A 576,716-nucleotide genomic window follows, 5' to 3' on the forward strand; every position below is an offset into this window, starting at 1 on the left:
AGTCTTGAGCTCGCTAAAACTCATGTGTGTGAAGTTATGCCTGTGTGTAGGTATTTCCATTGGTTCAGAAGGATACAGGAAAGTATGCTTGCTTACATCTTACTCTTAGATCTGATACACAAAGATTCCCTTTGAACAATTTTATGATTTGTTTAAAAAAATACGTGAATGGATTTATCAAATGTCAGAGGCATTTTCTCTCTGACTATACACCTTTTTTTCACTCTACAGATGAATGACATTTTCCAAAGAATTGGGCTACTGAAGAAGAGACTGTAAAGAATTCCTTGCCCTTACCACCTATCCTGGTATTCAGTAAGAGCTGGTTGTGGCCAAGACTGCTGAAAAATCAGTGCAGTTATATGTGAGTTTAATTTCAGATTCCTACTTTTGGAAATCATGGCCAAAGAAAACAGAAAACAAGATTTTGCTTGGTATTCTGTAGTGTGTGAACAGACTGCGGGCCCTGGCTTTCCGGCAAGCTGCAAGCTGTGTGAACCACTGTATCCACTGTAATTGCAATAAAAAGTGATTTTCCACAGCACTTTTCATTAAAAAAAAAAAAAAATCCTTTCGAAATGGATTTTGGGGGGAGGTGGCACAGCAAACTTCTCAGGATTTCTGAGTTGAAGGGATCAAGCCATGAAGCTATGACCGTAGGAGCAGTAAGGCGTAGCTGTTCCGGAGGGCACCATATAACCACCAGGATTCAGGCAGTGCATTAAACACAGGCTCTCTGCAGTAAGCCGCGATATTCGCTAGACTAACCCTGATTTCTCGCTGGGTACTCAAGCTCTGCTCTGCCCTTGTTTACCATCCGCAGTGGTAGCCCCCTCCTTTCAAAAGGAAAGGAACAGTTTCAGATACCAGAGGATTTGGAGCGGAGGATCTGGATATTTTAATGTTGTTCAGGCTTCATTCATCATGAATATCATTTTACAGCTTGGCACATAAGCAGTCCATTTCTGAGGCATGAGAAAATGAATATACTGTAATTGTATTCTAGGCCTTCTGGCCCAAATCTGTTCCTGGTGGGACTCCAGGGGTTTCAGTGGAGTTGCATCAGGAATAAACTTAGCTGTCTAGCTGGACTTTATAGATACCATTTCTGATTAAAAGAGAGTTTACATGAAGATAAAGATTTCTTTCCATGCATATTGGCATTCAAAACTTTTTCATGTAACCAAGTTCACTGCTTAGAAACAGTAAAAATTGTTTATAGATAGAAAAAAGGGAGAACAAAAGCAGTACTGAAAATAGGACTAATTATTGTGTAAATAGGAATGTAAGGAAGCATGGTATTGCTGAAATGAAGTATTAAAGCAAGACCATACACCAAAATACAGAAACTTTTTCTCATAGTCCTCATCTTCCATAGTAAATGGCATGCATGCAATGTAACCACTAAAACCTGGCGCTGCAAACTGCAGAATAAACATTTGCAACCTTAGCATGAATTTTAAGCAAGAGAGAGTGCACAGATTTTTTTTTTCTATAGTTTTCTCCGCCTCTTAACTCCCTGCTCTTTCTGTTTTACTACGAAGATGTTTCACACAGAAAAAAGCTGGTTCTTTCTTCAAGCAGAGCAGCTTTCAAAACAGCAGCCCACCAAAAGAGGGGCTCTGGAGAGGCGCCTCAGGGCCGCAGCCGCCGCTGTCGCTAGCTGCTGGTGGCACCGGGTGCGCTGCCGCAATCTCTGCAAGGCATTCAGCACGTGCCGGCCCCCAACTCCCAGGAGAGAGCGGGACTGGGGTTGGGAGAGGATGAGGTGGTAAAACTGGGGCTGGGAATACTCTAGCGGAGAGCGGAAGCAATAGGATAAGTGTCCTTACGTGGGAACCAGGGAGGAGGCGTCCGGTCGAGGAAGGGCGTGCAGCTGAGGCGGGGGGCACATGGGTTGCGGCAGGGAGACGTGGCTGAGCGACCCCTCAGAGCAATTTCATGAGCACGTTTCTAAGTGAGGCTTGCTGTCCTACTTGTTAGAAAGTTTAGACATAACGAGTTTCACATTTCAAAGGTCAGTCACTTTTGTATTTCACCCAGGCGATAAACGTGAGAAATTTGTACCCTGTGAAAAATGTGCATTGCAGGCACTGGCAGGATACAGCTGTCTCTGCCCTTGTTTACTTGGTTTCTCCTCTTCTTCATGCTCAGCATGAGGGATTTCAGAGTTATTAAACTTTCTCCCAGTTGCCCAGAGTCACAACTCCTTTATTCCCTATTACCCTGAGCAGCCCCGTATGCAGCCGTATGACAGCTACTGCCCAGCTTTCCCCACCTACCTCCCCGGCTGCTGCAGGAGCCTTCCTCCTGTCTCCCGCTGCAGCTTCCAAAGGGAATTCCCAATTTAGGAGACACTTTTCCCAGGATTGGATGTTAACCAGCCTACACTCCAGCGATCAAATAGCTTCAGACTACGGAGGTGTCTCCTTGCCCCATGCCCGAGACGCTGTCGCGGACAGGTGCCCATGTGGGATGCGCCTGCCTTGCCCCTTCGCGTGATGGGGAAGACCCCATGTCACACTGGGTCCAGATATATGGGCTCACAGAGTTTGCAAGGAAGGCGAAGGTGGTGGGCGTTAGATGCTTAAAATCCAGGATGAGGCCTGCAGAGCCCCCATCTAAGCATGCAGGTGTCTGAAGGGGATTCGAGCTCAAGTTTCCTTGCATAGGGGCTGCTCGAGTCTTCGCTGCAGAGGAACTGCAGGTGCCACGGAGGCAGGAGGATGGTGCTTGCCTCCGAGCGGCTATGCAAGGCACCCGCGAGTCTGGGAGCTCTCAGCTTTATACACCTGAGAAAGACAGGACACAAGGACTTCCCAGCTGCTTATCTGGGACACAGCTTTAACGAAATGTGGGATTCGTAGGGCCAGAGAGAGAGCACACCCAAAGGAGAAGGCAGCCTGGCGGTCTGCTCCTACTGACAAGTGGACATTACCCACCAAAAAGAGAATCAGGTGAGTGAGGACTGGGGCAAAGGCCCCCCCTTCCCAGATGACTGGCTGGCTCTGCTCCAGCCCCCTCTCCAGGCTGTTTTTAAAGCTACTTTCTTAAGTCACTGAGATGACTTAGTTACATCTAAGAAAGACTTTTGGCTTGGTCATCTCTGTTGTCTATAGAGGTGGTTGCACAAGCCTGCAGGGAAGCCGTAAATTTGGAGAAGGGATTTCAGGTATATACTTTGTGTATAGCTTCAGCACATCTAGCAGAGATGTTTCCCCCTCTGCTTTTCCAGTAACACAGGCAGTCAGGTCTCAGAATTGTGGCATATTAGCTCAATTTGAAGATGCTCCAAAACAGCAAGTGTATTTTCCAAATGGCACTACTATTCACTTTCCTGTTTGTTCAAAGCACTATAATGTGGACAATAAAACAAACAACCCCCCCCCCTTTTTTAATGTTTGTAAAAAGAAGTGCAATATTTTCCATATATGGTTTAGTAAAACAAGGGAATGAGGGGAGCAAAACAGGTTTTCAGTAAATCCAAATACTTCCAGTTACAAAAAATGAACCCCTTGCTGGAACAGTGGTGCATTTGCTAATGAATACTTTGCACTGAGCTATGCACAGGTATAACTAAAGTTATATTCACTGTTCATTGTTTGCCATTAATGAAGGAGTTAGTTAGTCATTTATTATTTAATGAATTGTGTGCAAGCAAACAAGTAAAAGCAATGGACTTGATTTAATCCATGGTTTGGCTCCCTAGGATGTATAATACGCACCTTGTCTTGACTTTCATATTCCAGCCAGACCTTTGCTGGGTACCTGAGTCCCTCCTGGGTACCTGACTCCCGCTGCAATCAGTAGGGGTTGGGCACTTAAACATAAAAATCAGAGGCAAATCTTTGAGGTCTTCTTTGTAGGACTTTAATTTTTGCTTAGCATAAATTCTATAGGAATGTTTAGAACAGAAAAATCAATTCAGGAGCATATATTAATAGAAAAAGGTTGGAGAAATGAAGAGTGAAAGCACACAGCTAGGGAGGCTTACATGAGCTGATACTTTTCAGGCTCTTGATGGGATCTATCCTCTTCTGTTACTGCGCCAACTTTGAAGGCCTCTCAGTGACTACCAAATTCAAGAGCACTTGATTTAATGCAGACACTGAACTACCCTCCTGATCTATCACCGGGCTGGCTGACCCTCATATATCATGCTGACTATCACCTTCTTCAAGTGCAGCTGAGCAATGCCTTTGGCATCATAGCCACCAGCGTCTTCCAGCAGCTTGCCAGGCAGTCGGTAAATGCTACCGACACACAGAGGAAGCCACACGCCAGGGCTGGATGGTCCCGACGTGCAGCTGGTCTGGGGAGCAGAAACCAAAGGAGCTTTGAGAAAGTAGCTGGGCTCTGTGGGTTAGTGGGCCTGGCAGGAGGTCCGTGGGCATCCAGGGTGCACAGGCTCCCAGAGGTGGGAAAGCGGGGAACCTGCTGACCCAAGGAAATGTACCACCGTGTGAATGGGCATGGGAATAATTCCCCGAGTTCAGTCCTGGGCTGCTGGATGGATGCATCTCTTGGACTGAATGCGAAGAAAAGCATGACATGGAGGGAAGGAAAAGAAGGCCACGGCTCAGGGTCAGTAGCCTGAGCTACTATCTGAGGGAAAACGTAAATAAAAAACAGGAAAAACATCTCTGTGATCTCTCTTTCACTCCTCTGGTTCCAGCCCCATCTCCAGCCAGCTGTGCTCCCCAGGGGCCAGCTGTGGCCAGCTGTGAGGCTGCCACCCCAGCAGCGCTGCTGAAGGCTGGTTGGCTGCCAGCGGCAGATCCTTGCCGCGGGAGCCACAGTCCAGCCAGAGGAGCGAGGAGAAGCAAGGAGCGAGCCAAGGGTGCTGCGGCAGGAGGGAGAGGAGAGCGGGTCGGCACGTGGAGACATGAGCTGCCTGCTGCCACCAAGTCTCCCCGCTCCCGCCAAGCTGGAGTGGCTGAGACACTGTAACAGTGACATGGCTGAACTGGGAGGAGGAAAATCCTGAATCATCCCCAAAATGCAGCCATGAATCTGAGCTGTACCTAGGTACATTCTTGCAAACAGTAGAAATTACTGTTCCTGCAGGAAGAAGAAGGTTGATCTTTTTCCTACCATGGAAAATAAACATTTTTTTTCCCTAGAGAGAGGGGAACATGGAAATACAGGCCCTTCAAGGCAGAGTTTCCTAGGATTAAGCCTAAAGATCAGCTTTGCATCTTTTCTGATGCTAGCAAGACAGTTCCAGAAAGTATCATTTTTTTGGACATGACTATCCATAATCTCGTGTGAAGAGACCGTCATTTGAAATGCACCATGAATGCATGTGAGGGTTCACTGTGCCTTAGCTCTCTCACTTCCTTGAGTAGATATTTTCCTGACATTATATTTAAGAGGTTTTTGCTAGGTTCCTATGTTAGTTTTGTAACTGCCAATGGACCTTTTGATCCAAGATTGAAGAATTTATTTCACTGCATATTTCCACTTGGCTTCTTAATGGAAGATAAAAGAGGCTTTTCACAGAAAAATAAGTGCAGCTGCTTCCTTCATTCGGAACATAAGCCAAGGAGGTATATTTTTCAGAGGTAAAATTGAAATACAGCATGAATTTTATTTTTAAAATTGCACAGAATTATGCCCTTCACTGCAGTGAGTGATAGATAGGAAACTTCAGGCAAAGGGGAAAGTGGTCTGTGTTATGTTGATCTGACACTGTGAGGCATCACTTCATCTGCCTGATGGTGTGCAAGATCCCTGCATGCCATTAATACTAAGCCAGGTATTAAGAGTCTAGAGAGAGAGATGGAGCTCAGGTTTTCTAGATCATCATCTTCTTACACATATGTGGGCACAACCCTCTTTAAATTAATGTGATTTACCTAGAAGCCAAATCCTTATTTTCAGTTCCACTTACTATTTCTGAATATGCAAAATCTGACCACAACAGTGTATCTCCCAACATAGCAGTAATTTTATACTTCGTTCTTCCTAATTCACAGACTAAAGGGGGGGTCCATAAGTAGCCTTCCACTTCTTCACATCAAATGTCCATGGACTGCAGCACATTTTGGTTTGCCGGAGCTTTGTTTATAGATGTCCTATAAATAAGAGTTCGTTGTCTTGATGGGTAAAAAATAGCCCTCAGATTGTAATCTAGTCTAGCATGGCTGAGGAGGCTATGGACAAACATCCCACAGACTGGATACTTCCACTCACTCACTCTCTGAAAAGCTAGTTCTCAAAAGTATTGACCTTTTTGCAACTCTGAAAACGTCTGCCAGCCAAAGAGAGGTGTCCATTACCAGCATGTGATTTGCTAGCGTTGCTCTGCATGCTTCGCAGGAGGTCACTTGCCAAGGTCAGCACCGCGCGGACCGAAATGCAGAAAGTTCTCCAACTTGGCTCATTTTAAGCCATCATTTAAAATGGTCTGTGTTGTATTAGACGCTGGCTGTAAGCAGCATCCTTGAGACAGTGTTTTGTTTGGGAGGGGTGGTCACTGCAGTGCATGAGATCGTGAATAAACCCAGAGCCCTTCCAGGCTTTGCGTCAGGGTTTCTACCAATGGGAGGCTCAGGAAGTGACCACCCGTGCCAGGAAAGTCTGTGTTTGAGTCAAGGCACCTGAAGCATCTGCAATCACAGCAATGTGCTAATATCTTGTTTGCACCCCTGCAGAATCCAGGATTTTCAAAGCACTTTTTCTACTTGATGACTATTAGGGACACACACACACACACACACAGAAAACCTATTCTGGAAAAAGCTTGTCCTGGGTTACAAGAAGGAAAACACTTACCTCAAGATTACATAGCAAGGGCATAAGGTGATTTGCAGGGAAGTGTTGTCCTTGCCCTGCGTCAGCAGTACAGCTGCTGGGGCACAGCCGAGCCCAGCAGGCAGGTAGGTGCCCTCTTGCTTTCCCGGGGGCTCCTGGGGGGAGCAGCCCATCCTGCTGATGTGCTGGGTGGGCTGGGCCATCCCCCAGTGAGACTCCCTGCATCCACATTTGGGAGCCGCTGCCAAAGAGCAAGTCAGGTGGTAACTTTTGGTGACATGACTAAGCTGTGCTGGGCTCTAGTGAAAGATTTATCAGAGATGATGAAATACCACTTCCAGGCCTCTTGGCCACTCATTGCTAACAACATAAACACAAATGGCAAATACGCCCTTATCCCATGCTAGTGAAGTGTATATCCCTTCCCACTCAGAGTATTTATCACAGGAGACGTTCCTGGATGCCCTGGAGGAACCCATCTCTCCCTCTCATCTCTTTCTCTTTAGTGGGGGCTAGAAAGGTTTTGGATTACAGCTGGAGAAGTACAAAGGGCTGGAAAATTTTCATGGTAGAAGGAGTTAGATATAGTGCCTGGAAGGAAATATTTGTTAGCTCTGAAACTCATGAAGGCTTGACCTGGCTATTTCTAGACCCATGTGACTGCAAACATTAAGAAACGAGTCATGTATTTTCATCCTGGCTGGTGGGACCAAAGGCATTAGGAGCAGATACCTCTATATTGCCTTCTGAATATTGTGAAATGTACCTTGTGGATTGTGAAAGAGATATTTGTGGTTTGTTCTTACTAACTCTACTAAATTTGTCTCTGAGAGAGCAGTGGCGCGAGTGACTGAGAGCAAAATTCCCCTGCGGAGTACCAGAGCGAGCTCATGCAGTTGTTTTACACTGGCGAGTCACCACGCAACTTTAGGGCCAAATCTTGAAGTACCTGTTCAGTCTTCATGTCCACTGAAAGAAACAAAGGCTTTGCCAGGAAAAAGAAAAAAAAAAGAAGACGACGGCAAAACATCATTTTTACTCCTTCGGGAATCAAAGGAAACTCTGCCCATAGCAGCAGAGGAACAGAGGGAGAATCTGACCCTGCAAATTTTTGCTGCTCCATGAGCAATCTCAGAGTAACACCCGCTGGTGACGGGAGAAACGAGCCCACAGGCCCCAGGCCCACAAGACGTTACATCTCTCGCCCCAGCACCGCTCAGAGCCAGGGGTCACCGAGCCTGGACTGGGACCGAAGACGGAGGCTGCTGGACACCCCGCAACCGGGCCTTGCTGCCCTGCCGAAAACCAGGCTCGGCTTTTAAAGAACCACCAGGCGAAGCAGCTCTGTTGCGACACGTTTTATTTGCAGCGGGGTTTGCCGGGGAGGCCCGCGGGTGCCGCGGCCCCGACGGGCGGCCGCGGGCGACGCCGCGCTGCTGCCGCCGCCTCCCCCGGGACGCGCCTGCACGAGAGGCGCGGCGAGGGGCCGCAGCCCCCGCGGCGGGGCAGGGCAGGGCAGAGCAGGGCAGGGGCGGCGGGGGGCGCCGGCCCCCCCGGCCCCTCATAGCGCCTGGTAGGTCCGTCGCGGCGGCGGTGTCCCGGGCGTCGCCGGCGCCGAGTCGAGGCCGGCGCCGGGCGAGGGGGAGGCGGCGCGGCGGAGGGGCTGCTGCTCGGCCGGGGAGAGGCGGTCCACGATGCTGGAGAGGCAGTCCAGGCTGGACAGGGCGCCGCTCTGCTCCGCCGCGGGGCCTGCGCGGGGCCGCCGGCGCGTTACAGCGGGGGCCGCCCGCAGCGCCGCCGCAGCGCGGCAAAAGGGGGTGGCTGGGGTAAGGGGGGTGGCTGGGCTTACCGTGGGCCATTTCGGAGCAATAGACAGTGTCGAAGCTGCTGCCTCTCGCGGACCAGCCGGGGCTGCTGCATTCAGCCTGCAACACAGCGAGCGGGCATTGCCCGGCCCGGCCCGGCCGCCCCCGGGGCCGCCGCGCCACTGCGGTGAGGGGCGCCCCCCGGAGCGAAAGCCCCGGCGCCCGCGGAAGAGCTGGGGCCAGGCTGGGCCGGGCCGGGCCGGGCCGGGCCGGGCCGGGCCGGGCCTGTCCCCTCTCCGCGGCCGCCCTCTCCGCGGCTCCTCTCTGCCCTCGGCTCCCCCCTCCCCGCCCCACGCGCTGCCTCTCTGCTGCTCGGCACGGAGCTGGGGGGGGGGGGGGAGAGGAGCCTCCTCCCGCAAGGACTGCGAGTGACCCCGAGCACGCCCGGCAGCCCCGGTGGACGTGCCCCGTCTGAGAAGGGGCCTGTTTTAACCCCACGCACCCCCGTTTTCCTGGCCTTGCTGCGTTCAGCCCGTCGCAGCCCCCTGGGGCCCGTCCTCGGGGCCTGGGCCGGGGCACCCGCCCGCGGCCCCACCGCCCTGCCCCGCTCTTACCATCCCGTCCGAGCAGCTGGAAGTGGGGCTGGTGGGCTCCGAGCAGCTCTGTCCCGGCAGGTGGTAGTAGTTTTCTACCTGTTCCCTTAAGAGCTCCTGGAGGCTCTCGATGTACCTGATGGCGTTTCGCAGGATCTCTACTTTGGGGAGTCTTTGGTTGGGGTTGGCGGTGGTGCACCGCTTCAGGGTCTCAAACGCCTGGTTCACTTTCTTCAGCCTCCTCCTCTCCCTCATGGTGGCCGCCTTCCGCCGGTCCATGGTCGTGGATTTTCTTTTGCAGGCTTTGCAAGCCCACAGGAGGCAGTGGCCGGCCTGGTGGTGGCCAGTGGGAGCTCGGATGTGCTCCTCTTCCTCGGAGCCGGCTGGCTCGGCGGGCGGGTGGGCCGCGAAGACAGGCAGGTCCCGCGGCTCGAAGTCCTCCGCGAAGTCGCCCTCCGGGGAGGAGAGGCAGGAGCTGTCATAGAAGAGCTCGGCCGGGGAGAAGTGGCAGCTGTCCATCACCTCCATCGCTGCAGCGGCGGGGGGCAGAGCCGGGGGGGGGGCCGCCGGCGACTCTCGGCGAGTCGCTCCGCAGCTCGCCGGGGCAATTTCCTCAGTAATTAGCGACCCGAGGCGAAGTGTCCCTTCGGCTGATGCGGGGGGCCCTTATATATTCGTGTGAAGGGAGGCTGGTCCACGGCGGCTAGTCGCTATTAGCATATCCCACCACATCCCCCGCCGGGGCCGTCCGGGCAAGCCCCCCGCAGTCCCCAGCGGACAGCTTGCTCCGCACCGCTCCTTTGGGCAGCGCCGGGCATGGCCAAAGTTTAACCAACTCGGCGAGGTGGCGATTTGGGTACGAAAAGAGAAGGGGAGGTGATCAAAGCACACGAACCGCTCGCATTTCCTCCTGGTCCTTTCCTACTAGGTTGGTCATGGTCTCCCATCCCACGCCGCAACGGGAGTCAGCGGCTGTCCCTGCTAAGGCGTTAGCATGGAGCCTCCCATAGCTCCTGCACTGCGGCTTTCGTGCCTTCATTCCCCAAAACCCCCTTGTCCAGATCTAACCTGAAACAATTTTCCCTTCTTTTCAGCCCTAATATTTTTTTCATTTATCTTAGGGGGTGTTTTGTCTTGCATTTGAAGTTTTGTCATCAAACGTTTAAATTGGCAGACTGGAGGACAGAAATGCACAGTTATATGTCGCAAGGGGCGAGGGTGGGGGGGGACGCAGTTCAGATTTTAGTGCTCTCGGCTCGGGTCACACGGAAAGGTACTCACAAAAGAAAAGTGTGCGTGTTTGGTCCCAGGCAAATCCCCTTCCCATTCTTTCTCCTACTCGTGTGACCTCGTGCTGCTTAGAGGCACAACAGTCGACCAGTGCCTTGGGCTTGCTAATTTTCTGCTTTCAGGCAAACTTGTACCGTTACAGATGCGTCCCAGCTGCCAGTGCAACAAACCCCTCCTGGAAGTGTAAAATTTCTAACCCCGCAATCCCTAAGTAACTTTACACAAGTCAGGGACAAAAGCTTTGCAGAGATCCAGCCGCAGCAGTAGCTCAGCGGAGTTGTGCAAGGGTCATTAGAGTGGTAATGAAGCCATTTAACAGGCATTTGCTAACGCGCAGGAATCCTTTGGTTTCATCCAGGTGGCTTTTGTAGTTGAGGAAAATATTATGAGAGGGCAAAGGCGACCTTCCGTACCTGGGAATAAAATTATGTTACCTAGGCTAACTCAAAAGGAGGGCAAGCGACCCAGCAGAGATTCAAACGCTTGCTACCTGGTCTGCGTACCCAGGGAAAAAAAGTGTCTTCAATTAGCCTCTCCTGAGGAAGGGGCAATATAGGGGACATTTCCATCCAGTTGTCTTACGGGGCTTCAAGTGAGCAGCGCGGGGAGGCGGCAGCGCATTGGGGAGCTGCCTTGCCCAGGAAAGCGCCCCTGCCCCGAAGGAGGCGGCTTTTAGACCAAAGGGCTAAAACTTTTCCTCAAGAAAACTGGAAGCACGCACACAACACACACCCCCTTCTGCATAATTATCTAAAGGCTTGGGAAGGCTACATCTGCACTGCTTCGGTTTATTTGGGGCCATAAACGGGGGGAGCCCCCTTTGAAATGAATACTGTAGGAAAAGCAAGAAAGTTGATAAAGGAGTAAAGTTACAGAAAGGCGAACGCGCAGAATTGCAGCCTTCTGCCGCTTTGAGGTGCAGGTTGGTGTTTAGCCGGGCCACATCAGAAACAGGGCAGTTCCCTGTTTTTTCCTAAAGGAAGCGGTTCTGCTCGGCGGTAACTTGAACTCTTCACTGGGCTGTGCGGGGGCGCGCGCGCACACACACACGGAGGCACCACACACATTTTGTTTCAGCACGTTTGCGCTGGCTAATATAGACCTGTTTACGGATTTCGGCTTTGTGCACAAGTAAAACTTGATCTTTAAAGTGCCATCACCTTTCAGTGGTTTCTCCCCAAGCATGCACTGTGTCTCTGCGGGTGCACTGCCAGTCCCCTTGCTCTTGCTCTTCCTGCGTGCGGAGCTTTAGCTCGCAGCTTTAACTCTTAATCCAGAGGGGCTGGGGTTGAGAAACGTGCCTTTTCCCCAAAGTCTTTGAGGACCTAAGAAAATTTGTTTCTCTTTCCCTTGAATATTTGGGGGAGGGGGAAGAAAGGATGGAACAGCCTGTCACTCAGAAAAAAAAAAAAAGATCTGTAATTAGTATCCCTTAAGAGAGCCCAGCTCCTCTGGTAAAGTGATCTCAAAACAAATTTGCAGAAGTGCAGCAGGCGAGTGGAACTAAAGAAAGGGGTGAGAAAACGCAAACTACAAGGCTGGCTAATGAGGCTGCTGGCTGCAAGGGGGGGAGATGGTGCTGCACGTCGGGTCTCCGGAGGCTGAAGTCCAGAAAGCGAGAAGGGCCTGAGCACTGGACACTGCCGCTTTCCGTGGACTGGCAGGAGCTTCCAGCTGCGGAATGGCGAAGGGCACCGAGGGCGTTTTTTTAGGGGTGGCTCTTACTGACGAAGCGAGAAAGGGGGCTGCTGCAGCCCCGCAGCGGTGTGCGCGGGTGGCACGGCCGGGCGCGGGCTGGCTGCAAGCGGCTGCGGGCCGCCGCGGCTTCCCTTTCCCTCCCTCCGGGGCTGTTTCCCGGTCGGGCCCGTGCGGAGCCGTGTGAGAAACGTTTGGTTCCCCCCAGCGCTGGGAACCGGGCGCACCTAAGTAAACACATTAGTACCTGCCAGGGGGATTTGTGCAGAAGACAGCTGAAGAAGGCATTGGCCTCTGCTGGCATCCTGGGACTCCCAAGAGAGATCAAAGGGACACGAGGGGGTTTTTAGCAGCCTTGAGACTGGGAAAAGTTGCTAGTTCCTGCTATTGTAGGGACGTCCCAGCGAGCACATGGTTCAATTATTCAACCTCTTCCCTCCCCTGCCCCCCACTCCCATTCCCCCTGTCTGGAAACCAGCTCATTTTCCACGGAAAGGTGAAAGCTCTGGAAAAATCCTACGGGGTCCTCAACGCAGCAGCGACCCAAGCAGTACTTTTTCCCTGCGGAAATACCAGGAATAGCCTGTCCGGGTTGCCTTCGACCTCGGAAAATAAGCCGAGCCCGCTGCCCACCTCCCTCTCCGCTTTGCAGGCTGTTTTGCAGAGGAAAATGCAGATGCAAAATAAAATAATAATAAAAAAAAGGGATTTAAACCATGGATCTTGCCGCTTCGGAGGAGAGCCAAACCGAGTGGCAACGCGGATAGGCCAGCGCGGAGGGGCCGGCGGCAGCCCCCGGCGGCGGCGGCTCCCCGGGCAGCGCCGCGTCCCCGCGGGCCTCCCGCCGCGCCGGGCAGCGGCAGCAGGTGGCTCCGCAGCGCCGCACGGAGCGGCGGCGGCGGCGGCGAGGCTTGGACGCTGCGGGCGGCTCGTTTCGCGTCAAATACACCGCGGGGAGAAGCGGGGGTGTGGGGAGGGAACGGGAGGCATCATTTGTATTCATGTAAAGTTTGATAAAAACTTTGGAAAACTCTGGAAAAAGATTTGATTAAATCACAAAGCGCTTGTCCTTACCCAGTTATTACCCTTTGATTTTGTGATTCCAGGGCCCTGTTTGCTTTGGCTTTGGACTCAGGTAAAGATTATCGTTATTAATATCAAACACAAACATTTTAATTGCAAACACACTGAGGACCTTCACTGGGAAGCCCGGCATGTAAGCCACAGCCGCGGGGGTCACGGCGAGTCTCTTCGGGAGGTATTTTATTTAATGAAAACCCTTCGTTAGTCAAACTTACTCCAAACAATCGCTCAAGTTACTCTGCTGCTGAAGGCGACGCTGCCGTGGGGGTCCGAGCAGGACGACGAGGCGGTTTGTTGAGGTTAACTGCTAGGATGAGGGTAAACCTAACAGTAGGCACCGTGTCTGCGTGATACTGTATTTTCCAAGGTGCTTCAGCGCAGTTCCTGCTGTTGGAAGGGGATCCTGCGGGCTTTCCTTCAGCGGGATTTTGCCTGAGACGTAGCGAACTGTATGCAGCCCTTCTCCTTTACCGGGTGGGAATCGAAACAAATTATTAAGGAAGGCGATCGGCTACTAAACCGATCCGAAAATTTCCATTCCTGATCAAACCTCTTGATTACAGAAGCCTCCCCCCCCCATAACAGCTTCGCTCTTTCGCCAAAACTCAAGAGATTGCATGCAAAAATCAGAGTACCCCGAAGCGCCGCTTTCCGAATAGCCCGCGAGTTCCCTAAGGGAAAGGGTTTATTTCAAACCCGAAAAGTGGGAAAACTGCCGCTATGTCATCTCACTACATGCCCATCACACTATATCGCCGCAAGTAGTCCTTACAACAGAATATCCCAGCAGAGAGCAGTTAGAGCAATTACTTATCTGGTTTAAAACCAAGCGGGCCACGGTGCACAAGAAGGGAGAAGGGACGGCACCGTGAGAGAGACAGCTCAAGGAAGGCCGCTTTCAAGAGCTTCCCTTTCAGACAGACGTACCCGTGCCAGTGCCGGCCGAGAAGGGGAAGACCTTCCAGAAATGTGGCTGTGACCTTTCAAAAAACAAAAACAAAAAATAAATCAAGGGTTAAAGTTGACGAGGAGAGCGCCCACGGGCAGAACTAAGTAGCAGCCCTTTGCTTTTGTCAGCTCGTCGTGTGTGTGTGTGTGTGTGTGTGTGTGTGTGTGTGTGTGTGCGCGCGCGCAACGAAGAGTGTGTTAGTTCCTGGTGGTCGCCCCTTCTTGGGATTATAAACAATCTGTTACAAGTCGTAAAGTTCTGGCTGCGAGTAGCTCCCGCTCCGCCATTCTCAGAGAGCCCGTGTTTTTTTACATCACTGAGTGAAAGGCTTCATATGTTGTCCCCCCCCACCCCACCCCCTTTCGGCCACTTAACTCCTTCCTCCCTGAGGGACCCCTTCTCTTCTCCCTCCGGCTCCGGGAAGTCAAGGGAAGTTACCTTTCCTCGGAAGAAGTCACAGCCCTCCAGCCCCCAAGGGAGCTGGCTCCTGTCAGAGCCTTTCGCTGCACCATCGGGGTAGCAGGCCTATAAATTGTGCTGCAGACAGGGCCTGGGTTCAACTCCTCCGGCGCCGAAAGGAAAAGGTGAGACGCACTGAGAAGACCACAGGGAAGGCGATAAACTAAAACGCGGGAGGCTGAGCCGCTTCTCAAGGACCAGGGCTCTTTGGGCTTTCCCCTTTCCCCTGCAGCGTGTGCAGCTCAGATATGCAAAGTGTACAAAGCTCTGGACAAGGCGGGAGAAGCGTCCCGGCGCGCTAAGCGAGTGGCGCCATCGCACATTTTAGGGGAGCAATAACGAAGCCTTCCGAGGAGCGGAGGCGCGTTGCACCAAGCACTGCAAGGAAACGGCCGGCGGGGCGCAGCGCGCCCTCCCGGGCACCCCCCACCACTCCCCAAATGCCTGCTGCCTGCCCTGCTTCCCGGGAAAAAAACAGGGGAGGGGATATAACGCCGCTGGAGCGGTCCTAGGCAAGGAGAGACACTCCTCAGAGGAGGAAACGAAGGAAAATCTGTCCCGAGTGCAGCCTCCCAGTCACACAGCTTGTGGCTCGGCTACTTAAGGTCTGAATCTTCGGGACTTGATCTCGCTGAGGTCAGTGGCAGATTTTAACTCCAGGACCGGGTTATTATTTAATTACGAGGGGGAGAAACACTGTAACACAAACAGCTTTATTTTACAATTCAAGAAATCCGTCTGTTCTTATATACAGTATTACATTCCACCATTTAAATATATATTTGTCATGTTTACAAAAGAAAAGACAGTACTAAAATTATTTACAGAAATGAAACGAGGCGGGAACTCTTTAAATACAACTAACACGAAACGCAACCAACAGCTTCACTCAGACAGGAATGAACTTTTCGGTGAGAATCAGACAAAGCGGATCACCGGAACACAAGTAAGTATCTTAAATAAAAAAGGGATGAGGGGTGGTCTATGCAACGAAGTTTAAAGAAAACAAAACTCAGAAAAAAAAAGAGGGGAAAGAAAAGAGGGGAAAGTCTATAGTTCGAGTTGGTGAGGGCCATTTTCTTTGGGGACGGTGTACCTTGACTCGACCTTAACAATGCCCCTGCCTGGCCTTTCCACTATATTAACTTAATTCATTATTTAGGTTGTGAGGGGAGGGGGTTCCATCTCCGTTAAATATACTACCAGAGCAACTGGATTTATTTCTCCACCACTTCCTCCATGCTGGGTAGTTTGGGCTCGTCGGAAGAGATACTGTCCACTATGGAAGAGAGACAGCGAAGGCTGCTGGAAGCCGACGACTCGACGATGGAGCCCCCTGCTTAAATAAGAAAAGGCGATTAGAGACCAGGCGGTTTCTCCTCGCCAGATGCCTCTGCGGGTGCGCGGAGCTGGCAGGAGAGAGCGGGAGCGCCGCAGGGTGAGAGCGCGAAGCCGCCCGCGGCCGTTAGGGGCCGTGACCGTTGCGCGCAACGGGACGGCGCGCGCGAGCCCCGCGGCCGGCGGCCGTTAGCGGGCGCGGCCGCCGCCGCTCGCTGCGCAGCCCGCACGCACGGTTACCTTCCTTGGGGCTGACTCCTAGCCCTCGGGAATGATCAGAAACGTTTTGCCACTCGGAGCTGCAGGTGCTCAGGAAGTCTGAGCTGGGGATCTGAAGCGAACACAGGGCGGTGGGGAGGGGAGCGGGGAGAAGGGGCAGGGAGAGACACAGGGAGACAGCAGGCATGAGAAGAGCGGATCGCGGCGCTCCGGGGCGGGCCGGCTGCCCGCTGGAGACCCGAGGGGCTCGCACTTTCTTGGCGGAGCCGGGGGGAGAGGGCTGGGGGCGGCGGTGCCGCGGCTGGATGTCAGGGCGGCGGGAGGAACCAGTCGGCAGCGCTTACGTTTCCCTGCTTGGGGCTGAAGCTGAAGGGGTTGCCCCCAATCTCCTGCATTTTCTCCTGCTGATCCAGCCTGTGCAAGAGGTCCTGCAGCCGCTCGATGTAGCTGATGGCGCTCCTCAGGATTTCCACCTTGGGCAGCCTCTGGTTGGGGTTCGCCACAGTCCGCCTTTTCAGAGCCTCGAAGGCTTCGTTGATCTTCTTCAGCCGCCGCCTCTCCCGCAGGGTGGCCGCTTTCCTCCTGTCCGTGGGGGCCGACTTTCTCTTGCAAGTTTTACAAGCCCAGATCAAACACTGGCCGGGGCAGTGAGGGGGTTGTAGTCCCGGGGGTGCCAGTACATGCTCCTCTCCACTGCTGTCACTGCCGGCCTCTGGCGGCATTTGGTCCTGACAGGGGGACAAGGTGCCGTCGCTGCCCGGGTACAGGGGGGAGGCCTCTGCCATCTCCAGCTGCTGCAGGGCTCCATTCTCTCCGTCCAAGTAGAAGAAATAGGAGCCAGTTTCAAAAAGGTCCATCATCATGCTGTCCCCTCGGCCTCTCCGCCTGCTTGAGTTGGGTGGCAGGCTCAAAAACACCCCGAGGAACAACCCAGATGGAATTTAATTAGTGCAGTGACATAAGTCCCCCCCTGCTTTATATAGGAGCTGCTGAAACCCTATCCAACTTTTAGCTGTCGCGGTGCATCACCCTCCAAATCTGATTCCAACCAGTCTCCTGGGCGCTGTCCTGAGAACATCTCCTATTTGGGGGGGGGGGGGGGGCAGGAGGGGAGGGGAACAAATTAAAAAAAAAGGAAAACAAACGAAAAATACCCCCCCCACCCTCTGGGTGAAAGCTCGTGAGCTTGGGCTGGAGTGGATGGACGTGAGGTGGAGGCAAGGGGAGCCGTGGCGGAGTGGGGCACGGCTGGAGGACAAAGGCACAGGGCTGCGGCTGAGCCCTCCCTGGCCCACCCCACCCCAGCCCACCCCCGGCCCTGCTTGCACACGCACACACGTGCACACACACACACACACACACATGCCCCGTGTGCTCCTTGCCCCAGTGCTAAGTATAGAACTATAAGGAGAGATTTCAAAGGCAGCCATGACTCTCCAAATAGACGGGTTAACATTTTCAGAAGAAGCTCCTGCTATTTCCCTCCAGCCCCCCCCCGAAGCATGCTATTTCTGTGACCCAAGCCACCCAGGCCAGCCCAAGGTTAGAAGCCAAGCACACTGTTCCTCCATGCACAGGGGGAAGGTTGCCAAGGCAGAGCCTCACTACAGTGCTGAAACACCCATGGTTTTGCACCTCGGCTTAGGCCTTTGAACTGGACTTCCCCATGTTGCCCGTGAGGTGACAGAAGTGACTCCCGGTGACTGGGTTGCAGCCCGGTGGGGCTCTCCAGACAGGCCCTGTCCTTGGAGGTGTTTAGTGCAAGCAAAGCCCAGGCATCTGTTCTAACTGCAGCTTACTCCCCTGGGCTTGGCAAGACGCATACAGCTTCCTGGCCCTTGAGCCAGAAATGGAGCTTGTGATCGCTCTCTGTTAGTGTATACTGTAATGTCGGATCAGGTGTAGGCCTCCCTAACTTCAAGAAAGAGAAGGTAGGGGAAAATGACCTGTTTCCTTCTTTCCCTGGGCTGTCTTGTGTTCCTTAAATCACATGTAATTTCTCTCAACTTACATAAAAATATATGAGCCTCAAAAGCTGCAATGAACTTGATCATTGACTTTGATTCTCCAAAAGTGATTGCAAACTAATTTTGCTGTGAGTACAAAAATCTTAAAGAGTAATTGTGATTTTGTTTTAATCAAGTCAGTACTGTTGGACTGGGTCCCATTTCTGCCTTAATAAGGCAGGACAATAGCCATTTTTGGATGAGACAGAGAAATTAGGATTTCTCACTGAAACTAATTTTGATATTATTATTCCAGCACTGAGCACCAGGAACTGTGTCACTGTGTTACTTCTAGCAAATGTGCTTTGTGTTCTATTTCTTGGGTTTCCAATATAAGGGAGAGCTGCAGTATCCAGGCACTAGCAGTATAATGATGCTTCCTGCCAACTAATAGATGATTTTTGTCTACTTTATTTGTTTTCAGATTAAAGGAAGCATAGTCTTGCAGTTAAGAAGCTGAACTTAAAAGAGACAATTTCCCAGTTTTCCTGCTCTGCAACTGGCCTTCTGTGTGACCTTTGACCAGTCACTTAATCTCCCTGTGATTTAATTTTCTATCTTTAAAAAGGGATATAATCTGACCTTTCCCCATCTTATCCCTGTTTTAACAATCCAATAATTTAGATTGCTAACGATTCAGAGAAGAGCTGCTCCTTGGCATAATGGGCCTCTGAGTGCCACAGGGACATCTGTATCATGCTATTAATGATAGTAATAATAAAAAGAATGAACATAAGTTTGCTGAATTTTTAAAACACTTTCATCTTTACTAAAGTGTTTTTCTTCTAAATTCCTCTAGTTGCTTCACTGCTGCTCTAAGGGTGTTTGGAACAAAGCAGAGAAAGATCAGTGTGCTGGTAAGTTGCACAAATGAAAACTCAGTTTTAGGGGAAAATGTCATTACTAAGAGTTTGACTGGACTTTGGCAGTTGGGAACCTCAGGTTTGGAAGCCACCTGCTCCTTTTGCTGTCAGTGGATTTTTTTGTGTTAAACAAGAAACAAAAGAAAAAGTTATTTTTTTCAGCACTTATTCACTGAGTGTTAGACTAAGCAGTTCTAGTTCCTCACAGTAAACTGGGCAAAATATAGCCCTTTATTGAACAAAACTCCTATCGGCTGTAACTGAAGCTTAGTCTGAATGGAGTGGGCCAATTCCCCCATCACCTAAGTAACTTGAATTTTGCTGTAGCCATTACACTCTCCCACTCCAGCTCTTTGGTGAACATACCACAGCTAGCAAGCAACTGTAGCATATTTGAACAAAATGTCCTCAGTGATATTTTCCATTACAAAAACGGGACGAGTGGAAGATTCAAAAACTGGTGCTGGTCTTTTTTTTTTGCATTCCAGATCATGTTAGATACAAGCACAAAGACATAAGAGGAAGTAAAAGTATGTGAGCAAGAAAAACTGGATGTGGAACTGGAAGGGGGAACCTTGGGAAAGTCCATTTGTAACTTCAGTCAGCTCTGATAGTCCCCCTTACAGCAAAATTGACTCTCAGGCTGTGAAGCCAGTTCTTTACTCAGTTATTTCAACTTCCACCAGAATAGCTCATAGTTCATTATGTGCTACTCTATCAAAAATGCACTTTAAATACATTTGCACAAATAAAAGATGAGATCTGTATTTCACTGTTCTACAAAATCTGTTATCTTAACAAAGAAGTATTTCAGTAAGTCATCATGACCCAAATCCAGGAGACAGACACTGCATTTTAAATCACAGCTGATCTCCAGAACTTCAATCACTCTTTCCTTCAAAATTAATTCTAAACTTTTCTGTGTAACTATGTTCAAAAAATGAGCCTGTAACTGCTTTATGGCTTTAGCCATAAGTTCAGTCCAGAACTAAAGAGAATTATTTAGTCACCTAGGACTTTCTGAGCCTTGCATACCACTCCAAATACCTCCTTTTCACCTTCACTCTCCCCAGGCTTCTTCCAGCCACAGACACTCTGGATTTTTAATTTTGGTCTCTTTGATTCTTCTTTGCTGTGGCCTCAGTAATCAGTGGGGATCAGGCATATTTGCTTTTGTTTGGCACCCTGAAAGGGCACCCAGAAGAAGCTGAAATTTTCAGCCTGTCCTTATTATAGCCCTGTTCTACCCATATGATACCACCTTCAATTTGTGAAGTGGTTAGATATCTTTGCTACCAGACAGTGATTCTCAAGTTGCTTCTTAAAGGTTTCTGAAGTGCAGATTATCAGTGTAGACCCAAATCTGGGCACACTAGGGTGTTCAGAGTTTGTTTTCAGGTCATCTACAGAAATTTCTCTGTTCTCATACCTATGCTCCTTTTTTTTTCTTCTTCTGTCTTTTGTGCTCATGTTCAATAGCATCTTCCTTAGTGGGAAACTTCCCTTCCAGTATGTTTTATTGTTAATCTACAATGCTATTCTTCCACCATTATCTGTACCTTTCTCAGTTTATATGCTTCAAAACTTGTGTTTCACCAAGTTTCTGAAATCCCTCTAACGTTTGACTTTATGTCTTCTGCTCTGATGTGGCTATTTTTTGCATGTGTACAGTATCACCTCCTTTTTAAATTTTAGCCCTTGTTCATCTCATTTCAAAACAGAAAAAGTCATACATTGTCCTCATTATAATCTTCTCTTATCAAGGCAACCACTTAGAGTACACCTTCACTACAGAATAAGTCTAGGTTCTTACTCCTGTCCTACCTCAGTCACCTTCCTTCTCACCTGAGTTTGGTGGTAAATTCAGGTAGGGCTAGGTGGCGTGTTTGGGGATATATGTTAACATTTATATTTTGTTCTCACTTGTAACCTGTAAACTGTACAGTTAGGACACTAGTCTAAGCTATTAGAATGTTAATTGTCTGCCATTCCTCCTGATGTGTCAAGAAGTACATTCAAATTCTCACAGAAGGTATGTTTACATTCTCATTTTAATTTAGGTCAGGAATGTCCTTATGGAGCAAATTTGATATTCCCCACTTACCACACTTATACTCCTTACAGGATGCTCTCAGTGTGTCATTGGGCTCTGTTCAGGTGAAACTAAGCTGGAAGGCACTCCAGAGGTGCAGTTATTGTGCTCCAACAACTAATAGGGATTCAGTCTACAGAAGCTTACTAGAGATAGTCTGAAGAACTCTTCCCCCCCCCCCAGAAATCTAAAGTGAGTGTTGGGTCTTCAGCACTAGGAATTTCTACAGATCTGCTCCTGATGTACCCACACTACTTGCTAATATATCCATAGTCACAGTTTACTGGCAAGAACTGTAGAGAAGCTTGAACATGTTGCTGCTTTCCCTTGAGAAGGAAGTTTTAAGTAGATGGGAAGGACCGAAACTCATCTTCTATTTTTAAAGATATTTGAAACTGCTCAGGGATGTGGAAACTGTAAGGCACAAGGTGCACAAAAGAGAGGTAAGGTGGTAAAGAATATTTATCTCTGAATCTACAATTTATCACAGAAGTATATGGTGAACAGAGACTAGGCAGTTTCTGTGAGTTTTCTTGGTGGTGGTGACTAATCACTCTGTGAGGGATCAGCTTTTCTTACACTGACAATGACCTTTGGGAAATTTAAGCAAAAGAACATTACTGAGATTCAGTGAAGAATGATTCCTGCTGCTGAAATGGAGTGTATGGAACTCCATGGCTTGTGTTATGCAGAAGCTCTTCTTACCTGAACTTTATTATCTCTCCTGGCCTTAAAATGTATGAATTTCAAAGAGATCTGCAGGGGACAACATGGACCAGCTGTAATTCTTGATTTACATTATATAGTCTGTTGTTAGACTGCCAGCTCACTTTTGCTTACCTATATTTTATTATTTACTTGGCTCTATTCAAATTATGCTTGTCCAGATCCCTGATATTATTTGCATATCCACACTGTCATGTGCACTCTCACTGGAGATTTAGGAACTGACTAGAGGAAGTGTGTGTGCTCTGCATGCCAGTGCATGTGTGTAAGCACAAGAATTAAAAAGCGTGTGGGAACATTCATCCCTCAAACACAGGTTTGGAAAGTGGAGTAGTGAATGATAGTACATGCTGTGGAGCTAGGAAGTGAGAAAGGTAGAAATCTGAAAGACACAGCTTCATATAATTTTCCAGTCTTGGTAGGGGAAGATTTTAAAAAAATCTTCTTCATTGAAGCCTTGATGCATGGCTGTTCCAAATTATTGCCGTTTTCCTTTGATTGGATATGGACTTTAGTGTTCATATCAGTTACAGTCCTGTTAGTATCTGAGAGGTGCAACCTTGCTAACTAAACAGACTTCTCTAGTTCAATACGGTAAGGTAGGATTTCATTACAGCTCTCATGTTGGGCAGTTATGAGACACAGTTCTAAATGGCAGATGCTTTAATGCCTGTGTCAGGGTCTACAGTGACAAATAGTCACCACTGCACAAACACATTTATTTTACTACAAGACGTTTTCCTGGGGAGGAGGGAGTGTCAATCAGAAATGAGAGGCCCATTGCACTGTTGCAGGCTGAGACAGGCATTTTCCATGGTTCTGTCCATGAGCAGTTATTCTTTGCAGGAGGAAAGGTAGTAATAAGTACGGATGTCTTCTGCTTGTGATTAGACAAAAAACAGGGACATGAAAAGTGACATGAATATGATACATCACGTGCTATTCAATCATATTTTTTGCCATCATATGTTTTGTAATTATGTGAAAGATCATTTATTTTATAGCCACATCCTTATTTGTCTATTTAGACTATAATCTGTTTGGAGTGAGGACTGCATTTTCACGCCACATAGCTTCAGAACACGATGACAGTGACATCTAAACCTCATCTTAGTCAAAAGGGCAATAGTTAAACTATAGCTGCTACTACTAACTAATTAAAATAAACATTCATTTTAATTCCGTAAGTGAAAGAAAAGGAGAGGAGGTGAGGAGGGCTAGTCTCTGCATTCAACACTGAGCCTAGTCACATGCTGTCTAGAGAGAGAAAGAGGAACTTAGTGCTTAGACAGTGGAAAAGTCACAGCATTTCTTCCTTCTCTAAGCCTGAAGGCTTTCTGCAGAGCCATGGATCTTCACAGGAAATTGGGATGACAGTGGCTTGAAGATTGGGAGCCAGGAAGATGTAACACAGGCAATGGAAGGAGACAATCATCTTTCCAGAATTACTATAGGGATTGTTTAAAACAGCATCACAAAACCATGTAATGGTTATGTCTAGTGATCACTTTTTACACATAAACTGTATACAACTGTTTCATCATCCATTGCCAAATATTCTTTTGATTTCCTGGTGTAAGCTCTTTGACACATGGACAAGCCAGTTTAACGAGCCATTTGATTATAGATACATAGCGTTAGATGATTTAGATAAAGTTAATAAGCTGCAGTCAAATGTAGGTATTACTTGATCTTGACTTATTACCTGGTACTTCTTTAATTCAAGTATTCTATTCAAATGTGGATTTAAAATGCATAAACAACTGAAATGGGAATCTCTTCAGATGTTACTGTTTCCTAAAGGTAACTAAAATACTGGAAGCAATGTAGTTGTATCACTGCCCTGTAGAATTCCCTGTTGTTCATGAGATAATATATATTCCCTCCGCTGTCCGTAATTTCAATATTTGTTCATGATATTTTTGGTGGTGTTCTGCCTTTATGGACAAATAATCTAGCTCATAATTTTGAAAAGTGTTGATTTCTGCATGATTTGTACTTTGTACATTCTACATGGTTTGTAATTTTAGTTTTTGTTCTCCACACATCGTCTTTACCTCTTTTGCTTTCCACATCCCGCATTGCTGTTAATTGATCACATAAAGCTTGTCATGTATGTTATGGCTTGCCTGAAATCATTTGGGTGCCATGTCATCAGTATTTTGATAGTATATGGTAAATACAGATCAATGTCTTGGCTGTCCTATCATGTTTTCTGCTTTAGCAGACATAATTGCTGCATCCAAAGTGTTACTTCTCCTCCTTCCTTAGGTATGGCATTTAGCTGTGTTAAGTCAGTGTCAACTTTGAAACACATGTACGCTCAGATATGAAGGATAGTTTCCAGGACTGAGCTTTGTGCCTCACTAGATGATTTCAAGTTCTCCTTGAGTTATTCTGTGAACCAGTCTGGTTCAAGGCCCGGATATTGTCATGTTTAACCCTTTTGTGGATGTTATTTAGCTCTACTTTTGTGTTTTCCTTCTTATGTTTCTAAAGAGCTCTTTCTTGCTCTCTGAGGAATGAAGTTTAGGCCATAACTTTGCTTGATTTATTTATCATTTCTTCCAGATATCTAGTACATTTTTTATTGATTTCTGGTGATGGATATTTTTATACTCCTGCTATTGTCATACTACTGACATCATCTTAATTTCCATAAATACATTCTTGATTTATTTGAAGTCAATGTTCACATCACGTGCTTCAGGTAGTCTGACATGTGACCATTCCTTTTTGAAGCATCAGTCAGATTTCTTTCTCTGTGTAGCTTTTCACAAGTCTTTTGGTTGCTGTATATCCAAATTCCTTGGGCTTTAATGGGCTTCAATGCAAACAATCCTGCTTTTGTATATTCTTTCTTAATAAAATTTCTCCCTTTCTTTCTGAGTTATAGCAAGGAAGAATTGTTTTCACAGAACTACTTTCTTTATCCCTGAAAATAAAGATCCCTGATTTACAAACATTTTTGTTATTCATTCATTCTAACTTCTTACCTTCTTCATCAGCGTGGAGCTGGTATACTAGTTGGTGTATTCTGGGGTTCTTTTGTGTCACTCAGGGTTTCCTGCATATACTGGCTTCTTCTACTCATTGAAAGACAAATGTCTATCCACCTCTTCCTAGTAATAATCTGTCAATTGTCTACCTGGAAAACACCTTGAAAATCCTTAAAATTATATCTCCCACCAAGTATGGGAAGTGTTCACCTGTCAGGAATTTAATATTCATGTGTTGCCATACTGCTGTTCACCAAATCTGTCATGTGTATGTTCTGAGAGAGGCCAATATCAGCTTCCATGGAAGATACAGGATGCTCTGAAAAGGTTTCACCAGGAGAAGTTTCTTCCTGATCCCATAGTGAGACAGTGGTGGGCATCTTCAAACATGAGAGCCTGTATCACCTCCAAACTTAAAAAAATAAATTCTCTGTAATGTAACTGGGACTAGGGAAAATGTTAATACAGAGTTCCCATGTATCTTATCTATATGGACTTTCAAAAGGAAAAATACCTATTGCTTTTGGAAAATAGAAGCCTTTAAAAAAGAGGCTTCCAGAAGGAAATTTGCTCTGTATTAAATAGCAATAATGACCTTGAATACAACCTATATTGTATCATGCTATTATCAGAACATCTTGCACAGCTGCAAGACTCTTTTAGGCTGTGAAGGTCATTATGTTATTTTACTGTATGTCATTTAAGATACATGCTTTGTAAGTAAGGTTACTTGAGATCTGTCAGTGCAAGAAATACAACTGTCTATCTTCTACTCCTTCACTTCCCTGTTCATTTCACTTAACAATTTTTTTATGTTTATATTCTAAGGTTTCAGTTCCTTTGAGATTCCTTAAGCTTCAAAAATGTGTTCTTTAAAGCACACTAGGATCCAGATGTTGTAACATGGTCTCTTGAATATACCACGGGTATGTGGCATAGAAAATTTGAAAGTCTGTTGGTTTAGATCTTTGACTAAGGGCAAGTAAGTGGCTCTGACCTAGGTTCTAGTTTTGGACCACATTAAATCACCTTTGTGATGCTCCAAAGGTAGAAAGGAGTCTTGTGGTCATCCTAAAAGAGAACACAAAACTTCTCAAGCTGTGGAAAGACCCTTGGCTGAGTTGATGCTCTTTGTTCCCCCTGCAGTTCATCTGACACATAGGAGACAAGACAGGAATGGAGAGGGAGTAATGCTTCCAGAAATTCTGCGTGGCAAAATGGATCTTACCCCCCCTTACTCTAGTCAGACTTTACAAGCACATGCTCAAAAATACTTGCATTTGATTATTCACCAGCCTACTCTGCAGAACATTTCAGAGAAACTGCATAAACTAAAAAATTGAACTCTCTGTTTGAAAAAAAAGCAATAAAAAATAAGGCTCCAGCTGAACTGGCATAAGTGCTTGGATTCTTGGAGAAAGTATAATTTTATTTCTTGGAAAATGATTTGATAATTAAGCACTGAGCAAATGTTTAGCAGAAAGAAAGATCATAAGTGTATATTCTGATTACATAAAGAATTCCTGGAAGAATAATCTTAAATCTGCATTCTGAAACTGGTAACTAGATAACATATAGCTATATTTATACTTAGAGAAAATATTTCAGTTGTAAAGTGTGAAACGGTGGCTTATAACAGAATCTGTTGACCTGCAGTGTCAATATTTTTTAAACACACTCACGCTTGTGTATTGCAGCAGGCTAATAGAGTATTATCATTATTACTTTGTATTAAGTATTATCATTATTACTTTGAAGTATTATTGATTACTATGATAACTGAAAAAGAGACAGAACAGACAGAAGTAATTGTGCATCATGAATGACAAGCAGACCCTATGTAAGCTCCAAGCCCCGAATAACACATAATCAGTCAGTTCATTTTATCTTGATAGGTCCACACATAGTAGCCTAGACACATTCTGTTCAGTGGGAGCTACTGAGTGCTTAGGACTTTTAAAGAGACCAGTGTTTAAATAACATGACAAATTATAAATTATAAATACCATTGTATGAGAACACATTTTCTTGTAAAAGCTATTGGAACTACTGCCTTCAGCTTGGGACAGCAGTAGTGAAACAACAGTAAAAACAATTAGGAATATCTATTGGCGATTTCTGAAATTGGATCGTATATAAAAACAGAGGAGTAAAAACAGATGGGTTCAGAGCATGGCATTTACCAGTTCTGCACCTTATCCTCCTTTTCCTTCAGAACTGGTTATTTGCAGCCATGTTAATTAGCAAGTTGCAAGTTCAATAGGGAGCCCAAGTAATGAGAACAGTTGTACTTAACAGCAAGGAGGCACTCTTCAGGTTACAATTCCAGTCACAGAATGCTTTCCTCTTACATTTCCTTTGAGGAATCAGGATCTGTTGAATTAAATAAAAGACACGCAAGACCGAACCTATATTTTGCAACTGAATACCAGCCTGGAAACTACATACAGGGAAAAAAGCAACCAAACAAACTATTCCTCATAGTCAGGAAAATAATCACCATTGATAAAGCCATTGGTGCAAACACTGAAAACTCAACTTCATTAACATTCACTGGACAGTACAAAATCAAATCCAAGTTTCTGTTTTGACTGTGGAGGACAGCATCAGTGTTTTTCACAGCAGTTCAAAGATTCTGAGTGATGCTTCTACAAAATCAATTGAGTCTACTCAACAGTATGAGACAGAATGATCTGACAAAGATTCTCATCTTCAAGCATCAAACAAGTATTTAACAACATGATAAAGAACCTTTATTATATTTAGAATGTGCACAGCAAAGAATATAAAGGCTCTGAAATGTTTACAAGAATGATCATCAGTAAGATCAGGGGTAAGCTGATCTTACATGGGTGAGAGAAATTGTCTCTGATGGTGGTTTTCCATGAAGAGTCAATTATATCTTTTTGCATCACCTTTCAAGCTACAAAGTCCATCCTGCTTTATCTGCTCCCTAAAGGTTCTGGATCATTGGTGTTGTTCCATTTGGATCCAAAAGTCATGTCAATTTATAGAAAATCTGGGTATAGAAACATCTGAATATATGTACCTTTTACCTTATGTCAACTGTTGCTAGGCTTGAGTAATTCAGGGAACAAGGAGTTATTAAGTGATCACACAAAAGACACTGACTTTACCAACTGTTTCATTATGCAAGCTGAAAGGTAGTATGGGAAGGCATTCAAGCAGCATCAGTGCCTAATTCCTGCATATAATTAGCTGCCTCTCCAGATAGAGGAAATGTCTTTGCAGAATTTGATTTTACACAGGTAGCAGCAATAGTTATTCAACAATAAAGAATCTGCAGATGCTCAGATTATCACCTCTCATTGGGGAGTATTGTCAGCCAAGCATCTCAAATTTGAAGTTTCCGTGGTTCCGGGAATTTTCTAGCATTTCACAGAAAGTTTATTTTCCCAAATTCCAAGCGTTCTGTACTTTGGTTATGTCCTGATGATTGGTTCAATTAACAGTGAATTTGCTGAGCATTTTTGGGAAGTTTTAAGCTGCTCATAAAGTCAGATATCTGAATTAAGAGGAGAAAATATGAAACTGGAAAAAGCAGTGTCACTTTCTTGAGATATATGACATTTACTGACAGAAGATAAATGAATGCTCATAGTGTCCTTGAACTGAAATGCAAGCAAGAATTTGATGGTGAACAGAGAAGCTACCGGAAGTGAGTGAACCACTTTTCCTCACCACCATGAGCTATCTAATCAAAAAGAAAATTTGTGTAACTGTGGTTTTATTTCTGAAAAAGTCACTGAGTCATCTTAGTTATACACAGTGTTATTCAAGAACTGCATGCATGTGTGCACTGACCAACAGAGGTGTCTGTAACCCAAACTGACACCACTATATACAGAGTTGTAAATGAGTCTATCATTAGTCAAACTACTTGATGTGACTTTCCAGGAGCCCCAGAATTTCCCAGGAAGCTGTGATATAGAATGGTCTTATCAACTTAACCAGGTGCTTTCAAGGAATTAGCTTTCTGACTATGATGGCTTTTGATCTGAAATAGCTTGAGATTATTTTCATCACAAATATCTAAGGTAGCAACATGAATTCTTCATCATTTGTTTGCAGCTGAATAGTATCTGACAGTAGAATTGCTTTTGTACCTGATGAGTTCAAGTTATACCAAAATTTTTTTCATTTGAGCTGTCACCATTGCATACTGCTGTTCCTAGCAAGCAGTCAGGCTGTACTATGGTGATGACAACCAGAAATATACTACAGATATTGCTCAAAGAGATTGTATGATGAGACTAGTCAAGTTCTTCATTGTCCTGCATAACAGTCTATTTTGCAGTGTATATGCAGTCTATTTTACTCACATTAGTCCAGGAAAGGGGCTTCTTAGATCAGATCTTGATGATTTTAACTCTGTCCTGTCTGAGGCACTGCAGTACTAGTAGGAGCAGGCTGGATTCCTCTCCACCATCCTTACATTCCTTTTTTAACCACAAGAATTCATATGTGGTAGAAGATATTGAGCTAGACCAAATGGCTTTCTTCAACAATTATCAGAGTCATCAGACCTGTCTCATGTTTATTCTAAGTCCAGGTAAGTTTAAGTTTCCTGATGGAAGGAGAAGTAAACACTAGACTGGCTTACCTGAACATGCTTGTTCTTTGACACTGTAAGCTTACAGAAGTTGTTACTGGGACATATGTGTCTATGCCCCACTTTGGATGCTGAAATTCACAATGTAGATCGTCAAGCCTTGCTACAAAACCTTGGAGATGTCTGAACCATACAGGTGCCGTGTTTTTCATCAGGACCTTTCCGTAGGTATTTAAACATCTTCTTCTGGACATAAGCAGAAATCCCTCACTATCGGCACAAGCAGAGCAGCTAAGTGCATTATTTTCAGTATATGTCTGCCTGGCATATTGACAAGACCGAGAACAGATGTGCTCAGAACACTTTCTAGACTGGACCATGAACAAGCTTAGCCGGAAGCATTTTGTGCAGCAGTTCAGTACTTACCAGAATGTCATTCTTCTTGATGAGATTGTGGCCCATCTCTTAATGAAACCAGAAGATAGATGATGATCTTGATAGAAAAAGACCCAGAGCAACCAGATCAAACTTTGAAGTTAGCTCTGGACTCCAGAGGTCCTTTCCAACCTAAATTATGCTATGATTCTAGTCTAAAGCTGAGGGAGAGCAGTCATGAACAAGGTGGGCCAAAAATAAAGATGGAACTGAGGGTGGGAAAGAAAGAATAGCACAGCCATGTAAGGACAAAATCAGACAGGCAAGGCACAAAACAAGAAACAACTACCAAAAGACACAAAACGTAAGAGGAAATGTATTAAGTATTCCAGCAATAGCAAGAAAACTAAGGGAGTCTGAACAGAAGGAAAGTCATTAATAGATGACGCTGTGCTTAATGCTTTTGTCAATTCAAACTGCAATGAAAAGTTCAGGTGCGTTTAGGTGGTTAACACAATTAACACTAGTGACAAAGGGATAAGGCGTCAGGACAGGACAGGAAAATCAAGAGGTAAAAGTAATTAGAATAACTTCTACGTGTAAAAACTGGTTTGGCCCCAGTGTATGTAGAGAGTTGGCTTAACTGATCTCAGTGCCTTTTCCTGATATCTTTGAGAGCCTGTGGAGGCTGAGTGAGATTGCAGAACACTGGATAAGGACAAGTACAATACATATCATTAAACAGAGGAAAGAGGGTCTTGTAGACAAGTAGCTCAACTTAGGTTCCTGTAAAAATACTAGTAAAATGATAGAATAAACTATTTGTGTGCAACTGCAAGAATACAAAGGGGTGAGTAATGCCAACATGGAATAGCCTTGTTCTCATTAAAAAAAAATCCTCAAGAATAAGCTGTGCCAAATCAATTTATTCTCTTTGTAACACGGTAACAATTCTTGTGGTTAGGGGAGGGGCAGAAGAAGTCACTTACCTTGATTTTAGTGAAGCTTTTTTACAGCTTCATGTGACATTCTTCTGTGAAAACTAGGAAAATGAAACTCCTATGGGTATTCAACTGCTTGGAAACTGCTCAAAGAACTCAAATGAGGGCTTTTGTAGGATTCTGCTCTGGGAACTCATGTTTTAATTAATAGCTCGGATGATGGAATAGAGAATATGCTCATCAAGTTTGCAGATATTACAAAGACAGTATGAATTGTGAGAACATGTTCAGATTTTGGACAGATCATGACAAATCAGAAAAACAGTCTTTAATAGGTTTCAATTTGATGAGGACAAGGGCACAATTGAACGCTTAGGCAAGCCTTATTAACTGCACAAATATAGAGTCAATAACTAGGTATGTGGTGGTTCTACAAAAAAAGGAAACTGATGGTTACAGTGAATCATAAGGTGAACTTACATCATGCTGCTGAGAAAATAAAATCACACCACTCTGGGACATATAAACAGGAAGGAGGCACAAGAAGTAAGTAATATTTCCATTCTAATCTAGGCTGGTAAGACTTTAGCTGCAATTGTGTGTCCATTTTTAGGCACTTCATCTCAAAAAAGAGACAACTGGTACAACTGGAGAAAACACAGAATGACAACAAGAATGATCAGAGGTCTAGAAACTTCAACTGGGTGAATGTTGAATGAATGTGGTTGTTCAGCCTAGTGAATAGAAAAGTCAAAAGAATGTGCTGCCAGTGATCAGAAAAACAGTAAACAGTTGCTGCAAAAAGGAAGAGAGTAAATTGATGTCTGAGACTACTGTGGATAGAAAAAGAAATTATGTAATTAGTTATAATGAGGGATGCTTAGGTAAGGTTAAGTTTCCTGATGGAAGGAGAAGTAAACACTAGACTGGCTTACCTGGAGAGCAGGAGCTGTATAAGCCTCTGCCAGGAATGATGTAGCCTTCAAGTAGAATATAACAGACTATGGGACTTCTTCCTAAGATTCCTTCTTTGCCTTATTTTTCTATGATCTATGATGTCATTATTCCCTACTGGAAAGAATTCTGCTTTGTCTGGGATAATTGGGGAGAATGAAGGACAGAAAAAAGAAAGGGAGCCCAGCTATCTGAGCTCTCAGCAGGGAGAGGTGAGATCTGCATTCCAGTGCAGGCTCCAGTAATTTTATTTAATACTAAACTTGAGTGTTTGAACGTCAGCCTTCCACATTCCATGTGAGAGCCTGCCCCCCTCAGGCTACTTCCCTGAGTATCAAATATTCTGAGTGAATATCTGATTATTCCTGAAAGCAGCACTACTGGATGATTGTGCACACATTATTCCCCGGCAGCCTTAGCCCAGGGATCAGCATATTTGCCTGAGAGGTGATAAACAGGGATTCAAATCCCTGTTCTGAATCAAGTAGGGGATGAAAACAAATTACTGTCTCCTACATGTTATGTGAGTGATTAAAATATAGGGCTAGAGATTTACTCGCTGTTTTGGGGGGGTTTTTTTAGAAGGGGAAATTAGAATTAGCAATTCCTAATTGAACTAGATAACAATTAAATGAGAATTCCCAAACAAGAGGATGCCACAATCTTGGAGCTGTGTGGGCACATTCACCTTGCCACTTTTTATTTGCATTGTCAGTCCTTGAAGTCCCCTAAATCCTATCATGTAATTTCTGAGAGTGTCTTCCTTTAGTGCCTGTTTGTCTACATAATTTGAGTTTGGGCACACACTTGTCACTGAGGATTCTGCTGAGCAGCAGGATGTTTAAGAGTTAAGCATTGCAACACTTAAATGTCCTTGAGATTTTCTAGTGCAAGCCAACTCCTATTTTATGACTTACCCTGTTCTCAGTACCTCTTTCTTTGACATTTAGACAAAAAAAAAAAAAAAAAAAGAGAGAGAACTTCACACACAAAAGAGCTTCACAGAATATAGGGTGGATGGCAATCTACCTGATCCTATGATCTCCATGCCCAAAACTTCATGTGTCACAGAACCACAGGATGTGTTTCTAGTATTCCATCTAGCAAGGGAAGAACATACTTTTGGAAGGACTCATATGCAGGAGGTGACACTGACCTCTCCGTGATCTCACTGCTCCATTGTGGAACAGGACCAGGCTGGGTATCCGGGCTATTTTGATGGTGTTGGCCTCAACTCCCACTGGCTCACTTCCTCCCAAAGTCAGGGGTTTGGATTACCCAGCAGTGCCAGCACAGCCTCACTGCCAGTCATGTGATATATCTTTGGCACAGAAACTGTGTTTGAATTGTGTGTAAACTGTGTGCAACTCAATGGTAGCTGCTGTGAAATATAAAGCATACAATTATTTTTGCAGCCATTCTCTGAGAAGAATTATAAATAGTTCTACAGTATATACTCTTAATTTCCTAGATGTGATTGAAAAAATTCTATATAGTTCATAAAATATTATTTTAAAATAATAATAGAAAATCTTGTTTCATTTGATTTCTGATCTCTTATTGCAAATAAAAACCATAAGGCCTTTTTCTTGGATTTGCTTCTTTGGAAAAATGAACTTCTTCCCAAAGTTCATCAGTAGACTGAGCTCTGACTTGTGTTTGGAATTTGTTTTCCAGGAAAAAGGAAAACACATCATTTGATGTTGAATATCAGTGGAATATAGCAGTTATATATTTCATTAATACACTATTCTTTTCTCCTAAGCACTATAATACAGGCTGTGTCAAATGCTGTTTACAATGGATTTTTGTTAAGTACAAGGTTCTTTTCATACAGACATTGGCTCTATTAATATGGTTTCTTCAAGTTCATGTCTAAATTTTAAATCCTCTTGGAATTGACACCAACTGTCCATTTTGACACTTGTTCATTAGTTTTCTCTCAATGGAACTATTCTCTGTCTTTCAGCTGTTGTAGCAATTTTATATTTTCCAAAGTCTCCTCATAAGACCCGCTTTCTGTGCTTGAGGAACCACACAACATGACAGTCTAAAGTATTCCACAGCCCATTAGAACAGCTTGCCTCTTGTTCCAGTGCACTCTTTCAAAAAGGAGAGCTTTAGCCTGACCCCTTGCAAAGTTTTTTTTTTTAAATCAAAGTATTTATTTCTATAGCTCAAGAATTAATGGTCCTAACAACTATAAATCCAAGTCATTCTTCCCCTTTGCTAACGGGAAACAAGCTAACCACAGCTGACCTGATGGATTCAGGCATGTCCCTTGACTTTTAAGAGCTTGAGTGTATGCTTGTGCATACATGTGTGATAAGAAAGTAAGTGTAGATATGGTACATTGTAACAGTGATAACAAGTTGGAAAAAATATTGGTATCATAAGTAAGTTAATGTTTTGTCATTTTGTTATTGTTCCAAACATAGAGTCAAGAGATTTTGCCCAAACAAGGACTGAATAAGGAGCAGGATGCTCTTTGTCACAAGTAGCCTGTGATGCTCTTGGGGTATTCATCTGAAACATTTCTAGAAAGGTAAAGTAAGCTCTCTGCAGATGCTCTCTTATCTGATGCCCATTCCCCACATTGAGCCACTGCCTAACACTACGTCTTTATTATTAGGGATGTGAGCGCTGAAGGGATGCTTAAAGCAAAGCAAAGCCTGAGCACAGTGTGGCAGTGGTACTTTCCATAGTGGCTCTTGAGAGCCTACTGCCCGTTTGTTTGTATTGGGATGATTGTGATAGGAGAAAGAAAGAAAGAATTTATGTCTTTGATGGTATTCTTAGTTGTGCTAGGAGGCATGCAAAGATATATTGGGAGAAACTGCCTTCCCCAAAGAGCTTCTAAATCTAAACAGATAGGACAAATAAAGGGTGGGAAAACAGTTCTCCCCCCCCACACACACACACCTTGGGTAGGGAGCTAAGACGCACATAAATTGAATCTTTTGTTTTACATATGCAAAGTCTGTGAAAACTTGGAACAGCTCTTCTCCCAGGTTAGCACAGGACCAACTTACTCTTTCTCTAACTACCAGCTGGCTCTGCTAGTGATGTCAGGTCCCTTCCACTTTCAGAGAAAGCACAGCAATATACAGGAGAGAAATGTTTGTTTCATTAGGTTTTGTCCATGGCTAATACAGCTGACACAATTAATCTCTGTTAACCAGCAACCATATATGTCCCCATAATCTGATTATAAGTGCTAATAAAACATAAGAATTGGAAGGGCAAAAAGAAGAGGAAAGTCAAGAAGTGATGAATGTATTTGCCTTCTTGAGCATTCAGTCAGTCTTAATGTACAGGGCATTTAGTAGACATGTTCCTACAGTAACAGCCATCTCACAAGAAGTAGGCATAACTTTAAGGAATTGTGATAATATGGCCATTATTATAGAACCCATTGTTACTTACTTATCAAAGCATCAGCCTCACAGCCATTTTATCAGACCAGCTCAGCATTGTTCTTTAAGACAACCTGTAACTATTCCAAAGTCATCAAAAGAGCAACAACAATAAAAAAGAGGTGAAGGGGAGAAGTGTGTCAAAACTTTGAATGTGAACCATGAAAAGGACTGTATGACTGTGCAAGTTTAAGACACTGTTAATACCAGTGAACCCAGAGGTTGTGCTGCTCAGTGTCATGAAGTTGAGTCCTTGTGGCTTTTTCTTCTCTGCATAGGGCTTTGGAAAAAGAATTATGAGATATATTTGCTATATGATATATCTGCATACATGCTCCATTTCCTGTCCGAAACCTTCCAGAAGCTAATCAAAATGGTACATTTTCTTTAGAAGCTCTCCTCTGCTGGCATATTCAGCAGATAGTAAATGAAGAGACACAGAATAAATTACCCTCTGTCTAGGTGTGCCTCTCTTAAACACCTGTTTAGATCTGGGATGAGCTGCCCTCTATGTGTGCCCAGGTTTCCCCATTGACAGTGGAGATGGTTGGCTTAAACTGGATGAGTTGCTGCTGGTAACCAATAGCTAGGCAAGATTAATTTAACTCTGACGTAGAAGAGGATTAGAGTGCTGATCTCATCAAGATATTACTCACAACTGAACAAGAACATAAGACAAATCACAGGTAACCAGTGATCTTTACTGTGCAAGGTATAATGTCCCAATCGGAAAGGTGTATCTGTTTGCCTTTTTGCATTAAGGGGTAGGGTTTTAGCTACTGACAGAATGATATGAAAAGGTTTCAGTGACAGCCTAGCTCTGAATTTTCTTGGCTTTGTTTATTCTTAGCAGAGAGAGATTCAGACTAAAATCCCACATACAAATGCCAGTCAGCTTTGGGAACGTTTTCTGGACTCCCTGGCTGGGATAGTGCTACGTTGTCAGATGACTCTCCTGTTCTCGAAAGGGGATAAGATTACATGCTAGGCAGCCAGTCTCCTCAGGCCATTACTTGCCCCTGCCTAGCGTGCAATACTGTATTATCACAGCTCAGTTAGGGATTCTGTGCACAATATGCAAGCCCAGATTCACGCTCCGTGTATTGTCTCTGTAATATGTACACAGAAACAGTAGGAGAATTCTGTAAGAAACAGTTAAATGTATCTAGGGCGAATGCCAACAGAAGACTGGCAAACAACTTCTGTGCTGGACAGTGAGAAAGGAATTATCGATATATTTTTCAACTTAGAAGTGAATAAATTTCATTTATCTGCATTTGCCCCAAGTATACCACTGCTACCACACTCAGGTAGCAGACCTGGGGAGAGAGACACACACACATATACAGGTTTAATTATTTTTTTGCTTATGCTCTCATTAGTGGAAAAAGCCCTCTTCACTGTATGGTCCTTGGCTATACTTCTTAATAAGTAAAAGGCAAGAAAAGAAAAAAGTCCACAGCCTGCCTGTAACTATGAGTAATTATCAAAAGTTAATTAAAAAAAAGAGGAATGAAGCAGAATCATACCAAACCCTTCCACTGAATACTTGTGTAATGTTGTTGAAGGTGCTGTGTGGATATGGTCTCAGATAAGTAACTCACCTCAGCGTTTCAGAAAAGAACCAGGGTAAGAAATACAATGACAGAGGCAATTAAAAAATAGAGCAAATGTTTTTTTCAGTACCTATTTCACTGAGAGTCAATAATGGCCACTTCTGATATCTATTTTTTTTACTGGAAAAATGCATGCTTGGGAATCTTTTGCACATAAACAATTGAAAGAAGCTTGTGTTCATACACCTGCTTCCATGAGTAATTTTTCATTATCCGAAGAGTAAATAGGCATAGCAGTTCTGAAGTCAATACATTCAAGTTACAAATTTTCTGTACGTTCCAGTTTTCCTTTGTTAGATCAGAAAAATACAGATTTTTTCCTATCTTGTTCAACTGACTGCAGACAAAATTCTGTTCTAATGGAGAACAGTAAAAATACCATTTCTCAATTTAACTGGGTCATACAAATAAGAAATGAAAATAATCTTTTTTTTTATTGTTATACTGTACTACTCACCTATAAAATAGAATGATTTTTCCAGAAGACCGTACTATCAATTACAAGTATTAATTCAACTGAATTTTATAAAATTTTTCCAAGCAGGTTCATTTTGATATTGTCTCATAAACTGCATGACATGTTAAAAAAAAAGGGGTTACATTTTTCATTTTTTCATTTTGCATTTTTTTCATTTTTTCATTTTACAGTAAAGGCTACTTAAGTGCTTTCCTGTATGGATGACAGAGTGCTCAGTATCTTGCAGCACTTAGCTCAAAGGTTGTATTCTGTTGTCCCAAATATGCTGTGTGTGTCACAGGGGCCACTTCCCGCACAGCAGGCCTTGTGGAATGTAACTGTGAAGGGTAAAGCTTCAGTTATGTATTAGATTTCCTGTATCCAAGTATTCTTTTTATATCATCCAGAACTTCATCTCCGACAAAACATTTTAGGAATATCCTTGTAAAACTTCCTTCAGCTCATTATTGACTATAAAGAGTAGTGGAATGGTTTATTCATGATTACGGTAGATAGCTGTGTGCAGCTGTCATCCCACAAAAAGATCACCCTGGTAACACCAATCAACAAGCAGAGTAAGATGATCCAAATATAACTGAAACCATCTAAATGTTGTCTTTCAACTGAAATATAGAGGCACAACTTCATACCAAACTTTGCCTGGTGAAGTGGGATCTTTGAAAAGTACTGTAGACATCATTATTCAGTGATGAAAAGTCATTGATGTTCAGTTTACATTACATAGTGGAATCTGAGAAAGGGCCTACATGAAGAGAGAGCTTGGAGAATACCTTTAAAATAAGTAATCAGTTCAACATAGTTGGAGAGAAGTCATTGGGAAAAGAGAATCACCATGCAAAATATCAAACACTGGATCCATCTTCCTGTCTTCAACTGACACTGAACAATGAACAGTACTAAAATTTATACCAGAATTTTTAATAGCAGTAGGGGAAACTTCTGGATTGGAAGCCAGTAATTTAGTTTATCCTTAAGATTGTATACAGTGCCTATGCTGCAAAGACATGCAACTGATACCACAGTTCAGCTCTGAGATGAACCACAAAAGTATGTTTGCACTTGTCTCATGCCTCATAACTATATCCACATAGAGGACAGGGAAGAAAATGTGTTCTGGGGCCAGTGAAAAAATGCAGCTCATATTCCCTGATGCCATCTGCAAATCAGCTTAGAGAAAAGAGGGCAGAGAGAAGGTTTGGAGTAAGAAAGACAACTACACACCTTATCTGAGAAGGATGTAAGCCTGTGGATCGTGCCTGCAGTATGACTTAAGATGATCCATATCACTGCTTACACTTCCTTCTAATACAGTCACACAGAGACAAGCAATACAAACAAAAACCCAAAAAATCGTGAGGAACGCTGCTGGGAAGGACTTGTCTTTTCAGCACCATATGGTGGTGACATAGCAGTCACAGAAAAGTGATCAAACAGTGGATTACCTCTCAGTATACTTTCTCTGGTTCAATTCTAAATATCAAACATCACAAAGAAACATCCAAGACTATGTGTCAATGGTTTCCAGTTACAGTCCATTGTAGTCAACATACTGCAGGTTTTGCAGCACCAAATGGGCATGTAGCTTAATTATAAACCACCCCTGAGTTCATTGTTTTTGTAGGTATATCCTCTAAAACAGACAGCTAATTGGACAATTTTCCTAGTTCTTAAAACAAAAATTAATTTGGACCTGGCTATTTTTATTATTTCATTATTTCTGTGGATAGATGATGATTTTGCACAATGTTTAATATACATGTAATACATAATGTACTTTTCAGGATTTTTTTTTTTTTAACTTGCAGTCAGAATATTTTTGGCAGAAATCTCTTCTGTCCACAGACCTCCCAAGCCCTTGTGCCCTGAATGTATGCAAATGCAGGCTTTGTCCCAGTTCAATCAGAGCTGTACTTAAAAATTTAGACCTAAGAGCCAGCATCAGACACTATTTTGCTTCAAGCTTAATATTCTTAATATTCTTTCTATATTCTTAATATTAAAAGTCTTTTTTTTCCTAATTCCATGATTTTTGAATCATGTCTAAATATAAAAGGCTTTAGACATTTCTGTATGTAACCAGGAAAACTCACTGTCATGTGTGACTTTATTATGAAGCATGGTCAATGCAAAGATATTTGCTGCTTTTTCTTAATAACTGTATATGACCATCCTTGGTATTGCAGCAATACACAGGTAGTACACATTATTAATCTTTCACACAATGTTATCAAATTAAATTACTGTATAACTCCATGTACGCAGTAAAAGCAGAAGTTTGAATGTGCTGATTATTTTATCAGCTCCTATAACACTATAAAAATGTGCTTTAAATTCAATATGAATGTGATGTTCTCTTGTCTTTATGCAATTACATTTGCAAACATAACAGATCAGTTCTTGAGGGCACTGATACTAGCCTCTTCTAGAGACGTAAAATGGAACTGCCTACATATAGATATACAGATATGCCAATTTCTATAGAAATTGTCTAAATAATTTAATACAGTATGACCTAATTTCAATATAATTGTAACCATCCTATAGAATTCTGGTATTCTCCTGTTTTCCTTCAGTCAGTTTCTGTTTTTGATAGAGTACACTCTTGCTGCATTAGCAGTGCCAAGAATATACAGAAAATTGAGTGGCAAAATTAAAAATAAGAATAAAAATGGTGTGGTGTATTATGTATATATATTCTTAAAATAGCTATTGGATGAATTCTGCTCTTGCCCCCAGATCTCCAGTTTTGTCAGCAGAGCCACCACAGGTGCCATTGCAAAAGGGAAGGAAGGCTGGAAGAGGAGACCACATGGAAATTTTTTCTTCACAACTGGACAGAGCCGGGAGGAGGATCTTCTACTATAAGGACGCTCCCCTCTCCCTATAACTCATTGGTGAGCACATCAGAAAGTCAGTGAACTACTGCTGCTTTATTGTTTGGAGATATTTCTTTCCCTGAGCATATGTCCTGTGAGTTGTGGCCAGTTTATGCTGACTGTTGGCTTTTATCCTTAAGAAAATGCAAAATGTCCCCAGGTAGCATGTATCAAATTGCATACATCAAATTGTACAATAAACCACTTGAATTACTTCTAAGATTTTTCACTTTGCCCTGCAGAAAAGAAAGTCAAGTTTTCTGGTATGTTACTGTCAAACAAGCATGCCACTGAATGTAGTGTTTGACCACAGGTAGGTCCCCTAAAGGAGGATGTAGGAATTCTCAAAATAGGTATTTTACAAAATAGAAAGCATTTAAGCACATTTGGAACTTTGGAGTTCATCTGTATATTTCATAAGGCTTATTAGCTTTTTCCTAAAAATAAGAGGAATGACACACACACATGTATATATTCCAGCCTTGTGGATATAAGCTTATACAAGATTATGGCTCTATAATGTCAATTTATCACAGCAAGTACTGCTACCAAGTACAAATACAAATCATGAAAAAACATCTGTAAGCCCTATAAGCAATTTGTCAAAATACTTTAAAGCACATGTATAATAAATGAAGAACACATGTTTCATATGAACCAAATGAAACTAGAGCTGTACAGAATGCTTTGCCAGAGACTTGAACAGCTGTGGACATCACCTCTCTCTCCCTCTATGCAGCTTTAAAAGGCATTGTTTTCCTTTTAGCTTGACAGGTGATGTTTACAATACTGTCAGTCTTCCCAAAAGACAGCTTCTCCAAAATATCTCTGTAGACTACTTCCATCTCTTTAAATGCTGCCTTTTGATCTTCATTTTAGATATTTGGCACTTTCTGCCGATTTACAAAGGGTCCTCAACTGATTTACAAAGGATCCTCACTGCACCACCCTTGCCAGATTCTAAAAAGATACCAAACACCTACTGTCCTGTACTTATGCATAAATATCAAGCTACACACTGTACAGTATTTTCTGTCTGGTAGCCACAGTTAAGAGGTGGAAAGTTTTGTTACTCACTCTTCTGTTCAGAGTGTGTGCAAACCCCCACCCCCACCCCCCTTTCTAGGCTCTAAAGAGGTTTGTCGGATTTTCCTGAGCTTGTCCTCTCAACAAGGCTATGTATTTCTTCTTTCTAAACAGAATATAAGCTGGTGACTCTGAAGTCTCTTTGCTATTATATTTTCTGAAACTCAGATTCAGGTCACAGCTTTAGCATTATTCAGAATGATACATTTCTTTACACAGAGAAAGAAATGAGCAATGAAACACCCCAATGATATCAATCAAGCACTGCCACTTCTATGTAAAACCAGGGCAGATGGTATAATTATTTCTCTGTAGTCCTCCTACTCCACCAGTTTTTGCTTTGTTTCTCAGACAACAGCTTCCTGCTTCTCTCATTCCTGTTTCAGATCTCTCTCTGATAATGATTATCAGTGGGAGTAGAAGATGTTTCCTTTTATTAAATCCCCAAATATTACCTCACATACTTTTCAATGTCTACAGTGATTCACCAAAGCTCATAAAGGAGCAACAGCTTTTTTAGTTTATACCTCTGTGTTATAATATATTTTAGTATTAAATTTTGTGTATTCCTTGTAAATATACTATACAGTGTAACATTCAAGACATTTGAATAAATTATAAACATTCCATTACTCAGATGAGTCTAACATGCATTATAATATATAATAAATTTGCAGCTTTATTTTATTTTGTCTGCTTAACAAAAGTAGCAAGAATGTAAAATGCTTTCTTTAACACTGAACATATGCAATCACCATGTCTATTTAAAAAAAACAACCCACTGACTGTAAGGTAGCTTAAACAGCCCCAAGTGTCCCTGAAGAGCTACTGTGTGCTGTGTAAAAACTGAATAATCCTCCCTATGTCAGAAGGTGACTCTTCAGCTGTTCAGGATCATGAGTTGATATGCTACTACTCATAAAACAAGATTCAAAACACAAGAACATACATTTACGTAAAGATCACTAAGATGGTATTGGAATTAATCTGCAAGAACTGAAAACAACATTGAAACCGATCTAGCAAGAATGCTTCAAAATCAAAACACAAAGAATACAGCAAATTCAGCCCCAAATAAATTCACTGGGAATATGAAATTTTTACATTGTATTTGGCTCATTTTTCTTCTTTTACAAAGACAACTGGAAAAAAGAAATATGTTCAGAACACACTTTCAGTTTAAATACATACTGAACGCAGTATTCATATAACAAGCAGAAGTGCAGTCTCTGCAAAACTATTGCAACTCCTTAGTGCTCAGTGATCCAACTAAAATATATTTATGAAGGCACATTGATAGAAGAAAAACAGTTTCAATCATTTGTGTTTGTTTTAATCATCAGAATAGGGGAATTCACTTTGGCCCCTGTGCTTAAAAAAATATGACTTTGATTTTTAAGACCTTGATATTTTTAATATTTAGTTTTAATATTTACATGGTAGTTTCTTCCCATTCAAGCTCCACATCACCTACAAAAAAAAAAAAAGACATATAACATTAACCTACCTTTTAAATAAATGTTAACTAACAGCAGGTAACTTGGCTGAATTTAAAAGATCTCACTGGGAAAAAAGTGGATAGCTTGACCAATGAGTATTACCATGAGGGAAGTTAAAGGGCAGCAAAGTCCTAGAACTTTACACTTCTGAAGCCAACAAATGCTTGTTGCAGTACTCCTTTCTGCTTCTTAGCCTAGACATGTCAATGCACCTGCTATGAAAAAATAATTTTGGGACAATCTGCACCTACTTACCTTCCATGGCATCCAGAGAGTCCATCTTTTGCAGTGCTGAATAATTTACAAAACATATGGGCTGACTGCTTCCCTTGCTTGTCAACAAATCCAGTACACACTGATGCAAAAATATATATTGTGCCTGTAAGATGTGAATTCAAAGATGTTTGATTAGAAGAAAAATGTATTTCTAATAGTAAAAAACTTTTAATTTTTATATAAATGTCCAGATGTTCTTAAAGTAACTGCAGTTTAACTCAGCATTCTCAACACTTTGATAATCGTATCATATACATCTAACCTGATTTAATTAATTATGAGGTATATTGTGTTAAAATTTGCCAAAAGATGTTAATTCTTATGCTCAGTAAAATATATGAAATTATATTAAATGCAACTGAGAATAATAGGTTGTTCCACAATTTTCTGTAAAAGTTTGTTCTATGGGAAGATGTTTGATTATTTTTTGTCACTAGATTCAGACTGAAGATACAGTACCACATAAATGGAACACTTAAATATGAAAACTTTCCTCTTTCTAGCATAAAGAAAACCAGCAGGGTGCACTAAAATACAAAAGTTCAAGTAAATCTGCATGTTCTAGAAGCACGCATCATTGCTAAGAGCAAAACCACACTATTTTTAGTGTTACTTCTTAGACTGTGGCATCATTTTTAAGAGACTAAAATGCAAAGAGTGGGAAACTAAAGTTAATTTGAAACTTCCGAGGACATAGTAACTCCAGGTAACAATTACAGAAAAGAGAAAAATAAAAGGATGAAAACAGATAGAAAGAAATGGATTAAGCATATCTGTACATGGGAGAAATACTGAATGTTCAAAGACTTATGTACGTAGGTGCAGAGAATGAGCCAGATGACCCATATAAGTTTGACTTCTTTGACTTTTGTGCAGATAAATACATTAATTTATATTTTTTGCTCAACAACTGCTATTTTGTTTCAGAACTGTCAACAATTTTCAATTCAAGTGTCTCAGATTTATAAGAGGAATTTATTTACATGGATATGTCTTAGGGCCATGGCTCCAAACCCATAAATATCTAGAACAAACTTTCAAAGGCCCCTGAAGGATACAGTCAACAGGTTATTTGCTGAAACAATAGCATGGCATTACTTCACAGTAGCCTTTGTAGGTGGCTTGGAAAGAAGATGATAAACTTAACAGATCCACTGGACAAATATAGATTTCTAAAATGAAGATCTGAAGCGTCCCTGGAGTTTAGGTTATTCTAATTCAGAAGGCAGACTCTGAAAGCTCCATAATCTGTTGCATTCACAGGGCTACATGTGAGCATGTAGCAATGAAAACCTTAAAGCAGTATATCTGGGGAATGTATGTGTGCCAAAGTATTTTCCCAGTTATAATTAATGACATTCTTAATTATTTGAAGGTTTTTTGTATGGTTGGATGTGGGAGAGAAAACAAAAATTTCACTAAAGAGCAGGTTATGCACTTTACCTGTAGTCCAAAGGCAGGCCTTGCTAATGTACAGGTCGCCAAGCAGAGTACCAGGATACTGAAATTGTTATCTACGTTAGTGAGTTACACAGTGTCTGGGTACATTGTCAGTAAATGAAACCTGATCATCAGAATTACTTCAAATTGTCTGAATGGTCCCTCCCATGGCTTTCATCCATACCAGGAGTTAGTACAAAATGTGAGTTATTCCTTATAGACAGATTGGATGCAGCTAGCTTTTGTGGGGACTATGGTAACTGCAGAGATGTTTAATTGCACACATGTAGGACATTCTGTGCCAGTTGGCTATAGTACCAAAGAATGGCAAAAGGAAAAATATTTTGAAGTTATAAACAAGCAAAAATAGGTCTGAAAGCAACCAATTTTTATTTTACTCATACATCCTGCAAACAGTTTGACTGAGGGATTTGTAAACTGAGTTCTGGAAAGGACTGAGGCTCTTCTCTTAATATCTTCCATGCTGATCACATAAAATCTGAATTATAGACTACTAAGCAGTGTTTTATAACAGAACTGTCAGAATAACTTGACTACAGAATCCCTCATAAAACTTTGCAAGATTCAGTTTTTTTGGGGGTAAGTTTCAGTGCTGATCTGCACCTCATAGTCTTGCAAACATGAGCTAGAAATGACCTGTACAGAACAACCTGTCTCAGGATTTTGCCATGAATATACAGAATAAAACTTCCTGTCTTTGATTTTGTTTGAAATCAGAACTATGAGAGCATCTTCTATTACATTTTGGCACATCTTTTTCTAGCCTTTGCCAAAATATGTAAATGCAGAGGTGAGGAAAAATGAGGCACATTTAAAAAATGTGCACTGATCTTATCAAATGTCTTATTGTTTTAAGGTTTGATTTTGGGAGGCCTCTCATTACATTGTCTTCCAACCTTTGCCATATTTTCAGATGATTCTGTTTGCAGTCAAAAGTGTAAAAACAAAACAAAACAAAACAAACAAAAAAGCATTCATCAGAATTCGTCATCACAGGAAACTCCTGGCAATTGTTTAGCTACATCACGATGTAGAGAACTTCAGACTGTGATAGAAGTAGTTCATAAGCAGAAGGAGGAAGGAGGAAAAAATCAAAGCAATTGGTAATTAGACAGCACTTTACAAGAGACGCAGTGACAGTTTCATTTTTCATCACCACAAGGTCTCACAAAATCTATACTGCAGTTGCTGGAGAAGAGAGGTTAGTCTCCCCTCATATACTCTTATGCACTTCATATATTCTGAAATTATATGGAAGAGCAGAATTGCATTCCTAACAAGTCTCCTGACATCAAATCATTTAAAATCCATCAGCTAGGTAGATGGAAGTTCATCCCATGAACTTGGGATGTGAAGTTGGTAGGTCATGCTGTAGACCCGAATGGCTCAGGTAGCAGCCTTTGGGCTAGAACTGGTCTGCAGGAGGCTTGCCAGCCCACTGCCCCCTCCTGTGCTGGAGAGGCCCTGGCATGCGGTTCTGAGCTGCCAACACTCCCATGTGGGAGCAACGGGAGGAAAAGGCCCCACTAATGCCCCAGCCTCCCAAGTGGCACTTGGCCTACAGCAACGAAAAGGCTGGAACATCCAGTCCAACATTCAAGTTGCTACCATGTTTGCATGCAAGGAAAAAAATAAAATGAGCTAGGAACTGCTTCAAGAGAAAGTTTTTCAAGAGCCTGAACCAGCACTCACTGAAGGCTGATATGAGCAAGAAAAAATCTGTATTAACTTAATTGATATTAGGTGCATATAGGCAAGCTGGCTGAATTGACCAAGGGTTTATAACTTCTATTGTACTGTGAACTATGCTTCAATATAAGTGTTATTTCAGTGATATTTCCTTTTCCAGTCATAGTGGCATCCTGGGTTCTAGAATCAGTGTTGTTAGCTTCAGTTGTGCTAGAATTCATCCCAGATTTGTGTAATGATCCAGATATAACCGTATTAATTGCTTACAGTTTAAAAGTTGAAATAAGTCACTTGAGTCAGGATCATAAGACCAGCTTGCCTCCCATGGGATTTATAACCTCAGTTTCAAGCCTGCCCTGAATTAGATAAGGTTATTAAACCAACAGGAAGGAAAAGAGGGAGAGTGAATACAGCCAGATTTCCATTCCATTAGGCATTTAGGATCAGCTTTAAATTCTGCTGTTGCTCACTTCTGGATAGCCAGACCTCCAAGTACAGGAGAAATCTTTCTTATTCCTAGCAGGTCGCCACTAAGTGATACCAAACTTCTTAAGTCTGCCAGAAATGTGTTTATTTTAGATCCAAAACCCACTACTGCCTTGATTTTACATGTGCTTAATTTTATTCAGACATGTTATTTTATTTGGAGCAATTTAAAAAGAATTAAGGAATTATTAATGAGGTCAGAGGTAAAGGCATATATAAAGGTTTGGAAAACTGTGCGATACGTATGTACGAAAAATACAATTAAGCAGTAAGTAAGGGCAAATTAAATAGTGCATGGGCAAAACCATTTTTATTTAGCACCTGTTTTTCACCCAAAACTTGAAATGAACTTTCTCAAAGTCCTAGAAATTCTGCTTCTGGTTCTAAAAACTAAATATTTCAGCACTTTTTTTCAGAACTGGTCAAGACTTTGCTGGCCAGATTATAATTCAATACATTTAAAACATATGTATGATACTTGCAACCCAAATAGAAGTAGGAATTAGTAGAAAATGTGTTAGGCAGCTGATACTTATGAGATTTTCAGTTTAGTTTTGTAGGAGATCAGATAACTTTTTAACAACAGGAAAACAGAATACAAATACACTGTTATGTCTTACCAGATTCTGTACCATACACATTCTTTCAGTTCTTAACTCAGCTACAAGTCCATAGATATCCACAAAATCATGATCATTTATATGTTGGGTTAAATGGTCAAGTGCAATATAAACTCCTGTTCTTCCAACACCAGCACTGCAAACATAATACACATGGCAAAATAAAGTCTGCATGATGTTCATTGTTTTCTTGTATAAAATATTCCCTCAGAACTTTTTGGTTGAAGAAGATTGATTGTAAAAAGAAAACTTGGGAAAAATTGATGTCTTTTGCACAATTTACTTTTTTTTCCAGTCCCCTTAGTGAATGGAATCAAGTGACATCTGGATCTGAGCCATGTTCTTATTTTGATTTTATATCAGACAAATCAAATTAAATCAAACCTGCATAAGTGGAAAAATGACCCTACAGCTTTTCTGTGAATTTCTTAGAGCTTGCTGATTCAAAGAAAAGAAATCACAAGATATTGTGAAATTGAACTTGAATTCTGTGATGCCTTTTGTATTAAGGACAAACTAACATAGTATCTCGCAAAATATTAAAAGAAAATACTTTTAAAAGGAAGACAGAAGGTGGGTAGGACACACAGGTAGCTAGCATTGTTTTATTTAAGGGTTTGAAAATGAACAGGACTTCTTAAAATCACTACCAGACTTTTAGGCAAATAATGTAACAAATGCAGAGCATATCATTTCAGATAATCAGGAAATGTATAGCAAAACTCTCTTGAACCTGCAAGGTCTAATAAGCAGAATATAACAAATGAGTTTTCTGGATATGAGAACACATGTTGCTGCTTTACAATCACTGTGAATTTCAGCATGGGCAGAATAACTGGCCCATGCTGGTCCCTTTATGTATCTGCATTGTGAAAAGGGGTAAGATTCATTGCAGAGAGACTCCAGGCTATGTAAGTGTCCTCAGCATATGAAGATTCTATATTTCTCTCCTATATTAGTCTCTCTGGCCCCTGCAGTAGAGGAAAATGCCCAACTGTCAAAGACAACAATGTCAAACTAAATGAGAAGGAGGCTTCTCATCATTGATGATACCTGTAGGACACTGAGGACAAATAAAAGAAGCCTCAATGATAACCTCACTGGACAGATTTAGAGAAGAGATTTGTGGCACCAAAAACAGCTTTTCCTTCCACATATTTCCAGACTTGCGTTGAGTGAGAATGAGGCAAAGAATCAGGCCCAGGTCTCTCAGCTCGGATGATTAATTTGGAACATGCCCACTCAGTCAGTGGGAACACTGACCTGCATATAAAATGCGGACACACTCACCACCTTCCTGAAGATTTAGCCTTCCCCGCATGGTTACTCTTTGAAATAGCAATTTAAGGTTGTTCAGTATGACTTTAATGGGAACTATGACAGCTGAATACCTCTAAGCCATTTATTTAGGAGCCTAAATATAGATTTTAGTTGTTTACTAGCATCCAAGTTTGAAATCTGACATATGCAAACCCCTATTTCAATTTGTCATTCTTTCTAGCTCCCAAACAGTTTCTTCCTTGTGCTAATATGTGACATGTTCATTTTAAATACAATTCTAAATAATATTTCTCAATAAGAGGTATAATTGTAATGGAAGTCATTAAAAATCAATACAGCTATTCCTGTTGCTATTCCTCTGCTGACAATAAAGAGGAATCTAGTGGCCTTCTGGAAGCTGTTGGACTAACTCTTCCACAGATATCACCTCAGTGGGATTTCCAAGAGTGGAAAGACACATTGGTATTTCACCTCCTAGAAAGGACTGAGGAGCACCGCTAGAGAACCCTACACTGCTGCTCACGCTAGAGCCATTCTGTGCACTTAGTTTTCACTGCTCTTGTTTGGCAGCTTCCCTGGGCATTGACATGCATTTAAAATCATAAGATACTAAATAAAGTTTTGGTGAATACGTTTACCTGCAGTGAACCACCATCGGTGTAGTATCATGTGCTCGGCCTGCACGGATAAGTTTTACAAAATGGATAATTGGTGCAGTAGTTTCGGGGACTCCATGTTCCGGCCAGGAAGTAAAATTGCACTGCCGCACCATCATGCAGTCTCCATGCTGAAAAATATAAAAGAAGACAGTTTTTGCATCAGAGCTATGAAAGAAAATCCAGCAAGCTACATGTAAACTTCTCAGCAACATCACCTAAAAAAGGAAACTCAGAATAGCAAAATAACTATCAGATGTACCAAGGGATAATACGTGGTGCACACATTTTATAGCAATTTCTTTGAGGCAGATGGCATCAAGTCTGTTTCGAGGAAGTATTAATGACTTCAACCAGCAATCACCCTCTTTTTCACTTGAGTCACTATATCAGTGTAATTTGTAGATTACAGGTTGAAGTTTCTAAAGCTTGTCTAGAAGTTTAGTGGACTAGGCTGACATTTATTTAGGAGAAGGTTATTCCCCATTGGAATGGTTATAACCATTAGAATGGTTATTCCAATTCTGATCTAGTATGGTCAAGATAAACACAAATATGTTGGTAAACACAAATATATTTTCTATGTGTTCAATGCCCCCTTAATCAGAGCAGCAGCAACAGTAACTCAAAAACCCCAGCTGGTTATGACCTGATTTCTAAATTAATTTTTAAGGACATAAGAATAAAAGCACTGGATCAGGTCAAAGGCCTGTCTAGCCAAATATCCTGTTTTAAACAGTAGCCAAGAAAAAACATTTGGAAAATTTATAAAAACATGACAACAATGTAACAACACTTCAGCAGAATATGGTTTTAGTTCTTAATAGTCTGTTACTCATGAACTGCCTCAGTCAGAGATGGTGTCTTAAAATTAATACCACTGATGAGAATTTTCTTCCATTAATTTCTCCCTGTTTTTGAAGCCCTGTAAGTTTTTCTGCATTCACAATACCCTGCAGCAAGGAGTTCTGCAGTTTAATCAACTGCTCTATAATAAACCAGCTTTTTTTTTTTATTTTGAGCCTACCACTTACTCTTTTTAGAAACACTGAAAAAATGTGAACAATTATGTTTAACAAATACTTTGGGCATTATTATTAAAATTTATTAACATAAAAACAAAAGGACATTTTGGCAATAATTGTAAATGATTTGCCTCATACAGGCTTTTTACTTGCACTGGAAGATCATCAAGAATCCATCCATTTGTGGGTAGAAGAGGAAGCGCACTCCTATAACCAGCAATATGGCACATTTAATGGCATGCTCATAAATGGCATAATTTATTGTGCAGAACAGCTCAGCTACTGTAAATAGAGCACTTAGGCAATCCAGGCTATGCTTTGTTTTCTTTCCAGCCTCACTCTGGCACACACATGTGATTTCACGTTTACTGGCAAGTATTTTTAATCTAAAGAGTCCCTTTACCAGCCTTGGTTACTCTGTGTCTTATTTTAGCTAAAAAATCAGTTTATATCTTCTCTCACTGTCGTTGTTCCATTGTCCTATACTATGTGCACAACATATTCCTGTGGGCTGACAACTGAGACAATCACCTAAGTGGCATGTTCCTTTTGCTACATGCACATGTCACGGGATGGTACTGCATCTTTATATTTGGATAGCCGAGTTCAAGTCCTAGGATCTGGCTGCACTGCATATGGCACAGGTCAGTGTTGGGAGTGAGAAAGAAGACCGGCTTCATCTTGGGTCATTACATCCAGGATTCCTTTCCAAGCCCACCTGCTGGTCTGACTTTTGCTGGTTGCTAATTTTTCCAAAGAGTGGAAACTATAGTTGTGGATCATGACAAAGATTAACATCATCGCTGTACCCCCCCACCCCCCACCCTTCCCAGCAAAGAGAGTGGGAGTAATACTGATGACTCTCATTTATACTGGGTGAATCTCCTGGGGGTGGAGGCCAGTACTGCTGGTGGTACAATGCAAAACAGCTGCGCTACACCAGAGACTCTTGCCCTTTAATCTGAGAGGGATACATTCAAAGGGATTTGTCTGATCCCAGAATGGTTAGGATTATTCCTTTCTAGAAGAGACAACTGAGGTGTCCAAATAGAAACTTTGCCTCCCACCAGACCAGAGGTTCAGTAACCTTGATAGGCCCTTTGTAGCACATGGGACACATATCTGAGATCTTTGTGACTGAAACCTGAGAAAATTCTCACAAAAAGAGCAGGAATGAACACAAAATGCTCAGAAAACCAGGTGGTACATACACATTTAGGATTACAGGAAGAATACTGAGGGTTAGGTGGATGGAATGGAGCAAATCTGACGTTCTCCAAAGTATTGGATGTGTTTAATTCAATCAGCTTCCAGTTCTGGCTTACCCTTTCAATTTTCAGATCTCTGATGGTCCAGTCTATCTGAGTATCTTCCATCAATTTAGTAATCACTATATCCCCAAATACAGTCACTGGTTTATTATCTTCTGGCCAATACTGATGACATCTTATCTGCAGGAAGATGACTACTAATTAACAATGATCATATATAATCCTGACAGAAACTACATGTACAATTATATCATATGCTGTTAATTGGTACACTGGTAACTTACCCGTCCTTTTTCAAAACATTGTGTAAGCATCACAAGTGTTTTTGCTCTAGTCTCCCACACCATTCTCCAGAAATCACCCACTGTTCCTGGTAATGGTCCCTGAGTGGCAATAAACTCATTTGGACATAAATAGCCCTAAGAAGAAGAAAATATTTAATATATAGTGGTTGGTGAGGAAAAAAAGAGCTTGCATGTGACTCACAGTTGTGCCTATATCTACCATGCCTGCAGCTGGATCCGTGTCAGCCATACTAAACTGACTGGTGCAGGGCTGGCTAATCATTACATGCCAGGTGCCCATGGAAGCATAAGACAGTAATGGCATTTTTTCCACTGTGTAGAGCAGTTATGAACCAATGCTACAATAAAGTTTTGGAAATATCATCCTAATAAAAGTGCTATCTTTTAGCAGAGGAATTGCATGGACGTCACGGTCAGTAACTTCCATTAAAAAATATCTAAGTCTTTGTATTAGTCTTACTGCAGATCCTACATGAAGCCACAAAGAACTGTGTCAGGAAGAGGCCAACACAGTAGAATTAAAATAGTGCTAAGGACCAGTAGGGCCAGGGAAACTCCTGAGGAGCGATGCAAGTACTAGTGCAAGCTACATACCACACTGATGACCTTGTTGTTCCAGTGATCCTCAGGGATCTGCTGTAAATTAGGGATGGAACTTACTCAAGCAAATGATCTCTGACAGAAGGTCTTTGAGAAGCCTCCTATAGGGTTGACTTTTTTTCAGTGTTGGCTTCTTCTGTTTAATAATAATTTTATATTATAAATTGATGTAAAACTTGGAGAGAAGGGATTTTGTTGAAAAAAACCTGTAAATGCTGTCAGAACATGTGTTCTCACGGATCTGTATTTTCTTAAGGAAACTAAATGTACCCTGTAGAACTCTAAGCACTATACAAGACTGAAAGTAACAATAGCAATAATAAAAATGACTTTATTCTGTAGAGCTGGCAGTCTGTGGTATCACAGAACTCTGCTTGTTGCTCCAAAAAGCTGCCACAGTGGTTTATAGCACCACCAAAGCTCCTTGTTGGAATTACAGCCCTATAATTCACAGCTGCCTGTTAGTTATTTAATCTATAATATACAAAATAGGTGGCAGTGGGAAACTATGTTAATCCTCCCTACTTTAAGAGTGAGGTGAAGAACTGTAATTCAAGGATACAAGGCTCACAGCTGAGTTGCTCACACACACACACATACACATACACATGCACACAAGCACACACGTGCATGCACTTTGTATATTTACAGCTATATGCATTTATATATTTAAACATCCACAAATATATAGAATGAGAGCATTCAAAGGTCAAAGCTTTAGCCCAGAGCAATGGTAACATTACAGCTGTCCACTCACTGATGAATGGTGACCAAAAGCGAGATGCCTATATGTGGTAAAAACACACAAAATCTCAGCAAGGAACACTCTGCAGCTGTGGTTCTTGCTATAGGCTTTTTGGAAGTTGCTGTTAGTGCTCTGTTTCTAAGCCTTGGCATGTTAGTTAGAGAGAGGCAGGGTAAAGGCTAGGCCATGCTCCAAGCTATCTGGTCACCTTCTCAACAGTTCTGTATATAGTCCCAGAGCCATGTACCAACGTGGCATGGCTATTCTTTTCAGCTACGTGTCAGAATCAGGAAATTCCACACACAGGGAATAAGTAACTTTTGCTAAAGGGAAAGGAAGACACTGTTGAGATAAGACACCCATTCTCAGCTCTGCTGCTGATTCCCTGTGAACAAGTATTTCAGTTATTTGAAAAATAACTCTTTATTTCTACTAGCCATTGTATCATCTATTTAAACTACAGTCTGCATGTCTTGCTGTGTGTTTTTTCAGTGCTGTGTGCAAATGGGGTCTTGACCTCACTTCAGACCACTAGTCACTGCTACAATGAAATAAACGCGTAATTTTAATATGAGTAATATTTTGAGCTTCAACAGGACAAAAACAAGATAGGCAAGACTAGAGACAGAAAAATATAGATGAAAGAATTTATTGAGAACACAATTAGAAAATGGAAGATTTAGGAAGAAAGCCGAGGTTGAGAAATAGCATATTGGCTGCTTCTTCAAGAAGCACATTTACATTTTCCTCCAACATAACTTTCATACAATAATAAGGGCATACAACCCCCCTCCCATCCAAATTGTTAGCCCTTGTTATGAAACTGTTCAGTTCAGTTATCTTTACATTGTTCTTTTTGTATACAATAGCTCCAGCTGCCGAATCAAGAGACAAAATAATGCCTGCCTCTAAACAGTTGACCTCAGTGGAAGTTCCAAAATTGTCTTTCATGATAGCAGTGGGAGGCAAATTTATGTAAAGTAATTTGCTGGGCACAGTTTTGATTATTACCGAAAATCATTGCCCAACAATGAAAATGGGAGACTTTATATTTTTTAACTGGTCATGCTCAATGCCACACAATCACCTGAACAACACCATAGCAACAGGAGCTGTAATGAACAAAAAATTAGAATCCCATTCTTATTGCAAGTTCTTTTTTTTTTTGACTCTCTCTTGTACAAGAAAATAAAAATAGTAAAAATGTGGGAGACTTTCTACTTACAGATACATAGCTGGCATTAATGTAGTCAGATCCGGGAATACCAGCATCAGGCATCAGTTTTACTCTGTTGTTGTTATCTATCATGGAATTAAAGTCTAGTTAACTAAAAAGTTTATTTAAAAATCACAGACACATGTAACAAATATCCCTGGAGTGCTAAGAATTCAAAAATAATCTTAGTGTTGTTAATCCAAGAACACTTGACATAGTAGAACACTATTTACAGTGATTATTTAATCAATGTCTATTATTGTACAGTCATCCTTTAATGTCCCAGATATATTTTAATATAATTCTTTTTTATTAAAATGGTGAATGCCCCCAAACCTCAAATTTGATGTGTATGGGAGGATCTTGTGCCTAACAGTAACCAGTTTTCTTTAAAGGATGCTGCTTTAGCACAGGCAACCTCCATATGAATCAGACAGCAGGATGAGGAGATTGACAATCTTTCCTATATACTTGGTGTCTAGGTCATAGAATTGAGCCGGATCTTGGCACTTTAAAAATTCTCCTTTATATAAGGTAAACTCATTATTACAGAAAAGTTTGGTTAAAAGAAGACTAAATAAAAAATGAGTGAGAGTTTCTGATTTGGGCCCACAGTGAGTATGTAGAAATGATGAAAAACAGGAAAGATGTCATAGGTGAATAAGTAAATGCTGAAACCAAACATTCCAAATGTTGATGGTTGGTCCTCAACTTGATTAAAAAAAATGAGAATACAAAGTTAACGATTTATGAAACTCATCTGTCTATATTTTATTGTGTGCAATGAATATGAATTTTTAGTGACTGTAATTTAGAATATGTGTAAAAGCAAAAGTAGTAGATAACAGAAGCAGCTGTTCTGAAAAGTTAATAGCACAAAACATAGCATTATTAACCAAGGAATGCCATGCTCTCCATCTCACATCACAGCTAATGCTTAAAATAATAATGACATTTCTTGTCTTATTAACTGAAAAATGAAGCAGTGTTGAGTACAGAGAGACAGACTGCTGTCTCCTGTGATAAAATCTAGCCTTGGCTTATAAATTATCATACACTCACTCTGATCTTCTATGGAACCCTTGCAGCACATTTACACGTATCCACAAGAAAGCATACCCAGGCTTCTGGGGTAGCTGAATGTACAAACATGTAGATTTTATATGTTTAAAAAATCTACTTCTCACTAAAGGGAGAAAACAGGAAGAATATTAAAGAGTTTGCTACATGGGTTGAATTACAAAGCTAAGAAACTAGTCAGGCTACGGTTTCTTGCACTTGCATTATAAAGCCTGTGAGAGCAAGTTGAAAGCAACTTTCCTTAAAAGTTACTTTCTTAAAAAAAAAAAAAGCAAAAATGAAAACAAAAACATAGACTGCTTGACAGAAATTCAGAATTTCATAATGTGGACATCATTGCATTAACATATCAAAGACAGATCAAGCAAAAATACAGTTGCATTCCAAATATATGCTGTACTATCGTAGGTAGAGAGCAAAATGGAGGAGTTGATTAGTAAACACACATACACGGCTTTATGTTTGCGAAACGATTCTTAGACCTGTTCCAAGGCAGATCAGCATCTGTTGAAGCAAGGTCTTCAAGAAACTTGGGAAGCTCCTGTAAAGGAATAATTGCTTGTTAGCAAACCTTTGCATTTTACCAGCAGTAAACACCAAAAATGGATCAATAGCAATTTCCCCTGAGACAATCACCCCAGTAAGAGGAAGGCTCTTTTAGTTCTGCAGCACACTGCATTTCTAAGAACAGCTGGAAGCATTACAGAAGCATTTCACCTCACTGTCAACCCTAGTTACATCAGCAATGTCAGATGCAGCACTGCAGAAAATGCTGTCAAGTTGAACAGTTAAAGCTTACATGAACTTTCACCTTAAAAGTCTGGATAAAGTCAGCCTGTCACCTTTTGTGTTTTTTTCCCTCATCTTTTCATGAAGTCGCATATGTGGTAACCATGTCCTACTGACTCAGCCTTATTTCTGAATAATGCCTTTTCCTAACTCCTGGAGCTTGGGAGAGCTCTTGCCACAGCATGAGAACTGATGAGCATTTAATCAAGTCGAGACAACTGGCAATCAGTTACTGTTCACGGGACTGTGTCTGAAAGGGGTGGGAAGAGTTATTTTTGGTTGGACCACACTTTCATAACTGGTCATTAGTTCTATCACTCAAGGTCAGAGATGGCTAAATCATTCATATTGAGGAATTTATTTGATGGGGGGGGTGTATACATAAATATGTATAATTTCCCAAGCTGAGTAAAACAGTGGAAACAATTTCATGACTTGTTAATGGAGGCAACTTATTAACGTGATGATCTCACAACAGGGATGAAAGAATAGAAAACTCTTAAAGAAGCCAGAATTTAGCCAATTTGTTCTGTTCCTGTGTTATCAAGAACTAGACTAACTTTAATAATAATTTTCCTCATTCGATAAATGTTACATGCAAGTTTCTTTCAACTTTTAACTAAGATACAAATGAGATCTGCCCATCGCTTTGAATCTGTATAAACAAAATTTTGCATTTTTGCTATGTAATCCACTCCACTTTGTCTTTTAATCTTACTGACTAATCTCTACATGGGCTAGTTCCAAATGTAGGGCAGACAGCCCTACAATCAGATTCAATGTTAATTATTTTCAAGTGCTCTTTTGCCCAAGTACTTGAGACAGTTTCCTTTCGAGAAATAAAATTTAATGAGCAAATATTAGCAAAACAAAAAAAATAAATAAATAAAAGAGGTCATGAATAATGGAAAAAGCATGTGTTTTTTATTCCAGTGATTCTTCTTTCATTCTTAATTCAAATATTTTGTCAGTTGTATTTGATGGATTTTGATGGGTTCAGATATTAAGAACACCATCTTTTCAATATAAGCATTAACAAAATGTGATAATTTAAAAATTGACATAATGAACCAAATCAGTAATCCATCTAATCTGATATCCTATTTCCTACAATGGCAAATGCCTGACATACAGATGAGAGCTCAAAACCCTTGAACTGTATCATGTGCAATATTATCCCCTGGGAAATTTTTTTTTATCACCAGTTGACAAAAAGTCCAGGGCCTGAAGCATTAGGACTACTTTGCTTTTATAATTGTATCCTTGATAGTATAGCTGCAAGTGCTTTTCAACAGGAAGAGAAAGATGGTTTCATGATGAAAGCAAAGGACTTTAAGTCAAGAGACCTTCCTAGCTCTGACACATATTTCCTGCGGGAAAGAATTAGGGGAAGAATTGCAGAGAAAAATTAGACACTCATCTCACTTTGAAAATTAACAAGGGACTAGTTCCCATCCATGCCCTTCAAAATCTCTTTCACTATCTATGGTTTTCCAGGGATGAAAAGTCTCTGATTTTACCCCCTTCTTCTGAAAGGAAAATTTCTGAATTAAAAACGCCTTATAAATGAATGGCTGACACTATTCAAATTATATCAGTATGTTAAAGAACTAAACAATATGGTCAATAGATTTGAAGTAAATATAAAGCTAAACAAAAGACTGTAACATACTATAGAAAATTAAATATTTTAAAGTAATGTACTTATTATTTTAGAATCTTGTCTTTGAATCAACCTCTGCCATACTTAGAGCAAATTTTTTCTACCTGTTCAGCTGCTCCTCTCTTTTTTCTCAATACTCTATTAAAGAAGTAAGGCCCCAATCCTATGACTGAACCTAGAGAAAGATCCCTGTTCTCTGACAGAGTGGAGTGACTTCTATGAATTCCTGTCAGGATTTGATAAGAACAGTAAAACATAGCCAAGGATGGAGAAGTTAAAATTCCCCCTATTCAGAAAGCTGAAACTCTCTCACAGAATTTCTGTCATTGGATTTTGCAGGGAGGAAGAAATTTGATAAAATGTCTGTGGCATTTTGTACGTGTATGGGTCATGGCAGACCATATCACATGCATGGCCTGTGAACTTTAACTTGCCTCATTTGCCTCATTCCTGTGAGTCTAAGCTTGCCAGTTAATTAGTACAGAAGTAGTACTGTTGTACAGTACTCTGTAGTCAAGAGGAAATACAGAAGCAGACTGTGTTGTTGTTGTAATGATGCTCCCATATCTGAAGGAGTGCTTAAAGGTCTTGTACCAGTTCTCTGCATCAGTATGGATTTCAGTCTAAATGGTTATTTTCAGAATTGGAGAAAGACTATTTGAATTCCCAGATTCAATAACAATTTGTTGCAGAAACTGTATTTCTTTGCAGACTCATGAACCTTTTAAATAATTCATTTGCATTAAGTTTACCGTAGAACTTCATGGTACTGTGGTGACATCTGGAAGTATTTTGCTTTTTTATTAGTGCTTACAAAATGTATTATAAAACTCTGATAGAAGTATTTCTGTTTCAGAGATTTACCAGTTACTAGGAAACTTGATTTCCCAAAGGCATTAAAAGATAGTATCTCCGAAAAAGCTGGAAGTTTGAAGATCAGCTAGGTGGTACCCAACATCAGTTACTGTGGCTCCCTACTGTTTCTTTAGACTTGTCTTTTCTGATCAGCCATGGATCCAGATCCATTCTCAGATCCAGATTCTCTTCTCATCATGTTGACGCACAAGCCCACTTGCACACGCGGACTGAGATCAGACACGGACTGAGATCACACATGGACTGAGATCAGACTCTGGAGATCTCTAGGCACTGCAGCTATGTCAGTCCAGTAAACTAAATATGCCCAGGAATGTCCCTGGATTCCAAGACTAGCTGAAATGGAGGGAGCTGCATCTATGCTAGCAAAGCTGTTGATTATAAACTGACTACATAATTTTAGCTAAATGAGATTTCAGCTACTTGTATTTGTCTAACTTTCAAATGGATTGCCAACATTTCTACTTGATAAAATACTGTTATTAGTTTTAAGTTTTAAGGCATTACAATGCTGTAATGTTTATCCCAATGTGGTTCACACCTAAAAAAAGTAATAGTAGAAATTTTCCAGTGATGAACATTAATATGTGAAAATGTTATTGCTAGTAAAGCTTTTCATCTGTTCAGTCATGCATAATATAATTATAATCACTCTTGTTCAAGTGAAATAACACTTCTACTCTTGGAAAAAAATAGTTCTCCTTACTTTATTGCTCAGAGAATTTTATGGTGCTTTTTATTATTAAATCCAGACCAATTCTATTTAAAGAGCATAACCAAAAAGCTGTAGGAAATACCATTAATCTTTTCACACTTTTGTTGGTTTTTCCTTAGAGACTGAAATATTATAATCTAGCAGAAGAAAAGCCAACTGTTGAGTCTTCAGTTTTGCTAATCCAAATGCTAACCAATTTATGGTAAATCTATAAATCCAAAATAATAAAGGCACTGGAGACTGACAAATTATTTTTGTGAAAGCATATGACTCTAAGTGTTAAAAATGATGACGATGATGATGATAAAGGTTCTGAAACAACAATAAGAGCAGAGATTGTTGAGAAAAAATATGATAACAATAAAAATGCTACTTAACAAAAACAGTGAAAACTTTGAGGTTTAAATTTGAAATTATATATGCATTATATAAATGTCATGTATATTTTGAAAGCTGGTGGCTTTTAAGAAAGAAGCACAGGCTTGCTAAGTTGATCTATTCACATAAGAAGATGGAGACTATTCTCAAGAGCAAGATGGGTATGACCTATTATTTGTAAAGGCGTGAAACTACTATGCATAAACTTTACACTGTCCCTACTGAAGCTTACGAAAGAAAAACACTCCCGAAGTCCATGGCAATACAACTAGGGCTTGACCATTTTGCCAAATAAATGCCAGCTGTGTTTTTGGGGTCATCATCACTCAGGAAAATGAGCTTATTTAAAGCAATTAAATATATTTGTGTAGATGTAGACAAAGTATTTCTAAATAAACTATTCTCAATTGAACTACATATGCATCACTATATATGTAAAAACATTTAAATATTATGGGGTTCTTGCAAAGATGGGAGTCTAGAGAAGATCACCTTTTGCTGACACTTAGGTGAATAATTCTGATCAGGTTGCACTGTAGACTGCACAATCCAAATCAGTGTAATATTACTTTCTAAACAATCAACCTGGTAATTGGGTATTGATTATCAAGGCCAGAGTCCTCCACGGCCTTGCCTGCTTAAAATGGACATGAAATGTGAAACATGAAACGACTGAAGGTCTTGCGATGTTGTGACAACTGCTAGCAACATACCGAAAATTCTTCTTGAAACTTTAGGTTGTTGTTTGTGCAAAGCTCTTCAACATGTTGTAGGAAGGATTTCTTGCTTATTGGCCTGAAAGTAATGACAGAGGAATTAGAAACCTATGGGGGATTTTTTTGTCATTGCTTCTAATTTTTATTTAACTACAGTTCTTTATCAAACAATATTTTCCAGTTAAATAGCAATGGATATTTATGAACAGAAAATTATAAATTGCTTATAGCATGCTTATTTGATTTATTTTTGATCACATAAAAATAAAAGCATTTTCTCCCTCTATTGTTTCTCCTCATCAAATTTTTAAGTTGCTAGTGTTAACAGTACTGCTGGGTAGGATTTTTTTTTTTTTTTTTAGGCAACAGCACTACAATGCAAGGTTTCAACATTAATGGAAGTTTTGTAAAGTTATCATTGCATTCTGAAGTACATAATTCTTCTTTGTCGCACAGAAAACATTTTATACATTGCAAGGCTTTAGACATATAAAATATTGCAGTGACCTCATTCTCATAATGACATGGTTTTTAAACCCCAAGGAGTTTAAATATCCCTATATTACTTCCCAAGCTAAAACACAGACATGCAGGCTTCACCCCAGAGAGAGAGAAGGCATTTCTCCAGTTACCATGCAATTAGTCATGCTTTTATGATTTATACGCGGCTTGGAGTTTTTTCTAATAAACATAGAAGAGGGAACCACACATTAAGACTCACCAGTGACCACAATATAAAAATTTTTAATCAACTTACTTGATGGATTTTCTATAACTAAGTAACCTGCAACAGAGATTTTTGTTAAATGTAGCAAGCTGTGAGTTAACCAATAAAGTGCATGTTGATAGGTTTTATATGAAAAATTTAAGTTGGAACCAGATTTATTTCTCTAATGGATTCAAATACAATAGTACTTCAGATATCTTGTGTGATTGTCTTGCTTAGTTTTTAACTCATGAACTGATAGATATTGTAGCAACAGTTTCTATGATTCTCTTCAGATCATTTTACAATGTTCTGGACTCATATGGGCTGGGGAAATCCACACCTCCAGCACATCACTTAATGTCCATTGACACACTTCATTATACACTATGCACTCAGTGTCATTCTTCTAAGGGCAGTTTCAGAGATCAGGATGGGTTTCAGCTGACTGAATGCTGACACCTGAGCTAAGCACTCTAGATTCCTTTTATAATCAATGAAGAGAAATAGATGTGATTTCATCTCATCTCAAGCGGATATCTAAAATAAGTCACAGATGAATCATGCCATTAATGTGACTATTTGTGCCCAGTGAGCTTAGGATGACTTGCTGAATTTCATGTGCATGAAGCTGGGTGAGATAAATTTTATTTTCAATGCTCAATCTAGGTAGCATGGCTAAAGATTTGGGTTCCAAATGATCTTGTATCCCAGGGCATCCAGTAATTCTGGAAAGCTCCAGAAACCTACTTAGCACATACGACTTGTGGTTGCTCAGGATGTTTTTAAAACTAATGGAGGCGTTACAGAAGCCAAACAGCTGGGACCAAGATTTTAAAAATGAGTGCCTGTTTTTAATCTCCATTTTTACATACTGGCCTAACTTCAGTTATGTTTCTGGTCCATAACGATTTTGAAAACTGTGCTACACATTAAATCTTTAATCTGATCCCACAGCAGGTTTCATGAGGATCTGCAACCTAAGATCCATTGGTGGGGAACTTTCAGATGGCCTTGAAACCTGGTCATCAACAGCACCTCTGAATCCTTTCCCAGAATGTCTCAACATTACGGATTTAGAAGCCCAATTTCAGGCCCTCAGTCTCCCAGAGCTTGTCTAAAAGACCAAGACAAAAAGTTTGAAATAATACATTTTAAAAGATAACTTGTCCCTTCAGAAAAGCTCTAAGTATACCTTTTACACGTATCTCTCCAAAAATCATACATGTTTACAAACAAATGTTACAGAAACTATTCTATAGTACAAATATAAACATCTACTACTGCTGTAATTTTAGTAGGAAAGACAATAATTTGCTTTAAAAATACTTGGTTTTATGAAGTTATTAATAAATATTTAAAATATAAACTAGAGAATAAAATGTGATCAATACAATTTTTGAACAATTTATTATTAAGCATCAGAGAAGTTAATTTCAAAGCTACTAAAGATGCCTTTGTGGTACATACTTTGTTATGACAATTTTCTTCAAATAAAGTGAATTGGCTACAAAAGACTTGGGTTAGTCTCACTAAAGTAAAAAGAAATTTAAGGATTCACATAAAAAGGCTCATACTCAAAATGCTCACTTGGACAACTGAAGAAAAGCTTTAGACTGAAAAAGAAAATAAGAGGGAAATACAAAAGCCAAAGCATGAAACTCTTTATTAATGGAGAATATTTAGAAATTTAGCTAGTGCTTCTTGTATCACTTATGTTGCTTGTGTTACCTGGCAGATAAAACTACCTTCTAGTAACACTGGCAACATTAAAGAGCTCAAGTTTTCTCAAGGAGAAAGTATTCTAACTAACTGTACTGAGCACAAATACATTTGCCTTTGAGCAGAAAATACTATTTTCCATAGGACTTTTTCAGGACAAAACACTAATCAGGCACTGCAAAGAAAAAAACACCTGTTTTTCCTTATAATTAGCCTATCTTCACCATAACAATAGAATAAAAGTCATCTCCCATTTGATCTCCTAGTAATTTGGGGGATACCGTTGGTTTTAATCCTCTGGAAGTGACAGCAATTAGAGGCTTACTGCACTGTAGTTCCGTCATTAGGGAATAAAAATTACATCTATACTGCACATAAGCAACCTGAATATGCCATATAGTGCTTCAGTGCTGAAGGTACACAGATCCAACAGCAAAGAACTTAGAGACAAGCAGCACCTTTAACGCAAACTTACACAGTAATATTTCCATTTTTATTTTCGTTCAAAGCAGGGAAGTGAAGTGCTGAAAAAGCACAGAAAATGAACTAAACAGTCAGTCCTACATATGGTGCTTTCTAGTGCATTTTTAATATTATTAACAGGTGACTTCTTTTTAAGACATAATCTTATGTTACCTTTCATAAGCACTGAACATTTTTAAAGAAATAAGGCACCTATAGTTTGACACTTCAATCTATATATGGATAACGAAATGAAGAACTTGATTTTTAGAACTCCTGAATTCTCACACTTCTGTTGGTAGCAAGTGCATATTACGGTGGCTTGGCAGCTTAGAAAATAAGAATTTAATCTAAATGCTTACATGTAAGTTAATATCTAACTCAAAGACTGTGGCAAAGATGTTGGCTTTGCTGTGTAAGAATCTTTAGAAGGATTGAACTGTGCGCTCGCTACTGGCTTGCAAAAGACAGCTATGCTCAACGTCAGCATCAGGCTTCAAAAACGAGCATATTTTTCTCAGTATCTTGAGAATGAAATATGTAGCAATAATCTTAAAGCATTTCATTAATGAACAAATGCTGGTCCACCAGTAATTTTGTTCTCCATGTTTGCCAGTCTTCTGTATAAAACATAAAGATATAGATATTGCTATATCTTGATGAACATAGTTTAAAATCAAACTATGAAGTTGCAAATTTCCCTATTTCAACTGGACAGTTCAAGATTCCCATTTGCTCTGACTTTGAAACCAGGAAAGAAAAACATTATCTAAGATAAAGAATGCTTTACTGCTTTAAATCTGATTTGCTTTTTAAACAGTGTATTGTTTCATGTATGGGATTTTTTTGAAGTCTATCAAAAATCTGAATCCCACTCAGATTACTTATGATAGAGCTAGAAAGAAGCCATTTATTTGTGTTGGCAGTGGTAACTGAAGACCATATTGTCACACAGACTCAGCTTTCTCTCTGGGTCAATCATCTGAAATCCACAGGGAATTAAAACTTCTTCCAAATGAAAAGCAACAGAAATGAGTATGTAGGCAAAAGGCTTAACTCAGAATCACCATTGACACTTGCTAGGAACAAGGGAAGAACTAATTTTTAGCAAGTTAATTGAAAGCAATACGGAGCTTAACCCCTCCTGAATGTTCAAGGGCTATGGAAAGAGAACACATTTTCATTTCTTCCATTGTACTAGGATATATACAGTCTTAAGCCTTGTACTCTTGGGATACAAAGCTCAGGGAGTCTATTAGTGATAGCTGATTCCTGAAGGGAAACTTGTTGAAGAAAAAGGTAAGGCAAGAGCCATGCAGGCTGGCCTAGGAAAAGTAATGTGTGTGCAGAAGTGTTGTCTCAAGCACAGACACCTACTGAATGTAGAATATACAGGAAGGGTGAGACGAGACAATAATTTAATATACAATACTTTTTCCATGAAGACCTCTAAATGTCTGGTACTTGCAAGGGTTACAGGGTCTGTACTTAAGGAATATTTCTTCTAGATCTGTTTTCTTCACTTGCCTGACAAACTCTTTTAAAGGGAATGAAACAAAAGCCTCAGAGCATCCATTACAAGGTGTAACTTCTGAAGGAAAGTTTTAAGAAACAGGGATGTAGATGGCTTTATCCTTGCAGCAGAAACCACTGTGAAAATAGGGTGTCAGGTAAGATCTCTGTCAGGTAAACATCTGGAACAAGGAAGAGTGATTTGTCACTAACTACGTAGGCACTGAAAAGTTTTTGACAGAATCCATTCACAGCAGATAAGTGTTTGTCTTGAACAGTGGACTGTTGAACACTGTGGACAAGTTACAAAAAATAAGTGATGAGAGGCCCCAGTACATGTATAGTTAGTGTGCTTTGTGAACTGATGTTTAATCCAGTCAAGACTGATAGGCTGTATGTTTAAAACATAGTTTTATTTTTTATATTATTGCCTGTCTCATATCATCCCCATCATCATGGAAACCAATGTATTTCTTAAACATTCAAAGTCTGCATTTTAGATTCATAAAGCAGATCTCATTTTCCACTGAATTTGGTAGAACATAAATCCCTGAATGCCTTCTGAAGCTAGGTCTCATTAATTATTTGCCTCACAAAAGCTTTCTGGGAGATGGCATATGTGAATCAGCCAGTATTAGTTATTTTCAGAGACTGATGTTTTTCAAGTAATTTTTTTTCCTGATGACATTCTTTCAAAAATTATTTCAGGGACTGTGATTTGCCATGAGTTTCCCAATTTTAAAAAATGTTGTCTCAAAAAAAAGTTTCAAAATTGGCAAAATGGGATGTTTGGCATTTTTAAATTTGATATTTTTTCTATTTAAACTGACTTTCCATTTAGTAATGAAACCTAATTCATACTAAAGAAACAGTTATAAAAATGTATGAAATAAAATGTTTCCATTTAAATATATTAAATTTCTACTGAGTTCTGGTTCATTAAAATTTTCAAGCTTTTGAATTTTTGATATGTTGAGAATGAAAAAAAGCTATTTCTGAAGTCTTATTCTTACAGAAAAGGAAAATTTTCTTCTACTCCTTCCTACTTATTATGTGGTCCCAGCAGTACAAAGTTTCCAAGAGCATGAGCCCAGATCATAGGGCATGATCCCCTAAATATGAGAGAATGTCTGGGTAATAGAGGGAAAGACAGTCAAGAAAGATCTCAGGGAACAGGTTAGAGGATCTTAGCTCTGTGGATGAACTGTGTCAGCCTCAGGTCCATGCCTTTACTGATTTATAGTAGCTAAAATGATATATAATATACCAGCTGAGAAATGGCAAAACACTTGGTTTCCAAAGCATCTCCTTCAAATGAGCTCTGAATGGGATGATTAGTAGCTGCAGAAAATATCTATACTGGTCTTTTATCTTTTTATCTTTATTATAGGGTAGAAAACATATTTAGTTGGACAATTAAAATAATTTCAGCTCATTAAGTCCTAACCAAAAATTACAAACAAGATAGCCTGGAAAAAGAATATGTCAGTCTATTTTTTTCTGATAAACTTATGGGATGCCATGAATTGAAACTGGCATTCTGCACCCCAGGAAGCTTTCAAACACAGCTGAGACAGCTGACTAAATGCGGCCAACTCATGAAGGATAAGAAAAATGCATGACCTGAAACTGATTGACTTCTGGGTACCTAAACCCTGAATGCAACAAAGTTCTTTTTTGGCATAACTGTGGAAGTCTGCAAACAAGTAGCAAAAACATTTTAGACATCTGGGTTTGCAGTAAACTGCCATGATGCATACTGCCATCCTTTTGCCAACTTCTTGATACAATTCCTCCCTATCAGGAAGGATTTATCTGTATGAAAGACAGCATTAGAGTTCCTTAAAATCTCTCTTTTGGCAATAAGCTACTGACATTACCAGAACAGAATGTTACATATACTGAAACATTCTTTAAAACTTAAGAAAAATTCCTAATAAACTCAAAAGCTTTGAGCAGAGCAAGGATATCTTGTCCTTTCATTACTATACCTAAGTCATCTAGTTGTTGATTGATTTCTAATAGAAAAGATGGCATAAGTCTTGTCCTGAGGAGCTCTCATTCAGTCCCCACACTTCAAACTTCCACAGTTTGTCATAATGTCCAACAAAGGACCTGAGCAAGGACCCTGCTGTAGCTCCACTGCAGCTATTGTTTGAAAAAACAACAACAAAAAAAAAAAATTAGCAGCTGCATCCTACAACTTACAAGAATGGCCTAAGACCAGAATCTTTGCTAGTAGCTGTAACTGGAATGGAAGAAGGAAAGAGAGAAAAATACAGATGGAAGGATATGGCAAACTGTAAGCCAAAAATGTGAAACTGATTCACTAAAATAAGGGGTGATGTAACTAAAACTGCTGAAGCACTGTTCAGTAAAGGCCTTGCTGTGCATAAATCACATAATGAAGTGCACATAAGTATGAAATATTATACTTTGTAATTACCCTGTAGAGTTTGAGACTGTACAAATCCAAACTGCACGTGATTTAGAAAGGAAAGAGGCAGAATGTACTCTTCAGACTGATACAGGATTTGACCACCTGAGTATGTTGCTGAGCTTGTAATGGTGTAAGTACAAAACAGCTGTAGCATATTGAGTACAAAAGGCAGTTGAGAAAATAAGAGAACTTCTCTTGAATGCATACATTCTAACTCCCAAAGGAAAGTATACAGCATGTTTCTTATGTCTCATTCACATTACATTTGCTTCAAGGATGGAATGTATATATCAGTCTTATATTATCATAACTTGTTATAATTTCCATGCAAAAATTGCTCTGATTTATTTTAAAACAGTTGTGGAACTGTTGTACCTTAACACTAGGGACTTAAACAGGATTTCATGATGACAAATACCACTGTTTGTTTGTCATTGGTATAGCTGCAAAGATTGATATTTCATTTTGGTTAACTATATCATTCAATATAGCATGGTAGCACACAGGTTAAGAGAGCAGAATGGAAAACACGCCATGTTGCTTCAATAATACAAAAACTTACTGGATGACAAATATCTCCTTGCGTCTAAAGAAAAATGAAGAGTATCTGGAAGTAAAACCCATTAACACTTTAGTATATAAACAAAATGAGTACTAGTCTTACTCAGCTAACAGTATGGAAACAATACCATTTGAAGATCCATCAAGATCATTTATGCAAATTACAGTTATCATGATGCAAGGGCACAGTTCTGCCTCCAGAGAACATATTCCACTACCATTAGCAGGTACTAAACAATGTTATTTGAATGACATGTGACCCACACAGAACATACCACATCCATTATGTCAATGATTTCCAGATGATTCATAGTATGTTTTCTCATCTGTTACAAGCAGCCATTCCTGTGTGCACTATTTTGAACAGGTTTATACATGCAATCAGCTTACTCTGTGCCACACACATAGACTTATACACACTCAAACAAAACAGGTCAACAGCTACAACCTTTCATCTTCCAGCTATTCCTAGCCTGTAACAGTAGGAAGCCTGACTGCCAGGGCAATCCTATTTTAGGCTTCTCATCTTTAAGGAGATTGCCTACCACAGTGTTTCATCTGTGACACAGCAGGGAAAATAGAGGTAGGTAAAGAATGTTCATCCAATGTTTCTAACTCTGCTGGATGTCATATATTATTTAGAATCATCATTATATTTATTTGGTGAATAACAGCCATATTTATGGCAGTCAGAAAGAACACAGTCTGTTTTCCTTCTGATAAATATCTGTGACAAGATTCTCTGTCACATAGAAAATATGAATAGCCTGGACTTACTATATACCGTTCAAGGTGTGGATGTCAAGAGAGCCAGTGTGCTGAGCTCCACAGAAGCCCAGCTGCTATGCAAATTCCTTTGTTTAAAAAAAAAAAAAAAAACTTTCTAAATGTCAGTTAAACAATGATAGATTTGTGGCTGAATTAGCTAACAGGCATTTCTGAAGTGTCTGACTCTTTCAAAATGCTTACATAGCTTTGCAGTCTACACAAAACACTGTATCAAAAATACTCAGAAATTCTGCATGTTTAAAAAAATGTAGCCCTTTTTCTCCACCACAATTAAACAGTGATTTGCACTTAGATCTTTATCTTGATGTAAAAAGAGCTGAAGATTAAGTGATTTTCTAAAAGCTAGTGAGAAGTGTCTTGAGGATGGAGGTCATTCTTTGAAAGAGGATCTCAGTGACCTGTGTAAATAAGAACACCACAAACACTTCCAAACAAGCATAGGTCAGAAACAGGTCATGGCTACAGCCCCTTTGGACTACTGTTTTGCCTAAGGAGTACGCTTACCGTGTAAATCTCTCATCCTTCAGCTCCAGGTCTGCCACTGTGATCAACTGATCCAGTTTGAACTTAGTGTCAATAATTTCAGCATCTCGTGGGGAGTATGTGCCCCCCTCTTTTTGCTTTTGCCGAATTCTAAAGAGAAAATTATAGTAAAAAATAAATATGCAAAAGATTTATTAAGGACACACAAATCAATACTTTGATTACACAGGCTAAAATTGAAAAATGGTTGCCAGAAATCCTTGTCTGGCCTTTATTCTACTCCCACTTCCAATGGTGTAATTTAGTCAAATCCAGCAGTTTCGTTGTCTAAAAGTCATATGAAAAGAATCTAGCCTTTTGGTTTTCCTATATAAATTCTTTGGCAATGCCTTAATGATCCAGCTGAGTAAGAACAGAACTTTTGGTGAATGAGCAAACTAACATCATTTATGCAATACCCAGCCTGCTTCTGTAAATGGACTTTTGTTCACAATTTGAATTAGATGTCGATTTCTCTTTCACATGTAAGACTACAGTGTATTTACTTGCTAATTTAGTAGTATGACAGAAAACAGAATTTAGGGTATTGACTTCATATAAAGGTACCTGTTCCCCACAAAGGTGATAGCAAATAGGGTTAGCCATCCAGCTAACTTTAGCCAATTGAGACTGATCTGTATGCTCAAGTCAATGGAGAGGTGACTCTGAAAGGCTAAGATAGGTTTCTGTTCTGATTCACCCTCTGGAGAAGCTTGTATTTCTTGTTAATCTATGGAGATTAGTCTCACTAAAGTTAGCCTTTGTGAGCCCATTCCTAAGTTTCTACGTAAAAAGAAGGGCAATAGATTTTGATATGATAGACTGGTTCCATCTATAAGACTGTTTCATTTCTTCATTAATACATTTTTAAGTGTTTGCAAACAAGGTACAGCAAGGTTACCTAAATCTCACCTTGCAAAAGCATAGACTGCAGCCACCAGAAGAACAACTGATAGTATACACAAAGTAACTGCAAGTATAACTTCCACAGCTCTTTCTGACAGTCCTTCACCTGCAACAGAAAGTGGGTAAAACTAGGCCCAGAAATCTAATATTTAATAGCTTCATTGTCATGCTTACATCTCTAAGACGGAGGAATCAGATAGAGATGAGAGAGACAGACACTAACATCTCAATACAACTGCATTGTATGAGTGGAAGAGCTGCTCAAAAAGAAAAATGACCAAAACAGGAACAATTTATTTAAAGGTTCCTAAGCATTTTTCCTATGTAATTTATAATGCTAATAATATATATCTAAGGCTATACATGCAGCTGTTCGCTGGTGCTTTTCTGGTTTACCTATGCTAAACAGGTTAAGGTAGGTTTACACTGCAGTAGCATCAGTCTGAGACTATATAAAACTAGTCTGAGCTGAGCTCCTGCTCAGCCTCAGTGCAGCCAACCAAGAATAGACAAGTACTCTAACAGCAAGGAATAATCAAACTCCAAAGGTGGAAAAGGTCACAACCGAAATGTTGTTTCAGTGCACAGGTTCACAGCCCTCATTCGCAGACAGCAATAAAAGATGCTAATGATTGGAGATCTTCTTCTCAAGGTGCTGGAGGAACCCACAAAATGACCCGCTCTGAACTGCCTAGGTTATTCTGTCTCACTGCCTCACCACTAACTCATGCCATTTATTCAAGTGGGAATTGGTGATATTGTCAGGAATAACCATTAGCAAGTCAAAAGTTATCATTAAAGCCTTTACGATAAAAACTTAAACGTGTTGGTATTCTAATCAGTCCTTACAGCTGATCAAGGAGGATCAAAGCTCATTCAGAGACAGATAATCCATTTAGATTAGTAGTTCTAGACCTCTTTTCCAGCAAAGACTCCTTTGGTGCTGTATTTCTGAGACTCATTTAATTTTCTGTCTCTCCTGGTAACCCTGTCCCTATGTCAAAAATCTCAGTTTTTTTTTCCTTAGGTACGTGGTGGAAACAAGAATAGGAAAGGATTACTACTGCTGGTATTCTTCACCTATGCTGGTATTCTTCATCTACACTTTTTGATCCAGTGTAGAAAACTTAGTCTCTGTCTGGCCTCCAGGGAAGACAGTAAAAATATGCTGCTTTCCTGCCATATGAAACTGAGATTTCCCTACTCAAGAGACAAAATCCTCTCAAGGACACTCTGGAAAATACAGAAGTCTTGGCTTCAGTTCTCTCAAAAGGCCCTGATTTTTGGATCAGAGAGTATGCTGCAGATGATATGGACTGCATGTACATCTGAGGACATGTTGACAATTCAAAGAGATCCTGATTTAGCTAAAGAAATGGTCTTAAAACAATACAATACAATTTTTTAAGATGAGATGCCTGGTTCTACATGTAGGCAGGAATAATCAGCTACACAAACACATGCTAGTGAGCAGCAGGTAGATAGCAATTTTTCAGAAGAAGGTGTGAGATTATTGTAGACCACAAGCAATGTAAATGAACAATATCATGTATGAAATGGTGAACATAATCTTGTGATACAGAGAATTAAGTATAGTTTCTAAAACAACTGAAATAATCCTTCAACTCTGTTCAGCATAAACATAAAGCCTCAGGTGCAGCATAAACATAAAGCCTCAGGTGCAACGCTGGATGCTACAATGTAAGAACAATTTAGGCTAGAGGAAGACAACAGAGACGAAAAGCAGGTATTTAAAATGCTGTTGCAAAAGGGAAAGGAATGGAAATTTCCCTGCCACCCACTGATCTCTGTTATAATGTACAAGTGTTAATCACATGTAAAAAGAACAGGAAAAATTTCAGAGGAACCTCTACAACAGTTCTATCTATATTGCACTAAACAGTGAAATGAATGTTAAATCCTACAGTTAAGATCAGTCCAAACATTACCAATGTTATCAAATAAACCAGAGCTGGCAGAATACTCCAAGACCTGCCAAGAATAAGGAAACATATTTTCTCCCACTTCTTAGCAACTGGGAGGTACTACATGTCTGCAGAAATGATCAAGAGCAAGGGGATGGAGACAAAACAGAGGAATCCACATACAGAGTAGGAAAAAATAGGTATTATAAAATCAGCATGCAGTCCTGACATCATGCTGCATAATTCTGAGGAGCTGCAACTCCATACATGATGATAACAAATTGTAATAATATGATATCACAAGGTAGAATCTATGCATAAGAAGGTGTCTTATGGATACCCCATTTTGATATTTTCTATCTCATAGGCTTTGTATTCCACGTGAAGAAAGACCACACTTACACTGTACTACGAGGTTCCTCACAATGATTTGCTTAACCAGCTATCAGAGTTTATGACAAAGTTTATAAGCTGCCTTGTATGTACTACAATTTTAAACAGTGTTTGTTACCACATCTTAATAATGTCATGGAAAAATCCTGACCTTTCTTTGTAGTATGGACATTATTTCTGCAATGTCAGTTATGAGGTATAAGGAAAAAACCCACTTCTCCAGCTTAAGAGGAAAGTGTGGTACTCAAAGAATGGCTGAGTGGGTAGGCCATATTAAAATGTATTCTTTACTATATTTAAAAAATCATTATTGAAGTTGCATATGCTATTGAGCTTCTTCTTCACTGTTCCTCCCCAGCAAAATTCCTATTGCTTAACAAGAGCATCAGATGGCTGCCAGTTAGAGAGAACTCTCTTACAGGTTTTCCATGCTTTTTTTGTTTCAAGCATATTTAACATACAATATTAAATTGCACAGATACAAGGTAAGCTTCTTGGTCTTCCAGATCAAAGACCTACCTATTCCATAGTTAGACTACAAAACAAAAATAAGATATGTAAGGTCTTTGAACTGTCATGAACACCTCTGCCAAAATTCAAATCAGTGTTTTATTTACTAAAATGAAAATGTCATCTTGGAAAAACACAAGTTTAGATGATAATTACAAAAGAGGATCATTGATTTATAATAAAATTGTAATTCTGATTTCAGGCAGCACAAATTTCTTCTAACAAGATACTGTTGTTACACGAATAGAAACCATTGGTCACAGAGATATCTAACAGCTACTGATCTTTCCAGTTATCCTTTCCAGGCTGTGCTTCTAGTGCAAGTTCGAAGTTCATATAGCCCAAGTATGATCTATAAAGGAACCACTTGGATAAGGTTCCTCAAGTTATGTGTCTCAAGAGAAAATGTTTCCTAAAGAATCTAACTTCCTTCATTTGCCTAATATGACGTTGATAACGGCATTGCAGGTGCTGTACCTTCAAGGCCCCTCAATTGTATCACTAGAGATCACTAGTATCAATTTGCATCACTAGTGATATATGAGTAAGATATTAATTTCACAACATTATTGTAAGAAAGTGTAGAAGGAACTTTTAGTTACTTGTCCCGTTTATATTTTGTTTCTTGTTGGATAGACTCTGAAATTTAGAAGTTAAGGCCAGACAAGAGCTTGCTGTAGACCGCATTTTAAAGGCAGTGCTTTACGTTAAACATTAGCACAGAAGGCACTGAAATCAATAAGGGAATCAGGATCCCTGGATATCCGAAGAATTCATCATGGCTATTTTTTCCAGTTATATTTTGTTCCGTATACAGACAGATCTAGCTTCTTTGTGATCTATACCAGAAGATAATGTCTCACAAGTTTTCCATAACAGTACACAAGTGCATGAATTATAGTATCTGCCTGTCACAAATTTCTTTTTTTGTTTTGATGATTTCTTTAAGCCTTTCAGGGGTTTTCTGTTAAAAAGGTGCACAGAGGACTGGATAAAGTCAGAGTCATTTCAGGTATAGTTATTTTCCCTGATGCAGTCTTTCCCTCACTGGTCAAGCTATTTGTTTCATTGGTTTAGAGTACCAAAACTTTTAAAGACAGCTTTTGTGTTGTTTTTTCCAAAACATTCAGGGCTAGAGAAACAGTAAGAGGTCCTCTCAGAATATTCAGGTTGTGAGTTAGCATTTCAGGATTTTCAGTATCAGATCATATAACAGATTTCTAAGATGGGTTAGATGAATAAGAGAGCTCATATCACAGAAGATGAGTACCAAATGAAAAATATGTGCCCATGAAAATTCTTCTGCGTACTCACCCAGTTGTCTTGGGTCTCTTTTCAGAAAGTCAGGGATAATGCTTAAGTAAGTAAGTTTTGGCTTACTAATAGATTAAAAGAACTTATAGATTTTACTGGGATCTGCTTAGAGAATCTTCATTCTCACTTTTGGGGGTGGATCAACACTGTAATGGAAGAACTTATGCTGGGTTTGAGACCCTGTAACAACTGCCCTGTTGGCCAATAACATCAGAACCAGCTGGGTTCTATTAGACAATATTAACTTAAAATGAACTTTCTCTGTAACTAAAAGATGAAATGCTTTCATGTTTGCTTGAACCTGAAGGGCCGGAGGGTCATGGCCTCAGATGAGCTGCCAGTAGAAGGAATGATCTGCAACTGAGAGGTCTTCTACACAAGATTCACTGGGATAACCAATACATCCAACAGAGAGGGAAACTGAGCAACCAGTATAGCTTCTGACAGTTCACCCAGTCAAGATGAGCTATCCTGGCAAAATGGTATTTTCATTGGTACAACTGAATCTCTGCTAATGAACATTGTCAATATCGTGCTCTCATTTAACAGTCCAGGCTCACATAAGACACCATGACACCCTCTAACTAAAGGACACAAAATGGAATGTATGTATTTCCTCACCAGGCATCAAATCTTCTGGTTAAGCTAGATCCAACAAAAATAGAGATTATTTATTTCAAGGAAACCAGTCCAAAAAAGGAAGATGGAATTGAACAGATTCCTTGGAAATAGAGAAATATTTTAACAGATGACACTCGCCTTACCTAAGGTTTTGATAGGGTCAGAATAGTCAGAATCTGTAAACTGTCCTTTAACATTAGTTGCTCTGAACTTAAATCTGTAAAATAAAAACAAGAAAACGAATGAAACAAAAGTTTATGTGTATTTTTTTAAGTAGAAGTTCATTTAGAAACTAGACACTATTTTTCAGTTTTAGCAAAATGTAACCTGGAATCATTATCCACCTACAAATCTGACATTATGACTGACATCAAGGACTCAGTGTCACTATGTTAAATGTATAATCAAACTATATAAAGTGGGTTACTTATCTTGAATTTTGTCTTGTTTAATTTAGGGATCAAGTAAGATTTTTTTGTTACTTGAATCATTAAAAAAAAATCGTCTCCCATATTTACATTTCAGCCAAAAAATTTTAAATTAAGAAATGCAAAGATCACTTCAAGCTCCATCTTTTCTTAATTGAACTACACTTCTTATCTGTTTGTATAAATATATATTTCATTTAAATCTTTATTTTGGACAAACACAGAGACAAACAATGGACTCACAGGTACTGCTTTCTTGGTTTCAGTGGGCCATTGCATATTTTGTCTTGACTGCCTGGTATCATACATGCAGTATCAGCACCTATGACATATATCTCTTCTTTACCACTCAGACCTTCCTTTCCTTCCATACAGGGTGGGTTTGGAAACCCTTCATTTGTAAAATATGGCCTTGGTCTGTTGAAGTAGGCATCATACCACTTAGTAACATTCCCATCATGCTGAGCTATTGTCAAGAAAAGAAACAATCATCAGAAATAATTTACATTCTAAACAGATTGTAATTAAAGAAGGCAAATAGATAATTAATTTTTTAAGGGCTTAGCAAGCAATAAGTGCCATTCACACAACTAAGGCTATATCTGTATTTGTATTGAAACCCAAATTTCCTCATTATCCACACTACCTTATTTTGCTAGCTCAAAATATGTTAACTGAATCACAGCTAGGAAATTTCAGGGATAAAGTCTGTCTCAAACATGAGCTCTGCCTGTAGAGGATAGCACTTGGCGAAGCTACTTGACTGTGAAACTGAGCGCGGCTAGCAAAGACAGTAGAAAGTGTTTATGTAAAGACAGTAAAAATTGTTTCATAAACCAAATGACTAGGTTTTCAAAAGCGGTCGCTACCCAGCAGCTCTGATAAGAGAAAAATCTTCAACTCACTGCTTAACGTGGTATTTGCATACCTATCAGTTCAAGGGAATCTTCACAGCAGTAGCTATGAAGTAAATGTCTCCAGGATTAGTGCTAAGACATTCAGAAAAACTGTGAGCATCTATACCACTGAATGTGAATGTTTTACATCCATACTTTGAAATTAAGCAAAACAAGGGAGTTAACTACCTGGAATTTGTCTTTTTTTAGGTAAAGTAAGCCTGACTAAATGACGTCTGATTGTGAAACTCCCACTAACATTGGTAGGCAATTACTCAAAGCAGTACCATGACACTGTTCATTTGAGTAAATGTTCATCAGTCCCTAAAAGGGAATACACATTCTAACCCACAGTGTACAGAAGGGATTTATATAAATCCCTCTGCCCCCATTATGAAATGGAAATATCAACTGCACATGACTGCATTCTTTTACAGGCAACACTAATAGCAACAGAAGAAAAACCTTGCAGAAAAGTTTTATAAAATAAATAATTACATTAATTACATTTCACAAGTGCAAAATGTATTTTTTCAAGGAAATAAGAAATAAAGAAAATACAGTGATAGCAACAGGGCCAGAATAATAATGGTGGCTTCAAATAGCATGGATAACTTTGTTGGCAAGTGTTTCCAGAATCCAGTACCCAGCCCACAGGTACTGTGGAAGCAGATACTTCTCTCTTAGTACTGTTGCCACAGCTAAAGAGATTTTGTTTGCCATTTTCTAACATGAAATTTCTGACACCCAATACAATTTATAAAAAGGAAAAGATGAGCAAGCTGAAAACAAAGAATAAAAAATCTGATAATAATTTTCAAGAAAACATAGAAAATTCTTCTACCTCCAGCTTCCGCAACAAGAACTTGTATCTTCTTGATGGGACCGTGATCATCACTGTAATAACATATTGGCATTCTGATAGTAATCGTCGTAGCTGTGACAAGTAAGGCCCCATTGGTATCATAAACTGGTGCTGGTTTCTTATTAGGCCGTGGTGGTTCTGTTTTTAAACAAAGATATACCACAGAGTTTTATTTTCAGTTGTTTTTCATTACAAGTACTTTGTTCAGGCACATAGCTGTATTGTGCAAAACAAATCCTTATAGTATCATTCAGATATGAATAGCAAATGATCAGTGATATGCAGCAAAAATGAGCACTGCTGTTCAAGGTTATTAGCTATGTGCTCCCGTTCCTAGGTTATGAAGCCTCTAAAGAAAGGACAAAGGCAAACAGATGTGCGCTCACAGGTAGAACAGCATTTTCTTCAGCACTTATGGAGATCTCAGCTAAAGAGCACTTTACGAGAAATACCTTTGATGTCCATGGTTATCTTCAGCTGAATTTTTGGTCCTGCACCAGCACCATTAATTGCATATACCTCAAAAAAAAAGAACATTCGTTTTAATGAGTACTTGTACTAGCTTCAAATTAGCCAATCTGGATATATTTGAAGGGACAATGAATGCTGAAACTCTCCTTTTATGCCATTCACGCTTTGCTAGAACTTATCCCATATTTCTTTACAGTCCTAAATATGGTAATATTTTATCCTTTGTAATGTAACTCTTACAAGAAGGGGAAAACAAACCAGTTATTTCTCCTTCCCTCATGTCCTAATCTCTGATTATTTGAAATAACTACATGCACATGTTTCTAGTAGGCTCCCTCTATAGAACTAGACCCTTCATCCAAGCCAAATGTGCAATGCAAGCTCCAGAACCAAGACACAGATACAATTTTGCACCTGTGATGATGTGCTTTACCAGTACTTAAACTGGTCAGCCAGCTTACACGGCTACCACTGGTGATGTCTCCTGTTCCCACTCACTCCAGCCTCTTCCTTGTTCCCTTCTTTCCTCAGACTTCTCCCTCTCCACATCCTAGCTAACATTCTTTGCATGAAAATCTCATATATGGCCTAGGTCTGCATTCACCATTCAGATTAGTCTCTCACTGATATCAAATAAAAAATCTCAAGAAAAAGTATCAATTCTTACGCTGACATTATATGTATGTCCTCCTTTTAGCCCTTCTATCACAGCAGTGACTGACTGATCTGTTTTATCAATGACACTAAGGTTGTGGATCTGGATGGCAGCAGGGTTGTCTTCATTGTAGACCATAGCTTGATACACCTGAATATTCCCATTTGGTTCAGATGGCGGCACAAATGTTACTTGGAACTTTGTTACTTCATCTGGAATCTTCTGAAATGTTATGTTGTTAGGGGGGTCTTCCGGCACTGAAATAAACAATTTAATGATCCACTTACACAACAGAATACTACTATTAGCATTGGAGTAAAACCTGAAAGGCTATAAATTATTATATTTGGATATCAGTATTAAATCATTGATTTTTTATTTTCACTAAATCAACACTTCAAATATTTATCGCTTATGTAATTATTTGTAAAGACAATAAAAAGCTAAATATATTTAATGAAATACACACTATTCCTGATGATAGCATTTAACACCACAAATATTAAAAATAATTATTAGAAATCTATCTTAAATAAGACCACCTCATAATAACTCCCAGTAGTTTCTACTCAGGAAAGTTTCTTCTGAGCATTTATTCAGAAAGCCCTGAGGCATCACTGTGCCTTGAAATACATCCTGAGGTAAACAAATCCTTGCACGGACTGACAAGCAAGAGGCAAGTTTCAGGCTTGAGTACCCTTTCTGAAAACTCTCTGTCAACACAAGGCTCCCTCCCAACTTATGACCAAGGCACCATGCTCCTAAGAGTCTCTGCTTATCACAACTAACTCTTCAAGGAAAGAAGACTTTCCATCAGCTGATGCCTAGACACATGTTCAGAATCATAATAGGTCAAACAAGTGTTTCAGATTCTGTCTACAAATTTATCAGAAGCCAAGAAACACACAATCACAACATATACTTTTCCCAAAGACAGCCTTTTGCCAAACATTTATTCCAGTAGTTTATGCTCAAGACAGCAAAAGTATAAATCATTTTCCCAAGATCTTTTGTCTGAAAGAAAAGGCTGTCACTTTCTTTGCTTTACCTGAGCAGCCAAATATGTAGCATCACCTCTAAATAGGGATATCAAATAACTGTAGGTAAACACATTCCCTCAGGCAAGGATTCAGATGCAGTTGTCAGAGCTTCCATTTTTTTTACCTGAGCCAACAAATGCTAACTCAGGCTTCTCTGGAGTAAGCCTATATAAATTAGTTCTAACCTGCTCAGATACTTACCTATACACTAGATTGTACAAACCAGATGAGATCATATGAGATGAAAAAAATAACTGTTCTTTAAGATTACTGCACCTCCTATTGTATCACACTTTCATATAAAAGGAAATGCTACCAGAAAAGATGCTGAAGTAGCTCACAAAACAGACCTAACGATCACCTAATTTAATTTTCATTTGTTTTTCCTTAGTAAAAGACTGTATCAGCCTTTGGGGATATAAACAGGTCATGAAAACCTTAGAATTTAACATGTTATCATAAACTATATGAGGTCTTTATACAGTTCCTCACATTCATCTTTCAAATTTACTTCTCTGAATAACTTAAGAGCATGAACAAGTTATGTCACCTTAATATTTGTTTCCTCCTCCAGTTTGTTTTGAGTCTCTGGAGCAACGGACTCTAACACAGATCCCTGTGGGTATTCACTATCAACCTCCTTCCAATGAGAATGCAAAAATTATGTCCACAAATGAGTACAGGTTTATAAACATTATAAACAATAGAATTCATCTAATCTAATTTTATATGTTTAAAAATTTGTCATCAAGACTAAGGATGTTGTGAAGAGATCTCAACAGTCTATTAAGGGAAACAGGCACCCGCAAAGGGATGATTCATCTCTTCTTAAGACAGGCATCTTAGGTATACATGCTAATATAGGTAGGATCTCTCTCTTCATTGACTATAGAAGGAATCTAGATGGCTGTATTCTGTACATACACATTTTAGATGGAACAAGTTAGGATCTCTGCACTATTAAGAGTAAATATTAGTATTTATTACCACCATCACTTTTTTCTGACAAACACCTTTTAAATATTAAAGAAGAATTTATTGTGAGAATAAATCTGCATTAAAAGTGCACTGTGTTCAAAACTGTTATTTACTTGTCAGATAAAAGAAAAACTTTAAAGTTTGATTCATGTTAAGTACAGAAAAACACAAACCTGCTTCAAAAGTGGAGACAATTACTGCAGAACTAGCCTGGCCTTCAATGGGTGCAGCATTAACATCTCCCGTAAAGGCAATGATGATTACAGAATACCTTGTGAATGCTTTTAAATCAGAAATTTCTAAGGCTTTACTATCATCGTTTGTCTTCAGAAATTGAGCTCTATAATTGTCATTATCTACCTGTAAAATAAACAAACACAAAAGCATTACAAGACCTCAAACAGCCAAGAGTAGAATCTTATTATTTGAACATGATACGTAACTTATCTTTTCCCACTTTCCTATCCTTTTACATAAAAAGATACACAAGAAGTCTCTACCTAACAAGACCAGAAAGCTTCACAAAGGAGTAAACTCCCATCCCACCCATCTACTGCCTCTTCAGTACTTCATATAATATGGGATTAAGGATATGAGTTGTTTGCTGGGTGCTACCTTCCACCAAGCAAGTGAGAACTAGAGAATAGGCCAGGGGAGCTGTAGTAATCTGAAATGGGAATTAATCTAGGCAGAGATCCAAAAGATGAGCTATTATACAGCAGCAAATGATCTGAAGCACAAAATTGAAAAGAAAGTTGTGTAGGAATTTCTAATGTTGATGTCACTGCAGAGACAGCAATTTCTCCTTGGATATATAAACAGCAACACTATTTCTAAGACAGTGGGGAGGGAGTAATTATTTCACTAGAAAAGCTGGAAAGCAAAAATAATCAAGGTTCAATCTAGAAAAGAGGCAATGGTGGAAGACATAAAAATAGCTTCAAAATGTAAAAAGGGATCTTCCTAAATTGAAGATAATCCATTGTTCATGGTGTACATGCAAGTGCGAACAGAAATGGTGGTCTTTGCACCAAAAAAGATTTGGATTAAACATGACAAAAACTGTAGCTATATAACTAAATACATAACTAAAACTATACCTATACGGTTAGTTAAAAACTGGAATAATCTATCTAGGGATGTTGAGGAATTTTCAGCACTGGACATTTTCAAGAACAGGCTAGAGAAGCATCTGTCAGGAAGACAGGTATGCTTGTCTCTGTGTTAGAGCAAGGATATGGACCAGATGACTTCTTGAGATCCCTGTCATTCTTACATCTCAAATAATCTGTAGTTCTGCAGAAAAATCTACAGAGTTGGCCTTTATACCCAATAAATCATTTCTGATGCTAGCTTAAAAAAGGAGAAAGGGAAAACAGGAGCTTTTCTAGGGTATGATCAAGTATCATTTTACAACACTGTTTTTATGTCTGTTCCCACTACTTCAGTTAATGATGTTTTCATTATTGTTTCTTCAGTGTGTAATTTGAAAAGAGGATTAGGTAGCTGTACAGTAGTTTTCCCACTGGATGAAATCTGTATTAAATGCAGCTGCTAAAACATTAGATTAGTTCAAGCATACCTTTTATTTGACAGATATGCATCTATCTCCACTGAGAATTAACCTGAACTAAACTTTCTGATGGACTAAACAGACACTCATTTCCTGGGATGGCCATCAAGAGCTGAAATACTTCTTCCTATCTGGCTATCAAAAATATGGCTTATAAGTATTCATACAAAAGCTAAAATATGATCACAACACCACATCTTTAAATTTATTTATATTCTTCATAAAGTTTTATGGTTTGGTTTCATCTCCCTTACTCATTTTCAGCAATATTTTATTCATGACTACTCCTAATTATAGTAGGAAAGGAGACAAAATAAAATATAACTTGGGGGAATAATAATGCAGAATACTTTTTAGTTTTTCTGATCTATGTAACAGTAAGAAACATTCTAGCAATTTAAACAGAACTGTAGTACATTCACTAATGGATACTAATTACTGCCATTTAAGAATAAAGACGTGACAGAGTAGGAATCTGAAGTTATTCTGTTCTGTGAGCCTATTTTTACAAATCCTTAAAGAGACTCAGCTGAGAACTAAAATGAGTAAAGCTGTAAATATAGAATGTTTGTGGAATTTGGAGTCTTCATACAAATCTTCCCACAGGGACAAAATATACATTCAAATTTCCACCGCAAAAAGATTGTGACAGTTTTACTAGCCTTTAAGTAGGAAGAGATTGGTCTACTAAGATGATTTTCTACAGAACTGATGCCTGTAGTTACTGAACATTAAAAATACAACATCTGATTACAAGGAATCCCTAAATGTAAAGCTGGACACTTCAAATATATTTGGGAAAAAAAAGAAAAAACAAATGCATAACAGCAACAACAAAGTCCTCTAAATAGAAAATTTAAAATAGATTTTTATATTAATTTTAAATGCTTACAGGTTCATATAAAAATTCAGTAATTCATCTTACTTCAGGAATTTTATTATAACTTATATTAATAAGGTATTTGTAACTTTTTCATAGTGCAGAATCAGATGACATCCTGTTGATAATTTAGGAATTACCAGACAGAGTAAATAGAAATTGCTTAAATAGGAATTGATGAAATATTGCACCCAAAAAACAAGCATTGAAAATTTTATTTGAAAGCTTTATCAAAAGCATGAAAAAAATCACTTTCTGTTAACGCACTAAAATGGTGTTTCATCAAAAGTGACAAGAAATTTTCACAAGTAAAAAGTCTTCTCTAATTTTCGTAAAGGAGGAATACATATTGTTTTCTAGTTTCCAGTGACGTACCCAAGATTCCAACGGGGCAAAGAACAGCCCCTTTCCTGTTAGCATTTCCCTTGGTATTGCACATTCTTCCTTCTATCACACATATGGTGTGATGAGTATGTTCAGAACTGTACAGATTGCACTGCACATTTTGTAGAGTGTATTTAGAGGAAGTGAAAATGGCAGGAGTGCACATTAGTCCCTTTGTAACTTTATTGCGGAGCTTGAAATAGTTATTTTATTTTTTTACTGATCTCCTCAAAAATTTTGATTGCATAAGAATCTCAGCATTAATATTTTAGCATGGCTTATGTCTTTCTTATGACTTGCATAGAAACATTGAAAATACATACATAAAAGACTTATCCTCTCCTCAGGATATATATTTAAAGCCTTTAAATAATTTTAAGTATCCTTTCAATTTTTTCCCATTATCTAATACACTGATTCAGGATTTTTGAAGCTGCGAACAGCAACTTTTCCTGGGTAAAGTTTGGTGAAGCGCTCCCCATTTTCACTGACAGCCCAATCTATATAGTTCCTGGATGAACAGGGAACCTACATCCTACTTAAAAATTCTCATGTGCTAGACTTAAGAGACAGGTTCATACCTTGCCACAGGGCAGGATGTGACATGGGGTTTATTAAAGGTTCTTTTAAGCAGTATTTTAAGAAGTAGTAAAGGAGATGAAAAGAGGAAGGCCACTAAAGCTTCTCTCTTATGTCAAGCTTTTTCTTGTTTACAGTGATCAAGGACAACGCTACCAAGATAGAACTAATTTGATGGACAGAGCACCAAGTGGAAACTGGGAAATCTAGTTTGACTATAAATTTTGCCCTCAGATGCACTCTGTAACTTTGTAAAAGTCACTTCCTTTTGCTAGGCTATCCATCCTCATTTTCAAAGTTAAGACAATGACAATTTTCCTCCTTTGAAGAAAAAAATATTTTGTAATTATTATTGTTACTGGTAAACAGCATCACTATTGTTGGAAGGAGGTACATCCACCTCCACAAAGCTTAGGTTCTGTTTTCCTGAATAAATTCATAGCTATCCTTTTTTTCTGAAAGGCCTCTTATTAGTACAGATTCTTTAACTGAAAATAATTAGGTTATTTTCTATTTAAAATTTTATCAAATACATTTATTTCTTATGTGCAGAATCATCAGTTTAAGTGAAAATGGACATTTTAGTCCTATGCCTGTTTATGTCTGTCCTGCAATTTCTATAAAAACATCTGCTGTGGTTTTTATATCACCAAAAATCTGTTCTACTATCAACAAAAAAACAGTTAGAGCTGCCTTACTGAGGTGATGTCTATGAGGTAGCATGTTGGTCCAGTAATGATGACAGGTTCACTCCAGCTGATATTAATACTGTGAGGAGATGTAGCTAATACAGTCACATTTTCTGGAGGACCATCTGGAGCTATGGAAAAAAATATGTATGTGAATCACAGCCAAAGCAGTTCACAACAAATAACATGCTAATTTTAGTGGCCTGTAGAGATTATTTTCAATCTTAAAACAAAACTTTTTCATGCATTTACCATTACACACTGCTTAAAGAATTATAAAAATTTTTAGTTCTCACTTACAAAGCATACAATGGGATTTAGAAAAGCATCTTTCATCACAAAGTTACCTAAAACTTCACCGTAAATTGAATCAATAGGTCTTTTAATTACAAATTAGTTATATGTATTTTACATGACACAAGTAAAATGTACACACAAATAGACACATGTAATATGGGAGATATGGGAGACAGTACATATCCAATGCATCATGCAAAGAACAACAAAAAATGAAAACACAAAGTCTTCTGCATGTTGGAAATAATTTCCAATAATGTTGGAAAGTACTAGTACAAGTGCTCTTTTATAGAGAAAATATTTGTTTTCTAGGTTTTATTTACACTTAACATGTTATGAAACTCTGGAAAACACACCAAAAAAGTGATAGGAGCTGTAAGAAGGCAAGAATGATCTAAGAAATCAGGATTTCCTCATATTTCCTTTTATCAAGGTGATACGTGAAATAACCTAGTTATTTCTTACTCTAAGATATAGGAAAATCCTGAAATCATATGACAACACAGCAAGTCTCAGTAAGTGGTATTCCTCTTTAATAATGACCATGGTAAATTTGGGGAAAATAAAATTTGGAATAGAAAAGAGAACAGATTTGTACATAATGCCTGAACTTGGCTCCACAATGCCTTTTTTGTCTACTACAAAAAAGGACAACTGTGATTGATTAATAAATATCAATGAACAGCCTTTTATAAAAATATGATACAGGTGATCATATCATCCTAATTAAAAGAGAGATTCTCTTTTCTCAAATACAATTTATGGATGAACATGTATTTTTTCACCATTAATCATTAGACCAGAGAGCTTTAGTTCTCTCCCTAAACACCAACAAGTATAGTATATGCTCTACCACATCATGTGACATGGTTGCAACTGCACAGCCCCTCTCTGTGCTCTAATTCAGATCAGATTCACCATAATCAATACTACTGATAGGAGGGAAATCAGAATGTATACAAGGTTACTTAGTTTGTTAGTGGGTTACAAAAAGAAAAAATGACACTCGAGAAGATATGCAACTACTGAAATTACGAGTGAAAGATGCATGAGGAGAGATTGTAACATTTTGCACCATGAAGGATGGGTGTGCATGGTTGCAGGATGAAACGAGAAGATCTGAGGATTGAGAAGGGGCTGTGGAGAGTTTGGGATGTAGGAGGTAGATTGAGTTGCTGGGATTAGCAGGAATATATCTGACTTTGTAGGGAGGATCAAATTCAACCACTGGAAGCAGTCCCCCAAAATACTGGATAGCATGGAACAATTGACTGAAAATTGCAACCGAGTTGACTATGAAAGTACATGAGGGGCTGTGAAAGGAAGGGGCTGCCCAGAGAAGGCTCTTCGTTGAGTGGGGAGCTAGAACACACACAGCAAAATACAAAGGCAAGTATGTTCCCCTAAAGACTGGAATTAGTGCAAATTAAACTTATTTTATAGGTAATCTATGTCAGACTTCTTGTCCAGCCAGAGTTTTTTAGTGTAAAAAACGCTTTCAGTAACTAAGGCGTTGGGGTTACCTGTATCTCCAACTGAAATTTCTGAAAAGTGTAAAACAGTATATAACTTTGGTTTTCAAGCCTTAGTTAGTTTCCAATCCTAAAAATGTGAGATTGGGAAGACAATTTTCCATTACTTTTTAATAGCATGAATGGACACATTTAATTTCTTAAAATTTGTTCAGAAGCCAATCTAACTTTATTCATTAGACAATGACGTTGTGAAATAATTTTAAAGCATAATCTAATCTACAAATCATCCAATCTAAAGTTATTTTATTACCAGATGCAGTTTCTGTCTGATATATTTTTAGAACTCCACAAGGAAATTCTGAGTATACTGTATTGAAGATATTTATCTAAAATACATCTGAGCAGTAATACCTGCTTTATTTTCATGACAAAATGTGCAATATCAGACATTAACTGAATGATACAAAAAATCAGGAATAATTTCTGAAATAACCTGCATAATTAGAAAGAGAACTGGGAAACGAAATGTGTCTAAAATGCCTCACGTCTTACAAAAAACATCTTTTTAAAAACTGTGTTTGCCTCAGTGGGTAACTGCCACATTCTGATTTAGGTTTATTTGTGAAATGAGTCCAGTCAATATGAGGCCATGATATCACTATACCCTGTCTCTTATAAATCACAGCAATTTACTCAGTAGAAAGGACCCCGTCTTATTCTCTCATTCCCCCATAATCCAATCACTTCCTCTCATAAGCACTTTTTTCCTGGTTTTCACAATAATGCATTTTCTGTAACTAATAACCATCATTTCCTGATTATCATGCTTCTATCCTTGCACAGGAATGTGGGTCTTATGGAGGTCAGGGTCATCTTTGCCATCCATCTGTGTCCTGATGCTAAGGCAGCAGTTAAGTGTGTTAGCTGGAAGGTAAGTCTGGATAGCCCATCATTTAGCATAATCCTCAAAAATAAGACTGAATACTGCAGCCTTCTAATGGAAATTCATGCCTGCCAGTTTGGTTAAGGCCAGCCCTTTTTTCTTTCTCCCAGCAAAAATACAGTGTTAGGTTAAGTTATTTCATTTTATAATCATCTAGGTTACTTTTAGCTATATTTAAACGTATCTCTTATATTGGGTCATATTTACCCTCCAATATTTAGCTCCAAGAGAACAAATGGAACAAAGAAAACCATGCTCTCTTAGGCAAAATCTCCCAGAAGAAAGGGCATACAACAAGACATGCAACATTATTTCTTTTCACCATACAGAAGCATTTGTTTAAGTACACCAAGCAACTGGCTATCAGCAGGTATTAGGAAAGAAGGTGCTGAAAAGAGAAGCAGAACTGTCTGTCCCCTGCATCTATGTCCTAGCCTTTATGGGATGTTCACACATCTGTGATTTTCCTTTGTATCTCAGTATATCCTGGCACTAGGAGACTTGGCAGTTTACCAAAAAACATTGCATTGTGTAACTGTAAAAAATTCAAAATGAGGTCAGTGATCTCACTGCCATTCATTTTCCACCTAACACTGACCCTCCATGGTGATTTTTCTCTTAGAAAGCATGAGCTGGGCCAATCTTATTCTCCTTATCAATGCAAAAGTGAAACTCAGGGTATGTGCAGGTGTGAGAAAACAAAATTTCCATAGTTATGGAAAACATTTCTTGCTCTTTCCTTTACTGTGGCACAGCACTGTGATCTCCTATACTGGTAACTATGTAAATCTAGGCCATGTTGAAAATACTTCATATTGCAAAGTAGATTTGGCTCTTGGGTAATCCATCAGCTAAGCAATAACAGTGCCATCAAACTATTTTATGAGACAGTAGGACAACTCCTGTGAGAATAATCTGCAAGACAGAGGCTGACTGGTTTATCTGCATATGAGAACTGGATTGTACTGAATAACCTATAATCTGTTTCACTGAGTAACCCTGTAACCTCTTCCAGTACAGCACACAGCCATTATTTTTTGTTTGAAACACGCAAATGGGTTAAAGAGTCTGAAAAATAATTCCTATAGCCTTAAAAGCAAGACAAGTAAAATTTAACTTTGTAGTGAACAACTGGAATGATGGTAACAATACCTAACATCCTCACCTTAGTAACTGAATATTCAGAATTTATTAGGTATTGCTGCTTTATAGCAAACATTCAAATATTCAGCACTTGTCAATGTAAAGAATATTTAGGGTTCTTCTTTGTTTTTTGTTTGTTTGTTTTGTTAAAGTTCCACCTCTGCATATTCTAAGAACTGAGTATAACAGTTTTCAGCTTAAATGTTGTAACTACCTGAGTATAATAACTGTAGTATTTACTTTAGGCTTGAGAAAAATAAAAATTTCTGAGAATCCAATTATTTCTGAAGAAAATGATTTTAGTATTATTTCACAACCAAGGTAATTTTATTTTTGGCAGAAGCAGAGTCTTACAGAGGCGTTTCTTGAAAATCAGAAACAGTGGCTAACTCCTGCCCTCAAATCTGCAAACACAACTCCCATTGATTTTATGGGTTAAGTACTCAGGCTGTTTTACATAGCAGCTAAGCACCCTTAAGCCCTAACAGACCATGTATATTGGCTGTGTACCAGCAGGCTAATCCAGAGGATGCTTGGCCCAGTCCACCAGGGAAAGGAGAGGGGGATCCACACCTGTTCGGTGGATACAGTCTCCAAAGCTGCCTGGAGTGCCAGATCAATTTTTGTGCATCCTGAGCTTCTCGTCCCTGCTACAGGCAGTAACCTTTGCAAAAGAGAGAGGGGAACTAAGATTTTTTAGTCTATTTAATAATATTTTTAAAGACTAGTCTGTGGGACATACAAGGTAGCTAGAGTCCTGCCTTTGCCAAAGATCAACCATTGCTCAGGGAGGTTCTGACACTGCTGAACCATGTCTCAGCTGGCAGCTGCCTAACCAGCTGTGACATGTCATGTTCCTGTTTTTCCCTCCTCAGCTGATTGCCATTACCTCAGGAAAGAGACCAGCACCCAGCTATGATATCTGGAATACTGCCCATGCTTCCTCGACTCCATGTCAGTGTGTTTCATACGCAACTCATCTCTCAGTGTGTTGCTGATGTTGTTCAGAGGAAATTCGTTGCTGCCCTCTGCCCCTTCACTGCCCACCTCCCCCACCACAAACAAAGGCCTGTGGCCTCAGGCATTTGGGCTGCGAAGAACTGGTGGTACATTTTTATCTTCTATCCCTCTATTGTTTTTTTTTAATTAGCTAATAGAGCGTACAGAATCTACTGCTGAGAATGACAATGTACTGGCATGAAAATGGTTTGGCCAGTCTGATACAACTTTTCTGCTTTTAATTTCCATCTCCTCAGTAGAACTGATGGGAAACTAGCTCTCTTTTAAATCAGGTTATCACTGTCCAGAAAGAAAATCATAAAGATGATCCTATCTTTATGTGATTTTATGTGTTTTAATTGTCTGCCTCATTGTCCAGTTTAAAGCTTTAGCATTCCTATACTCAGCAACAACTTTTGGAAAAAAAGCACTTGCATTTCTCAGCAGCTGAGATCTATCTATCTAATAGTAAGAAATTTCCCCAGAGCTACTGGCTCAGAGGCTGCAGAACTTTTTTAGCTATTCTTGACCCATCAGAGTTATAAGTTTCTTGAGTTTTCTATTTTATTTTTATTTTTTACACTCAATTAAAATATTGTATTAACTTACAGGCAGAGCAATCCCATAAAAAACACTGTACAGAGAAAGTAAGCACACATGAGAATGACTCCATAGCTTATTCCAGTCCTCTTCAGTCCCAAGCACTGCTTCTGTGCTTTACATGAAAACTAGCTATTGTTATGTTCACTACCATAGTGTCCCAATCTCTTTGCCTTCTGGGGCTTACAATCTTTGCATTGCAGTTTCTCATCTGCAAATGGAGATGATAGTACTTCCTTATCTCCTAGAAAAACTGTGAGGTATTGAAGGATAGATGGATGTATTACTGTACACAGAATGCACAGATACCACTATAATGAAAATTGTATAAAAACCCCCTGAATTCACATTGTGTGATTGTAAAAATCTGAATAGAACAGAATAAGCATGGGGACCACTGAATAGTCCCTGGTACACAGTCATTTAAGTTCTCAGTATCTCTGTTAAGATTGCCTATTGACTTTGGACAAGGAAAGGAGTGAAGGATTTAGATATGGATAAATCTCTGATTTAGACAGGTCATTCATGGTGGTTCCCAGTTGTTCCACACAGGCCAAATGGCAGATCTGAGATGTGCTTTGATCTAGGCTGGATGCAAAGTGGTAGGAAAGGTTACATGTCCCAGTGCCAACTGCCTAAATAGTTTGCTTCATGTCCCCTTCTCTCAAATATCTAGTGATAACTTATGACTAACTCTCCTTTTACTTGGAAACTGAAATCCTCAGATAAGCAATGATAGTTCTAGTATTTCTAGGTGTTACATGACTACTCTGATTTGTAATTTCTTTAGGTGGATATGGTGTTGAAAAGAAATCTTAATTCCTCATCTGGAAGCTATTGTTTGCATTATACTGTCAGGAAAGTGCTATGACATTAGTGAACACATTTTTAATCAAAGAATAATAAAAAAAAGTCTACTTTTCATTGATACACCCCAACCAACACGTAAAGATGAACTGGAAATTGCCTATCAACCCTGAGTAGCCAAAATTCACACTTATCAATTCTAGACGTGGACTAGGGCTAAGAAAGGAAATTGCTGTTGTGTAAGCAGTAAATATAGGACAGCAACCAAAAGGCATTAAAATCTGAAGTAGTGTGAAGTATACATATCTCCTATAGAATTATAAGATATTTTATACCTGAAGAGCTAGAATAAATCCTTATTAATTTCACCACTGTTATAGGTCTACGAAGAAATTACTTCCACCCATGGTTCTTACTTATTTAGGTAGACATTACATTGTTATAGCAATATGACATATGACAAACATCCTTACTTACAGCCAGGAAGTGTTTGTGTAGAAATCCAAGGTGAAGAACTGCCATAACCAACATTTGTACTGGCAGCAACAGCAAATCTGTACCATCTGTATTTTTTTAGCCCAGAAACCGTCCCTTCTATCTGGTCATCCACAACATTTTCATATAAATACTGATGCATCTCATATTCAACACATTCCTCAGTTTCCCAGTCACTGCAGTGAATAGACTGTAGCTGTGTGGTAATCTTGTAGTTTTGAAAGTAGCCAAGGATAGATTTCGGTGTTCTCCAACTCAAGGTCACACTTGTTGATTGCACATTGGAAAAACCAATATCCCTGGGAGCACTGGGAACTACAAATTAAAACATTTTTAAAATTTAAAGTAAGATATCTTCATTTGAATGAAAACTAGTTGCAGCTATAACTCATTTATCCAGTATTTAAAAAATATTTTAAATAAGCACATCTAAAGAGCAGGATTCATTTTCATATGGTCAATAAGGAATAATTCCATTGGTGTAAACCACACTTTATATATCTATAGTTGGCATACATTTACTATAGCTTTTGAAATAAAGAAAAATAGTTTTAGGTGTGGCATGCAGGGACAGCTTTGAGAGGTGTGACATTGCTGTTGCTACATTTGTGGCTGTCTCAACTGGGGGAGGGAATATTAAGCAAAGTTATTTTTGGTCTATGCATTGCATCTTCTACTGCTGTTGCTAACTGGGATTCCTCACCTCTCACTTAGAAATACTCATTTGTCTTCCTCTCCCTTGGTAACATATGAAATCCTCAGGCAACACCTCAAGGTTTCATAAGTGATCTGATTCACCTTCTGAATAGAAAGTTTCAATAAATATAATATGTTTGTGTATATTTATATAATGTAGCTAAGTGTTTTGCAAACAGTTAAGTAAACAAGAAATTAAAGGAAAGAAAGGAAGAAGAGCTAAATAATACAGTAATACAAGTCAAAAAAGTAATTTCCCATGAATTTTGTTTCCATGTATTTATATGCAAATGTATATGTGTATATATATCTGTTTGTATAATTTAAGTGTGTAATATGTTTTTGTGTGTATACACAGATTTATATTCATGTGCATGGAGAGAGAAGCAGTATGTGGATGTACATACATACACACGTGCATGCACACACACACACACACACACACGCCCGCATGCACACAGATATCCATATCTATATTAAGCCAACACTGTGCTTCCAGCTCTCACAGACTGGATGCAACATATGGTTTTGTGCTAGATCATATAGTCATACAGTAAGCTAATATTATCTCTATGAGTCTCTGTAAGATAATACTAATACTCTCTGTGGCAAAAACTGTGCAGAGAAATCAGCTCAGAAATCATTTTGTGTACATAACTTTAAAGAGTGCTTTTGGATCTTTGGAGGAAGAAGTATCACTGGCAAAAGAAAAACACATGATACATCTCTAAACTGAAATTGAAGAAGCCCCATGGCTTACCTAAAGAACAAAAAGATCCCAGGCCAATGTGTCTGGAGAAGAACAAAAAGCCCTCCATTTTTTTTTTTTTTGCAGATTTATGGGAATATCTGATCTCTGCTTTCATCTGCAACAATTTTTTTTATAAAACAGCATCACAATGTAACAAGTAGAAGTCTATCCACTAAACATTAATACTTAACAGGATAGAGATGCATATTCAGCGTCAAACTAAGGTGTGAGGACGAAAAGCTCGAGAAAAGGACACACAAACCTCTCACTTCTGATGAGCCCCCAGGAGCTGGAGCTGGCAGCACAGGGCTCAGACACAGGCACTGTGGGCACTACCTCTGTCCTCCCACTCCACTCTCACATACGTGCACACAACAGCAGAGCATACGCTAGCCCTGCATGCTCCCACCCTGCCACACACTAAGCAGACACAGAACAGAAGCTTGCAGTCTAAGAAAAGAGCCTTCTCTAAAGCCAGCTTTCATTGTAATATTCCCTAATGCCAAAATTAAAGCTATTTTGCTCTATTGTTTTTTACAAGAAGAGAAGTAGTAAATTAAAACACATCAGGCAGTACCTTCTTGCTTGGTCAGAGTTTTTAAAACGTAATTGTATTTGTAATATTTTATATTTTCGTAATAGTTCTTTAAACTGTATTTGCTACATATGTTAACTACAGACTACAGTTTGACCCTTAGTTAATGGAAAATAAAGGCAGACAAATGTTCAATGATTAACATAAAAATTTTGTACGCTTCTTTAAAAAGCCCTGTCCCCTATTAGAATATAGGTTATTAATATCAGTTAAGACACTGCAGAGTATGTCTGACATACAGTTATGATGATAATGATAAAACTTAGGATAGTATGGGTAAAACTGTTTGAGTGAAATACAAGTTATCACTCAGTCTCACTATGAACTTGAATTAAAATAAAGTCTTTTCAGGACTCAATATTATCTATATCAAGAATTAAAAAATTAAGAGTCAGCAATTCCAAAGACATCAGATTAGATCAAAATGGAGAGAATTTAAGAAAATTCAAACCTCCTCAGCCAAAGGGGATTACTCTTTTTTGATAAGGAATATGACCTCACCTTCCCAGGCACATGATTCTAGGAACTTTTGCTGTGATAAGAACACCAAGCATTAGAAGGTTTGTAATAAAAGTGTGAAAGTATGCAAAATGGCGATTGAAACAACTGGCTGTAATGCCACTTAGTATACCATTACTAACTTCCATCTGCTGAAAACTGATTAATGTACTATACTCTGATTTAAATGAAAGCCTGGATTAAATGCTGCTAAAGCACCCTGCGTGAGGTCTAAAGATTCCTGGCTGAGGATAGGGGAAAAGATCAATATATTCTGATACTCCCTCATCTTAAGCTTTTAAGCAAAGCAGATCTTAAAAAGTATCATTTATCCACAAAACATTACCATAATTAAGGGTCCTGACAGAAAGGAAGAACCACAAAAATCTGTCTGAATATAATAAAGAGAACACTCAGAAACAGGGGACTTGTAATAACAAAGTAAATTGTAACTGGTTGCTTGCTGGGTGCCAAGAAGAGAGTGGAAATATATACGTTTGCCCTCTCAAATGCACAACTGGTAGAGCAGCGGCTGGCACAACTGCAGTCACTGTACACCCATAACAACACAGCTGAAAGAGGCCAGTCACAGGCAGAAACAGCATTGCCCATGTTCTAGCCAGCACAGTGGACTTTCCTGCTAGATTAGAGTACACCATTCTTCCAGTTTCAACATGGATGATGGTATAAAAACAGAATTGAGAGCTAATAGTGCTGCAGTAATGATGAAAAAGACTCTTGGCCATTATATAGAACAAAAAATTATATCAGGAAAAAAACAGTGGCTGTGATTTGTGGTGTTTCACACAGACAACTACAGTCTAAGAAAGCCAGCCTCCTTGGGCTCTCCTTGTATTTGGTGGAAAGAGGTAAACTCCCTCTATGAGACTCGGGGAAGAAACTGAGGGCAGAAAAACTCAAAAGCTTTTATTTCTATTTGTCATAATAATTATTATAATATAATATAATATAATAATGTCATAATTTTTCCAGTTTACTAAGACCCATATTGCAAAATATGTCTAATTTCTAACCTATGAAAGAAAGGGTCAGTCAGCAGAAGGCACAGGAAAATTTTCTGCACCAGTGCCTTGACAGGTTGTTAAAGTGGAACCAGAACCGTTAACATTCGTCAGCTTAAAATCTGATCATTTTATCTCATTATTTATATAGACAGATATAAAAGTAATTTTTCATTAGAACAAATGAAAAGATGTGATCTGAGTCCTGAGTAAATCAAAGACGTGCTCCAAGGCCCACAGTGAGGAGCAGTGACATCCAGTGGTGCTGTGTCTCTTGCACTTGATGACTGTGTGTTCAACGAGACAATTTCAAGACAACTGTGCTATTGGGTTACAGATACAAAGAGGATTACAATTACTCTAGCATGGAGAATCAGATTTCCATTCCTCAAGAATGACTAAAATTCCCCCAACCTTTTCTATTCACAGATGGTACTGATTTGAACAAACCATTCCACGCTTCCTAGAGTAATCATGCAGCTTGTCTAAATTTTCTGAACATGACTCAACTATGATGAAGTGATCAGTGTACACATAAAAGCAATTAAAGTAAAAAATCACATCTTTGTGAATTACTCCTTCATATTAAATTGCAATTATAAAAAAGACTTATGTATCTGCTCCTATAGATACATTCCTGCTTTGATACATGTCTAACAGTAATTTTATTACTCTTCCTGGTTCCAGAAGGGTGTATTTAAAGGAAAGGCATATGAAAAAGCTTATGTTGGGGGATCAGTAGGATGGTAACTGTGTAGAACTGTGCTCTGACTAGCTAGCTGGAATTCTAGTGCTAATCCCATATTTAAATCCCCCAGGAATCACAGGTAGGTTGTCTCAAGTCTCATCATCATACACCTGACAGTCTTTCCCTATTGAATTATATTACATTTGCTATATTTCAGCTAGCTTTAGGAGTAGGGAGGATTTCAAAGTCTGAAACTTTTGGTGCAATGTACTCCATAGTTTTCAATTTAGTAGCTTTTAATTCAGTTTCTGAAAGCCAGCCAGGAAGCTGGCAGAGAAGCTGGCTGTGAAATGCTGGTGAATTCAGTTTCTGGACTGGAGGAGGAATGAGGCATTTTCAGGTTTATCCACCATTGTTCATATAATGGCCAAACTTCAAGGAAAAGTGCCTGAAGCCAGATCCACATGGGATTTTAAGCTCCTAAAACGTATTTACGTGCCTAAACTCCCACAGCAATTGACAGGAAGTTAAGCACCTAAATAGAAGTTACTTTCACGGCCTTTCACGGCAGCCTGGTTGGCTGCAATGCTAATCAGTTCTTCCAAAGCAATGTGGAATGCTCTGAGATTAATTTTTATTTAAAAACCTAAATGAAAGGAAATTCCTGGTGCAAAAAGCACTTGACCATACAAAGACCAAGATCAAGTTGAACTGGGCCAGTGGAATTGGTTTAAACCAAAAGGAATACTTTGTAGAAAAAATCTTATTCACAACAGCACAGATAACTTAAGGGCAGCAAAGGACACGCACAAAAAAATCTGCTGAGAAAAGACAGAAGTTATGGTTTTCTGTAGATACTTCTGTGGAAAGCACTGACTACAGCTGTGCGGGCCAGGAACAGAAGACAGTAATGTGATATGGCATAGTTCCTAACTAAGTTAATAAAAAAAAGTCTGCCTACAGAACAGCTGCTTGTAGCTGGAGTTTGGATTAAAAGAACAGCGGCAGCCTAGAAGTCTGTTGGGTGGTATTAACAGCATCAATAAGGGGAAAGTAAAGGACAAAGTAGAACAGATAGCAGTGGACACATAACAAAAAAAACTTCAGAAAATGAAACAATCTGAACTGCATATGAATATTGTGTATTGATCAGCTGTATTAATTTTTGAAAAGCTTTGTTATCCAATGAAGTCCTCTGTGTTAAACTGATATCCCTGATCATACAAAATACTACTCTAGTATAGACTGCTAATTTCAGTAGGGCTTATCATGATATAAGGTTCCTGCTCAGTATGAACAAGGATGTCACAGATAGATAGGCCCCAAATGATTTTACTAACATGAAAATGTAGAAAACTTTAGATTAATTTTTCTCTTGACTTGGGACTGATACTATCAGGCATGCTTTAAAGGAGCAGAACTTGCAGAGTCGTGAAAAATTCTTAAAAAAAGCCTCCTTTGACTGGTCTCTGAGTCCTTAGCACATTAGGAAATTTAGTCTCCAACTGTGGGGACTGAGTACTGGAAAATCACATCCTACAAATCTAATAAGAAAAACACACCTTGAATCTAAGCTTAGAAAAGTACTGGAATACTGTCAACACTCATGAGTCTTAAATTAAATCAAGAATGCTCAGCTTACCACCAAACTGGACCACTGTTTACTTTTCAATAAAAAAAATGTTTTTGACTTGTAAATGCTTTCAGTGTCACCTCTGCATAGTCATGTTGTCACCAGTTCTTATATGTTAATCCAGAGTTGACCTAACACTTACAAAAAAGATATTTTATCTACCTGCTTATAAAAATAACATCAATGCAGTTTCATTGGCGGCAAAAAAGTGATGACTACATTTGTCTAGTGAAGATCTACCATGGATATCAAGGCCATCAACTTGCATTTGGACACACCAACTAATGAGAAATTTTTTTAAAAAGATCCACATTATATTAAGAAGATAGCAATCTGGGAAGAAAATTAGATTCAGTCATCATAGAAAGAATTGTTTCAAAGATACTTAGTCATGATTCCTTCTGCAATTTGTGGATGCTTTTACTTTACTACAGTTTGGAAATGTGAATTGGCAGCACTGATTGAACATGTGAAATGCACTGCTCTTCTCTGTAATAGTGACAGGAGACAATGACACTCTTCCATTTCAGATGCTGGGGCTCCACAGTAGATTGGTTGCTCTGGATAACCAGGCCAACACACTGCGCTTTCAATTTCATGCCATGCTTGGAGCCCAAGACCCACTCAGGATATTGACTTAAAAGACTCCTCCAATGAGCTATGGCCTTCTGTGGTTCCCTTCACAGGTTAATGAAGAAATTCATGAAACTTCAATTCATGGAGCTGCTGTGAGCTGTCATGTCCTAAGAAAAGGATTTATGGTGAAGCAAACAGAGCATTTCCTTGGATGTGAAAAAGTTTTTATGCCCATACTGCATTTTGTGTTCCTCACAGGCTTGAGTGAAAAGATGACCACATTTCCAATGGGCATCTCCACTTTGGAGCTACAAAACCAGAATCTTTGAAGGTTCCCTATTCGGAAATTCATGATGTTTTGAGTATAATTATGATCAGATGATAATAATTTTTCACCTCCAAACCAAAAGACCTAAGAAACTTGCACATTACTAATCCTTTAGCCACACCACTTATTCATTCTCAAGGTATACTTATGTGCGTTACTACTAGTATTGGCAAGCAAAATTAAACCCAGATTAATTTTTTTTTCCTTGGACAAATTCCAAGTTGTATTTTCTGTAAATGCAAGTTCTGAATGAAACTCTGTTTACTAGAAAACATAAATGGTAAGGACTGTTGCTCACCATAATACAATGGGGGCCTAAACCTGTTCCAAGATTCTATGTTCAATTATAATATTAAATAGTACTAGCAGTAAGGAGGGAAAAATTACTCTGTAGGTCTTAATACTATAAGTAATATGCTTAGTATTTTCAGAGAAGAAAGTATGTCAAGAAAAATCTAAATTTAAAAAATTGAAAGCAGGAACTGTTTTCACTTTTGATTATTCATGCTTTGAAACCCCCAAATGGCTTTTTAATGGTTCTATTTTTATTCTTAACTGAATGACTATTACATTTGTCCCAGACTTCTGAGCTGAGTGAATCTGCACAGCTTTAAATGGAAAGAGCTTTTCTGAGAAGTTTTCTACCAATTTATGGCTGTTTTTCCCTTCTCAAAATTCATTCAACACAAATGAAATTTCATTTTAATGTGTGCATTTTCTTGGAAGTAATCCAAGGACAGCTATTCAGTCGTAAAATCCAAAATCATTCATGCATGTATACTTGCTATATTATTTTTCGTATCCTGCATAAAATAGTTAAACACAAAGTAATATTACTACTACAAAGTCGACAGTTTTTATAGTTTACTCCACCCTGGCATAAATGGTTTACCATGACAATGGAGCTAGATTAGACACCAAACACTACTAATCTCCTCATAAATTTAATATTCATGAGTCATGTTTAATTGTACCCAGATATGAAGAAATTTACCTCAAGAGTCAAATAATCTTGCTAAGAATGTAGAGGTCAAACACTATGCAGTGAGACACTGAGTCAAATTCGATTTCACTTTATGTCAAAAATAAATGCATTGTCAGTGAGTCAGTGCTGGCTACATATTCTGTGACTAATCTTAGAGCACCGTAAATAAGAAGCTGACAACAGCTATAAAACTGTTTCCATTCCCAACCATGAATCTCCAGTTCCTAGTAGCCAGTCACCAGAAAACAATTCATGCAAACACACAGTTAGGGAAATGTTGTCCTAATAATAACAAGTTTGCTGTAAATATGACTAAGCAATAACACGTACACCAAATACTAAAACAGCAAGAGTCTGTGCAGTGTATGTGGCAAAAAATACGTGTACTGTAGTGTAAACCTTTCACTCAGGCAAATTATCATTGAAAACATACACAAGCCACATGTTACAAGATAAAGTCTGTCTTTAATCCTGCTAGTACAACTCTGTGTAACCTAGGCCTCTACAAACTAGCAGTCTGTCTCTCAAGTCCAGGACTAATACCACATCCACATTTTGTTCAGGCTTTCTTCAGGTACTACTTATTAACCACCCAGCCCCAAATTTCTCTTAAATCCCAACAACTCACTTTCCCAGATACCAGGCTTCCTTGACACTAACAGCAGCTTTTCTCCAACCATCCAAGAAATAAGCTACCTGGGAAGTCCCCTGTTCTCATCTCTACCGGGGATAACATGCCTCTTATAGGTCTATCTCCAAAACCTTCAGGTTTTGGAAGAGTCCAGTTTTAATTGGGCATCAGCTTGCCTGCACACCCCTGTCCCCAGCCCAAGCCTTCCTCAAGCTCGGAGTCAGGGTGGCTGTTCACCAGTTCTGATTTATAAAGAAAGACTAGAGAGAGTTACAACTGTGACTGAGCACTGTACTTCGGTACAGGCCTCTATTTGTCCACATTTAGCATAGCAGGTAAGCTCATTACAGTATTTCTAACCAATACTGTAAAATATACATATGTCTCTGATATTTAAAGAAGGCTTCCTTCAAAAGCAGATTTTGAACCCTGCTGATGGACACAAGCTTCTGACCAAACAGGATGGTAGATGACCCAGGCAGAACTCTAAAAAGGCAAGGAGCCGGAAAGCTGGGGAGCCAGCAGAGATCAGAAAATGGTAGAACTCACAGGGGCCCTGTTGCTGATGAGCAGGCCAACTTAGAGAGGACAATTTTACCAGAAATGGGTATGAACGTGCCACCTCACTGTTCAAACAGGAGATCTGGCCAGGCTCTACTGGGATAGGACCATATTATGAGAAAGGGGAGACATTACAGTACAGCCCTGCTTATTTTCACAATGTTGGCCTAATTATGCCAGCAAAGGGCTCTTGAGCTTGCCCTCATCTGGAGCTTAGCCGTTTTGTCTGGAACCAAAACAGCTCAGCTGATGATATGGATATGGGCAAAATTCATTCAAAGACATGAGCATCCACAAGCCTAATTGTAAGAAATGTGGAAATCAAAGCTCACTTTGGGGTGCTAAGGCTCTGTCACTGGGGGAGATCCAAAGGCTCAGCCCAAAAAGGTGCATGCTACTCAGGAAGCTACCAACAGGAACTCTAAGCATGAGGGTTTGTCTGATCCCCTCTGAATTTTAAATGTCTGACTCAAGCCTGCATATTAGAGCTGCCTCCCTCCACCCATCATCCAGAACCTGAAATCCTTCTCAGACATAGACTCCTATATCTATTATTTGACAGAACTGAGCAGGACTCACTGTTTTTCATGTGAAATATATATGTGAATGAGTGCTGCCAGTCATCTTTTATTCAATAATCTAATAATTAAAGCACTAGGAAAGTTAGGTTTAGTTCCCTCCAAGCATCAGGGGATACAAACTCCCACCACCCAAGATTCCTAATAATCCAGCTATTTAGGATAAGAGACCTTCTCAACTCCACTGTATGAAGTGGTGTCACTGAAGAGGAAACAGCAATAGGAACTAAAAGCAGTAACTGGTCCTGACAATCCCATGAGTAGGAATCCCTAAACTGGGGAAGAGAACTGAAATGGACATTTATTTTCTGGATGAATGATCCATATATAAGATGGGTACTGCTTACCACTACTAGCCATGTTTTCAACGAAGCAGCTGTGACTACATTTTGTGAACAGTCCAAAACATTAGGGCACATAAGCTGTACTCCGCATGTTTACTGAATCAGTCACTTTGGGAAATTGTGTCCAGTTAATGTACAGTTTAGGAAAAGCTGGGCACATAGTAATTTACACAGAAGCAACACTGTATCATGCACAGAACTCCATCTCTGAGTGCATAAGGAAGTTTCAGGTGCCAAATGAAAGCACAGCTAGGATTAGGTGATGTGTGAAGTGTGTGTAGAGAGAGAAAGAAGAACAGGTGCTGGGTGACTCCAACGTATGGACTCCAATGCCAAAAAACTGCCTACATTCTTCTCTGGATTTAGCTCACAATTTTCTGTTCTGTTAAAAAATCCAATTTAATCAAGAATTATGACAGTGTCTGTCTGAAGAAGTTAAATGCTTCTTAACTGCACAACTTCTGAACAGCTTTATTTTTGATCAATGACGTCATAGCATTGGCCAACTGATATTAAAGCACTATATGTTACTGGTAGGAACAAAACTGCTCCCAGCAAAATTTGTGGACTTACAGTATTAAATATGCTAAAGGCAGTAGGAGCAAAGCAAGCGTAATTATGAGCCAGTCAATAGTAGGGTTGGGTGATCAGGTATGAATAAAATAACAATTTGAACTCAACACAGAAAAAAATGCACTCTCTTCTTTGAGTTTATAGGCAATTAATGCCTTTCTCATCACCAAGTATATTCTAAAATGGAAGAGGAGGCCATGTTTCTCCTCATCTACTATAAGAATTACATTTAAACAAGGGAAGTATTTAGCTGCTGTAATGAAGCAGGTATCTCAGGCCTGCTAGTTTCATAGTCATACTTTAAATTAAACAAAAGAATTAATTTCAAAAATTGGTTACCTCTTTCTGGAAGCGTACTGGCATTGCATATTTGTTCTTCACCATCACCAGCTGATGTTGCGGCTTTTATTTTAAATTGGTAAGAAATATTGGAAAGTAGATTTCTAAAAGTATGTATTGTATCATAAGAAGAAAAGTTCATAGAATTTCCTTCAACTGTTACGACGTAATGAGTAATCACACCGTTTGATGAGGCAGGGGGGTCCCACTGCACTAGGATTGATTGCCAGCTCGTTGCAATACAATGAACATTCTGGACAACATCTGGTACTTAAAAGATACACATGTAACAAGGTTAACATTCCCACACAATTAAAATGGTAATCACAGACCAGTATACTCAGAGAAGCAGACGTAATTTCATAGCAAGGGTCAAACATTCCAATGGCAGACAAATTGATATTTTAATCGAAAGACATTGAGAGAACAAAAATATGTCTTTGTCCTCATTAGAACCTTAATTTCCAACAGCTATGAACATGACTCATGATAGTGCTTCAACTAGAAGAGACCATCTATTTGGCTTTTTCTTAGCTGTGTGCTCCAGTTTTATTTTCACATCTGCTCATATTTTCCCCATGTTTTTGTAATCAAAGTGTAGTAAAATATACACAGTAGTGTGAAGATCATGTATTTCACAGCAGTATCAACAGCAGAAGTTCCTTATTAACCTGTTAGCTTGTTTCTTTTTAGGCACTGTATCCTATCTCACTGTTCTTACAGCAGGGCATGTCCTGCATAGAAGTCACTGGGCAAGCTTCAGAGCTGTCATATCAATGTTATTACCTTACTGGTCCCCATCTCTTTGCTGGTCCCAGCAGATGAATTTTTTTAAAAGGTCATAAAAATTTAAAATGCTGGCAAATAACATGTAAATGCATGCTGAAAATAGAGCAATTAGCTGTGAACAATTGATTAAATAGGACAATAAATTAAAGTATCTCAGAAAGAGCTAAATAGCTGGCTGTACCAGCTGAGAGAAAACAAATACATGGTGAAGGGTGCTTCAGACTACTCTGTCTCTTGAAACATGTCCAAGAACCTATAAAATGGTGAAAGGACTATCATCAATGTATCAGAAGTAGAAGGTAACGTTAATAATCACTGCACAAGGGGAAATGGATCTCTTTAAAAAGTTTAATTTTCTTTCCAGAGTTTGAAGAATGCTCCTTTTAAAAAAGCAGCTTCTGCAGAAGAAGGGAGATTAACTGGCACTTTTAATAAAGACTACAGACAGAATCCCTAGATGATCCCAATGAAGAATAGATCTACTATTTGCCTAAAAGCTGAGTTGGAGGGAAAGGAAATAATGCTATAATTAGTTGAGCATAAAATCCAAGAAAAAGCTGTAAAACGACATGACCACAGTCCTGCAGGCAATGTCTATCCAGCACTTTGGAAAAGAGCACTGGGAGCATGGAATGTCACAGATGAGACAAGTGATGGCTGCCTGTGGCCCTTGGGCAGGACAACATCCAGCTGCAGGGATCCAACAGACAACCTTGCAATGTTCAGTTGAGAACCTGGTTCAGTGATGGTCCAGATTTCTTATTTCTCTCACTGCTGGATACAATAAACAGTGTAATTTTTTCCTGTACACTGTTTAACCAACTTAATCAGCTCTATAAAGAACATCTCACTGGAAGTGTAATGTTGAAAAACTAGTTGGCACAAGCGTTGTTTCCTTGATACTTCCTCTACTCCATTGTTGTCAGTATAAAAGGAACCTGGGAGATAAACACAGCCCCCATCCATGCTAGTCTCTTGGCTCTGACAGCCCTTATAAAGTAAAGCAGTCTGGGCATTGCTCTGACTTGCCAAAGGAGCAAAGGTTTCACCTAACGGCCACTTTCACACATCCATGGATCTCCTGGGCTGCCTTTAGTGAAAGCTGAATATACAGTTCCACATGAAATAATATTTCATTTTCAAAAAACTTGCAACTTCAAAAAGTATGTAGAAGGCACAAGATAAAACTGCACATGATTAATAAATTAACTCAGCTATATTGCATAGTCCTCCCCAGTTGTCAGGAAGAATAAGACGTAACAAATTAAGATATTTAATTGGTGATTAGCTTTCCCTCCTAAAATAAATTATCAAATATGTTAAAGGTTTGCATTTGTTTAATGTAATTTCCAGGTCATTTGCCAATCTTTTGCCCAGCTGCTTTTGATACTGCTAAACTTTCAGTTATTTTCACAGGGATCTGAATTATTGCTTTGATCTGCAAAGTCTGATATCTATCTAATTTTCCTCCCATTATCTGTGGTGCTATTAAAAGATTTATAGTAGCCATATAAGCCTCTCATTTCAGATGAGGGCATTTCTAATTCTACACTTCCGACATCAAACTTTAAACCCAGCCTATTTGGTGCAATAGGAATGTGAATCCATGTTACACAGGCAGATGACAATGAGATAGTGTTATACTACATTTAATTTGGAGAGAAGAGGAAGAATGCTGTTCAGCTATACAAGGAAATCTACATAAACAAAACTGCAGCTTATTAAAAGTCATATCTAACCTGATTCCATTGTTGTAAATTGGACAGCATTACTGAACTGATTGCCGTTTCCAAGTTTGGTATATGCAGAAACACTGATAATATAGGTGCTGAATGGTTCTAATCCAACAAGGTTGGCCTCATTGCTTGAACCTGAAACATTCTTCAAGAAGGAAAAATTATTAGTAGACAATCTGTGTAAACACTGTGGGCCTCATCTTGTTCTCATTGAAATGAACAGAAGATTCAGAACTGCACTGTTGCCTCTTCTACTCTCAGCGGCTGTCTGTCATATAGAGTGGTCCCTGATCTCAACTAAAAGGAATGCAGGGTCACATTCTTCCTTTCCTTTCTCCTCTCTCTCTTTCGCTCTGGCTTGTAAGCAAGATATGTCAAAGGATGGTATCACTATTACCATAGCATTGTTAGAACAGATTAACTCCATGTATACTTTTTTTTTTTTTTTACCAATACTAAGAACTCTGTCACCTCCACACCACCATATCAAGCCCTTCTCACCTTCTACTTCCTTACTTCACCTCTTCAACAGAAGAAGTCACATGAATCATAGTTTCTCATTTCTTTTACTTTACCTGAGTCAGACAGACAGACAGACTGATGAAGAGACGTGGTTGGAAAAAGTCTATTAAGTACAGTTAAGTTCCTGGTAGTAGTTTTTCCCAGAGTACACAGGGTCACTCTGTGCATACTTTCAGAGGACTCTAATAACAGCAAGGAGATAGCTCAATTTCACCAGGAAAACCTGGTGAACATTTTGCAAGATTCAAGTTACCAGAGAATTATGGTGCCTAACTACAATATTTCTATATACATTGCTCTGCCTTTCTCACTGTCACTACCTAAATCTAGGTTCTTGTCCTTATAACATTACATAACATGAAGAAACTTGGGACATGGCAGACACATCTAAGTGTTGCTGCCAGTTTCTATAATCTAACTCTGTAATCTACTGACAGGCAGTTATGTAGGGCTTGGTTTGGTTTGAGTCTGCCTGTGATGGAAAGTGGGTTAAAAAGCTTTGTGTGGCCTCCATGAGGGCCCAAAGAATGTAATTGCAAAGTCAGCTGCTGAACAAATCATTCTGTTCCTTTTCTATGTGTGCATAGTACCTCCCACCTCCAAGGATCACAGGAGAGACTAGGGACATGACAAGCACTTCATTCCATAATGGGGAATAACAGCAGATTGCATAAGGAGTAGCCAAACAGGTCATGTTCCCTCAAGGGGATTGACTTCTGCAATACATATACTTAACAAGAGTGCAAGTATGTCTCTTGCATGCTAAGTCTCTGAAAAAGAGACTGTATCGCTGCTGCAGTTGGAGTAATGAGGCCCTCCACAATCCCACAGTGTACCTTGCATTGCATGTCTTAAACTCACAGTTCACTTCACAGATACCTTTTCACTGTAGCATTTACAAGCATCTCACATGAGCACAATTCCTCATTATATAGTTTCTAAGCCTGAGATGCAACCCCGACCTCAGCTTACTGCCCTCACAGTTCATGGTGCTTTTTTGATGCCATCCGAAAAAACAGATTTAAGTGGTGTATTCTTGGATATAAATGCATCTATCAATGTGTATTTCTATGTATATTTTTACAGTATCTATTATTTCAGTTAAAATGTATTCAATTATTCTTATACAATTCAAATAAAAAAACCCTCTAAACAGGTTTCAACCATTTTGCAAGATTACTAGGAATTTCCTTTTTTCTTCTGTGAATCTCAGAAGTCCACAGATACTACATTGCTAAACAAAGGTGGCCAAAAAAACAGTCGTTTTTATCATTTTCTAACATCAAACTTGCACTGAAGTATGGGCTAAAGATTAATAAAGCTCATCATTAATGAAATACTAGAAGCTCAGAGCAAATTAAGATCTAACCACTTTTTCTCTACGTAATTTTAAAAATTGAACAACTGGCATGGTGTGAGGGTAAGAAAACTGTCTTACAGAACATAAGAATTTAGAGGAGTTTCATAATCCTAGGAGCATAATAGACATCCAAAACATTTTTCATATATTTTGTTCTTAAAATATGAAAAAAGCATATACCTGCCTAAAAGATTAAACACTGCTAAATATTATATACATACCTGATAAAATATTTTTTCACTGTTGTTTTGAAAAATCTTAAAATTGTATCTCATAATAACACCATTCGGTTGAGGACTTGGATCCCATTTCAGCCATACAGAATCTGCAGTGTAGTTCATAATGGTCAAATGCTGAGGTGGAGCTAATGGCACTGCAAAAGAGGAATGCTCTTGATTTCAAAATCACAAATAATCCAGGCAAATACAAAAACTTTTCAGAAGCAGCAGAACTGAACTCAAGAAAATACTAATTCATAGCTATTTTTTTTTAATTTTTTTTTGGCTTGAAATGAATTCCATTAATCAGGAATACCTGTTTAGTCATCAAAGGATATTTAATTAGAGACCTAAAGAATCTATTAATCACTTAAACAGCCGCATCGTCAGAATCAAGGACATTTGACAAAAATCATATTAGATATATTGCTGAAATCAAATATACTTTGCTTTCTACAGTATATATTGAGCACAGCAATATATATCTAAAATATGTCATTTACCTTATTGGTGAGAGTAGGGCCTTGTAAAGGAGACCTGTAGGAATGCGTAAGAAATACTTCCATGTTTGATCATTTTTCAATTACACAAATATGAGAGAAGAAGAGGAAAATATTGTTGCTTGTTTCAAAAGTCCTCACACTTGCAAATTGTGATGTATTCCAAAGGCAAAAGACATTTCTCTTTGAAGTTACTTTTAGTATCCTGAGCAGAATGTGACCTCCTCCAGCATACAGAGACTGGAGGAGCAGAACTCCAAAAAGACTTCCCTTGTCACATTTCTTTCTCGTGAAAGCTCTTCAGGCACAGACCAATAGAAAACAAATTCTTCACCTCAGCTCTCTCCAGTTCTAATGTTCAGACCTAAGATGGGTTCAACAACATAGGTCTAAAATTTCAAAGTTTGTTACAATTGCATTTGCTCACCTGACTCATCTGTGTAGAACAGAAGCACGGCAGACGGACCAGGTCCTTTTGTAGTTCTTGCAGCTGCATAAATGCTGTACAGTGTGAATGGTGCAAGGTCTTCCAAGATCACAAAATTATTGGAGGTAGAGAATGAATTATTTCTTTCTGGGCCAAATAAATTTAAATCATAACTTACTATGATACCATTTGGCTTAACAGGAGGGTCCCATGAAATCATAACTGAGGTAGTTGAGAGATTTGAATATGCTTTGATTATAGGTGCTGATTCTGGGACTACATTAAGAAATAAGAAAGAGAAAAACAAGGATAACCACAGCAAAAAGATGAATAACAATGAAAAATGTCTTTTAGCTATCAGTGCTTTGAATGGAACTTTCTTATTTTTGAATTTTGAATGGAAGTGCTTAAACTTGTGCTTTGAATGGAAAATTCTATTTCATGATCTCAGCACAGAAATGTATGATACCAGTTATTTGTGTTACTGTATCACAAAAGACTTCTAAGTAACATGAGAAAGATAAACACAATAATCATTTTTTTTCTTTAGAAAGCGATTTGGGTTTTACACACTTCCTTAGGAATGAATAAAAACTATTCTTAAACTTACCATCTTCATCAGTTTTGATATGCAGACTTAGAGCATGCAGTTCAGAAGATCCTTTTTCAGTAGTTGGTATGATTTTCAGAATGTAATCAGTGTATTTCTCCAGATTGTCAAAAATAATGCTTGTGTTGTAAGTAAGGAAAGACAGTATCTTTTTGGTTTCCAGATGCAATAAACTTAGAGAAACATGAAAGAAGACTAAACCATTTGGCTGAGATGGTGGAAGCCAGCTCACATTTACAGAAGATGAGGAAATGTTTTGATAGACCAGATTTTCAACAGAGCCATCTGGGACTATGAGAGATAATAAGCAAAAAATAAATGCATGGATCATAATAATAAAGATCCCAAAACCAAAACAGAAATAAACACCCAACATATGATTATTTTGTAAACCTCATATGTGATATGCTAAATATTTTGTACACCATTTTTAAAATCATTTATGCCTCGTTATCAAAAGCAAAATATTCTGGAAGCATATATGGATAATCGTCTATTGAATTTGATCATTGAAAGATCCTTAATGACAGTTCTATTATTGCTTGTGAAAGAAGTTCATGAATTATGTTCTCTGTATTACAAAGCGAAGACTCAGATCAAAATGTTTTATAAGCAAAGGAAAATACTACAGTATTGGAAAGAGCATTTACTGGCTTTTTAACTTTGTCATCATAACAGTAAAACCATTTTAAAGTTATAAAATATTTAATTAATAGAAGCAGTGACATACACTGTAACACTAAAAAAAACTGGTCACTTACTATCCTGATCTGTATACACATCTATTATTTCACTGGTTTTGCTTCCGTCTCCAAAAGCTGTGCTTGCAGTTAACCACAGAGTATAATAGCTGTATTTTGCCAGGTCATCCAGAATTGCAGACTGAGACATATTGACACCACCACTGTCGTTACCAAAACTCGTGAAATTCTAAGGGAAAGAAATTGTGTTAATTCACTCAAAATAAATGTTAATTCTTCATCACCTTAGGTTTTTAGTTTCCCACTTAGTCATCAATGCCACCAAGAGATGATTCACCATACTATTCAGGAGACATAAACTTATACTTGGGATCAAGTCAGTCCTCCTGATTTTTACTGAAATACACAAATAATTTGTTATATACTTTCTATTATGACTCCTTGTGAGCACTATAGAGCATATAATTGTCTCTTCTTGTTGTTTGTAGTTTTTGAATGCCATTCTACCTTTTAAAAAAAAGAAATTGTCTGTTACATTGCATGCATTTATCCTTAACACATCAAAACCAAAAAAAGTATTTGTTAATTCTTCACAGATTACATGATCACACTTGTGATTTTTCTCATTTAATGTTCTGCATGAAGCAAGTCAAAGGACATCCTCCACTTTTTTCCGTACTTGTGAGAGTAAATCTTACGGAAAACTGTCCTATTTTGAATTAAAAATATACAGTGACAGAGATCTCACCACAATCCTTGGTAAATTGTTCCTTTGGTTAGTTATCCTTTTCATTAAAAACTTGTCCTTATCTCTAATGCAAACTTCTGTAATGTCTATCCCCAGTGGCTTGTGTTAAACTGAAGGAGCTGTCAGAATATACTTCCTTGTGCAGTTAGTCACTAACAGTAGACAGCTGTATCAGGACCAAATCCTACTTTATCTGAATTATTAATTCAGATAAATAATAATTCAGATAAATTTCACTTAAATTGCCACTGTTGATTCAGGTTCCAGATTATCCACTAGGGGGAGGCTATTTGTTCAACTTTTTGGAAACTGAAAAGAAAAAAAAATCATTCCGATTATTTTTATAAGGTCAGCTACATCACATAACTGAAAGTGTCAAATCTCCAATTGCTACCAAGGAACCTGACTTAGAAGGCCCACTGCAGTTCTGCTCAGGATTTGAAGGCTCTGTTGAGAGGCCATGTACCGTATATGCATATTCAGCTCCAGGAAAGTCAAAGCTTTGCTCCTGATTTGAAGAGTCAGTGTCATTACTCTCCAGCATTGCCCCATTGAGCAGGTGGCAAAGGAAGCACTCTCAGGATCAAGGAAGTCCTCATTTTTCTATGCAGCAACATGTTCATGGTGGGATGGATTTTGCCCAATCCCCAAATAAATTTCATAGTACACATTTCAGTTATTCGACTTGCTCATTGTTTTCAGTGTTACACTTATTCGCACCCTCCATCTCCTTAAAATCAAACCTGGCTTTAAGTTTAATGCTTTCCTCGAAAAGAGGGGCCCAAATAGCAGACTTACTGAAACAGGAGGAGGGTGACTCTAACGTTCGCATAGCTAAATACAGAAATATTGCATATATACATAAGCATACTAAAACTGCGTGCTAAACATAGGATATCTTTCTCTTGAGGAAAGTTCCTACTGAAGAAGTCACTGTGACACTCTTTACCAAACAGTTGTGTAAGTACTGTGAAAACTGACAGCTCTCCATATAATCTTGAGGGATATATATTGTCACCAGTATATATCAACTAATATGTCTAATTTAACACTTGACTAAATTTTTTGTACAGGCAAAACTATTTTATTTTTGTAGAAAATAACAAGCAATATTCTTACTGATTTCCCTAAGATTTTTATACCAATACCTAAAGACCTGTGGTCACTAGTGCTTATGTAAAATAAATAAATACTTTTTTCAGCACTGCAAAGCAAGCCTTCATTCTGAACACAAAACAGAAGCTGTACAAACTGGCAGTATAAACCTCTTTATGCACACACCTAAACCACACCGTAAGGCTTGTCTCAAAGATTAAGTTAAGTCAGTGTCAGCCAACATATTAAGAAATTCCATCTTAAGCCATGACTTTCTTCTAAATGCAGATAGAAGTGAGGACTCTCTTGATGTAACTAACTGAAAAAGGCTGGGAGGAGTTTTGCTTTACACTTGGGTACAGCAAGATGCAGGAAATGGCGGATCATGTTCTAAGGTACTGTAAGTAATTAAATTTTCTGATGCTCAAGCACAGTACGACAGAAAATATTTTGTGAACTGGAATTCACAACACTCCTTTATTATTGTTATTATTAGTCAGGAGATCCAAAAAAGGATTTCAAATAATTCCCTGAGTTTTAAAGGTAAAAATGTCAAAGGTTGACACAATCAAACCACTTGGCACATCAAATTTTGATTCTAGATTGAATACGAGTTTATCAGTATGATCAGTTGAAAATCCCACTCATAGTTCAAAAAGCATACCTTTACAGTTTAGTTAGCTGTATGCCAGCTAGGCACAGGATACCTCAGTGACCCAACCTGACTGCGACAACAAAAGGCTCTTTGGTGATTCAACAAAAACTTAAGAAGGAGTCTCCTTATTATGGGAAACCCAAGGATTGATAATTGGGGACTAACTCAAAATTCTGCTATGAAAAAATATTAGAAAAGCATGAACACATAATTAAGAGTACGGGTGAGCAGGAAGAGTTGTGTGAGTACAAACTGAGAAATGACAAAACTTGCATTGATTGTACCCTGGGTACACTATAGGAAGCTTTACAATTAACTGTGGCTGCAGATGAAAGCAAACTGCTTAGGATCTTTGGCTACAGCTGAAGAAATTCTTCCTTCTGTCCCCTTCTTCATCTATACGTGAAAGAAGTTTTGACATAGAAAAGTATCAGATTATTAAAAGCAGCTAAGTGTAAGCAATACACAGAAGCCATGAGAGTGTCAGGAGAAAGAAGCATCTCCTTCAGCCCAGGAAGAAGACTACTCCAGTGCTGTAAAGCTGTTATCAGTTATATACATATATCAGTTATATACAGTGCTGCTGTTCTTCACTGTTAACATTTTCCCCCATTCTCTTTCTGTCTTCAGACAGTGTATCGCACTGTTATTTTGAGTTAGGATCTCACACACTTGATTTTGGTAGTCAAGTGAGAGGGGTCACACTGTGAGGGCTAATCCAAGCCATCCAATCCAAGGGATTTAATGCACACTGTTCTAGTACTGACCTAAGTGAAGACATTTGCTTTTTGTGTGCTGTACTGTTCTGAGGCCATCTTTTCAACCATTTGCAGTGTATTTTAGGGAAGTTCCCTTTTTTTCTCCTATTTTGGTCATACTGGTGAAAGAACACTTTTGCTTTATAATTGAATAGGGCACATCACTTGCATCCCTCGTCTGCATTCTGAGAGCACAGCCAGCCAAATTCCACTCTGAACTCTATCCAGTCATGTTCACTTAGTTTGGCTTGAGGTACAGGAGATGGATGTTTTGGGGTCAAACGTTCAGTCTCTGGAAGAGACTGTTTTGGGGGTTTTTTTTGTTTGTTTTTTCCTTTGCTTAGCTCCTTGTTCCCCTGTCTGGTTTGGCAGGGCAAGATTGTTATTGTCATCTGTACTGAAATTCCTATACTGCAAAGCTTTCTCCAAGTACAAATTTATTGTGAAAGTGATGCACAATTAAAATATTTGTAATTAGCACCTTTCCCACTTTCCTGTTAATCAAAACACAAGTATACAGATATTGAATAAAATAGGAGTTTATTCAAGTCAATATCTCTTACAGATCAGTATTTAGCAAAGAGAAAATTACTTCCATGGATTCTCCGACTTTTCCACTATAAAACTGGAGTTTGGCCATGGCAGTATGATTGTTTCAAGCATCATGCAGGGAACCACTGCACCAAACTTGCAATGTTGCTATTGTAAAAAGTGAAAGCTCAAACTGTAGAAGTCCAGCAGTATCACACACAAGTGATGTGAACCAGAGGTACTGTGCCACGTCACTTGTGTACGAAGTGCCCATGGTTAGAGTATGTGTCATCTCTTGACTGGACTGGGGTAGAGTAATGAACATAACCCAAAAAGTAGCATTTCCCTTGGATGCAAGAAGCAGAATATAAAAGGTAGAAATGAACTTGAACCTAATCTAGTGCAAGGGAGGGTTTTCTTCTACTCCCTGCAGGCCACCATGCCTAGAAGACACTCGAGTTACTGCCACAGGCTGCCATTTCTCCTCACTGCACTTCTGGGAATCTTTGCCTTGATCTGATAATGAGCAATATATTTCCCTATCAGCCATTCCTCCCTCTCTAACACCCTCTCTTTTTACAACCTGTCAGCAACTCCCACAGAAACAGCCCACTCTTCTACCAAAATCCTCAAATCTAATCTCCATCACTAAATTTTTCTTTCTGTTGTTCTGGTTCTGAATCCTAGGTTTGAGCATCGCAGGCCTTCTGAATGGACAGCCAGTGTGCTTTTTCATGTAAACCTGCAAAGCAAAGAAACTATACATTATTTTTCTGCCCTATGAAGGTATGTAACTTTTTTTTTAAAGGACAACTGTTTTTCCTGCAAGTTTCTGCATCATGCCAAAAATTAAATTGTGTTTTTTTATCTCAGGTCTTTTGCTTTTCTCCCTCAGCAAAGGTCTTTACTCTGCATTAACCAATCTCCCATTTTTAACAATGCTATTCATAATAAGTTTGTTATACTTATTATGGTTTAATATGCTTGAGGAGTTCGAGAGCGTGTGAGGAGAAGTGAGAACAAACCTGAGATAACAGAATGGTAGTAGTTTTAGTATGACTTACACATCTATTTTGGGTTGTGACAGCACTGGGAAGATGTTAATTTGCTTGAGATTCTTCAGATGGGGCAGTTATTTCAGGCATCTGGAAGATATGCTTTATGCCTTGGACCTCTTTTATTACTTCCTGACAGAGAAGCAGATGAAAAACTGGGAAGGAATGACTGCCTACAATAGAGTGTCTGAGAAGCTGGGGTTCTCAGAAATATGAAAGACCATCTACTGTTTTATTTCTCCTAAATCATTTCCTGAAGTGAGAACACAATTTGGACAAACACAAGTAAACAGTAAGCTAGGATGCAGGAGCATCCAACCAGGTTTTATATACTTTCAAATACTGTGTGCAATACAAAACTTATCAATAAACAAGTGTTCTGCAACTACATGGATAAATTTTTAAATTGCAGACAGTTGTAAACTGTATTTATGAGGCTGGATTTCACACATGCATTGCTCGGTTGTAAAAAGAGTAATATAAAATAGCTAACAGAAGGGGGGTATTTTTTCCCCTGTTTGAAATCCATCTTGCGTCCACAGGAGTGCCAAGGATCAGAATAGGAGAGTAATGCAGAAATGGTAGTTGCTATGCCAAACAGTGAACATAAAGGCATGATTATGTGAAGGGCAGAGGGAGCTGAGGGGAGCAGACAGACTAGGAGTGGATCACGAGTTTAGAGATTAATGGTGATCTCCCACGGCCAGGAAGAGACAGATGCAACAGCAGCTGAAAACTATCTTTTGACAGCTTTCTCAAGCAGGGTGGGATGAAAAATCAAAGCTGAAAGGGTGAAAATGGTAGTTTCCACACCTAGAAGTGGAACTACTATCAGTGTTTTTCTGTTCTTCACCACATAACATGCCAAAGCAGAGGTAACTTCCACCCATACCACCATCCTTTTCTTGCCCAATTACATCACACAATAATGAAACTGAACCCTCACCTTGTTGGGGCAATGCTACTGTGCCTTCATCTTCCCTGTTTTGTTCCTTCATTTCCAGCATTCCAGGCAAGTCCAGACTGGTTATAGCTCTCAGTGTATCAGCTTCAACTTACTCTTTCACCTCATAGTTCCACCTTCCTAAAGGCAGGAACGGCCCAAGTCTGTTGTCCTCCTCTAAAACCCCCTGAGTTGTCCAAGAAGTAGATAGATGTAGACGTTCCTCATATGGTGGGCTTGTTTGGGTTATGCACTGATGTAATGGTTTCTCCAAGGATTTGTTAGGTTAAGAAAAATGCTGTTGGTATAGAACTGTGTGCAAGCACAGGTTGAAGCTCTGAACTTCAACTCTAATTTTAATCTCATCAGAATGTGAATTCAGGGTATGGTCCTGCTTGCATCTGAAGGCAGAGCCTGGCAACCTCACAGCTTCACAGAAGTCAGAGATGTACATACACTGAAGCATGTCAGCAGAGATTCAATTGCAGGAATTTGTAAAATTTCATGTGAAAGTTTTTTCTAGTTATCCTCAAGCACATGCATACCTCATACTAGACATATCTTGACCATAAAGTTATGCAGCATTTTTCGTGCATTGGTTTCTCCATGACTTTACAGTTCTTTCTTTTCTTCCACATGTATAAAGCTTGTAACCAAAAACCTGTAAAGGAAGCTTATTTCCTCTCATTATATTTCTGTATCATAATATATTCTTAGAAGGGAGAACAGAAAAAATACATGTACTACTAATAAATGTGATGCATAATTAGGGATGAAAGTATTGACAAAAACCTATACAGAAATGTCTGGATCACCAACAAATGATAAATGACGTTTTATTTTTCTTTTATGCTTTAACTTCAGATTCTCAATATTCTTAGTTTCAAGATACTAAGCTAGTTTTCTGTTGAGAGTAACAGAACACCTATTCTCTACTCTTATTTTCACTATTGTACAAACATGCATTAAAAGCAAAAACATTTCTGTAACAGCTCTGAATTCAAATTGACAGATTAGACTAAAATAAACAGCTTTGCATTCTCAAGGATGTGAATGAACGTATTAGGTCTTGTCCCTGTATCTCTATATATTGTGTATATGTACGTATTACAAGTATGCATGCATATATTTCCATATACACACACATATAAACTTTGCAGTGTTGATTATTAACTCACCTAACCCCAAACCTATCTATCTGCTTTACAAAGAACTCTTCTCAGGCTTAATGACAGGAACGCCCAAAGATATGCACAATGCTACACAAATAATTACAAGATGTGCTTCTGTCTTTATAAGTCAAAGCTGCTTTGTGATAAAGGAAATATGAAAAAAAATACAGTGATAACTAAAAAATTGATTTAATCTTTAATGCATTAACTATTAAAACACATTACTCAAGTCTATGAAAGAAGGATATCAAAAGAGGCTTACCTGTACAAAAATTCCTGAATTATTTTTGAAATAAACTGAGTAATACAGTATAATTCCATTAGGCTTTTGAGGAGGAGACCAGAATAGCATTATTGATGTGGAAGTAAGGTTTCTATACACAACATCTTTTGGTGGATCACTTGGCGCTGGAAAAATAATAAGTTTTAGCATAGCTAGCAGAAGGTTTTGTACATTTTAGTGCCCAAGAAATATTCATTATAGATTTGACAACACCCTATATCAAATTAATGTTTTTTTGAATGGAGTATAAAAACTGCTTCTAAAAATGGCAAAATAAAGTAATAAATATAAATGACTTTTTAAAACCCTATTTTTTAGATGTGTTTGTATTTAGTTGCATTTGCACACACAGATGTTATTCTTACAGAATTTATCGTGTTACTGGTTTGGGCACATGGAAATTCTAGGTTGTACATGCACACTTATGGGTGACAGAATTCTCATACCATCTAATTTGCAGACACAGAAGCTGACTAACAGAGTTAGAAGTCTATGGCTGCACATATACTTAATAGGAAAAAAAGCATTTGTTTCAGAAAACCTAAATTTGAAGCCTATGTCTCTCTTCACTGATTATAAAGGGAGTTCAAGCTCCCAACTCACGTAGGTAAATCAGACATTTAAGTCTGGATGGTATGGTCGCTTCTGTTTTTGAGCCTTACCCCAGCTTACTGAATTGCAGTAAGGACTGTGGGAGTAATTCTTCAGTTAGCCTCTCCTCCTATCCTGAAAAGAATAGCAGTGTACAGTCCTTCTCAGCAGCACAGTGATGTAGGAGACTCAAATTCAGTTCCTTAAGTCAGTTCAAGACAATTTAAGTCCATATTTCTCATTATTCAAAAAAAAGCTCTAAGCAGCAAATATTAGAGTACTAAACACTGGAAGTTATCTCAGTCTTTTGTTTTGTGCTGTTCTAGTTTGTATATTAACTGGAAAAGGAACTGTAACAGGGATCAGTGCCTTAAAATCCTGCCCTAAAAAGTCAGATCACATTTCCATACAGCTTCGGTAGCAAAGATTGGGAATACCTACACAGTCTGCTGGTTAAGACAGTCTTTGGAGAGTTGACTTGGATAGACACTAATCCTACCAGTGCTTGTGTGTCAAGTCAGTTTGTCTATGCAGGATGATTTTGAAATATGCCTGCATACTATCAGTTATGAAACAGACTATCGCTATATGACATATGGTAAAACTAGAACCAGTAATATACCTGCCTGACTTTCAAAGCACAGTTTATTGTATAACCATTTATAAAAATCAGCTATCACTTTGGAAGTATAAAACCATTAAAATAGAATAAATAAATAAATCAGTGCACACTTACAGATTTTATTTTCAAATTAAAACCATTTTATGCTTGTGAGACTCTACAAACTATTTTCCCTATCAGAAAGTTGTATCACAGCAAGATAGAGCAAAGAGCTATTAATACATATTATAACACTCATTTTATTTATTTAAAAATTTAAAATTAAATTAATATTTTAATCTTACTAGTCTTGCAGGAAAATGCAATGTTCTGCTCAGTAAAGTAATACTATAATAATAATAAAACCCATCATAATATTATACAAAGAGACATAGACATATATACCCACAAAGACACAGACACACATCTACACACACTTTTACAGGCAGAATGTCCCTTCTTGACCAGTCAAATGCCAACTTTCACTTCAGTAGTTTATTAATTTATATAAGGCTGACAGAAGTTTAAGGCTGAATGAAATCACAGATTCATATTACCATACTACCTTCATACAATTCACATTATTCTTACCTCCTTCAGATGTTCTGAATGTTATAGCATCACTTTTTATGTTTCCATCTCCAAATCTTGTACTTGCTGTTACATAAGCACTATACTCATAGTTATTTTCCAGGTTTGTGAACTGCAGTGATGTTTCTGTTACATTAACACTCCTTTTTGATGTTTTACTCCTAAAGAAAAAACATTTTATGCATTATATATATATACATGCCATTTTTGTATGTATACAACTGTGCTATACTACATCAAATTTAAAAAGGCAATATTGTAGCAAATACAAATTTTTGAGGCTTTAAAAAAGACTTGGATGAGTTCTGTCACAGATATTGAAAAAGTCATTTTTGTACTCTTGCATCACAATGGAATTCCTAATTTTGCTTAAAAATAAAAGAAAACAAATGTATATATGTAAATTACATCAGGACTGAACATTATTATATGGAATATCAAAGATATTATGGAACAATCATATAGAACCATAGAATCATATCAAAGATTATATGGAATAGCATGTCTATCTAGTAACTGCTATCAAATGATTATGTGGTACCCTTGGGAAGGACACAGTAGGGCATAACTAAACTGTCTCTCTGGACAAGAATAGTGAAATATAAAAAGATTATAGCAGGGAGCATGCCCTACTGTGACTCTGTGAAATTGGTCAGAAGGCTGAAGTTATAAATGGAATAATAGAAGATGATATGGAACAGGAATTAGCTGGTGCTGAGTTAATTCTGGTGGAATGTAGCAGGGGATAAGAATGGAACTCTAGTCAGGTCAAAACCAGCCTAGAAAGGCTATAAGATGTAACATTAATAAAATGTTGGTATTAGCATAGGTATGAAATGATTATCATAAAGTAAAACAAGAGACATAAATAACTAACTTGAATTTTAAGAGTCTGCTATTCTTTGTCAAATTAATTTCATCTTTTATGAAAAGCTAGCAGAGAAAAGCTAGCTAATGTTCCATTCCTGCAAAGAATTCTGTGTGAGTGGGTGCACTGTGCTTTTAATGGGATTTCATACAGGCATGATAATTTGACAAGTAAAACCAAATATCTTGCTCCAGGAGTCACTGTGGACATCTTCAGAAACAAGAGAAGGAGTTCTAATTCTGAAAAAAGGGAAAGGCTTATTCTAAATTATTGGGTGGGCTCATTTTCTTCCTTTGATATATGAATGTTCCAGAAACAAAGATCACAATCTGATCCTCCTGAAACAAAGTTACGTTAAGAAACAACTGAAATGAGAACATGTATGAAAATGAGTACACTAAATTCTCCCAATCTCTTTCAAATTTTTAACAAAATATCTATTGACTTGGGCAACTCTCTTAGTAACAGAGAAGGTTAATGTACATTTTTCTCAAAGTTCTGACATTTTGAACAGTCAGTAAAGAGGTTCAAGTGTTAATAAGCTAAAAAACTTTCACAGTGCAAAATATAAGAGGCTGCTGGAGCAGTTATCAAATTCTATACAAAGAAAAGACATCTTTTCTTGGATCTTTGCCCCATATGTTCTTTGTATGCAAAAATGTAGCTACTTATAATTTAAGTAAGAAAGAGGAGAATATACAACCTACTCCGAGTAACTGTGTTCCATAACATCTTATTCATCAAAAAATATTTCCACAATCAGGCCATAATCACCAAGTAGAACAAAAGTTTAAAGTGTTTCAAGAAGAGTTAATTTTCTATTTAGAAAAGCAACCGAGCCTGCAGTCAAAATAATAAGAAAACACTAATCAAAGTGAGTGCAGTCTTCACAAACAATGAGAAAGTATCTAGAAGAATAAGCTAAGCCATGGAATTTCAATGAAGAACAACAATACTAAGTTTTAAATGACATTTCTCAGGAGCCCAGACAAAAAAGGTCCTAACCAATTGCATGCTTTCACTTGACAAAGGCACATACCATAGCTTCTTAAAAATCATCTCATAGCAGTTTTAGTCAGTAATTATCTGACAAAATTTTGTTCAATAGTTAATGCCAGTTTTTGAGCCTGAAATATTTTCCTCAAAAGGACAGAGGTATGGGTTGCTGTACAAACATAGCAAAAAGTCAATAGGTAAGGGCAAGTTTAGCAATTTTATTAAATATGCCTTGGCACTCTAGAATTGAAGGTTCAGGAAGTACAAATTTGTAGTCCCAAGCTACAGATAGCTTGATAGCTGCTTTGCTGTCTGCTAGTACCCAAAGGCACATTGTCCTATGACAAATTCCATGAAAGATGACAATGACAAAATTACAGATATTGCTCTTTACATTCTACTAGTTGTGGATTCTTGTTCCCATTTCATCAAAGAAAAGTTACCAATTTTCTACAACTGTTGTGATATATTTAAGAGAAGGAACATTTATTTAATGTCTTTATTAGCTTTCCTCTTTCTGCTTTATTAAGAAGCTCAGGGGTTAATGATGTCCTCTGTAAAACACTGAATGCCTCCCAAAAGTAGCAACTACAGCAGAACAGTTTGCCTTGTCAACTCTCACTATGCAATGCATCTTATGAAATTTAATAGGCAATTATGTTAAATACTTAAAATCAAAAAAAAAAAAAAAAAGGATAAGGAATAAAGTTGTGGCCCCTTTGAAAGCAATGGGAATTTTCATCCAATGTCCTTGCCTCAAGATGATACCTAATGCCAGTCTAATTTTAGATAAGGCACACTGAGGATAGATAAGATACAGCAAGGGGAAAATGGAATGAAGAAGGACAAGGCTTACTGCAAAAAGTTATGTGATTGTTTAACGTAGATATTTAGAAAGATGGTTCTCTTAACAGGTTTTAAAAAATAACTCTTGCCAGCTCATTCATTATAATAACAATGTAAGTTTTAAGGCAATATAAGGATGAAAAGCCAAATAACTCAAGTCTTTGAGCACAGTCTCTATCAAAACCATAATCCTTATCATGTAGTAACTGCTTTCTAGCTAGAAGATAGTCTTTAATTTAATATTCTTTGTGGTTAAAGAACACCAGACCTTGCCAATGCAGTAGAATTAATGAGAGAAGCCCAAGTTAACTCTTCTGGAAAGAAGAGGTCACTCCTGTTCACTTTATCATCAACTTACCTAGAAGTTCTAGTTAAAAAAAAAAAAAATTCAATAGCATCAGAGGCCAAGCCCTACCCCCAAAATGTTAAGTAACATTAAAATAATAAATGTAAAGACTGCTGATTTGCAATGCAGATCTCAAAAGATGACTTTCTTTAGCATTTGATCCTGTGCCTTAGTTGTGGCAATAAAATAGTACAGCATAAATGCAATATAATAAAAGTGATCAGCAATAAAATCTGTTCAGTCTTGGCAGAACTTATACAAAGATCCTTGAAGAGGTATCAAATCACTAGACCAAGCTGTGTTAGAAAGAGAACAGGACAAGAGCTGCAAGCTGGCATTTAAAGTGACAGACATCCTTTTGAGAGGAAAAAAAAGATCCCAAGAGGGATGAGAGACAAAACTGCAGCAAAGAAGAAATGACAGGTGGAAGAAAAAACAAGACAGTAAATGACTATTAAAAAATACTGGTTTGCTATAAATAAGATCTATACAAAATACAACATTAGACATAACTAATAGAACATGCAATGATTCTAATCTCGTGACTCTTGAGTTCTTACATCATATGGAAGGAAGCTAAAACAGGTCTCATAAATTGCTCTTACACACTTCCTACAAATCAAAGCAATATTCACCTATCTTCAATTTATTTCAAAATCTCCTCAACAATTTAGGAAAGCTTAGTGACCCATCAGTATATAATGAAAATAGTCATTGCCTTCTAGCTTAAATTTCAATTGATTCACAAAGCCTTTATAAAAACGTTTAAAATGCTTGCAAAATATTGAATGCTCTAATTTTCATTTACTCCATTATATCTGAATTTGTATATACAAAATGCTAGTATTTTAAGTGCTGGATTAATATTCACTCTCCAAAAATGTGTAATCAACACATTGTGCAAGAAAAACCTAACATTCCTGGTAGGTTACAGATTAATATTTATCCTCAGAACCATTTCCAGAAAATCTTACCAAACGTAAACTGTGTAATAGAGGATAATTCCATTTGGCTCCAGTGGAGGTTTCCATGACAACTGCACAATGACACCCGACAACTGTTTTACTGAGAGGGATTCTGGAGGAGAACTAGGAGCTACAAAATGAGAGAACAGGACATAACAGCTTGTTAAACAGCCAAGATCTATGGAATATGCAGCATCCTTAAACAGGATTTTAATCATTTGTGATGGAAAGTGAACTTTGTACCACACAGGTAAGTATTCATATCTACTCAAGTTACAGTACAGCTTCTTTTCCTTTTTCTGACAGATGATAAAAGAAGATTTTGTATGGTGGTGTTAAAACATCTGTTTCTGTGATTCAATGGAAAAAAAAATACTTCATGAGAAAACAGAGCAAAGGGTAGGACACAATGATTCACCTACTGTCCAAGTACATTGCTGTGATTTTTTTCCTTCTAATAAAAGCAAGAGCTTTATAGGTATAAACACATGTAAAATATAGCAAAATAGATCCCCTGGGGAAAAAGAGATGATGGAAATAATTATATGAAGCACCAAAAGATGGAAGAATGGATAAGCATGGCAGTGATAGATGATAAAAATGTGGGGTACCAGACAGTGGTAAAATGTATTCACTCCATCAAATAAGGAACACATTCATACATTTAACATGTTACAAGAGAAAATATAAAGATATGAAATGACTGAGACTGTTAAAATTCATTTTAAGATGAACTCTACACGACACCATGTAACAACTGTGTAGGGAGACACCATAAGTAAAAGAAAACCATAGAACATGTTTGATTGCATTCTACTTGAATTATTTTAAGATTCATATAGATATTGATGTGAAAAAAAATGTACCCGTGTATGTATGAGTGATACCACTTTTTATTAGTATGTTATTGAGGAAGTAAATCTTTCTTCTTCTTGACTCATGGATATATGTAAGTATACTTACATGTATGTATATGTAATATACACTGCCTAGTAATATTAGAATTATTTTTGTTTCTTCAAATTAAACCAAAGAGCATCATGTACTAAAAATTCAGGTCATAGTTGTAGTCATGCATGGAAATTGAGAATATGAGCATAGCTATCAGCAAATCTATGAAGCATTTGGTTTGAAACGTGGAACACTGTTCCTGTGAATAAAGTACATGTGGTATATTATAAATACTGTTGTTTTTCAGTTGTTATTCCTTCTTTCGCTATCTTAAAAGTTGGCAAAAATGTTTTAGAACTGTACATTTAAGAAAAAAATATTTTTCCCTGAACAAAGGCTCATTGAATTCAGTGAATGTCTGCATTTAATGAGGATAAAAGGTGACAGCTGTATTTAGTGTTTTACTTGTTATATTATCCTCAGTGGCTATATAATAAAAGAGCTATCAAACAGTGAATGTCATTTTTTTTGTATGTCTAGTTCATTGTACAGTTCTTATCTGGGGATAGTCTTTTGCTGAAAAATAGAATCTACATTTCTCTAAATAAAAATGCTCTATGTAAAAGATGGATTTATCAAAATTAGCTGTTCCCAGCATGTTCCAGCAACATCAGTATTCAGCAAAGCTGTATTACTGAGACTGTGAATGTAAGCCCATCACTACCTTGGAGATTTACAAAGATCCATTATCATCAAAAGCTGGATCTTTGGCAGGCCAGTGCTTCCTAAGATGTGAAAAGAGGCTGAATTTGGGAATGGCTGGTGAGATGTTTGTATCAATGCAGCTTTAGCTGGCGTTCCTAGAGACTTGCTCCCTAAGCAATGGAGAAACACAGGCTCCTCCAAAAGATGAGTCACTGCACCTAAGTTAAGGTTCTGCTTTGAATCTTTTTCATGATCCCCTCTCCAGTAATTATAGAGGACATCAACAATAACTTCACACAACTAAACTGGGTACTCAAAGTACAAGCAACATTTTAAGGTTTTTCTAATTTGTGGCCTACTGTACTAGATAGCAGGGAATGCAATGACTGTGTTCTACCTGCTCAATTTGGTAGTTAAGTGCTACAGATGATGAAATTTGAGCATTTTGATAACATTAATGATTTTACATCTGCGTATTAGCATCTGTTTGTGTGTGTGTTTAGAACAATTCAAAAATCTCTAATTAAAAGAACCAGAAGCACCTGTAGCCCATTCAAGCTGCCTTTTGGTGTTTTTCCCTTTCTCCCGCTCTCACATGTCTGCAGAACCTAAGATAATATTTAATTCCATCATGTGGTATATCAGGTTAAAATAACACTAGTAAATTTTTCAAGTGCATGAGATATTGGCAAGACCAAGTGTTCATGCTCAGCACTCCTGTGATTTCACATAGCTTGTACTAGTAAATGTATAAAATAACATATATAGAGATGTGTATGCTTGAGTGCACATATATATATATACACAAATATACACACACGCATGTTGATATAAATACAGAGACATAATTGCAAAGAGTATAGAAAAACATACACATATATCTGACACAAAGTACAGGATTGGTTTAAAACTACAGGCAGACTGATACATTACAACTTCTTCACTGACTTACCATCTTCATCAGTGAGTATATGCACAGGTGCACTACGAAGGCCCTCCCCCATCACGGTACTAGCAGACACCTCTATTGTATATTCTGTGTATTTCTTTAAATCTAAATACAGAAGAAGAATTCAGTAAACCAACCATTTGGTAAGCCAAATTTGTTTTTTTAATGGAAACCTAAACTCGGGATCCAGAACCATAAACATAAGCTTTGAAGTGCTGAATAGGCCCATCACCTACATTGACCTGTGTCTTGATATTAGAGATTGAAATCAGCATTAGAAGAACTTGAATATAAACTATTCTGCATGAACAATGGAACGCTCAGAAGCCTTACTGCCAGTTTATACTTCATACTCATAGAATGCTTTACAGTTTGTGCTTAGCTCTACTCTGAAAATTTACTAGTTAAGGTATTGAGCTCCCTGTATTAACTGCTATGTCATGCCTTGGTAATAATAAAAGAACACATAAAAAGATAGAAAGGTAAGTGAAGTATTCAATCTTAATCAGAATAAGACAGGAAAGATATGTAGGTGACTTCAGTGTTTACTTTCAGTTATGGTGAAAGATATGTAAAAAAGTGCACAGAATTTAATAAAGTTCCTTGTACTTCAAATATATAAAATACAATAAGGGGTATGTGAGATTCTGTACTGATCTTGCTGCATTCCACTGCATTACTGCTGGACACAACAGACTGCTCCGCGGGACAGGTAAAATATAACTTTATATTAGGACAAGAAAGACAATGTCCAGCCAATAAACTAATTGGTCTGCATCAGTTAATCAGTTGAGCCCTTTTTAGAACAATTTATAGTTGCCATAAGTTCCAGATGATTATATACTGGCCTGCAATATGTAGGATCAGAAGAGTAGTGTTTATGACTCTTTGCTCAGTCCCATTAGTCCTCTTCAGATATATTGTGTAGTTCTGTATGATTCCATTGGGAACAGATGGTGGAAAAAATGATAATTCAATTTCCATGGAGGAAATGTTCCTATAGGTTATGTTTTCTGGTGCAGAATCAGGAACTAGAAAAAGAAACGTAGACTTGTAAAAGATTCCAGTCAGTTTCATCATTTTATTAAGAATTTTTTTCAACTGGTTAAAATAAAACGTATTGTAAATATTTTAATTTTGTAAGTATTTTTTTATACAAAATATATTTTAAAACAGGCTGAAGTGGAAGATCAAAAACATATGACAGATATGCACTATAATGACAAGGGTCGGGTCATTCTTTAAAAATAAAATAAAAAAGATGGAATCAGATAAAAAAGCCTCTGGAGTATGATGCTGAACTTTCCTTTTAGCATTCCATAACTATCACTGCAATCCTCCAACCTGGCTACTGTCAAAAGTCTTTTCATGATGTGCTGCCATAAGTTACTCCTTAAATCACCCACCAACATTTTCTTCCTTTTCCTTAGGTGAACTACACAAATTGTGGGAATATTTGTATGGCAAAACAAAGGGAGCTTAATATATAAGGGCTCTGAGAGCATCCCCGCTCCTGGGGGTTTGCTTGCCGGGGCTCGGGGCCAACTTAGAGGTAGTGCAGATGAGGGCCCTTGCCCTGCTAGTGACTGTGGGGACAAGCTCCCAGACGCACTGCCGGGACGCTGCAGCTGGGGCCAACCCCCTGTCCCGTGGGAGCTGCTTTCAGCTGAGGCTCTTGTACTTGGTCCCTGCCTGAGCTACAGCTTCTGCTTCATCGCCACCATGCTTGTGCCTGGTCATGGACTCACTGATACGGGCCCTGAGCCATGGGCTGACTTTCCAGCCTGACCCTGGTTCTGCCTTGTTACCACAGACCTGCCTGATGATCATGGGGCCTTGTCTGACCCTGGTTACCCTCACCAAGCCTGATCCAGACCCCAACTGTGTGCCGACTGCCCAACCTGGCCTCGGCCCAACCCCACTTCCACGGAGGTGCCTGATGCCTGGAGCTGCCCCCAGCTGCCCTGCTCCCTTGCGGGGTGGTGGGACAGGCCTTGGCTGGTGAGGTCCTGCCCTGCTGCCACCAGGAACCCCTGCAGCTGCACCATGACTGTTGCTTTTGGTTTCTGGCTGTCCCCAAACAAAGGGACAAATATGTTTTCCACTATCCAAAATTGGTCTGATAGCATAATATACCTTATTTTAGACAATCATGATTATACAGTGACAGTACGGTTTGCTCAATAGGTCAAGAAAGGCATGGACATGTTTCTAGGACTCCCTAAAAGTTCTTATCAATTTTGGTGAAATTCTGCATTCAAAAGGATAAATCATATCTGCTTAAGCAATATCCAGAAAGGAAATAAATTCCACAAGAGGCAGAGAAATCTGCCAATTCCTTCTAATTTCATGGTGGAATAGTAGCAAAGAACTGCTAAGAGCTCCTCAAACACACCAGATCATTAATAGGTTGTAGTTCACTCAAAATGCTCCATTCTCCATATCCTCCCTTTCTTTTGTTCTTCTCATCTCAGATGTTTTTGCAACTTGTCGTCTCTGTCAGACAGCTGGAATTCAAATTCTTGATCATAGCATGGGGGGGGTTAGGCACTGAGAAAGAACTAAGGCACTTAAAATACAACTTAGACAAAAGACAGATGTCTAAGTTAAGGACCAATAAAAAATTTATGGATTAGGTAATCAAATCAATTGGGCAGGTGCCTACATACCTATGGCACCCAGCCAACAAAATAATCAAAAGTAGCACAGTATCTTGGTCGAGCTAGCTTGGCACCTCTATCATAAGTAATGCCTCGTGCGATCACAAAACTAGGTATCTGTGCCCCAGTTTCTTAGGTGTTTGATTTATTCTGCAGGCCTGAGACACATACTTCACACAGGGTAAATCAAAGTTCATCTGAGAAAAAAGGAGAAGGTGCTCAGTGATTCCCACTGTGTCATAACAACCAAGAAGCCAGAGCACTTCCCTGCCCTCTTTTGAGAGATACTGGCATATGCATATCTTTCCTTACTGAGCAAAACCTGATAAATGGAGGATGTTTAGCTCTAGGGCCATATCTAGCTACAGATAAAGTAGACAGTTGTCAGAGGAAGCAAATTGCTGAAGATGGCAAAAGGTCCCAGAAAAGGATGATCATCATACCAGTGCTACTTGGAAATATCCGAGTCCTAAAGGAACAGAATTTGCCACTGTTACTGCTATCAGAAGAGTAGCTGGCATGTGGATTAGCTATTTGTATGGCAGCAGGTGGTAGCTACCAACCACTTCTCTCATGTACCCACAACAGCAGCCATTGGAGAAACAGGCTGGTTTTCCTGCTGGCTCTCCAACCTGGCTATTCCTACCAGCATAGGTCAGAGGTAGGGCAAGGACAACCATCTCTTCAGCTCTCTAACACCTCCATTCCAACTAGGTTTTTGCCTCTCTGCTCCAGTGAATTTCTCCATGAAGATTATCATCATCATTCTCTGTTCTTCCCCCCTTGCCTGTGCCCCAAGGAGTCAGTTGGGTATTCTGCTCTGTGTGTCCTTTTGTCCCTGATCTTATTTCTTGTATTAATTTGAACAGAGACTAAGTGTATGCTTCTCTGTAACCTTCATGTCTGTCTCCCCAGCTACCTTCTATCCCTGATTCTACAGCTTAAACCAAACATCTGCTCCTCTGTGTAAACCACTATTCTCCACATTTTCCCCAATGCCTCTCCTTTTAGCTCCACTGAAAATTTAATAACCCTTTCTGTATTTTACATTCCTTTCCCCACATTGTCCTATCTTACAATTACTTACCGTAATAGGATATATATATTATAGGATATAAGCCTATCTTTTCTTCCCAATCTTTACTACTAAAATTACTTTTCCTTCTTGAAAATATTTCATCCAGTCTAATTGTTTGCTATTTCATTTCATCTTTACCTTCTCCAAAATATTTCTAGTAACCTCATCAGCTTTGTCAGATTACAAAATAGCACCATATCTATGAATTCTGTATTCTTTTTTTAATCGTTTGGATTGATTCTTACCAAATTTCAGTTCATAACTTGAAATTCAAGCCACATTCACTTTTCAAAATCCCTCCATTCCTACAAAAAATTAAGTTATTTTCCTGCAAGACACAAGGAATTTTCAAGGACAGGTAGTAAAATATATGAAGTCCATCAGGCATACAACTTGCCCCCATTTTCTTCTTAATCTTACTTCTGCTTTGTATATAGAAGAACGAAAAAGAGGGTTCAAACTTTCTGCCTTGCAAAGCAAACATACACTTTTAAAATTAATTAAATGGATCTCCTGGGCATCAAATGTCACCATAAAGTGGGTGACTGTGGAAAATTACCGAATTTTAAAAAAACTGTATACTCACCCGTTTCAGAAGTTCTCACCAAAAGTGGGAAAGAAGACTGATTCCCATGGCCAAGTCTGGTGAATGCCCTTACAGAGATGTTGTAGAGAGTATATGGCTTCATTTCACTTAGTGAAATACTTGTATTTGAGGCATTTTTAATAAATATATCATTGGAATCACTGTAGAGAACTTCATAGTGAGTTATGAAACCATTAGGCTGCTCAGGTGGTAACCATCTCAGGTTTACTTCTGTTGCAGTTACATCTATTAACTCTACCTTTTGGGGTGGGGAGTCTGGTTCTGCAATACAGAAATTGAAGAAAAAAGATCTCTGAGATTTTTAATTAACTGAATAAAAGACTGATCTCATAGACCTACTGGTCCCCAATGTTTAGGTATCCTGAAGGCTGCTGTACACATAGCTAACTGTAACAACAAGGCAGCAATCCACTCACTCACTCTCCTTCTCTAAACCTCACCACTTTTTATCTTAGTTTCTGTATTCTTTCTTTTCCACCCATAAAGCTAGACTTCTTTTTGCATCCTAGACACTTTAGCTTTTCTGGAACTTGTGTCTCTCAACCACTCACACATCCATCCAAAATTGCATCCATTAAAAAAAATGTCACGTCCATCCACCACACATGCAGACCTTCTTCAAATCCTCTCAGTGGCTTCCTCAACTTCAAGTTCTTTAACTTTGTCTGTTATTATGCCCATTTGTCTGTTTTCTTCTTAAATAACCACCCATCTTACTTATTCCACTCATCCAACCATTGTACCAGGAAAGGAAAGAAAATATGCTGTAACTAAATTCCCTTTAGTTTACCAATACATCTGCTGATTGATGACCATGAAGACCCTAGTGTAAATCTTGTGTGTAGTGGTGTGAAAGTCATGCACAAAACAAACCCAGCTCTAGGGTGGTGCATATTGGCTAAATCTACTTGCAATGTCTGATTTCATGTGATTGCAGCAATCTAATAATGCACAGAAGTGTTGAAGGAGTGAGTGGGAGCTGCACCTATGAAAATTCAGCTGTGAATGTAAACCCGGGTTCCTCAGCAGGACTCACCACTTCACCCCTGAAATAACTAATCTATAAAAATTTTAAAAAAAGGAATAAAAACCCAGGGTCAATATAAGAACAATTTCAAGACTTAGGTCATGCTTATATCCTTCTTTTTTCCTTTTCTGATGATGGATTATGTGATTCAGTTTGTGTACAAATACATATACATAGATATTTCAGAATTTATCTTGAAACTTTTTGGCCTAAAGGTATCACCATTTTCTGTACCTTACATTAAAACTGATAAGTCTTAAAAGGAATAAAGCCCCAAAACTCTATAAAAACAACTTCATATAATATCATTAAATATAAAAAGCTCACTTTTATCAGCAGCCCTGCTTATAAACAGCAACATAGCTTCTGACTTGTTTAAAGCTGCCATTTCCAAATGCTTCAAAAACAACCTAATTTCCATATGAGAATATAATAAAAAGGAAAAGCTGGAGTCCCAAAGATAATTGGTTATGGTTTAGATGGGGGCAAGGGACACACTATTTTCAATGAAGGAACCTCAGCAGCTTGCTTCCCATTTGTCCATCAGAGTTGAAATTAGTTCATTTCATTACTGGTCATGATGCAGTTTTTATCATTATTTCTAGCAGTTACCCAAAAAACAGGCTGATGAAGAAATTGTCTGATAGAAAACTAATAATTTCAACAAACACTGATTTTATTTTTATGTTTTCTTCCCCTGCTTATGTATGTGCCCAATCTTTTGAAGCAGCGCATACTTCAATACAGAAATCAAATCATCATTGCAAAGAACATATTTACCATCTTCAGGGGTTCTCACAAAAACATCATTCTCTTCAGACAAAGCACTTTCCCCAACTGTTGTAGAGGCCGCAACTCTCATTTTATAATTTGTATATTTTTTTAAACCTAAAAAAATTAAGTAAAAAAATCTTGATTTCTGATGATCCTCCTATTTTCCTTGTAGCTCACTTATTAAACTACAAGAATGGATACTGTTCTAAGAGTTTTCAATACACATTTATCATCTAAAAGACAGAATATGTATAATACCATTTATTTGGGGAGAGTCAAATACTGATTTTAGAATAAGTCAACCAGATTCAAGCCTGTAAATAGCTATAACTATTTATTTGTCAAAACATGGGATGTGAATGGGTACATACAAACATACGTGTTTTTATTCTGTATGCATTACTCTGGATAGCACAAATAGACAACTGAAACCCCATAAGGAATGCATTTTCTTCAATTGCTACCAAAATTATTACCTTAAAAGAAGAAAATTATTATTAATTTCAAACAAATACTGAGAAAAAAAAAATCAAGTCTGAAAAAGAATTAACAACTTATGAACACTTTCTAGGTGGAAGGAAGAGGCTGAGGAAAAAAATTCCAAGGAGAAATCCATTTCAGAAATACTACTCACCAGCCATACCTAGTCATCTCCTCCCATCTCACATTCCCTAAATATTTCTCCACAGCAGACAGTCTGGCAGGAGTGTTCCAACCTTGCTTTCACATGTGGAAGTGTGTGAGGTGGATGGCGGAGATTTGGTCTACCTATCTTGCAAATGGCTACGTTACATAAACTTGGAAAAATAGTTTTGCATAACAATTTTGCAATTATCTTTTTATCAGATGACACTGTACCTGTCATAAGTAAACTGTTGTTTGAAGTTGTTGAGTGGAATGCTCTTTTTGTATCCAGTTCCATTGTATATACGGTATAATGAATGATTTTCCCATTGGGATTTGCTGGAGGATCCCAATATAGCAAAACAGAGGAGGAGCTAATATTCTTATAAGATATATTTTGTACTGAGCTTGGAACTTAAACAAAAACAAAAAATAACAACAATTAGCAATAAAATGATTTTAAAAAACATTAAAAAAACTTCAGTGGGGGAAATGATGTATGTTAACTTATTTCAGAGTTACAACGTTTTACCTTGTTCACTTGTCTTGACTGTGAGAATAGATGGTGGCCCTTCTCCAATAGCAGTGAAAGCAGACACACTGATTGTGTAGTCTGTGAAAGGTACAAGGCCTTTTATAACATATGACAGTTCTTCAGCCAAAATATTAATGGCATACTGATTATCTGTGATTAAATAAAAGAGAAATAGTAAGTTATTTGTAAACTTTTTTTTCTTTTGCATTCTAAACTCACATTGACACAGTGACCTACAACTATTTTACTGCAAACAATTTAAATTAACTTTCATGACAATTACAAAAATATAAATAAAAGGTTACACTGTGTGTCTAGTCAATTAAGGAGAAGCTATTGTAGGTCTGCTGTCATGTGTACAATCATCCCTGCTTTTTAATGGTCTTCTACTAAGTATGTAATTCAGGCAGTAGGAAGAGTAGATCAATTGGGCTAGGTGAAAGAATGAATGGGAGAGAACTGAAAACATGAGGTTTATACTGATTGCTAGCTCCAAAATGTTTGAGAGACATCTTGTAGGAACTCAGAAAATATATACTTGTAGATGGCCTTGTCTTCCCAGTGACATCAGAATCAGTTGTGGCTCATAGGTTGTTGCTGAGTTTTTTTGCTTTTTGTTTTCATAGGGAAGGACAAATTTCATGTTCCTTGCCCTCACAACTATGCTATAATACGTTATACCTGAAATAGCTCCTCTCACAGATGCCTTCACAGTGGTATTTTTGGCAGCAGAAAAGAGTTGTGATGAACAGAATGAAGAAGTCAGACATGTGCCCATAAAGTTTTTGGTGTACCTGTGATAAAATTCAAAGCCAGCAGCATCCTGGCTGTGCTAGTCAAAATCATCTGTTATAAAGGAGCCTCTATGCCACTGCAACATGAAAGATACTTTATTTATCTGAGTATCAGGCTCAAAGTTTTGCAAGCTCAGCATTAAAAATGGAGGCATCTAAAAATCAGCAGGCACTGCTGAAAATTTGGTTGTCAATAACTGTAACTACAGTAACTACTAGAACATAATACCTATGCTAGATTAAAACAAATGCTGCCTAAAAACAAATTTTCAGAAACACTCTTTTAGCATCTCACTAACTCAAGCTGAATAAGGTAGTAAAAAGATTCATATTTGAAGCAATGTACATTCTCTCTGTGTTACAAAGAAGATTCTTATGGATTAACATAGTACAGAAATGATCCAGTGTACTTTAAACTAGTGGATTAAATTCTGGTCTTAGCTATACTTGTGATTTTAATATAGTGATTTTAATAAAGCATACATAAAAATCAAAACTTGATTCTCCGCCTACTGTTCAAAACTCTCTTTGTAAAAATTTAGAGAGGTATTTTAAGCACCTGCCTGTCAACTAAGGCCCATTTAATGATTTGTAAATATCCATAGTTGGTAAAAAAAACCACTGTTCCATTGATAATACAGAACAAGTGTACACACTAATGACATCACCATGTCATGGGGTCATCTCCACCTGTTTGTCACCCATATAGCAAAGTTGTAACTTTTTGACCTATTTACCTTCACTGACATTTGAAAACCTATTAGTCAAAAGGCTTACAGAAATCAAGGTCTCTGAAGGGCTTGGAGATATGTTAATCCCTGACAATCACACCTGCTTTGGCAACTGTAATAACTGATTGTCTATGCAGCTTGGCTGATGGCTTTCGGGTGCTCCTTTCACTAGGAAGAAGGTCAGCTGGGTGACAAGGGGCTAGTTCCTGCCTGTGTGGCATTCCCATTTGCTTCAAAAGGTTATTTGGTAGTAAAAAAATCTGACTCCAGCAAATGACCCATTCATAATTTGCTTGAACCATGTGCTAAAGATCATATTTGGGACAATGACGGGAGTTGTTTCAGACAAAAGAGCAGGTAGAAAAATATCTTAAGTATCTTACCCAAAGCAGAATGTAATTCTGCAGCTCCATTTATTGCAGGCAAATTATCACCAGATACACTTGTAAATATTACTGGGGAAGCTGTTTGAGTATTGGAAAACATTTCAGCTGAGCCTTCATATAATTCATTGACTGCTTCCATGGAATTCCAGGTGGGAGAAGGCCTGATGTTTTCACTTAACATGTATGGTTCCAAAGAATCAATTGCATACTAAAAATTAGAAATAAAAAAATAAATCACAAACCTGGCATCATTAAATCATTTAATTATTATATATAGTATATAAATAGTGTTTGTGTATTTGTGCATATACATATATTTACACTGTAAAAGTATTGGGAAACTAACATATCTTTCATTACAACAATAATTAACTTTGTAAAACACAGTATTTCTCATGAAAAAACTCTGCTTTCAGTTGTCTATAACTATTCATTTTAGAAATAAACAAACACCTCATTAATTTTATAAATTACTTAAAGTATAGATTTTATACCAAAGCTGTAATGCTCCCATGTTTCAGAGCGACACCTTTAAATTAATGGTATTACCCTTGGAGCTACATTGAATAGACACATTTTGGAGCCTGGGAGATCCTATTTGTACTGAGCATACTGCAAAGCAGGGTTGAAGACAGGGAAAACAAGAAGGTTTCAAATACCCTTATTAGGCACTGAAGAAAAAGAGTAAAAAGTTGACTAGATGGTTGAGGGGTAAGGAAGAAATGAGAAGTGGAGTTGGGGAGAAAGAGAACCAAATGAAATAAAGAGGAGAGGGAAAATAAGGGAGTAAATATTGGAAAAGGGAGAATGGAAGGGAGGCAGGTGGTGTAAGAGTCAGTAGGACAAAAGAGGTAAATGATAAAGGGTGGAAGGGGATGGGAGTGGTTGTAAGAAGGGGAGCAAGAGCTACCATGAGAGGAAGCAAAGAAAGCAGAAGAGAAAAGGGAGAGGCCAGGGCATTGGTACAAAATGGTGTGTAAGCACCAGATCACCAGCCCCTTCAGAATCTGGGCCTAAATCCAGGACTCCAGTGTCTCTATAAAAATTGCTGTCATCTGTGAACACTCCCCCCACACACATATGGCCAATTTCACTGCCAGAAAGACATGGTTTTACAGTGATGTAACTAATGCACTTTAGCTGTCTCCCTACAGCCTCTGGATGAAAAGAAGGCAAAGCAGCTTTTTTAATGCTTAACTAGGTGGGATTAACCACAGTCCGAGATACAGCATCAATCCCACCCAAGTACCAATAGGAAAAAGCTATATATGCCTCATTTTCACTAACATTTTGTAGCAAAATAGTAACACCCGTGGAAATATCTTTTGCCTCTGAGGCTTTTCAACATACAAGACAACAGCCTTTTATTGCTACTAGTTATTGAGTACAGTGTGGATCCAACTGTTCAAATTCTGTAGATGGCTTAAGCTGGGGTGCATAGGGTTCTAAATAAAACAATGTTTGTTATGATTTGTTTTGTTTTTTTAATTAGGAAATTACATTCAATAAAATATAATAAGCAGCAGTGATGCTAAATCAAGAACTCAAAAGTTAGGAAATCCCAGCATTAAAACATGTCTGTGCAGACTTAATTTTCATCCTTTCTGTGTCTCTACCATGATACAATCTTTAATTATAGAGTTATATCCTTTCTGTTTTCCAAGGACCCCTGCCTGGTTTAATGAATGGATCCTTATTCTTTTTTTTCCCCTATTCCTTATTTAATGTTTGGCTCCAGGGCTCAACTTAATGTATATCATTGAATTTGAAAGCAAACGTCTTCACTGAGCTCTGCATCACAAACTTAGGTTCTGTGTCAGATCCAAAAAAAGACATCAATGCCTTAAAAAAAAAAAAAAAAAAAAAAAAGATGCAAGCTTTGGGCACCTATGCTCAAAATTAAGATCCAAAAAAGCCCTTGCTCAGAAGGCACTCAATCCTGACATGCCTTCATTTTGAGCTAAATGTTCTCTAAAGGTCTACAGTTCTGTGCTGCATGCTCAGAACTGCTGTTGTCTAAGCATTCAGATCACATTAGTGCACAGAAACTAGACAAACTGACACCCTAAGTCCCCTAAGAGATTTGATCCAATCGGTGTGCACAGATATCATTCATACATATCCATCACATGGAGTTCAGCATGTAGTATCAGCCACTTAAATTCAACAGTGCAGATGGGGCAGAAATGCTGGAGGTGCTTGCCTTGCAAGCAGAGCCCTTGTCCAGCCATGGGAGACTTGCAGTCAATTCACTCTTCCACAGGATTCCTGCCCACACTTTCTCAGAGTCTGCCTGAGCAACTGTACGTTGATCAAGGCATCTAAACCTGTTCTCTTACTGCTAGGTCACCCTGTACGACAAAGAACTCAAGTGTATAGGGCTAGAAGAGATCAGATTGAGGGCTGTGGCTCCCTGCCTTTAGCAGCTAGGAAATTCTGGAATTCCTCTCGAATTATTTATGGTTTTCATGTACTGAAAATAGGACTATTGGAATCTCTTTAAAACTCAGCCAAAGAAAGGGGGTGGGGTGGGAAAGGTGGTACAAAAAAGCATTGAAAACCCATCTGTGTTAGGTAATTCCATATTCTGTATCTATTGCATAAGGCAGAGAAGCAAATTTAATCTAGCAAAGAAATCCATACTAAAAATACTAAATACCTTCATTTTTCCTTTGAGGATAGTGTTTTCTAAAGTCACCTCTGTTTCCTGCACATGTACTTTAACTCTGTATTGGGTAATGATACCATTTGGTTGTTGTGGCTTCCTCCAAACAATTTTTATGTATGTGGCTTCCACTTCTGCTAGATGTAAATCAGATACAACGCCTGGGACTACATATTCAAGAGAAAACTTGATTTAATTAAACATCTCAAGTTATCACAAACTTTTTCAGCACTGTCAGCAATTAATCAAATTTCACATCCTTACCTTTAGAGTAGTTCCTGCGCAAGTAAAAAGTTACTTCAGATGTTTTTAGCAAACAAGTTACATTTCTAAAAATATGCATATATTTATTTGACATACATGACACATGTAGGAATTTGATCAGATCCTATGATAATGTAAATCAAGACAGCTCTACTGAAGTCGGTGCACTTGAAATCATTGCTAGCTTATAACATATGGAATCACAAGTATATTGAAAACTGAAACTTAATTTTAAATTCATCAAAAACATACAAGAGTGAAGTAAAAAAGAGGAAAAGGAAATATAATGAATGTGATATATTTTGTGCAGCTCACTTTTATAATGAGTTTCAGTTCAATTTCTTCTTTAGGTGTACAGTAATAATAATACTGTACTTTACATAGGACTGCCAGAGGTCTAAAACCTTTATACTCAATAGAATGATATTCGGATTTGGTATGAAAAATCTTTTTTCCTAATATACTACAGAAAAACACAAAACTGAGATTACTTGCATAATGAGGGTTTGTAAATTTGGGATCAAAGTTAAATCTTTTATGTCACTGTAAAAAAACTTTGGCTTGTGACACTGAGTTTAGAAAGAAGATAAACAGAACTATAGTGAGGCAGGCCATTTCAGCAGACTGTCTCCGAGAGTTGCCAAAAGCATATACTTTGGGAAAGAATAAGATAAGCAAGTGTAGGTGCTCCTCCACTGTTACACTTTAACAGCGAACGTTCCAGCAAACAGTGATTGAAAGAATTTCTAATTTTGTGTTGTTGAGCATAAACATAACACAGAAATAAAACAATTTTGAAATTGCCTGCCTACTACACAATGATTCCCAAATATTTCTGGTTGCATCCCCAGCTGCAGACCAGTAACTTCGTGCAGTCTTACACACCTATCGGCTAGAATTGCATTTCTCTAGATCATAGGATTCTCCCCTGGTGAGCCACGACTCCCAAATCCTAGAGCGCATGGTTCTGGGGCAGAACCAACCCCTTGACTGTTCCAGGACAAGACCTCCCTGCCGGGTCTGCCTCAGGGCTATGGTCCCTGGTAAAAGTGGTTCCATTAGAACTTGGCAAGGGGCCCTGGATTTGGTGAAAATTAATCAAACACAAGTTGTTTCATAAGAAATATTCAGGGCTCAACGAACCAGGATAGCAATGTAATACATCAATATGTTATTTCTCTACCACTTGCTGCCATCTAACGGCTAAGTGAGGGACATGAAACTTAATTATTGTATCTAAATTGATTACTTTAATTCAGTCTGAAACTACCTTTGTTTCCCAGTCTTTGAAGGTTTCTAATTGCAAATAAATTTTGTGACAGTGTATACCCTTGAAGAAATGGAGAAATAGATCTACATAAAAACTTTTCAAAATAATTTCTTTCATTAGCTTGTTATTCCTCTAAGTCTTTTGTGAAAGACTTCTGAAAGTGAACTAGAAACATACCCATTTCTTCTTCTGCAACTTACCTAAATGGCTTTGAAGGGAAAACTGAAACCATTTATCACATACAGCTAATTTATTTCATTTCTGTAAGCTTACTTACCTTCTGCAGGAGTGAAAACTGTAAGGTTAGTCTTTGGCCCCACTCCAGCACTTGTCTCAGCACCAACATACACATCATATGTTGTAAACGGCACAAGGTTACTAAATACAAACCTAAGATCTTTTGTGCTATTATCCAGAATATGACCTGGAATGAAGAATGAAAAAAAAAAGATTCTAGCTCAAAAATAAAAATGGTACGCCCTTTCCTCATACTGAATATAGCTACTTTTCAGGATGATGAACGACAAAAAGCCAGATTTGTTTATGAAAAGGTAATTCAGCATCAACTTAATTGCAAATAATAGAGAATGCCTGAAAAAAAAAACCCTAAAATACCATCTGAAGGAGGTATGGATTTTAAAAAGAGAGACTTTTTTTTGTTTATAAATTAACTTCTACTGCTTTTCCTGGGTGATCCCATTAAAACATTAGTATATAGCTCATTAAATTCTTATTTAACTATATGCAGTTAAATACCTTCTTTAACTACACGTTTGAGTTAAAAAATTTACAGTAACACCAAAACAGACAGCATACTACATGAGGATGAAAATCCCCCAGAAACCCTTATTCAGCAGAAAGAGAAAAAGAGTAACAGTAAGATACAGAATGATTTGAATATACAAGCATCCTGACTCAACTGAGAGCTCAGACTGTCATCTCTCTGAAAGAGCGAGGACAGTTGGTTTCCTCCAGTTTTAGGAATTTCTAACATTGAATTTCATTATCTACCCATTCTTAAAATGGGCAGACTTTTCCCTGAAAAGTAATCTAAGAACCATTAACAAGTCTAATAGTGAAAAGGATATGTAGCACTGCTTTCAAATATTCATTCTTCTTGATTGCTAGTGATGCTAGAATACAAGTGTAAGAAAATAATCACCAGAACAAAAAAGGAAAAAAAAAATCATCAACTCAGACTTACCAGATGGTCCATACAGCTCAACTCTATAACTAAACTTTCCTGTTACTATGGTTGGTGGGTCCCAAGTCACCAAGAAAGACTTTGCTGTAATGTTGCTCTTGGCAAAATTTTGTGGTGGGTCTTCTGGAACTTAAACAATATTAGAAAAAGCTTTGAGCATGTAATAATTTATATTAGAGTTTCCCAGAACGACATGTCAGCTGACTCATTTTAAACCTAAGCTTTAAATAAGCTGAGGGAAAGTTACACTAAAAGCACATCTCACTAAAATGACTTATTTTTATTTCATTTACTTTTTTTCCCAAGGCAATGCTGGTAAAAGATATCTATCAAGAGAGCTAGTAGTGTGCAAATAATCTTTAAGGAAAGAGGTGGCAGGGATTCTGCTAAGTCTAGTAAGGACTTCATCGTGGTATGGATTACATACAGAAGATGCTCAAATACTACAGTGATGCTCAGCAATATGCAACTCACATCAGATAAGTTTTCCTTCCATACACAGGTTCTTCTTTCATTTGGAGAATATGTCATATTGAAGGTATCTGATAGCACTAATGATATTGCTATCCAAAAATGTAAAGCTGGAAACAATTAAGCCTGCAAAAACTTTACATACTTGAGTAATCTTTTCTTTTCATGGAACTAGTCACATAAATTAAATGAAACATGTATTCAAGTGATTGCAGAATCAGATCCCTGTCCTTTTTAAAGGGTAACTTGCTGTATCAGTAAATTACAGAGATTGTTATTGAGAGGCAGAACTGAATCCAAAGACAACTAAAGGATGTGCAATTTTTTCATCTGTATAGAGTAAAAAACCCTGATGTTCAAAAATGCAGAATACTGAAGGAAGCTTACTGAAACTCCTCGATACAAAGTACTGTGAAAATCAGGATTTTGTGTGTTTTGAAGTGTCTAACCGCAGTACGATTTCATTTTGAAACTGGGGTCAGATAAGGCATAACACTGAAAAATTAATGGGTAATGGGTCAAAACTACAAAAGGATGCATCTGTAACTTCAATATACCAAAAATAATACTTTGATCATCTGTGCATGGTTTTGCCAATTACTTTTCCCCATTAAATTCAGTTATAAGCCAACATGGAGATACAGGCTGACCCTGTAAACATCATGTGCATTTAACTTGCATATTACTTTTAAAAAGAACTATGTCATTTTAAAACCCAAAGTACATCACAGAAGTTTCCTAGCATATTGACTACACTGGAGATAGCCCAGACATTTTTGGTTCGCCTGTAAAGCTGGAAAAATTCATTAGCTGGAAGAGACAGCAAAATTTATAACAATATCCAAAGCAACTAAGACATAAAAACAAGATAATTCTTTCCTATCAAGGAAGCTGTCAGAATAAGAACTCTGCCAATGAAGGAAAATAAAGATTCTGTCACTCCTGAAAAATATGCTAGATATTAGTTAGTAGTGATTATTTAATTGTTCTTAGTTACTCTAATAGCATCAGCTGCAATTGCATATTATTCTGAAGTATCATCTTACGAGTCCGAAGTTTTTTCAAGGTCTACATCTTTTCACTTTGTAGAAGTAGCCTCCCCTTGACTGTAGTCCCAGCAAGAAAAACATCTGCATGCTGGGTTTTTACAAACATACTGTAATATAATTTATATTTATAATGCTGCATTTTAAAATTCTTTAGTAGCCTTTTCTGAAAAAAACCCAAAGATACTGTCTTTGTCAGGAACACAAGAAAGCCTCAGCACAGCTCAGAAAAATCTGTTTGGAGGGAACAGAAATTTCAGCTTTTTAAAATGAAACCTCAATGAGCTATACAGTAGGGGCATCTATCTTCTTCACCTGTATGGCCAGATGCGCTACCATGACAACAAATCAGTGTCATTCTACTTTGTGAGCAGGAAATGTGGGATTTGAAATAGATGTGCTCTCTATCCTCCCACCTGCTATCACAAACTATCACAAATCCATCGATTTCTATCCCTCAAGCCTTACCTCAGACACTCCAGTAGAGTACTTGAAATGCAGTTTTTGTCCATAGAAGAAACTGGCATAGTTAGTGTGACACTAGAGAGAGTCTTGGAACAATACAGACATTTGGTAAAGGGAAGTGGATATCAGTAATTAGAGACAGACTGGATGATGGTGCTTCATATTTGGGCTAGTGGGGGTTATTAAAATAATTGTAAAGCTACACTCCTAACTCATAATTATACTATATATGAACTTTAACACTTAAGCAAACCGAAGAAGAGAAAAAGAAAAATCATGAGGCAAAAACTCTATTAATTCATAATGCCTTCCCAAGAAATCACCAACCAACACTATCATCAGGTTCAGAAAAGGAACCCTGGCACGACCTACACAGACATGCAAGACCCACAGGGCAGCACTTTAGCAAGCACCTGAATGTTTATAAGGTGAAGATCTAATGTAGCTGGACCCAGAAGCTTGGGTGCACCTCAGTGCTTCCAAGAGGAAGGACTTACTGAAGCTTGGGTCATCTGGGCTTATTCTGGGTGTGTCGGTGGGTCTGGGTACATCGCGCATCCACCCACCCGACCAGTCAGCCAATTTCCCTTTTCCCAGACCATACAGTACTGTACAGGTGCCTGGTAAGCAAGGACTGAAGATCTTATTTTTCAAACAGCTGACATTTTTGTTTGTATTTAGCAGAACTAAGCCCTATTGGATAAGCTTCCTTTCCATCACTCTTCAAGATTTTCTTATTAACTAGTGCACCTATCCTAGGATGTTAACAAAAAGAAAAATAAATTGGAAAGCAGCCCTGAAGTTGTTAGAGCAGAAACTATCCTGTCTCGAGTAACTTCCTTTACTCTAGACAGAACTGAAAACTAAGGATATTTTAATTCTAGCAAAGCCATTCAAATGAACAGTGCTAGGAGAAAATTACATTTCATCTGAAAAGTGCTATGAATTCTGACGTACAAAAGTGGAACCCAGAAACATCAAACCGTGTCAGACGAAAGGCTGATGTACTAGCAAAGAGAATAACATTCAAACAGACAAGCCAGAATAACATTCTTCTAAAAACAGAAACATACCCTTCTGAGATGGCTGTCTTAACATTGCCCATTACTTAAGCCATTATAAAACTTGCTCCTGGACAATCTTGACTTCCAGTCCTAACTTCTCAGTGCATTGCAAGTAACCCAGAATCAGGTGCCCTAGCGTTTAGTTTTCTTTAGCACTGCACAACTTTCTACAACAGGTCCATAGAGACCATGCCAAAGGAGTTTTCCTTATATTGTTTATTTTTCCACAAAGGTAAGGAAGCTTTAAGTTCATTGCTATGTATACAACACACACGATACTTTTTAATACCATGCCTGACACATTTGTTTTCTCTCCATCTTTATTACTAATTCTCCTTCCATTGTGCCATTAATCCCAATTCTTCTTGAATTATCCTGAAGTTTTCATAAATTTAAGAAAAAAAATTATCTATCCTTAGCTTACTTTGATATCTTTGTCTTTCCACTAAAACTGAATTCCCTTTGTACGTTAGTAGATACATTAACAACTATGGACACTTTCAGTTGATTCTATCAGGTAAAATTAGGTAAGCATGTAAAGAAGTACAAGTGCGCAATACAGAAAAAGACGGATTCAAACTGAAGTATCTTGAAGCATAACTTTACATTGATATTTTACATGTTTTCAAATAAATCTGAGTACTCAACATATTTATTACTTATTGAAAGCAGGATATACCTGATTCTGGCGTCCGGACAATTGCACTGTCAATGTAACCTGGTTCAGTGGTAACCGCAGAGACTTCAAAGAGATAGGTGGTGTATGGTCTGAGGTTAGTTATAACAAAACTAATTGGTTCATTCCAAACAGAGCTCATTTGACTAGGTGCCACTGCACTTGGTGTAACTGTAGTCCGTGAAGGAATTGTGGATTTGCCAAAAGTAGTTGAAGGAGTGGTAGTACTCCACAAAAAGGATTCACTGTTATCCTATAAAGACAAAATATGAAATATGGTAGGCCAAATCCATATACATATATACATATATACATATATAGGGGTGTGTGTGTGTGTGCGATCTCAAATATGATTGCATGGAAGCAGCTCTCTAATCTTCATTTAATTATTCCCAGATTCCATTTTCAGCATTCAGCCATCCTTTTGACAAGTACCTTAATGAGATTCTTCTACATCATAAATATATAAAGAACATATATATATATATGAACACATATGCACACACACATATACATATATTTGTATATATGCACATATACAGCATACATAATGCTTAAGATTAGATGGGAGGTTCCTGATCCATAGTATCAGGAGAGACCTCTGAAAAACTGCTAGAAATTACAATAACTAATGCTTATGATTCAGTAGGTGGCAGTCTTTCTTTTCAATGCTGAATGAAATCAGTCTGATGTTGGGAGCCTTCATAACACCTAAGATGATCTTGCACATAAAATCTGAAACCAAAGTCCTAATAATTTGTTACCATGAAAAACTGCACTTTTCATTAAATAAAAGTACTAACACTAGCATCTTGAAAATAATAAAAGTCAGAAAACCTGACATCCTAGCAATCACAGCACTCCGCTCAGAACAAAGCTGGCTGGTAAGGACAATTTTCCTCAAGAAATTCTGAAAGGTATACATTGGTTCTAGGTCTGAATCCAATGAATAGTTAAAATTCAGAAACTTTTCAAAGAATGCTTATTTTAAGAACAACATAGTCTGCCCAAACATTTTTTTAAAAATATTGCTCTGCTACTTCTGTTTCTTTTCATGTTGATATGAAAAGTGCTTTGGTAATGTTGAAATGTCATACACAGACTAAAGCATACATTTAAAATATACAAGGTATTATCATATTATATATAAAAATAAAGTATTAACATTAATATAGAAGTCAATAGCTACCTGTCAACAACAAATTCTTACCTTTTCAAGTTGAATGTTAAGAATTATCCAAATGAGACATGAAAAGCCAGAATTATTTATTTAACCATTTTCTGTAAAAAAAAACCACAGAAACTGACCTTCCTTAACATTTTTACTTTGATTAAACTGAGCTTTTCAAGAAAAAGTATTCTATTTAATCTATTCCAGACAGAAAGGCTTTTCTTTATCCTGTATAACCTGCTCGGGCCTCGGTCTGTAAAATGTTTGGGATTGTTCTGAAAAGCAAGCCTCCAAATTTTTTTCCCCCTAAAAATTCAAATATAAAACTATTTTCTGTGGCTTGAGTCTATTTCTAATTTAAAAATTTGTAACACTTACATTACATTCTGGTAACCTCCCAGACAGAAGGTCCTCTACTTTAACAGAGACATCTTTCACGATGATTCCACTTCTTGCATGTTTCACACTAATCTTGAAACTAGTTATCTTTCCATTTGGTTGCCGAGGGAGAAACCATATCAGATTTACAGCTGAATAATTTAAGGCTTCAACTGTGAGATTCACTACTTTACCTGGAGCTTGAAAACAAAACAAACAAAGCAGTGAGATATACTTTTTCTTCTCAGTTAATGTGTACTTCAGAATCAAATCTATCCTGGTGCAAAATGAGTTTCATTATCATTCAGTACTGCAGTACCTGAGGAATCTACTACATTTTAAGGGTTTCTGCTCTCCTATTTCCTGTAATCTTAGCTTTTAAAGAATCATTTGAGTTAGACCAATTAACGGCCTGTGTTTGTATTTTTTCTTCTTCCCTCTCCAACTCTGCTATCCACTCTACTATCAACTATTTCACTCCGTTTTAAGTACCAAAAAAACTTGCACTTTTTTATTTGTAATACCCCCATTTCTAACTTCCAAATGCTGAAACAAAGAAATGCCAACCATTCACAAATACATGCAAAGTAAGTGATATGCAACCAGCTCTCTCTTAATCTAGTTTAAGTGAGAAATATGGTTATATTCAGTCTTATACATAACACAGTAATTGGTTTGGTCACCTTAAAAATTCTTCCTAGAAATATATTATCTACTGTCAGAAGCAGCAAACAAGTTTACTACAGTTGAAAGAGATTAAAGCATAAATGTTTGCCCATTTTTTGTTTAAGAGTATATGACAGCATTGGGTGTTCTATTTGACTTTACCTATGTCACCCTTTCAATTGGATGCATTTTTTTGATAGCTTTTAAAAGTTCAATTAAATTTCAATATTCACTGTAACTGTAGAAACGCTGTTCTTTGTATCAGTGACAGTTTTCAGGAATTTGTGTCAGAGCATCAGTATCAATCACAGTACAAAGGAACGGGATAAAGCATCTAAATGAGACTTTAAATGCTTGTGTAATGTAAACATAAAGAAGTTAATGTGACTATCAGAACTTTCCTGCCTAAGAATTAGAGCACTGTAGCTCTCTCTCAGTCCTGTCTGTATGGCGTGTGCAGTAGCACTGACAGCTAGCCTTGGTACTACAGAGAAAAGGAGTATATTGCCTTAAAAATATACAAGTATATATATGTTCACAGTTACAGAAGATCTTCCCTAGCTAAATTGAAACAGATCTTCCAAGCCTCATGTTTAGCTCTTGCCCTAGGCCCTGCTGAATTAGGGCCTTATTTATAGAGTTCCTTTGCAGATCTTGCTTTCCCTCCCCCCCGCCCCCAGACTACAGCTCCTACTATGATTATCATCAATTCATTGAGAACTTGCTATAGCAAAGTCCTTTGTATTTAAATAATCATCTCTTTTGGTTAACTTTGCTATTCTGAACTGTACCTATTCATTTTGACCAAGACGTTGGGGTTTCTTTAAACATCAGAGCTAGGGTTAAGGAGAAAGATAAGGAGAAAGTAAAAGTATAAATGTAGTGTCGGTGACAAACAGCTCTCACCTCGCATTTGAACAGACACCCCAATTACATTTATGATAAGGGTTTCTACCTTTAATAAATGTGTAAGCAGAGATGCATCAAAAAACAAAGAGCTAATGTTCTCTTATGAAAAAATGCTGCAGTGCTGTCCTGTCAAACTTGAGTAAAACAAACCCACTGAAATATTATTCTCCACCAGCAATAACTTACAAAGCATAGTGAAGAATAATGCTCAGCTCTATGTGGCAAATTTACTATCCTTTCTCATACTTGGTTTCATAAGCCATGGAGTTATCTCAGAAGAGCTGTAGTTCTAAGCACACAGATCTCATGCAGAGTGATAATTTCCTGCCATTAACTGAGGCTTGGCACTCTGTAGTTTGCACTGCTACAGAAACCAAACAGAAGCCCCAGACATGGAGGGACGTTCACCTCTGCAGCACCATGAATTCCATATTCCACTGAGATCCACTAACCCCTCAAATTGGCCTGTTGCCAGTCCTTTGGCCAAGCTGAATTGCTCCTGCAGTGCTTGCAAGAGCAAGACTACAAACTGTAAATTAATAAAGAATATGGAAATTTAGACTAGAATTAGTTTTTATAAAAAAATTGCAAAACCTTCAAGTCAAATTTTCATTTCCACCATGCATTATAATTTTGACTTTTTAGTTTCCAAATTAAGAAGTAAAAGCTTAATAAAATATATTCTGTGTTGGACTTCTTAGGACAGGTAGTTGACTCCAGCACTAAACTCAAAAAATGGGGTATGACACCAGGAGGCACTGCAAGTGCTGATCCCACAACAAAGTCTGTCTCCCAGTACTGCTGTAAGCCACAGCTGATGGCGCTACTTAACGGGTAGCTCTGCTCTCCTCCGACCTTGCTTTCTGGAAGCATCCCACCTTGAACGCGCCATAGGAGAACCCAAACAGAAACAGAATTTACATATAAGAAACCCCCATATGTGAACACTCTAAATGCTGTAATAAGCATCTAGGATGAAAATGCACTTTTTCCATTGAGTGAGAGAGTAAGGAAAGAATAAGGATTTTCTTCTAAATACATAAGAATTTGTTCAAGTATAAAAGAAAAAATATTGGGGATACTTTATCTGAATAAATTAAAGCAGCTTTAATTAAAATAATTAGCAGCTTTATTAAAATTACCACTTTCTGCAGTCTGAAAAAGAAAGGGATCACTAAATACTCCAACACCAGCACTGTTCTCAGCAGCAACCTACAGCAAAAAAAAAGTTACATTAGAGAACCCATAGGACACATAGTGCCAGGGACTATGCATATCTTAAGGATACACAAAGATTTATCTTGTAGAGCTTTTAAACTATAAATATACAAATGAACATGCTTTTTCTAGCTGTATTGTTTAATTTACACTCAACATTTAAAAGTAAAAAATAAAATGGAAAAATTGTCAGTGTAATCCAGTCAAGAAAAAGGCTATGTGCACATATTCACCCTTCAAAAATGCTGTGTTCCTGTGTTATGCTAAAGTCAACAGCAAGAATAACATGAGTAACACTCCTTTTCCTTACAATTCACTCACTTTTACTAGCTAAGAATAAAACTGCTACTCCATTCCCATTTTACTCCCCTTGTAACTTAACAGACAAGAAAGGGAAGTAGGTTCTCTTTTATATCCTGAACTGCTGAAGTACACAAAGAGCAGGTCAACCTCCCTCAGAGGAGAAATCCTAGGAAAGCATGTCTTTGGAATGGGGGAAAAGTCAACAGGTCAGGGAACCATGGAAGCAGTGTAGGGTGGATGTGCCTCAGTGTTTATGATCATAGCCCAGTCTCACACCTGGAAGGGCAGTAAACTGAGGCTGTGGCAGAATATGTGGAGATAAACACAGCAACAGGCGCAATTTGCTCTGCTATACAGGACTTTCTGACAATTTGAACAATGACGGACCATGGTATGCAACAGTCAATCCTACTTAGAAGGAAAGAGGAATAAGATTTCCCTATTTATTTTGAAAAGAATTGATAGAGGCAACAAAAGGTAATAGATGCTAAAAATTCCAACAATGATCGCAAGAAGTGTGTGAAAGGAAAAGCAAAAGCAAAAAGCTTGCTAGGAAGGCTAAAGCTGTGGCAGAGTCACCCCTCTCCCCATTGGCAGGGAGCAAAAGTGTGGTAGCTGTGCTGAAGGGACTGACAGTGCAAACTGTGGGGAAGGCAGGAGAGAAGGGGCAGAACTGCAAAATGACGCATGGGTCACAGTAGAAGTGACAGGCACACACAAGGGATAAGAATGGGAAAGAGCGGAAGCAGAGAGCAGAACAGAAAGGAAGAACATTCTAATCACTTGCCAGGACTACTTTGTACGCCTTTCAGAAAATGCTAAAAATATTTAAATAAAAGCACTAAGCAAAGGCAAACAAAGTACGAAGAAGAAATATGAGGCAACAGGGGAAGACTCAATCCAGGATGCAAAGGGATGCAGATGCCTATAAACACTTTGCAGTGTATTCTGCTTGATGGGAAAACAATCTGTATCACTGAGCAGCTCCTTCCTTTACCATACACACACACAACTCCATGCACGCACACCCCAGGTGACTTCAGCCAACCCTACCTGTTTCTGTATCACAGAAAGAATCACTTGAACTGTCCTTATGCATTGATGAATTCTACATTAATTGTAATAGCCAACAAAATTACCTGGAGATCTTTGGGGGTTGACAGGCAATCAAAAATACTGACAATATCAGAATATTACTATATAAATCTAAACAGATTTCCTCACCTGGAATACAGTTATAATCTTTTGTTATCTCATTTCAAAGTAGGCATTGTAGAAAGGGTGCAGAAAGGAAAAGGAAACTTAAGAGGAGCATGGAAAGTTTCCCATTTGAGATGTGCAGTTTCAAGAGAACTCAAGGTTACTATGACAGAAATATACAAAAGTTTGCATGGTAAAAAAATAACGATGCACACCAATTATCTTTACAGAGAAATCAAAATGAATGCTTACTCAGTGTACTATTAGCTTCTAGAGTTCACTGACACAAAGTGGTATTATAGAAAAGAGCTTGGAAACATTTAAAAAGGACCAGGTTACGATGTAAATAATAAAAGATCCTCCAAAGTTCAAGTAGCTGATACTCACATTTGGAAGGAATATTAATTCTTATGCTTTGAAAGATAATGATACCACTAATTATTTGAAGTTTAGAAAAATATCTTGACCGCATGTTTTTACAAAATTATCAATGATCAACTGTCCAATATTATCCATAACCCTCTCTCTGCCATTTAACAAATCATCACTTTAACTGCTATTTCTTTAAAAGTGTTTTTTCATCACATGTAAAGAAACAAATTTAAGACTGGGCTGTTATGAACAGACTGGAAACCTACATTGAAAGCTTATATAAGGTTGACTATGTTAAACTATTGTCACAGTATTTACTAAGAGGAATTTAACAAGAAGATCAAACCTGGTACCCTAAAAAAAAAAAAAAAAAAAAAGAAAAAGGAATTTTCACCTATGCAAAAATCAAGATCCTACTTTTAAATGACATAATAGACTCCAAAACCTAATCAAAGAACCACATTAAATTGCTGAAGAGATGGAGAACATGTAATGTTACTTTTTGGTCACATCTGTGAAGTAGGGAAAGTACTTCAGTGGTTATTATAAAATACCTGAGTGGTTATTGAATCTGTGAGGTTGCTAGTGGGTCAGCCAGCCAGGTAGCCCACCAAAACAGCATATAATATAACAACTCTCATCGAGCCAACAGACACTTATTCACCCATGAGAAAAATCATGCTGCCTCTACTAGACAGATGTTGTTGGGTCACAAGTCATTTTAATGAGTCAAACTCTGCTCTTAGATTAATGTTTCAAACACCAGTGACGACAAGGAAAGCTTCCCATGTATACCGACATACCAACAAACTATTGCTAAATAAAACAAATGATTAAAGATGTCCTGGAATTTTCCCAGGGAAGAATCATATAGGGAAAGAGAATGGAGTCTGCGAAAACTTAAATAATGAATCCCACATAAGTGTTACTGAGGTACTCAGAATTGTAAATTGAACTCTCCTTAATTACACAATTTCTCTGAGCAGATTAATCTGCTTAGGGTCTAAGTGATTATATTTTTTTCGGTTAGAAGCATGGTCATCACTACTAGATTCACAGTGAGCAACTTACCCACGGTGGTAGGCATAACTGGATGTTTACCTTATGCATTCACACCAACTCTACTAAGAATCGCTGCACAGCCTTATTCCTAGTCTGGTAAATTCCAATATTTTTAGATACTTTTGAGTTGTAAGAACTTTTGTTATATGGAAGCAGGCAAATCAAACATATTCCATTTCATACTTGACGATGAAAAAAAGCATCTCTCCAAGGCTCTTATGAAAAATAAGTGGAGAAAAGAACTGCACTGCAACTATTGCCAAGAGGATAATAGTTTATTTCTGTCCATGTGAAGTCATTCATTGTTGAAGAGTTCAGACATGGATCAGGAGTGCCTAATCTTAGTGCAAACACATTGCATATACAGAACGTACGAAAATAAAGGTACTGATTATGACAGTGGATATTCAGGCAGTAAATATCTACGGAAAGGAAACAGAAAAGTATGGGTTTTTTATTTCAGGAGATGACACTAGGTAAAAAACTCAGGTTAAGGAAATCAGGCCAAGGCATTTACAGGCTAAATCTAAACAGACATTTAGGAAAGCAAACTCCTTCTTAAACTAATTAAGTTTAAAATCAAAGTAGGAATTAAGCATCTACATGCTTTTTTGGATTTGGCTGCAGGTGATTTAGAAATCAAAGTGTAATATCCAAAGTGTATCAGCAGTTTCAAAGATTAAACCTCAGTGAAGAGGGATTTAGATATTTTTGAAAATTCTACCCTTTGCCCTTTACTCTCTACCACATAATGCCATATGTCAGCAGGAGTATTAACAGAAGAGATTGTTTTAGTGCATTTTTGGCTGGAAATGATTTAAAATACACTTAAAAATTACTACAGTAAATAAATACCTGGATAATGTATTTTGTTATACAACAACAGTAATTAGCAAGGTGCTTCACAAATATTTTATGCACCTACTATAATCTCACACAGTATACAATAAATCAGAATTCAAAATACCAAAAGACATTCATAAAGCTTTTACCGTAATTTCATAAGCTGTTCCAGGGTTAAGACTGGTAAGAAGAACTTCCAAACTATCTGGCTTTGTTGTAACTTGTGTATAAGCTGTTTGCATCCATGGGCAGACCTCTTTGTATTTAACAATGTAGGACAGAATCCTCCCATTCGGATGCAATGGTGTATTCCACGACAGCAGAATGCCGGCAGAGCCCACTCTTTCACCTGCAAGGAACAAAGGGGGCCCAGGATCTAAAGAAAAAAAAATATATATATATATATATAGAGAGAGAGAGAGAGAGAGAGAAAAAAGTCTTTGTTAAATTGCCAGATAGCAATGGAGACATCTTCACAGCTATTATAAAGATATTAAATCATCTGTCAGCATAAAACAGTAAAACTACTGAAGACTAATGTACTGTTAAATAAGAAGCTTTTTTTTTCTGGCTAGAATACTGTTACAAAACAATTAATTTATTTTTGGAGCACCAGAAACATTTTTTTTGAAGAATGTAAAGTATGTAATGCTCAACATCTTCATGGACAAAATAGAGTTTAATGCCAATTTAATATCTGAGATATTATAGCATGCTTAATTTCAGGTCCTTTCACTAAAACCATTCAAAACCATATTGCACTATTTTCCAAATTGCATCTGATATGGCTACATTTATCTGAAAATTCTCAAATGCCTACAGCTACATGTATAAACTGGGGTATGCATTTTACACATGATACAACAGCAGATTTTTTAAAAGCTTATAAATTCTTTACCATTATGCATTTTTTTTAAATAGCCAAGCTAAAGGATTAATGCAACTACTAGTCACATCCAGGGTTGCTTCTTAAAAACATCTATCAGAGAATCTCCCATATTCTTGTAGAACACTCAGATTCAGCATATGTTTTTTTACAGCTAAAGATGATGAAAAATTATGGTAACTGTTAAAAGTTGTAACTGATTATCATTTTTCAGGCACTGCTGTGCATATAGTAAACACAACAAAGCATAGGTAACAAAAATCAATAAAATTTAAGCAGTTATTATTAACTCACTGGTCACATTTGTTGTCACTGTTCTACTGGCAGGTGAACTGTATATTGAAGAAGACACTGCAGAAACTGTCACATTGTAGGTCATTCCAGGAGCAGTATTAGAAAAATCAGCCTAAAATATGACATTGATTTAATTAAATCTTTTACCGGGAATCATGAACATAAGAAAAAAAAAAGAAAAGTTTAGCCCTGTGTTACTGAAGATGATGTTTTAATATGCTTTTAGAAACAGAACAGACATTAGAACAGTAAAGACAGTAGTTTACATTCATTAGCTACAGGATAGCATTTTGCTGTCTTATTTAACTACCCACCATAAGACTTGTATAACATTCAATATTAAAGAACAACAAAATTAACTATTAATTTTATCACAGAATCGCCTGTCTATCAGTTTATCTATAAAGGGTTTTCTATATCATCATCACTATATTATCCAAGTACATACGAAGCATTATAAAATCCCTTTTGGAAAGAATAAATACAATAACAGTCTGAAAAACTTCCAAGTTTCTGATGGTTAAGCTAGCCTATCTTAAATAAACATAATTAAAAAGTTTTTAGCAAGCATTTATATAAAATACCTGTATCTTTGCAGTTCCAATAAAAAACAAAAACAAAACAACCAGAACAGCCATTATTATGAATATTATTATATTTTCCAGACAGTAGAACCAAAAAGTGCTCCTATTTCTTTTTGATGGCTTAGTAGCAAAGTGTTGCCTGCATGAATGATTTAAGGCCAGATCTTCCTGGCAAGTACACAATTAATGAGCCTGTATTACTCAATAGCTCTGCCCTTCCTTTGTTAAACTATTCATGAACCCTTGGATGACTGGCTGTATCTTTAGAGCAGACTTAAAAAAATAAATTCAAAAACTGTTAACAACAGGTAACAAACTCTAGATGCTGAAATTTGCTTTCACAAAGTTCTCATTAATACTTTCATATTCATATCTGTGTTAAATAGTTAAGGAAGCAAGCCTGGATTAGCAAAGGATTCCTCATCAGCACAGTGCATAAGCATAAGCTGGCCATCCAAGCACTGTAATAAAAGCACATACTTGATACTCCCTAGCTCCAAGATCTAGGATAACAACAGAACCATGATCAGGAATAAGATCCACATGAAATCTGTCTACATGTCCATAGGGTACTCTCCAGTACAATGAAAAAGAATGTGATGAAACATTGAAGAATTTAAGCCCTTCTGGCTTTGCGGGTTCTGAAAGAGAATTGTGGAATAAAAAACATTAACCTTAATGTACCCATTATAAATATATCACTAATTAGAACTGAATATAAAGGCATCCAAGAACAATTTACTTACTACATGAAGGATAACTGCTAAATAGCCTGGATAGAACAGGGTGTTATACTCCAGTTGCTATACTGCCTCCGAGACTTGACTGATAATCTCCAAACTATGCCACGTAGATATCCCAACTTGTAGAAAGCAAGCTCAGGTATCTCTGTCCAGTGTTGGGTTAACAAAGAATCTCTGCACAGTCTTGGTATTTCTGCTGGACTCAACATTAAAGCTGGCACTATTGCTGGAATAACTAGTGCTATTGTTGAAATTCAACATACAGCTTGTGTTTGTTCTGTTGCTTGCCACAGGGCTATTCTCTTTTATACTTTTCATATATTCTCAATCTCAATAGTTCCAGGAAGTCTAGTGAGTTATGTTCCCAAAATTTGGATGTTTTACTCCAAAATAAGCAAAATATGTTTCTCCTCAGCACTCCACCAAGCCTAGTATCCAACTGCTCCTGTCACATCATCTCATTCTCTTCTTTTTTCTGCCCTTAAATGGATCTTTAAATCTGTAATCACCCTCTTCAAGGCCTAATAATGAACCAGATTTAAGCCTCTTCAACAGATCATTAAAAATTATCTTAAAAAAATCTAAATATCTAAATAATGATAATAGAATTAGCATTAAAAATAACCTACAATTATACAATTTATCCACCTGCACAATTCATAGCCATGCATCTCTCTCTCCCTTCTATTTTGTAGCTAGCAGCTGTCCCTATGTATAACTCCCAGAGCATGCCCATTCAGTGATGCTATTATTTGTCACATTTCAAACTCACCACTACCCTTGCAGTGTCTTCTGACTCCTTTAGTAACATGCTTCTTTGGAAGTCTTGATTCAAGTTATTCCTGTTTTCTAAATCTTCTAGCACTGTTCAAATCCTAATATCATTCTGCTCAGCCTGAATCTCACGCCACTTCTATTCTGAAAGAGCTCCACTCATTTCTTATCTACTGCAAATCTGCTTAGAATATAATATATATCCTTCATGTTCTCTTCTTTCTGATTGTCCAAAGTTGCAGAATTTTCCCACCGATTCCTCCAGCTCTGCCATAACATATTGCAGTATATATATTCATATATTCAAATATTACCTTCATATTTTATATTCTATCTGCATTTATCTGATATATGATTTTAACTTTTTGTTTTATTTTAATACCGAACACAACAAAAAAATTAGTAATATATGCGGAGGCACAAAAATGCAACTGAGAGCATAATTTCTTCCTTCTGTTACACTTACATAAATTTAATGTTCTACTATTATCATTAGTATTATTATTTCTCCAGCACTCATCTCATCTTCCTCTAATGTTGGATTTTATGTATGTACAAGTCTTTTACACATACCCGTGATTAATCTGAGTGTACAGTTATCACAATACTTGAAGTCATCTCTTTACCTCAGTTGAATTACTTCTGACTCAGCAGTTAAAGTGAGCATAGAAATGCCTTCATGGAAAAAGATTTCTGAATACTTCAAAACAAAATTTAGCCCCATGGAGCTAATGCTCTTCCTGCTATTATCCCATGACAGAGAATTACCCTTTCCACTGACGCTGAACAAAAGCCTCAGTTCTATCTATTTTGCAGGATTTAACCACAACATCCAAAAGAATCTGCTTCACCTGGGCCTCAATGCACCTGTTCTTCTACAATCTTCTTCTCTGTTACATGCACATGCACACACACCTCTTACCAGCAGTGGCTGTTTTTTTCCAGTATATTTCTGTAAAGAGTAGTCAGAACACTTTCTTGCAAATTTCATCCACTGGAATAGCACTCAACTTTTGCAATATACATTCTGAGAGAGTTTATTAAGAATTAGTTACGGTTGAGCAGATATATCAGTGAGTAGGGATTGCAAAATACAACTAGGATGTGCTAATTTTTCCAAAACTAAGCATTATAAACCAGCAGGCTCCACATCCCAATGTTATCTTAAGATGTTTAAGTAAAAGCATGCATTATTAGGTCACCCAAAACAGAATTAACTCTTCCCTGCATTAGGAAAAATAATTAATTGCAACTAAAGTGTTATAGCATTGTGGTCATAGATTAAACTTTTAAAGGCATGCGAGATATTTTATTCATAGTTTTGCAGGCATTATCTCACAGCAAATTTAAGGATTTTCAACCCCGTGTCTCCGTATTTTAAAGGCTCTCTTTGATGTCCTGCTTCATTCCCCTCGTAGTATTGTCCCTGTGCTCAGGAAATAACAATGGAGAAGCCACTGAAAGTTTGTCAAGGACTGATGCCTAAAGGCAGACATACAACTGCATGTCAGTCAGTGACAATTTCCCACACTTCTCAGGTCTCTCTCATATCATGTCATTGTGACAGATAAATGTATAAAAAGTAGTGTAAGAAAGCAGTAATTGGTTGAGGTAGTTCTGGTGTCACCATCTTTCTGTTCCTTAAATGCTATTTGCATTTTACATTATGACATTACAGTAGACTGCATACACACATTTCAAGATTGAGATCTCATCCCATTAAGTTTTATCATGTATTCAGTAAGAAACAGCCCTTGAATAGTTTATGATCTGCAACATTTGTAAACCTGCTTAACCTCACTCACTGTGAAAAAAATCTACTGAAATCAGATAAGGTAAAATTCAGCTTGTGCACAACTCTTTACAGGATGAATACCTGAAAAATAATGCATATATTTAAAACAGCCAAAAGAAAGGCAGCACAGCTAAAGAATTTAGGTTCTTGATAGCATACCTATAGATATAGGTTGAATAGGGTCTAACTGATGCATGTCTCCTACCACAACAAATTATTACATGAAAGTTCTCTTTAAATTCCCATGTTATTCAACAAAGTGAGATGTACAAAGATAAAAGTACACTGATACTGACAGGTATCATTCACCAGCAACAAGATAAAGCAAGAAACCATACAGACCTGTTACAATTTCAATGAAAGCAGAAGCTCCTTCAATATTGCCTCTTAGTCTTTGCAGTGTGAAATTATAAATGCCCCCAGCAGTCAGGTCTGTAACACCAAAGTCAGTCAGCACTCCCAGAATCCTAAACTTGTTTGTAAAGGTGCTGTTTGATAAAGATGCTTTATAAGAAGTGAAGTTAGTCTTGGTTGGATTCCACATTAAAGTTGCAGAGGAAGTATTAACCATTCTTAATGCCAGACCACATATCCCAGCTGGTTCTACAGTAAAAATCATTCACATAAAGAAAAAAAAATTAACACATAGTTGTTAAAATATAACAAAAGTATCACTTCTTTTATTTTATTTTATTTTTATTTAAATGAAGGCTCATAGTTTTATGAAATATTAATGCAAATTTTAGAGGTACATCTGTATGTGTGTAAAGTAACCAGTGCAGTTATGAAACTACACACACTAAAATTTGAATTTACATCTCCTTTGTGCACCATGTAGTTTATGGAAGAGAATTCCAGATTCATCAGAGCTTGTGTAAGAAAAATTAAATTGCTCACTGCTGAAACAGAATGAGAACTGTACTCTTTGTAAATAAAAAGAGTAATTTTAGCTAATTAAAACTTTTCCAAAATATATCATAGGCCACAAAATGTTCATCTGTTCACTTAAACAGGGATACACCAAGTTGCCTAGTCTCAGGGTTTAGCCCTTTTTCCTTTTTAAAAAATTCCTTTTGGCTCTATTAATATTTGTAAAATCACAGATATTTATTTACAAATACCATCTCCATTCATATGTGAAGTGCAGCCACAGTTAGAAAAAGAAATATCTGCAGTCCTCCTAAAAAAAAAAAAAAAAGAACAAAAAAAACCTTCCAAGATTATTAATTTATCTTGCTTGGAGCCTTCTGAAAAATACTAATTAGCATCCTATTAAGGGCTGGATTATTCAGCATGAAAAAAATCCTAAAAGTTTGCCATTACAATGATAGAGTAAACTTCCACTGTTGCTACATACTGGACTCATCCACAATAATCTTGAAAACACTTGCCAGAGGGCAAAAACTGCCTTTAGGTCTAGGAAAATGATTTTTATAGTGTATTTTGCATTAAAAAGAATCTGCAGACCTGGATCTGTTTTTTCAAAGATTCAGTCATCTTCAAAAAACTAACTGCGGAGTCTCCTTGAGCTAACTGGGGAACCTCCTTGAGTATTCTCTGGGTTAAGGAGTTGTAGTCCAAACAAGCCATAGAAAAGTCATCAAAGAAGGGAAGAGAACTATGACATGCACGCCTATAAATGTAGGAGTTCATTTATTTTATGACTACATGTAGCTGCTCTCTACCTGCATTGGCAGTCCAGAATCAGATATAAACCTATTTCTTCAAATCTCTACTACAAACTCTCTTTTCACACAGTATCACAAGAGTGCTTGTGGAACTACTGTGGAAAATGTGTGTTTGCTCACAGATGGGAAATGAGTGTAAAATACAGGGTTAATCTTCTGCACCTGGTTAAGCTATCTGAAGCATAATTCCTCTTCTCACTTTTCTAAGCATTCAGTGGTCTTCTATAGGAACAATCCTCCAATCTAATACTATGGGGTTGCAAGGATTTAACAAATGCACAAACACTTGTAAGAATTATCTTGCATTTTTTTTAAAGATGCTATTCTTACAATGTCTTATTCCTTCTGGAGCTGGAACAGTTTTGTGAGTCCACCTCCTTTTTCAAATGGATATCCGTAACTGTATCTAGACCCCTGAATTTCAAACCAGTGAGTTACATACGAGGCTATTGTTCACACAACTATTAAAACAGGAAGCAGAGCTTGGCCCCCAAAGGTAAATCTTCATTTTGAACTGTATGATACCTTTGAACCACTTACATAAATGATTTAAATGCCTCTGTGTCCACATTTATTGTCACTCAGAAAAAAAGAGAAAGGATAAGGTATTTCCTTACTTGTGATGACTTTTTTCTCCACAGCCACAGTAGAATCCAAGCCTTTAATTGTCTTTAACTGAAACAAGTATTCTGTCCCAGGAGTTAGATTTTTTACCACAGCTCTGCTGTCATAAACAGTTCTGGTAAGTAGCTTTCCGTTGTTCATCAAACAATATGAAAGCTATGAAAGAAAAGTGTCTTTTTATATCAAACCATTTCACAAAGCTAATATTCAGAGATTCCAACTACCTGTTTATATAAAAATATTTACAATATCCCCTACATTTTAAAGGAAAAAAAACAGAAATACAGCAAAAGTTTTATGTTATGTTCCACAAGTCTGACCCGCTACTTACTCTAAGACTCCTTAATAGGCCAGTGGCACAAGTAGTGACTTTAATCTTTAAAAATAGATGGAGAAAGCAAAGTTAAGTCATAGCTTACAGGTGACATGTTTTGCTCTTGAGAGGGAGGATAGCAAAGTGTACTTTGACTGCTCAGTCACAGGGTTGTACTGATGACCTGTACAGTTAAGTACAAGACAAAGAAGGAGAACAGTCAAGGGGTAAAAGAGCAACCCACAGATTAATCAAGAGGAGGAGATGAATACTTTTTATTTTGAAATGGAGACACATACTTCAGAAATCTAAGTACCTTTCTGGCAAAAGAAAAGTAAAACATGCATCGTTTAGTGCTGAGATTCTGAAAAGAGTCGTAAGGAACCAGCCACTCAACTCTGCTCACTGGTACACTCTAATAACTTGTTTGTTTTTGAATCACTGGAGAGAATAAAAATGCAGGAGATACAGGTAATTGAAATTTGGGCACTTAATTCCCAGAGTGCTGTGAGAATTACGTTTGACCTCCCAGGCAGCTCTAAGGTGAGCAAACAAATTTCTGTGACAGTCTTTCCTGCGGATATAGAAAACTCTTACTACAGACTGTTTCCTATCTGCAGTAGTGTAAAGCAAGATTCACATGATGCCTGCCCTACAGAGCGGGGCTCTAAACAGACATCTTTGGCATTCATCATGGATTTCTGAGGCGTAGGAATTGGTACTAAGAGCTCAAGGTCAGCAGCTGCCTACATCCATGTGTCCTGTCTTGCAACCACTTATTTCCTTCAAGAGAGAAGGGATATTTTACACATGACAGTGATCTGAAAGCACTTTGGTTCAGCCACTATTGGTTTGGGAAGGGATGATCCAGTTCCCCTAGATCTGTATAGTTTATTAGCAAAGTGCCTGCTAATACATACTAAATTCTGGAGAGTGTCAGCTCATTAGAATTACAGCACTGCAAAATGCTAGAAGCAAAGCTATAAATAAAAGATCTAGTATAAACAAGTTAGGAAGGTATATTTTGTGCACTCTTCCCTCTACAAACTACCATATATTGCACAGAAAACTAGTGAGCTGGGATAATTAATTTTAAATGATTAGTAAAATGATCTCTTTTATGCAGGTACACCTTACTAAGCAACCAGTCTACTGAAGCCTTTCTCATTAAAGATTTATATATACGCTCATTTATTCAGATAAAGCACCGTCTAATGTGGCTGCTTGCTCTATGAGATGCCAAACAATAATACTGTGTCATAAAGATATTACTGATGACAATTACTTTCCACAGGATGGTAAAAATAACCTGATCCCATACAAAAGCATATCTGAACTGGTTCAAAACATGAAAGAAAGAATTTAACTTAATTTTAAAATGTGTAAAAATACTCCAGGCTACATCAACAAATTGTGCTGTGGTACTAAGAATATTCAGATTTCACAAGTTTTAGATAAGGATATAACAGGAATCAAGGGGGAAAACCACTATAATATTGTGACATAAACTAAGTAAGACAATTAGAGCAAAGTACTTTGTCTCATGGTACTGCTACATACTAAAGAATACCCTAGTCAAGTAAGTTCACTGGACAAGAATACACCTTGAAATCTTTATTGATTCACGTCACGTTTAAACAAGAGTTTGTTGTCAAAGAGTATCCTATTGACTGCATGACCATATTCATACAGTGATGCAAAATACAAGAGAGGCTGCAAAAGGCAGAAAACAAGGTAAAAATCAGAGACTGAGTGAATATCATAGTGAAACGTGATCCACAAACCAAGTGTTTAGATGCCATAGTTGATCGTTTCTGACCAGAGAATCCAAAAAGCAGGAACTACTCTGGATTTTTTGCTAAGCATTGCAAAGGATGTGGTTCAAAATACAAATGTTGAAAAGATATTCTGTACTATAAGCCATGAAATATTAGAATTCAGCTTTTTTGTAAAAATGAAAAAAACATTCCAGCATGGTAACATTTGATTTAGTAAAGGAATAATACTTAAACATGATCAAGCAAATTAAAAGGAAATTATGAGAAGCACCTGAGAGCATAAAAATGTTTGTAATGGAATGAAAAGCATTCAAATGCCACATTTAGGGTTCATATACATAATGCATATCACCACTCAAAAAGTTTGCAACGGAAGTATAGAAATAGCCAGACTATGTGAACAGCAAAAAGGATTATTTCAAATAAAGACATACGTCAAAAACTGGAGATCATGTCCAAACAAGAAAAATAAGAGCTATAAACTTGCATAATTGACACAAGCTAACTTAAGAAGGGCAGGACAGGGCAGAGCAGAAACACAGATCAGCAGGCCAAAAGAGCCTGAGTAGCAAATGGCAAATGGCATAAGCGCTAATAAAAACAGTAATTTTAACACACAATAAGCTTATCTGCATATTGGGGAGGCCACTAGCTGACCAAAGTTGAAAGGGAGTGCTCAGTAAAGGCAAGGCCATATGGGAAATGGCAACTGAATTGCTTGTTCCAATGCTTCAGGATGCTCCCAAACCAGAATCATTATTAATGAAGTACGAGTTTGAGTCAGATTGAGTTGTCTCAAATTGAAATGTCCACAGAAGAGGTTATAAAAAAGGTTTAACAGTGGTCAGAAAGGTACACAGAATGTTACTGCCTAGGAAAGGAATAGAAAGCAAAACAGAAAATACTACACTGTATGAAAAACAACTAATACATTTAAGCCTGTAAAATCCAGAAAGGTTTGGGCATGGTGAAGAGGGAAATACTACTTCCTATACAAGACAAAGCTAAAGAAATAACAGCTTTAAAATAACAAAAAAAGCATTATAATTTCACATAGGACAACAAAATTGTGAAATTAACTGATCTAGGAACATCTGTAGGCAAAAAATATAGAGGATTAAGCAATTTCAGGAAAAACAGTCACTGTTCTTTTTATATGTAATAGTCCAGATTCAACCTTTGCCTTGGGAATTCCCTAACTACTAAGTGCCAGATGCTGCAAGGGTATGGGAGGTATCATTAAATGTTTCCAGTTCTGTCTTGTGAATTGTTACAGTTTAAAAATAAAAATAAAAAATTTGTTCTGGAACTTTATAAATAAAGCATTTAGATCCTTCTGTTTAAAATTATTTTTTTATTTTGTGGTTTAATGAAATTGCATTACAAATTTGGAAAGCTGATAAAAGAGAAAAAACAGTTATTATGTTGCAATTGCATTCAACCCATAGGGGGTTTTTTGGTATTGCACATTCAATGAAAAATCAGTTTTTAAAAACTTTCAAAAGAGTAGCTTTATAACCTTAAAAAATTTTGTTATGTAATATCAAACTAATACATAGACAGATGATCTTCTCCAGAAGCAGTGTTCCTTTCCCATATTTATGTGAATTATAAAGATGAATTGTTACCATTGGCTCTGCGGTACGTGCAGGATGATATATTTCACTAAGAAATTAAAAAAGTTTTAAACGGTTGCATTGGTCTCTTCACATTCTTTACTTATCTCACCTGAAACATATCAAATCCTCCTCTTGGCAGTTTCCAAGACAAATAGACTGTACTTTCTTCAAGCCCAAACACCTGCAAATCTGATGGTGGATCAGGATCTGAAGTAAAGATAGGAATAGATACATAATTTAATATCAGAATAATCTACACAAATTTGAAGGAAAATAATGTCTACAAAAGACATTTCTGTAAAACATTATTTTATATTTCAAATGTAGATCCAGATTAAATTTTGTACCAAAGCAGAAAATGAAATTCAGTTTGACTCTATGCATTAGCAATAGGATCAAAAATAAAAACGATGTTTCCAAATTTTTACACAAAAGTTATTTCATCCTAATATTACTGCTGATCCAATTACTGGTATAATCCTGTTAGCCACACAGGAAACTTATTTGTGTTCTAAAAGCTTTTATTTATTTCATAATTTTCAAGGAAGTTTGGTTTGAAAAAAACCACATACATACATTTAATCCAGCTATTTTTAATACTGAATATGTTTTTTCTTAGACAATACCCTATGGTGTAACAACCCCAGTTATCTCAAATCACTAATAGTTACTAATGAATTATCAACCTACAGGTGCTAATCTTGAGGATGGTGGGGTGACTTTTCTTTAATCCATTGGTCGTCACAATACCGATTAAGAAATTAGTGCCTGGTAGAAGATCCTCAAATTTGTACATTCTACAAATATTAAGAAAAGAGATTGTGTTTTTTAGAATTTTTTAATATAAATGTACCTTCATAATGTTAATTCTATATAGTATTATGGATATGATATACCTATGATGCATGTGTACACAGGCATACACTGCCAGTCAAAAAAAACTGTTTTAGTATGTTGAAATCTTAATTAGGAGGCATAACACTAGGGTTCATGGCAAATTCAAGTTCTAGAAATCCATAAAAGACAAAACTAAACTTCCAGATCTACACAAAAGTTCTACAGGTGTTTGCTGCAATGAAGTATTTTGTTCACTTTTCGCTGTATGTACACATCATATGAGATTTTTAATAAAAATGCAGTTCTTCAAAGGTACTTTTTTTCCATGTAAATGGACACAGTAATATATATCAACTGAAATGTCAAATACGTATTTCATATAAATAACACTGGAGACCATTCTTTTAAAATATAGAGTAAAACATCTACTTTCAGTTCACATTAGTGTTTTGTTTATTTTTCAAGTCGCTGAGTATTAAAATGTAATCTTCCTACCTTACACCAGAAAGTAACATTTTCTCTTTGCTGAAGACCTTACTGCTTATTGAAATAACATATCCATCAACCATATTTTGCGCTGGTGGCCAGGTAACAGTTATTGATTCAGAGTCTCTGCTATAGTTCAGATATTTAACTGGGCTTGGTACTGTGTGACAATAAAAAAGTAGTATTTAAATACATTACTCTATGACAGAACTCATTTCATCAGAATGTGCTGAAAACTCCAGAAAAATTATATAACATACTTGTTTTTGTCCAGGTGACACATAAAAATACCACTGAAGTAATGCATGTAAATACTTTCATTATCCACTAGATCTTAAGTCAGACTGCTTGCTGCTCCATAACGCTACTTAGTGCAGTTCTGACATCACTGACATGGAGTTCCTCAAAAACTGACAATTCCTCAAGAAAAGAAATGGCAACTTAGGAGCAACCATACTGGGCCAACACCAAAGTTCCCACACTAGCCTACTGTCTTCTATCCAACAATGAGCAAAAGCAGACATATGTGGAAAAACAAGACTAGGGCCTGCATGTAGTTTGTAGCCGAAGGATTTCCTGAGCCTAAGGCCATTTCTGTGAAATTAGCAATCCTCAGCAGATTTCTCCTTCATGAATGTGTTCTGTCTCCACTTGAATCAATGACAACAGTCATCATACAAAATATCTTGTGGCCAGGAGATCTGCAACTTATCTACAAATTTAATAAACAACCATTTCTTGTTTTCTGCTTGCTCCCTGCTAGCTTCATTTCAAGCCCCTAGTTCTTGTAAAGGAAAAGTCAGTGAATAATCATTTCTTACTCTCAACATGAATTACCTCTCCATGACTCCACCTCTCATACATGATTTTACAGATATCTACCATATTTCCCGTACTAGTGTTTGAGCTCAGAGGATCCTCGAATGCAAAACATTGCATATCTTTGATAATGCTTGTTGCTTCCTATGAACCTTTTTCACATTTGCTATACTTTACCTTCTCACATTAGGGACCAGATCTGCTCATAGTATTCAAAATGCAAGGGTACCTGGATTTCTACAGGCATTACAGTCATAATACATAACTGAAGGAAGGCTCTATTAAGGAGGAGAACAGTGGGCCGTGTTATTAAAATCTGAGAATATAACAGAACCATGTTGCTGAGAAACAAAGATCCTAACCTAAAGGAAAACTAAAGATAAAAAAACTCACAAATTTAGTCCTGGTGAAATAGGAGGCTAATAAGAGCTATTCTTAAGAGAACATCAGGAAATCAGTTTTGTTCTGAATGTGTTCAAACTCAGCACTGAAGTGAGAAATCAAACAATAGAGAGAAAAAGTCTAAGAAAAAAAGATTTTTCTTTACTGTTAGTAGCCAGAGACTCTGCAGTATCAGTTATTGGAGTGTACACCTGCTTCATGATTATTAACATTAGTAGTTCATTGCACACTATAACCACAATCAAATTCATACACTTTTAAAGGATCAAGCAGTTAAAGAATCGGAAAAATAACAATGAAGGAGAATAAGCAGAAAATGATTGATTTTTTTCCACTATTTGAGACAAAAAAAGTTTCCAAAAACAGTGGGAGAAAGCAAGGGATACAGGTGGAGCAGAACAAATACTAATAACAGCATAAAGGTCTCACCTGTCTCTATTTCCTTTATCACAAAAATACTGTCTCTGAAACCTTCCTTTTCTGTCCGAATTGTAAAATTGTACAGCTTACCAGGAATAAGGTTGGAAAACACTGCTGTTTCTTGCTTGACCTTCTGGACCTAGAAAACCAAAAACAGTTTTCACAGCACTGCTTGCAAATTTTGCTTATACTAACAGAATGTTAATGGTACCTTTATTTTAATATGTCTATTTTAATGGGACATACAGCTTTTAGTTTGAACTATGATTATTGAATATAAGATTTTTTTAAAATAACTGCATTGTCTATCCACAAGTGGTATTTTAAAAAACATACCTTAAAAGCACCTGCACAATTTGTACATGTGACTTCATATTGCTGAAAATCTCCATCAGCACGATCCCAAGCAATCTGTATTGAAGTGTCTGTAACATTACCTTCACGTACATTGAGTGGAGCTGCCAGACCTACAGAACCACATAAAACAGCTTACTGTGAATCCAACACATCATGTCTGCTGAAGTCCACAGGAGACAGGAAAGCGAAGTCAGTAACAGACGGAAACAAATGGAGGGCATAATCTGATCTCAAGCATACAAACACACAGACATTTCAAAATAGAAAAATGGGAAAAGAGCAAAGAAATAATGTTCCCACTATTCAAAGAAAATTGATTGCTTGCTTATCCTAAAATCACAGGAGCTGAACACACATTTCTCCTTGAGGACAGAGCTGACACTCCTAGGCAAGAAAATCCTCCAGAATGAAGTTAATCCCTCCAATACCATCACCACAGTGCTCAGAGTTGACCTAAATTTTGTCAAATGGATCCACAAAACTGGATAGGCCAGGCAAGGCAAATGCACTTTATCCCTAATTAGTATAGCCTGGTATGATACAATTCAGATCTCTTTACAAAAGAGCTTCCACTCTTCTCAGCATGTCTTTCATCCCTATCACAGCCGCCATTGCCTGGAATGTTCCAAAATTTACACATTTTCTAAGAAAAGCATTATACATGTGAGTGGTGAGATCTTTTTTTATTCCAAGTTTTGGAGGCCCCAGCAGGGACAGACCAAAACTGAAACTAAGCCAGTTTTATGCTAAATTTAGGAATTGTAAAGATTGCTTTTGTAAGATCAATGGAAAGCAATTTTCATTAAACCTGTATTTTATGAAAAATCAGCTCTCAAAGTTTTCACTTTTTGGGGAAGATTTTTTCTCTCTTGTTCTCATTCTCTTCCTCTTTCTTGCTTGGTTCTTTTTATCCCATCCCACTTATCCCATCCCATTTTTTTCCTTTTACAGTGCTGCCACTGAAGAAGCCAATATGCATGCCTGTGAGAGACAGAGTAGAAGAGACTGTCAAAGGAAAAAGATAAAACAGGAGAAGAAAAACTTCTAGAAGTATAATTGTCACAAAAAATAGAAAAGTCAAAACATCAAATTTCAACAGGTATTTTTATACAATTTTTTAAAGTTCTTACTAAAAGTCCTTTTTGAATGACTTTGCTAGAAGGAGTTCCACTCCCATAAGTCCTCAGTTTAATGTCTTTGTTATTGAATTTATTATCTAGAAACTTAGGAACCTCAGTACTATTATTATTTGCTTTAAGATGCACCAGGAGGAACAGAGTTACTAATTTCAAGACACAGCAGTGACTCCACTGATACTGATTTTCTTGGCTAAAACAAATGGTCCAAAGGTGTCTCCTTTCCCACAAGGGCAACAATTCAATACAGCCTGAATTCCTGAAATACTTGCTAAACATTTCTACAGACCTGATGTAAAAAATAGAGTTTGGAAAGTTTAGTAATGCTAATGGATAGTCATAACTTTGTTTAGAAACATCTAGTATTAATATAGTTATTAATTGCCTACACAGCTATATGAAGGTGATTTGCAAATAATCTGTTCATTTCTACTGCACTGAAATAAAAATAAAGGTCACTACAAATGAGAATTTAATATCATGCAGCTTAAAATTACTCACATGTTTTTACACCAGATAAATGATAAAAGGAGCTCAACATGTTTCCGCTTTTTGTGGAGATGTAGAAATCATATTCTGTACCTGGTGTCAGGTTTTCAATTGTTATTTTAGCATCACTCTTTAAAATGAATGTTGTATTAGGTCCTCCTTTACTTGTAACATATATGCCATCAAACACTCCAATATCAGGCATACGAACAAATAATACCACAGCATGACTATAAAGCTCATATGGAACTACAATTTGAACAGGCTTGGGCTCTAAAAGAAAAAAAATAGGCCATATGTTAAATCAGTTGAAAATAAATTCAATGAAAATAACTCAATAAATCGGAAGCAACTGGACTGAGAAGTATGCTTGCATAGTGCAAACAAATGGCTACCATAATTAAAAAAAACAGAGCATTGCTCAGAAGCAATAAACAACCTGATCTTTTTAGGTGTTTACTAATAGAATCTTGAAGCACTTGGCAAATGATTTAGGAATCAAAGCAAGCCAGGCTTCCAAAGGTATCCATTAATTACCTTTTCAACTACAAATGCACTAAAAAGGTAAGTTAGGGTAGCCAAAAAACTATAGAGAAATGTACATGTGGACAGGGAGATAAGCATGGAGAATGAGACACATTTGATGGATGAAATATTAACATGTTTAGTTTTCTTCTCTTACAGCTGGCTTTGACAGCTGCGAAAAATCCTGTTTGTAATTTTCTGTCATCTCTGCCTTGAATAAAGTATCGGACCTAATCCTATAAAAAATTCTCAAAAAAACTAAGCCTGCTGCCCCCCAAAATATTGTAATCATTTATATAAAATGCAGCATTGTCATTATTTCTAGCTATAACCTGACAGCTGCAGCCCTTACATATCACATATATATCATAACTGAATCTTGCACATTCCTTCCACATGTGCAAAAAAATATACATTGTGCCAAAAGCATTTCAACATCTTGGTAAACTAAGACAAACAGGAAAGACCCTTTAATAAACAATGTGCAGCTTTTACCTTTCAGGTACTACTACTACCACTACTACTAACTCTAAAATCTTTTCCCAGCACTTCTCACCAATATGAGGGTAATTTCTCTCTCACAGTTCACAGAATGCCTAGCACATTTCTTCCAAAAAACAAACCATTTGTTTCAACCATTTCAATATTTTGCTATTTTATTTCAAATCAACGATTCACCAGATCTCTTCTGTCAGTGGGAACAGGATCCCCTCTTATGGTCCTCATCACACTTAAACAGCTTTCAGTACTACCACTTTTCTTCCCAATGCTGCATCTCTTTGAAGTTACTTTGCAGCTAACAATTAGGACTGGACAAATATATTTCATGCCCCAGTTTAGATCCTTAACTATTAAGCAAATCTACTTGATTTACCAAAGCTGTTAGATGATAACTATGATAAAAATAACAGTTATGTTGCATGTATTATACCCTGTAGGCTCCATTATAAAAACATGTCTTACTTAAGGTACACTGAATGGTCTTTGGTTCACTCATATTTCCACTGTTCACACTTGCCACTGCTATTTCATAAGTCATGCCAGGAATTAGGAGATCAATCTTAAAATCTTCTGTGTTGTTTACTAAAAACTTCATAGTTTCACCTCTGTTTGAATTAGGTTTCACTTGAATGTAGGATTCCTGACCCTCTTGTGACAGTTTCCAGTGAAGAATTACACTCTCTTCTTGCACATCCTCAGGGTGAATAAAAACAGTTGTAGGTGGACTGACAGCTTAATCAAAGAAAAAGATTTTCAGTATATAACCACAGATCAAACAAACTATCAATTTAGAATCCTTTCCTAACAATTCATTTTGGTTTATTTTTTTTTCTTCTAAATATTTTATGATTTTAAAACTATTAATTCGTTTAAATTATTTCTTAAAATTGATTGTAGACAACCAATCTGTTGGTTGTTACAGCCAAATTCTGCCACTTTTACTCATAACCAACAGGGCCATATCTTACAAGCAGATTCCATTCCACTGGACACGCACAGAGTAACAAAGATGACACAATTTGAGTCACAGTATCAATAATTAGAAAAAAAAAACATCATCTGTCCTCATGTACATTACTTGAGACATCACGGTAATGTTTCTACTTTGCTAAAATTACATATATGAACTATAAACAAGTATTTATCAAATAGGATGTCATTCCTTTAGCAAATACTAATGTGCTTCAATAAATAAATAAATAGATAGATAGATAAATAAATAAATAAATAAAATAAGAAGATAGTTACATCCACTCTTTCAGAAGTTTAAGGTTAGGTTCCATAAACAGAGAATTTAGAAAATAATTCCTCTGATTTTCCCCTAATACACCCAATAAATCACAACTTCTACACGACCTTAAAAAATTATTTTTGTGCCTGTATTTTCAATTTAAACTCTACTTGGCGAAAAAAAAAAACAAAAAAGAATACATCACCTGTTGTGATTAATATACGCTTCTCGTGGCAGCTTAGAGTTCCTTTCTCTGCTATGTTCTGTAAATATATCTCATACTGATGATGAGGTTTTAAATTTCCTATTACTGTTGAAATCTTGCTTTTTTCAACAGGTAACTTCTCCCAGACATTGGTTTCGGTATCCAAAATGTTGATAAGGTAATAATGAAAAGAAGCACTAGATGAATGCTGCGGAGGCTTCCACTTTAAATGTATTTCTGTAGCTGAAACATATGTAGCCTCTAACTTCAGGGAGTGCAATGGTCCTATTGAGTAAGGTTAGGAATAGAAAATAAGATAATAGCTTTTGATGTCTCTTACCAATTGCTAACTTTTTATTTTAAAATACAGCCTGCAAACTGTACACATTTACTTACGTAAGCACTAAATAATATTAAAGCAAGTCAAACAAAGAAGCTTTGACAGTATATCCAAAATAGATATGCAGGGGAATACTCCCACTACCTAATTTAGATTTTCTGAATCACCCAGCTCTTTTTATGTGGAATTCAGTCTCCCCACTTTGACCCTTTCTCTTGTACTTTAGTCAGATCAGAAACATAATCTAAGACAGATGGTAAGAATTACCCATGTTGGGTAAAACCTGGTCCTAATGAATTAAATGGCAAAATCTACTGAACTTCAGAAAGTGTATGTGTTCAAAACCCATTCTTTTTATCAATCATTTTAAAACAGTTCATCATATGTCTCCTATATCTCTTCCAACAATTCTGTCACAAGTTGAATAGTCAGTAAATTGTCCTACTTTCCCTTGCCTAGGCAATCACAGTTCTGTAGATGGTATGTTTGCAGGTGTAAAGTTGATTCATGAGCTAAAATGTGTATCTGTTTGTGGCAGGAGAAAGCAGGAATATTTTTACTCTATTATAGAGTATTACAAGACCCTAAAAACAGAAGACAAACCATCTAATTAGGGGCGGAGAGAGGGTAAGCATAAGATATGGGAGGACTCTGAAGCGCACTTAAGGCAGTCCAGATAACCAAGAGGTGAAATATATGAAATGTATTTTTTACAGAAAAGGAACAGCTTAATTCCCCTCAAGAAAACTCTGTATTTTGCTCTGACTTTAAGGCAATGGACCTCATATTGGAGTCATAATGGATCTTATATTTGGACTGCCTTGCCAGAATTGGCAACAATCTTAGGACACTACATATTCTTTAACTTCTGCAAATCAGAAGATTTTCAGTACCACAGAAACAGGAACCTGAAGAATCAGCACCTGAAATTAATTTTAGGGCATCAGACTAGAACCTGTTAATACCTTAGTTAACAGTTTTTCTTTCTGAAAAATTAAAAAAAAAATTCTTACATATATTTATAGCTAACTAGTTATACATCTATTGATAAATTTACACCTAGTTTTAATGCAAATATATATGTACATATTTATACACACACTATAAATATACATATAAGGTATTTAAAAATATATATAGCTATTATATATAGCTATATAATTACATATAAACTATTATGACTAATAATTACTGCTGCAATCAAAGTGCAAAATTACTAGATTGGACTGAAACTCAACTGAATTGTAAACTATATAGCTCTTCTGTGCTATCAGTAGGTTGAGCACAATTAGCATTATGTTTGTGTCCACGAAGTAATTTTTCCTTGAGGACATCTCCATTTGATTATCTTTGGATTCAAAGATATTTTTCATTTTTACCTGCTGGCAGGTTTCATTTGGCTTCATTCAGCTAGATTTTACTAGAATGTATTATCACTGGTTCATGATATTTCTTATGCCATCCTGTACAGTGGAGTGGATTCAAAACATAATGTATTTCAAACAATAAAGCTTGTCTTTGCCTTTACTGCAAGTAAACAGGGATTTTTTTTTAATCTTTTACTTCAGGTTGGAAAATATGCTGTTGCATTATATCAGAATAGTCAAAAAAGTATCTTCCCGCTATTCTGAGATCTAACTTTACCTTTGGACATCAGTAGGAGATCTATGTGTAAAAACATGGTAAAAAAGGAACTTCTGAAATGCGCTTCCCAGAAACTGAATTTGCAGCTTGCTTTCTTCTTGTGGCCACTGAAAACTCCTTGTTTTTTCCTCATTATTTCAATAAAGCATATTAGCACAAAAGCAAGATGAAGATTTTGATATCCTCTCTATGATCTGACCAATCCTGGATTCAGAATTCACATTCAGATTTATAATTACAGACTAACTAGCAACACAAAAAAATAACACCATCAAAGGAAAAATATGCGAAGTGAATGATTATGTGCTTATTACTGCTGCTTATTTTTGTAACTTACTTGTTTCCACTTTCAGAACTGGACTTAATACAGTTTGGGCCCCTTCTGGGTTCCTTGCTGCTAATAAAAATCTATAGAAGAGGCCTGGGGACAACTGCGTGACTTTTGTTTGGGTTGTATTCACAGGCAAGCTCAGAATGTATGGTTTCAAATTATCAAAATAGTACTTAATTACAAGTGTAAAGCCTGATTTAGGCCAGATATCCAGATTACTCCACATAAACACAGCTTCAGTTGTCTTGACATCATGCACGCTAAATGTGAAGTTTCCTGGTACCAAAGGCACTGAAAAAGAACATCAAAAATGAAAAAGTCAATAAAATCATGAACAATTTTTTCTCTTGTTTTTGTATTTGTATCCTCAGAGCTGAACAGGTGGGAGTATACAAATAAATGGAATAGATTTAAAAATATATAGTTACATTCATATTCACAAATATATGGCAGATGAATATAGCAGAAAAATCCTGTGAGGAAATAGTCTGGACCAGCAGGATCTCTCTGAAGAGCATAGCAGTCAGTTTCATTTTCTGGTATCATTGACAAAGATGAGATACCAGCTTTTTGGAAATAAGGAGATCCATCTGTCCACAAGAGCTGACCTTCTTCCTACATTGAAAAATAAAGGAAAAAAACATATATTTTAACATTACATTGAGGAATTACTGAGATTTTCTTCAGGGCAAGCATATATCCTAAACATCCAAAATTTACATCTTTCATTTATTTGAATTAATTAAATGGGAACATTTTGAATGAAAAATTAAATATTTTTAACATAAAATTGCCATCCTTCCAATTGCTATAAACTACTACATATTATATATCATAATAAAAGTGACATATGGCTAATATAGAGTGTTTGATCATTACCAGCAATCCTTTAAAAATCATTATTAATCAAATAATGAGTAGATAATTTTCTAAAAATGTTATTCACTGAAAAAAAACAATTTCAGGCAGCTCAAAAATACTCATAAATTTGAACTGGAAGCAAAAATAATTCAGCCGAAAAAAAAGGTCAAGGCTAGGATCATAATCAAACAAGGAAGTACAACCTTTTCCCTTTTCTCTCATTTGCCAGTAGCTCAGGGGTTAGGACATTCACTCAAACCTGACTCAACGTTTCTACCTTTGAGATATTCTCTGTTTCCCTAGCAGAGCATTACGCACACTGGACTGGGAGTGTATGATAATTCGAAGGGCAGCTGCTTGTAGAATATGCTCCCTATCCAGAGTATTGCAATACAGATCCCTCTAGCGGGAGGTGGGTTGCACTGCAGGAGCGTGTACTAACATCTACAGGGGACTAAAACCAAAACCCACCTCTGAACACATGTAAGCAGGTCTTTGCAGCATTCTCAGGAGATACAGTAGCGTAAGTCCTTTCAAGCATAGCAAATCTGCGATCCTACAACCTTAGTAAATACTTTAACCACTGCGATGCTGGAGAAAAGTTGAGGTACCACCATAATTTTAAAACTTCAATAGTTTTTCCATTTTGTTAAGGATATTCAAAATGGTAAAAAAAAAGACATTTACTTTATTTTCCATTTCTGTGAGAAAAACAAACAGAATTGTGTTGGTTGGGACTAAGCCAATTTTATTCAATTCATCCGTTGAACTGAAAAACATCAAATAAAATATTGTGATGTCTTTCATTTTTCCAAGACAGAGAAGGAGACTTCAATAGTGTGAACACTTAAGTATCTAATTCCACCTGACTTTCAGGAGGACTTGTATGCCTAGCCTGCCATTTCAAAAATACTATGTACATCAATGAATATCTTTTTCTTATACTGGACTTCTCGAGGCACCAGAGTTAACTGCAAGTACAAGAAGCCACAGGATATTATTAGGATATAAATCTCCATGTCAGAGCTTGCAAGAGAAGCCTAGGTAAATCAGTCTTTGCCTACATTTTTCACTTCCTAAATCTTAAGAACTCCATAGAGGGTCAAAGCAGGTAAGCAGATCACCTAAGTGCTCCACCCATTCTTACCCAAAACACTGACCTCTGAACCAGCAATCTTTCACTGTCAAGAACACCCATCAACGTCAGTAAAGTTTTAAATGCAGATAGGTATGAAAATAGGGTTAAAGAAGGAGAAACAGGAGAATACAAATGTAACAGAACTAATACTTCTCACAACATTGTTAACTTTTACCAGTTTCACAATGTTTGGCAATTTTCCTAAGACTGCTGAAATCCTCTGAGTAGGTAACAGTCTCAACTTTCACTTCGAAGATTTGAAGTCCCCTGGGTACAGGGAGAAAACTTGAAAACAGAAATTTACTCACTAATGGTTCAAAAATGAAAGAGAAAATAAAAATAACTCGTCTCATGATTATAAACATGTTTCAAGTTTTTTAGGGTAAGTAAGTCCCATGATTTTTGAACTCCCAGGGTTTATACAGGTGTAAATATATTTTGGAGTGTGAACAAATCAACAATGACACTTATAAGGACTGCAACATATTCATACAGTACTTGAACCGTACACTACTTGAACACTAATTAAATACAAATATTTAGGAAAGAAGTGGTTTAAAAACAATCATTTTATTATTATCCCTTGCCACTCTTAAAATATTCATCTAGTTCATTAAACTGACTAGACTCCCACAAACTTAAAAATGCTTGTAAAGATTAACATTAAGCAGTTGGCTAACAGTCAAATTCCAAACTGGTAATTAACTGCTTTCTGCTAAGCAGTTTAAAAAGAAAAACCTCTTCTAGCATCCTTTTCAGTCTGCAAAAGTATTCTGTTTTCATGGAATATCTATTTTTTACTGCATCTTTCTTACAAATACTACTTCATTCCTAAAATACCAAGTTGGTTAAGATTAATGTCAGCATACCATAAAAATTACTGCAATTCTAAAATCTCACATGTAAAACAATACTGCATGTAAAATACGTACATTACAGGTGCTTCTCTAATTTTCCCAGCTTTCCTGTTATCCCACCCTGACATTGCTTGTGGTGCCCTACTCAATTTTATTTAACAGAATCTGCAAAAGAGAAATTTTTGGTCTATGACACTTTTACCACACACCTCCTGCTCTCGCAAATAAAATTTACTTTAATTTTTATTGTCAGTTTTTCACAGACTTCCTTTTAAAATCAAGGTAACTTACCAAAACAACACTACAAATTAAATTTCACAGTGCAAATTTCCCCCACATTAAATCCAACTGCAAACTTCCTTTCTATAATGAAACACTTCTGCCAAAAAACAGCAGCTTTCTCTAAATCTTCTGATGTTTATCACAAAGGAGTTTTTGCTTAGTCTAATCAAGAGAAAACTGGATCCCACACTTCTGGCAGATTGCCTCCACCTTTCCGAGACGCTGTTATTCATCTCCCTGACTGAGAAAATTAAACCAGTAGTGCATAAGCAAGTCTTTTTTTCCTGCTATGCCCTGCTAAATATTTTATTTTTAAATATGAAGAAATAATGATTCCTCTTACAAATACTAATAATCATACAAACAACCAATTTACAGTCTAACAATATTAATTCCAAAGAATGTGGTTGAATATACTAAAATTCTCCTGCTTCCATACACAAAATAGCAAGGAAGATCAAATAGACTGACCTTTACGTCATTAAGACCTGTCCATAACATGATTATTTGACTGACTGTCCGGAGATACGACAAAATGAAAGCATGTTCTTCTTCACTCCCTATGTCAAGAAGATGCGCCCCTTGTGATGACAGCTCACAGGCTTGTTGTGCCCTCTTCCATGGCTTGCTCTCTTTGCTCATTCTATAGCAGCTGCCTTGGAAAGCTAGCCACCCTTGTGAACAGGCACCTACAGGTTAACAAGGACAGCATGTTAAGGATATTCTCTACCACGAAAGCAATGTCTCAGAGTTAGCTTTTTAAAAATTACACAGGCATTTGGACAATGCTAGCATTTAGTTAAACCACATGACTTCAAAACCAAAATATCCATTAATTACTAATCAACCCTTTTTCGAAATCATAAGTGTTTTTAAAAGGTCTGGTGAACTAAAAGAATATCAACAAAAATGTACTAAAGCAAAAAAACATGTACTTATCTTAAAATATTTGCACATATAAATTTGAATTCTTGCTCCTAAAAATATCAGGGAATATTAATTAGAAATTAGAAATAACCTTTCTACATCATTAAAATTCAGTTTCTTTCAGCTTTCTAGAATTGAAATGGAAGTGGCTGATCCACATATATTAAAAAATTTGAACAAATGGAATACAGGCTTTTTGCAATTTACTTTTAACTCTTCCAGAAAATATGCAGCATTTTATTGTAATCATTGTGACTGCAACAAACTCTACTGTATACCTGTTTCAGCTTGAACATCCAGTAATTGAGACACTTTCATAAATCCAAGGTGTAACTGTTCAAATATAAGCTTAAATGTATATAAGGTGGCAGGTGTCAAATTACTCCATACAAAAAATCCAGTGTTTTTTTGTATAATGTAAGAACTATCGTTCAATGAAACTGAAACTGAAAATTCACTGGTCATTGTACTCCAATTAAAAGACACAGTAGTAGCTGTCGCAAACATGTTGATGTCGTTGTCTGAAATTCCACCTAGTAGACCAAGAAAAAAAAGTACTATCTTTACCACAACAGAATAATTAGCTTAAAATTTAATTGCATGAAAATAATTTTTTTTTCTTTTAAGAAGTGATGAGGGATACATACAGTAGGGAAAAAATGTAGTATCAAACCAGAAAATGTCTTACTGAGCAAATAAGAAAGTCATGCTTTTTTACTGTGATGATCTGTAAACTTATGGCTGAAGCAATCAGAGAGAAATAGAAGTGCATAGATTAAGGAGTATATAACTGTAAAGGTGTATACTTTGTAGAATATTAGTTGAGTAATTGATGTTGATCAAATTAGTTCTACTAAGTGCACTAACACAAGTAGCATAACTGCAAATTATTTCCTGTAGACTGCTAAATGCATAGTCTGTGAGTGCTGTAATGGTTGTTCAACTTGCTTAATATTTTACCCACCGACGTAAATTTGTATCCAGATCCTAGACTTTTAATCCCAAAGCTAAAAAGAGCTTATAATGTGTTCAAAGGTAATGCTATAGAACTACTATCAAAAGCAATTAACCAAGTTAAGATTAGAAAGCTCCTTCATTTTAATAATCACAGGGACTTGTGGTCCTGAATAGATCTATGGAAATAATAATGTTTTCAGTTCAGAGGCTGGACCCACAAATTCCTACAATAAAAATGCATCCCAGTCAGTCCTAACACTAAGATATTTAGGCTATTCATTAACCCCTTTTAAAGAGGGATTGTCAAGACATGGAAAAAAAAAAATTTAATATTTAACTAAGATAGTATTTAAACTCTACAATTAAGACAAGCAATCACAACCCTAAGCTGATACAAAACTGCAAGGCTGCAAGCAATTTTCTTGATGGTTCTCTTATAAATCTCTCCCAGAATCACTGTAGTACATCAAATCTTGGAATATAAACATCTCCCAAACTTCTACATCAGTCTCATACTGCAGAATAGTTACACTATCCAAAAGAGTTACACTAAAACTATTCCTTCTACTCTTCATGGATGTAAACATATATTGTTGCAAAGATTCTAAATACTTCACTTATCTCAAGACTTCAACCCGTTTCTTTAATTTTCAGTATCAGACTATCTATAATGATACCAAAATATTTCTATACTACACTACTTACGTGTCTTAAATGATTTTACACTCAAAATTTGTCCATTTTTTATGGATTCTATTGTAATATCATACTTCTTATTTTCTTCAAGCAGAATTGTAGTACTGAGAGGTTTCCGTTCAACTTTAGAAATGTTTCTTATGTTCTGCAATTTAAAAGAATTTCTGGGTATAGTGAAAGTAACAAATATAATTCATAAATCATTTATAAAGTTTTTAAATGGCTATCTATCTGTCTAATACTGCAGCATGCCAAACTTAAGGCTACAGCTGAACTGCAAAATACCCAATGCATTTAAAACAGAAACTTTCAGAGATCATTTGAACCATTAACAAACCCCTTCATATTAAAATCCCCAAATTTTCCTTAAGTTCCAGAACATCCTATGCTCCAAATAAGAACACTGCCCTCCCACAGAGATCCAGGGGTAGCGTGTGTGCCTCTCCTAGAGAAGTTAGACTCCTCATTCAAACCACAGTGCAGTGAAGAACTTACATATTCTTAACTTTGAGCATATCTATCCATCTATCCTTATTCAACAAGACAACCAAGGGTCTTTTAATTCCCACCAACTTCAACAGGACTCTCTAAGAGTGCATATAAATGCCACAAGCTACAGAATCCAGTATCATTTTTCCAAACTTTCACTTGATTTATTTGATATTTTACATTAATCTTTCTTTTTTTAAACAAAACAATGCTATTAACTACTAGTATGTAGAGCTTAAACACATTTATAACTAGTTATAGCTTAGATTCATGAAATATCGAGTTTACTTTTTGACTGAAAGAATCTGAGAACTGGTATGCTATAATATAATAGTCTGGATCTTCTCCTTTGAGCAATTCAGTCCATTCCATCAAAACTACTCTGGCAGGCTTTTTCACTTGATCACAGTCTAGACTTTCTGAACCCTGTAACAGAAACATACATGAACACACCTTAGTAGATAACGTGGAAAATGTACCTCTAACAAAATAACTGGATTCTGTCTATATTAACTACTTTTACCTAAAACTTGTCAGCCAGCATCAGTTTTTATATGGACCACTATTGCCAGTTGCCAGCCCTACAGTGTAACACACAGAAGCTTTGTAATTTTTTACAAATTCTACAAGTGTGGGTTCTATTTTCCTTCGTTTCTGCAGAGGTGGCCAAACCATGTCAGCTGACACCCAAACATACCCTGCTAAAAAGACAGAAATCTACCATCTTTCGGGGAACAAAGTCAGAGACTTCACTTTCAGTAGAAATACTGCAATACCATTGTTAATTGTCAGCCACTAGCTGGAGGCCTTAGTTCAATTCTCACATTATATGGTAGAGAATTTCTTTTAGTGGCATCACTTCTACAACCTCTGAATATCCCAAAATAAGAAAGAGCAACATACAAGAGGTAAAGAAACAATTTATCTTACACCTCCCTATCTATCCAGTTTGGGCACAACAATAAAAACTTCTTACAGCGTTTCAGCTTCTTATAGAGATCAACTCATTCTAGATACAAATATTTTGTATTTTTGACACTATCTTTTCAGTGGTTATATCTGCCTTTGAGGGACTTTGGCTCAGCTTTTCAGAGAAACAGGTTCCTTCTATGCTTCGATTTCACTTGGAACCAAAAACTTAGGGGTTACTTCTAACAGCGTTCAAATCTGAATCATGCCTCTAAAATTCAGACAAATTTAGACCTGCAATGCCAATCACTATCACCTAACAATTATTAAAGATCTCAGCTCTTTATGTGTTTTTAGTTCCATTTTCATTTTCTTTGTGACTAAGGAGGCAAATAAAATCTTGCCATCACTTAGTAATGAACTCAAGATATAGTTTAAAAAAACCAAAGCATGAACTAATAGGAATCCTTCCACTCTAAAGCAAAATTTAGGATTTTTATTTTCATATTACTCTATGTTGTCCTGTAACGCAATGTACTACAAAAAAACATAAAAAGCAAAAACCTTCAGCTCTTTTCCATTTCCATTTGTTAGTAAGACATACACTGGAAGTCAGTTTGGTTTAAGGTAACTTCCTGTATCTAATGACAAAATACCATAACTATAAATCTATCGAGATCTTATTGTTCAGAGCATAGTTTATACTTTATAAGAGTATATACGACACTTCTTGGGAGCCCCTGAACTGACATATTAGACTAATACTTATGGCATAAATGGAAGTGTTTAAGGGTATTAGATGCTTCCAGGAAGAATAACAGGCTTTTAATGTTTGTAGAGCTGTCATGCATGCTCTGAAAATAATCTAGGGAAGATGATGCAGTTCAAAGGGCAGGAGAATCCACTTTTAAAGATAATAAAAAATTATATAATTGCTAATAATTGAAAAGTTAGCCATTTTAAATAATTTCCCACTATCAGCAATATTATATGCCATTTTACTCTATGTAAATGCATACAAAATGTATAAATACAGTCTTAAAAACAAGACCAAAATTTGCAAGCATATATAGAAATTTTACCTTACTTACATGTAGTAATTTTACATTAGATGGAAGGGATTTAGAAAGGGAAAAGGGGATTTACATATGACCTTAGAAAGTCCCTTGTTTTTACCAACAAGTTGCCAGTACTTTTTAGGCTCTTATCCAAGCCCTGTTGAAACTAAAAAAAAAAACCCAAAAAACTTTAAATTGACCACAAAGAGCTAAGGTTCAAATCCATCTTCAGGTTAGCTACATACTAGCCAGCAGAGTTAAACAGATCTCCTTCTAAACTGCAAACATTTATTCAGTTATTCACTTCTACTACCTACTACTTCTTCTCAACATATGACTATGTAAGCTTCCAACCTGAAAAAGAGACAACATAATAGAGCTCTATAAAATCTTCAGCAGCCAGAGGAACTGAGCAGTGATCGATTGTTCATTCCCTCTTTCAGTATAAGAACTGGGAAGGATCAAAGCTGGTAGGATTCAGGTTCAAAGCAAACAAAAAGACACAGTTCTTCACAAAATTGGTAGCTGATCTGTGGAAGTCCTTGCCAAAGGAGTTCTAGAAGTTCAAAAAGGAGTACTAGAAGTTTCTATGTGCTTTAGAGGACAAGCTCACAGACAAAAACTCCACTGAAGCTCACTAAATGCACAAAAACTACATCTGCCTCAAGAAGTCCTTAACCTGAAAATGGTGAGAAACTGGGATAGTACAGGGAATTCTCATATTCTTTGTGCTGCTCTCACAGTCCTCCCCAAGGATCTGGAGCTACGATACTGGACTAGCTGATGATGTGATTTGACCCCATACAGCCATTAAGAGTCAGGCACTCTTAGCTACTCTGCTACTGTCAGGAAACTTCCCTGACTAATGTGGATCAGACTGCTGCATTACAGATTGCACAAAAAACCACTAGCTGTCAAACTCAAAATTGGCCAGGGCCACTGGATACTGTTTGGATGCTCCAGAGAAATATAGCGGGCTGCTGAGTACAAGGCATTTCACCATGCCAAACACAAGGCTCTCGTCTGCAAAGGAGCACAATAGCATTCGTACGATTAATTGCCAGAACTCTGAAATCACCTTTGCTGCAAAACATGTTAAGTTAAAAATAAGGAATATGTATACAAACCCTAAATATACATAAGTACGGAAAATACTATTGCAAAGTGTATTAAAAAAGTAATATGACAAATAGCTAAATGGTTCATATGTATTTGATAATTTTAATACTACTCAGACCCAACGGGCTGATCCACACATGACAGCTTCAGATCAGAAGGCAAAATACCTCCCACATAAGTAACTTCCAAAAGGAGAAGTCAGAGTATACTCCTGGGTACTGGAATAATCTTAAATTTCTAGTATCATAATACATTTCTCCGCAATGTCTAAATGGTGACAACTTACAAAGCAGTATCAGCCAGTTTAGGACTTAAAGACACTGAGATGTTACTTCTTCTGGGGAACAACATTAAGCCAGAGCAGCAGATAATAAAGCCGACTAAGGATCTCAAGAGAGCTTCCAACAATTTAAAAACAAGGAAGACTGGGAATGCTCAGTAACAAACACTGACAGCTCCTCATGAATGTTAGAATGACAAAAAAGCAATCCAAATCCTGAACCATAAATTTTTAACATTCAGTTAGAGTATCTATCCACCTTCAAAAAAGGGAATATTTTTCTTACCTGAAATATATATTTTAACAAAAGCAGAAGAAGAATTGCTTGATCCATAGAGAAAGAAATATTACAGTCCCAGTGTCTGTTTTGTGTTTGAATCGCAACAGCTTCAAAACAAAAGTGTTAGAATATTTAAGACATCATGAGAGAAAACTAGCAAGCATATTTATACTTCACATAGACGTAACTGCAGCCAATAGTGTACCCTAGATCTGTGTTTCTTCACCCTGGCCCTGCCTCCTCCAAGGCCTGATGTAAAGCCCAGCTGTCCCTTAACTTCAGTGAACTCTGGATGTGCCTGTTTTTCCCCGAGTCAATAAAAACCCCTCAGTGTCAAGAATGTCAGAGGCTTTTTAATAGACCAATGATTCAGGATCACTGAAATCAATATAGGCCCTTACATCTAGTTCAACAGATTTCAGATATTCTGCATAGTACAAGTTTCTGCCAAGTTGGCCCTTTGTCAGTGTCCTGATAAGCTTGTTACCCTTAAAATAGTGTTCAGTGGAAGTAGTGAGCACACTTGCGGAGCCTATTAATAGATTTTGTTTCTAGGAAAGGCATAGTTGTATGCATATTAATAAGCTATAAATGCTTTTACATCGATGTCTGAAAGTACCAAAAGGAATAAAAGCAACATATAAGCATTATAAATTCATAACAATTTCTGTTAAATTTGTTCACCAAAAGAGATACATGCTAGTATGTCACTGGGAATTGCATAAAACTGTGGAAACTACAAAATTCTACTTCTAAAGATAGAAGCAGAGCCTACATATTTCCTAATTCACACACCACCTTCTTCTTTATTAGACGACACTTAAAATTTCTGATTAGTAACCCTAGCACACAACTTCCACGAGAAATTTTAAAACACCATGAAAATGGGAGCGCTGCAGGCAGAACGAAGAAATGCCACCGTTCTCTCCCAACAGTTCCTCGCGATAGCGGACCCCAAATCACGAGGGCACCACAGACGTTTTAAAATACTCTCCTTCTAATGACAACCTTCAACGAGAGCGTACTAAGGAAGCATTAAGGCCAGCGCACAGTTTAAAGCCGCTGGAGCAAGTGGCGTCCGCCCCTCACGGGCGCTCCCCGCGGCGGGTAACGGTGCGGCGGGTAACGGCGCGGCGCGCGCCGCCAAGGCAGAGCGCAGGCAGCGCCATGCCGCAGTGGAGGCTGCCGCCCCCGTTCCCGCAGAGCCGGACCCTGCCCGCCCCCGAGTGGCGCATTCCTCCGAGGCAGAGCTCTGCCTCCTCCCTGCCCAGCTCCGCACGGGTGGAAAAGGCCCCGGGAGGCGGCTCCTGCCGGCGCCCCCGGCCGGCGGCTCTCGGGCGAAAGCCTGAAGAAGGGATCGTGGGCGGGAGGGCTGGTCGCAGGGGACCGGGTCCTGCCCGCAGCAGCGCGGCTCCGGGCTCTGCCCCAGCCCTGGAGGAGGGAGGCGAGGGAGGCGGCCCGTCACCCCGCGCCCCAGCCCCGCGGCGGCGCTGGCTGCGTTTCTCTCCCCTCCTCGCTGGTGCCGTTCCCCCGCCCCACACCTCCCTCCAGGGCCGGGGCCCGGGGAGGCAGCGCCCTCGCCTCCTCCGCCCCGGGCCTCAGCGGGAGGCGGCGGCTCCCGGCCCCTTCCCGCCAGGGGGAGGGAGGTGTCGGCGGGCTCCAGCGCCGGAGCTTCGCCCTCCTTCCCCGCTCGCTGGTGAGCAGCGGTGCCCTCGGCTCCCTGCGGGTTCGCCCCGGAGGCTGATAATGGGAGCTGTAACAGGGGAACGATTCCAACTGATGGACTCGATTTTATTAGTTACTCGATTTTAGGGTTGTATTATCCTACTGGGTTTGAATATGGACCGTTTTTAAATCACGACAAGCAGATGTTCCACAATACATACATATATATATATATTGCATTAAACAAAACCTTCTAGAGCAATGTGTTTGGAGCTTTTTTAATAAAACTTTACAAAATAAGAAAGTTGCTCCCCAGAATACTGGCTTTGACTTGCTTGAAGAGAGTGCTTTCCAGTTAGGCCTAATGGGTTTGCAAAGCGTATCTTTGAAAAAATCTTAGCAACAAATATAATCAAAGCAACCAGAATAAATTACTGCATTGTATCATTTAAACTAGCTAGACTCAGCAGACATTTTTAAATCTTAAATTTTATGTGAAAAAGGCTAAATCAGACCACTTTGGACTAAAGTTGATTTCAGAAGCCATACAGTTGCTCCTTGACATTACACAAGTTTCCTGCACCGTCCTAAACATGATAAAAAAGAGAGATTAGCCCTAGAGCAGAAACGGACATCGAAGCCCTGTTGCAGCTGGAATCACTGGGAAGATCCTCACTAACCTCCTTGGGGCAGAATTAGGCTCCGACTCTTCCTACCAAGTTGTTGGCCTCTGCGCAAAGATCCTGAACAAAGTTACCAGTGCAAGCATCTATAAACAAAGTGCAGACAACATTAGGACTGACGGACAAGAATAAACAGCACTAGGACCATTCATTTATTTCACCATACAGCCACTTGAACTTTTGCTCAGACAAAAACTGTTGGTGACATCAGCCTTTGGCCAGATTTGAAGCAGTGGTTCAGGCATAAACTCACAATATACTTCCCAGTGCCCTAACCTTCCCCAAAATCCAGATTTTTGATATAAATTTAATTTTCCTCTGTGTCCTCTGAAATTAAATCAGTTTAATAAACTGATAAACATTGTTTTTAAATTATCTCCAGACAAACTAATCACAACAAAAATTAGCACCATTGTATATATGTATCATAAAAATCAGCAACACTCATAATGTTCTTAATAGTGTATTTTTGGGGGTGCTGTCGACACATAATTAATATTATTTCTGTCTGGAGGTAGTTTCTTCTTCTTTGGTGGGTTGTTCCCTATTTTTCTAAAAGCTGTATGCAACTGAAATTTGCATTATGAAATAAGGAATAAAATTTTTAGTTAGACCTTTATTCAGAACTTAAAATATACAGCCAAGCTGAATCTCAGCAGTAAACTATCATTTGTGAGCTTTTACATTACTCAAGTTCTCTCTCTCAAACAAGAAAGCCATAGAAACTCAGAAGTTGCTGTGATGCTCTCAAAACATCAAGCCAGTCTCTCTCTGCGAAACACGTGCGCACACACATGCAGAACGCACAAATAGCACCAGAATGCTATTTTAACTACACATGTGCCAAGTAAGCTACTGCATATTCTGCTATTTTACAAAGGGACACACACTTTTTTTTTTTTTCAGAGCACTTCTGTAATCACCAAGCACAAAAGAAGGCTTTATTACAGGATTGATTTTTCAGACAACAGCAGGAGTCTGTTTTAACTTCATTAAATTCTGTAGCACATTCGCACATTCCACCTTAATCAAAGGAACACTCCCCAAAACATAACCATTTTCTTTTTATTCATCATTCCTAGTGATTAAGTTTTAACATCATTCACTACTGGTTTTCCCCCGAATACAAAACCAGTAGAAAAGCAGCTCTTTAAGTTCCCTCCATTCTCCATCCAAAAACTGCTTGTGAAAGTAAAAACTACATGTGTAAAAGATTTTTTTCAGACTATCATCTCCTTTGAGTAAGAAAGATTCTCTTCTCTCTGGTCTTAAGGAATCTTTTACCACTGATTTCAGTAGATGTATGACCACCTCAATGGTCTATATGTAAAATTACTTTTAGAAATAAGCAAAAAAAGTAGTTCCAAAATGGTCAGTAGGTAGCTGCAAAGAATTAGTAAATGAATCATATTTGCAGTTGCTGGAGTTCGTTGTTCTTCAGACCTGAATATGCTCGTCCCCCCTACATCATAACAACTTGTTAATGATAATGGATAGATAATTTTTCCAGTTTCCTTGTACATTCCACTTTGCTTTTAAAGAGAGAGTAGAGTAATAGAAAACTTAGTACCCAGTGTCAGGTACAAACTCTTTCCCTCATCTTTCCTCAATAACAGCCTTTTTCTTTTCTCTTGTATTCATGCTAAGTGTTGAAATATATGACTCTAAAGATTTTTCACTTCATGAATATTTTTTGAAAATACATTCCCCAGAATGGTTGGGAGTGTGAAATCCAACCTAAGCTAGAGCAAATAGTATCAATTTCCCACCCTACATTTAAAACTTTCCGTTCATTTCCTAGCTTTCATGCTGCCCCTCTATGCTGGCTGTACTGCTATAGCCATAAATGAGTGTTACAACTTATTTATGTTTTGTCTGCTCCATCAGAACATACATCTGTGAGATTATTATGTAGTAAACTAGTACGTGATTACACCAGCAGCATAACCTCAAGCTCAACCTCTGGGAAAGGGTTTGATGGGATAGAACTTGAAAAACTCAGTTTAAGTCAATGTTTCCCACTGCCACAGTATCCCTGATTGGTACCTACATTTATATGGCAATAAGTTTTTGCACAAAAACTAACTTCTATATTTGGAAATTGGGTTTGTCCTTTAAATTCTTATAATAGGAGAAATGAAAAAAGAGATGGAAAGAGCTATACAGAACCAATGCATAATAAAAATATATCCAGGCTTTGTAGACTGAGTTTATCAGCAGTACATAAGGCCAAGAAAACAAAAAATGGAATTGTGTCACAGAGAACTCAGTGTGGGAGAAAGGGTAAAAGAGTCACATCTGAAGCAGCATTCTGTGACTGCTTAGCACCATGAACAGGACACTGACCATGTGCCACACCGGAGCATTTTCTTGTAAACCTTCTCTGTCTTTTAGTATTTTTTTTTGCTTGTAACTATCTTTAAACAAAATCTTCCATGCTTCATCTTGTTCTCAGAATTAATCGGCAACAAAGCACTTCAGTGGAATCAACTTTTTCACCACTGTTACACAGACACATGTATTTGGGAAATTGCCTGCCTGCAGTGTGGAAAGGCAATCAATCATGCAAATGTATTAAGTTTTACTTTCAATTTTTAGCATACAGATTTGGCCAGTTAAAAATCAGAATACCAGCTGTCTGTATAGCTATACTCCAGGCACTGGAGTTTATTGCTTAAGTTCAATATTAAAAGCTATGCTTCAAATTCTAATTGTATAGTGGAGCAAAAATTGGTCTTAATTACAAATGAGCTGGTAAGGCAATGGAATTATAAAAGCCAAATGTTATAAATATTATGGGCAAAGCCTGACTATTCAGTAGAGGCATATTCACTTACAATCTGATTCCAAGTATTGAAATATATTTAGCTAAATCCCTAAAAAAAATAAAAAAGCTGCATAGTTTTATGGGTAAGCCTTTAAATTGTGGAATTCCATTTGCAAGCACAAGTAGTAGAACAGGACAGCAAAAATCTAGGAATGAAGGACAGTTGCAACTAATTATGAAAGGACATGACTAGTCCGGACAACAGCACAAGGCTTACACTAGATTATGCAGGCAGTTTCTCTCCAGCTCCTTGCATCTTCTGCTGGAAGTGTGGGAGTTAGAGAAAGGCATGCATTCCCAGCCTTTTTTTAAGGGAGTAGAAATTATTTGAGTCTTAGTTTCTGAGGGGGTAGAAGGGAGGGAACCTCATGGGCAGTAACGCTCTGTTAGTCAATAATAAACTAATTAATTTTGGTGTTTTATTAGGTTAGCTTTGAGTTGGCTCAGCTTTCAAAACCAGCTCACGAGATGCCTGCACAGACAGGGTTATGCATAATTCCAGGGCAAGGGATTGGGGCAGGAATGCCCCAGATGAGGATACCTAGACATAACTATGGAACGGCATCTATATATTTAAATTATACACTGAGAAAATATTTGGAGCAGAACATTCTTGCCACACTACAGGCTCACTTAAACCTTGTATCTGCTCCAAGGCTTGCAAGAGTTAGTTCACATAAAACATATCGCATTATGCCAATTTTATCTTCATGGAGGTAGTGTGGGTCAATGAGTGTCCAGAAAATGATTCACAAGGTTTAATGGATGTTCACTTTCTGACCAAGCTGAAGAAGTCAGAATTTGAACTTCAGTTGTAAAATGAAAGGCAATCTTATACCAGCTCCAGCCCCACTGAAAATATAAGATTTTGCTGTAGGCTTCAGGGAGGATCCTGACCCAGTTCCCATTGTTTGTTGCACTTAAGCCAAATTGTGTAACAGGGCAAAACCTTTTAATAGATTTTTTCTTATTACATGTTGTCGTGGAGCTAATTTAAAGCTTATATGCCTGTAATTCCAGGGTAATTTAAGATTCTGCATTATAGTTCATCCTTAGCGGCATAGGTAAATTAAACACATCAACACTGATTTATCAGCATACATATGATTCTTCAAAATAATGTTTATTAATTTCTCTTTACTTACAAATACACCTCTAAATCTTACAAAAACACTGTGTTTACAATAAGCATTGCATTCAGCCAAAACTCATCAAGTATTCGGTCACTATGTATAAAAACACTAGCTTGTAGGATCTTCCTGAAGTGATTTCTCATATGCAAAACTCATTAAGAAGTTTTGTCCCATACTCTCTTGACATAAAGATAGGATTCCTATCTCTATGCTTATAAATCAAAATGTCCTAAGGATCTATTTTTCTTTGAATAGTTGTCCTTTTCATTTGCTATACTAGTACACAAACTTTACGGCTATGACTATGATTAAATTTCCACATTTGGCCTGTATAAAAAGTTTCTGTACACAAATTCCTACAGCAATATCAAAGAATATTTTGATTCTAGCCCTAGTATATAACACCTTGAAATATCTGCCATACAAATGATAACAGTGTGCAAATGAGGCACATACTTTATCAAAGCAACATTTCATCACTAGGTGATCACTATTTCTTTATAATGGTTAAATATTTTACTGATAATACAACAGATTGTTCTTTAATTCTTAAACCGAATCACTGTTTTTTATAGAGATGATGAATAGGTGACAGAGTCGTGTTAGTAAAGACAGATTTCAATGTATATACTATTTTTTCTTCATAATCCATCAAAATGAATACAGCAAAAGTTTAAAGAATCATCAGGAAATAGCAAAATAGCCTTAGGTTTTAAATTATTTTTCATCTTATATCGACTGTTCTTCATTGTATAAAACAATATAATAATTCAACCTCTTTGTAATTAAATGCTAACAGCTTGAAATAAAAGCTTTGCCAAAAAATTTCTCAGACTTTTAGAAAGAATTTTAATTTCAAAATAATTTACATGACAAGGAAAATACTGGCCCACTGAGGTCAATGGTAAAACTCCCACCGTCTTTATTTAAACCCGGTTTCATTCAGTGAGTTTATAAAGCAAAGTAATCTTAAAAAAAAGCATAAAATTTTATCTGTAGTTTTGAAGATAATATTATGTAGTATGATTAATATAAGGGAGAGCATATTCAACTTAAAATGCTGAATCATGGATATTCAAAGCCTGACTGCACATGCCTAGCTCACCTATGCCCTTCAAAACATATATCTTAAATAGAATTTTTTTTTGCGGGCTCAAAAATTATGAGCCCTAGATTCATTCAATAGTCCAAATCTCAATATTCAAAAAAATGTATTTAATTAAAATACATTGAACATAAAATTTCAAACTATTAAGCAAAGGGTGAAACCCACTATGAACAGTTAAATGTGCACTCCCCTGTTTTTTTAATAAATACATACATGCATAGACAGAATCTTATTCTACAACTAATAGCCAATTTCTTATTTGTAAAAACTTAAAAATGGATATAAAATAGAACCCTTCATAACAGACACAGCTTTTAGATGTTTGTAATAAAGGCACAAAAGCCTGAACTTTTCAACCTTTGCCTAACAATGTTTCATATTTATAACATAAATAACAAAATTAAGTAAATATCAAAGTTTTAAAAACTTTATTATTATTCTACTATATATTCTGGAGATTTACTAAAGGTACTTACAGACTGCAATCATGTTGTTTCACGGTGACTTCCAGTTTAAGCAGACTCCAGTCTGAAAACATCTTAAGGTCAAAAGATACGCTTTTCAGCAAGATAAAAATGTTTCAGTCCAACCAACTCTATTTTTTTGATAAATGAATTCAGTGGTTCTCAAAAACACAATATGAATCCTTCTCATAAACATTAATTCCAAAGATGGTCCTCAATTGAAAATTTCTAAGTAAAAGAACTACTGAGAATTTCTGAACTTTGACAGGTAGCCACAATCCAAAATTTGAAAGCACTGGAAACACTGGCATCAACCAGCTTTCAGCAGCACATTTGAAAGTCATTGGACAGAAGTAAATGATGACTAAATTATAGCTGGTTCAAAAGGATTTATGTACTTCTTTCTATATACATCAATACTTAAAAAGGAAATTTGTAGAACAATATAGCCTCTACTAAATTTGTGAAAGGTTACATTATGAATATAATTGATGATTTTTTTTTTCTGCAGAGTACTGTATCCATCCAAGGACAAAAAATACAGTCTGGTGAAAGGAAACTCATTTTAAGTCTTAGGACAAAATTGTATACACAGCAGTGTTCAGTTCCATTGGCATGAGCAGTCTATAGGCTCTTGAATGACATACATGATTTCAGTGCCATTTCCTGAGCAGTATAGCGGTACAGTCAGATTACGTGTTCCATTTTCTCGACAACATTTACAGAATCTTAAATGGCTATCAATATTGACATTAAAAATTGTTGCAGACGGACATTTTCCATCACAAGAAGCCACATTTATCTGTTAGTAAAAGAAGAACTCAAGTTAGGCATTTCAGGTTTTGTTTTCAAGATATAACATTTCAAAATTCTTTGTAATTAGAATCCATTGGAACATTTGGAAAGGACTCTGGTCTTAAAAGTTATTTTATCTTCTAAAGCTCATTCGTACGAAGTGTAGACAGATTTTTAATAAAGGTTATTTGAACAGGGGAGTGTTGATTAGTCATGTATTCTATCTTAACCTTGAGCAAAACTTTGTGCTGTGGATACCAAAAATAAATCCTTAGTTTTACAAATGAATAACTTTTAACGTAGCTAAAATAATGTTCTTTTCATGTTCACTGCTGAAAAGTTACATTATTCTAAACAAAATGAGGGAAAGTCAGCTGTTTGCTTTGAAGGTTCAAGAGGAAAAGCATGTTAGCACAAAGGCTTTCCCCTTTCTTATACTGCTCATGGCAAAGGGCACACCAATATCTGTGTTATCACTGTAACAAATACATCTAAGAAGTAGATAATGTAGTACTGAACTGGCAAGGGGGAAGATTGGGTATAAAATTACCTGTGCTCTAGACTTCAGTAGAGCCAGGCTTTCACTCACTATTACATTATGTGAAGAGATTTTTAGCTGATTTTGTAACAGAAAATAAATTAATACATTTTAATTAAACCTTAAGCAGACATTGACATGCTGAGAATTTAGGAACTGCCATACTAGATCTAGTATTTTGGGGGATAGTTTTTTAGTCTGATTTCTTATGAATGATGCTCTGTTCCACCCCATACAAATACTTTTTAAACCAAGGGGCCATTTCCAAACAAATTTGATCAAAATTACAGTCTAAAAAATATTAAACTCTTACAGCTTGCAAGAAATTTGACAGGAAAAGAAGAAAGATCTTATTAATACCTTGTCCAAAGCATCACTAATCTCAAATTATTAATTAAATTTAATCATACTCAGCCCTATCCAAAGTTATACACCAGTAGTCTGGCCAAAGAACACATATAGATAACACACAAGTCTTAGCAGATACTGGCATTTGGTAGGCTAAAGTTGTGTAAGGAGATAGGGTTCCATGTGGTATTAGGATGCAAGAGGAGGAGGGGGAAATAAGTGGAGCTAAGGATATGAGTATAAAATTTGTGGACATGAAAAACTGGAGATACTTCTGGGTGAAGAGTCAGGGAATCTGGACTGTGGGAAGGATGGGCAGTTGTAAGGGAGATGGGGAACAAGAAAATTTTGAGGAAAGGGGATTGTAACACAGATAGGGATAGGACATCTTTTTGGAAGGTGGATAGAAGAAGAAGGAAGGATAAAGAATACATGATACAAAGTCATAAGAAACAAGGCTACATTTGTTGTGTTATTCATGAAATGACCTAACATTCTTGTTGCTCTTCTCTGAACCCTCTCCAGTTCTGCAGTAGCGTAGAGGGACCACAACTGCACAGAGCAATCTCAGTAGTACCGCACCATTGGCTCATAAGAGGCACTACAACAGGTTTGTTATCATTGCCTATCCCTTTCCCCAGATATCATAACTCTTAGTTAGCCTTTATGCCTGCAGGAGAGCATTGAACAGAGGTTTTCATGGAGCTGTTTGCAAGGGCAAGGTCCTTTTCAGACAGTTTAAAACCTATGAAGTTTGACTACTTTTTTTTTTAAATGTATTTTGCTTCAGTGAATATCATTCCTTTATTTTGTCATATTGCTGCCCCTTTACCTAGTTTTTGAAGTAATTATGAAGCCCGCTGTGGTCCTAACTATAGCAAACAACTGTAATTTCATCTACAGATTTATGTTCCATCATTACTTGCCCTTCTTCTAAAACTCAATAAATACACCATGAAATCCTATTTCTACTATTAAACCTTAGGCATTTCACTGTTAACCTTCTATTAGGACAGAAATTAGCCAGCCCAGTTTTTGATCTTTGATGATACTTTCCCTCTCCTCTTTCTTTATTACTATTTAGTTTCTTCAGCAGGAGCTTATCAGAAGACTTCTGGAAGTCTCAATATATTGTGTCAATTTCTTTTCCTTTAAGTACTACATGAGAAGCACATTCACCCTCCGGATCTATCCGAGGTGTTATAGATGGGATTACACCAAAGCTGAGAAATCAGATGTCTTAAATGGACCCATAAATAAGTGGGATCATGAATTTATGACATGCAGAGACATGTATATGGAGGAGAAGACACTTAGAGAATAAAGGTCTTTAAGGAGGAATGTAACAGTGTTTTCATCACATCTTAAGTGGAAGCATTTATACTTCTTTTTTACAGTGGGATGTTATTTTATGGTGCGGACTTCAGTGCCTATGTCAGTTATAAGCAATTATGCTGTGTACTTTTCATTTGGAGCCAGATGTTTTTCCAGGTAGGAGGGCTCAGCCCTTCAGCCATATATGAGCAAAAGCAGTTAATTTTATTCCATTTACGAGTAAGATAACATTCCTAGGGTGAAAGGTCTCCTTTTGAGAAGATAGCATTTTTTATTGCTTATTGATGGCTATTATCCACTTTTTAACACTTGACTTGGTATGCTGCAGGCCCAGCACAAAATACAGTTTTGGGGGTTTTTTTTATGCTTACCGGGCTTTGACTTATACAGTCACTTTTTCTTATGGTTGTTCTGATTGTCATTTTCTGGCAAATCCTTTCTTCCTTTTTGCCTAATAAAATACAGAAAATATATATTGAATGAATATACTTTCTGTGCTGTATTTGTTTATTACTAAGAAGTGAAGGCTATTAAAATAATTTTAATAATTATACACTGTTTTCATTAATGTACAAACTGAAACTATTACTTCCATAATGTGATCTTTTTTTTTAGAAAAAACATCTCTCATATTAATAAATACGTCCTGTAGAAAATTACAGATTTTATAGCTGGAATATATAAGACCAACTGTGATATGAAAGCCCATTAAACCTATATAGATTTTATAAATATTAAAATAATACAATTCAAAATTGCACATACAGCAAGATAAATGTAAAATAAGCAATTAGAAAAAAGTTGGCTTGTACAGTTTTGAATAGTATTAATAGGAAGACTGGATATAAGAGAAGGACAGGGTTGACTGAAGGGTATTGAATTAATTCTATTTACTTAATAGGAGTACTGAAAGTAAGTGTGATTTTTATCCCGCATTTTAGAACATTTCCAGAACCTGACATGTGAGAAGGTGTGATTGCAACCTGAGAGTGACTGCAACCTTGACACTATTCTGACTGCTTAAAATTTAAATACAATTATATAGGTTTCAATATCTTTCTGAGAAAGAGGAGCTTCAAGGAAGCTTTGAAAGAGAGAGATGCATATATTTCCTAAGTATGGTGCAGCTTTTACCACCCAGAACTGAAGCATGTAGCACTGAGTCAGCACATGGACATTGGAGATTATGGAAATACTTCATTTTCCAGTACATTCGGGGAGATATTTATGGGAGATCTTTTTTCTGGTGTTTGAAAAATAAAACTATCCAGTACAAAGAATTTTTAACATAATAAAAATCATAATACAATTCTGAAACAATTAAATATAAAATCTTTCATGCTGTACTCCATACCAGGCTGTTAGCTACAACTACTTGTGTAACAGAAGCGATTTAGATCTCCAGTTTCCCTATTGATCAAAATCAGCTATTGGGTTTGTTACATAGCCATTCTGGACATTCAGCATATGAAATAGTAAGCACTATTCAGCCAAGTTTCTCTTCTCTTCAGCACATGCCTGCATGGTCGGGTGTACATTTTTTCCCCAAATGTGTGGTAAGCACTCTTATAAGATTAGTGAGCTCTGAGTAAGCAGCATATTCTGCAATCCCAGCTCCACTGAGTATCTAAAAATTAGTTTGGCTCCAGAGTACAGCTAGAGTACAATCTTTGTAGTTCTACAAACCACATATACAGAAATACATGACATTTCAGTGTATAAGATGGTGAGTCTAACAAAAACTTTTCTGTTGATATACTTTCCTCCCTCCCATTTTCAACTGTCAGAAAGATCTGCATTCAGTATCAGGTGTGCTTGTTTTACTTGCTCTTTACTTAAGTAAGAAATCAAAGTTTCTGTAAAGTCACATAACATTAAAAGCAAAGAATTATGATCATAATGCAACAGTTCTGTAACCTTCCTTAATTACTGGTATAAAGAGTATATATTAACATGTGATTGTACTTTGAGGTTATATGTTTTTTTTTCCCCCCAACATTTTCCTAACTTTGTAAAACATATTATTTGTGACACAGAAGAAATACAGCATAAATCCATATCTGCAAAGATAAGACCAGGCAGTATTGCGCACTCTTGCTCTATTTTAAGGCAAAGAGAGTTCAGTCATTAACTTCAGAGACACAGGATCAGGTTTAGAAGCTCTTAGTAACAATAATTCAGGATGATGATATTTTTCAAAGTAACATTATTTCTTACGATAACTACCATGTGCAGTAAGTTCATGTATTAAAACTGATTTTAGAAAGGAAGAGTAGGAGGAAGAACTGTCAGCAGCATATACCATAAATGTATGAACCTAATTCTGACAGGTGCCGAACAGTGAACTCTACCCAGGCTATAGAAAACCACTGATTTGGGAGGCCAACAGGGGATCGGCATCTCTCAGTATCAGGCCCAATACCATTAACTACATGGTAACATTTAATGGTAATGACAGCTATAAGCATATATACAAGCAATGTTTACACCATTATTAAAAAAAGAAAATACATTATTAAAAATAATACCTGGTTCACAATTAATACTATCAGTAGACACTACTGGACTAATGGCAAAGGGTAATACACCCAATCCAGAACCTGGCAGAATTATTAGGAATATAAGTTTCTCATGAAATATAAACATTTTTTATATAAATGACATTTCATTAATTCTTACACTGCCAACTGCAATTTTTCTTTTAGCAAAAGGTGAGAAGCTTTCCTGTTATTCTTCCAAATTTAGAAACTCTGCAGCTGCTTCAAGTCTCACTAAAGATGACCTAAACTTTATTACTCTCCTGGTTAATGCAAAACTGGAATGATGTTTCCTTGTAAACCAAACTTTTGCAATGAGTCTCTCTGTGGCAAGGTAAGAATTAAATATATGCACTCACTTTGCATGCATTGAATCAAGCTCTTTCAGAAGGATTACTTGTTCCCATTAAAACCCCAAGGTGTTGCAAGCTCTATTTATAAGTAGTCTTTTTAACTGCTTCACCACAGGGCACATGCTTTTAGTTAAAAATAAAACAAAAATACAAAGAAAAATAAAATAATAAATTGTTTTTTTTTTCTTAGCAGCCACCTCAGCATGTATTTCTGAAGTATAACAATGCCTTTCCTGAGGCCAGAGAATATGGCCAGAATATGAATCTTCCTGGTCAACAGAAAACTGGTAGCCATTAATTCTTTAGGCTAATTTTCTAAATAAAGCCAACCTAATTTTTGTGATTTGGTTAAATATTGTTCAACAATATTTAGCTAATTAGATAAAGAATATCAATTAAAAATATTTTAGTACAATTCTGGTGTGCTATTTTTCCCCACTGATTCTCATTTAAAAATAAAAAAGTATTCTGTTGTATTTAAATAGCTTATATTTTCTATGCTTTTCATATAACAGAACAAAAATACTTGCAGTTCACTTTCAAAGCCTTACATAATTTGGAAACTAGAGTATTGTTCTGTATTTGATAAGTACGGTTATTTCCCCTCATTAGCAAAGCCATTTACAACACAAATACACATATGTAGATAATATATTGCACTTTTGAATCTTACAAATAACTGTGCAATATATAGTTATATGTCTGTGACTTCCTATTCAATATTATTAATGAGAGGTTTGTTAAAAAAAAATCCAAAGACTAATTTGCCTGTACATTTTAACTCTGATGTTGAACACAAAAAAGGCTGGAAAAGTGGAGAGGGATTTCTGTGGCATTCAGCAAGAGCTTTCCCTACATAATTACTTTTACACAGCGGTGCTTTATTTTTATGTATAAATTGAATTTTAATTTAATTACTAAAATAATATATATTCTATTATAGATAATAATCTATAATTATATATCTTGATAATAAAATCTTTCCTAGCCAAAACTGCAGAGAAAATCAGATTCTGTTATCAATCTGCTTTTAAACTTGCATAAATTATTAGACCTTTATATAAACTTGCATCACAATTCATGAACTATGTTTTAAGTTACACATTCAGAAAATGGGAAGCCATTCCCAGATATTAAAAAGTCAATTTTATGTAAGGGTTGTTACCATCAATATTACTTAACTCTGAACAACTTTTCCTCATTTTGGATTTAAATATGTTTTCTGAAGTAGAGAGAATTGATTTTCAATTAAAAAAAATTTTTACTCTTGTATTCTGATCCTAGAAAATATACAGGAGTGAAACAGAATAAATGGTAAGTTTATAGACTTATTTCAAAATATTATCAAATTAGAAACCAATTTTAGGGGGAAAAATTCTTACCTTTTATGGTAAAAATCATATAGGTAATGTTTTAGAGTCAGCTCAGAAATACAGACAATCTTTTCATTATTTAAATTGAGATAACTTTTCATGTTCCTCAGAAGATTTGGAGAGATTTGGTTATACTCCAGAAGGATAATGTTAAAAATCACCAAGTCAGCAGCCAAATGAAACAAGACCTTTTAATAAGGAGTAAAGTAACTATAACAATTTTATTTGATTTGTGGGGGGACTGCATGCTTTTTCCTTCTTTATGTCCCAGCATTTGAGGTTAAAAAACAAAGACTTCCAAAACCAAAGCCAAACTAGCACATATTGCAGCCTTCTTCACTTACAGGTCTTGCAGCAGCCATCATTATACGTCTGCACAGTTCCTCCATTCTAGGAAAACAAAAGAGAATATGCCCAATGCAAGCATGAATTCTATCTCAAGATATTTCAAATTTTAAAGATGTCCAACTAATAAAAATTAGTATCATTGAAATCAAGAGAGTTACACAGATGTGCATCGGCTGAAGGTTTGGTTCACAAACTCTTAAAAGACTTTTACATCGAAAATGAACTTGTCATTGCTTATCTGATCTGGTCTCCTTTGAATCAGCCACTTAGTTTTTATAAGCATCTTTTTAAACCATCTGCTACTATCTATTTCCATATCACTGAGATTTTTTAGGATATTTTAAAATTTTCATATATGTACTTTGGCCAATGATGTAAAAGGATTTATGTTGATCATATGCCAAGCAGATAATTAGTAACTTATAGGTAGCTCTTTACAACATTATACATAGATACACTTTTGAAAGAGAGTATTAATTACAGAATTTCAGATCCACTGATGTGCTCTGCTGTTCTTCTGAAACAATAATAAACTTTGTTATTGCTTTCTTCTACAGCTGCTTTTAACCAAGGAAGCAACAATATAGCAAAATGAAGAAAATGTCCTTTTTAAATTAAGAGACCGAGTGAGCAAGTGAGAGACAGCAAGCAAGCAAGCACCTGCCATCTGTTGGAATGGGTAGAAACAAGAAATGCACCTGCAATTTTAGTTTATAACCCAGAACTGCATATCAAGCAGGCCACCAAATACAAATAGCACTCTTATGATAACAACAGACAAAATACATTTTCCAGGCTTCCATCCTATCATGCTAGCATGCATTTTTATCTCATTACACAAAAATTACTGAATAAGCTGTTCAAGAGTTTCTTAAATGAACACTTAAACTCAGCCTCTTAAATACGTATTTGTTCTTCAGTGATCCTGAGCTGACTGTCAGAAGAGCTTTCTCTTTAGCTACCAGCTCAAGTCTACGCTTGGCATCTCTTAAAAGTAGGTCAGACAGATTCTGGGAGTTAATTTTAGAGTTCCATTCTTTAAACTCTTGACCATTGTTATTAAGGCAAGATTCTAACAGAAAGTGACAAAAGAGTTCCAAGGAAGAAATTCAAGCAAAAAGTCAAAGTAGAACAGGCATTAATTTTGGATAGAATGCCTTCTTTAGAATCGGAAGAAATAAAGATTTTTTAAACAAATGCAACAGATTCATAGGACTTCTACTAAGTTTATAATCTGTAGCCAAGACAGAAATGATACCCTTTCTACACATTTATTATTATTTACAGTTTATACTATAAATATAATATACTATGTAGCATACTATATATATAGTATACTACAAGTGCAAGAACTAGCATTATCAAAAACATTATAAAGTTAGAGAAGTATAAAATTAAATTTAAAACTGCAAACAAATATGCAATGTATGTGAAGCATCCACATTCTTAGAACTAGCTTATACCGATAAGCCAAATTTACCTTTTTAGATTTATGATGCGGGTATATGATGTTGGCAGATACCCCTTCACGTATGACAGATACTTTTTGCTATGTCCATACAAAAGTTTACTTTAAGAGATAATAAAGTTTATATGCACTCTGTCATCTTTCTAATCCTTGCACAGCTTAAGGAATTTTTAATATAACACATTTATATGCAACAGTTCTGTACTGCTTCATCCAATTTATCTGAAGTGTGTGCACGACAAACTTGTCAAAGTATTACTCAGAACTGAAGTAAGACATGTTGATTACTGCTTTATGTAGTGGAATCTCAAGCACAATTCAAATTCAACAATATTTTAAAAGCAATCATTATTTAGGCCCAAAAGAAACTTCCATACTCCTCATAGATATTTGTTAATCAAAAAGTAAACCAAAAAATAGAAAACAAGATCGTAAATTGCTCACTTACATGTTTCTACTTACCACTTTTTTTTTTTAGTTTAAAGAAACTGCATGAGGTATGTGTGTTTTCAAGTGTAGGCCAAACTCCATACTGGTAGATCAGTTATTGTTACTCACCTCACCCAAAGTACAAACCTTTGTACACTCAGTGTCATTAAAAGGGGGGCAGACAACACTAGACCCCAGTATCATAGCCCCTGCAGCAGTCTTTGCACACTGGTAGTTTGTGCAGTTGGAGCTCCAGGTGCTTCCTTCCTGAATATACAAACAGAACCATTGTCAGGAAAGACGAAACACTTCGCCTATTTCTCAAAACCCTGTAGGTATGTAAAAGTGGTGCTTTCATGCTGTAGTATCTACTGAAGTGAGTGGAAACTCTCTTGCCCACCACCCACATGCAGCAAAGGGAAAGACCTTTCTCTCCCTACCAGCTACTTCTCCATAGAGCCAAGGTTCCACTGTCCAGCACACCGCTGAGCATGCTGTGCTCATGAGAGGGGTCTGATAGTTTATTTTTCCCTGAAAGCAGTAGCAAGCACGAACCAAGTTACAGTCCTGTCTAAATTTCCTCAGATGTGGCTGTGGGAATGCACCCTCAGGATCCTGAACCTGGTGCTTCAGTGTGCACCCTTCCTTTCTGTAGAAACCAGAATGGGGAGAAGAGCGGCCCTGGGCAGAGGGGGACATGGGAGTCCCAATAGGGATGCAGAAGCATGAAAGTGCTTCCAACTCCTCTAAGTCACAACATATGGTCCTGCTCCTGGAGCACATCCAGCCTTAAGTAAATGATGGCAATCACATATCTTTGTGGAATATACTATAACCAATAAAGTGAAATAAGGTATTCACCTACTGTGAAATGGCAGTTCTATAAACAACCATACATTTTTCCTGTTATACCAGTTATATATCCTGAAAATGTGCTACCAACAGTAAGGAGACATGAAGCAAGACTCATAGTACTGTAAGTCAACTAAAAAAAGACTGTTACACTACTCTGTTTATCGTATCATTATAGTTATTTTCTATCCCTGTCCAGAGGCACTTACTTCATGCACAATTAATGTTCCATTCTCCATATGAAAAGAACAGGACACATTCTGGCAGGTACCACAGCAAGTATGATGACTGGAGGAAGGAACGTATATTTGATGCTAGTAAGAAAACAAAAAAAAATCATTTTTTTTAAACATACAGTAAATGAAAGTCCACTGATTTCTGAAACTAAATATACTATGAGAAACAACATATGCGTAGAAGTGTGTGTGTATGTATATACATACATGTATATACATAATTAAGGGACATAATCTGCCTAAGGCTCACTAATTTTATACTTGAGAAATCTAAAGCCCACCTTAAGCCCTGACAGCAATTAATTTGACAGCTTTCAGGGTTGCTCAGTCTGATGGAACCTAAATTCACTGAACATCATCCTAATTAGTCTGAAATCCCAGTGGAAGCAAAGCAGCATAGGCTTAAGTAATAACCAGACACCGTTGACCCCAACAACAGTATACTCAGTGCAGTGCATGCCACTGTATTTCCACTGACTGTTATCCGAGATATCTAGATAAAAACTAATTTGGATATGTTTACATATGCTACTAAAAATCACCTCTTAAAATAAGGTTGGAGACACAGAATATATGTGTCATCACTCTTGACTTCTCAAGTTGTTGCTAAACAAAGTGGACTGGCAGAAAACTTCACATCAGCTTTTATCTTAATTGTAAAGTTTTGCTCACACATTGCAGTTTCCTGTATTTTAGGAATACTCACAGCTTCACATTGCTGGGAACAGTTGACCATTGTAAAATGCATGGCATTGTATCCTGTGTTCTGATCTTTTTCTTGTAAACACTGTACAGTGTAACAAAGGTCTCCATCTAAATACTGAATCACTGATTGTCCAGGATTCAGTACAGTTACGTCTTGAAAGATGCACACATCATCCTTTTCTAGCACCAAAAGAAAAAAAGTGTCACCAGAGAAAAAAATTTTTCATAAAGAAAATTAACAGAATCACTGTAGAGAAAAAAGTAGGGCAAAGTCCCATGGTCTGCAAAAGTTTTCCAAGTTGGTTTGTGTTTTTAATTATCACATTAGGGGCAGGGGGGATATAATTCAGCTTAAGAAAATGCTACAAAATGCACGACTGGATAAAATTGATAACTTTCCTGGTATGGAAGTGAAAAGTATCTGTTACTGTTCTTTTTTTAAAAAATAACTTTTAACAGTATTAATTTAACATTGGGCTAATTTCATTATATATATATTAGTCTCCACAACACAAAGGGTAGCCTTTCTGCCAATTAAAATATTATTCCTATAATTAATTGTGGGACATTAAAATACTCTAGTTGTACTATAGCTTTGTGCTTTGCTCACAGAGCTCCAGTCAGCACTGCAGCATGCCTCAAGCACTCCAGTGTGCAGCAAGGCTGAAATCTGGACTTCGCAGGGGAACAGAGCAAGGGAAGGGAGCAGAGGTCTAATCTTAAAGCTGGGCAGTTACCCTCATGCCAGACAGATATAAGGTCTATTTTTCTGTTGTTAGGTATCACCTCCTTACCACCTCTAGTGGACTAGAAGCACTCACATTAAGTTTCAGAGCCTGCTTCATATCTGCCTTTCACCGGAAAGACAGTACCTGATTCTGAAAGCATGGGCAGTCCTAACACACTCCTATGCCCCATGATTGCATTCACGAAAGAGCATAACTGCCTAACTAGGTAGACACCCATAAAATCATGATAAAAGAGTGTTTATATTTGAGAAGGTGATTACAGCCCCACTTCTGCATTCTTTGCATATCTTTTTTTCTAAAAAACAAAACAAAACAGATATTAATATGAAAAAGTTACCACAAATGTAGTGAGTGCATCCACAAGCACTGGAAACACTACTATCAATTTTTTGAACTTCTCCCTGGATATGAAAAGATTAAAGAGCTTTTAAAGTCATGCGTGACTAACTGCAATGCTTAACAAGAGAGACTTTACTCTAAAAATGCAGAATACTGCTTATATCACTTCCACCTCTGCTTGCATAAAAGGGAAAAATTGCAGTGCATTCAAGAAACACTAACAGGTTCAAAGTTACTCAATGTATTTATCTCTAAACATGAGCAAGTACTTCATTTTATCTAGGAATGAATATAAACAGCAGAGTGGCTAAACAGTAGTTCTTTACAAAGATATGAAGTTTTTTCAGTAATAATCATACTGGCAAAATACTGCTTTCTATGAAACTTCTTCCAAAAGGTAGGTAAAAATTATTCAAATTTGCAACTTCTGTTTACACTTTACATTATGCAGTCTTCATATAACCAGACGAGAAGGGCAAAGCACAAGTTTTTGATAGGGAGACAGCTCTTTTCACTGTGGTAATAATACGAGTTTGAACATTCATTCATAATGATTTTTCAGATCACAATCCCTATTTTTAAAACATGAGAGAATACATGAGGAATAAAATATTTATGACTTCTCATATCTGCTAAGTTCAATAATGCTAAATCATTCTAATAAGAAGCTTAAATGATTAACAAATTAAAACATTTCTCCAGATGATATAAATGATCATAAAGCTCACCCCTCCTTAATTATTAAAACAACTAGGAATTATTTAAGTGGAAAAAATTTCCGGGATGTTGGTTCTTGTCAACACTGAACAAAATAATATTACATTGTTTTTCTTCTTCTTTTGTCATCTTAAAACACCCAAAGTGAAATTTCCTCAAGGGATGGTTGCAGCCTGTCCATGCTCAGTCTTGTTACCCTTTATAACTAACTGAAGCAAAGAATGGAAAGGGAGGTGTAAGAATGCTGAACACTATTAATAAAAATATCTAAAGGAAAGTTCTTACCAGTTTACAAGTCAGCAAAGTAGCGTTTTCACAGCTACATTCTGAGGAGAACAACAAAACATGTTAGTCAATTAGCTGATTTTTAGCTTTTATTAACAGCAGTAACTAAAGAATAAAATAATAATTACCACAATGCCATTCTGGACAACACTGCCCAGGTATTTTTTCCTTCACAAGTGCCATGTCACCTGTGCAGTTCATAGAAGGCTCAGAACAAAGGTTTTCTTCACAGACTAAATGGGGGGAAAAGACAAGTATCAAAATTTACTCAGACAAATTTCCTTTGAAATTTTCAGTTTGCATGTCCCTTGATAAACTGTTCTAAATAATGATGTTTTTTCCAACAGTCTGTGTTGGAAAAACACTGTGTTTCTTAAGCACTTATGCTTGTAGACATTACTCAAGAACATATAGCACAATTTTTGTGTTTTATAACACCAGTAAAGTGACTGCATCACACTGCAAATATCTTTTCTGGCTGCTTACTGTTTGAATAGTAGCCATACCAATAGTATTTGAAACCCATGGTCTAGTCCTTCCCCTAAAAGTTAACAATACTAAGAAAGTGCTCAAACACTCATGAATGGAGCCACAGAGGTATGACAATATACAAATTGTACATCTTATTAGAGATATTTTTCATATATGGACATATATGAACAATTTCATACCTACACACCAAGGATGGGATTCAGCTCTAGATTAAGATATCTGTATTCAGATCACCCTGAAAGTAGCTACATACTGTGTGGTGAAGTAAATAGCTCTCCAGATTCCACTGACTGCACTGGTTAGACCACCATTGTCTATACCAAGAGCTCTGAACCCAGCTCAAATGTAGACACCCTAATTTAGATATCTTAATCACTAACTGAAGCCTACCCTAAATGTTGAATCAAAAAAATCTCCACACACACATTTCCTGTTATTTTTATTAGATTCAGTGACATACTGAACTAACAGTTACACTCACCACAGTAGTATCGAGGACAACAATAATGTATAGTGTTAAGGTCTACAGTGAGAATTTCTCCTTCATTACACATGGGAACAGGCTCGATACAGGATTCACAAACTAAATTAAAAAGAATCAGACATTTGCAAAGTTTTAGATACTAGAAAGTTAGCACATTTGAGTTTTATATAATACAAGTTTTATTACAAGCTTGAATAAGAAAGCTTTAATGGACTGACATTCAAATATAAAAACATACATAAAGCAGTAGTGCATGCATGTAGGTGTCAGGACTTACACTGAATAACAGCTGGCTTGTTGATAAAGAACAACCAAAGATGAGCTGTGACCCATGACACAGCACACTGAAAGCATCGATCATATAACTCAGCTATGAAGAGCAATGTCTGTTAATAATTTTTATTCTACAGTTCAAGTACGATGTTAAAAATGATGTTGGAAATAAAAGATTCCAAAAACCAAGAAAATTCATGCACTAGACAGCCTGACCCATTTGAAGTCCCACTAACAGCTTCAAGAATTTTTGACTAAAGGCATTAGCTTTACAACTGTAGGCTAGTTTTGTAAATACCTAACCATTCCTCAGTTACCCACAAAAATATTAAAGGCTTCTTACCACAGAGATAAGAGAAACAACAGGGATCTTCCTGTTTTGCTTCAACAATAAACTGATCTTCTCTGCATTCCAGCTGGGAAGCATTGAAACAAACTGAAGGATCACATTCTGTAAGATATAAAATAATCAGTATTTAAAAAAAGAGTCACAGAAGTCATACTAAAAAGATAAAGAAAAGATATTCTTCTTAACTTTTTCTTAGTCAAAAAAACCTTTAAAATTGACTGTAAATCAAAATGACATGAAGCAAGAATACAAAAATTATTGGAGAATGTGAGAAAAATATAACAGTCTGGTGCCATTTACAATGTTCCATTCTGTTAACAATGAAAAAAAAACTTGTAAGGCAGACTTTCTTATAACAGATAATATAGGTGGGGAAAATGATCCCTTAACTGTGTTTTTGTATTTCCCTTACCACATCGGTACCGTGGACAGCAGGTCAGGGCATGGTAGCCTACAACCAATTTTTCATTGGTTTTGCATGTTGGAATAATGGCCTCACACAATGACATGTTACATTCTGTGGGATAAAAATAAATCCAATGTGTTATTATGACTTATTCAAACAAATACAAGTCCTGTACCTCAAGATATTTACACCATCTAGGACAGAGATCAACAGAGTAACAGCAGTCCTAGTCAGCTCACAGTGCACTGCACATCATCATGTAAACCTCCTAGCTCAGCCCAGAGCTTGCATACATTCTTTCATGCAGCGCTGTGCAAGCACAGTTATCGCTCTCCTAAATCAGGTGTTTACTTGCCCTTCTTCCTACACGTGAAGCCAGCCAAATTGCAGCAGTGAAAACATTACTTAAACAAATGGACAATGCAGTCTCAGTTACAGGTAGGTAACTCATGAGCAAAAGCACCAGATTAGCCGGACCATTTGTTTTTTTTTTCCCTGAATATGTTATTAAGAAACAAGCACCTTTTGCTCAACAGTTTAGGAGCAATTAGCATATTTCTTTGGCTAAAAACCATGGCTAAAGAGAAGATTAGTATTCAGTGATCGGCTGACAGAATGCTGTTTTCTGGGAAACAGCAGTAGGTCAGAGGATACTTCAATTAACACCAAAGCACTAAAAAGAAGTGGAAATAGGCTCTGACAACTGCCTCAATTACCAAGCTACTTCTACGATGGAGTACTTCTCAATTTCTTTTGAACTTCCGTCCAAGAACTGTTCATTCTTAACAAAAGTTTTGTTGCACTAGTGGACTTCCAAGAAAAAAAGTTTTGTTTACAGGGAGTCAGTTCTCAAAAAAACAAACAAATAAATGAAAAGACCATCCCACCACCCTCAAAAACCCAGCCTGCTTTGCCAAAATACTGCCAACCAGCCACAAGTACCTAAAAATCACTTCTGAAAAAAATGTTACCTTGAGCCCTGTCTGTAAATTAACATGTGCTGAATGTCAAGCACTTACCTTATACTTCTGTTAATAAAAATTTGCATGGCTGGGTACATACCACACACTTTCTTTGGGCAGCAAGCCCTCTCTTCAATGACATGGACAATAACTTCCCCTTCTCTTTCACAAATTGGTGGTGGATCCTCATTGCATTCAGGTTCCACAGCAATAACACTTCCATTTTCTAAACAGCTGTACATGCAACAGCCTTTCATGGACCCATTCCAAACCTCCCCAGCAGAGCGAGGTTGTCCTTTGTTATCTGTACATGCTGAGAGAAAAACATTACATCCCTTAGACAAGAAGAAAGTACAGAATTTCCTGCAAGCAAGTATAAATTAGTCTGTGATCTGGATAGCCTTACTGCATAAAATATTATAAAGTAGATTATCACTGATCTGCTTTATTTCTTAAAACATGCCTGAATTCGAATCATTGAAAAGATGTTTGTTTAATGGAACTATTCCATTAACTCCAGCTGGTGCAGAATATAGCTGTTGTTCTACAAATTATGTGTGTTACAGTTTCCTACACCAACTTCCTCTTTATCTCTAGAACTTAAGAGTCAGTGACTGGGGCCCAAAGTTGCTGGGATCAAACACTTCCTTCTTAGTTATACTTCCTCAAGTAAGTAAGTATAGCAATTTTTAAATCTAAGCTAATCATTTTACATAGCCAATAGAGAGATATAATACATCCAGGGAGAGATTTGTCTCTTAATAGAAGTCAAAAGTTGGGCAAAATGAATGCAGCATTAAGTTTAGTAAATGCAAGTTGCAAATAGAAGAGTAGATAAGTTCAAATACTAACATTTAGCATTGTGTCTCTCTGCCCCAGTCTAATCTGCACCTTAAACACATTAGCCACAAAAAACCACTCACACTCACTATGTGTATTGTTTGGAGGTAACAGTATCAATTTATTAGAAAGATCTGGTTGTAAACACCCTGAATGACTATTACTAGAGCTATGCAGACACACATAATTTCACTTCACCCAGAATCAGTATGCAAAATTTTGCTCTTTTTCCAACTTGGAATCCCCAAAGCTTCAATAGCGTCTGCAAAAGAGAGCAGCAAAATGCTTTAATATTCTAGCCAACCCTCCCGAAAAATGCTTTGCTGGAATTTTTCTGACTTACTCTGATTCAAAGTATATCAGCTTATTCAGCTAAAGCACCCTCCATTTTTATAAGGATGCTTACAGTTAACTATTCTGTTATCTTAATTTTATATTCTCACATCCACTCTCCCAGTTCTCTGGGGACTGAAAAGCTCTCATTGAACTTAATTTTCTGTGACAGTTAAGCCTGATCAACCTCAATATACTTCTTGAACCAGTTCTAGAGGCATTTATTCCCATGTCATTCTGCTCCAGTTTCTGTTAGTTATCTCTCCCAATAGTAATTCTGCAAGCAGTCAGCTCAGTAGCCAGCACCCAAACTACAGAAACTTATGAAGTTTACACCTTGTGCTAAATATGGAAACAAAATTCATCAGATAACAAGTACAATTAAGAGTGGCAGTTAACATTAATATATAAGTTGGCATCTTGTATGATAGTTTTAGCTTCTGAGTGATCAAGAAATGTTACCTTGCCCCCATACAGAGATTACAGTCAAGAACTCATGATTTACTGGGGAAAGGTCTAGAAAACTATTGTAATAACCAAACAGAAAAGGGAACTTTGGGACATCATGATCAAGGAATCCAAGACAAGATGATGGCCCTTAAAAAAAACAAATGAAAACATGCTTTGCTATGAGTGAAAAAAATCAGCAAGTGCAGTGGTAAGAACTTATCCCTTCTGTTCCTTCCCAAGTACCCTACAAAAGAGAGAAAGTCTCAGAACTGCAGAAGGATGGTTATCATTTTTCCTAACACAATTACATCAGCACTTGAATCCAAGTGAAGTGAAAGCACTGACTGAGGACTGACATAGAACTTAAATATCTGATCTGTGGTTAATATTAGCATATCTGCAAAAACACACTTGCCCTGCTGTACTTACTACATTTTTCTTCTGGTATACAGAGATCAGTGTCTGTTCTATGCAGAATAGTCCCATTTTTACACACACAGTCTTCTCTTAAATAGGAACAGGGAGAATCTTCATAGAACCACTTATTCAAGCATGTCTTGGCTTCACAGGGTTGCACACAAGGCTGGTATTCCTTGCCATCAGGACAACTCAATGCTGCAAGTCATAAGAGGAAATTAAGTGATACATTCATTCTTTTATCATTTCATTGGATAAACAGGTAGTAAGAACAAATGTGTGTACCAGAAAAAGCATACATTTATATTTTTAACAATACTTTAGGCAAGCAATTCATTAAATAAAGATTAAAATCGATCCACTATACTTTATCTAAAGCAATACATTTTAAAAACTTGCACCCTGACTTACTAATGTTGTGACACACTTTTAATAATGATAGAAAGAACTATTTTTTTTAGTCATCAGTAAACACTGAAGCAGTATAAAGCCACAGCGGGATATGGAACATTGCTATCAGCTTACAACAGTAATCAGGTGTCCTCCATTTAATGCAGATGTTATGCTTGTTGCACAAAGCCACATATGCAGAAAGTGCATCACACTCATAATTCCAAAAATAAGTACTGTTGATCCACATCTTCTCACAAAACTCTTGTGGTGAAACCTAGGAACACATTGTAATTGAGAATTAACAAGTTAAAGAGCTTTCTGTAATTAAAATTAAACATTAGTTACAAGAAATAACACAGCTGCAGGGAAAAAAATCACAAGTAATCTCTAAAGGAAAAAATATCATTTCTTCAGAACTCTCATTCTGTAAAACTTAAATTGCCTCAGTTTTGTATGCTCATTAGTAGGCACGAAACACAGTCCTAATGAGATTGCTGTGCTAATGGCAAGAACCTTTGCAGTACATTTCTGTCATCTTAAAATCAACAATCTTAAACATTGCTGTTATAGCTTTCACAAATTATCCTGCTGCGAACATGTTACTGCAGAGTACTCTGCTTTTGTGTCTACAGGACCTGAGTGCCTATGTTACCGGGTCTAAATGCAGGTGCTCCAACCTCTATTGTTTCTGTTGTTTTTCTTTGCATAAGCTTATAAAAAAGTGAAAAAGTAAAAATTTGTTTTATTCTGCCCGTCCTCTATTGTGCAGCGCCCTTGCTCTCCTTGTGCTTTCAGCAAATGTTCAAGCAGTCACTCTCTCCTGTCATAAAGTTCGTCAGTCTGATGGTTCTGTTACCTATCCTTAGCTAGCTGCTTCACATCTGTGAAGCACACAATAGGCTCTGTCCACTCTGGCTCTGCCACCTTTGTGTACACGAAGGAAAATAAACTTCACCATGGATGAACCAAGTGCTTGCAAATTTTGATGCTATCTCAGATTTTGCTATAAACCAGGAAAAGGCGCAACCTACATTGCATCTGAGGCTATGTGAGTTTTCCTGCAAACATATATGAAGCAAGAATTCTGGTTAATCAGATTCACTTCGAGTTTTTTTAAACTGAGAAACATTTAAACAGTTTGAAAAGCATACTGCTGCTGCTGCTGTTCTCCCTTCTTGATTCCAAATTGCTTACCACAGTTGTTTCCCATTAAGTTTCTGTCGCAGATATCTATTAAACTTCTTTTTTTTTTAATTTCTCTTTAACTCTTTCTTTTAAGAAGAATTCTCTCCATTTTTTTTCTAACTGGACAAAATGAGGGAAGATCTTGGGAGTTTGAAGAAAGGGGCTCAGCTGCCTGTAGTAACTGTAATAATGCCTGTAATAAAACAGCATTTGTCTATGATGAAAAATGCAGAGTAAGGCAAAGCAAACCAAGGGGGGAAAGGCAGAATAGTAAAAATTGAATCAGGAATCTAGACACTTCCATCTCTAAGAAAGAGAGTGCCATTTGTGTAATTAATCCTTTTTATTTTGAATTAAGTAGGAAAAGCAAGTGGGTCCCCAGAGACTCTGGGCTTTATCATTTTCTTCTTCGGAAAGTCTCTGCGCTGCACTAGCTACCTCTGGTGGTAGTTTGTATGTTTGAACTCTATCCCCACTATAAGTAGTTTCCAGAAATAAATTATTTCTGTAAGAAATGCTAGCAAATTGCCAACATAATAATGACTATGCAAAATCTGTTTAACTGGACATTTCATTAGTCTCAGTTAGTTAGTTTCTGAGCAGTCTCAGACTGCTTGAGTTATTGCGGTGTGCAGCAGAAGCATTAGGCTTTCATTTTTTGTGATCTGGCTCAAGCATTTATTAAACATAACTCTTTTGGAACACATTTGTGTTGCAACGCTGCTCTGCTGTCTCCTTTGAGCTTTGCCTACCCAATACTTTCAGAAATGGCATAGTAGCACAGTGATTCTTTAAGATACGTGTATCTTTGCACATAGCATCACCTGAAGAATTATTAGTTATGATGGGCAACATGATAAAAGAATTATATCCACCTATCCAGTTGTCAATTCATGAAAATAAGCAAAATGCAAAAAACACATCTCTTTCTTTTCTTAACTATACACCTTTTATTCAGTTTTCACCTGGAATTTCTCTGGTCTTTATACTTACTTTCTTGTGACAAGGGATGAAAATGCTTCTGTTTAACAGTTCCATACAGTACGTGCAGTTATCTTCAGTACAGTCTCTTACTGGCCTCCTGGTTGTTACATCAACTGATTTCTCAATTTCCCAACTCTTAATGAACACTTCAATTTCCTCCATGTTTGTAATTATGGTCCTGTTTTGCATTTTCAGGTCATCAGCAGGGTCTCCATTGCACACCCCTGAAGACAGAGCATCACATTCAAAGAACAAACAATTACTTCCTTTGGGAAAGAAAAGCGTGCTTGATAAGGTAAGACTAACATTGCATCAAATTCACTTGTGAGACTTAGTCATCTGAATTTATAACTGAACGCAGCTCTGTGTCCACTGGGGTTCCAACTTTCTACACAGAATTTTAATTGTCAGCTCAATGACAGCAAAACAAGCAGATCATATGCTTCAAGCAATAATACTTTTCCCAGGAATCAATTACCTTTTAAGAAAAACTGTTAAGAAAATAGGCCACTGAGTGTGGCAAATCCACTTGCATGGCACCAGATTCTGACATCTTTATACTGAATAGCACCTAACTCCACAGGAGGAAATGTAGATGGCGTTCAGATTAGCTGCACATCCTGGGCATCAGGTCCGACACCTTACTGGAACTTAGTTGAATATTCTAAATGCAAGAAGTTGTCAAAGGAGTCTTTTGATGGACAGATTATTTTCCTTATTGAGAGCACTTTTCTTACTCAATTTCTTAATGCAGAAGCCTTTAAAAAAATTCCCCCCAAATGCCTGACACCCACTGGCTACCTGAATTCATTACTGTGTGAATTCACGAATTCATTAATACAAATACATACCTCCTATAAACACATAGCAAAAGTCAATAATAAAATGTCAAAATTTGAATTTTCACAATAGACTAGGGAATAATAGAATGGAGAAATGTAAGAGATTGTGACTGCATGATAAAAAGCATTTTATAGTAGCACTGCCTTCCAGTATTCTTAACGCTTTTGCTTCTTGTTGCTGTCCCAGTGCCACTCCACCAACTGTGCTGGCGATTTGTAGGGCTACACTGCAGAATCCCAGAATCAATACAGCTTTAAAAATAAAGTCAACGTTACCACATAGTCCCACAGCTTTTCCAGTATAAAGGAGAGAGGATAGGAGAATGCCAGACAGGAACAAATGGCAGAGAGGAATAGGAAAGAAGTGTTAAATGAGGCTTCAGTTCACTGCAAAATATGAACAACGCTTCTCTGTGCTGAGAAACTGGTATTGACTGCAAATTCTTCCTCTTTCTGTCTTTTCATGGCATGAAGAATAAATATTCTATAATTCTTCCTAGAGTTGACCTCACCTCATGCCAATCCTTTGCAGCACCCATACAGAAGATGGCATGATACTGGAAAACGATTGTGTGGGCCAGCATTCCCCTGCTCTTGCTGGAGCTAGTAGAATTTTCCTTTTGTTCTAGCAGAATTTAGCAATTGATTTTAAGGACTTCATTTGCTTAGAATGGATATTTAAACCATCTCTCAATTATTTTATTTTCCTTTAAAACTAAAAGCAGTTTGAAATACCTTAAAAGTTCATCTTTCAGTTAGATATGGGGTAGATGCAGTTAAATTACATTGCACCAGAAAATGAGGAATATTTATGATAGAATTAAAATTACCCTAAAATACCTGCTTACACTTTTTCATAAAATTCATACTGGCAGAGTCACAAAGAGGTTATCAGGGAAGCCTGAAATACCATAAATTTACTATCATCATAATTGAATTCTGAGACCGCTCAGGCACACTGTTGGATTCTAGCTATAACCTTAATCAGTCTTGGTTTTGATTCACCGTTCTGGGGAAACTCAAACCCTTCCCCAGACGTACCTTTTATCAGTATTTGTAATAGCTGCCGCTGCTAACATCCCACAGTTACTCCTTTCTCCCATAATCATTGAAACACACTGACACTACCTCAACTTCTTCAGCAGCCACTTCGCCATTTGGCTCTTTTCTTCACTGGACTTCAACAATATTTTTAAATGCAGGCAGAAATGAGTATATATCTACTCTTTTTAGCAAGCTTTCAAACAGAATTATTAATTCATTAACGGTAATTAACAGAATTTCACAAGCCCACCTCAAACAAGATTGTAAGTGTGGTTAATGGGAATCTCAGAGAGAGCTACAAGGACAACAGATCACATGTACAAAAGGGAAGTGTAACTTTTAAATGAGAAATGATTAAATATGAACAAAAATTAATTGGCACCATAACCTCACCGCAAAGTCCTTCTGTCTTCATTGATGTGTTAGAGTGCAATCCATACTGTATATCTATGATGCCCGTAACATGAGCCCACTTGATGCTAATACCAGCTGGGGTATTGATGACATACATTGCACCAGTATCCTGAATACTCAGTCCTTGTTTTGAAAATGGTAATGACTGAACTACAGAATCCACTACTACCTAAAACAAACCAAATACATTTTAGGGATAAAAACAGTATTGCAAAGATGTATTTTATACTTCTTTACATCTTATAGCAGAAGAGTTTGTACTTTATCTTTACAACCTCTGCCACGTGCAATAACAGTAGTCATTGTGCTTAAATCATGGAGCTTCCTGTCAGTTGCCACTTCCTATAACTGCAAATGAAATAGGTATGAGAAAAAATACTGATATAGAAATAATTTCTAGTTAAGGAAATAATAAATCTTGTTAATCACATACCTTTTGATAAAAAATGAAACTCATCCCAGTTCTTTAATATTACCTACTCTGACTTGTTACTGACTAGCAGGAATGATAGATTAAATATTTATAACACCTTGGAACATTTCTCTTGTATTCTGGGCTATTTGGAAACACAATCTCAAATATAAATGCCTTTTGCAGCTTCTTTAAAATCTCAGAAAACTTTGAAGTGTCATATTGTACAAATGGCATATAAGTGAAGCATGATATCAGAATTTATTTTCTTCTAGTATATCATGAATCACTGGGAACCTGAACTGCAAAAATAATCTTATTCCTATACTGCATTCATTATAAATCTCACCTACTGCATTTTACCACAGAATAGCTCTCCAACTGTCTTTTAAATGTACATGTGCTATATATTGGTAATATATACTTACCTTTCTTGCTAAACGGTTGATAAGTAATTTATTCGTAGGTGTTGTTACATTTAATTTCTTAAAACAGAGTCCCGAAGTGCTTGCAGGGGGAACCTTGAAAGAAAAGTGACAAACAAATTCAGTTATTACTATTTTTTAATTAGCACTGAAGAGTGCTATGGGGTGTTTTTTTTGATATGTGTAAGATTAATGTATTTTATAATTAATAAAAGAAAAAAGTACTCACTAGTTTTCTTATTGAATTTGCGCTCTGGAAAACATTAAAAAGTAGATTAGAAGTGCAACGACAATCAGTAGCATACTTATTTGGCTAGGACAAGTTGACTGTTATTTTTATCTTTGAAAGTTCTTCTATAATCAGCTTGTTAGCTAAACTAATTGAATATATTCCTTTTAAATAATAATAAAAAAATACACATTTCCCAGCTAATGTGGTATACAGTTTTATGAACTATTTTTAGAAACCTGATTTACTTGCTAAGGATTTAAATCAAGGGACTTTATGTAGAAGATCATACAGAAAGGCAACACAATGACTTATACAAGCTAAATAAAAAATACTTTGAAATACAGTGGTCATGGCAAGATAATCCCCTGGCATTAACCTTGATAAAACTGCTATTTTACCAAGACATATTTCCACAGGTGTGATTGCAGCTTGTATAGATGATACCTCAGCCAGTTTTCAACTAATCAGCTTTAACACTGACAGCAACTTATAACCAGCATCATGAGATTCAGCATATCCTACAAATCCCTTTCAGAAAACTAAAGAACTATAACTACAACTTCTAAAAGTCGTCTGCCTATGTCAGCTGCAATCACACCCTTGGGCTGCAACCAAGAAACAGTGAAAAGAGAGCAGTTAAAAAAAAAACAAAAACCACCTCTATAACATTATAGTACTCGGGACTTAAATGTAAGGTTGCCTAGAGTGTATTAGCAGGATTGGATAAGACAACAAAGAGGGATGGGAAGGAAAGAAACCCTGTGAGGTTTCTGATGAGGAACTTCTTGTTTTTCCGCAAACTGAAGATGGAAATACAAGCCAGCTGTACAGGGCTGAATAAAATAAGACTACAGACAATGCAAAGGAGCTGTACCTAGAGACCCTAAGGATGAGACTGATCTCAACTAAATTGTCAATCTAAAAATTATCTGGACCCTCTCTGTGAGCAATGCAGAGAGATAGACAACTCCAAAGAACAACTCATCACACTAATCCCAAACTCATAATACCTTCCTACAATAACAAGACTTCTGTGACCATTCAAAATATTTCAGTATTTTGACAATACTGTAAAATATCAATTTGAGGCCTCAAGAAGATTTGTGAGTGAGGAGGCTTGAAAAAGACATGCAGGCACAGAAGTTATAAGGGATGTCAGAATACCATTGGTGGAGGCCTAATAGTTATTAATCCTAATGGAGCTGTTTGCTGATAAACCCTAGCCACAGATCAAACTACTGAAGCCAACACCTAATAATTAAAGAACCTACACTTAAATTTCCTTATAATGTAATACAAATACTGTTTAACCTGAGATGAAATTGTTTTGTTTAGACATCATGATGAAACATACTCTTTAAAAATTAAACAGCTTGCCGTTTTTCAATGGGTACCACTTGCTTACATGCTACATTCTGGCAAAATTTCACTCAAACCTATAACACAAAAATTAAAGAAACTGTTACAATTATTGAGACAGTATGCAAACATCTTACTTGATTAGCCGGACATTTTTCAATATGAGCAACAATAATTTCTCCTGGTAGTGTGACTAAAATGTAGGAAGCCACATTACAGAGGGCTATGTTGTTTCCGTCAAATGTAATAACACTCAGTTCAGACAGTACAGAACACTGACCTAAAAAAGAACTGTCATTTAATGAAGTTACCACAAAACAGAATACTGTGCATTTTAAAAACAAACAAACAACCCCTCCAAACCCTTTTAGCAATATTGCTTTTGTATAAAGTACTTTTATATAAATAAAATCCTGCAACTGCTTTTGGAATTCCCCTGCCGACACTATACTGAGCCATAAGGAGAAACAAGCATCTTATGTCATTCAGTGACGATACCTTAACCAACTACAATGTACCCAGGGTAAGGGAGAAAGTGTAAACTGGCGAAAATTTTCACTTAAGTCAACATTTAACAGATATGGTCAATGAAACTCTACACTGTCAGATGAAATATATGCATTAAAATATACGTCTTGTTTAAGCTACTGATAACAAGAAACTCGTCTGTTCTATCTTGATACAAATAGTAAGAAATGTGATGTGGGTGTCAGCAATGCTGCAAAAATTTTAGTATGACTTTTCTATGGGCTTTTTGTTCCCTTAGCAAACAGTCTGCTCCCAATCTCCACGTTTCAAAATGTAAGTAAAAACTCCAGTTAGATCTAACAGAAATTTGGGGGTTCTGTCTTTCAGAAAAGGCCAATATTTAATTTTCTTCTCTAGTCTAGACAAAATTCTGAAATCTCAACATTTTCTACTGATAGAAATTCTGAAAAGTTTCAGCTGGAAAATGATGATAGATTTCATTTCAGTATTTTCATTCAGAATAAAATATTTTGACACTCATGAGTGTTAATGAATGTTAATTCAAAAATACCAGAACATTCACTATATTTCATTCTGTTTTGCTGATGAGACCCAAAACAGCTCCTTTAAATTAATTTTGGTATTAAACCTCATCTTCCCACAGTAGCAAACGTTTAGTTTAGTATTTGAAAATTACTTACAGGGACATTCCCATTCTGGGCAACAACTATCAGTATTAACTTGAAATGGCATTCCTCGAAAACCACAGTCTGGCTTCTGCACATCTCTAGGGCAGTTCTTTGAAAGGTTGTATAACATCCAACCCATATTAACACATACATACTGGCTACATTTGTCAACAGGTTCAAGGTATCTTGGCTGTCATGTAAGAAAAAAAAAAACAGAATCAACTTTGCATTCACAGCAGTTGTAGAGTCCTAGTGGTCACTAGTTCATTACCCCGAGATAATTCTGAGACAGAATTATCATCTCTGTATCACCCCTTATATGTGTTTATCACTAGGTCTGGTAGCTGGACTAAAATACTCTTTTGCCATGCACCTTTAGATACAGCATACACGCACATTTGCTCTTGCTTTTGAACACTGGAAGATGCATAGGATATCAGCAACCTAGCCATACCCTTTAGGTCTATCACAGGCAATTTGGTGCTCTAGACAGGGTCCCAGTTAACTCATGAAATATTGTTAACTCAATATTCTGCTGCATATTCATTCAATATTCTGCATGCTACTACTAAGAAGGAAAAGGCCCCCAAATAACCAGAACACCAAGCAGAACAAAGTAGCACTTTCTTTGAGAGACTGAATACATATAAAAATAAAGATATCAATAAAATAAATTGCATTAAAGTAAGTGGAAATCTAAAGATAATTCACCCAGTCAATCCTTCAGACCAGCATGTCCACAAGGCTTGGAAGAGGCAAATATGTTTTATAATTTAGATTCAGAGTGTCTAACTCTACTATACAAGCTTAATTAGGTTGTAGGTCTTGATATTTGCATCAGTTATTTTGGAAAGAATTGCTTATTTGTAGTTGTTACAGGTGACCGCTTTGTGGACCCCCATCTTTCTACCCACACCCTTCCTGTTTCACCTATTTTGGTGGAATACTCTATAAAGTATTTTATCTATTGAGGCTGTCTGTCATATTCAGTAATGACCCAAAGCATTTTAAGAAAAAGCCATCATGCATTCACACCATTTTAAACCCTTTCACAAAGAAATTTCAAAGAAAGACTAGGTGATATTATGCAGAAACAAGCCAGCAATTAACCCCTAAATTCCATAGGTTATGGCTCTTTCTGTACCTAAAAATATGTTATCTACCTGTTGTATGTTATCTGTTATATGCTATCTAGAATCAGCACACAGCTTTAACAGCCAATTTTTTCCAGAGCAATACATCCAAGTTGCAGACTATACCACAGTAGTTAAAAAAAATGGATACAACAATCCTCTAAGAATAATTATTTTAAAATATAAAAATAAAAACAAAATTGGAAGATATTTTATTATACTTAAACTCTGATATATCAAGCATAGCATAAAAGAATGGCTTGAAAAGCAATATATATATATTAACACATAGGGGCAAATAAAACTCATCATACCACACATTCAGAAGATGCAGACATAAGTGTATGCACAGGCTCTGAAGAGGAAGGCAGGACCATTTCACCACTGGAACGAGATAAGTTCGTTACAGTTCCATTCTGCAACTCTGTGGGCTCTGTTAAATTAAAATAAGGTTTAACAGTTCTCTGTGTTAGGATTTTAAACCAATCTGATGTTGTTACATCTGGGACTTCAGAGAGGGAGAGAGATTTTACTGAAGTTGTGTCATTTTTGCTTGAAAAAGGTGAACTCTGAACTGCAAATGCTGTCAAATAAGGCATGGAAGATTTCTCAGTAGTGGTCAACTTTGTCTTGGTGACATTCCTTTGCACATTTGAAGTCTGACTGCTTTCTAAAATATCTGCAGTTTTTTCAAATGATGTTGCATATTTAAATTCTGAAGCTGTAAACAAGGTACTCTTCATCTGTGAAAACGGACTTACAGTACCTGTTGTTTTCATGACTGTCATTTTTAGAGTTTCTTTAGTGCTTTGTGAAACTTGAGATGGTGCAGATGTAAATAAAAATTTGTGTGCCACATGCATAGGTATTTCTGTGGTAGCAGGAACTGAAGCTGAAGCCATATAAAATTTCAAGTCAGCAACAGGAGAATCAGTGGGTTTTGTAGTAATCCTAGGGGCTATAGTAGTGCCAGAAGTAACTAATAAAGTGGCTGAAGGTGGTGTTTTTGCAAAAATATAACCTGTTTTTAAGGATGTAGCATTCACAGTTATATTCATGGTCACTGTTGTAGTGGATTGAGCAATGCTTCCAGCTGATATGATAGATTTTGTTCCATCTTCTGCTGAAGCACTTACTGAAGAACTCTGCTTTCCTAGAGAAACAGTAGAGAGATGAGTGGTCTTAGGAGGAGGTGAAGACACAGAGACCCTACTGAACTGGCTTTCTAAAGTGACTTCAGGAGTTTTAGGTGTTAGCAAATAGGGCATTATAATGGATGTTTTTAGTGCTGCTGAAAGGCTAGTAGAAGGGCTGGTGTTTAAAGTAAATGTAGAAAAACCTACAGAAGAGGTTGCAAAATCTATAATTGCAGTTTTTGAGGTTCCATGTGTATCTAGAGATGAAAGCGATATTTGGCTAACAGTTATATTTTGTGTTAATGAAGATGTCCTACCAGATACAGGAATCAATGAAGAACTTGTAGAATGGGATGTTACAGAAGATGGTATTGATGTTGATAAAAAGATTGAAAACAAAGACGATGAACTTGTAAGAGAAGGTTCTTTAGAAATTAAAGTGCCTGCTTTTTGTGCCACAGGGGCAGTTTTCAATTCTGTATGTGGACTGCTTGGGCATTCTGTAATTTTTGAAGTGGTTATTAACGAAACATTTAGAGGTAATACGAATGTCCTAAGAGGGAAGACTGTAGAACTAATGGATTTCTTTGGCTTCTTAGAAGTAGATGACAGCAAAAAGGAGTCAGTGTGCACTGCATATTTATTTTCTTTTGGGGCTGTACTTGCAATAGACACATCAGAGATTTCAGGATTGACTAGAAGAGATACTGAAACAGTGGATGGTTCTTTATAAAGATTCTTTGAGATAACAGTGACACCTCCCATAGATTTGGGTTTCAGGGAGGAAATCAGAGAAGGCAGTGGTATAGATACTGTGTGCATTACAGAAGGACTCAAAGAAGTGTTTGTAGGGATTTGAGAAGCAACTTGAGGGGAAGATCCAGTCATTACAGGCAAAGCAGTAGAAATATTGCCTTTCATTAATGGAGATGTCTGTTTGGGAACAGTCACTTGAATTTCCTTTGAAGATAAAAATGACTTTGGAGAAAAACTAGCTAAAGAACTAGTATTTAATGATACCAGAGAAGTTTTAGACAAGGCTTTTGTTGTTTCCAAATATGAAGGTGTGATTAATTGAGGAAAACTTGTCTCAAAGCTAGTAAACCTAGAAGTACTCGGAATTTGAAGAGCAGTTGAAGTCAGTGCAGAAATGGATGCTGGGTGAACTACAGGATGACCAATGCTAGAATTGGTTCCTATAGACAAAGGAGATATAGGAGAAGCAGATGTGCTTAGTGCAAACTGTGACCTGGAAGAAATGTGGGTCTTGTGAAAGTTGCTCTGCCAGCCAGCAAAGCAGACAAAGACGACACTTCAGAGGATACTGCTGATCCCTTAGAATGACTTACTGAAGGATTTCCACTTCTTCAAATCCCCATAGGCAGCTCAGAAGTTATAAAAGATGGTTTGGAGGTTAAAGTTGTAGTAGGGGAGCAGTTCCTAGCTGAGTGGTTGACGATTCAAGTGGAAATGGTACTACAACTAGGGAAGCGGGCATTAACAATGCAGAACGCGCTGGAACAGGACTGGCACTGAGTGGGGTAAAAGCATGGTTGTTGGAGTTGCTACTATAATGGGTAAAGTTATAGATACAGTAGAACTGACAGTATGTGATGTGACTACTGATGCTTGAAGAGCAGTTGGAAAATCTGTTGAAGAGATGAGTTTGGAAAGGACAGAAGAGCTTGCTGTGCTGTGAAGTACATCAGAAGGCTCCACTGTACTTGGTAATGCGAATGTGGAGTAGGTGGCTGCATTAGATGATTCCAGTGAAAAAAAGTCTGTAATGGACTGCGCCGACATATCCATTCCCCTTGGAGTTACATCTGTTTTCATGGTTATTTTGTCAGGAGCTGGCTCAATCCTCGTAGCAACAAATACAGGAGGTGTCTGAGGAAATCTCTCCGTGGTAGCAACTGTGTGAGAGGTTAACGATGAAAGTTTTGTTCCAGCTGCTGATTCCGTAGGTGTCACAGGTATACCTAAAAGGAAAATGCATGTTTCACTCCTTTTACTGGATTATTGGTAGAGCAAAATAGAAATATCTATCTATACTCAGGTCCCATTTAAATATTAACAAATTAGAGGACAATTTTGTGAAAAGTTAACTTGTCAATGACTGCAAAGAAAATGAATATGGGTTCCAGGTTGCCTGATGGCTTTAAGGAACTCAACTCACTCTCAAGAATTTTTCTGATTTTCTTTGCAAATGGAGTAGCTAATTTTTTTACTATTGAAAACCTTGATTTTGCAGAGCAGTTTTGAAGCAACAAGGGAGTTCTATGGAAAATTCTGTAAATACAGACTAGTAAAATATTTGGAACAAATAGATTAAACAATGTGTTGTCTTCTTTTATATCTTTGGATGGCAATATATTATATGTGAAAACTTTGTACTGACAAATATCAGGCATAACGTGATTAATTCAGACTTATAAAATAAAAAAGGACTATGTATAAAAATGTAATTATTATTGTAAAAGAATACAGTATCCCCAAAATAAGTGAATAATGTGGTATCTTCACACACCAGAAGTTATGAAATAGATGCACTGGATTTGTTACTGGTGGCTCACCAGCTGAAAAGCCTGAACTCCTCACTGCAGCAGCATTTTTTTCATTTGGGATGTCTCTCATATACATATTATACAGAAGCAGTTATATAGCCAAATCACAGTTGTTGCGAGTCTAACACCATGACAAAAGGTTGAGTTTTACACAGCATTAGAGGAATGAAGGAATTCAGCTTTAGGTATGACTTGTTTGGATGTAGGATTTTGGATGAATGGGAATGCAGTGTATGGCCCAGGGAGGCATTCTTCAACAGAAGAATGTTCTGTTAAAACATTTAATAGCAAAAACAAAGTACATTTGATTGAAAACTTTAATGGGATCTGTAGAGCGATTTGTAAGACTAGACAAAATAATAAAACGTACTTACAGTCTTCTGGATAAACACATTTAAGTGTGACCTCATCAAGGATCATGTTTTTGGGACAGTATGGCAAACATCCTTCAACCCTTTAAAATATTACACAGTTATTTCTAAAGCAGAAGTGGCACAGTAGAAATATAAATTAGTTTTAAACTAGTTCAATTTGGCAAAATGAAACATTTCAGTGTGCCTCTGTCAGAGTTCTGAGAAATTTGTAGTGTAATGAAGAATACACAGTATTTTGAGGCATAATAAGGTCAATAAGACATTGAACAGCTTAACTCTGTTTCTAAATCATTAATAATCCATTCTTCAGACATGATAGTTTTGGAACATTCTGCTTCTGACAACCCCGTGGGAGTTCAGATCCCTAAGCAAAAAGGTTTCCAATGAGACAAAGAACTTCACTACAAGATCACTGCTCAGATTTGAGATATTAAGGCATTTATATTGACTTTATAAGATGCCTCTCAGTCTTGTGTACCACCACAGAGCAGGAAAATGCAGGCAAGTCCATATCTTCCCTTATTTTTTAACTTTTTATGTATTTTTAATGATAAAATCATTAAATTAACAATCAGTGTACCCATCTGGAAAAAGCTAAGGAAGACAACAGAGGAAATATGTTTTAGGAATGTGTCTAATCTTGAACAGCATATGCCTAGGGAGATATGCTGAAAATCAAAGTATCTTTTCCACCAGATTTTGTGCCCTGAATTTTAGACAATTTTTCTTTTAGTTTGTTTTACAAAAATTGTGGTTCTGTAGATGTCAGAGGAAATCCATGTAGACCAAAAATTTTATTACTACTAATAACTAACAAACTAATATTGGCAATGTGAAATCCCTTACATCATGCCAACCTGCATCTCTAATGATAAAATTCCATCTTTTTACAGGAGGAGGCGTAGTTCGCCCTTACTTCTTCAAGTTTTGATCTGTCCCTTAAACACCAGAAAGATGTAGTCTTACAGCAACATGGTTTCTGTGGTGTGAATGAATATATCATCACAGAAGGGAATAATCTTCATTTCATTTTATTTCATTATTTCATTAAATAGATGTCTACATAGTACTACCAGAAGTTAATCACCTAGGCTAAATACAAACCTTCTTTCTATTTGTTCCTACTTGTATCTAAGGATCACATATAAACAGGAATAAATATAATGGGGAAACAGGATGCTTGTTACAAATGGTTTCACATGACTTGTGAGACTTGTTCAATTCTTGTTGCAATGCTATTGAAATCTGGATGAATAAAAATTAATGAATACTGCAGCGGCAGCAACTTGCAGAAAACATATGGTACACATACTACACAAAACAATACACTAGCAATACTGAGTTTAACGTGACTTACGGAGGAAGAAATTTACATGCTATTCCTTCAGGATCACTACATGTTTTAAAACAGGGATTAGCACAAGGTTCATATCTCCATTCACAAATCCTTCTATATGGCACAGATGCACTGAGTTCTAAGAAATAAGGAAAAAGTATCATTTATGCACTGTGTAGTCAATAAACTATAAATTTATAGTCTTTTCTACAATGTACATTGGGATGTTCAGAAAAATAAAATGCTGAAAACAAAGTACAGAAATTCTCAAAAACTTCCAAATAGATGAGATTTTGTTCATTTGAATAAGTATTTCAAATTCAATCAAGTTAAAAGATACTGAAGCATCAAAGGTACAAACAGCCACTCACTTTTAACAAAGTATTTGGTTAAAAAAACTTAAAAATTAATTAAACATAGAGTATGTACTATTGGTTTCAGGAGCAACAGAGTTACCCCATTCATTTACCAGAATAAGTATCTGTAGCTCACTAACAGGACATTAACACGCATCTTTTTATGACATGCCACATTCATTTTGAAAGAATTAACAACGAAAATGTAGTCCAAAGATGAAGTGATCTTCATAGTGGAAAAAAATTGGAAATAATATTGGAGGTGGAATGGAAGACAAGGACAGAATAGTAATCAAAAATAGGAGAAAATGTATTTGTTATTATTGTTGATGAAAGCAAGTCCCTCTGAAGGCTGTCTGTGAATAGATACGCTCCACTCATTCCTGGGGATTATGCAAAACTTACCTTCAATACTAAAGCTACTTGAACGTTTGAATTCTTCTGAATCATCATACTTTGCCACTTTAACACCAGATGATGTGAGAATGATGAAAAAGCCTTTTTTACTGTGCATTTCAAAGGCACTGAACCCTGGACTCCAGAGGCCTTGGTGGTGGAAGAATGAGGCTTGTCTCCGAAAGGAGGCACTTGCCTGCCACTGTTCCAGCCCAACACTTTCATTGTCATATACATACAGAAAGTAGTTTGGTCTTTCAGCAGATTCAAGGGAAACGAGAGAAAGAGCTGCCACAAACAAAATATAAGGCTGTTACCTGTAAGTTTTTCACAGAAAAAAATCTAAAAGCAAGATTACAAATCGTATACTGGCTGTTAATCAGCTCATTTTAAACAGCTGCTTTTCAAAAAAAAATTCCAGTTTTATGTAGCATAAAAAAGTTAAAATTGCAGACTCTAAAGGAAACTTCAAATAACATAATCCAGCCCTCACCAAAGAGATAATCAGTTAGACTAAAACTACATTCGTATAATCAGCCTTCGATATAATTCATAAGCAGCCTCAGATTGTGACATTCTCAAATTGTGACAGTTTATTCTCAAATTCAGATAAAAGTCTAACAGTTCAACTGTGCCAAAATTTTGCTAATAAATAAGACCACGCATATTTTGTAAGAACAAGCCTGAATTCACCTTGAGGTCTGTTTTTTACATACAGCTATTTCCAGGAATACAGTAAGAAAACCTGCGACCAAACACAAAACTTTTATATTTACTCTATCCTTGCCTAGAAATCAAAAGTGAAAAAAAATTTCTGAAAATTTCAAAACTTAAAAGAAGGCCAACATCAGATTTGGTTGCCAACTCGAATAAGATCTTTGAGTTTCTTTCATTTATATAAATACTATCTCATCCCTTATAGATATGAAAACTACCTGTGAACTGCCTAGCTACAACACATATTTTACTTACATTACTTACATCTGTTAGAGAATTTCACAAGACTTCATTAATTTTTCTATTTTATACACTTTCCATTTTCAAAATCATATCTAAAAACCTAATTCCTCCACTGCAAAATTGTCAGCTGCTTGTGAATATAGTTCCAAATTTTTACTGTAAAGACAGCCCTTCTCTGCATTGAATTTTGAGAGTTTGGGATTTTTTTCAACAAATTAAACTACAGAAAGCAGTCTACAGAAAGCAGTGGCAAAGTCTGTATTGACTTCATTGACACAAACCCAATATATGTCAAGAAATGCAGAAGGAAAACTATTTAAACATATTTGGCTTTGGTTGTATACTTTGGATATGTCTCTGGTAAGTGAAAAATAGAGCTCAGAAATAGCTGTTAGCTAAAGCAAACTTCTCTCTACATTGTCTTGAGATGCTGCACAACAATCACGCAGGAGACAGGCTGATGTTCTAAGCTGCACATTTTATACTGCACTGAAAGTCCCCCAAAAGAAGAAAAGATACAGCAGAAATGGCTCTACTGGAGACAAATATATTCCTGCATTCATCTTTAGAATTGATACTCACTAGCTACATACACAAAGTTTTCCTATTTCCGGTTATACAATCTAATTACATTTTTCTCACAAAGGAATTCTGCTCACTCGTATTTTGTAACATTTCCAAAATAATCTTTTAAAAGTCAGCTTTAAAACTGGCAGCTAGATTTTCCAATATTTTTTTCAAAAAAATCAGCATTCCTCTTCAAAACTAGAATGTTCGCTTCCTCACTTGTTGTGATGCTTGAAAAATGATTCATATAGTTTGAAAAACATGAATTGCCTTAAAAAAAAGTTGAGAACACTTACATAGATCTTTATCTTTGAAAAGTCCTGGAGTTATCACGAAACTAAAAAATACATTTCCATATGCTCCAGTTCTAGGCAGGGGAAATATCCTTCTACTGGATATGTTAGCTCCTATGATTGTATCATTCTGTCCATAACTTGCCAAAATATATGGTCCTTCACCAAGCCCTAAGAGAAGAAAAATCAAATGTAAAAAAAATAATCATACTCACATAACATACAAAACCTAAGTCTTAGTTGACAGAATATATTGCCTTAAATATTTCACCATACCTGGAATCAATTAAGTTTGGAACTACAGCTCAACACCTCAAGGTATTATGCTGGAATATGTGTGTGTCTTCCTGTTTAATACCCTTATTCTTTGTTTGCTGTCCAGAATACAAATAACCTTCCTGCTTCCTTATGGTATGTAGTCTTTTACATGTCCATATTTCTTTACATTGGAAGATGAACTGAAGAACTAATATTATTGTTCACAACTAGGCACTGAAGCTACAGCTTTCAAATTATAAGGCTGTGATTCAACTTTTGACAGCAATAATGCTTAAGCATTTGTCTTGTTCATCCTCTCCCACAAACCGTTTTCTTCTTTCCTACTGTCCCACTTATGCCATCCCAAGAGCTTGGGGAGGGAACCTATCCAGCTGAATAATAATCAGCTGAATTTTCCAATCTGGTTCACCACATAGTCATCCAAAAGATCATGCCAATATAAGAGTGGCAACTGCTTCAGCCCGTAGCACTGCCAAAACGTTGCTTGCCAAACTACACCCACACTCCCCACAGCAAGCCCTGGGAGCTACTACTGCCATGCTGGAAAGGCGAACAGGGATGCATCCAGTTAGAATAACTTCAGCCTTTACCCCTCTGAAAGAATCAAGAGCAGCATACTTCTAAAACCTTACCTTGTGAGTAATAAACAAAATCTAAGTTTCGTGAAAGCTTTTAATCCTTTCAGTGGAAGAGCTGAACCCCCCTCCCAACCTAGGACAGCTCCAATGCCAGTATGGCCACAAGAGGGAAGGAATGCTCATAATAATGAGATTTGGCTCAGTAGGAAGTTAGGCACCAATTTTTGAAGAAAACTGCATGATAATCACTACTGTTTTTATATGGAAACTATGGTGGAGCTCACACGCATATGAAGCTCACAAGTTTGCCACAAAATAACCATCTTTACAGAGAAAGTGGTAAGGCAATTACAGACTGTTTATTCTAAATCCTCTGGCTTTTTTCCTTCTAAACTAACAGATATTTTGCCTGTGACTTCAGCAGAAGCAGGACTGAGCTGTAATCCATAAAGTTTCCATAAAGATTCCACAATTTGACATCAGGCAGAACAAAAAAGAATCAGAGCTGAAGGAGGAGCCACCCTACATCCCAAAAGGTGTTTAGGTGGCACTTGATGGCCAACACATGCATAAAGTCATCCTTTGCTTTCTTTTTAAATAAGACAAAAATCCCCTATTGCAAGGAATATCATGGAAAGTTTGGTATACCTAGCAGGATTTACATGCTGAAAAGTACTGCGCCAGACCCTTTGAAGGAGAAAAATATCTGTCTACTGTATGATGCTCGCTACAGGATGTGAGTTGCTAAAAAGGACATATTGAAAGTCACACTCATACCATTGCAGTTAGCCAAGTTTCCCTTTCTTTTTAATACCTCTGTTCCCACAACCCACCTGCAGGGTATCCAAATCTAAGATGGGGTGCCACAGAAATTACACAAATATCACTCTAATTTTAAGCTGTTTTTACAGTACAATGCTTGTGAGATTTGTCAATAAAATCTTTTATCCTACCAATTCCAAAATATAACAGGCCCCGGTTCTGGATCTTACAGTGCAGACACAAGCTAACATCCTTGTAGTGCTTCTCCCTGACTTCCAAGATATGCTTCATGGCCTGGTAGTTCACCTACGCTCACTGACAATAACAAGCTCAGGAGCTGAGACATAGGGAAAACCAAGACCATTCAGCATAATGAGGCCACTGACTTTAACCCATTAAAAGTACAAGCAATCAGTTAAAAGTACATACATCAGTCAAAGTAGAGCTAGAAAAAACCAATCAATGAATTCAATTGAATTCTTAATTGAACCAGAGCAATCTCTTTTACATGTCCTCAATTTCAGAAGGAAAAACAAAAAGCAAGCCCCTTCAGAAGGCAAACCTAGAAGGTAATTATATTGTGTGAGAAATGTTCATAGAGTTTGAGAGTTTTCTATTTTTTCTAAAAATCATACCAAATTAATTATTAATTCAGTATCATTAGAGATGAAGTATATCTGCACCATTAATTTTTGAAGAAAGATGCTTCACAGTTTCACCATACCAGAAACAGTTAGTTCAATGAAGTGGAAAATAAAGTGGTAATAGCCATGTAAAAAACTTGTAAGATGCATACTAATTTGTCAGTATTTGAATCCCTTACTAATGTAGCATTGTCTCTTTATATTTATACAGGACAAATCTCATGCAGTACATGAGGCACATGAATATGGCACAGAGAAAGAGTATTTTTAGATATCCATAACAGAACAGCATGGACGAGTGAGCTCACTTTTTGGAAATTATTTAATTTTTCATTTAACAATGATATATGTGACAAGATGTTTTGAATCACCTTGAGCCGTTCTTTTTCCTTTTAAAAGGGCATTAATAAAAAGAACAGTGAAAGAGTCCATGATACTATCTGAGTATCAATGATTTGGGACAAAACCCAAAAAGTTAACAATAGTAGCAATAGTAGGTTCCCCAATAATCAACTAAATCTTTCATGTTTTGACATCCTGCCTCAGCAATACCCTGTTTTCATTTGTTTTATATTATGGTACTACACCAGCAAACACCTGTAAGTTGATTTCTGTGGGAGGGCAGTGGGAAAAAGTATTTTTGTTCTGTGGAACTCAAGATTACATGGGCCATGTCCATGCATGCACTTGCTTCCAGTGAAGTTTTACTGTCTCTGAATAGGCAGAGTAGAAGACCTTTTTTATGGATCAGAGGTCAGGTTATAAAAAAATCAGTATAATAACATAACGATATTAAATGGGCAAGGAAAATGTGCCAAATGACATACAATGTTCTCGGTTCATGCAAGTCATCACTCCTTTCTAACAGACTTGAATGTTCAGTGAACTCAGGGGACTGTGACTATGTAATCCTACCCTAGGGAAAAGGGAGCAGAGAAAAGAGGTAACCTCCAACACAGCTAACAGTGAGTCTTCTCAGCATAAGCAATAAGGCATTTTATTTTTGGAGTGGAAGGTATCATGTTTCATCTGAGATGACAGATGTTTGGTTTTGCTTACAGCTAGGATGCTCGTTTCCATGCAACCTTTGTCTCTGGACACACAGCTGAAAGATCCAGGGGACTTGCTTTGGTGACATAGCCAGAACAGGAATATTGAAAAATCATTCTGACCCATTACAGAGAGAAATTAGCAAACTATATTTTCTTCCAAGGTTAGCCTGAGTGAACTGATTTAAGAGAAGTGCCTCTTGGGATTTTTTTTCTAATTATTTTTCCTCTTTTTTTTTTTTTTTTTAAAGGGAACACAAAATAACTTTGAGAGAGAGAGAAGATCACAAAATAGCATATCATAGAAAGAGAGACTGTACATCAAAGATACCTTCTATACTCTAGAGCAATCAATGTCTGAACAACTAGCACATAGCGCATCAGATGGTATGCTGCAAAACACGGATGGTAAGAGCAACAAACTATATAAAAATGAGGATGAATCGGAGAGTAATATTAAACACTACATACCTTGATTGTAATATTCACAGTCATAAGCTAAAAGAAATAGAAAATAAGCATATTATTATCAAAAAGTAGCAGAAGATCCATGCGTGCCAGCACACTGAAATCCTAAAAATGTAAAATACACTGTGATCACAGGTAGTTTCATTCTCCTTAATGTATTTTAATTAGTGACTATTTCCTTAGGCTTTTATTCAGTGACATACAGTTATATTTAATTAGATGTGCCAGGACAGCAGACCTGAAGCACTAGTTATTTTATAACTGAGAACTGTTCTCACTATGAATTAAAAGTAAAATGTACTTGCAGTCCCACACAGCATTTTGAAAGTACCCCAAATCTTGTGTACCTTTGCCTTTTAAACAGCCTCCACATTAACATACCCTGAACACAGCCAGTATTCTTCGGTAAGACAGTAAATTGAGGTGTATATGAGTAACAGCTGACACAGCTTGAAAATGTGAACAAGAAGTACATTTATTATCCAGCCACTTCTGTCTTATTTCAAGACATTTGTATCGTGGGACAGCAAAAGACCAAAGAAACCCCCTTCTCCAGAGGAGCTCAGACCAGGTACATACCACAGAGCGTAGGAGACCGCCAGTGAATTGCTGCTCCTTGCTGACAACACTTGTAAGCATAAGCTGCAATACTGGTACACAAGCACTCGCAGTCCCCTCCAAGATTGCAGTTACATGTATCTGTATGACAGTTTTTGACAAAAGAAGTGACATCAATCTGGGGAAAAAAATAAGAAAGAGGCCAGGTGACTCGATTGCACTAGCTGTACAAATTCCTGTCATAGGAGTTTCAGCAGGAGCGCTACCTCTAGAAGGATGGACTGAAAATACCATATTTTCTAAGGTTTGGATATATTCCTTTATGAAATGTACACTTAGAATGATCAGTTTATACCTATATTACAGACCAAGAGAAAAGTTTAATCACTGAGTGTTAATAAATATGACTGTCCACACACTTACTATTTCTTGGTTCTTGCTTATTGAAGTTGGTAATGCTGCTTTTATAGGGCAAATACTGCCACCTAGAGTCATCCTGTTAGTTTTGCATGAATAACGATAAAATCAGAGCTGCAATAGCGAAAGTATTTTATTTTACTTCAAAAAAATATATATTTGTAATGGTTTTTTTGGTCAGGAAAAGGAAGTTTAAGCACACTGGTGATATTTTGTAGAAAAATATTTCTACATTTATCAATATTTTAATACTCTTTCCCCCAGATCTTCATTAGCTCAGAAATCCACTTTCTAACTCTAAAGTCCTATTGAAGATCAAAAACTAACAGCAGGAAACAGAAACATTACTTTTTATTTTTAAATCATCTTTTCTGTAATGTTGAGCAATCTTTTAAAAAAAGTATTCTCATTTAACATAGAGTAATGTTTAATCACTGCTATTCTTCAATTTAGAATCAATTTTAGACTCTAATTTAGTTCAGTTTTAAAGGACTTGAATGGCACGTCAGCCCGACAGAAATAACGTCATAGTAACAAAGCAGCACCTCTCAAACACTGAGACGGCTCCTGAGCCGGCAGTTGCTAGAAGCTGGCAAGGATAACAAGATTGTTTTTCTGTCTTTCATGCTTGAAGTGAGGAGAGATGCCATTTTGCTTGCTTATTTTTTCTTTCATCTTTTTTTCTTATTAAAATGGAGATAGGACTGGGATGGGCACATAGGAGTTAGCTCCATTGCAAATAACTTTGCAGGCATCACCAAATAGCAGCCCCGGCTCCAGGGTGCGACCCAACTCCTGCATCTATGGGATGGCATGTCTCAGCTTGGGTCAGTGGTATCTTGTTTTTTTGTGACAAGCTGGGAAGCTTGGATCAAAGCTCCTGCTGAGTTCAGGAGTTATGAGGAAGACCTTTTTCCTGCAAGTATCACGGCTCCTCAGCCCCTGCTGAGTTCGGTGCTCAGCTGGGCAACTGCAATCCATCAGTCACTGCCAGTCAGAGAGGCAAGATTTTGTCTCCCTGAAAGGAAGTTTTCCAGCCTCAGCTGAACCCTGAGCTCAGAGCAGTCTGGCCCCACCAGTCCTGCAGAGAGGAGCTTGCTCTATGCACAGCGGCATCCCAGCCACCTACAAGGCAGGACTGACTTTGAGAGCGCTGTTCCAAGTGCCTACCAAGACCCATGCCTACGTAGCTTTCTGTTCCTCTCGTGCCCCAGTGCTGATCTCTGCTTGGACTTTTTCCCTGGGCATCCACTTCCCTGCCTGTGCAGCCAGTAACGAAACAGATCTCTTTGATAGCAGCTTGCTTTGTTACATTCGTAAGGGCCATGTTTTCACACACTGATGAATAGGTTGTAAAAACACCTGGAAGTCATTTGCTTTGCAGACTGTTCCAGGCAAGATGGATATGTGCATGTGAAAATACCTGACTGCTAATTGAATGTCATGTTTTGCACCTGACATGAATTTCTTAACAATTATGCCAAATCCTTGACATAATGTTTGAAAATTTTAATCACAAAATGGGTAAGATAAGGAAAATGAAAGTTCAAGAGAAAAAAATCTTTCTTTATGAGTTAGTATAATATGGCTCCTTAAAGACTCTCAAAAGTTCTGTTTTTATTTATTGCTTTCCACTTTGAAAATACACTTATCGCTATGTTCTCAGGCACACGCTCAAAAAATTCTTAACATACTAAAGTCAACATTAATAAATCTCCTGGGTTAAGCTACTACATCCTCCTCTCCAGGCAAATTCCTAACCATATTGATATCAAACTTCAGTTCTGAAAGTCAGGAGGTTCAGCTGGGATGTCTAATGATCTCATTTGTATTCATAGTCAGAAAGAAAACAAGGACTGAGTCAAGAGAGTCATAGTGGTTCTTGCTTGCACAGGTGTAAAAAAGCACCTTTGATTATAAAGGATAAATCCCTTTGGGAGGCTAAAATCAGAAATAGGCGAAAATGTAATGTCTTGCTTTGATAAAGGGTGGACTAAAATAGAAGAAAAGATTCACACACAAGCTATTATCATCCCCATCTTGTATAGACTGAGCTTAAGAGCATTCCTGTAACTCAAGTCCCAAGCTCAGCCAGATATGGGGAAAACAAGGACACCATACCTCAGAGTTTTGATGAACAGAAATGATAAGCTGCCAGCCAATTAAAAATACTGATAGCTCTTAAGTCCAAATCTCACTCTCTCATATTTCTTTCTATATTGAGCAGAACAGTTAACAAATAAAACTATGTGAGATAAGTTGTAGGCACTTTTATACAAATGTGTAGTTTAGAATTCCACAATACATACAAAAGCCACAAAAATTTAGTTACCTATGTAAATAGAAGATATAAATAAAAAAACCCTAAAGAGAACAGAACCTTGATTATCTAGTCTAGTAACTCATGACTCCCGGTTATCACTATAATGTTTAGGCTGCAGTCTTGAAAGGAACAAGGAGCTCTGCACAAACATAGCCCACCCACACAGAGATACTTGCAGGGCTGTACTCAGTATCCTCCTTGGTATTCCCACTGAGGGGAACAGCAAGAAGAAATTAATCACTGGATCTTTAACATTCTCCTACACAAGAACAAATCTTGGATGTTTAATAAACTTACCACATTGCGACAAGGTGCAAAAACATCACTGTATAAAATCGAGCATTCCTTTTTGGCATAAGGGAACTTGCTCTGATGCACCTCACATGGTCTTAGTGTTTCATTTGGGCTCTTGCACTTAAAAAAACAAACAAAAACCCCACAAACTTTTTAAACAAAGATGTGTTTACAGTGGTTTACTCAGGTACACTATATATATTATAGAATTCAATATTCGTATTCAGTAAACAACAATAAAGTTTAAATGCTATTTCCTTTATCTGCACCCTCTTTCACTGATTTGTTGTTTTAATTAAAAACATTTGCACAAAAAAAGAATCTGTGTGTTTTGTTCTCAAGTACTCAAATGTTCCTGCTGTCTGCTCAGCGCATTCAGACAAAATGTTTTCTTTGTGACACATCATAATCATTACCAGAGCAACCAAGTGTAGCATCACAAACAAACATATGGGCCAAATCCATCCCTGGTGGTTTTGCACTGACTTTAAATGGAGTCACACTAGAGATGACTAGCCCTGTAAGTTCAAATAAAGAAGCAGCAGTAAGAACAAACTCACTCATAAAAAACAGAGTCAAAGATTACTGTGATAACTCAAAAATGGCTGAGATGCAACTCCCTCTCTTTAAGTCTGTCTTCAAGAAGAAAAACAAAAAAATATAACAAAATGACACTCAGCTTGGAAAATGCAAGCTCATCCAAAACCGCACTCTCAGTGCAGAGGAGAAGGCCAGAAAGCAGCAATGGCGGATCAGTAGGCAGCATTAGCATGTCCTGGTGCAGCCTCAGCTCCAGGACAGTTGCTCACCTACATTGCTTTCCTCTACGGGCGCTCTGACAGCACCCCAGGGGAATGTGCTGCTACTTCCAGAGGAGAGAAACCTTGGACACATCCCATACCTACCAGTGCCAACATGAGCACATTTTCTAGTAGTATAGTTGGGGTCTAGGCCTCCAGCTATCACATATTCCTTTATAGTATTTAGACTATGGAAAAAAGATAACCTGGATACATCCCTACAGAGGCCAAAGGTCCTTTCTGGAAAAGTCCTAATGTGGCCTTCCACAAAGGCAGGGGAAATATTGAATCCGGCTGAGTGTGGCTGGCCTACAAGGCCAGTAATGAATTCAGAGTACTCTCAGGACTGCTCTGGCAGCCACAGAGATCAGAGGATTACATGATATTTTACAAAAATATATGGCTGCAAAAGGGCAAGTACAAGTTTGGGCTGCTTAACCAGAGGTCATGAAATCCTAGAAGTTAATGTTAGGATTCGAGCTGTGCAAACGCTATGCCATTTTTTTAGATCAGCCACTGCACTGATAAATTGAAAAAAATATTAGTGGATTGAAACCCATACTGAAATCTTTCTCATTTTCATGAAATAAAGCTACACCCCAGTCATACTTGCTTCTTCAAATATTTCTTTTAAAAAGGAAACAGTGAAATTGGAGAGCTAGGCTTGGGCACCCTTCATAAAATCCTGCTAACACAGGCCTCCCTTTCCTAAGTAGTCAATAGTTCAGGTACTCACCCAGGAGGTGGGAGAGCACAGTCCCTTCCTTCCTTTGAATCTAAGTCTAGACTTCCCAGGAGGGAATCATAACCACGAAACTACAGAGCATTCAAGATTACATTGCTCTTGGTCTCTTGTGTCGATATTATTACACTTCATATAAAGTATCTACGTTTTTTTATGTGCCACCTTCCAGATGAGTGGCATAACCACCACGCTACACATTTCCCCTGCTTGCTCACACTATTTAAATATTTTATGTGGAGTAAAATAGATCTAAAAAGAGATATTAAGGGAGAGGAACCTCAAAACATTCTCCCAAAGCACAGTAGATGATATATTCTTTCATGAGGTGAGAGATTTTGGTTCAATTTCCTGTTCTGAGTCAGGGAGAGAACAGATTAAAAACCAAGTCTCCCGGACATCTTCCTAGGGGAGTATTCTACAAATATTGATTTATCAGGAGGTTCACAGAGCTATAAAACCTTTCGCCACTACAAATTAATAAAATACCCATATTCCTGTGTTATCAAACACAGTTGCAGTCACCCACTCTCTACAGCCTCTTCCCTCCTCCTCAGAAATCCAGTTTCTGTACCGGGTTGTGCCCATCGGTGTTGGGAGCTTTTTCTGTCTCACCACCCCCTTTGCCACCGCTTTTTTGTCTGTTCGTTCTGTGTTACAGATTGCAACTTAAAAAATCATTGACTGAACGTGAATCTTAGTTTTATAAGTTCTGTATCTCAATTTATCTCCCACAGATTGAAGAATTTTAGCCTTGCACTATGGAAAGAGCCCCTCTTGCATTCATTTGAAATTGGGCAAGTTCTGAGATTTGAGGAGGACGTTCTTCCAGAGTTCAGATTCTATTTGTTTCAATATCCAGATGCCTCAAACATCAGAGGAGAAATTACATTTTTTTTCAGTTTGGGCTTAATCCAAAATACGAGAAGCAATGTATCTAAATTTGGAGAAAATTCAAATCCAGAGAACTACAATAATTATTTTGTACAGGGGAAGAATTCTTCCCTGAAGAGACTGGTTGGTTTCATTTAAACTCCATATTATATGTTTGCTGCAATATAAGGAGTTATTAACACATCTGATATGTACAGACATGAAAATTCAAATGCTCTCTTATATACTGACTGGCAGTCAGTTTAGAAAATTCCTGTACTTCATGTGCTAATAACATGTTCATTTATGAATAAAAATTATCATGCCTTTTTTTTTCTTTTTTTACCAGACACAGGACTTACCTGTCCTAACACCCAGCTGTCTCCAAACACCTGTGCATTTCTCACCTCCATGTTGTTTGATGTAGTCAAATCATTTGAAGTGTATTTGTCAAAATTTCCACACAAACCTGCCAGTTTACCCTAAAACCAAAGAATGATTTTTAACGTATACTGATAGTCAATAATCCATATGTGCTATAAATGTCAAGCAAAACATTCTTAAACAAAAAAGGTAAATGCAACTCTGACTCATACTTTGAAAATATCTGATATTCTACTGTGCTTATAGTCCCATATTGCAAATAACTTCTTTTTTTTTTTTAGAAATTTACATCTTCTTTTTTTTTTTCCTGTTTCCTGTTTTCCAGAATCTATACTTATTATTTGCCTGTGGAAAGGGACTGGAATATGGTCATATTTTTTTCTGAAAGCTTAGTGGTGTATCCAATACAAAAGTTCGGGTGAATTACCTCTGTGAAGCCTGACTAGTTGTTGTCATTAAGACCTGTTGCCTATAATTTTAGCTCACAATAGCAAGAACGTTCATAACAGCAATTATGAAAGAGTCAGCTGCAACATTCTTGTGTTGGGGCATGTGCTGCTAATGAAAAAATACACATACATACATGCACGCATGCATATACACACACACACACACAGAAAGATGTTTCTGCACAATAACAAAATGAAGATGGATTTCTAGGGTACTGTGGGTCTTGCTAATAAATTATTTTTCCTTAAGATCTGCTATAGACATTATCTAACTTAACTAGAAACTGTGAAAGAAACAGTCACTGGAGGCAAGAAGAGTTTGAAGTACCTGTGTCCCTGCACACAACTTCTGGAACTTAGCCCTCCTGCTAGTTCATGGTAAAAGAGAAGAAATCTTTTTCTTTTTCTTTTTTTAATGTATATAGATGCTTGATAATCTGCATATATGTGAAGTAAGCATTTTACAGCTTTTAGGACAAAAAGATGATGATAATGTTGCTTAAAATCAGATTAGATTGCAACTTTGACTTACACTTCAAAAAATTTGACATTCTGCTGTCTAGAGTGCTTTCTTTTTCCTTCACCAGAAAGAGCCCTTTCTCAATATGTACCTTCATGGTTGAGACAGAGCAGAGATGTTATCAAATGTGCAGATGAGGTTATTCTAACCAGGAGCCAAAGACTGAGTTGCAGAAGTGTGAGGACAGATGATGATGATGGAGGGAGGGATTAGAGAGGAGCAACTGGCAGGAGAAGGAGCCACATATTATTCCTTGCATCCAGTCCTAAGCTTCTCACAATATACTTCTGTGTTTTAGATATCAGTTCTTGTCTAGATCCTTTTCTGTATCTCATTTTCTTAGCTTAAACCCAAGATATGACTCCATCTGCTCATCTCAGCAGCCTCTGCTACATCTCAGGGTGCAGTTCCACAATCAGCCTAATCCAATATGAGACTGTGCTACTAACCTGCCCTTTTTCATGTTGCCAGCTATACATTTCCTGCAGCTTCTTTTTTGCTGGCCCCAGCGATTATGAATCCATGCTGGATTCATGGATTTATAGTAAATAAGTGGATAGATGAAACTAATTTACACACACACACACTCCTTGCTCCCCCTAAATTAACTTTGAGTTAGAGTCATATCACTGCGCATCTAACAAGGTTGCAGTGCTCAGAACAATGGAGTAAACAGGCACGTAGGACCCACTCTTTCTCTTCAGGAGTCCAGCCATGAAATCACATCCTCAGTCTGTTCTTTTCTTACCTGGGAAATGCTAGCAGGTGAACAACATGATAAACAACTATATTGCTAGGAACAAAGATGATTGCAATTATTCCATAGGAGAATATACTAGTAAGACTGAGAACTATGCAAAATCGCAGCTTTTTATTTTGGCTCACCTTCCATCGAGGTCCAACTTTAACATGTATTGTTGTCTTCTTATCCCACAGAATCGTAATATCCTGTTCTGGAAAGTGTATCACAGTATAATATCCAGCCTTCCAAAGCTGATAGTTAGATCTGTTTTCCTGTCCCCTTAAGGTCTTCTGACAGAAATGGATATTTATTAAGATCTAATACAGCAATTCTACAACCACGGTATGCAGCCAATTAGTAACATAAGATATTCTTCAATACATGCTTTATCTTTAGCATATAATTGAATCAATAGTATTACTGGAGATACTGTTTTGTATTTTGCCTTTTGGATCATTTCAAGTTTGCTTTGATTGCACTTTGCCTTCCCTTACAAAACCAAGTGGAGAGAAACAAATAAATGCCAATATGCTTTGACTCCTTGAGGCTTTTGATCAGGCTGCTTTGTAGCACAAATAGAACTTGAAAAAACAACAGAAAAAGAAGATTTTTCCTGGGAGCTGCTGCTTTATCTAGGCCTAAGTACTTGTACTGTGCTAACTCAGACAGAGATGTTTTCCAAAAATATGCTCCTTTAGAGTTGCAACTTTAAAATGCTTATCTTAAGGGGCAATCCAAATAGGAAAGAAAGCAACCAACCTGCTTCTCAGAAGATTCGCTAAAATAAATCTCAGTGTCTCCGACAGTGATGAAAACACTCTTTGAGCAAACAATGTTGTTGTCAAAGCACTTCTTGTTCCGAGCAATTATAGATACATTTGAGTTATCTGTGCTCTGCAACATGAAAGAGAAATCATTCTACTTACAAGTACAACTGCGTTTCACTCCTGCAGATATGTTCCAGCCTCAACATCACAAAAGGATGAAAAATTTACAGTTTTCACATCTTTGAATTTAAAACTTAAGAAAAGCTACCAAACAAGGAACTACATTTTTGAATTCAAAGGTGAACCCTCAACCAATTCAAATTTTGGAGTTAAAGAACCATTATGTTAACTATCAGTATTTTTCCTTCTTCTGAGAACATCACATTTGGAGGATCTGCCTACCTCTAAAATAAGAGTCTGGTTTAGGCTTTTAAAATGTGCTCATACATGGAGTCCAATACTTACTGCACAGTACGGTTGTCAAAAATCAAGACATGCTATAAAAAGAACCTTTTTTTTAAACCAAGATACTTGAGATCAAGCAGTTACTATATTTTTAAGGCTAAGAAATCTACCATCTGTAAGTAGTAGGTAGAATGATTTCTGTACTGCTATCCACCAAAATTGAAGGAAACTTGAGTCAAACTAAAAGTTCTTGGAGTAGGGAACATTTTCTGCTAGTGTTTTCTTTGGTGTTATTTTCTAACATTTAGAAGTATTGTCTCCTCTTTCGTCTTTTGATTTGCTGGTGTTCCATATACACCTCAAGGTATGCCACATATACAGCACTTCCAGTATAATCTACTCTTCCACAATGTTTCTGATCTCCAAAATTCAAATTTATTCTGTGTTGTCTTCACAATCCTGTATCTGTTGGCTCTCCAACCTGTAAATTAATTTTGCATCCTCAGCACATACAATCACTTCTGCACTTTGGCTTAGCATACCTGTCCCTTCACCTGCAGCTTCTGTGGTTCTTTCATACCCTGAGGCAAAGGCACATGCACCCTGTAATTCCCCTTGCTAGGACTGGTACTGGAAGAAAGAAGAGCAGCTGTATTTTCAGAGTTGATAACACTCTACCACAAACAAAAGTAAAATTGGGTTACTCTCTCTCACTATTTCTTACTTGTTTAAAATCTGCCTTTTGATTGACTTCTATACCAACCCTTGCAAGTCAACAAGAAGCCACAAGCTGAAAAGACTTGAGAGATGCAACTTCGTAACATTAATATAAGCCAAAGAGAGTGCCTTTGAAGCTAGTGTCATTTTTGATCAAACACTGTCCTACAGTCATTACAAGCCTGTGACAGATATGAAATAAAAATCTTGGAGGTGACAAGCTCTGTATCCCACCACTGAGTCACCCAGTCATACATGAGACATTTGGGTAGTGCTGGAAACAAAATGATGTCTAACCTTCTCTTCTTACTTCCACCCTCTTTTGAACATTCTCTGAAAATATGATTACCTTAAGGTTTTCTGAGGAGAGAAAATCCAAGAACCACCTGCTTTCACTTGTATATTTTCACTGTATTAGCCACTTGCTCAGCCTAGTTACAAGTGCACATAGTTCATGTAGACTGTTGCTAATTACTGGCTTTATAAGTGACCAATAGCATGTATTGTTACCTTTACGAGAGAGAAAAAGTGACGTTAAAGAACTTAGAGCTACCTACCATATGGCTGTGCGTTCAGCATGCTCATCTCCAGAAGAGCACGTTCAGCCAGATGCCAGCAGCTCTACCTCCTGGACACCAGGGCAGGAGCTTCGGGACTTAGGGGCATGGGAGGCAAAGGGGAACTTGGGGCAAATATGGTAACCTGAGGGCAGAAACTGGAAGAACTAATTCAAGATGCTAATGGGCACGGTGGGTAAGATGAGAACTGCTCACAGCAGCTTGAGGACTCCTCTTGGCTCACAACAGTGCTTTTGGAGAGCGCCACTCAGCGCTCAGAGGAGGAATCCCCTGCCTTGGGGCCCTCCCCAGAGCTTTGCTCCCTCCCTCAGTCACCAGGAAGGTGCAGGGCACAGACTTCTGGTTACTCCCTGCCTGTCCTACATTCATACTCTTATTTATTCTGTGTTCATCAGATCTCGAGAATGAAAAACATATCATCAATTTTTCCTCACCAGTGCAGAGGAATTTTCTGTATGCACATTACATACAAAAAATATGGTTGCTGCAAGAAGCAGCTTTCTTTTTCTTTTTAAATAAAAGTCAAAGTGACCAAACTGTTTAAAGAATACTTCTGGTCTAAGGAAAATCCCCAACTCTAGATGATGCAAAGTGTAGAGGTATTTGTGTTGCCATGCAAAGGAGGTGCTACAGCTTTGTTGCCCTTAGTCCAGCAGGGCCCACACGCCAGAGGATGCTACTACTTGGCATAGAAAACACTCTAAAGCAAGCATGAGCAAATGCAATGAACATGAGGTATGAGAGACTGCCTGCAAATTTTGTGTTGCCCTAACACCGGGACTTAAACAGATGGGTGGTGTGTTAGCTATTAACCTGGAAGACAAAGATTAAGGTAGGTAAAATTAGGACTAGCAACTAATGGTAAGTGGATGTAGGAAAACAGCTCTTCACTATTTAGCGGTGGAGCTCAGTTTAAAAGGAAGTAGAAGCTTCAGGGTACAGCAATGTTCCTTCTGTTATAAAGTTGTTTTAAATTGCACTCAGAATAGAATTGGCCACTACCTTTTTGGGAAATGCACTGTGTTAATTAAGCCAGGCTTGCTGCTGGAGTCAGTCCAGTAATTATTCCCCTCCAAGTCCAATAACAGCCCAGAGCATGTCTGGATTTATTGGAGGCGATGTGGTAAATTAAAAAGGAGACAAACTCATCAACTTGGTAAATATGATGCAAGCTGATACATTCTATATTGGTCACATGAAAAGTGAGCAAGCAAACAACCTCCTACCCTGGGTCAGTTCAGAAAAGGACTTAGCTTGGAGTATATGGGACTAATTAATACATAAAACATGTAGGGTTGGCTGAAAACAGGACTGTTTTCATTGCAGAGTTCATTCCTCTTCAGTTAGCTTAGCCTCAGTAAAAGGGGCAACTCTGAATTAATAGGGAAGTAATGTCTTCATTGCAAGAAAAGAGACTGAGTTGCCTTTTTTTTTAAAAAAAAGGAGAGTTAATTCAGACTAATTATCCCACAGTAAAAATACACCATTTTTGGCAATGAAGACAAGTTCTTGGAGCAGCATCATGTAGCTGTATTAGTTGTGCTAATTCAAACTGCTGCCGGTGCCTTCTGACAGTCCAGGCCAATCACTTCAGCTTAACAGCATCAACAGACTAACAGTCAGAAGTTTTTGTGTATGGTTGGGATTTGAGCCAAGGGCAAAAGTTGAGTAATATTTCAAGTTAACTTTGCAGTAAAGAGAAGCCTGGAGACAGGGAGAGTTTTGCTGACCAAAGCCAGAACAGGGACTCCTGAAGACATGTGAAGTACTTCCCTACTTGTAGGACTGCAAGTTGGTGCTAAATTACTGGAAATGCTGCATGATGGAAATGCAGAGAGACATCGTTAGTGGTTCAGTAGAACTGTGAGTAAATCAAAAGTTTAAGAAAAAGGAATTTGTGTTAAAACCCGAGTCTCCTGTACTTTCTCTCTTTCCAATTAAATCTTAGAGCTAACCCCAAATATAAAACACCATTATGGATTGCATGTCTCTTGTGGATCAAGGCTTTCAAGATAAAATTTGATCTACATTCACACCCTTGCCATTCTCTTCTGAGTAAAAATTGGGTCTTTTCCCACCCATACAGTACCAGCCAAATTCAAAGTTGAATCATACCACAGCTATGATGGTCTTCAAATTAGTCTGTAACTGCTATATATGCAGCCTCTGCTTCCAGCAGGGAGGAAATAACAGGCAATTGAAACTTAATACATAACTATTGCTAATGCAGAAGAAAGAGAGAGACAATTTAGATCCCCACTTTATGTCTGTGTAAGACAGCAAGGTCTTGGGCAAATCACTAAAGCTCTTAGGTACTTTGATAGTATAAATGATAATGATCAAGTTCTATCTCATTAATTTGTACTGGATCCATACCTCTATAAAAACTAGCTTTTGTCACTACTGTTGGAAGAAATGTCTGAGTAGACACTAGGAGTAGGTCTAATGAATAACAAGGTGGGTGGTGTGTGTGTGTGTGTGTGTGTGTGTGTTTTGGTTTTTTTTTTGCACGGTCTGTTTCCAAGAGCTGCTCTTTACCTTTTTAGGTAAAATGCACCCAATAGGCGATGTACTACAGTTTGTCATGTGAAACCTACTTACGCTGACAGAAGCTAGAAATAAAATGGTTTTCCCACTGCAAGAGTATCTTCCCACGTAAATTACCATATCCAGCTTGTTCCAACTTAATATCAGTTTCTTTGTGATAACATGGAGTTGCCAAGCAACAGGGAAGACAGAGTCACAGATCTGGGCAGTCAGTCAAAAACTCATTGTCAGTCCTACTTCTCAGAACATTCTTTTTCTAGACTTCGCTGCACTTTTTTTCCATAGTTCTTCCTATCTTAAAAAGCAAAGTACTTCTTTCCATGTGTTTTTTTTTTAAGTAATTCTTGGGAATGCTATGGTTTATTTTTGTTAGAAACTTTCTATTTCTATATCCTGCTAGAAATTTTCTATCACTATCAACCAATAATGCACAATTATTATATAGCAGAGATGCAGCCTGGGAGAAGACAATTTAAAGGCAGCTGTACTTTTTTGTCTTTTAATATTTCATTAAAATCTCCCTAATCAGTCAGTGTAAAGACTTACTCTTTTCCATTCCTAATATCCTGACTTCCCCTCTTTTTATCTTTCATTCTCTACAATATACTTACATTGAAAACTAGGGTGGCCACAGGAAAATTTAGGGACATACTGGGAACTGGATAGAGATACATTAGTCTGATTTTCCTTTCATTTTCATGACTCTTTAGAGCTTTTCAGGCACACACACAAAAAGCTTCAAAAATACATACAAAACCCCCCCATTAATTTAAAAAGTAGAAGATGCTTCTCCTTCCTAAGTATTTTCAGAGAGATACCATTAGCTTTCAGGAAGTTTTATGGAATCTCAGAATTAGTTTGGTGGTTTTTTATTATGCTCCAAATTCCCTCTGAAGGAACTTGAACATTTGAATCTGTGGCTTTGCAAATCTATTATTGCAGAGAGCTTGATCCTGGAAGAAGTCAAGCTTCTTAGCTCAGACTTAGTGAGCATCTAAGCATAAATATTTCAGTGTTTTTGGAGAGTGGACAAAGTACTTGGCACCTAACATGATCTTGCCCTGTTAGTTTTTTGTGCCATTTTACAGAGGGGTTGATTTCCAGATAATCAGTATAAACACATTAATTATTCAAAACTCATTCACAATGTACACCAAGAAGCATCTCTGGAAGGCTTTTCTTTTTGCCAGTATCATTTTTTCTCCTGTACCATTTTGAAATAATACACACACATTCTGCCTAGCTTTATTTAATCCCTACTTTTGCATCCTGTACAAATTGGTACTCTCAAAAGACTTCCCCAAAGCTATTCAAACATTGGAGTTGTGCGCAATATTGTTAGGAGTCAGCAGATGGCACTGATACATGCTGTCTCAGTTTAGGAAGAAATCCAAATGAGAGTTGGGATACAACAGTATTAAAAGATAGTAGGCGATCATCTTACCGGAGAGAACTGGGCAAAAGGAATGGAGAAAGGAATGGTAATCTTACTTATTCTTCTACTGTTGTAATGCACTTCTGTACAAGTATTTAAAAAAGATATGTTTAGGAACTAAGAGCCTAAAAGCTAAACTGCTCTCACACTCACTCACTCACACACACTCTATTCCTTACTGTGCTCTACAGAGTGGCAGATTAAGTGATTTTTTTCACTCTAAATAAGGCAAGGAAACTTGCAATAAACCTGTAAAGATATGACACATTTCTAGTACTGTAGTACTACTGAATAAACATGGAGGAGAGCAACATCTTCAAGTAGAATCACTAAAGCAATTTTAAAAGAAGAAGGAAGATTATTCCAGCTACTGACTCACCCTCAAACTACTTCCAGATATCTGCTAATGCACTCATGATAACTCTTCTCTATTTCTTTAAAAGTGACTTCCCAAAATGATACACCTCAGGCAGATTAAATGCTTGACAATTTTAGAGTAAGATCCAACATGAGTACCTGTGTGTGTGTATACAAGTTATAGGAAAGATAGGGATAAATCATTAAATTAGATTTTATTATACACATATTTTTGGAGTAGATCTTATGACAGCTTAGAGTTGTTGGCTGTTTCAGGATTTTATCCACAATATTTTTAAAACCTAAATAGGGTTTTTAAAACCTAATACTGAAAATGTTAATACTGAAAAGTACATGACAGGAAATTTTTTTACTTGATATACTTCAAAACCTTCTTTTAATTCAGTGCTGCTTAATTTTTTAAAATTTGATGAAATCAAACAGAGCTGAACAGGCTTTGGTTTTATTTTTTATATTTTAAGAGAACTACTTTAAAAGGTCCAAGAAAAGATTGTTTAAAACAGATTGCTTTTTGTTTAATTTATTTAACTTTGTCTGTTGCGCATCAGATTTGGCTTCTGCACAGGTTACATTTCTGCAATCCTTTTCTAATTAAAAATGAGATATTCCCTAGATTAAGGAATTGGGGAACATTCAAATATCTGTTTTCAAGTGCTACTAATGCCAGACAAGCTATTCTGATATACAGATAGCAGCACAGTTGGTGTTGCTAGTTTTAGATGACTAAAACTAGAAGTTTAGATGACTAAGGTGTATGAAACCTATTATTATTGTTTTATTACTATAAGTGCACAATGAATGTATTTTTTATGTTGGTTTGTAATGATAAAGCACAACATAATGGAAAAAAAGGGCAGGACATAGTGGTAATAAATTTGCCTTTTCTGAGCTTCAGCAAGTGATGACAGGAGCTAGAAAGCTGAAACTTTTGCGACGCTTACCTTTTTTAACGTAATGAAAGTTATTGGTATAGGCTAAAGGCTAGTTTCTACGTATGCAGAAACAAAGATACTCATGCCTTGACCAAAACCACAGTAAATGTAATTCACAGTTCTCATAGCTCACCTACAAGACCCAGATTCAGAGGTCTAAAACCGCCAAGCAGCTTCTACAGGTAACTAGCTTGAGAACCCCCCGGCCCCCCGATTTCAAACACGGCCAAAGGCTCCCATTTCACTGCTGACAACATACCATACAGCTACCTGAAACAGAGCATAGGTTGCTGGTTTTTGCTTGTCTTTTACTGCTACATCAATAGAATATGGGCATCAACAATCCACAAGCATTTCCCCATGAGAGGCTATCGAATTCAGGTAGCCATTCTTACCGTGATCTGGCTTTACAGGCAGCCAACAGATTATAATATTTTAGAGTCGGTATGGCCAAAGGACTGTTGGGAGCTGAACACTAGCCCAAAAGCAGAAATCCAAGGTTAAAAGGTTACTTTCCTCAAGCTGTGTGGTCACTAAATGGCAAGGTCCTCAGAAAGAGGATCCAGCTTCTGAATCACACCACGCACATCTCCTCAAAGTCGCCAGTCTCATGTCAAGAAACTTTTCCCTCAGCCTTTCCTGGAAGCCCTCCATGCTAATCTGCACAAATTGAAAGAAATCTTTCCTTTGTTGGAGGATGAAAGTGATTCATTCACCATATAATTTAATGGTCTGGAGAATCAGGTGGTGGAGACAGAAAGGCATGTAGAGGTAATTGAGTCTGAGATCATTGATCTGGAGAAAATGGAACCAGAGCATAAATCCATTGCCAACCGTAATCAAATCTACTGCTCACAGAAGGCATAGAACAAATGGAAAAACAGGTACAACGTTATCTGAGCACTGGGCTGCCCAGCTGAAGACTGGAATGGAAGGGGATGTCTCCCACAGAGAACTGGCAAGTGACCCTCACAGCACTTCCAGAGATCAATTAAAAAAGGGGGGGGGAGGGGTTATCCAGAAAGGTTTCCTCTGAATAATGGAACTGATGAAAAGCAAACTGTTGGTGTTCTTTGCAACTAGAGCAGGGTAAACTTCTCACAGCAAACAATGTTTTCACTGAAAAGCAGTCTTTTTTCTTGTTGGAGCATGCACACAAACTGTCAAGAAACACATCATTACTTCTGCAAAGTTACTGTTGCTATAAATTATATGACAAGTGTTTTAGGTGGACATATTTTGGCATATCATTTACTCGTGAAACTATTTGCTGGAATGTACCTCTGAGGACTAGGCATGTTAACTAAAAAATTAAAGGCATTCTGACTGGAACCTTATGTTATAGCTTTATTCCTTGACTAGATGAATATTACTTTTAAAGTCAGATTTCCAATTTGTAACACGTATGATTTCAAATTCAATATTTATTTACTTTCCCATTAAAATCTTAGAGTTTATTAAAAGAAAATATTTTTCTTAGCTATGAACAGACAGCCTGAAAATGTTTGTTAACCAAGAACCTTCAGCTGTAATCCTCCATAGAGTGACCAACAACAAGCAGAATGTATTAATGTTGCCAACAGTTTATGAGAGAGATTGTGCAAAATACAATTTCATCGTATAGATTTACCAACTTCATGGATCTACAGACTGGCTACCTGGCACAAACAATGTTGTACAAAAGTTTACAGATAGTTAAGAGGGGGCAATGGTGTAAAGGCTGTTTCTGCCTGCTCAAATGTGGGAATGAATAATTGAAGAATTACTGCTTAGTGTGTTGTTGCTGCAGCTTATGTCCAGTCATCATTTAACAAATTTAACAGTCAAGATAAATATATCAGCAGGGAAACAGATAGAAGATTACCAGTGCAACAACCAAGCTTTGTATAAAGCATTTCAAAAATAAGAGTATAAACTAAGAGCTTTGAACTTGCCTAAAGTTACAAAAGGAGGAATATGCAAGAAAAGACTTGCCTTCCTCTATCACCCAGGGGACTGTTATCAATAGGATAACATTCCCACACATTGGGAAACTCTGTTACTGATTTTCTAGATCATTCATGTTTTGGTACCAGTTTTCCAGATCATTCATGTTTTGTTAAACAAAATTCTACCTTAACAATGAGTCCTTGTGTGTCTCTTGACCTAAAAGGGTTATATCCAAACTTCTAATTGGCATAACAGTTCAATTATTTGATCAAGTATCTGGTTGAGGATTTCATAATCCGCCAACATGCTAAGTATGGTGATAACTTTGGCCTTAAAAGAGCCTTTATGGTTGCAGTAAAAAGATGAAAAATGTGACTTTAAAAACGCCAGAACCACAAAGTCGGATGAAAAGAATTGAAAATATTTTTGCTGCATATTTCAAATTTGGGTGTAATTCACAAACCATGAATACCTGAGGCTTAGAGTCTTAGTTCTGCTGACTGGAAAAATGGATCTTTCAAGATGGAAGAAGAAAATAGTCCCTCCTTTTCTTGGCTTTGGGGCCTTATTGACAACCTAATGAAGTTAATGGAAAGACCGCAGTGGATTTTTGAAACAGCAGATAAGCATTGCAACACAGCTCTCGTTCAAGGACATTCTGATGGGTACACTATCCCTCTAAACACTTCCTTGGAAATATAAGCTCTCCCAAGTAAGAGAAAATATAATCTTGCTTCTCAGAAGAGAACAGGTCTAAGTGGCTCCAAAGTGCAACACGCTGACACTGAGCAAGCCTTATTAAAGAATGTACTGAACTGCAGGACTGAAAGCCACCAAGAAGCTAGAAAAGGCCAATGTAAGTAATAGAAAGACAATCATTTTACTATAAATGCAGAATTTCAATGAAACAAACAAACGGAAGAAACAGAATACAAGAAAATTGCAGTAAAGTTTGCTAGAAAAATAACACCATTTTGCTAGGGAAAACATAGTATCATGGAAGGTGGAAAAAGATAAGCAAGAAAGTGGGAGTAAGAAAGCAATTTTAATCATTTTAGTTAAAAAAATTAGTTGATATAAATTCACCAACCACTACTTTTAAATAACTACTTTTTCTAAATGTGCACTGATTTGCATTTTTTCACTGTTGAATTTCATCTTCCATTTTATCATGCTGTGTTTTCTATCGTAAGATCTTCTGAATATTTAGATGGTCAGCTTTTGTTTCAGCTATTCAGACTGATTCTGTACCCTCAGCACACTGCCACTTCAATCCCCACATCCCATTTTCAAACTCGTTTCTGGAAGATGCTGAGCAAAGGTCTCAGCACAGATTCCTGTGCAGTGTCACTGGGGATCTTTCCACTACAAAAAAAGGCCATTTATTCCTATCTTTTAATTTCTAACATTTAATTCAGCTATGAGAGAATCTTCACTCTCATCCTATGGCAGACTAGTCTAAAAAAAAATAAAAATAAAACAAATAAAATCTGTCTCCAAAAGGTATTTAAATCTAAAATATGCATATATTGACCTGATCACCTGTATTCATATATTTACTGTGTTACTCAGATGATCTCTTAACTCAGAAGATTTATCATGCATGACTTTCTTCTACCAAAAAAAAGAAAAAGGAAAAGAAAAGTTCAATTCTTCCCTAGTATCATATGTCATTTCTCTTTATTAGAATTTCTATTAGCTTCCTTCATAAGGAAATCAGGCTTATTCATCTGTTTCTGCCAAATTCAGCCACAGAATCCTTTAAAAATATTTGGTTATACTGCCATCCTCCATTCTTTTGATTCCAGGATTACACATAACATAGTTCATTAATTCTGTATTTTAGTTCTTTCAAAGGTTTTGGGCAGCTGCCATATGAACCCAGCCTTTGGGTTTCTTTCCCTCCCCTCCCCAAAAAATCTTTTCCAAACATTTTACATACAAAATCAGACCTGCAGATATATCACCTGTTCCAGACATAATTATGTAGTGCCTAATCTGTAATAACAGTCCTTCAGTCTAGATCATAAAAGTTTTCTATATCCTAATGAAAAAATAAGTCTCACGAACAGATTAGGCTATGCTTTCTCACATTAGCTAAGTTTGGGAGAAGGAAAAAAAAGTCTGAAAAGCTAGGTAGAGCTACTGTTGCAGCCATCTCCAGTATGACAAGACTTATTCTGGTATTGCAAATCTACATAGGCATCACTTTCATCACGTGTGTCATCATGTTCACCTGATGAAAGGACTGTTGGCAGTGTGCCACATGCCGTAATTATGTGGCTGCCAACTTCATTCTTGAACTCCAAATGCTCCCTGTGCTTTGCTTCCAAATAGGTACTTTCATATAAAGTACAGCAGCAGGTGAAATTTCGTTGTAAGAGAAAAACATTCCAGTATCACACTAAAGTTTGAAAAGTAGCAAAGATTTGTCTTAAACACCTCTCTGGTTGGATTACATAAGAATTAAGAAATGACAACCCACTTTTCCACCTTGTCATACAGGCAAGATGATTTCACAAATAAGGCAACTCTTGTTTTTTGCATCTTAAAGGAGGAGAATTCACGCAAAGGTTCATATACCTCTTAGAGCAAGGGCTCTTTTATGAGACAATATGATATGTGCCAGGAGTTTGCTGTGAGATATTAGTTTCCTGGGAATACCTTCCTGCATCTTTTGGTGGAGGCAGGTAAGTTCGAATAGTCTTTATCAACCTTTTTTTTTTTTTTAAACAGAAAAAATAACTAGTTCAAAGATCCCTAAAGTGTACATTCAAAAAGTGTCACTTTGTCATTGTGTTTTATTTCACAGTTGTGAATACTTTACCAACATGTACATGAAATGCAACTATTTGCAGTCCTTGCAAAGAAACCATGCTTTTTCTTAAAGTTAGACATTTACAGTTAATAAAAAATAATATTCTTAAAGCATTACTGTAACTCAGAGGACAGACTCCCAGCCTTAATAATAGCAACAATGATAATAACAGCATTGTTAGTAATAGGAGAATATATTTCTAAATGTCAGTAGTGGTATTTTAAACAAAAAAGGCTAGCAATGACTGTAAATGTGTGCTATGAGAAACGTTAGCATGTAGCTGCCAGACAATCTCAATGAAGGATTTCATTGTTGAATTATGAAATCATTGTTTGATATTATTATATACATACACTCCAGATCTGATGCAGATCACATTCAAGAAAGATTCCAAGTGGCCTCAGAGGTCCTCATTAACCCTCTGCCAGGCACAGTTTATAGTTAATAATTAAATAAATTTATAGATTATACCTAGCTCTAGAACAGTTTCTATGCTGTTTGTCTTGTCTCACTGTGATAAAAGCATAATCAATGTAGAGAAGAGAACAGTTTTCTATTTTTCTCTAGACCACACAGCAACATACTGACACCATCCCACGTACCAATTTCAAAGTAGATGAGCAAAAAGTGCCATTATAAATTCTTCCTTTCAGACTCAACTGTTTTGCACCTGTTTTCTTAATGTTTCTTTCTATTATCATCTCCTGATGTTCAAAATACTTAGAGACTGGCTTCTCACAAAAACTTTCACTTGGACACATGAAAACATAGGAACAATTCTCCTACCTTTAGCAAGTAAGCTTGGCAGTCACTGACATAATCATACTCCAATCCATCAAATGTATAATAATGTCGATCTCCATAAATAGTGCATACAGCAGGACAGGGATAACTAGTGCAATTGAATACCCCTCTGCGACAAACACTGTAAGGAGAGATAACAGTCAGTAACTTCTCATAGCAGGGCCATTTGCTTTTGTATTTTCAAGAAAAAAAATCTTGTGCTTGTTATTCAAGTCATACAGAAATTCATGAAGGAAGGAATTTTCTCAGACCTTGAAACAAAGTTATTCTGTGGATTGCTTCTGAAATTCCGGGTGATGTAGCGGGAGAATAGTTTTGAGCATTTAGCCATGAGCACACAACCACATAAGAATGTGTAAGAAACGAACACAAAATCTTAAAAATTTTATGGCATATGCAAATATTTCCATTGCTGTATCCAGTATAACTAAGACGCTGTGCCACAACACACACATATATAAAACATCATTATTATTTTCTTAAGATATTTTGATAAATTTTCTGAGATGCAAGCTGCACATAATCAGTGCAAGAGATCTTCAGCTGCTAACAGTAGGATTTCAAGGTATCCAACAAGTACAAAGTGAGCTTAAGAAATGCTCATGCTTTGAGGGATTATTTTTCCTGTCAGTACATTCAGCGACTTGCACGTATTTGTATAAGACTAGGAGCATCCTAAGCACTGAGAGCCTCTGTTTTGCATGTGTGAGTGTATAAACACAATCAATCTGCCAGTGATGTTTTCAGCTGACTAAAAACTGCCAGGCCAAACTTTTTTTTTGGATAACTTAGTATATGTTTAACTAAAGATAGATTTTTGGGAGAGCAAAATATAATGGATGAAAATATGTTTTGTGTCAATATGAATCAGGTAAGGTTCCTCAGGAAAGACACTGGGTGCTATCTCATTTTCCACTTACATTGCTTATTTCCATCTTTCTCTTATGGCCAATTCCTCTACTGTCTTGACATAAGGGAGGTTTTCCACTGCCCCTGCTCATGCGGAGTGATAATTCACACTGCAAACAATCCAGTTCCTAAAGGAGCAGACTATTTAGTGTTGTCATACATTTAATTTCCTTTTTTTTTCCCTGGTTACCTTTCATTATATTCCATTCTCTGAAATACCAACTGTCTTTTCTTTCAGAGATTAACTAATACATATCTAATCAAACAGTTGTTCTTAATTGTTTTTTTTTTTTTAACTTGGATGTCTTCTGCTTCTTTTTTAGACCTGAAGAAGCAATTGCTCACCCAAAAGTCTACTCTACTCTATTTGACCTAGCAGACCAAGTTTATTAGTGGGTCTAATAAAAGATATTTCCTGTGACTGTCTACAAACAAACATATACATTTTTGATTTTCACTGTACTGAATACATTTTCTGTATCAGTTTTCCTTTGTTGCAGGATCCCAGTGATTTGAAAATATGTAAAATGTATGTCACTCACCAGGTGTAACAAGGTGTAGCTATCACTTCTCCTGACAGAAATTCCCTGTCTTTCCAGGTACATGGACAACTGTCAGGAATATAACATTTCCCTCTATGCTCTGCCATCCTTCAAAACAAAAGAATTATTTTTAAGATGAAAGTAAATTCACAAGTAGATCAACACAGTTCATCGAGTGGTGCGTTGTCTAAACCCAGCCAAGGACATTTGGTCTTCCATCCAGGCAGCAAGGCCAATTGTTTCAGCAGCGAAAGCTGCCCAGAACAAATGATCTCCTCCTTGCACAGCTGGAGACCTAGCAAGGCTCACAGCTGCAGCTCCTTCTACCATGTGGTGGAGAAGTTTGTGTGAGGCTCAGCTCCTGCATGAGGGCACAGAAACAGAGGTGCTCCCCCTGCCCTCTGCAACAGCAAGGGCAGTGTCCGGGCCTGCTGCTTCCCACCTAACTGCAGCGCATTCATGTGCGAGGGATGCCGCTACGGGGCTGGTCCTCCCTCCCTGCTGCTCCATCCTCCTCCTGACGCAGGGAAGCAACTGAAGTGATGTGCCCACTCCTTTACCCAGAGCAGCAACCATCCTATTCTGAGCATAGGATAGCGAGCAGGATTATGGCAGCTGTTGTGGGGTGGCAGGACAGAAGAAACATAATTGACTAAGATTGGTGGTGGAGGCTACCTGTCCACACTGGGGAAGTGGAAGAGGCTAATGAGGTTAGATGAATCTGATGTCATTTAATACAAAAAGCTGCAAGTCCAGTTAGAGCACGAATAAGTGACTCAGAGGTCTGGCTAACCACTTTTTGCTGTCTCCTCATTTCCAGTGGTTTAGCAATGTTTACTTTACAAAAGCATTACAGACACTCCCAGTATTGCTTTGTAGGGGAGCAATTACTGCAGTTGTCATTCTGACAGATGACAAGGCAGAGAGATTTGTTTTCCAAGTACAGACTTGAGATTGCTTAATTCAAAAGTAAAAGCAACAAACAGAGTAGAATTTTCTTCACCTCACAATTACTGTTTCATTAAAGATTAAGTTGTTTTAAGTAAAAGAGTCAAGTTAAATGCTCAGAAAAATGCTGTATTAAAGATAGGAAAGCGCTAGAACAGATGTCTTAGGAAGGTCCTTTAGTGTCTCCATCAATGGAAGTTAGTTTTGTATCTGCCAACATTAATATAAGTATTGTTGACGCTGCTTAAGAGCAGAAGAATAACCTTAGATGGTCTCATGAGGTCCCTTCCCACCCTACTCTTCGTACTTCTGTGATTCAGCTGTCCTATTCCATCTCAGTGCTAGGATGTCTTTCACTGTATCTCTGAATGATGAATTTGCTTTGGTTCTTATATTTCTTTATGAAGTTTTGAGCAATTCTATTCAATTTCTATAGAATACCAGAGACTCAGTGTTTCTTATTCCTTGTCACCTCTTTAAGTACTGAATACTCTTGCTTTAAGAGGACCATTTTTGGACACTAGAGTCCATCTAGTCATGGGGTTCCAAAGGAGAGGCCTTTGATACCACACATGGGCAGTTTTACTTTGCGAGCACCATCAATACCCAGGATGCTGGAAACCGGCACCAGTACCTGGGAAAATTCCAGATTCTACCCAAAAGGTTAGATCATCAGATTGAACAATGGGTATGGGCAGAAATGGGGTGGGGAAGGCAAGAAAAGGAGAGGAGCAGCACTTTAAGAGAATAAGAAATGACATAGTAGTAAGACTACTCATAACAAGGCTTTCATGCCTTGTTAGATATAGATTTAATACCATTAAGTATATACTTGCCATTTTCTTCTATAAAAGAGACACAACATCTGAACCAAACTTTTAAGATAACCCTACTGGACCCTTTCTCCCTCAAAGCCACTAACCAGCTACTCAGACCCATGAGCACAAAAAGCATAATGGCTCCAGAAATATAATTTAAGACTGAGGATGGTACTAATTACATATTTACTTTTCCATTAAATTTTTTTTTAAAAAGCTAATTTTCCTACTTACCCGAATAATTCATGTGTATCATATAGTTTTATTCCGTTATTTGACAGAAACTTGGGGTTTTGCTTTTCCGTATCCCCTTTATATTATATCATTCAGAAAAGAACCAAGTAATACATTCAGTTTTAAATGGTATAATCCTACTCAGCAGGAGTAGGGGGCTAGCTTTTTTTTTTTTAACCTATATTTTAATTATTTCAAAATTTCAAATGAATTTTCATGATAATGCTGGTAGTTTAAGCTCATGCAAATATCATGGGGATGTATCAGCAAATAATTATCAATTTTTACATGATGGCTTGCACAGATTCACACATTTTTGCATTAAAATAATTGTTTACTTTTATACTACCTGTCAGTGGTCTTGGAAGCTAATTCCTTGGGTGAAGTAGAGGGTGTAAAGGACTACAGAATATCAGGCAAGGACAGCTAGTAAAATTTAAAATAGTTATGCCTGAAATCTATCCTTCACCAGCACTTAGTTATCTGTGTACACAACAATTTATTGGAAGGGGAATTCTAACAGTCTTATTAGACTGTGATCTAGACACAACCAATATACTGTCAGGGACCATTGACTTACACATACAAAGAAAAAAAAAATCAAGTGTTGATTAAAAATCGGGTAGCACTCCACCTGAGATAGAATTGCAACAAGTTACAAATCTCATTTGACTCTTCACATTTGAAAGTGACTATACACAAGAGGTATCAGGAAAAAAAACACAGACAGAGTGGTAGTAGATTCTGATAGAAACTGCACAACAAATACTTTTAGCCTTCTACTTTTAGCTTTCTGCATTTGTACTTTGATTTGACCCCTGTAGAGCTCAGCAGACTGTTTTTGGAAACCAAATCCAAACATGAAAGCTGAGAAAATGAAAGCTTTGGCTGAATTCAGAAGAGTGGAGAGAAAGAGAGAGAGAGAGAATGAAGGAGAGGAGGGCAGGATCCAGCCTGCACCTCCTCCCTCCCTACCCCACATCAGGGATTGGCATCATCTAGGTAAGACAGTTGCTTGGGCAGCAAGCAGGAACGTAGGTGGTATTGTGCTATGACTTTATGTCATGTTTGCTTCTATACTCAAATAAACTACATTATGTAAGCGGTGGGAGTCATCCGCTGTCCTAGGAGTCCCAAATAACACACACAGACTGATTTAGCATGCTGGATATTTCATGGGATATTGGAACAGTAGTCTCGGAACAGGGAACTGTGGGACTTCAAATCAGGAAGCATTACAACATGGAGCGTCACACCAGCCAGAAGGAGCTGGCTTTTGTCAAAGAGACAAAAGAAAGAGCTGACCTTTTAACTATGATCATATTATATCTCTTCAAAAAATGACAGTGCAATAGTTTCAAAACTACAGATGTAATATAACTGGAATTCAAAAAAACCCCACAACAATATACAGAGTCACACAGTGAAAAGTATATATGCACATGGTGCTACAGAGCAGTCTAACAAAGGCTTACCCTGGAGGGCAAATACAGCCACTTGCACAAGGTGGTGAGGGGACACAGGAGAAGTTCATGGCAAGGTTTGCACAGGAGACCCCACAGTTTGCACCAGCTGCTGGTAATCCAGGCACAGGAGATCTGCAGTCATAGTAGATTTTTCCTTCAGGGCATATGTGAACTTGAAAGGTGAAATGCAGGTTAAATGAGATCAACACTGAAGGTTTTCTGTTGTTTTAGTTCATCTATTCATTTTTAATGCACAGTTAGCATATATTACAGTATACATAAGAGTATAATCAAAAATAATAGCTTATAGCTTCATTTGCATTACATGAGCAATATAATTAATATGTGTTTTAACGTACAGCAAACAAAAATACTTAACACTAAGCATCTGGGGTCTGGTCCACAGCCCATTTTTAAAAATCAAGTCATTATGTCTTATGTAGATAGGATTTTTAGAAGTGCCATAATAATCAGTGCACTGAAATACATTCTAAATCCATTAAAAATCCATTAAAAATTTACTTTCTAGAAGTCAAGGTCCTGAGTCTTCCTAAAGAGGAATACCGAGCCTAATTTTAGGCATTCCCATTAGAACGTATTGACCTATATCTCACTTGGAATTTTTAAAGGAATTTTTCCTAAAAATTTTCTCTGTGCAACTGTAATATGAGACAAGAATACAACTTACCTGTACCTTCTGTAGTGGCTTCAATACATTTCATTGTTCCATTCAAACACTGGCTGGCAAAAAGAAAAGCAAACTCATCTTTATTTCAGGAGAAAAATATGTTTGCAACCACCATATTAAAAAACACAGCACAACTTAACCCAATTTAAACAACTGAAATCAGGAGGAGAATGATGCTTAAAATCCCAAAACATACGATCTGATCAGCATTTTGTTGGCATTTCTAAATGCTGATCTGTAATGAGAGGCCTAGACTCACAGAGGTATTAAGGCAGTTATTCAATTGCTTAACTATCACTCAAGTGAAAAAAGGGAGCTGGGTACTTTAACCTCTGTGGGCCTGTAGGCCCAGGTGGTTCAGGATACTGGCAATGTAATGAAAAATCTTTTCCTCCTTGGTGAAAATGGAAGAATACTGTATGCAGATTGCCTCTTACAAAGAAGTTAGGATACACAGTTAGACTCTTTTGTTGATAAAATATACAGTCACAAAAAACACAGTGGAGAGTAAACCTTGTCCTCTTTTTTTTTTCCCCCTCTCTCTTCCTTAAAATATATATATACACATAGAGAGAGAGAGAGAGAGAGAGAGAGTGTTAGTTCAGTGTACACACACAGTAGACCATATATATACACACATATATATGTAGAGGCATAGCAATGCCAGAAAAATGAAGAATCTGCTCTCACCTCTTCAAGTACATGCTTACCAAGCTTCAGTTATAACAACCATAATATATGAGAACTCAGCAAGAACCAACCTTGACACTCAGATCCCAGACACATTTTTGAATTAGCAGGCTAAGAGCGTTCTTTGTAAAATGAACAAGTTTGATCAGGAGACCCGAGAAGTTTCCCTGTTTGTTTCAATAAGGTCAGGATTCCATCATAAATAAATGACACAAAATGACACAAATACAGCTCTCTGCAAGGCCTTGTTTGAAAGGCTTTCCAAAATAGAATCACACTGTTTATTCTTCTGAAACCAGCCTCACATTGCTATCATAATGCCCCTGAGTCTAAGAACAGGACTGCAGCCTCTGTGCATGTGTTCTGAGATGGTCTTTAGTCCCTGGCTTACAAAAGTTTGCATGTGTCATCATACAAAGATGTCCTCAGCAGTGCTGAATTCCTGGTTATGTTTTATGAAGCTTTTGTTATAATAAGAATGTATGTAATCCAATTTATAGACTACCTGTTACTAAGTGTGTAACAAAAAATGTCTTGATACAATAGAACTTTATTCTATATGAAAATATCTCAGTAGCGTTTGAGCTGGGAAACATGAAAGTTAAAACTCTTTTGTATTCAGACCTACCAGGAACCTGTTGAAGTGAGGAGGATTTCTCCAGGCTGGAGGGCTTTGCCCTTGTAATGACAACGACAGGCAGATCTGTTAGAAGAATACTTATGCATGTGGTTACAAAAGCAAAATGAAATGGGATTTAAGGTCAACTCATTTATCAAACTATTATGACAAACAGGCTTCATAATTCACTAAATCAATCTTTTTACTTATATTTATAATACACATCTAATTAAAGGCAAAAATTAAAGGATGAAACTCTGGCTGCATGGAAGGCAATGGCAAAACTCCCACTATCCTCAACAAAGCTAGGATTTTCCTCATGTCTCCATATTATTTACTTGCTGTTTCTTTGCATTGCAGTCTTACAGAAAAGTTTTTTTCCCAATTATGGGAGTAGTTCTGCAACATGTAACTCCTGTTCAAAGTAGTGTCAAAACTGTGGGCAGAGGAATTGTCACACCAAAGTCCACTTATTCAAGGAACCCTGAATTTGATAATAGCCAGATGGTACAGAAGAAGTATCACAGTTCTCTAGACACCATACAGTAATACGGGAATACCAGGCTTCCTCACACTCTAATAGTTCGAAACAGGCTTCATCCCTGCAGTACGAACCTTACTGACTTTTCCAAAATATTTGTCCTAATGAACAGCAGTAACTCTGAATAATCTTGAAATTTATATAAATATTCATTCCAGTTTTTAATTCAGTACCTAAACTCAGTATCTACCCATGGTGGTATGCTGTAAAATTTAGGTAAACAGCATAAAAAAACTATTTCGCTTCCTTTACCTTTTCCTACCCTTTCAACTGAATGTTTTTGCACTGTGAGACGGAGAAAACAGACACTCCCAGTCACTGTCTCCATTTTATCTGTGACTTTGTGGGTTACTATTACATTCCTTCTCGCTTTTTCTTACGTCTCTAGAACAGTCTTTTCATACAAAAATGCTTTCCCATGAATTAAAAAAGTTTCATCACTCTTCTCTAAAGCAGTGTGACACATCTATGAAGTGCTCTAGATGGCTCTAACACAAAATATTAGCTGAAGCCACACTATTGATCAGTACAAAAACATTTTAAATATGCACATATTGTTTTCTATCCTGTTTCTTAGGCAGTCTACATCTTGAGGGAAAGCGAAGAAAAACTCTTTCAAAAGCTTGCTAGAAAGAGGCAAACGTACCTACACACACGTTCTGTTTTAGTATGACTTACATTGATACACAAAAGTTGACCGACTCTTCAAAATATTTCCCATCAGGACAATTACATCCTTCAGCACAGTCATCACCACAGCTATTTGCCATAGAAACTGAAGCACAGGAGTGTTTACAGAAGGAAGAGCACTGATGATAAAGCATACCACTGCGACACATCACAGCTGGGGGAGCAAGAAAGGGAGAACAGCATACTCTTAAAAAAGTGAAAGATAAAAAACAAGCCAAGTATACCACAAGAATGCAAAACAGCAAAGCAAAATGCACTCTTGCTGCTCTGGGCTCAGTTAAAATACATTAGAAAAGTATGTTGCTTTACTGATTTCTTAAGTTAGAAGGGTTTAGATTAAGTATGGCTGTATGTTAGAAAGTTCCTTGGAAAAGGAATGAGTGTCTAAAATATATTTTGTATGCATAAGTGTGTGTGTGTATATGCTTACATGCACACCTGTGTGTACATATGCATGTGTGTATATATATATACTCATCTAGTAACTCAGGCTTCCAAGAGAGAAAGAATGGTTCAGTGGATAGGACATTACTCCTGATTTAAAGATGCCTTGTTTTAAATCCTTGCTCTGTCACGGATATGCTATAACCTATTTGGCAAACCACTTAGGTGATTTTTTTTCGTGAAACCTGAGAGGTCTGTCTCAGCATTCCTCTTGCAAAACACAAAACAATACTCAGATAAGAAACAATATTTTAAATAACAGGGACTGAGAGGAGTAATCATTTGTATTTTACGTTCTTCCTTCATCAGTTTGGTAATATTGAAAGGTCAAGGATCCTCTTAAGAATATTTGGCCCAGTTTAAGTTCTCCATTCTTAAAAAACAACAACAAAAACCCTATACACGATTACTGTCTTCAGAATATCTCAGGATGTATCTGTGGCATGTGTACAGAGCCTCCTGTACACACAGAATTATACCCCAGAATCTCCTGGTTTGCTGATCTTGCTGTCCTTCCTCTCTGCTTCTAAATTCTGGCGCAGCTTCAGCAACAAGAATACTATACCTATCGTCAGCTCCACCCCTGAATGAACTGGTAATATTGTATTATTATTATGCATTATGCATAATATTATTATTATGCATTGCAGCGGGATATATCCTGCCCACACTGACTGTACCCATGCTGCCTACCTTAGTCTAATGCAGGCTTCGATATGACTTAGAGGTTCAAATTTAGAAATTTAAGTTTTCCTTGTAGTCAATGGAAAGGGACAGACATCCCCTGTGAGGTAACTCAGAGCCCTCGAATTAGATGCCTAGCATAAAGGCTATTAGGATTCTCCCCTGAGTATTTCATGAGCCCATGGCACAATTCTAGTTTCCAGCATAAAATATCAATTTGCTGTATTTTTGGGTGAATGATTATTTCTAGATTTTTTCACATTTCTAAAAGAACCACCTTTCTGCAAATGTTACTCACCACAGTAAGAAATATGAGATCTGAAGTCAATAGCAATTCCGTGCTTGCCACAGACATAAGCATAGTGTGCAAGAGCATTACACAAACAGCTGCTTCCACATTTGCATGCATCAAAACGGCACAGCTGGTAATATAATCCTGGACTGATGTAGGCATGGCAGGGAGCAAAAAGTTCTTGATTGATGATATCACAGTGAGATGCATACCCAACTGAGAGAAGGTGACATTGTTTTAGCAGGATCCATGTTAATGTAACAATTAATCAAATGAATAGGATGGAATATTGAAACCAAAGGCACTCAGCCAATTTCTATACAAAGTCTTTTTGCAATGTTCTACAGTTTAAAACTGACACTGTAAGTATTTCCTTCAGCAACAAAATCCACTTAAGATAAAAATAGCTATATAAAATAGTTACATCTTCCTATGGTAACATAGGAAACACATAAATGGCAAACCAACTTATTTCAAGATAGTCCTCCAAAGTTTGGAATTTGTTTTTTCTTCCCCACTTGATGTTTCATTTAACTTTGAAATCAGCAATGGCCATATACTTCTTGGCATGTGGCCCTAGCAAGCATTACAAACTGGAGCTCAGGGACATGCAAGTCCTAAGCCTGCCATATACCTCCTGCTATGAACAAACCCTCCTCCTACCACCACAGCACACTGCCACCAGCTTTTTCAGATAAGTAGAGAGTATCTCAGGAACACCATAGTCCAGAGCCTGTTTAAGCCAACTCTGCTGCTAAAATAGAGTCCCTGCCCTTCCTCCTTCTTGTTCATACCCACCAACACAGTGACTCAAGGATTTCTGAAGTTTCTCAGTAAACCAGATACAAGAAGTCATCCTGATTTGGCCAAAACATAACCTGACAAAAAAAAGTAAGTAAACAAAGAAACAAGATATTTTTTTCCAAGTTTCATCAGATTCAGATCATCAGAGATCTGAAAAAAATGCTTGCGCTGGTGGTACGGGTGATAGCATGGGGCAGGACCCAGGGATTGCTTTTTCCCTTGTCAAAATTTGGCAACCATTTTCAATTCATTCAGATGAAGGGGAGCAAAGAACAGCAGCACGGAAAGACAGACCTAGTGACAGGGAAAGTTCAGCTGAAACATAAGCACTTTTACCAGCTGAAACCAATTCTTTACTCAGGTATTTGAACAAATCTTGGGATCTCAGATTGTTTGTATAGGTTTGTGTGAGAGACGGTATAGATGGAAGATAAGGAAACTCTTAAAAACAACTTATACAAGTATGGAGATTTTGATCTGAACGCTGGCTAGGCAAGACACTGTCTCCTGTTGCTTCTTTGTCAATCAACAAGCACGCATTGAGAATACTAGTTATTCCTCTTATTTGAAACAATTTACAGGACAACGGACTGTGTTTTGCCTAACACTTTGCATGTGAATTAGCCAGCGGAATTTAGGGCTAGTGGCCAGCACATCCAACATTAAATAGTTAACTAACTTGTATTTACCAAGGACTTATTTCAGTTTACATACTAAATGTATGGAAAGAACGATGCTTGCCAAAAAAAAGAAAAAGAAAAAAAATGTGCATCTAAAGCAGAAGTTAAATGACATAATTATTTTTCACTAATGAATAGTAATTAGCAGTGAAACTTATTCACATAGAAAACAAAAATCTGCCATGATAATATGATAAATCTAACTCCAAAATCCCATGTGAAAACATACCATTTTGCTGATTAACATTACAGGGATCAACCACAGGAATGTTGATAGGTATAGAACAAGCTGAGGAAACCTTCCATGCATTGGCATGAAGTTGCGGGGTCCCTTCTATCATCCCTGCTGGAGAACTGAAAAGGAAGAGATTGACATTGCATGCGTCCCACTGACCTTACAGACTATGCAGGTTAGGATACAAGTACATCAGAAAGCCTCAGATGTATGGTCACTTTGAATATTCAACATGCCAAAAGAATTTACATCCATGAAGTATAAAAGAGGAGAGGAAATATCAAGCTTTTTTCCCCTTGATATTTCCCCCTTTCTTGAAGAAATATCTTTACACTCAGAGTCTGCCCTTACTTACATTTAACACAAGTACCTTGAAATCAGCTGGCGAAAGCATTAATGAGAGCAGAATTTGGCCATTAGAGTACATACATTCAGTACATACATGACCCATTAATTTTGGTCTTCTAGACAGGGGTTGTTTGCATTTTGTTGGTCTTTCTCATTGAACATCTGAAAAACATTTATTATTGCTAAAAAAACAAAATCTGTGACATTATGGCTTGAGAAACTTTTGAGGAACTGAACCCAAAGAACAAGGAAAGTGAGCCCTTTAATTAAATTATTACTGTGGTTCAGAATTACATTTTTTCCCTTAAAACTTGATGAGGGAAAAAAAAAAGAAAACAAGTACTAGCAAGTGTTTATCAGGTGAGAATGCTATTAGCATTATCATCCACTCTTTTTATCAGTGCTCAGGTATTTGTTCTGATGATAACAGAGCAGCATGGAGGAGAAAGAATGCATTCAAGCAATATCATGGTCCAATTACTTTTGTAAATAATATGCTAATTTTCTTATTAAAAAGTAAAAATGATTTAGATCACTAAATTTATAAGTTTCAGATTTTAAAATGACTAATGTTGTAATTAAGTGGGTTTTTTTAATTGGCTAGTTTACTAAAGTATGAGCACATTAATGAAATGAACTGACTAGCTGATTATGTTTATCAGAATATTTCACTAGTTATTAAACACAAACTAAATGTACAGTATGTAACATACAGAAAATCATCTCTTAAATTTCCATTATAAGTTCCACATAGTCCCAGTGTTCTTCTCTTCCAGCTGACATCAACTTGAATGTAGAGCCTCTCTCCATCTTTAGCAAAAAGTATCTTCAAACCAAAACTGGTTTTCAGTTGGACAAACAAAGAAGATACATTCTGAATTTCAACAGCCCCTAAACACAGCAAAAGAAAAAGAGAAACAAAGTCACTGAAATCCAGCTTCCAGGTTCTACTGGTTTACCCATTAAAGAAAAGATTTTAAAAACTCAAAATCAAATGAGAAACTATGTACAACCTTATCTGTCTCCACATAACCTTGCCCATTCTCTATGTATGAGACTACATATCCTTATCATTAGCAACACAAATCAGGAATTGCAACTTGTGTCCTACTGTCAACAGTAAAAATGTGTTTCACCTTTCTATACCTGTGAGTTAGGCAAAAAACACTCTCACATCTAATTTTTTGACAAGAAAGCAATGCAACAGCATCCCTTTGGCAATGAGAAGAAAAGACAAGAAACCACTTGTTTCTAGCCCCCAGGAATGTTACAAGATTAATTAGCAGATGTCCATAAGCTGCATTGCAATCTTCAGCTAGAGGGTTCTATCTGACTACCATTGATATGACATCAGTATAGTTCCTTCCTTAAGTTGTATGTGAACGAAAGCCCTGTCAGATTCCCAGCTTTCTTCCCAACAGATCCATGATGCCAGGGAACAGAAATTTCATAGTCACTGCACTCATTTGCTACACATGGTGGTTGGGCTACTTGCAGTTGCAGACTTAAATCAGGTTGACCTTTGCAGTCAGCATATATAGACGTATTTTGTGTGTGTGTGTGTGTGTGTGTGTGTGTGTGTGTGTGTGTGTGTGTGTGTATATGGGTGTGCACACACACACATGAACTCAGCTGCACAAACAAATGTAAAGAGGAAAATAAAACGCTTACATGAGCTAAGAATTCTCTTAGCTGGCAAAAGTTCTTATAGAAACACCCAATTATCAAGAATGTAGCACCAAAACATTTGTCATACATTATATTTCTCATGGACTGTAAAAAGAGACAAGAAAGCAAATAAGGATGCAAATGCCAAAAGCAGAACTAGGACTGGGCAAATTCAGTGAAGAAAAGATATGGCCACAACCATCATAGCAGATCTCACTAACCTGCTAATTGGTAGAGGTTGGGAAAGGAAGAGGGAAGTTTCATTCTACCCTTCAGAAAGAGACAAAGAATTAAGAATCCACTGCTGGTCACTATGAGATACATAAATTTGGCAATATCAGTTCCACCTCAGTGCTGAATTTTAAAGAATCCTGTTAAGGTTGATTACTTTTACTATCCTTTTCCAAAAATTTGACATAAATTGCCTGAATTCACAACATAAGTCAGCACTGAAACCAAGATTGATACCCCAGAGCATATGGCTTTCATTCTCTTCCATGCCATATATTCCAAGAAACTTTAATCAAACTGGACCTTAACATCAGCATCGAGATGACTTCTGACCTTTCTTCATCTCCCTTCTTTCTCTTACCTCCTCCCCCTAAATACACACAAACAAGATGAATAGAATTTTTAGGTACTCCTCAAGGTAAGAAAAGCAAGGAAATGAGGAGGGCATGATGGAGGACTATTTCGTCATGCTGAAAGAATACATTTCTAGTCTAAGGTTATTAGAAGTAAGTGATTGTACAGTGCATAATTTGTCTTCCAAGAAACTCCTTTTCCATAGACAGGTATTATTAGAAGAAATGTGAACTCCGGTAAAACTCTACTCCATACATTTCTTACCATTGAGGTTAAAACCTTGGTTAGGGCCAATTTGGACTTGACCGTATCTTGCAAGAGTTACTTGTTTGCTCACATCATCCTCAAGAACTAGCGTTATAGACTCAATGCAGGCATGGTCAAAGTTCTAAGCAAAAATAAATTTTAACATCAAAAACAGGCAAAGACATTAATAATAGCATGGAAAGCAAAAACAAACAAACAAACAAACAAACAGGAAGAAAACAGTTGTACAAAAAGGAAATACCAGAGCTATCATCAGGTAAATCAGTTGTAAATTATTGCCCAAAGTATTAAACTGAATACCCAAAATTGAACATAGAACATCATAACATTCTGCATATGAAGCTAAAAGTGAGGGGAATGCATTTTAGCTGTTATGAGAGTCCAATAATAAGTGGACTGAGATCCCAAGTATTGATACTGGGTTCAAATGGCCATACTTGCATGGCCACTAGGGATTCTCCTCATTGCTGGGTTAGCCAATGTGTCAGCAAGAGTCTGAACACAGATATATCAAGCTGGTGGAACCAGAGCCCAAGCCCAGCAGTGCAACAGAAAAACTACTGCACACATGAAGGGGCTTCTCCTCCACCTTGAAACACAGGCATGATCCGTGACTACAGACAAAAGAATATAATTTCTCCAGAATTATATTAAAATAATTCACAAATATCTGACTATTAAAAAATGCTGAGGTGTAAACTAACTCAGAATCCTCATTTTAAAGGCAGAATACAGGCAGAATTTATAAACCTAAGTACAGGACAAAAAGTCATACATAACTTGCTTAAATCGAGCATTTGACACTCCCTGGACCCCTATGTTTTCACACACAAACTTTCCAAGGTACTTAGAGTTGTGCTGATGGCCATATTCAGAAGCATTCTTGTCTCTCAGTGGCACCTAATCAACTATATCATGCTTACAGCCATTTGAAATGCAGAAACAGGAGTCTCAATAGTCCTATGCATGAGGAGGAGGTGCCTAAACAAAAGCACAGGCACCAGCTTAAAATCTAGCTTTTGAAGAGACCTGAGAGACACTCCTGCAGCAGGTGAGATCCAGCAAGTCACTCCCTGTTGACCAGCTCGGGCATCCCAGCACTCAGCATGCAGGCTGCTGCAAATCACACACTCAGAAATTCTTCTCCTGAGCACCTAGGTGACTAATGGTATTAAATCTGGTCTTGGAAATGGGCACCTTTTATAAGCAACTCTTTTCATAAGGCCTGTTGTTGAATACTTATCAAAATGCTCTCCAACATATTAATATGTATGGTAGTTAGTCTCTTTAAACACTTTCTAAAATGTATTGTTCCAACAAATTAAATATGCTGTAACATATCAAATAAATATTTTAAGCTACCAAAAAAAAGTCTTTTGCCTAACTGGCAGTGTATTAAACCTGTTCAGTCCTGCCAGCAAGAACTTTTGTCAAGCCTAAGACACCTGTTCGTACTATAACCAAAGATGTATCTGCTTGTTTAATGTGCATAAGTAACTCTTTAGACTTAATCCCTGTAAAGATGCAATTAGTTTTACAAATGGCACTATTTATAATCAAAATAACATACAGCAATATAGACACCTATGCAAAGCTGTAAAACTGTTTCAGCTTATATTTTTCTTATTAAACATATCCTGCTAATTTACAGCAGCACCTATAAAAGATTGCCTGAAATACACATGCACCTGTTTGTCATGAATGTTCAATAAAAGTGCAACTCACCTGTCCACAAGGTGCTTTCTGTAAAGTGATTGTGAATTTGTTTTTCCCGGTGCCTTTTACCAAAATGTACTGGCAAATCCCAAGAAAGGTAAAATGACGACCATCAAATGTTGTGAAATGAGAGTTACCTGTGATGGAGCACTCAGCTTGAGAGAGAAAAAAGTTCAGTAATTGTAATATATAATTAAAAAAATAAAAAAGAATGTTCATTTGTGTAAGAATGTATTATTACTTTATAAATGATGGAAAAGAGATAAATAAGAAACTTTTCCCTTGTTTCTAAGCATATAATCCAGCCTAGTTTTAATCTATCTAGCTATTACGGCATTTGAAAATGAAATACGTTATATACACCTATTTCCACTGGATATCATCTCATTGCACATACACATGTGCAGCATCTTTTGGTTCTAATTAAATGAGATGCCCTTCAGTCATGATTTTTCTAGCATACATGAAAGATTTAAAGAACAACAAGAATTTTCTCTTTATTACAACTTTGACATTTCCTAGAATCTTTTCCTCATCTTCTTTTGGCATGATGAGTGAGAAAGAGAGAACAAGCTTCTTTGTCCTCCCTCCTATGTACTATGACACTACTTGTTACCACGGACATAAAGAGGGTAGGTTTAAGTAGGTGGGTTGTACTGAAATTTAGATGAGCAGATATGTGCTCCCTGTTCTCAGATACCTCTAAATTAATGTTTTGGTTTGGATCAGGAGCACACTGCTGAAGCAACTGTCCTGCATGTCCCCACTTACTGCACATTGTTCACATCACAGGGCAGTGCCAGAGCACATAAACTGGATTCTTTTGGCTATAACTACACCAGAAAATACTCTGCAGAAGCACATCTAAGCCACTCCCTCTATTAAGGGCATTTAGTCCCTAAGATCAGGCCAGACTAGTCAGAACTAACCCCACTGACACACACAAAACCCATATGGAGTGGTTCTCAGTGCTGACTGCTTTACTCTACAGATCCACTCCTGTTAAGCCTTGTTAATTACCTCACTCAGATGGAGTTCCTTAAGTGAAAATTTTTCTCTCTCTTTCACAGGTTTCACAGTATAATGTTTTCTAAGGTACAGAACTGCTAAGGGAGTTTCACTTCTTGACTACTTGATAAGCTTTTTTGCGTAACTCATTACACAGACATGGAATCTTTAAAGGTTTGGATTATTATCTAAACACTAACTGCTGTTTCACAAATATAGCACTCCAGTCATCAAAATGATGTTCTCTTATTATTATTTGCATTATAATTGCATCCAGAAGTCAGGAGATCCTTAAACCTGGCCCTCCACACAAGTGGTAGAAATAAGCTGCCTGTCCTGAAGAACAGAGAGTTTAAGTAGGGAATAGAAGGCAGAGGGTAGATGCAACACAACAAATTAGGGAAGCAAATGGGAAAACATATGATAATGGTCAGATGGTTAACAGCTTCACCCCAGCTAGCCAGCTTCTACTTTTGTTGTCCATCTGCCTAACCTTTATTCTTAAATTAGCATCCCAGACCCTTAGACCATATTTAATTCTGAGAGATAAGAATCATGAACATGCAGATACCTGGGCAATCATGATCTGTGCAGTTCCAAATGCCACCAATACAAATACTACAAAGAAAAAAATCACAAAATACAGAAATTCAGTGTTCTGATTTTTCGCAAAACAAAGGTCTTTGAGCTCATTCATGTCTTGAATTCACCCTTTCCCTGTATTTTAGCGCATAAACACACAGAACCCAGACTGTAAACATAGATACTAACTGTTCTTTAAAATACCAGCCTGACTATGATCTTAAACTAAACATGGGCAGCAGTCACAGAGAGAGGGAACACAGATATGAGGTTTTCACATACCAATTGCTACATTCTTGTTCAATTTTTGAGCCTACAGGGAAGGAAGTTCCATGATAAACACAAGGACAATTCGACACAGAGATACAAGTTCCATTGTCCATAATGAGACCTATTGAGAAGGAAGTTAACAAACGAGAACAAGGACAAGTTAATGTACTCCAGATCACTGCTGTTCCCCCATCTGACTCAAACATTCAAATCTGCCAGAGGGTGAGCTCACCAGTTTTAACTGGGGACCAGCAGAAAGAATCACCTAGTGTGTATGGAGAGTTCAGGGTGATAAATGGTTTTGAGAAGCTCTCTCAACACAGTTTTCACTCTGAATAGTTGCTCAATGCACAAAGCCTGCTTTAAATATGTAGAATTATACAGACTTGAAAATGGAAAGATGCTGAGATCACATAGTCTTTAGTCCTGTCAGAACAGGACTATATATAGTACAGACCCTAATTTTTATTGAGTACATGTCTCAGGAAGACAGTTTTCCTGTACATAAGATACATTATTTTTAAGTAAAACCTCAAAACATTTAGGAATAATTCAAATAAAATGGATTAAACCTATGCCATGTCTGCATTGCAGACAGCATTAATGATGGCTCCAGATTTTAACTGATTCATTCTGAGCGACATTTCATATTCCAGATAAATGTTTATAGCATGATAAAAGGAAGAATTACAGTAAAAATAACAAAAACTAAAACAGAAATGACAATATTCATTTTTTCTGGCCTTTAATTTTAAACATAGTCTACTTCGACAACTTTATTATGATGCTGGACATTAGCTTTGACCATGTTTTTTCACATAAAATTGACAGTACTTACCATCTGGACAGTAACAGCCATCTAAGCAGTGCAGATTGCTGCCAAGACAATCCTTTTCAAAGGTGCAGGTTGGCGGACAACAGCTGATACAATCACGGTGTACAAAGCTGTCTTCACACTTTTCAGCTGGAACAAATATATATTATATTGGACATCAGTGCAGCTTCTCTTGCCATATTGGAGAAGTTCTACCTCTACAAATAAACAGTTGTGCAAAACTTCTGGTACAGATAATCACTCAGATCAATTGCAATGAATTGTTTGGAGAAGTTGTAACTGATTAACTGCAGTGAATCTCACATCAGTATTTAAGCCTTCTTTATCAAATTCTTACATCATCCCTCCACTAGAAGTTACAGTTCCTGTGAAAGGGGAGGTAGAATAGGAACATGTGCTTATATCTCAGCCAGTTCAAAGTCTTGTGCATGAGGTGGAACTGCAATTGATATGGGTGATGACCAGAAGAAGCCGAGACTTGGGCCCAGGATCCACTATTCTAGTTCTGTTTATGGGGCCAGCGGAGGCTGAAAGGTCAGCTGGGAAGAGGAGTAACATCAAATCTCCACAGATGTTTGTTCTTGGTCTTAGAATGTGATCAACACACATGAAGTTTCACAGAATTTGCCAAAACATGAATTTTGCAGGGATCTAGATCAGATCACAGCAGAATTAAAATATTCCTCTAAGAAGTCATTGACTTTATTGTTAACAAGCAATAGTGAAGCTGGCTGATCTGTGTCAGGTTTGATTCCTACAGTTGTCATGGTGGAATTATTTGAAATTGATACTCGGAGTATTTCAAAGGTCATCCAGTATGCTTTAATAATACAAGAATCTTACTACAGGCAGGAAAGTCATCCCTCCAGTCATGCACAGGGGACCCAGCATGAGAGCATGCTCTAGCGTATTCTGTCACTGCTCTGCAATATGTTTCATCATCATCCACTCTGAAATGATAAAACAAGGGGGTAATCACTGAACTCAAATCCCGTCAACAAATCTCTGCCACAGGACACTGAACATGATACTTTGCACAGAGCTGACACTGCTTAATCAGAAAGGCACACTTAATGAAAATACTGTGAAAAAGGACCAGCTATATTGAATGTGCTGCTGTGCTTTTATCATTTGATACCACAAAAAGTTATTTCATTTTAATATTACCACAATGAACAAAAATAGTAATTTATCACAAAGAAGATAAATGCTGCTTATGAGAAACATGATCTTGTCACGAAGACAACCGACAGCTTAACAATCCTGCTGAACCCCAAGATCACTGTTGGTAGACTCCTGGCCTTGCAGTGAAGTGCTCAACACCAGAAGTATTATCTACTGAATATTATAGACATGCTCAGGGACTTCCAGTGTGACCTTGGACAAAATCATTCTGCACCTTAGTCTGTATCTACAAAAGAAGCTATACAGTGTCCTTTTGCCAGGATCAAGTAAAGAGATATTCATAAGTATTTAGGTGAACTGAAATATTTTACAAAGGTGAGTTGCATCAGATGAGATACCACCAGTTTCTTGTTACCATGGAAGTCCATCAACTCCCATCATTCACAGTAAAGGACTTGATGCCAAAATGAACTAGTCATAACATGGAATGTCTATTATAAGCATGACCATGACAGAACAGCTGAGTTTATCTGTCTTTCAGCACACAAGATCAAGCTTTCAAAATTAATAGTCTCAAGAATATGACTGTGTTTGTATTCTGCTTTCAACACATCTGTTATCAAACTGAACACCACTATACTCCTTTTTACAGTGATCATATTCTCTCCAGCTCTCCTTATCTAATCCAATTAAACAAGTCTTAATAGAAAGAATACTTGGCATATATTATGGCCCCACAAGAAACTTCCTAAACTGACACTAAGCCACTGGAAGAGAGGTCTCTTTTAGAAACAAAATAAGCCTAAATTAATGAGGTTCTGGGACACAGACACTTCCTTCAAGGTTTTCAACATTCACACAATTCACATCAACACACACATTCACATTGACAAAAATCAAATCCTGAGCACCATGACAGTGATTCAATGTCACATTCAGAAATTTGCTTTTCATTATTCTTCTTTTGCTAAAGAAAAGGCACAATAAGCTCCTGAGCTACAAACAGACAGAGGCAGCTCAGCTCTACCTCTCCTCTGAGAAAAATAAATGTACACATCATCAGCTTCAGTAAGAATACTTTGTACACTTGCCTACAAATACAAATTCTTCCAACTGGACTTGAGGGTAAAATCGAAAATTAAAAATTCATTAAAAATTCATAGGAAATGAAGTAACAAGTGTAATGGGTGCTACTGAATGATTCTTCCTTTCAGTCCTGTGATCCTTTCTGTATATTTTTTAATAAATTGATATTTTCAGAAAGCTGTAATAGTATCCAACATAATACCTGTTATTTATGACAATTACTTATTAATTATAAAGCCTTCACTAAAACCAGAAGTGATATATTGTTCAGTCATCTATTCAATTAACCTTTGGAGCACCAGTTTAACTTGAATGACCAACATTAACTGAACGGGAACCTAGAGCTAAGGGAAAAATAGCAGGTTGAATATAACCCCAGCAACTGGTGGTGCAGCTCCCACCAAAGCCAATGAGAGTTGAAATTTCTTTTGATATCTCTGAATTTACATAAATAAAGCAATATTGAAAAATTCTACTAATTTGAACCATAGTGGTTGCTAGGTTGTTAGGTTTTTGTCATAAAAACAGTCCAACTACATCACACAAGTGGTCCAGCTCCCCAAGTATCTTTGATATTTGCCCCTTATATCATGCCAGTCTCCATGTATTTTTTACTCAGGACCTCCTGATGTAGTTTTCTGTGATTAATAACTTTCTCTTTTGTCTTTAGTGACTCTCTACAAATTTCTCTTCCATGAAGTTGTCCAGACTCTCCTTGAATCCATATAAACTTTTATCAATCAAAATATCCTTTGGCAGGCTGGTTCTACGTCCTTTGGTTCCACAGGTAAATCACCCGTTGAGTGACGCCCCCACACCCCATTCACTTTGAACTTGTTTCCTACTAACCTCATTCAATGCCACCTAGTTCTTGTCTCAAAAGAGGGCGTGAGCATTCATTCCATGCAGCAAAAATAAATACACAAGAACTCCATTCTTACCTGCAAAGATCATTCATGCAGCTAGAAATATAAGAGTATGGATCTATGCTTTCATGACAGCTGAGAAAAGGAAACTGTAGGAATATTTGGCACTTGAAGAATATGTCCTGTGCATTAAGAATCAGGTAAATAACAGTTAGAAAACACATTCTGAACAAGCATAATTCTTTTTAGCTTTCTTTCCCTAATCTGGGGTCTTTTACATCCCCATTAAAACTTGAGAATCCCACAGCTGTTTCCTCTACTATTCTTCCCAGAATTTGTCCTCTCTGCCTAGACTGGCTTGAATGGATACACTGCTCCCAAACTGTCTAGGAGTAAAGAACATGAAATGACAAAAAAGCATTTCATGTTAATACAGGAGCTGAGCATATTACTTCTGCAGTATTTCATATTTCCAAAATAATGAGGTGTAAGGCACCAGGACTGGAAACTGAACTCAAGCTCAATGCAGCAGTGAAGAGTTCTGCCAGCAGACCTTGGCCAGTTGGCACATCCTATCTGAGTCTTTGTACTTTAAGCTAAACTTCTGAAGGTCCTTACCAACAATCCTGATCTGAATCTTCTCTTTCTCAAAGCCTCAATGCATATTTGATTCTTGTATTGTCACAATGCAATTAAGCTTAAAAAAAATAAATATATTACATGATTAACTTGCCTCAGTGGATTCTGCATCAGCTGAACAAGGACTGGAAAAATCTGAGGCAGTAGGTACACAAACTGTTTCATATGGGGTTTGCACAGTCCAGCTATTTGCAAATTCAGCAATGTCTTCTGTATATTCACCTACTGCATGAAAATATTGAAGAAGAGCCATGAAAGAAAATGTTGGCAACACAAACACAAAAGACTTCTCAGGAGTTTCTGGTAATTTTTAAGTGTATTCATTACTTCAGTTACAGATATATTCAGGCTTTCAGGGTGTAGAAAAAAGTGACTTTTCTTTTCTTCTTCTAATTTCAGGTAATATTCTACAGGTAATAAACTACTTTTCAGTGAAAAGATTAAAAAATGACATGTCAAGATGTTGGGGGGGCTTAAATGTAATCAGGGAAATTTCATAGCAAATATGCAAATAAGGACAAGTGTGATGCATTGTATACTTAAGAAAAAATACATTTCTTTAAAACAATTCAGGTCTTTCATCATGTTTCACAAAGGTCATTTAGCACTGCTATCTCCTTCCTTTTCCCCCAACTGCAGAAAAATCGTAGGACAAAAACAATGCTACACACTCAGTTCTCCTTAGAGTATGAGGATGGGAGAATGAATGAAAGAGATCTGAAGCATTGCACCATGATTTGAAGTCATGGCAAAAAGGTGAGGAAGATGCAAGAATGTATAATAAAGTTAGCAGTATGGAAAAAAACCCAGGATTTTCATATATTTGCACCAAGATTTAAATATCAATTTTCTTTAAGTTCTTAAGAATGGCAAAAAAAGGTGAATTTCTTCCTCCTTGAAGAACATTACAGTAATTGATATCTATGCTATCAACATGATCAGGAGATAGGATGTTGACACGATATCAGCTACAGTTTTTTGACAAAGCTGTATTATACAAAACATAATATAACTTTTTTCCAGCACACTGACACTCTGGAATGTGGAAAATTCCAAAGCCCAATAATCACATAATTGTATGTGGATCTTCACAAATACGCAAAGTTAATATCCTAGCCACCAATCTATTTGACCTAAGAGCTAGAGAGAATGAAAGCTTTTCTCCCTCTCTGACTGAAAATTTCTTTACACTAGAAATCCCCTTCCCAAACATAAAAAGTTGAGTTATGTTAAGAGATTCTTTTAGATCAAAACTGCACTTCTGCAAAAACACTAAAAACATTTTATTTTCTTTTGGACATGGCTTGAAAAAAGTTCTAAATCCTCAAAAAAATGCTGCAAAATAAAATCATTGTCCTTGAAATAGTTCTATACACAGATACAGCCTCACATACTAAAAGCAATACAAAAATTAAAAATGAAGATTAAGGAAATGGAAAAGGAGTTAGTTTTAAAACTATATTTTGAAATGGAGTATTAAGTGCCTCTCAACAACAACTTTATTTGGGGCAATGCATATACAGAGCATTCATAAATACTAATAGTGCAACATTCTTGTATTTTTCTACCTCTCTTACCGTATTTAGCAGTTTATTTTATCAGAAGGAAAAAATATGAATTCTTAGACCTACTTAACTCCTTAGTAGACTGGAATCTATAGCTAATATCCACATTTATTACAGTTCAGCCAGGAAGCCTGGTACAGACTAGTCCAAGGCTTTGTCCCAGTCCCAAGAACACAATGCTTACGGACTCTACAAGATTCAGCATAGACATAAGAGCTTCCCATACACTATTGGTTTAGCTGTGGGAGACAAATCATCATCCCAAATGATTTATGAGATTTGGGAACACTTATACAAATGTTGCAGCTTAAAAGTATTTTGATTTAGCAGTCTATTCTTGTGAAGATACCAGAACTTTTTGCTTCTTATTTGCAGAAACAGAGTCAAGGCACCATGTTATAAAAGTGCTTCAAGTTTAAAGTACTCTAGGTTGTACATTAGAAGAATGCTATCATTTCTGATGAAGAAAAATACTAGAAAAAATGAAGATGATGAAGAAATGTAGCTCTGGAAATGAAAAAAGGTAAGAGCTGTGTTACTACTAAGTCTTTTATAATAAATAGGACATTTAAAGATATTGAAATCATTATTTTTTAAGAGAGCATGCGAATTCATTATCTCCTCAAAACTCAATTTTTTCTCCATTATTTTAAATTAACAGCTTTAACTCATTATTTAACATACTATATACTGGTGCGCAGAAGTTAATGCCTGAAACAAGGAAGTACTGCTTTCATCATAGAAGAGATGAGAAAATTTTTAAAAAAATTTAAAGACCCCACAAAGATAGCTAGACTGCTTTGTGCATAACTCAGAAAGCCAAAAAGCACATGGCTATCCAAAGGGGGTGGGGGGAGGAATTACAGAGAGGTAACTTGTGTGACTTAAGAATATGCAAGGGCAAGGAACTAGATTCTCTCAGCAATTAATGGTAACAGTAGAATTAGTCCTGTTATCTTTATTTTCAGAGACTGAGAAAAACTTCCCTCAAGTTCCAAAGGTGGTTCTTTTTTTGCCACATCAGTTGTGAGTTGAAAACAAGGGCAGAAAGCTTGAAGAAATAAAAACAATAAATAGATAATTACAATGGCCCCTATAAAATATTCCCTATATAAAACTAGAAAGCCTATGTAATACTCTACCAGATTAGCAAATCATCTCTTCCTTCATTGCAACAAAATCACAACATGGGGCAAATCCTCATCCTACAGGGCAGTAGGAAGCCCAGGCTACAACTCAGGAACAAAGAGATACAAGGAGCTTCCTTGAAACAGCTTTGATTAATACTTTAATATTTTTATGATGATCATGTAAACAAATGACTCAAGATTATGCTTTTTCCAAATATTAATATTTTGGCTCTTCTCTCCTTCTCTCCCCCACCCTTAAACATAGAGAAAACCACAATTATTTGTTTATTTATTTATTTGAAGGCACTTTCATCAACTAAGATAAACATATCCCAAGTGCTTTGCTGAGCAAGAAGACTTTTAAGCATACACATAAATATTTTCTTGAACTGAGACCTTTTTCCTTAACATCTTTAACAGTGATGAAGAATAGAGCAGATATTCTATTTTCTATAACAGAGTAGAAAATAGAATATTTCTTTTTACAGTAATATATTTAAAGTAAATCTGGAAGCTGTTTTCACAAGGTAAGGGTGTATTTCTAAGCTATTTACTTACTATTTTGTAGTATCAGGTCATCAAATTTATTGCCATTAAAATTTCCACAGAGGCCACAAGGATTCCCCTTATGATCTTCTGTCAGCTTAATATAAATACCAGAGTTTCCATCCCAAGCAAGTGAAAAACCAAAGGTAGTTTTCACCAGAATGTAGTCAGCCAATCTCTCAAGGAAAACATTTCCAACTGTCTGAGGCAACGCTAATCTGGAAAAATAAACAACCTACTTCAAAGATCACAGATGTGATGAGGTCTGTGCTAGAAAAATACCACTTCAAAAAAATCACCTTCTAACTCATTAAACCCTTTTTCCAGGTGTATAGCCATTTTCATTCAATTCTTTGTCATGTTTTTACTATCCTTTCTTGTGTTTTTTTTTTCCAGTGATTGAAAGTGAACACTTTTCTGTTGTATACATCTAACAGTTGTAACGATTATTAGCCTAAAATACTGTATCTCCATTTCAATCCCCAGAATGGGTTCGTTGAGGAATATGTGACTTCACTAGTGCTGTGACACTGCAGTCAGAGCTCCTGGTGCGGTGAACCCCTCTGGGAACAGAGCACTTGTTGGGTTAGGTTTGTGCAAACGGAAGAACCTGCAGTACAGAAAATACTCTTGACCACAGTATTGCATATCTTCCTCCTTTAGCCAAAGACTGCTGGACAACAACATTGCAGCATGATCTAATTATCATTTTCCCAAGCTGCTGCTGTTGGGATGAATAGCAGTGTCACTATAGCCATCAATCTCGGATGCTAATGGCTACAGCATTACTACATCAAAGGAACACAGCAGGAAAAGCAGGAGGACCTTAACAAGTCTTTGAAGTTTTCTGTATTTGATCAACCATCACTTTTTCATTTGGAACAAAAAATGGGTAGAGTTCAGGGTTGATGTACCCTGAACTTTTTTTGCCCCAGATCGTGACATATAGGGGACTTAAGATCTTTGAATAAATCAGTCTAGATTTGGCTATAAGAGGAATATGTCTTACATTAAATATAGCTACACACCAAGCACAAATAAAGACTGCCATGTTCAAAATGGTATCAGGATGCACTAGGGATTAACTAGAATTGTCTGATGTGGACCTTATCTATACTAAGTAGAGATGTTTAATTGTTAGATTTCAACTTCTCAGCTGTAACAAGTTTTATGCAGAAGGTGTATGGCATCCCAGTTCAGGTCAGCAGCAGCATTACACATGCTTGCACCAGAACTCTGTTAGCCCCAATATAGAACACCCAGGAATCAACAAAAATATATCAAATTATTTTCTCTAGCTGGTATAAAAAGCATTAATTTCCCAAACTCCATACTATTTTTCTGCAATAACATGTTAAAAAACTCTATTAGAACACTTACCTAATTCCTTCCTTTCTTACTTCATGTCCTGAAATTATTATTTCTTCTTGATTTGAAAAAAATAAGCTGATTGACCTCAGACAAGAATATACTGAACCATAACAGTGAGGACTGTTATGAACCTTCGAGAGGAAAAATATATACACAGTAACAATAAATGTTTGTTCTTAATAATTTCATTCAATTTTTCATTTATAATTATACACACCAATCACTGAAGATTCCAAAGACCTTCACTAATAAACACAAACACAAGTTTCACTCAGCAGAAGACAGAGAGATTGGCAGTATGCGACTTCCATGACTACCTACTACCAGGGAGAGATGTTGAACAGATCTCAGATGCATACTTTCAGAAATGAAAGCTAGGAAACTCCTATCTCACTAACAGCAGCATATCTGCAATTTTATGGCAATGAAGTAGATCTCTTGAACAAAAAAAAGTGTAATCAGACCTTGGAACGGGCATGCTAAGCCAGGACTCCTCCTTTTTGTATTTTGGCAAAAAGAATGCTACCCTTAAAGTCAGGCTGCTTCTCCCAGCCCGCAGCACAGCACAGCACCAGCAAGGCAGTGAGGGAATGTCCTGTCACCAGAGACCATACAGCTTTTGCTGGCCAGGGCATGCTCTCAGGACATGAAAGCTGTAGGTTCAAATTTACTTTGACTGAAAATAAAAAATTAGGTCTCCCACTTTCTGTGCATAAGCTCTGACTAATAGACTATTACACAATTTTGAATTAAAAACACAGTAGACTGAGTTTGAGAATTTGGCAAGATTCTTGGCTCTCTATTGTCCAGCTTGTAATGTTTCTTCTTACGTTAGTGAAATTACATTAGATGTTTGCAGTTGACTGCAGTGCTTCGTCATTACCCATGACTTTTCTGAATAAACATTTTCAGTTGTTAACAAAGCATAACATCTTTTCCAGCAATTGAATGACAATTTCTCTCTTAAGGTAAGTGGAATCCACTGAAAAAACAATTCTAGATTTATATATGACCTTGGGTTTTGCTATAGCATTTTCTGAAAACTTGTAAAAGACCATAGTTGCACACAGAATCCAATGAATTAAAATAAAATGATGGAAGGCAGATGTAACAGCATCTGTCCATAAACCGAGTGAGTAGAAATGGCAGTTGTATCAGATTAACCCTCACTAGATGCTATTTTTGGGGGTGAGGAGATCACGTGTTTATAAATAAAAAAAATAGTCTTCAGAGCAGAATCAGAATCTAGATCTCCTTTTGCCCTTGTGAGCAGTGACCACCAGTGTCTAGAATTAGGACCCCTCTTGATCCCTCTTCTCCTGCCCAGTCAACGCTGAATCCTGGCCACTGTGTAAAAAGTATCATAATTAGCTAATGTCCTCTCCCCACAGTAACCAACAGCCTGGTAATTAGGGCATCTTCCTACAAAAAAGGTATAGATTTGAACTCTCACTGATCCCAAAGTCATTTACCATGGATATACAGCAATTTGAGGAAATTATTAAAAAGAATGCCTGTCATCCATAGGTCAAGATGAAGGCTTTTGAGCTGTTAATCTTCTCAGCATAACACAGAAGAAATCCAAAATTAGAACCCAAATTCCCAGAAGGGACAGAGTTTTCCGCTGGCCAGCTGAAGTAGCTCCCCATCTAGCATGTTGACAATGGTGAAGAGTGGGCTAGTACGCTCGGGTGCCAAACTATCAGGCCTGTGACTGCTGCTTGCACTTTACTCAAGAACTCACTTATTTCTACAATCTGACAACTAAAATTTATTGTGTTTCCAAGGTCTGCTTTAGGACCCTTTTTTCCTACGCAGGATTTCCCAGAAAGGAGAGATCAGAGATCCTTTTTAGGATAGAGGGAGTAAGAAATACTATTTTTATTATACTGACTCTGTTGATTAATTATCGTTTCATCAGTGTTTTGAGTTACTGCACATACGCTTAGACATCTTCCAGCAGCACATTTTTAAATCCAAGTAAATAAAGCAACATTTTAATCCATTTATTGTCTCTATACTTATTTTACTAAAGATGAAATGCAAGTCCTATAATACAGGAATACCAAATGTTTTATTTCTAATGCATGCTCATATACCTACCCAAACAGTGTACTGGGGTTCTGGAGTACTGCAGTCTTTTGCAAAAATGTAGGAGCAATTTCCTGGGAAGTAGTAGTAGACGCCATCAAATGTTTCAAAATGATACTGTCCCCATGATTTGCAAATCCCATCTCGGTCCTTACCACTATTAGGTACTGGAGAAAACACAGAGTTTACAACAAGCACGCCAGTCAAAAATTGACAGTTTTCACAGGCATGTACAAAAGTAAGAGCTTTTAAAGGAAATATGAGCTTATAAAAGAAATACACAGAAAAGACAAGAGAATCTCATTTCTTAACTTCAAATAAAGTCAGTAATTTCTTTTTTTAATCTTTAGGGTGCAGTTTTAGTCATATGAGATCATCATTAAGTTTTGAATTTGTTTCAGTGGGGCATTTTAATTATAAGTAGAGGCAAAGGGTTTAGATTTACAGCAGATGCTGGACCATGATTCTTGCTGATCCCTACACAGAGCAGATTCCAGAAAGTGGTGCTTTGAAACAGCTGATCATTTTATTTGCAATAAGTCACTGTTGGAATAATACAGTGGCTTTTTGGTTATGCAGTTAAATAAGAAAATCTGGTCAGCTGATGATATACCAGATAGTATTCTGTCCGGTATGGTATCTATGTATCATTAGAGCCCAAATGCTAAAACATAGACATACCTGATGATGCTCTATAAATTTCCATAAGATATACGATTTTAATCCTCTTTGCTACTACTTGAATGACAGTCCAACTACAAGCATGCTGTGAGCCGTACCGTTTTTAGAAGCTGCACCTTAAATCTCAACTGAACTTGAAACTCAAATCTTTTGGCCCAAAACTTACCAATTTGGCACCTGTTTCCTTGAGCCTGAAATATCTGACAATCACATTCACCTGCCTCTGTACAGACTGCTCCATTAAGGCACTCCTGAGGACAAGAACCTGCAAGCAAGTATAGCAGCCTTTTAGTAGACATGGTATTTTGCAAATGGCCTGAGAGAGTCAGATTATATCTATTTATTTATTGTTAAATCATAAGCAGCTATATTAGCTAAGAAAAGTAACCGACAGCAATCTTCAGTTTTCAACATTTACTTGATTTTATGCTTTGTGTTCCTTGGTTAAAAGAGAACCGAGGTTCTCTCTCTCGGTTTGAGACTTGTAAACTAACAAAGGAGCAAAAGGTCAACCTCCTCCCAGCAAACAGAAGGTCACGTTCCCATGTAAAGAAACAATCCCAGTCCTCCTGATCTAGAAATACACAGCACACAGATTACTCTAATTGACCAAATTCAGTACAATTTATAAATATGTTCAGCTCCTCCCTCCTAGGCTCAATGTACCCTTTGCTGTAATGCTTATGAACAGTCTAGAATATATAATTTACAAAGTTAAAAACCAGTTGTAAATAACCTTCCCTGCATGCTAAAAAAACTCAGTTAAAAGGTTATTTCTGCTTAAGAGGTGACTGGAGCCAGAGACTTAAGATTCCATGGGAATGGCTAGTTTTACATTAGCGATTGTTTCTAAAAGTAGTTTCATTAAGTGGTTTTATATTCTGTTCAGAAGCAAAGACCTCGCTGCCATCTACTAACCATATTCACTAAGATGGGTCTAAGTCGCAGCTCCCCGAACGAGGAGGAGAAAGGGAGTCATGAACCAACATTTTAGCAGGTTTTGCGGACAGTTCCTTTCCCTCTCGGGGCAAAATTAAAACCCTTGATGCAAACAGCTACAAACCAACAGAGGTTAAAGCATTGCAAAAAGAAGGAAGTAAATAAAATAAGCAGGCCCTTCTACTCACAATGAACCCGCAATAAAGCTGCTAGTGACAAAAATGGGAACAAAACTGGACTTTTAAAGTAAGGCACACACAGAAGTGAGCATGCATTCAGAATGTCAACCTTCACCGCGAAAACTCCTTTTCAAGCCTAGTTTTGAGCTTTTTCCATTTAAAAATTGCTTTCCCAATGCACACCGATGCTCTGAAAACACAGACAAGGCAGAAAACACTGTGTATAAAGCAGCATTAACATGGAAACCCTTTTTCTTTTGATAGAATTTGTGAGCTATAAAATTATATATATATATATTCATTCACCTGGTGGGGGGAACAACAGCAAGCACCTAGATGAGGATATATATTTTCCAGGGAGGATACTAAAGTTCACTCATACGCAGTGATCCTTTCGGTAGCTTCTGCAAAGTAACTGCTTTAACCCACCTGAAGTGTCTGGCAGGGCCTAGAATTTTCTAGAAGCAGGCATGTGCTCCCTGCCCAGGCACCACCAGCTGCTCGCGCCCCTACTTATATCCTCTGCCAAGCCCCAAAAAAGTAACGCAAGAGAAAAATTGCAGTGGAAATAAACATTAAAAAAAAAAAAAAAAAAGAAAGATCGACTTAGCTGTGCAGATTCAGCTCTAAGTCGTTGTTCAAAAAGTCCATTTTAACTGTTTTCCGTGATTTAACAGGTCAGCGGTAGAGACTGCGATGACGACAGGAGACGGCGCAGGGTTTTGTAGGGGAGATGAGGGTTATGGGGGCTCCCATAACGCGCGGTGTTTTTGGGAACGCCCCCCTCCCCGGGGCCGGGGCCGTGGTACTGACCTGGCGGAGGACTCCGGGTAAAGGCCTCACGGAGGCGAGACCGAGGAGAGGCAGTGCGGATCTGCCAGAGAAACAGAAAGGCAAAACCTGGACGTCAGCGCTTTGCAATCACGCCGGCACCAGCCCGAGGCTTCGCGGCGGCTTTGGGACAGGGATTGAGTTATTTGAATGGGGGGCAGCAACCGGCACCAGGGGGATGGTGGGAGGTTTTGCTTTTACATTTAGGATGAAGAGTGAGGGGACCGAGAACATAACCTGCTCGTTTCATTTTGCTTGCCCACTCAGCTGGACAGTCTGGGGATGCGCTCGCCTTCCTTTTCCCCTCCTCTTGTCCCCCAACTCATGTGCTGCGTCCCTCAACAGACTGCGGCCACTTCAGCTTTGATGGATTTTGTGTCCTCCCCGAAATGCTTCAAAAACACCATTTGTCTCCTCTTTTGTTTGGGATGAGCTTCCATCTGCCAGATCTGCTTCCTGCCTCGCGTAGGCCTGGGGGAGCACGGGAGACTCTCGGGGACTCCTGGATCCTGTCCAGCCCTCTGCTATTGCAGTCTGTCACATCTTACCGTCCCTTCCAGGAACGGATCAAATTCCCTCGGAAAAGCACTTTGGGGTTTTTGTCCCCACTAGTCTGATTGGGAATTTTACCAGGGTGAAGTGCTGGGTAGCTAGATATTTCCCCTCTACATTTATTCATGGCCATTTTATATCCTTTTGTTTTACATAGCACTGTCCTTTTGCTTAAACAGCTCTTATCCTGTGTTTTTATTTGGTCCCTCTCTGACATATTTACAAGAAAACAGTTACCCTTCCATGCTCCCCACACACGTACATGCCAGCCTCCAGTTGCATGACTAGCAAAACAAACTCTTTGAGCCTTCGCTTGTGAGATACTTTTTTCTTCACTCCCCCTGCTAGTCATTCTCCATGTTTGGAGAATATTTGGAGTTTGAACTAATGGATCTCAAAATGAACAGAACCGTAAAATAAACATTTCAGATTAAGTGTCACCAGCGCTTTATGCAATGACATAAATACTTCCCTTTTTTGACTGGAAATACTTTATCTGATGCATCCAAGTAGCAGAATTTGCCTTTTTCATGGCAAAAATCAATCTGGAGTTGACTTAACCAGATCACAAGTTGGAAGGGTCCCCACTTCAAAGCCAAAAATTATTCCTAGTCCCAATGGCCCATCTTTATCCAGAGCAGTCCCTTATCATCACTAGACAAAAACACCGATTTCTGTTACCTGTACTCAGTTACTCCGAGCCAGGCCTCCTCAGCAAAGCAGTTTTTTGCTTGTGCATTATTTTTAAGGCACAACATCTCTGCTATGACACTAATTTCCTATTGAATCCTCTCCTGGAACACAGTCGGTCCCCAAAGCCCATTTACCCGAGAATAATGCATTTTCCTAGTAAGGAAAACTGGCTTGATTGACCTTAATATTATGTTCAATACTGTGACCTGCTCAGGAGAGACACATTCATCATGCAGCAAAGGGACTCAGATAAAATGGTTCCCGGTTCTGCCGCAGACTCCCTGCATAACCCCAGCAAGGGGCCTTGCAGAGAGAACGCTCCCGGCTTCACTCCCCACACCTGCAGAATGGGGCAATGAACCTTGCTCAGGCTTTGCAGCCCGAAATATTGACCAACAGGGGAAGGAGATTCCCCCGTTTACTATTCAGTTTCAGTCTACCATCACCAGCAGAGGGTGCAGCCTGCAGCCCTAAGCCGGTGGTGGGGTGGGAGAGTCCCCAAGCCGCAGGCCAGTGCTGTGGGAACCCGGGCTGTGCAGTGGCCACCACCACGGCAACACCACCATTTGCAGGACCCTCATCTGTGGTTTCATTATTGCGCTTTTCATCAAACACTAACAACTTTCTGGGGCTATTTGCCTCCACAAAGGACTGAAGAGTTGCGCTTTTATTTCCCATGGTGTACATCCACCAGTTTGTCAGGGAGGGTAATTCATGAAGCATTTTGCTGAGAATGAATGAATGAATGAATGAATGAAGGCTGTGGGTTTAAGTCTGAGGCAAGCAGGTATGGAATAGCCGCTCCTCCTCGCTGTCCTCTTGTTAACGCTGCTGTTCCCCTTACAAAGACTCCATTGTAACAAGAGCAAAGCCTCAGAGCAGAAAGGAGGGGAGGGTTTCCTCCTCCTCTCACTCTTTCGGAGGTATAACCTACCTCTGCTGCTAAGAGATCTCTTTTCTGTCGAGCTGCATTAAACTCATTTCTGGAAGAAAACAAAAAGGATCTTGTATAATCAAAGGTCGCTGGAGCAACCTGAATAAGCAGTTCCCCAGAGAGAGGTGTTTCTCTCTGATTTCCATCACTTTATCAAAGAGGTCTTTCTTGGGTTAACATTTAAAAAGGTAATTTTTTTCTTTGCTTTTCATGGTCTCATTTTACAGAATTCAACAGCGCTCCAATCTCTGCTCTCAGACATGGGTTGCTTGTTCAGGGAGGTACATAGGGCTTGTTCAGGGAGGTACATAGGGCTTACAGGGGAGAGAACATGAGCAAAATAGCCTTATATGACAGGATACAAAACTGTAAAGTTGCTTCATACATACTCAACTGTGGGTGTGTAACAGTGAGTTCTCCCAAGTGTTATTTGAATGTACTGTGATGGTACCTTTAAAAACAAAAGATGACTCTCCAGCTGTAACTTACTTAAATTCATGATTAACTTTTTTTTTTAAAGAAACAATGGCATCAAACTACAAAACATACTTAATTTATCAACAGTCCAAGATGTTATCATCATTTAATATGCATGTACGTTCATTAGATGTATTAAAGGTCATTAGACATCCAAAGCTATGTTCAACTGGACACTTCTGCTGAAACTGATGGCATAGTTCCTATTTAATTTAATGGGATCAGGAACATTCCCTAGTTTGGGTTTTGTTTGGATTTCATCTTCTACATAAAAACTTGTATTGCAAGTGTTTATTTTAAGGCTGTATAGCACTTACTTTTTTGTGCTTCAAATAGCAGCTAGGATTTTATCATGCAATTAAAATTGTAGAAGGATACTCATTTAATGTATTTTTCCAGACATGAAATAATGACCTCAGCCTAATTTAATTCCATTATTCCTCTAAACGTTCCTGAAACCAGAGAGGCATCGTTTTTCGTAAGTACCTCCATTTTTCAAAAAGAGGATCCATGGCCTTTATGTAAATTCTTTGAAAAGAGTTGTAAACATTCTAAAAGCACATTTTTACATCCAAGCTACTAAAAATTACATGCCAAATTCAAGACTACATTTTACTTCCTAACTTGTACTGTACCCGATAAGCCCTATTCGTTCTGGTTCTGTTTGTAGAACTTGACAAGGAATTAAAACTTACCTTGAAGTTCTTTTCAAAAGGGAGAACTTGCAATAAGATCCTGTAGATTAAAAATCATTGAGTTAAATTTTTTCTACAGCCCCACTCTGCATTTGGCAAACAACGATTTCTTAAGTTTAAAGCAACACTACTGAATTTTATTCTTTAAAAAAATAGCTAATGATCCTACATTTTCCAGAGAATCTTTACGCAAACTTTTTATCTTCCCAAGGGATTTAGCACAACATGCTTTCCTTCCTGAGAGCTTCTCTCAACTGTTCTTCACCTGCAGATTTACAGTCTTGACTCTGCTCCATGCTACCATCAAAAAGAGCTAAGAGCTCATAGTTGTTCAGAGGATCAAACCAAAACTGATAAAATACAAGAGGTGCTCAGAGCCATCCAGGATCAAATTTCTAGTGCAGATACCTATAATAATTTTCTGAATGTTACTTATAAAATTCAATTGCAATCCATTGAAAACACTCCAGATCCCGCACATTTCTTAGAAATTGCCTTCTTTCTCATATTGCCTTAGAAATCTTTATAACTGCTCCAAAGAAACTGCTTACAATATCCATTTGCATATCTATTTGATAAAAAATGGGAGAGTTTCTATAACCAGAACAGTGATCATTTATTCTAGAGTTCTAAAAGTGTTCAAACAAATTGCAGGTGCAGTCTGTGCTTCATCAGAAATCATACCCTCTTCAAAATCATTATCTGATTACTCACCTGACAATAACAACAAGAAAGCCCAGATCATTTAGTTCTTCAATAATAATTTTGTAATAAAATTCAAGTTTAAAAATGCACTTTTTTAATAAAAGATATACTTTGCTTTCAACAGCAATCAGAGAAAATGGTGATATATAGTTTTTCAACTGGTGTTATTCTGTCAACTCCAGTAAGGGGCAAAAAAATTTGTCTTATAATGACAGAAAAAGATGCATTATTAAAATATTTAGAAAAATCTTTTAAAAAAACTAGTACTAGCATAAAAATTGAATAAAGTTCTTACCTTGCAAAAAGAACAGCAGAGAATGAATCAAGAATATGCTCCAAGGTATCATTAAATTGAGCTTTCCCACAATGTTCATTTCAGTATAACTTATAAACAGAGAATTTATCCAAGTTAATGACTTTGGTTACGATGGCATCTTAGAATTATGTATTTCTATAGTGTGTTTAAATCCTTTAAAAATTAGATAGTTAGATTCATTATTTAAAACTATACAATGCAAGAAGGAAAAGAAAAAACATCAAGGTTGGTAGCCACATACAGCTTCAGGAGCTTTGCAAAGGTTGCATATAACTTTCTGGCTGCATGTCTCTCATTAGTAATGCATGGTAACTCCTCAGCAGTCTGTATTAGTTACACTTTCACCAGACCCGCGAGTATTACTTCTCTATTGAATTGAATCAGCCCTTTATAACATAGCAGACAATGACATAGAACGAAGTTTTGCCATGTCATGATGGTTTGAGAGTTCCCTTCAGTCGTCATTTCACCTTTGTGTGCTTTGAGACTTACGTCAAGAGTGCTGCCCTTTGTACATTTTATTATAGTGAAAACTTTTAGCAAGAACCTGCTGTGGTGTTACCGTATCAAGCAGTAATATGGTAATCTCTAAAAACAATTTGTTTTTATGTCCCTCATCTGTTCTAAAAGGAGAGACGTAAACTTCCATTTAATAACACACCTAGATTTTGAGGAATATTTATAGATACTTTTATTTGTGTATAGTCTCCTTATATCAAAAAAGAAAGCTTCCCAGAAGCATTTCATTTTTAATAAAGTGTGTTTTGAAAATCTCATTAGCAGAAAGGAGAAAAGTCAGCCAAGCTAACAGGTTTTATTCCTACTTTTCCATCAAAATATAAAAATATATTTTCATCAAAATTAAACATGACCATAGTTAAAATGGAAAAATCTTACTCACTTCACCCTAAAAATTAATAGAATCATTATAAAAGTGTAGTTTTAAAGACATGTATTGCTTATTAGAACTACTACTACCACCAGTTTTATTTATAAAGCCTCTCTCTTGACTAAACCTCCACTCTTCCTAGGATGTATTTTGTAGCATGCTCACAGAATCCTACCAAATTTTGTTTTGGATCAAAGCAAATTCAGAACCTGAGGACCTCTTGGGTGCAAAGATCTCCCATGAATTCTTTTAACCCTTTCTTTTCTCCTCTCCCAGCTGGCCTAGAAGAGAAGGCAAACAGGCAACTTCTCCAAATGAATACTTACCAAAGAGCCACTGAAATGTGTTATCTGTTCATGTTGTGTTTCATTATTCCATAAATCCTAAAGCAAACATATTTCCTAGCCTGAAGCCTTTCTTCACTACAGTCTTTGCTCTGTCATCTGCCTTGGTAGCTCTGAATTTGGAGCAGAGGATTGAACAAACAGTTATCTTCCTACAAACATCAGTAATATGTTGTAGTTGATCAGAGGGGATAACCTGAGTTACATTTGCATCAATGGGCAAAGACAGAACACGGATTTTCATGGCTTGCTACTCTGCCAGTTGTTAGAGATGCTGATGTAGACATGGCTTATACCACCAGGTGGATATCTTATACTGTCCAGGTGGATATAAAGTGGATCTCTATTTTCATGAGTGAAATATTTGTATCTGAAAAGCTGACATCCACATAATACACATTTCAGGAGGACTTTTGTTTTGTTTTTGCTTCTAACTAGCTCCAGGCTAGTCCCATAGACTGAATGCTCAGCAGCAGTTGGATTGCATCCACCAGTTTAGTTTCATCTGCTCCATGTGGTCCAGAACCACTCCACGCTGCAAACCAAAGCAGAAGTGAACTCTTGATTCAAATTAATACACTAATGTAGTCATGCTCACACAGTGCAAACATCAATGTAGGCATCTATCCTGTAGGAGGTGGCAGAGACTAATTAACTTTACCATGCTCTTGTAAATTTCTTGTTAGATGACAATGTCTTGTAGATGCCTAATCCAGCATTAGAGCTTCCAAAATGCATCACCAGTTTCTTAGTTACTCTATTTTCAAGCTAAAACTGCTTCACCATCTCAAACTCAAAAAAGTTAAGAAATCTGATCTGGGATTCTTCCACTCCTCAAGCCCGTATTTCACATCATGCTCCATACACAAATTCACAGATAAATATTTCCATTAATATATGTTGACTCTTTTGGTTCAACAGGAATTATTTTAAACAGCCTTTTTCATAATTATTCTGTAACTAAGTTGAGGGAACATTTGGTGCATGATAGTATTTCACAGTTTAACTTCTGATACTTAAGAAGTAGACCAAGCTGTAAAGGGGCTTTGTAAGAGTTAGGGCAATAGGTTTCATTAGGTCTGGATATCACTGCTCAATGCAGGGTAGGAAATAGCATGGTTCCAAGGGCATTAAGAATGCTAGCTAGTAAGGAAAATAAGAATTATTCAGTCAAGTACACTGAACTGTAACTCATAGGACTATATCAAGAAAGCAAAAAAAAATTTTTTTTGAATCAAATTATATCTAGGCAATGACATACATTAGCTACACAAGTAGTAGAATGCTCACAGATTGAGACTTCTGAAAAAATTCAAACAGAAAAAATGTGTTATAGAAAATAATCACATTGGTAAGAAAATGAATAGAGAACACACACTAGCTTACATTTAAAAACTACAAGTGTCACATTTAAGTTATACATTTTTCTTTAAAAATAAAAACTTCTCAATGCTTATACATTTCCACATTACAGTCAAAATTAATTTGCCCTAGAGTTCCCAACATAGTAACTTGATAGGGCTTAATTTTATATACAGGTTACACACTTTACCAGGACTGATAATAATGGGTGAGAACAGAACAGCCTTCAGTGACATGGGTTCAAGTTCTTGTTTGGGATCTGGATACACTGTCCTCAACAACAACAACAAAATGATACTTTTTAGAGTTTATATCCAAATCTTCATTGAACTGGTATTTTCAATGAAAGCTCAGTTAGGGTCACATTTTGATGCATATGGCTGATCTTCCTAAGGATTAACATCAGTGAAACTAATGAAAGAGCTAGACCACACCAGATTAGGAGCAGTACTTCTGTTCCAAGAACTATCTCCACAGCTGCTGAAAAAATTTCATTATGGGCTTGAAGATCTAATTGTTGGCACTTCTCTGTGGGAGGGTGGCTGGATATGGCCACATCAGCCAGAGCAGATGCTCAGAAGAACCGACTGCCAGCCCCACAGAATCACGACACCAGAAAAGGAAACGTTATGACCGAGTTTTGTCTTATCACATCTTCCTACTGCTTTTACTTCGCATTAGTTTTACTTCCCCAATGAAGTTAAGCCCTCTAGTGGTTAATCATCAAATAGCCATTTAGGAAAAAAAAAAAAAAAATCAGCCCTTCACCACCCAGGCACACACCAGCCCACTTCAACTAACATTTCTCATTTAGAAAACAAGTCTGTGGGAATGTCATCACTCTACAGGATTAATAGGGCACTTTCATAGGATCAGAGTTAAGTTCAGAAAGCATTTTATTATGTTAAGAGCTTTTTGTTTGAAGAAAAAACAGAGATATTATCTCTGGATATATTAGTAACAATGCAAGTTTTATTTTCAGCCTTTCCATAAAAGAGCAACAAAACAAAAATCTCCAATTGTTACAAGCTGTTCTGTGGGCAGCAGAACCGATAAATCTGTTTTCCCCGGGACTGTGAAAACCACCCCTTACATTACTGCCTGGGGTATTCTATCTCCCCATGGTGCCTCCATGACTTTCACATTCACAGGAACTCCAGATCCTCTTCTTCCTGCATTTGACTGGTCTAACAGTTAAGCAAGAATCAGTTTTGGATCAGTCACAGTATATTCTATGTATGTGCCAACTGGCAGGCTAGTACACATTTCCTAGGCAATCAGTGAGCCACTGTTTTTCAGTAACCACAAGAGCCAAACAAATAGAGGCTTATTTTTCCTCAGCTGAAGCTAATTAACATCTACCAAAATGCCAGTTTCCACAAAACTCATAGGAATTCAATAATCAAATTTGGAGTTAGCCCAGCCTCAAAAGCTGTAGTAATTGCATAGCATCTTTTCCTTAGAAAGCCAAACTACAAGTCAGAAATAAGAAACATTAGCAGTCTTCAGCAGGCCCAAGAGCTAGAATACTTTGTCAGCAACTCTATTACAAAGTAGAAACTCTGAGGAGCTATAGATTTCTGTATTGCCGCCACTGGACGAGAAATAGGTCAGATTTGAGGGAGGGACTGAGGAAAGCAAACTACGAAAGAGACAGAAAACCCAAAAAAACAAGTTCTGGAATAGAATAAGTATTGTTCACTTGGCATTGGACAAAAAAATCTTACTGTGTAAATTGGCAATAGAGTATGTAATAGTCCCTGTATATGTAATAGCAGTGAAAGTGCAAGAGGTTTGAATAAGACTTTGACTTCTATTTAGGTCATGTAATGCACTATTTTGTGGTAGACCCTGAAAGCTGAAGTGGGAGATGGATACAAAATTCATCTTCAGAACAGATTCATTCAAAGTTACACATTTGATTCTTGGATAAATACACTTCAAAGCAGATGCTTTAAACAACTGCTTTCTACAGAAAAAGCAAAAAGACATCATAACAAGTGTTAACGTTAATAAAAAGCCATACTTATTTTCCTGAATCAGAGCAAAAGGAAAAAAAAAGTACTATTTATTATTTCCAATTCCCCAACTCAATTCATAAAGGAAGTCAGTTTAACTTTTTGTTGACTGGGTACACTGAAATGACCTACCATTAAACAAGTGAGAAAAGAAATCCCACATTATAAGAAAAAACTCTCAAGTATCAAGGTGCTTCTACGTAGTTCACTACTGTCATACCAACGTATTATGATAGAAAAATAGCTGGCTCACAGAGCAATCTAGTAGAAGCTAGGCTCTTGGTTGATTAAGTCTCCAATGTAACTTCCAGTTCCTGTCCAAAACAATTTTCAAATGTGGGAAAAAACAATCTAGGGCCATTTACATGTCTGTTGGGTCAGCTCACATCCAAAGCCTCATTCAATTACACCCAACTCTTCCAAGGGACAGAATTAACCTTTCCAACAGCCTTTTGTTGGCACACCACACTTACAGCTTCTACTTAACTTTTGCTCTTTCTCCCAGGGAAGATCACTTCCTGAATGAAAATTTTCAAAGCTTCACTGGCTGAAAAAAAATAGAATTTCTCCAACATTTCATGTAGGATATATGCTCCCTAGCTAGATCTTTCCAAATCACAGCCATATTTTCAACTTTGGATTGTTCACACTGCCTTAAGGCCTTCAATTGCCTCCCCTATCTCATGACATAAGCAACAAGTGTGGCTTCCAAAACCAAAGGTTTTTATTAAAAAAAAAAAAAGTCATTTATATACTTGTTTGCCAAGTCCATCTGCCTCTGTGCTTGTATTGAGTGAACATGTAGCCAAAGGATAAATATATTTCAGCCCAACATTATCTGTAAAACATGAAGTCTTTTCTATGTTCTACAATTACAAAATAGTACTTCCATAGCATAGAATATGCTGGCTTTGTTATTTTAGATGTTTCCTACATTTATATGTACTAATCCAGAAAACTCTGCCTCTGTATCACCTAGAAATAGCTGGTATGGTAAGATTTCAATAAATCTCTCTATATATACACATATAACTATTCTGGTTATCCAGTTTTGACAAAGTAAACTTGAAATACAAACTTTAGAATAGCTGCCTTAATACATGCTTTAGCACTACACTGAGGAAGCTTACCCTTCGGGGGTAAACTACTTGCCACTGGCTACTAAGTAAGCACAAACAAAAACAGTGCATGCAAACAGACAAAACTCGGATTGTCATTTAATATTCCAGTGACATGTTTGCAATTGCACACTCAAAGTGGTATTTAAGTAATATACTATAGAAACAGAACTCCCTCGCAAGAATAGCAGCTGCTGACAACAAAGTATATGCAAGCTCACTAGAGATACTTACCACAGCATTACACTGAGACATGATACTAAGGCATCTCACATTAAGACAAGACATGGAAGGCAGGACTCAGACCCACATTGTTAACATAGTTCCCATTTTCATACGGAAAGAAAACATGGGACACTGATCTTTGTTCTTAACACCAGAAGAGTGACCATCCAGGAGCTCAAGAAGGTCCACATTTGTTTATATTTTCAGGAAAGGTCAAGGTTTAAGTCTGCTTTAACAATTGCTATGCTCTTGCACATACCCAAAAAATAGGATACAAGCTTTTTATTTTTTATTTTCTGATAAATGCATATTCATCAATAGTAGGAAGCTTTTCTTTTATTGCCGAGTCCCTGAACTATTTATCAGGATTTACTATGAAGGCCTAGAAGAGAACTGCCAACAGCCCTCTGATTTTACTTTAATACCTATGTGTTTGTGAGCCAATGTGAACTTAACACACATGGAAAATGCATTTACACACACACAAAAAACGATTTAGAAACATGAAATATTTATCAAATTCTTTGTATTTATTGACTGTCACAAGACTGTAGAACAACTTTAACGATAAGACTTCTGGTAGCGTGCACGGGCACCAGGTCCTCCAAATTTCTTGGACTCACAACGGCGTGGATCTGCAACCAGCAGAGTCCTATCATACTGGATTAGAATATCCTTGATCTCTTTCTTGGAAGCTTCATCAACATCTGGAAGAACAAAAAAGTCTTCCATTTAAGAAGTTTCAGAAGGAATTAATCTATACTAGCATTTTTTGCATTAAAACAATCAGAATCTATACATTTCCATTTAAGGCTAATATAGCACAATCAAAACAACGAACTTACATTTTTGATAGTAAGCCACCAATGCTTTGGAAATAGCTTGACGGATAGCTGTTAAAAGAGATGATGCATCAGTAAGGATACCAAATACATTTAAAACTTAAAACAAACATTGAAAGTGCCAATTTCAGAATACTGTTTGAACAACTTGCTTTGTCTCATTTTCTGCCAAATTGTCCTTTCTTTCAATAATCTCCCCTTCCCCACAGTCCCTGTGACCTTTATTTTGGCGAATCAAAAGGCATTTATGCCAACAGGCCACCCTCAGTTCATTTGCTGATCTGACAACTGTCAGCTAGCCAAGAAATTGTACAAGGGCAGTCTAAATCACCTTCTTTTTGGAGTACTAATGTAGGCTCATCCTCTACGAAGTGATCAGTTTTCAAAATCCTTAGAAACATAGTTGTCTGAAATGTCTATATTTTTCAGCAAGTGTATACTTTTCAGTATGTTCAAAGACTACATAGAGAGAAGGGACAATACAATGGCATGAACAGCTCCTCTAGCATACTTCAATAAAACAAGCCACAGCATACTAACAGTAATCAGAACTCAAATCAGGAGTATGGGAGTGACTGTAAAGATTATGTTGTCCTCTGTCAGAATTCAAGATCAGGTTTTTATGAAAAACAGAATTTTTTGAAAAATTAATATTATCAAGTTGGAGACTGAAGCATGTCCCTGCTCCTTCTGTAGCGTCAACTCCATCACATTAACCTAAACCCAAACTAGAATAGCAGAACAAATCTACCACTTGTAAAAAGCAACCTAGTACAAGCACATTCTCAACAGCCTGCATGCAAAACAACTGCTTAGCTTTGTCAGTCAGATGAAAGATGCTTCTGAACAACCTGGAAGGTTATGACTAAAGATACAATTTCTAATGGTAATTTCTCCTTTCCCCTTCCAAAATCTTTGTGTTCAGCTGCACTTTGACAGCCCCACCACGCTGTGAGATGCCAAATTTTCTCAGACTTGTCATGAAGTTAGTTCATCCAACTTAATCTAGATATTGCAGTTCTACAGGTAAGCTATAACCATCAAGTCCATTTGAACAACATTTGGGTAGTTAGGTGAAAAAAAGAACACTGAGATACAGAAGTTACTAATCTGAAGTCAAGTCTCTCAACATGCGGCTTGAGCTTTTCTAGCTCATACGGAAGGTTCCACACATATCCTACCATAGATTTGTGCTACATGGCCACCACCCTTTACACGGACTCTGATGTCAACACCAGCAAAGCGTTCCTTGCCCAGGAGAAGGACAGGTTCAAGCAGCTAGGGGAAAAAAAAATTTTTTTTAAGAAAATTAATGTGTGATCAGCGACAACAAAAATTCGAGCTTGTAATAGGTTTTGTAATACAAAGTTACTAAACGTTCTTAAAAATGCACTCCTGATTTTACAAATAAACGCTCAAATTAAGTACCTCTCTTGCAGAGTTCTTTGACATCCACCAGTATGCACCCAAGCACTATTTTAGAAAGTTTGGGGCTTTTCTAAAGTTTCAAAAATCCTAATAGCAAGGCATATGTATACAAGAATTATGAGCAATGAAAATGAATTCCACAATTTAAGTAGAATGCTATAAGAAATTCATGGTTTTTCCTTCTCCACTACTTATTATATTTCATATCCGTCTAGTCAATCTTAGATTCTCTCCTCAATGGTCAAATGGCTATTCACCAAGCCCTAAAGAAACTTTCAAGTAGTTTTAAGTCATTAATTTCAATTAAAAACAAACTAATTTGAAGTGCTGAAAAATACTTCTGATACCAATCAAAGCACAATAATTCAATTTATGCAATCTTTTTTGTTCTATAGTACTTCATATAATATTATGCTCAACTATCTCAAGCTCTACTTATATATACACACATATGCATTTTACCATACCAATTACAAAAAAAGCACTAGTTGCTGAGAAGAGCCCTGAAATCACCTTATACAGTGTGAATAAACTACGCTTTAATCCATTTAACCAAGAAAACACTTTTTATCCTTTTATGATTGACTTACTGAAGGGGGAGTTTTTCTTCTTTTCTTTAATGAAATGTCTACATTTCAGCTAATCAGGCAACACACAACCAAATATTTAATACAATTAGTAAGGCTTGCAACTCTTTTCCTTCCCTAAGCAATTAATTGTATAAAGGTATCTTAATATCCAAGAAGGGGAGATGCTTACTTTATATTGCAGAGTTCTGGGCTCAATCATTTCCAGAGGTCTTCCGTTCACTTTAATGAGGCCATTTCCTCTCTTGCAGTGGGCAACAGCAGTTGCTGTTTTCTAAAAATCCAAATGCGTAGTAGAACAACATTACATTTTTTTGCACTAGCAGGGTAAAGAGGGTTTCTGTGAAGTTTTAACAATCCAAAAATCTTAGTTTAACGCCAAAGATTAACATCTTGCACTAAACAAAGCAGTGCCATTTCTTGCATTCCCAACTATTCACTCAGAACACTAAAGCACTGCCTCCATAAAATTATATCAAGTTTGATGTTAAATGGGGAATAGTTAACCAAGTTAAACGTGGGAGGAATACCTTCGCTGTCCTGCGACACAGTGCTTTTGCAGCTCTCCTCTTCACAAGAGCCTATTACCTATGGCTTTTCGGGCCACTGGATCTCAGCAGCGCTAATCTTATTTTGCCAACGCCACCACCTCGTCAACATGGCTCTCGGGCTCCAGCGACGAGAAACCGGGCCCCTACGGCCCGGCCGCTCCCTTGGGCTCCCCGACCGAGAGGAAAGAGCTCCGACGCAACGGATCCGGCCCCTCTCCTTGCGGGGAGAACCCTCCCCCTTTGGCAGGGACCCCAGGGCAGCCGGCCCCGGCGCGCCCCCGCACTCCACGTGGGCCGGCCAGCAGGCCTCACCGTCACCAGCTCCGCCGCACAGCACCTCGGCCCGGCGGAGGGGCAGCCCCGATGCCGCGGGCTGGGGCCGAGGGGCCCCGCGCGCCTCAGGCCGTGGCGGGCCCGGGGCGAGGGCGGCGGAGGAGGCCGCGGCGCCCGGACCTCACCTTCCGCCCGAAGACCTGAACGCTCTGCAGAGGGCCCTTGGCCGGCATGGCTTCTCCTGGAAGATAGAGGGAGGGGGGCGGCGTTAGCGGGGCGCCAGGCGCGGGCCGGGCCGGGCCGGGCAGCGGGGCCGCAGCCCCGGACACTCACCCTCCCCACGGCGGCGCCTCCGCGAAAAGGACGAACGGGGCTTCCCAGCCGCTTCTCAGGGGCAGCGCGGCCGCAAAGCGCAACCCTCTCTTCCGGCAGTGCGACAGAGCGCCCGCCCGCCGCCCGGCCGCGCTTGGCGGCAGCCCGGGGCGGGGCAGGGCTGAGAGGGGGGCGGAGCGAGCTCGGGGGTGACGCGCGCCGTCAGTTAACCGCTGCCCCTCGGAAGCGCGCCTGTTCCTCGCCGCTGCTGGCAGCCCCGCCGAGCCCCCCGGAGGGGAGAGAGGCTGGCTGGCTGGCTAGGCGTGGAGGAGAGGCAGCGGCGCCGCCTCTCCGGCTCTGTTTGGCGGGGCTGCGCCTGTCACCTCGCCGCCAGAGGAGAGGTGGGTCGCGGTGCGGCCTCCCGCCCCTATATGAGCCTCTGCCGGCCGGAGCAGCTCGGTAGGAGTCAGCGGGATCGACCAGACCTTTCGTAGGGCACCTGCACTGAGACCCCCCCTCTGCCGTCCCGGGTTTGCCGTGTGTGTTAGTTTCCTTTTCTGCACACACTATTGATTACCTCCGTTTCAACCTCCGTTTCTCCTTTTGGTTTCAAGGGACAGAGTCCCGTTTACGTAGGCGTCGGATAGGCGTTGTGCCACTTCCAAAAAGTAGCTTCTGTCACCTGAAGGTTTCATGCTTATTTAACGCTGCTGCTTTTGAATCTCCGCTTACAGGATTTCGCTCAGTTTAGCGGGAGGGAACAGACCTACCGCTGCCGGGGAGGGGAGTGCGGGCGCCTCCCGGAGGAGGCTGCGTGCACGGGCGCCTTCCTCAGGCGGCCAGCGCAAGCCCCGCTGAGGGAAGCAGAGCCCATGCTGAAACAGTTGATGTTTTCGCGGGGGAGAAGGGGGGAAGGTCGCTGCCTAAGTTCTGGCATCTCTTACAGCTGCTTGAAAGACTTCTTGAGGGGGATAGGGAGGAGGCACAGCTTGAGGAGAAGCATTTTCTTGAGTCACTTCTGAAACTTTTAGCACTGATACCATACAGTACCATAATTAGGTATCCCAAACACAAGCAGAACTCAGCTGGGCTTCATGTGGTATAAACAGAACAAAGTTATTTCATGCCCAAAAAGCTAACAGTGGGATTTCTAGTCACTGACTGGACCTCCCTGAGATGCAGCAATACAAATACCTACCTTTCAAAAGCTTAATAAATTGCTGGAGAAGATAAAGCATTTAAACTTTTTGTATTTTATAGTAACATCCTACATTGAGGAATATTCAGGCAATTCTTTATATCCACTTAAATGGTCAGTACTCATTATACTTAAGATCAGGTTAAGGAGTTCTGCTTAGGTTCAAGGATCCATTTGCATGGAGCACCATCGAACTGAGCTTTTATCTGTCTTCCTTAGTCAGTATTCATCACAGAACATGGAACTTAAGTCTCATCCAAACTATAATATTTTACTTCTAAGGTTTAGTATTTAGTAAGCAAAATTCTCCAAAAGGACAAAAACAGAAGCTATAGATTAAACAAGGTCATGCTTCTTAGATATTTTAAACAATAGAGATTTAAATTACTTTGATTAATGAGAGAGTTGAATGCTCAAATGAAACAATCAGTTCCTCTGTCTTTGAAGGGAATTTTGAATACTGAACGTTAGTCATCAGTCATGTGAGGATTTAGACAAGCACTTAGCTTTATGCAATTTGAGTGATTAGTTCTATTCAACTGAACAGTACTGTGCAGAGCGTGCAAGATTTAGCACATCTCAAACCCCCAATTGTACAAAGCTTTAACATGAGATTTTTTTTTTTTTTAAGGCTAGTTTCCTAAGGAACAGTGTTTATGCAGTCATGCATGTCTATCATCCACTCCTTCCCCATCACTTGCGGGGAAGAGGGAATGGTGGCTAACTTGTTGGCCAATTTCAGCTGGGTTTCATGGAAGAATGGAGGCTTCAAAGTCTACATTTTTGGTGAAAATAGGAGACTAGATATAAGAAAGATCTTGTACTCACATAATGAAAGTAGTTGCAGGAGCTGAAATAGTAGGCATCGCAGAACCTATATTAGATGAAAAGAGAAAAAATACCTCCTAAATAACCCAGTTAGACAAAAGGGTTCAGTGGAGACTCAGAATAAACCCAAAGATGATCCATTAGTAACTGAGTTTTGTTATGTGTTCAGGATGCTTTTAAAAGAAAAGAAAGCAAATCTCAGTCAGTTCCTTTTGCGGGTGTTATTTGAGATCTGCCAGTGAAGATCCATGTTTAAATACTAAGTACATCACTAAATAGGGTCTTTTCCAATGCTTGCTTATATAAAGCTTACCTTTTGTGTGCATGCATTCTTAGGACCTGCAGAATTCATCCTCATTCAGATATTAGTCTGCTGCACACATCTACCTAGAATTAAAAACATTCATCCTAGGAGAACCAGTTTACAAAATCAGTCGTGTGCCTAGCTATAGGTACACATACCTATCTTTCTGTTCTCTGGTAGCAAAATAGGAAAGTAACCATATATTGATAGCATAGCCTTGAAAATAAGGTTAAAGACTTTGTGCTGTTTGTTTCTTTGGCTTTCTAGCTTTTAAAAATAGGAATAGGAACTAAAAGGCATTTAACTTAGAAAGCTCATACTGCAGGAATTAGACTATAGGACAGGAGAGAGAATTAGATCCTAAATATCCCTGTATACAAGGAGAACCAAAAAGAAAAGAATGCTCCTGCTGACAACGGCCAGAAGATGGAAAAAAAGCTTCAAGTAGGAAGAGATACTGTACTCTTCAGAGAAACACAAACACCAACAATCTGCTTAATTCTATTGAGCACAGAGTACTTGATAATGTATTTCTAATTTCAAAAAGAGTAACAGAGCAAGAATCTCCAAACACAGCTACAGGCTCTTGTCTTCACTTCCTTTTCTGAAATAATTGTACCTGTGTAATGTAAGACACTTGTTTGGCAGCCTTTTTTACCTTACTTTGCACAAATGTGAAGAGATAGGTACATAGTATGCAAAATGGTGAATAGTCAGGCCCATAGAAATTAAGGTGTGTTTGCTGGTAAGGTACTCTTACCAGAAGAAGCATTTCTAGAGAAATGGTTTGAACCCATCTTGTCAAGGCATTTTTATTATTTCCTAACAGGAGAAAAAATATTTGGATTTGGCTTAACTCCTTGAAGTCCCTGATTTCACAGTGATTCTGAATTGTCCTAACAGATGATATGTTTAGTATCTTTATACCCACAAGTATTTTTCTACTACTAAATCTTTTAAATAGCAGTTTAGTGAGGTTTTCAGGAATTGAGAGTCTCAGTCTCTCACTTGCTGACCTCCTCTGCTTGGGCTGCTTTGACCTCATTGCAGGCTATAGTGTATGTTGCTGAGACCTGCTCTCCTCCCACGAACCAGGTGTGTTCATTTCTGCTCTGACGGTTTGCTGAAAAGAGCTGCCAGCAGAATATAGCAATGCAGGGGAATATAACTTGTCTCCAGTGGTCTCTCTACACTACTGAAGCCCAAATCCTGTGTAGGTAATGTGGCTCCAAGGGGAGGAGGAAAGGAAGGGAATGGCAGAGGTCGACCAAGCAGAGTCTTAGTGAGCTAGGCTGAGCCTTACATCTGTTTGGATGGCATTTGGAAATTTGCCAGCGTTGAGTCTAGGGAAAACTGCAGTACAAATACTTTGGTATCAATCAATTGCCCACCAATACTATTGGGACAAAGTAGCATAACTAGTGCATTTTAAATTCATGCTCTTGAATTACTTGAATGCTAATGGAGATTTTATTTGGTGTCCACATGCAGAGACACTCAGGAATCAAACCTATTGAAGATTTTCTCTTTTTTTCTGGGATTAGCAGACCCTGTATTCATATCCAAGTTACAGAGTTTGGCATTTAAAATAGTAAGTGGCTCGACTTTTCGGTGAAATCGTGATGTTGGTTCTCCACTTGGACTTTGTCATCTTTTATAAATTAGATTCACATGAAGTTCAAAAGGTAAACATTCCAGGAGAACAGCACTTTAGCTTCCACTTACACAGAAATATGTAACTACTGAGAGTTTAAGACAACAAAGAGTCAAGGTCAATATGTTAGTAAGGCCAGCTGTAATATGATTTTAAATTTCCTCCTATTTAAAAGAGAGGAAATACTCCCCATGGAAAATTAGTGAAAGAAATTTCTTTTATCTCTATCTTTCTCATGTAATATCTAAAATATTAATAGAAAGGTGAGAACTATGCCAAACTATGGTCAGTTATTCCTATATATGTTGTTATATAACATAAAAAAGATTGTTCTAAAAGTAAAAGGACATTTAGAGAAAATACCAAGAAATACTTCTTCAGCCTAGTCCATGATCCCATAAAAAGTTCAATGCCAGCTCTCAGTAGGTCACAGTTTGCTATTGAATTGTATATTGTAGGATTTTTTAGCAGAATGGATAATTTTAACCAGTGAAATATTTGTTGATATTTCATGCATGAGAAGTATTGAAATAAGCAAAACAAATTCCCCGAAGTTTTTACTTCAGACAGCAAAATCATCACTACAGGCCTCAGAAGGTTCCTGTTTTGTTCAGATTTATACATTTTGAAAATCAGTGGGCTCCTTCACTGAGCAGTATGAAATATTTCAGGAAAGAAGTTACTAATATGCTTTTTTATGGCAACTCTTAAGGTCTGTAAGAGCTGGGATAGCAGAACATAGTTCTCGTGTTATATTTTGCTATTGATGCATCTTTGATGATAAAGTGTAATTAGCTAATGGATCCCATTATTTCTGATGCTTCCTGTTCACAGATTGTATTCATCCAGGCAGCAGCTGAAGAGTTTTCTAAACTCAATTAGTGCAAGAATGCTGTGACCAATGGAAAAATGTTTGATGCATGCCAGAAAACAAATCTTCCCAGCTCTTGAAAATTTTGTTCTGAAAACAAATAAGGATCACACAAGATTTTCAGATTAATAAATAATCTTTTCTAAGGAAATATTTAAAGTCTAAAGCAAAATTTTTCATTTATTATCCTTCTCTAAGAAAGCTATATAACCTAAGTGCTGGAACATAAGGATATGGATTATCCTGCTTGCTGTGAATACCAACTCCCATTCACAGACTGTAAAGGTTTATGTCACATTGAAACTGAAGACACATGCCAACTGGTAATGTAGAAATTGATAAACGTATTCACAAGTACTCCAACTTATTGTATGCAAGTAATTTGTAATAAAGTAGATCACTCAGGACCCATTCTTAGCCTTACTACTTGGTAAAAATCACAGTTAATTTTTTTTACTTTAGTTTTGACTGAATAGGATAGCTCTTTCAGCCAATAGACAAAAGAAGTACAAACCCCCACCTTTGATCTAAACATATAGACAATCATTAAGGCAACATGAATTACTGCTTGTTGTTTTAGCAGTGTTACCTAATTTGTTACTAGAATCTGATAAAATGTTGTGACCCAAATTTACAACAGGCACCCTGTTTACAACAGGCTGGAAATGCATATATTCAATTAACATGGTTTAGCTGGAAAGTGTTTATTAGCTGCTCATTTTAGAATCTCTCCCTACATTAAAGGCAAAAATCTAAAATCAAGGCTTTAGACTTGGAATATGGCTTTATCTATATATGACCTCTGTTACAGTGAACAAGGCTTTAGTGAAATTTAGTTGACAGTAAATCAGAATTACTTTAAAGGCTTTTACTATATACCAACAGAAACTGTTCTGAAGTATGTGTGCGTGAGCTCATACACACTCTCACACTTTTAAATATCAACAGGAATTAAAGTTATAAGAAGCTGACTGGGAAGCAACCCAGTACCTCCAGGCTACACAAATAAGCTAACAAGTAAACAGAATTGCATACATGAAACAATTTATTTTTTTTAGAGCAGAGTTGCATCACAAAGCTTCCTGCTGTAGTCTGCTGCCCCTGGAGGCTGCTTCTCATTTTAGTTCCCTTTTTTAGAAACTAAACACAGCAGGGTCCAGTGGGATCCAGCTGCCCTCTCTCAGCTCTTCTGCAGGGAGAGGAACTGTCCTGGGTCTTAGCTTCCACAGGTCTGTTTGGATCCTTTCCACTTTTCAATGTGAAAGAAATTTGGGGAGGAGTGAATAGAAATGGAGACCTATTTTGGATACATTTCTTGCCCCAGCTGATTTAGCTATGTCCAGATTGCAAATACTGTTTAGCCCTCTATGATCTGTAGATCTGCATTTCCCTTTAAATCTCCCTTTTGATGTAATGCATACAAAAAACCTGCTATCTTCTAACATGACAAGCTGTGATTTCTACTACTGACTGCGTAAATAGACTATTAATTATGCACACACTTCATGTGCTGAAACATCAATCACTATTTAAAACAGAAAGAGGTAGGTTCTGTTAAGTTATATTAATCTCTACTTAGGTCATTTCTATTTCTGATTTTGAATCTGTTTGTTGTTTCAAGCGAAACATTTTCCATTGCCTGTGGTAAGAGGGCAGATAAGGCAGAAGTATCAAAGCTTATGAACTGTTGTATGCTTAGTGACCTACCAGGGAACTGAGATATTTTCTCCAGAAACTGGAGCAGTTGAACTCTAAAGGAGAACAAACCCTTCTGGCAAGGCATTGTAAGGGCTCCTGATGGAAAATCTTGTGTTTATGAAGCAAAGAGAGTGAGTTAGCAGAAATGTAGTGACTGTTCAGCTTTTAATACTAAGGAAAAATACTAACACATTTTTTTCACACAGGGCTAAATAGTGATAGGTTATCTGGACACTACATAATGCCAGGAATTTTGGAGTTGTCAAATGCAGTAAAGTCCCTGTCTGGTGTAGCGTTGTCCCAGTGGTTGTTACTTGTTACCAACTGTAGCCCTTGAACTGAGACAGAGGTCAGTCAGTCCCCAATATATTGTATGTTAATAGCTCATGTAGTTTAAAGTAGTCTGTCCACCCTACTAAAACACTTTGTTCAGGGACAGTCATGAAGAGCAGAGAAGTCTTAGAATTTGGTATCTCCTAATGGCTCTTCTGTAGTTCTCTCCTTAGCTGGTCCCAAGGGAATCCAGCCTGTAATATCTATCCACTGGTAGAATTACAAACAGTTCACAGAAACACAAACACATGCAGTATTACAACACACGTATTAAAATATATATGTGGGCCTGTGAATAACGCTCAGGAGACCATAAACTTTAGACAAACCAGATGGCTAGACAGCAAACCAGATGGTTTTATTTATGCAGATAAAGTTCACATTTAGTGAGGTATTTTGTTCTTCTGGAGAAGGTTTCACACACAAAGTAAAAGAATTATGTACATGGTAGATGATGATGGACTGGAACATTCATACAAATTTAAGGCTTATCAACTAGTTCATTGTCCTTGCAATAGAAATATAACTGTAATTACATCATCGGGATGCTCCTTGGCTGCTCTTGTACACGGTGTTGCTTCTTTTCATTTTTACTGCAGTAGCATCCAAAGGTTTTAGTGAGGATTATGACCAGTTTTTGTTACATGTTATAAAATTGCATAGGAAGTCACAATCCTTGTTCAGAAGAGTTTAGAGTCTGAGGAAGATAAGACATAGCACAGAAGCTGACCAATGATAGAAGAAAGTAAGAGGAAAACAATAGCCTCTTACTGAAAGAATTTTACGGGTTGCAACTGGGAATTATCTCTCTTTCTCCTTTTCTATGAAACAGATAGAAAGACAACTTTGACATTAGCAAAACTGACCTTCTCATCCTCTAAAGCTAAAGGAGTGCTACCTCAGCTTTAGTTCTGCTGTAAACCCAGAAAGTACATTTTTTCTTTACCATGAAGTAGATGCATAAAGCTGCTTCCTCAAAGCTTGTAGAAATCTCAGGGTCCCTTGACATGTCCTGTTTTGTAGATTTTCATTTATACTTACTCAGCTGTACTGCAGCCGCTTTACAAAACTATTGCCTATCTGGTGGAGGTCAGTTCTCTGACGGACTGGCAAGCAGAACAGACCATGTGTGAATGCCTGAGTATTTCAGTACAAAGTTCACAGCTTAGGTTAAAGACCTTACTAGCTCTACTGCTCACGCAGTAACCTCCAGCAGCACATCACAATGATCTATAATGTCTTAATTCAGCACAACTCTTCTGAGTGTCCTATTTTCATATGAGCTTTAGACCCCAGATTTTTATTTATTTTTATTTTGATGATTCTATCTATAGCTTCTTAGCATTTTTAGAAAACAGTACTTCCAGAATCTAATGTAGGTGTTGGATATGGTGACATATATATTGTGATTAGCAGGTTAAGATGCAAGAGGAATTGTTTTGGTGACATTCATAACATAGTTTAAATGATGCCTGAACTCTTTTCATCCATTCCCTATGAAGAATCATACCTAAATTGTAAACCCTTCTTCAACACAGATCCAGCGTGGCCTCTTATTTACATGTAGATTCCATCAGAATTTCAGTTTTGCTGAAATTCTGTTTTATTGTATTCTTGCTCAGTGTTTGGTTTTATAAAAGTACTCTTTAAGAGTTAAGACTTCTCAGTAGAGCTATGGAGATTCAAAAAAAATACAGAGCAGATAAAAACATCTCTATTTTCACTGATAGCAAAAGTCTCAAGCTATTAAAAACCTTAGAAAGTCCATGATATTGCCTGGAAACTAGATATCATAGAAATGATGCATTGCATTGTATCTGTGAATCACAAGAAAAGGGAAATATGCATTTTTAAAAATCAAAATGACTTGTATCATTTTAAAGCAATCAAAAACAAGGAAAAAGTATAATATCTCAATACAGGGAAAAATTGAAACGGAAAAAAAAAATCACTGAGCACAGCAACACAGAAATAGCAGTTCCCCTATAAACAAGGAGACCCGTATGCATTTCAAACTGTAAAACAAATTAAATGGGATTTTCCTCTAGTTACTGAATTTAGGGATTGAATTAGCACAGGCCCCTCTTGCAGTATGAGATATACATGCTTTGTACATAACCCTTCATGCAGTAATAGGTTTCTTAGACATTGTTTCACTTCCAGAGGTCAGGTGCTGCTGTAGGCTCCATGGGAATCCCTAAGTTTGGCACTTTTTCTTCACAAGGCATAAAAGTATGGTATATCAACCATATAGAATCAAACAAAAATATTATTCAGAACAATTAGCAATAGTCCTCCCACTGATGAGTGTTGCATGGAGTCTTACTTAGTAGAGGATATTGTCAAGGCAAGGTTGCGAGGTCTAGTCAAGTGGTGGAGTTGGAAGAGAAATATAAGTATTGAAATACAAACTATGGCGATTGTATACTGCACAGAAGTCAGTAGTTACCTGAGAAATGAACCCCAGGAAAAGAATTATGGTTATATTTTCAAAAGTGCTTAAGACTTATCTGATATTTAGGTGTCTAACTCCCAATGAAATACAAAAATCATGTCCTTAAGTAAATTAGAAACCCGAGTTCCATTTGCAGAATGGCATAGATTCTTAGTCTAATTGAAAGTTAATTAGATTAGACTTTTTAAAGTATCTGTAACTTGAAAATAGGACTTATGTTCATTATCACTGAAGATCTTGGAACATTTACTTTATATCCAGCATGCCGTCTGTATCAAGTGGAGTAGCCCTCTCAGTTCTAGCAAATCCATGATTTGGTAGGGCCTGAAAGCAAATAGGTCAGGTATCTCACAGATACATCAGGGCTGTGACTTGGAACAAATAACAGTAGAGTATTAAGGACTGAAAGAATGTATTCCATTTGATTTAAAGATACTTTTATATGTGATACTCTGAATTACTGTTCTTATATAAATGTTTTTTCTTTTTTTCCTTTTTTTTTTGGAGACTGGAATTAAAAGCTATTCAGGTTTGTTTATTGTGCAGTTTTCAGTCATTTATTTTAAGAGGTAAAGTATTCTAACAAAAAAGCCCCATATAATTCCATTCTATGGCCAATGATATTTTGCCTTTCAGGCTTTATTAAAAATCCTCTTGAAGCACAGAAATAGATAAGCCATCAACATAACTCTTCACAATTTTCCATTGTCCTAAAAATCAGAGTTTAATGACAGTTATGTATTTTTGTGATGTCATAGGGTTGATATCAGAACACAGAGCTGATATCAATATTTTATAGCCACAGACAGCATCAGATTTCAAAAGTGTTGGAATTTATTTTTAATGTATTTGCCAGTTATCCCTTCTTAATTAAAAAGTAATAGAACTCTTGAGATTTTCCACGTGGTATTTATTTTTAAAACATCATGCATACAGTTTTTTTAAGCATGTTTCAGTAACATACTAAAATTCAATATATTGATTCACCATTTTGTACAGTTAGTTGTGTCTCCTGTGAAATGGACAGGATATTTGCCTTTCGACAGCAAAAGGGTTGAAACACTTTTTGTGGAAAAAGGAAGAAAAGACCATCTTGCCTCTGTGTGCTCTCAGTCTGTGCATGCCTGAATTTCCTTTATGCAGCTATCTAGTCCTCTGAATACAGAGACTCAAGCAAACAGAGCAGCAGCGATGACTGAACACATGCAGAACCCTTGCCTTCAGCACCATCGAGGCCGTTTTCAGAAGCTGCACAGCCCCGTCAGCCTTCCAGATTTAATTTTAATTCAGCGCCTTTATTGATGGCTTGCAAAATGTGCCCATTTGGAAACTCTAGCAACGGAAATCTTGTTTTCTATAAAGCAGTGTCAGTCCAAACCTCTCTGTTTAGACTTGCCAACCCACCTTATATCGAGAGTCTCTGGTTCCCTTGTTTAAGCTGTTAAAATATCTGCTTCGCTGACATTTCAAATTTTGATGGCATCTCTCCCTAAGCAGTGAGGTGACAACTGTTGGAGGGGTAGCTCAAGTCTAAACAATGTAGCTCTGCTCTGAACAATATATTTACTTGTTCTTTCCCAAATATCAAGATACTTTGCAGTTCTGAGTAAGTAATCCAGAAATTCATTTTCTTTGTGCTATTCCTGCATTAGCTTTCAAGGGGAAAGAGTAGGCAGAGGTCTTGCATCTTTGCAGTACCAGCTCATGTCGTTTGAACTAGACGATAAGGACCAACTCATGATTTCACATATGGCTCTTGCATAACTATCTAGTAATGATTATACCTCCAGTCCCTTCTAATTTGAGCTAGATTTTAAATCAGTTTATCTAAATTGAATGTCTCCATGTTCTTTAGCAGTCCTATTCAGCACTTCCCACTCTTTAGCTTAAAAATGAACTATTTTAGATTCCTTTTAAAGTCATTTTAAATTCTAATAAAATTAGAGGTAACTTCCAACTAAATCATTATGCCATGTTTGTGGAAAGCACAATCTAATAGGATGAAGTGAAACCATTGAAACAGCCTGAATGCTGGGAAAATTATATTCCAAGTCTGACCTTTGCAACTTCTGTCATCTAGCCAGGATCCTATAGATGTATTTACTCCTGAAGTGCTTGTCGAATGCAAAATAACCAAAAACCAGAGTAGGATGTTGTTTTTAACCAACAATCTCATCAGCTCTTTCCCACTCTGCAAATGTAGTCCTTCCACCTCTCCCCTTGCTGCTATTCCTTCTGCTCACTCCTTCTTTCTTATTCCTTATGGCTTTGTCTCTTGGTAGTTTGTGGGAGTGTGGTGACAGCGTGGGAAGCGGCTGGGTGCTGATGTGAGCGCGCATGGGCAGTCAGGGCCGCAGCGGGAGCGGGGGGATAGGGCACAGGCATACATAGCTGTGCCTTCATTTGGGATAGGGAGGTGGGAAGCGTGCTGGGTCCGTACCGCTGCAAGCTGGAAAAGGGGTGAAGCCTCGGATGCAGCAAGCAACCAGGCAGGTCTGGGGTCCATCCAGAGGCAGGGCCAGCTCAGACTGGGACCGAGGGCCAGGCTGGGCTGCGGCGCTGCCCTGCACCCATGGGTGCCGGGAAGGCACCAGGCCTGGCTGTGCACCACCAAAAAGGCTTTTTGGTGCCCTCCAGGACCCGAAAGACTTGTAACAAAAGCTCATTGTGCTGCTCGTGAATCTTACAAAACGCCGCAGCATTTCAAAGTCTTCGTAAAGATTGTAAGTAAATTAGAGTTTGGTACAATGTTCAGATGCTTTTAATAAATTACGTTCCACATTTGTGTTTTCATCATTCTTATTGCTCCAGTAGAGTGTTTTACAATTTTTTTATTTTTTTTGCAAGTGTGAATTTCTTTTCGATTTGTCCATTCTCATGAAAATCCTGCAAAGCCTGGATACCACCTACCTATCAACAGAAATACATACTGCCTTAAATCGCTGGCATTTTAGTACAAAAATATTGTGAACTGACTAACTTTTTGTGAGCTTTGGTCCTTCTGAACTCTCTTATGACTCCTCTGGTAGTTACATCTGACAGTTTGAGAAACACTGTTATAGCCAATATTTTATGTTGTCAGCAGTCTGCTTTGCTCATTAAAAAATATTAACCTGAAAGTAATCTGGCAGCTTTCTTGAAAATGAATCCACTTTACTGAGACGCCTACCGGTGCCTAGATAATTACAGCGAGTATTTATTTGCATTCAAATTGTCTCTAGAGGCCTCCACCATCCTTAGGAGCTCATTGTGCTCCTCACCTCAGCAACACGCAGGCAGCATCACCCCCACAACCAAACCGCTCTGAAAAAATAACAGGAACCCACAACGGTGGGTGGGGAGAAAAGCTGCAGAGCTGCGGAAGGGACCTGCTAGAGGACAAACAGCTGCAGCAGCAAGCAGCACAGCTGGGAGCTCAGGTCATCTGCGTCCTAATTTATTGCCCCATTCCTTGCACCCCACACCCTGTTAAGCTTTAGATGCCTCTGCTGGAAAATTGTGATTGCCACCTGTGTGCTTTTTTGTCTTTTCCTGTTTCTTAAGAAGTTGTTTCTACTGTCCAAGGAGAGTGGCAGGAAGCCACGGCTGCTCTCGCCATCACGCAGCCTGATTAGGCCGGGGAGGACAGGGAGTGGTTTTGCTTGCACACCCCTTGCTATCCCTCTGCCTTGCTGTAACTGGAATAGGAGGATTTAGAGCACCTTGCTTTTAACTCATTCCAGAGCACTGGAAATACAAATGTTCTAGTACAAGCTATAGCTACCTCTGTATTTAAGTTACTTCAGGTCTTGATTTTTACATTTTCCTCACGAAAAGAAAATATTGGCCAGATTCACTAGTTTTTTCAATCTGCTTTGTGGCGCTCCGGCAATGCAAAACAGCTCTAAAGCCTGTTTAATTGGGCAATTAAACTTTATGACTGCTCTGCATCACTGAAGTGGTAAAAGGCAGCCAGAATGTATCAGGAAATCTCGCTTACTAGTTGGAAAACCTAAGTATGCACAAATAACTTCTCAGAGCAGCCCCAGAGATGGTGCAGGGAGAGGGAGCCTGGTCGCTGGCCTGTTTGGGGCACAGTGTCCACGAGATGTCCGCAAGACAGTGGTACACACAGAAGGCAAAATTTCCCTTTCTGAGTTAGCTGAGGAATGTAGGCATACCCACTTCTTATTTAAAATGTACTTCTCATTGCTTATAATGTAAGCCCACTGGAGATAATGATTTGGGGGACATAAAAATTGGATTTTGATTTTGTCAAGCCCTCAAGCTGTCTGTACGCAGAACCCCTCTGAAGTCAACCTCTCTCTATGGGGCAGTTAGAGATGTTTGTAGGATCAGATCTTAGTTTTCAGGAGCACCACTGATGTAAAACTTCATGTTTGCTTCCAGTAACCCATCTGGAAATAGAAGAATAACTTTGCTGCCAGCAGTCACATGACAATTTTGTTACTGTCTTACTTGGAAATTGTTGCAGTCAATTACTTGCTTAAGAAATTAAAATAACAGAAATGGTCTGCGAATACAGGTCTGCCCTGAACACCTGCAGATCTGGGATGAATTCTGGTCTAGAGCTGAACTTTGAATCTGCTCCTGACCTGGCAGATTATGTTGAACTGAAATCCTAGGCCTGCGCACTGCATCCTTTGGGAACGCTGAGGTCTAGATTTGCAGGTTGCATTAGGAGCCTCTTTCCTGTAACTAGCTGGCAGTATTTGCTTAAAACACCTCTTCCCGAGGGGAGGTGTTAAACATGCCAGGAAGGGATTAAGTGGCTCTGGCTGCTTCATAGAGGCAGTCATTTTGTTATTCCTTAAGGAAATGGGAGCTACTTTCTAGAAAAAGAAGGGAGATGATCTGTGCATGGCTCTGAGTTAGCCACATAAAGGCTCAAAATGAATTATATAGAGATTGTAACGGGATTTTAAGGTATTACTAATTTCCTTGTCAGTGAAACTAATCATTAGGGAGAAGCAGAATTTGTTCTAAAGCACAAAGATTTTGTTGAAGATTATGTAAGTAAATGCACCTACACAAAAGCTGCTATTCGTTTTTCTCACTTCATTCTCATGAAAATATATACTTGTTTTGTTAAAAAGAACTTGTTTTTCACTTGCTCTTAGAAGTGCAAGTAGCTGGGAAATGTCCCTTTTAGTATTTTGTGGCTGCCTAGTTACCACAGCTTCTTGCTATCCAAATAGACTTGCTCTGTCAGGGCTGTGAGATGGGGAGAGATAAACACAGAGAGCAGTTGTGGCTTCCTGCCACCATCCCTGCTCCCCAAGCAAGAGAGCAAGAGCAGATGAGCTGTTTCTGAAGCGGCCATGGGAAGCTGTGGTCTCGCAGGAATAAGGCCACTGAAAATCACAAACGAATATCCTGAAAACAGGAGAGGAAACATCAGATAATGTGCCTTGCTGTCAGCCCATTTTGCTGGCATGACAGTTCAGAGGCAGCAGGAAAATAGTTGATGTGGTATGTGTAGAAAACAAGAACCGTTTTTGATGTAATCCCAGTGCAAAACTTCCTATGACAGTAGCCACATCAAAAATGATGTAACATGCTCATTTACTAGCTGTGATCATTGCTTCAGCATTGTCTGAAAGTGACAGTCGGATGTTGAGTTTTGTCACCTGACCATTTTGCTTGTTTGTTCCATTTTGGCAATTGTGAATAAAAATGAACAAAAAGTGAATTATTTGATGGGAGAGAAAATAAGAGACATGAAACCAAAACAATGAAGGTGTAATTACAGAAGCATGGACAGTGTGAAACAGGTAAAATGGATAACATGAACAGCTCTCAAGCAAATCAACTTTTCCATTCGCTTCGGGGGGGGGGGGGGGGGGAGCAGGCCTATAAAGTGCAGGACTCACTGCCGGTCTGATAGGGCTCTGTGCAGAGTTAGGCAGACACACTTCTGCAGAGGGAGCGAAATGCCGTCATCTCTTAGTTGGTTTTCAGCTTTCAGCGAGGTTACATGTGGTGCAATTAACTGGTGCTAACAGTAGCTAAGCACCACTTTGCTGCATGTTAAAAAAAAACAAAAGTTGCCCAATGCTGTGGGTGGCGGGCTATTTCTGGGAGGTACCCTCTGCTGCGGCCTCCGCGTGCATTACTTCCTCAAATAGAGCCTGACTGATCTGGCACATTTGTATTTTTATTTTTATTCTGCTTCTTTTCTCAAACCACATGTTACGCTCACATGCAGTTTGCAGAGTTAGGTTTGCAAGAGAAGACCATAAATGCTCAGACCAAGGTGCTCTGTATTTTAACATAAGCTCTCCCTGACCTTTCCTTTTTTTCTGTTTCTCTGGCATGTCAGAATGGAAACTCTGCTCCAGCACTGATTAAAAAGGAAGGGCCTTATTGAATTAAAACGATATTCCTTGTGATATTTATCATCATTTTAATTCACTTTATTTTGGGCTGTCCTCAACTTGTGCTTTTTTAATGTGCTGCAGATTTCTGAGTTGACAGTGGATAACTGCAAGGAGCTAAGAGCTGGTCAGGATGCAAGCGGCGTTTCAACTCACAGGAAACTGTAGGAGGTAGTTTAGAATTTAAGGTTTTTTTCCGTGGGAAAAGGATACCTCTTTTCTGTCCCTTGTGCATGGGAGAGATGTGAAAGAAGGGCGGTCTGGCGATTTCCTGCTTTTGGACTTTAGCAAACCCACAACAGCAACTGTCAGCGTCCTACCCTTTAGCCTAATATTTACCACTGACTGAGTATTTTTGCTGCAATGATTAACAGACATGGATTTAATTGTGATACATTACATAGGCAGATTTAGTCTCTACCAGGACTGGAGGAGAATACAACTCTGGGAAATGCTGTTTCAGGCTGTCTGGTGTTTCATGACATTATTTAATCAGAATCCAGTCTGTTTCATTGAATTAGTTTTGATTTTTTTTTACTATAAATGTAGATGAGGAACCAAGTTTAACTTTGAGAACTTAAATTTATCCTTTCTTCCACTAAGCTAACCATGATCAATAATGAAGGATATGCGATGATGATCAAAAGTTGCCAAGGTTCATGACTCAGAGCTGACTGCTTGTCAGCTGAACTGTGTGAGCACTCTTACTGTGATGACAATACAAATGTGTTTTTTCTATAATGGTTTAAACTGATGTATTTTATTTCTTCTTTTCAACTCACCCATATAGCTATTTTAGCATCTTGGTATCCTATTTCCAACAGTGGCTGCTCAGGACAAAAAAAACATTGGAAGAAGAGGCATGAACAGACCAATTTACTCCCTTTCCTGACCTGTCCAGTGAACATCTAACAGTTAGCTGTTCTTGCAATATTAACTGCACACACATTATCCTGTTTAACAGGCAGCTTCAGATCTAAACTACATGAATTTATCTCGCCTTTGTTTTTTAACTCATTTGTACTTTTAAGTACAAATTCCACAGTTTAGTTACTCCAGCTTTAAGTAAAAAAAAAAAGGAAACTCAACTGGTTTTCAGCTTGCTATCTATCAATTTCATTGGGTGTCCCCTTGGATTTATATTGTTAGAAATAATGAATTGTAATTCTATTCAGCTTCTTGATTCCAGTGGCAATTTTTGTAGTTCCCTGGCATGTCTTCCTCACACACTTCTTTCCTAAGTCGAAAAATTCTGCCCTTAGCATCTTCTCATAAGGGAGCTGCTCCATATCTGATGCTCATCTCTAAGACATTTCTACCACTGTTCACTAAAACTGAATACACATTCAGATATGAGTCACAGTGGCACAGTCATGTTTTCTTTTATTAGGGTTTTGATCATTGCTGACAACTGATTTGCTACAGCTTGATCCATCGCGATCACCTGCATTTCTGTAATTAAGTCATCATAGGCAATTGCTGAAAGTACACGATTTAAAAAAAAAGTGTGGGGGAGAAGTGGTGTTATTCTATTCTAACTGTACCCTGATGTATCCTGATGGTCCAGCCCTGAGGGTTCAAGCAGCTGCTAATAATAAACTTCAACTGTAAAGCCTTGTATGTCTTTGAGGCTCCAAAGGTTGGATTCATTTTACCTAACATTAGATGTCTCTAGTATAGATAGCTACATCTGATTTAGTCCATTTATAGTAAGTGGAGAGCAATAAGCATTTTTAAGGCACAGTTTATGTGACCTAAGTTAGATGTTTACTTTTGGGTGGAAATTGCAGGCTAGAAAGAGGACATTTCTCCCCTGTTGGCTAAAAAGAAAGTCTAGGCAATTAGTTTGGATGTATATGCCTACCTTGCCGAGGACTACATTGCACACCAACTCTTGCTCCTATTATGCTGTACTAATGACACGTGAGTGTAACACCATACAGTAGAGTTCAGAGCTGACAGTAGAGGCAGTTGGTTTCACGAAATCAATACAAAAGTTCAGACTACACTCGAATCTCTAAGTGCTTTAAACATGATCTCCTCATATACAGTTGTCAGCCTGTTATTTCTCCTTTATTAATACCGTGTCTATCTCAAATGATGGACAAAACATTTTTTATGAGGACCACACTTTGTCCCACTTTGTCCAAAATGGCACAAGTTCCATGTGCAAGGTACTCCCTGACATAAACAAACAAAAATCTGGAAATACCTACTGCTCTCGTTGCAAGTCAATGGATACTAAGATGTAATATTAAAAATATTTTTGGTTTTGGTGATTTTTTTAATTTCAAAATTTTTATTTTCATGAAAGTGTTGATACATTTTCATTTTCATCAAAATATCAATTTTGAAAAACATGTTTTTTCACTTTGAAATATTCACCAAAAACTTGTATAGAGTTTTGGGCATGTTAATCTACTTCTTGCTTCTCATTATTTTTCTCCTGAGAAAATGAAGAGCAGGAGACAAATATAGTGTTTCGTCTCCTTTCTGAACATCTTTTCATGTATTTTCCACTTTATGCATGAAGAGAGGAAAATAAATAAGACATAAGAGCACCTTACTTCCTCCATTTTTTCATGTTTTCATAGCTCTGAACTATGAACCGCATCAATATTTTGATTTTGAAGAGCTAAGAAAAGCTATATACATCGTTATATTTTATGCAATTTTTGTAATAAAAAGCTTTGCATTAAAATGACACCTGCTCTTAATTTCAGTTTGTTAGGAAATTGGTAGTTTATTTTCTATCATAATTTTTTATTTGTTAGCTAAGCTTTTTTAACAGTATGGGCTACTCAGAAAGACAGTAAAGCTAAAGCAACAGCTAAAACACTATCATTTGTATGTAGAGGGTTATTCTAGACAGTCTGCATTCTACAGGTTCCCTGCTCAAGAAGCGTATGTTATAGCATTAATAATGGTATTATTAAGAACACACTATGCTTCTTATAAAACCAGCAGAAGAAGAGGTGGCAATCATAAACATGATAGTAATACTACTAATATAAAGAAAAAATAATATTGTCTGTCCCATTTTGATTATTGAGATGTAGCTTAAAATACTGAACACCTTACATATCATTTTGCTTCATACTTTCAGCCTTAGCTAAAACCCACCAATGAGCACAAGAATTCTTCATTGAGTACATGTTCTTCACTGGTTTCATTGGACTGTAGTTGAGATCCTATAGATTTAAATTATCATCTAATTTTGAAGTAAATCAAAGTTAAATAAAGTACAAACAGCCTTCTTTAAAGGCTGAATAGTATTTTCATGTTTCCAACAGATTGCACAATTAGAGTGCAGGACCTAAATTTGTATTTTATCTTAATCTTAGAACTGTATCAGGGTGACTTATATTTTTTAAAAATAGAAATACTGATTTTTTTTCTGTCCTCTTTGTAACACATCTGTGAGCTACTGTTCTAGCACATAAAAACATGACACAATGTTTATTTTGATTTCCGAGTGCTTTTATATTTCTACATCCAAAGGACAAGACTTGGCGGTAATGAAGTACTCTCAGTACTTGGGAAAATAATACAACAGGATTAATTATTCAGCAAGTTCAGAGATCATGACGGGGACAGCCTTCTCTTTCTGAAGTGATGCAGTTCCCTGTTTTGTGAAAAGAGGAACCATATGAGGCAATAAAGTTATTCAAAAAAGGAGATTTCAACAACCTCAGAGAAGGATAGGCAGAGTCACAGGGGAACGAGTAAGTTGGGAAAATGGACTGTGGAAGAGCAAGCCACCGCTGAAGAGCGCTCGGCTACCCATCCAGCTGCAGAAGACTATTAAAAAAATCTGCATGGCTGATTAAGTAAAAAAGTAGCACAGTATTGGCGGGGGGGGGGGGAAGAAAAGCAGAAAGGCTGTAAAGGGTAACAGGAAATCCTTCTGCAATTACCCTCATAGTAAGAGGAAGGCTGCGAAAGCTTTGGTCTGCTGCTCAGGGGGGAGGAAAAATATAAACAGCTGATGCTGAGAAGGCCAAACGGTGCAATGTGTTTTTGCTGCACCACTCTCTGCAAAGGCCATCTGCTGCCACACGGCTGCCACCAATATCGCCAGCGACAAAGGGGAGGAATCAGGGAAACGCAAGTGCTTAGGACTGAAGCAAGTTTAAGAACGTTGAAGCAGCTAGTGAAAACTGAGCCTGATAAAATGCATCCCGAAGCATTCGGCAGAATAACCTTAGGATGGTTGTGATGGATTAATCTCATTGACATTTAGCCCGCTGAAGGCTAGGCATCCAGCGTAAGCTGTCTGGCTGTTTTAACGTGGGGTGAGTTGCCTTCTCACCCTGGCCTTGGCCCCGGCCCCGACCCGCGGCGGTGCCCGGTGCCCCCCAGGGCTGGGGCTGCCCCCGGGACCCTGCGTCCTCGGGGTGGGGGGACGAGCTCTGGGCAGCCCCCACCAACACCAGTCCCTGCAGCCCCCAGCAGCCAGTTTCGGCCACCACGTGTCAAAACTAGAAAGAACTCGTGGAAGATCAACAGTATGTGAAGAAGTTCGTAAAATGCAACTTTTGAAGGTAAAGGCAGAGTTATGTTAACTTACAACAGAAACAGAAGATACAGGGGGGTGAAATTCAGGGCTGAGCTAGCGGCTCTGTGAGGCTATGGCATCCCCTACTCTAAAGGATTTTAAGAACAGGTATACAAATATCTGTAGCGAGCCATCTAGAAACAGATAGGAGAACAAGCAGTCTTGCTCAATGACCTCCATATTCTTGCTTTCCTTAACTGAATTTACTGCAGGAATGCTTCAGCTTAAAAAGTTCCCCCTCTCCCTTTTTTAGTAAACATAAGTAAATAGGGAAGTGAAATATCCACCAACAATGAAGCTTAAATCGTTTTCCCTGGCACGCCACAAAGTGTCAAGGAAGCTCTCTGAAATATCTCCATCTGCCACCTGTTCTCTGCTCCTCCTGAGCTCAATGCAAAACCACTTTCCTTTCTGTGTCGTTCAAACGAAGATATTCACTCTTCACGTATCTGTAATACTCGTTCACCCCTTAGAAACGGCAAGTATCCTGCACCTGGCAGGTTGCATGATCCAGCCTGATGAAAGAGAAATATGGTCAGTAAGTCCTTAACATAACCCTTTGATCTCTCGTCTTGCCAGCAGCTTGTCTCTCTGCAGTTTCCTTTTACAGGGCGATTTGGAAGTTCCTTTTGAGCAGCTTGCATTTTATCTCTCGTTGGACATGAGATAACTCCACGCTCTGTACTGGAGGGAACATGTTGTTCTTCTCTCAGAGGCGCAGCTGCCTGGGCAGAGGAGGCTATTAACAATAAGGCGGCCAGATAGAATGAGGAGATACCTGCAGAAAAACTGCTACTGCATTAAAGATATTGCATATTGCAACACAGTGCTTCTGAGATCCCATTTGGCTAGTGAAATACGACATGAAAAGACAAACATATGGATGATTTATTCTGATCGGTTTAATTAAAAAGGAAGATTAGTGCCTATTTTTACTTCTCTTCCATTTTAATCAAGTGAAAAATGTGTCTTGTGTACCACAGGCAGTCAAAATAGTAGAAAAAACTGCTGCACAGTTTTATCAGCTCAATCTCTTTCTTATGCATGTCATTTGGCATTTGCGCTCAGAACTCATATGGACAAAATCCTTAGAAAAATATTCAAAGGGAACACTGCCAAGTTTGGTGGCTGTGTCCTAGTTAAGCTCTCTTTCCTCTTTTAGCTTTGTATTGCAAAAGTAAGATACCCAAACAAGAATGTCCATCTAAGAAAAGGTTGATTACCGAGGTGCCTGATTACTGTGTTAGCAGAGAAGGGACTGTGATTTTTCTTTATAATGGAAAAGTACCAAACCCTTGTCAAATATACTTCTTGTTCAGCAAATATAACTGCAATAGAAGAATCTCAATCTCCATCTCCTATTATCCCATGAGTCAGGACAGGAGCCACTAGCATCAGTTCAGCTTCTTCCCAAATCTTCTGGGACTGTAGGTGACTGTTTCTGCTAAGGAGGCATAAACTGGAAGGGAAGATATTTATATTTCTTTGAATGTTCAGAAGGGACTTCTCTCACTTCTTCACCAGACTCCTTTCATGTGATTTTTTTTTTTTTTACTAGAAGCCTTTCCAAATTCGGACTGTTAGTCTGCTTAAAATGCATATACCCTAGAGCCTCTTGACCTCAAAGTAGCTCAAAAAAGTTAGTGTTTTCTAACTTTTCTTGAGCTATTTTTAAAAAGTTATTGAACACTGACAGACCTGTTCATTTAGGTAAATCTGAATTACAAGTGAAAATTGATACGACAATCTATTTGCCTTTGAAACTGCCTCCAATATGATGACTAGAGAATTCTAGGAGAGGGAAAGAGAGGGAGCGAAAGTGGCTATCTCCTGACTTTGTTTACTACAAGCAAAGGGTCTATCTGCAGTGGTATTCAGATAGTGTTTCTGGTACTAGTGTTTGCTCCAGGAAAGATGACAAACCAACTCTATGAGCTTCCCTCCTTTGCAATGATTCTTGCTTCTGTTGTTTTGATTGTCATTTCTTCAGTTCCCTTTCATGTGTGTCTCCATCTTTTTGTTTGTTTTCTCCCGTTTATCTTCTGGGATTTACTGTATTGTTAGTCTTTACTACAAGAAGGCAGAGGTCCAGCAATTGAAAGCCACCTATCCCACTAGTGATACTCTCTTTACAAAAAAAAAAGGGGAAAAAGAAAGGACTGTGAGCATTTCTGGATGGAGATGCATTGTCAGAATTATTTGGGTAGGTTTGTTCATTCAAAATTTGCCTGCAGACCCCCGCAATCTCACTTAAGAGGGCAGGCCAAGAGCACAGCATGAAATAGTTTGGGTCTGCAAAACGTCACAGTCTGTCTGCCCTGGTTTCAGGGTAGTGGCTACTGATGCTACTCATTCCTTCTCATGGGAGTTTGTTTTGCTCATATCACTGTGTTTTATATTTGAGTGGCTATTCCAGTTTTGCTCAGACCTTCTGGTTAGCTCAGCGAGAGCTGCATGGATTCACACCTCAGGGGAGGACCTTTTCTCTGATGGGATTTTATCACATTGTAGGAGATGATCAGCACCCTGTGGAATCAGGACCTCTTTGCAGAATGGTCGGGGAAATGTTTAGCCAGAAGGCACATGTTTTTCGAGCTCACTATTTACTCACATTTATAAAATTGCCTATACAAATGTCTACAGCTCATGTTAAACTAACTTTAGAAAACACTTATAAAGCATTCAGTGGGTTCAGTGTCAAGAATGAAGTACTCCATTCCCCCAAAAGTTAATCTTTCTCCTTCTTGACCTTTTGCGCAATTTTTAAATGTTTTCTCATTCACTGCACTGTTATTGAGAAACTTCTATGTTCAAAACAAGCTTGTTTGCAACTCTAGCACAATGATTTTATTTTTTAAGCCAAATTATAACTTTATAAAAGAGGATACTGGACAGCAAATTCATGGGAGTCAGCAAAAAGATGAAATTGCCTCTCAAAATTTCTTGTGGAAATTTTGGTAATCTTTTGCAATAGGTACTCCAAACATTCTGCCTGGATTAGTGGGCCACTGGATGTCACTTTTGCTTTATGCTTATAAAACAAAACCTTGAATTTTAAGGTCCTTTGCACTTTACATATAGACAAATTTCTGATCCAGTGCTTGTAACAATAGAGGATGGCACTTAGTGTCTAGGAAGGTCCCTTCTACTTCTGTATATCTAAACAAATCTCTCTGAGAGTTACCCTTTCTTCTGTGTCTGTCACAGTAACTGAGGACAATAGCAGTAGAACAGCTTGTGAAAAAAATACAATCTGAAAGCAGGAAAGGTTCTGTGGTAGACCTTAATCTGGGTTCTTTCCCATGGGGTATTCAGGGAAGGATGGTATTTGAACACGTCAGAGGTGACTGTAGTCTTCCACTCAGGTGCACAGCCTGAAACAGTATTTTAAGGACCCCATTGACAAAAGATGATGGATTGTTTTATAACTTAGTTATATCTGAATTGTATTAATAAAAGAAACCCCTAAAAGAAAGCCTGAAAGATTGTGTTGATAGTAAATTCTTCAGTGGCTGAGAAAGAAGAACATTAAAAAGCAATTATTACTTTAAAAATCATCGTGTCGTGAAACTCCTTGTATGGCTATTCATTTTTCCTGACAAGCCTCTTGTCTGTATTTCCCAGGAAGAAAATTTCGAACGTTAAATCTCGATGATCACTACTGAAGTGGAAACAGCTTGGGACAACGTGCCAACTGAAGCACCAGAGCACCATTTTTTTGTAGCTTGTATGCACTATAAAGGCTTGGTGCACAGAAGGGCAGAAGATGCAGAACAAGGACCTTGTGTGCTGGGAAAAGGCAAGTCTCACGAGAGCACAGAGGAAGCATGGCTCAGAAAGGGGAAGAGCTAAGTATGTTCTAGAGATGGATTAATATGGAAAATTCCCTTCACCCGATATATTAGACGAATGCCTCTCTCACCGCGCACACCCTGCCAGCTGCTTCATGTGGACCGAGCCATGGGATCTGGATGCAGGGCAGTATGGTCAGGCCATGGGATCCTACTCACACACTCTTGACCACGTACAAGTTAGTTGGGACCGGCTCAAACTTGTGGCACCAGGGAAGTGTATATAGAGAAGCCACGTGCATGCAGGTGGTACCACAACTGCCACCACTTGTAAGACTCCAGCTACCGCTGGAGCAAGAACTGATTGCCCTCAACCCGGTTCGGCCGTGCAGTTTGGCATACAGTCATATTTCTGTGTGTGTAATGGCTGTGTATGCAAGGAATTGTGTTGGTAAAGGAAGATGTTGCCTCTCAGTGAAGGGAGCGACCGGTCACACCGCTTGCCCTGGGTTGTCCCTTCTGCACCAGGTGGGACCCACAAGCAGCACCATGCTGTGCTCCAGTAGCAGCTCCACCTCGAAGCCAGCACCGGCCAGAGGTGGCAAGCTTGGCCGGGAACACTCCAGCCATAACTGACAAACCTCGAGTTGCACACAAGGCTCCTGGGCCAGACCAGGATTTTCTAATCTATTCCAATGAGGCAGCTCAGTCAAGAAAATACAAGATTAATTTTTTAAGTATGTTTATAAAGCTGTTATGAAAAAAAAGGAGGTTTTTAATCCTAGGTACTTACATCCACTAAAAAGCTTAGGTTGTAGAAGATAACATACTTGAATATGTATGAATACTACTTCCTTTTTTGATATTAATATAGTTTAATTTTGTAAATCCCAGTAGTAATTTGTTATGGCAATGGCTATCCTGAAAGCATAATTAAGTGATGACTTAGTATCGGTATGACACGGTATCAAAGGAAGTATGTTCCTAAAAATACTGAAGACATGTTCATGTATGGGTATGAAGTTTAATGGAAAAAAAATGGCATAATGTGGTATTTTTAAAATGATCCATGTTTGCACAAATACCATGCTTAAAAGCTGTATAAGGTTTCGTAGATGCTCTAGTACCTCGGTAGGCCTCAGTTGCCATAGGAACAGCTTTGAGGTGCCACGTAGTTTTCTAACATTGGTACTTTACCATCTATTTCCTCCCCCAAACATAATTTTCAGCAGCAATGGAGAAAGGAAGGTATGTAGCAAGCTATGAAAAATATAAATAGTAAAACTATGAAGTCAAAACACAGTACCTGAAGACATCTAGTCATAGGGTGGACTGAGTGACCAAGGAAAGAAAGTTTTTTTTTTCTGTGAGTGCAGTGAAGTAAAACAACAGGACCACACTGAACTGCTGCTGCAGTTGCAATACCATAATGCTAAAACCTGAGGTAACTGATAATGTTTTTTAAGTTATATACAGTATTTGACATAAAAGTACATTAGCAGCACTTGCCAATGAAATATAAAATAGCATTACAGATTGAGAAATTCTTCTCAAGATGAGGAAAATGAAAAGGAAATAAGCCATGCCATTTTTCCTCTTCTTCAGTTTCCATGGATACCAAAAGCCAAGCTTAGAAGCTGATTGATCCGTATGTTCTGTACAGAGAATGAATAAATGGGTAAATAACCATTTACTTCTGTATGTTATTCTAGTTTCCTGCACTTACATGAGCTAGAGATGGGGTAGGGCATAATTACCTGTTAACTGCTTTTCATAAAACAGACTGCAAGAAAAGACGTACAGCATCAGGAAAAGTTAACAGGCGAGAAAATACTGGTTTATATCTCAACAGAATCTTCCACAGTACAATAATATGCTCAGAAATCAGGTGTTCAGGTTCAGTTGAGTTACCCAAATATAGGCACCTTGTGTAACTTCAGAGGAACCAAAGGTCATCCTGCCTGGTCTCCACCTGCCACTCAAAAGAGGCATAGGTTTCCCATAGGTCCTGTGTTACCAGTCTCAGATGGGTGTCTTGGGTACCCCAGAGCGCCTCAGATGGCATTAGGCACCCAAGTCAGGCAATCGAATCGCTCATTCCGTGTCTGCAATAGCTTTCAGGCTACCGGAACGGCAGCTAAAGCTGCCAGGGTTCCCAGGGTTACGCTCAGACAGCAGGTAACGAACTGGAGGAATTACACTGGGACATGCTAATTGCATCGAGAAAGTGGCAGGCAATGAATGGAAAAGTTGATCTGGGAAGGGAACACTGGAAAAATACTTCGGGAAATAACGCCTTGAACACAGAAGTGAAAGGCTTTCTTCCACAGCTTCTGTATTCTGATAAGATCAGGATTACTGATGTAACCCACTTGCCTCTAGATGTATCAGATCATACTGGTACAACTTCTATAGATTTGAATGATTATCTGGCACAGAATACAGGAAACGATTCAGTATTTAAGTACTGTAACAGGCTGAGCTCCGTTTTGCTCACAGGTCATGCACATTGGTATGGGCTGCTTGAGTATTTCTCTTTAAAACATAAGCCTTGTTTTTTAAGGTGCTAAGCAAGCCATATTGACACTTTGTTAAAAATGTGTATTTTTTATGTCATAGAAGTTCATACAATTACTTCATTGACAAAATGACCCAATGTATAAGTAACCACTTTTTAAAATTAAGGCAATTGGCTCTCTTCCAGTTTGGCCTTGCTCTTTGCCACTGCTGCTCTTCTCCCTGAAGCCCACCATCCGCCTTGTGCTTCACCGCAATGTCCCCTTCCTCAGCTCCATCCTCCCATTCCTACATTTGCTGCATGGATGGGCCTCACCTCGGCTCTGCCTTCATCAGCCCCGCAACGAGAGAGTGCTGAAATGGCAACCACGTCTCCCTCACAGGCACACCAGTGGGTTTCTTCCAGTTACAATCTGCTTGTTCCCAGATAAGACATTTCTCTTTTTAGTAATCACAAAGCTTCTCTTTCAGATTGCACCCATAAGTAGAAATCCAGAGAAGCAGTAGTTTAAATTGAAATTCTGAAGTGTTCAACAACATTATGTGCTTTAGGAAATGTCTTGCATGTCCAACAGTCCTTTGGGCCACCTCTTTTTCTGTGATTATCATCTTCCTGAACCTGGCAAAAATCCAGCAGCCCATTTATATAAGTATTCAATTAAACTGGTGTAAATGGCACTAAATCTTTCTCCTTTTTTCCACATAAGCAAAGGAGACGACTTTGTGTCAGATGAGTTAATTCAGTTAGAACATTGTGTGAGCACAAAAATCACCTTCATGCATCGATGTAAAGAACAAATTAAGAGTGATAGTCATTTTAATGCTTTGCCAAATTAAAGTATTCTGAGAGTCTGTGAAACATAACTGGGTCCAAACACAGTGCATTAATTTGTTCAGTTTTCTGTATTAATGCTTCCTTTCATTTTCTTTTTGAATCTTCATTAGTTTGATTCTCTTCCTCTGTTGAAGATGTGAAGTTGTCTCGGGTTCTGATTTCTTTTTTATTTTAGGCCCATAGTAGAAAAATTTGTAAGAAGTACAAGATGTGAGGAGGGATGTTCATTTTTATCAAGATGATATCAGTCATGACAGAAAAAAACCACACCTTCATTGGAGGCTTTACTGTAAGCTGTAAGTTTACAGAAGAGTTTTCCTCTTAAAACAAGCGATACTGTATTTGAATCATTCAAGGACTTAGCCAACTGCATGAGCATGTAGCTCATATTGTCTTGTGAGCTGTCTTGTGAGCTTTTTGCTGTAATAATGTGATCAGTTATATAGCTGCAGATTACAGAGGTTCTTTAACACTTTTACCCACATTTATTTCCTCCAGAATAATACAGAATGCTAATTAACATGGATGGAACAATTGTACAATCTTAATCTGTTGGACTTCTGGAGAGTTTCTGATAGCAATAGCAAACAACTATGATGGAGGAAAATATAGTAGGGAGCACAACACTTTTTGTTCAGTTAGTTTTGTTTGGGATATGTTTGAATAAAGAAATGCACGTATACAGTGAGACATGTAAAATAGCTTCACAGAAGTTTTATATCTGAAATTAAATTTCTTCCCAACTACAAAGAGTCCCAAACAAATCTCTTGAAATCTTTTTTTGCACTTGTTTGAATCAAAGTAAACTCACAGGAGTGCATCTAAGACAACCATTGTATTAATATTTTTGTCAGTGTTTACCATGAGAATTAGCTAATTCTGTTACTTGGTGCAACCTGCAGTCTTCTGGGTTTTAAACTTTTTTATTATTATTATTTTCCAAGAGTATAATTATGCTGGTCTCCAAAAAGGGATTGGGCAGTTTTCCCTGTTTAAAGGGAATGACGAAATGTTGGAAGTATTTGAAGCCCAAGGAGCTTCTGAAAAGATTTATAGAACTTACTGTTATAACTGTCTAGCCCTGGAGCGCTGCCATTTGGAAGGGCCTTTGAATTTAATTTGTCGGCATCATGTCTTTAAAACGTAATCTGCAACACTTTAGCTGTCTCCCCAAAACTGTAACACCAGTCCGTTGGTAAACTGGGGCAGATCTGCATGAGTCTCGGGTCCTGCAGGAGCCAGTCAAGAAGAGATTCACCCTGAGCAGTAAAAGCCTCGTATGCTGTAGGCGTCTTCTGTCACTCCCTCTCTGCATGCTTTTGGCACAAGATAGTCAGAAAGCAGGGGCTTTGTGGTTCCTTTATGCCCCAGTAATCCTGGCTACTAAAATAGCCCTTTAAGACTGCTGGCATCTACACTAGCCTTTAAACTCTTTTTCTATACGCCAGCCCCAACAGGGTTCCAAGATCAGGAGAAAATGAAGTTGGCTTAGTGCCATTTTTTCACAGCCTGGGTGCTGCACTGAACTCTCTCTCGTAGTCACTCTGACAATCTGAGCCTGCATTTCTGTCGAAAAGCTTTCACAGAACTAGCAACACTGTGTTTTTTTATTTAATGTTTGTACTATGTTCTTCCTGTTCCAGCTGAAAGCATAATGGTTAGGAGGATGGCACCTGTCAAATGCTGCATATATATGGTACATATAGGCTGTAGTATTATTGATTTAATTTCCAAATTCAAAATGCTACTGTTGGGTGTATTAAGAAGTTAGTAATCTCAGTGCTGTCAAGTGGCAACTGAATTTCTTCAGCTAGAAGAGCACTACTGATCAGCTGTCACTGAAGCAATATGTTTCTTTTTAAGACAGATATCCTTGGCTATTGTATTCATTTATTTTGTCAGGAAAAATGCCTGCATGTTATGCCTTCCACAGAAACTTATGTGTTTTTCTAGCACAATAAGAAGAGCTTCTAATCTAAATAACCAGCCTTTGACATTGGCAGCTCCAGCCAGCTACTATAGACTGATGCATGGTCTCAAATAACTATCATAGTTATGTCACAAGTTGAATATCTGGAGTCTGTTTCTGTCTTAGTAAAAACAAAATCTATTCTAGATGTGAGTTGCTGAATTTTTAGCAGCATGTAAAAGCTCTAACCAAGCTTAATTTAACTGCCTCTGGGTATTGACTAAGTCATTTTGCATTAGGATAGAAATGAATGCCATACATATTTGTAGGTTGAGAGATTTTCTCCAAGAAATACTCGTTGAATGAAATCCTGTCCCAATTAAGTTAATGGCAAAACTCCCACTGACATTTGTGGGGCTAAGATTTAACTCATAGCAGGAAAGTTGAGAGTAACTCTTAAATTCATTGGACTGAAACTTGAGATCCAGCAGGAGGGGCACATATTAAATAGATAATAATTTGATTTCTAGCCTGTATGGCAGCAAGCAAGTAATAACATGTTTATATCATTTGTGATGACAGAAGAAAAGCAACTACTCCCTACAAGTAATACAAGATGCAGCAAATATTTGTCCCACCCAATTTTTTCTATATTAAGAAGGATAGTCTATATTCTGAAGTATTTAATTTACTTCCTGAATCAAGATAATAGACTCAGTTCTTAAGAAAAAGACATCCTTAGATTATATCTTTAGGTAATGCCATTCATATTTAATGTGCAGAATTTTAAAACACACAAAATGAATGAAGTAGGAGTTTTGATTTTGCTTAATAAATATATACTACTTTAACTAGCTTGCTCTGCATTTATGAATGCTTTCCAGATTACCTTGTACCTGTAAATTATAGAATAATTATTCTATTTCCAACTAATAATTAAATGAAACACTGAACAAGAAGATTTCTAAGCAGTTTTAAAATTGACTGTAGAGATCTTGGGAGACACTATATTATCTTTTTTGAATATTACACGTGCCCTTCTCATGGCAGGGTCTGTCAAAACAGCGAGGCTAATCATTTCAAGAGTTTTTCACAGATTACCAGTGCAATGAGCAGCATAACAGTAGATAGCCAGCTGCCTACCAATACTTACACAGTGAGTTACCTACATTGACCTTGGAGGGAAGAGCACATGCTGCAGAGAGGCAGAGGTTGGAGACAGCACAGACAGGCAAGTTGTGTGCATCTGATTTGCTAGCTCAGTCTCCTGGTAAATGAGCCTGTTAATAACGAGGCGGCTCAGTTTTAGAAACTGGGAGTCCTCTTGTGCAGAAATGCAGCGGGCAGGACGTGAAGCAGGACAGTCACAGGAATGTTTCCGTTGTCCATTAGTTTCCTCACCAGATGAATTTGGCAAGAGGAGCTTGTGGACACAGAAAGCAGGGGGGCTGACTGATTATAAAGATATGTGCTCTGAGGCTAAGAAATGCCAAGTTCTTCAGAGGCATTTCCACCCAGAAAATCTTATATATCAGTCCCCGGAAAGGGGGTACCTAGGAAGAGTTAGGCCTGCCTAAGTTTTAAGTAAGACATTGTTGATGATTGTTACTTTAACATTTTTCTCCCTGAGTGCTCTGTTCCTATTAATAAGTCGTATTTTGCTTGGGAGAAGTCTTTCTCAGTCACTACACTTACCTACCAGGTCCCAGCTGCTGAAGGGCAGTCTCCCGTAGATGTCAAATCCAGTCGGACCTGCTGCAGAAACGTGACTGAGTGCAGATGGAGTCAGGGCTGTGGGTGGGAGAATGTTGAAATTCCACCTTGAGAGGGAAGAAAGCTCACAGCCCACCACCGAAAGGGTGTTTGTGAGAAAGGCTGAAGAGGCGGCACAGGGGCAGTTGAACTCATAAGTATGGAAATGCTGCTTCTGCTTGCAGTGCTCCTCTGAAGCAAGAGCAAGCAGACAGTGGTCACTGTGAAAACAGAAAAAAGCTCCAGACATTTAAGCTGTACCAGAATAAGTAACCATACTGTAATGCTTATGCAGTAGTTCTCAGTTGATAACCACAGTAAAACAGAACAAGAAGTGTTTAGATAGCCCTGCTCTCTTTCATTAGCTTTATGCTATACTACTAGATTTCCAGGGAAAGAAGCTTTTCAAGTCATACACCATTTTCTTGTTTTGTCTTAATATTAAAATTAACCATAGAAATTTGAATTATGTCAAAACTTACTCTGACTTGCATCCCTTGAATCAGAAAGGAAAATTGGATTTTATCGCTGTTTAAACATCTGGAGTGAAATGGCTATCAAGGATGTTCAAAGATCCATGGTCAGATCACATTTAAAGAGCATTTCACAGTGGCTGCCTTAATTAATGTGCATATGATGATGTTCTTGACCCGCTGAAGTTAATGGTAAGATTTCTATTTGCATGAGTGAAAAACACATTACTCACACAATTTTTTATGCAATTTCTCAGTCTAGGGCTAGACCAAGAACTGGTCTATGGCTATTCAGTCTGGTTACCTTAGCAGATTTGCATTCAGTACCTGTAGGTCTGGTCCCTTAGGAGCAACAGATAAAGATTTACCAGGGAAAAGCTGGCTAAGAAAGCTTCCCCCGCAATCACCTTCGTACACTGACCTTCATAGCACATACTCCCACCTCAAATGACTGCATCCCTGCAAAGTCCAAATACATCTGGGATGCCTCCAGCCTTGAATCGATAGGAAGGCCACTAGTTTTTGGATATCACTGGGCAAAATATTTCATTTGAAACGATTGTTGTTGGTTTTTTTTCAGAAAAAAAGCACGCTCTGTAGCTACAAGAAACGGTCTCCACACTTGCTTGTCTTTTTTGTAAGGCTCATTGTTGCCTGGAAGCTGAAAAAGGTCCTTTTTGCTTTCGGCCTCTCCCACAGCATGTGTGTGTGTTTTTTTGTTCTTTTCTGGAAGACCTCACAATTTTCTCTCCATCCTGTCATTAACCAGTGACTTCTAATCACTTTATGTGCCTCTGAGTTCCAGGCTCACAAACTTGGCAAGAGAGTGATTTAATTTCAAGATGGAGCCTAGAAATAGGCCTTTTTTCTTATTGCTGCCTCCTATTTCTCAAAGGATTGCTCAGAAAACAACTTGAATTTTTTGTTTAATTTTCCAGTAATACCCTCTTAAGGAAGAGCTTATGTTATGTTACTATTCGGTCACAAACAGACAAAATGACGTATTATTATCTTTAGAGTATTATGTCTCAGCTACATATTGCTTTAATGACAGGTGTCAATCAAGACCATCAAACTTTACAGTTTCAGACTACTACAAGTTCATTTCCTACTCACATAAAACTGGAGAAGCAAAGTACATACTCTGGGTTTAAGGGATGGTGTGAATATAAGCCCAGTCCCTGGGGTCAGGCAAGAAAGCACCAAGGAAGAGTCTCTGTAGGCCCCACACAGCAGGTGCATTGAATTTCTAATATAGCACTGGAGAATAGTCCTGTCTCAGCTTGAAACTGTGACCTATGTGGTAGTATTTTTAAAAGACAGAAAGAAAGAGCGTCTGAAATATCCTTTACAGTATTCAACTACTTAAGTCAGTAAAACAGTATCATACAGGGAAATTTCACCTTCGTATATAAGGTGTGTTTCTTCAGCTTGCACTACAGCTTGCACTACAGTATCATTTGTGATTTCATGTGAATGATTGGTATAATAGAAAAAAATGTGCCAGACCGAATTTACAATATGTAAAGCAGGCAAAACCTTTATGTTAGCTTTTCAGTAAAAACACACGATTCTCACAACACTGCTGATTTTAACAGAGTCAAGGTTCTGAACAACAAAGGATGGAAAGAGTAAAATTGCTTTATGGCGTGAATCACACAGCTGAGTTAACAGTAAAAGGAAGCAGAGATGATATATTTATCACGGTAATGTGTACTTCATGACTCACCCAAATGCAAAAAAATAAAGAATGTGAATGATTAGGCAACAAAGATAGGTGTTACGGAGGAAGAGACTATGGAAAATATTATTAAGCTAATAAAAACAACTTGACCTATTCATTAATTTAAAGATAATCTGTTGCCTTTCCAATTATCCTAAAAATAAACAGATTTCTTTTTCTGTGTGAAAGATGATTCCTACAATTTGGATGACAGTCAAATATGTTTGAATGACAGGCTGCATAAAATGATTTAAGGATTTATTTGGCACATACTTTTCACGTGAATCAACATTTTATTTTTCTTATGATTCCTCACCTCCATGTTAGTAGGGCCATAAATCCAATCTTTTTTGGTTAGAAACTGGATGAAGAGTGGCAGCTGCAATATCTCAAGCATCAAGCCAAACCTCTAGTGTAAAGGTTTCTTCTACCAGATCATTTTGGGGATTATGCTTTCTGTTGATTTGAATTCTGTTGAAATTTTGTTTTATTTATAGCATATGAATTAATGACTTACAGGGACCAACTGCATGAAAAGCTTTTTGTAAATACATAGTTGTCTAGTACTGCCAACTCTAGAAGTTTAAAAATAACAAGATTTGATGAAAAATTCTGATATTTTCTGTTCAGAGCTTTAGTTTAGAAACACGGAGGAACTGATGGGGCCATACCCACCTAAGTGTCAGTAAGATCTGTCTGACCAAATGTAGGCTAAAATGGGGCTATCTGCTGCTAAGCTAGATATCCAGACTCTCCTTATAGTCAGTGGAAGGAAGAAGGGTCTTCTAAGATGCAATTAATTTCATCCCAAGGTAGGAATCTAAAATATGTGAGATGAATCTTGCCTACAAGTGCTTATTTCTCTCCATTGATTATAAGGCAGAACCAAGGGAGACTAGCTCAACGGTTAATGTCTAAAGTCAGGAGAGAGTAATTCCACCCTGAAAGTCTGATCTGAGACTGAGTAACTGGGGAAGAGGGCTAGAGGGAGGACACAGTAAACAGGTCTTGTGGTTACAGGGAATAATTATGCACATCATTTGACAGGTCTAATTCACTTATCTTTTTTTCTCAATGTTTGAAAAACAAAGATAAAAATACTATGAAAGAGTGGTAGGAAGCAGGGGACTGATAGCATTCATATATGGAAATGCAAAGAAAGAGATATATGAGAAGCAAGCTGAGAGAGAAGGTGATGAGGGACGGAAGATGTGGAAGATCTTGTTTGGCTGTTCTCATTCAGGAGCTGATAATTTCTCGAGTTGTAATCTTGTCACCCCAGTGACTTCAATGGATGTGCACAGGCATAGTTGAGGGAATCATATTGCTAAGTGTGGTTAAAGAAAAGTTGAATGAATACATGCAGATAAGATCAGAGCTTCTCTAAACCAAACTTACATCTCTCTTGCTTTTGGCATTTCTCTCTTGCACATCCGTACTTACTTACGTAGCCTGAAATGGTAAAACTGAAGCTCACAGAGCCAATGCTATAAGAAATCTTTCTGGTTGCTCCATAATCAGGGGGAACCAGAAAATAGAAGCCTGATTTTGAGACATTGCTAGAGCAATAACACTGAGATGAGTATCTTGGAAATGTTCCCATCACTAGCTAAGCGATGGTTGCCATCAGGTTTCAGAATGGATTTTCTGGTTACTTCTTTTTCTTGCACTTAGCTATGACAATAGGCAGAACTGAATGAAAATGTGCTGACGTTTCTTTTCAAAATAGGTTTTGTGTTGCTCATGGGCACCGAAATAAATGACTTCTCTGTGCATCACCATGCATATCGATGAACTTAAGCAATAATCAAGAACCAATTAAAGCATTACTTCCTTTCTCCTTTGTGAATGATGAGCTTTATTTATACTTCTGTTCTCTTGAGCTGATATGCTTAAAAATCTCCAGCTTGCTGGTGAGCTCCACAGCCTGCAAATGGTCTTATAATACAGATGATTATATCATCTGGATTAGGTAGAAATTTACCACAGAAAATGAACATAGCTGTATTCTGCAATGCTAATCATACAGAAAACATAAGTCACTAGAACATTTCCACTTCATTTTCAAGGATTAGTATTTGCATGAGTAATGGTAGGGGAATAGAGCCAAGAACACAAACGTAATTTTTAAAAAGCAGCAATCTGAAACCTCTTTGTTTCAAAATTTACCTGAACAGCAGGAAAAAAGTCACAATTCTGGAATATTAGGAGTGTAAATATTGAATTTTCACTATTTTTTGTAAACATTCCACTCTGTGTTTCAGCTTCTTAAAAACTTAATGTAAAACAGAAATGGTAACACTTCAGGTTATTAGAGAAAAGGAAAACAGCACATGAAGTTTCACCTGAGAAATATGACTAGCATAAACTGCTGATGACCTCAGCTAGGAACACCTTCATAAACCGCTGGGTTCTCCATATAAATAACACAATATTTTTATTGGGTACTGACTTTTTTTCACTAGAGTGAGAATAATTAATCATTCCTGAAAAAGAAAATTAATTAGATGCAGTCAGATTAACAAACCAGTAGGGAACAGAGATGAGCTAGACAGAAAGTACATTCAATGTATCTTTTATCTGTCAGTGTTAGGAAAATACTTGCTAATTACTAGCATTAGCAGGAACCATAATTACTTTGCTAATACTCGGTACTGAGAACTAGGGGACTGAGTTTTGTCCTGGGCTGTGTCCCAGACATCACATGTAATCTTGTGCAAAACTTTTCAAAAGTGGCCTTTCATTCACAGTTCCTTAATTTCTGAGTATTTAGCCTGAATTTCAGAGGTGTTAGGTGCATACACATCCTGTTGACTTTAATCAAATCTACAAATGTGTAGCAGTCTTGAAAACAATTTTCCAAGATGTGTCAGTTTGGTTACTCAGAAATTAAACGACCCAAAACTAATGATTGCTTGGAAATGCAATCCTGGTGATGCTGCCTCAGTTTCTTCTTCTGCAAAATGGCTATAACATTTCCTGTTAATTACTCAACAAGAAGCATTTCATCAAATGACTTCATCTTATATATTTTAATGTAAATACATCAGCAAAAAGCATGGATGAGGAGTGACTTACAAATGTCTTAGATAGGCAATTTCACATTGATTGCTGCATATGGAAACTTATTCCTTCCAGATTTTGGTAATGAAAACAAAGTATGTGTGAAAAATGACTGTGGGGCTCCACTAAATCATTTACCCATGGTGTTTAAATACTGTTTCCCATAAAGGAACAGAAACATTGTCAGTCTTGTGACTACAGTACTGTGGAAGGTAAAAGATAGCATCTTTGGAATGAAACTGGAGAAATATGACTCATCCTTTTTTTGTTGCTTGCCAAGCTTACCTTGACATTTACTTCTTTGCTGGAGTGCAGAACATGTTTACAGAAGTTTACTCCATGAAAATGCATCTGGATTTCCTCTGAACTGTCAGCAGCTTGCACAAAGAGAACAGAGATTCAGTTTTCCACCTCGTGGAAAATTCTTTGTTGTTCATGATGGTAAATTAAATGGAAGTGTGGGTCTCAGCACTTAGGGCATGCATGGGTCGTATTTTGGAAACTTCATATTCCAGGGAGAACTTTTAACCTCTCTCTGTCTATAGAAGACCAAAACAAAACCTAGATACGAGCCAGCTCAAACCTATCTGGAAAGGAGCTTTGCATCTTAGGCCATGTTTTCAAATGACAAACACTGCAGAATCCCTGCAAAGAATGTGACTGTTTAACATGATTTATAGGGTTTTTGTTATTTAGGTCATGTCTGTATGAGAGGAATTGAAACTGTGTATTCCTGATTCCTTTCAATGCAAAGTAAAATGTATTGTTTAAACAAATCATCAGTGATTTACTTGTCTGCCACTCACAAGGAATACACACGCAGTTAAGTGAGGGATGGTATTTTCTTTAATACTCTTTAACTGGAGTGGATATGATTGTCTGACCAAACCTTTAACTTAGTTTAATATGGTAATTTGCTGATACAAGTGCAATCAGCTTTTGCATGGTTTAAGCCTTCTGAAAATATGTTCATTAGGGCTTTACACTTGTAACTAGGCAAATCTTAAAAGTAATTAGATTAGGGAAGTTTTTACAGTACAAACAAACTATCTTCATGGCAAACAAATTAAGACAGTTGTTTCTGTTTATTTTCATAGGCATTAAATGCAACTGTTGTGCAGTCCCAAATCAGTCACCAGCATAAAACTGAGCAAGAGCACCCATTGCCAAAAGGATCTGAAGCTCTAAAACACATTCCTGTCTTGACATTTGCCAATATTTGCAGGTGTGTCTGTTCTTCTTTATGAAATATTTTTGTCTCCTAATCACATTGCCAAACCAGAACCTTTTATATCAGTGCATATGTTATAGAAGATATATCATAAGTAATATTTCTCTCATTTAAACAGAATTTTGCTTCTCATGGAAAAGTATCTAAGCGTTAAACAAGATATTTTGCATAACAATATTCACTTGTTATTATGTTGTGCTGACATGAGAGAATCAAATTCTGCAAACTGTATATTATGTGCAGAAATTACTTAATCCTGCTTTCTGCACATTTATGAAATGAAATAGAAGTAAAAGTAAGGAAAATTAATTATATTATTGCAAAAACAATCTTTAGTGACAGCAGCAACATAGGCAAACTATATCATTGCATTTGTAATTAGTTTAAAGAAATTTGAAGCTGCTATAATGTATAATTTAACTGAGCCAGATAATTGTAGCCTGGATTGTCTCCCCTATCATTTGTTGTGTTTGGGAGAGATGATTATATATGTTTAGGTTTCTGTATTTTGTATATATCTGTTTGATTTTAATATTGTTTATAACTCACTACATAAGTTGCTCTTTATTTAGTGCTTTTGCTGCATGGCTGTAAGGCGAACTACCCAAGTAAGTAAACAAATGAGCCCGGAGGGTCGGGTGAAGATATGATACTTTACAGTTCTCAGGGGCCCATATTCCAAATTGAATATATTCTTGTATCAGTGAATAGTGGTGCCAGACTTCTTGATTTTGAACAGCACCACACTCTGAAGAAAATTATATGCGTAATTTGGGTTAATTTTTTAATATGTATCCAATGTTTCCACTTTAAGGGAGTTAAAAGAGGCTGAAAATGAGCTATTTTAAAGTATAACCCTTCTTTAGTGTACTACCAGATAGTTTTTAAGCAAAGTTTGGTCCTATCTCTTTCTGCTTTAATCTTCTCTAGGAACTTATGGGCTAATTCACATATATATGTGAGCTCCTTCTCCTGCTTTTTGCCAAGTGATAAAAAGAGCCATACTGCTGGGAAACCAAATCAAGGAGTAATTCCCATTTACATCTTCTTTTGCTAGTCAGGATCAAACTTCAGCTATAAGCTATGAACCTGCTTGCTTAATGGAGCCAAAGTGAGCCACATCTCCTCAGACAGTTGCTTATAATCAGCAATTTTCCAGAGATTTTTAGTGCAATTTTGGGTGTATTATATGACCTGAATATTATAAATTATATGATATTTGTGAATATTATCTGACCTCTTTACACTCTCAAAATGTCCTATGAAAACAGAGACTGATGTTCCACAGTACTTTGGAGTTTTGTGCCCTAATGCCATTTATTTCATTGACCACCAGAGGACCAAGAGCTAATTTTGGTCCCTACTAGCTGAAAGTTTCCCACTGTGAATCTGAATCAAACTAAAGACCTCATTTAACTGTCCTGAGCATACTATCACCAAACATTCCTCAAACGTTGGCTCAGGAGCTTACATCTTCAGTTACGTCCTCTTTCCCTTAGTTTAATATTTGTTGCAGCAGGCACCAAAAGCTAATGCCTGCTTCACAAGGTAGTAGGGCAATGCCAGGGACAGTGTGGGTAAATCTCCCTTTCGACATTCCCATTAGCTCTGCCAAAACCCTATTTTGTTCTAGACTTTAGGTTCCCTGTAATCTAAGTGGCGGGTCCTGAATTAGGGTGTCAGGGTACAGGGCATTTCCAGTCTGGGCTCAATTTTTACCTGGCTAAGAGAATCACAAAAACAAAGGAATTCCCTCTATACTCTGCCTGTCCATTCCAGGACTGCCTTTTGCCAGTGTTTAGCAGCAGGACCACTCTTCACACATGTCATTAACTGGCCCGGTCACGGTGCCACCACCTGGGCAGCTTTCTTCTGAACACTGAACGCCACCACCTAAGACATCAGACAGCTCCTAATAGCCAAGAGCCCCCAGGACACCCTCATCTCCTCCCTTCTGCCCGCCTACAGAGCTGTCATCACTAGAAGCACCACTTGCTTCAAGTAGATTATATCAAAGAAAGTGATAAAAGTAGCCATGGGTCTGCCCTAGATCAAAAACTACACATAAAAAAGAATTAACATTTATAAGATGATCTAAGCTTGTAGTCAGCAATGTTCCACTGTGGAAACCTGTAAGAATTTCCTTAGACAAATCAGGTATAGCATAATTCTCTGGAGGGATGAGCACTAGAAAACAGGAATTGCTGGCTAGTCACAAGAATCAGCCTCTTTAGGGGAGTGAAAAAACTGCATGCAAACTTTCAAGTTTCTCCTTAACAAGAAATCAAAGAAACAATATTATCTTGCTGAAATGCATGGTTTCCAAATAAGTACCACCACTTTCCAATAGGCTGTTCAGGACTCCCTAATATTCATGGGAGTCTTTACTTGGTTAGCCATCCCTTCCAGACATTATTTTGTTTTGTAAGCAACTCCTTGCTGTTCAGTTGTTAATAATGATTTTTATTTAAGTTTTCTGAAAGCTAAGAGAAATTGGTTGATTTTGCCTAGGAATTTAGAGACATCTCTCTTCCATTATATAGGGGAATGCGTAATAGATGTGAAGTGACAAGATTAGGAAAATTGCATCTTTACTCAGGTGAAACACCCCAGAAAAGCAGATTGACTAGAATGTAAACTGACCTAAGCTGAGTCCTACAAGATTAACAGCAGTATGTTGTTAAAACAATTGCTACTAAATATTTTCAGTATGGAAGACAATGTTAAACACTAAAATATTTACAGTCACTCCTAACATAAGTCACATAAGCCTAAATAATTACAAATGCATGATAAGCAATGAATATATTAGAGCTCCAGATCATTAAACTCAGACTCCTCTATGCTTTCCTGGACCGAATTTGTGGTAAACCACCTTTTCAGCATTCCATATGGCTACTGCAGTTTGGTATCAGATAATCATATCAAAGCCTTATTATTCTGGTAGTTGACTAACATCTGCTTGCTTGCCACAACAAACAAGCTGTATGATGACAATGTAAATTCTTTTGAGATAGTTTAGTCGGTGCCTCCCCTGGCACCAAAAACCGGCTTATTTACCTTTGTAATTTTTTTGGTAGAAGGAAAATGTTGAGATGGCATTTATTAGATTCCCATTATTCACTTGATTGGTTGGCTTGTGTAAATTAATAAAGGGCCAGATTATTCCACATTTATTCACCATGTGAACTGTATTACTCCATAAATAGTCTCATTGAAGTGACCGACATACTATGCTGTTGAAACATTTGTTATGAGGAGGAATATTAGAGTACATAGTCCGTATATTGTCTTCTCAACTGCTAAGAAGGCTGTAATCAAAGCAGAATCACTGTAGCTGCTCTGGGGTGAAAAGACTCAGAAAGCCAAGTGAAAATTTCCAGCCACACCATGGATTTGAAGATCTGACTGTATTCTACAAATCTCCCACGTACTCACTTCTTAATAAAGCTGTGAATTAGAGAGGGTCTATCATTTTTTAGGTTTGGATTTATAAAGAATATACAATGGTAAATGAGGTTGCTATACAGCACAATACTTGCTTTATAAATGGGACAAGGAACATCCAATTTTTAACAATAAAGAATAGTATTTATCATAGATATCTATTTAATCATTTCATCATTTGATATTTAATATTTACTGTATGTATTCATAATCATTATTTATGCAGTGAAAAGAGCTGTTGATGAGACTTACCACCTCCATATTTAAATGTTATTATGGCATGCAGTATGAAATTCTAATGATGACTGTAAAATTTGATCCCAAATACAGGCATATGAGATAAAGGTAGGAAAAATGAATTAAAAATCTAATCCATACCCATTCTTTACCACTTGTGTACTTAAAGCATTGAAAAAAAATCCTGTTCTTGATGATATCCTCTGATTTTTAATGTATCATAGCAACTAGTTTTAGAAGTCTTTTTCCTTCTAAACTGCCACTTGGCTTAAGATCTATTGTTGCTCTTTAATTGCCTCCCACAACCCATCCATCTTCCTAATGCAAAAGAGGAAGAATATATTCCATCTGTCAGTTCTCAACTTTAGGCAAGGCACAGACCAATAGTGACAGTAGTGTAGCTATCCAGCTGGGGTAAATAGCATACAACGATCTTGTATTTTCACAAACTAATCCTGCTTTGATAGCATGATGACCCATACCTTCTTCACAGTTCCTGAGCTGAGCAAGGCCAGGACAAGCCTGTACTGGGAATCCTCCAAGAAAAATATGCAGTGCTGTGGAAAGCAGGGCTGGTGTAGACTGTGCTCTTCTTTTTGACTCACTGTTAAACAAATGCTCTGGCCTGTTGCTAGGAGGTCAGTGCAGTCCGAGACGCTGTCTCTTCTGATGGACCTGCTATTTATTTACTACTCTCAATTTCTGTACAGCCTGTGAACTACTTGCCAGACACCATCCCAGAAAAGGCTAAATTTAAATGGAGAGCAAAGTGATACCTAGTTAGGAAATGTACTGCTCTAATGATGACTTCAGGCATCATGAAGTCTTAAAAGATGTCGGTGAAGATATAATCACATAGAGAACATTTAGGATCAGGCAGTCTTATCCCATCTAACTGCAGTCACTGGGAATTCCATGAAACGTCCATATCCTTCATATGCTATATGATCATTTATGATCATTCTAGAATAAAAGTTAACTTTTTAAGACAAGAACTCTTTAGTCCCCTGAAAACAGATAACTGAAATCCTCTACTGCTGCTGACTTTCATATTGGTGGATGCCACCTGTGTAATTGAAGTCTATGGTGTTTTGATTCAAGCATAAATGGAGGAATCCAAATCCAAATCTGTCCTAGTGTAGCCAGCAAAATGTACCTTATTCTTTCAATTACTTAGTTCCAAGCCTATTGAATTTAATGGCAGTTTCTCTGTTGACCTCAGAGAGTTTTGGACTGCACTTTGTTTTTGAAAACCTGTTTGCTAATAAGCCTGTGGGGAGTAAGTGCATTCTTGCCAGCCGCTCACCTCACTTAAAATATCACATTTTCGAAACAAATTCTAGAGAAAGAGTCTAACTTCAGTGGAAAGAAAAAAAATGTGATCCTAGCATTGCCTCCCTAGAAAAGGGTACAGAGGTTCTAGATCTGAAGATAGAGCATTAACTGAATATTCTCCTTTTCATAAATGACAGCTCTAAGATTCAGTTAGCTGTGTTTTTTAATAATTTTTCTTAGTAAGTGTTTATGAGAATGATAGCAACATGAATACACTGTAATTCAGCTAATGGTGTTTCCTCATTGCTTGATAATATTTAAAGATCTTTGTATGATTTAGCAGCCAAAGAAATTATAGGCAAGTGCACCTCAGGAAATTAAATTTTGCCACATTTCACAGTTTCAAGTGAGAATGAAAGACAAGCAGCTGAATTTACATAGTGTATTTTTCATGATTATTTGTACGGAAAATAGATTAATTAAATTACTAACCATGATTAGCTCTGCATTAGCACACAGCCTCTTCTTTTAAATAAATTGTTCAAGTCAGAAAAGTTAAATACATCAAATATAGTTCTGGCAAGATTCTCTTTCTAAATTACATCATTTAATGCTATATTCAGATGAAGCTTTTTTTGTGAAATAGTTGTGTTTATTATTATCTTTATTTTTAAACATGTGACAAAACCAGCTACGACATAATGCTCAGCTGTAGATATGTCCTTACTTAAGAAAACAGGAAAAAACAAAGGAAGCTGGTAAATGCTATGAGTGAGAATCTTATATATCGTGTAGTATAATGTTCCAGGACTACTGTCCCACTGAATTCAGAGAGACAACTGAATAAGCAAGATGTATGCTATCTTGCAGAAGGGATCAGAATCCAAGCCAGACAAAGCAATAACAACAAAAAAATCATTCATATAGATTTTGGACAGATCTTTTTGTTCATATGCATTAGGTATGCATACCCTTAAAGCAAAGAAAAACTAGCATTTAAAATGACTCCCATATATCTGTGGAAGAGAAAACCAAGTCTGACAGTGAAGAAGGACCTCTTTCAGAAACCACAGTGCAATGAGCCCTAGCAGGAGATCTTTATGGAAAGTGCATTGAGCCACTATATATGTTACATTGCACGTGAGATTCTCTGATTTGGATTCAACTGGTTTAAACAAAAATAATAGTCAGACCACTGTACAGCAATAACTGCTAGCTGAGGCACTAATTGGAACAAATTGCGCTTAGGGGGGGAAATTAAAAACAAAAGGATACAACTTGCCATGATCTTTGCACTACTGAATCCATTTATAGCAAGGAGTTCTGAGTCACTGTGGGCAGAAACAGCAGTGGATTCTGAACCAGAGCTGAAATCTAATAATTTTCAGCAGGTGCCATGAGGCCACTTTTCAGAAAAATGAAAGAGGACAATAAGACAGGCTTACAGGCTTGTATTGTTTTTAGGATAATATGGCTAGAGAAAAAAAAAAAAGGCAACTTTCTCATTCAATATAAAGATGATAAACAACATGACATAATAATAGGAACCTTCCTTTGCAAGAAACATACCTTAGTAAAGAAAAAGCAATATTTGGTTTCTTATGCTCCCTGGAGCAACTTGTAGAAATTTTTTTTTTTCCCACTCATAAAATGATGATCACTGGAACAAACAAATTTCATTTTGTTCTGGAATGATCCTAAGGTTCCGAAGTGTATAAAATATGACTTGTGGGCCTAAATTGTTCTAAAATATTATACACTAATTTAGTAGAAGGACAAGCATGAGTAGCATATATTTTTCCTATAGCTTTGATGTCTCAGAACTTGACATCAGTAGATGCTTTATCTGGGAACTTTAGATATATATTCAGTCTGCTACATTTCAGTGTCAGTCTTTTTCAAAATGTGTTTGAATAATCTCACTGGGAGATTGTCTTCACAGGATTATCTGTGGACAATACACCGTCTATTTTCTGATAATTAAATTGCTTTTGTGGCTTATTTTTCAGGTTCTTTCTTGAATATATGTAATCTTGTCATGAAACTAGATAACGTAGCCAGTGCTGGGCTCTATACTACTATAAATATACTGCAACCAGTCTCGATCTAGCTCGCCTTTCCTATACTAAACAGCAAAGAGTGAGCTACTGAAGTCCATCTGGTTGTGAGTGAAAGAATGAGATGGAATAGCACTTGAGTCAAGCACAACATGTTTGGGTTGTAAGCACGTTCAGACTCACTTCCACTGATTCGGGGATTTATAGATCTTTTCTCTAGGAGGCTGAAAGGTGCTCCCTCTTTTACGGAGGCTATATCAAGCAACACTTCCACACTCCCCCTAAGTTAGAAGTGCATATATTCTGTTTTTTCACATAGCTGAATATGGAGCTCTAGGATTTAAAGTCACCTCAAATGTCTGTACCCCACTCCCAAGATAGGATCAACTCTGTGTAGGTCATTGCTGGCAGATGTTTGTCCAACCATTTCTAAAAGATCTTCTATTATAATGATGCAACTTCTTGCTCATTGGAATGCACCGTTCTTGAGCTTTCATGTTTGTGTTACTATCATCTTCTTATATCTTTCTAGGTTAACAATACAAATAGATTCAGGTTTACCCATAGACTGTGATCTTTTGGAAATCTAAAAAGATTTTGTTGCTCTAGTACTGATTCTCTAAAGTGTACAAAAACTGAACACGGAGTCCCCAAACTGAAAAAAGAGCTGTAGCTGATGCCTTCCCTATAGTGAGTAGAATAGAGCAGCAATATCATCACAAGTTTTGTAGACTTTATTTTGTGTTTATACATCTTTGTTTTTTATTTTCCTTTTTACGTAATAGGCAGACATTGTTCAGTCTCTAACCCACCATAACCTCTAGTTCCTTTTCTACATCAACTGTAGTTGATCAACATTCAAAAAAATATAAAGGGGTCAATCAATAGCTAAAATGGGCTCCAGAGCAGATGGGGGCAGAGAGCCATACACTTTTATGTCTCATTCGTGAGCTGCATAAACTGGAAAAGGCAATAATTAGAATCAAGTTGACAGACATATGGACAAATATAACATCTTTCACAGGGAGAATTCATGCCTCAGAAATCTGATAGAGTTGTGTGAAGGCTTTACTCTATATGTGGCTGAGAAGGGTTCTAATCTTTTCCAGAAGGTAGTAACAAGGCCCCTCACCAAAATCTCTTAAAGAAACCAAACTCCCTATTCTCATAGATGAATAGCTGGTTAAAAGATAGGAAACAATGATTCAAAACGATTGTCTAGTTTTTACCAAAGAGAGAGGTCACCAATGGTTTTCCACAGGGATCTGTTCTAGGACTTCTGTTGTGAAACATATTTATAAATGACCTTGAAAAGGGGACAGAGAATAAGGTGACCTAAATTATTCAGGGAAGTAAAAGAAAAACAATCTGCAAAGAGATGCAGAGGATCTAATGATACTGAATTCTTGTGCAACAAAATGGTAGATGATGTTAATAAATGCAAAATGATGCACTTGAGGAAAAACAGACAGTTTATATGCAGTGATGAGATCTGAACTCAATATTATGGCTTAGTAATCTCTAGGGATCTTGGAGTTATATTAGATGGTTCTGTGAAAACACCAGCTCAGTGCTCAGTGGCAGTCAAAGAAGCAAATGAGTGCAAAAAAGCAAATTGAGGAAAAGAAGATGAAAAAAACAAGAAAACTTTGTTATGTTGTAGTTTAAATCCATGTTGAACCCACTTCTTGAAAGGTCCCTTTCTTCTACCTCAGAAAGAAAATACATTAGAACTAGAACAGTTACATGTTGACCAAAAAGAGTGATGAAAGCTATGCAAAAGTTCCCATACAAGAAGAAACTAAACAGTCAGGTTTAAAAAAAGATGCTGGGACTGAATATGATAATCTATGCAATCAAGAGTGGCATGGAGAAGGTGAGCAGAGAATTATTATTCATCATAATGCAAAAAAAAATGGGGGAGACTCAAATCATTAGATTCAAAGAAGGCAAAAGGAATTGCTTTTTCACTTCAATCTATGGGACTCATTGCCACAGGGTGTTGTAGATGCCATAAGTTTAGATGGGTTCAAAAAACAATGATATAAACACTTCTGGAAGAAAGAATCATTAATGAAGAGGAGGTAAAAAAGATATCACCTCTCGCTCATGTAATCCCTGAGCCATAGAATGAATGCTGGGAAAATTAAGAATATACCAAGGAAGCAAAATTATACATTTGCCCTGTTTTTATACTCTTCCATAAACAACTGTTTTGGCCATTATCAGAGACAGGATACTGCGCTAAGTGAAATCTTTGGTCTGACCAAACCTAGTCATTCCTCTTTTCTTATGTTCTTATGATGAATTTATTTTCTGCTTCATTGACTCAGTCTTCAGTCTGCAGGGCCCATTACCTTGTTATAAAAGGAAATTACATAGACAAATTATTCTTGACAATTCCTTAGGAGCTGCTACTCTTTACTTTGTTATTCTCTCAGGATACACAGAGACAGACTGGGATACGTCTTCTTTGGGCTTGCTTTTGACAAAAGCTCATTTTCCCATGACTTAAAATTAAGTTTTACTTTCGATATGTAGGTTACAGTAATATGGACTATTCTATACTTCCTCTAATTTTTACTTTTAAGCCAGCAGACTTTTCCTTTGTAATAATTTGTATTTAGCTTATAGATACAAAATGCTAAATTACTGATTAAATACTCACTAAATTCAGTAAAGATGTATATGAAGCCTTAGCATTTAGTGACATGATTAGGTTGTGTCTCTGAAAACAATGATATACGAGTTACATTGGAACCTAAATGATATCACTGACAAGCAACATAAACAGTATCATTACATGTTAATCACCAGAATGAGGAACTGAATGCTCTTTGACCATCTTCAAAATCACATTCATTTCATACTGAAAAGATAAAAAATGGGATTCATTGTTCTGCCTATAATAATGATTCTTTTATAAAAAAAAAAGTAGATGTCCATACATTTTCCATGCCAGATGATAATGCTTTAGCTGTATCAGCTACCTTCTTGACAATTAAAAGAAAGTACAGCTCACTAAGTCCTTTTAAAGCTTTTTGTATGTAGAAAAAAGATGTTGTAAAACCTGTTAGAACACAACAAATTAGTGAGATTGGAAACATGTGCATGGCTCACTTATTAACTGCCTCAGATGCTTTGCATTTGTTAGCTATGCTAGTTGCAACAGCATAAAGTAAGTCAGTAAGTTCAGTCAAGATGCACCAGAGCAGACTATATGGTTTGCTTCAGTAGAGAAAGGAAATTACTAATGTTGCAGCTGTATCTTTTAATTTGTCCTTTGAACTCCATTTTACAGTTCAGTCGCAGCAAACTGAAATTATTGCTTTCAGCAACTGTCCTAGAAGTTAGGGAATAGGCAAATCAGGAGTCTCAAGGTGTAGGGTAGATAGTACAACAGTCATACACTTTGTTCTGATTGAAGGCTGTTTTATGGGGATAAAGCACAGTAAGTGTAAATGATACAACACACTACTACATTCAACAGTTACTTTTGACATAGTTTTCTTGCAACTAAATCAGTTTTATAGCTCAGATATATTTTTCATTCAAAGACAATGTTAGATCTTCAAAGTCCTCTTATTTACTGTTATTTGTATGATTACAACATTTTAGACAGCTGTTACTGCTGTTTTAGATGAGGCATCGTTAACATTCTTACTAGGCCAGGTACAATTTACTATTTTTTTTTCTTTTAATATGGTGATTACAAAGCTGCCAACAATGCCTTGACTGACAAGGAATTTCAAAAATGTCATGGTCAGTGACAGTTTATTCAAAAATCTTTGAATTATTTTTAATTCTCTGAATCTCCTTTTAGGTATCTGTGCAGCTTTCTTGCCACATTTTCACCAGGTCTCTATGCTGTAGATGGGGCATATGGCATGACAACATATAGGTGAAACAAATGAAATCATAGGTGAAAGTATGATTGTATGCTATGTCATGCATTTCTTTAAGCGTAGTTTATTTCTAAGACTAGAACCAAGAGAGAGATTCAGAGGTGCTCCTGCAAAAAATAATAACAACTTGAGGTGATTAGTATCCCATGCTACCTTTTTTCCAAAACATGAAGCGCTGGTAAAGCATCTTGGCTAAGCCCAACCTCAGCAAGTCGCAGCTATTTGGTAAGGGCACTGACCATGCTCCTTAGCCCAAATGGACTCCTTCATATATAGTTCAGTCTTTCTTTTGCACCATGGAGAACCCCAGAGCGATGGAACTGCTAAAACTGACATTGAAGAGCAAAAGTCCTGCACGAACACATGTGCAGGAGCAAGAGGCTGCTCACTCTGTATGCTGGGCATGCTCCAGAGTCAAGCACAGTGAGGCCGAGTCTCTCCAGTGCTCCCACTGTAGGAGCTCACACCACCCACAAAGTCACAGTGCAAAGGCGCAGACAATTATTTGCTCATTACTTTTCTGAGTATTTTTCCTCTTTTCTGTATATGTACATGTAAACGTGTGTGGGAGCAAGGGAGGGGGAAGGAGGTTGCAATGCACTTCCTGAATTCATGGTACTTTCAAAATAGTCATTCTTTCTGAAGTCACCAAAAAGGATGGAAATGGCACTCCTGCTCCTCGCCTGATAGAGCCTTATAGTTCTGACCCAGCCCTCGCTGAGAACAGTGTTTTTTTACACCATCTCTAGGCTATCTCAGGATCTTTCTGTAATTCAGAGTTCCTCAAGATCCAACTCTACGTGTTCACATTATCCTTACAGGCCTGAGTTTAGCCTGCCTAGTAATCCCACCTGATGTTGCAGCTGTCAATACACGTTGGGACCACTCTTGGTGTGAACCTTAACCACCCTTGCTGGCCAGTACTGATCATGTGCTGTCACTGCAACAGCAGATGGATGGTTGGGGGTGGCTGAGCAAAGAACAGGTAGGGCTTCTCTAAATTGCAGGAAAGAATATGCTTGAGTATAATTCAAAGCATGGAGCACACCTGATGGTTTCCTTCAAACATGGTGTGGGGGTATCTCCAGGAGCCCTCCAGCAAGTGGACAGTATGACTGGTCACTATGCTTGGCCTTTGAGCTCGGCCTTGAGACTGTTTTTTTTTCTCATATAGTATGGCTTCAACCTCCATTGACTTCAGTGGATCTTAACTGATTCTTGTATTTTTCAACATAGTTATTTTCTCCCTTCTTTCGCTGTCTTCTTTTTTGTATTCATATCTTGCAAGGTTAAATGTAGAACTCATTCCATAACCCATATCACTGAAACGTAGTTATTTTTAGTTGATTATGCCAATTAGCAAACATATACTATGTTTTGCATTATACATTTTCACACGTATACTATGTTTTGCATAAAACCACATAACTCACCAGGATATCCCTGATGCTCGGATGAGCATTTTTGCACTGTGGAGATTAGATAATATTGAAAAGTTAAACCTTTTTGTTCAAGAGCAAAAAATTGGCTGAAGGGGAAAAGAATGGATGTTTGTTCTATAAGTTAATGATTAAATTTAGAAGACTGAATTATGAAGTTAAATATCCCTACAGGAACTTAATCAATCTCGGATGTTTTTGAAATTGGAAAGAAGAAATTACGTGGACTGATCCAGAGTCCAAACAAAAATTCATTGTTTGGGGTTGATTTGCCAGCTCATCTTAATTTGTTTGTTGTTTTAGTTTTACTGAGCTTACCTGAAGGTAGAAATGTACAATATCAAAAGCAGAATTATCATGCTGTTGCTCTTTTGTTTGTTTGTTGTCTTTGATGCTAGACAACATATTATTTTTTATTTGATTTCCCGTAATTTTAAAAATACCACTATAGTACATTATATTAGAGAAATCAGAATAACATATTCTCTCTTTTGTCATAATAATGGGAAGGTATTTGTCTGGAAAATGTCATGGTTCCTTCTAAGTATGAATTACTTAATTGTTTTCAGCAGAGCTCCTTGTGAACTCCAGGACTGGGCAATCTAATCTAAAGCAGAATTGTCAGTATTTGAAAAAAATGTTTCTAGGGACAATCTTTGAAGGATACAGCTGCTGGAGAGCTTTAATTTTATTAATACTTTTTATTCTGTTTTGAAGAAAACAACAGGATATTTATAGTAATGAACCATCATTTTACTCACATCAGGAAGGAGTACATTGTTTTCTATGTCCATATACTTTTAATTCTTTTATTTGTGTGTTTGCTTTTTTTGTTTTTACATAGAAGAGACCACTGCCAGAACAAAGTTTGTCTTCACAAGAGCTGAATATACTAGTCACAAGCATAACTTGTGAGATGTTTAAATAATGACAGTCTGTATTAAAAAAGGCTCTATGCCAGTTACATTAGTGCGTCCATGCGATAGCAAATATCAGTAAATTTATTAGGTATACATTCCAGTGGTGCATTTTCAAGGCAATTAAGGAGAGAGTAGCTCCCCATTAGTATCACCTGCACATGGACCTAATGCAGTTGCAACCATATTGCTGAGCTCCATCCTCCCAGATGAATATAAATTTCATTCCGTGTAAGTTTGTCTGTGCCTTGAATGTGGATGGAAACGCTTGTGGGTACAGCTTTGCAAAGACACTCTCTGTGTGCCTAAACACTCACTTACGAAGCTGGAGACAAGTTCAGTCAGGATTTGTACCAGTTTAGCAACAAATTGCACTCGAGATTGTTTAAATTGACATCTCTGCGGACAGTCTTACCACTGCTTAACTCTGGCTTGTATCAACTAACAATACCACAACTTCTGTGGGAAAATAAGCCCTGGCCCTATCCAAATCTTGTGCCTGTTTGCAGGGAGTTTATAGAAAACTATGCAGCAGACTGCATTAGTTACATTGCAACCAAGGATTCACTGGGAGGGAAGCAAAGGACTTGTCCTTATGTGAACCATGCATAAGATGCCTTTAATTCTTTCTGGGGGCTTTTGCGCTGACATAAACTGAGGGAACTTCGGAGATAGAATTACAACATACTTTTATGTAAGTTTTAGGAGCACATTTTAAATAAAGTGGTTAAAAATATCCTTTTTTATTAAACAAATGCATGCAACTGTCCTAAGTTAACCGTACACCAATACTGCAATAATAAATTTAGTGCGCACCACTATGCTAAGAAAGTTATTCGAAACAAGAAGCAGGGGGGGTCAGATTTTCCTCTCGAAAGCTAGAGTAATCCTCCTGGGAGAAAAGAGGGCTTGCTTAGAAGCTTTTTCCAGAGCAAGCAGTACGCATACACAAACCTGTATCTGAAAGCACAGAGAGGTATATACTCAACATTGTCTCAACCTCGTATCTCCTTGTAATAGTTACAGTGGAAGAAGGCCTGTTGAACAGTCTCCTCCTGGGGATGTAGGGAGAGCTAGAACAGAAAAAAACGTTTGAAGCCCCACCTATTAGTACTGATTTTCCTGTAGGTTACTTCTAAATGCTTGCTATACATTTGCATTATGATATTTGACTTTCTTTCCTTTTCTTTGTCTTGAATCACGTTCTGTCTTTCACCTCTGCCTCCATTTATTTGGTTCCCACACCCCTTCAGCTTGGGATCTTTTTGTAAACATCATAGTAAACATAAATGTGGGAGCATCTATGACTTCACTTTATTATGCTTTTGGTGCTCAGCAATAATAACATAAACAGTTCTGGTTTTACATTTTGGTCTCAATCTGTGTGTTTAAATTGGACATCAGCGCAGTTACAATCCTTAGCAGGCAATCCCATTCCTTCAGTGAGGATGCCTATTTTGTATGAAACGTGATGCTAGAAAGGTTTGTTAGTATATACAACAGTGAATGAGCTAGGGTACCATCTATGGTTTTTTGCTGTAGCTGATTATCTTTTATAGCGGTTATGACCTGATGAACATTACTTAAATGCCTCAAAGTACATTTTTAACATGACACAAGACAATTATGTATATGCAACTCTTGTTATTATTGGTAGGATGTACATCTACTGTGTGCTTCACTTACAACATGATACATTGACTATGGATTTATAGCTGCCTTTTAAAAGGGCTAGGATTTCTGTAGAGTAACTGCTGAATATATACAGGGTGGTTTTTTTAACCACGTTCCACAGAAGGAAAAAGAGTTTGCTAATATCCTTTGTATCTCAATGTACAGCTTCAACTGCAAAAAAGGAATAATGTATAGCTGAAATGCTTTACCAACACTGAAGTGCTCTGGAAAGCTGCAGCAGCTCATAAACAAAGAGCAGCCCACCACTCTGTGCCAGCTACTACTTAGCTGGGAAACTATGCAATGATTAAACAATGAAATTAAACACATAGGACCTGGTACATTTAAATATTTAAATGCCACTTTTCATAACAAATCATACTAATGCGTAACTGTGAGTCTGACCTTGCTCTAGGACGGCCTATAACTGCAAGCAAGACTGTTAACTTTGTGCATTCCTTTACTTCAGTTAAGGTCTGTGCTCTCACATAAAGGCAGGGCTACCTGATGTGTATGTGATTTTTATTTTGAAACATCTTTGTTAATACATATTTATCAGGAATATGACCTGTTTTTTAAACGAAATAAGTCTGCTCTCAGATAAGCCTAAAGCTGAAACAAATCCATCGACCTCAGGAAAATACAAGTCTGGTTTCTTGATGACTTTCTGTTACCTAAAAGTTTTTTCATAGCATTTTAACTGCTACTTATATTACCTTGTTAAATAACTCTATAGCTTTCTTCAGTAGAGTTATCTCCCCCTCATCTGCCATTCAGGGAGATTTCATGATGGAAGGTCCACTCAGATATCCTTCATGAAACAGGGTCGCAGGTAGGAGGAAACCTCCAGCAGGAGGAAATCCCTGTACCAGCTGTGTAATGAAGGAAAGTATTTCAGTGTGGTCCAATACAGGTTATGCTCCAGAAGGATAGGGCCAGTAGAAGTCCACTCAGTGACACACTGTGCAGTAGTTCTCAGTTTTTCAGTAATTTTATTTATGTCAGCAAAGAGCTGGTTAGTTAGAAGATGCTGGCTCCTCCTTGTTTCCACAACAAAATTGCATTAGAAGACACCTGTACGTGCTTTCCTAACATTAATTTGCCTTGAAAGCAATTACATCATTGTAACAGGACAGCGCAGTCACTGAGGGAGTAACTTGCTACTCTCTATTTATGGTGTGTCTACAAGGGGGGAAAAATGCATTCTTAACAGCTAAAGTAACTTAACTAACTTAGGTTAAAACAGTAAGAAAAACAAGGTAACTTGGGGTATAACACTGGATAGCAGCTCAAGCTCAATTCAGCTTTTTCTGCAGAAGTGAACTCAAGGTGCCAACTAGAGCTAAAACAGAGTCACATTGTCCTTGCTCTAGCCAGGGCTTTTTTGCAGCAGAAGGGGTGGAAAACAGTTCAGTCTGTGACTATGTTGCTCTAAATGTCCCTCTGCCTTGTATAGGCAGCCTGCAGCAATGTGAATTCCTGAGTAAAGATGGGCAGGAAATTATTTTTAGTTGAAACCATCTTTGAAACTCCATTTAAAAATCAGTAAAAATGGATCGTTCTCACAGAAATACCTCTATCGTGGTGACATTTTCTCTTGGATGGAGTTAATCTTGAGAGAAATGTTTTAACCAACTCTAACCCTAAAAACATCGTATATGTGGAATGGACATGCAGTGGCCCTCAGGGATTATTATTCTGGCGCCACCCTGACACCTGCACATCTTCAATTTGTTCAGATTGCGCCCTGGGGAAAAAGATTTGCCCCTACATGCAGAACTAATAGCTTAAAAGGATTTTCTGCTATGCATGTTCTATCCCACAATGTCAAATCATGTTCTTGAAACCTATCAAAGTATAAACTGCTGGCTAAGGCTACTGACACATCCAGCTTCAGCTTCAGCTTTTTCTTCTTTTTCAGTTATTCCTGCGGGGTGTTTGTGTGCGTGTGTGTGCATCTATCTTTTTATCTGTCTGTCTGTCTATTTATGTCTTTTCCCTTTCAGAAGACAGACAGACACATGAACTGAACACTCTTTTTACCTTCTGTTGATACCAACATGGAATCAAGCATGAAAAAGTTATCCAATTGGGTGGTCATGCTGGGAAAATTTGGCTGTAGAGAGAGTTAAGATAGAAATGATTTGCAGTCTTAACTGATCAGTACATGTTATACAAAATTTAGGGCCTTTATGTAATATGAAAGGCAAGTGCTTTTAGCCATCAGTTCAGGAAGATTTTTACTCCCTTCATTTCTTAGTCTGTCATGGCTCTGATCATGTACCATAATTTTGCTCCAGCCACTCAGCAATTTATTTCTTTTCTGTTTTATGATTTTAAAATAGCAAAGATTTCTTTGCCTTTACCCATATCCACTATAAAATTGATCTCTTCCCTTAGATTATTTCTGATTCATTTGTTCATTTCTTCAACTCTTAACAGCGGGCTTATAATGGAATGCTACCTTTAGACTTTTAAAAAGCAGTTTTTGTCATGGTATAGAAAAGGGAGGGGCAGACGTAGTCCATAAAGAGCGGGACTAAGTATTGTGTCACAGAAATCGCACTGTGGCACTGAGAGCAGAGGAACGTTTTCGACAACAGGAGCAAGAGCTGTGGGGAGAAAGTGTCAGCATGGCTCAGGCTGTCGCCCTGTCACTCCTAGGAGAAAGGATGGGTGTTCAAATCTCATAGCACAGCCTGAGCTCACTTTTTTGAATGCTGTGCAGAAAAGGCAGAACAATTAGTAGGTTCATCTCTCAAACAAGATATGGACCTAGAGTTTCTGGAAGTTGAAGATTTCAGGGCATGTTTTTAAAAGAATAGGGGAATAATCCTCATGGCTGGGCCAACATCCCAGTCTTCACCAGAACTAGGATTAAAATAGTGTGTGATTAATGGTAAGTGCATCATGGCTGCCACAATTGCTTCTGCAAGCAGAAGGTGTCCTGCAAATGGACTTTTTATTTTTTCTTTCTGGTTCTGGTTAAAAGTCATAAACTTTGCTTAACTGTAGAACAAGCATTGTAAAATATGTTGGTGTCTTAATGTTTTACAAAGATTAGCTTGACTTATGAATATGTTTTTGCTGCCAACTGTAAATTGATATAATTTAAATACTTTCAGATTTCCATTCCTCTTAAAGACAACAGTCTGTGGCCTGAACTTACTCTCTTCAAACTCAACACTGCTGTTCTGACAGAATAGTACTGACTGTTTAAAGATGGGAATTCTGAGTGAACTAAAAAGCTCTTCTCTTTTCTGATGCTCTTGAAATTTGCTATAGTTCATACTGCAGGAGCTTAATGGCCAGCTTTAGGTTGATTTTCAGAATTATACTCTCCCCTCAAAATGTTTTTAGAAAATCACAGTGTATTTTCCAACATATTCTCATGCAAATATAATCTCAGACTGTGGCTCAAACAGTTCCCAAGCTTATCACATATGCCTGGGAGGCAGCACATACAGAAACTGCATTAGAAGCAAATATTAAGGTAGAAATTTATCTTAAGCCATTTAAAGATTTGTCTGCAAGTGGTGAAGCTTGACTGTTCTACCCATCTGGGATTATCAGTAGCAGCTGTAGGACTCTTGGCTGTGGAGAAGAACCTTTCCTGAGCTATGTACCAGCCTCGTCCTTACAGAAATTAAATTCCTAAAGAAAAAAAAAAAGGAAACGACTAATCAAAATGGCAGAAACTGACACTTCTAACCATAGGAATATTTCCTCTATAACATTCCTGGCAGTGTTCATTCTCTTCATTAACTTGCATAGAAATATGGATGTTAAGCAGGTGAATAGATGTTTTGGTATTTGTTTGAGACATAGAGCACCTGGAGTCTTTTGGTTTTTGATCTGTGAAATTTCAACAGTTACTAAAATGACTGCTTGTAAAGCAGTAAGAATTACTGGGATGGACAATTAGTGAAAGTTACTGAATGCTGTCAGCATTTATTTAACTGCTGCATTTGGTAAGGTAAAGCTACAGGGCTTGTAAAACAAGTAATGATAGGAGAAGTGGATCTGTCATAAATTCGTGATGGTCACCAGAAGAGAAGTCTCTCTCTCAGGCTATGGAAGACAACGCTCTTGGAGAGCTCAGTTCCAGCCCACCAACTTGGAAACCCCTGAATGACAAGAGCTTTCAGGGATGGTGCTTTCAGAGATGGTGCTAGTGAGGACTATTACACATTTTTTTGGCAATTATGCTGAGGCTGGAAGATCTATGGCATGGGCAATTTTCATCCAAGTCTGCAAAGCTACTAAGCATGCCTTGCTGGATAGTATTGTGTTCATGGGCAATACAGCAAAAGGAAAAGAGCAGAACTCAATGCAATTTGCTTTCCAAACTGTGCTTTAGAGAGAAGCAATATCACAGCTCTGCCGCCCACACACCCTCCTCTCTACTTTGCCAATGAAACAAAAAGAGCTAATTTGACAGGGCTGTGAAAACACTGTTAGATTATCGGGGACATATAATTGGTGTTAATGTAACTGGTCGAGGAGATCCATGACACTTCATTAGAATGAAAGGTTTTTTGCAAGGCCTGAATGGGGACATCTTCCTAGACCAGCACATTCACATTGATATTGTTGCCACAATAATAGCTTCCTGAGGGGCCACCTATTTTTTGCTACTAATCATGGAGCCGTACACTGCGATGCAAGGAAGGATGAGAGCATTGCCTGTGCATGTGCAAAATGGCTGCTGAATATGGGTTTGTAGACTAGTGCTGGAAATGCTTCATGATGACACTGTGCCTATGTGAGCCAAAATGTTTTTGTTGTGACATCTGAACGTTGTGTTTTATAGAATATTTGTGAAACCAAAAGGAAATGCTACCAGAAAAGGGCGTGGGGACAAAACTGTATCTGCTGATTTCAAGCTGCCAGACACGAAGGCAATTCTCCGAGCAGACTGTGGAGATGCACACCTGAAGCAGGCCTTAAGGGCACACTCTGACAGTATGTCCTAATCAGAGGAATATCTGCTTTATGCTAATTTGTGTCATTGTGCTTGGCTTGCACATAGATTTTAAATGAACTGTTGGTTTTAAACGAATAGGTCAGTTTTGAAAGTCAAAGTATACCATGATTTACATAAGAAATAACAGCAAACAGAGATACTTCAAACATTCAAACCATGAAAAAACAAAGTTCAAGGTGTTGACCATTCTTACATGAATCATGGATTAGAATATAATTCCCCTTAATGTACACTGTGGTCAAGTGAAAAGGCCTGGTTTGGCCATAATATATTATCACCAAGCAGAAGATGGCTGTGACGTGGATCACAGAACTATCCACACAGTACAAAAGCTCCTGGCAAGTAAGTTTTACGTTCTTCTGCTTCCTGGGGCTTTGTAATACACTCTTTTAGTATCTTAAAGGCTGCATAAAATCTGGTATACTTTCTGAACCACCTTCTGGTTCTTCTGTTCTCCCTTGAAAAGATTCTCCCTCCACTCCTTAGCTGCCTGTGTGCTAGCTCCCACACTCTTGACTACGTTAGAGATCATGTCTTCCTTTTTTAATTTCTTCTTTCTTCTGATTTAATGCATTTTTCAGGAGGTATAAAGGACTTGCTTGTCAAGTATAGCACAGCAAGGCCACTGAGAACTGGCTGATGAGCAAGAAGAAAAAAGTAAATGAGAAAACTCTTTAAAGTTTTCCATAAGGATATTCTTAGAAGCATTTAATTTGCTTTAGATGGCTCATTCAGGACAGTTCAGCAAATCCCAGTGTAATGAATACACGAAGAACATGACCAGCAGATTGCTGGATGTTAGCAGTGCTGAGATAACTGACTATAGTCGTGATTCTGACTGATACTTTGCTTATCAGGATGCCAAAGGCTCAGTGGAAAAAACTGAAATGAATTGAGGACCTGTGCTATGGGATATTTCACAGTGATAATGTTGCCAGCATTTCATCTTTATTGCTGGGGTTGCTCTTCAGTAAAGTTCATAACTAATTCTTCTCCACATAGACTGAGGAAGCTCAGGATTTCTTTCCTGAGAAAGTCAAGGAGCAAGACTTTGACTGGAGCCTTCTTTTTCTTTAGATTTGTGCCAAGTCATACCTTTAGGCTTAAGAGGTGGAATTACTGGGTGAGAGGGATTTTAAAAACACACTAGGAATTATAACGGAGGGAAGACTCTACACACTTCTAGGTGTAATCACTGTGACTTCTGGCCACAGAGTTCAAATTTTTAACTGGAACAGCCCTAGTTATAGGAAATAAGCATTGTTGATGAAGGACTGCTTTCACTGAGGACTAATCCAGCATCCAGGCATGTACTAATGGAAAAGCATCAATACTGGATATATGTCAGCTGTGGAAAATGGTTTGATTTAATCAGCATACATGCAAGATTTTACCAACCAGACATCAAATTGCAACATGCAAGTATATGTCAAAACAGGGGTAGTTCTGCTAGTAAAGTCATGGAGGCTAGACCTTGCCTACCTATATCGCATACTAACCACTTTGGATTTGCTAAATGTTAGCATTCTTTATCATTATTCTGAAGATGTCTTCTAAAATATTGCCTGTCTTTACTCATCACCAAGCCACAGAAGCTATAGTTATGCAAGCGAACAGGCTGCTGACAATCATATCGACAAGATATCTTTATGCTTGTACTGTTAAAAGTCTACAGCCTACAGACTCTGGCACATTAATTCCATCTATCAAGAAACCCACCTTTATATCACAGTTTATATAGCCAGTGTTCAGGATCAGCCTTGAGGACCTCCTTCAGCAGTCCAATTCAGAAAGAAATTTTTCCTCCCTTTTCCTTTCTTTAGGTTCCTGAATGCCTGGGTGTCAAAGGGCTGCTCTGCGAAACAAGAGGAGACGGAGCATATTCCCAGTTCAACAGAGTGGCCAGGCCGGAAGGCTTCAGAGGGCTGAGCTGAAAGGGTGATAAGGTCTGGCCTTTAGGGCAAATACAAAGTCAATGCTAATTATCAATGAAGATATACCAGCATAATAGCAGTTCCTGCAACCTATTCTAATTGAATCTACATCATTCAATAAAAACAGACTTAATACCACAAACTCATCTGAAATAGTTGCTAAATTTCAAATCTATGGAAGCCAACTCAAATAATGGCCCATTTTTAAAATTATTCTTCACCTCTGCTTATTATGGAATAGCAATTGCTGAATCATTTTGAGTCACTATGGCCATAGGTTTATGGAAGGCAACTGAGGCTTCTCTGCAGTAATGGCGTATACAAGACCTCTTCAGCAGTAGTTTCTTTTTAAGTAATCGTCTTTTACCCAAAGACTTTTCCTGAACAGACCCCTCTGAAATAGAGTTCATCTTTGGAGTGCTGGAAAGACTCCAGGACACCAAAAATATTTCACTAGTTGCCTATAAAGAGAAACATCCAAATCTCCGCAGGGAGCAAGCACCTCCACACATTACAGCATCATTTAATCTAAAGCAGGATCTTCCTCTCCTGCTAGTTACTATACCACTAATATTGCATGTGCTCCAACAGATACAGGGCACTAATTGCCAGTAGAAAGAGATATTTCTTCTACCACACCTCCCTCAAATACACCATATATATTATCTAAGGGAAGTGTGGTGGAGAAAACTAGACTGTAATTCAATTTACAGAATCCCCATACTTCTGAACAAGTCCTCAACTTTTGCTCATTATATGGATGCTATTTCTAAATGATCTTTGCCAGTGTGGGTTATGTTAGTTTACAACCAACCTTTTAAATTTTACATGCTGTATACTACTAACAGAAATTATTTTAAGATTGGGCTTTATTTTTTGTGTCTTTATTTTTCTTTTGTTAATCTCCTTCAGAAGTTCTAGAAGTTCTCAGTAAACTGGATTTTTTTCTGTAAAACCAGAGCTTCTGAGATAATATATTTTTAACCTGAATTTTCTAGCCTCTTCCCAAGGATTTAAAAGACATGTTAGCTTTAGTAAAGCAATTATCAAATGTTACAGAGGCTGTACCAGGGCCAGGTGTTTTTATTATTTATATTAAAATTTTAAAGTTATAGGAAAATAACTTTTATTAGTAGCCAAGTTAAATAACATCTTTTAAATCATTCATCACTATAGGATTAACACACACTTTTGTTGCCAGACCTCTCTGTTCTGAGCTAGAAGAATCTATTTAAACTGAGCTGGAGATTAAATGCTCTCATTGTCAGACTGAAAAGTTCATGCCTTGGGCCAGCAGCAAATTGTTCCAAAACACTAAAAATGTAAGAAGACTAAGAGTGACTTATTAGGAGTATATTTAATTAAATACAAGTTTTTAGATTAATATCACCCATGTATTCAGATTGACTTCTGTAATGTCTTACTTGCTTTTAAAAATGATGTTTGTATTTAGTTCTTTAAATGAAAAGTAAATTCTTCTTCCTGCATATAAGACATGCATGTGGCTGTTTTATATCCACAAAACACAAATGAATGCCACATAACAAAATAAAGTGAAAAAATTCAATGCTGCCATTGTTTTCCATTGTTCTAAATGCAAGTTTTAGCAGTGCTGAAATGGCAGAGTTATGCAGTTCACCAACTAGATGCACAGTAAAGTGATTTGCATTTTAATTAAAGGCAATGGGCCTGATCCTGTTGCAGATTTGGTCATTGATATACAATGCAGCAGAGCAGTCTCAGTAAGCACTCTTCAGTATCTAGAGACAGCATCTACAGCAATGTTTTGGTTCAGAAGAGTAGTGAGGTTTGGAACTGAATCCTTGGATCATCCCCACTTACTGTATGTTGGTTTGATTTGCAGGGTGATTTTGGTGAATACAAAATTTTGGAGGAAATGAAACAGGAATTGCCACTCCAAAAGTGTATCTACTATGCTCCAAGGCTAATTGGGACATAATGATTTTTGGACAGTTTTGGACCACACGTATGGTAGGGACCATCCACAATATAAATCTGGAAATAGTTCAAGCATCCCGGTAAATCCAGTCTGAAATAAAATGCCCACACATACAGAATACAGTGTGGACATAGGACTCAGCGCCAGCTACTTCCAGCTGCTGATCTGTCCCTATTGCATTGAATTACTTGTTAATGTAGACAGGACCATGGTGCTAAAGCATGGTAAAGTCTGCAACTGAGTACTGAGTACTGAGCAGAGACTCATGCTATCTAACAACACACATTTCAAAAACAGATCTGAAAAGCTTGGGATCAACAGTGACAGCTGTGAAAATGCAAGAGCTGTAGCTAAAGTTGTGAATAATAATTACTTCTTATAGGTGACTTCCTCTGTCAGGTAAATCTCATTTTGGATTCTGCTTCCCTTGCTCCTATATAGTCAATGAGGCTATTTGCAGGCTGAGGTGCAACTGAAACAGCGTGGTTCACTTGTTCAGCCATTTACTCTTGTACAAAGAAAATGTAAAAGGAACATTTAAAATTATCCCATCAGAAGCGCAATCCTTTCATTCCTCTTTGAATTCACATTTTGGTTTAAATGACTGTGAAGTGGGGTGTAGTAACACTGCCTAATTTCAGGCACCCATCTTAGGAAAACAGCCTTATTCTCTCTACACTGAAAAGAGAAAGACCTTGCTAGAGGGCAACCCCGATCACCTAACTTAGATGAGTGAACTTAGGGTGAGGAAACACTCCCTAAAGCATAGCAACAGAGAATCAAGCCTACTGTCAACAGAATTAGGACCACTATAATGCATAGTGCATTATAGTGTCTTATAGCACTGTAATGCACTACAGGCATACCTCGGAGATATTGCGGGTTCAATTCCAGACCACCGCAGTAAAGCGAATATTGCAATAAAGCAAGTCATATGTATTTTTTGGTTTCCCAGTGCATATAGAAGTTATGTTTACATCATACTGTAGTCTAGTAAGTGTGCAATAGCATTATGTCTAAAAAAACAATGTACATACCTTAATTAAAAAATACTTTATTGCTAAAAAATGCTAACCAGCATCTGAGCCTTCAGCGAGTCATAATCTTTTTGCTGATGGAGGGTCTTGCCTCAGTGTTGATGGCTGCTGACTGACCAGGGTGGTGGTTGCTGAAGGTTGGGGTGGCTGTGGCAATTTCTTAAAATAAGACAACAGTGAAGTTTGCCGCATCAACTGACTCTTCCTTTCACAAAGGATTTCTCTGTAGCATGTGATGCTCTTTGATAGCATTTTACCCACAAGAGAACTTCTTTCAAAATTGGAGTCAGTCCTCTCAAACCCTGCCGCTGCTTTATCAACTAAGCTTATGTAATATCCTAAATCCTTTGCTGTCATTTCAACAATGTTCACAGCATCTTCACCAGGAAGTTTCCATCTCAAGAAACCACTTTCTTTGCTCATCCATAGGAAGCAACTTCTCATCCGTTAAAGTTTTATCATGAGATTGCAGCAATTCAGTCACTTCTTCAGGCTCCACTTCTAATTCTAGTTCTCTTGCTGTCAGCCTGTCCTTTGAAGCTTTGAAGACAGGCATTGACTTCTCTCTAGCTATGAAAGTCCTAGATGGCATCTTCTTCTAATAGAAGGCTGTTTCATCTACATTGCAAATCTGTTGTTTAGTGTAGCTACCTTCATCCATTACCCTAGCTAGATCTTCTGGATAACTTGCTGCAGCTTCTACATCAGCACTTGCTGCTTCACCTTGCAGTTTTATGTTATGGAGATGGCTTCTTTCCTTAAACCTCATGAACCAACCTCTGCTAGCTTCAAACTTTTCTTCTGCAGCTTCCTCACCTCTCTCAGCCTTCACAGAATTGAAGAGAGTTCGGGCCTTACTCTGGATGAGGCTTTGGCTTAAGGGAATGTTGTGGCCGGTTTGATCTTCTATCCAGACCACTAAAACTTTCTCCATATCAGCAAGAAGGCTGTTTGGCTTTCTTATCATTCATGTGTTCACTGGAGTAGCGCGTCGAATTTCCTTCAAGAACTTTTCCTTTGCCTTCACAACTTGGCAAACTGCTTGGCGCAGGAGGCCGAGCTTTCAGCCTACCTCGGCTTTCAACTTGCCTTCCTCACTCAAGCTTCTTCATTTCTAGCTTTTGATTTAAAGTGAGAGACGTGTGACTCTTCTTTTCACTTGAACACTTAGAGGCCATTGTAGGGTTATTAATTGCCTAATTTCAATATTGTTGTGTCTCAGGGAACAGGGAGGCCTGAGGAGAGGGAGAGAGACGGGGGAACGGCCCGTCGGTGGAGCAGTCAGAACACACACAACATTTATCGATTAAGTTTGCCATCTCATCTGGGCATGGTTTGTGGCGCCCCAAAACAATTACAATAGTAACATCACTGATCACTGATCACAGATCACCATAACAGATATAATAATAATGGAAAATTTTGAAATATTGTGAGAATTACCAAAATGTGACACAGAGACATGAAGTGAGCACATGCTGTTGGAAAAATGGCGCCAATAGACTTGCTTGACGCAGGGTTGTCACAAACCTTCAATTTGTAAAAAAACACAATATTTGTGAAGCACAATAAAGTGAAGCGCAATAAAACGAGGTATGCCTGGATATATAGTGTGTATATGTAGTGTGTATATACATATATGTATAATATAGTGTATACATATAGCATACACACATACATAATGCACTATACTGCACTGAAGCATGTTGATCCATTAAAAATGATGGGTAACAAATGATAACTCTGATGTGATAGAATTTTAGCTTGTAGACCAGAGCAAAATAATCCTGAAGCTTTATAAAAATTTCCTTTGTTAAACTACTTGATAAAGATCAAACAGAAGAGCACCTGTTGCAAAAAGCAAAGACCTGCCAAATCTTCCAGCTAGACCAAGGATAATGCATGACTGGAATCTGCTTACTGGGATATGATAAAGTTATCTGAAAAACATAAAGCATTGGAAACCTCACATTTGCTTTGGATATAAACACATAATGTAGGTTATGACATTGCTTTTTTCATTTTCTTATTTAACATGCAAGAAACATGAAAGTTATTTGAAATTGCTGCTCTTTTTTCTTCTTGGGATAAATGAAGTTCACTGTCAGCACTCCAGAACATAACTTATTATGAGTGTACTTTATAATCATATGTCACTGGAAGAAGAAAACTCTGTTTGAAGAAAGTGTCTGACAGAAGCAAGCAAATGTTCATAATTCAGCAAGCAAGTTAATTCCCTTTACTTAAGCTTTTCCATGTACATTTATAGTTATCTAAGATCCCCATCCTGACCACCCCATCCTGAAAAACCCATCTCATTCACGACTGTAATTAGTCTGACTAATAGTTTGTAAGTCTAGAAGTAAGCTGGGGATGAACTAGTGCACTGCCTAAGTGGCAAAGGCCAAAAGCTTTTTATTTTTGAAGGACCAAGAGCTGGCACAGTGTCAAATGGCATTTTGGGGGATGCCCAACTTCTTGCACTTACATGGAAGCTTCACAGCTTTCCAGCAGGAAGCAGCCACACAAAGGAAACAAGACTGTTGTTCAATTCTTTGGCACTTCACTAGAGCTATGGGTGCTGCAGACATCATTGTTCCTATATTTTTGTGGTTAGATTAATATAAATCTCATAATTTATATAGCATTAATCTCATGCCAGCCATTTCACAGGCACTGTGCAAAGATGTACACACCTCTGCACCAAAATATTTCATTATAATGACTGACAAACATGCCAGAAGGCTGATCTATCCTATTGCACCATCTTCAGACCTACAGGTACTCAAATGTGTGGTTAGACTGTTTATTACATCCTTTCATCCCCTTAAAAATTAAGGCTCCTTCTTACACTGAAGTAGAGGCCTTAATAAGTATATGTTTGCTTAATAGGTATAAGTATACACTTAAGTATATGCATATTTACTAGGTCTTTTAGGTTTCAGTGAGACCAATTATGTGATTGCACCTCATTATATTGATTAATATTGTGTGAAAACAAATGCTTCATGGATTACTTTACAGTCCTCCTCTAACTTCATTAAAATTAATAAATGCAGTCCCTTCTAGGTATGACGATGCAATGACTAGCCAAAGAAGAGTCGTCCCTCAAGCAGCCAGTCCCTGGCTGCTGTGCCCTCAGGAAGCAGACCCTGTTTCAAAAACAGGAGTCATAGCCAGCAGAGAGATGTCATTAGATGTTGGCGTGTAGGCATGTCCACAAAGGTGTCCTCAGAACAAGTGGAGTGGCTTGAGCTCTATTCTCTGCTTTGCCTCTAGGCCTGGTCTCTGCTGTTGTCTTTAGTTTCACAGTTCAGGATCCAGCTCACATCTTCCTGCTCAGCCCTAGTTCTGGACCAAGACATCTGCCCTTCCTCCAGTTCTGTCTGCTCCTCTGCTTGCACCCCGCCTTATAAATTACAATTCCTGGTTTCCTGACTCTGTCTGAAGTTTAGCTATGCTCTCGTCAAGGTGCATGCAAGCACCCTGGCTTCTTGATGCCAAAGTCTGCCTCTGACCATACTCTTGCCTTGCTCTGTTAGGCTAATAAGTATTATATGTCTCTGGTTCTTGATTTCAGATTGCCTTAATTACATCAGCTGGCTCCTGCCTCCACCCAGACTTCAGCCCGGGGCTTCACTATGAGGCTTGCAACATCCATGTCCCGTCATAACAGTCTACATGGACAGGTGCAGACAGACAGCAGCTTGTTTCATTAGTGCTCCAAGCTGGGCAGAAACAAGCTTACTTTGGTCTAGAAGCTGTATACCTACAAGACCTGAAAGGAAGAGCTCTTTTATTTGCAAACAAGATATACAGCCAGCTTGGAGCACAGACAAATTGAATTCACCTCTGTCTATACTTGCTCAGTTAAGTGTATAGCTTAAATCTATACTAACATTTAGGGTACAGAGTAAATTTAAATGCTAAATAGAGACAGAATGCGTAAATATCTGGAATGTTTGACCAGGTGTTGAACAGGATCCCTCATGTTACACAGGGAGATAGAAATCTCCCATGTGGGCCAAAGGGGGCCAGAGAAGAAAGGTTTCTATCAAACTTGTCTCATCTAAAAGCTGTTCTTACCTCAGCATACCTGAGAACATTATTTGTGTTGACCATGCATATGGTGAGGCATAGAAACTGTATTTCATTACATTGGGTAAGAAATAGAAGCTGGAGAGAAAGGGAAGACAGATTGTTCTTGCACCCCACTCTTTGAATTGTTGTGTGCTGTGCTGAGCATTCATTTCTATTTTGAAAATGAAGGACAAAAGCAGGAAGGAACAAAGTTCATTTTGCTATCATTAGCCAAACTCTAGTCTCAAGCACACTTCTGTGAATTAGATGTCGTTATTTGTTTCAATAGAGTTAGTCCGAACTTTATCAAAACATATACTCCTGTAAGTGAAACCCAAATCTTAGACCTAAAATACTAAAATTTGAAGTTCAGGTCTTCATACAGTGTAATTGCAGCAAGTTTACACCAGCTGATGATTTGGTCCTGCGTAACTTCAACATCAACAGATGAAATGTCAACAGATTTAAAGTACGCCACACAGATGTGCTTGAGCCACCTCTAAATTAACTAGCTTGGGCACTGATAGCAGTGTAGTCAGAGCAGCATAAAGGTCAGCATAAACTAATTTAGACTACTGTAAATTAATTTAAACTACTAGAATTTTGCAGCTCAGGCTGAGCTCTGTGCTGATACAGCTTGTACCCAAGCTAGGTAACACAAACCTGACAGAGTTATTGTACGCTGCAATCATTAAAGCAAATATTGAATCTAAATGGTGCATATTTTATGGCAGTCTTAAAAGTAATTGAAGCACTTATTAACTTCAAAATGGTTTCTAATACCTGATTTGCCTCATTATGGAAAGGATCAGATTCTGCACCCTTATCCCGAGAACCCTAAATCACATACTGTCCCAGTGGCCTCAGTGGGACTGCTTAGAAATACCATGCAACGTGAGCAACAGTGGCAGGATCTGACCATAAATGCTTTGGGGCATGTGACAGAGACAGAGACTTTAGTGCTTTTGTTTCTAGGTAACTGCATGTTTTTGTTTAACTATGTTTTCATTATGGTATGGGGCTCATTTAACACTGTATGGAGAAATGGCATTCTTTATTTTATATTTAGCTTTATCTATCTATCCATGTATTAGGACCGTGTTGGGTAATTGCTTCTTTGAGGCCTGATTCTCATCTTGCTAAAGCTAAAGTGCAAAGCCATGCAAATGTTATGTAACTAGCAAGTGCTCTTCCAGGTCTGCTTTAATATGTTTAATCTGAATAAATAGTAGGGCTGTAAATTGACTGGGTGTTATACAATCCCATAATGAGTTAACATATAATTAAATTTCAGATTTTGGAACCTGTACTTATGCTGGAAATCATTCACTTGTATAAGTAACTCCAGTGGGTTTCAGTGGGATTTACTGAGCTAATATAAACGCACTAAAACAAGTAAGGGTTTCTAAAGCTGGCCTTGAGTATTTTAAAAAGAAATAAATTAATGCATCTATATGTTTTCTAGATAGAGCAAGTGTGTAATGTGACCTACATATGTATCACCTATACAATTATTGTGCTTCTAGAAAGAAATTGTTGTGAAGACTACTGCATATATTTTGGGTATAAAATATTAATAAATGCATTTCTCTCTGTTTGTTGACACTGCAGAGAAGTATGAATGTTACATGATAATGATTATGAGCAGGAGATGATTACAGGATATTGCTATTTTGTGCAGGGGACTGCCTGATGTCTCTTTAAAGGTAAGGATGTTCTCAAATAAGAGACAGAAAGGCAGTGACCTAAGTTTTGAATTTTTAGTACAGATTAGTCATTTTTACAGAAAGAAGACAGCAAAATGATATTTTAGGCTATTAAGTTTTATTTAAAACCCTGTTTCCTTTTCTACAGTATTTAAGCCTTTTTCTCCAATCTTGCCTAAATGTGAAGTGATGAGAGAGTAGGACTAGACTCTTATCCCTTTGAAGTAATTGCCATTTATTTTCCTGGGAGTAACACTGGGATTTTAGTAAGATCACAGGATTTAATATTGCACACGATTTTAAAATTATGCAAGAAACTAAGATATTGAAATATAGGAACCCACAGAACTGTGACATAGACATTTTAGCACAGAAATCACTCTAGCGATTTCTAAAACACAAAAGTGCCTGTGGTTGTTCTGAGCACTCCTTGCTTAAGAAAAACTCCCACTGCATAAGCTGCAGCATTGGGTGCTTTACCTCCAGCAGACATTTATATTTTTATTAAGGCTTTAGTTTATATCTTTTAAATCTTAACATTTCAAGACCAGGAGTGGGAAGATTTTAATTAATGAAATCAAATTTCTTTATTTAGCTCTTGAGGTTTAAATGCAAACTCAGGTCAGAAAAGTGGAATTAAGAATTTTAAGTTATGTATCACATGCAAAATCGAGATTCAGTTGCAAAGCCAGAAATATGCCAACTTCTTATCAGTTATTTCACCCGTCAGGCCACAGTCCCAAATAAATAATCAAAATGTTATAATCAAAATAATCCAACTTTAAAATTTTATATATATACTATAATTATATACACAATTAGAATGTTAGTTTTACTGTTATATTAATCTAGCTTAGATAATATAATTTCACAGGATCTATCTCTCCACCCATCCATACGTTTTAAAATCAGTACAATGTAGAACTTTCATAGGACCAGCCTTTATTTTCTTGAGTGAGTTCCATTGGAGAGAGCAACAAAATGCAAGTAAATAAAAACACAAATCAGGAATACTTAAAGGAACTTGCCAAGTTCCTGATTTCAGCAAAGTCAGTGTTTTAGATTTCAGGTAACACTTGAGGTAAAAGTATACTATGTCCACTCAGTATTTCATAATCATAAAGAAGCAGCTATACTTGTATTGCATGTAGGGAAGTGACCCTGACACAAACTAATATCTGGGAGGAAGGGGCAAGTGGAAATGCAACATAAATTTCAGAATTTCCCAGTTGCGGCTCTGGGCTCCAGTTGGGGTCCTGGGTTCCTTCAAGCTGCTGTTGCTATACGCCCAGTACAGAAGTTTGTGTTAGGTGTGCACTCTCAAGATGTTATTTTTTTTAAATGGAGACTGCCAAGAATGAGAAAGTTATTTTTATTACTTTATATGAAAATTATCTAGCCCTCTATTCATCTGCAAAACTTTGTTTTTACAAAATCCAACTTGTTAGATGGTACACAGAAGCCAACAGAAAGTGAAACAATGACAGATACATTACCCCCACTGAGAAGACAAAACGATGGGTAAAAGAACATGGGGAATTAACTCAGAAGTGCTCACTTGCCTTACTCTAGTTAGCAGGTTTATCTTCCACAAGCCAAAATCTAGGACCAAAGGATACCAAACCATTAACGAAACCTTTCCAGAGAGGAACAATGATGACTCAATGATCATGGCTAGAACTAAGGGGGAGATTTCATGTGATGGTTGAGCTCAAATAATGTCTCACTGCTTTTGAAGAGTGACCCTGTCCTCCCCCAGTCCTGGCCACACACTTCCACCTCCTCCTCATGCCAGCTTAGGGGCTTTTCTAACCCTTTGAAGAGCCTGCTCAGATTGCTAGGCCAGGAGAAAACTAACCGAGACAAGAAGTGAATAGTTTTCTGCTGGTGTAGACAGCTCACCAAGTTGTCACATCAACACTGTGGAAACGCCTGTGGAAAGGTGGGGAATGTCAGCTGTGCATCCAGGAGCAGGGAATGGGCAGTACAAGGAAAGCAGGACCAACCCTTTCAGTGGCAGGAAGCTACTTGATTGCCTCAGTCACCTAGTGAAATCTCTAAGTCTCTAAGGAAGAGACATTGAAGAAATGCTGGAAGAGATGCCTCTCTCTCAGGCAAGGATAAGGTTGTGCCATGAACCCAGGACACTTGGGGAAAGAATAAATTTTGCATAAGAGCTAGGCATTGCAGCCTTTTCCTCATCTTATGCTAAGTGAATAAATAATGCTTTGGTGGCAAGAAGCTGGTTTTGAGTTACTTTAATGAGCTGCTAAAGCAAAAAGATTTTTACAGTTTCCTTCTCAAGTGGGCCTGTTCAGTTGCTGTGATGACTGAATTTAGGCAATTTAGGCATGGTTAGGAAAAGCGATTTCATCAGCTGAGGGTGGAAAGCCATGAGCCTGTCAAACCAGAAGCCATTTGAAAAGATTCTAATGTGTAGATCGCTGTATATTCATGATGTTGAAATTAAAGCTTCTTAAGTGCCTTAGTGTTACATTAGTGGTTGCCACAGATTAATGTTGCCACAGATTAATTGTCTCGATTAAGTCACCGTTCTTTTAAAAGGACAGGATAAAGCAATTCAATTTCCCTATGGATTTGTGCTTAGGAACAACGGGAGGCTACCATAGGAGTCACCTGGGCACTTGGGACAAAGTCGGATCAGTTAACCTGCAGCCTGAGGAGTCACCTACAGAAGTGGTAACTCTATGAAGCAAACATATGGCTAGTAACAAATACAGGCAACAGAAAAGCAATAGTGAAAGCATTTATTAGGACACAGAACTACTGGGAAAAAAAAAAAGGTTTCTGAACAAGGAAACTGCTTTCAGTTACTTGCTTCTGTTGTATTGAGGGAAACAGGTCTTTATGAATAGTCTAATAAATGAGCGTCACTATACAATCAGCCAGTTGTCATTCTAAAGAAAACCATTTGGTTTTCCATTTAACAGCTGCCTGAATAGGCCAAAGGGCAATATTATTATTTTTGTTAGTGATATAGGTGTATTACTTATGTTACTACATTGCTAAGACTAAACATGATGTGAGCACACAGTTATGTCATATGCTCTGCTGGCTCATAAAAATAGAGCCTGTAGACGCTGTGAACTGCAGGGCATATTCACAGATGCCCAAAATCTAAGCCAAGCCAATTGTTCAACCAAATAGATATTTTAGCATTTTTAAATTCCCAGTTAGAGAGAGAACATTTTTATATAACAAGAAGAAAATTTAAAAAAGAAATTCACATGCCTTCTAGTAACAGAAAGGCAAAAATTTAAGGGCCAAGCCCGTGAATAACCCTGTAGTGCATGTATACTTGTATTGTGAGGGAGAAGCCAGAACAGGACGTCTTTCATTTCTCTTTGTCCAAATCGTCCTCCTGCAGCCCTGGAAGTATTTTTCTCAGATGTGATATGTTCAGAATGCAGCTCACAGGGAACATCTTGCCTGCATATCAAAGTGACAGTGTCATTCCCTCCCCCTCTAAGTATCTAAATTGTGCATTTCAATAGTAGATTCCTTGACTCAAGTCACAGAGAACAGTAGAAAAGAAACACTGTCTACCTGCAGAAATGCTGAACAGAGATTGATGCAAGCAACTGTAAAAACTCAGATTATGTGGCATTTTGGAAATTTGAATGAAGCAAAGATACACATTGTCAACAGCATGAGGCTAAAACCGACAAGTGTCATGGCAAAGTGTCTAACAAGATGTCTACACCTACACATGTGCAGAATTCCCCAGGCTGCAGAAACTGAACAGAAATAAGGTGCCTATATTTCTATTATACAGCACATGGTTCTGGTTTGTGTTTTTGCAGAATGACTAGGCAAAACTTCAAATTACTTGAAAGTAAGAATGGTTTTCTAAAGCCCATTTTATAAATAAGCATATTTCTTTACTTCTGAAAGACGTGCTGTTACTTTTTGCTAACCAACACAACTATTTTTAGCTTAACCCATGCACTATTGAAATTGTCAGTAGACCAAATGCCATTTTAACAGATGGATACAAATAGAAGTATGTCAGAGAATCTGTATGTGAATCAAGTTTAAATGTTCGTATGCATTCCCATCCAAGAATATCAAAACGGCAATCTGTGTAAAGTTCATAAAAGATGCTGGGAGAATACAACATTGCAAATCTGATTTAGAACTGCATAGTTTATAAATACGTGCCTAGGTTGCTATGGTAGTTTTAGTTTTGGTTTGAGTGACTCAGGATTATGCAGCATTAAAAAGTAACCTTCCCACCTTGAAATGCAGGCTCTGTGTAAGAATGATAATTTTTGTTAAGAACAGAGCTCTCTCTGTAAATGTTATACGCAGCTTTTTTACAAAGAAATGCTTAGATTTACTTGTAACTGGAAGAAATTGAAGAGTGAGAAGCCTGCTTAGTTAATTTATCTTAAAATTTTGATAGCACTTTGTGCATAGTCTTTCTACCTCTTTTCTCTGGATAAATAATGTACCAGTGACTTTTCACTGTTATTTGTGGGGGGTTGTCACACAATTAGAGTGCAGAACACAGCATATTTAAAAATAGAAAGAAATATGACTGTCAAATAAAGAAAATAAATTCCTCATACTTATGATAAGAATCTCTACCATGGCTTTTTTTTCATGGTGAAAAAGACTTTTTCTATTTTCTTATTTCATCTCTCTTTTTAAAATACACAATTCTTCATAATAACCTGGAAGATTTATTGGAAAATTTTACATCAACATATACAGTATTTGTTATTATCTCTTCAAGTTATCTACTCTCCCATGGCTGGAGGTGATGGAATTAACTTTGATACATTAGTTTTCCTCACTGAAGAGAGAAAAATGTTAGTTTTTAGAAGCCACAATGTGTCTATTGCTGTTCAAGATGAAAGACAAGACAGTAATTATACTTAGGGTGTCAACAAAAATTCTACATCCCAGAAGATGACTATTTTGGGTAGTGCAAAAGCTTCATCTGTGTACTTCCGTAAAACAGAAGTCTGTGTGAATTAGCTTTGAACAAAGCCCCATGATTGTGATGCTTTTATTAAAAATGGAAAACCAGAAAGCATACTGATAATTTCATTGTTTATTCATTTTATTGATCACTTGAAGCATGACACTAAATTAAATGAAAATATATACAAGCATAGATGCTATCTCTGCAAATATTTACATAGTTATCTTTATAGAAAGGTAGCCCTACTGGATTTATGTGCTACTGTTTGTATGTGGAAAATTACATATCCAATCATGTTTAATGCTATACATATACATATAAGCAAAGGATTTTACAAAACACCTAGTATGTTGGATAGTCTGCTAGAGGTATATCAAAACTGCCTGATAAAACTAGGCCTACTTTGTGTGTCCTTAAGTATCACTCAGTTCACGTGCCTAAAATCAGAAGTGACTCTTGTTAGCATACTGTTATTACTGCAGATACACATGCACATTTATGCAGTTATCCAATTCAATTTTATGATATTGTCTTGTAATCAAGCTAAATAGTAGTCACTGTCTTATGACAAATTTTATACTCCCTTTCAATATGAACTTCAAAGTGAGCCTTAATATATAGGGTTTGTTTTGGCCCTCTGCACAGATGAATTTCACTCTCCATGCTTAGGTAGATAATTGGAAGACAACATTGGGTTTCTACAGCAAATATTATTGGTAATTGTATATGTTTATCTCAATCAGTACTGAACCAGAAGCTGCAGAGGGTCTTATCTCCTCTCAGCTACCCTATTTTTACAATGAAATCTAATGACAGAAAACTGATGTGATAGAGTACAGAACATGTATGCCTTTGCTACTGAAGTTAGAAACCTTTACATGAGACATGAGATAGGAAAAGTAAGGAAAATAAAAACAAGTGTTAAGAATTATTATTATTACCCTTATTATTACTTTTTTCTTGCTCTAAAGTGTGACTTAATTTTGGTGAATAAAGAGAATGTGAAAAACTCCTGAGATGAACCAATTTACATGAATGACATCTCTAATTTTTGCTTAAGGAAGACCATATGCTTTGTTAGATCACATTCAAAGACCATAAATAATTTACTGGAGAGCATATAGCAGTCTGGGAAAGGCACATGTATAAATGTGCATACACACACACATACACACACACACACACATATAAACATATATGTATGGAATAACTGAATTCCAACTAGATTAAATTGCTGCATAAATGAATCATGTGTTGCTTGTGGGGTTTGTAGAAAGCCCCAGAGGTAACCTAACTCCCAAATTGAGGTCCAAAATTAAAAAGTCAAAAAAAAATAAAGTCTAGAATGTAGAACATACAAATAGCTGCAGGGTAAGGAAAGAGAATTTCCATAGGTGTTCTGAAAAGATGGAGATGGATCAGTGGAAAATATTCTGAGGAAAGGAACAGAAAGTAGGTATTAGACCTGGTCTTTAAAAACAGACTGTCTGATACTTTGGAAAAGAAAGGGACAAGCTTTCTGTGCTGGAAAACATCTGCATTTCCCTAACAAGCCAAGAAGAGCCAGCTGAAGGAGTTAAAGGAGAATCCTTGACCAGAAGGAAAAAACTGAGCTGGAAGAATGAAGTCAAAGGAGGGTGGACTGGAGCCCTGACAGAAACCTAAAAAATGCTCCATAACAGTGAAATTCCTGAGAGAGGGCATTCTCAATGAGTGCCTATCTATTTGCCTCGAATTACTTTGCTGCCAGTAAAGCGCTTGATTTAAATATTCCTTTCTGAAATCACCGTATTACATTCTTCAGCTATTTGGTTTCTTTGAAGAGTTAAATTTTCAGACAGACTGTTGGAAGAGGGAAAGAGAGAAGGAGTGTTGAGGAGGGTACACTTAAAATAACTGAGACATCTGGGAGAAGAGGACTTAGCTCTTATCTTGTTTTTCTGAGCTATAGTTTTCTATTCCTTAGGAAATGGCACTAGATTGAGCGTCTGTCCCCAGGAATTTTGCCCAAGAGGCCAAGACCACAGAAAGTGGCTGGAGCCAATGCAGATCCTCTCCTCAGAAGCGCACTATCAGTAGATGCAGCCAAACAGCAGGCTGGTGACTGCCCAAATTGGGCCAATGCTACCAGAGCTGTGCTGAAGCACAACTCCATTCCTCATGTTAGTAATAAACCCCGTGAAGACTACTTCTGAAGTGCATTATGCACAACGGGCTATACTTTCCAATCCAGGGGCCTAAACTGTATCTCTGAATATTCACAAATGTTGTCAATGGGAATGTGTAAATTATCTGCTGAGTAATTGTTCATCTACCTATTTAGATTTCAGATCTTTCTTCAGCAAATCTTTCATCGTGTCTACGTGTTGTCTTTCAAATGTTCACAAGCACATTGCGCCTGCAAATTTTCAGCGGATCGGATCTCACACATTGCTGTATGAGAAAATCTCATGGATATTATGCAAGTATCTCTGCATGAAATTCTGTTTTGAAAGGCATTAATCATACCAAATTGCTAGAGGTACATAAAATAGCCTCACTACTACCACTTCTTGTGAAATACCACTGACATTCTAATCAATAAAAATGAAAATAAGAAGCTGGAGTAGGCTGTGAGACTGTCTACTGTAGGAAAAAAAAATGGAGACCTTATAGTTAAAAAACAACAAACCATGCAAAATTTGAAGTGTATGAGGTTTGGTGAACCTCTTAAAGTATACTTTGCTTCCTATAATTAGTTGAAATTAAAACTTTTTTCCAGTAAGTTTAAAACCACATTTTATCCCCAGGGATGATTCAGTTTAAGACAATATATATATATTTTTTACCTAACGAAAACATGCTATGTATGTATGGAAAAAAATTAACTACCCATAACTTGGTTCCTGGAAGTGGTAATTCTAAATAAATACTTCTTAGGCTTGTATCTTCAAAAGCTACATGCATGGTAACCACTTATTTTCCCCCAGCAGAAAAGATGGATATACTACCCTAGTTTTTCAGAAAACAGAAGTGAAGTAGAAATTTGGTTTATCTTAAACCAACACTGCAACAGAGTTCTCATAAGCCCAGGGATCTGTCCATTGCCACACAGAAACCTCAGGGCAAAATTTGAGACTGGGCTTTTGCATGTCAAGGTGTGCCCTAACGTGGACAACTTTAATGTCCCCAAATCCTCAATCCGTTGTCCTGTTTTTTTTCCTTCTTTCCTCTAAGTGACTCCATTTGTTCTGCTTGCTAACATAGGCAGTAACGTGAGTATTGTTACACGTTAAGGAGCAGGATGAGTTTGCAAAGAAAGGTAGCATCTTCCATTAAACTGACAGACACGGGTGAAAACACACATGCTTTCAGCTGCAGAAGCACTTACGAGCTGCACGCTTGAGACCTTTAGTTTCTCAGGTTTTCTTTAAGGCCTACATCAGATAATCTAATAAAATATTTTATTGCCTGTCCTCATAAACTTTGCCCGGATGAAATATGACCTGGGTTACCATTCAGCGATGGCGCTTTTATTTGAATGCTCCTCATCGCTTGGATTTTCTCAGACCCGGCAACCAGCACGCACCAAGCAGGGGCGTCACGGGTTCGAGTGGGGCCGCGGGCGCCGCCGGGGCGAGCCCCGAGCAGGGGCGGCCGTTAGGGGCGGGGCTGTGCCACCGGGCGGCTCTGCCCTGCCCGTTCCGTCCCGTCCCGTGCGGCGCCCCCGCGGTGCCGGGCATTTCCTGCCCTCTCCGGCGGGGCAGGGGAGGCCGATGACCGCCGAGGCTGAACTCTTGAACCCGCGGGCCGCCATGAAACGCACCGCGGCAGCCCCACCTCAGCCACAACACAGACGGTGACATCCCCCCGCCCCGCCCGTGACATCAGACGCCCCTGCCCTCCCCGCCGCGCGGAAATCTCGCGGGATTATGCTAACGAGCCTGCCGCCGCGCCTCCGCTCCCGCCCTGCGCCCTCTGCCTGGGTGGGTGGGCGAGCGCGGGCCGCGGTGCTCTGTGGGATACCGGCGGTATATAGTCTATCCTCGGTGCGGCGGTTGCGGAGGGGGTCCGGCAGGAGCGGGGTATGAAGATGGCGGACGCCAAGCAGAAGCGGAACGAGCAGCTGAAGCGCTGGATCGGCTCCGAGACCGACCTGGAGCCGCCCGTGGTCAAGCGCAAAAAGACCAAGGTGAAGTTCGACGACGGCGCCGTCTTCCTGGCCGCCTGCTCCAGCGGGGACACCGAGGAGGTACTGCGGCTGCTGGAGCGCGGCGCCGACATCAACTACGCCAATGTGGACGGGCTCACCGCGCTCCACCAGGTCGGTGCGGGGCCGCGGCCGTTGGTGGCGACGGGCGGCCGTTGGTGGCGGCGGGGCCGCGGCGTGGGGCGGGGGGGAGGAGGAAGGGACCGGCGGCGGCGGCTGCTCGCGGCTCCGCTGGGGGGTGGCGGGGCGGGGAGAGGCCGGAGCGCGGGGCGGGGGGCAGCGGCGTCCGGCGCGGCCGGCGGGAGGGGCCGTGCCGCGGGCCCGCTGCCCCCCGGCCGCGGGGCAGAGGGGCCGAGCCCCCGGGGCCGGGCGTCGCAAGGGGACGGCTGGGCCTCTCCGGTGGCGGGGAGGAGGCGCCGCCGACCCTCTTTCGTTTTCCCCGCTTCCCCCCCCCCGCCCCCGTTGGCAGCGCCTCCCGCGGGAGGGGTGGCGGGGGCGCGGGCCCGGCCCCGCGGTGTCCCCGCGGGGGGTCAGGTGGCCCGCGGAGGGCGACGGGGGCGGGTGGTGTCCGGCAGGTGAGGGGGCGCTTCCCCGCGCTGCCTCTGCCCTGGGATTTCGGGAGCAGTTTCCTGATTCCTCCCTTCCTGCAAGTCGTGCTGCCGTGTAGCTGATGAAACCCGCTCTTCTGTGCGCGAAAAGGCGGATCGCTTATTTCTCCCTGGTTTCTAAGGGGAACCAGTGTTTTGTTCCTAATATAGGAACACGTATCAATAACAGCCTGGTTTCTTTCTTTGGTGATGGCTTCTGCCGCAGTGTGAAAGCTGAACTTTAAGGGGAGCAGCGCTTTTACAGTTTTCTTTTTTGTGGTGGTGAACTGTAAAAATGAATCCGTATTGCTTTGTTCTTGTGTGTGTGTTTTTTTTGTTTTTTTTTTTGGTACTGAGAAGTAACTTTCATTTGGGGCAGGGGGGAATGGAAAGGAAACTGGCTGTGAAGTTTCCTCAAAATGGATGCTTTGTGCATGTTGAACTTCATAGCAGTCTGATTGGAATCTCAAAATGTTAGCCAAATAAGGAAAGGCTGTGGCAATCCGGAGATAATGCGGGTTTGCCTGAATAGTTTTTGTTTCTCTAGCAGGCCAAAAGCTTCCACAGAATATTAAATTCACTGGATATCAAACGAGCAAAAATAATCTTTGACAGGCTAGCATTTTGTTCTTAAGTTTAGAAGTTGTTCAGTAGTTCAGAAAAAAAATCTTGATGTCTACAAGTTCTAGGTAGAAATATTCCCAACATGGTTAAGTGAAGTAATTAGGATGCTGTCACTATACTGTGCTTTTCTTGAACAAAAAATGAAGTGCTGAATTTAATGTATTATATCCGTTTCATGTAGATTTTCAAGGATACAAAGTTCTACAAGTGTGTAAGTTCTTCCATAGTAATGAAGATGCACTAGATAAAGCAAAAAGTAGTAAGTTTTACATCCAATGTTTGGAATTGGATTCTATTTCCTGTATATAAGCTGTCACTTGCTCCCCTATAAAGGAGACTGGTTTACTTTCAGTTGTAAATTGAATTGGAAGAACGGATGTGTGTTGTGATTAACAGTCTGTCAGAATGTTACTACAGCAGTTACCTAACTTCAGGCTAGTCTGTCACTTCATAGCAAAGTTTTATATCTTTATACTTCTCTAATCAACGATGATTGCTTCATGCTTCTAGGGAGCTCTGTATTAGAAGTCATACCTTAACTGGTTAGATCTCTGGGTCTACAAGTTACTGGATTCTGTGATTGGTAGGAAAGGATGACGTTAGGTTTAACTGTATTGTCAGAATAAAAGACTAATTATGATGTCTATTGTCATGAAGTCTAGGTAGCATTTTCAAAATGTCTTTGATGCTGTATACAACAAAGCTTTCTTCAAGATTATTGTGAAGTTACTCTGCCCCCTGCTCCCCCCCCTTTAAAAAAAAAATCAAAACAAAACTGTAGTCAGCTTGCAGATTGAAGGAGCAAAGTCTAAGGAACAGAGGAGATCTACATCACTGCTAAAATTCATTCTGTGTGTGTGTGTCTGTGTGTGTAGAGCCTTTTTTAGTCGTCTTATATAAAAAGCAAAAAAAAAAATCTATTGTGAAATGATAGTTGTTTTGAGGCAGCCCAGTAAACAAGTGAATGTTGCCCGCTGCTCGAAAAATCACAAAACAACAACCCCCTGCCCGTAATCAACTCTATATTATTATTATTATTATCATCATATCTTATATGGCAAAAGAGAATTGGAAGAGACTAATAGGTGTAAATCCTACATGAGGCAGTCTATAACATGAATTCATTTAATTAAACTTGGCTAGAGCACAGAACAAAGCTGTATCCTTGCACAAAGGAAACCTCTTCAAAAATGTTTCACCCTTGCTGATGTTGTTTTGACTGACCAGTGTCAATAGTGTTAAAGTCCCCACTGTTGGATCTAAGACTGCCATGGTTGCCTTTACATTGCTGCTTGTGCCCCCCCCCCCCCATTTTTTCCTTTTGCTGTCTGTCAAATCCCTTGTAGGTATTACTGCTTTGCAAGAATACATTTATCAGCAAAAGTGAAGCGACTCTTCTTGTTGGGTTGTGTCTTTTTTGTCTTGCATCTAACTTTTTTTTTTCCATGCAGTTATTGAGAGAATGCATATGCCTCTCTGAAATAGTATATTGAACCTGTAGTTATATTGCTCTGCAGTCTTTAATGTTTTTTCGACTAGATGTGACAGTTACAGGAAAAGGCTTAAGCTGTGTTTTCTTCTCCACAGCCTGGATAGCTGAAAATGCTGAGGGGAAAGTACCATTAATCCTGAAATTCTGATGAACTTCAGCTCTGGTCTTAAGTGGAGCATCAAGCTTTGTTATTAAAGCCGTTAGCTAGACCCTTCCATTAGTAGTAGGGTAGAATCACATCACTGTTAGAAAGCTTTATGTAGGACTCTTTCCCCTAATGCATATCAAAAAAAATTTATAACTGGCGTGATAGCCTAGCAAAGTAAGAGGGGGAGTATTTTCAAGTACTTGTTTCTAAGATCAAGCATACATGTCTCCTCCCCTGTCCTCTGTAACACCTACATACCTTCACTCACCTCTCAACATGCTAATGGGTTACTTTTATTTTATATTTGCTTGTGTAGAAATGAGCAGATTGGTATGTTTTATCTGAGGACACATCAGTTAAATTCTTTGCTCTAGCAGTCTTAGGTAAAAAAATTTCACAGAAGGAATTAAAATTGTCATTAGATGATAGTAATTATTCCTGTACATAATGCCTGATTCAAATGTCATTCTCTTCCTTTAGGAAGTTGTGTTAGCTTACATTCAGGTTAGGCCTTCAGCACAAAGGACAAAATCAGGTATGCAATCTTTGTGTGTGTGTGTGTGTGTGTGTGTGTATATATATATATATATATATATATATATAAAAATTTAAAGTCTAACTTAGTTTTCTGTATTTTATTATCAAATGGCATTAACTCTGGAGGTTGAAGTTGATTATATTCTTAAATACCGCATTCCCAGACAGTTGTCGCACAGGATGAGATCTAACTTACAGATAGTGTAACTTTCCTTATCTATTTTGCCAGTTGAGTGCAAGGATGAAAGGAAAAACAGAGCCCGGAGGTGAGTTGTGACCTCACAGATTAATAGCTTCTGCAGAGTTCAGGAGGGAAGTGTCATATTCTGAAATAATGTTAAGAGGAGACTGTATTGGTGTCAATAAAATCCAGTCACTTTTAGAGAAGACATTTATTAAGAGTGGGATTCAATTCTACCATTTTAAAGCTTAGCACCTAGCCTTCCTCAGAGTCTGGACTCTCTCATTCCCTGCCCCCATAAAGGAAAACTTAGATCACTAGCTCTGATTGGTGAGACTCATTGCCTAAGTGCCTGAAAAGTAGTTTGTCTAAAAGTTATGTAGAGCTTTGTACAGGAAAGAGGAGTCCACCCTTTCTGGACAGCAGTGTGGGGAGGGGCCATGGTGTCAGCAGGTTCCTGGAAGGCTGGATTTCCTGTGCGTGCTGCTCCCCTGGGAGCACGGGGTGTGTGCTGTGGAGTACCTGCATACTCTTGATAAAGAAGGCAGCTGAGATTAGGCTGCAGTTAGGCATGACAATTTACACGGACTGCTTTCTGCCTGCCCCCTTCAAGGCTACTCAGGAGATGGTAGCTTGATTTTTGGCTTCATCCCCTCTGGGTGAGGAGGGTGCTTGTTGTGGCCTAGTTACACCATATAGTGTGAAAGGAGCCTGTCCTGGTCTTATTTGTTCCTGAGGAGGATACTGTAGTTGGAAGTAAGATGAAGGGGAGAATCCTGGCTGTTTGTGTATATAGATCATTAAGTACTGCAAGTATTGTGGTTGGTGAAAGCTGAACAGCAAGAGAAGTTCCTAAAGAAGAATTTCTGTGGGTTGTTTTGTGTGTGTGTTTTTTTTTTTTTTTTTTTTGCCAGTAGAAGTACAGTTTAAAAAGCTCTCCAGAGGCTATTCCCTTTTTCTGCTGCAAATATTGGTGTTTTCCTGCAACTCTTAAAGTGCTAAATATACATATGATGTTGGCTGTTCTACCCCATTATAGTTAGGTATTAGTTTACAGACATAGCAGTACGTGTTGTTAATAGAAATTATTTGATGCTGCTGCTGTAGTACTATACAGCACTGATCCATCAGTAGTAATTAAGATGCTGAGAAACTATTCACAAGTGTGTCTCATTGAACACTTATTCTTACTAACAGGACAGTTATTGCTATCTTAATATTTCCATCAGTTTTATACTTGGGATTTATGTGTTGGATAAGAAGTTCCTTCCTTTGAGGGAGTTTCTGCAACAGCTTGTGTGGAAAAACTGTCGGGACTCCTGGGAGCAGAGTTGTAGTACCTGATATGATAACCTTTATCATTGCAGTAGGCAGCAACTGTCATCCTTGTTATGATAGCATTACAAATGGGAGTGAATGGGTTTAAAATACAAAACAAAACCCCTCAAATATTCCAGGACTGAATCCCACTGCCTTAGAATTAGAGGATGTAAGCCTGCACTGTTGGGACCCTTTTGACAAATGATAACACAGCTCATATATTTGAGCTGGGGTCACAGAATGCACAACATATAAAGTCTCAAGAGCAAAGAACAAGTTGCTACAGTCTTAAATCTCTAGAGTGTCTGCATTATAGCAGCAGCTTTCAACAACCAAGGAATGGGAAGGTATGGAAATAGCTCAAAGCTATCTTAGTAACCTTCCACCTGTGACTTCCACCATGCTTCTTCTGTGGAATAAAAATATTGGTGCATATGGTAGACCTATTAATTTTTCAAGGCAGTCAAGTAAGAAAACTTCAGTTTGTACAGAAACATTTGTGCTCTGTTATGAAACTGACACCTAAATCTCACTGTTTGGAGGGAGAGTCCCCCACCCCAGCCCTCTAAAACCCTTGTTGATGATACACAAGTGAGAATTTTGGATTCATTACGTTTGTATTTCATTATTCTGATTTGTTTAATTCGCTCTTCATACAACAAAGCTTAGAGAAACTAAGTCCTGAAATAAGTGTAATATTGGTTTCACTCTCTGATTAGACTACAGAGGCATACTTGTTTAAAACTGTAATAGGAGTTGGTTCTTGTGTGGGCCATAGATCTTTCTCTCAGTAGTTGCAGTAGCTAGGTTCAGATTCTACAAAATTACTTGTCAACTTCCTAATGATGATGCCATCTGAGGGGGAGTGTGTGAGTGTGTTGGGTGTTTTTTTTTTTTTTTTTGTTAGCCCTTTAGGGTGGAGGCAATAAGAGATCTGCTTCTTTATCATGTGCCTTGAGTATAGTAGTGGAAACTTAAGTGCTGCTTTCAAAAGAATTGCTGTGTGTTAGTAAATGAAATGAGTAAGACAGTCTTTTCACCTTCTTATGTTTGTTGCATCCAAGTGTATCTTGGCCTCTTTATGTTGTGTCAAGTGTGAACCCAGGCTTTTTATATTTGTTTGCATAGCAAACATACAATTTTCATTGCTATCTGTATTTCCAGTGCCTAATAAAATAACTTAAGTGAATTCTAGCATATAGTCTAAGATTATTTTAAGTATTTAAAATGTGTTTCCTTGTTATTAGAACTGACATTTCATAAACTTATCCATCTAGTCATGGAGGAAGAGTTTAACATTCATCGTCAGGATACCTTCAGCTGATAGGGCTTTAGTATTTACAGACACTAATGTTCATGGACAATTTCTGTTGGCCTACAGCTATGAATTTCACTGTAGCATTAATACCGCTTTTTACAATAAAGCCTTATCCATAGTTTTGTATGTATTCTGGCATATGCCAAGATACCAATCTTGGAACATTCCTTTTGTAATAAATCATCAAAAGCATCTTTTAAAAGTAGATGATGTGTGTGATTATACATGTGAATAAAACTGATGTGAACACACTAGATTGGAGGCCTGTTTTGATCTTGACATCTTAGTAGCAAGTCACTCATTACCATTTTGTTACTGTTTACCAAATTACTAAATTTGAGATTATTGGCTTAATCTGAGGCTGGGAGACAGTGAACTAGGTAGTATAAATTGTTCGTAGAGATATGACTTCAGTCTTTCAATTGAGAATCTGTATTCCAGGCCTGAGGGTATATGCTAAGTTTTAGTTGGAACAAATGGTTTGACAGGCCTTTGGCTAGTTCTATACTTGTCTTATGGCCCAAGTAACAACTACTTTTTTTTGTTGAAGGGCAGGGATAAACATGTACTGCAGTCCTCCAAAAATTTGAGACTCCAGCAAACTGCTTGCTTCTTTCTGTGTTAGTATGTTGCTTCCAAGGTGAGGCTGACAGGATGTGTAATTGAGGAACATGAATGTGTTCTTGCAAATGCTTAGAATTTGTCCCGAAATACATTTGGACAGGTTAAGCTTAGACAAACCAATATGCTCTGAAATGAATGTGATGGTAGTTTTGGACAACTATGGTGTGAGTGTATACTACAGGACTCCTATAACTTACAGTTTCTTCATTGTAACTTATTACTGCCACACTGTAGTACCAATGAAGTATACGCCACATAGGGCATACGTCATATGAAGACATTTACATAACAAATTTTATATCAATGCTTTTCAATATATTTTTCTTTATTGATCTGGATAACCATAAAAACGTGACCTGGAGTGCAGCTGCAAGGCTGTGAAGCTGTTGGTAAGCTGGGCAGCTTCTGATGCTGCTGGATGGGTGGAGACATTCCAAGCTGCTTTACTTTTCTTTATGCATTCCTGAAATGACAGTCAATGGAAAGCATGGTATAAGAGTGGCAGCATTCCTCAGCTGTTGCCTTTCTATTAGTTTCAAGAGAATAAGGATAGATCAAGAAGACAAAAGATGATCAGGGTACTTTGGGGAGGGGAAGAATGAAACACTTTGGATTTTTTTTTTAACACTTTATTTTGACAAGGCTTGGTATTGAGCTTATCTGTTTTATTTTATTTATTTATTTTTTTGAGAACACTAATTCAACCACTGTGCTTATCTCAGAACCATTGAATTGTTGATTCCTGTGATTCACTAATGCAGAATTCTACCAATATGATGAAGTCTTTGGACAAGATTTTGTGCCTCGTTTACACCTGGATGGTATTAGTACTTATCTCCATTAACAATATATCTCTAAGGCTAATGGTTTCTAAAGGTCAGTTAAACTGAGTGAAGAGTGGTGTTGGCTTTTTGAAGAGGGTGAAACAGCCCTGAAAAAAAATCTGACCAGCAAATGCAGCCTTATTTTGGGCCTACACACAGAAGTAATCATAGGTGTGTCTGAGATTACAATCAATCCTGTTTTAATTGCATCTGAAAACTTTACATTCGGTCTAAAATTAGTATATAACCACTGCTTACAGTTATTTTAGCATCACAACAAGTAATGTTTGTCACATCTCACGAATGTAAAAATATTAAAAAGTGAAGAAGAAGAAAAACCAACCCTCTCTAAAACCTTTTACTGGGGCCAAGCCTCAGGGTCACAGGTGAGATGTAAGGTAGCGTAAGTTGGTGTGTCTTTTTAAAAGTCAATCTCAGATACCAGTCTAGTTATTTTCCTGGGTTGTGGCTGTAATTCATGGTCTTGAGTTCAAAATATTGCAGTTGCTTTGCTTTGACCTCAGTTATGTGGGCCAAATTGGGACCGCTGTTGGTAGGTAATTATTTCATTTCTATCAAACCATATAAACCAGTAAATTTTTAGAAAGCTTGCCAAACTTCATGACTTGCTTCCACTTTTATTTTGTTCTACTACTGCCACTTGAATTAATCTGGGCCCTAACGATAATGCTGTTTCCACTAGGAGTATGTACTTCGTCTCCTACTCCATGGAAAAAACAGTTTAACAGTTTTTCTTTATAAGAAGAATCATTGTGTAATGTCAGTTTCTTGGCTTCCAAGAACAGCATTGCAGTGAGGGTGGGTTGTATTAATACAGTGGGTTTCTGTTTGTGAATCTTGCTGGACATAGCTTCTGGTCACCCATTTTCTATCTGCTTTCAGGTGGTCAAGCATAATGCTTGGCATTTGTCTCTATGGCTAAATTGCACATGTGTAAGAGTGGTACTGAATACTAATACTGGTATGTTACAATACTTATCAGAGATTTGTATGCTTAAAAAGAGTAAAATAAGTTTCATGCATCTCCACAGAGATTGGGTGACTCCACAAAGTTCTGCTGCTTTCTCGGTACCTTAACAGATCCAGGAAGCCTTGTGCTTAATACTTAAAAGTTTGCGAAATACAGTAAAAGGCCACTGAAAGGTAGGTAATTCCCATGCATTTTAGTTGAGCAGCCCTCAAACTTGGTTTTATTTAAATGAAAGAAATGGCAAACCACTTCTTCGTGCTTGTTAAATGCTACTTTACCCACAGTTTACAGGGCTTTGGCTGGAGTTTTCTCAACTTCATGAGCTTCCACTGAAGTCTCATTTATTGTATAAACAGGATTTACCTATACCACTTAGCAGTGGTGAGATAAAAGCTACCTTTTCAAAAGAAAATACAAGACAATTTATTGTAAATGCTGAAAACTATGCTACATACTTTATTTTAATAAAGCATCAGTTACTGACCCAGCTAAGAAGATGCAAAAACAAAGAAAAACCCCAAACCCTCAGTCCTGTTGTTTCCCCAGCAAGAGGGTGCTGGACTCCTTAATGCAGTAAAGTGTGTAGATTTTAATTGTAATACTGTGGTTCTAGCCCAAATGTCATTCGGGGTTTTTGAGCATCTCCTTTACTGTTTGTCAAAAGATTTAATTTCTGCAGATAAGGAGTGCTGGAAATGTTAAACTTGATGCCTCTGAAAGAAGAGGGAAATTTTTCATGTTAATACACAGACAACTCCAGGTGTAAACCTACTGAATGTAAAACTAGGGGAAAATCTAAATTCATTACTAGATGGTAATAGTTTGTGAAAAGAAAGATAGTAATTTAGAGGAACTGCAGTTGGGATCCAGTAAGAGATTGTCCTGAGAAAATAATGCTTTGGCAATACCTACCAATGCTGGATGCAATTGTAAATACTAATGTACGGGGAGAGAAGCAATCTCTGGGTATTTGTATTTAGGAATTATTCCTGTTAAAAAGAGGTTTTACTTGCTTTTCTAGTTCTGGCTGCTGAAAATAGGATAAGAGATTTGGGGGAATTTTATCCTTTCCCTAGTTTCCTCTTGAGGGTTGTTCTTGGATTAGATTATCTTAGTGCTAACCTCTGTCTGTAGCTCCAGCATGTAGTTCCAGCATGTGTCTAGTGATAAAGACAGTGTTGTCTTATGTTTAGCTTGCTTAGAAAGCTAAATGCAGACTAGAAATTTTTACTTTTTTTCCCCTAGAGGAAATTGTATTTCACACAGTAATAATTGTAACCAGTCCTCTTCCCCCTGCCCATGCCTAGGAAAAAATAACATTTAGTGTTGGACACTGTTTATGTGGTGGTGTGGTAGATTTGTTAGACTGCTTCTGTCTCTGTGATAGTACCAATGTGTCGAATGCAACTTCTCTGTTTTCAGGAGGGGGAATGTGCAAGGGAAGGTATTCATGTCACTGGCAGGAAAAAAAACATTTTCATCTAGCTCTCCCTTGGCAGGAAAAAAAACATTTTCATCTAGCTCTCCCTTAGCCTTTTATCACAGCATTCATCTGTGGCGGCTTGAGACACTGCTTTTAATATGAAAAAAAAACATCTTAATTGCTGGAGTCCATTTGGTTTAAATTCTTGAAACAGCAATTTTCTTCCACTGTATGTAGAAAAGCAAAACTATACTGTGATAGGTCTGGGTATACCACAGAGGTGGTATACATTCTGTTTTTGAGAAATGTAGAAAGAAAATATTGATTGTAAACTTGAGGTGCCAGATGATTCTATGGTGCTATGGTAACGTGCCTGAAAAGGACTGTTTGATTTATCTTCTTTCTATTTACAGCTTAGCTAGTATTCAGGTGTAGTTTGGTTTCGGTGTTGCTCAAGGCTAGAAGCTTCCTCAAAGTATTTAAATGACACACTGCTTCCAGCAAGGATTTCATGCTCAAACATGTTTCCCTCTCCACCTTCGAGGAAAAACTACTACTCTGAACAGTCTTTATTAAATAGTAGTAAGAATATCTAATATGGTTTTGAATAAAATACAGCACTTTTGTAAAATGACCACTGGAGTTCTGATTGTTTTTCTTGATTGGCAATTTCTGTTCAGTTGATGAAGATCAATTGCCGCATTCAGGACCTGTTTATATTTGGTAAGACAGTGCCCTGTAACTGATGAGGTGGTCACTTTAAGTAGCTAACTTATTTTGCATCCACCAGTTGAGATTTAATACGTATGAACTCTTTGTCCAGTTTTGAGAAGTGTTGTGTCCAAGATGCTACAGTAATTGTCAGTAATAGTTTGGATCGAGGACTAACTAGGTTTTTTTCAGAAGAAATCACTGTTCAAGTGAGTAAGTTGCCATAGCTTACTGGAGCCTAATCACTAGCAGATCCTCTGGCGTAAGGAACACTGGAGGAGAGCTTTTCTGGAAGTGTGTGGGATAGCTCCTGAGGGAAGGTTAGGTCTCGGGTGTCAACTTCAGTTTTACTTATAAAAACTTTGCAAAAGCCTGAAGAGCCTGTTAGAACAAAATACTTGATTCATAATACAGTGTATTTTAAAAGCTGTTGATTGTTTGGCATTCTCTTTCAGAGTGATTGGCCTGTCATGTCAGGAGTATATGCTACATTAGAAAAGGAAAACAAGAAAATTTGGGGGTGGAGAAGCTTTTAGAATAGTAACCTTATTTAAGAGGATTATTTATTCATTTAAGGGATTTTGCAAAGTATGGTGTAAAACTGAGAAGTATCAGTGAAAGGTGAAGGTCTGCAAACTATGGGGGATGCAATAAAACACCAGACAGGGCTTAAGGTGTCTTAACTTTTTAAGAAGCCCTGTTGACATCAGAGCTGTAGGTCCTTCAGTGACGTAGTTTGTTGGCTACGTAGAGGTATGACTCAGGTGTTTGCTTGAAAGAGCTGATGTGTAATTTTCTTCTTCTGGAGCTCCTCCAGGGACTTCATCTCTCTGCAGCTGTTTGTTTACCTGGATGTATAGTAGCAAATTCTTACTCTTTACAAGACACTTTGGAAGCCTTTGGCTTCTCTTCTGGAATTTTGAGCACTTGTGAATTCTCCTCAGTAATTATCTAATATTTTTTTCCTGTAGCTAAATTAAATGACTTTCTCATATAAGAGAACATTCTTCCTGCCCCCCCCCTTTTTTTTTCTTTCCACTCCTGTTCGTTTTGCTTTGTCAAGTCCTGGTTTTGCTGATGTGTCTTAGATAACACGCTAGCACTTTGCATTCTGTTAATACTTTGAAGGTATTTGTTTATGCAGAATTTAAAAAAAAATTAATAGCCTAAGTCAACTGACTTTGCCTGCTTTACTGCAGCTTAATTAGGTGTTAAAATCCTTTAAACTTCAGGCCAAAAATTTAAATTTTTGAAACAAAGATGACTTTTGCACTTGGTTTCATATCGTATGCTGTAAAATTGATGGGCGTGCTTAACTAGGACTAGTGCATCACCAAATTTCTTTATACATTTTTGTAACTTATTTGTGGTGCCTACTTATGATTTATGATACCCACAGTATATTGTACGGTTGCATAAGCTGCTCTTGGCAGAAATTCTTCAATTTAGGCAAAGATGGACATAGGGAAAGACAGAGCAGAAAATATTCTCCCAATGATAAGACAGAATAGTGACAGAGGTAGGATTTTTTTGAATCCAGATGTATTGCCCTGTTTTCTCTCTTCTGTCCTCCTCCTCCCTTGTTCTACTTGTGTTATAGAAACTGGATGTTGGCAGATAATTTTTTTTTTTCTTTTCATATTTTAAACATCACTGCTTATTTATTTGTAGCTTTTAGGGTTATAAAACCAGGCTCTGAATTCAAGCCTGCGTCTGTAGAGAGCTACAAGGTGCTGATGCTCACGGAGACCCAATGTGTGTGGCCTGTGCTTACTTTGACTTCTTGCTCCAGTTGCAGGTCTGTTTCATCTCTGTTTTTGTCCATCATTGAGATGCAGGATATTTACCTCCCTACTGCTCTTGACTTCACAAGAATACCTACGGCCATTCCCCTCCCTGCCCCCAACTGCACTAGAAGTTTGTACCTTTGCAATGTTTTAACTTTGCTTAAAGCAATGAGTTGCAGAATGTGAGGAGTTGCTCTAATAAAGCCAATTATGTGAACTGAAAATTTTTGTGAACTCCTGCTTTTGTTAGCCTCAAGCTGTAGATCACAAAATGCCTCTGGCTTTTGATACATTGAGAATATTGATGACTCTGCTAGGCTATTTACCACCTTAATCAAGTATTTCTGGATGAAGTCCGATTTTTAGAAAGCAGGCTTTAAAAAAAAAAATAGATTTTTATAGGTGATAGCTAAATTCTTGCATTAAGATGCAAATAATTTGACCAGGCTTATTGGGCACAAAGTGTTGTGTGGGTTTTTTTGGAACATTAAACCTTATACTCAGAAAACAAATATTTCAGTGACTAACCTTTATCAGCTGGTAGAACCTGACTACATGATAAAGCAGTACTTAAAAAAAAACCAAAGCAAAACAAAACAACCCCCCCCCCCCCAAACCCTGAATATTGCAAAAAGCGCTACAGTCTCTTGGTGGAAAATGTTATTTACCTCCTCCCCCCTCTTCAGTCCTGCAAAAACAATACTGATTCCAATTTGGAAGAGGACGTTGAATAAAAGGAAGTTGCTGCTTATGAGATTGTGCTGACAAATGAAAGGTGAACAGCAAGCTGCTGGTGACCTGTAGAGTAACTGAGGACAGCTAATTTGTCTGCCCTATCTCCTTTACGGGAGGAGGGAGGATGAGAACAAGAACAGCACTTAACTTGTAAAATTACACCTTCAGGTTGGCACAGTGTCTAAGATGAAAATATAATTCAGGCAGCAAGTTATTTGCCAAATGGACTGGTCAGTCATGCCAAGAGAATCCTTGCTTTAGCCAGCAAGCTGTGCATTTCTGTAGTTGATCTAATATTTTTGGCTCCTTTGCTGTCTTGTCTTTGAATGTGTATTCTGAGGGAGGCCTGTTAAATGTGACTAGTCAAAAGTCTCAAGTTAACCCCCTTGGCTCTGTCATGACTTGTGTCCACAAAAGCAAGAATCAAAGGGAAGTGCTGCATCTTGCTTAATGGGAGACTGCAAAGTGACAGATCAGACTGATTGTGATAAATGCTACAGAAGTTGCAGTATAAAGTAAAGCTCAATAAAAAGGTTTGTGCAGAAGAAACTGTAGCTTATAAACAACTGCGGAGAAGAAATGTTCTATTTTGCCACAGAAATAAAAGGTCCTTGATCAGTAAGTATCAAGAGGTGGTAGGTAAAAGCAAATGCCTGTGGTTTTGGTCACTTACCTAATTTTAAAGGTAGCTGAACTCCTTCAAATACTTTCTGATCCATCTCTTCCATTTAGAGGAACTTTTAGCTTCCAGCCCAAAGGGTAGTAGGGTTTTTTGTGTTTAAACAGACTGCTGTGATACCTACGGTGTAGGTGTATATATTTTAATACCCTCCCACTTCAAGTGTAAACTACATTTATGGCTAAGAATTCTTAACATGCTGAGTGGCTTTTCTTTACAGTTATTAGCAGGAGACGTTTCCAAGTCATGCAGTTTATCAACTGCCAAGTAGCATGGAATCTCTTGAGTTCAGAATTGAATAGGCAGGTGTGTGCTAGAATCTCTCTTCAGATGTATAGTTGTGGTATAAATTAACCTGTAATAGCTACATGATATTACTAGACCTGAATATATGTGTGTGTGTGTGTGTGTATATATATATTTTTACTAGAGTTTTGACAGCCTTGATCACCCAGAGGTACAAGTGCTTATCTGACTGACATAAAATGGATGGTTCAAGTTTTAGCTTTATGTCTCTGAATCTTCAATGCAACAAACTTTCACAACATTCTTTAAGCTTGGGATTTTAAGTGAGTATGTTTAGCAGTAACCTTTCTTTTAGATGAAGAAAGTTCAAGCTGGCAGGCCTTAGCTGTAGTTGATAATTGGCATTCATATGTTTTTATACATGTTACCTGAAGATAGAGGAGAAATCTTTGAATGTCATGAAGCTAAGGTACTTATCCACCATTAATGTGGCTTGAGATTGTTGAATTTGTAAATTCGTCAAACACTTGAGCTGTTTAAAACTGTTAGAAGCAAATGCTAAATTCTCCAGTAGTAGCTCAATCTTGTTAGCAAAATATTTTAACTTCTGCTTCAGCTGATGAAATTCTAGTACACTTGCTTTGATTGAACTTTTATTTATACTTATGTATACACATATATGTGTATACATATATACAGTATATAAAAATGTGTGTGTGTATATACATATATATTTTCTTTTTCCTTTTGTACTGGCATGAGCACATCCTTGAGCCTGTAACCAACCACGATATGTAATCAAGGGTAGCTGGATTGCTCTGACCTCCTGCAAGTTGGTCTCCTAAAAATGTATGTTATTCATTTGTGGATGGAAATTGGAGACAAACAGCTGTGAATTCCAGGAGAAAAATACTACAACAAATTCATAACTTTCCTCTTCTCTCCAACAACCAAATGGCAGTTGATTCCACCATTTGCCACTTTGGTTTCCATCTGTAATTTAAAGAGCTATAGAAGAGTGGTTTATTTTACTTACTTTTTTTCCCCTGAGCCTTTCTTTCCCTAGCTGACACCTCTTTGCTCCCTCTCCCATAAAAAAACACCCTGCCCACTTACCCCCCCAAACCGCTTCCTCTATGGCCACTGTTTCAAGGAGTGTTTGATTTAGCATTTAATCAGGTCTTTCACACCAAGTAGCAGGAAGCTAGGATACCTTGACAGTTTTGTGTGTGTGTACACATTTTCTGTGCACACACCTTTGACTGAACACCTGCAGTCTGAGAGACTGGTATAGAGTTGCTCTACGGAAAGGAGTATTGCAAAAATAGAAGTCAAAAACTAGGTGCTTTTGAATGACATTTCTGTGAATCTGTGCTCTGCTGTGGCTCAGTGCAAGTTTTCTTACCTAGATGGAAGTTTCTCTTCCATCTCTGATGTAACATTGGAAACTAAAGACAAAAACCGTGTGAAATTTTGTTACTACTGGTGCTAGTGGTCTGTGCACCGTGCCTGAGGAACTATTTATTTAAACTAACAAAACTGTCATCTGAGTGATGTCTGTCTGATATTTTTAGTCTTACCTGAAAGCTTGCTATATTTTTCAGTTCTGGTGAAGTCTTGCTGCTAGCATTACTCTGGGTATTTTTTGACAAAAAACTGACCCTTAAGCAAAAGTAGAGCTGGGAATATAGTCAGGCAAACTACCAAACAGTTCTGCTTACCTATTCTCAAGGGTCCTACACAAATTAGAAGAAAAATGGTGCAGCTTCCGTGAACTGGAATCTGTCACTCCTGCTAGCCATATTCAAACCTTGCCTTTAAAGAAAGAGGGCTGAATCTTCCTGTAGTTGTCCCTTAGGGCTACAAAAAGACTAATATAATGGCATACATATGCAGAATGGTTGGGATTGGTTTCCCTTCCCAATAGCCAGGTTAGATTAGCAATTCACTTAAGTAGAAAGTGCTGTTCTGGAGGACCATTAAGAAGCTAAAAGACTAAGTAGAGCTGTGCTTTGCTTAAAATGAAAATGAATCCTTTCTGTTGGGCCTTGACAACAAGAAACTGCTGTTGCTTGTGGTTCACAATCTTCTGGATTCAGTTCGGGGAGTAGACACTGCAAACATGGTACCATTTTCTATTATGAGATGGGCCACTTTTAAAGTATGCAAAGTACCTTTAGACCCCAGCTGTTGTGTGCCCAAAGGAATACTCTAACACTTGCTTTTACCATTCAAGCATCTGGAGGATATCTGCTTAATCTCTGTCCAAGTATTTTAGAAGTAACTTACGCTGCTGTAAAAATGGGAGGGGTTGTCTATTTCTATTTCAAAAGAGATGTCTTTAATCTGATTTATGTGGTTTTCAATTTATAGGTGATAGAGTTTTACCTTCCCTAAATCACTGGCCATGGAAGACAAGTAAATATACAGAGACTAGGTATTTAGTGCAGTTGGGTATGGGACTCTTCTCAGTTTCCTGCTATATTCCAGTTGGCTTTTCTTGCTCTCAAAGTTACCAGAAGCTGTTTTGTTAGCAACCTGTTCTTTGCTCTGGTCCTCTCTTAACTATGTGCTTTAGTAGGCTTAGACAGTTGGTATTGTACTGATTTCCAAAGCCTGAGGTCTGATCTTCCTGCTTTCAGTGAGACGTTGCAAAGGGATTGTCTTCTGTCTAAAAACAAGTACACAAGCTTCAGTCTATTGAGAATGGATATGCTTATGTGCAGCCTTTTCCCAGACCTAATAGCTTATTTCTTTGGTGGCTAGGCAGGCATGTCTGATAATCTTCCCATGTACTGTATGGGTAAGGAAGGTTGGGCAGAAGTTGTACTTGTCTGAGATGGTCTTAGTTGTTCCTGAAAAGCAGCATGTAGGAAGGGGAGCAGCATACAGAATTAAAGAGTTTGAGGTGAAAAGAGTAACAAGTTTTGTTACAGGAAAATACTCTTTACCTGTTCTGCAAAGCAGCAAGGTGGAATTCAGTTCTTCATTTTTGTGCTTGATAGTAAATGAGTATTTATCTCATAATTAGTTACCTAGCAGTACCTTTCTAGATTTTGCAGCAGTCTGTACCTTGAGATTGTCCTTCTGATCACTCAAGACTGAGGCTCATTCTTTTTTCAGAAGGAATGCTATTGCTGCTTTTGACTTTTTGTTGTCAAGAGGATGTGACATAGCTGTGCAAATAAGTGGGTAAGAAAAGAGGTGAGGGGAGTTGATTTGAGAAATCAGTATGAACAGAAGTATTTAATGAAAGTAAGGCTTGATCTCTATCTGCTTTAAATACTCATTCTTAGAGTTGAATGCAGAAGTTCAAAGATACCCTGGATAGTTCTCCAGCAGTGTTATTTGTAGAATTCAGGACCTTTGGCAGGCTAACTTTTTTTTTCCTCTCTTCCTTCCCCTCTGCTTCCTGATGGCCTATCTATTTTTTGCTATGCTTGGGCAGATTTTGACTATTGAAGCAGAAACCTTTTCCAGAGCAGCTGAGTTGCTCCACAGACACGGATTTCGATTCTAGAGCTCCTAGGTGCTACAGTAATACAAATACCACCAGGAAGTTACCTGGCAACTTAACTGTTTAATCCAGTAGGGTGTGTGTCTTTTTTTTTTTTTTTTTTTTTTAATCCCATGATCTGCCTGATATATAGAGCCAGCAGAAATTCCTAATGAAAGTGGCTTCCTTTTGTGCTAGCTCTGTACAAACCTCTGAAGACATCGTTCCTGCTCGACAGTACGTTATAGTGGAGGATATATATGAAGTTTGGAGAGGAAGAATACAATCAATACATAAAATTACACTAGCTTGCATTTTACTGACAGTTTCTTATTGAAGGAAAATAAACTTTTGACTTATGTGATCATATTAGAGGTAGGCTGTCTTCCATTTGTTAATTGTACTTGCAAATTGATGGGCACTATAGTAATACAAAAAAGCACACTGTTCCTGTGCTGTTCAGTCTTTCTTATCTGATGAATTTTGACTAGTTGGGTAGGACTAATCATTCAGAATTTCTTTAGAGCAATTTTGCTCCAATTCCTAAACTGTTTTCTTCTAAAAACTGGATTAAATTTTATGAAATATATGAAATTATCAGAGGCTGTAAACTTTAAGTGTTCCAGTGTATTTAGCACAGTAAATATTAATATTAAAGAAATAAATTTGCAAGAAGTTGCAACTGTTCCATTGGTAACCTAACAGCTATGATGGTGAAAAAATATGAATGTTGAGCCTCTAATACCTGTCTAAATGATGCTGAAGCTATTGCACATTACTTGAGAGCAAAGAAAGAATGGTTTAAATTTATGTCTTGGATTTTAAGTTTTGTTCAGAAGTCTTTATCAAGTAGATAGACATAATTCTGGCTTCAAGCCCATTTTAATAATTTCAGCAAACTTTATCTTGCTGTAACTATAGTTCTGAAGATGTGATGTTCTGAACATGTTTAGACTGAAAGCATCCAATAAAAACAAACTAGTTTGCAGTAATGGAAAAAATGACTCAACACAAGTTGAGAACAGAAGCTAGCTAAAAGGCAAATATACTATCATTCTTATAACAGAAGCAAAACGTAAGCACCTTGTAACCTGTTATCAGGCCTCTAGGTTCATCTCGGATTGAAGATGTTGGTTTTTTCCAGTCGGCACAAATGCTTCCAAACAGTGTTTATGTAGCATTTTTACTAAAACTTCCTAGTTTTGCCAAACAGGCTTCACCTTTTTATATTCCAAAACTGGAATATTATTACCTTATTTCAAAACCATAAGCCAGAAAGTGCACTCATCTGAAATTTAGGTACAGCTTAACTGAGAAAATGTGTGCTGCACGCATGAGAATGTCAGATGAAGAAGGAGATGGTGCTGGTTTGGTGGGCCAATAAGCACACCCTTCGCTGGAGTGCCGAGGAGGCTGCTGCTGGCTGGAGAGCCATCAGCTGCTCAGCTCTTGAGGTTCTGCGTTGACACGCTACAGTTCTGAGACATGGATCAAATAAATTTCAAATGAATATGCTGCTGCGTCATGACTAAGACAAATTGGGTATTGTAGTTTTACCTCTGACCTTAATTTAGGTTTCATATTGTCAGTTCAAGACTTGTAAGTACAGGTTAATTTTAAGTATTAAATATTAATAAAGACTGCCATAATTGAGGATCATTACTTCATAGTTATGAGTAAGACTAGTTCATAGACATCTTTCCTGAAGAACTGTGTTTATCAAATTAAGTATTTCTTTAGATTCCTGTCTAGATCCAGCTGATATAACTGTACCTTTACCCAAACCAGTATAAAACTAACAACTAAAATATTCTGTTTAAACTGTTTAGTCATACTCTGCTACATGCATAACAAAGTTACCTACCAGAACAATAGCTGGAACTTGTGTTTGTAATGTGTTGCAATTGGGGATTTTTTTTTATTATTTTTTATTTTTAAGATACTTCATTCCCTTAATACACCTTAAATTTGCTTGTAACATGGGCACTTGCAGAAAATAACTCCTGTTTTTTAGGGTGTATGCATCCAAATGAGTTCCAAACTAAAGAAAGGAAAGTTGATTTACTACCTGGTTTCCCAAGAGGAAGTGAAGATTAAGCAAAACTTGCTCTTGAAAACTTCTTAATCTCTTTTTCAAGGTGATAGTTCTGGGATTTACACTCCTCTTCCCTTCCCACATCCAATCTCCAACTGTAATTGGCTCTTGCTGAGTGAATGGTGTCTAAGCAATAAAGCTGACTTAAGGAACAAGTGTGCATAGACTTGTCCCTTAGATGGTATTAGCTTTTCAAGTAACAACAGGGAAATGCTAAACCAGGGCTTTGGGATACCTTTGGGTACGCATTGGAGGAGTTGGAGTCAATTAACGTTTTCTAGTCTATCTGTTAGAAGTAATGACTCTACAAGCACTTGAATGCGGTGATTTCTGTTCATTTTTCTGGTGTTTTAAGTCATCCCACCTTATTGTCCTGTTCGTGATAAAATTGGTGCAAGTTACTCTTTATAACTGCTTAACCAAATATGACTCATAACTAGTCTGAGAACAACATTAATCTGTGCCTTAAATATATATAAATATGCTCTGACACCTTCATCAGAAAACCTCAGCTATCAATGCTTGTCTAAGATTTATTAATTTCTTTACAAGTTTTTACAGGTGCCTATTGTAGACAGTAGTGAGCACAGACTCAAGCACTGGACATTCCTTCTACATTTGAGAACACTTAAACTTTTTAAATTCCACAGTTTTAGTGGAATTATCTGTGAGGTTTGTCTGGTTGAGGCCAAAGTGGACAGCCTTTCAAGGTATAATTAGAGCACTTTTGTCAATGCTTACTTTCAAACACAGATATTGTAGTCTTCAGAGCTATAGCTAGAACTGTAATGCAGCTTGCAGTGGTAACTTTCCAGTTTGAAAATGTCTTGTCTTCCTTATCTCTATGAACTCTTATCTAAGCACACAGTTTGCATCTGTTTTAACTTAGTAAATTGCTTAGCAAAAGGAGCCATCTATGGTAATACCTAAACCTGTTTTACAGCAGACAGTATCAAAGTATTTTTTTTTCCTGGTCTGCTGGATAATTACACACTCTGCTTTTAAAATAGTGTGGTTTAAACTCAAACTCAAACCTCTAGACCAGTAAGGTGGCTATCTCACCGCTGTTTTTGTTTGCTCTCTTCATGTGGAGGAAGTTGTGTTTAATGGGTGGTGTTTGACAAAACTCAGCTCTGTTTCTTCTACTCGGATAATAACCTTGTTCATAAACATCCCTGATGTCAAATTGGTTTCTATTAGGTCTGTAAAGAGAGAATTGGTTTTCCTAACAGTTTAGAGGAGGAAAAAAAAAACTTTTTTTTCTAAAACTCAACATCCACATTGGTTTTAATACAAATATGCACACGGGCTTTGTTTACTTTCATATTGTATTAATGAATATATCAACAATATGGTGTTGTATGTAGATAGAAGAACCAATTGGAATTTTCTTGGACAGAAAGTGACCAAGTTGGATTTGGATTCAGCTGATCTAGATCTGAACTTGTCCTCGCCATGACCTCAATAGAAACAGTTATGTTCTGTGATGTCTTCCTGTTTCACAACTGTTCTCCGTGGTTGTGTGAGATAAAACTTCGTGATAAGTGAGGATGGGCAGTGCCACAGTGTATTATCAAGATCAACTGTTTGTAGGTCTTGAAAGATTAGTGTTTATTTTTGTGACCTTACAAGGCTCCAGACTTCTGAATTGTTGCTCATTAAACTAATAAGGACATATGCTTTTGTTCTGCCCTGCCCTGAATTTCCACTGCTCTTAGTGAAGAGGATCATAAAGAAGGCCAGGCTGGCTCTCATTCTGCACAGCTGCCATCTCCTCTCACACTTGCTAGGAGGAAGAAAGGACCTGAGGAAGGAGGAAGATAACTGATTCTAAAAACCTAAGTTATTAGCTGTTAGTGACAGACGATCCAGAAGTGACTGTGCGATGCAGAGCCCCTCTCCTTATACACTGTCTGTAGTTTAAGATATTTAAGTGCAAAGCACCCGGTTGTTTCAGCGGACTTTAGTTTTCTCGCAGACATTAATTCTCTCGCAGACATTAGTAGCTTCCATAGGAAGGAAGTAATCTATTGTCTGAGACTTAACTTGGGAAGATAAAATCTTTCCTGCTGTCTCATTGTCCTCTGTCCTTGCCTACTAGCAGTTGCAGTGGACTTTCACCTGCTCTTGGTGTTCATATGTCTGTAGCATGCCAGAGTTGTGCTGCAGTTTCTACCTAATTGAGCCTAGCAGGAGTAAGTCCTTATCAGGGCAGCAGGTATTTTCTGTGCCATTCCTAAGGCCAGCAGTGTTTTGATGCTGTATTACCTCGTTGCTAGCCTGATGATAAATACTTAGTGCAGTACTGGTTGAGAATGACTTTGGTGGATTCTTGAAGTTTCTCAAAACTGAGTGCAATACCTCCAAATGAAAGCTCATGGTCACAGTCCCCACAGAGGTGACATGTCTGGAATGCCATGGAAATGGAATGAGTAAGCTTCTGCAAGTGTCTTCTAAAGAGAGCTCATATAAGTGGCTTTTTGCATTCAAGGCCTCATAAAACATGCTCTTAGCAGATGAATATCCTACAGAACAGAAATATAGCTACTATAGAGTTATCTGAAATAACTTAGTATTATGATACTTTTTCGAACTAAGCAGGTATTGGCTTTAGATAATTACAGATGTGGATATACTGAACTATAGTGCAGTTATTATTTAGACTAAATGTCTGCTTAAGCACAGTATGTACCTGTTGACAGCTCCTTAGGTTCCTGTGCAAGTTCACTCTGTATAGAGAAGTCTAGTTTGTCTACTAGGAAGATCATTTGGTAGACAAGCTTGCAATTGGAATTTAAAAACTTTTAAAATATTGTTATCAAGAACTATTTAAGCAGTCTATTAAATTACTGCTTAGGACAACCTTGAGAACTGGAGTCATTGCCCTCTTAGGTACATAAAATGGCATAAATCTAAACACCTTAATGGATCTTTTAATTTGGAGGAATAGTAGCCAGATAGATTCCAAACTTACACAGAAAATGATCTGATTCCTAGTGTGGCAAATTGGTTTCAAAAGTGGTTAAATTTGGGGGAAAATTTAAGAACAGACTCAGAGAAATGTAATTTGCACCTCTCATATTTGTGTGTGTATTTACGTACGTACGTACCTTACTTCCTTAAATAAAGCTGTTTATAAGTCCTGATTATAGGCCCCACACTGCTATCTCTTTTTTTTAACTGGTGGTATTGCCCAACCCGTGTCATGCTGATCTAAGCAACTATGTGACTTAAGGCTAAGCGACTTATGTGACTGTCGCACCTTTTTAACATGAGGTAAAGCTGAGAAGTAAAGTTCATACTAATCTGGCCCAAAAGACTTTCTCTGTGTATGTTGCTCTGTCTTTATTGCTCTGGAACAATCTTAGATTCCTGATGGTTAGATCTAGAAGTTGGACTTTAGTACTAAACATAGGCAGTAACTGTGAAACCATGCTATGTGGTTTTAAATAAGTTCTCTTTAGTCATGGACAAAAAAGCCAAGTCCATTCAGGGAGGAGAGAATAGTTCTAAATCAGAACCCTGTCTGTTGAATATCACCATAATTAGAATGTCAGTTATTGATTACACAAAACTCAGACATTGAGGTAAGTGGAAACCTATTTTTGCTCAACATAACTCCTTTCCTTAGGGAGTTAAAAAGATATGCAGAACCTTGGAGATGTAAAATTTTAGAGAAACTTTTGAAGTTGACTTCAATTTTTGAAGACTGGAGTTACTACACATAGGGCTGCCATAGTGATGTGATAAACTAATTAGGTATTAGAATGATGTATATATTGATAGCTAACATCAGTTTTCAGTGTGCATGTGGGAAAAATTCAGATGTTTTAGTAGAAAACATAAAGAAAATGGTTTAACTAATCTGACACCCTTGTATTTTTGAGATGTGTGCAGTTGATCTCATGACCTGATGTTTTTCATATTCTTAGATGTGAGTGATTGGACTAGCAGCTAATAGATTGGTGATGTGGCCATTTAGTTTGTAAACAGTTGGATTTTGGCTGAGTGAATCCCAAAACAGCTATTCAAGATGAACAGCACAAGCCATTTGCAATGAAGGAAGCATTTAAATTTTGAGTATTTAATGTATAGTATCATTGGTGACTGATAATTACAATTCGGTATTACTGTACTTTGTTTTACTGAATAAGTCTTATTCCCACAGTAGACAGGATAACAATCTAAAATTTTCCTTCTCCACTAAGGGAAGTGAATTTTGAGGTGGAGAACTCTATACTGAAAATGCCAACTTCCAGCATCATGCTGCAGGAGCCTATGTCATACAGTCAGTACAGAAAGCAATGAGGAAGATGGGATGGTCTCAAAAATTGCTGAGTGTTATTTTTGATATTTGCAAAGAAGTTAGTCTCTACACTAGTTGGAATATATTCTCTGAAGTGCAAGAAGACAGCTAGATTTGGCAGCAGTTGGAGTTTATTGGAAGGAGTAGTTCTGTTTATATTGTGTTAAACTACAAGCACATTTTTCTCTAGAAGTATTAATCCTTATGAGAGTATCAATAGACTATGCTGATTTAAGAACTATATTCTAATCCCAGTTGCAGCAGATATAAGTATCCCCGTTAATTTAACAGATCAGATAGTCTGGTATAGAAAACACTGTAAGGTTTGAACATCTGTTTGAAAAAAATCTAGTGTAGCCCTAACTACCTGTACAACATATTAGAGAAATTAAGTCCTCATAAAGTGATAATCAATACTGTGAAATTTATGCCTAAATAGACAAAAATGCAACTTGTAATATGCCCTAAAAGTGAGTGAAGGTAGCAGGTAAGAGGAATAGCAGAGTCCTCTGGTAGTTTTCATAATGTGTTAGAAGTGTTTTTGTTCCTTCCCAACATCTAAGAAGTTCTTCATTCCTTCCAAAAAATATCCTGCAGTTAGGAAGATACTGTCATCGTGCTGGTACATAGCTCTCACTCAAGCCTTTTTGTATTCCTGTTTTTGTCTGTCTTTCCCTAAAGTCCACATGTATTTTTTTCCTGTCCCTCCTTTCTGAGACTCACTACAACTTTTCCCTTCCATCGTCTCCAAAACTCTCCTTCCCTTTGGAAGTGGACTCCCTGCAGTTTCCTTTATTTTGGCCCCCCTTCCTGTTCAAGATTGGTGCTTTCTGCAGTTCTCCCTGCCCTTTCTCCGTAGACTGTGTATTACCATCTCCTTATAAGCCCTTGCTTGTTAGAGTTATTCTTGTTGGAATCTAGTCTACAAATAATCTTTCCATGCAGCAAGTTGCTGCCTCAGATAAATGTGAGCTGCAGCCAGGGATTGGCAGAGAGGTTTGTTTGCTGTCAGACCCCTGCAATGTGAATTAGGCTTTTCTGGTACTTTGATTTGCACCAAAATCAGCCGGGTTGTGCTTACTAATGTTTGGAGCCTGGCCTGCAATTTTGAAATTGGTCGGAGCTAACTTTGCATAGATGTTAAAGAAATGTGTTTGGTTGAACGTTAAGCTGGAGATTCTTCTGGAAGGCTACTTACGTGAAATGAATTAAGGCAAAATAATGCTATTTAATTTTGAACCATCTTTTAAAAATGTACTGCAAGTGTTCATGTAGGAGTATTAACTATAATATATAAACTGAAAAGAGGGCATGGATCTGATTTGTGTAAGCATTTTCCATGGGAATCCCAGTGCCTTATATGGTCAACTTGCTTTGTAGTGTTTCAGTGAAATGAAGGCAGCCATCCAACAAAAAAAAAGAAAGAAAGAAAAAACCCAACCCAGCTGGCTGTAGCTTTGTCTATAATACTGTCTTGCTTGGCCTCCTTCAGTAGCACAGTAGCTAATTATTAAAACTAAAAATGTGGCAGGAGCCTATGTAGCTAGTAGAAGAAATTCCTTTTGTAGCAGTGACTGGGTCCTGAAAATTTAATGCTACTTTAATAAAGAATAGTAGCTCATTGATTATACAGCTTTGTTGCATAATGAACTTTTGCCATGAAATAAGCTGTTACACCTTTACCCAAATTTGTTGGAAACTAGCGATAATTCCTGTAGTTGTTATAAGCAAAGTTTATTCTACAGAATCCAGTATACTTTCTACTGTGCATTTGACTTGTTTGTTAACTGGTTAAATAGATGCTAACAGTTTAAATAAACGGTTGTTGAGACTTGCGTATTCAGGTATTGCTTCCCAGAGATCTGGTTCAGGTTCCTCTGGAAAGAGCATCTGAGTATGGTGGCACCAGCCATTTAAAATGATTGTTTGCAGTGAGGTAAGCTACCCTGTATTTATTCTCAAGTATTAGGGTGCACATAGGCTTTACAGTAATTTCTTCTTTTGGTAGCTTGTATGCCTATACTTTTAAAACAAAAACCCTTCTGAATGAGATACTAGACTGGTAAGCATAGTCCTATCTCTTCATTCAGATGCATAGACTCCTGTTTTTCAAGAAATATGGTAAATTGAGAATGCAAGAATGCCAGTGCCTTTATTTGGAATACTAATGAAAAATATAATATCTTTTCAGTGATAGGAGATAATATAGGCCTTTGTTTTCTGTGATGAGAGCAGTATGCAGTAAAACTGCTATAGTATCGATTTGACTTGTAGGGAAGAGGGCTTTTTTACATCTGGACTGCTAAGGTCTGAGAGCTCTTTCAGTTAATCGTATAGCTCCACTAGCTGACTTGTGTAAAAAGGAAAGGCCAGTCACCAGAGCTCACTAATATTTCTGCTTCTGCTGATATGGAACATTCCAGTCAGCTTTCAAAAAAGCAGATTTTGTTTTTGATGTTTTTTGATCCTAGCTCTTACTAGCTTCATGTAATGACTTCTACTTCCTGTCCTGGAGGACAGTGTGAACAGCTGATCCCTATTTACTTTCTCCATACTATTCATGATTTTGTCTGTTGTACTTCATCAAAGTAATTTCTTTTCAGGCTCATAACCCTGTTCAGTTCTTCTTTTTATGAAAGGTAATCCATACTTTTGGTCAAAACCATGGATCTCTACAAAGTGTTCTTTCACTATTTTTGGTTAAGAGCTATAAAAAAGACAGATATTGTCTTTTTTTCCTTAGTCAGATGTTACATTTGCCACCATGATAGGGACCTTCTATCAGTTGTAGCTGTAGAATGATAGCTGCACATTTGTCTACTTAATCAGGTTGGGAGACACAAAGAAAATGTCTTGTTGGATGGATCTGTGTTTTTATATCGTAGCATTTTGGAGAATATTAGGATTTTTCAGATCTCTTTTTTTTCAGATCTTTTCTGATTCACTAGAGGAAACGAGTGCTTCAAAGAACAGCTGAGATCCAACAAATTTACCAAGACGTAAAGGAAGATTGCAGCACTGTACAGAGATACAGCTAAGTCACTTTTCAGTATGATAATTCAGGTCATGGAAGCAGTACAGGTGTCAGGTTGCTGTAGACTTCTGAAACTCATTTAGAGATATGTCAGTACCATCTTTGCTGTGTGACCCCCTTGCCTCCTTGCACAGAGGAAGCTGTAAGATGCAAAAATAGAGTAGGAAAGTAGGAGTGTGTCAGAAGAGTGGAGGCAAAAGGGAGCAGGCAGATGTGGACTGGTTTTCAGAATGAAACAGAACTAGGAAGAATAAACAGTGGAAAAGGAAATAGGAAAGAGAGGATGATGCTGGGAATACTGAAGTAAAATAGAACTTGGGTGAAGTGTTGTCATTGGATGTCAGGTGATTGATGCTGCCTTGAAGACTGTACTAGGACTTACACGCCTTAGCCTTTTAATACTCTATTTTATTGTATTATCTTACCTAGATTATGTGGTCTGTACAGAGGATTTGCTCTTGGGGTAATTCAAACCATGTAATAAAAGATGCTGTTGCACGTAGGACTTCCGCAGAGGGGAAGAAGGACAATAGCATGTCATGAATGGAGTAGGAGATTGCAGGAAGATCTGCAGAAGCATTATGTACTTGTGGCTGTAGCTGAAGTGAAAGGAAACTTTGCTTTGAATATGAAATGGTGTACATCCTAAAACCTTGGTTCCTTAATGTTTCAAATTGTGTGGTCAAATCAGTGGCTACTGCTTACGATAACCTTTGTCTCTGTTTCCTATCTATAAAATAATAACATACTTTTGTGGTGGAGATTTTATGAAAATACTGTTTATGTATCTAAATGTTGATAAGTGCTGATAAGTAGAAGAGCCCATGAGAAAATCGGCCCTGTCTTCAGAACAAAATTTGAGTAGTATGTGCCAAACATTGAACAGTTAAGAAAAAAAACAAACAAATTTTGATGAGCTGCACATCATGGAAGCATTGATCATCTCATAGACTGAATGAAACAAGCTCCTTTAGCCACAGGGAAAAAGTGATCATGTTGATTAGAATTGTGCATAAGTCATATGCTTGTCGAGCCAGTTGATAAGGCTTGGGCAACTTTAGTTAAAGCATTTCTTAGCTGTGGGATGTTTGGCTATTGGGCCTTACTATTGCTTGTATATAGGTCTATGCATAAATGAATGTCTAATGTAAAACTAGAGTCCTTGGAGAAACAGAAAGCTTACGCACATCTTGACTAATTTAATACTGTAAATTAAGTGGCAGAACAGCTTTGTCCTCCAGGAATTCTTAGAGATATGCATTGTAGAGGGGGCAAAAAAAGCAAACTTAAGGCAGCAAAGCTAGTCTTCTGGCATGTCAGGGATTCAGTTTCATTTTTCTGTTTAATGCAGAGGCAGTTTCTTACCATATATGCTTTGGAGTACTTGGAACATAGCTTCTAGCCAGAAGGCTAGGTATTTCATGAGAAAGAATTGAGAACCAGTCTTAAAACAATTTGTGTAGCAGGAGCTTTCAGTTTGCAGGCTGACTGGTGGATGATTGAACAGCAGAGCAAGGCCAGGTGGACCTTTGTCAGTTTGTCTAAAATGAAGAAACTTGGAAGTCTCCCCTGCAACTCCTAACCCTACGTTGGCCTCCCCTGCCAAGGCCACTGAACTGTTACCTGCCAAAACTCTGCAGCACATAGACTTTCTCCATGCTCAGGCAGTGTGGATACTTTCTCCATTTAATCAAATCTTTTTATTTTCTGTGTTTTCCCTCATTTTTACTTTATCACTTGTTCTTATGTGTTCGTGGGGGAAGTGGAGTTAATAAAGTCAGTCCCATTGGTTTGACTGACTTAGGAGCCAAAGTGTTTTTTTTTTTGTTTTTTTTTTTAAACAGGCTTTTAGTTCTGTGCTCTTTTTATTTCTGTAAATAAACTTTAACTAGCAATCAGGTGTACAAGAAGCAGACTTTAAAGCATTTATGATTAATTTCATGATGATGTGAACACTGCTAAGATCAGGTAAACAACAGACTTCTGGTGTCTTATTATTTCTTTCAAGCTGACACAGTGCTCCTAAAGAGAAGGCCAGTGTGTTTTCTGTCCTGATGAAATTCAAAGAGTTCAGTGATCTCTCACAATTTAGAAGTCAAGACGCAAACAAATTATTACGTGATCAAGAAATGTAGGCCTTTACCCTTCTTTCCAATATCCTCCCTGGGAGAGAGCAGTCAGAAGTGGCTGCAGCTCCAGAACCACCTGAGCTGATCCTATTCTTCACTGCCTTGAAATGGTGTGAGCTCTTGTTTCTTCCTCCCACCATGCTGTTTTATTTCCCTGCCTTTTTTTTTTTTTTCCAACCAGGAGGGAGGGAAAAGAGGTTGTTTCTGCCATGCTGATGAGTCGAACTGGCTAATGTAGAGGACTGACAAAAGGGAATATGTAGCTCAGAATGAGGAGGGAGACTGGGACCTCCTGGTTTGTCAACAGTGGGTTTTTATGGAATCACGCTCAAAGTGATTAGTGTATATACTAAAAAATATATTTTTAGTAGTAGTTTCTTACAGCTCAGAAAGGCTGGAGTTTGCTCATTTTATAAAATTACCTCATGCAGGAATCAGAATATTCCTTGAAACTCATCTTGAAATGTAGAAAAGAAAATTATTCAATGGAAATCATGCTTTTTGAGTACTTGGAAACAATGTCATTTTCTGAATGTCAGAGATTCTAGTGCAGAATTTGCAGGTGAGGGCCTAGTTATCAACTGAGATACCATTTTCTGTATAACTACCTAAAATCAACTGCAGCGGGGAAGAAAATTCCTACAAACTCGGTAAGAATTCTTCTATAAAGCTTGTGTTTTTATCAGCATTTGACTACAGGAACTTTTCTGAAAGGGATTTTATAGTAAGATCACTCCTTGCTTCTGAAATGGTATTACGTGCTGTTAAAGAGCCTAGAGGAAATACATGAATGTCTATATTGACTCTAAGGAAATCTTCCTGGCAAGTGATGTGGTTGTTGAAGTAATGAGCAAAAGGACTTACTTGTTAAATACTTTGGTTTTCTGGTGAGTTTACTGGGTCATTTTCTGGTTGAAACTGATGTCTGAGCTTCCAAAATCTGGCATATGGGACTGAAGCTAAAGACAAACTGCCACACTGTGTGTAAGAATGTATGAATTGTCCTCCAGCAGAAGAGCAGATGATATGAGCATCATGTGCTGATTTTGGCATGTGTGCCATGGTTACAGTTGGTCATGTAGATACAGTATGTTCATGTTGCTTGCTTGCTTGGATAAACTTGCTCTTCAAAAGGGTAGTAGCATGAAGTGATAAATCTAGAGGAAACTAGATTACTGTCCTTAACTTTACACACAGAAAGAACTTGGTCTGTGAGGATCTAAGGCTCTGTAGAAGATGGGGAAAATACAACACTAACCTTGCCCTTTTCATAAATATTTCCCTAGACATTTTCTACTGCCTGGTATTTTTTTAACAAAATAAAACATGTTGGCAGAGGAAAAAAGGAGAAAGGGCAGCAGTAAAGAGTATAACAGCAGCACTGTATTGCTTGCTGCATCCCTTCCTAAATAGGGTGATTACTGGGAGAAGTGCAGTGGAGTGTGGTGGAGAGTTTGAGGATGGCAGTACAGGTCAGGCTATACAAAACAGGCAGTGAGCACAGCTGTATCTGAGTCCTGGACTCAGGCTGCATGTGATACTGCAGATTTACTGTTCAAGTGTGTGGTGGCAGTAGCGAAGGTGGTGTAGTGTGAATCACAGTGTGCAAAAATATGTCAGAATAAAGCTAGAGACATACTTGGTAATGAAGCACACGCAGCCATTTGAAGAAAAAGAAACTGCTTTCTTAATATATTGACCAAATGTGTTATATGACTTTCTTTCCTCCTGTATCAGAATGAGCATGGAGCTGAGGAATTTTATTCTTTCCCTTTTATGCCATTAGGGGAAGAACAGTAATGTTGGTTGCAGATGCAGTCTAGAAAAGTTTCTCAGAAATGTTCCATTTCTGGTAGCTATTCCCGCAGTGTGTGCCCAAACACAAGAAAAGATTCCATCTGAACATAAGAAAATGCCTTTTCCCTGTAAAGGTGTTTGAACACTAGAGCAGGTTGCTCAGAGAGGTTGTGGAGTCTCCATCCTTGGAGATAGTCAAAACCTGACTGGACACTGGCTGGCCCTGAGCAACCTGCTCTAGCTGACCCTGCTTGAGCAGGGGGCTTGGACCAGATGATCTCTGGAGGTCCTTTCCAACTCCACGTATTCTTTTTTTTTTTTTTTTTTTTAAGTGGAATTAGTTTTTAATACTTGATGTGAGGGGAGGCTAGCATGGCTGAATAATCTGTTTATTGCAGGTGGAGGATATTGGATTTGGAGGATATGCTTAAAGGTGCCCTCTGAAGAGGAAGCCTGTTCAGGTTCATCACCTTCTAAGGTGTCTGCTGCATGAAAGCTAGTGACTTTCTTGAGCGTTTATGAGCAGAGTTGATTCTTGTGCAGAGTCAGCTTTCATCTGGCAAGGTTACAAGTTTAACAAGCTTCACTGGAGCTAGGCTGGTTCAAAGCTGTGTTTGTGCTGTGCTTGCTGGTGCCCTAAGTTTTAGGAATGTGTGTCAGCTGGGCTCCTTCAGTGTTTATCAGGTCTGGCTCCATGGTACAAAAAAGCAGTGGTACTGTTTCTGAAGCTAAGCAAGCTTTTGAAGCAATACAGTTGTGTTGGCATGATGCTGCCTTCCCACTAATAAGCCTAATGAACTTCAGTCATCTTAATATCTGTCACATGGTGGTTTTTTTTGTTGTTTTTTTAATTCTTTTACCCAGTGTGTCTGATAGGCTAACTAGCTTACAGTCGTGTGTTATTACTTTGCTGTGTTGGTATGGTCCTCTGCTGTTTCCCAGGTATTTCAAGATATGTTTAGAAAATAAATATCAGCAGACTTGAAGCTGCCTTAAGTTTTTGCATAGTGGCTAGAGAGCTGCCTGAGCATGCTTGTGATTCAGATTACTAAGGTCTATTGAGTTAAATATTTATCTGTGGGTATTTAGTGTTTTTCTTTATTACTAGTAGATTGGCAGGTATATAATCCTCATTATGCAATACAGATACAACTTTTTGCTTCTTTCAAAACACAAAGTAGAGGTATTTGACCAGTTCTCTCTCCCTACGTTATTCATATATATTCCCTATATCACTGCCAGTTTTTTCCCTGTTCTAAATATACTTAAGAAATGCCTGTCAGAGGTGTGGGTTTTTTTTTCGATGTTTGCAGCTTCCCTTACCAAGTTTCTGCTCTGTTACTTATTTTATTGATTTATACCCATGTTCCCTTTTTTATTTGTAAAATACTTTATTTTTAATTGCTGCCATTGATTTGCTTTAAATCTGTACTATGGTTACTTTCTAGTCAGATTCTCCTGTCTTGTGGAATAAAGGCTTCTGGTCCATGTGATACTCTACTCTTTTTTTTTAAAAAAAAAAAAAATAATAATAATAATTAAATAAAAGGCTTGAAAATTGCCTCTCTTGAAATGTTATGTATGCATATGTATGACAGTATGTAATTTGGATGGGTCAATAGAAATCTAGCTTATTTTTCTCATTTGCTGTTGTCTTCCTGTCTGTATTTTAACGTAATTGGGATGTAAGTGGTTTCCTAGGAACTGGTGATTACTTGCAGTTTGTTCATTAATCTGTCATAATGATTTTTTAATAGGACAACTGTACCAAAGTATTTCCTGTTTAGATATGTCAGAGGGAGTCAGATGCCAAAGTTGGTGCTTCTGTTCTGCTTTTTTGGGAGAAAGTTGACAAAGTCTCAGTTGGATGTTATGTTTGTGGCTGGAGATAAATTGTTAGATCTGTTAGAAGTACCTATGGTTAGTTTCTTCTGCCAATTGAAAAATTGGATACAGTTCAAGGATGCTAGATGGAGGTAGAGATGAGACTCCTGCCTGGCAGCAAGCATACAAAAGTGAATGCAGAGTTTCATCTTTCCTTTGTTCCAACCAGTGAGGATTTGCTCAGTAAGTTGCATGATGTGGGTAGCCTATTGAAAATAGAGTATTGAGTTACACTGTGGCAAAAATGCCTTTTTTAGAAGTTGAGAGACATATCTGTGTAGATGAAGAGCTGCATAGGTGGCCTTTGAGAGAAACGGAGTTTCGTGTTGAATAGACTTTGTTGTTGTTGTTTTTTTTTTACTTGACAGGGACTTATAATACATTTGATAATCTTCTCTTTGTTTATTCAAAAATATTTTTAACTATATTAACATTGTAATATATTTCATGTAAGTTATTTTAGATTGTTTAGCAAATTTAGCTAAGGTGCAGCGTGAGTATGCCCTTATTTAACTTCGAAGAGATTCCTGCAGTGCCTAATCTGACTTGAATTTTGGCTTTAGGTGTAGCTTGTGTTGATCTTATCCTCACCAAGATTTTACTTGAATTTTGGTGATCTTTGTCTGTTGCAAGTACCTTACCTTTTTGGAGATAGCAATGACATTTCTTTCTGCAGATTAAATGAGGAAAAAAGGCTTTGGACAGGATGTTCAAAGTGATGCTGTGTGTCTGTCCACGATGTGGAATATATAAAAAAAAAAAAAAAAATCACATGGAAATTACCTGACACTGAATTTTTCGGCACTGTCTCTACCTCCTTGTGCTCCCCTGAGTATTTCCTTCCATCTTTCAACAGAACAAAGTAGCAAACAGATCCTAGTTTCTTTAAAATTTACACTGAAATTCTGAGTTTGGGTAGCCAGAAGTAAATTTAGTTTTTAAAAAATGTAATTATGCATATATGCACGTCCCACAGCCAGTGTGTTCTAAAAGACTGCATTGAATAGCTGCTTCTTGAGGCTTTTGTTGAAATGTGAAGTTAAAATTTGTGTGCATTGCTGATGGGTGTAAAACGTGTTGTGCAGGCTTTAGGCCTTCAAAATGCTAAGAGAGTTGTGGAGGTTTATCAACATGTTTGTACTGTCATGCTTCAGAATTAGGACTGACCTTGACTAGCATTGAGTTACTGTTTTTTGATGCAAATGGCAAAGAATGTTACCTGATAATGTTGAGGGTAGTAGAAGTTGGAGGCTTGTCATCTTGTTACTGTCCGAATAGACAAAATCTGTATTAAAAATACAGTTTTAAGAAAGAGCAACTGTTTGACATTGACATCTACTGTAGCAACTTTGTCTAGTATACTTTTGGATAATTTCACTAAAACTCTGTCATTTAATAGGTTGCTTAATCCTTGGTTTGCTGCTAAAATTTTAGGGAAGAATGTCAGAATACTCTGCTTTCACTTGGAATCTACAGATGTAGAACCGAAGTCAGCTTTGAGATTTCATAGTGTTTTTGAAGAGCTGAAAATGCCTTTCAGTTTATTCAGTCAATTCAGTGATTTAAAAGTTTGATCATAAATTGAGAAACTTACTGGGATTTATGTTAGGGAGAGATTGTTTTCCTAGGCTAGGAGATGAAAAGCTAAGTAGAGGTGGGACTACATCCTTTCATCAAAAATATAAAATTGTATGTTGCTGAGAGACAATTAGCTAGTTTCCTTTTTTTAAATGTAGTACTACCTTTGTTTAATTGGATTTACATGCAAGTTAGTTTTGATAAAATTAATCAAATTATCTTAAATGTGGTAAATATATAAAGTTTAAGCAGTTCAAAATGACAGTTTTATGCACTTCTAATTTAATCTGTTTCCATTGAGGTACAAATTATAATTTTTTCCTTTTTTAATATATAATGTATATTTATATAATGGAAATGTCATTAATAACTTACATACACTTGTTTTATTATGTTAAAATAAGTTATTCAAATTAGCTTATTTGTATAGATCCTGTATTCAGGGAAAAAAACTCCAGAACAATACCAACCTAGTCAGTTTATTAAAAATATGCTTTTACTTGTAGTATATTGTATAATGAGAAGGATAAAACTGCACGTGACAGGAGGAGATACTCCTAGTTGTCTATTTGCAAATTTGGGCATCTGTTTGTCTTTAATCCTTTTGTACCTTAAATTTTGGATTCTTCTGTTAAAAGTGCTTTTACTGTGCTTAGTAATGTGAGGTACGAAAGTGAGCTCACAGAAGGTCCGTCTTGGTTAGTTAGGGTGCCCAATGAACGTCTAATCATGCTCCCCCCCCCCCCCCCCCCCCAGTTTCTTGGTTTTCCCTCACTGTGATAACTTGCAATCAGTGGTGAGATAAAAGGTTATCATTACTCTTATTTTATGTTACTACTTTCATTCTATTCAGCTTTGCTACTTCAGTTGGCTAAAATTAGAAAGCAATGAAAGCTTGACCTAGGCCCTGATAAAGCAGAAGATTAAGATGTCAGTTGACTAGTAGATCACTAATGTAGCCCTTAACAGTTTGTAGTGAGGCTCTGATAAATGTAGTTGGTTTTGCTTTCTTCTTCTCCTTTATTCCAAGGAAGGGCAGTTTTCCCTTGTGAAGAATTACCAGCTGTAGAGAAGTAAAAGCTAGGAGCAGGGGGGAAAAGGGAGGCTTGGCACATGTGGCTTAAATTAAATCCAAGGAATGTAAAAATAAACAAACCTGATTTACATAAACAGATTCTTCTACTAAGGTTTTTTTTTGATGATGATGAATTTTTGTTTTAGCAGGTGATCAGTTTGGCTAAGAAATTGTATTAGAGGATATCAAAATATTAGATGCTTTAAACTGAAAAGCTGCTGTGGCTCAAAGTTGTTTAGTTGCCTGTATTCTAAAATAAGATTATGTTTACTGAGCAGAGAATTTAAAATTTTGAAATATGATTGCATATTCTTAAATTTTGCTGGGACATAAATACATACATGACTCAGCCTTCTCCTCGAATTTAATATTTACAGATTGTGTTACCAGATTGTTATCATGAAAACTAATCAGTATGTGTCAAAATTATAATAAATGCTTAATAAAAAGGTAGCTGCATTTTACTGTATGAAATTTTTATTCTAATCTAAGAACCATTTTTTTAAACTGAAGACTGCTCCCATACCTATCAGGAGGTGCAGGTGCAGCATTGTACGTCCATGTCATACTCAGGAAAGTGCATCAGCCAAGATGCTTGAAATTGTCTGAGAACTCACACTGCTAAGACACAGGCTAAAAGAGTGGTAAAGCCATTTTTAAAACAAGTCTGAAATTCAGTTGTGGTTTTAACTCACAAATTCCAATACTCCTAGAATTGGTGCTGCTGGACAAATGGCATAGATTTCAACCACGTCTAGCTAAAACACGCATCTCTCATATCTCATTTGTGTGGATCCCTGAGGGATCCAGACAGCTTTTGGATTTGTACATCTGTCTTAGTATAGTTGTAGTGCCGTATTATTGGTCTGGTCTTCAGTTCTCATTTCTTTTGATTAAACTCATGTTCTTTAGCCTGCAGTGTGATTATAAAGCTAACTCAGAAATTTGTACCTACCTTTAAAAGCAAGCTGTGTTTTCCACAGAATGTACTCTTTTTGTGTTTGATTTGAAGGAAACCCGAAGGTACAGTAGAATTCAGAAGCAGGTTGTTCCTCATGTGCTGCATAGTATGCATTTCAAGAGTGTGCTGGTTTGCGTGAAGTTTAGGCGAAGGTTGCTTTGTAGCATCCTTTCTCCAGCATCTTCACCAGATCCATTTCAATATAGTGAGCCAGGAGAGGAAAGTGAAGTCAGTCAGATAGATCTGTTCCAGGATCAGTATTTTAGTCTTTGAATGCTGTTTGATCTGAAAGCTGCATTTGATCTCTTTTCTGTAAAATAATTCTGCAGGGGCTTGCATTGTGTTCCATGGCATCTCGTGTTTCCAGGTTTGTTCTTGTTTTTGGTAGGGTTGTCTTGAGATTTTTCTTTGGCTTGAAATATAAGGATGTCAGTAAAGCTTAATACTAAACTTCTAGAATGCTGGGTTTAATTAAGAAATAATCTCTTACTCTTCTGCTTGTTAGGGTAAAGGTGGGAAGCTTAAATGTTCTTGAGAATAGGTTTGCAGACAGCTAAACAAGAAAACAAATACTTGTTTGAAACTAGACTTCCAGGTAATATTTAGTAGATTGGGTTTGTTTTTTGTTTTTTTTATTTTTTTCCCAAGAAAATAGGAAGGCTGCTATTGGATTTTATTGTTGTGTCTATATAATGTCTGTTGGAGTGAGTTTTGATCCATTACTGTGATTCCTGGCAGGAATAGTAATATCTGATTATAGTAAATACTATGTTAGGCCTAACTCTTTTTCCAGTTATTCATCTTAGTGGAAGTTTAAATGGACAAGAATAATGGTATCTTTTACTGGAAATGCATCAGAAAGACCTAAATATATATATTTAATTACAGTCATGATTAAGAGCCATAATTAAGAATCCATTAGGGTTTAAATAGTGGGAAATCCCTATGAAATTAGTTTTATAACATGTAGATGATTTTAATAACAACCATAGATTTTAGTGTTTGTCATGAATTGTACCCTTAAATTTATAGTTTTAACTGTAACTTTGTATTACAAACTAGAAAAACCTAACTGCATGTAATTTATTAAAAATATTTAAGTGTAACACCTAAGATGAGGCAAAATTGTAGTCAGTATGGACATTATATTCTTAACGAATTTGAGCTAAACAATTATCAGTTTTGTGTAGCTGCTGGTTTGTCCACCTCTTTTGAAGTTGGAGTTCTGGGTTGATTTGTCTGTCTTTGTCGATGTTGAACAGTTATACAGCATTTGAACGAGGTAAAGATGGTTAACGGGTGCTTTGTTTCAATAGTCTCTGTATGCCTTCCCCATAAGACTTGAATGGACATGAAAGATTGCATCAGCTGCAAGTGGTGTTTTCTGTTAAGGAGAGAGTAGCTTATCCACCTGCTTTTGCAGTATGGTTTCTACAAGGAACCTCATTTTGCTCTAAAACTGACTCATATGCTAGAGAGAGAGAAATATAAACAATAAACTTTGAACTGCCAGAACTTCCAGAGCACGGAGTTGCTTTTGAAATGGTTTGTTCATGAGTTTATTTAATATGGCACCTATCATTTTAATAATCTTGTATGAGCCAACTCTCCAGGATTTTAAATAGTAAGCTGTTATTAATTGAAAATAGTAGATTGCATCATACATGCAGTGTTTACAAACAAGTTATGAAAAATAAGGCTAGTATAGCAAAAAATTAGTATCAATAGTTTATCAAGTATACTTCCAAGGTAAGATACTCCATTTCATTAGTAAACATGCTCTTGAAAAAATAAATTAGTCTTTAGTAAAATCCTGGGACTATATTGTGTCAGTTTGCTGAGATACTCCGTGTTTTCTCAACTCATTGAAAAATATAATCTCTGACTTGGGGTTTAGCTATATGAACACTGGAAAGACTATATTTAATTTCATAATTAAGCAACATTGGTCGTGCTTAATATTGGATTAATGCCTGAAGTTCTGTTTCAGCACCCAGACTGTCCTGTTTCTTGCAATAAATGTGAACATTAACAGTACCTTTTCCACCCTATGTGCTATATGAAAAAGAAAACTTGGGAGAAGTAAAATACATGCTTTTCTAGTGATTCCTTAAAGAATAAATAAATGCAACAAGGGGTGATGTTTTATTACCTAATTTGTAAGTCATTCTTATTATCCATTATTCTGGAAGTGTTCCCAAATATTCAGTGAGCCTTAGTACACGATTATTACTAATATTGGATGCTTAAGATGTTATGCTTTGTATGAAAAAATTGAATTAATAACCCACAAACACATTTAAGGTGCAGAAAAGGTATTCCTCCTTAGGTCCAGTGGCAGTATCTACCAGAATAACTGGAATCTGTAGTTTGGAAGTTAGATACGGCTTGATTTCATTTTATATATCTTACTGCCATTTGACCTGTTTTTGCTGCATTCTTAATGGTAAGCATAAATGTGACCTACTAAATGTGGAGAACTTGCTCAAGCTTGCTTTGGATCTTTTGACCAAATTCTACCTTCTCCATTAGTGGTTTGTTTAAAAAAATATATATATACAATTAAAAGTTACAATATGTAAGTCTCTTCCCCCCCCCCCCCCAAGGAGAGTGAAGATAAATGCAGTAGATGAGCAAGAGATGGTTCATAAATAGTGTACCTAGTGAAGGCTAATTTCCTCTGTCTTAATAAAAACCTTCCCACATGATGGCAAAAAGCATCGCAGACTGAGGCTGGTTTTCCAGTAGGGGTACTTACCTGGCTATGCTGAGCTTGTTGGCAGGCCAGCAAGAAGGCCCAGGGAGAACCAATAACTGCTGGGTTCACACGGAAGTGCCTCTGTGGCAGCATTAACTCAGGGGTCTCATCCTTAAACCACCTGACAATTTTCATGAAAGGGAGAGGATTTAATTCTCTGCAACGTCTGTTCCTTTCTTCAGATGCAATTGAAATTGCTGAGGGAGGAAGGGCAGCCAGATAGACACAGTGAGTAATGTGATTTCCTTAGGAAGTCTGTGTCAAAGAGAAAGTAGGCTAAAATGTGTAGTAGATTTAAAAGCAAGAGTGGTAGAAGTGGTGGAAAATTTAGAAATGTGTTGTCTTTGAAAAATGCTGGTTTGAAACAAACTTTAACACAAGGTTTCCAGTGGGTGAAATTTCACAATAGAACAAAATTTTGTTTCTCTGATAGTGGAAATAGGACATGAAGGTGAATTTCAGAACATGGCTTCTCCTGAACATAAAAAGTGTTTTAATAAAACAAAACCAAAATAGTCTGCTCTGATCCTATCAAGATAATAGTTTATTGCTGTCCTCTTTCCTATTTTATTATAAATTCTAATTGTGTTTCTGATCCACTTTAGATGCAGTTTAGCAAAGAATGTTGGCATAGTTGTAAGCATGGCATGTGGTGGCAGAGGGAACAAATAATTGAGGGTGAAAAGAGGGTAGGAATGTCTTTCAGCCAGCTCTGCTGCTAGATATGGATACTTTCCCTTAATTTAATTCTCGGTTACTCTTAATCTTCATTTTTAGTTTTGCTCCAGGAGGTGATGCTCTTCTAAGAAATATTTTAAGAAATGTCCTTTTACCTGATAATGCTATCACGTGAGGTTAGCACGAAAAGCACTTTATGAGAGAATGCTTTATTTTGGAAAGGCCTCCATCCAAGTTGATTTTATGTGCTTGAGTATTTGGCCCTGTGTTCTTTTACCTTTCAGCAATTGGGAGTAGTAGGAGGTGACTGATTTTTGTTCATCTTTTTCCAAAAGTTATTTGGGCAGCTGTTCTTCTATTTCTGGCCTTGATGTTTCTGCATGAAATGATATGGATGAGGTTACGTTAGGTACAGGAATAACTGAAGAGTGAATATCCTTGTTACTGAATTTAATTCCATTTTGCTATCTTGATGTAAATTTGAAAGTGGCTTCTGCTGAAGAGGTGGAATTCTATCGTCCATAGAAAACAACTTGAAATAATCTGAAGTAGGAATGCAAAGTCCATTCAAGTATTGAAGATTTTGTATTGTGTGTACAAAGATGTTAATGCTCTGCTTAGTTCCACTGGACACGCTGGACTTGTTTCACTAGATAAATCAAAGGAAGGGATGAACTAGTCTATAGGCCGCTGTATGAGATCATTCTCCTTTCCTCTGTTTCCTCCATTTCCACAAGAATTGTCATTACAGGAAAATTTGTTCTTGCCTTATTAGTGGAAGTTGAAGTAAACAGGGAGAGCCAACAGTTTGTTTGACTTGTTTTTGCATGTCAGTATGATAATTCTGATGTTTTAATTAGGATTTAGCTGTTTTGTTACCATTATGAGTTGAGCACACAGATTTCTTCTGGAGAGGGTAAAAAATCTTGCTGACAGTAACATCTATTCCTTGCCTTCTAGTCTGTAGGTAATAGATGACATTTAGTATTTATTCTAAGAATTAAGCAAAAAAGGAGTGAATTTTTCCATATGACAATTTGATTCAGTTGGATTAAACTTGGGTATCAGTATTTCCAGTCTTATAGTTTTGCGCTAAGATTATTTCTGGTAGACTACTGAGGGAACTGCATCAATGAGAGAACTTGGCAGAGATAGGATGTCTAAATGTGATATAGTGGGAATTTTTTTTAATATAAAAGTAATGTACTAGCTCACGGTTGGCTTCTTTCGTCCCTTTAAGAGTAATATATTACTCTGTGTTATAGTTTTTGACTACTCTGTGTACTGAAAATAAAAATGAAATGTGACAGAGGTTAAACCTGTAAAGTTTATTTTCTTCTATTAGAAGCAAAAAATACTAATTTATGGAATAGTAAGGTTACTGATCTGGTGACAGTAAAACGTAGCTTTTTAATCTTTCTCTAGAAAATACTGATTTTAAAAAAAAATCAAACCTTGAAACCTCATTAGATGTCGTTATTGAAGAAAAAAGCATTGTAGCTCAAATGAGATGTATACGGTATAGTTTTGCTCCATGTATATGAGGCAGTAGTCTGTTTAACTGATTGCTTGTCCATTTCCCTACAAGGCTTCTGATACACTTTTTTAATATAGACTTGTTTTTCTTGTCTTTTGGGGAGGAGTACTGTCTACTGAATTCTTTAGGTGGTTACTCACTGAGGGACCGAGCACTCTAGATAGCTGTTTTAAAGCTATCTATTTTTAAGGTTTCTTACTAACTCAAGTCCACCCTTCACCTATGTACTTAACACCTGATAGTGGTGACAGAGCCAGCTAGAACACATACCACTTACACTGGGATATAAAGTCATGTTGAATACAGTTAAAGATTTAGCATGTTCTGCCTATTCTTATTGAGTGATCAGAAAGTATTTCTGGGGAAAATTTTAAAATTTTGTTTCACTAAATGTAGTCATTTTCTTTCCAGACCAAGTTGGGGCTTAGCTAGGGTTTGTGGGGGAGCAGTGTGCTGTTGCTCTTTGCTGTTCTTTGCAGCCCACATTTTGGATTGCTGTACAAATAGAAAGCAGCTTTATTTTTTGGACCTTGATACTTTTCCTTTGAGATTTAAAGTCTGCTTGTATCGGAAAAGGTAACCAGGCTTTGTATTATCATCCTTGCTTTGTTTTGGTTCTTTTATGACTAATTGTCCTAGTTTCTAAATTAGTTTCTTAACTAAACTATTTATATGATTGCACTGTCCAGCTGTTGTTCGGTTGGGGGCCTGCTGGCTAATTTCTGTCAATTTGGCAGGGTAGCGGATGCCTCAGAAATGCTCTGGTTCTGTGGAAACCAGGCGCTGGGCTGGGAGACACAAACCAGGGGTTTGGCAGAAGAAGCGGCTTCGGCGCAGGCTCCCGCTGTGTTCTGCATGCCCCGCGAGCTGGCTGGTGTGCGACCTCCGCTAATTTGGTGGTGTGGCAGCACTGGGACAGAGCCTCGAGGTGACCTGTCACTTGCCCAAGTGGGAACTGAGGCCGCAGGTGGGAGCCCAGGATCCCAGGGGAGAGGCTGGGGCAGGGGAGGAAAGCACAGAACAGGGGCTGGTACCGAAGGGGCTGTAGTGGGCCTGGGGGTGGAGGAGGGCCTGCTCCTGTCCTGCGGGGAGACTGTGACGGACATGTGCGTGGAAATTTCTTTCAAATTCACTATGATATTAGCGGACTTGTAAGTAACTCTTGTTGTTTACGTATTGCATGTATATTGTGTTTTCCTGTGTCATAATTTTCAGAGTACAACATACTGAGCTTTAGGACAGACTTTTTGGAGGCTGTTTCTTTAAGTTTATCATGCAAATGTGAAACGGTTTCCTTTTGGGGCTAAGTTGTCAGTCTCCAACAATAGAGACGCTTCTGGCACTTGATAAATATTGCTTTTAGAAGTGAATAGGAAGATAACACAATGATAATGAGAGGAGAAATGGAGAAACAACAAGATAAAATTTCTCTTATAGTGTTTGTTTCTTGGCTTTCTGACTTAAGGTACTTGCTGATAATCAAAGGTCTTTTATACGATGAGTGGTGAGAGTGGCAGGGTCGATCAAATCACCTGTGATGCTAAAGGCAAAAAGGGGGCAAGGGGAAATAGGACATATTATATAAATGTCCTTCAGCAACAGGATCAATTGCATTTCCTTTTCTTCACCTTAAGATAGCTGATACTTTTTTATACGAAACCCTCTGTGACCTCCAAAAAAGTTAAGCCTTGTACCTGACAATTTTAAAATAATCTTTGTGTAAAGAAGCTCGAAGGCGATACGTTGTTAAACTGTAAGTCTTCCATTTTATCAGTTTCAGCTTCTCTGCCTCCTGTTGTCCTTTAATAAAATTTCTGTAACAATTGCTCAGAATGTATAATTGGTTATGATGAATGTACTTAAATCTCTCAAGTTTGATCACCATTGCCAGTACTTTCCCATTTGCATCTACAAGTAAATGGCAGTTATTTGTATATTGTCTTAATGTATATATTCATGCTGATTGCACACTCATGAGAAGCAAAGATAATCTCTGATAATACGTTAGAAATGTATTTGAGCTCTCCTGATTCTAGCCATATATGGCACAATAAACTGCCCAAATTTGGTCAAATATTTTTAGCCACTTAGTCATATGTCTTTTTATGTGCTGCATATATAAGCTTTTGATTCACTTAGCAACAGTATTTTTATGACTATATCTTGCCAATTTTTTCTTATGTATACTTGAAAAATGGGCAAGGTTTGCTCTGTAGATGGTTTGTGTCACAACCACATGGTCTGGCCTTTTTTTTTTTTTTTCTTTCTTTTTTTTCTTTTTTAAATGTTGCTAATCAATTTTAAGATACCCGTGTTCACAGGTTATGCATTTTGGAGGACTGCAACATACCTGAGTATGCAGCATATTGAAGAGTAGCATTAAAAAGACTGTATTTAAAAATGCTCAGAAAACTTAAGTTTTCTAACTCACATATAAATTTATTTTCCTTATAATAAATTGGCAGATATGATATACATAGCATATCAATGGTCAGGCAAATTGGAATTTTGCTGGAAAGACTAGATATGCTGCATGTGTTTAAAGAAAATAATAAAAAAAATAAAAGTTAATGTTTCTGTTAAGTGCAAGTATCTCTTGTTTCTTGAATTTCTTTTCATCTTGAACTGAGTTATGACATCATGCGATTACTTACTTTTTGCTTGAGTAACAAAAATGACTTGCAAAGAGAGGCAGTTCTTTTCCTGAAGAATGTTTTACTATCATATAAGCATTGTACACGGATACATTGAAAGCATTGAAGGTCATATGCTTGAGCAACTGACAGTCTTTGTTGGAGTATGTTAATAAATCAAATTATTAAAATAATTATCTTTTGATTTGAGAGAAAGATAGGACTAAAAAGTTAATTATGTAATTAAAAAATGTCCTGTAAAAAGGCAGTTATCAAGAATACCTGAAAAGGTAGGAAGATGACTTAGGTTTATTAACATTCTCACTCAAAAGCTTGTGTTTTTGTTTTTAATTGGAAAACAAATAATGTGAGCAGTGTGCTTCAGGACTGGTTGCAGTACCACTGAGAGTTTATGGATGAACAAGTCAGGATTGGGCTCATTGTTAAAACAGTTGTGTTGCATGCTAAACCAAGCCCTAAGTTTATACTTTACGAAAGCCAAGGGAGTCAGAAAGGGATAATTTCTCGCTGTTTTTGGTTGGCTGGTTAAGCAGGGCAGCAACACATCTCCCTTACATTGCAACTGTTGCCTCAGCACTGCAGAAATGACCATAGAAATATCAGAAGGGAGGAAAGTTTCCGAATTCTTCTTGGAAGGCACAATGGCATAAATAAGGAAAGCTGAGATCTTTGCAGTAATGAAATGGTGTATAATTTTCAGTCTCTGTGGAAGTATTCTAAAAAGTGAAATTTGTACCTTGCATTTTAGTAGAGGAATAATTCTGTGGAAGGGTTTAGGAGCCTGGCAATATAAGTTTCTATTTCAACCTTCGGACTCTGTGGTAGTGTTGTTTTATTAAGCTAAAAATTTAATACCAGTCTTGTGGGGTCTAGCTGTTTTTGAGTCCTCTGTCCTGAAATGCAGAGGGACTTTTCTCTGTGTTGTACTCTGCCCTTTTAAGGGCAGCAGTAGGGAAGTTGGCAAGAAAACCCACTGAGCACCCTGTGAGAAAAATACTCAAACGCAGAGAAGAAAGGCAAAATAGGACCCAGTCAAGATGGAGAGCTGGAGAGTGGTGGTAGTTCTGCGGCTGCAACATTGTTTGCTTGGTAATTAAGATAGACACTATATAGTGTGTGCACAAAAGATCCTATCTTTGCAGTGTGCCGAACTGATACCCAAGTAGGCTTACAAACAACAGTGATTAATAGGCTGTTAAAAGATCTATGGTGGTATAGAATACTCGGCAGTAGAAAACAGCAGGGTGTCGTCAAAATGCAACTCGGCATCCCCGTCCCTACTCCTTAGTCTCAACTGCATTATAATTAAAGCCATGTTAAGGTATTGGTTTCAAAACTGCTGCCTCTCTCTCTGTCGGCAACTGAAATATCTCAACTGACTAAGCTGGGCCTGGCATGGGGCAGGGTCTGGGGGCTTTGTAAAGGGAGCTGGAGAACAAGGTTACAGTGACAACTCTAAATGGCTTTACTGAAAATAGAACAAATTTATCTGAGGAAGTCATATTTGTGGGCTTTGTTAAACTCTTTGTTTGCTTGGATTCTTTTGTTTAAGACTTTTTTTGACAAACCTGTAATAGCTACTGCTTTTCTCTCAAACTTGTCCTGTTCTCCAGTCAGATCCCAACAAACCATGCTTCCTTATCATACATGAAAATAATCATCTTTTTTTCTGAAGATGTTTCTTAAAAATACACAGTATTGGAAGAACAACTTTAATGTGAACTTATTTTTTAACTCTTTCTTTCCTTATAGGCTTGTATAGATGATAACGTAGATATGGTGAAATTTCTGGTGGAAAATGGAGCAAATATTAATCAACCAGATAACGAAGGCTGGATACCTCTACATGCAGCTGCTTCCTGTGGATATCTTGATATAGCAGAGTAAGGCTTTTTCCTCTATATTTAAAATACGTGTATTTTGCTAATAAGTTGTTGGAGGGGCAACAGAAAGAGATGGCGTTCATAAATTGTCTTTTTAGGTGCTCCTAGGGCAAGTAGTGAGACAATGATTTTTATATAGTATTTTAGTTATGAAGTGTGCCATGTGTATAGCTGTTTGTGCATTGCATTTTCTCTTTCTAGCTCTCTTATGCTGGATCTTCTGTAGTTACAAGATATAAACATTTAAGACTGTTCTTCATGACTGTCAGGTGATTTTTTTTAAAATAATTTCCTTCTGTAGAGAGATTGTTATGGTGGGGGGAGGAAGTTCAGATTTACGTTTTATTAGTAGTCTGAAACATTGTCCAGGGTTAGGTCTATGTGTGGGAAATTGATTTTGTGATTTTATTTGCAGTCTTGATACTTTTGTTTTTCAGGTGTGGTATAAATTAGTGATTTCAGCTAATTATTTTAGCTGTGGAACAAAACCTGGCAGTTGAAGTTAGATGCCTGTTATGGTATTAGCTAAAACTTACTCAGTACTGAATTCTGTGGGTGGTTTGGGAGTTATTCTTGAAGCTTGTTTCAGGCCACTGAAGATGTGCTAAAATCAAAATTTTCCAGAGGTTGTCTGTCTTGATTTGAAGTCATGATTGGTTAGAGAAAATGTGTATGGCATGTATTTTTACTGTCTATTTGTAGACTTTCAGATGTTCAGCATGCTGTTCTTGCAGTAAAGAGAGCAATAGTATCTTTCCAACAGCCATCTGGGTAAACACAGATTTCACAAATTCTGCTGTACTGAGTGTGCTGTCTGATCCAGTCTAGGACTTGGAGAAAATATAAGGTAGTATTTTATCATCAAGTTATGATAGTATAACAATTTCAGTGTTTTGACATTGAAATTACAGTTTAGGGAATGGTTAATTGACAATCTGTCCTGCAAGTATGAAAGATATGATTGTTTGAATTGTATGAGAAAGAAAAAATTCTGGAGACTTTTCAGTATCATTTTCAGTGGGAAAGTTCTTTTCTGATGTTCAAGGGGTGAAGTGCTTTGTGTGCCCTTTTTATAACCAGGACACTATGTTATTACTAACTTCTGTAATGTACCTTCTTACACTGTGCAGATGTTTGACACTATAATCTGTTTTGTGTGCACTCTGAAAATGCTAACTTGCTTGTCATAATGTGAAGAGAATTTTCCCTGCACACTGATGTAATACAAGCCCTTCAGTTCAGTAGAGGTAAACACCTGCATTTTTCCGAGATAGGTGGTTCACTTGGGGGGAAAAAAATAGTTTTTGTTTTGGTGGTGTAGCCTAATGTAGACAGATGTTCAGGGAAGAAAGAAGGATGCATTCCCTTGTCCACAAGAAAGTTTTTCCGTATTGACTTGAGTTTATCAAATCTGCAACATTCCTGAAGCCTGTCATCTGTTTTTTTTAATTCTCTCAGTCTTTGACAGAGCTTATCTATATACTTTCTCTAGATACTTTTTAAAGAAATTAGATTATTGGATTATAACCCTGTTTCTTTTTTCCTACTCACAGAATGAAGTGGTGAGGAAGCTAGTTTTGTAGGACATCTAAGTTGTTGGAAGAACAGTGTTTATAGAGTGCAAGGAGTTTTGAAGATGAGCTATTGAAGCTGATTTCCAGATATAACAGAGAAGAATAACCTGACCTGAATGGAGCAATATTTATATCTGTTGTGGCCCATAAAGTTGAGATTCTCTCCTGATTACGTTTCCAGGATCTCAACTTGACAGCAAAATTTGCAACTAAGGCAAAATTGGGGGAAGAAGATGATATAATAAATTGCCGGAGGTTAAAAGTTTGATTTTTATTTGGCCCACACTGGGTCCAACATATGCCTCAGCGAGAAAGCAGCTTTCTTAGAAAGCGTGCAAGAGTATATGTTTGTGTATGTGTTTCTGTGGCTGAATCTGATATGTTTTATTTCTAACATTAAATTTTCTGATTCAGGGAAGGAAGCTTTTACTTTTGGGTAAATCATAGAGTTTGTGTGTATATAGTTCTGAAATGAATACAGCTAATAGCTTGTCATCCTTCATCGTTTCAGCCCCATTTTGGCACCGGTCCCATGCTGGGGTATGGTCACATTGCTGAGGGGCTGAGTGAATTTGTAGCACGGCCCCTACTAGCTGAGGGCTTTCTTTGCTTTCACTAACTTCATTGTCCAGCCAGTGGATTCTCACTGCAGGTCTGTCCCTGTCACCCCCCATTCTGTGCTCAAGTCCTGCAGCCTCTTCTATGAGCAGCATCTCCTGTCCCGTTTCAGTTATCTGCTCCTTTGAAACAGCCTCCTTCCCTTGAACGTGTTTCCTACCTCCTTTAAAAAAAAAAATGCATCTTCCTGTCTGAAGAAATGATGCCACTTCATGCAAAGCAGAGCAAGAAAATGTAGTTTATTATTAAAAAATAAAATATCAGCTAGTTGCAGATGGAGGGTTGTGCTGTACAAGCAAGAACTCCACCATGGAAGGCAACTGTTTTTCTTTGTTTCTGAGATCTGTAAATGCTGAGAGTGCTTCAGCTTCAGCTTACTGGAAATTCTTTGAATAGTTCAATTTAAGAATTGCCCACTTAAGTTTTGGTGTTCTTCTACTTTATGATCATGTGAATTAACTTACAAGTACTTGTAGTGTGGAGAAGTTTTAAAAGAAAATTCTTCAATGTTGCCAGAACAGGTGGGTTTTGTGTAATATTCTGTTTTCATTATTTTCCCATTTTTTGCATATACAGAAGTATTTACATGAAGGAGCTTTTTTCCAATGTGTTAGCATAAATTCAAACATTAGAATCAAAAGTTTTTAAAAAGTTATAACTATGTGAAAACAGATTTTAATGCAGGAGGAATTAAACAGCAATTTTGTGTGTATATTTTTTTGTTATTTTTTGGGGCAGGACCTTAAATTTAGTAAAGCATTAACAAATCTTGTAAAACTAGTTGGGTGGCTATCATGAAATCTTTTTATGTGATGGTATTTCTCTGCAGCTTAAAAGCTATATATTATTTCAGTTTCTGGGAATGAACAAATTTCTCTGTAGAAAGCACAAAAATATAGTAGTTTGGAGAGAAGGAAAAACAGTGCAAAATGGCATTTAACAGAATTTTAAAATGCTGATTCTTTTATTACTCAGTGCTTTGTACCAAGATTGATTGTAAAAATAAATTTGAAATGGCAGAAATCTCTTTTCTTTTGCAAAATTAAAGTTTGTGATAAAAATATACTTTCCTGTGGGCTGACTTTGTACCATGCATAATTGTGACCTTGTAGCTGATGTGTTTTGAGCCTGCTTGAGAGAATTCAGAGGCTATAATAGTTTTACTACTTTTAATACAAATCCATTTCATTTTCACCAAAATGGAAGAACATGCATCTTCTAACAATGTCAGAAAAGCATGTTCAAAAATAACAAAATTCAGTTGGATTAATACTTCATCTGACAGTTTACTTTTCTGTAAAAATAAATAAATAAAAGGGGCAGGGAAGATCTATTTTGAAGCAAGATAGAGGTTTTTATACTCAATATCATTTAGAATGAATGATACTAGTAACAACTAACGAGTTTACTAAGAAAGTTGTTTTGCTGTATTAAAAACTTCATAAATAGCATATACTACTTGGATGGAGGAACATGGTCCAATGTGACGTACAGGGCTAGAGTCAACAATTCTTTAATACATTTCTATTTCCTTTCTTGTTGTCAGATTGTTTGAAAGAAGTGTTTTTTTGGTTGACATTAACCTTTTTCCAGTTTGCACTTAATTTAAATCCATTTTTCTCTGAAGTCCCTGAAATTTCTTTCCTTAAATGCTAAAACTCAAACTGATGAAGCAAAACTGCTGTGGTCTTACTTATGATTAAGCGTGTTTCCTATCAATAATGACAGCCAGTGGCTGCAAACTTCTGTGGCCGCTTATTTTAATTGTATCTGTTTCCCAGTGCTGAATTGCTATGCTTCCTTAATGACTAATAATTTCTGCTTGATAATTAGCATTTTGAAAATACTGCAAAATTTTCTGAGTGCTCCTAACACTTTGAAGTTGATCTAAAGTCTTTCCAGCACTGTACAAAGTTCAGCTGTTCATTTCCTTCTAGTCTGTGCTGAACTGATGTTATGAAATTCAGCTACTGAATTCATAGGTGAATCATACCTTTGTAGTCTGGATAAAGTCCAATCCAGAAGTGTCCCTGCAATTTTTTGTTTGTTTCTAAAGGCATTATTGCTAAGAAGTTTCTAGTATTTCTTCATTAGAACTGGATCACAAGTTCAACTGCCACAAGATCCACTCCTTGCTTCCCAGACTGTCAGGAGGTTTAAAGTACTCTTTCCTGAAAATACAAGCTGTACAACTTCTAAGATATTAATTCATCAGGAGGGGAAAAAAAAGCTAATTGGTTGTTAAGAGTTATAATGGCAGAGAGAGAGGGGAAACGCAGAACATTAAGATACTGAGTAAATCCATGATTTGCTCATATCTTAAATACCATGTACAATTTTGTCCTCCTCATTGCTTGAAGAATACAATAAAGTGGAAAAAGTCAGTAAAAAAACAGCAAGGATGATCCAAAACATGAAATGGTTTCTGTATGAAGAGCGACTGAGTAAGGTGGAACTAGAAAAGAAATGGGGGGAGGTGACAGAGGTGTATAATATAAAATCAAGGATTGCACGGAGTTGGTTGTATAGGGATTGTTTGTTCTCTGTCTAAGAACTAGGAACATCAAACTAAACTAATGGAGACCAATTCAGACCAAAAAGATGTGGTTCTTCATGCAGTGAGTAACACATCTGAGGAAGAGTTTGCCAGATGTTGCTGTAAATACTAGAACTTCACATGAGTTCAAGGGATGTCTAGATGAGTTCAAGGAGGAGAAATTCACTGAGGATAACAGAATGCATACAAATCAGGTCTGGTTCAGGAAGTCCTTGAAAGTAGTTGGAAACTGGGAAGGTATTACAGGTTTGCCCCATTTTTATTCTCCTTGGAGATGTGCTTATGGCAACTTTTGGAGACAGGCTAGATGGTTGAATAGACCTTTGGTCTGTCTTAGTATGGTTGCTTTTATGTTTGGGAGGCATGTTTGATATACATAGTTACAAATACAGATCCCAAGACTTAGCACAGCTTCAAAATATATCTTCATTTAACAAGTTTTAAAGGCTGAAGTCTCAGACAAAGTCTGAGAGTGACCAATTTCTTAAGTTCAGAACCTCCTCACTCGGCTCATTCTGAAAATGTAGTTATTTAAGAAGAGAACAGCAGCTTGATTGTCCCTGCTGCTCTAAAACCCAGCTCACTCTCTTCTCTTCCTGCCCAAAGTTTCCTATTTGTCTGTCTGCCTTCCCCAAATATGTAGAGCTCACTTTATAAAGCGTTGGTGTAACTACAGTCTTGCTGCTGACACCCATCCATTTTGCCGGACTCAAGCCACCTGTAACCAAACCTGGCCAAACTTGTTTGCCAAGACCACAACTAGCCGTTGTCCTAAGATCTCTCTATTTTAGTAACAGCCCATTAAGACTGAATGACATCCTGCAAACCTGTAGCTGGATTCGGAGATGTTCAGTGCTACGGGGTTTACTTAAAGCTCTGATTGTCTAGTAGGGGCATGCGGGACCCCACGTAGTGATTCCTGCCCCTGTTACAAGGATGGCTCCGCTGCTCGTGTAGCAGCAGCTGAGCCACTTCAAAATACAGCCAACACTGAAAGGGGAATTCAGTGCAGTTTCAAAACAGGGTGATCCAACTTGGGACTACTGCAAAAATAGGCAGACATTCCCTCCTCTGCTTCCTTCCTTCTCCTCCACCGGCTCCACCTCTCTTGTGTTATCTAAGGATCACACAACACTGTGGTGACTGTTATTGTAAGCCTAGCCTTCAGAGGGTTTGGAGGGTTTATTCGCTTTTCGATCAGTGAGCCAATTGTCTTGCCAGCAGCAGTTGGCATAAATGTGCAGGCTTAAAAAAAAAAAAAAAAAAAAAGTCTGAGCAGCTTTTCAGATGTGGCTTGTACCTGAGATCAGGAGCTGGCTGGTGGAAGGGGGGCTGCTCAGAGGTGGAGCCCTGCTGGGTCTGTCCCCTCGCAAGCCTGAGCTGCTCTGTGCTCTTGGATGTTCTCGTGCGTAGCTGAGGGTGGCAGTGCCAGGAAATAGATTGCAAAACAGTTTTCCTAATTCATTTGCCTTTAAGTGTTGATAACTTCATCATCTAAAGCTATTACTGGAGTTTTTTTAAACCTAACCTCTTTTGCCTTAACCCATTGTAATCCTAGAGGAGCAAGGCATAATTTAGGCAAGGCAGATTGATAAAAATATTGCAGATGGCTCCCATCTCCTTTAGCTTTGTTTCCAGTTGTGGATTTAACTCACTGAGGATGAAGTGGTGTCACTAGTGACACATGCAGAAGTGGGTCTTTGAAGGATGATCAGAAGTTCAGATTTGTGAATGACAAGGTAAAATTGGTGGCCTGATACAAAACACTAAGCAAGCTAATACGGGGTTTGGACAGAGAGAAGTGTTACAAGGTGAGTGAAAGTTTTTGTCAAAATACAAGATGTTACTTGAAACACTACAAGGAAGGGCTCACTGGAGGAGTAAAATTAAAAGAAAAAAAGACTAAACACGAAACATGACAGAACCCACTCAGAAAATAAGAAAAGGACTTCAGAAAGATATATTGCAAAAATAACCATGTGGCAAAATAAAAGTAGGGAAAAGAAGATTTATTTCCAGCTAAAGAAGAACAATTTTTCTAGAAGAATGACTGGCTCCTTACAAGTTGACACTGGTAAAGATGGAATGTTTCTTCTGAGAGCTGTGAAAAGGTCACTGAAGGCTTTGGAGGATTGTTTCAATTAACCCCTTTCTATTTACTGCCTTGCTTCTTTCAGGAAGAACACTTAAAAAAAAAAAAAAAAGTTAAAAAAATATTGCAAGACTGTCTTTTGGTCAAAAGAATAATAATTTCTGGGAGTGGGAGAGAAAATATGCTAATATGGTGGTTGCTTTTTTTAAATCGAAGTTCTTCCTTTATCAAGAACATAAAAGTTCCTCCTCCAAACTTATATTAGAAATTTGCAAGTTTAAGACTAAATTTCGTTAGAGAAGAGAATGGAGAAACTTGGAGATTGGCAAGTTGGTATCAGCTGGCATTTTCTTTTGTGAAGTTGTACTGTGGCAGTGTACTATTTTCAACATATTTTTGCTGCAAGTATGAACCTAGAAATAACTCCTAGGAATAATGAAACACTAATTAAGTTGTTTAGGTTGATGGTGAAATTCCTTTTTTAAATCATGCCATTGCATGGTAGAGTTTAATCTTTTCTACTGTGTGGCTGTGATCTAAAGTTCAGATAAAAAACAACTGTCAGAAACATACAGTAAGATATGGTTAATGGGTTAGAGGAAATTACAGGACCAATTTGATACCTGTTTGTTTAATTGAGGGAGTCTAGGAAAGCTGGTCACTCCAGGATGCAGAAAAACCATATGCTTTATAGCTGCCTTCAGATCGAGTAATTGCGTGCATCTCTACTTGTGCCCTTAAATATTGGTTAGCAAGTATATTGCATTTCTGTTCTTCAGAGAGCAAATCTAATAGATTTTTACAAACCTAATAGTTTTTTAATTGAGGACATGTTCTTCAGGACTTCATTTGATTTGGTGGAAAGTATCTTTTTTCTTTCAATATACTTCATCAGTTCATTGGATCTAACAAAAAGTCGGGGGACTAATACTCAATGTAAAGCTCAGGTCGCCCTTAATTTTTGGCTGAAGAAGAAGATTTAAAAGGGCAGCTCATGTTAAAAAGAAAACCTTCTTTGAAATGTGATGTGCATAGAAAAGTTTATAGGTATCGTGAGAACAACATATAGTAGAGATCTTAGCTATGAATTCTGAAGTGAAATATGAGCATCTGAGTGATCCACATGGAAGAGAAGACAAGTCTTGTAGCTGAGGTAGAGCCCTAAGAAACATCTCATGTCAGGTCCTTGAATGATGACCCATAACTGTCCTTTGACACTGATTGACTGCTATTTTCTAGGTATGACTGGGACATAAGAGGGCAGCTCTAGATACATGAGCAACCAGGTTTTGAACTGAACAAGTGCTTGGTAAATGTGCCACACTGTCACTTCTGAGGGCCTCATAGATTAATTTTAAATTGCTGTTGTAGGGAGAGGAGATGATAATTTCTTCTTAGACTATGGAATCTGTGGAATTGTTAGTGTTGCTAAATATTTAATATAGTTATATGATATAAAGATAATTTAATTCACAGTAAAGTTGTTTTTGAGCATTATTGTTTTCCAGGAGAAAACATGGGTGATATTAAGTTGTCACTCCTGTGCATCTCATTTTTTATTTTCTTTCAGCTTTTACATAAGCTTTCTTCTCTACTGTGAGTTTGACCCTCCTGTGCAGCATACAGTAGACTTTCTAACAACACTGAAACAACTTACACACCTACTTCTCTTTTCTCACCACTCTTGTGTTTTGTGGCATATCCCAATTTACGTCATTTCAGTGCAAGTGATCCTGTCTGTGTGTATTTTTTCTAGTCTTATTAGCCTTTACTGAGGCAGGATAAAAGCTGCTTGAATTCTTCTAAAATCCATGTAAATACAATGTCATGTCTGTAGAGATATGAGGCTGTTATGCAATGATGAGAGTGAGTTGCTTGGATACAACGCAGATATTAAGATAAAAATGTATTTTTGTTTATAAACAGCAGGTATGACAGGGCAGGAAAAACATGAAAAAGGAATTAGTTGGTTACAGATGAGGCACTGCTGAGCAAGTATTAACAGAGAGCAAGAGTTTCCCTTGGAAGAAATATGTTTTCAAGGAAGCTTGAGGTTGACTGGTCAGATAGAGGTAAACAACTGCTATGAGTTACAGGCTGCTGATACTCACCTGAAGAGGTGTCAGATTAAGTTCACTACTACTGGATGATGCAAAAAGCTGCATTACGACAGTAGAGTTGCTTAATACAGAGATTTGGTTATTATACTATTGCATAATATTCTAAACAAGAAGATGCATTTTGTGATGTAATGATTAATGCTTATTTCTGTTTCAGTGCAGTAAAAATTTTTTTCAGAGTTGATCATGATTTAAATTTTTCTGATATAAATGCCACCACGTGGCTGTTGGAGGACAGTAAGGTTGCTAATTTAGTTCCATAATCATAACTCCTATTGAAATAGAAAGAAAGCAGTTAAAAATCAGAATCTGCGGTGCCTACTGTAGCCAAATTAAATGATGCTACTCTTGACACAAGGCAGGAAGGAAGGTGATGGCTGTGTGATGGCTTCTTACATTGGTGAGGAAATACGCTGAGGAAAGTGGGCAGTAGCATGATTTCCCTTTTTCCTCCTCCTTTCTCACCTGCATGCTGTTATTATCTCTCCTTTTCAATCAGTATAACCCAATCCCAAGTATTCACCTTGATGACAGTTCCTTAAATTGGCCTAAGTGCTGGAGACTTGGTACCGGAAAGCATCCTGAGCACAGAGACAACATGCAGTAGAGTTACTGTCCTCTTCTGCAGGGGCCTATCAACCCACAAGGTATTTTTCAAATGTAACCTTTATTTTTGCACTGTAGGGTGCAGTCTTGTGGTCCCCCTCCCATATACACAATTGGGGGTGGGGGTGGAGAAGGATTATCAGTTTTAGATAAAAACAGTCTTTCTGGAAAAGAAAACTAGAAAACCATTTGTCTGTGGTTGAAAAACAACATGTATTTTTATTGTCAGACTTGATAATGTTTAATTTCTTAATTTCTAATATTTTTGGAGAATGTCAGACTTCAAAACATTTTGGTCTGGTGGCTTAAAATTCTTGTTCATTCTCTGGGGATTGAAGTCTTCCTTTGTAGCTTTGTTTTGTTTAGGAAATTGTGTTAAATCTTGAAAGCATTTACTGTAAAAGTTCATATGCTCAGGCTTGAAAAATCATTAGATTTTAACTAATCAGCATTAAAAGTATTTGTTGTTCAATTTTGTCAAAGACTTCAAAATAAGGGGGTGAAACTTGTTCACATAGGGTATAGTAAAATTAACTTTTGACATATACTTCAAAAATATTTTGTTTTTTTTGCTTTATATTTCTTTTCTTTTGAAGTTCTTGCATTGTATTCACCCTGGCATTACCTGGCTACAGCTCATTTTTCTTTTCTGTAAATAGGTTATAGCATATGTTTGCCTCTATAGCTTTTTTTGTCTTTCCTATTTTCCTGTTCTGATTCCCTGTTTACCTCCACCCAAACATTTCTCTGCCACCCCTCATATGTCTTTCCTCTGTACAGATACTGTAAAATATGTAGGCTTTAGTTGTTCTTTGTATGCTGCAAGTAGGAATTTTTACTGTTCAGTCTTTGCACTGTTAATGTTTAGGTGGCCACTTACGTACGAGTATTTCTAGAGCTTATTTCTGGCTTTTTTTCATAGCTTTCTTGGAAAACAAGAGGGCTAAGACTAACCAGATATTGTTATCTTCCCTGTTTTCTTCTACACTCCTATACACCAACAGTGAAAACAGATGTGATCCTAATTACTCTGGCTCTCTGGGTGCGCGAATTCCCTTGGAGGCTAGGGACAGCCAGCAATATACAGACCTCAGTGTTGTATTGGTACGTTTTGGAGCGTTGTCTCATAAACATGCTTATGTTCTTTATATATGTATGTTATTTAGAGTAAATGGGAAGTGTTGTTTGCTTAGGGGGAAAACTTTTTCTATCCATGAGCAAATAAGCAATTTTTTCTCGTCTCTGTGCCATACTACTCCAAGATGCCTTTCATAACAAAGTACTCACGGCGTTGAGAGGGGAGAATCAGAACAAGCTGGATTTGCTGCTTTCTGGAAGAACTCCTACCTATTGAAGGGTATATTTAAAAAAAAAAAAAACTTTGCAAATTAGTCTGTAATTTAAACAAAAGATGCTGAAATCTGTATTGGATCAGTGAAAGTTAGGAAGAAATGTCATTGTCTTAAAATCGTTTGGTCGTGTGTTTTCCAGCTGTTATTTTTATTCATGTTGTTTTAAAGTATCTCCAGCTATCTGAAATTTTCAACTGCTGTATTTTAAATTAATGTTAATTTAATGTATGTTAATGTCTATCCTGTGATGTATACGGAAGGAAAGAACTTACAATTGCATCAGTGATCTGCAAGAAGAAAGCATAAATTCTGCCTTATATCTCTTGTTGGTATCAGCTGGCTTTAAATGTTGCACTCATGTATTTTAGTAAAAATAGTTATCTACTTTTGCTAAGTAATCCCAAATTGCCGTATTTAACCTGGTATTTTGTGTAGCTGCTAGTTGGTCATACTGCTGTTAGGGGTGAACATTACTATTTAGAAGGTGTGGTAGCTTTGTTTTTGTGAGAAAGATGTGAATATCTTCTGGAATTTGCAGAGACATAACTTTAAGATGCCTGTGTATACGATCAGTAATGAACTGAGGAAAGCCAGCAAAGAAGTGTTTAATTGTGAGACTTTTGTTATGATTTCCTTTTAATTTAAATGGTATCATAGAAACCTGTTTTTTTTAGTTCAGTCTTTATTCAATTCTCAATGTTTAGACACAGATGGTTGAGGCACAACAGCAACTGACAGCATAACATGGTGTTTTGGAAACTGCCTAAATAAGAGTTATCTATGAATTTAACTTAATTATTTTTGAAGTTGTTTAATTTCTTCCAGATCAGTCTTAAAATTATTCAGGACAAAGTATTCTTGGCCCAATGAAATTTGTACAGTTTTGGTTCCCATGTTAGGCATGGATCCTTTATTTTCTTCTTTAGTACATCTCGTGGTAGCTTCAGGAAAAAACATAACTGCAGGAATATTTTGCTGTAGAGAAAGAGGAACAAGGGAAATTATGTAGAGGTTGTCACTGAAAAGAATGAAGAGCTCCCTCCTGGTGTGAAAAGCCATGCCTTCTGCATGTTGGTTGGCAGCAGCTTGAGATGCGTCAGATGTCCCTTTTCTGGGCAAGCAGACTTCTTCCATACTGTGTTAGGTCAATGAGTCATCTGCCTGATGTTGTGTACTTTTATACAGCCTTGGCAAAATAATACTTACAGGTGTTAAAAATATGTATTCAAAGAAGTGAAATTGTGACATTTCTTTATCGATAAATGCATCTGTTGTTTCTTTTTGTAAAGAACATGTTTAAATGTGAATGTGACAGTAGCAGGGCACAGAGGAGAGGAATGGAGGGGTGGGTGTTAGCGGTTGGCTCGTATTCAACTAACTTCACATTTACCTCAAAACTTGCCTAATTGCACTGGGGATATGCATCCCACTTACCACAACAGAATTTGGCACAGTGTTAGCCTAGTGGTATAGTATTTGCTTCTGGTTTGTTTAATTTAAGACTAAAAAAAAAAAAAAAGGCTTTATTCATCATAATTTCTCAAAATAATAAATTGAATAACACCCAAAAGAATGCAAATATCACAAACAAGCTGTGATTTTTATCTCTTGATATGGTGCATATGCAGGTAGTTACAGCTTTGCTTGCTCTCAAGTACTATTTTCGCTGTAGGTAAAAAACCCTACTTTTAGAAGGGCTAAGAAGTTTCAGGTAGCAGTTCTGTTTCTGACTGAGGGATTATAACATTCAATTAAAAATTTAATTTGACAAACTGAAGCTCTTCTGTAGTGACTCTTTTAAAGAAATAGAAATTCCCTTGCAGTCAAGCCAATAGAAAGTATCAAAAGAATCAAGTGTTAAAGTTTTAGTGTACTTTAACTTACAAATTAAAACAATTTGAAAGAGCAGTATTAAAATTTTAGTCGTTATTTGTTAAATGGTGCTTGAAAACTTAATAGTTTGGAAAGATCTGTTGTTGATGTTTTTGTATTAGTAACTTGAAGTATTTACAAAGATGCATGTTCAAAAGTGTACCAAGATTTGTATGAACAAATCAGTGATGTAATTCTGAAAGTAAGAGAAGGCAATTGAAGATACATATTCAAAAGATTCATAACTTTTTAATTTGCTTTTATGTCCTGTGAACTGTGGGGCAGATTTTTTTTTTTTCTTTCCAAATGATTGATTGCACAGCTGCCGTGAACATAGTGGCACTTTCTCTGTCTTTGGCTCCATATTATCCTTGAGTTAAAACTCTCACGGAATTCATTTGAGCTCCACCATCATGGGGGTGGGGAAAGAGAAGTGGGCTTGCCTGGAAACCGGTCGTTATTTAAAAACTGCTGGGAGACTGGTTGTGCTCTTTGTTGGTGCCACCACTAACAATTAAGCCTTGATTCCTTAGGAGGCCAAATTGAAAATGTGGTTTTTAAATGCGTACGCAGCATGTTAAACCTCTATTCAGTAAGAGATTTGGGGGGGGGGCTCCCCTCCTCACATTTTAGCAGTTAGAGAATACTGTTTAGTATTCTGGATAGTTAGAAAGTAACCCTCTTTATTTTCTCTAGAAACCCTCTTATTTTCTCTAGAGAGTTCTCGAGACAGACTTCAGTCAGCAATTCTTACAGACCTGAATCAGTGCAGCAGCCACTGTGCACTCCTGCCTTGCGCTTGCCACTGTTCTAGTGACCTTCAGGTTCAGCAAGTACTTAAAGTTAATTATATCCATAATGACTTTGCAAACTTGTTTCCAGATATTGTGAACTGGGGCAAGGTTCGAATGTAAACATATGCCCCCGTTTCTGCTGCTGAGATAAGTAATGCCTAGCCAAATGTTATCTGCAGCCCTTCTAGTTGTTTGCAACTCGCAAAATTTAGTAGATCAGAGTTTGAGTGTCTTCCAGATTCTGAAGTAGCTGCTTCCCAAAGGAAGACTTACGTTTGTATTTAACTGTCTTCGAAGGGAGGTGTCCTCCTCTGTTTACTGTGTCTTAATATGTATTTTATTAATAGACTTATGCAATCATTTTCTCAGCTGTAGATTATTATTATTTTTTAATTGCGAGTGTAGGCAAAGTTCTTGGGTAAAACTTTTTACTTCCAGCTCTAGAGCTGGGATTTAGTATGGATTATTTCATTTATATATAGTAGTCTTAGAGGATTATTATTGATTGTCTCAGAGATGCTGAGACTCCAATTTTTTATGAAAGGTGTTGAAGTGAATTTTCCATAAAGTGTTGGGAAAGAATCTTGGTTATTTAATAATTATTTAAAAGAAATGTTTCTCTCCCCCCCTCCCCCCCAGATTGTTAATTTCAGTTTACACTTTAATGGCTATTGAGGGATATATAGCAGTGATTCCTAAAACACAAATTTCAAACAGAAGTATTTTTACCTTCCTAAAGCTATGGTATCCCAAAGCAAACTTGTTGTTCCAGTCTTACCCCAAGTGCATAATGTATGTCATGGAACATCGGGGCAAAAGTCTCGGGAACGATTTTATTTTCCAGCTCTTGTCTTTCCCAGTATTCCTGGGGTACTTGCAATTCTTTACGCTTAGGTGACAAGAGTAATTTAAAGAGGTGCTTTTAGTTTGCATGTCAACACTTGAAAGTTTTAGCTCCAAAAATAAATGTGGTATGGTTATAAGACTACTGTTTCCTTCTCACTTGTTTACATTTTGAATGAAAAAAAAGATGAAATTTCTTGATGAAAGTAATACCTACTTAATAAAGATGAAAAAGGTAATTATTTGCTTTTGTTTGGAGACATGAATGGCCGTTTTGTTCTATATACATACTTACATACACAAAATAATAATCTCTTGTGTGTGAAGATGTTAGTATATGGTACCAGAATAACTGAAATGTCATATATGCCTGTATTTGAAGTCATACTATTAGTTTTAAATAACATTTATTTTGGAGTGTAATTTGGAAAGTGATTTTAAAAAAAAAAAAAAAAAAACAAGAGCTTCTCACATTTAGGCTTGTGCTGGCGCTGGCGTGGCTCGGCTGTGCCTCACAGCCACAGAGCGTTCACCTCCTCCCATTTACCAAATTTGTCTCCTTTCTGCCAGCGATGATACGTGCCTGATACGCCTCTTCTCCCGTGCCTCGCTCCTGACGGCTTTCCTAATTAATGCTATGATCCTGTAGGCACCCGGGTAATTTCCTGCAGTATCTGAACCATATCATTGCTTTGCTGAAACTGTTTTCACTGTAAAGGAAGATTAACAAACGCGTGAACCTTTTCACCACCAGGTCATCTGTTATTGAATGATGTGACGAACGGAACAAACTTTGTTTATGTTGCCAAGTTTAAATGACATCTTTAAAATAGTTGGAATTTGAATAATTTGTTTTAGACTGAGAAGAGCTCTGTGTGTTTTTATTGCATCAATAATTTGTTTGAGGCGATCAGTTAGGAGGTGGGGAAAGCAGAGGGGAGGCCTGGATGGAGAGGCTGAAGGGAAGGGGCCATCACCCTGAAGATTTTTTCACTTCCCAGGGAAGGGCGCTGCTCTCCATCCTTTTCCCTCTTTCTCCCATCCCTTTAAATTTTGTGAACTCAGGGCAGGGTCCACGGATTCATCTTTTCATCAAATGATTCTTCCTTTGACCCAGCAAAAGCAACATCCTGTGAACACGTGTGCAAAGGGGAACTCAGATCCTGCTCCCGTCCTATTAATCCCACGAGTTCTGTTGATCTGATTTTGGTCTCTAAGCAGCTGCTTTTTTTGTGTTCTACTTTAAAGGATCATCAAGTTTTTCATATGTCTAAATAATGACTTTCTGATGTGTTGCTGCAGCCTTGTGTATTCCTTGGTTCATTCCCTGCTCTTTCTTATGCCTTGCTCCTTTTAGCTTTTCTAGGACTCATTGACCTGATTGAACAAAATACAGCTGCTTCAGGGAGATGTATATTTTCCTTTTCAGAAGTAGCTTTCATTTTGCCTTATAGGTATTAGATAGAAACAGGTAAAATCAGTTTTTTTTCAAACATCACTTATTTTCATGTTTATATTGGACAAGGCAAGTTGAAAAGTGTATGAACACAGATTTGGGGTATTTTTAAAGATATTTTTGTCAATAACTTTGATTTTGAGTCCAAAGTCTTAACTTTGTAAGATTATATTATTTTCCACATTGTTTCTGTTAATTTTCCTTATTTTAATGTACATATTTATCTCCCTTGTTCTTGCCTGCTCACTGCATAGCAGTTATCCAGTATGTTATCTAAAATGCCATGAAACTGTTAAAACAGTGGAACTAGTATTGTTGAGAAATTAAAATTAAAGTTACTTTGAATTAATATTTCATTCCTGTAGGAATAGTTTCTTTAAACTTGAGAGGAAAGAGCCAAAGCTACCCTCTTTTAGGAGGAATGGAATAAAAATGGCACAGCATACCATCAAAGCTAGTGGTAGCAACTAATGTTTCATGTCCCTGGAGATGCAATTACACTTCTGGGAATTCATTTCTGTTTTGTGATCTGTCACCCCTTACCTCTTGATCTAATTACAAAGGCTTAATAACAGGTGCTGTTTAAACCATACATTTAAAAAAAGGTTTAAAAAAAAACAACAAAAAAACCTATGAGAGTACTTGAAGCACAGACATACTGAACAAAGATGAGGAAAAACTGATCCTAGATCTGGGATCTGTCATTGTTAACTGGCAGTAGTCAAATAAAGCATTTGTGTTAATAGTAAATTAATTTTCTAGTTGGCTCCTGCATGTTTGACATTCTACAATAGTGAGGTTAAAGTACTTTTGGTTTCATACGCCTGTTACCTAATGGATAACTAGTTCTTCAGGTCTGACTATTTCCCTGCGTTTTTTTCAAGTATATGGAAAGTGTAAATTGTAAGCTCTGCAAGGCAGGAGGTGTTTTTATAATTTTGTGCTTGTGCTATAGTGAGTCTCTGGTTGTGAGATCAGATTCCTATAAGTAGACAAACTTGAATTTGTTAGGGAAGTAAAAATGTTATGGGCAGAAAATGTAAGACCAGTCTGTATTGCTGTTTTAATTATTGTTCATTAGCTACTCAGAAGCAGATTATATATTAAGCTGTAGGATTTCAATAACTTTATAGGCTTATGGTTTAGTACAATGAAATAGTTTAATCCTTTCATGACTTCTTGTTGGAATCCATCCATTAGACTTAATCTGAAATTCAGAAATAAATTCCACTCAGTCTGGATTGTTGACTTCTGAGATAGCAGTACTTTAAATAACAAAACACTTAGACACATAGGGTTTGAATAACATATAGAGTACAGGCTTCTTTTTCTCCCCCTCCTGCTCACAACCAAAAGCTAAACTTACAGATGATGTTATGAAAGAAAGAGCGTAAAAGGGGCCTGGTAACAAGAATGAAGGGAAGCACTTGTTTAGCTGGGTAACCGAAGTTTATTGCTCCTGCTGCTAAGAAGTACTTAATTCTGTCTCAACTTGGATGTTTATAATTTTGGTTTCTAGGATATAGAAATAATGAGATGCTGCTTTTCCTCATGTATTCTGTCCACAGGGTTCTGTTGGGTGAATGGGAATGTACCTTTATGAACCTTTTGTTCATGTGGCAGTCTTGACAGCTGAAAGCCAGTGGGAATATGAAGATAACTAGAGATAGTCATCTTCCATCCTCTGTGTTTTGGACCCTGATAACCTTCTTTTGCTCATAATTTTCCTATGTGTTTCTCAACAGCTTCACTTTTTGTCAAAGAATTATAAATAATTAGGAGCAGAGGTGATTTTAGTTTTACTAACTTTACAAGGCTGACTTGGAGACCAGGAGCCATGATTCTTGCAACATATAGAAAGCTAATGCATCACTGAATATGGAAGTTCTAGGAAGACTGTCTTGATATGATAATGAGAAGCTTGCAGGAATCAATGTTTTGGCCTGTATACTGCTGTGTTCACTCTTGTTCGTCATCTACTCATTTTCTTCTTTCAGTTCTTGCAAATATGTGTATTTAAATGTGTTGGAAATCTGACAAACTGAAGAGCATTTGTATTAATGGCTATTATGCTTAAAAGACGTGTGTGTTCATGAGTTGTAGATAGGGATGAGAGTGTTTTGTTTTTTTTTTTTGCTCATAGCAAACAGTTGGTTTTAATTGTCTTGTGTAAATGCATGCCTCCGTTGCACATGATATCCATGCTTGCTGAATGTTTTTACTATAGCAGCTGTTATTGTATCAGCTTTACTATGTTGTAGCTCACCTTCTCTTTTTGTCTACGAAACAGTTTGTTTTTCTTTTCTATTTACAGGTATTTAATTAGTCAAGGAGCACATGTAGGAGCTGTAAATAGTGAAGGAGACACTCCATTAGATATTGCTGAAGAAGAAGCAATGGAAGAGCTGCTTCAGAATGAAGTAAATAGACAAGGTAATTTTGAATATGGAAGGCTGATTTTGTTTGTTGAATGTTAAATACATTTTGAGAACTTATGTTAAATTAGTGATTTTAAAGTCACTCTATTTTTTAATGAGAGTTGTCAAAATCTTTTACAGTGCTAATGTCTTCTAGGCATTTTTATTCAACTTCTTGGGGAGAAAGAGCTTGGAGGTATTGAACCACGTGTTGGTTGTATTCCTGTGTTCATTGAACTTGCCAGAATTTAGGTGGTGTTCAGATACTATGGATGGTATTCAGTGCATCTGTGAGGTAGGAACTTAAAACTAGACATCTGTGTTGAAGTAAAGTGCCCCAGAGTTCCATTATGGAGAGAAATAGGGACTTCTAGGGTGACTCAGTTAGATATCAGTTTGAGGTGAATCCAGCCCCTAAGGTACCTATTCCTTTCCATCGGCTACAAGAGAGCCTAGAATGACTTAAACAAGAGTAAGCAACTATACTATGTCACTTAAGTCACACTTTGTGTCTATTTTTGACCTTTTGAGTGCCCTTCTACAGTGCCAAATGTCTGAAACTACTTGAGATATGCAGTCTTAAGTTGCACTTGTTTTAGGCCTGAGAACCAGTCACAAACCTTCAAGTTCTTCCCAGTAAAATTTGTGTACTCTTCTAAGAGCGTGCCATATGGATGAGCATTCATATAACAGTTAATGGATAAGTATTAAGTTTTGATGGTATCTCTTAGCAACATATATCCTAAGTACACATGCTTTACTCATAGAAAGTTGCTAGGACAGTGCTGGTAGTGGTGTCTTTACAAGGGATATTGACCTTTGAAAAAGCTTATTGACTCATTTTTCCTGCTTTTCCCCTCACACTGCTCTTTTCCATGTTCCACTGCTCAAGTGGGTTTTCCAGTAAAAGGTCTTTGAAAGTTTCTGACCTTTTCCATTCCACAGGGGAGAGAATATTCAGTAGTTGTTGACTCGTCATTTTGAGTCAGATATGAATGTTGTTATCCCAAAACTCCCAATACAAGAAGAGGAATGATGTCTGAGTTGTAATGAAGGTGATGACACTCGTAGTGAAGATGGAAAATTACCTTTTGGGGGATGGGGGACTAGGGGACTGCATCTCCATTACTTTTTACATTTGGCCTCTTGCCTCCCTCCCTAAAAGGCTTCTTCCTCCTTGGAAATGTTACATATATTTTTTGTAGTATTGAATTTGTATGTCTCTAAGACAGATTTATGTAATTTAACAGTAAACTGTTAATTACTTCAGCTTTACCTTGATTAAATTTGTATGGTTAAACCTGCTTAATGCCCAAACCAAATGTTGAAAAGAAAGTGGATGAGATGACATGCAGAGAAATAAAAGCTAGGTGCTAATATGTAGAAGGAGATTGTAGATTTGACAAAGACTTTGACTCAAATATTTGATATTATTAAATGAATTCTGATAAACAGCTATTAAGGTTAACACACAAAGAACACCAGGATAGATGGCTGAAAATATCTCTTTTTGTCTATGCTATCACTATTATTTTACCACTATTATTATTATTATTTTTAACAGTACTGTCACTCTTTGAAGAGCTGTTTTTGGAATGTGCCTCAGCCTAAAATCTTTCAAGTTGTTTTTGATGCATTTGACTTTACTGACATGCTGTGCTAACTGACTCTAGTTCTTTGTAAAATTCACATCGCTTGGAAAAAGAGCTCTCTTGAAGAACCTCCTCTTTATATACTATTAAAAAAAATCTGGGATTTGTTATATGGTTTGTTATATATATAATTTTTGTTCATTTTGCAAATCTTAATTATTTTGAACAGCCCAATTGTAAAGTTAGCATTGGCAACCTAAACTAAATGTCACTGTTCATTGAAAATTGCAGCGTAGTTTACATATTTTGTATTGAAAGCTTACAATGAACTTTCTATGGCACTGTCTGATGAATCTGAGAAGAGTGTTAAATGTTCCCACAATGCAGCTGTTAGCTTTCAAAGGGATCATTCAGCTTATTTTAAAACATTAAGCTTATGTTGCTATGGAAATTCTGGTTTCAAAGTATTGCTGTTACATATTTATATCAGTTGGCTTGCTGACTGGCTGAAGGATTTGTAGATGATAAGTCTTTCAAAGGTGATGTGAAAAATATGTTGCTTGAGCCAAGCACCATGTAAGGCGGGAAAAAAATTGCTAGGACTCTGCTTCAAGGTGCCTCAATCTTTCTCTGTGGAGCACAGGGACCTGTATGCTGCCACGAATAGCGTGGCCACACTGTGGACTTTCCTAACAACATTTCAGCCTTCCTTTTGTTAACAGTGCACTAAAGCCCAGCATATACATCTATACTTGGAAGTACTTAGTAACTTGCACGCAGGCCTGTTGCAGAACTCGGAAAGGTCCGTATTCATGGCAGTTAAACATATCGAGAGCTGATTTTGCAGGGTTTCAGGCTAGGTATTTCATGCGTACTTTGTTTTATGTGAATTAATCTTTTCACTGTTAACAAATACTGGGATCTTTTGGAGTTTGGGTTTTATTTATTTATTTATAAGTATTTTTAAGTAGCTTGTTTTACTGTTAGACCACCTGAGAATTTCAATTTTGTAAAAGTTGCGAAGAAGGCCTGCAGCATCCCTCCTTCTGAATTTGTGCCTGAAAGCGTGGAAAGTAAGGACATTTACTTGCAGGGATGAAATCATAGGAAAAATTTAATGACTCTGGATGGGAATGGAATAGAAAGGGTATGAACCTGGCTGAACTCCCATTCCTTGAGTAGCACATGTTGATAGCCCATAGGCAATACACTACCAGAGCAGTTCCATCTAGGGTGTCTGTGTGTCAAGAGAGATTTTCTTTGGCCTGTCGTTCCTTACTTAATGGTGTTGCTGGAATGCATGTGCCTAAGGCATCGGGGGGGGGGGCAGCCAGAGCAAAGGAATTTTCATAAGAAATTTAACATTAAAATGGCGTTTAAAAAATCTTCCCTTGATGATGATGTGCAATTGCTAGTTCTAGGGCTTGGGGGAGGTGGAGTTGGGCAGGAAAAAACTTCCAGACTCTCCTGGGACGCTTATAAAGAGGGATGAGGATGCTGGTAAAAATGAAGCAATTGTAATGTAAGCAATAGTAGAATTGAGGCAATACTTGCATCGTTTAACTTGCCTTGATAGAAAGGAAAAGCTGGAGTTTTAAACTTAGAGGTTTTTTTTTTTAATGAGAATATACAAAAAGCCAATTTATGAAGTCATTGATCTCAAATGCTCAGTTAGCTATTATAACTTCTGGACATATGCCTTCTGTGTTCACCTAATGCACTTATGGTCTACCATCCAGGTCCTGCTGTTATACTTCTATTTACAGGATGCTTCTGAGGAGCTTTCTGGATGAGAAGTGGTAGTGTATATCTTATTAAATTGCAGTATTCACGATAAGTGACTCAGCATGAAGTTTTCAACAATGTGCTTTTGATGGCATCCCTAACTTCCCTATAAAGTTGATATTATATACAGAATGATCATATATTTTTTATCATAATCACTTGAAAAGTGTCTAATTGTGGGTATGTTGTGGCTAGACAAGTTAATAGCTTTGAAAGAGGGACGTAGTTGTTTATCTGAATTACTGCTGATGCATTGTAGCAGTTTCATCTTTGGTTGCACCGATGCCTAAATGCAGTTTTACTTCCAGCTTTAGCACTGGTCCTCTTACATGATAAAGCAGTACCACAGTTCTGATAACCCAGCTGAGCTGTGGGGTCTGTGGAGTGCTCCACGCAGCTTTATTAGTACTGACAGGGGAAGATCAGCTAATTTATTTTGGAAAATAAGCAAATGTGGATGCCAGAAGAATCTTACCCCTGTAGAGGTAAAAGGTGCAGTGTGAAAGTTCAGTAGACATTTTCTGTAATGTTCTTGCCTTTCATCTTTTGTGTGTGTATTTAATCCTACGTTTGTCATAGTTTCATTTTTAGTGTTGCTTAGCTAATGTTATGAATATGGTTTCCTGTGTATTGGCACCAGCAGTCAGAGTTGTTTTGGTGACAAGATTGGTTGGAAAGTTCAGTTTGGTTCATGGTACTTTCAGATAGTTTGTATGCCATAGTGTTAAAAAAGTAAATTTAATGTAAAAGTATTTTTTGAGTATGTAAAACTTTAAAAGTGAATTTGTATTCACATATACAACAGAGGGGTGTGTATCAGACACTGTGTAAGGACAGTACAATGCTTCCATGGTGAATTCTTCTTCCATTTCTAAGGCTGAATTTTGAAGTGACAATGGAATTGATTTTTTTTTTTTTTTTGAGATGTTCCAGCAAAAGATAGACAAAGGCTTCTCAACCATTTTTGCTATATGGGCCTTGTGAGAAACTGCTTTGTCAGTTCAGTTAAGTGAATTGTTTTGCTTATCTACAATTATAAAGCATTTTCCCTCCATACATAACATGTCAGTAGCAATTACAATATCTTCTTTTCTGAAGCAGTAGTTTTAGAAAAACATTTTTTGTCTCTTTAGTTTAAAAAAAAAAAATCCTTTTGCTCTTTAATCTCTGCTCTGTCATCCTAGTCTTTTCCCTTTCCTCTCTCTCTCCCATGTTCTTTCTTTCCATTTGATCTTCCTTTTTAAGTGCTCTTTTTTGGACTTCTTGTTTCTGTCTTGCCAGATACTTCTTCAGTGTAAATTATGGTTAATTATACTAAGCCAAGGATTTCTATTGATATGAAACTAGTTTTGGCAGCAAAATTGGCTCAACTGAGTTTATTGTATTGGGAAATAGTAGTAAAAGACACAACTTGTAGCAGGATCAGTAAAACATTTGGTGTTTGTTTCTGTTAGAAATATGAGGAGTCACCATGTTAGCTTATTCTTTTTGCTGCATATGCAAACCTTCAGTTTTATATAAAAAGTTTAGAGTCTTCCAGTTGTGCAGTTATTCAACTTCTGCAGATCATCAGTTTGTTTATATTTATGTCCAATTTGCACAAGTATTGAAATATATTTTAAGGACATGTCAAACTACAGTGTCTGGAGACACTAAATTCACAGAAATAAATTTTAGAATAGCGCCTGATTCAGCTGTATGTGATGTTACAGGCTTAACACAAAGCAGGATCTGAAGTGCTCATTCTGTTCTAGCATTCAGACTGCAAAATCTGAACTTCCAACCCTTGAGAGAGGAGATAGTCAGTGATCCAAATTTAATCTTTGTGTTATACAAGTTCTGCTGTAAGCAGTGTTGGACATGAAAGAATGTAGCTTTTGTATTATTATTATCCCCAAATCTTTGTTTCTCTAGTTATTCTGGTCTTCTGATGTGACACCTCTTAATAGTGACCCTTAGTTCAGGCTTGTTTCCATGTGTTCTCTCTTCATGTGCTCCACAGATCACCAAACAAGGCCACCTGGTATTCTGCTGAGCATATAGCATGACTGTGTTAATTTAATGAATTATGTAATAATTCTGAACTAGGGGACTGGCTATCCTACAGGTGAAGCCATAGCGCTCTGGTAGTAGGGAAAGCGTTTTTCTACCCTAAACTTCACAGGGAGATAAAAATTAAGTAATGAATTTTGATAAATTTTGTTGAAACATTCTCTGTTCTAATATTTTGATAGTGTTTTGGGTATGTGATATAAATAAGCCTAAACTTATTGAATTATTTCTGGAGTATAAGGGTATTGGTTTAATTATTTTTTAAGCTTAAAACCTAGTTAGTTTACCCTTTCATGAAGTATAAAACTTATCTACACACCATAGTAGGGTATAAAGATTTTATGACACAGTTATGATTGCTTCACAAGTAACAGAACTAGGTGAACTAGGTGAGTTAGGGAAATTATTCCAATATAATGCTGAACAACTATCCTCTTTGCATGACGTGTTTTAGCTATTTTGTGTGCTATATTAAAAAAAAGCTTATGTTATTACCTGTTTAGTTGTTTTTCCCTACAGTTGATATCTTTATCCTGGTCCAATGCCATGTATATAGATTTCATAGAAAAACACAGAGTTCTTTAAACCTTCTTTCCTTAATTAAAAATGTGATTGCTTCCAATTTCTTATTATGATGCTTTATATTACTTCTCTGCAGCGTTTCAACATAGCATAGTTATAGAAGTTGTCTTTTTCTACGGAAGTTGTAAAGTTTTCATTTGCATTGTGGAGCATTAGCAGACTTGAGAGTTATGTCACTTAAATAGAGAAGCTGTCACTGGCCGGGATTAAATGTTGCCTCTCCTCATGTCTTGAGTAGGGTTAAATGTTATGGTTGGAAGCAATTTTTGGTGATGGAAGGCTATTTATCATCAGATGCCCTTTAAAATTATTTTTAACCACTGAAGTAGTTATTTTGAATTTTAGAAAGCATTCTCGGGAGGTGAGTTAGCGGGGAGAGGTGAAATGAGGTGAATAAGGCGTTCATGATACAGTGTGGTGGCTATTCAATATATATTAGAGAGATCACTCATTTTTCAAGGATAAGCAAATGTTCCTCATTCTTAATTATAGGTAAATGTAATGAGAATATCTTGAATGTATTGCTTAGCTCAACTGTGTTTATGTGGATAAAATGCAAACTATTACATTTGTATATAAACAATTCACTACATGAAGTAAAAAGTGGGTTGATCTTCCATGCAGTATCTGTAAAACATGGCTTTATATGGCTGAAGAGTGCTGAAACAGTGATTCAGCGTATAAATCTATGTGGGATTTCATTAAATATTCAGTGAACAGCATCTTATTTTCGAACCTGCTTAGAAATGTTGAATAATACTTGTTGATTAAAAAAACAAAAGCATTTAGCAATAAATTATTAAAGATTTAAGAAGTGATGGCCTGTTAGAGGTTAAGTTTACTGGTATTTTAAGTGAATACTCCGAATGAACTGGAGCTCAGAGGCAGCACATTGCCATCTATGGGCCATAGGAAGAAAGTGTTTGACATGTATGAGGAGCAGTATCTTTTTTCCTGATATCTTTAGAGTTTTGAAAACAAAAGCAAGGAGGAAAGTTCGTATAAGGTACAATAAAGGCTGTTTACATTCTAATTTCTGTATGTAATAATGGGAAATTTTATTTGGCTTATCTCTAAGGGCCTCTTTTCTTTCTATGACACAAAGTTCATTTCCCATTTTGGTGCCGGTTATTCCTGTGAGATGTTTGAATTACATTAGCATATCTTTTTCTGAATCATACCCTTCTGTTATGTTCATCTGCTGAGAAATGATCAGAATTTACTGTCTTGTAACGCCTCAACAACACTGTTGTACTGATGGAGCCGTTTGTCCTCTGCAGCCATCGTGTCTTATTTGGGCATCAGAAAATTGTTCTTTAGTAATACTGACGGAAGTCTATATTTGATAATAGTTTCTTTTTCAACAAAAGCGCTTTTTTTGACATAATTCTTTTTGATATAGTAAAAAGTGCGCTTAGACATTAGCTGTTAGAAACTCAAGATGAGGCTTTGGGAGGGACTTTCCTTGTTAAGTTCTTTCTTTATAGTAAATCACATTGAAACTAAGAGCCACACACATGAGCAGTTCTGCATTGATATGAATTTCTATAGAATCACTCAGGTGCAGCAAGTTGCTCATGCTAATAATTATTTTCAGTTAGAAGTGAGTGCTGGCGTGCCAAAAGGGGACGGGCGTAAGTGTGACTGACGGATGAAGTGTAAACTCTGTGTTTGCATAATGGTGTTTTTGCAGGCAGCACAAAAATGCAGATGGATTTACTCAACAGGGTAATTTTCCCAAGAGAAGGATTTCCTCACTGGAATGGTCTTGATGATAGTTGCTATTGGCAGTTACTGTGTAATGTGTGAACTTGCTGTGCAGGGAGGATCTGCACTGCTGTCTCATTCTGAAAGAAAATCAAATACGAAGGCCCAAAGACTTTACAGTTTATCATAGTTCGTATATACAATATTTAGACATCTTCTGGAGGAATGAGAATATATGATTATAAATACATTATTGATTCAATGTTTCTGGTTTTCATTCTTTATATCTGAGTTATAAAGTTTACTCAGTATGTGAAACTCGATCTCTATTCAGATTTAGTGGTCATGGGCCGCCTTGAGAGAGATGGTTATAGAAACTTCCCGTTACTTATTTTTCTCCTTAGCTTCTTTCCAAAAAAAGTGCATTTTAGCTTCTCCTAAGAATCAGCTTAGTGCTACAACAATCTCTTGTGTCTGCCTGCCTCTTGCAGGCTTAGCCTCTAGATCAATAGATTTTCATCAGATTCTGATAAAACTTGAGTTTTTACTAGATAAATTACAAAGAGTAAAACGATTGTTTTAGTGGTTTAAATGGATGAGTCTAGGAATTCAATAAACTGTTTAAAACAATGTATATCTGTATCAGTTTTATAATCATTACTAAAGCTATATCTTTTTAGGAAGTATTTATAAATATGCCCTTAACATAAAGTTTTACCAGAGTTACTTATTTGAACAGAGTATTTTTTTTTCCTGTTGATCTTTCTTTGTGTTTCTTGCAGTTAAATCCTTTTTAACGTATTTGTAGCCATGGAAATATCTGATATATTGTAACTTGACTGCAGAATAAAAAAAGGCCTGTACTCTGTTGCAGGCTTTTTTTTTTCTTTTTTTTTCTTTTTAATGAAGCTTGCAGCTAATTGGAATGAAAATAAAAGCCTCAATTGTGTTTTTTGAAGTCGCTTGTAATATTAAAGTGTTTAACATTGTTTCGTAAGTAATTTGCATTTTTAAGTATTTTGAAAAAAACACTGTTTGTTTGCAGTGTGAAGATCTCTGGTTGGTTTTCTTTGGAAAGAAGAGTTAGGCCTCATCACTATTTGTATGTGTATACCAAAAGGGAAGAAATTGGCCTTACAACTTCATTATAATAGCACAGGCATTTTCATTGATGGAAAGGGAGTATACCATGTTGTCACATGCTACCAAAAACCAAACAAATCACAATGTGAATTTCCAAAAGCATTACATTTATTCTGTTTATATTTCAGTGAAGTTTTGATTTGGACTTCTCACTTTCAATTTTTTTTTTTTTCTGTATAATGTGGGAATGGCTGCTTTAGTTATGACAACAGCTATGCTAGAGTTCCCTAATTTGATCATAGGAATTCTCAGTGCGAAATTAATTTTGTAAAGTAGGGTTGAAAAGAGATACTCTAGGTTCCCATAGTGCTGTTTGTGGTCTGCTTTATTTTGCTGGGCTTTGATTTAGTTGGACAGGTCAGAGAGTTATGTGGTGCAACATGTTTGCCGGAGGAAAACAATTTGGGGACAGATGAAGATTCAGCAGGAGATACTGAAAGAAAGTAGAATTAGCTCTGTGTCAAAGAGCAGGAAAGGTTTGGTATCTGTCTCTTCAGTATTTTAAAAATTCTCCTACCTGCTGTTTTATAGGTTATAAAGGCTGCTGCTGAAATTTGTCATTTTATGGGTGGCTAGTAAATCAAATCTGTTTCTAAATTTCAGTTGGTTTTATTATAAACATCAAAATTCTTCTATTTTTCACCAGAGAAATTAGAAATCAGTAGAACAGTAAATATTTCCCAAGACGCTTGCCTACCAGTGCGTAAGCTTAGGTGGATCGTGCACGTAATACAATTTCTGTGACGGCTGGCTCACTGAGCGGCCGTCTGTTCGAGGTCAGAGCGGCGACAGTCTGCGCTCTGGATGAGCACCGTTCCTAAACCCCTTCTCCTCTCTAAGGTGTCGGAGCCCAGTCAGCATGACTGGGATGACACTGGGCAGCATCCTCTTTAGGACCCTTTGGTCTCTTCTTGTAGCAGCAATTAAAAAATGCTCACAGTTACCTGCCTTGCTTTGCCCGTTCAGGGGCTGGGTTTGGGTTTTTTTGTTTTGTTTTGTTTTTTCCCTGTTTAAACTGCTTTGTCAACTTGTAAATGTTATGTTGGGTTTCTCCCTATTCATCAGTTTATAGTAATTTTTAGTGAGACATGCAATATAAAAATGGTTTTGCTGTTTGTGGGTGTTTTTTTTTAGCTGAGACACGGGGGAGATTCCCAAGGTTTGGCTATTCAGGGAAAAGGTCTCTGTTTCACAGCAAGAGAGAGTAAACTTTTTAAAGCAAAATTTCTTTAGAAAGTATAAAACACATAGTTTTGTCTTGCTTGTAAGTATTTGGCAGTGTTCAGAAGCTAGGCTGTTCCTCTTCCCATAGAAATGGGATTTCTACTTAATGTCTAGTATTTTAAAGAATTACCATGCATCAGAGAGTACTGTAGCTGTTTTCTATATTCTGTGTAACCACATATGAATGAGACTAATGTTTTGGCACTTAGTAAAGTTAAGCTGTAAATATTCTTTCTTTTTCTAATAGGTTGCTTCAGTGATTAATACTGTTATGGTGGAAATTCTTAAAATTGGAGGGCCGGTTCAATAGCTTTTTTTAATTCTTTTTTTTTTTCTGTTGGAAAAAACTGTATTATGCATTCAAACTGATGCAGTCATACTGATGCTACAGTGGATGTTCCCATAACCTCTTGGGGTTCATTTTCAAAAAAAGATTCATACCTTTCTGTGAACATTAGTCATATTGTTTCACTGTTATTTTTATTGTATCACTTAAGCATGGTACGAGTTTGTTATATAATTGAATTGAAGTGCTTGAAATAAAGCATTCTGTGTCCTGTCTCCCCCCTCCCCACCTGAATTAGGAGTTGATATCGAGGCAGCTCGAAAAGAAGAAGAACGGATAATGCTTAGAGATGCAAGACAGTGGCTCAACAGCGGCCATATAAATGATGTCAGGCATGCAAAATCTGGTGGTACAGCACTTCATGTAGCTGCTGCTAAGGGCTATACAGAAGTCTTAAAGTAAGTATGGCTTAAATGGAGATTTTTCCTCTTTGATTGTCTTGTTGATGTAATGCTGCTTGGAGTTGATAGGATTAGGCACTTCTCGCTTTTGGAGATTGTATCTTGGAAAATTACAATTTCTAGAACTATCTTTTCCTCAAAGCTTCAATTTATGTTATCAAGCACTCTTAAATCACGAGGCTGTTAAGTCATTCAAAATGTGAAGACAGTGTGCGTAGTGAGTTTGAATACTTATTTAAAAGAAGAAAGATAATAGCAAAAAACATTCCTTGTTTCTAAAGCTAACTGTATAAACAAACTTGATGCCTTTTTGTAATGGCAATTGGCATTTTGGAAGAAGCATATTTTCAAGACAAAATGTTTATTTATATGTAAAGCAGAGTCTGTGATCCAGACTAAAGTTTTTCAGACCTGAAAGAATAGAGAATTTCATTTTGCTTTTTTGAGATAGTTGTAGAAACTCTTGACTCTTGAAATCTGTCCTGGAAAGCTTCAGACTTTTGGTGTCCCCTAACTGACACATAACTGTCAATAATACAATACTACAAATATTGTATAATGTAACAGAGGTTAAATTTGTTTTTTTATTCAAAGCTGTGCTTTTAGTGGAATTTCATCACATTTAAAAATAATTTGGACCAGTGTGTTAGAACAGAAACATAGATGTCTTATTTTGAAGCCGTATAATAGCTTGAAAATATATAGATAAAAGCATGCCATACTTTTTCAGAGGACAAAAAAAGAAAAAAGATTTCAGGCAGTAGATGTGACTCCATCTTTAGTAGATACTCACTAGGAAAATTGTTCTTTTCCAGATCTTGTTAATCACTCTCATAATGGAAAACCAATGATGCATTTGCATTTGGCAGCCCTAATTCAGTAATAAGAGTTTGATAAAATGTGAATCCATAATGCAAAAAGTTGCTGAGGTATTTGAATGACTATTTCAAAGTGATTTAGGCATCTCCAGGGCTGCATATTCTTCTCATACTCATTTAATGGTTGCTAGAATTGTTTGTTATCTGTAACTTTCTGGAATTAGAGTCCAGGAAAATCTTAGATTTTACCTTGCCAACTGCATTAATAATGTATTCATTTAACTTTGTTACTATGGCTGTTTCAAAAAAGTAAAATTATGTAACTTGAAAAGATAGTATTCTCATTACCAGAGTTTACTTTGGAGTAAGGCATACTTAATATTACTTTTTTTTTACTCTGATTGTAAATGTATTTTACTGCTTTGGCAGTACTAGGATCAGTTATGTACTCTAAGATGGATGAAAATGAGAAATGTTCACTGTGTAAGTATTGCTACCCTTCAGATCAGCAGAGCCTTGTAATGCTTTGTGTACACATACAAATTGATTGACAGAGCTTTTAAAATCATTATAACATATAATTTACTGTATGGGAGTTCTGTTTCAAAACAAAACTGATGCATCAGCATGATAAAGAGAAGTAATTCTGTTGGGAGGAAAAAAAAGTTGACTCACTGGAGGATATTACTATAAAAACAGTAGCTCCGAAAAGCAGAATTTTTAAAGAATACTTCATGGTCATGTGATTTTTTTTAATAATTATGGGGTGCGTTTCTGAGAGGTGAATACCTAGCCTGACAAACAGTTTTGTGTAAATAGTATGTCTTGCCACTTTGCCACTAACATCAGAGCCATACTTCTAACTAATCTTTCTGGGGATTGGGGTTCACTGTGCCTAGTACCTGAATACAAAGTCGAGTGCTGAATGCAGGCTGAAAAGCAGATCTTCTGTTGGAGAAGCTCTGCTCCCTCTCAGAGGACAACTGATGCATGCAAACACTGGTTTGCTACAGCATCAAATGTTAGTGACAGGAGATGCCATGAGTTTAAGCAACTACTGTTAGAGTAGAAGTAGGTTTTAATAATTTGCTGGGTAATAGCTGGTGTATCTAACAATTTTTGACATTTTACAGCTTTCCTTTCTTTAAAAAGGCTTTTCTCTGTTACTGCATGTATAGATAAAATTATCTATCTATAAAGAATGGACTTTGAATGAAGAGATGAACAAGGAAGATTTTTCTTGAATATTTCTTAAGAGTAAATATGCCTATTGAACAATGAAAAGGCAAATATTTCTGGAAGCAAATAGAATTAATAAATTGACAATAGCCCAACTAAATTATCCTATTTCACTTGATGAGAAAGGAGGAGAGTATTACTGTAGAACAATTTTGTGATTTTTATGACAGTTTAACTATTCCTGTCAGCAGTGTCAAGATTTAATTCTTTGAATTTCTTTAGGCTTTTAATACAGGCTCGCTACGATGTAAATATTAAAGATTACGATGGCTGGACACCACTTCATGCTGCTGCTCATTGGGGTAAAGAAGAAGCATGTCGCATTTTAGTGGAAAACCTTTGTGATATGGAGGCTGTCAACAAAGTGGTAGGATTTTTATGTAATCCTTGTCAAGATACAAAGTTCTGGTCTCTAAAGTGACTTTAGAAGCCAGGGTAAGAAAAGTGATGATAAAGTGCTGTTTACTGTACATGGAGCTTTCTATAATGCATGTTTTGTCGAAGCAGCATGTTTGTGTTCAAAACTAATTTCTCTGACTTTCTAATTTAATTTCTGGGCCCACTTTACATTCAGTTCTACACTGAATGGTCCATGTGATCTAATCTTTGACAGTGAAATTCAAGATAGAATAGTTTTATTGATATTTCAGAGATGCACATTACCAATCTAGAATTGCTTATACATACATACACCTGCATGTATATAGAGTTATGTAACAGAAGGGAGGAACAAAGATCAACTGAAATTTCTCACTTCCTGCATATGTTAATTTTTTTTTTTTTTTGACTTATACTTCAGGCAGATTTGTTTGAACTACATACTGGCTTTCCATTTCTTTGCTGAGGTCAGTGCTGGTGCCTTTGGCCAGTGTTGCACATTAGCTTTTGCTGTTAACTCCTAAAAATCAACTTGCTGGTTTGGGTGCACTTTAGGAAACACTTCAGGCATTTCTGGACTCACTGGACATAGCTGGAATGCTTCCTAAACTATTTCCTCAACTTTTACATAAAGGCCTATGCAGTTTGCTGGCTTTGCAAGATTTTGCTCCCCACAGATATAAATATTTTAATGATTTTGAGATGGTGGAGTTCAGGATCCTGCAAGGAGGAAGCAGGGCAATAAGTAGGATCACAACCCTGGACTTCAGGAGAGCAAACTTTGGCCTCTTCAGGGACCTGCTTGGAGGAATCCCATGGGTTAGGGCCCTAGAAGGAAGGGGAGTCCAAGAGAGCTGGTTAATATTCAAGGATCACTTCCTCCAGGCTCAAGAGCGGTGCATCCCCTATGAGTAGGAGGTCGAGCAAAGGGGGCAGGAGACCTGCATGGATGAGCAAGGAGCTCCTGGCCAAACTCAAGCAGAAGAAGGAAGTATACAGAAAGTGGAAAGGGGGAGAGGCCACTTGGGAGGAATATAGGAACGTTGTCAGAGTATGTGGGGATGTGATGAGGAAGGCTAAGGCCCGTTTGGAATTAAATCTGGCAAGGGATGTCAAGGACAGCAAGAAGGGCTTCTTCAAATACATCAGTAGCAAAAGGAAGACTAGGGAAAATGTGGGCCCTTTGCTGAATGGGGTGGGTGCCCTGGTGACAAAGGATACAGAGAAGGCAGAGTTACTGAATGCCTTCTTTGCTTCAGTCTTTACTGCTCAGGCCAGCCCTCAGGAACCCCAGATCCTGGAGGCAAGAGAGAAAGTCTGGAGAAAGGAAGACTTTCCCTTGGTGGAGGAAGATCGGGTTAGAGATCATTTAAGCAAACTTGACACCCACAAATCCATGGGCCCTGATGGGATGCACCCACGAGTGCTGAGGGAGCTGGCGGACATTATTGCTAGGCCACTCTCCATCATCTTTGAAAGGTCCTGGAGAACAGGAGAGGTGCCTGAGGACTGGAAGAAAGCCAATGTCAGCCCAGTCTTCAAAAAGGGCAAGAAGAAGGACCCAGGGAACTACAGGCCAGTCAGCCTCACCTGCATCCCTGGAAAGGTGATGGAACAGCTCATCCTGGAGGCTATCTCCAAGCATGTGGAGGAAAAGAAGGTGATCAGGAGTAGTCAGCATGGCTTCACCAAGGGGAAATCATGCTTAACCAATCTGATAGCCTTCTATGATGGAATGACTGGCTGGGTAGATGAGGGGAGAGCAGTGGATGTTGTCTACCTAGACTTCAGCAAGGCTTTTGACACTGTCTCCCATAACATCCTCATAGACAAGCTCAGGAAGTGTGGGTTAGGTGAGTAGACAGTGAGGTGGATTGAGAACTGGCTGAATGGCAGAGCTCAGAGGGTTGTGATCAGCGGTGCAGAGTCTAGTTGGAGGCCTGTAGCTAGCGGTGTCCCCCAGGGGTCAGTCCTGGGTCCAGTCTTGTTCAACTTCTTCATCAATGACCTGGATGAAGGGACAGAGTGCACCCTCAGCAAGTTTGCTGACGATACAAAACTGGGAGGAGTGGCGGATACACCAGAGGGCTGTGCTGCCATTCAGAGAGACCTGGACAGGCTGGAGAGGTGGGCGGAGAGGAACCTCCTGAAGTTCAACAAAGGCAAGTGCAGGGTCCTGCACCTGGGGAGGACTAACCCCCTGCACCAGTACAGGTTGGGGGTTGACCTGCTGGAAAGCAGCTCTGCGGAGAAGGACCTGGGAGTGCTGGTGGACACCAAGTTAAGCATGAGGCAGCAATGTGCCCTTGTGGCCAAGAAGGCCAATGGTATCCTGGGCTGCATCAGGAAGAGTGTTGCCAGCAGGTCGAGGGAGGTGATCCTCCCCCTCTACTCAGCCCTGGTGAGGCCACATCTAGAGTACTGCGTCCAGTTCTGGGCTCCCCAGTACAAGAGGGATGTGGCACTACTGGAGCAAGTCCAGCGAAGGGCTACTAAGATGATTAGGGGACTGGAGCATCTCTCTTATGAGGAAAGGCTGAGAGAGCTGGGCCTGTTTAGCCTGGAGAAGAGAAGGCTGAGAGGAGATCTTATCAATGCGTACAAATATCTTCAGGGAGGGTGTCAAGAGGATGGGGACAGGCTCTTTTCAGTGGTGCCCAGCAACAGGACATGAAGCAACGGGCACAAAATGAAACACAGGCAGTTCCATCTGAACCTGATGAAAAACTTTTTCGCTGTGAGGGTGTCAGAGCACTGGAACAGGTTGCCCAGAGAGGTTGTGGAGTCTCCTTCCTTGGAGATATTCAAAAGCTGTCTGGACACAATCCTTTGAAACATGCTGTAGGTGTCCCTGCTTGAGCAGGGGGGTTGGACTAGATGATCTCCAGAGGTCCCTTCCAACCTCAACCATTCTGTGATTCACATTGGCATCGTGAGGAGCTGAAACCTTTCATTGAACTGTGTAAGTGCTGAAGCTCTCTTTTGTCTGTTTCCACCACATTTTACAGCTAGATTCTCATTTGCTTCCAGTTTCTGGCGATACTGTGTATGTAAATTTGCTGCACAACTTTTAAGGTGGATTCTTCATGGAACTTTTCATCAATGGTTTTTAAAGTGAATTAGGGACATATGCAGATACCAGCTCTTAATTAGATCATGAATTAGCAAGCAGTTCCTCCCTATATAAAGGGAAAAACTACTGCTGCTTTATATTTTTAGTCTTTGTTGAAGACTGGGCATCTTGCTTAGAAATTTAGGTTGCTTATAGTAAAATCAGTGACATCTGGAATTACATTTTAAATAGCTTCAATTCGGCTTCTGTGTAATACTCACAGAATGTCTTAATATCAGCTATAATTTGTGTCAGGTAATCAAAAGCTGGTGCAATCGCTTGAAGCCAGTTTCTCAAGTTATCCGCTAGACTTTTTACTGGAGTTGTGAAAATGTGGAGGAGGTATTCCAGAGAGCATTCTCAAAAAATATGTTCAACTCAAGTGGGATAAGAATAAGAATAAAGGAGGTACAGAGGGACAGATGAGCTGTTTCATCTGGTGTATGGGCTTGTCTGTGCAAGCTAGGAAAGTTCTGCCTGTTGTGTTGTTCGGTAAGCATATTTGCTTTTAGAGAGGATGAACATTGAAAACGCCACTGGATTTGTTTCCCGTTATAGGTGTTCAGCATCAGAGAGAACTAAGCCATTACTGTTTAGGTGCTTAGATTCGGGTATTAGCTGTTATGGATTGGGCTTAGATCTAACTTTCCAATTACAACAGGTTTTTTGCAAAGTTTTTTTTTGTGGTGAAGGTAGATTTAACTCAATAGTTCTTGGAAATAAACCCACTTAATAGATCCCTAAAATTAGAAAGCCAAATTAAAAACTATAGCCATAACGCAAGTATAAACTTGAGATGATTTTGTTGTTTATTTTCCAAGTTAGTACTGTGTTATGGTAAATGGAATAGTTCACATTTCAAAGAAGAGGTCAAGCTGTTTTGGATAATGCTTGTTGAATGGAGCGTGTGCTTCTGGTAGGTGACCAGAAATTTTTTGGTTGTGTAAACTAATGGTTTGAAAGTTCACCCTTCATAGCCAGTTAAGAAGCCCAAGCCTTCACAATGTAATTAGCAGTATATTTGTCTCTAGTTAACGTTTTGCTGAACTGAAACAAGCACTGAGACAAATATGGATGCCTTTCGTTATCTTAGAAAGCTGTTATGGCCGCTTTTAAATGACAGTTGTGTTAGTCTTTATTGCTGATTACTGTGCAAAAGTGTTTGCATGACTGATCTTGTCACGATCGTCACAACATTTCAATATGTTCATACAGTGTGTTGATACAGCTGCATTTATACCAACAGATCTAGGGCTCTGCCTAGATTCCAACCTCACTGTATTTAGATACAAAATTCCGAATACGGAACATGATATTGTGATATCAAAATTAGGCTTTTTTTGAAAGGGAACTGTTGAAGCCTTTAGCAATTCAGAGAGTAAGACAGAATCTCAGGTCTTGGGAGCGTTCAGTCTGGGCAGGAATTGCAGTGACTGTATGGATGTAAGATAAGGAAAGCTGAAAAAATTCCAGCTGACAGCATTACTCTGTTTATCACATTATGAACTGTTTGTTTATTCAAATACGTATCTCAGAAATCACATTCTTCAGGTGGACAACAAAGAATGATTGTATTAGATCTTTTCTAAAATGGAATGTAAAATTTAAATATAGTTTTACTGTAAAAATGTGAAAGCAGGACTATATTTAAATTTTGTATAATTTACTTAAATAATTGATAAATTGATTTGAATAATTGCTTTTTTAAAGTCATGCTATATATATGGTAGTCTAAGGTGGACAGAATATAGAATTGGTGAGTGTCCATCTAAACAGCTGCCATTGGAATAGTTGTTTGGAACAGACTAATATTGTGAAAATTATATAGCTTTTCTGTTCCTTGATTGTTTTTTCCTTAGAAGAAAACAAAAATTTTATCGAAGTCATGTTTTTATTTCTTAAAAAATATTTTACTTGTCAGGTATAGGTGTTTTCTGTTTCAATTACAAAAAAAAAGTGGGTGTGCAATACTGTTTTCAATCACTGACAGACTAACAGTTTGTAGTAAAGCTTGGCTTATACTTTCTAATTTCTCTGTATGATTGTGCTTCTTACCTGCCTCATCATGTGATAAGGCAACATAATCCATTATGTTTACATTCTGCTGTACAATATGATGTTTTACCTTTTCCCTTCCCCAGGGGCAGACAGCATTTGATGTGGCAGATGAAGATATTCTAGGATATTTAGAAGAATTACAAAAGAAGCAGAATCTGGTAGGCCTTTTGCGTGTACATATAAAATACACACTTTATTATAATATGATTGTGGTACATAATTAGTTCAAATTACTTTAAACAATAAAGAATGACTTGAGGCTTCAATTCAGGTAATGCCGTTGTCATCTTAACAATTCTTTCATGCCCTTATTTGGTCAATTATGTGCACCGAAAAGCTTTGGAAGAAGAAAGGTGCTGTTTCACTTGCCTCCTCCAGCAAGCACTTTATGATCTGAAGCATCAACAATGAGCAACTTATTTGCACTAAGTAGTTTCTGAGATTTTAAGAGTCTTGAACTTAGATACTTTCTAAGTTTATATGCATTCTAGTATTTGAAAAAGTTGAAGAGTTCCCTCCATTAATATTTTGTTACATCTGTACCATTTATACCATTCTATCTATTTAACTTCATCGTTCTCTGTATTTTGAAGCTTCATAGTGAAAAACGGGAAAAGAAATCTCCCCTGATTGAATCTACAGCCATGGATAATAATCAGATGCAAAAAACATTCAAAAAGTAAGTAAACTGTTACAAATGATAAGCTCTTAATGAAAAACATTTCACAAGCTGTCACAAAGTCCTACTTAACTGGCTTTAGTAAATTTTTCAGGATTCAGTAAGGATTTTTTTTCTTGAAATTTCAGTAAAGAAACCTTGATTATGGAGCAAGAAAAGAATGCATCTAGTATAGAGTCTCTGGAGCAAGAAAAAGCAGATGAGGAGGAAGAGGGAAAGAAGGATGAATCCAGCTGTTCTAGTGAAGAAGATGATGATGATGACTCAGAATCTGAAGCAGAGACAGGTACATTATTTGAAGCATTGACTTTCTTTAAGGTTTTGCTTTGTAATTTTACTGTATTAATATTATATGATACAGAGTTAAGTACCTTAAGTTTAACTTGGACTTTTTCTGCTTATCAGTAAACTTCCAATCATTTTAAAGCAAGTTTATATACGTCCAAAATAAAGTCATAACATATACATCTTTGTTATGCCTTTATGTCTTTATTGGTGGCTATTGAGGTTAAAGCTGTTAACCTACTTGTTTGATCAGCTATTTAACAATTGATAATTTGAATGAAATAGTTGGAATGCTATAAGCCTTAAATAGCATGTCAAAAAGAACATGGAAGAGGTTAGAAGATCAGAAGCAAAACAGAAATAGTCTTCATAGTAGTGTTTGCTCACAGAACTGATGTAGAGACTGAAACAGCAGAAGACCAAATGTTGTCACTTGTTCCTGCCATCCTGAAGTAAACACCAATGGATATGGGAATCTTAACTCAGATATTCATAATCTTATGGTGTATATACTTAATTTCAGTACATTAATACTGAAAATTAACTTAGTTTTAAATTAAGGTGCTATTTTAATATTAGCTCAACAATTACTTCATGAGCAACTTCAGTTCAAGGGGAATGTTATATGGAAAGTTAGAGTTGTATGCAAAGAGATGCATTACACTAGACTTGTGAAAATAAGCAGAACACCATTGTTTGAATTTCTTTATGCAGCCTGAATTGGGCGAGACTTTAAATGTTTTGCATGTTTATGTATAGGACTCTGCAATGCTTAAAGGTATCTAAGTCCAAATTCTGTGTGGGGCGAAGTTAGGTGAGAAGGAATGAAGAAATGGACAGGGAAAATGTTTCTCTCTAGTTGAAGAGAATTGGAGTCAAACAGCTTAGCCATATGCTCTTTGTTCAGCAATATGGCTATCTAGATTTGCATGCCTTTCCTATAAGCCTTTCACTGAGTATAGAAAAGTATCTTTACCCTCAAAATTTAACGTTTTAGAAGAAACCAACATTTCAGTGCTAAACTGGAAAAAAAGTCCATCTGGCTTTGTACTTATTCGTTCACCTTAGTGTTCTTGTATCCCATATTTGCAGAGACTGAGGTTTGATAAACTCAGATCATTTGTGACATATAACACATAGTACTTGCTCAGTCACTGAGCTAACTATAATGTCTCCTGAACTTTATGACTCTGGTAACTGTTCTCTTCATTACCGGTAGACAGTTTGTGCCAGGAAAATTTGACTGTGACTCAAGAATTAATTTATGTAAACTTTGGTTTTTTTAATATCAACAGGGCTTTATCATACTTTATTTGGCAAGCTAGACTTTAAGCTTTTCCCTGTAGAGCTGCATCTTTGAGTGTTCTAAGCTTGTGTTTTCTCTCTTTTCCCATTATTCAGCTTAAGGTGGTTTTCTAGTGAAAAATCTTAAGATTATGAGGAGCATTTGGATTGTAAAATATTGTAACATTAGTCAATATTCTGAAGTATTGTAAACTGTGATTTCTGCTGGGTTGGGATATTTGAAATGTTCTCCTAAAATCTACATTTTGTTTTACTGATTATGTCAGAATACAACTTTAAATATATTCTCTCTGTAAGAGCAAGCAGGGAAATATGAATATGAAGCTAGCATATCCTAAAGGAGAGGAAAACAAGCTGAAAAATAAATCTTCCAACAGTTCAATTTTTTAAGCACATTTTATTTGATATAGTTCCATGTTTTTTGAAAGTTAGTCAATACTAGCTCAGTCTTATATACTACTATGTTCTTCCTGTCCTTGAAATAATTTCAGAATACAGTTGTGAAAAATCCATTTTTCCTGTTGTCCTCTCCCTTCCATGCTTTCACTCCTGTTATTTTTTCCCATATATTTTTAAAGCTGTATTTTGCAAATTTGTAATTTGCAAATTTCTAACAGCTCTGCCTGTATATTTACACACCTTTCTTAATTCAAATTGTCAGTCCACATTGCCCTGTTGAACTTAGTGTCACCATAACCCAGTTTATCATTATTCATTTTCCTTTGTGTTTAAAAGGAACTTTCCATTAAACACACACTTAGTCATGTAAGGTGATAATTTTTTCATATTGATATTTGTTTACTGCATAAGTAATTATTCAAAACATCTGTTCAGCTGTTTCTGTAACTATAAGCAAATGTGTAACAGCAATAGCATTAATTATGCAATTTCAAATCACAAATTGGTACTTTGCTGAATTTGAATGTTAGTTGTGAGAACGCTGTAGGAAAACATTGCATCCTTTCTAAACAAACTGCTCCTACATTATACAGGAAGTATGGAAATAACGACGTTTATAGTAAGGCCAGAAACAGTGGGGCTTGAATTCCCATCCTGCTCAATGCTGCACAGATAGGGTGTAGCAACCTACGCCGAAGAATGTACAGGTGAAACAGAAGTGAGGTGTAAGGATATGCTCAAACAAGTGCAGTGACAGCACTTGTTATATCTGAACCACAACTACTTCTGTATGTTCATATAGGAGGGGTTAAGGTACACAAGCAAGGACAGTGGGAGAAATGTGGGCAGGAAGGACAAAGGAGAAGCTTCAGTGTCCACCGACTCTTTCCAAGGTGGAGAAAGCAAGGGACCAAGAAGGGATGAAGCAAACAGCCAGTCAGAGCTCTGGTTGTTTCCCAGAGGCCGACAAGTCCCTGCTTTGGCCATGTCTGCTGGCCAGGGTCTCTGGCTGGATTATTCTCTGTGCAGTTAATTATTTCGTAGCACTCAACATGTATTGTTGTCCAAGAATAAATGTTTTACTTTGAATTAGCATCTTCTTTTGTTCAAATTAACTATTACTTGCCAACATACCTTCCACTGTTAATTTTTAAGGTCATTAGCTATCTACTAAGATATAAGTTGTCTAAAGAGATTGTGGAGTCTTTGGAGGCTTTAAAGACCTGATCAAAGTCCTGAGCAACCTGGTCTGTATTCAGTTTTGAGCCTGCTTTGAGCAGGAGATTAAACTGGGGATCTCCCAAGGTCACTTTCAACCTGAGTGATTCTGTGCTTCTATCTCTGGATCTCTGAGTGTTTAACACTTGCTGACTTACAAAAGAAAGCTATATGCATGAGCATTTTGGAAAAAAGCTGCTTCGTTTTTCCCATGTAACCACAATACAGATTGGGAGTGAGAGGGAAAATCCTGAAGCATAAATAATAAAATGCTGCTGGGAAAGTTGACTATCACATTTATTTAAGAGAAATCCAACTCTGTGTTGTACGAGTCAGGAAATTATAAATGAAAATCTTGACAATATTTTGCAGATAAGACCAAACCCTTGGCCGCTGTAACTAGTAATGCAAATACCACCAGTACACAATCAGCTTCTGTAGCTGTGACAGCACCTTCGGTAACCAGTGGTCAAGGGACACCTTCATCACCTATTAAAAAGGTAAAATAAAGTGTTTTTTATTTATGTAATTTTAGATTTCTGTTCCTCTGTGTAAGCATAAATTGTTTGATTCTAGTGTAAAAAGTGAATTGGGTTGTCCAGTGAGTTGATGAAAATAGTCAGATTCCTAAAATAGTGTTTTTTTCTGTAGAAACTGTGTTCAAATTTTGTAAATTTCATAACTTGAGTGAATAGTTTTGAATCTAAATGAGAATCTAAAATCTATAACTGTCACGTAGCTGAATAGAAAAGCATTTGTTTTTTGTATTTCTGAGCATTGAGCCTTAGAGTATTCTGAAGTGCTGGAAACATAGTCATCTTTGCCATTTTGCTTTTGTAAATGTCAATCAGTAAGAATTGCAAATTGACGCTCACACCCGTGCTGCTTTGCACTCTCAAGCAAGCTAACTTGTTGCTTATTATTGCATGCTTTTAGGGTCCTTTACATTCATTAGTGAGAGGTAAGGCAATGCATGTTGGAAATACAGCCATTGTCTTCTACATGCTGAGAATGTGTTCCTGAGAAGTGTGACAGTTAGAAATTCAATGGATAATGAAGCAGTTTTTTCCATAAGCATTAAAGTGATAGAGAAGAGTATTCTGGGTCTGATGACACTGATACCATTTAAACACACAGAGACTGTATATATATGATGTGGAGAGTGCAGGGGCAAGAACAGCATCCTCAGAACTGTCAGCTGGAGAAGATGCTGTCCTACCAGTGTAGGTCACGAGGCCTGAAGATTTCAGCCTCCTTCTCTGTGAGATTGAATGCCCAACCATTCTCTAGTTTTTCTACCCTTCATTCTTGATTGAACAGGTTGATTTTAATTTGTCTGAGGAAGATGGTGAGAATGAAAATGTAGCCCTTTAGAAAGAAGTGACAAGGTGGTTCTATCTGTAAGACTTACATTGGTCATTCGGTGTCACAGATGAAGTGGCCAAGATCTATCTATCTTTGTTAAGCTGAATTTGATCTGGTTCTGCAGCTTCATTTCTGTTCCCTTGTGAGTACCATTGTGTTGTGAATTCTGAAGTAACTGAGCTGAGTTGGAAAGAGCCCCAGCCACTCTTTGCTGCTCTCTCCTTTCAGCCCATTATGGCTGCATGTAGAAGGCAAGTGAAAGTAGAATTTATTCAAGTGAGGACTATGCATTCATTTTTTAGAACCATGATTCTTTTCCTGAATTTTGGCCAACATCATTTTCTACAATCAAATATATCAGTTATAGGGTTAATAAAGTTAAAAAGGTGATGATGAAGATTCAAACTCATTTGGAAGAAATTTGAGTCAAAAAATGGTGGAGAGATTGTCATAGCCCGCAAAGGACTTCTGGCTTTCTCTTTTCATAGAACTTGTGTCCAGTTTTTCGAGCAATATGTACTGATTGGAACTTTATTCTTAACATGGTACATATGTGGCTTCTTTCTTGTTGATAACGTATTGCTTGGTATTTGTTTTCTAATCACTTTTGGAATAGAGCAGAATATATCAAAGCTCATGTTTGTATAATAATCAAGGCTTTCTGCATGGATACAGTCTGCAGTGACCAAATATTGTTTGCTTAAGTCACCTTTTTGAAAGAATGCTTATGCAGAATTGCCTATAAAAGTCTGAAAAGCTATTCCTTGAACTTCCCAGAAATTGCATATTACATTTAATAATAATAACATACTTTAGGAGTGATGTTTTAAGGGAACCTAATGAACTTGTTATATTCAAATTTTATGTTTCTTTTAAGATTTATTTTAAGCAGCTTTATGACTAAATACATTAATAGGACTACTGTTTATCTTCAGTTTGAAAATAGCATTGCCTCTGTATGTAACAGAGCTAAAAGCATTCAGTGTTAGCACTGGTAGTTCAAAAATGTCTGAAAGATGCTTGCTGCATAAGATGTTGTGATTTACTGTTCTTACTCAGCAAGTGTGTAATTATGAGGCAGAGAGATGGGTTTAAAAAATAAAGTTAAGGGAAAAGAAAAAAACGAAAAACATTGTGGCAGTGCAGAGCACATTAAACAAAAACCCACATATATAAATATATTTATTTGTATGTCTGCTACAATAACTGCAGGCAAGGTAAAACTGAATTTTAAAAACAAACCTGAATTTTCCATAATTGTCTGAAGAATGATAATTTCCAAGAGAGAATATCAGGAAAGTTATGAGTAAAGTATAAGGGAAGTTAACTCTGAGCAGCTGTTGATCATTCGTATGGATGGTCTGGACTATGTTGTGTTTTGACCATCACTTTTTCCACTTTCTAAAGAAAATGAGTTTATCTAAAGCTAGATTCCTTAAAAAAAAAAATCTGTTGCAGAGTGACTGGCATTCTTGTTTTTCTGAAGATCATCTTAATCTTTTGAAAAACTTTTATGCACAAAAATTACTGTTCTAATGTCTCTCAGTGCCTACATTTGTGGTGCCCTTAAGGAAAGGGTGGCAGGCATGACTTAACTTTCAGGAGTCCTTAGAAGCATTCAGATAGTACTTAGGTGCAGAAATTGAAAGGGGTATCTGAAATAAGAAGTAGAAAGTTCTGTAGGTCCCAATCCTGATTTCAATATGGTTAGGACTTCATGGGAAAAACAGACAATTGGGGTGCATGATGTATTCAGTGCACAGCTTCAAAAATAAACCCAGCATGACCATATTGCTTGCAGAAGGCCTTTTCCAGCTTGACATGAAGTTAATCAGAATGAATTTTAATTTTGCATGCCAAAGGAAAGATATATATGCCTGGGGGAAAAGAATTGCAGTATATAGTAATGCATAGTCAGAAGGTGGTGTACAAGTCAAATATTTTAGAGTATGTAAACAAACTAGATAGTAAGCCAGTAGGGCTTTCTTTATTTTCCATTATAACTTTCTATACACATTATGATCAAAACTTAACCCTCTTCAGATGCTTCTAAGAAGTATGTGCAGGGGAGATGGAAACTGTGATAGACTGAAGCCATAGCAGAAGGAGAAGATACAAGGCTGAGGGAGATAGTATGTATTGTATTTAGCTCCCTGGGGTTTACTGGAGCTGTACTTTTACATGTACAGTAGAACCCAGTGATAATTCATCCTACAAAGTATGCTTTAATACACAATATGCAGGGAATGTATTTTAAATTGCCCAACTGCATCATGTTATGTGATGTACTACTGTCCTACAGGGTTAGGCCAACCTTTCTGATCCAAAGAAATGCTTTACAAAAATCTTCATGACTGAGATCCCCAAGATTCATCTTAAAAGAAAAAACATGTATTAAGGGGAGTTATGTTCATGGTTCACCAGCAAGAATGACTACTGTTTCCCTTCCCTGGTCCTTTGTGGCTGGGCATACAGGAAGATTTCAGGATGATCTTGTGATGTTAATCTAAACAGTTCCTGCTGGCTCAGATAGGAATTATGGTTCTCTGGCATGGGAAATGCATTTGGGTTGCTCAAGAGCTGCACAGAACTCAAGAGCCACAAGTTCTCCATGCAAACCATAGTAAATGGGGGTGGGAGAGTGAAAGACATTGAGAGTAATTGCTAGCTTGCTAATTTTGCTTAACTGTAATGAATACAAATATATAGTGTGAATTTTACTGCAAGGAAACAGGCCTACTTTATATGGTTCTATTTTTTAAAATCACTGTAGTAATAGAAGCATTTGTGACAATTGGTCAGTTTAACCAAGGTACTCTCCACTGAGTCTTTGTACCACACTTAATTATCTCTGCACTCTTCGTATTCTAAAATTTCTAACACTTCAAATGCTTCATTTTTCTTGTAATCTTCTGAACTTTCTTCATCTTGCAGTCCAAGTTCCCTAGCTTTTGCCTTCCAAAAGATTTCTTTGTATTATGCAAAAGCATTCTAAGCTATATGACCTTCTGTGATAGGATGTTACCAAACTGTTGCTAGGTGGGATGTGGCTTGATGTTCCAGAGTTGAATGATCAATTAGATATATTTTTGTACATGTTTAAATTATGATATATGAAAAAAAATGTGTTTTGATTTTAAAAAAAGAAGAAATAAGTCTGATTTTTAAGCTAACTGAAAACCTTTTATAAAACACGAACACGTTGACATTTAGTTCTAAATTTATTTTGCGGTAAGTTGGTAAATCTTATGTTTGGTCTTAAAAGTAAAAGATGCAGGTTAAAAGTAAACTGCAGTTACCTGTATAATAACAAATGTGGAAAAAAAAATCAGGTCCTCTGTACCTACAAAGCAAATGGACTTTTATGCCAAGATTGATCACTTCATAACATAACATGCGTGTGTTGTGATCTACAGAAGCAGTTGCAGTTCATGTCAGTGAACAAAAAGGTTTTGAATTGTCTTGTAGTAAAGGTAAAACAGTACTGAGAGATATAAGTCATCTTGTACCTACTTTTGCACCTACTTACTATCTGTGCTGCTACAGTTACTCTTCTCCTTTTACACTATAGTTGGCCCTACTGTATGTGGTTCATGAGTGATGCAGATGCAGCGTACTAAGGCTGAGTTTGGATTTTCTTCATACTATATAGCAGTTGGTAATACTGCTTTCTATAAGAGGATACTGAAATAAGGGGAGGCTGGGAGTAAAGGTACTGGTTTGATAGGTAAGTTAGGATGTGACGTCAGTCTTGATTAAGGGATATTGAGGGAATATGAAAGAAAACAAGAAAAGTAGGGGATATGGTAGTATAAATCTTGCAATATTTTCAACCACATTAGGGTTTAGGCATGAACCTTGTTAGGTCAACAAGCTTGGCTGTCCTGTTCTTTGCAAACTGTAATTCTCTCTCTGAATTAAACAATTGTGTTGTGTTTAATAAGAATCTGTTACTAAGATTTAAAGTGTCTTACTGCTTTTTAATATTTTGTGCTGTAACGAAGAGCTACGTAACATAAATATAGGAACAAACTATGTTTGTTTCTGTTTTCCATTCTGTCAATCTTCATCTTTGTCTTGTCTTAATTGGCTTTAGTATGATTTCATTCCTCCTGTCATGCCTGTGGTGGAGTCAGTAGATCCTGCATCATGGAGGCAGGGCTTGCGCAAAACTGGCATTGTTCTTGTGCCCAATAAGGGTGAAAAGTCTATGGTGAGGCTCTGGTGTGCACAGGTTTGTGTACAGGTTGCAAAATAACATATTTAATCAAAATGTTGGTGCCAGAGTTGCATGGTTTTAAGTTTGTGTAAACTTCTGTTTGCACCTCATGATCTTAGTGTGTGTTACAAAGTGTGGTTTTTTTCCAAGCTAACTTTTAGAGAAGTAGTTTTTCTTGAGCAGTCTTCTGTTTCTTATCTCATTAACTAATTCAAGAAGAGAGTGTCTAGGTTGTCTCTTATCACAACACCCCTAAAAATTCAACACTTCTGTGATTATTGAAAATAGTTGTGTTCTCAAATCTCCACAAAAAGCATGAATTACTGTAGAAAATGTAAATTAATAGCCTTTAATTCACTACTGTGTTTTATAGTTTCCAACATCAGCAACCAAGGTTTCCCCCAAAGAGGAAGAAAGGAAGGATGAATCTCCAGCTTCTTGGCGGTTAGGTCTTCGAAAAACTGGTAGTTACGGTGCACTTGCAGAGATTACTGCTTCCAAGGAAGCTCAGAAAGAAAAGGACTCTGCAGGTGTTATGCGTTCCGCTTCAAGTCCTAGACTCTCCTCTTCGTTGGACAACAAAGAAAAGGTAATCATTTTCAGTATGAAACAACATTTTGAAGAGCTGATCTACTTCATTTAGCATAAATGTTAATGATATATTGTGAAAGTAGTGTGTTGTCATTAGAGTGTACACCACACTCTTTACTAAAATTCCAAAAAGTTAAATTGTGCAGCTTCTGTGTAGTCTCTTTAGAAGTATTGTATGCATCTCTGCTTATTTAGAGGACCTTCATCATCTGGTGACCTGGTGCATATGTCTGGGGCTTTTCTCTTTCTGGGGCTTGCACTGCTAAGTACTACTGTTTGAAACAGTTAAGGGAGACCAGAGGGTTGATAGTTTTGACATCACTTGGAGAGTGGTGTTGAAAGAATCTTCAGAAGAAGGAAGGTCTTTTATATTCCTTAGTCATTTTTGAAGGTATAGTCTTACGTAATTAAACTTTAATACACTGGGCCAACTGAAGGACTAATTTGGTACAGGTAACTGAGCAGCCTATAACTTTTGTGATTCTGTTTCAAGTACAAATGTTTAAATATGTTTTCAGGATTAAGAATAATACTAAACTACTTGCAATCATGAATTTTGGAGCTGTGCTGCAGCAAAGCAGAAACAACAGGATTCAAGTCACTGTTATCACTAGAATGAAAATAGAAACAGTTTGCTATTCCTATTGTAGTCCTTATGAACTTTAACTTCAGATTAAAGCTCATTTGTATTATTGGAACAATAATAGAAATACAGCTGAAGTTGTCTTAATGATTGTTTTCCAGCCAGTAGAATTATAATCAGTGATTGTAACACTTATGAAAAAATACATGTATTTCAGGAGAAAGATGGAAAAGGAACTAGACTTGCTTATGTTGCACCTACAATACCAAGACGACTGGCCAGTACCTCTGACATTGATGAAAAAGAAAACAGGTGACTCCAAAGTTATCATTGCTGTTAAATATAAAATTATTTCGTTTTAGAATGGCTGACAGTCTTACAGATTTAAAGACAAAATGCTAACTTGCAGCATTGGCCTGGTCCCTAGATTATGCTAATACATAGCGTAATCCAATTTCCAAAGGTGTTTAATCCTTCTAAATCATAATAACCCATTTTAAAATCCAAACTATTATATGACAAGAGCAGAACTGGGTGTAGAGGAGAAAATAAGAAAAATGCAAAATCATGAAACTGTAAAGCAGTCCAAAAGTTCAAAACCTTTGAGGAGTACTAAAAGCTGGTTTGTTTTGAGCTTATGTTTGTCTGGCTTATGGCTGACGTAGTGTAATCCACATAATTTTCTGTGGTGGGTAATGCAAAGGACTTCTAGATGAATCCCAGCTGGGCTTTTAGATAAACAAGTCTCAGGCATTCAGCTTCGGTAGAGTGACTGATTCTGCAGCAAAAGTGCTGAAGTCCGTAGTGTCTTGGCAAAGTGATACCTTTTAGCAATTATAAGATTTGTCTTGCATCAGGGCCTTCGTACATGTGTGGTAGATAATATCGCAGAATTAGTGTTTCCCTTTGGTATTAAGAGGAAACACTGTATTGGCTTGTGTTTGATCCTTTTTAAAAATTGCTTGCAATTGTAGCAGGGCTAGCATACTTTCTTGTGCAAAAGGGGGTAGATTTGAAGTAAATTCTGAAGACCTACAACCTGGAGACCAGTATCTGAACACCTTAAATAAATTTTTGCAAGATTTTGTTATATTTTCCCTCACAAACCCCATTGCTTTATATATGTAGTTTTGTGAAAGATTTTTTTCTTCCTTCTCTCTGAACTTCACTTCAAATCTTGCGTTGATGTTTTTGGTAGAAATTCAGGTTTTTATATCTCAGTATCAGTGTTCGAGGTAGTTCTTCTAAGTAGATTTTTTTTTGCAAGGTTATTTCTTGCTGCTATAAACTGCAACAACAGGCTGGAAATTCCTCATGACTACAGTAATGGCAGCTAGTGATGCGCAGCAGGCCCACTGGGAATGGCGACTCTGGGCCTGTTTACACTAGTCTACGGCATCATGAGTTTTACAGGCTCGTCAGCTTTTGAACTTCCTATCATAACATCCCAAAATGCAAAAATCTTCTGAAGTCAACTTAAAAAAAAAAAAAAAAAAAGTAGTTTTCCTTTGGTTGCGCTGGAGCGTTTCAGGAGCAGACAGAAAAGCCTCTTGTCACTATTTTGAAAAAAAACAAAGCCGGCAATGGTCGCAGCTGAAAGCTGATGATTAATTTAGTGTGAATGGAATTCCCTTCAGCAGTTTTGATACTTGTTTTCTGTTACATTTCTAACAGTATTAATATGAATGTAGCATTCTTCCACAGGAGCTTTAAAAAGGCTATCCATAAAAGATTATTGCTGTTCTGCACTGTTATGTTTATTTTAAGTCCCAGTTATCCACACTTTTCCTCTTTAATTTGAAACTCCTTTTAAGCTCCCATCAAAAACAACCTGCTTTAATATGAGTTTGCAAAAGTATAATATTTTTTTACAGGGACTCGTCTGCTAGCTCAATACGTGGTGGCAGTTCATACACAAGAAGAAAATGGGAGGAAGATGCTAAGAAAAACAGTTTGAATGAAGGTCCTACGTCATTAAACACAAGTTATCAAAGAAGGTATGGGATTTTCTCTTGTGTTTTGGGGTGGGTTTTTTGGAAAACGCTTTGGAAAATGTTTCTTTTGTTCCAGAAGTTTCCAAGGCCTGATTGAGACACAGAACAGACAGGCAGCAATTTAATGGATTATTCAAAGTATTGTGATATTTTGATGAACAAAGATAAGTAATATAAATGCCTCTGTTGTAAATGTCTCTCCTTCAGTGGCTCCTTTGGTAGAAGACAAGATGATTTGATTAGTTCTAGTGTTCCAAGTACTACATCAACAGTTACCTCTTCTGCTGGTCTTCAGAAAGCACTGCCTGCCAGCACAAACACTACTACAAAGAGTACAACGGGTTCTACTTCAGCAGGTGTACAAAGCAGGTAATGGCACCAACACGCTTTTTTTGTTTTTTCTTTTTTTGTCAGGTCTACTATATGCTTATGTACGTGCATGCGTTTTTGTTTAGTGGATCCTGGGGTTCTGGATTTTTTCATTTTTCTGTTAAATTTGTTTTAATTTTACACAATTTGGCTCTAAAATTGTGAATGGCTTTCTACTGTAAAGTGACAGCCATGTTGGTAAAAAGAATAAATCGAATGTTAGAAGGATTAAGAATAAAAGTTCAATTATTGTGAACTGTTTCATTCTTAATTTCTTCAATTTAATAGCTCAAGGTGGGCTTTCATAGTAGAGACATTTCTCAGTTGGCTTTCTAAAAAAAAAAAAAAAAAAAAAAAAAATCCATCCCTCAATTTATGTGTTATTAGATGTTTAGTAAAGTGCTTTCATTGTTTAGCTGTTTCCTTTTCTCTTTTTTTGTGTTGCTGCTTGTTACGCTGTAGTACCTCAAATCGTTTGTGGGCTGAGGATAGTACTGAGAAAGAAAAGGACAGTGTTCCTACAGCAGTGACCGTTCCTGTTGCACCATCTATTGTAAATGCTACAGCCACTACCACAGCCATGACTACAACTACTTCTGGCACTGTGTCCTCAACATCAGAGGTCAGGGAGAGACGGAGGTGTGTAAAGGTCCTAAGAGTAATATTGCTCTTGTACAAAAATAATATTCTTTCTTATTTAAAGGAATGTGTTGGTTACCACAAATTTGGATAGGACAATATGTGAAGCAGTGTTGCTTGTTTGCTATGTATTGAAACAACTAGCAATGTTTCTCAGCTTATATTAAAAGAAATTAATATTGGTTGAGACCATTTGTGAAACTTAAACTTTCGGACTATAGATTTTTGGGTGTCCTTGAATTCTCATTTGGTATGCAGTGTTTGCTTATTGTATTTCTATTAATAGATTAAATGAGTCCTCTTAAAAATATTTATAATGGAATTATGTAAAAACACTGGAAAAAGTACACAAAAATCAATAATTAACTATTTACTACAAGTACGTTGTTGCCATTTGAGCTACTCTGCCATTGATGGTATGCTAACAAGCTACTGTGTGGCATTTATTTCAGTCATTTTGTATGTCTGGCCTTATTGAGAGAGGAATATTGAACCAAACACATTCTGTTTATTTCTTTGGATAATTTGGGGTCTCTTCCATTCAAAAAATATCATACGGTTGTAAATATAATTATTTAAGTGCTGTTTAGTATGCAGAATGAGTAAGAAGCTGATGTAAATCTTATTTTAAGAATGCAAACAGTATTTTTTTTGTTATATGGAGAATGAGTTATGATTGGTGCATATTTATGTTTCCATAAATAGTTGTTATCTCCTATTTGTAGAAGCATAGCTAAGATCTCACAGAGTTGTTAAATCCTGTTAGCTTTCCCTGGGTTTTGCTTATTTTGGCTATTTATAAACATTTATCCCTTTACTTTTCTGCTCAAATCCAAGTTCAGAGTTCTGTGTTCCTCCTGTAATAGTTTTGAAAGGTAACTCTTATATCAGCATGTATATCTCTCTCTCTTTTTGTGGAGGTAGTGAAGCTGCTGTTACAGGAGAAACCTGAATTCTTGCCATTCGTGTTAGGGAGCAGCAACGATGTTTAAAGATTTCACACAGCTTTACGCCTATTTAGGATATCCATAGTCTGTTTTCCTTTCGTACCCAAAACTGGGATGAAATAACTTTTATGAAATGGGATTTTTTCCCTGCCCCCCCCCCCATGATTCAGGAGGCGCCCACAGTCGCATTGCTTACAACCTATTTTAATAACAACCACAGTTGGAACCTGCGTTTTCCATAACAAAATTTGACTGCACCCAACAAAGAAATTGCTTTGCGACATTCATAAAAATAGACTCAAGCAGTAGATACAAGTGAAAATGTCAGTCTTTCTTAATAAATAAATAAAATAAAAAAGAGAAGGAAGAAAGAAACCCAACAAAAATGCTTTCTTTTTTAAATAGTTCCAATTTTAAACTGCAAATGCCAATTCAGCCTCATATGAACTAGAAAAGCAAAGAGATTCAGAGTTAAGGCTTTCACTTTGTCATTTGCTCTCACTACCATGTATACTACATAAGATCACAATGCACTTTTAGATATCTGCAATTGGCCTGAAGTTCCTTGCCTTTTAATTATTTACCTGACTCTGGGCTGATTGTGTAATGCACTGTTGTAGATGCATTCTTGATGCCATATTAAAATACCCATTAAGTCTTAGAAATCAGCAAAATTGAAATAATTACCATGTGCATGTGAGAAGGCAGTGCCCTAAACATCTGCACGTGTATGTATGAATACATACATATATATATGTATATGTGTGTGTATATATATACATGAAAAATATTTTCTTTATATTAAATATGTTGTATGCTAAACGTTTTCTTGAGAAATGGAATTGGTTAATCCATATTTATAGAGTGAAAATGTGTATTTTTGAAATAGCTTTTCAAAGAATATTTGGAAAGTAAACACATTACTTTTAGTGGTAAAGTGTGTAATGATGCATCATTTTGGAGTGAACTGAAGAAGCTGTATTCTTTATCTAATTTTCAGGATTGGTTTAGAGCAGCAGGGAAGAGGGTGACAAGCTGGTAGCTTTAAAATCTTTGTATCCTAAGTAAAACCGCGCAGCTAACCTGTAAGGCATATACAAGGGATGCTAGCGAAGGGCAGTTTCCACTCGCACAGCGCCTACAGGGTGAACCTGACATGTTCGGAGTTTCAGTTTCCCTCACTGGGGATTAAAGTGCTTCACATTTCTTGGAGGAGATTTCAGATTTCTTGGCGAGTACGTACAGAAGGTGCTACAGAGCGGCTGGTACGGTGTAACTTGCTGCAATTTTCAGGCCCTAGGCGTTACACCCACGCTGCAGTCAGAGCCACATGGGTGGGTTAAAGCTTGTGTCTGCCCATCCGGCTAAATGATATATTATCTGGCTAAACTGGAACCAGTGCAAACCAACTTAGCTAGCATGATCTGAAATAGTATTTATCATGCAAAAGCAGTTAAGAGGCTCCCTTTCCCTAGCATCACTAGGGCCTAGTGCTCTAGGAAAGTAGAAGAACTGTTAAAATGCTGTGCAAGAGAACAAGATAGGGAAATTGAATTGATATATTTGCTCATAGGTTTTTTAAGATGTGTCATAGGATAAGGGATATTTCTACATTTGTCAATACAACAGCTAATTATGAATATTTTCTTTTAAATCTGGGGTGGTTTAAAGTCATAAGTATGATGGCCTGTGTAATTGAGGTTTGTTTGGAAAACTTAGTTTGAATGGTTTTTAGAACTGTTTTGGTATGCACTAGCTGACAAAGATGTTACTAGATTGACAGAAGCACTGCTTTTTCCATAAATCAATGATTTAATTGTTAATAGCTGACGGCTTCTCAGACATAGAACATCTGAATTCGTAGACAAATATTCTTAAACAATCAAATTTTTTAAAAAATAGAGACAATCAGAAAATATTTAGACTGACTGCTAGTTTAGTATAGCTAGTTTTGTGATCTGAAGTGACTCAGAAAGGGGTTTTGTGTGTTTTGAAAGTAGCCTTCTTTTAGCAACCTTCTGTTTTTGCTTTTTCCAATCTTTAGCAAATGTGAGGGTTAAAAAAGTTGTAAGGTTGAACACAGCATTGCCAGAATATTCTGTAATAGAAAATCAGCAAATGCATTAAGAACTTTCAAATTGTTTAACTTGAAACTTAAGGACTTTTTTTAGTTAAGGCACATAGCTGGCACCTAACCCACTGCTGATGGAGGAGGGATGATGCAGGAAGCATGATCCATTGGGTCCATCTAACCTTCTCTTAGAACGGATGATGGAGGGTGTGATGGTTTCACATATGTCGCTTTTTTTGTTTGCTTGTTTTGTTGTTTTAAGCCCCTGCTCCCTGGGTTGGAGAATTTGTTTGAAGAGTACAGACCTGTGTCTCTTCATAGCCCTTTGGCCAGAGCCATTTGGCAATTCCCTGCTAACTCAGCAGGACATTTTGTGTGTTTTCTGGGAATTTATTTTCAAGTATTTCAAGAACAACTCAAAGGGAGTTAGCTTATCTGAAGTATGGATTATTCATGTGAAAATGTGGTTACTGCCTGCTCAAAGATTTTTAATCTCTGATGCCATACATAGTATAATTAGCCTTTTCTGCATTAGTAATGCAGTTAGCTTTTCTAAAAGCCTACAAGTTCTATTAAAGGTTTACATACGCATGCACACAAATACTTTCTGTGTATATGTAACTGCCTGAGGTGCTTTACCCTTATATTGTCAGACTGGTGAAAAGCTTAAGTTATATTTAGAGAAAATTGTGAAAACAAATCTAAATTAAGTGGGAAAACAGTACGTATTGTAATTGAGTGGTAAAGGTACAATCTTGATGAATAGGGCATTATGATATTGATGAAATGTCTAAAATGTAATCAGTCTTTAAATATTTAGATGGTTCAGATTTATTCAGTTTAAAATGTGAACTTTTTAGAAGATGATGTATGTATTTATATAGTATTTCATTAGCGGTTTTCTTCCAACTACCTTACTTTTCAGTCATATCATATGTCTTGTTTTTTTTCTGACTGCTTAATGTGTTGTACAAAAATTACTGTTTGCCAATTTTGTTTGTAATTAACTCTTTAGATCATACCTCACCCCAGTAAGGGATGAAGAGTCAGAGTCCCAAAGAAAAGCTAGATCCAGGCAAGCAAGACAGTCCAGAAGATCTACACAGGTATAGTTTTATTACAGTTTCTACATTTATGGAAACACACCTATGTAGCTCTCTGAGTACACTGAAGTTTTAATTTCCCAGTAAAGCTCCAGATAAACTGATTGGTCTTCCTGGTATAAAACTGTACCAGCAGAGGAAATAAATGCCTATTTTTTTTCTTCTGAAAACTGGATGGCCCTCCATTGTGTACTGCAAGTTTGACTTTTCGAGTCACCAAAGAATGATTTAATGCAAATTTGAGAGGAGACACTCCTCCACTGAATAGAAATTTTTGATTGCCTATGGTAAAATGGCTTATTCAAGTAATTGCATCCAATGTTATGGAGATGTTTAAACCTAAGGCTTTGAATTCTTCAAGAACTAACAGCTTTATGCTTATGGCTCAAGACTTTACTTGAGAAAAAGGCATAGCATACTGTATTGCTTCAGTTTCTAAGTCTTTTTCTGCATATGGACCATTGACAGTAATATGATTGAATTGATCAACATATGGATAACTAAATAAGATCCGTGTCATAAAAAAGTTAACCTAGTTTCTATGGCTACAGAAGAGTACTGGGAGAGAGCTTTTTGATATTTGCTAATAATCGAGAATCTAACAGCATGTCTCCTCTCAGAGTTTCTCTCTCTCAGTTTAGGTACAGATTTATTTGGTGGTTCTTCACTATTTCTGCTGGAACTATCTTATATTGAATTTCAATCAGTGCAATCCTCATACATAAATGGATGTGACAGTGGCAAAGTAGATGATCTTTAAACATTACTTGAATGCTTTCAGAGCAGTCGAGTGATTACCAACCATTATCCTCTGGGAAGTGTTTCACTCCATCTCTTTTTGTGTCTGCTGGCAGGCTGAGAATAATCAGCAGAGTAGCTCCTGGATAAAGCAGAATAAAGAAATACCAGCATCCTATCTGCTTTAAGATTAGGCCAATAACTGCATTGTCTACTGATGTTACTTACAAACCTTTACAATTGTAAGCACCTCAAATGTTTCTGGTAACATTCCCTATCGAGAGGCCTGCACTGTTTGACAGAGGTTTATGCCAGTGGAATTCCTTTTTACCTCTTCGCACTAAGCGGCAACCCTGAAAGATTGTCAAAGCACAGGCTGGATGCTGTTGAATCCTTACAGTGAAGAAGCTACAAGAAATTACTGTATTGCAACATTATCAGCACAAAAAGCAATTAATTAACAGCAGCTGGAAAGTTGGCTTTGGAGAATAGGTCACATACAGTATTTTCAGTATTGTTTTAGTAAGATAAAGTAAGTAAAGACTGAAAGTGTAGTAGAGAAAAGTTGACATTTTTTTCCTTAAGAAATTGTTAGCTTTCTGAGCTTATTTCAAAACCAATTTTTAGCCTCAGAATTTAAGAATGAGTTTCAACTTTCTTTGCTGCTGTCAATGCAATTTTTGATGCATTGTGGACCTAAAAATCCAGTTTTAGTGAGTGAATTTGTGAAGTATCAGGACCTTTGAAAATCAATTTGGTGTGATTTTATTGTTAAGGTTGTTCTTTCAAAAGTATTTAGGATGCTTATTGTGATGTTGTAAGGGTCTAGTGGGTTCTTGAATGATTTCTGCGTGATTTTTCTACATGATTTGTATGTACTAGTTCATTTGAAATGGTTGCTGAAGAATCTGTGGTAGATTGCATTAGAGCAGATGCTGCTGATCAAAAAGTGATACTTGGTTCCAAGATTTGAGAGAAAAGCTTATAGGTAGAATTTATTTTTTAATAGATAGAATTAATTTTCTGAAGCTGAATTTTGTATCTAAAACTATCTGATATAGTGTGATAAACTACTGTAATGTAAGTTGAGCAATATATTGAAAAGTTGTTTGCTCACTGCTTGTTTTCACAGGGTGTAACATTGACAGATCTTCAAGAGGCTGAAAAAACTATAGGAAGAAGTCGCCCCACACGAACTAGAGAACAGGAGAATGAAGAAAAAGAAAAAGAGGAGAAAGAAAAGCAAGATAAAGAAAAGCAAGAAGAAAAGAAAGAATCTGAAACTAAAGATGATGATTATAGACAAAGATATTCCCGAACTGTTGAAGAGGTATTTTCATGATGGGTCTCTTTAGGTAGAGAAATTATATGAATCTTAACTCCAATTATACTATTATAAATTTGGTATTACCATAAACATTTATGTACATATTTAAGTGTTTTAATATCCTTTTTTGTTGTGTTTGTTTATTCTTTGTAAATTAATTTTGACATTTTTCTGCTGAATAGCCATATCATCGCTATAGACCAACTTCAACTTCTTCGTCATCCACCTCTTCGCTCTCCACCTCCACTAGCTCTCTTTCAACTTCAAGTCAACTAAACAGACCAAACAGCCTTATAGGTATAACTTCTGCCTATTCTCGGAGTGGAACAAAGGAAAGTGAGAGAGGTAGGAGTACTATATGTGAAGGGATTTCTTGTTTTTAATTGTCAAAGGGCAGATTATGTTTCTAAAGATAGTTCTAAATTCCGTGTGGTATTTAAGACCACTGAGGATATATCTTACTCTACTTTCTGTAAGAAATTCCACAATTTCCATACAGAGAAGAAAAAAGATATTTTCAGGACTTGGTGGTCTTTTACAGCCTTTGAGTATATGAGTCTGTGTTTTTGCCTTGGTGGGTCATAGAAAGGTCAAAAAGGTCAAAAAGACACTGCCTTTGCTATGCCCATAACGCTTTCATTTCTGCTTTAAGACAGCAGCTGCAATAAAATACCACATTTAAGAGTTTGAATAGTCACTTGCAAGTATTGAGGAAGAATTTTACTCAATTAAATAATTGCTGAATAATTTGGTTTTTGTTCCCCTAAGAAATATGAGGAATTGATGACTGAAGGAGTGGAACGATGCTCTAAAGCATTGAGGACTTCTCATGGTTTCATGAGCAGCCAGAAAGGAGGAGAGAGGGACACTTTTGGTGGTAGTGTTGTGTTAGCTCATTGTATTTCATGGAACCGTACTTCTAGATATCTAACTGGTTTATCTAATCTTATGCTGAAGATTAGATTGCTTGACTCAGAGGTCAGAAAGAAGCTTTTCTTGGATGTTGTAGAGTTTTTGCCATTGTTTCAAATGTGAATCACCTGCTATAATTCTCAGAAATCTCTTGCCTTTTTAGCTGCCTGTCAAAGGAGGAAGCTTTTGACATACACTGCAGTCTCCTGTTCTCTCTCTGTGGCATGCTGCTGTTGACTTGGGAGAAATACTTGAACTAAAGCTATTGATTCAGTATAGGGTAACTGATTGAAATTAATAATTTTCTTACACAGAGGATCAGATTAAAGGAGCCACTGATCTCAAATACCCATGAACTCTAACAATATTGCCATGTTCCACAGATGGGTATTTTCTGAAGATGTTATTGAGACAACTTCAGGGATGTGCTTTCTTACTGTTTTTCCTCTCTGTCCTGACATGAACGGAAATTTGGATTAAATTTTTTTAGTAATGCATGCTTACTCTAGGAAATGCCTTCAGACTGTTCTGTGGAAAAGACCCTCATGCATAAATATTAGCTACAGCAGGTTTTTCAGGTTATGATTTTAGGGCGAGAAATATATTACTGTTGGAAAGACAAGAAGTAAAATCGTAATTTATTTAATTGAGAAAGGTATATATTCACCATGAATATTTGTATTTCCTTTTCTGTTTTATTCTTGCTTCACGGTAAAATGTTCATTTAGCTATGAAGACTAGTGATGGTAAAGCTTGTTAGCAGTGATGTGTGAATCTGCACCTAAATCTATGGTTTCTTGCTTTAATAAAAGACTAGCAGACTGAATCAAATGCATGATAATAGGTAAATAACTTATGTTTTGGCAGCTTTGTTTAATACTTATTTTTTGTACAAATTACTTGTTAATGTGTAGGTGATCAATCAGAATCCTGACGTATTAACTCAATGTTGAATTGAAACTGAATTTATTTTAAAGAAAAAGAAATCTGCAATATAGTATTAATCCAACCTAGAAGATCCCATTCTATTCTTCAGAGGGGAAAATGGAGAGGTCTGTAATGAAAAAGTGGACTCTAAGGAAGATTTATCAGACTTTTAAAATACTTGTTTAATATGGATGTCTTGATGCAAGCAGAAAATTACTTGTTTGATGAGGAATGGCAAAGAATTATCTTATGCTTTTATAATTCTGTGCTTCATATGACATCTATTGATACAGATGTTATTCTAGTTATGTGACAGCTCTGAAAATTGAATTTTAAGTCCAATTTATAGCATATTACTGTTATACTGAAACATTTTGTTTAGGTGGCTGAGATGGAATTAGTATTTTGCAGTTACCATTTGACAATTTGAACAATATTTACAGTATTTTAGAGCTGTGTACTGAGGAATGTATATTACTGCAAACCCTGTATGGGGTAAGAAGCTCTGTAGCTAACTTATTTCAGGTTAAAACATTAATTGTAAGTGTTGTAAAAGACTGAAAAATATCTCAGAAGATTAAATTATTTCTGTGTCATACTTAAATGAACAAGAAAGCTTTTATTAACAGAAGGGGGCAAAAAAGGGGAAGAAAAGGAGGAAGATAAGTCACAAACTAAATCAATAAGGGAAAGGCGGCGACCAAGAGAAAAACGACGGTCTACAGGAGTCTCCTTTTGGACTCAAGATGTGAGTGAAAGACTGCCACTACTAATGTATAGCCATAGTTTGCAGCAATATAGAATGTATATTGTGCTTTCTTAAATAGAGCTTAATAGAGAATAGTTTAGAGTAATATGGTATATATCTAATTGTTCTGGAAAAATTGGTGCATGTTCAAGGTATGTATTCACTATGCATCTCTTAGGAAACATTCATAAATGAAATAAAAATGATTTGAATCTCTGTTATGCTGATAATGCTAAAAAGAATTCTAAAAGACCCTAGTAACTATAACATAATAGGAATTAATCATAGTGTTTATGTAAGGAAAAATAATCATTGGACAGTTCTTTTCTATTGCATGCATACTGCAGCTGTAAGAATGAAACTCATATCCCATATATGCTCTATGTATTTTCAGTTAGGTAGAATTCTAATAGTTGTGGATTTTGATACTAAAAGTCTAGAATGTCTTAGTGTCTCAGTAAACTTTCAACATCTTAATTATTTTTCATCTCTTCCTCTTTCACCAGAGTGATGAAAATGAACAGGAACACCAGTCTGATTCAGAAGAAGGAACAAATAAGAAAGAAACTCAGGTAATTACTAAAGAATAATTCATTTGTTAGCTTTTTAACAGATTTTATTTTGATTGCGAATCTGTCATTGCAGTTGGATTCAGTTAAAAGAGCCCATATTGTGGACTTTTTATGAGGTTTTTATGAGTGCTTTCTGATTCACAACTTGCCACTATGTTTCAGTTCCATCTCCTATGCAGTGTTTTGTGTGTGTGTGTGTGTGTGTGTGTGTTAATCTTATCTTTTAGCACATATATGAACTACAAGCTTCAATAAGAATTTGCTGAAAATTCTGACACGTAGGTCAGTAACATGTTGCAGCAAGTTGCTCAACGGAATTTTCAGTTTCTACCTTATAAATATCTTTGTTTCATCTGTTCTGTTATTTTCAGTGAAATGATGTCCTGTGACTAGTGCACACTAACTAGAATCTTTTTCTGGATTAAAAACAGTGCTATTGATAAGGTAATAATGCATATAATATGTAAAAAAAAAAAGTTTATATAACAAAGCTTAGAAAGTTGAAGAGCACAGTCTACCTGATTTCTCCATTGAGGAATGGATTTCTGAACATCCTAATTCAGTATTACTAGTCTTGTTAAAAGGACAATGAAAAACAGTATAATGGGCTTGATGTGATCAAAAAATTCCTTATAATCTGATTTGTGTGTGAGAATGGGATGACGAGAGGGGTTAAAGAGGAGGTAGTAACTTATGCTATACTATAAAACAGCATGGCAGAATATATGTCTTTTGGCCTAACCCCAGGAGTAGTGCACTAGGATTAGTGTCATTATTTAATAAGAAAACTCAAGTGATGTTTTTCTTGTTTTTGTAAAAGCTTCCATTACACATTTCTTAACTATCTCTGTTGAGATAATGATTTGGTCCTTAGATCTTAATTCTGTATTCTGTTCTGTGGAAATTCATTTTGGCAGAATGTGCACGTGGTGCTCCTAATAGAATTAGACTCATATAAAACTGCAGTCATATAGTGGTAAATCAGGCCCAAAATTATGAATGTGATCTATGATTAAAAGTGAGTGTGTGTTGGGGTGGGGTAGTGGAGGAGAGTTTAGAATTTGCTGCCTAATTCATGGTTTGACTTAGAAATCTAGTTCAGAATCCATTTCCAAATTAAAAAAATCTTCTAGCCCGTATACTTTTTGGAAAAGACATTGGTAGTTTGATTTAATTATAAATCAATATAACATCAGGTTTGAGTTCACAGAAAGCTCTGAAATAAGCTTTTAAATGTGTGAACCGAGTTCTCTGTCACGCAGCTACATATATTGATTTTGCTTCCTTAATATAAGCTGGTTTGTCACATCAGCTGAAGAAAGTATGAAGACAGTATGAAAGTGAGTTGAATATCAAAATAAATATTTCAGGAGTTTTGACAATTTTTTTCAAAGGTAGTTGAACCTATTATGGAATTTCCAGTCTAGCTTTGAAATTGAGGAGAATGTTCTAACCTTAGTAATATTACAGTCCTTTTAGCTATGAGATATCTTAAAGCTTATATACAATAATTTCATTGTTTTATTATTAAAGTTTTTTTCTTTTACATACCATTTATGAGATTGTATGTATGAGATTTAAAACTTTATGTGGATTTCAAGTATCTTCCTTTCCTTGATGAATAGCCATTTCGAGATTGATAAACAGAGAACTAAATGTTTGGTACTTTTGATGATTCAGTATTTTGCCATCTCTATCAAAATGAGAATAGAATAGGCTTTCGGCATTGATCTAACAGGTAATTTATTCCCAATTATATGGTAAAAGGTGTATTTTTTGTTTCTTCAAATACCTAAAAAAACCTTGCACTTTCTATGTTGCCGTTGCTAAGTCTAATTTCACTTTGACACAAATCTGCACACTTCATTGTTGAAAATTAATCATTTTTTTGCTTATAAATCCTTTCTCATTTCTCAGAGGAGAAGAGGAAGGGGATTTGGGATAAATTAAAATTATAGAGAAAAGCTAAAATAAAACTCAAATATTTATGCTTTTTTAATTGTGTTGATTATTTTATGTACTATTCAGAAGACAGAAATCTTTGGAAATACTGAATTTCTCTGTTACTCCCTTATGTGGTGCTGCTGTTGTTTTTATTGCTTGATGAAGCTACAAGCCAGAGGTAGAAGATGGTAACTATAAAATTCCAAGAGCTTTGGCGGTAACTCAAGAATTTAAACTAAAGAGAAGAGGTCAAGAACAATTGCACATGCTACAAAGAAAATTGAAGGGCTGTAGACAAAATAATTTCTAGCCTGAAATCTTTCAGGAACCTGACAAATGTGTTATATTATTCATTTCAGAGGTCTTTGAAAGAATAGACTTAAGATTTCAGTTTGTGCTTTCTTGTTCCATATACAGAACCTGTCTCCTGACTACTTAGTTGATCATTCATCCATAAAAGAGAACTGTTACGGAGAAATCAAACTTCTCTAACAGCTTGAAAGTTGAAGGTTGTTGTAATGAAATTTTGTTTAGACTTTTTAGTGCTAAGAGCTGAGATTTGTCAATACTGCACTAAGAATGTTATGTTACAGGAAACTGCTGTTTCTGTAAGAAGGATAATCTCAGAACTAAGCTGTAGGATAGTAGTTCAAAATTAAAGTCTGCATTAAGTCTGAAGATCACTTTGGAAACTGGGAGACTCTAGATTTAAAGAAAAGTGTTTCAGTGAAGCCTGTTTTTCAGTTATGTTTTTGCTTGCATCCTTTCCCATACTTATCTCATGAATGTCATCCAGAAATTGAGGCTATGAAGAAATAACTTGTTTTTGCAGATAAATATATTCCATTAAAGTAGCATTGTTCTTGGGAAATGGAGAGCGTTACTTGCACTGATTTGTTTTACCTTTTGGTTTCTAAGAATGGTTATGTTTGTCTGGGTTCTGGGGACAGAAAGAGATGGGAGTCTGGAACTATGCTCTTGGTACTCGGAGTGTGCCAAAGGTAAATACAGCCATTTTAGTATGGGTAAACCTGACCTGAATTTAGTAAATATAAAGCAAAAAAAAAAAAAAGAAAAAATCTAAATCTTATACAATTTATGCATTTGTCACATCATTAAAGATGAACTCTTTTCCGAAGTCACAGCAAATTTCAAGGAAAGTGAGAAAACGGTTTCACTAGACCATCCTTCAGCAGTAAGTTTCCATAAAGCAGGGCTTTGACTGTGCATACCAAAGTGATACCACTCCTGGAGCAGCTCGCATTATTGTCAAACATGCCTGAACAGTGCGGCTAGCTGTCAGCTGCCTGCAGGGGAAGAAGTATTCAGATTAGTTTTGATTTAAGTTTTTGTTCATGTGCTCTTCAGAAATTAGTGTGTTCTCTACCTTTCTGATAATTAGATTTACTTTGAATTTAACTCAGTCTGTGGATTAAGATTCCCAGATTTTCTCTCCTTTTGAAGCGATACGGGATAGCTATTTGGCCTTCAGAAAAAGCAGTTCTAAGTATGGATATAAAAACCTGATTTATTAGGATTGGAATGTTGGCCAGACACTCCAAAAAAAGACTTAAGGTATAGCAGAGTTGCCAACTCTTGTGATAATACTGAGTCTGATGATTGCTATTCTTCTTAAAATTTAATTTCCCAAACTGCTGTTTTTTTCTCAGTGAGCCATTTCCTCACTACTTTTCATTTTAGACATCTTTTTACTTACTGAAACTGGTACCCCATATTCACTCTGTGGCACAGGGGGAGATAACACTGAGATGAGGAAACAGTGTTCAAGCACAGAAATACTAAAACCAGGGTATTTGTCAGTTAAGCTTTTCATGAGATGAATATTTGCAGGGGAGAAGACAATATATGTGGTGAATGAGAAGTTGCTGGTACTTAGAGACACGATATGGGAACATGATAAAGAAACGGCAGTTCTCTGTTCAAAAAACAATCAGGAAAAGACAAAGACATTTTTGCACAACAGCAGATTAAGGGTCCTGCTTTTATTTTATTAACATTTAAACTTGGAATTTTTGCACTTGGACTGGACTCAGAAGAGCTCCTATAGAAGTAGGGGGGAACAGTTAAAAAAAACCAAACCATGAAACAGGCAGAAATTATGTATTGGAAAAAATAATTAGGAATTTGGATAAGTACTGCAACTGTGGTAAAGTTATAATAAAATGGAATGAAATTTTATTTTGTGAGAGATCTGATACATGACTTTGGAAAGATGAAAACTAGCAATATTAGGGGGGGAAAAAAGTCTTTAGCGCTTTTAATTCTGTTTAGATAAACATCAGAGGCTGACAAAAATAACAGATTAAATGCCGTGCTCAAATCTCGTTTTTCTGTTTTGCTGCGGTGCAAGGTTTACAAAATCACTCACTGATAGCACTACAAACATTGCACCTGATATTCACGTTTAATTTTGCTTTCCGGTAATTATCCTAACTGCACCAAAATGTAACGGGCCTGCGTGGAAGCTTAGTGTGCACTTTCGGATGCACGGGGCTGCTTCTGATTGCTATAGACTGACTGTGTAGGGTTAGAAGTGCGCATTATTTCAGCTGAGCACTGCCTTCCTTCATGGTGCAAAGAGAAAATGTGAAGTCTTTACAGACAGAGATGGCTCTGTTTTGTCCTGCAGAGGCCCGGCGGTGCGAAGGAAGGCAGAGCTGGGAGAGGGCTTTTCTGTAGCTCATGGATTGTATGGTGGAATCCTGTAATCTCACACTGATCCTACTTAAATATAATGTGGAAGATAAGGGTCATACTTAGGTGGAAGTTAATACTGTTGTGGCCAGCAGCTTAAAAACTCTGCACATGTAGCTGCATGTCAGCGAACTGTGACTTTTTTTTGCAAAAATCCCTCAGTTCTTGGCATTCTTACTCCTACAGAAAATAATATTTTGATAGGAGTGGTTAGGCCAGGGCGTGTACTTTCGATATCCTACTTGTACTGAATGCACTTAAAGGTGTCAAAGGGAAAATCGAGGGTCTTGTAGAGAATGTGACTGTTTTTCTCTATGCGGGTTGAGAAAATGCAAAAAAATGAAATTCTCAAAAAAAAAAAAAAAGAAAGGGGGGGGAACAGGCTTCAGCCACTGCTAGTTAAGGTTATTGAGGGCATTCAGGTGATGATATATCAGTAAATTTTCTTGAGTAAAATGTCTGTATTGACCACTCCGAGGGGGAAAAGGCTTACATGAGTGATGTAACGCATAGAAGACATTCCCTCGCTCTTAAATTATCACTTTTAATTAAATTTTGTTCAGCAAGTAAAATGAGAGTACTCTGTTCCTGTGGATTCACCTGTAATTAATGAGTGCATTGAAGTAATAGGAAAAATGAAATTACTTAATTTAAATTCAGTCTGGTAAGTACTTTCTGTTATTGGAGCAGTAGCTTGTTCCCCAGGGAATTTAAATTAGAGTGGTGATCTTGTAGCTTGTCTTACATTGTTACTTGAAGCTGAAGTCATTATTATCTGGACCTTTCAAGACATTATTTCGACCATTACAAAAGAGAAAGAGGGCACAGGGAATTTGGGGAACACAGGTTTGATGCCTTTGATAGCCAGCAGGCAAACTGTAAAGTGTCCCTACTGCTGCAATGACTCTAGTGGTTTAGATTGTCCAGACTTTCAGAGCGTAATGCTACCTGCCTGGTAATTCGTATTTTGGCAAATACATTCTAGAACATATTTCTTTTCCCTTCCAGACACAACAAAGTGGGAGCTTGAAAATGTTGTTTGGATAGTAACATGTTGTCGAAAAGCATTTGCACTCGAACATAAATCTCTTTGGCTATGCTTGCTTAGATTATGTGGTTTTGTGAATTAGGTTATTGACTTGCTCTTTTTTCTCTCTCTCTCTTTACCCCTCCTCACCTCAGAGTGACAGTCTGTCAAGGTATGTGCAATTTAAACTACTTAATTTAAAATTTTTACCCTTTTTTATTCACATATCCCAGCTTTGAAGTTCGTTATGTATAAATTCAGCTTAACCTTGACAGCGAGTTCGGTTGAGCTTTGAAAGGTATTAATGATATTTAACATTTATATGGAATATGGTTGGAAAGCTACGGTGCTGAATTTTTTTCTGTGTATGGGTGGGACCCTCATAAGATTGGGGAAAGTATTGGACTATATATTTACAGTGCACTGAGGGCAGACGAGGTGTTTTGTAGAACATACTGGATATAGTCCTGTTCCTTACAAATTTTACAATATGAAGTCAGCATTTACAAAAAAGACAAGTGGTTCTTGTTGCCCCTCTTTTAGAATATCCTACTGAAATATTTCAAAGAAACCTCAAGAAAAGTACTACAGCCTCTGCAAATCAGATTCCCTTAAGGTTTGTTGCAATAAAAATACAGAAATATTAATCTTTTTTTTTTAAATGTTTGCATTTGGTTTTAGACCTTTAGAATTAATTATTGGATTTTTCTGTCTGATTCTACATGAGTCTGAGGTGCATCACAGATAAAATGCCTTCCTATAGCACTACAGTATAGGAAAATGAAACTCAAATGACCAATATAAATATTAGTCTGGTTGGTTTAGGCTTTTTGTTTCTTATGCTGGTGATATCTCCCAAAAGAAACTGGGCTTCACTAGAAAGCAGACTTCTACAGTTACCCCAAATAATGCATATTTCTGTTAAATCAGCTCTCTGCAGTTCTTCATAAAGCCTCAGTTTTGAGCATCTGTGCATTAGACGCCTCTGGAAGTAGGGCTTTAGTCCTCAAGTGCTGGATTCACATTGAGTACAATGTCTGCGAGAATGTCATTCTAAATGGGAGAGCACAAGCAAGCTGCATCTCTCTGCACTAGAAGTGCTAACAGACTGAACGTTAGAAATTGGTGAAATGCCCACCCTCGTTGTACAGAGTATCTAGCCTACTGAAGGCTAGAACTGAAGACGATTGAACTGTGAAGTAGTTTGATTGCAGCTGATTCTTTTCAGAATCGTAAACTTATAGAATAATACACGTACATTTATCCATTCCTGCTGTGATGTAGTATAAAGACAGATTTATTTGAAAAGGGGGGATTCTGGTTTCCCCTCTCCCTTCATGACATTGTTTTCCATGTGTGCTGAAAATCTGCCAAACAGAACTACTACAGCACATGATAAATGAAGAATGATCAGTGTGAAAGCTTTAAACTTTAAATTAAAACTTTATTTATACTGGCTGTAATTTAGTGATGAAAAGGATAAAGACTTTCCTGACTGCTTCTGTTGAAATGTTTGACAATAAATATTCTCAAAATCTCCTTGGTTTCGCTAATAAAACTTGGAGAATCCAACTTGGCTGATATTTTGGAGATTCCTTTAAAAAAAAAAATCAAATAAAATAATGCTTTTCTTAAAATACATCTTCTTTCCTTTATAAATAAAGAATTGAAGTGTCCAAGCCAATTTAAAATCCTATAAGACTGTAAATATTTATTTGAATGAAATATTTTAATTCAGAGATTTCTGGGCATAAAAGGCAGACATTTACATTAAGTCATACTCAGCAATTTGAGGGAATGTAAACACTTAATCAAATTAGAAAAAAGACAATGGCTTAAATAAAATACATAATTACATAATTGTTTTTCAGTTAAAAAATGGCAAATTCACAATGCCTGATGCAGCGAGTGGTCTCAGTTTGAGTAATGTGTAAAAGCAAAGAGAAACAAAAACTTCTCTTTTACAGATATGATACAGGATCCCTCAGCATGTCTTCAGGTGACCGTTACGATTCAGTGCAGGGGCGAGCTGGGTCACAGAGTTACCTTGAAGATCGAAAATCATACTGCAGTAGACAAGATAAAGAAGATAGCACTGATTTTAAGAAGGTATCTGATCTAACAATTTTGGTGTAAAAATATAATTTGGTTACTGTTTTTTCATAAATTGTCTGAAAATAATCTCCTCACATTGCACCACAAATCCTGCTTAAAGGAACGCAGCTGAATGGAGGAGCAGAACAACCATGCATTGGAGGAATATACATTGCAAAACAGCTTTTGGCTTTTGCACTTTTCTCTTCAAGGGCGAGGGGAAAATCCAAAGGAGCCAAAATATCTCTCTCTTTTTTTATGACAGATACCATTAGACTATTTTTGTGGTTGATTGTATCATTAAAAATGCTTTACACCTATGTGAAGCCTTTTATTTCATAGGTCTGCTATCTTATGTACATATGATATGAAAATGTATTTAGATCTTGCTTCAGAATAGATGAGAAGTTTGTCAAAAGTTTATTGTGGTGTCTAATCTGTAGAAGTCTGAAGCAAAAAAGTGGCAAATATTTTCTAAAGTGTAAGGTAAGTTGTGTGCTCCCTATGCAAAGTTGCATGTTTCTAGAGACATTTGGTAGCAGGAAGAAAGTTCTCCAAAGTGTTTGCTATTTCTAAACATCTTTAAACTCTGTAACTGATTTTCACTTCTTGGACTATTACTGTATTTGTTCTTTTTATATGCAGCTCAGTTTGTTTTTAAACATTTCAACCAATCTAGCTACAGAAAATGTATATTTATTAAATGAATATTTTCTCTTAGCTTTATGAACAGATTCTAGCTGAAAATGAAAAACTGAAAGCACAGTTACATGATACCAACATGGAACTTACAGATCTTAAACTACAGTTGGAAAAGACCACTCAGGTTTGTATTAACCAAAAAAGACTATTTATCTGACAAAGTAGATAACAAACTGGAAGCACCTCGGGAAATTGGCTGCTGTTTACTAGACATCAGCATTACGTTTCCTATCCAAAGATGGGGGAGAAATAGAGTACCTCTCACTATTTCTAGAGAGAAAAGAGCAGAGGATTCTGGTCTTCAGCTGGGAACAAAATGTACAAGGCTGCCTCCTGCTTTTTTAAGTAGTAGTGGTTCTTGCCAGCATGTATCTGGAAGTTCTTTGCAGGGTATGGAAAAAGACTTTCCACCCTGTTAAGTTTATGTTCAAAATGTCAGTCTGGATTGATTGATTAATTCATAAGCCTGCTGGCAGATTGGCTTAACCAGCTAGTTCTTCCTGGCTGCTTAGATAGCCTTATCTTACAACTAAAGAGTAAATAGTGCACTCTACTTAAGTTACAGATAACTGCTCTCAGATAACACTGCTGCATACAGTAATACCAAGTATGTACACTATTGAAATTCTTCTTAAATTGCTGTAGAAAGAATGTTTCCTATTCCCAGATCATGTCAGCCACAATTTACCTGTGTGTGTACTTCAGTGTCTTCCATATGCACCCTGTAAATATCAGTGAAGTACAAAATGTTTGTTTTGTAATGCTTTTAGATAGAAATATTGTTTTATTCCTATTTGCCAAAGGCTATGTAAAGAGATTAAATTACTTGGGAATGGTCACAGAGGAAGTCCTTGATAAATGAGTTCATTCTTCTTTATTTTTATTTCAATATTACTTCCCTGAATACATTTTAAAATGCTTTTAAAGACATATGACTTCAGACAGAATACAGTAGTAGTTGCCTTAAGCTAAAACATTCTACCCATATTGCTTTTCCTCAGTTTTATAATTTTCAGAACATGTCCCAGTGTCTTTATTAATATTGTGTTTCAGAGACAAGAAAGATTTGCTGACAGATCACTCTTGGAAATGGAGAAAAGGGTGAGTTTCTGCCAAAAATTCTTAAGTACTCTAATTCGAGCTTTATTTTAATTTGTTTTGCAACTGCTGGCTTGGATATATTTTAGTGGGAGCAGAAGCCTTTCTTATAACTTGCATTTTTTTAGAAGATCTGGGGATTTTAGCATTCAAACTGGCAATAAATGTGAGATACTGTGAGATGGAATTACTTTTAAGAATTGCCTCCAGCTCGCTTGTCAGTATGTGATAACTAGGTTCTGAATTTGGCTGCTGGCCAGGATTCTGCCATTTGTTGCATGTTGTCCCAGAACAATGTCTGGCACTCTAGAGGGTAACGCAAATTCAGAGCGCCTCATCTTTTAATGAAATTCCAGCATTCAGAGACTTAGATTTTCTCAGAGCTTTCCAGAGGCGTGTGTGTCATTTTACTAGTTACTACTGGTAATGAAATGGCTGTTTCTCTCCCATAGGCATCAGACTTTAAACCAGGTAATGATATAAGATTAAGCATAATCTGTCTCTTACCTTGTCCTGCAACTTTTTCCAGAGGAAATATGACCCTGGAAGGCAGGAGGGGCTTAAACTGGTGAACAGGGTGGGAAGAGGGGCATCAGGGTCAGAGGCAAGTTGACTGGGAGAAGGGGGGTCATGTAATAAATGGACATGTGAGATAGACTATGGGATTTCAAAAGTTAGACACATGATATTTTTAGGCTGCAGTTTTGTACTAGTTCAAAATCCATCCCTATAAAAGTTTAGTTCTGCAACAATTTACAGCCAACTAAATTGGTGCTGTTGTGGTCCTGGCTTCCAGCATGTCCCTGGCCACGTGTTCCTTTCTCCTCCTCATGCTGATCTTAATGCTCACTTGATCCTGGAGTGACACATTAGATAACTAAACAGGAAAAAACTAAGTGGACTTTGACAGTAATAAGTGATATAGTATGCCTTAAACTTCATGTTCACTAGCCCTGTAGGTTAGCTTTCCAGTATTTGAGGTTTAGAAACCAGTGTTTAGTTCTGCAGATTACATAGGAAACAAATAAACATTTGGTAGATTTTATAGGTGAGTATGGAGATGTAGAAATGCTCTCAGGTACTTCCTGAAGTCCCATTAGGTTTATCTTAATAATCATTTCAGATTATTATAGTGGCCTTTCAGCACCTATTTCTCCTTGATTTTTTTTTTCTTTTGGCTTTTCCATCCTGCTGTAGGCAGTGATTTCATCAGCAGAAAAGTTTCATCATCAGCTTTAATTGGTTTCTTGCTACCATGACCACATAAGTGGACATTTTTAATTATTTCATAGATATGCAGCAGCAGCCATTATTATATGGATTCCAAGCTGCAGTTTATGTAATACTGCATACTTGACATTATTTCAGTTTTAAGTTACTGCTTTGCATTTTCCCAGCATAAACTATTGCCTGAGAGAATTGGCTGTATTAGGAATTCTTGTACCTTTTTCTTGTAGGAGACACTTAACCCAATAGCAAAATGTCTTTTAGAAATGTTACTTTTTCTAAAGTTATTACTACCAAAGCTAGCAGATAAAAAAGATAAAGTTAGTGATAATACTTTATGGCTGAAAACCTGATTTACATGAGACTTAGGAGTTGGTCTTTGTGGTTTATAATTTCAAACTTAATTCTTTTCAGATAAGAATTTAAAACAGGAATTTAGTTGTGTTTGCTTTTTTCCTTTATTTTCTTTTGACCTTTATTTAGAATAAAAGTTCTGATGCTATGAGTAATACTCAAAACACTGAGAAAGAAGGAGTAAAACTACTCTGTGTAGTAGCATTTGGTTTAGACTTCAGTTCTTTCTTAACAGCTGTATGAGAGGAATGAGTTCAGAGGCTGATGCGGCATCAACAGTCCAATAGTCTTTCATACTAACATTCCTAGTAACTAGATCACGTGAGTGATGACATACGCAAGTATCGCTGAATAGGTTCCCTTCATGAGAAATTAAATTATTTATAGTACAACATTGTTAAAATCTGGCATTAGTTTCACTGACTCCAGTGTCTGAAGCAGGCTTCTCAGATGCTAGTCATCAGTACCTGACCTCTAGAGATAAGTTTGCTAAATTCGGTTCAGATTGTCTGTGAATCTTGAAGGATAATTGTAAAGGCACCTTTTTCATATGTGTATTGTAAGGGTATAAATGTAAAAGGTAAGAACGTACATTTTCCAAGTATAAGACCTCACTAAAAACTAAAGTTGAAGATGTATATACAAGAAGTATATAAAGCTAATTTAATTAAGTTCTTAGACAAGCTCAACAAAGCTAGTTAAACAAATGCATCAAAAGGATGTCAGAATGTGTATTAGTAACTATTGATTTTCTAAGCATCTGAAATTTTCAGATTCATTTGATCAATCATTCATCTCTTGGTAATGGCAGGAATTTTCAAATACTGCTTAATATAAGAGCACTGATATTATTATCCTACAAAACTAGTAGGTAACTGATACAATTCTAAGCAATGTAAGACGGTGTGGGGTTTTTGTTAGTCACTTGCTAACTGCAGTTAACTCACTGGTACTTACTATGCCCATTACTATCAGTCAGTGTCATTATGGTAAAATTCTTAACTCAAAAGAATTAAGTACAATAAGTACTAACAACTGCAGAAATTGTTATTTTGCTAAACCTTTACATTAGTTTTGTACTAAAATGAGAAAATGTTGGGGAATAATTGCATTCTGATTAAACTAAATTCAAATGATTTGTATCTGAAAGGTGACCGGCAAGAGTCAGTATCTCCTGGGCGGTATGATCTAACCAAAGTTTTAAACACCTCAGTCAATGCTGCTTGCTGTTTGCATAACACCAGTGTATGCAGATGCATATGGACACTTTGCAATAATCTGTTGCTTTTGCCTTTCACACTTTGGAAAAATCTGAATGTAGAATCCTGAATAACCGCAGCCGCTTTTAAATGCGGCATGCTGCATTGTCTGACACAAGGAGAGCAATTCAGCTATAAGCCCCTGAAGTCTATTGCATTAGCTATTGATCTGTCACACATGTCGAAAATGAGGTTTAAACAAAATAGTACCACTTAAAAAAATACGGCAGTGTGTCTGCACTGCAGACTGCAGCATAGTATAGAAAAACCTAAGCTAATTCTAAGTAAGCTAGCTTGGGTACTGTTGTGATCTTTGTGATCAAAACAACCTAAAGTGCTCTACAAAGGCTAATTTCTCCTGCTTCTCAGGTAAAAAGAACAAAAAGAAAAATATACTAGAAACGCAGAAAATATTCAGGAAACATTTACTCAAGAAGCAGGTAGTCTTATGTGGCTAGATTTCTTTGGTACTCAGCTGAACCCATTTAATGCAAGTTTGGGTGTATCTACACTACGTTGCAGTTTATAGTGTGGGCAGATCCAACTGAGCTGAGGCAGATGTTTCAGCTACATTTGCTTGTCTATGAAAGCTTACGCTTTTGTGCTTCTGTTTCTATTAATATTCTTGTTTGTTTCTGATCATTTTCTGCATTTCTTGTATATTAAGCTATTATGAAAACCTAGCTTACAGAAAAATAAATTCAAACAAACAGTACTTACAAACTGTCTAAATCTGAGTAAAGGAAGGGGTATATTTTATTGGATTTGATGTAAATTTCAATATCTCTTCCTCCTAAATTGTTAAAATTCAATATTGTCAAATTTTCTGTACATCACCGCCATCACAAGTTTCCTGTCCACACTGTGCTTTTGGTTGTATGATCTTTGAAACTTGAAGTATTTCACTATTATCACAGTATTTACAAGAAGTAATTTTTTAAAAATGGTATTGTTCAATATTAACACATCTTTTGATTTAGGAAAGAAGAGCTCTAGAAAGAAGGATATCTGAAATGGAAGAGGAACTGAAAGTAAGTATGGTTGAACTATAGACAACAAAGTATGATTATGTCAGTGGTTGTAATCAATGTGTTGTCTTGCAGTATTACTAGTTGCTGTAATTTCACTAGAAAATAAGTAAATCGTAGGCACATTTCCAAATCACTCATCTCAGGTAATTTGTAGTGAAGTTGTTGTTCTGGCATCAGCAGTCATACACGTGGGACGTCTTGTTTTCTAAGAAAGTGCTGAGACTTACGCTTGTGTAACAGATTGGCTGACAAGAAATATTCAAAGATGTTTAGAGTGAAACATACCTTAATCTAATGAAGACGGAATTTCAGTCTCTGTTTTCAATGTGATACTAACTTAAAAATAACTATGGCATATAATTCCATAGATATTTAAGCATTAAATGTTACTTCAGACTCTGTCATGATCTTTAAACTATGAATTAGAGAGCGTAATGTTGCCAATATCAAAAGAAAAAACTTTTATTTGTAAAGAGTGAATAGATTTCCATTTTTTTCAACTACATGTGACCTGAATCCCAGGAGGAAAACACTTTTGTAATAAATTTCTGGTGTATTGTTTTTAACCAGTCATGGTATGACTTTTCTCATTTTCTGGTTTACCACCGTTAAGCCCTCTGATACGATTAAGATAACTGACAAACCTGGCAGATTTGTTTTATATTATACCCCAGGATATAATACTGGATGGTCCAACTGAACTGATAGAATTAAAATATAACTCGAAATCTATTGGAACATGATGAGATAGAAAATATTTTTGGATTCCATAATTTTAAAGGATTTTATCATCACTCTTCTGAGATCTGATGTTTGTCATTGATTAATAAGTTTCCTTTGAAGCTCGTTTTTGAGCTCCCTCTGGTGCTTGAAAACTGCGTTAACTTCCAAGTACTTTTCACTGAAATACATGCACTTAAGTTTCTGTTGATATAATTGACGCTGACAAGCAGATGTAAGCAGGAGGCAACCATGATGGTCTCTAGCTACTTTGGATTCAGGCCAAGATAGTCTGCTGTAATGGAGGCCACAAAGTGTGAGGTCCCTGAGGGGTCTTTAAAAGTGAAATATGTAGAAAGCAAGCTACAATATAGGAAAATAATTGTTTCTAGGAGTGGAAGACAGAGGATATGAGCTCTTAATCATCAACCTGTAAATTACTGTTAGGGGTGGCTGGGGTTGTGAGAAAAATAAAGAATGCAAATATCCTGCCTTTTTGAAAAGCTTGCTTTTAGTAAGCTATACATACATGAAAGTTTTGAATTAAAGATTAAAACTCTTTTTATGATTTGTTGTACTGTCATGTAAAAGTATATGTTAAATGTGTGATTATTTAGACATTTGAATAGGAGATTTAGTTTGTGGAATTAGGATGTTAAGTAAAGAATTCCAGGAATAACTTTCATTGTTAATGTATCCTGAACTGTTTTGGAAAGCTGTGACTAATCCCTGCTGGTTCTTAGATTACTTTTCAAGAATGTGCCACTTGTTTGATACTTTCCTTTCACAGTGAGTTATCTACTTTAAACAGGAGTTTCTCTTTTAAGTTTTCTTTCAATTCTGCTCATCTCTGGTTCTTTTAAACATAATATACGTGCTTTTTTCTCTTGTTTTCACTCCTATTTCTTTGATTCCTGCAGAACCTACAACAAATAAAGCAGATTCAGTCTTTGAGACACATAAATGAGCGACTGGTGACTGAGAATAGGGCCTTGACCAGAGTGGTTGCCAAGCTTTCAGGGTCCTGTAGGCAACTGCGGTCTGTGGACTTGTAATTTCTTCCTTCTCCTTTGTGTAGCCAGGCAGGTGTTGACCTTTAGTGTGTGCTTGGGCAGAATTTCACTATTAACAGCTGTGTGTTGGACACGGACTTACTGCTCGAGTATGGAAGTGTGGCTAAAGCATGGTCTCTGCTGTTCCAGGTATAGTTTCTTGTTGCAGATGTGTTGGTATGGTGTGGTATTATCCTCACTAGCACCGAAGCTTGTACACTTTCTACTAGAAGATAATTTGGCAAGGATTCAAGAGACCTTTGACTTGTTAAAACCTCAGCAACAATTTGAAGGGATTTTAGCTAGCACTAGGATACACTGAAGTCACTCCCTTATTTTAATATGTATGTAAACTCTCAAACTGGTAGATTTAGCTCTAGTTTTCTAACACAGAGAACTTAAGAATTGACCTCCCTCTCTGCAGTATAATTAAAATGCACAGAATTGAAACAAATCCAGTCTGAACTAAAGAATGCCTGAGAAGTGGTTTCAGTACCGTGCATTTCTGAACAGTTGCATTAGCAACCACCTTTCTTACATTTGTGTCTCTAGGGTTTAGAGGGGATCAAAGTCTTTACTTTTTTCAAAAATGTATCAGAGATTCTGGTCTATTAATATTTTCATATATGAACTTCCTGTGGTTCTGGACAACCCTTATTTTTTTCTAAGAGGATTCAGACTAAGCTTAAAATACCCAATTTAAGCACTGATTTGAAGGTTACTTGTATTACTGTACCTGTAGGCATTCCAACTGTGGACCAGAATCCTATCAGACAAAGACGATACAAACACAGACGCACAAAAAATGTCCCTACTGTTTTAGATGTGTCACATTGCTTACTGCATCATCCAGTTCAGTCTCCTCCACTTAAAGGCATGAACTGTTTGTTGCCTTTAGTGCTTTTGGAGGGCTGTTCCAGAAAACCACCGAAGGCTCAGAACATCTGTGAGGAACAAAATGTGTTTTCATTGCAGACCAAATCCATTAGCCTTTCCTCTTCTTACTGGATAATAATTGTATAGGATGAAAGTTTCAGTCAGCTTTTAAGATCTGTAGGTGAAAACAATAATTTTCCTTCTGCACAGTGACTCTTGCTAAACTGCTTCTCCCCCTACTCTTCCCTCTTAGAAGCAGAGATGAGTACATGTTTTTTTCATTCTGCTCACAGGGTCAGATCTCAGCCTTTCCCCACTAAGAGGCATGAAATAAATAGAAGGTTTATCCTTTGGCTTCATGTCTTCCTGAAGTCGATCTAATAGTAGGATGTGGACAGAAAGCTTGTTCCTGGTCCAGGCCCTGCATTCCTGACTGTTCCTTTGTATTAACCCTTGCTGAGTGAGTCAGATCTGCTCACTGACCTGGCTGAAAACAAATCTCGTGATTAGTTACCTTACTTGCTCCGTCTCACCCTATAGTTGCCATGTCGCTAAACCTAATGCACAGAAAGCAGCAGGGGCATGTTGCTGCCAGGGAAGGGGCATGTTGCTGCCAGGGAAGGGGCATGTTGCTGCCAGGGAAGGGGCATGTTGCTGCTGGGAAGGGAGAGCTGCCCCTTCAGGGCCGCCTGTCTTGCATCAGCTTCAGCTAACAACATGGTTTTTCAACACAATGGAGCTAATCCAATGACTGTTGCCCACAGCCACACGTTCCTACCATTTTTCTTTGTGCTGGCACTGGCATTCCTTTAACCGTGGTAAGCCAGTCCAGGGTGTTAAACCACAGAAAACTATTCAGTATTCCTTTTTGTAGGGGGAGTTTTCAAAGCCAGATTGTACTGGAGTTCGAGAAGCTGGGGTAGCAAACGGAAAGCAGTGGAAATGCAGTGGGGAGGCTTGACATTACCTCTTTAGGTGGTAGCTTAGCCATTACAGTGTGGCTGATTAATCTGAACAGGTACGCTAAAATGTTGTTCATGAGCTTTTTATAACCTTAACTTTTACACAGTGGTTTTGTATGTATAAACTGTTAAATCCTACAGCAAACACAGACATGAGTATTACTATACAAATCTGAGTTGGCTCCACATGTCAGGTGATTATTGAATAATTATTTGCTCAACTACAGCACTGCAAAGTTACCAGCTAATCATATAATACAGACAGGCAAAATAGTGCATTTGTAATTTTATTCAAAAATCTCATCACAGAAAGATACTCTCCTGTTTTATTGAGCAGTATTGAAAGTATCAAGTACAGTATGTAGTTGTAATTATACTGAGCTTACTGCTAAGCTGTTTTTTCTGCCTCTCCCCAGTAAAGGTGTGTGGTGCCACCTCACAGGAAGTTTTAGTGCCATAGGAATTCACTGTGCCAAGAAAATTATATAAATATCTTTGGCTCAGTTTAAAACACTTTGGGATTAGTATAGATGGGAAGCATAAGCATTTTAGTTATGCTATTTGAATTTATCCTTCCTGATCAATCTCCTGTTATTCATAACTGCCTTTGTCTGCTGTCAGTTTTCCCATATTCTTTAGCAGATTCGCTAACAAAAGAGGAAATATTTTGTTAATGCATAGTCTACCTATTAGTTTAATCAGGATTAAAACCTATTTATAGGGACTCACAGACTATGCAATGGTACTGGATTATGTTAAGGCTCTAAATTTGAACAGTGGCTGCTTTGTTAGGATGGGAGTTCACTGGAAAAAAATACCAGCTTGTGGGTCTGCTTGTATGTGTTCAGCATTATTGACTGCAGCTCCCTTGTCAGTAAGTTGAAACAGGACTGTGGAGTTCCTGGAGTTGCTTTGAGATTTCTCTGGAAGGCACACAAAATGGCACTTGTTAAATACACCATTAACAAGACCAAAACCAAACTCGGTTGTGCATAGCTAGATGAATGCTGTTGCAGTTCCACGCAGGATGTTTTGCATGGAGCCCGTAACAAATTGAACAGTAGAAAAGAAAGGTGTTAGTTGCGTTTACTGAACAAACAGCTATTTCATTGTTTGTAGATACACCCCTGGGTTTATCCTAATATTACAAGGTCTAATATAAACAAGCCCGGGTTTATCCTAATATTACAGGTGCACACACACATGCATGGTACGGGTGCCTGTTATCTGCATATGACCCATAGCGTGTGTTATCTCAGACAACAGTAGTACTGTGGTTAGAGTCTCCAGGTTGGATTTTGCCCCTCCTTTTCCTAATAGGACCTACCCACTATCAAAACAAGACACTGAGAGCTGAGGTCATAAATTCAAGATGTCAGAAGCAGAAACATGGAAACCATTTCATATGTGCATACATTAGAATCATCTTCAATAAGATGATTGCTTCCTGGGTTTTTCCTCCTGCAGGCACTCTATTTTATTCAGTAAATGGCAGCATTTCAACATATTTTAAGTCTACCCATCATTCAGTGTGCAGTTCCATGTTTAACTTGCACTGTCCAAACTTACAGATTACAAAATTATTTCCTCTTAGTTTTTTTGTGAATTTTCTCATTGCATCATGAGTTTTGCAAAAAGTAATTAAATGTTCCTTCATAGCAGACATGTGATATGAGATGGTGGTATTACCCTATTTTATAGCTTAGAAAACATAACACAGGTAATATCTGAAATTGTCAAATGATTACTTCAGTTGCCCCATTTCAAATACTTTGACATGATTTTTCAAAGTAATCAGCATCATTTCGCATCTTCCAGTATTTCTAGGTAAAGAAACTAGAGCTGTTATAACCACAGACTCCTTTAGTGCACTGTCAAGGGTTCAGTCTCTGAGAGGGTCTGCTGTTTGGTGAACTGCTTGTGGACAGTAATCTTGTGCAGAAAATGTGTAAAAGAAGCCTGTACTGTAATGCACAGTTAATTAATGCTGTATTTTTAAATTTCTCAGTTCCTTCTGTTCCATAGTAATGTTTTGAATGTAATGGGGTCAAAAGTATAATTTTGTTAGAATAAAATGAAAACAAAATGAAGGGGAAGAAAATTTCATCATGAAAAAATATGTAGCTCTTCCTACATAGGTCATCAGTTGGACTTAGACCTCTTGCACGTTTGTGCACCAGAGATTACTGAATAACCACTCTGCAGGAACAGGCTCTTGCCTCCTATGTAAACCACCTGCTAGAAACCATGTATATAATCTAGCCAGGAGTTTTATAGGTGGTTTGTTATCAGTCTGTGAATGTAGATATTGAGAATTTCTGCGATTACTTTTAGTTTCTCCAGCAAGTTATGGTCTCCTGGTACAAACCTCTGTGCACTGACTCGTCCTCCTTTCCTGCCTGATCCTGTCCGGCTCTCACCTCGCTTGGCTCCTGCCTTTCCAGCCTTTGTGCTTGTGTGTCACCTGTCTCCTGTGGCAACCTTAACTTGCCATCTTCCAGCTTGTATGCCTGAGTATGCAGCCTGGTGTTTCAGTGATATTTTATGTGTTTGTGAACTGTCCTATTCAGAGATATGATCTCAAATTCTAGGATGTATGCTTGAACATAAGTCTATGGAAATAAGTGATTGGAAGATTAATGCTGTGAGTTAATGTGCTGAATTACTCGGTATCTGATCCAGGGTGGAATCATCCAAGAGCATAGGGATAGATATGATTAGCCACGGTATTTTATTTTGAAACAGTGCAAGGGTAGTATAGACAGACCTCTTTAGATAGTCAGTAATAAAAAAATTTTAGTTTTGCACTTCTAGCATCTGATGCATTTAATTACTTTCTTCATGCTTTAAGCATGCTTTAAAAGCATAAATGCTTTTGTGCAGAGGCTTCTCATCCTCACCGCTCAGTTTTAGCACATCCAGTCTGAGCATATGAAAACTCCTAATCTATAACTCCTAACTGTATCGTGCTAAAACGTGAGATTTTCCTGAACTGCCAATAAGGGGGAGAATAACTGCCAAAGTACTTACTCTGAATAAAGATTTTTATCCCCAATGCTTGTCTACTCTTGTTGCTTTTGCTTATGGTATAATAACAAATAACCACTGTGTTTCATTTTTGATAGATGCTACCAGATCTGAAGGCAGACAACCAGAGGCTAAAAGATGAAAATGGGGCCTTGATCAGAGTTATAAGCAAACTTTCTAAATAAAGGGTTTACTACAGCAGCGAATAACGGTATTGCACATCACTAGTAACTCCAGTGGACCATAGTATGGCAGTCACTGGAAGTGTGGGAAGATCCCTTGGAGACTGTCATTTTCAGATATCCTGCCAAACGCCCTCTTACCTGTGTGTTTTTTTTGTATCAAGATCATTGTTTCTGTTAAAATGCAGCTGCTGAGAAGATAAAATGACTGAGAAATCTTGTTTACAGCTACAGCATAATAAGGAAAGTGTTCAAGGCCAGATACGCCTCAGATATTTAACCAGTAAGCCTTAGTTGTACATAAACACTTTTACATCAACAAAAGCTTTCAGCTCTCACAGAAGACAGTTACTCAATAACGTTTTTGTTGTGCCACAATTCCCAGTTTTTTTCCTATACTCAGTTTTTCTTTAAATCTTAAGTTTGGATTTGTTTTTTTCCTTTCTAATTATTCATGTACCAGATTTTCTTGTACAGTGTTTTCACAGCTTTACCATTTGCAGAGACCACACATCCTTTTAAATTACATATTTGTGTAGCTACCTAGAGTTGTATTGTCCAGCCACCTGGAACAGAGATGTTTGGTGGAACATTTGCTTTCACTGTTTGTGCAATATGCATTTATTTCCTATACAAAATGCTTTAAAAGTCAGTTGAAACTAGAATTATTTTAAAGAGTCCTGTTTTCTGCCTTTATTGGTCACTTTAAAAAAAAAAAAGTTTGTAGTGAGAGATGTTAGATCCTGTAATTGTCACATTCATTTGAGCAGGTACTGAGTGATGCTGTATATATAAATGTGTACTGGTTTGATTTTTCAGACCACCACGTGGCATGCTTGAATATATTTCCCTATTGCAAATGTCTGTTAATGCAAATTAGGCTACTCCAGAATAGTGTGTTTAACAAAGTTCATTAATTTTTATGGTATAAAGAATTTAGACATTGTACATTGTATGGAGCCCTATCTTTACAAAAGGTCTAAACTATATAAAATACTTTATTATCTTTTCCTCCCATTTTTTTCATTTGATAGTGTTCACCATAATAAAAATTGCATAAATATAACTGCTTCACTACATTTCACATACCTGTATTTATCTGAGTGCTGTCCAAAACTGTTGTGCTAGCCAAAGTAATGTTACTAAATCATTGAAAAACATAACCCATTACACTCACATTAATGTTTATATGCACTGTTGTTGCCATGTGAGAAGGCATCTAATTTGATAACACCATCATGTCAGACCATTTTATACATTTCAGTGGCCTTTAAAAACAAAAAAGTACTTAAGTGAAGATCGCTTTTGTTAGAAACAAACAGCTTTTATATTTTCACTAAACCATTCAGAATATGACATCGTATTGGCATATAGTTTATTGCCTAAAACCACTGAACAGATCAGCCATTAAAACAAATTGTACATTGTAAAGCTTGTAGTAGCTATTGTATTATTGATTATATTGTATACTATATTAAATGTGAATTTGTACCCCTTCATTTAAAAAGGTTATTGTGTTCTACTGCCTACTTGGGGGCGGGGGGTAGTTTTATGGGGGTGGGATATGTTTTGTTAAGGAAGACGTGATGTCCTCTCTCTGTTGATTGGTTTTTTGAAGATGTAAGGTTATGCTCTTACTACCAAGCTCAGGATTCTTGATTTTAAAGGTACACGGATAGTTTGAGATATCTTATTGTAATTGATCTGGATGAGAGGTGGGTCTGAACCATAGGGAACTTCCATTGTCATATGCTAACATGAAATAAGCAAAGAATTGAACAGTTTGAATGGCTGCAATGTATTGAGTTCTGTTACAAGACAGTTAGGCATATTCTGGATTATATTTGGTAAAGTTTGGGTGCCTGTGAATGATTAAATACGTGTTTCTAATATTTTAGTGTTTTATATTTAGGTTATTTATTCTTTATATCTAAAAAAATGAATGGCTACTGTGCTATATTGATTTTATTGGTAGTACTGAGCAGACCTTGTATCTGCATGAAACTAGTTGCAAAACCCACTATTTTGAAAAAAAAAATGTATTTTGACATATACAAATAAAATGAATACAAACTATTTTAAATGTGTGAAAGTTTTACTGAGAAGACATTGAGATTTGTTATGAATTTAAACCATGTTATAAGTTTGCTATTTAAATTCTTTGGGCATTTTTCATTCATTGCGTTACTTGGATGCAAAAGCTCAAGTACTTTTCAAAGATTGTAATCAAATTGTGATTATTTGCACATCATTGTACATGCACATCTGTAAATGCAACAGTAAAAATGCCATGTTTATGCAATCTGTAACAACTTGGACAAATGTTTATATATTTTACATAAACCTGTCTGTGTGCAGAATCTGAGAACCATTTTTTATGCGATATTACCTGAATCTCAAAAAGCAGTTGCTAAATGTGTGAGATCATCATATTGTACTAGTCATCTTGCAAACGAACACATCCCCAGAAAATCCTGCTACCACAGAGATAAAACTGTAGTGGAGGACTATGTTGTTATATAGGGGGACAGCTGGAACATGAGAAATACCTTACTGCTAGTTGCTGGCTCTGGCTAAGCTTGATTAAATGGATAACACAGGAAGATGGTAATTCAAAACAGCAACTTATACTTTCAGGATACTTCTCCCCATGTGGAGAGGGATCTTTTTGTGCCAGAATTAACATCAGATAAACTTGGAAGCATGGAAGTAGGCAGTGCTTGAGAGTTAGAGGCAAAGGGAACGCCCAGAAGCATCCACACCATTAACGAAGTCTAACACTGAGCAGAGGAGGGAGTGACAGCATGTGGGAAGGCTGTGCAGGTAGCACAAATCCCTGGCAGATTAGGGAGCGTGTCTGTGTCAGGACTGCATGACTTGGTGGCTCCGTTTCTAACTTTAGCCATTACCTAGAATAAGAGACTTTGGAGTTGGAACGTCATTTTTTCCAGCCCTGCCTCCCTCATCGTGAATGATTTCCTTTAGACCTTCCCGATTCTTCCATACCACTTTCAGCCTTTGCTGCTGCCTTTCCAGACTCCAGAAAGAGTAGCTATAATTAATACTGTTTTCTTTCTCACTCTAAGCACAAGGGTCTCAGTGTCTCTATACTTCAGAATAATCTTCCATGCAAAACTTTGTTTTTTGCTCAGATGAATATTAAAACAAAAGGGTTTAGTCCTGTTGTGTGGGTATTTATCTTACTTGTACAATATTCCTAGCCATGAGGGTTTGGGGGTTTTTTTTGGTTTGGTTGCTTTTTCTTAAGAGAAAATGTGTTATCTTAGAACAAATGCACTCTGGTTTCCTTTTTTAAAAATAAATATTTACATGTCATTTTATAGAAAGAAGAAAAAAGTCTGCTTTTGGGGAGCTGAAGATACCTGCTTTAGGAGATGTGGGTGAAGGGAGAAATGTCAATTTTTCTTTTTGCCTTTAGCATACAGAATATGGGTTCCTAATGGGCTTCTGCCCCGTTACCTGACTTAATGATGTTTATATTCAATAGTGAGCGGTCACCACTTAATGCCAGAAAAATTAGTATGACCATAGATACAAAATCTGCAGCGCTAAAGAAGAGCGGGGGGCAAGGAGGAAGTATTCTGCAATGGCAGAAGCTGAAAAGCAACACTGTCAGAAAATGAACATTCATGTGGGGAAAGGTAGTGGACACAAGAATTGGTTGGAAGTCAGTTCATAGCCCCACAGCACGTGAATTCCTGAACAGAGAAAAATAGTCCAAAGTTAGCAATATTATGAATTATGCCTTCTTGTTCTGCTTTTAATTCCAAAGAGGTATTAATTTTTTTTTCTGAATTAAGTTATGGTAAGGAAAATAATGATTACACCTTCTCTCACTTGACCTGGGTGATCCTGAAAGTGGCTTGACTCTACGCAGCTGGCATTTTACCTTTCCTTTGTGGGCAGCCTGTCTTCAGCTTGCAGGCTTGCCTGCCTGTGTAACACCAGCTCGTCCGCGAAGGAACTCCAAAGGAAGGGTCTCCTTTTGCCTCTGTCGCGTTGCTCGTGATGCTGGGCAGAAGTGTAAGCGGGGGCTGTCAGATCTGCCATGCCGCCAGCAAGCGCAGCCACGGATCTTCCCGGGAGCTGCAGCTGGGTGTCCCGCGAGAGCAGCCAGGCTCTCCATTGGGCAATGGATGTCGGGGAGTCTTGGCCGGTGGCTGTGGCCTCCAGCCTGGCCACGGGGTTGCTCCTGAGCAGCCATGTAAGTGCAGCCAGTGGGGAAGGTGTAGGCAACTAAATGTTTAGTTACACTGAAACTTATTTTTCCCCTCTGAGCTGTCTCTTCACCTTCTTTTAGTTGACGTAATATTGCCGTGAGGCATAGTGTAGCCAGCAGATAATTCTGATGCTGCCATTGTGCAACTGATAGGTTACTGTAAGTTTTGTAGATGAAATTTCATTTCCAGCTGCAGTCCTAAAGACTTTGTCACAGGAAAGCACAAGACATTCACTAAGCAGTGTAGAGTTTAAAAAGAAAAATTCTCCAGTCGTACAAACATTACATAATTTTGTGTGGAGTCTGTTTTTAAAGGGAGTGGGGAAACAGTTACAGCTGCACTGTAGAGGGCTGCTTTCCCACCTGTTTAAATTTCTTTGGGACTTTTCCTTAAGTCTTGCAATTGCATCTTTTGCTTAAATGGCTTATGAAATAACTGTAATCCTTCATTTCTAAAATAGTTTATGTAGAATTTTCAGTACAAACTTTCTGCAACTTCTTAAACAGAAAATTCTGGAAGCTTACAATACTGTTGCCGTAGGATTGTTGTAATTCTATATAAAAAAAAAAAAGGATATATTGGGGGGGGGGTTAAATCCTAGAATAGCTTTGCTGGAGGCCTGCTAATCATATCTGTGTAATTACAATTTTTTTCCCCTCTGGGAATAGCCAGTCTGTCTGTTTTGGGATAGAGGAGACAATTTTCCTTAAGTTTTTCAAAAGAAGTTCTCGCTATTCATGATTATGTACACATTGTTAACATTTAGCTATGATGATTCAGCTTCCTTGGGTTCTTAGGTCAAAGCCTCTAATAAAAAGGGAAAGAACTGTCGGTGAGCAGAGTTATTTGCTTTACGTTTGTTTTGATTGCAAGAGCAGCAGTTGGGCTTTGTGAGAGAGTAACAGCAAGTACCCTGCTGCAGCAAGACTGTGCTCTGCCTCAGCATAGGCTGACAGTACGACCCATCATAGCCCCAAAGGTGACTGCAGATTCCTGCGTACAAGATAGGATTAAAAAAAAGAAAAACAACAAAAAAACCCGAGAAACCACAATGAATTGCTCACGCTTTAAAAGCAGAGCTGCTGCCACACTGATGAAGTCATTGGCTATTCTTGCTTGTGTCAGCACCTCCCCATTTTGTATTACTGATTAGATAGGAAAAGTATGTAGCCTTTAGAGAAAGGAGGAACTGTTTGTTTTTTCATCTAAAAACATCACCTGTTGGATGTCTAATGTTTCTGATCTGGCCCAGGCATAATTATAGCAGGGACAAAAGCCCCGCATTCCACTCTAATTGTTTCACCCTTCTTAGCTGGGTTATGCACGTCTGTCTTGCAAGCTTATTGAAGCTTAGCAGAAGGAGTCAGCCAAGACAGCACAATTCATCCCCCAGAGCGTTCTTTTCCCTGGTTTCTATATGACCAATATCAAACCATACAGCCTTCCCGCGTGCTTTGTTTTGTTTGGAAAAAAATGATGGGGGAAGTGGGTGAGAAGAACCTATTTATTCCATTGATAAAGTATTTTCAGAATTCCACCTATTTCACCATAAATGGGCTTGTTTGTAGGAGAAATGATTTCCCATCTTTCAATATCAAATTACTCATTTGTCTTGTATGTGGCAAGGAAAAGAATTTAAAAAGAGCATTCTTCACTGATAGGTATTCCCTGCAAAGAAGTACATTTTTAATGCAAATATGGAGCTCTTCACACCATTTCTCAAAACTCAGATCCATCTGTAAATCAGTGACATTTCTGAGTTTAATAAAAAAGGTTCAGCTTTCTTTGTAATTTCATGAGTCTAAGTTCCATGTAGCTATTCTACTCTAAAGATTAAAAAAAAAAATGTTTTAAGTATTCTAGCAATGCCAACAAAACATTAAGTGGACAGTGGTCACTAAATGTCATGACAATAAGCTAGGAAGTGACTGAGCAAATGCATACTTAAACTGGCGTCAAAATGGGCTCCAGCAAAGAAAGGTAAGGGAATGGGACTAGAAAAAGAAAAATCTCAAGTGGAGAGACTCCAGCCGCCTGATTTACACACTTTCCTCGTGCTGCCTCCAGTGAGACCCCTCAGCACTGGGCTGCTCCATGCCCCCTCTTTTCCTCCCCCACAAAAGAAGACTACGAAAGTACAACTGCCCCTTTGTCCTCTTTTGGGTCTCCATTATATACCTTTGCTTTAATGATACCTCTCTGCTTTAGCTCAAAAAGGGCAGGCCTGATTTGAGGAAGTTGCTACAATTACAGCTAGAATGAAGCTACTGCTTTGGGGGAGTACCCAGAACCTGCATCCCAAGTCTTCTAAAAGAAAAAGAAATGACTTCATTAAATCAGCTGGTACAAAATACACACTGCCCCGAAAGAAGATTTAATGAAAAAGTGAATGTTAAAAAAAAAAAAAACAACACATTTATAACAACTGCTTGTAATAGGCATGACACTTTACCAGTTTAATGCTTATGAATACCAGTTACTGGACACAAGGAACAGACTTTGAAAAGAGCAGTTATAAATTCATATGATTTATAACACAAAGTAACTCCAGTTGTTAGGAATATTAGCTACTGAGTCTCCAGCTGTTACCAGCTCATGTCTTTGTTTTTAGCTGTATGAAGAAAAGCAAATTACACTGAGTTCTTTCCTCCCATTTCATCTATGGCTATAGATGCCATATTTTGTCATGTAAATTGCCTAGTAACACCTCCTCAGCTCCTTGTTTAAAATGCCAGTGTGCTATGAATGTAGGAGAGCTTCTGCTGCATGCTTTTATTATGCATGTTTATTCCCATGCATGAAAAGGTAGTAATTCTCCCCTATTTAAAATCACAAGGTGGGTGGGGAAGTAATGCTGCTTATGGACTTACGTGCTAATACTACTTTACAAATTCCTGCATAGAAACAATTAAACTGAGATCAGTTTTCAGAGTCTTTTTCAGTGAAGCATCAACATAGTGCAAGTGCCCGCTGATGGGGCGTAGTGCGAGCCAGAAGGTGGCACCAGAAAGCTTCTTCAGTGCTGTGACAGCTTCTGTCAGTGTCTGAGCCAGGATGAGCTGCCCTCCTGCCAAAGAGTTTCTGATCTAGGGAGTAATGCACATGGTCTATGAAATCTGGTTGGTATCTGTCTAGGAGGGCAGTGTGGTTTCTATAGTTTTTTTTTTTCTTTTTTTGGAAAGAGCATGTAGGAATGGTGCAGACAAGAGTGATGCAAGAAAATTCTGCCTTTTAGACAAGTTAAGCAAGTTATAGTATGATGAGCAGAAATCTCAGTTTAATTTAGACACAGAGGATGCACTGACTTAGTCTGAATGTGGCAAAGACTCCTTTTAAATATCCTATCCTGCAAGTCTGCAAAGAAGCTGTGTGATTTAACACCCTGGGCATAGTATACAAAGCGCTCAGTTTGGAGGCGCTAATTGAAACCCATCAGGTCCCACAGACAAGAAACTGCTGCCCCAAGAGGGCTGGCCAGAGAGTCTGGGGAAGGATAAGCCCAAGAGCACAGGCAGGGCCTTGCAGGATCCATTTCTCAGTCAGCACAACTGCACTGGCTGAAGAGCCTTGCAGGCTGGAGTCTCCTAGGAGGAGCCACTTACAAAGCACTACAGAAAGGCTCAACTAAATCCAAGGGGAGGAGAGGGGAAAAAGAAAAAAGCCTCCATGTCATAAGTTGTCAAGACAAGTGTTTTATAGCTGCATTGCACTCGGCTGAAATGCTACAACACTGATTGGCCCCTTCTTGCTCAATCTGCTTTCAATATGATCCTAGTGTAAGCCTTTCAGTTATACGCTTCGCTTTTAAACACAGCACTCTGTGCACTGCAGGGCTTCTTGTGGTCCTCCCTTTTCCTCCTGCAATCTCTCCTCCCTGTTCTTTGCCTTGCGAATATCTATGCTATATCATGAGCACTCCTCACTTCCCTTTTTAACATTGCTCCCCAGTCTGCTCACCCTTTTCTCCTCAGCTCTGCACTGATGTGGCTCTGCCTCTATTTCCAAGCCCCCACACAATTATTACTATTATTTTTGTGCAAGAGAGGGCTTCGAGGTCTAATTACGTTCTCTGTTACTCAGGCCGGTATCAACAATAACTGAAAGATGCATGAAGCTACTTCCCCCGAGACCTCAAGCACTCCCTGAATTTCTGCAGTTTCTGGGGAGTGGCACTCAGCATTGCTACATGCAGGCACTGAGTATAAGAACTCGCTTCATATTTTAACAACAAGCCACTACAAGCTTTACTGGCATTCCACAGCCTCTGGAGAGAAAAGACGCTTCCCCATCGTCTGCTTAGTCATGAGTCTTCCCAGTTGCTCCTCTATGCCACCCACATCTCTTAGGTCCTTCTTGGATGTCTGTTTCCCAGCACTTCTCATTCAATCCCTCTGGCATTTGCCGCTTATTTCTGCCCCATTAGAAATATGGGGCAGAATATCAAAAACTCTGCCCCCATCTTTCTGCTCGGTTGTTTCTTGTATTTTCTCATTTGCTGCTGCTTCTCTGCTGTTATACTCCCCTTTCAGACCTAACAACTGGTAACTTCTCCCCAGCTAGCTGCTCTACAGTTGCTTCTCCTATTAGCTTCTCCACTTGCCTGTTGCAAGTTTCCTACTCACCTTTCACCAGTCTCTCAGCATCTTTTCTACATCTTGCTCTCCACAGCAAGCCTCAGCACTTTATATGGTCTCCACCTCTGCTACTCACTCCCACTCCCCCTTTTCTCACACCTCTTTATCCCAAGTTTCTCAGAGATACGCATCCCTAATGACTTCAAAGATTCCATTAATCTTTTCCTGATGCTGGATCTTTTCACTGATAGCCTAATCTTTACTCAGTAGGAATGTCCCTACCAAGCCATTTAGTTCCCACCTACTCAAGTTGCCCTCTAATCCATGTGCGTTCTTCTACCATAAGCTAAGCACTCTACAAGTCACCTGTTACCACTTAACCCAGTTATTTACCTCCTCAGGAATGAGCACTGTTTTTTATAGGTATCTTTCCTATGTTTCTCCTTCATATCTCTAAACAGTTTCACGGTGAAAGCAGTGAAAGGTCTTACACTTTTTCCCTTGTTTTCAACACATCAAGGCATTTGCAGGCAAACAATCATTCAGTATTTCTTAATTAGTTTCCTTTCATCTCTTTTTGAATCTCCGAGGATCAGAAAGGTTAACAATTTAAAAGACTTTCCCCATGTCTACTTAAGACAAATATTTATTAAAGCTTTCATAGAATATCATATGCTTAAAAGGCTGCCAAACTATGACTCCTTTAGCGTCCAACAATAAAGCAAACACATAAGGAGATGCCTGTTGGGTCTGTGCCTAATCCGGGAACAAATAGTGTAAGCTGAGCATTAACTGTGAACTTGCTTGTGGGCAGGAGGAATTATGCAACTTGTCCTCCTTCAAGTAACTTTAACTTACAACTTCTTTTCAATATGTATTTAAAACTTACCTATTTTAAAAATGCATCTTAGCAGTCTTTGTTTTTTTCACTTTAAAACAGGAAAAAATGTATGTTATGATCAAAACACAAAATTCCCTTTTAAACATTGTCCATGTTTTTTTATATATAATGGTTACAAAATAGGCACATAGATTTTGTTTCAATTGTTCACACAAAAATTCAGCCCCAAGCTGTCATTCTAAATGTCTATAGTAAGGCCATGTATCATTGAAATAAGATTCATAATGAAAAATACCAATACAATTTTAACAATAGTAAGTATACTTTATTTTTATGTTCTTTAAGCTATTCTCTCCTTTTGTATTTCATTTGGTTTCTTAGGCACTGACTGAATTCTTTTAAATGCTTCCCCCTTCTCTGCTTACACTTACTGATATGTCACAGCCACTGATTGATTGCTGTTTGTGTTTTCCTCTGTTTGTTTTGGACACTTCCAGATGATTGCTACTAATAACCAGTACTAAATTCCTGAAATATCTGCCCGATTCCTTTTACAAGGGAATTTCTTTATGGTCCCTTATATGAAAAGCAGTACATCCTAAAAATACTGTGGAGCAGGAAAAAAATAATTGCCAAATCAACTGTTAGCTCAAACAAAGCATTGTAAAAAGCCATCACACTAAATTCTGCATGCATCATCTACTGCATTTCAGTGAAGGCCAAATTTCTTAGTCAGCTCTTTGAGGAGGTCTGTCAGCCCTAACTATGATTCTTTCGGGACGTAGTTTTGTGCCTACTGCATATGCTTGGTGCTGCACTTTGTACTGCATGCAACTAGGTTAGATCAAAAGGACGCAGTATAACAGTTTAACCAAGAGATACGCAGTGAGAGTCTATAGACGCAGTAAATTTTTACTGATTCTATATCGGTCTTTCAAAGAATCAAAATAAGTCTTGAGCAAAAGGACTGTTAATTAAAAAAAAGCCCTAAGGGTTATGAATTGTAACCAGTACCAACAAGACTGACAGTGAGCCAGTAACCACTGGATTTACTTTCTAATTATTCATTTGTGTGTAGCTTACATACTTTCTTGTTTGGAGACACAGAAAGGCAGGAACTGAATTGTCAGTTCCATCTGGTGGGGACCAAAGTCTGTTGAACACTGTTTTAAACTTATATTGAGAGTTACCTGTATAGAGATGAGTATGTTTAGAAGATGATGCTGTCTTTAAAAAGAGTGAACAGGCTCCGCAGCTGTTAATAAAGGTGCTGATAGCTCTTCAGTTCGAATAAAAGCTTTTGGAATGTACAAAGAATTTTGTATCAAGCGCTAAAGGAGGTCAATAGATGTTGACATCCAATCTGGCAACATATCATAAACATAAAAAGCAACAAAGGTGGTGTTACTCAGCTAAAACCACAGGTAGCTTAAACCTATGGTATTATTTCTGTCACATGGATAGGTACAGCCAGCTCTTCATTACCAGGATGATAGTATCCTAGATGGCACAACAGCTGAGTAACCTGGCGGCTCCTTCATCAGCTACGGCAGTGGCAGCCCAGCTGCTTCTGCAGTGTATCCCTGAGTACTCAAGAGTCCAGAGGCTCATGTGGCACGAACGCACACCACACAAAACATCCACGGCTAGCTCATGCTTCAAAAACTGCACAAGCTCTGTCTCTCATGGGGGACCACAAAGATACCAGAGCAGCTCTGAAAGCAGTTCATTCCTGGCAGGGTAAGGGTACAGGCTGAACTAGTAAGCCAGTGCACAGTCAAATCTGATGCCTTTGCATCAGATGCCTGGTATTCCTATTACGGGGAAGCATGGGCCTTCTGTGGGACCATCTGGCTCTGACAGACTCAACTCTGCTCAAGTATGTCTTGATGATATGTTACCTCAGAAGAATTTTCCCAACATGAGTCACTTTACATTTATCTACACTGAATTCCATCTACTACTTTATCTCTGCCACTCAATTTGGCAATTTGTTTTTGTTCATTTAATCAATTTTTTCTGTAAATTTTTATCTGATACTTCAGTTTGGATGCATCCTCCATAAGGAAATGTTCTACTTTGAGAACCTCTGTAGGTTATTTCAGAGTGAACACAAAAGTAGGGACCACAGTGGAAATACTATCTCCTCTAAGTGCTTCTTTTGTGTAATGATCATTTCCTGGTCCTACTAATTCCCCATCAGAAGATTTATTTTTATGCCTTTTGCAAACTGGTCCTCAAGCACATTCTTAGTCAGCCTTATAGTATTCAATTTCCTCTTCCTTCTCTGCCAAACACTGCCAAGGTTGTCAGCTGTAGGGCAGGAAAAGCACACAGTACAGGACACGAGAAGCAGCAACAGACAATCTTAGGGAATGAGATTGTGAATTGTGGCATAAAAGGTTCTTATCACGCCTTTGAAGTCTTCTGCACATATGCTAATTTGACTCCCATCTCCCCAGTCATTCTTATCCAACAACTGCCAACTGGAGACAGATGACAATCTCTGCATTAATTTCTCATACTATCGGAAGAAATATTTGAAAAATCAAGCAAACCTCCTCTGTAAGTTTTTTTTTTCCTTTCCACACCACACTCCTCCATCAGTTAGGTGAGTGAACTTCGCTATAAGAGACAATAGTTTCAAGAAGCAGTTTAATTATTTTCAGTCAAATGATAGCTGAGGTGAAGAATGGTAAAATACATGCAGAGACAGGACTAGAAGGCATGGACCCTAGGACTGATCTTGAATGCTAACACTTCCAAAAAATCAAGCTATTTCATGAACCTCTTATATTTACATGCAAGCTTTTGAATAAGGACCTAGCACTTGAAGTAAATGTTTTAAACATCCAATTAAATAATACAGCAGATTGTATAAAATTGGTATCTCAGTAAAAGTCAGATTTGTAAGAGTTTCCAGGCAACAGTCAGAACAAAGTAATGTAGTTAAACCACTAACTACAGTGACTAGAACACAATTAACTGTTAGAACCTTGTAGAAGAAAACCTCGACAGAAGGTGAGTACTGAGACAGTAAGCTTGGGGGGAGGGGGGGGACAACAGAATAATTTAATTAAATCCCAAAGGAAAAGGTCAGGAAATAAAAATCCATGATGACAGACTAAACCTCTCAGATTTAGATAGTATGCATAGCTCAGAAGCAGCAGAAAGGGGTATTAAATTGTGGGGGAGAACATTTTATCCACATTTAGATAAAAACAAGAAAACCACCTAGATCAAGCGACAACAGAATTTGGTAGGTAAGAAGAGATAAACTGGAGATTAAGAGAGAATCTGAAGAGCAAACAGTGCAGATGTAAACAGAAATGAAAACTCTCTCTACATACCTAAAAAAAAAGGAAGACAGTTAGAGACAAAATATGCAATCACTTAACTGTCCAGAAATCACACAAAAAGCATCTCTGTGTTATCCTTGACAGCTCCACTGCTTCACTGGCTCTGTTACAAATGAACCTTATGAAGTCACGGGAAGGCCAATCGTCAAGACTATGGAGCACCACCAATGTTTTCAAATTCTTTTGATTGCCTATGACAGAGATATTGCTTCTTCTGGTAGAGTTAAAACTGGGAATAACGGAAGAGTACAAGGAGAAAGACACTTTCACATTTGGAAAGCGTATCCCACTAGGCTTGTATCTCATTCTAAGAATGTGGTCTGAGGCAGCATGAGTGATTTGAGAGAGGAGCATGAGTATTGCTACAGGACAGTGAAGCACTGGCTTGGAAAGCATTAGTAACAGAAGGCTACCACTTTTATGCGGAGAATTGACATTAGAAATTTCACGGCACATATGTGAGGATTTTGCAGAAAGATGAGAAATTATGTAATTAATTTAATGGGAAAGGTTTAAAGAGAAGGCTTTTGAAATTTTATGGCTTAAAAAATGAAGCAGGGACATTTCTATGAAAAGGCATGAATTTATGCAACAGCATTTATGGTAGAAAAGTGCAGAAATAAGTAGGTAGGTAGGTTAGTATCAAGTGATGAGTGTGAGGATTATTCAGCAGGTGAAATTTGAAGCATCACAGAGGGCAGCTTTAATGGAACAGTACTGGGGTGATTTCTCTAAATTTTGCAAGAGTGATAAAGCAGGTAAAACATGTATGCATGACATGTAACAGTATGTAACTGAAAAAGTTTGTAATAGGAGAAGAAACATTAAAAATATTGACTGAAGGAACTTCTAAGGGGATCAGATACAGGAAGTACTAGATAGGTGGATTTAGGGGAAGAATTTCATGGAAGTTCAGGTAAGACAAACACAGAAGGGGTGAAGTCCAGAATGGAAGGAAGAGTGTGTGTGTGTAAGAGAGAGGCAGGCAAATATAGTAATCTCAACAGAGGTTTTGGGGAGACCTTCCAAAGATGCTGAAGAAGGTGATATAGAGGCAGTGCTTCTGTGGAGAGCATACAAAGATCAGTGAATGTAAGAAACGTTCACTGCGTTGGGATAACAGGCAAACAGACATTGGCTAGGAATGTGGATGTCGTCCTTAGTTTGCTCAGCCAATAATAGAGTGTTATTGTGTTGACTGTTTTATTTTCCAGCCCTTGAAAATTGCCACTTCATAGATCATGGCTCAGATAAACTTGTACACAGAACCTTAATAAGATTGATTAATTTGGTGGAATCTCTAAAAGAAATCACAGAAATATTAAACTGCTTGCAACCTTTTTACAAAGGATCCAGCTTTAAAGTGCCTGATCTCAAAAGGCACTTCATTTCCTCAAGATTTTAAGAATAAATAATGTTTTTTATTCTAAATTGAAAAATGGAGTGTTTGCTTTTTGCCTGGCAAAGGAGATCATCCTACCAAATCCTGGTGGTAATTTTACCTCTAGGGGAGAGTCTCATTCCACAATGATGAGTATACAGAAAACACTACTTTCAGGCTTAAGGTCCTTTGTTATTATCCTAGTTTAAAACATAGCTAATAAAATGAATTGTATTTTTAGGCCTTAAAAATATCCCTAAGACTTTTTGTAAGAAAAGAGAAAAGTGCTGTTTTAAAAATGTTTGCAACCTATTAAGCTATTCTCAGTTGTGGCTGAGGAAAACATGCAGTGTGATACTTAAAGTATTTGGAACTTTATCCTGAAAGCTCTCCAGCACAGAAAACCTTATTGAGATGCAAACATCTGACAGTCAGCATTTTTGTAGTGGGCACTTAAGCCCAACCTCACTCACCACAACATAACTTCTGTTAATATATAACAGACTGTAAAGAACACAAAGCCTTTCTGGCACTGAAAAAAACCCAACATTTTTTATAGACGCTAGAAGAAAATCTAACAACAATGGTAGATCCAGCTAAAGCCCAGCAGCAGCATCCCCTATGCATAACAAGGGTGGGCAGAAGAGATGCCAAATGGGGCAAACACATCCAAGCCTTGCTAGCTGCTAATGGTTGCCACAGAGAGAGGCAACTGGGAAGACCCAAGGTAATGGAAAATTTAGATTATTTTAAGAACTAAAATGTATTGCTCTATTTCTCCATATACACAACATATTATAAATAATAACTTTCTGATCTGACCCTTTTTACAATTTTTTGGCTGGATGTGCTGCTCAGGGGGTATAATAGTGAGCGAGGGCAAAAATACTGGTACAGTCACAGTTATGTTGATTCTCTCAAGAGAACTTCATTGTATAAAAGGCAGTATTTGAAAGAATGGGAGAAGAAGCTTGCAGACAAGTTTTCATCTGAATTTTTCTAAATTTTCAAAAAATACAACTGAGTAGTTTTCTAACTTAAAAACTGTATAGATAAGAATGCAGGGGCTTTGGGGATGAGACCCTAAAATTCTTATTAAGTCAACTTTTTTCAAACACTTGAAGTTCAAGTAGAAATTTGACCAACTTTACTAATTTTATATTGTTGAATATTACAGAGTATTAGAGTTAGTACAAAATTACATTACAGAATGCTTTCAGCATTTATTGAAGTTGGTTTTCTGAGCTGAAGACTATTATTTACAAACGAGACATCTTTTAAACTTTTGCACAGTGAGAGAAGGAAAGCCCTTGCACCTTTTGTTTCTGGGAACATCAGGATAACACAGACTCTGCCCCAACCTTGTTTCTGCAAAAGCCAGCGAGGTCTACTAATAACTTCAGTCTGCCCACCAGAGCTGCAGACAAGAGGAAGTTGTTATGCTGTGGGAGTGATTAACTTCAGAGCCTTCCTACTGTGTACCAACCCCGTTAGACAACAAAACAAGCAGCGATCGTTACATTTTCAGTCACAACATGCACCGAGTCCTCGCTGAATCACGCACTTGGGCGACTCGGGAGCGCTCCGTTAACGCGGCACGGCTCCTACGGCATTTCTCTCCAAACACAGAGTTTTCCTAATGACAACTGAAGTCAAAAATCCAGAGTCAGGCTTTTGACGTGTTACTAGTGACAGCGTGGGGCAGCCCCGGCGGCAGCCCCGCACGGGCACACGGCCCAGCTCCCGCCGCCCCCCGCTCACCAACGGCGCCGCGGGGGCCGCTGCGGCCGCACCGTCCCGGTAGCTCCCGACGCCAGGGCCCGCCGGGACAAAGAGCCAGTTGGGGCAGCCGGGGAGGGACTCGGCGGGAACCCCCCTCCCCGGAGGCTTTCAGGCAAACGCCGCCGCACGGGAGCGTGGCCTGAGGCGGCGCGGAAGCCCGCGCGGCCGCTGGCGGTTGGCGGCGCCCCGCTCCTCACGGCGCCCGCAGCCCTCGCCCGCTCCCGCGCCGCTGCCCCCCCCGCCTCGCCGTTGCGAGCCCTGCGGCTGGGCTCTGCCCCGGGCAGGTGGCTGCACGGCGCTGCCGCCAGCGGGGCCCCGCGGCAGGCGGCAGCCGGCGCGGCCAGGTCGCAGCGCGCACCGGGCGGGGCCGGGCCGGGCGGGGCCTCCCCGCCCGCCCTGGGCGCGCGCCCCATTGTTAAGGGCCATCTCGGCCGCTTCCGCCCTCGCTTCGGCTCTGGGCGCGCCGCGATGGGGAAAGGGGAAGGCGGGCGGGGGAGCTCGGGAAGCCTCGGGGCCGCGCCGCTCCTTCCGGGGGGGCGGTGGCGCTCACCTGGTGCCGCGGCCCCGCCGGGCGGGAGGTGAGCGCCGGGCGCCCTCCGCGCCGCTCCGCGCCTCCCCGCGGGGGCGTAGCCCCCCCCCCCGGCAGGCAGGCGGCCGGGGCGCGGGGGCGGGAACCGGCACGCGGCGGCCGTTGCCGCGGAAGGCGGCGGGGAGGTGGGCGGGCGCGCTGGGTCGGAGCGGCGGGAGCCCCGCGCCCGAGGGTGCGCTGGGGGCGCCTCGTTCCCCCGGGGCGGGGGGGGGGCCGGGCCGTGGGGGCTCGCGGGGAGGCAGGGCGAGGACGGGCCGCGCCGTGGATGTCTCACGGCTCCGCTTTTGTTTCTCTCCAGGGTGTTTGTGCTTCTCCGAGCCCGTCTCCCCGCCCCCGTCCCTCCCCCCCGCCCCGCCGGGACCTCTCCTCCCCGGGCAGCGGCGGAGCCGCCTCAGGGCGGGCGGCGGTGGCAGAGGTGCTGCTGGGGCGCCCTCGCCGCTACCCCGCCGGGAACATGGCGACGGGGGGCTACCGCGGCGCCGGGGGCAGCACCACGGACTTTCTGGAGGAGTGGAAAGCCAAGCGGGAGAAGATGCGGGCCAAGCAGGCGCCGCCGGCCCAGGGGGCAGCGGCCGGGGGCGAGGCCAAGCCGCTGGGGGGCCCGTCCTCGGCCGAGCTCAACAGCACCCTGCACCCGGGCGGCCCGGCCGCGCCGCCCGAGCGGCCGGCGCCCCCCGCCGGCGGGGCCGTCCACTGCGTGAGCCTCGCCAGCGCCGCCCTGAGCCGCGCGGCGCCCGCGAAGGAGCCGCCGCCGGGCCTGGCCGGGGGCCGCGGGGCAGAGCCCGCCGCCAAGCCCCCGCCCGCCGCCGCGGGCTCCGCGGAGGGCGAGGAGAAGCTGGCCGCCAAGGGGAAGAGCGCCGGCCCCAGCGCCAGGAAGGGGAAGGGGCAGATCGAGAAGAGGAAGCTGCGGGAGAAGCGGAGGTCGACAGGTGTGGTGAACATCCCGGCCGCCGAGGTGAGCCCGCGGGGGGGCGGGCGGCAGCGCGGCGCTCGCCCGCCGCCGCCAGCGCCGCCACGGCCGCACCTGAGCCCCGGGCGCGGCGGGAGGCGCCTCGCGGCGCCGCGCCCGGCACCGGCCCTGCATCGCCCCTGCGCGGCCGGGGCGCGCGTGGGGGGGCCGAGCCCGGCCGGAGTCCGGCTGCCGCGGCCGGCGGTGCTGCTGCCCGCCGAAACGCACCTCCCTCGGCGAGGGGTTCGTGCTGTGCCCGGGCGAAAGCGGAGGGCGCGAAGTTGTGTCCCTGCGGCACACAGAAAAGCTCAGGGGCCTCAGCACGGACACTGAGGTGTATTCTCTGTCCTTATAGTGTGGCACCCCAACAGTTGAGCAGTGCGTGTGTGTGCGTATATATATATATTTAAATAAAAATCCTCTAATCTGGAAGTGATTTTTTTTCCGGGGAGGATGTCTTCATGTTGGCAGAGAGTAACTTTCAAGACTACTGGAAGATCCAGCTGAGAGATACGTGCTCGTTTAAAATACGATCAAAACAATAGTAGCGAAAGAAAGCTTGATTTATCAGCTCTGAGGAGATGTTCAGGTGTAAATATTATTCGGCTTGGAACCCGAAAGAATTTCCTGCACTGGAAAAAATGCAGTGGTTTAAAGAGCATTTTTTTGAAGGCAGAGGAAGATATTTTTATCGGCCAACACCACTGTCTTCTGTGGTTTGCTACTAGTATAAAAATCTGGCATTGATTTATAATACTCCTAGAGGAATTCAGAAGAATGATAACCAAGTTTTTAGCTTTTTGCAGTTAATAGGAAAGGCCAGGGAAAACTTTAAACAAAGCTGTGTTTTAGTCTACAATTTTGCAGTAATACTGGTGACCAACATCCTTGTAGGGGAAAAAAACTTGTATTATCACTTCTTTTGGTTAACACTGGAGATTTTAAAATGACAATAAAAACAAGATGCTTATTCCTAAAGCAGCAGCAGCAGATGAGAACCTGTTCTCCCTACCTGAAGTCACTAATCCTTTCTTTGGGACATCATAAGCACTTTCACAGCAGTCACTTGTATGTGAGAAGGTATCGGGCAGGAATGAATGAGTTCTAGGGAGGGAGGAGATCTTTGAAATTGTGTTCTTAAGGGCTGGTCCTGCACTTCTTAATTGAAGTGATTAGTTTCCTTGCATAGTCTTCACTTTGAGGTGAAGTGTTCTGGCATGGGTCTTGAATACTCCTGCTTTGGAAAGTGATGCGTACCAGTGAGGTTTTTTTAATCCTCAAATTTTATTGTCTAGTCCATGGTTTGTTTATTTAATACAGAACCCCATAAATAACTCCTCCCTCTCATGCTCCTTTATGAACTTTAGAAATGCCACATCTTTATTTCCCTAAGTAAACCAGTCATGGTCCAGTTAATACTACTTTTGCATGTTACAACAGCTCAACACTTCATTTTAGGGTCTCTGCTGTGCCCCCTATCCCCAGTCCCTCTTTCTGAAATTAGTGTCCTTTGAGAGTTCCTTTTCTCTCTCTTTCTTCTCCCCCCCCCCTTTTTATTTAATTATTCTTTTTAAAGGAACCTTGCTTAAAATATGCTTTGCTTTCCAGGAAAGCACAGTCTTTGCTCAGGAACCTTGTGGATTTGCTACTGTAACTTCTGCTGCACTGTTAAAAGTGGGGTGTGTGCATTTTAACGTTAACATATTTAGGCATTGAGAAGCAACTTCTTGTCCATTTGCATATATTTTAGGCCCTAATAATTTGGGGGTCTGTCACCATGTGTTAGCACTTCTTGGAAGCTTTTTATATCGTTATACTAGTTATTTCTGTAACTAGCAATTAATCATTCCATCAGGTATTCAGGGTCAGATACTAATAAATGGTGATGTCTGTTGTACCAGGTATTACTGGAAAATTCATTAGTAATGAGTGTTGCATTTTGACTGACATATTTATGTAAAATACCTTTTTTGCAGTTTTTCAAATTTATTAAATATTTTTAATCATTACTACATATGTTCTTAAGAATTACTTAGCTTGAGAACACTAGATCATTCCTGATGGTGGACACTTCAAAAACTGTGTGTTCATTTTCAGATGTGAGTAACCATCAATGAATATGAAAGAGAGGATAAGTAAATATTCTGTGAAATATATCTATCTACTTGTGAGAAAATGTTTTAAAGCACTGATTCAAACATACTCAGTTCAAGTTCTCCTGACTTTGCGTGACCTTAAAACTGAATTCAGACCAAAGAAGGCTGCTGGGTAGGTGATGACTTGTTAGAAGAATAAAGTTTAAAATCTACAAAACTCCAATTTATTGTTCTTTCTCCTTTAGATGCTAAGCTTAGCTTTAGTGTGTTATACATAGTGAGTTGATATACTACATACTGAATTTAATCACTTAGCATTTCCAGCTCTGTCTGTATGCTTTAATATTACTCTTCCTTGGATGGTCTTTCAGAGCTTTATTGGGCATTTTGTTTTCTTAGCTATGTTTAAAAAAAAAAAAAAAAAAAAAACAACCTAGAACTGGGTTGCCATTTCATGCTACGCCTCCCCTCTTTTATGATTGGCAGGGCACTGTTGTGGACAAAGATGATAAAGAAATTCTGATGCCCTGAAATTAAAGCAGATAACTGCTTACAAAATTTGGAAGATACTTAAACCTAGAAGCCTCTTGGCCCACAAGAGAATATAAAAACAGTTTCTGCCCCCAGTAGATCTAATTTCAGTTGTAATGCAGTGAGAGAATTTAATATTATGAAGGGTGGTGGAATAGGGAAAGTGAAAAGTTTGTGTTGTCTCATTTATCTTAAAATAGGCATGAAAAATGTTAGCAGATCATTATTCATTAATGATTAATTTCTTCCTGTTCAATAGGAAGATAGCAGAGCTAGGTCTTAAACGGTTCTGTGACTTAAAGTTGAGCGCATTTTGTGTTCAAGTCAGTAGAAGACTGAAACCATAGGGGGAAGCTGTGAAAACAAATGGTGACAGGTTGGGAGCAGTGGTGACGCTTTGTATTTAGAGGCCATTGTGATAGAATTAAAAGCTATTTTTTTATTTTCACAGTGCTTGTCTAAGTACTGATGGCTTTTGAAAATGACTTCTGAAATATTTACAGCTTTTTTTCCTTTTTATTGGTTATAAAGTAGTTTCTTGTTAGCTTGCTGAATGTTAGTGATTTGATTTCACTCTGAATACTATCAAATATTGGGGGGCTGGGTTTTGTTGCCTCCTAATAGATCTTGAGGTGGTGTTTAAGTAACTTAAATTGTATCTAATATCCATTACTTCTTAAGTTTGCTTTTTTTAAATATTAAACTTTATAATCTCCCCCACACACTTCATTTACTGACTCTGCTCTTAGCAAAACATGTTTCTTAACTTGATGGTGAAAGGATTTTTACCAGTCAAGCTTCCTAGCAGAATTTTGAAGTGGTTCTTTTGCTTATTAGCATTTTATCCATAAATGTATAGATTTTAAAGCATGTGAGGTCTAACTTATTTTTAGCTATGTTAGAGGTGTTTTTCAGTTTGTAGGTATTCACTTGATGTAGGTGTTAAGTTTACTGTAATATTTTTCCCATTTACAGCAGTGCTAGCCTCTATCTGAGAAATGCATAGGTTTCCCATTATGCTATATTGGCAGTGCTTTGTGAGGATTCACATATACTATTAGACTCATGTTTTGTATTGTTATAATAATTCTTCTGTCCTGTGCCAAGCAAAACAAGTTGCACTGGTGAAAGTGCAACTTTACTTTAACTGTTCACACTGGAGGCTTCTGCTGGCATAGCTGTGTTGGTGATTTTTTTTTTTTTTTCTTCCCCTGAACCCTGACCAGCAGAATTACAACTATTTCTGTGGTTACCTTTTTTAAAAAGGTGTATATATATAATCAAAACTTTAGTTGATCTAGAAAGGACGGTTAGCTGATTTTGATTTAATGCACTTATGGACAAAGTTTACATTTTTGTCTAACAGCTGGAAGTTGTCTAAATTCAGAAGTGCTCTTCTGTTAGTAACGGGGTGATGAATGATTTAAAAAGGTGTGAAGAACTCGAATCTGTGTATTTCGCACATGAGGCTGCCATAATCGAGACACAACAGTCTCCTGACCCATTTACGGGAAATACTGAAGAAACTAATCAAGTAGAAGTGTTTCAAGTGTTGAATCTGCTAGGACGTTCAGCCACTTTGTGTTCATCTATTGTCTTCTTATTAACACCTATAAGGATATGACTTCTTGAAACCAAGCTGTTGGCTTGCTGCCAGGAGTTGGACTGCTAGTTTAGAAGGGAATGCATATGTGGTGCATAGCAGTTGTCATACTGAGTGACAGAATTGTAAGTAAGCAGAGAGATGTACTCTTTATGTGGGGAAAGAAAGAGTTCCTGCTGCTGGCGTAGTCCAGCGTGCTGAGTTGTGTAGATCGACAGGAGGTTGCTGAGTTCCAGTTGGAAAAACTTGAGGAAACTTTAAATGCCAAATATGTCAAGCATAGCAATTACTGGGTAAGTTGGAAAGCAACTGAAATCTTCCTCTGAATGGCTGACAGCGAGAGAGGAGTGGAATCCTATACCAGTGACTGGATTCTTTTGACCAGAAGTTTACCCTAAGGCATATCTTTGCTGATTCCCTATCTAAGGATTAAGTTAAATGAAAGAGCAACTCTAGTCATCTCTCTACCTTAATGAGAAAGTATCTTTGTATTGTTTAACTCCTATGTATATTTCTCTTGTGAAGCAACTTTCTTTTTGCATGTGTTAGAAGAAAAATGTCTCAGTAAGCATTTGTTCAGAAAATACCAGGCGAAAAAAACTGCCTGATCAAAGATACCTTTCCCATCCATATAGAGGCATTGGTGTTATGACAAAAGTCTGAAATACGTTTATTTGACCTGGATGACCTTTCATGTTACATTAGGCCATCCTGCTGCTTGCTTTGCCTGGTGAACAAATTCATTTTATTCCTGTTCAGTTTATGGTCCTTCCTTCAGACATGGCAGGGTAAAAGAAGCTGTTTTTCCTGGGAAGAGCAAATACTCTCAGATTTCGATAAAGCAATATGTTGAGAGTATCTTCTTCCAGTCTGTTTCTCCGTTGATGCACTTGTGAATTCTGTTCAGCCTCTGGGCAGGATCTGTTCAAAGGGCACATTCTCTTTTTCATCTTTTTTAGCATATGACAGGCTTAGATCCCGGTTCTTCTTTTTGCACATGTGCAAAGGTATGCTTTAATATCCTGACACTTTTCTAGGTAAGTTGAATTATTTGGTCAAATAAGTTGCATAATAACCATAAAAATATGGAAAGTTTTCATTTCCAGAACCCTTGTAGCAGCTTCCAAATCACCTTCCAAGTTTGTGGTCTCCATTCACTGGAACAGTGCTGTTTTGGAACAGGGCAAACAATGCAGTTTATGCCAGCTAAAAATATACATGGAACTAGTGTAACTCCTCTTTAAGAGATGACAGGGATAACTTGATTTTTGCTGATTCTAACAAGGCTGTCTTCATAGAGGAACAGATTGTGGACTGGTGTCTACAGCTCAGAATTCACAGGAATCAAGTAGAAACTACTGATTTACTGATTATTTACTTACTTTTAAAAATTCCAATGCCCATTCCTACAGGAATGGGAAGGACGGTGGTGGAAAAGTATCAGAAGCCATTAATTTCCCTCTAATTGTTTTGACTTAGCATTCATCTGTAAGTGCATTTTTAGGAAGGCTGGTTTTTAAAATGATCTTTTAATAATTAGGTGTATTTGGAAAACATTATTGCACTCTTAGTTTTTCACTCTCTTTTTTTTGGGATGAATCATCTGAAATGATACAGTAATTGGGTGGAAAATAAATGCAATGTAAGTAAAGTATTTCCTCTTTTACTTGGTTCTGAATTTTGTTTAGGTTGTAATTGGTGGTTGAAAGCTTCTTAAAATGTTCAGCCTTGCCAGTTGCTGCCTTTTCTTGCTGGTCTGTCATAGAGCCAATAACCCTAACTAAATGTAGATGTTGGTTGGCTGAAAAGCTAAATATGCCTCTGTGTCCTTTCTAGGTTGTTTCTCCACGCTTAAGATTGAAACGCTGTCTCTCCTGTCATTATTCTGTTCCTAAAGCCTACTTACAAGACAAGATATATCTGGAAAAAAAACTACTGTAGGGTAAAGAGTGGAAACAACCTGTCAGCTGTACATTTATCTAGTTTTAATTTGAATTAAACGTATGAAGCATCTGCTTTTTGGTGGGAGTGGGGTGGCTTCACTCTTACTGAAAAGTGGAGTGGGTGGGGGGAGCATTGATATGATCAGTTCACACTAAAGTGAACATGCTGTTAAGTACTACTGAAAATGACTTATCTTCCATAATTTTTTCAAAGCTTCACTGTAGTAACCAATTGCTCTGAAAATATTTGATTGTTGTTGTTTTATAAAAAATGCCTTAATTTAATCTTCAAATTAGAAGTGATTTGTTTAAATGATAGGTTGATCTCCAACACAAAAAGAACCTGCTTCTTGTTTGGTTGTTTGCAACTAGTGGCTCAGGCTTATAAGCATGAAAATGAGTCTGATGGTGTGATTAAGACTAGGAGCTAAAGATTTTCCCCCCTTCCCCTAAGCATTTGTGTATAATGCATTTCACTGTGACGGGCATGTGATCATACAGTAATACCAGTTGGAAAGGACCTCTGAAAAAGTGGTCTAGCCCAATCTCCTGCTCAAAGCAAGGGCCCATTTTGGTCAGGTTGCTCAGAACCTTGTGTAGTTGAATTTTGCATATCTCCAAGGGTAAACATCCCACAACTTCACTGGGAAACCTGTTTCTGTGTTTGACCACCCTCACTTTTTTTTCTAATATCTAGTTGGAATTTCTCATTCTGACCTTTTTATCTGTTGTCCTGTTGCACTTCTGTTGAGTCTGGCTCAGTCTTCTCTATACCTTCCCATTAGGGAGCTGAAGATGGCAATAAGATTTCTTCTCCCTTCTCTTCTCCAGGCTGAACAAATCCAAATCAGCCTCTCCTTGAACTTCAGATGCTCTAGCCCACTGACCATTTTGGTAACCCTCCACTGGTCTTGCTCCAGTAAGTCAGTGTCTTTGTTGTTCTGGGCACCTAAAACTGGACACAGCACTCCAGGTGCAGCCTTACATGAGCTGAATAGGGGGAGAATAACCACTTCTCTTGGCCTGTTAGCTACGCTTTTGGAAATACAGGCCAGTATGCAGTTGACCTTCTTCAGTGCTGACTTCAACTTGCCCATGAGGACGCACAGGTCCTTTCCTACAAAGCTGTTTTCCAGCCAACTGGCCCCCAGCCTGTCCTATTGCATCCCAGAGGCAGAACTTGGATTTCACCTTTATTGAACTTCTTGAGGTTTCTGTCAGCCCATTCGTCCAGGCTGTTGAGATCTGCCTGTACAGCGACGCTGCCCTCCAGCCTCTCAGCCACTCCCCACAAATTCATTATCAGCCACAGACTTGCTGAGAGTGCTTTCCATCCCATCATTCAGGTTGTTAATAAAGACACTACCTCATACTGGCTCTAGTATCAACCCCTGAGGGATACCTCTAGTAACTGGCTGCCAGTTGAAATATATGCTACCAATTATAACCATTTGAGCCTGAAGGTGCAGCCAGTTTCCCACCACCTTATAGTGAATGTACCTGGTCCATATTTAACCCGTTTGGCCATATGGTGAGCCTAAGTCAAAGGTCCTGCTTCACCATATGTAGTTGAAGAAAACTTTCAAACTTTCTGTAGGTGCTCGTGCAGAAAACCCTATTACGAGAGCTATTAACATTAACACAGCTGAATCATTGAAATTGTTTGTGCGGGAGAAATTGTGTAAGGTTTTGTAGTATCCTATTGGTAGCAAAGTGCTGGAAAACTTTGTTGCTTTCCTCCAAGGCAACAGGACCAAACAATAAGTAGTTTGAACGATGGCAAGAGGTCAGTCCATCTTGTTGCTCAATTGCTTTGTCTCAGATATATGAAGTTAATAAAACTTTGGAAGACTAATATTAAGACAGATTTTCCATGGAAAACGTGTAGTATCTCAGTATTTAACAATATGAGAAACAATATTGTAAACCCCTGTAATCTAGAGTATTCTAATGAAACTGTCCTGAATGAAGGAAAATAATGCACTGGTGTTTTGGCTTTATTTTGTGGTTGGACCCACCTCTGCTGTCTCTTGTGACATTTATTCATTTATTTAGAACTCTGTTATCTGAAGGTAATGGGTTTACATGGCAATCTCAGGTCTTTGTAGCCCTGTTCTCAGAAGTAAGTTCTAATATTCATAGCTGTGGAAATAATAACTTAATGAGTAAACCCTGAAGGCTGAAAAAACAAGGTAAATGGAGAAGAACTGCTCTTTCTATAACCCCAAGGTTTGGAAATATTATAACTTCAAAATGCCTTCATGACTTTGAGGATCCTGATCATTAGTTCTGATTATTCAGGTTTGGGAATACTGAAAGGGTCGCCTTTTGAACACATTAGAAAGGAGAGATTTGGAATAAATGATGAAGTACAAAATATATTGTATGATGAAATTAGTCTTTTCTGGTTTGGGGGTTTTTTGGGGGACGGAACATGTGGACAATTCGCATTTTGAACTTCCTCATTTTGACTTTGGTTTGACTATTTCTAATGAAACTGCACTGATTCCAGGTCTTAATTTCCAAAGCTAAAAGTAAATTAGTCTATAATTAATTTTATACTACAGGTTCAGTAGTCTGAAGAATATTCCAAAAAAAAACAAAACAAAAAAAACAAACCCCAAACAACCCCCAAACACAAAAGGGCATTTTTTTTTAAAACAGTGAGAAATTTCCATCCGGACTGGGTAGTGTGCTTTATTATTTGTGATTTATGTCTTTATAAAATATTATATACATATTTCTTTTGATATGTAAAAACTATTTGTTGGTTAAAAACTTGAAAAAAGTAGAAAAATACAATCCTCCTTCCACCATTTTCAACAGATGTAATGTTCTTTGTGGATACAGAAAGAGAAGAAACAATGAATGGATTAATTTAAGCAGTCATTCATAAACAACTAGAAGACCTGTGAATTCTTTTTTAATTTCTCCAGATTTACATTATAATTTTCTTTTACAGCAGCCTGTTTGTGCTTGAATGTACTATGTCAGGGATGTGTTGGTTTCAAAAGAACCAAGCTGAAAAAACAAACTATTCACAAAACGAATAAAAATCCTTTCCCTCCTGCAAAAAACTCCCCTCTCCCCTCACAAAACTTCCAAGTTATGCCTTACTGTATTTTAATTTTGCTTCATATAACTTGAATATGCATGCATCTTGGTGAATGAGTTTGAACTGCTGTTCTTGTGCCACTAAAAAAAAAAAAAAAGTCTTAAAAATGTGGTTTCTGTATGTTCCCAGTAAGAGCTGGTGGGAACTAGATTCCTTTTTCACAAGAAAAAATTGAAACAAGAAAACCTCATGAAACTCTAAACATGGCGATATGAATTGATATGCAAAATATTAATTGGCAGAAACTTGTCATGCTTGTTACTCTGTTGCCTTGCTGAAACATACTTCTTTTCTAAATCCTCTTGTAGCTCAAAGTATACAGGGGGCTTTGGGGAAAAACAGTTATGAGTGTTCAGTTCCACACAAGTCTGTATGCGTGTCTTAACGTTATCTTTACATTATCTGATTTGCATTCATTATATATATCTGAACTTTTTATTATGTGTGTATTTCCACTTCTACTACTTTAACTTGGAGTTGTATGTTTAAAGACTCTTCTCAAATGTAAAACTGTAGGTGGATGACTTATTTCCCATGCTTCACAAGGTCATGGGAAATTAAAATAACCAAAACCCAATGTGTTTTTTCAAGATTTTCCTGTATTTGATCTGCTTCCATGTTGCTAGGAAGGACTGGAGGGACCATTTAAGCCTCTTAGTCCAGACTTGCAAATGTCATATGCATCTCTATCATATAGTCTTACATATAATAATCACATTTCACTTTTAAAGAAGCCAGGTTTTGTGTCTAATATGGAAGGATCATTCTGGGTGAAGGTAAGCCTAAAAACAAACAAAAAATCCCAATGAAATTAAATAAACTGTGGCAACTGCAGTTTTTACCTATCTTAACCCCCGACTCTCACCCACCCTTAAACAAAAATATGTATTAGGCAGTGGCTTTGCATGGTGTCTGCTATGCAGTACTTCACTGGCACTGAGGCAGCATTAGTTTTTCCTGAGGTGAAGCCTCTGTATGTAACTATTTCTTGAGCCTAAGTCAGAGGCTTTTTAGTAGAAGAGAGAGAGGCTTGTAGAGGCTGGGTCTGGGGCTGCACTGGGAGCTTTCTGTGTGCAGACATTGGATCTCAGATTAATTCAGTGTGGATGGGACATCGGGAGGTCTCTACTCCAGCCTCCTGCTCAAAGCAGGGTCAGATCAGGTTGCTAAAGGCTTTATCCAGTCAGGTCTTGAAAACCTCCAAGGATGGAGGCAGCATAGCCTCGCTGGGCAACCCTTTCAATGCTTGACTGTCCTCATGGGGAAGACGTTCTCCCTGCTGTTTGGCCAGAACCTCTTGTGTTTCAGTTTATGTCCATTGTGTCTCATTCTCCTGACATGCACTGCTACACAGAGCCCAGCTTTTTGTGCTCAATGGCTGACTGAGACAACTGGAAATAAAAGTGTTTTTTTGTTTGTTTGTTTTTCCATTTTTTTGGCAGAGCAGCAATTTAGGCCTGCTTTACTCAGCAGAGATAACACATGCTAGTGGGATTTGAGGCACAGAGGTAAGATAGCTGGGTAAAATGCATACAGCACTCAGATGTGGAGGAAGTGTTGTGGAATAACTGCCAGTCATCTGCATATATGGCATCTAAACCAAATGCATGAATGTCATGTGAGACCAGATTGGTAGGCAGGAGCAAAACCAGCAGCGAGTGGGATATCCCTTCTTTCCCCATTTCTTCCTGCTCAGTATTTCTGCACCTTTTTATGAGTCATGGGACCTGTCTGTCCTACCCATTTGCTGTAATTATTGACATGTTTTTTATAAATTATTTTCCATGTAATGTGCAGCTTAGTGTTTGAGGGAGCAGAGCACTGCAAGTAACTTCCAGGGTCATCTGGTCTAATCTCTTCCCACTGCATGCCTATAAGGGTCATTTAATCACTTTGCAGAGCTCTAGCTTTATTCATTTTCTCAGTGCACCATAAGAAAATAGCGATTACAGTGGGTCTGACCAAGGAGCAAGCCATCGAACTCATTACCACACCCCTACAAAGGCCATAAACAGATACCTAGTAAAGGAAAAGAATGCAGCAATCCAATCAGGTATTTCCTGTGAAATAGTCTTTTAGCCTCTTGACAGTTTTCATCTTGAAGACTTGCAGCATCAGATGAAGGTTACTAAATGGATGAAAAATTAAAATGAATTTATTTTCCAAGTATTTGTTCAGTCTCCCCTTGAACCTGTGTAAACTGTTAACATAAAAAAAAAACCACATTGGGCAATGAGGTCCATGTTTCTAACAATGCTTACAGATGCAGAACCACCTTTATTATTATTATTCCCTCCCCCTGCCCAGGAGTACCTGTTTGCCTCATTTCATGATTCCTGTTCACAAGTTATTCTACAGCAAAGCTGTTCTAATGGTTAGGAGACTTTTTCTGATTTCAATTTAAGGTTAATTTGCCAGGATCTCTGGTCTGTTCCCTTATTCTTGTCTGACAGGCTGTTTGCTCATACCTGCTGTCCCTTAGAAATCTTTTTAGTGGGCTTGCTGTTGTAACCTCCCTTGCTCTGTGCAAGCACTTGAACTTTGCAGCTCATCAGTTGAGGGAGATGGTTCATCTAATGTAAACCACAGATTGGCTTAAATTGCTGTGCACTCATATCTGAAGGTGAGCTTTTTTTGTTGACCAGTTCACACCCATTGCATGTTCTTTTATAGGCTTTTGGTTTTGGAAGTAGGTTATTCATCCAAATAGACTTAGCAGTTTTTGTATGCTCTTCTCTCTTGTGTGAGATGCAGGTCCTTACTGTTGTACCACTTTGAATAAGACATTCTGAATCCTCCTCATACAAGCACTTGGACAGCTAAGTTCAGGTGATTTCACAAACCAGCTCCTTTTAGTTTATCAGAATTTGTCCTTTTGAAATAAGTATCTGGTTAAAGACCCTTTTTAAAGTGGAAACATAAATATTGTATTAAATGAACTAACTTGTTGTTCAATCCAAAGCAGGTTATCTTCTATATCTGCTCTTCTGTAATTGTCCTCTTTAGCTACCTAATCCCAATCTCTTATTGGTTTGGTAATTCAAGTAAGAAAGAAGTATGTGTACTGTAATACCTAGAAGCATCTAGGCCATAGCAGGTGAACAGTTGGCTTGAACTTAAAAATGCTGACTTGTGTGTGGGTGATTTTTTTTTTTTTTTTTTTTGGCGGGGGTAAATTTTACCTTTTCATTTCTGTTTTATTGGGGGGAGAGAAAAGGAAAAAAATGTGTTGTAGATTGCTGTTGAAATTTTTTCTTGTACATAAAAATTGCCAAGTGTAGATCAGAGACTGAGGCTATTCTCTCTACAAATTGTATGTGTATAAATGCCACATAAGAAACTAGTTCCTAATGATTGAAGTAGTGACAAAATAAACAAATGCAATCTTCATTCTTGAATGGCTCATTGATTTAAAATAGCTTCTCAATTGTTTACAGAGTGCTTTTTGTGTTGTTTTACCCCCTTCTTTAAGCCAGTAGCACTAAAGAAAACTAAATTGACCTACATCTTTTATAATTACATAAAAGTATGAAACTTTTCAATTTGATATTTTTTCCTGCATTTACAAAATAAAATATTCTTCAAAATCGTCTGAGCTTAAGAAAACAGACCTTTATTTCCAAGTTTAGGAGTTAATTGATGTTCTTGTGCCCTAAAATAGGTTATTATATCTGTTATTAAGCAGACCTAATTTAAAAAAGATCTTAAAACAACAATGTACTATGCCATTTAGAAAGAGCTTTAAGAACATAGCTTAGTCTGAATAATTCTCCACAAGGTCCAACTAACCAGTTAGTCAATAATGTGAAGTATAATGTCAACTTCCATAAAAACCCTGTTTTTTCTATTTGTAGGTTAAATTAGGAGTTACTCATTATCATTGTTCAATTAAGTAATGCTTTGCCAAGATAACTCCGCCAGTGCCTTATTTGTCTTACTTTTTTTGAATGTTTTACTTCAGACATTCATTCTAAGTTTAGCAACAGGTCTGCTTGTAGTCTGTGTCCCAGAGTATTAATAACAAACGTGAAATGCAAGGTGTGTGAATTTTTCACTAGTGCTCATGTAGCTTATCAATTTTTCTAGAATAAATCCAGCCTAAAATAGTATTATGGCTTCCATCTTCATGTGTACAATGAGCCAAATATCAAAAGTCATTTTGTGTTGGGAATACAGATCACTGGTCAGGCAGTGATACTTAGCAGTATCTTACTACTATGTCCTTAGTTAACTAAATAGCTTTCCTCACCTTATGTGACACAAGTTCTGGGGAAGCTAGAAGCACCATTTCAGTACACATCACCTGGAACCCAATATAGATTCCTTGCCTGTCTGCTCCATTCTTCTTACTGATTTATAACTATTTAATTTTCAGCATTTACATGTAGTGATCAATAGTTTGTAATGCAGATGGTATCTACCAGAGTTACCTCTAGAATAGAAAGTCAAAAATTTATCTTCCTCTTTTCTTCCAGGAGTATGATAGGCTTTCATTTAAAATAGTTACTTAACTACTTACATTCTTATATTCAAATTTTTCTGTCAAGTCTGTTTTGAATAAAAACCTATATATTTTGGAATGGAACCTGGAAGTGCTGGGTCCTGTTGCAGATTGTCTTCTTGACCCAGTTCTAAATAAATTGCTTAACTTCTGCAGTTAGATTCTGTCTCTTATACAGCCATGTTCAGAGTTGCTTTTTCCCTCCTATGAAAACATTCAGATCCTTACATGAAAAAGTGCTATTTAAATTAAAATACTGTCTCCAATATTAAAGATTTAGTTTTTAATACATGTTATGTTGTGCTTCAGAGGATAATTTTATGACATTGTCATTTCAATTAGACCAAAACTGCAAACTTCTGTAAAGTGCTGAGACATGCTGAATGATTTTAAAATTTAATGAATGTACAGAGCAATTTTGTAGAGCAGTTCTTTGGGTCCTTATCTTAAGGAAAAAAAGGTGAAGCAGTAGTGAATTGAGATGTTCTGCATTAGTATTTGATGCCAAAAAACTTATTTTTTAATCATATACATTTCTAATACATAATGCTGAGATGAGATTAAAGGGTATGTTCGGGGTTTACATTGTTAGTTTTCATACTTCTTGTTTTGGTTCATGAAGTTTGAGCATACCAAATTGCAGGCTTCTCCTTTGGGGAAAAAAATGAGACAGGAACAGCACATGAGCAAATCCCTGGCAGATCTAACAGAATTGGGTGTTGTGGGAGTTTGTATTACAATGGACAGTGGAGAAACATTACATTATAAGCATGTTTCTTTTAACAAATAGATATTAAAATCAGTAAATTGAGAAATGAGATAAACTTTCAGATTTGGAAATCTACAGCTGAGCGTTTAAGTGGCATATATTTGATGTACTAAGTACTCTAATGAAGTATTCCAGTGAAGTATATTGGAACTGTGCATTTCCAGCATACATGACAATTATTTAGGGGCCTACATTCAGACACTCTGGAATAATGGGACAGCGAGAGTTTGGTTGGTCCTAAGACATCTGTGAAAGAACTTCCTATTCAATCTATTTCTCTACTCTTTTGATTTGCTACTAATCGAAAGAATTGAAAAAACGATGGAGTCCTTAATTTTATTTGGTCAGTTTTGCTTAATGAACTCCTGTGCCTAGAAAGGCATGGAAACCCTAGAGGTAATTCTTTCTTAAAAGGCAATTAAACTAAAAATTAAGAAAACTTGTACAGTAAGTGCACATAAAGACTTCTTGTATCCTGATGATGATATGTATCATAATTGTCTTGCATGAAATAATGGCACCTCAGGCAGCTGACTTTTACAACAAAGTTTAGGACGTATTTTTAGCCTGAGGCAGACATTGAGGAGCATCCTGCTCTCTGACAGTTTTCAGCCATTGTGTATGGTCTCAAACATAAATGGGTGTATTAATATAATCCCATTCTGTGGGTTTGCTTCTTTCTTTCAATTAAAAAAAATTAGGTTTGTCAGATGTCAGATCAGTTTTTGTCAAACTTACCCAGAGGCTATTTGAACACAGGTGTTGCTAAGCAGCTCAACACTAGAAACCACTTCTCGTAACTTATTACATTTTTTATAAGCTGCAAGAATGGTTGAGACTCAAAACATAGGAAATTAGAAATGGATATATTAATGTATTTATGCACACATGAAGTAACCCTAGCTACCATTCTGCTTCCCTTTTTGATTCTTCATAAATTTCTTTGTGTTTTGTTTATTTAAAAAGATTTGGAGCTTATTCGTGTGTTTATATGTTCTAATGCTTTTAGCACTTGTGTGAGCTGGCTCCGAGTGACTGGAAATTTAGATCTGAAGCCTGAATTCTCTACTTTGTAACCTATCAGTTAATTATCTAGTTTCCATATGATGAGTTTAGACATCCTCATGGCTTTGTATAGGCTGGTATGGCTTATTAGTTCAGGTTTAGGATTGTTGTTTTGCTTTTAGATCCTTTTTGGGTCTGGGTGCACCCGACTGTTCATGAGCTGCTGAGCTTGGGGTTAATAAATTATGCTGACCTAACCTGACTCTGTCTAAAAGTATTGGGAAATGTGCATCCAGAAACGTGCTGTAGAGATATTCAAGCTGACTCTCAGCTCTTTGGATGTCTGCATTGCTTTCAGCTTCCAACAGTGTTTACTGGATTTGGCAATATGTTGCATAAATGCAGCTATGTTTTTGAATCAGAGCAGGCTGTGCATTGATATGGCATTCATGTGCCTGAGGAAATAAGCTCTTTCTCAATATACGTCACTGACCTCAGATCTGAAGCAGCAGTATTACGGAGAAATAATACAGATGTAAAGGCATGGCAAAGGGGGAGTAGAACAGTGGGATTTGGGCATGAAATGGGAGAATGCAAAGTGTGTTCCAATCCAGGTGTGTACACACTGCTTTTTAATTATTGCTTCTAAAATGGAATGCAAGTTTACAGGCACTTTCAAAACACAACTGAACAAAATTGTAGTTCACACAAATACATATGAATCCAAGCTAAAATATGAACATTAGCTTGGATGCATCGAAATGAGCTAAAATTTGAAATGTAAAATTCAAAATGTACCTTTTTTCTCCCAGTAAACTTGAGAAATCAAAATGATAATATATACTTAATGAATAGTGAATGAAACATGAATGTCATGACCTAAATCTGAAACAAACTGCCAAACGCCAGTCTCTGGATTGGTTTGCAGCAGTCACTGGCTCTGTATAGCAGCACTCCATAGGAATGCTCTCAGGAAGCAGGAACAGGGCTTCTACTGAAGTTTGGTGGGAATGTGTGGACCAATATCTGGTATCGGACCAGAATTTTGTTGATGTCAAGCATTACTGATTAGCAAAGAGAAAGCTGGGTCTGTAAAAATATTTTGCTGCAATTCTAAGTGGATTCATTTTTTTCCCATCATTGTCTGCTTTTATGTAGCTTTCAGAACTCCAGATTTTTCTTCTTTTTTTATAGAGATGGTTCTTCCACTTGGACACTCTGAAATTATTAGAAAGCTGCACTAATCGTGAGTTAATCCCCTAAAATACCACAGTGTTGTTGGGGGGATTGTATTTATTTTTTTATCTTTAGAATTTGTGTTTGAAGAAAAGCTTGAAAAATAAATAAAACTTTTGTTTTTCATTTATTTCTGAGTACAACTCAGATATTGTGAGATCAGTATTAAAATAACAAATTTAGGATATTAACATTACAAATATATTCTAAAAAGCAAATAGTTTTTAGTCATCAGCACAACAGGCAAAAGAAGGGACTAAAAATACTACGAGAGGACTATCTGACAGGACTCATTTGCTGATTAGCCTTGCATTCCGGGAAAGACTGAAGTAGAGTTTCTCCCCTTTAAACTAGACTCAAATATCTTAAATGTCATCCTGGGATCTTCCAGCTGATTACCTGTTGTTCATGGGATTTCATTTGGAAAGAAAAGCTGATTTTTGCATCTAGTCACAGCTAGAGAAATTGCATGAAAGTAGGAATTTGTGCACTACCTTAAAGTGGTGGCTATCAAAGATGTTTAGAACAGATGCTGCATTATGTCTAAAATGTAGCCTGGACTTTTCTGGCTTGTTTCATGTGTATGAACTATTTTGAAGCCAGCAAACTTGGTAGATGGGTGGGTGTAAGAGATGGGCCTAGAGGGGATGGGACTGGTGTGAGGAAGCCGGTGTGCTGAAAGGGATGTGGAAGAGTGGATGGGTGAGGTGGGAAGCCTCTCTGACCAGTGAAGCTTAAAGAAATTTGTGATAGGTCACACCACAGACACTTGTGCACAGAGATAGTGTCCTTTTCCAAAATCACCTCTGCACCTAGGCTAGCACCAAAGCAAGTGCAGGTGTGACCTGGTTTTGTTCCTATCTCTAAGGCTTAGGGCCCTGGCTCTAAATCAGCCACTGGTACAAGGAAGAATGTGTTTTTACGTGATAGGCAGTTCTTCCAAAAAGACTTTCATAGTATGTTCTGTCTGCTCCTTTTGTTTATATAGAGGAAACTTGTTTGAAAATGAAGTTTTTGCAGTTTACTTTGCTTGTAGTTATAGAAATCTACCTTGAAAAATTTTGCTTTAAGTTCACAATTACAAATTTTCTAGCCAGCGTATTGTTTTCATAATAAGTCAGCAGCTGTTGCTAGAGAATGGTGGGAAAAGTGCTATTGTAAGTGGAAGTGAAAGTTTCTTGAAAACAACAAAAAAATTATTTACCTTGCTTTTCACTTCTAGATGTTCTATTAAAATTTTAGTTGTCATACAGCATGTCTGTAAAAGGTCATTCCCCTAATCACTTGTAGCTGCAGGTTTTATTTAACAAGAAAAATCTCAAAATTGCATGCTTAGTCATGCCTTCACTGTATGACAAACAAAATGCCTGAAGCTGATCGCGATAACAGCAAATGGGGACTCTCTCCTAGCAAAGAGACACTGGCTCATTAAGCAGTCATGTTCATCCCTTGTCTCCCAACTGTTGTTTTTCTTTCTTTCCTCAAAATTCTGGCGCTGCAAGATACTGGCACTGGTATGTACTAGTAATTAAGAGGAGAAAGGATGAAAAGCCTAAATACCCAAACAAGTTCACTTGAGGTAAAAATGCATGATATCAGGAGAATGTTTCTCATTGATAGTTAAGAGGATTTAATTCATAGTAAGTCTTCTTCCCAAAATAGAACAAAAATCCCAAATTTTGAGGGCAAAAAAGAGAGTACCCAATTTAAGTCACAGCTAACAAGCTTCTAATGTCTGTGTTCTTTTTTTGAGTGTGCAGTGAAGGAAAGTAGGAGGGTGGGCAAAAAGCTAGAATAGTTCTGAAGATTCAGTTTTAAAACTTATTTCTCAGAGAGGAAAGAAGAAGTCAGGGGAAACTGTATCTGGGTCTCTCTTTGGCTTCACTCAGAACAAGCAGATAAGATGCATTTTCTCTTTTGCAGAAGTAGCTTACTTTTACATTTTTCTTCCTAGTTTATCTCCTAACCTCTTCCTCCATTTGTGTCACTAATTTGTTTCTGACTATTTTTTCTTATAGCCTGTTAGGTGCTCTGTCTACTTACATGATCAGTGGATGATTTATTGATGTTTGTTCTCTGCCATGGTAGCCAATTTAATTAAATGAGACTGATTATTTTCATTAGTAGCGTAGCCATTTAATTCTTAAATTCATCAGGACTTTTAGGTGTGTACTTCCAGAGATTTGTTTCTTATTTATTGCTTTATGGCTTCATTCTTAGTAGAATTGTAATGGTGATGCAAAACCATGCTTGAAGTAGAACTTAATAAAAATCACCTTTTGAAATTTTAATTGGTTCTTTTTTTAAAGACTGTTCTGGGAGCTTTAAAATAAAACATCCTTTCAGACTGTGAATGCATGTTGCATGCCTTGGGCTTTTTTTTCTTCTCTCTTTTTTTTTGTCTCCAGGTATGTCTGAGGTAGAGCAAAGGTCAAATGTTAACCATCTCCTCAAGTTACGTTTCAGATTAAGAAGACATGAATGTCAGGAATTTGCAGGATTGAAATTAGTGAGGCCAGTAATGTCAAACTGTTAGCTGAAAATGTGAGGAGAGGGAGAAGGGAATGTGGCGGGGGGGGGGGGGAATATTTTGGAGATATTTAAATACATTTCACCCAGAACAGACTGCTTGTAACAAGGGATGAGCTACAGTGTTGGATTTTGCTTTTTAAGGCTATTAGTTGTAAGACGTTTTGGTTTTGACCTAAATAAACATTTGCTGTTGTTTTTTATTGCTCTTAGTTTTGCTCAAATGTTTTAAAACCTTTGAAAGCCTGCAAAATAAATATGTGGAACCTTAATCATGAATGTTTAGTCATTTTTTTTAATTGGGAAGCTTTTCAAGAATGTGGTTATTTTCTGCTTAAATGCCTTTGCTGCTTATAATTTTAATGAGTTTATAGATGAGTGCACTTTTACTTTCAAGACCAATCCTCTTCAAAAGATGGAACCGTCCTTGAAAGGTGGATTTATTTCTAATAGCTTTATAAAAAGCCATCTATCTCCAAAGAGATCTCTTTGTTGTTCAGAACATAATCCTGACTCTTAAGTATTTCATCTGTCGGTCAGAATGTTTTATACACTGCAGTTGGATTGAGTCCCACCATTTTAAGGGATATTGTGCTTGAAGATAGCACTACAACTGAGTCAGGTTTTGCTGAAATAGGACTATACCTCTACTGCTTCCATCAACTGATCAAACAAGAACTTGTCAGGAATTCAGTGCACATAATTATGTTCTATTTAAACTTGCACCTCTGTGAGAATGACTTAACTTGTTGGTATGTCATCAGCAACAGCAACAAAATCTGGAGAATTAGGAAAAGAACAATTCCTGCTCATCTGTTGTAAATTATGTGGAAGCAGAACTACATAGCAAACAGTGGTACACAGGTTTTGTTTTCTTTTTTTGATGCTACAAGGTACTTACATATGTCCATAATGAATACAGAAGGAATTGGCATTGGCCACTTTCATCCCATATCAGACATTTAGCAACTGCCTAGTTAGTTCCTGTAAAATCCCTGGCTAGTCAGCGGGGAGGGGAAGCAGTGTTCTGGGGTTTACACACTGCGAATCACTATGCTGTACCTGCTGGTGGGGTACTGTAACATAAATTGACATATCACTTCCAGATGTTAATGTCTGTTGGGATGTTTAAATGCAGTTTGTTTTGAGAACCAGATAAGATTCAAATATACCAAGGTGTGTGCTTTTTTCTTGAGCTCAGTTTGAAGGCAGCCTTCATTCCAAATAAAGGCTTTACCAGTTTTCTCTTTCTTGCTGCTATGATTTGACCCAAGATTTTCATTATTTGTTTTTAATTCTTACTTTTGATAAAACATTTAAGTAGAAGCTCATTTCTGGCATAGATCTGGGTCAATTCAGCCACTGGTTACTCTAGTTATATACGACAGGTTTGTGTGTTTGGTCTCAACAAACAATCAATTTCTTAGGAAAATGTAGAAAATTATCTTGTGAATAACATTGAAGTATAAGGACTAGAGAACTTACTTTTTAGGAAAAATGAAGTTGTATACCAAATCATTGTGAAAAGTAACTTAGTGTAATGGTGATAGGTACATTTGGACTTTATTAACCAATATGTTTTGGAGACAAATCTGAGTCCAGTTTATCAAATTCTGTAGAATTAACACTAGTGTATTAACACTAATCTTCCCTCCTAAGTCCTGCTGTAGAATCTAGAAAAGCCTGCCTTTCAAAATCCGGGGGAAAATGGTCTTGAAATCATTATTACTGTAGGTTGTTCAATTATATAGCTAGGTTTTATTCATGTGCTTTGGAAAAATAGTCTTGTATGCATGTAGTGTACCTTTTCAAGTGGTCTACATTGGACTTCTTTCAGTGCCATGCAAAATGAATAGTTGAAGGCTTCATCTGCATGTCTCTTGGCTTCACACCAAGACTGTGCTGCTATGCAGAAAGAGTGTGCTGCTTTGAGTATCTGTGTGAAGGGAATGCATATTTTCTGTGTTCTCTTTAGGAGATGAGCAGGGTTGTCAGGTAAGTGGGTTGATCACTTTTTTTTTTCTTCAGGAAAGTAGAGGTAAAAGTAAGCTATTACAGCCATTTTTCCTGTACAACTTTTATCTCATGAGCCTGTTTCAATTTCGGTAAATCCCCCAAAGTTATGGCTCTTGGTGGTAATTAAACTCTTACATATTCCATGATGGAAGGCTGGGAAAAAAAAAAAGGAGAGCCAATGAATCTGCAACTACAGGAAAAGGATATAATGTAAATGAATGCATTGCTATGAAAAACACCAGAAGATAATACATGCAGGGGAGGGATCTTTCTGAGTGTGTCAACTGTAGTAAACACTTCAGTCAAATTTCAGTGAATCATGGATCACAAATCTGTGGAAACCTGGCCTTCATTGGATCCAGCGCGTTCAGGACTCCTTGTTCAAGATACGGTCTCTGTGATGCATGGTATGTGATACCTGAGCTGTGAATAGACTCTTTCTATATATGTAGCCGATAGAACATAGAGTAAGAGTTGGAGCAGTCAGAGCAGTAAAAAACAAAACAAAACAAAACCTTTTAGGCTTTGGATAGGGCAGCTTACTTTTCATCGGTGGCTACCTATGAGGCAAGTTCTACAGGAGAAAGCATACAGAAGCATTAAGATAAAGTATGTGCATTTTAAACAACTCATCTTTCTCCTTTCTCCAGATGAATAATAGATATCAATTTGCTGGTTTAAAACCAGAAACTGGCTTTTAAAGGCTTTTCCTTTGCATGTTTTAAGAGAACTTTCCTATGCATTTCTCTTAATAAATGCTTCTGATTACTTGTTTAGTTGAATTTTTTTTTTGCCAGATTGTTTGCTCCTACATTTTCTAGGATACAATTTTGGATTTGTGCCTGATCATTCTTTGCACAGGGCTTTGAATTTCAAAAGATTTTGCTTGAATCATCTTATGAGGGAAGTATTAAGTTAGACTGTTGCCCAAATGTAAGAAAAATAAAAGCCAAACTGACCGTGAGATTTCCTTTTTTTTTTGGGGGGGGGGGGGGAGAAGACAAAAACAAAAACATTGACTTCATGAACGCATGGAAATGTTGGTTGAAAGCAGCCTTTGGAAGTCTCAGAGCAGGGCTTCCACCAACTGATCAGGTCAGCCACGGCTTGGTCTAGCTGAGGCTTGAAAAATTCCAGTGACAGAGATTCCACAGCCTGACCTGGTGCTGTACAACCCTTCCAGTGAAATATTGTTCCAAATGCTCAGTTGATGTAATTTGTGGCCATTGCCATTTGGTATATAGGCTGCTTCTGAGAGGAGCCTGACTCCATCACCTTTGTAACTAACCTTCAAGTTGTTCTAGGCTGCTATTAAACTGCTCCTTAACCTCCTCTTCAGTGGATTAAACAAGCCCACCATTCTCAACCTCTCCTTGTAGGTCATGTGCTCTTGGTGCATGGGCTCTTTCTAGTTTCTGCTTCTCTAGTTTCACCCATTCACTTGGTCGTCTAAAAAATTTCAGAAATCTCTCTGATTTTATACTCTAGTCACATTTTGGTATGAATGAGGAGTATAAGGCAGAAATTTTGTTGGTTCTCCTTGCCAGTGTTGCCAGTAAGCAGAAGCATACCTGACAGAGAATTTTTTTTTTTTTAAAGGAGAAAGAAATAAAAATGCATTGAAATACAGATGATTCTTTATCAGAAGTTTAATTAAAGTTTACATTTTCTCAGATCCATTCCTCTCCAGATCTCTCTTGGACCTATGGAGCTTAATTAATTTGGCTGGTCTTTAGGAGTCAACATTGCAATCAAGATGGATCCAGAAAGGATATGTCAAATGCAGTAATTCTAAGTAGGAAATAATTTTTAGTTGTTCCTCATTCTTTAGACTGAAGAATTTTAATTGCTAACAGAACCCAAAATATTTCTAGTACCAAAAATAGTCAGTGTTTATTTGGATAGATATTTATTCACATATTTCTAGTATTTTAAGGAGTTCTGCTATTGCTTGCAGCAACTGTCCAGGAGACTCATAATCTTAGTGGATTATGGCATGCCCATACAGACATATCTGTTCTCCAGTTGTAGATACCTGAGGCTTAAATCTGACTGTGAATATAGCATTAAATATTTATTCTAACCAGTAGAAAAATATTGTTACTTCTCAGATTTATCCCAGCATCTTAATCATTCTGATAGTGTTAGTCTTGGTAAATATATATATATATTTACCTTCTTTGTTCTGATAAGGCAAAAAACTTGTTCCAGAATTTTAAGAAGAAGTTTTGTTCTGTCTTAGAAGTTTTAAGACATTTAAGACAGTTTTGAAAAATGAATGACGCTACTATTTGTGAAGCATCACTTTGCTTGGTGTTTTCAGGAACAGTTTTGTTTTCTTCTTTTCCTCTCAAAAAGCCAAATTCTAAATAATATGTCTGAAAGAATTATTACCTCTTTTTAGCTTCTCTTAAAGGGCAACATGAATCCTCACATGTATCTGGGTGGTAAAGTTCTTTGCTACTATGGAGAAGAAAAGCTCAATCTTTTGGTTATGGTCTGACTCTTTAGTCATGCTGATATTAAACTTTTACTTGGACAATACAAAAATGAACTTTTGCACGTGCTACATTAATAAAAATGATGCAGAATGCCTTGGTCAAGATCTTGATCTTTGGATGGCTGTGGAACCCAAAACAATTTTTGGATAGTCCGCAAAGCCATTCTGTCATACTGGTATTTGTCAGTGTTATACTTCTATTTATCACTAAAGCACAGAACTGGCTATTGAGAAGCCTAAAAGTTATTTTCTTTGACAGTTTGAGGTGTTTCTCAAGGAGCATACTCAAGTTGGCTCTTTATCTTCCAGTAGTGAATGTTTTAATTACTGCTCTTTAAATAAATGTCACATCATCACATAATTTAAAATTTGTGGAAAAGATAAGGCTTGATAGACTGTTGAATAATAATGTCAAAGTAGTCATAAAATCCATATGATATGGTTTCGTTCTCAAAGAAAGCTAAATAAAATTTTCTCATCCTTCCAAAATCTCCTTTTCTTTCTTTATGACTTGTGTATAAGAAGAGTTATTTGGTTTTTAACTGTTTTGCTATTAAACTAAAGGTCATGTGAGAATCTACACATTTTCCAAGAATGTGTCTCCTGAAAGACAGACTGTTTGTTCTAACATACTGCATCTCCAGCTATGATGTGATGCATGTCAGAGTAAATTAGTGCACAGTTTATTCATTATCCTGCTACATCACAGGAGTTGAATTTTGAATACCCATTACTCTTTATTCTTCAGACTTCATTAATAGTTTTGGACCACAAGTAGAGTTCTAGGTCACTGGCCCTCTTCCGTTAGTGTTAATGGGGCCCGTTTTAAGTCTACTGGAATGTTAAGAATGAAGTTTTATTTCCTTTTTTGGGAACTCCTTATTTTTGCCAGTTGTATGATAACTTCAAGCTTCTGCATTGCTTTAAGCAATAAACCAGTATCAGTAATTTATTTACTATGAATAATTGGCATTTACAACACAAAGAAATGACATTTAAGCCTTAGCCTTTCAGGAAACTAATTATCATGTATATGAAGATTCCCTCAGTAATACTACAAGATGGGCAGCTGAATGCTGAGAAGATTTAATGAGGCTTTTCTAAGTTTCTTTATGGTGTTAACGCCTGTTTTTAGTCTGATGCCCTACTAAGGGGAAAAATCAGATTGGAATGAACAACTGATAAATTAAGACAAGCCTGTCTCAAAATCTAGAAAAAAGATTTTCAGGAATTGTGTTTGAAAGCAAGATGTACAATTTCAGCCCTTAATATGAAATTTTCTTTTAAGATGATGGCTTAAAACTGGCAGTTTCAACTTTAAATATTGTAGAAGTTTATAAAGTTAGATTCAGTAGTAGCTTTGAGAAGTACAAACATGTTTAAATTGTTTTAGAAACAAAGTATTGCAATAAATATTTTTCATTTATCCAATCAGTCCTCACATTATCCTATTAAAATGGACTTTGCATGTTGATGGTTGTGTTTTTCCAGGAAAAAGATCAGGAGGAATGTGAATGTTCTCTTTTTTTGTGTGTGTGTGACTGTATCCAAGTTACTATCCGTAACCCAGGTTTTGTTCTGCAGCAGACTAATTTAAATCCTCCTAGGAATGCACAATATCCTTGCCAAAGGGTTTCACAGAGCAGTTGAAAGCTGCGTTTCAAAATAGGCATTCTTTACAAATACTTCAATTAAAATTTGGTCTTTAAGAGTAGTCCATAATGATGCGTGCACTTTGTAGCAAATAGATAAATGTTTAGTCTGTGCTGTTGCCTAACTAAAAGCTCAGCATGGTTAACTTTGCTGAGGAGAAGCACAAGATCTTTGTTAGGAATTGCTACCAGTGCAACTCTGTAGGGGGTGGTGTTTGAAGAAAACCACAAATTATATCATTGTAGGAGTGTAATAAATAAAGCAAGCTATTGGATTGATTAAAAAAAAAAGTTATTGCAATTCTTGTCTTTTATATCAAAGCCAGTATAGTCAGATGAACACCCAAATTTTGTGACATTTGGGTCAATTCACAGATGGTTCAGTCAGTGGCTTTCAGATCTTCTGGAAGTGCAGAGCCAGTACCTGTACTGAAAATTGTGGACGCTGCAGATTGGGTTGGACTTGTGGTGCTTCCAGTAGGAGCTGTGTACACCTACCAAAGAAATGGTCAGCCATCATCAGTAATGGTGTTATAGTGCCTCTTAATTGTTACTGCTTGTTGCTCAGTTAAAGTGTTGTTACTGATAGTGGGTGAACTGTTAGCCCATTACAATGGAAAATAAAAGAGGTTTATTTAAAACCATCGGTTTAGATCCTTTAAGAGAATTCTTCTTTTCAGTGCAGAGGTCTGGTAGTGTGCACATGGCCAAGTGCTTCACTTGGAGGGTCCTGTCTCATTTAAATGTGCTGGCTTGTTCTGAAACAATTATTTGGTTATAGCCCAAGCTGTGTTTTGTTGTCCTTTTGCTTAAATCGGTATTATTATGGTATAAGTGCTTGCTATGAACAGTACATGTTCAAGAAATATTTCTGTTTACTGCTTGGAGGAAACAGGACTATGTATTCATGTCAAAAGAGGATGAAGTAGTATTTTCCAGGCAGTCAGTACATCTCCAGTAAGGATAAACATTTGGAAATGAGCATGTCCAGATAACTTGCTTGCGAAGGAGTTGACCAGAGCAGGCGCTGGGCCGTTAATATTAATTTCTAAGAAATCTTAGAATACTGGAGAAGTATTCAGAGAATTTGAGTATAAAGTTATGATAATAGTTTAAAAACAAAATCCAAGAGCATAAATCTAGGTCAGTAGAGGCTGGTTGGATAGATGTCAGTTCTAGATATTTAATGAGAGATCTATTTTATAACATTCCATTCTGACTAAAGAGCAAGCAGTGTAATTTAGCAGTTCTTTCTTCCCAGGGTTTTGTCTGGATCTTTTCAGAGCTTAATCACAGAAGTCTGTTGTAGTCTGCTTGTGAATAGCTTGTGTTAATAGGAAGGCAGAGTTTATTAGAAAGGTAATAATTTTCATTAAATAAGCATGGAAAAATGGATATGGATCACAGTTTCTTCTGTAGGTGTGACAGAGTAGTAGCAATCCAAGTCAAAACTGAGATTGAAACAACTGGATACGGTCAAGAGCATCCACGTCTTCTCGCAAACAGCTGAGTGTTGCAGCCCTGCAGCTGCTGGATGGTGTGAGATCAGAATCACCCTGGTCCTGATTTCATTGGATTTTTCCTCCTAAAATTGCCTGCATATGTTAGCATTTCCCACATTAGTAATTCCCACTGCTATGTATACAAGGTGGGCATATTTTAATGACATGTTTGAGTATCTGCCTGGTCTAAGAGATGGAGTAATTTGATACAAATTTCTCAAGGAGATAGCCCGGGTTTAGTGGTCTGCGTTCTTGTCCTGTCTCTTTTGTTGTGCCTACACACCTGGTATAATAGGCAAACTGGCAGGTCTGCAAATAACTTTTTTCATTTTCTGACATGTTCATTTTCAGCAGGATCGGATCCTGTATGGTTAAACACTTGTGCCAGCATGAAAAAAATGGGCAGTGCAGGCGCCAGAATGAGCAGAAGATGAGGCTGAGCTTTTTGACCATGATCTGTGTGTATTTACGAGTCCATGCTGTTTGTGGTGGAAAAGCCAGGTTAAGAAGTACATCTTTTCATCCTGCTCATTTCCATTTCTGTTGCAGTTTACTTTTCTTTCAGTTGTAATGGCCCAACTGCTTGTGGGGCCAAGCTGTAAGAAGATCTATGTTAATCCTCTATCCATGACTCTTGACTGGTTTTGTTACCGTGGTAATCATAACACGGGGTTATACCTTTATGTGGCGTAGTGGTAAAACTTCAAACAGTTGGGTGAGCTGTACAGCTCAAAAGCTGTCCTCATGTTCCAGTAATAGCAACCATGCAGATTACACGGGGAAAGATGTTCTGTAGCCTACACAACATGTAGGTTAAATAAGCCACAGTGACCACGTGTCAAACCTGTGAACTCTGACTCGAGACAGTTTTTTCCACTTAAAAATAGGTACTGTATACTATTATCTGGGACAATGTTTAAATCAAAAAAAAAAAAAAAAAGCTAGTTTGAATAATATTCCACATCAGTATGTGTTTTAGATGAATACTTCAGTATTTGGACATGTATTTCGCTGATTCGAATTGCTGAGATTTTAGTTGCATGACAGCTTAAGCTTTTCCTCGTCAGGACTGCTTTGGACCTTCGCTTCTACCTGCGTCGCTCGTGTTGGCTGTGGCCTCATCTGATCCTGTAGTTGGCTAGACCAAAGCATACAAAAGAGTGCTCCCTTTTGCTAGGGTTAGCTTTCTGTTAATAAATGACCCTGACACGGCTCGCTGGCGTCAGGGCAAGCAGTGCAGAGGCCTGGCAGAAGCCCGTGGGTAGAAGTGGGAAAGAGAAAGAGCTGGACTGTGGCAGCACTGATACGGGCTGATTTAAACTGTTGTGGAGCCTCAGCCCTAGTCTGTCATGTTGTTAAAATTGTCAGGAATCTTGGGGGAGGGAGAACAGTCTTGTTTTCTTGGCTGGATAAAGCACTTACAGGGGGCATGTGAAAATAAAAAAATAGAAAGTAAAAATAAAATCCAAGTAATGAAGTTATTTAAATGCCCAAATAAAGTTTGGCTTAACTTTTGGGTGAAGGTTCAGTTCTCATTTTATCTGGAGAGGCTTTCCTTTCTTTAAATTATCTAGTGCTCTTGTACAGTTGGTCACAGATATGCAGAGAGACTTCTTATTTTTACATTATTTTTATAGTTTTTGAGAGACTTTTGGATTCCTTGCTCTTCCAAATCTACAGACAAAAGTCATAGAATGGAGGGGGGGGGATTTAAAATTGTTTGTGAACATAAAGTAATGTTATATATCCTAAAGCCTTCTACTAATTTTTGTGTGTTTTAGTGCAGGTGCTAAAAGGTTAATAGCCAGCCTATCACTTCTGTTGTATCAAGAGATTTTTTCTAACCTAAAGCAATGTTAACTTCCATTTAAGGAAGAATGCCTGCAGGAGCCAGTGGTATTTACTAACTGTGCCTGTGAAAACATTCCTTTTCACCCTCAGATGCTCACTCAGCCTTCTGTTTTCCAAATGACATTGTTACAGGCTTTAGCTTGTAGTCTGAGAAATTAAAAGCACGTTTTAATAACATGAATAGCAGAATCCTCAGTCTGACTCCTCCTCTGGTACTTCTTCACTTGCTTTCCCCTGGCTTGGATTTGAGTACAAGTGTAGCAATGGCTGGGGGGGGTTGTTTTCTGTTTTTTTTTTTTTTCTTTTCTGTCTACAACATGAAATCCCCTACTGCAGCTTTGTTTTATCGTTGAAAGTTTTCTGCCATGAAGATCCTTAAAACAGACTTTTTACTGATTTAAAGTATCACCTGTCTGCGGTATGTTGCTGCAAGAGATGAATTCAGCTCTGAATCCCATCTCCGGTGTTGTCAACTCATGCTAATTCTCCTCCGCCTCTGCAGTCAGGGTGAATGGCTTTAGGGTTTTGATGCATAAATGGCTTAGGGCTTTTCCATAGTAACTGCATGAATGCTCTTACCCCATGGTACCTACAGCAGGATATGTAAAACTGTTTACCTTTCTTTCACTGGGGGATGGTAAAACTTGAATTACCTTGTGTTTATCACAGATTGGGCTACAGAAAACAATGCATGTGAACAGTTACCATGGAGAAAATGATGCACGGTGATTTATGTGTCAGTCTTAACCTCATGTGCTCATTACACCCCATAGAAAAAATTTGGGGGGGGGGAAGGGTGCCATGGTCCTTTTATTCTGTCCTTCAGCAACTGGGACCCTCACCAGTAAAGTACTGAGTACTGCTCAATTATGATTCACAGAGTGGGTTCATTTCAGTACGTAGTAAATATTTAGCTTTTGTTGAGCACCTTTAATTGATAGATTTTTGAGTACTTCAGAAAAGAGGACTTTACCCTTTATTCCTATTTTACAGTTGGGGAATACATATATGATTGGAGTTTTGAATCAAAATAACAAATGCCTTGTAAGCTGAAATCCTAATGATTTGCTTAAGCTGTCTGGCCTGAAAAGGTAGACCTGTTGACATGCAGACAAGTCCTCAGTTGCTGAACACCTGGCAAAGATGTAATGCTATGTTGTATACAAGTAACCTACCACTGTACACCTGAAAAATAAAAACTGCGTCAGTCAATTAATTGGAAAAAAAAACCCTAATGTAAAATTGCTTTTTTTGCACAAACTTCTTTGCACTTGCAAATATAAGCTTTTATTTATTTATCTAACATCTTTTCTTTGCTTTATTTGGAATTTTATTCTGGTCTGATTTGCTGTAGAAATACCATAGTGCTCTCATGTAGTGAGTTACAGTAGTGTAAGGTTCCAGCGAGTGCGGTTTTGAGTTTTGACATGACTCATTCCTCTCATTAGTCTCCCATACTACGTTTCCTCACACCTAGGTTGATTTGTTTGTGTGTCTGTGCATGTCCTCTGGTGTGAGGTCACCATATGCAAATGCTGCTTGAACCTGCTTGTACTGTTTTGTGGGCCTAAAGTGCACACACTGAGTGCTCTTGAGTGGTGGAGTCTTGTCTATCTGCGTGGTCCTGCTCTGAAGTCCTGGATTTTCTTATCTTCTGGGAGGAGGGGGTATGTGCAGCTCTATCTTAGTCCTGGTAACCAAAATGTAAAGATTTTGCATGAGTGCTACAGAGGAAACTAGATTGCTCTGACAGTGGCAGAAAGATCAAGCAAAAGTGTAATGTGTAGTTTTGCTTCTCAGAGCAATAGAAACAGAAGTGTCCTTTGCTGCTTGCTTATTCTTGCTGCTCTTAGTCTCACTTCAGTTGCATAGCTCCAAGAGTTAGTTATATTTTTTTCTATTATTCTTTCCACTGCTCTTTCTGTCCTCCTACACTTTCTCTGCCTCACTCCATCCCTAAATCAATACTGCAGTTCCCTCAGTTCCTCATGGTCTTTGAATGGGAAGAGTCAAAGGCCTGCTGAGCTAGTTCAGTGTTGACTGCTCAGGTGGAAGGCTAACTGAACTGCCTTATTTTGTTTATCTGTTGAATTACTTGGTAGCTAATCTGCATCTTTCACCGTTACTAAACTGCTAATTTTCAAAAAATGTGTGCAACCTTCATATCTTTGAGATATTAAGTTATTATTAATATTAATGCTATTTGCAAGACCCCTCCCTCTGGCATAGGTGACTTCAAAAACCATGGGGACAAAGGAAATGTGATTTCTGAGCCCTGTTTCCATAAGAAGCTGGGATACAAATATCAGTGATGGAAGACCTTCTTTCTGTTAGGACATGGGATTGCACTATGAGAACCTGGACTGGGTTTCCATCAGGAACTTTGGATTTCCACTGATAGGAGCATTTATACAAAGAAGCTGTCTGCAGCCCCTAAGGAAGAGGTCTTCCTTCCAAATTGCAGAGCTCAAGTGTGATTTCAGAACTCTAAGTTGGGAACCAGCTTGACAGTATTATTGTTAGGGTTAACTTGTAGGTATAAGGTGCTTTCCCAAGAAATAGTTCCAATATTCACTGCAGAAGAAACTTTTAAATGGTTGTGGTATTGCTATCTTAGCAGATGTGTGCAGTATAGATGTGCTTTGTCATGCCTGCATGACTTTCCTTAGTATTTTCTTTCTCTTCCTGATGTCAGTGTCAGGAGCTTTGAAAGTGTTTGTGTTTATTGCCTTTAGAGTCAAATCCCGCAGTTGCTGTCCAGCTGAGTGCCTAGCCTCTTTAATGGGCTTTTTCTGTACTTCCTCTCCCTTTCTGCTCCACAGCTAAGTGTGGAATCCTTATATGTCTCCATTGAAAATAGCTACTTGTAGTATGACTCAAAAGGAAACAACGGGGAGAGCAGAAAAACTAGTTGGTATTTTTATCAGTTTTTCTAAGGATTCAAGAGATCTCACTCCCAAATTAGAAATGCAGTACAACTCTCAAAAAAGCATTATGCAGAAGTTTACTTTTTCCTTTGGGTTTGATTGTGGCTCTAAATCTTTTGTCATGACTTGTCAATATTCACTTCATTGTCAGCAGCCTGTTTGGCTTTGGTTAGTGTGACCAGTCCCACATCCATTATGTGTGAACACTGAATGAGATTCAGTTGGGTAGAAAAAGAAAACTGAGCATTAGCCCATTAAGCCAGAGAGAAGAAACCTATGAAAGTACTGTGCTTCATTTTTAAAAAGCAGTTTTAAATGCAACTTGATATTCAGTGAATAACCTGTTTGATCTCCTTTCAAACCATTCCTCAAATGCTGGTCTCATCTTTCTTATTTTATTTTTAGAAGTACTGTATTTAAGTAAGGGAAGAAAACAGGAATAGAAATCTTCTATATTACTTCTATATTACTATATTAAAAGGAAAACTTCTATTTTGAAAACAATATGCTAATCTTCTCCAAGATTTGTTTCTCTCATTGCTCTTCTAGCTTTAAAGAGAAGGGTGCTTCATGTGCTTGGTCTTTATTTACATGAAGATGCATATTTCTCTGATTTGGACCATTGTTTCCATTTGCTTAGTTTTGGCAGAAGCGCATGGCAGTGGAAGTCAGCAAGATGGTGGTTACTCAGTCTGACTGGTTGTTGAGTGGCTTTTGTTTACCCATGGCTCCAGTGGCTAAACTGCTCCAGTTGCAGACAGTTTACGTATCTCTAATACCAGTGAGGCTGAACAGGAGCAAGTTTTAGAGGAGAAATACTGCAGGTGGACACTGAGTCTGTAGAAGCTTATGATGCTAATTTAAGACTTTCTTTTTAAATATATCCAGGAAAAGCTTTCCTCCCAATTCTTGCAACCTTTAACTGTTGCCAAAGTGCAGTGTTTCTTCACATGTATAGCATGATGCAAATTGTGAAATGTTCCTTCCATGAATGGTACAAACATCCTTAACACTTCTCTTCCTCCTGGCCTTAACAAGCAAAGATTTGCCTGGTTTCTTCTGCTTAGCCACTCATTTGACATCATCATGTTAGGTAGGATGCATCATTTGAGGATGTTGTTCAGGAGGCTAAGGAGCTGGTTTTGGTGATTGACTTCAGTTCAGAACAAAATTATGTTTTTTATTTGTTTGTTCTGGTTTGTGTGTTTTTGGGAACATTCCCATAACTCTTAGATTTGAGTGTTCAATGCTAATAGTGTTTCCTGGGTACAAAATACAGTCTGCACTAATTTTATATCAGTCACAGATGTAAACTAGCAGCAGAAAACAGAAAACGTGATGGTATATGTGTTGTCAGAGCAAGGATTTTTAGAACATGTAGGTAAGAAGAGCAGTGTGCAGAATTTCAAAAAGGAGGTGGGTGTTTAATTTTGCTCCACTAGCATTTAGAGCTCTGCTATGTTTGAAGTTTTGGCCCTGAAGTTCTGGAGGTGATGCAGGGTGGAACTGTCTCCTTATCTTATGCTTCAGAAGTGGAGTATTTGGCTGCTTTTCTCCTAGCCTCTTTATTTTCTGTTGGCGTGTATATATATGTGCGTGTGTGCGTGCATGTGTGTGTGTATGTATGTATTTAAGTGCAAAGCATTGATACTTTTTCTTTGGATAAGTGAAGGACCTACATCTGTTTATATAATAATTTCCTCATGGAATGGGCATCAGCAGTTTGATTTTTATGTATGGAGATCTTGTCAATTCTGTTGTTTGGTACTTCTGTTCTTAGATGGTGATCAGTCTGAAAAGACCCAACGTGTTAACTTTGTGTGTGTACCATTAAATAGTTTGGTGCTTGATAGCTTGCAAATCCATATTTTCTTCTTTATTTTATATGAAAATATGAATTTAAATTTTGAAATGAATTAAAAATTAAAAATGAATTTAAAATTCATATTTTCTTCTGTTACATTCTTCTCCTTTCTAGAAAGATTTAAATAATGCTAGATAGCTTGTTTTTTCCAGTTTCTCTTGTATCTCTGACATTTTACTCAGTGACTTAATAATATTAATACCACGTACTAAGTAGTTAAATTGTGCATTTCCACCAATCATTCATGACAAGCTTTGCAATAAGGGATTTTTTGGTGATTAGTTGAAGTTAAACATCTGACTTTAGAACTCGTTCTTGTGGTATGTTTGAAGACAGTGGTGGCCAAACTGTATTTTGCTGAATAACAAACTGCAAACATAGCTGCTTTTTGTTTTTATAATGCAGGGATAATTGACATTTTGGTGTTGATGTAATTGATGTTTTATTTAAAGCTTTAAAGAATTCCAAATACTTTGCTATTTTGCTCTAAGACAGACAAATCAGTCTTTTTTTTTTTCCAGAAACATTTCTAAGCACATTTTTAAATGTACCCTGTTGAAAAAAATGCAAATTGTATTTACTCTGCACTATAAGTATACAAAGCGTGCACTTCTAAGTTCTTATCTTGGGTGAGAAAAGGACAGCATTCAAGTGAGCTGAAGGGGAAAGGTACCATCTGTTTGGTATTTTTACTTGTTTTGTGTGATGTATGTGTTTGGGGGAGGGTGATTAGGGAAAGGTTTGGTACTGTGCCTGTTCAAAGTCCCTTCCAAACATGTAGGAAAACAGTATTTAACAGATACCAGAGACATGTATGATAAAGACAGAAAACGTTTGGTTCTCAGTGCTGCACTAAGTGATTGTAAAGAAACAGTGTGTAAAGTAGTCTTCCTGTATTTGTAGATAACTTTTTTAAGCTTTTCTGAATGGTCAGTTGAGGGATAAATGATGTTGATTCCCAAACTGCATTTCATTGTAGTTAATTGCTTGCTGAAATTTTTTCAGAATAAAAAGAAATTCTTACACCTTGTCTTGTTTTTTTACTATGGAAGTTTCTCAGAATTTTTTAAATTTAGTAGAAACCTCAGCACTTTTCCATCATCTTGAATGTTATCAAGCTGTGATAGTGTGTTTTAAATATTTACTACATACAGAAATGTCCTTGCTATAAGATTGATTTTTTAAATTGTTCTAAGCAGTTTGGGGGCGGGGAGAAGAAACCGAGATTTATTTCCTCTCCTAAGTTGTCAGCATGTTTAAGAAGCTAAAGAAATATCAAAATAATTAGTGGTGCTTATGTGGTGGAGATTCCTATTTATTGCTCAAATGTGATGTTGAACACAAACTGATCGTGTTTGACTGGAAGTCCAAATCTGCTTGCACATCCTGCCCTACTGGTTAAATATGCCATTATCGCGAGTGCTCATCATTCCTCAAAAGCTGAAGGCTCCGTCCCCAGGCTTCTGCAAAAGGAATAGTTCACATAGGCTTGCATGTGTTTCAGGCAAAATCAACAAGGCTCGTTAAAACTGTTGAAACTTAACGTGACTGATTTTTTCAAGATATGAATTGTGAAGCTCTTAGATATCTGCCCTGCCCACAGAACTGGGAGGCGAAAACAAGTGGATGGAGGGAGGGCGGTGGTGACATTTTGAACCAGCAGAATTTTCTTGTGGAGTGAGTAGCTGTGTCGCGGCATTTAGAAACTGATGGAAAAGACACTTTCCCTCCCCTCCCCCCTTTTTTTCTTAGCAATACACAAATATTTATAGGAAGTGACCCAGTGAATCATTAAAAATGTTTTTTGTACAATGTCTCCTTAAACTGCAGGCTGGAATGTAGGGGTATCTTTGTGGCTGTTTTCTTCATCATTCCGATTCTTTTGAAAGCATCTTATTCTGCCTGTATTTGCCATACTAGAGGTTTACAGAAAAATGTTTATGCTATAGCTTCAAACATTTACTGAAATGCTAGAAAACCTAAAGAATTTCTGTGGATTCCTTATATTAAGATCAGATGTGGGAATGTCACACTGAATATCTGCTGTACAGCAACTCAGCTGATTTTAATGGCAAATGAGGATCTGAAGTGGTATGTGCCTCACAGCAAAATAAAAAAGCAGGGGGAAGGGAATGGACAGGGAGAATTATATAATATGTCAGAATTACACCTTGGTGGTTACAAGTCCATTTCTGTGATGCTGCTGACAGAGAAAATAATTATCGTATTTGTATTTTTTTCAATGACATGAAACTACTTGATGAAGCAGAGTGATGTATTTGAGAGAAGGCTGGAACGTAAGCAAAGCAGTAGTCCCTCTGACTGAAATGTCATATGGGTTGAGGCAGTTTCAGCTGTAGGGTAATTTGAACAAAACATTTTTTAAAGTGTGTAACAACACTTTCTACATTTTAAATTTTTAAACTGTTTAAAATTTGCCAGTTGAAACTTGTCTCTTCATTGATTTTTATTACTCTAAAAGTCAGCCCTATAAGCAGTGTTAAGATTGCTAATTAACTGAAGTTGTTGGAGAACAGTATAACACAATATTGAATGTAAAGTGTTGTTTTGCGTACTGGAAGCAATATTTCATTATGAGTCAAAGAAATGTGGAGTTCTGTGTTAAGGTTAATGATTATTAAAACAAAAATCTTATGATAACTTTAATAATAAGTTGTAAAATCTTAAAATTCCATAATTATGGTAATGCTAACTTGTCCTCAGCTAGCATTTCATGGAGCTTGTTTAAATTTGTGTGTGCATGTGTCTATGTGTGGAAATGGAACATTTTCAGTCGGGAAACCGCAGACGGTTTTGTCAGGTACTAAGTAATTTGCTTTATGGCGGGAAGGCGTTGGCAATCCCACTCAAATATTTCACATCAGCTGCAAATAGTGAGGAACAACCTGTCCATGGCTCTTGTATGTCATCTGTAGCAAGAAATAAAAACCCAATCCTTCTGTGGGTCGCAACTCAAAACTGTTTTAGCCCCAGCCAGTCCAGAGGGCCTGCTCCAGTGGCGTAAATGTGAGGGGGAGCAAGCCCTGATAATCTTCAAAGTAGAGGTTATGTCCTCCAAATTAGGCTTACCTGAATCTGTTCCTTTCCTTACCTGTTCCTTGCTTGGGAAGAAAGCCTGTAACTAGTAATTGTTTGGGGGTTTTAATACCTTTTGGTGGCATTGAGTGTCAGTCCTCTGTGCTCTTTGGCCTTCTTGAGAATAAGAGAGGGTGGGAACGCATATCCCTAAACAAGTCCCTACCCAAAAACACTTCGTGTAAAATTTTACAGCTGGAAATCTCATATCAGATAATGACATTTCATACCCGTCCAAAACTGCTAAGTATATAAGTAGCAGGTGATCTTGTATCAAAAGATAGAAAATTATTCTTCCTCACAGACCTAGTAGTATTCAGAGAAAAAATATTTCTGTGAAATGTTTGTGGTCTGTAGAAAATGTATGAAAGTGTGTATCCGAAGGAGAAAATTTGTGAATTAAGAAGCACCTTGTCTACTTATTTCTTAAAAAGATGATTTTTTTGTACCTACAGTGTTGAACTTTGAGCTTTACGCTTTCCTTTAAAGATGCTGATCCTTGGAAATGCAAAGCTTATTTGACGTCTCTGAAGATTGTTGCTCTCTACTTTTTCCAATCAGTTTTCTCTTAAATTTATTAGAGGTTGCTCTTCCAAACTCATGTCAAACTGTATCTTTCCTTTGAGTGTGTCTGGGATCCTCATTCTCTTATGTGAACATCATGGAGACTGGAAGAACAATCCACAAGTTTTTCTATTTTTCTAATAGAATATCATTCATCCCCTGCATGACATTAATCTTAATTTTTGTGAGATATCTTTCGTGAGCCTCATAGTTCTTTTTGAAAAAGTCTGGCTTCGTAAGAGCCAAAGATCAATCCACTTCTTCTTGCAGCAGAGGCTTAGATTTGCAATTTTTTATTTTGTTGCTTCAGAATGGGTTATTAGGATAATGAGATAAATTAGGACAGAAATTCAGTGTATGTTACCAAATTTTTTAACCTTTACAGTGTATAAAAGATGGAGGATATTGATTTAAAGATTGGCTCCTAGAATGTGCTGTTACAGTATTTAAACTCTTCTTTAATAATGCATCTGAGAGAACCAAATGAAATATTTTTGATTTATAATTTTTAATTTGAAATTACAACTTCTTGAAAAGGTTTTTGAGTGTGTAATGGTTCAGCTATAATACTCTTTCATTATGCCTTTTCTTAGAGAAAAAAGTATACAGTTATACAGTGATTGCATTAAAAAGTTAATTAAAATAGCCTGGTGAAATTGCACTAGGATTCTGCTATGGGTGGTGCTGTAGAGAATTTAAATGGCCTTTATTCAGGTAATTTAAGTTTGCTTTTGAAAACATAAACTTTTCAATTTTACCAGTTTTCCAGCACTTCTATCACCATAATATTTGCTCTGGAGCAGCCATTTGTTAGTTTTTTATATGCTAGTGTGATTTTTAGTCAGTAAATAACACTGTTTTTCTTTTCCAAAATAGTGTATCGCAGTGCTCGCATTATATGCTTGTGACAATTCTTGTGTCCTCTGGATAAGATGATGCTAAAGATTGTCAGTATAAAAGCCCCAGAATATTGATTTTTTTTTTTCTTTGTGCATTAGAAACTTCTATGAAAATCCTTTGGCATTCACCTTCCTTCTGTTATAGCCCTGTGGAACAGGGTAATTTACCTTCTCTACTTCTCAAGCTGCCGTGCGGTCATCTAGCAGCTTTTTCTAATGTCTTAGTCTAAGTCGGGGTTAGTTACCCATGTTTTTTGTAAGTAGGCCTCGCATATTGTTTTAAAGCAGAGTGCTAGCAAACAGCTTGTAATGTTAGGGCAAATTTTTTTGAATCTTTGTGTCTGCTTCAAGTTGGTCTTCGAAATACAAGATCGTAGTTTTTCTTTTTGTAGTGTAAATTAAACTAATAAAACAAGATGCATAGCTGACTTAGTCTAAGGTAACTGAGGTTACCTAAGGTAACTGAGCCCTCACTGATCTACCCTGGCCTCAGCCTGACTTTGAGCTAGCACAGGTGCAATGTTGTTCAGTTTATTTATTTATTTTGCTCTGTCTCTCATGTGTCACTGCTTTAGAAATGTAATCCTTTTGAATCAAATATTTCAGTAAATCTGATACAAAACATTTATGATGAAAAGCCAGAAAGTTCTATGTTAGTGTAAATTATTAGTAATTAATGAGACTGTTCAGCTAATTTAAAAATGACTAATTTTAAATAGTAAATTTTCAAAGACAAAACCCCAAAATTACGAAAGCAAAATTAAGGTGGATGATTCAAACAGATGCTTGCATCTTAGCAGATGCCACTGTGTCAAAAAAGGTCAGTTAAGAGTACAATTAACTTAACAAAGTTAACAAAGTTAAGAGTACAAAGTTAACAAAGTTAAGAGTACTCTTAACAAAGTTAAGAGTACAATTAACTTCCTTCCTTTCTATGCTTCCTCAAGTTCTATTAACGTAGAGCTAAAAATATTGCTTATGACAAATGGGATTGCCCTGGGATCTTAGATCTTAGAATCAAATGGGATCTTAGAATCATGAAAGCGAAGGGACCTTGGGTGTAATGCAGGCTCTTGCTCAGAGCAGACTTAGTACTGAACTCAGACCATGTTGCTCAGGGCTTTGTCCAGTTGGATCTTGATTTGATTATTTCTTTTTTTGTGATTAAGAAAAAGCAAGTAACTGTCAGACTTTATTCTTGTACCTGAAGATATCAGTAAACATCAGAAAACAAACATTAATTAAACTTTTCTGAAACATAAAATTAATCTTTGGAAATACTAATTCACTGATGCGTGGATTTTATGAAATATGTGAAGCATGCAAAGTAGAATACAAATGCAGTTTTGTAACTGAATATTTTTGGTTTTAGAGCCTAGATGAGTATGAAGATGATGAAGCAGGACAGAAGGAACGAAAGAGGGAGGATGCTATTACCCAGCAGAATACAATACAAAATGAGAGTTCCACTGCAGATGCAGCTGGCTCATACTTACTACAGGTGAGATCTTGCTTCTTTTGATATATATCACTCAGTTTTTAAACTCTTGCTGCCTTCTTCTGTGCACTCCTTAACAGTAGGTTATATACTATATGGAAACAAACATGAAATTTGGGAGTTGTCAGATTACTACAATAAATAACGGAGTCTGAGACTCCATACCACATACTCAACATTATTGAGATCTAGTTCTGACAACAGAACTGTCCGTTTCTGTAGAGTTTTTGAAGATAAAGGTATTGATGTTCACAAAACACTGGTTTGATAAGAGGAAGAGAGGCCTGGAGACTGAAATGAAAATTATCCTTGGATTTAGAGTATTCAGTTGGAGGTAAACTTTTAATAGCTTTTTTAAATCAGGATCCCTAGAATTTGGAATAGTCAGGTAGTGATTGCCTGCAAGTATGATCACTGGTACTTCCCCAGAATCCCATACAGATTTTGTAGGTAGGAGAAGTAAAGTTAACTTCTTCCAAATAGTATTCTGTTACTTTAATTATGTCATCCTTCATTCTCTTCCCCACAGTCACTTGTCTCATCCATTGTGCATCCTTCAACTTCTGCAACTAACAAAACAAAGACCTCAGAAACAAGTGTCTTTTTTTGCACAATCCTGACTTGTGCCCCCTTGCATGCTACCTGTGGCAAATGTTCTGTCTCTTTCCTTTCATGCCCTCTTTCTCCTTAGCTGGTCTTATTCTCTTCTGTTACCTACAAGCGTGTACAAACACAGCTGTACGTATTGGATCACAGATGCATCTAGCCCCACATCTTGTCTGTGAAAGAGATACCTAGGGAGAAAAGTGTAGGGACAGGGCAAGCACGTAGTGATATTTTCTATACCATCAGTGGGATGTCCTGAACCAGAGCGGGCATTACTGAATTTAATGAGTTTGGATGCACTTTGTTATGGAAATTTGGCCACTCTCTTATGTACTTGTGTAAGCATTTAACATTCAGAATAGCCTATGGCAAAAAATTCTAAAGCTTCATTTTTGAGTCGAACCTGTCATTTGCCACCTATTTCCATGCAATTTCATCAAGATCTTCCACAGGAAGAAACAGGGAATGACTGCTTCCTCTTTATGTAGTTGTGAGTGCCATAGGGAAGAGATATATAGCATAGCTCCTCTCAGCTGGCTCTTCTCTAGGCTGAAGAATTCTGTTTTATTTAGTTGTTTCTTTTATAGAAGACATTCAATTACATTCCATACTTTTTTCCAGTTTGATTATGTTTTATTTGGGATGAGGAAACAGAACTGAAGAGTATGCTCAGGATTCAGATACAGCATGTAGCTGTAGAGCAGTATAATGGTGTTTTCTGTTCTCTGTTCTTTTTTTTTCCTCTGACAATTCCTGATATTCTGTTTGCCTGTTTGTCTCCTGCTGAGAACTGTATTGACTTTTTTTGATCTATTACAACTTCAACATCTTGGGGTTATACCTGAGTGATAATAGGTAACTCATATGCTGATGCATATGAAATTTAGAAGCATGATAGAAGTGATATCTGAGCATGATACCCTGTTGTGGTCTCTATATTTCTTTGTGTGGTGTTTTTTGGAAAATTGGAGAGTGAATTGGGAAAGGTTGAGAAGATATCCCAAAGCTAAAATAAAGCCTTGCAGTGGGAGAGACATGCATATCATTTTTCTTTTTTTTTTAGTTAAGAAAGAAACACAAGTATTGGCTCAACTCTGGCTCTAGTGATCTGCAGAGGGATGAAACATGATAGGGTTTTCTCTAGGAAGAAAAATGAGATAAAAAAGCATTCCTAAAGCAAATCAAGCTCAACTTAAAAACAAAGCATGCCTTTTTTTTTTTTTTTAACTTGTAGGATAATCTGTCAGTGCATGAAATTGGATGGATAAATGTGTAGATTTTCCATCCCTTAAAAGCCTTCAAATCAAGACTGGCTGTTTTTCTGGAAAAGATGCCATAATCATACGCAACTTTCAGTCTCAATACACTGATAGTAGATTGAAATCCTTTGCTTCATGTTGTCTTACCTTCTTTTCTGCTTTCTCTTTTCATTTCCAATGTCTGTGAATGCCAGTTGCTGTGGCAGGCACTGTATGAACACAGAGCAGAGAACTTCATTTGCTCCAAACAGCTTGACATTTAAGTGTAAGATGTGGGAATAGCTGAATAAATGTGTACAGACAGGAACACCAAGAAAAAATAAGGCATCTGAGGTCTTCAGAGATATTTTAGACATTGGGATAGGATTTATTGTATTCTAGAAGTGATTATAAAGGTGTTTCACTAGGTCAGATGTAGACATCTGAAATAAGGCAAATGGAATTCTTTCCTTGCAGTCTTTCTTCCCTAGCAGACTTGGACCAAATATATCAGAATGCTTTTTGCTACCACAGTATTTGGAAATAGATATCAAATTAGAGATAGCATGAGATATCAAATTTTGTGCCTGTGAACATGAAAAGGGGAAGCTGTGAGTCACTTAGATAATGAGGTTCAACCTTTACAAAATAAATACTCTGAATCCTTCAAGTGAAAGGTAATGTTTTAGAAAAATCAGAATAATTTAGAGTATCCTGCTGTAAAATGGGAATGTGTATCTTTCTTACTGTCTCACAAAGTAGCAAAAGTTGTCTGTCCTAATTAAGAAACTGCAGATCATAGCTGTCACAGTTACCAATACCTTCTGTGTCTGGAATGACTGACAAAGATCTCTCTACGGTGATCTGCTAGAAACCTGCTCTTGGGGTTGTACTGCTGTGGTCGTACTGCTGGCCTGAAACTGGCAGGGGAATTTTGAGTCTCAGAAGCTCTGAAGCCTGGGACTCCAATGGGAGACATGACTCACACTTTCTGTTAAGCCATACTTACTGCTTTTCTGTACCTGTTTGTGTATTATAAAGTGCTGCGGAGCCCAGGAACTTATTGAAGGCCTCTGGGCTCTTTACATAGAAATTAGTAAACAGTCATCTTGTCCTAGTCATAAGTTTCTTTTGTACAGGTATTGTAGTTGGCATTTCTTGGAGTTTCTGTATTACTCTTGGCTTCTGAAGCAACAGTGATGGTATAACCAAGAAATTTTACGATTTTGAATCTTATCAAATGATTTTATACAGGATTCAAAATCAGAAGATACATTCGAGACAGTTAAACATCCACACTGCATCACAGTCAGCAATGCTAGACAGATTTGCAACACCAAATTTTCTTTTTATTTGTAGCATTGAACCTTGTGTTTATTGATATACTATATGTTGTTTCACATTTCCTGAAATAAATTCAAATTATTTGTATTATTAGGCTAAAGCTTGCCCTTAGTACAGAATTCCTGTGGAGCTGTCAATCCAAGACACCATAGGGAAAAATTGATCTAGTTGTCATCCCACGACACTGACATGCATGCAGAGGAGCATTGCTACCTCTTGGGTTGCTATTACTCTTCCCTGTAGCAGCAACACAGGATTTTATGTTCTCTGCAAAAGCAAACACAAATAAAAAGATGATAGATGTGATAGATGTTTGGGTAATCATTCTATTTAGTGTAGAAATTACCCAGTATCTTAAAAAGAGTCTTTCTCATTGTTTGAAGATGAGGATAGGATGAAATTCTTGTCTACATCACCAGCATTCACCTAATGATATAACTGTAAAATTCCTCCACAGCAGATTGGGTTCATCTTAGCTTTTGTAGTGAACTGGTCAAGTCATCTAAGCTTGCTTTATTAGTGTGACCATTTAGTTATGACTTGTATGTTTAGTCTTAACTCATACAAGAACATATGAAGATCAAAGGAAAAACATTTCTGATCTTTTTTTAACCTTTGGTTTTGAATAAGTTTAACATTTCATTGAGACACTGCAGACAATTTCCAAAACGAATGCAGTCTGAAGGTATTTCCACAGAAATAGTGTGTTGCAGTTCTAACTGTTTAAATATTATTCTCTACTTTGCATGTGATCCAACATGTTGAAATTTTCTGAAGCAGCTGTGTACACCATTACAAAGCTGTAAATGTTTAGTAGCGGCACCTTATAAGCTATGCTGAAAGCAGTAAATAAAATTAAGTTAGTGAATAAAAGTCTCTAGTGACTTTTTAGCTGCGTGAAAAACTGTTAGGAAGGCAGGGAACTGAAATATTACATATTACATATACATTACGTATACTGAATTATTATATATTATATGCATCTCTATTAGGAAATGGGTGAAAACCTGCTTGACACAAGCTTCCCCAGAGTTTTGTACTTGAATCTTATGCAAAAAATACGCTGACGGAAAAGCTTCTCAACCTGAATTGCAGTTTATACCTGGCTAGTTTGTGTTTATTGGCTTTTTATTTTGCACTGCAGCATAAAGTCATACAGCATCATTTTGCAAGTACTGTTATTATCCTGAGTATGTGGCAATGATACTCTCACCTATCGGACCACAGCTTTTCAAAGATGTTTTGCATCTAGCTTTCATGTAGCTCTGGCAAAGCAAAGAACTGTGCATGCATTCAAGAGTAATAATTGATCTTTTATAAGTATATTTTCATGATGTTACTTGCTGTTAATTTTCATGATAGGCAGAAATTCAGTTGTGCTACAGGGTACGCCCAAATGTATCAAGACACTTCCCCCCCCCCCCCCAAAAAAAATACTACTCTTAAGACTTGAGCTGCTAGGCCAAGTATTATTTTACATAAAAACATGATTATAATATTGGTATTGTTTAAAAAAATAAGAGTAAAAGTTTAAAATACAGAAATAAACAAATTAGGAGGAGCTGTGTTTAAATATCTAAAGTTGTATATAATTCTGCAAAATCAGATTGTAGGCCTCTGACAGCTAAATTACTGGATATTACTGATCTTAGGTTTTCTATGCCTCAGCTTTCTGTGTGTATAGTTGGGGAAAATTAACCTGACCCATCTCGCAGAGATGGTATGAAAACAGCCATTAGTATTCACAAAGCACTTAGGCAGTAATAGTAAATAGAATAGAAGAGCTCATAAGGAAATTAATTTTTATTTTATATCTAAACATATTCATATAAATTTGGGTTAAAAAGAATTAAAATTCAATGTTACTTAAATATTAAAGGATCATTTAATTATTTTAATGTAATTGCATCTGAAATGCTTGGCATGACTTGGGACACCCAAATTATTCCTGTGATTTGTATAAAGAAAATCTGGACACAGGAACGTGCTCTTTCCATGGTCATATATGATCATTCCCTCACATAAGTGTCTGTATTAATATGGACATGTACTCAGAGCAGTTGAGGATGTTAATTGCAGTAGATAAGGCATGGTGGCCACTTCTTGAAAAATAAGCAAAAGCAAAATACTGGGCACTGCTCACTGAGTACCATTCTGTCTTTGCATTATACGTAAGCGATCTTGTGGAAAATGTGTCGTGATGTCATGAAATCAAGATGCAGATGGTTCTAGGAATTTGCACGAAAGCTGCCAAGGTTATTCACATTCTCCCACTTCCTAAATTGGTTGACTTTGCAGTTTTAATATTCTTCTAATGCCTTTTGTCTATGGCATTGGAGACTGAAGAAAACCCCCACATTGAAACTTTTAAAATAATCAATATGCTAACTTCTCTAAGTTTAGGAGTAATAATGTTGCATAGTGGGTCTTGGCTAATATAATTGGAGTCTTTAAAGCCAGTGAGTTGTTTTGCAAAAATGGAATTGCTGGGTTTTCGTTAATTTTTTTGTAATAGAAACTCATAGTTTTAAAACAGTGGAGTCCGGATCTCTCAGCAGGAAGGGCCATGTAATAGACATTGTAGTGGCAGCGTAAGGTGGCTGCCAAAATTCTCCTTCTGTCCTCTCACGTGAGCAGATTTAGTATGTGGGTGGGTGTGATGTGGCGTGCTGCTGATCCATGCTTGCCCAGTAAGTCTTACATTCCTGAAAGATCTGCCCATGCTCAGCAAATCTGATTCAACTATATTATACATGCACTGCCTAATACTGCTGCTTTTGAAAAATGCTTTCAAGTGAAATCACAGTCCCTTTTTCTCCTGAAAAATAAGGAAGCTGAGAACTGGCAGTTACTTCTGTGAGACCTAAGGGGAGCAGGTGACTGGGAACAGGCTACAAGCCCAAGGAATTTTTTTGGCAGGCCACATGTAGCCCTGAGACTGTAGGTTGGGCATCTCCACCTTAAGCTATCTGACTTCTGCTTTTGTAGAGAAATACTAATATGTAGCCATCAACATTCCTCTTTATAACGACTGATCAGAGAGAGAAATCGTTCCATTTGTTTGTGGCAGGCCTGATTTATGTTCAGTGTCTAATGCTGGTCAGCATAACTTTGATTACAGTTGACAGACAAACTTTGCATTTCTTCAGAAAGAAATACCAAATGATGATCATTTTCTAATGTCTGTGTTCAGTGACATGTACGTCAGTGGCTAAGTGGTTTAAACTTCAAGTTTTGTTTCAGGAGTGCATTTCAGTCCCAATAAAGAAGCGTGTAAATTTGCCCGTGAAGTCTTTTATAATTGAATAATAGTTTTCCAGTGCCTGTGCATATATACAAGTATTCATCTCGAGAAGTGCATGAAAACTAAAACTGAATCAGGCCTGAATCTGTGACAGCAAGGCAGCGTGGAGGCTTCTTACTTCCATCTCAGATTCTCTCTTATGCGTGGGAATTTCAGGAGTTTCAGCATGGTCTATTCTTTCAAGAACTTTTTAATCCTTGTAAGGGCCAAATGAGAAGCAATGTGTGTATATTATGATTTCTTAGTTGTGGTTTCTCTAAGTTTGATTGTGAGCCTTCAATTAAGATGTTTTGGGTTTCTTTGTTATACTTATCATCATCATCTGCAGATGTTGCTGCTACTTATGTAGCCTCTATGAGTCCATTTGTTTCTTTCGCTGCTGAGGGCATGAAGACACGCTCCAGGCTTGCATAAGCTAGTGCACTAGTTAGTGCTACACCAGTTTGGAGCTTTTACATGGCCAGAAGGAACAGCAGGCAGTTTCTCAAATTCCCAACTAATGTTTTGATCAGCAGGGGCCTCATGTGAAGGAATTCATTTTCTTTCCCACATGCTTTTCTTTTTGCACTGGCTTCGCTTTTAACTCTGCTAAATTGGATGCCGGTTTGAAAAGATTCTTTTATCTGCAAAGAGTAAATAAGGAAATTCTGTCCAGCTGTCAAAAATGATGTGTAATTGGGTATCTCCTCCCAGTCTTCTCTTAAAATTCTTGAGTAAAAAAAGTGATTATGTAGTGATACATGGTAGCTGAGGTTTCTGTGGGAAGAAGAGTCCTGTGGTAAATACAAGCTTATTGAAAAGAAAAGGGAAGGACTTCCTTTCCTGCCATATCTGCTTGTACAAATAAATGACACAGCTTGACTATTGTCAAAAGCTTCTGTAAGATACAGTAATAGTATTGATTCTTGAGCTTTTCTGCTATCCTGTTCTAGAGAGAGAATTTTTGCTAATGCTGTTCTCATGCCAGGAGCAAGTCCGAAGCCCAGTTAATGGTGTTGTAGGTACTGGCGGGGGGGACGGTCCTGGGAGCCTTGTCAGAAGCAGTCATGATACCAGTCAGTTTACTGTCAGTTTTTAATTATTTGAGAGAAGATCCACTTAACGGAGTTGAGCAAAGCTTGTTTGCTGAGATCTGTGAAGACCTCTTTACGTGTGTATTGTGTAATTTATGACATAGTACTGTAAGAAACTACAGGGACCAGAAGGATCCCCGCTGAATGTCTCGTGTAAGGTAGAGGGGGAGAAAACTTAGTCTTGCAGAAAGATGGGCAAAAATTTATGCGACTCTACAGAAATAGACGTAGCGATAGTTGTCAAACGCTTTCATAACATGGATCATGCCTTAATGTTATTCTTAGTAAGCTACAGAATATCATAGTGGTAGCTACTGATATGTGCTTCTGTGTTTAGATGCTGCATATCCCACTTTCGAAGTGGGTTGAGGATGGGGGAAGAATCTGCTTCTCTGTATGATTTAGTCTGGTGTAATAGATGTGACAGCTTAGGAGGTAGGAGGAAGCCAGAATTTGGTGTTGTTTGGCTACATTTATACTGCTAAAAAGAGCAGGACCTAGGTGTGAGCTCAAACACTGCACTGCTGATTGTGCCTATGGCTTAATTATTAGCAAGCTTTTCTGGCATGATTTTGGTTCATGCTGCCTAGTGTTCTCCTATATCACACCCAGGGACTGTTTGTGGGATAAAGTGCCATGAATGAGTCCTTGCAGGAGTATGGACATCAAAGCACCAGGTTTGATTGCCTGTGTAGTGCTCCTAGGACTTCACTGCAGCCTTTACATTCTCACAACCAGCCGCATGCCCTTATTCTGTACTCAGGGGCATGCAGCACAGACCTTGGTTTCATGGTATGAAAACACCACTTCGTGCAATCCAGCCCTAACCTTAGTTCTGAAGCTTTTAGCTCGCAAAAACAAAACAAAACAAAAACCAGACAGGTTATTATTTCTTAGGGGCACTACATGGAGCATGGAGGAGCCCCAGAGTCAAGCGCTTTGGAGCATAGACATGGCCAGTCTGTGTCACCTGGCCTTGGAGCCGGAGAAGAGTCTCTGGCTTGTCTGCCTCCATTTACTTTTTTATCTGTAGAAGCTCTCAGCCTTGTTCTGCTGGTAAACTCACTGGCAAAAGCTTTTCCCATCTCTTTTATGGAACCGACCGCCAATAGAGGTGGGAAGGATGGCTCACTATTTTTACTTGGTTCCACTGAGGATGCAGTTGGTATCATCATTAGTTATGTCTCTGTAGGACACAGTTTGCAAAGCACTGTGTAGACAAGTCAGCAAGTGGCTCAAGACTCTGTAAGATCAGGTTGAAAATGTTAAAATCCTGTGCAGGGTGTGAGATGAATCCCATCCCCCATATTTTGGGGGAAATTGTGTTTTGTCTTTTTGTGTGTCTGAACACACACAGTGTATTGTGAAGTGGCTCTTTATATGGTACCATGCAGGATTTTGTAGTTATGCTTGCTATAAATGTTTGTTTTCACTGTCATTGTGTCTGCTGTAAGTTTGATATCATGGCCTAGCTCTTCTGAGACTTGACAGCCTGAAAACATTATCTTCATTTCTCTGAGCTGTGAAGATTAATGCTCATCTGAATTCTCTCTCTCTTTTTTTTTTTTAATATTCTGTTATTTCAGTGACAAGTTAGATGTTTTAGATACCTGTGCTTTTTTCTTACATGTAGGAGGTGTTTTTCGGGGTTTTGGTAGCAGTATTGATTCTTTATTTTCTTATGAAGGACTGATTTAGGAGCAATTGTGCAAAAATTTCCAAGTTCCCTTTCTTTTGAGAGAATTCTAGGAAGGCTACATTTTCAGTTTGCTACTGTGCCACACCAATCCGTGGAAGTTATGTATTGGATTTGATAACTGTCTTTCTGACTGTTTTTCCAACTCTGCTCCATTAATGAATCGCTGCAGATCTAGTCCGCTTGATCTAGTTAGCTCTCATAGGAGCTTATTTTCTCCATTCAGATGGCCTAACAACTTCTCCTGGAATCTTCTGTTTGTTTGGTCTTGACTTGCTTGGGTAGAGGGTTGGAGAATAATGAATAAAGAAAAGACAACTAAAAGTTGTAGGTGACAATGTTAAAATTATTTTTAAGGTCCACTTGTAGCAGGAAAAGAGGAGACTTAACTTTTCCCTGACTGAAATTTGTTTTTTTCTTTTCTTTCCTCACTCCTTTGGGGGCTATCTCAGTATACAGGTCGATCATTAGGGGTAAATAAAGTTTTTATGATTTTCTTTTTTTCTTTCATGGTAGTGTCTACTTTTTCTGAGCAAATTTTCATCTGTAATTAACAATTTTATTTGCTTTACAAGTTAAATGTAATAATTTTGAAACTTTTAGGGCATTATAACCATAACATAGTCTTACCTACATTGCATGAATGTGTATGTTGGTCAATCAACATCAAAACAATATGCTACAATCTAACAGCAAAAGGTGATAAATATATAAACATCTATTTTAAAGCTGATTAAGAGATAGTGGTGAACTAAAAGAACTGATAAACTTAAAAATCCTCCACTGATTTGTATAAAACTGGCCAGAAAATTGTGCATTAAATTTAGTTCATATTGTTGTTTAGGCAAAGAACCATCATGAACCTACATGTTCTAAAGAGTTTTTCTTAATACAAAACATTCTTACCTTTGAGACTATGGAGTTACGTAAGAACAGATTAAAAGCTTATTACACATTCAATTTTTGAAATAATACTTACGTAATGTGGAATAAGTCCGACCTAAAAACCATGCCACGGTTGAATGATTGATTTACCAGTATATTGATTCTTTTCTTGATTTATCGACAATTGGGTTAGCTGGATTTTATACACTGGGGCAGTTTCAGACGGATAATGCATGTGCTGCAGAATACTTCAGGGAGCATGGTGCAAATATATTACCTTATCTCAGGACAGAGGGAGTGCATGTGCAGCAGGCGTTAATGCTGCTGCCCTTCCTGCAGTCTGGCTGGTTCCTCCTCAAGGCACCTGAGTACCTTTGAGCCCTGCTTTCCAGTCCCTTGGGCCCAGAGGGGGACATGGCTGTGTTTGGGGGGGGTGGTGCATGGGCAGGCTGCATGTGGGGACACCTGGGTCACTGCAGGAGCCAGATGAGGCTGGGGCTGAGCCAGAGCTAATAGGTACCGTTGGGTCCTTGCAGATCTGGGGAAGAGGCATGGATGTTCCTCATTGCTCCCAGTTTCTCAAAAAGTAAAGCCAGCACCTGAGCAGGCTCTGCCTACAGGCAGGTTGGATACGCAGTTCTTAATTGGGGCTCTGCTGTGCCAGGCAAAGTGAACTGCAACGTTTTTACTTGTGACGTTGTTCATCCACAGTCGAGAACCACACACAGATGATGGGGAATTACATACTGTTAGAAGTTTTCCTCTTTGAAAAAAGGTGAATAGCTTTTCCCCCCAAAGGGCAGCATCGTCAAGAAGTAGAAGAGACTCCTTGGAATCTGTTTGAGCTGTGCGGACTCCATATGGGTCTCAGTGAAAGGGCACAGGAAACTCACAGGCTGTGTCTAAGGAACCGGCAATTTGTGGTGCTGTCCTAAATTATTCTTATGTAACCTGCGTCTGAAAAAATGGCTTCTGTTTAGATCTTCTCTTTGGTATTACTCCAAATACATAGAAAAGGAAGAAATAAAGGCAGATAAAGATGCATGAAGGCAAACACATTGATTGATCTAATTACTTAAGAAACTTACCTTTAGATTTTCTCTCATTCTTTCCTTCTTAAAGAAAGTATTGTCCTTGCATAGATCTGTAATGCCTTTATCTTTCCACTTCTATAAATGCCTTCCTGAAACTTATCTGGCATGATGATGTTATCAAGAATTCGACCAATTCAGAAATTCGAAATTTAAGAAATTTGAGACCATTAACTTTAGATTTCCTCTCTTCAGCTTGTATATAAAAACTGTATCCTCCTTTTCACCTATGAAACATTTTTAGGTCCCATTCATCTAAATCTTCTGCTGCACATAGAAGAGACTGTTCTTTATTGCTGATCTGGAGTTAAGTTTCTGCGTGTTGCTATATGAAAATAGTTCTAACAATTGAATTTTAATCTCTGGAACATAGACTTGTCTTTTCTTGCTCAAAATTTTATTACTTCTGTTATGTTTCATTCATATGGCATGTTTTAAAAAGACCAGTTGGATATAAATTAAACAAAGCCCTTTTAAAATGTGTTGGTTCCAGTTTGAAAGAGTAGGAATCAGAGGAAGATCAAAATGTGAAAAAATGTCATGAGGCTATTTAAAAACAGTAGGTCAGCTTGTATTTTTGTTTGATCTTACCAGGTTCCTGTTACAGTTTATTTTGTAACTGATTAATAGGTGGTGATAACTTCATGCTTTCCTAACAGTCTTAGAAATAAAAGCTCATTTTTAGAATGCCTGCTCATAAAAGAGATTTATTGGGTAAGTAAAGAGTGTTTAAGGTCATCTCGAGGAAATCCACACCAGGAAAAAGTGAAATGTAACGAATCTTAGATATAAAATCTTGGCAGCTAGGAGACTAAGGGGAGGGACCCTTTGGGATGTTTTTGTATGTACAAGTCTTCTGTCCAAGTAGAGATCTGGAAATTGCACAGCTACAGAGGGTACAAGTAGTTCGTTAATATAACTTGCTACTTTTACAAGCTCGGAAGCACCTTAGAGTGCTTCTGAAAAATACAGTTTCAGTGAAAATAATGAGTGGAGACTCCCCCTACTGCCAGTCATGAAAGCGTTACCATTCAAGATAAAATCAACGTTGCATTCCATGAAAAACATCCCCCCCAATTTTTTAATAGTTTAGAATTAGGAGTGGAAATTAAATGGTACCTTTGTGACTGTATTGCTCCTCAAAGTTGTTTTCTCTTGGGGAATCTTTGATGTGGGGGAAGAGTGGTGCATTTAATCTTCCCTCTCCTACTCTTCACACCGGTAGTTATCCCTGGTTTGTAATGGGATCAGATTGCCTTTTAGTTGTCAGGCATCAGATGTTATCACACTTCTAGGATCTGAATGAAACTTTGTCCGCACTGTGGAAGGTGTGTGTGTAACTGCTCTTTCTGCAGAAATAGCAATGTAAAATCGTGCTGAACGTAACAAGTAAGTAGATGTAGTTAATCAAAATTGACTCATGTAGGAGATTTGAGTTAACTTGATTGGCTGATTGGAGATAGGTTCTTCCCATCCCTTGATATATAAAAAAGGCAAAAAACCCTAGCAATAGGTCTCCTTCCTCCAAGCAGTGAAGTTGTATCCTCATGCATCTTGGAGAACGTATAGGAGACTTTGTGGGGAGTCTGTATTTGGATTACATATGAAAAAACAAATTGTTTTGATGACCTAATTTTGGTTAAAATTTAACCTTGCATGTTGCAAGAATACCATTATGCAGATGTAGTTTGAGTTTACACTGGTGTAGTCTAACTCTAAAACACTGCAAGTACTATGCCCAAGTGTACATACCAGTGTACCCCAGCAGCCTCATTTGATACAGGCAATTTGCTTTGGTTGTTGCTACTAACTAGTTTGTGAAACTTTAGTCTTCCAGGGGATTGCAGTGAACCATTTTCATAGTCCGGTTCACTCCAGAGTTTGTACATGTTTAAAAACAATGTTTGTTAATTCATTTTAACTAATGGATTTGTAATGGTAGGCTTGGTTTAACATCTAGAAATCTTTGTCAGACACTTATAAACACAGAGAACTCTATTTATTTAAAGCCAGATGACCAGTTTGTTTGTTATCTGCGTATTGGCCAGATGAAATACCAAGATGAGCCAGGAGCAGAGAGAGGAATTACTAGAAGTTGCTTACATCCCAGTTTGACTGATACTTAACTGGCAGTAAATAGTTCCATTGAAAGAAATGGTTTCAGCTGCCTTTTCTGCCCTTACACATTCCCTTTCCCTTGTGCAGGTGTGAGTTTTAGGCTGTGTGGTGAATCAGATAAAGGAGCTCCTCGAGTTTTTTCCTTGGTTATTTTAATTCAGATCACTTCCCCCTGTGCTTTATCGTGTGGCTGCACGAACACTTGTGTAGACATGAGGAAAAGAGCACGACTGGTTTTTTGGAGCAATGCTGACTTGTGTCAGCGTACAGTGACCTTGAACTCCCACTTGAGATGGAGAGGGAGCAAGGCTGCTTGATCACATAAATTATTAGCAGTAGAATATATTGTTAAAAGGTATTGCAAGATGTCACAGATCATGTTCAAAGAGTAAGAGTAATTTTAAAGGCGTGCATTTTGAATGCTGTATTGAAACCGTAGTGTTTGACAACAATCCTGCATGAAGAACTAATGTTATTAGATGTCTTTGGGAACAATATTTTTTCACCAGTATGAAGGAAACCACTAGCATAATTGTTATGGGTTACTTCTTTACTGATTACATTTCCTTCAGAATTTCCCCAGACAGTTAACAGGATTCCCTTTTTTAAAAGGGAGACTTTCAAATAAATGAATCATTGCTCATAAGTAGTTACTTTGACAAATCGTTCATTTTTATAACAGTTATTAGATGTTTTAAACATGGGTTAAAGCTCAAAGTTTAACAAGATTAAGGAATATACGTCAGATTTATAAAATACTAGTTATATGCATGCCCAATCATCTGCTTTTCATTCTTTGCAGAACAGAGATGTCTCTCCATTCTCCCTCCTCCCTCCCTCTCCTTCCCTTTCCGCCTGTCTTCTGCCTCCAAAAGTGGTGCAGGGGACAAGGTCTCAAATTCTAAGAGGTGTTTGCTTCATTTTAAGAGTTTTCAAATAGTTTGGAAGTTTAAAGACATTTTTGCTTGACAGACACACAGTGTTGCTTATAGTTGTTTCTAAAACAACCCTTGGATAAATAAGACGACACATAGAATAAATTTTCACAATATGAGAACGGAGATACATAATATATTTCACTGGTGCTTGCATCATCATCTTAAAGAATGGTTAGTTTGGAATTAATTTGGTTATCAGAGTGTTAATTGTAGGTAGTTGTTTTATGTATCGGTTATTGTATATTTTCAGCTTTTTGTTCATAGCTATTTTTAAATATAAAAATAAAAAACACTAACACTATAGAATCATCTGTTAAAAAGGACAGATTAGTATTCTATTAGTTCCTTTTTTAGTTTTAATGGCTGTCATTTGTAGCAAAGAATAATCTCATTTGCTATGTACTTTGTTCCTGAGCATTTGTTTGCTTTCCCAGCTTTCTTAAGAACTGGCTTTTCTGAGTAATACTGCCAAACTTTTAGAAGCTTTCTGTTGAGGTAAATGCAGAAGTGTATGTATATAAATTGCTTAATTGCCTGGTTTTGCATTTACTGTATGGAAAAATCTTGGCAAATTTGAGGGCATACAATATATAAATTGCATCCTTTTGGTGTCTAGAATAGGGAACAGGCACCGAGACGCACGGATTTCCCTGTGCTAGGGAATGTGTGCTGCCCTAGGCTGCAGGGTCATGTGCAAATTCTCCCTTGCTTGTGAATTCTGCCTTTCGCTGTGTGCAGAGGTTTACGTTCACCAGGAAGCGTGGCCATACCATCAAGGCTGCAGGCATCAAGGCTGCAGCTCTATATGTAAAAGTTCAGATAGGCAGGTCTCTAGATAGCAGTGTTAGAGGGAAGAATGAAATCCTCTGAAGCTGCTAGATGTTAGGTTTGTGTTCACTTAACTCACTAAGCTGAGAGGATAATGCAGGTGGAAAAGTCAGACAATAGCATAGTGAAGCTTGAAATCTGAATAATTAATCTGAAAATTACCTTTTTTTGCTCTTTCCCCTCTGTAAAAAAACAGATGAAAGTTTACTATAATGAAATGATATAAATTGCTATATTCTGTTAATACAAATCAAGTGTTAAATGATTAGCATTTATTCCTTAGTGTAATATAATTTAATTACCAATTTTTGGATATAAAGGTGGCAAAGATGGCCTTTAATTAGAGATGGGAGAGTCAATCTAATCACCCAGTGGTGTCAAAAGAAGTAGGCCTCTCTTCCTTCCACCTTTACACCAGCTCTATGACTTGTAACAGATCCTTGAACTCATTCAGCTCACTAACCGAGGAGAAAATTATACAAGCAAAAAAGTTTTCTGCTGAGTTACTGGGTAGAGTCAGCCCATTGAATAGTCTGAGCATCAGACTTGGTGCAAAGGGAGGAATGAAATAGCTGGAGGAGAAGCAGTAAGATCAATAGTTCTATTTTGTGTCCCTGAGCCTTGCTTCTTTCTGATGCTGCTTTTGGAAAAAAGGAAGAAAAACCAGTGATATACCTGCATATTGAAAAACCTGACCATTTTGGGGAAAGTTCAGTAAAAAGTTTTTATCATATGCTTTTTTCCCCAAGAAATTAACTAAAAGAGTAAATGTAGAAGTGACTGCTTTCTGTAGAATTCCCATACATTCTCTCTTTAGTACTCCTACATTTCTGTGCCTTGTGGCAAAATAGTTTCTCCTTTTTTAGTATTTTGCAGATCACAAGTATATTACTGATACTTTATAAATAAGAAATATTTAAGGGTTTTCCAAACTATGATTTAAAGACCATGGTTTGATAGCTGACCCATGGAGTCCTGTTGCTTTCACTGTGCTTTAAGTTAGGTGCTTTTTGATATGTTTAATATGACTGCTCAAGAAAATTTTGGGAATTGGTTCATGGTCCAAATAGTTGAGTCACTGCTTTAAGAAAGTATGTAATAGTTTGGGGGTAAAGGTTTTTAGCAGCAGTATTAGAAGACTGCATTAAGTATCATGAGTGAACAGTGCAGGGCATTTTAAATGATTGCTAAGAACTTTTATACAACACATAGATGTAAAGAAAGGTAATTTTATTGGTATGTTCATCGTCTTTCAACTAATCACTTAGTTCACTGACATAATTCACTATGAAGTGGGGGTTAAAAAGTTAACCATCTTAGACTTCATCTACATTATCAAGTAGTGTGGTATGGTAGGAGCAACTCTGCAGAGTGAAACTTCTGGCGTTGAGGTGTTCAGTATGCTTGATTTGGGGGTTTTTATTTTGACCAGGTCTCTGATCTTGTGAACACCTGTGAGCAGTATGACTTCTGGAACACATCTTTTGGTTTAATTTCATTCAAAAAGAATCTAGTTTGTTCATTCTGAGATGGCTTCATGATGTGAACTAGACCACAGTAAGTGGAGACAACTGGAATATTCACTTCAAGAGGACAGTCCCGATCTGCACTGAAAGGCTAATAGAGATGTGTCGTAGACTGGAATCACAGAATCATTGAGGTTGGAATGGATCTCAGGAGGTCTCTCGTCGAACCTCTCTGCTCAAAGCAGGGTCAACTAGAGCAGGTTGTTCAGGACTGTATTCAGTCAGGTTTTAAATATCTCCGCGGTTAGAAACTTCACTGCCTCTTTAGGCAATCTGTTCCAGTGTTTGACCTCATAGTTAAAAAAAAAAGATTTTTCATGTGTTTAAGTTGAATTTCATGTACTTCATTTTGTGCCCATTCCTCTCATCCTGTCACTGGGCACCACTGAGTCTAACTCTGTCTTTTTTAAGCTCCCCCCATCATGTATTTATACACATTGATAGATCCCTTCTGAGCTTTATCTTCTCCAGACTGAACAGTCCCAGCTCTCTCAGTATCTCCTTGTATGACAGATGCTCCAAACTCTTAATCATATTTGTGGCCTTTTGCTGGACTCGCTTCTGTATGTCCATGTCTGTCTTGTATGGGGGAGTCCAGCACTGGACACAGCACTCCAGATGCACCTCACCAGTGCTGAGTAGGGGGGAAGGATCACCTCCCTCAGCCTGCTGGCAACACTCTGCCTAATGCAGTCCAGGATGCTGTTGGCCGCCTTTGCCATGAGGGCCTATTGCTAGCCCATGCTGAACTTGTTGTCCACCAGGATCCCCAGCTCCTTTCCTGCCAAACTGCTCTCTAGCTGGTCGGCCCCCAGTCTGTACTGGGGCAAAGGGTTATTCCTCCCCAGATGCAAGACTTTGCATTTCCTATTGTTGAACTTCATGAGGTTACTCTCTGCCCATTTGTCCAGGCTCTTGAGGACGCTCTGAATGGCAGCACAACCATCTGATGTATCAGCTACTCCTCCCAGTTTTGTATTGTCTGCAAACTTGCTGAGGGTGTACTCGGTCCCATCACCCAGGTCATTAATGAAGATGTTAGACAGTATTGGCCCCAGTATCGATCCCTGGGGTACATCACTAGCAACTGGTGTCCAGCTGGACTGATCACAACCCTTGGAGCCCCACATTTCAGTCACCTTTAAGTGCACCTCACTGTCTGCTTACTTAGTCTGTATTTCATCAGTTTGTCTGTGAGGGTATTATGGGAGACAGTGTTGAAAGCCTTGCTAAAGTCAAGATAAACAGCATCCACTGCTCTCCCCTCGTCCATCTCATTGAAGAGGGCTGTCAGGTTGGTCAGGCATGATCTCCCCTTCGTAAATCCATGCTGACTGCTGCCAGTCACCTTCATGTCCTTAGTATGTTTTGAAATGGCTTCCAGGAGGATTTGCTCCATCACCTTCCCAGGGATCGCAGTGAGGCTGACCTTCCTGTAGTTCCCTGGATCCTCCTCCTTTGCTGTCCTTGAAGACAGGAGTGACATTTGCTTCCTTCCAGTTCTCAGGAACCGCCCCCGATTGCCATGACCTTTCAAGGATAATCCTTAGTAAACCTTAAAAATACCATTGTTACAGTTTAAAATTTTGTTTCCTTGCCCTTTTAGAGGTGAAATTAGGTTGCTGTTTCATAGCTGTAAATTGCTACTTTTCAGATGTTGTTATCAGTGATAAAATAGTTACCAGTGGTAAAACAGCAGTTTTATACCACTTTGTGGGCTTCTTTAAATAACTTCCATGACTTAAACAACTTTGGATATTGTTCTTCTGCTTATGTTAGGGAAGGGGAATGTGTAGCGCATATTGCAGAAGTTGAAAATGCTCCATAAAATAAAAAATACAGCTTAAGATCAAGTTTTGTTTCTATAATAAAAATAATTTGCCAACCTTATTCTGTATAATAAAATAATACTTTTTATCCTAGTTTTTTCTCTAATTAACTTTTACTTACAAAGACATTAATCAGTGAAGATAGTGTAATGTTTCCCAAGATTTCCAAAGAGGACAGAATCTCTCCGGCATCTTGTTTTGAGACTTCATTATATCTTTGTCTGTAATTAGTGTCATAAATAGACAGAATCTCATGTTTTGCCATTATTTTTCCAGTAGTGGCAAATTTTCAGTTCATTAGGTATCTTTTTCAGTTGATTAACTCCTTGAATATTTGTTCCTGACCCTTTACCTAGTACTCACTGATGCTGGGGGAAATTTCGTCTATGACTAATAAAAAGAATTGTTTCATGTTCTCTTTGCAACAACATCCTTAAAAATATGTGTAGGCATACCCTGTCTAATCTGAGCCATCTTTTTATCAGCTGAAACGTGTCTTAACTTTTCCATGTGATCAGACATTTTTTGGAGGACCTGCAATCACAGCATTATGGATACAATATGAGTTTTCTATTTCTTATTTGTACATAGTGTATTAGGGTTTTTTACGGACTGTGTAACAGAATAAATGTGCTGTCTTTCTTGCTGCTCTTTTTGTTTCCATTTCCATCTTTACAGAGCCAGAACAAGAGCATAATGGAATTTTTCAAATTAAAAAAAATAATAATCTCAGAAAAACCATCCACTTACTGCATTATGGGAATCCGAAAAGTAAAGAAAGAGCATACCCATAAATAGTTACCCTGAGCCAATCCATGTGTAATAACTTGATTTGGGTCTCAATCCCATACTAGCTGCCAGCTTCCATTTTTGTTCAGGCCAGAAG

General features: G+C 37.8%; 7 protein-coding genes and 1 long non-coding RNA gene across 10 annotated transcripts in view; 3 read left to right on the forward strand and 5 right to left on the reverse strand.

Moving 5' to 3' along the window:
- Positions 1–8,193: 8,193 nt before the first annotated feature.
- MYF5 (myogenic factor 5) lies at positions 8,194–9,682 on the reverse strand. Its single transcript, XM_067289924.1, has 3 exons — positions 9,176–9,682; positions 8,606–8,681; positions 8,194–8,505 (listed from the first exon to the last, which is right to left on the reverse strand). The coding sequence occupies exons 1-3, from the start codon at positions 9,680–9,682 to the stop codon at positions 8,318–8,320; spliced, it is 771 nt and encodes a 256-aa protein (XP_067146025.1). The 3' UTR covers positions 8,194–8,317.
- Positions 9,683–15,182: 5,500 nt separating this feature from the next.
- LOC136991157 (uncharacterized) lies at positions 15,183–26,173 on the forward strand. The gene is made up of 3 exons (XR_010883200.1): positions 15,183–15,576; positions 18,993–19,050; positions 26,020–26,173. It is a non-coding gene; the product is annotated as an uncharacterized lncRNA (long non-coding RNA).
- MYF6 (myogenic factor 6) lies at positions 15,848–17,050 on the reverse strand. Its single transcript, XM_013947379.2, has 3 exons — positions 16,532–17,050; positions 16,209–16,299; positions 15,848–15,966 (listed from the first exon to the last, which is right to left on the reverse strand). Exons 1-3 carry the CDS (start codon positions 17,048–17,050, stop codon positions 15,848–15,850), a joined length of 729 nt encoding a protein of 242 aa, XP_013802833.2.
- Positions 26,174–41,900: 15,727 nt separating the features above from the next.
- Positions 41,901–181,556, reverse strand: PTPRQ (protein tyrosine phosphatase receptor type Q). The gene is made up of 63 exons (XM_067289925.1): positions 181,509–181,556; positions 178,145–178,282; positions 177,377–177,512; positions 175,993–176,247; positions 175,259–175,476; positions 172,078–172,264; positions 171,656–171,940; positions 169,335–169,619; positions 168,361–168,630; positions 166,885–167,145; positions 165,227–165,357; positions 164,900–165,029; positions 163,259–163,409; positions 162,617–162,723; positions 162,036–162,133; positions 158,210–158,372; positions 156,247–156,507; positions 153,073–153,233; positions 152,009–152,120; positions 150,978–151,204; positions 146,973–147,042; positions 144,256–144,455; positions 142,710–142,959; positions 138,985–139,113; positions 138,058–138,204; positions 136,241–136,413; positions 133,579–133,789; positions 131,668–131,820; positions 131,370–131,549; positions 130,518–130,625; positions 128,690–128,971; positions 125,214–125,396; positions 124,369–124,470; positions 121,830–121,950; positions 117,800–117,960; positions 115,996–116,141; positions 108,837–109,005; positions 108,076–108,366; positions 107,466–107,741; positions 106,542–106,693; positions 104,442–104,583; positions 101,914–102,183; positions 91,098–91,430; positions 84,366–84,487; positions 80,425–80,611; positions 78,246–78,490; positions 77,560–77,626; positions 77,087–77,245; positions 75,590–75,812; positions 75,062–75,135; positions 70,162–70,261; positions 69,232–69,360; positions 67,940–67,984; positions 61,293–61,319; positions 60,533–60,614; positions 55,849–55,939; positions 54,328–54,404; positions 51,737–51,871; positions 51,507–51,632; positions 49,139–49,287; positions 47,220–47,355; positions 42,943–43,066; positions 41,901–42,658 (listed from the first exon to the last, which is right to left on the reverse strand). Exons 1-63 carry the CDS (start codon positions 181,554–181,556, stop codon positions 42,621–42,623), a joined length of 10,209 nt encoding a protein of 3,402 aa, XP_067146026.1. The 3' UTR covers positions 41,901–42,620.
- An 8,195-nt stretch (positions 181,557–189,751) lies between these two features.
- On the reverse strand, positions 189,752–286,618 carry OTOGL (otogelin like). The gene is made up of 59 exons (XM_067289926.1): positions 286,516–286,618; positions 285,516–285,555; positions 284,344–284,392; positions 282,147–282,207; positions 280,382–280,480; positions 279,547–279,701; positions 277,453–277,574; positions 276,085–276,290; positions 272,926–273,056; positions 272,268–272,374; positions 269,959–270,065; positions 269,119–269,244; positions 268,293–268,401; positions 268,000–268,046; positions 266,430–266,575; positions 264,702–264,825; positions 262,898–263,075; positions 261,831–261,955; positions 260,124–260,333; positions 258,686–258,851; positions 257,476–257,550; positions 256,158–256,210; positions 255,479–255,641; positions 252,004–252,111; positions 250,535–250,673; positions 238,002–238,136; positions 237,386–237,532; positions 235,510–235,629; positions 232,736–232,852; positions 229,720–229,876; positions 229,144–229,170; positions 225,364–225,531; positions 223,550–223,828; positions 222,810–222,927; positions 221,453–221,532; positions 220,236–220,493; positions 217,690–218,528; positions 216,255–216,432; positions 215,223–215,365; positions 213,724–213,747; positions 213,498–213,590; positions 212,637–212,826; positions 210,367–210,581; positions 208,321–208,462; positions 207,808–207,993; positions 205,856–206,068; positions 204,800–204,904; positions 204,382–204,489; positions 203,763–203,864; positions 202,918–203,022; positions 202,790–202,830; positions 201,786–201,849; positions 200,701–200,879; positions 199,968–200,072; positions 199,054–199,173; positions 197,006–197,051; positions 194,927–194,998; positions 192,770–192,849; positions 189,752–190,184 (listed from the first exon to the last, which is right to left on the reverse strand). Exons 1-59 carry the CDS (start codon positions 286,592–286,594, stop codon positions 189,984–189,986), a joined length of 8,082 nt encoding a protein of 2,693 aa, XP_067146027.1. The 5' UTR covers positions 286,595–286,618; the 3' UTR covers positions 189,752–189,983.
- A 6,383-nt stretch (positions 286,619–293,001) lies between these two features.
- Positions 293,002–296,584, reverse strand: RPS16 (ribosomal protein S16). The gene is made up of 6 exons (XM_067312986.1): positions 296,507–296,584; positions 296,359–296,414; positions 295,522–295,623; positions 294,516–294,612; positions 293,338–293,385; positions 293,002–293,199 (listed from the first exon to the last, which is right to left on the reverse strand). The coding sequence occupies exons 2-6, from the start codon at positions 296,404–296,406 to the stop codon at positions 293,054–293,056; spliced, it is 441 nt and encodes a 146-aa protein (XP_067169087.1). The 5' UTR covers positions 296,407–296,414; positions 296,507–296,584; the 3' UTR covers positions 293,002–293,053.
- A 77,031-nt stretch (positions 296,585–373,615) lies between these two features.
- On the forward strand, positions 373,616–502,301 carry PPP1R12A (protein phosphatase 1 regulatory subunit 12A). Of its 3 annotated transcripts, XM_067313007.1 has the most exons (25): positions 373,621–373,964; positions 419,812–419,942; positions 438,141–438,259; positions 448,913–449,072; positions 451,355–451,499; positions 456,764–456,838; positions 457,274–457,359; positions 457,488–457,645; positions 460,939–461,066; positions 466,524–466,739; positions 467,542–467,636; positions 469,199–469,321; positions 469,526–469,687; positions 470,150–470,326; positions 474,360–474,450; positions 476,318–476,515; positions 476,695–476,857; positions 478,981–479,099; positions 479,606–479,671; positions 485,513–485,529; positions 487,325–487,466; positions 488,173–488,277; positions 489,207–489,254; positions 493,072–493,122; positions 499,858–502,301. In XM_067313007.1, the coding sequence occupies exons 1-25, from the start codon at positions 373,728–373,730 to the stop codon at positions 499,942–499,944; spliced, it is 3,099 nt and encodes a 1,032-aa protein (XP_067169108.1). In that variant the 5' UTR covers positions 373,621–373,727; the 3' UTR covers positions 499,945–502,301. The 3 variants fall into 3 exon arrangements, with proteins under 3 accessions (XP_067169097.1, XP_067169103.1, XP_067169108.1); XM_067312996.1 differs by lacking the exons at positions 478,981–479,099; positions 479,606–479,671; positions 485,513–485,529; ... (3 more) ...; positions 493,072–493,122; positions 499,858–502,301 and adding an exon at positions 478,402–478,971 and having other exon boundaries at positions 373,616–373,964; XM_067313002.1 differs by lacking the exons at positions 478,981–479,099; positions 479,606–479,671; positions 485,513–485,529; ... (3 more) ...; positions 493,072–493,122; positions 499,858–502,301 and adding an exon at positions 478,339–478,422 and having other exon boundaries at positions 373,617–373,964.
- Positions 502,302–517,056: 14,755 nt separating this feature from the next.
- Positions 517,057–576,716, forward strand: part of PAWR (pro-apoptotic WT1 regulator) — an 84,656-nt gene continuing 24,996 nt past the window's right edge. The window contains exons 1-2 of the mRNA XM_067313018.1: positions 517,057–517,663; positions 557,229–557,357. Of these exons, the coding sequence (XP_067169119.1) occupies positions 517,163–517,663; positions 557,229–557,357 (630 nt within the window). The 5' untranslated portion in view covers positions 517,057–517,162. The remainder of the gene's footprint in view (positions 517,664–557,228; positions 557,358–576,716) is intronic.

The sequence above is a fragment of the Apteryx mantelli genome, chromosome 1 (assembly GCF_036417845.1).
Source record: "Apteryx mantelli isolate bAptMan1 chromosome 1, bAptMan1.hap1, whole genome shotgun sequence".
NCBI lineage: Eukaryota > Metazoa > Chordata > Aves > Apterygiformes > Apterygidae > Apteryx > Apteryx mantelli.

Excerpts from the sequence above, each read along its gene's own strand:
- PTPRQ (XM_067289925.1), bottom strand. The coding sequence starts at position 181,556 with ATGGATCAAGCAATTCTTCTTCTGCTTTTGTTAAAATATATATTTCAG. Across the intron at positions 106,694-107,465 it reads GTTCTACACAGATGAGTCAG|TGCCATTAGCTCCACCTCAG; the intron begins GTGAGCAAATGC and ends CCTCTTTTGCAG. Across the intron at positions 43,067-47,219 it reads TGTGTATGGTACAGAATCTG|GCACAATATATATTTTTGCA; the intron begins GTAAGACATAAC and ends CACATCTTACAG.
- RPS16 (XM_067312986.1), bottom strand. The coding sequence starts at position 296,406 with ATGCCGGCCAAGGGCCCTCTGCAGAGCGTTCAGGTCTTCGGGCGGAAG. Across the intron at positions 294,613-295,521 it reads CCAGAACTCTGCAATATAAA|CTGCTTGAACCTGTCCTTCT; the intron begins GTAAGCATCTCC and ends TTTTTCCCCTAG. Across the intron at positions 293,200-293,337 it reads GGTGGCTTACTATCAAAAAT|ATGTTGATGAAGCTTCCAAG; the intron begins GTAAGTTCGTTG and ends TTGTTCTTCCAG.
- PPP1R12A (XM_067313007.1), top strand. The coding sequence starts at position 373,728 with ATGAAGATGGCGGACGCCAAGCAGAAGCGGAACGAGCAGCTGAAGCGC. Across the intron at positions 488,278-489,206 it reads AGTTGGAAAAGACCACTCAG|AGACAAGAAAGATTTGCTGA; the intron begins GTTTGTATTAAC and ends ATTGTGTTTCAG. Across the intron at positions 489,255-493,071 it reads TCTTGGAAATGGAGAAAAGG|GAAAGAAGAGCTCTAGAAAG; the intron begins GTGAGTTTCTGC and ends CTTTTGATTTAG.
- MYF5 (XM_067289924.1), bottom strand. The coding sequence starts at position 9,682 with ATGGAGGTGATGGACAGCTGCCACTTCTCCCCGGCCGAGCTCTTCTAT. Across the intron at positions 8,682-9,175 it reads CCAGCTGCTCGGACGGGATG|GCTGAATGCAGCAGCCCCGG; the intron begins GTAAGAGCGGGG and ends GCTGTGTTGCAG. Across the intron at positions 8,506-8,605 it reads TTGCTCCGAAATGGCCCACG|GCCCCGCGGCGGAGCAGAGC; the intron begins GTAAGCCCAGCC and ends GGCCCCGCGCAG.
- OTOGL (XM_067289926.1), bottom strand. The coding sequence starts at position 286,594 with ATGAACATTGTGGGAAAGCTCAATTTAATGATACCTTGGAGCATATTC. Across the intron at positions 216,433-217,689 it reads CTGCATCTTCTGAATGTGTG|CCAAGATACCTTGAACCTGT; the intron begins GTATGATGAGTT and ends CTTACATGACAG. Across the intron at positions 190,185-192,769 it reads ACTGTATAAGTCAAAGCCCG|ATAAATGTGGCTTCTTGTGA; the intron begins GTAAGCATAAAA and ends TTTTACTAACAG.
- MYF6 (XM_013947379.2), bottom strand. The coding sequence starts at position 17,050 with ATGATGATGGACCTTTTTGAAACTGGCTCCTATTTCTTCTACTTGGAC. Across the intron at positions 16,300-16,531 it reads TCAGCCCCAAGCAGGGAAAC|ATCCCCAGCTCAGACTTCCT; the intron begins GTAAGCGCTGCC and ends TGTTCGCTTCAG. Across the intron at positions 15,967-16,208 it reads AGGAGTCAGCCCCAAGGAAG|GGGGCTCCATCGTCGAGTCG; the intron begins GTAACCGTGCGT and ends TTATTTAAGCAG.